The sequence below is a fragment of the Perognathus longimembris genome, chromosome 15 (assembly GCF_023159225.1).
Source record: "Perognathus longimembris pacificus isolate PPM17 chromosome 15, ASM2315922v1, whole genome shotgun sequence".
NCBI lineage: Eukaryota > Metazoa > Chordata > Mammalia > Rodentia > Heteromyidae > Perognathus > Perognathus longimembris.
The window spans coordinates 40,585,065-41,092,130 of NC_063175.1; the positions used below are offsets into that span (position 1 = coordinate 40,585,065).

The 507,066-nt window shown below is 42.6% G+C and overlaps 5 protein-coding genes, 3 long non-coding RNA genes, 4 other non-coding genes and 3 pseudogenes across 17 annotated transcripts; 4 read left to right on the forward strand and 11 right to left on the reverse strand.

Annotated features, from left to right (window-relative positions):
• Positions 1-34,276: 34,276 nt before the first annotated feature.
• On the reverse strand, positions 34,277-61,423 carry Smad7 (SMAD family member 7). Of its 2 annotated transcripts, none has more exons than XM_048363153.1 (4): positions 60,795-61,423; positions 59,400-59,453; positions 53,693-53,764; positions 34,277-36,331 (listed from the first exon to the last, which is right to left on the reverse strand). In XM_048363153.1, exons 1-4 carry the CDS (start codon positions 61,411-61,413, stop codon positions 35,793-35,795), a joined length of 1,284 nt encoding a protein of 427 aa, XP_048219110.1. In that variant the 5' UTR covers positions 61,414-61,423; the 3' UTR covers positions 34,277-35,792. The 2 variants fall into 2 exon arrangements, with proteins under 2 accessions (XP_048219110.1, XP_048219109.1); XM_048363152.1 differs by having other exon boundaries at positions 53,693-53,767.
• LOC125363851 lies at positions 50,980-53,051 on the forward strand. The gene is made up of 3 exons (XR_007213365.1): positions 50,980-50,989; positions 52,362-52,365; positions 52,823-53,051. It is a non-coding gene; the product is annotated as an uncharacterized LOC125363851 (long non-coding RNA).
• Positions 61,424-126,517: 65,094 nt separating the features above from the next.
• On the reverse strand, positions 126,518-402,838 carry Dym (dymeclin). 3 transcript variants are annotated; one of them, XM_048363482.1, is made up of 18 exons: positions 402,555-402,838; positions 385,598-385,788; positions 362,343-362,395; positions 357,470-357,563; positions 355,636-355,769; positions 341,963-342,035; positions 316,743-316,868; positions 314,877-315,019; positions 294,238-294,420; positions 290,895-291,073; positions 283,105-283,230; positions 280,002-280,115; positions 278,640-278,734; positions 251,336-251,500; positions 209,892-209,994; positions 171,446-171,628; positions 165,125-165,238; positions 126,518-126,915 (listed from the first exon to the last, which is right to left on the reverse strand). In XM_048363482.1, the coding sequence occupies exons 2-18, from the start codon at positions 385,735-385,737 to the stop codon at positions 126,766-126,768; spliced, it is 2,175 nt and encodes a 724-aa protein (XP_048219439.1). In that variant the 5' UTR covers positions 385,738-385,788; positions 402,555-402,838; the 3' UTR covers positions 126,518-126,765. The 3 variants fall into 3 exon arrangements, with proteins under 3 accessions (XP_048219439.1, XP_048219438.1, XP_048219437.1); XM_048363481.1 differs by lacking the exons at positions 251,336-251,500; positions 402,555-402,838 and adding exons at positions 399,658-399,949; positions 400,144-400,424; XM_048363480.1 differs by lacking the exon at positions 251,336-251,500 and having other exon boundaries at positions 126,519-126,915; positions 402,555-402,835.
• On the reverse strand, positions 129,093-129,832 carry LOC125364062 (annotated as a pseudogene).
• On the forward strand, positions 147,179-159,274 carry LOC125364064. Its single transcript, XR_007213404.1, has 3 exons — positions 147,179-147,337; positions 147,572-147,614; positions 159,259-159,274. It is a non-coding gene; the product is annotated as an uncharacterized LOC125364064 (long non-coding RNA).
• Positions 284,214-288,591, reverse strand: LOC125364242 (annotated as a pseudogene).
• Positions 334,794-335,614, forward strand: LOC125364065. Its single transcript, XR_007213405.1, has 2 exons — positions 334,794-335,028; positions 335,082-335,614. It is a non-coding gene; the product is annotated as an uncharacterized LOC125364065 (long non-coding RNA).
• A 4,792-nt stretch (positions 402,839-407,630) lies between the features above and the next one.
• LOC125364327 lies at positions 407,631-407,720 on the reverse strand (annotated as a pseudogene).
• A 1,517-nt stretch (positions 407,721-409,237) lies between these two features.
• On the reverse strand, positions 409,238-413,694 carry C15H18orf32 (chromosome 15 C18orf32 homolog). Of its 2 annotated transcripts, none has more exons than XM_048363486.1 (3): positions 413,632-413,694; positions 410,783-410,970; positions 409,238-409,859 (listed from the first exon to the last, which is right to left on the reverse strand). In XM_048363486.1, exons 2-3 carry the CDS (start codon positions 410,945-410,947, stop codon positions 409,794-409,796), a joined length of 231 nt encoding a protein of 76 aa, XP_048219443.1. In that variant the 5' UTR covers positions 410,948-410,970; positions 413,632-413,694; the 3' UTR covers positions 409,238-409,793. The 2 variants fall into 2 exon arrangements, with proteins under 2 accessions (XP_048219443.1, XP_048219442.1); XM_048363485.1 differs by having other exon boundaries at positions 413,515-413,638.
• Positions 413,695-417,295: 3,601 nt separating this feature from the next.
• Positions 417,296-420,620, reverse strand: Rpl17 (ribosomal protein L17). Its single transcript, XM_048363484.1, has 7 exons — positions 420,594-420,620; positions 419,780-419,832; positions 419,651-419,691; positions 419,121-419,255; positions 418,796-418,894; positions 417,847-418,038; positions 417,296-417,388 (listed from the first exon to the last, which is right to left on the reverse strand). Exons 2-7 carry the CDS (start codon positions 419,817-419,819, stop codon positions 417,341-417,343), a joined length of 555 nt encoding a protein of 184 aa, XP_048219441.1. The 5' UTR covers positions 419,820-419,832; positions 420,594-420,620; the 3' UTR covers positions 417,296-417,340.
• Positions 417,745-417,808, reverse strand: LOC125364337. Its single transcript, XR_007213493.1, has one exon. It is a non-coding gene; the product is annotated as a small nucleolar RNA SNORD58 (small nucleolar RNA).
• Positions 418,981-419,045, reverse strand: LOC125364338. Its single transcript, XR_007213494.1, has one exon. It is a non-coding gene; the product is annotated as a small nucleolar RNA SNORD58 (small nucleolar RNA).
• On the reverse strand, positions 419,516-419,581 carry LOC125364339. Its single transcript, XR_007213495.1, has one exon. It is a non-coding gene; the product is annotated as a small nucleolar RNA SNORD58 (small nucleolar RNA).
• Positions 419,902-419,967, reverse strand: LOC125364341. Its single transcript, XR_007213496.1, has one exon. It is a non-coding gene; the product is annotated as a small nucleolar RNA SNORD58 (small nucleolar RNA).
• Positions 420,621-461,302: 40,682 nt separating the features above from the next.
• Positions 461,303-486,760, forward strand: Lipg (lipase G, endothelial type). 2 transcript variants are annotated; one of them, XM_048363302.1, is made up of 10 exons: positions 461,303-462,311; positions 465,830-466,011; positions 467,929-468,108; positions 469,725-469,836; positions 475,657-475,878; positions 478,201-478,443; positions 479,812-479,932; positions 480,761-480,979; positions 483,020-483,124; positions 486,257-486,760. In XM_048363302.1, exons 1-10 carry the CDS (start codon positions 462,215-462,217, stop codon positions 486,276-486,278), a joined length of 1,503 nt encoding a protein of 500 aa, XP_048219259.1. In that variant the 5' UTR covers positions 461,303-462,214; the 3' UTR covers positions 486,279-486,760. The 2 variants fall into 2 exon arrangements, with proteins under 2 accessions (XP_048219259.1, XP_048219260.1); XM_048363303.1 differs by lacking the exon at positions 478,201-478,443.
• The last annotated feature ends 20,306 nt before the right edge of the window (positions 486,761-507,066 follow it).

The window sequence follows — 507,066 nt, forward strand, 5'->3', positions numbered from 1 at the left end:
TGTCAGCCACAGTCGCCAACTGGCAGCAGGCGACATGTAGCAGATGTCCGCGAGGACAAAGGCAGGCACGGTCCCCACCAGCCGCCGTAATTGATGGCCTTTGTCAGGCACAGTGGAGCTGGGGAGAGGCAGTTTTTTTCTCCAACCTTCTCAATCTACCCTCCCAACTTCAATTCCCCCAGCCCCAGGCCTTGGGGGCTGGGGGGAGGGGGTTGAGCTGGACGGGGCAGCAGCAGGGAGGGGAACTGGAGCTTGCCACTCCGCTTGCCTCCTTTTTCTTTTATTGTGTTTTATTTTTCAAAAGTCGGTAACTTTGAAGTCTCTTCTCAATGAAAATGCCTTGGATGTGATCACACAGTGGGCCCCAGAGGACCCCCCCCCCATTAGTGGGAGACCACCCCCTTCCCCCTCCCCGCCCTTGCAAGGACTCTAGCCACAGACAGCTTGCCAGTAGCCAATTAGGGTAATTGGAAACTTCTGCCCCTGTGGGGGTCCCCCGCCCCCCACCCACCTACTACAATCCAGTGTTCCTGGCCCCTGGCCTGCGGCGCCTTTCCCTTCCTCTGCCTATGCCAGTGGCCAACTCTCAAAGGGCTGATACTGCCGTCACCTCTGGACTGTGTTAGACCCAGTCCTGGCCCTTGGGGCCTTGTGGCAAACTGAGCCCAAAAGAAGGCCGGCAAATGAAAAACCAAAATGCAAGTCATGTCCCAGGCTGCTCTGGGTGAGGGAGAGTAGGCTAAAAGGTGCCTGGCTCCTCAGGGCACGGAGATTTCCCAGGCAGGACCCAGAAGCTCAGCCTTGCCAGCCTGCTAGAAAGCAGAGAATTCATCAAGTTATTACCTGCCTGGGCCACCAAGTGAATGAGACTGGGGCCTCTTGGGAGACTCCAGTCTTCCGGAGCAGCCCCTTCTATCAAGGGGAAGATAGGGCTGGGCACCAGTGGCTGAGATCTGAGGATTACGGTTCAAAGCCAGCCTAGACAGAAAAGTCTATGAGACTCTTGTCTCCAATAAACTACCCAGAAAAAGTCAGAAGTGGGGCTGCAGCTCAAGTGGTGGAGCACTAGCCTTGAGCACAAAGAGGCTCAGGGACAGCATCCAGGACCAGAGTTCAAGCCCCAGGATCGGCAAAAAAGAGAGAGAGGAGGGTAAGGTCAGTCTGGGAGGCTGGCTTCAGGCTGGTGACTGGTGTCAGCCCAGCTGGAAGCCCACACATCAGTGAGGCCCCCCAAAAAATCCCTGAGCCCAACCGTTTCCTAGTTTGCTTCTTTACTGAGGCTCCTGGCTTCTAGGAGTCAGGTGGGGAAGTCTAGGAGGGCAGACCAGAGGATAATTGTCACGTCTCCCAGTTCTCTCCCTGGCTTTCTCCCCTGAACCCTGCCTCTGGTCTCAGGAGAGAACTTGTGCCAGTTCCCACAAAGAACATGGGGACGGTTGTTGGAGACAATGTATAGAGGGCAGACGTTTCCCTGAAACAAGTCAATGGTTTGTGCCAAGAGACACATACTGCCCTAGGCCTTGCCTCCACCTCCCAGCCCTCCTCCAGGTTTCTCAAGCTGCTTCGAGCACCCGCCCTTAGGCCCAGCCGGGGGCCCAGGGACACCATGGGGCCCCCACGGGCCCCCAGGACGCCTGGAGGGAAGAACTGGGCTGCTGATGGCAGGATGCTCTGAGAGGACACCAGGGAAATCAGACATCCCTGCCAGGCAAGCAGCTGCTCCATATAGCCTCTGCGGGTCACACCTGTGCCCAAAGGCGCCTGCTCCCAGAGAGCGCTGAGAGAGGGAAAGAGAGAGAGAGAGTTAAGAAGGAAATAGGGCCCTGAAGAAGACCTGGGAGTGCCAGCCCAGATCATGGAGGAAGTGAAAGTATGGGTTCTCCTACACCCCGCGTTGGGGTCCCGGAGCAAGCTCCATGAAGGGTGGCCCCCGTGGCCGTAGACACAGGTGTGTCATTGTGGACACCATGGGCCTAATGCACCTCCCTCCTAATGGCCTGTTAGGGGGTCTGGCCTCAGAGCCAGCCCCTCTATAGCCATGAGGACCCGTGTGAAGAAGTGAGATATAAATATGTACACATATATAAATATATTTTTAATTACGTGTCGTGTCCCGTTGGCTCCAGCCATACGGTTTTCCTAACGTGTCCCATTGCTTGAGAACTTCTTGGCCCACCCGAATGCCACTACTTCCGCCCTGGTTTTGTAAATAATCATGTCACTGCTGCTTTTTTCAGACATGGAACACTTTTTTTCTTTTCTTTCTTTTTTTTTTTTAATGTTTGGAAACAACAGTAAAAACTGAAAATGTAAGCATCTAGGGCGGCTTCCCCTCGGGAGACTACTCAGGCAGCAGCTAAGGGGAAGACATGGGTTCAAAGACACACACACACCCCCCTCCCCACTACAAGAGGAAGGTCATATCGAAGTCAGCCTCTGAATGTATCTGACAGGAGGCAGAACTGGCTGTTTTCCTCTCAGGCGACCTGCTTGCCACTTCTTCTCCCCACCGTCTGGTGGCTTTGCTTAAGCTCTGGCACTGTCACCCCCAATAGGGCCACCGTTCTCCCCTGGACAAAGCCAAGAGCCTCCACTTTCCTTGGTAGGAAACACGTACCCTCGAACCAAGCTTCATCAGGTCGTCATTCATTCACCAGTCTGTAAGCCTTTCTAGTTTGGGGATCGTCCTGTCCATCTGTGTAAGTGTAAATGTTGACCTAGTCGGTATTTATTATAATTTTTATTTTATTTTATTGTCTCTGCGGGGCGGGGGATGGGAACTGATCCCACCCTGGGCCTGGGCAGGATGGCCCGTCCCAGACAGCCTGGGGCACGGAGAGAAGCAGCCCCCTGGGGCCACCCCAGACAGCAGCCTCCAGCAAGCCACCTCCCAGTCTGTTATCTGGCATCAGGAGCCAGCCAGTGTTCCTTGTCCCAGACACTCAGGCCTGCCTATGGCATGGTGACCCTTAGCTGCTGGACGCTCTGTTGAGAAACCTCTGGCTGGGCCTTTGAGGGAGGCAATCCGTCGGAGAGCAGACAGCTGTCCTCAGCTCGGGACACTTGCATGGCAGGGCTGGCGCCCCACCTGAGCCGGAGGACAGGACCTGCCTCTCAGGAGCAGGGGTCTGAAGCTTCGTGCTAAAGCTGCACTGGAGGCCTGCTCACGCCGCCGCCTTTCCTCCATCAGTATGTCCTGCTTTCCAGCTGAACCCAAGCCACAAGTGGGTTAAAAAATAAATAAATAAAAACAATACCCCCCCCCCAAAAAAGTCAAATATGCCCTGAATCTGTGTTCTTTGTGCCATCAGCAAAGGAGAGCCTTCCCAAAGCCTCTGGTGTTGGCTGGGGTGGGAAGGGGCCTTGAGGAGCCCTGCCCAGCCACTGCTCTGATAGAAGGGTTGCCACAGAGGGCCGGCCATGGGGAGCAGGGGCAGGCTCCAGGGCCTAGCCAGGGTGGCAGAATTTTCTGGAGGAATCACCTTTTATACAACAGCCTCGGTGTTGAGGGCATTTATTCACCCCAAGAGTTACCCCATTCCGGGAAAGGTCCCTGCAGGTTCTGAGCGATGCATGGTGGGAAGGCTGAGACTTGAGCTCAGCCACTTCCAAAAGTGATCAGCAAGGCAACTGTCCAGTCTCACTGCGTCAAATTAGTCTCTCACCAGAGGTTCCCAAAAGGGCCCTGGTGATTTATTTTCCTGTGATGACACGTCCCTTGTTTTGTACAGCCTCTCCCAAGGATTGGCGGTGGGGACACTGCCTCCTGGTAACAGCTCCCCCTGGGGTATTCTTTCAGGCTAGACCTGCCAGGCTTTAGGCTCCACTGGTGATTGGAGCAGCGCTTGAAGCAGGCTTGTGAATAGTCAACCATTGTCATGCCCCCCCCCCCCGCCCCGCCTTGCAGGGGGACAGCCTTAAGTACTCAGACTGAGTAAAGGGAAATGATGCTGAGGTTTAAAAAAAATTAGAATGTATTAGCTGTACAAGTTTCATTGTGACATTTCCACACATGTATATAACGTATATCAGCCTTACCCCCTCTTACCACTCCCTCCTTCCCCTTCCCCCTTCTAAACACAATCTCAACAGGTTTCATTGTTCTAGCTTCATACATGCAAATAAACTACATGGACCATATTCATCCTCTTCCATAGCCTTCCCCACTCTTACTGGTACCCACCCACCCCCAACACAAACCTCTTTTACCTTTTTTTTTTTTCTTTTTGTCACTTGTGGAGCTTAATCTCAGGGCCCGAACACTGTTGCTGAGCACTTTCTGTTTGAGGCTGGTACCTCTACCACTCTGGTATTCTGGTGGTTAATGGGAGATAAGAGTCTCACAGGCCAGGCATCGGTGGCTCACGCCTGTCTCACACCTGTAATCCTAGCTACTCAGGAGGCTAAGATCTGAGGATCTCGGTTCAAAGCCAGCAAGGGCAGGACAGTCCATGAGACATCTCCAGTTAACTAGCAGGAAACTAGAAGTAGCACTGTGGCTAACCTTGAGCTGAAGAGCTCAGGAACAGTGCACAGATCCAGAGTTCAAGCCCTACAACTAAAAAAAAAAAAAAGTTTCATGGACTTTCTTGCCTGGACTGGCCTTGAACCAGTATCCTCACTCAGATCCCAGGCTCTTGAGTAGCTAGAATTACATGTGTGAGCCACTGGCACCTGACTATATTTTATTTAAGTCATGCCGGTCCTGGGACTTGAATGCAGGGTCTAGGTACTGTCCCTTAGCTTTGTTTGTTGGTTTGTTTTTATTTTGCTCAAGGCTAGCCTTTGAGCCACAACCCCACTTCTGTCTTTTTGGTGAGTCATGAGAGATAAGAATCTCACAGACTTTCCCGTCCAAACTGATTTCAAACCCCAATTTTCAAATCTCAGCCTCCTGAGTAGCTAGGATTACAAGCACAAGCCACCAGGGCTTGGCTATTCTATTTTACTTTATTTTGTGTGCCAGTCCTGAGGCTTGAACTCAGACACCATCCCTTAGGCTTTTTCATTCAAGATTGGTACTCTCTACTACTTGAGCCACGGTTCCACTTGTAGCATTTTAGTGGTTAGCTGGAGATATGAACCTTACAGACTTCCCTGTCAAAGCTGGCTTTGAACCTTGATCCTCAGATCCCAGCCTCCTGAGTAGCTAGAAACACAGGCTTGAACCACCAGTGCCCATAGGCTCAGAGAGTCCAAAAGACAAGCCTATTTCATGTGACCTGTAGGTCCAAAGGCCAAGCCCTGAATGGCTGCCTTCTTCATCCTGAGATGGGCCTGCTGGGCATGTGGGGGCCAGGCTGATTGATGCACGTGGCCTCTAGTGTGCAAGCCAGCTTTTGTGTCTGGTGCCCTCAATCAGTGCCCGGTACACAGACTTGTGCCTAATCCCTCCTTCTCCCAGCCACATGGGAAAGCCAGTGGCCTCCCCTTTGAGTTCGGAGCGTTCATAGTGCTGTCTCTTGTCATTCACATGAGCATGGAGTCCACGGAGGGGGTGGCCTGGGTGACAGGTAAAGTCTTAGGATCGCAAGCTGACCTGAAAGCAGGTCTAATTCCAAGTACGATGCAATCAGCCACCTGGGCCTCTGTCTCTGTCTTTCCCAGCTCTTTCAGGTGCATGCTCCCAGTTCTGGGGCTCTAGGGAAATAAACAAATGGATGTGGTCAGTCTCCCAGGGAGAGCTGGGGTTCCCACATAGCAGTCAACCACCCCCACACCTGGTCTCACCCCTGGGTGTGTCCCGGGCAGGGCCTCTCTCTGCAATGGGGAGCTGACGGCTGGCTCCAGCTCTCAAAGGTGACCATACAGGGCTTGACCCACCTTGCTTTGCAGCTCAGAAAAAGAGGACCCCCCTTCCTTTCCCAGATAATCAAGGTAGAACCCACATATCCCCCAATTCCCTAATGAGGAAACCCAAACTAGAAAACAGAAAACAAACTGATTGTGTTGGGTGTTCCCCAAATAACAAGTGTTAGTAAAGCAGTTGACAGTCTAATTTTAATACTTCCACACACACACAGGAGCCTTAGAATTCTTCACTCTCTAATGCCTGGTTTTCCGTGGCTTTGCGTTGAACCCACACTAACAGGTTCCACAGCAAACAGTCACACCTACACAACTTCAACTCAGCCCACCAGTGTGTCAGCCCGGTGATCACCTGCGTGACTCGGTGCCGCATTGGGGGAAATGTCAACACAGGCTTCAGGAAGATTGTCTCTCTGAGTTGAACTGCAAGGAGGCCTCTCAGGGGGTCCCCAGTCTCCTGTTTGGGTACTGGAGTGGACTCCCTAAGACTCTGCTTGGCTCCGTGGGAGCAATGAGCCCTGGGGTTCTGGGAAACTCATTTGGCCACTGTGCCTTGGATGGTGCTACCTTCCAGTCAAACCAAGCAGCCAGCAAGCACATCTGCACCCCTCTAGGTCCAAGGTGAAACGGGGGCCTAGGTCACAGCTCTTGGGTCTAAAGGAGGGAGAGGGAGACAGGATGGGTGACACCCGCTTTTCAGGAGAGGAAGGGTACACAAGGCTCCACACAGGAAATGATGACCCTGGAACTGTGGTTTGTCACCAAGCTGAACATCCCAGAGAGCGCAGTGTGTGTCCGTGTTCACAGGTCTAGGGGAAGGGTGGAGTCTGGGGTGACCTTGGCTGGTTCAGGCCCACACCAAGGCTTCCTCCCCAAATTAAGGTCCGTGAATCTTCCCACTGCGTGCAAAATGGATGAAAAGGAAGAGAGACAGTAGACAATCGCAGGAAAGTGAGGCAGGAGGGGTTCTTCATTCTGTGCGGTCATTGGTGTACAAGTCCAGGTAACTACTGACAGTGAGCTTGACCTGGGACCCTCAGAGTCTCTAACACCATGCCCGGGATAAAGGGCACAGTCCACTAACTGAGAGCCCTGAGCAGGAAAAACTAGGCCATACCCTGCCAGGACCTGCAGATGAGGACTAAAGCAGATGGTACTCTTTTTTAGAAAAGAGTCAAAGTTAAGAACCATGAATCCTTTTAAAGATCCAGAACAGATTAATAAAAGAGAAAAGGAGCCAGGCACCAGTGGCTCACATCTTTAATCCTAGCTACTCAGGAGGCTGAGATCTGAGAATCCATGTTCAAAGAGCCAGCCTGGGTAGGAAAATCATGGAGACTCTTATCCAGCAAAATGCCAGAAATGGAGCTGTGTGGCTCAAGTGGTAGAGCACCTTGAACAAAAAAGCTATAGGACAATATCTAGGCTGAGTTCAAGCTCAAGGCTAGTGCTCTACCACTTTGAGCCACAGTACCACTTCTGGTTTTCCAATGGTTAATTGGACATAAGAGTCTCATGGACTTTTCTGCCCTGGCTGGCTTTGAACTGCGATCCTCAGATCTTAGCCTCCTGAGTAGCTGGGATTACAGGCATGAGCCACTGGTGCCCTGCTGAGAGGGTCTCTGTATGTAGCCCAGGAGAGCATCAAACTCTCAGTCCTCCTATTTTAGGCTCCTGAAGAGCTGAGATTGCAGGTATGTAATCTCACTGTAAGAAAGAATGACTTAGTCAACTATTTCATCTTAGAATCCATTTTTGTCTACTTTATGGTCCCTTATGACTTCCAAAAGTGTGGAATCCGCCAGACCCGAGAGCTTTTTCTAATCCAGAGTTAGACTCGTGCTGTTAAATTTGATCCCTCTGAGCCGGGCTCCAGTGGCTCACACCTGTAATCCTAGTTACTCAGGAGGCTCAGATCTAAGGCTGGCTATTCAAAGCCAGCCCAGGCAGGAAAGTCTGTGGAGACTCTTATCTCCACTTAACTACCAGAAAACCAGAAGTGGTGCCTGTGGCTTAAAGTGGTAAAGCACTGGTCTGGAGCCCAAAAGCTAAGGGACAGCACCCAGGCGCTGAGTTCAAGCCCCTCACACACACACACACACACACACACACACACACACACACACACACACACACACAGAGAGAGAGAGAGAGAGAGAGAGAGAGAGAGAGAGAGAGATTTGATTCCTTTTGAAGGTCCCCAGAGGCTGGTGGATGGACTAACACTATTTTTCCAGGGAAGAAACTGAGCCTCAGAGTGGGCCGGGATTGGTGAGTCAGGATGAATCTCATGATCACTGGTTTGGCCAGCGGCTTACAAGGCTACTCCATCTTTCCCATGTTAAAGCTGTGGGGAAAGGGATCCTGAATTCTGGCCAGCTTCACACACCAACCCTGCATGTACTAGAGAAGTATTGCTTCTCCCTCCCTCCCTTCCTTCCCTCCCTCCCTCCCTCCCTTCCTCCTTTCTCTTTCTTTCTCTCTCTCCCTTCCTTCCTTCCTATCTTTCTTTCTCGTTCTTTCCTTTCTTCTTTTTTTTTTAATTAGACAATCTGGTGGTTGTAGCCCAGGCTGGTCTTGAACTCTTAATCCTCCTGTCTCAGACTCCTAATAAGGTGCTGGACCTACAGGCTGCCTCACCATGTCTGGCCAGCTTTGCCTCCTTGAACCTCCATTTTCCAATCTGCCAAACAACAACAAAATGGCAAGTTCGTTTGTAATGTAAGTCTTCAAGGTTGGAGATTTAGCTCAGTGAAAGTGAAAAACCCTAAGATCAGTCCTCAGTAGTGAAAGAAAAACTAAGTGTGTCTTCTACCGTCCTTGAGTCCTCTCTGCTAAAGAGCAGGGCTTGGAGGTGGGTGAGAAGCTAAGTTACACGTGTTCTGCCTGAGTACCCACGCCCCTTGAGTCTCTCAGGGAGTTCCAAGTCTACTTTCTACTACGCTAACCCAACGAGGAGAGTTTTGACACGTCAAAGTTTGGAGACTGGTCACCCAAGACTCTCCAGCACTTTGAGAGAAAGCCTAAGGGTTCAGATAATCTACAGCGTCCTAGCTTTTCCTCGGAGCCACAGGGCTCTGCTCCCCACAGCTCTGTCCCACCAGGGCCATTCACGGGAGGAGGCCGTGGCCTTGGCGGAGATGGCCACACAGCTGCCTTGGGAAGAATTAACATCTGTGTGCTTCACAGCTAGGGCCACAGCTGATACTGGTGGCTCAAGCCTATCATCCTACCTACTTAGGAGGCTGAGATCTTAGGACGACAGTTCAAAGCCAGCCTGAGCAGGAAAGCATGTAAGATTCTATCTTCCCTTAACTGGCAAAAAGCCAAAAGCAAATAAATAAATAAATGCCCGAAGTGGCGGTATAATAAGTGACAGAGTGCTTGCTGGATTTGAACAAAAAAGCTAAGGGACAGGGCCTAGGCGCTGCGTTTCAGCACACACACACACACACACAACGCCACACCACACACACACACACACACACACACACACACACCCCAGGGTTGCCTTTGACAGCATCCCACCTCTTAGGCATTTTAGGCAGATCCTTCAGAGCTTCTTTCCGGAGCTGGTTTGTGATCCTGAAGTTCCTGTGTGGCTCGGTTGAAGGCGCTGCCCTGGGAGAGCCCAGCGGGAAGGGCAGAGCCGGGCTAGCGAGGGGACAGTGGGCAGCAAGTCCCTGCACCTCCCTCACCCCAGCAGACCGCCCGGGAGTGACTTCTGCCTGACAGTGGCCCCTTTCCATCCTGGGGAGCAGCCCCCCAAAGCCTGCTTGCTGACACCCCAGCCCTCCTCCCCCCCCTCCCAACTCCACCAGCCCCGCCCATCTCGGCTGTCTTCCTGCACTGATGCTCTATCGATTATCTTGGCTCCCTTTTTGCTGGGGATATCAATTTCGTGGGTTCCTGAGATGGCTGTGTTTTAACCTCTCACCCTGGTCTAGACTCTGTCGGCTCCCGCTGTCCCTCCGCCAGGAGGAGATGGAGGCCCCGGGCCTCCCAGGCAGGCTCTGGAGCCAGCCGATTTCCAGGAACCCAGGCCGGGATCGCCCGACGGCTCGTCCACAGCCCGCCAACCTGCCTCCCTCCAAACCGGCCGGTGAATTATTAAAGATGCAATTTCCTCTCATCTTTCCAGTAAAATTGCTCCCTGTGCCGTGCTCCGCTGCCTTCCTGTCACCGAGCAGCCGGGGTCTGGGGAACACCCCCACTCACCCCACTTCTTCCCCAGGCCCGGGCCTTCTTTGGAGGCTGACCCCTTCCTAAAAAGGATCCCAGAAGCCAGGAATCCTGAGGAACTGGGGAAGGGCAGGGGAAATTTGGAATCGCCAAATCTTGGTGCCTTCTTTTGCCCAGCCGCAGGAAAAGAAGCCCAGAGATGTGCAGAAAGCAGCCCAGGGTGGCACAGCGAATCCCAAAGCTGTCTCTCGTGACTCCCTCCAACGCTCTCTGGCGGGAGTCAGATCAAGCTCCTGGCCCTATCGATTAGGTCTCCAGGTATGATTTACGGTCTCGGCTCATTATTTACCACCCAGTCCCCACCCCTGCCGCAGCCGCTTAGCGGGCGGGGAAACCCGTCATTGTTACTGCCCTCCTGTCGGTATTTATTGTTTGGGTTTTGCTGTTTACCCTTGGTGGTCATCTCATGGGGGCCTCGAGCCTTCAGTGGCTATGTGGCTACAAGCCTGAGTACTGCTGCTCAAAGCCTTGCTCTCCATCAGCTTTCCCCAGGCGCCTCCCCCCCCCCCCCCATTTCCTTGAGGGACCCCAAGAGAAAACCAAATGCTTTCCTTCTCTTCAGCTCATCCAAGTGTCACTGGGGAAAGAGTTAGGCTGTGCCCAGCCCAGGGGTCTGGCCACATCAGATACCTGTTGCCTCTTGGTCCAGGGTCAATCCAGGCACCCAGAGGACCCTCCATGCGAACATGGCCCCAGTCTCCACCAACCTGGGGGCAGTGGCGCGCAGACTCAAAGCCCACACCTTGCCCCAAGGGCCAAGGGTCTAACTGTGGGGCAGAAAAGAGAAGGAAGGTGGAGCAGATTTGGGGGGGGGGTGCCGAATGGGCAAGGTCTCCCCAAAGCAGTGAGGGGAAAGGCGGCGCCAGCCCTGAAGAGATCCTGTTTGTGTTGATTTGGTTTCCAAAGCAAATTGTCTCTTGTGATTTAACAATATAAATGAAAAGCCTTAAAATATGCATACTCTTTGACCCACAAGTCCACTTAGGAATGCAGCCACAAGAAAAACTACGTATACTTTTATTTATGTATACGGGTATTGGCTAAGGAAAATAAAAATATGGAAATAAAGTAAGTGTTCAACATTAGGGAATTGGTTAAGTAAATTAAGGTTATCCTTACAAGGGAATATTGTACAGCTATTACAACAATTTAGGGCTGAATGCTAGACTCAGTGGTAAAGTGCTTCCTTAAGGAGACCCTGAGTTCAAATCCTAGTACCCACTCAAAGATGAAGAAAAATTTTTCACCAACAACCATGTCATAATCTATAACTATTTAAGCACCATTTTGTGAAGAAACTACATACCTATGTAGACATTTTTGAATGAATAAATATGTTAATAAAATTACTATATAAACATATATAGTAATATGGTGACAGTAACTAATCAGGAGTGACAGAATTGTGAGCCACTTTTCTTTCATTCATTTTTAAAAACGTTTCCCTTGTCTAAGATAATACCTTATTAATTTTGAAACAAGAATATTAGTAAAACAAAAATCTGGACATGATGGTGCATGTCTGTTTTCTCAACACTTGAGAAGCAAGGGTATAAAATTTGAGGACAACCTGGACTAGGGAGTGAGTTCACAGGCAACCTAGGCTATTAGACAAGACCCAGTTTCATTTTCTAAAAACAATATTAAGATGGGTGGTGGTGGCTCACCTCTGTAATCCCAGCTACCTAGGAGGCTGAGGTCTGAGGATGACAGTTCCAAGCCAGCCTGGGCAGGAAAGCCCATGAAACTCTGATCTCCAATTAACCACCAGAAAGTCCAGGAATGGAGCTCTAGCCTTGAGCTCAAGGATAGCACCCAGGCCCTGAGTTCAAACCCTATGACAAAACAAAACAGAATATTAATCAGTAATCTAGATGTCTCTAATTCCTTACTACATATTTATTTCTTTGTGTAAGTATATACACAGTGAGTGCCTAGTTGCTGCTAGGTATAACTCTAGTGGTATAATCAAGTAAATAACAAACTTAAGCTGGGTGGCAGTGGTTCATTCCTATAATCCTCACTACTTAGGAGGCTGAGATCTGAGGATAGCTATTCAAAGCCAGCCCAGTGTGGAAAGTCTGTGAGACTCTTTTCTCCAACCAACCATTTAAAAAAAGAAAAAAAAAAGGCTGGAAGTAGAGCTGTAGCTCAAATGGCAGAGAACTAGCCTTGAGAAAAGAAAGAAAGAAAGAAAAAGAAAGAAAGAAAGAAAGAAAGAAAGAAAGAAAGAAAGAAAGAAAGAAAGAAAGAAAGAAGAGAAAGAGAGAAAGAGAGAAAGAAAGAAAGAAAGAAAGAAAGAAAGAAAGAAAGAAAGAAAGAAAGAAAGAAAGGAAGGAAGGAAGGAAGGAAGAAAGAAAGAAAGAAAGAAAGAAAGAAAGAAAGAAAAGAAGAAAGGAAGGAAGGAAGGAAGGAAGAGGAGAGATAGAGAAGGAAGGAAAGAAAGAAGAGGGAGGGAGGGAGGGAGAGGGAGGGAGGAAGAGAGAGAGAGAGAAAGAGAGAAAGCTAAACAGCTAAACACCCAAGCTATGAGTTCAAGTCCCAGTACCAGCATAAAAACAAAACAAAGATAACAAATCCTCACTTAAGTGCCAGGACGGGCTCAGCGGGCCTCCACGCCAGTGCGAGAGGGACAGCCCACTGTGCAGCCACACCGAGCTCTCTCATCAGATGCTAAGGAGAACCACATCGGCCTGGCTCTGGGATTCGCTCCAGCCCAGTTCAGCTCTTGGGGGAAGAGCTGGGCTTGCCTGAGGTTGGGGTGTTCCAGAAGGACTACAGAGAGGGAGAAAAGCCACAGCTGGAGAGGATGAACTTGGTGGCGGTTGAGAGCAGCAGCAGGCGGAGACCTGGGAGGATGCAGGTGTTCAGAGGGAGGCAGTGCTGGCTGGTGATGAGGGCAGGGGGAGCCTGGAACTGAAACATGGATGATGTTCACCACAGAGAGTCTCAAGGGCCGGCATGGCGAGGGAGAAGAGCTAGGAGGCAGAGTGGGGCCTCGTGGGGGTGAGCTTCAAAAGGAGCTAGGGCTCCAGGAGGAAGAAGAAAGAGGGGACAAGTGCAAGAAGCAAGTGCTGTTCCCTGCGGGTTCTGAGGGAAAGGGGGAGATCCTCTGAGCTGGGGGAACTTCAGAGAAAATAGAATCCTCAGGAAACCATCAGGTGAACGCCCAGAACCACAGAGTTGAGTCCTTAGAGCTCACCAAGGATAGAAAAGACCTTGTGTCCTGTTATAAATGTGGGGGGATCTGCATTACAGCCTGAAACCCTCCTGCCCCCAAAGAGAAGGCCACACGTGGACCTTCTCTTCTCTCAGCAGGTCCTGCTAAGTCCTAAGCAGCCATCCTGACTCCTTGGCCCTGGATGACATGACATCACCTCTTCCCAGCATCCCATTGTGATTTCATGCAGTGCCATACTTGTTAAAAGAGTAAATTTAGCTTTTATGGGGAGAAGTAGTCAAGCTTGGTCAGGGAGGCAGAGGCGGGACTCGGGTGCCATGGCAACTCTAGTCTCTTGGGATGAGCCCACTAAGATGGCTACTGGTTCTGGGCATCTCCACCTCTTCTTCACCTGCTGCCATCTTGCCTTGCCACCTGTCATTCTCCCAGCAAGCACTAAAGGCAGGACGGAGTGAGGGAAGAAAGATAGTCAGGAAGAGCAGGACCACACCATCGCCCCACGGCTCAACCAACTCTGGTCCTCTGGGGCCTCATTTGCAACAAGGGCGAGACTGCTCAGGGGGCTGTCTGAGGCTCTCCAAGACTAAGGGGCCCTCCCCACACCCCAATGTGTAGACTAAACAAGAGCAGGTTGAGAACAGCAGGTGAGGGAGAAGCTTGGCCACTGTGGGCCTTTTTTGCTGACTGCAGCGGGCTGAGGAAGGACGGAGGGCTGGAAACTGAAAGCCACTGAGATCTGCCCCTAGGTTGCCATCAGCCAGCAGGGGCCGAGTGACTGTGCCAAGCTCATCTCCCTCCCCCTGCTGTGAGGCCACAGGCCCCTGGATCAGCCTCTCTGTGGCTCTGGGTTTGTGGTCCAAAAATATCGCCTTCAGAGAGAAGTGGTGAGCAATCCCCAGGTCTGGTAGACAGCCAGGAGCAGGGGGTGAATTTGCTCTGCCTGGAGGTCGCTCCCTTCATTTCTGAGCCTGGCAAGTTGAAACTAGGGAAACAAAGCAGTGACCTGGCCTCTGAAGCTTCAGGTGGGAAGACCCACAGCCCCCACCCCTACCCCCCAGCTACAAAAAGAACAGGCTGGGGAACCCACCCAGGCTCAGGAGGCAGGTGCAGGCAGGATGCTTCATAGAGAGAGTCGGTGCTGGCTCTGGGCCCAAGGGCTGGCTTGCCATTCCCGAGAGTCTCCATCAGTCCAGTCACTTCTTTGTGCTTGGCTCGTACTGGGGGAGGTAGCACACGTGTTCCTGGAAAGGCAAAGGGGGCACCGAGGCCTGGGTACCTAATCCAGCTTCATTTGAGGGTACAGAACAGGTTCTGTGGAGTTCTGAGACCTTCATTCCCTGTTCAGAGGTCCAACACTGTGGTGACCATCACAGAATACTTGAGACTGGAGAATTTAAAAGGAAATTGATTCTCTCCGCTTCAGAGGCTGGAAAGTCTAAGATCAAGGTTGTGGCAGGTTAAGGCCCAGTTCCCCTGCTTCTGGCTTGCACACTGAGACTTCCTGAGGGAGATGGGGGTGGGAGGGGGGTTAGAATACAAGGTCTTCCTATGGCAGAGGAGTAGAAAAGATAGGGAGCCCACTCTCATAGGTGGTTTTTTGGTTTTTGGTTTTGTGTCGGTCCTGGGGCTTGAACTCAGGGCCTGGGTGCTGTCCCTGAGCTTGTGTGCTCAAGGCTAGGGTTCTACCACTTAAAGGCAGTGCCATTTCCAGCTTTTTGGAGAGAAGAGTCTAACAGTCTTTTCTGCCTGGGCTGGCTTTGAACCATGATCTTCAGATCTCAACCTCCTGAGTAGCCATGATTATAGGTGTGAGCCACTGATGCCCAGGCCACAGTGGTTGTTATAGAAGCTGGTCCATCCATGAAGACGAAGCCCTCAGGACCTAAACACCTAGCATGAGGCCCTGCCAACACTGCTGTCCTGGGAACTAAGTTTCCAAGGCAGAGGTCTAGAGTGGACAGAACAGTGAACTTGAGCAACAGTCCGCCCCATTGGGCTGTTAACCACGCAAAGAGGACCTCTGCTCCATCCCCAAGGTCACCAGGCCCCACTCCCTCCCCCAGCATGGACCCTCCTGACCCTCAGGCTAGCCCGGGATAGAGCTCTGCCATCAGCCACTGGGGCCTCTGTGGAAATAGAAGTTTGTTTCTGAGGGGGACGGGGGTCCTGTCATTTCTCCTCTCGGGCACAGGGGTGGAGCCCACAAGATCCCTGCCTCTGCACATAGAAGGGAGGCTTGGGGTAGGAGATCCCTGGAGATCAGAGGAGCTTTGCCAGGGTCCCTGATGAAGGACAAAGAGCCAGCTCTGTCTGAGGCCTTGGAGTGCCACATTCTGGTTCTCCCCCAGAGGCCTTGAGGCCTAACGTGGGGTGATAGGAGGGGCCTAGGGGGTGGCCAGGCCCCTCCTGCAGCCAGACTGGCTTCCCAACTCCCTGGCTTAGGTACCTGGCTTCCCCAGGGAGAGCCCTGCCCTCTGACCCGCTGGCTCCCTGGAGCTGGAAAAGAGCCCCATCCGGCTCCTTGGTGCCCTGGCCGGGCAGCTCCGTCCCTGAGATACGTCCAGGTTGTACCCCATTCCCTGCAGCCAGCAGCACTCCCACTGCCGGGCCTCCATACCCCTCCCCTAACCCCACTTTCTCCCATCTGTGCTGCCCAGCATGGGAAGCCCTGACACGCTTACCCCAGCCTGCATGACCCAGGAGCCACGCACTACCACAGGGGGGCCCTGCCCACCTCACTCCACCTGAGACCGTGGATTGAATCCCTAAACCCTCCTGGGCTCTCCCCTCGTAGCAATGCCCCCAAACCTGCAAAATGTCTTCCCGGGGCTCTGCTTCTCTCGCCAGGCTCTGAGCGGCATAAATGCAGACCAATCACCTTACCAGGGAGGCTGGTTTCAGCACTTCTTGCCCTCGCTCTTTGCCCTGGCTATTTACACCTTCCTGATCCAAGCTCCTTTAGCTGCCCAGCCTCTCTCTGAAGCCCAGCTGGGCCTCCCTAGGGTCTTCCCAGGCCTTTACAGAGAAGTGGGGCATGAATTAGTGAAGGACTGCTGTTATATGAGTGACTTAGTGAATGACTGTGGGAAACAGCAGGGCTCAAGGCCTAGACCCTAAGGAAAAGCCATTGTACAGGTTGCCAGTGGTACATGCCTATAATCCGAACTATTCAGAACAGTGAGATCTGAGGATTGCCGTTCAAAGCCAGCTCGGGCAGGACAGTCTGTGAGATTTTTACCTCCAATTAACCAGCAAAGAGCCAGAAGTGGAGTTGTGGCTTAAATGGTAGAGTGCCAGCCTTGAGTAATAAGCTGAGACATCACCCAGGCTGAGTTAAAGCTCCAATACAAGTACGAAAGAGAGAGACAGACAGACAGAGACTGAGAGAAATACCAAGAGACAGAAAGAGACAGAGAAAGGAAAAGAGACAGAAATAGAGACACAGAGGTATTACATTAAGCCTTCAATAACAGACAGGAAAGGAAAGACCAGGGAATTGGGTGGACCAGCCCCAGAGGGGTGGAATTGGGGCTAGCAGAAGCAGGCAAGCATGTCCATTTCCAGTCCTAAAACCATCTTGTAGTCAGGCATTTGGCATGAGCTAGAGACAATACCACCTACAGGGCAGCAGGCCTGTCCTCCCAGGAAACTTAGGGAATACTCAGAGCTCTCTGTTACATCATTTCACTTGGTCCCTCCAGTAGCCCTGAGGCAGACTTTGACAGAAAACCTCGTCTTACTCCAAGCCTTCCCCTCCCTGCTCCCTCAGTGTCTTTACCTCAAGCACAGTCCTGCCCAGGGCTCCTCCCTTGTACTCTGGCAGGCAGTGAGAGGAGTATGAATGTGTCCAGAGTCTGTGATTGCTCTCTAGATGAGATCTAAAAGGGCCAAGGCCTTCAGCTCACTACTGTGGCTGGCCATGGGGTCTGGGTCTCTCTGTCTGGGCAGAAGTTAGGAGCCAGGATTTGCATGGAAGCTTAGCTGCCAGCTGGCTTGGAGCTCTTCCATCTCTATTGTCTCTAGAAATCTACCTACAAGGCTGGGCGTGGTGGCTTACACTTGTAATCCTAGCTACAACAGAGGCCTAGATCAGGCAAATGGAAGTTCAAGATCAGCCTAGACAAAAAGTTAGCAAGATTCCCATCTTAACCAACAAGCTGAGGATGGTGACTCAGACTTGTAAATCCAGCTACACGGGAGGCATAGGTAGGAGGACCTCAGTCCAAGGCCTGCCGCAGGCAAAAAACACAAAACTGTATCCAAAAAGTAACTGAAGCAAAAAAGGAATGGGGTGGTAGCTCTAATCAACAAGTGCTGCCTAACAAGTGTAAAGCACTGATTCCAAAGTGCAATACCACCAAAAAAGAAAAGAAAACAGATATTTTCAGGTTCCCCCCCCCACACACACACCATACACCCCTTTCCTCCGAGCCAGTTGTCATTATTAGGATTGCCCACTCCGGACCCCATTAGATGACAAAGAAGTGCACTGTGGGTACCAAAGGACCATCTTAGAATGAGGTGCACCTGGCAGGTGTACCCGCAGATCGAGGTCATGGCCTGAGCTTGCAGATCACCACGGATTCTGGGCGGCTCCTCTTTCTCCACCAGGCCTGCACTTTTGACCTTCATCTCATTCCTTCATGCCGGAGGATTTCCTGAGTGCCTCCTAGGCCCCAGGCTTAGCCAGGCTCTGCCTCCCTAAGCAAGCTGGCTGGGGCAGGAAGTCTGGGGACACCTGGCTGCACATCCCAGCTCTGAGAACCCACCCACTTGGCCACCTAACTATGCCAGCCTAGTTTCCTCGCTTACTTCATTTTGGACTGCATGGCTTTAAAAGATTAAAGGGCATCACAACCATTGCGCTCATGTGTAACAAATAGTCAGATTTCGTTTCAAAGCCAGCCTGGGGTAGACAAATATGAGAAAGTCTTATCTCTTATCTACAGTTAGCCAGCAAAAAGCCGGAAGTAGAGCTGTGGCTCAGGTGGTAGAGCATTAACCTTCAGTTAAAAAAAAAAAAAAGCCAAATGAGAGCTCAAGGCCCTGAGTTCAAGCCCCAGTACTAGCACAAAATAACAATGATGAGAGGCATAGGAGCTTACAGGCTGGCTTGCAGCCACACATGTACACATATACACAGAGAGACACGTACACACGTGTGTGCACACACCCCACACCCACACACTGAGGGAGGTGCCAACATGGTTGGTCCTAGTGGAGGGGAGAACTCGCTTCCTCGCCATCCTGCCAGCCAGCACCATGTTCTAGCTTGTTGACCTGGTGATGGCATAATTACAGTTTCAATCGCAGATTAATAAGAAGTCATTTTTGCAAAGGAAGAGGCAGGTCTGCACTGGAAAGGGCCCCAAAGGGCCTGTCGCTTCTGCTATCTGAGGTTGCTGGCCGCTGTTTGATGTTTTCTGCCGAGCTGAGATTTTCCTAAGGATGGTACATAACAACCAGCACCACCACCCAGGTAATAACATCCTTGCCTGCCCTGCTGACCTCTTGCATGTGTGTGTGTGTGTGTGTGTGTGTGTGTGTGTGTGTGTGTGTAAGAGAGTTACATCTATCCATCAAAATCTGGGTGTGAGTACCTACTGGACTATGTGTGATGTATATATATATATATATATATGTGTGTGTGTGCACAAATATGCATATTTGGGATTGGGGTGTTCTCACATACCAAGAGGGCCCTCCCTCCTCCTGAAGAGAGATCAAGATCCCTCTCCTGTCCCTTCTGTATGTCCTCTGGGAACTTTGCTAAACATTTAGGAGGGACCAAGGAGATCCTGGATCCCCCAAAGTGCTCCTGAAAAGACCCTTCTTCTTTCCTAGTCTCTTTTGTCTTGGTGACCTCATTTCATCCTCAGGACCTCTCTGAAGGGAGGGCGAGCAGGCCTCACGACTCCCACTGGCTCGCAAGAATCTGCTCCCGGGAACAGCAGTGGAGATGGAAGATGCTGTGGCTAGAGCCCCACATGTTTCTGGGTACCAGGCTGGGGGCCCAGTCCCTGCCTTGGACTCTTGCAGGCTTTTACCTGACCAGGCGTGGTGGCCTTCCCCATGGCCTCCGGGGCCCCCAGCCACAGGGCAGGCAAGGTTCAGTAGCCCAAGTTCCCTTTGAAGCCAAAGGAATTGCTGGGCCCAGGGGAATGGCTGGAGACTTCATAGACTGCGCTCTTGAGAGCTGGGTAACCACAGGCCAATCTGGGTCCGGCTCTGTATCCTGCTTCACTGAGAACCAGTCACGCGCATGTGGCCTCGGCCTGACTCTCTCATAGGCCAGTGACTCGGTCAGCTCATTCTCCTCCACCAAGGCTGGCCCAGTGGTTTTAACAACTCCGTGGGTGTGCCCCACCCAGAATGTCCCACAGGCGGGCCCCCGGCCAAAATGGAGGTGAGAAGGAAGCATTCAGCAAGCTTGGCTTCCTGCTGTCTGACTCTGCCAGTCCTATCACCCCGGCTCTGCCCTGGGGCTTCTGGTTCCCCCAGTGCCTGCCGGGTAGACCTGGTGCTTGCTCCCCAGCAGAGGGGCCTCCGCGCTGCTGTTCCTCCCGCTGGGCTGTCTGGCTGCCCTGCAGTTCAAAGCTGTGACAGACAACAGCTCATTATGCCCAGGTGGAGGCGGGGATGAGTCAGGGCCAGGGCAGCCCTCACAGCCCCTGGGAGCTTCTGCTCAGGCCCTGCGATGGGACAGAGGGAAGGAGGAGGAAGCAGGCCCAAGCCTTGCTTGAAGAACTCCCCTTCCTAGGGAGCCCGTGAGGACCTGGTTTTGTGTCTCCAAAACAATTCCAGAGGCCCTTCCCAAGCTGGTAACCAATCTACCCACCAATACCACACTTAGGGCCTCTGTCTGGTCAGTTCCCCACCTCACCCCCAATCTCTGGTTCTCTCCTATCTAGCTAAGTTTGGTGAGCTTTTAAATCACAGCTCCAACTTCCATCTCTGATGAGTCCAGCCATGTTCAGCTCATGTCAGATCCTTGGTGGACACTTCCCAAATGGCTCAACTAATGAGTGGCTTGAGTTGGTTCTGGTGGCTGGTTGGTCCTGGCTTTAGTGATCATCTGCTCTCTGAGCCTTTGAGGCATAAAGTAAAGAGCTTTCCTCTGAGTACAAAGTCCCTGGTAGCCTCAATCATCTCCTCCTTGTGTCTTGGGGGACCCCCAAGCCCCTCGGTAATATCCACTGGAGACTCCAGATCCATATTCTGATTCCAGACCCTGTAACACTTAAGACCTAGAGCAGGCCAGACAAGTGCTGGACTACTGAGCCCCCCAGAAAATTTTAGTCTGTTCTCTTCATCCCAGATCCATTCTCCAGTCACCGAGAATATGAGACACATTCTATCTTTGTCACCTTTGTTCTGACTTTTCTCTGTCACTTATCTGCTACGAGAGTAAATAAGAACCTTCTGGTGTTTCCTCGAGGACAGGGCTTTCTGGATACAATGCTGTATTAACTCACTTAAGTCTCCATGTCCTTCTAAGCCAGTAGTTCTCAGTGTGGATCCATTTTTGTCCCCAGCAACATTTGGTACCATCTGGAGATATTGTTGGATGTCACAACTGGGGACAAGTAGTTGTTACTGAGATCTAATGAGTAGAGGCCAATGGGCAAAATCATTCCATAGCAAAAGCTGAACCAGCCCCAAATGTCAACAGTAGCAATGCCAACACCTCTGTATTGAAGCCTTAAAAACTAAGGTAGAGTCATTGGCCCATTTTACCATTGAGAAAACTGAGGCTCAAAGAAGTTGACTCACATTCCTAAGCTCCCACAGACAGTCAGCAGTGCTGTCACCTGAGCAGTGTAGGCTACAGTCCATGCCTCTTGCCACTGCACAACTCAGTCTCCCCATATGACAGTCTTGCTTTATCCCTGAGGCCAGGACCTTTACCTTAAGGACAATGACTTTTCTACCCATAGCACTGAGTAGCTCTGATGGGATCTGGTAAGTGTCCCTGGGACACCTGCACTGAGCTCACCCAGCCCTAAACTGAGTCACAGAAAGTGCCAGTAGTTCATGCCTGTAATATCCTAGCTACTCAGAGGCTGAGCTCTGAGGATCATGGTTCAAAGCCAGCCAGAGCAGAAAAGTGTGATGTCTATCTCCTATTAACTACCTAAAAGTCAGAAGTGGAATTGTGGCTCAAGTGATAAGAGCACCAGCTTTGAGAGAAAAGCTAAGGGTCGGCTAAGGTTAGAAAGGGTTGAGCAAAAGCTACAGCTCTTTCCTAAATCCCTCACCCACCAGGCCTCAGCCCTGAACACACACAAGGCTCGGTTGTCCCTCTGTAGCTCTGCCTATGATGTGGAAGCGGCGGGCTGACAGGTTCCAGTGTGGGTGATGATGGGCGGGCTGCTGATGGGTGTGTTTGGGGCCACCAGCTACCCCCAGGCTCCACATGGCCAGAGCTAGAGAGGAAGCTGTGGTTAAAATGAGGAACCAGTTGGGCCTTTCAGACAGTAGAGAGGAGGAAGAGGCCCTGCCTGAGGGAGGGGGGGCTAGGACTGGCACCAGTTGCCTTGGCCCCAGGCCCCTGATTGGCCAGGTCTCTGTCCTGCTTGAGATACACCCATAGTCAACTGACTTTCCACGTAAGTGCAAGGCCATCCATAGGGAAGGAATCATTTTCCCAATAGATGTTGCTGAGACAGTTGGCCAGGGTAAGGGGCCCAGGTTGGAGCAGATATTGAAAGGAGTCAAATGATGGATCCAAGTTTTCTAGAGGAAGGGAACAGGGGAGAGGCTCCCTTTCCTTCCAAGCCAGTAGGATAGGCAGGACCTTTGCACAATCCAAGACCTGATAGACCAATTGCCCATCTCCTGTCTGCTAGGCAAGCATGAGAGGAAGGGAGAGAAAGATAGAAGGAAGAAGCACGAGAAAAAGAAGAAAAGGAAGCCGGGCACTAGTGGCTCAGGCCTGTAATCTTTGCTACTCCAGAGACTGAGATCTGAGGATTGCAGTTCAAAGCCAGCCCAGTAGGAAAGCCTATGAGAGTCTGATCTCAATTAATCATAGAAAAAACTGGAAGTAGAGCTGTGGCTCAAGTGGTAGAATGCTAGCCTTGAGCAAAAGGAGCGCAGGAACAGTACCCAGGCCCAGAGTTCAAGACCCAGTACTGGCAAAAAAAAACAAAAAAGCAACCATAATGTTAAGTGAAATTAAGTCTGTCACAAAAGATTGTGTATTATATGATCTCATTTTTAAATGAAATATTGAGAACAGGGAACCTATTGAGATGGGAATTACATGATTAACCTATAGTGTACAATAGTTGGAAAAGAAAATGGGTAAAGTACAGAAGATTTCTTTGGGTATCCATGTTTGTACAAAACATAATATGTGAATATAATTAAAACCATTGAAATATATACGGTAGAGTGTATGGTATGTGAACTATATCTCAATAAAGTTCTTAAGAAAAAAGACAGAGTATTGGAACAACTAAAATTAAACAGACTGAATTAGAAAATTATGTCAGGACGAAAACTTGCTGATATTCATCATTACACAGTAATTAGTGGACCACCCTATAAGGCAGGTACTGTCTTGATTCTCATTCTATAAAAGCAATGGTGGAGGCACAGAGAGATCTAGTTCCTTGCTCAGAATCACACAGCAGTCTAAGAACCTACCTCCTTATTTCTCCTGATGGCCTGACCTTTTCTTTTATTAACTATTTTATATATTTTGTTCCATAAGATGATAAGCACCTTGAGGGCAGAACTAGGTGTTATCTGATCACTATTTCTCCATATTTAAGGCAAACATTGAACCTTCTACAAGCCTGTATACGCAAGATCAGAGAGAACATCCAGTGGAGGGCTTGGGTGTAGTTTGGATGGGTAGAGGGTCAGGTGGTAGGTACGTATATGTGGACATGGATAAATGGATGGATGTGTGGATGGGTGAGTAGTTAAGGAGTTACATAGGTGAGTGGGTGGTAGACGGGTTAGGTGGGTACACAAATGGGTAGATAGGTGTGTCAATGGATAGATAGATGTCTGGAGGGGTAGGTGGGGCTTGACAAGGCTGGCTGGACTTGCCTAGGGCCTCATCCTCCTCACCTAGCTATTTTCCTCCTTCTCCCTTTCTATACCCCATCTTGAGGCCTATCCTGAAGGCCTTGTCTTCAGATAAAGCCCAATACACTGCTCTCTCTGCCACCAGGGCTATCCAAACCAACCTTCAGTCCTCCCACAGGAAGACCTCCTGGCTCAGTGTTCAGCTCCCTTCCTGCACTCCTACTGTGCAATAGTAACAGGCAGTCATTCGAGACAGATATTCCTGAGCCCAGATCTGGGGCTCAGCAAAGTGGGCTGCTTCCTCCTCTGCTGTCCTCGGAGCACTGCTTATGGAGACACTGGGGAAAGGCCACTGCATTGGCTGTCTCTCCTTGGGAGGAGAGGGACGACGCGGGGAAGCTGGGATCTCTGGCAGGAGGACGGCCTCAGCAGGGCCAGCTCCGCAGGGACCTCCAGCCTTGACTTGGGCCAAGGCCTGCCCCAGGACAGGCTGGGCCTAGCCATAGGAGGACCAGGCCGGCCAGTTGCAGTGCGGGTGCCTCTTTCTCCTCCCAAGCCCAGGCCGACCAGCCCCCAGGCAGGCCAGAGGCCTGTTTGTCTTGGCCCTGAGCCAGGGCCGCCCCGCCAGTGAGTAATGCATGGGGACTGCTGGCTCCAGTTCAAGGGAAATGGGCTGGAGACGGGCCTCCTTGGCCTACGCAGGGGTTTGGTTCCGGGGGACAGCTTTCCAGAAAGCACTTGTGAGCTGCTTTAAGGCAGTGCCCGATGCTGCCCTTTCTCATACCTTTTCTAGCTCCCCATCTCCCACTCCTTGGTAGCTACCAAGTGAAGGCAAACCCTGAGTTCCCAGGAAAAGCTCAATGGCCCAGGACCCAGGAGAAGCAGCGTGCCAAGCTGCTATCCTACAGAGCTAGCTCTCCCCCACTTCTATCCGGGACACATGGAGGACAAGGACCTGCTTTTGGGAGGGGGTGGCAGATGGAGAGAGAAGGCCCAGGGGCTCTCTCCATGTAGCTGGAAGCTGGGGTGGGCCCTGTATGTGGGCAGGAAAGCCGGGAGTCCCGGGAACAGGAGTACTTGCTTAAGTCGCTCAATGAGTCAACTTTGGCAGGGCAAGATAAAAGGCCTGCCAGGCTCTGCTGGCTCATGCCTGTAATCCTAGCTACTCAGGAGGCTAAGATATGAGGATCGTGGTTCAAAGCTAACCTGGGCAGGAAAGTCTGTGAGACTCTTCTCTCCAATTAACCACTAGGAAACCAGAAGTGGCACTGTGGCTCGAAGTGGTAGAGTGCTCCCCTTGAACGAAAGAGCTCAGAGACAGCACCCAGGTCCTGAATTCAAGCCCCATGGCCAATCAGTTAAAAAAAACACCAGATAAAATCCCTGCTGTTGTGACCTGTGTTCCTCCTTTCAAAACTGCACGGCTCTCAGTGGTGGAGAGACATGAGCCTGGGGTGGTTTCTCTCGGGGCATTCCTGGTGGCTTCCGTTACTTTGCCAATCTGCCCCGCTGAGTGGTCTGTGCTGGCTTAGGCCACCTGGGTGGGAGGGTGCCAGAGTCATCAACAGCTGTCCCAGGAAAGTGGCATTGCAGCTGTCTGAGCCTCTCTATCCCAACCCCCAATCCACGATCCATTTTCCTAGTTGCAAATAACATCACATTGTCTGGCTGAGTAAAGCACAAGACAAAGTCACAGTGGATCCTAAGGAGTCTGAAAATTTCTCCATGGTAAGGGTGACTGCCAAACCACTCCACGGAGCCTACCCTAGAGCCCCAGTGACTTCTCTGCCCACTGACAGCATTGGGCACCATACCCTGGACTTGCTTTCACGCTGTGGTCTCCCAGAAGCAGAATGTGATCTCTGCCCACAGCCAGAATGACTCTTCTCTATCTCTGGGTCTCTGTTCCCAGACTTCAAAACAGCTGGGGACATCTGATGGGCCAATCCCAGGTCAGATACCGCTACTTGGCTGCTAGGGGAGCGGGGGAGTAGGTATCTTCCCCTTTCTCCTGTCATCACCATCCAAATAAGGAAGATTCTCCAGGCATAGCCCAGGTGATAAAAGGCAAATCAGCCAACACAAAGGTCCTGTGGAATACCCACCCCATCTCTGTGGCTCACATTCCCCTACCACCTAGAGCAAATAAATACACCATGCTTTCTGCTAAGGGGTATTGGTCCCTGTGTTAAGCAAGTGGGAACCTTAATGGAGGGTATGGCACAAGCCAAGGAAGGCTCTGTTCCATGAGGAGCGCACAGCTGTACATAGCAGTCATGGCTGTCCTAATACGTGGAAGTCAGAAACCGCACACTCAAGTAGTTGTCCACCCCTCTTCTTCATCCTCCCGGTCTTCCTCCTCTCAGCCCCTTTCCTAACTCAGACTGCTTCGTCCCTAACCTGGTGTAGCCTCAGCGCTCACTGAGGCTGGCCCCCTAGATTCAGGGATTCCAAACTCAGAAAGCTGCCCATCTTTGTAAAATAAGCACCTTCTTGATGGGGTGCAGGTCTCCAGGTGCAGGGAGGGAAGGAGAAAGGGGCAGGGGAAAATGAAGTATAACCCACATACAGCAAAGTTACACCGAATCATTTCACAAATTGCACACCCTGTATAACCAAGCCCTAAATCAAGAAACAGAACTTCAGAAGTTCCTCCCGTGCCTTTCCTGGAGTCTTAAACCTGATATTACTCTTTGGGTGGAGTATGGTGGTATATGACTATAATCCCAGCTACTCAGGATTGGAAACTGAGAAGATTGTGGTTGGAGACCACTGCAGGAAAAAAGGTTAGCAAGATTCCATCAAAAGCCAGGCTTGATGATACTCATCTGTGCTCCCAGCTAGGCGAGAGGCATGCGAGGAGACCCCCATATGAAAAATCAAGCAAGTACTAAAGCAAAAAGGACAAGGGACTAGACTCATGTGGTACAGTGCTACCATACCAAGCACAAGACCTTAATTTTAGCCCTCAGTACCATCAAAATAAACAAATAAAAAACACATTTCTGTGTAGCCCAGTCTAGTTTTAAACTCTTGATCCTCTTGCCTTGGCCTCTCAAATGCCAGCATTACAGGTAAGCTCTGACCATGCCTGGCTAACTAGCATGTCTTGTTTCTTTTGCCAATTCCGGGGCTTGAACTGAGGACCTGAGCACTGTCCCTGGCTTCCTTTTGCTCAAGGTTAGCACTCTACCACTCAAGCCACAGTACCACCTCCAGCTTTTTCCACTTATGTGGTGCTAAGGAATTGAACCCAGGGCTTCATGCATGTTAGGCAAGCGTTCTACTGCTAAGCCACAGTCCCAGCCCGGTAGCACACCTTTTAAAATGAATACTGGCATCTTTCAAATTCAGCTCCAATATGCCACAACTATGAAAATGAATTACCTACAAAAATGTCTGATGAGGGCTGGGGATATGGCCTAGTGGCAAGAGTGCCTGCCTCATATACATGAGGCCCTGGGTTCGATTCCCCAGCACCACATATACAGAAAATGGCCAGAAGTGGCGCTGTGGCTCAAGTGGCAGAGTGCTAGCCTTGAGCAAAAAAGAAGCCAGGGACAGTGCTCAGGCCCTGAGTTCACGGCCTAGGACTGGCAAAAAAAAAAATGTCTGATGAGCCAGATGTGAGACTCTTATCTCCAATTAACCACCAAAAAGCTGAAGTGGAGCTGTGGCTCAAGTTGTAGAGTGCTAGCCTTGAGCAAAAGAGCTGAGCGAGAGTACCCAGGACCTGAGTTCAAGCCCCCAAACTGGCACCTAAAAATAAAAAAGTTTGTGAGATACCATGAAGTGACATAACCTAAGGAGGTTACAGGCACATGTGTGTAACCCAACTCCTCATGAGAATTATGTCTTTGCAGATACAACAGACTCAGAAAGATGATGTTCAAGGTCTGCATTCTGATCATCTCTGGGCAGTAGTGTTGGAAAGCATAGTTTTATATGATAAGATGAGGAATCAGCCAGGCTAAAATCCATGGGACTCTTATCTCCAATTAACCCCCAGAAAACCAGAAGTGGAGCTGTGGTTCAAGTGGTAGAGCAATACCCTTGAACAAAAAAGCTCAGGGACAGTGTCCACGCCCTGAGTTCAAGCTCCACAACCACCAACAAGTGATTAGGTATCGTAGAATAATTTTACTTTGTATATATTTTGCAGAACTTTTTTTTTTCTGGTAGCACTGAGAATCTTGTTCTTGCTAGGCAGGCGCTATACCACTTAAGCCACATCCCCAGAACAGTATTTTTTACATTTAAAAAGATTTGCATATGTGAAATAAAACCCTTCATCCTACACACACACAGACACATAGACACACACACACACATACACACACACACACACACACGCATGCTACCTTCACATGCCATTCCATTACCTAAGACAGGCAGTCTAACTCTGTCTTTCTTGTTATTTCCCAGCATCTCCTGCTGCTCTGGAATTACCCTGGGCAAGGGCCTCTGGGACAAGTCTCCTGGGCACTGTAATTTCCCTGACTGCAGTGTGTCATTAAATGATTCGGTGCTGATGACACGACGCCTGTGCAAAGCAAAGATTATAGTCCCTGACAGGATGGGACAGGACAGGACAACCTGGCCACTGGAGCAGCCCACCCCCCAGCAGCCCCCATGCTTCCCCTCACCCCTGTGGGGGCTCAGGGCCCAGAGCAAGGTTGCAGAATTCTCAGTCGCGGGTTCCAGCTCTACTAGTCTCTCCTTGAGAGCTCCATCTGGGGCTCCACGCCCGGCCTGTGAAATGGACTAGTGACACCATCTTCCTTAAAGACAACACAATGTTACTGGTGGAGAAGATCCAACATACACTCAGCCCTTGGTTAATACAAGCTATTGTTTTTATTCACTTTTTTTTGTGATGGTGGGGGGAATATTGACCTCTGTATCATAAAGTAAGTAGATATCCACTTTTCTTGGAGAAAATAAAATTCTCCTGAAATGCAAATGCATGTATTTGGGCCAGAAAGTTAAATATTCCAAGAAACATCCGTAGAGTCCCTAATATGTACTGAACAGCATTTTAGATACAGAGAGTAGGGAAGGAGGCAGAGCAAGTCCCTGGCGTCATATGACTTATACTCCGTAAGGGGAGTGTGACATTGGCCAAGCCAACCAACAAATAATGAAATGTCAAGCCAGGTACTGGTGACTCATGCCTACAATCCTAGCTACTCAGGAGGCTGAGATCTGAGAATCAAGGTTCAAAGGCGGCCAGGCAGGAAAGTTCATGAGACTCCTATCTCCAATCAAGCACCAAAAAAGCCAGACATGGCTCAAATAGTAAAGCACTAGCCTTAAGCAAGAAAGTTCAGAGACAACACCCCAGCCCTGAGTTCAAGCCCCAGGACCAGCACAAAAACAAAACAAATCAGGCTTGGAATACGGCCTAATGGTAGAGTATTTGCTTCATATACATGAAGCCCTGGGTTAGATTCCTCAGCACCACAATATATAGAAAAGGCCAGAAGTAGCGCTGTGGCGCAAGTGGCAGAGTGCTAGCCTTGAGCAAAAAGAAATCAGAGACATTGCTCAGGCCCTGAGTTCAAGCCCCAGGACTGGCAAAAAAAAAAAAGGCAAATAATAATAAATGTCATATATATATATATATATATATATATATATATATATATATACACATACACACACACACATACACACACACACATATAATTGTTAGGTGCCAGTGACTCTTGACTATAATCCTAGTTACTCAGGAAGCTAAAATACAAGGATCATGGTTCAAAGCCAGCCCAGGCAGGAAAGTCTATGAGACTCTTATTTCCAATTAACCACCCAAAAGTTGGAAGTGGAGCTGTGGCTCAAGGAGTAGATTGCCTGACTTACGCAAAAAAAAAAAAAAAAAAAGAAAAGAAAAAAAGCTCAGGAAAGTGTCCAGACCCTGAGTTCAAGCCCTGATACCAGCACAAAAACGAATTAAAACAAACAAAATCCAAGATATTACCATCAAGCAGAGCTTCAAAGAAAAATCTAGCAGGAGGCAGGTTCTGGGGCTGCTGCCTGCTGGTTCCACTTTCTGCACGGGATAGGCTCGAAGCTCTGCCCACACTTTTCCACCAGAGAGAAACTTCAGGGCCTGAGCTATTGAATACCCAGAATCAAGCAGACATCCTCCACGTGTCTGCTACACTCCCTGCTTCCCCACGCTTCCACTAAAATGGCTCCTGGGCTTCATGTGTCTGTGAGAGCCCAGCCCCTCGGATCCTCAGGATGGCCAGTGCAGAGACCCAGCATGTGCCACCCCAGGTTTCCACAAACAACCACCTGGCAGACCCTGCAGGACGCCAGCCTCGCCCCCAAGGTGTCCCCGGCCCAGCCAGTAAATTGTCCCTGAATGAATCAAAGAGTCTGCACTGGTCTGAACTCACCAGGGGCCTCCTCCAGCGGCCACTTTGTGTTGGGGAGATTAATTGCGGCTGGGGGAGGGGAAAGAATCCATTTTTAGAAAATCATTACTTTCAGAAAGAGATGGGGGCGCTTCTGGCTGGGGGAAAAGTGCTGAGCTGGCAGCTTGGGCCTGCTGCTCCAGCGCCAGGAAGCCAGGGCGGGGATGGGGGGGGGGGGGCGCTGCTCCTAACTCAGAGGGGGGCAGGGAGGTTGGGGGAGTGATGGCCTGTACCCCACTCTCTCCTCCTCATACCTGGACACCCCACGTTGCAATCCAGGCTGCCACTGGCCTGGCTTCCTGACCTGGCCTGGGTCCAGTAGTGTACTAGCATTCTCAATAGAAGGGGTCACCCCAATATTGAGCACCCCCCGCAATCCACTGTCTTCTCTAGGTACCCTTGTTGCATACTTTGCTACGTACAGGGCACCATCAGCCCAGCCTGCAGTTCTGGGGAAAGGGGAAGGTGAGGGAATCCTGAAATTTGACTCCCTTGAATCGAACATGGGATACACTTAACTTGATAAAATTGCCATTTCAAAGCCATTTATTAACACACACTAGTTGTACGGGGGAGTTTCACTGTGATATTTTCACACAAGAGCATACACCCTATCACCCTCCCTTACATTTCCTAAAACATTTTCAACAGGTTTCATTGTTCTATTTTCATATAAGGAAATAAACTATCATCCATCCTCATCTTGCCCCGCACCCCCCTCCTGCTGGTATGTACCTCCAAAAGAGCCTATGAAATTGCCATTTCCTGTAGATCAACATGATCAGATATTAGGTCCACATGGTTCAACCTGATTGTTCTACAGCCACCTTTTTTTGTTGTTGCTGTGCTTTTTGCCAGTCCTGGGGCTTGAACTCAGGGCCTGGGCACTGTCCCTGGCTTCTTTGGCTCACGGCTAGCACTCTACCATGTAAGCCACAGTACCACTTCTGGTTTTTTCTGTGTATGTGGTGCTGAGGAATTGAACCCCGGGCTTCATGCATGCAAAGCAAACACTCTACCTCTAAGCCACATTCCCAGCCCTTCAGCCAGCTTTTCACGTGTCTTTTTTCACGATCACCCATCTCTACCCCACAAGGCAAGGAGAAAGCTCATCTTAAGTTTCAGAAGTTGAGGTTGATGCTCAAGTGGCTTGCCCCAGTGAGTGCTCAAACCCAGCTTCTCTGATCCCCAGACCCACCAGCAGGAGTTATAACTGATTTCTTGTCACACCCCCAACCCCCCCTCCCATTTTAACCTGCAGTGGCAATCCATGCGTGGTTCCTTCAGACTGTTGAGAACATACAGAATGACAAAAAGAGCCTCTGTGAGCTCAACAGGCCATCAAGAAGTCCCTGGGAGGGCTGGGAATATGGCCTAGTGGTAAAGTGCTTGCCTCGTATACATGAAGCCCTGGGTTTGGTTCCTCAGCACCACATATATAGAAAAAAGCCAGAAGTGGCTCTGTGGCTCAAGTGGCAGAGTGCTAGCCTTGAGCAAAAAGAAGCCAGGGACAGTGCTCAGGCCCCGAATCCACATCCCAGGACTGGCAACAAAAACAAAACAAATAAACAAAAGAAGTCCCTGGGAGCTGGGTATACCAGTGGCATCTTTCCAACTCAGCTCCAATGTGACACAACTATGGACATGAATGACTTTCAAAAATGTCTGTGATATGCCAGATACCGATAACTCACTCCTGTAATCCTAGCTACTCTGGAGGCTGAGATTTGAGTGCCATAGGTCGAAGTTAGTGGGGGCAGGAAAGTCTGTGAGACTCTTAACCTGTAATTAACCACCAAAAAGCCAGAAGTAGAGCTGTGGCGCATGTAGTAGAGCACCAGCCTTAGGTAAAAATGCTGAGACAGTGCTCAGTCCTTGAGTTCAAGCCCCAATATTGGCACAAAATAAATAAGCAAATAAGAAAGGTTACTGTGCTGTAGTGTGGACATCACAGGCTGTGATGTGGGTGAATCACTCAGCACTTGGAGAATGGGCTCTTCGTGATTTGGGTCAGGGCTGCGGGCGTCCTCCGCTGCAGCTCCGCGGCATGAGGACGCGGGCAGATGCTGGGCGGTGACTTGGTGTGAGCAAACATGCAAATGTCAGGCACTGGGCCCAGCAGTCACACCAGCTTCCGTCCTTCCAAACCAGAACTTGCTTAAGAAAATACAACTAGGGGGCTGGGAATGTGGCTTAGTAGTAGAGTGCTTGCCTAGCATACATGAAGCCCTGAGTCTGATTCCTCAGTACCACATAAACAGAAAAGGCCAGAAGTGGTGCTGTGGCTCAAGTGGTAGAGCACTTGGGCAAAAGAAGCTCAAGGATAGCTCCCAAGTATATATATATATATATATATATATATATATATATATATATATATATATATATATATACACACACAACTAGGCACCAATGGCTCATACCTGTAATCCTACTCAAGAGGCTGGGGCCCAAAGGACAGCATTTGAAGCTAGCCCAGAAAGAAAAATCGGAGGCTCCAATTAGCCAGGAAAAACAAACAAAACAAGCCTGTCTCAAAGAAAATTTTGAAAAGGAAATATGTACAACAGAAACTAGATCACACAGAGATGATCAAGAATGGAGAATTGTGGAATGGGGGTGATAGTGTAGGACAATCCCTATGTAAAATGCTTAGATCTCCTAACACCAGGCCAGACGTAATCAACTGAGAATCCATATTATTCCCAGGCTACACCAACCCCATAGCTCTGTCTCTGAGGCAACTCAGATCCCGTCCACACCCTGCAGGGATGCAGCCCAGGACCCCCACACCTGCAGTAGTTGGAGCAGTCTTGGGCCCTCTGACTGGCCTCACAAGATGGCTGTGGGTGGGAAGTGCCAGCTAGCAGCAGATGCCAGTCTTAAGCATGCTTCCTTATCTGCCCACCCAGACAGCCACTGCACCGGAACCCCCATACTCACACCCAATTCCAGCCTCCTAGAGGTCCCACCTTCTGTACCCCCCCCCCCCAAATTCAAAGCCTCAATAGAATGTTCCAGCTGTAGGGCCAAAGGAAGCCAGTTATGTAATGGCGGCTTGGTGGATTGTACCAAAGAGCTCCACCGCAGGGGGGTTCCTGATGGCTCTCCTCCCGTGTGACCTTTAGTTAGCTTCTCAAAGCCTCCATTTTTTTTTTTTTTTCAGTCTTGGTGATGATCGATCAATCAGTAATTGCCCCAGTTAGCATGGTGCCTGGCATCCTGGCGAAGCATCAATAAGTAGTGATGGTTATCACCGACTAGCTCCCTGGTGTGCTGACACAAACTAGTGCAACCAAATGACTGACAGTTCCCAAAGGTAACACCTTCCATCCCCAACCCTCATCTGCCACAACCACCCTAGAGTTAATTAGAACCATCCCTTGAGTGTTTTCCAAAGGTGGTTCTTTGCACTTGTACTGGGCTAGACAATGAGAATGGAGGAGGGTTTCAGTTAAACTTACCCCCACCCCCCAAAAAGCGGCCTGGAAATACAGTGAGCCTGTCACCTGATGTGAATGAGCTGGCTCAGGTGACTGCTTGGCAGTGGTGAATGAATATTTCTCACTACACAATTGTATTATAATTCCCTTTAATGAAAGGGTAGTGCCAGGAGGCTGTCAGGAACAATTTGGCAAAATAAAAAGCTGGCAGTTCTACATTGGCCCTCCAACAAGGCCTCTTGAAATTTTACTCGTTTGTGATCACCTGAAATCTTAACCCCACTTCAGAAGGGACCCCTTTCCTGGATGTAAGTTCAAGACTGCTGATAGACACTTGCGTGGTCCCGTTTTTAATACCAATTTTGGGTCCATCTCAAAAGGGATATTTTTGTGCCATTACTGACACTTGAACTGACGGTCTGGGCAATTTCTCTTAGCTTTTGCCGCCCAAGGCTGGGGCTCAGTAAGCAACAGGCTAAAGGAACCATGATTCTCAGCCCTCTGAGCAGCTGGGATTACAGGCACCCTGAGCCACTGGCACCCAGCTTTCAATTGAGTTCAAACTCCTTGGATGGATGGAAAAACTCAGCCCTAATTAGAAATCCTATGTCAGCTGATGTAGGGATGGTACTAGCAAAATGCCGGCCCAAGCAAGGCTTCAGGGCTGGGCAGGACAAGGGGACCATGGCTGGAGGAGCTATAGGGTGGGATTTGCTCTCCATGTCTGGAGGTGACTCTTGTCACCAACACTGAAGCCTAGGGCCACAGTCCTCAGGGTCACCTGTCTTGAAATTGAGCCCAAGACCCCCTCAAAGGTAGTTAGGTCAAGTTTAAGGCCTACTGAGTGGCTGGTGCTTGAGGTTAATTGTCCATCTATCCTTGATCCCACCCTCCCCCTTAATTCTACCAGCTGCAAAGCATGAGCAATAGGGCTCTCTCCCATTGACATATTCAGGACACCAGTCAGCTTTGCCCTAACAAGGAGGTGGTGTCAACCTTTGTGGTCACTACTTGAAAGTCCTTGTCTATGGCTCCAATGCCCCCTGGTCCCCACTCCACAGAGCTGAGAAGCCCTCCTTGCCCTCCTTCCCCTCCCCTCCAAGCAGAAGAAAAGGAGCTGGAGGACATGGAATGAAGTATACATTTCAAAAATTGTTTAATGGAACATAAACTCCTTTAGAAAAACATTCAGCTAGGTGATAACACCCATAGAAAAAAACACCAATCTCGTGTTTATCTTTTTTTTTAATTTGGCATTTGTTATTTGCATTTATATTAAAGCAAAGTGCATCTTTCCTTATTTTTTCTTGTTTATACACATTGCACAATACATAAATAATGATGCTTATAAAACGTCTTTATATTTACAAGTAATAATATATTTATATATAACATAAAATACATTTTTCTTTTAATAAATCTCAGGTTTTTTTTTTTTCAGGAGTCCTTTCTCTCAAAGCACTACAATGCTAAATTTCCAATGAGAATGCTTCTCTTGTTCATTTAAACCTTTGTAGTTAGAAAAATAGCTTATGTTAAAGTCTAAACATGCTCATTGAGCTAAGAACAGTGTCAAAGTATCATACGAGTGTATGAGTTGTAGAAGAAATGGGAGAAGAGCTGGGTGTCAGCCTAGGATGGTACCTTGGGTTAAGATGGAACGAAGGGGCTGCTTAGCAGGTCCCTCCCAGGGATGCCCTGGTTTAATGCTGGAGCCCAACACGCAGGCTGGGGAGGGGACCGAAACGCTGAGCTGGCTTTTGGAGAAACCTGGGCAGGGGACAGACTGAAGGGCCTGAGAGAGCACTGGGTAAGCAATACTGTGACCGGGCCACCCCAGCAACCCCTGGGAAGCCCATCTCAAGAGATCCAGGAGCAGATGGCCAAAGAAGACAGACACAATGGCAGCGGGGTGGGCAGGAGGGGAGTAAGAAGGATGAAAACAATTGGTTCTGGTTCTGCCTCTAGCAGGCTCACTTCTCAGAAGCCTGTGGATAGGCCTGTGTCCTAAGGTGGGCGGGGGGGGGGGGGGCAGGGAGGAGGCGGAATGGGGGCTTCTGCAGGCTGGGGCAGTCTTGCTCTTGGCAGCTGCTGAGACTTAGGCTAGCAGCCGGCTCAGGTACTGCCCTCTACCACTGAGCATATCCAAAGAGCAGACACACAGCCGAAACGCACACCTCTCAGCTGGGGGTGCCCGTGAGGAACACACAGAACACATCGTTTCCCCCATCTGTCGTTCACACGCGCGCACACAACTCACAAACACACTCATCCCCACGTACACTCCTGACAAGTGAAATGCTGACCCCAAAGTGGAAGGGATGTTCCCCTTCGTGCACGTGTTTGCTGACTCTTGCTCCTCCTTTTCCTATCAGGGTATCCTGCCAACCACACTTGCCCCTCAAAAAAAAAAAAAAATCAGCAATTCTTTTCATAAGCTATTTCTCAAAGAACACAAACAGACCACAAAACAAGGACAATTAGAAAACAACATCAACAACAACAACAAAAAAACCAAAAGACCAAAGAGTTTGCATGAAAAAGCAAAGCACTCAGGAGGAAAAGATTAGCAGCAAAGTAGTTTGAATGGCGGCCTGCGCGGCTCGGCTCCCGCTCGGTCCCATCCAGTCCCCACACGCCGGGCTGGCCCTGTGGCTACTGGCTGTTGAAGATGACCTCCAGCCAGCACGGGCAGCTGCTGATGAACTGGCGGGTGTAACACTGGCCCCAGCCCTTCACGAAGCTGATCTGCACGGTGAAGCCTGTCCACGGCTGCTGCATGAACTCGTGGTCGTTGGGCCGCTGTAGGCTGTAGGCCTTCTCATAGTCAAAGGCCTTGATGGAGAAACCGGGGAACACCTTGTGCACCAACAGCGTCCTGGAGTCCGGGTTGTCCAGTGTGGCGGACTTGATGAAGATGGGGTAACTGCTGCGGTTGTATACCCACACGCCATCCACCTCCCGAGTCAGCTGGATGCCGCAGCCGATCTTGCTCCGTACTTTCTGCACCAGCTGACTCTTGTTGTCCGAATTGAGCTGTCCGAGGCAAAAGCCATTCCCCTGAGGTAGATCATAGAAGATGTCCAGGGAGGGCTCCTGGACACAGTAGAGCCTCCCCACTCTTGTCTTCTCCTCCCAGTATGCCACCACGCACCAGTGTGACCGATCCCCAGGCTCCAGAAGAAGTTGGGAATCTGCAAAACAAAATGGCAGATACGGTTGGTGGTGGTCATGGGGATGAATCCTTTTCCTCTTAGAATCAAAACATATACGTACACAGGCGCATGCCAACCGGTTATCTCCCAGTAGCAGTAATAAAGGGAGCTGGGTGCTGGCCACTCACTCCTGTAATCCTAGCTACTCAGGAGGCGGAGACCTGAGGATCACGGTCCGAACCCAGCCAGGGTAGGAAGGTCCAGGAGACTCGTTATCTCCAATACATCTTAGAAAAAGCCCGAAGTGGCGCTGTGGCTCAAGTGGCAGAATGCTAGCCTTAAGAAAAAGAATCTTGGGTTGGGGATATGGCCTAGTGGCAAGAGTGCTTGCCTCATATCCATGAAAGCCCTGGGTTCGATTCCCCAGCACCATGTATATAGAAAACAGCCAGAAGTGGTGCTGTGGCTCAAGTGGCAGAGTGCTAGCCTTAAGCAAAAAGAAGCCAGGGACAGTGCTCAGGCCCTGAGTCCAAGGCCCAGGACTGGCAAAAAAAAAAAAATCTTTTAGGGACAGTGCCCTAAGTTGAAGCCCTAGAATGAGCGTGCGCATGCCCACAACACAGTGAGGCAGAGGCGAGCCTGCAGTAACCAGCAGCATAGACATCTTGATCCAACCAGAGCAGAGCCCCGCCTTTCTTTAAGTACAGGTTCACTGGAAAGCCTACTCCCTCTTCTCCTGAGGAGCCAGGACCCAACTGCACAGGCCCACCTGGCCATCCCTGCAGGGAAAAGTATCAGGAAACCTTGGTGGTTTGGTTATGATACTTTTGGGGCTAGAGAACACCTCACTTAGCAATGACCTAGAATCACACTCCTCAAACCTCCATTTCTAGCTCCCCTAAGTCCTTTATCACCCAAAAACAAAAGCTAGGGGCACTGGACGGTGACCCAGTCAGACCCTGCTGGGGCAGCTGGCCCCAAAGCTCTAGGACCACCCTGAGCGAGTGTCTCCGTTCTGATTAGTGACTTGGTCATAAGGGGTCACGTGACTTGGTCATAAGGGGTCACTAACTGGCAAAAACAAAGACGGAGGTGGTTTGGAGCATCTGCCTTTTCTAATATGCCAAATCGCAAGCATTAGCCCAGGTGTACATTAGGCCCCACTATCCAAACAAGGCATCCCCATACAACCAAGAGATGCAGAGTGGAACACACATGTGACCATCCTAGAAGTTCCTTTGTTCTGCTACCCACCCTCCCCAGTGACATCCCCCACCCCTACCCCCCTCCACGCGTCCTCAGCTAAGCCAGGGGTAAGTTACAAGCAGAACAGATAGCTTCTAAGCAGGAGCATGGGGTGGAAGGAACAGAACTGTAAAGGGGAGACCCTGTGGAGGGAAAAACTCCCCTCCCCCACGGGCATCCTGCTGCCTCCTGAAGCTGGAGTCAGGAGCAGGCTGGCTTCAGACTGGGGACCATAAATCTCCCTGCCCAGCCAGGCTGTAGGAACGCTGTGGTTTGTGGCGGCAGGGTGGAGACCGGAAGTCTTGTATTTGTTAACAAAAAAAAAAAAATGGGTTAAGGCAAGGGGGAAATATGTGAGGGATTCAGTTGGGGAGAGGCCAGAATTGGGGCTTTTCCTGCTCTCCCGCTACAGTGGGGTAGAAGGAGGGGCCAAAGGTGGGTCTTGTGGGAGGGGCTTTGCAGTGGCTTTGTGTGTCTGGGCAACTGGGGTGATGAGGGCTGCCTGTCACCCCAGCAGGCTGGCTTGCCCCATGTAGCCCAGGGTAGCCCTTCACTCGGCCTCGTGGTAGGACCTGGGGGAAGCAGGCAGCTCCACTGCCTTCTTTTTCTAAAGAGGCAGCTAAGATGTCTTATGGAAGGCTGGACACATGCGTACAATGTGACCCACTGAGGCAGGTGCACACAAATCCAGAATGGTTATTCCTCCAGAACTGCGCCCACCCCCCCCCCCTTGCTGGCCTTCCTGATGCCTGCCCAGACAGCTCCACACAAAGGGGAAGCCAAGGGCTCATTCCTTTCCCTCCACCAACACCAAACCCGCCTGTCGCCATCCCGCCCCCCACTGCCATGTAGTTACAAAATCCAGTGTGTGTGCATGTACACACACACACACACACACACACACACAGGAACATATGGAAAAACAAGAGAGGGACAAGAGCTCTGAGCAGAAGGTGACTCATCAGGCATTAACTTGTTTCTGCAAAGTATCCATCAACTGCTAATAAACTCGTGAGCGCTGGCAATCTTTGAACTTTTTTTTTTTTTTTTTTTTTTTTTTGCTCTGTAGGCCACACCAACGACCCATAACGTGCATGGGAGAAAGAACACTCCTGGCTTCGAGTCTGCCGGGCTGGGCAGGCAAAGGGCCTCTTCTGGGAGGCACAGAACGTCCCTTTGCTGGGAGGACGGGGTTTGGAAATGCCAGAAGCTCCCTGGCTTATTATCTAGGACAACAAACTCAGGACAACAAACCTGGGCTGGAAAGGAAGGCGCGGGGAGTGGTTAGCGGAGGGAGGGAGGGAGGGAGGAAGGCTAGGGAGACCCTCAGCAGCTCCACAGTGCTTTGTGTCATGCAGGCCAGCGCCAGTGAAACCTGGCACTCGCTAGCAGGGAGCAGGAGGAGCTGGGAATTCAGCCGGCCCCCCCTCCCCCAAGCCTGCTGGCTGCCTTGGGCAAGGGGTGGGGAGGGCCTCGTCTGCCAGGCAGGCCTCTAGGGGCAGAGTGAGCTGGGCAAGGCTGGGGTTTGGGGGGCAGAGGAGGAAGCACGCCCCGGTTTCTCTTTCATCTGCACAGCTAGTCTACCCAGCAATTTGCTGCCAGACCAAAAAAAAAAAAAAAAGCCTTTTTTTTTTCTGTTGCAGTTAATGGCCCAGCCCAGATAAACAGCAGCGTGTGGGTGTCTCTGTATGTGAATAAGGATTCTGAAAGCCACAGGAAAACCTGTCTGCTTTCTCGTGCCTCCTGGCCTCTCTGTTCCTGAGCAGACCCCCATACCCCTGGCTCCTGCACAAGCCTCCTTTTCTGGCGAAACCACTTGGGCACAGCAAGGGGCCCCCACTGGTGCACACACACCACAGCTGACATCACACCTTCTAGCGACCCTTCACACCACACAATGGTTGTGTAAAGATAGATGACACCCCCCCCTTGTCCTGAATTCCCCACTGGGCTCATTTCTGGGAACCACCGAGCATCATCTCCACAAAGCAGTTCCCTGAATTGGGCCCACAGCCCACAAGAGTCTCCCCGCAAAGGCCAGGGTGGGTACCTCACTCCTGGGGCTGCCCAAGACACGTGGCCATAGCCTGAGAAACCCCGGGAGGAGTGTCAGAAGCCCAGCTCTGGCTTCTAATCCTGTTGCTGGCGCTGAGGCTCCTGAAGCAAAACTTACTCACAGTCCCTTGTTAATTTCCCTGGGTTTTATAACCTTTTCCGGTATTTTCAACAACTTTTTCCTCTCCCCGGACAGAAAACTATACAGGGGCTTGTTTCAAAACTGTATGTGTTCATTTTAAAGCATCCAAAAGAAAAGCTGTGTTGTAAAAAAAAAAAAAAAACTCACTAATCAGATGCCTGTGCACAATTTTTTTCTTTTTATTACAGTTGAGGGAATTTTTGGAGCCACACCAGAAAAATGCTGAATCTGCCTAAAATGTCGCTAAGGTGTTTTCCCCACTCCTCCCTTTCTTCATTTTCCTTAAAGCATTAAATCGGAAGGGGCTGGGGAGGGGAGATTTCACCACTGAGCAAGCACTCCCTGCTCCCTACAAGGACTTGGCTAGTCACCCATACCAGGCCCTTCTACAAGACCAGCAGCTCAAGACTGGCTCACCCCAGTTCCAACTGCACAGGGTGATCAGACTCAAGGGCACATTTTAGGTAAGCAAGGAAGAAATTCTTCCTTTATCAAATATTTAATTTGAAGGTGTGCGAAGATGAGGAAGAAGAAAGTTGGGGGGGGGCGGGAGAGGGGGGTGGCTAGGTTCAGTCAGGGCCTCGATTGTTATTCCAATCTGCTGTCTAGCTTGGAAAGACCATGTGGGGAGACAGGGAGAAACATCTGTGGGGCTCTGGGGAAACAATGGGGTCCATACACAAACCAGGTGTTGACTGAGAGGATCTCCAAGTTGGGGGACAAGAACAAGCTTGAGGAACCAAGTTAGTGCAGACAGAGGTTAAATGTGCCAAATTGCTAGGGCAGCAGGTTGGGGGGGAGGAGGCGCTGGCTGGAATACTAAATAGAAAGAAAGGAGGTCCCACGTAAATCTCACATTATAAAGTAGTATGATTATCAGCCTAAGTCAAATGGGGCCAGGCAAGTGGGGAAACTGGGCACCAACTCTACTACCTCAGCCCCATCCATGCTGACCAAGGGGCAAAGGAAGGGCAGAACTACAGACACAAAGTCTCATACCTGGCAACCCCTGAGTACAAACACAGCCACACCTTGCCCGGGGTGGGTTCAGGGTCCTCCCTCCTCAGGGCCCAGGAGGCTGCCCCATCCCATCCTTCTCTCTCCCTCACCCATCTCAAAGGTTAGCAAATCACCCTGGCAGGAAGCTGTTGTTCTGAGTGTACCCAACCCACTTCAGAGACAAGGCCAGAGAGGAACAAAAAGGGAACCCAGCACCAATTCATCCACACCTGTCTCACTGGACTTTCGTAGATCTCTTCTTTCCAAGAAGCAAATTATCCAGATCAGATACCAACAGGTAAAGCCAGCTGAGGAATCAGGACCTGGGGTTTTTGTTGCAACTTCATTGAGAACATGCATGGGAATACTGCCTAAGGCTCTGACCTGTTCCTGCTGCAGCGGGGACAACTGCAGACTCCCGAAAGCATGTCACCTAGGGAGGAGGCTGAAGCGGACACCAAATGAATGCTTCAGGTGAACTCCTAGCACTGAGACAACACCAGAGCCCAGTCCGTCCCGGCTACCCTTCGGTCTCTACAAGTAGATCTGTGTGCTAAACTGAAAACAGTTGAGATTTTTTCACTCTCTGCAACTCTACAACATCTGTGACTCAAGGGTGGGCAGGAGGCACTGTAAAAATCTTCAAAGACCAAGGACTCTCTCAGCCACTGAGGCCAAGCAGCTGAGGCCACTCGGCTTAGCGAGTCCCACACAGGATACATCCCAAGCTAAGCTATCAGCTATGGAGTTAGACACACCAGGTCAAATCTGTTGGTGCCTCCTTCATCTCTACTCACCCCCCCCCCGCCCCACCCCTGGTGGGAGGAGTTCTGGGCTAGTGTTGATACTTAAGAGTAAGCAGTTACTCCACACTGGCCCTGTTATGGGTGGCTCCTAATTGCCCTGTAGGGTTGTATAGCATATTACCGTCCTCTCTTAAAGGGGATTGGGACTCAGAGATACAGGTCAAGTGCCAAAGAGCCAGGCTGGGATTCAGGCTCCAGTCATTGGTTGAGGGTAAGTATGGGTACGGGCGGGCACCCCAGTTCCCAATGACCCTCTCAAATATTCCTTAGAAATTCATAGGGTCCCAGTTCTCTTGTACAAGGAAGTGAAATGGCTTCTTTGCCAACAAGTCACTCTGTGGTCTTGGCCAAGAGGCTTGTCCTCCTGGGAGTGTCAGTTTAACCTGTTCATAAATAATATGAAGGATCAGGGCAAAAATGGACCCCATGAGTCCCCTTCTGGCTCTTTCAGTATGTGGTTGCCCTGTGACTCACAAATGTGACCAACTGTGCTGGTTCCATTTGCCTTCCGGAGAGCAAAACCATTCTGAGGAACAGGGCACATTTTTGCATTGATTTACAACAAGAGAATGAGACAAACAAGAGAAAGGTTTTGTCAAGCCCACCTCTAAACCAACTTTTTGTGGTTCTTTTCTAAAACCTAACAAACTGGAAAATAGTCTTTCCCTGTGTTGTCACTCACCTTTTGTCAATAAAAGCCCCAAAACAGTCTCCTTGTATTCCTAGTATGTGCTTCAGGTTTCAAACTCAGACTTTCTCACCCATCACCACCCTCCTACAAACTCTCACAAACTTACACACTTGGCAGATTCTGATCAACAACTGTGCCTTACAGACAAGCAATCAATTAGCTGTGCTTCCATTCCCTCCACCAGGGTCCTCTCCTAACTCCCAGTGTCCATGTCTGAAGGTCACTCTTAACAGCACTACTTTGCCATCAGAGAATATAATTGAGGGACAGGAGGCAAGACACACAAATCAAAAGCTCCTGTGTGTCTCGCCAGTTGGGCTGACGCGGCTTCCTGTGGCCCTGTGTTTAGCCATGCAAATTATAGCATGTACCCAGCTGCCTGCAGCCACTGCTGTCGGGGAAGGCCAGCTCTGCACGGCTAGGAGAGGCCTCAGAGGAAGAAGGGTGGGGGCTCCCAACCCAGCCAAAACTCCATTCATAATGTTTACAGTAAATGGCTGCTGTTTAGTGCATCCAGCCTAATTACCTCTCAAGCTTGAGTTCAAGTCTCTTCCCCTGCCTGATGTACCAGAAGAATCTGCACACCCGCACGGCATTACCTGCTGCTCATTATCCTGGTCAACACCCCCCCACACACACCCCGAAAGACGCAAGAGCGGGGACAACCATGCAACAGAGGAAAAAAAAAAAAAATCGGTGTTCAAGTCAAATCCCTCGCCACTGCTAGGAGCCCACAGGGTCTCCCAAACCGGGCTGGATTCCCACATGGAGAGCCAGGGCAAAGCAATGATGAACACACACATATAAAGACTACAGCTACAGAACTTTGTTGTAAATCAGGGAGTCTCTCTTTTTCCATCTCTGTATTATCCATGTGTAAGCATGTTAACTGCATGTTAAAGTGCAATAAAGATCTTAATAGAAATGAATACATAAGCCAATTTTTTCCAGAAGGACAAAAAGCCCAGACATATAGGACCCCTTTTTTGGCCTGAGTTTGCTCTGAACCTCACTTCAATGAAGCCCTGGGGTACTGACCCAAAAGCAGGCCCGGCCCCGCCCCCTTCCCCCATGCCCCACCCAGCTCCAGCTCCAACTCCACTTGGGTTTTTCTAGAGGGTAGGAAAACTGTCCGAAGACATGGAAAAATACAGTGAGAAACAAAAGTCTTTTTCATCCCTCCCCTCCCCCAGCTCCCCTTGTTCCATAACAATTATGAAAACTGTTGGATGGGAAGGCATTTTGAATATTTACTGCATTCCGGCCAATAAATTCCTGCGCAGGATCTGATGGAAAGAAAAGCCTCCCTCCTCTCCCGCGTCCTCCCTCCCTCCCTCCCACCCCAGCTCACTCCATCCCTCAGTCCTTTCTTTTTACAACTCAGGCCCAGGGCCTGGCCAGGCCAGGGCCACACTGTACTTACAGGGAAAAACAACAGAACGACAGCCTGGAGACAGTGTGCAGACTGGAAAAGTTAATCATTACTTCTGTCTGCCTCTGTAATCTAATCTCCCCAGCTTGGACACACTCACTGCTCAGCCATCCCGGCCCTTTCACCCCCAAAGCAAGGGGACCTCCTAGGCCTAGCCCCCCTCCCCCCCTCCCCTACGGCCCCATAGTCTGCGGGCAAGGGAATGAAAGGGAGAAGCTTCTCTTAGGCAGGGGCAACGACACACAGGGCCTGCTCTTGAGTGCTGTGCGACTGGCAAGTCACAGTACTTCTTTGGCTTCACCTGAAGTGGCCTTCAATCTGGCTGGTACTTCCACAGCCAGCACCACTGGGGAATCAACTTAAAAGACTGGTAAAGGCTAGGCTCACACCTAGCCCACTCAAGAGGCTGAGATCTGAGGATCAAAGTTCCTAGCCAGCCCAGGCAGTTAAGTCTATGAGACTTTTATCTCCAATTCATCACTAAAAAGCAGGAAGCGGAGCTGTGACTCCAGTAGTAGAGCACTAGCATTGGGCAAAAAAGCTCAGGGACTGTATGTATCCAGACCCTGAGTTCAAGCCCCAGGACCTGCATAGTGTGCATATGGTAAATTTTGTATTTTACCAGGGAAGGCGGGGAGGGAAGAAAGAGGATGGGAGGGGGAGGGGGGAGAAGCCCTCAGTAATAAATAAACTAGTAAGAGTTCTTTTCAATCCTGCTCAAGGGCCAGAGTGGGGGGAGGGAGGACATGGTTGGGGGTAGTAAGCAAGCCCCTTCCCATGCCCCTCTAAGTGCAGCCTGCAATCTGCCACCTACCCTCCTGAATGAACCGTTACTAAGTTGGGGATTCCCTGTGGGGTTGAGTTTCAGCTAAGCAAAGCCCCCCACCTGAAAATGTATGCAAGTAGTATACACACGTACACACACACGTACACACACACATACACAAAACACACACACACACACGATGCATATATATATATATGCATTCTTTCTGGACCGAGTCCTCAGCTTTCACTCATACTTGGGACGTTTGCAAACCAAGAAACATGAAGAATTGCCATCTATTTTGGAGTCAAGCCAGTAGATACCCATACCCCTTTTCCCCTCAAACCTCAAGCCCAAGAGCCACCAACAACCACAAATCCTGCGATGTCCCATCAGCAAGGATCTGGCCACCACGTCCACCCCCTTATTTAGTAGATGAGAAGAACAGTGAGGTCCAGAACACGAAAAAGGCTCAGGAGAGGCCAAGCAACAGCTGGGGGCCGAGTTTCTCACTTGCAAGCTCGGACAAGAACAAACCAAGCTCAGCTCTAGGATAGAAAGCTGGAGGATGCAATTCTCAGAGCTTCCTCCCAGGATACCCTGAAAACACCAAGGAGGGTGAGCATGGGGGAGACGGCCCCCCTGTGCCTCCCCAGCAACTTTCCCTTGTTACTTCACTGAGTTACAGGCCCACCTCTTGAAGTACAAGCACATCCAGAGCAGAGGGAGTATTCAACTTTGCTTTTCCCTCGTGGTTACTGATTAATGAGGGGCAGGGCAGTGCTGGCTAGCAGAATGCCCGCTAGTGGGGCTGACAAGTCTCCAAACACTTCTGAGCTGAACAGCTCAGCTGACCCTCACTTAGCCTGTTGGGGGGAGTGAGGGGAGACAATTCCAATTTCACTAGATAACTGGGAGCAGGAGAAAGTAAGAAAGGGGTCTCGGAGGTTATTATCTAACTCACCTGTCCCCCTGTAGCCACCCACAAGAAATACAGACAGTCTACCACCAGCCCAGTCTTATCTTGGCACTCTATTATTTTCGTTCCTATCCAGTGACAGACTCAGATCAAAAAGTAAAAGGTAACAATGAAACAAGCCCCGGAGCCACTAACTGTTGCTGGCCTGGTTATCTGAGTCTTCTGGCAGCAAGACACACACTCCCAACTCTGCAAGGTGAAACTGGAGTTGGGACCAGATCTTCCCTTTCTGCCTGGCTCAAACCCCAAGCCAAGACGGCTGTCTCCAGGCCCTATCCTCCCAGTAGGGCTCCACAGAGGAGCAACCGGAATAATTCAATTAGTGGGCTCTGAAGCAATCAGTGGGTCCCCCTGGGGAAGCCACGGGGTGAGATGAACATAAAAATGAAACACCTGAGTAAGTGCATCTTGGATTACTCTGTGCAAACAACCCCAGGTCTGCCACAGTCTGGGCCTCAGACAAGGTGCTGATGGTCCCGATTTAAGATTTAAAAGCACGCTCGGGCCCAGGTGATCCTCATGCACTCCAAACTCAGTGGAATTACAAAGAGAGCTGCTCTACCACCCCTGCCCTATCAGGCGGCACCCCCGCCCCCCATCACCTCCAACTCTCCAGTGTGGTCTCATGAAGAGTCCAGCGTTCCCTGAGCCCCTCCCCCCAAACCCATGGAGGCTGGTGGGAGCTGGAAGCAGATAGTGGGGCAGGGGCGCAAAGGCAGATCTGGTTATCTACAAGTTCTGCAGTACCTTAAGTCCCAACAGGTGCAGAAGCAGGGGCTGCTAGCTTTGGATTTCTGACCAGCTGGCCAGCCCAGTCACCGCGGGGTCACACTGTTCCTGTACGTCATGGACTTGCCATCAACCTCCCCAAGCAATCCTGACTTTTAGTATCTAGGGCCCAGAAACTGCTCTGTGCTGCAGCAGGCCTGGCACACAGTAGGGTGCTCAAGAACGCAACGAAGGAACTACAGGACAACGTGGCTTCCTGCAAAGCAGCTGGCCTACCCAGCTTCATGGCACCTGGCAGGAGGAGGTCCAGATGAACTCACCTGGAGAGGGAACACAGGCCTTCTCAGCAGCGCCAGCACGAAGGCCAAAGCCCTCTACCCCTGTCTGCTCCCTGGGCAGGCCAGAGAGAAAAGCCTCTGTCTCGGGCTGTGCGGAGTTTCCAAGGCTGCCCGCCAGCCGGGCAACCTCTGCAGGCATGCCACCTGCCTACAGCATTCTGCTTTGGCGTCCTGCTCTGTTTGGACAAGTTACCCTCACCAAGTGTTCAACAATGCTTTTACACACCCCAGGGCTCTTGTTGTGTTATGAAAACAAAACAAAGCACGCTAAGGAAAAGGGCTTGGGGGGGAGGGAACCAGCCGCACACAGTCTCTTTCTTCTTGGTCTCCATCCTAAAGATGGCTTCATGACAGCACAAAGCAGGGGCACTAGAGCAATGACACCACCTAAGATTTGAACTCCTGGATGCGGTCCCTTATTCTCTACCCCCTGTCTGGGGCTGAGACCAGCCCTCTTTCCTGGAGGAATGCATCTGCATGAACCATGTGACCCAGTACTGGACCTAGTACTTTTCTAGCCTTTCTAGAAAGTACTTGAGTAAATTTCTCCCCCCCTCACCCCCACCCCCCCAAAAAAACTAATTTTTTTTTTTTTTTGCAAGTTAAAACTGAGCTAATGGCACTGGGTGGAGCTGTGTTGAGCTGGGTACCGCCAAAGCCAAAATTAGCTTCCAGCCAAGAGCTGCTTGCTTGGCCTCACCGTTTGGGGGAAGAAACTGCAGAACTCATGAAAGATTCTTTAGTCGACTGGGAAATAAGGCTGCAGTTAACATTTCAACTGAAGGTGACCCTTCTGGTAAAATATTTTTTTAAATAATAAAAATAACAAAGTTCTCAAACAGTCTCTTTCTGAAAGAAAATGGCCTCAAAAGTTCTCCTAGGAGTAGATGGGAAGGAAAAGCAAAGCAAAACAAAACACAAAAAACCTAGAGCCGGAATCCAACTCAGCTACTACCTTTGATGAACAACTTTTCTCTGGAGTTCTCAAAAAAAAAAAAAAAAAGATGATGCAATTTCCTGTCTTGTCCCAATATTTCCTGTTCTCTTACAAGGTGAAAGTTAACACTGTTTTAAATAACTGTCCTCAACTCCATTAAAGTTCCCTTTCCAAGGCCTGATTGGACACCCCCATTCTGGTAGATAGGATTGTCACTTTCTAATAAGCCTGCTTCATGTGGGGGTTGATAAAAAGCCTTCTTGAGGTCTGAGGCCAGCCAGGGCAGACAAATCTGAGAGTCTCATATCCAATTAACCAGCAAAAAGCTAGAAGTAGAAGTGTCACCACTCCAAGCATCAGCCTTTGGCGAAGCTAAGGAAGAGTGTAAGGACCCAAGTTCAAGTCCCACTACCAGTGTGTGCCCCGCCCTCACCCACACATACACACTACACACAGAGCCAGCTTCCATCCAACCTACAATGGCCAACTCCCCAGGAACTCAGCCAAGACCTGGGATCCCCAAGGTGACCCCATAGAAGAAAAAGGGGCAAAGGAGGTACAGCCCTGCCCCCCACATGAGCCAACGTGTGTATGCAGGGTGTCTGCGATCAGGTCAATGTGGCTTTCTTGGTGTGTTAGCCACTAAATTGAGGGCTGTGCCTCAGCAGTTAATAATATCTTCCCACTGAAAATAGCCCGAGAGGAAGCCTCCGTGTGACAGTAGGCAGGCAGCCAGATGCTGGGCCAGCCATTCAATCCCCAGCGAGAGAAAGATGCTAGGGCCAGTGGTGACCTCCCAGCGGCTGCACTTACAGTATCCTCTCACAGGCTCCCACAAGGGAGGGCACCCTGTGCAATCACCCTGCGGCTCCAGAAAGCAACAACAAAGCTATCACGTGGACGGGAAACGGTGGGGCTCCAGTAGCCCAGAGAGGGTCTCAGCCACCCAGCATTGGGAGCCCTCACAGGGCTCTGGCTCACTGTCCCTGGCTGGGAAAGCCCAGAGGACACATCACCAGAGACAACGTGGGAACAAGGGCACTCACTTCCCTTGGCTAAAAGGTCAGGCTTGAGGAACAAACCAGAAGATACTTCCTGCTTCCTGTTCTGCAAAAGCTTAGAAAGGGGAGGCCGAAACCTCAACACTGAGATGCACCTGTTTGTTTGGGTAAACTTCACTGTAGTCAGGCTCCTGGCCTGCTTCTTCTAGCCACTAGTGGAGACCTCAAGGATGCTACAGAAACAAGTGTATCCCCTTCACTAGCTCTCAAGACCCTCTTCATAGCCATTATTCTTCACTGACCACCCAAACATATATAAGTATTTTAAAGGTACTGTGAGTCAGGGTTTTGGTTTTTTGGTGGTTTTTTTTTTTTTTGAGTAGTAAAATACACACAGTATGAGATGTATGTACCACCATTCAGAACTGCAGTAAACCATCACCACCTATCTGTTTCCACAGGAAACGGGGTCCCATGGTCACTTTTGCAATGTCATTTGCAGCAGCAAAGCAAAGTAGAAAAGCACATGGATGATCACCAATTCTTCTTTGAGGACAGCGTCAATCCCAAGGGATTCAAATGTGCAAGGAAGTCTTGCAATCAACACCGTACAATTCTCACTCTGCTTTAAAGAGTGTTATTGCAAGTTCAAGGCCTGGACTGAAGGGAACACAAAGACCAGCCTGGCTATCATAATCATACTGCAAAAAGTAATAACAAAGAAGCAAAGGAAGCTTTTCTTGATCATAAAAATGATCATGAATCGTCTGGTGTTCTCTTCTTCTTTACTGCCCACTGCCACAGAGGCACCCGTAGATTTAGAAGTCTATAGCCCATAATTCTGTTCTTAAAAAGCAAAGAGAGGGAATCAGTGCATACTAGACTATAGGAAGAGCCACAGCACCAGGTACCTGTCCTCCCCCAAGTGTCCCTCCCTGCTTGATGGCCAGGCTGTCTAGGGACAGGATACACAGGCAGCAGCCCAGATTTGCTCTGGAGTCCCTGCATTTAACCCCCATCTGACTGCCTAATTCTTTCTAGGCCATATGACATTTTGTATCTGAGTCCTTCTCCAGGAGCAAGCACATGACCTCAGGTACAGAAGTCAGCAGCAGCAAACAGCCCGCTGCAGTGTGGGACAGGTATACACCAGGGTGTGGTACACACAAGGTAAGGTGAGCCCGCCCTAGCCTGGAGCCATTGGGCTGGCAGGATTGAGGGAGATGCTGACTGTCACTAGAGCTTCAGACTGTCATTTCTCACAGTGACTCTGGGGGAGGGGGCTGGTAGGGAGGGGAGGCTCACTGGGTGTCCTAGTGTTGACTCCCCTGATTCCCCACGAGCTTGTGCTGGAGGACCTGGATAAAAGTCCCCTTGGTCCCTCACCATTCCCTGACACAGCTACTTACTTGTTTCCAGACAGAGGAAGAGGAGACACAGCGTACATAGTAACAGGTATCCAGGTTTGTTATCACAGTTCCTAGATGATAAACTGTTCACATGAAGCTGGGTAACTTTCCTTAAAACAGGAGTTAGCAATCTTTCCTAAAGCTGCTTGGTTTGCGCCCAAGTTGGCCATAGACTGAGCCAGGGCAGCATTTTCAGAGTATAGAAGTATTTTCAAAGGCTACTTTAAGATCCACTATGGCAGATGCCAGCAGGGATCAATCAAAGAGGAGACGGATCTGTCCGTGAAATGATGAAGTGATGACTCAAAGATGCTCGCACCCCAGACTTGGGAACCAGTCTATCCACGGATCTTTAGCAAAGGAGTTGTGCCACGAGTGACTGCACAGTCAAGAGACAAGGTTCTCTCCATCTCCCTAAGACAAGGATCCTCTGCTCTCCAGGGCTCCCTCCTTCCCTGCAATCCATAGAAATCCCTCTATGGAAGCTTCAGTAACTACAAATGGCTCCTGGCCTCCAATCCTGAGCTGACTGGGGAGGTCCACATGGCCGAGGCCCAGCCAGTACCGGACATGGCTATTTCAAGGAAGGTACTTACTGGAGGCTAGGTGAGCAGCTGAGTAGCCTAGACCAACCCCTATCCAAACCAGGACAAGCACACAGGCAAAGTGTAAGCCCCCAGAAAGCTCCAGACACTGCAAGGATGACAGCTTCCAGCAGCACATGCTTCTCATTCCCAGCCACACAACGGAGCAAATTCTTGCTGCTTTCACCACTGAACCTAGAAGCTCCCTCCCCAGCTCTGTGAGACAGTCGCCAAGATAGACCTGAGCCATGACACATTTGTGTCCGAGCAATTGGAAGGGCCTGGTCTGGATTTGCATGCCTTTTCAAAAACACTGGTGCCCAGAGGGCTAAACAAATCCCGGTACTGTCAGATCACAGTATAGAACCACCCACAAATACCAACCCCACACCCAGACACACATAATAACCAGGCCACAGCCTCACCGAGAGGCTGTGCTGATGTCAACTGACCCCATACACAGGACAGGGTCTCAGCCTGTCTTCCAGAGCATGCCTGTAGGCAGTCACATGTCTTTTGGTGTCTACACATAGGTCTATCCGTACGTTTATAATGTTCGTGTGTGTGTGTGTGTGCGCGCGCGCGTGCACACGCGTGCATGGAACAATCCATCTGTCTCAGAGAGCCGGCTGTCAGAAATGAAAGTACAATCTCCTGGAACCAAGTCACTGCCTTCTAAAAATGTCCCATTTTCCCAGACGGAGGAAACTTGCAAGGGTGGGGTGTTTCACTGCAAGTCCCCAAGGACAGGGCCTGTTGTCGCCCCCCCCCACTCCAACCCCCCCCAACTAAGCTGCAAGGCTGGAATTCCAACCTGCAGCCAGCAGCCCGAGGCTCGAGGCTCCCAGGGCTCCTCCCGCCCACTCCCCTTCCTCCTGGCTGGCAGGAAAGGGAAGGGCCAGCCTTGGAGTCACCCCTGCATTTTAGGAGGGGGGGGAACCTTTGAGCACACTCCACCCCCACCACATTTTCACATTCGCCCGTTTTCTCTTTCCCTTCTTCCCTTGCCAAAAGAATCAAGGCCTGGCTGCCGCTGCCGACCTTCCTCCCACCCTAAACTGAGCCCCATTCATTAAGGCCGCTCTCAGCCAGGGCAGGACAGGAAGGAAAAGCAGCACACAGGGCCTGTGAAAGAGACTCCATGAGGTTACTTCAAGGAGGAAGAGGGAGAAGAAACTCCTTGTGGGTGTTTTTGCTGCTCCCCACCCCACCCTAGCATCCACCAAGCTGACCCCTGCCCCTGAATGCCCTGTACCCCCATGGCCTCCCCCCTGTGCAAAGCAGACCCCCACCCTCCAGGTTCCAAACAACCAACTTCTTGAAGAGGTCTGGGCTGTCTGCATTTATAAGCCCCTCGGCCTGGGCCCACACAATCACCTTTGGGAGGAGGGTGGGGAAGCCCTAGATCTTCTCTGTGCCCATTGACTCTCCTCCAGACACCCTCAAACCCTTGGCACCAACCCAAAAACCAGTTTCTACAACCTCCCCCCACAGCACGTTATTAATACATGGCTCCAACTAGGCCCGGAGAGAAGAAAAGAGTTCCAACTTTGATGCCTTGGGAATTAGTAAATCAAGAGCTAAAATTCAAAACAAATGCTCTTTCATGTGGAGGCGCCCCTCCCCCTTTTCTTGCTTTTTGCTGTTTTCCTGAACCAGCCCTCAGGAACACACCATTCTTTCCTAAGGGGCTGCAATTACACGGAGGAGGGGGGTATCTGTAGTGATTGGATCACCCCCAGTTTCTTTCTAGGGCTGGAGGAGGTTTGGGGAGCACAGGAGAGAGCTGCCCAGGTCATGCTGTTTGGCTCCTGGGGCAGGGGGAGGGGGCTGGCCTAGGCTTGGCCTGTCGTCATTTCCGGCAGAGGAGACAGACAAGATGTTATCAATAAGACAAACCTTCCCCAAAGCCCCTTTCAAAAGCTACCACTTCCTTGCTTATTTCATGTGGTTTAGAGGGGTCAGGGGCCCTCCCTACACACCCAGAGTTTAAATATGAAACCATCTAACAACATCCTGAGTGTTACTTTGCTCAGACCCTTTTCCCTCCATGGTGGTTCTTTTCTTCAAGAAAGATGGGATGTGCTCAGGTCTGTGCGCCTCTGACTTCCTCAGGCCTGAGGCTGACTAGCTCCCTCTCTCTGCCCAGATTCAAAGCCCCCTCCCTCTTGGGGGACCCTCTTTTCCTGCTCAGTTCTCATTAAAAGCTTTCAGTAAACAATACCCTCTGTCTCACATAACAGAGTATATATGCGCTGAAACCAAAACAAACAAGGGTCTCCCCACAGGACTTCTCAGCAAGCTCAATTCCTGGAGGGCTCGGAGAGATACCTGAAACCGACCCAGGGGGCCGAAGGGGTCAGTCCACAAAAGAGGGCCCAACACACACACACACACACACACACACACACACACAGCTGTATCACCAATTTTACAGCTTCCATTTGAGCTGTGACACCATGATCATACACCAACGGCCCAAAGGCAAAACTGGCCAAAATGTTCTTAGAATTCTGCTGGAATTGTACTTTTCCTCCTGCTTTATTTAGCAAATCAAACGGTGACATGGTGGAAGAAATAAGATGTCTTTAGGAACCAACAAGATGCCTTCCGCTTGCCATGCCAGTAAGTTTCTCCAAGTATTGCTCTCTTCCGGGGACCCCAGGAACAACCATGCATGGGCTCTACCCAATTCAGCCTCTCCAATCTTGACTTTCTAGATCTTCCTTCCGGTGTCCCCTGATCTGCATGCAGTACCCTGGATCCATCAGTCTAAGCCATGTGTTGCAAAAATCCCACACTCAGCCAGAATCGGGACTTACAGGGAAGATCAAGATCTACTGACATCTACCCTGTGCTTGGGGTTCTGTCCTCAAGAAGTTCCCTGAAGGTGAGACCAGCCCTGCAAGACACCCCATGCAAAGAAGCAGCAGCAACAAAAGAGCTTAAACACACGAATTTATGACACCAGAGCACCAAATGGAAGCCTTAATTAAGCCAGGAGATTGTTTCAAAGAACCATGAAAACACTTCTTGCACAAATCCAGCCCCCACCCCAGCTGGCACAAGTTTCCCCATCCCTGGGCGAGGCCTGGGGCTCTGACGCATAAAGGACCACAGGATGAGTGGAAGGGTACCAGTTACCCGGTATGTATCCAGTTTAAGACATTAAAAAAAAAAATGAATTCCAGACCAGCTGGGGTGGCAGAATACACCCCCATTCTTTCAGTTTCAGACAACTGCCAGAAACTTTGGACTTGTCAGGAAAATAAGAGAAAGTCTCTTACCTGAAAGCCCCCCAGGGGCCAGATAATTCGTTCCCCCTGTTTCCACGGAGGAAGGCACAGCATCTGGGCAGTCTGCTGGGGATGCAGAAAAGAGGAGAGAAATACATAAATACACAAATAAAAACACCCAGGACTCATCTTTACGCACATTCTAAACATCATGAAAAGAGACCACACATTCCAAAAGGCTGACTCGCAGCCTCGAGGCTGATTATTAATGGTCTGCTGGACTTCGCAGACCATCCTAAGACAGACCACAGCACCTTGTCACCCGTCTGAGCTCCAGGCAGTCAGTTAATCATTAGTCAAGTCAGGCCCAAACAGACGGGCTGGAATTTCTCCTACATTACCATCCCCATTGAGGACACAAGGTGGTTCCCAAGGTCAAAGAAGGTTGGGGTGAACTTTCTCAACTCCCTTCGGTCCTCTCCCACCAAAGCCAATAGCCTTCTGGTTAAGAGGCTGTGGTTGTCTCTGCCACAGGTATACATGAGGGTGTCCCCTTGGTGTGTTTTTTTTTAAAAGACACCCCTAATTCTTTTCCTCCCTGTATATTACTACACCCAGACAGAATCTTCTCTAAGCAAGATCCCAAGATAGAGGCCATCTCATCTGCCTTCAGTTCCCACAATCTTTCTAGTCTGTGTCACCTACGGCTTCTGCCCTTCTGACTGGCCTTTTCTGTATCTCATTCACCCTTAGGTGCTCAGCAGTGACCTCAATGTTAATGAGGATAATAACAATTCCAGCTGAGAGAGAGACCAACTCTATCTACAACCATCCTCCAAGCAATTTAAATAGAAAATTATGCCCATGAACCACAAGTAATTAATCCCATGGAACACAAACATACAAGACCCTGTAAGTCATGCATCACTGCCAATGTCAAACTTCCTGAAGGCCCTGTAGAAAGCCCTACTCAGAAATGTTTCTAGTTGGTTCATGAAGACTCCAGTCATTGCACTCCGGGTCACCAGGCCACTAGCAGATGAACTTAAGCATGTTTTACCAGTTTCCAACTGGAGTCCCCTTGACCATACTAGCAGATAGAAGGTCAAACCAAAGAGCAGCCCAGAAGTAGCCCGGGGGAGGTCTTGGAAGGCAAAGCAGATGCCTCCATTTCTGACAAGGGAAAGGGGAAGACCATGCCTGTCCTAGACATGGCCCCTCTGTCTCTTGGGGTTCTATTCAATGAGGTTCTCTCTAAAATCAAGACCCTACATCTCTCAAATTGGAAGAATAACTTTTCAAGTACTCTCCAGGGCTGAGGGGTATACGTTAGAGGTAGAGCACTTGCCTAGCATAGATGAGATCTTGGGTTCCATCTCCATTACCCTATCCAAAAACTCCCCCAAAAGAACAGGGGATTGTAAGCAAGGTTGGCTCATGCTTGTAATCCTAGCTACTACTCAGGAGGCTGAGATCCTCAATCTTGGTTCAAAGTCAACCTAGGAAGAAATGTCCCACAGACTATCTCCAAATAACCAGCAAAAAGCTAGAAGTGGAGGTATAGCTCAAGGGGTAGAGCACCAGCCTTGCGCAAAAGGGATAAGAGCCACTCTGGCCCTGAACTTAAGTTCTACTGCAAACATATGTGTACACACACACACACACACACACACACACACACACAAACACACACACACACACACACGAGGAAAACAGAGAAGTGGCACCAAGCAGAAGAGTAAGACTATGTGTGCAATCTCCTTTTGCCAGGGTACAGTATAATTCCTAACAGGAATATACAGCTTGACAGGATACACTTAATCAAATGGAAAACAATAGGAGGAGGCAGGAAATGGAGTTCCTTGTTAAAGGGTGTATACCCTGCACTTTCTAAACTACTCTGCCTGGCCCTCACTACTTTCTAGAGACCGGCTTCTCGTTCCCTCTCCTCTACCACCCATCGGAAGACACCTCACATATTAAACATGACTTACCCAAGGCCACCACCACCCCCAACTGCGGCTGGCTAAATGCCAGGAGCAAGGTGTGTTTCAAAGGAAAAGCCTGGCCTCTCCAGGCAGAGCGGGAGACCACAGTCAGGGAGTTAGCCAGTCTCACATCAAAGGTGAGCCAGCTCCTCCTGCAACCACAAGTGTTTTTATGAAATGTGCTCTGCCCTTCTGTAGGGCCTTTGATCTCAGGAGGCATTTACACACGTTAATTAGGCTTCTCTACCTACCACCCCAGTGAAGCAGTGGAGAATACCTGTTTCACATGTACCCAGGTAAACTGAGGTGCCACTGCCTAGCTCAACGGGCCACCCAATGAGCCAGGCTGTCCCCAACAGTCCAGCTCCTATCCCAGGGTCCTCTCTCTCAAGGCAGGCCACCAAATTCCAACCCTTTTCTCTGGAGGTCACTGGGATAAGGTAGTCCCTAGCAGGAAGACTGGCTTCAAACTACCCTTGGGTTGCAGGCAGGGATTGAAAGACCTACACCTCTTAAGAAGGGTCCACAGAGATGGATGGAGTCTCTTGCCTTCTACCTGTGCCTTCTGCTACCCAGAACCCAGGCTTGCCTGGCACTTAGTAACACTGGGCCATTCTTGGCTCTTACCAACCACTCCAAATTACCAAGGTTCTAGGGGAGAATAGGACTTGACCCTTCTCTAAGGATTCCAACAGAAGGCGATCAGAATTGAACCATGAAAACATGAGGTATACACAGAAGTCTCATCAACTGCTCTCACCAAACCAGCTAAGTTAGTTCTGACATTCCTAAGGACTGTAGAAGTTAATACAATCATCCCATTCCCACCAACAATACACCACAGCTTTACCCCCAAGGAGCCTACCCAACTCAGAATTGAAAGGTGCCCACATCCAGACCCACAGTACTACTCTGGAATATCCTATCATAAAATGGAATGAACACATGCTCTAATCACACTCTTGTCTCACACCTCTGAGAAAACAAAGACATAAGTTAAGAGGAAAGGCAAGGCCGGCTCTTGGCTCCAGTAGCCAGACTGTAAAAAAGAATATGGCACTAGTCAGACATCAGTAGCTTATGCCTGTAGTCCTAGCTACAGATCTGAGGATTGCCTGCCTGGGGACTCATCTCCAAGTAACCACCAAAAAGCCTAGTAAAGTAGAGCTGTGGCTCAAGTGGTAGAGTGCTAGCCTTGAGCAACAAAGCTCGGGGACAGTGCCTAGGCCCCAGGATGAACAAAACAGAAAAGTAACTTCTTAAAAAGACTGTGGCGCTGACCTGCTGGCTTCCCCAGCCCAAGCAGAGAGACCCTGGGGCTCCTCTCCTCAGCAAGGCTGAGCGTTCAAACCTCCTAAATAGTCCACAGAGCACACAGGCAGCTCTCCTGACTTCCACAGCCAAGTGTCCCAAAGTTCAGGTCCACCCTGCCTCTGCAGGACAAAGGCTGGTTCGGGACCACACAGTCATGCCAAGTTCAGGCCCCAGCAGAGGCTATGTGAAGCAGCCTTACCATCACTCCCTCCACTCCCCACCCCCAAACCTCCACAGGCTCCTCAACTCTTCCCCTCTTCTACCAAGTCTTCCCAAGCTGGGGACTCCAGAGTGGACCCCCTTAGTTATGCAACTGGTTCCAGGTTTTAACTGTCCATTACAAAGCCTAATCCAAGACTAAAACTTCAACTGAGGCTTAGAAACGAAGAAACGTAAGGAACAGAACTGGATGATCTGAATCCCCAAACCTAACCCTTTTCCATACTTTAGGCGGAAAAAAACCTAGATTGTAACTCTCCCACACCTCTCCTGTGCTTAACACCACAACATCCAGCAAAACCAGTCCCAAGCCCAGTTCCCATACCCTTCAGTCCCAGACCTGGCTGGTCCTGACCATTCCTCCAGGGGGTTTCATCTGTGACCACCCCCATGTTCCTACAAAACAGAGCCTGGTTCTGTTCCTTTTATTGTTGTCTTATTTTAAACAAAACATTCGGGTGAGTAACCAGCTGTTTGCGTTTCCGATTGGCAGGATAATCACTTCCTATTGGCTGATCTGGGGACCATTCCTCCCCTTGGAAATGGCACATTCCTGTCTTTGTGGCTTCTCTCTTTACACACAAATTTGCTACCTAATGTCAACACTTGCTAATGAATAAATATATCACTCCCCTCACCTAAAAAAAATGAGGTCCTGGCCTGCCAGAATGACTTGTTTAAATCCTATGGACAGACTTTGTGAACAGACTTATTCTAGAATCTCTACAGCAAACCCAAGGTAATTTGTCCTCCTTTTCTATGTTGTTGTTAAGTTTTGGAGGGACTTTTTGTGATGATTCTTTCTTTACCTCTGGGACTTTTAAAGACAACCTCCTTAACTTTGAAGAATACAGAAAGAAGAAGGAAATAAAGCACAGAGCTCATGAAGAAAACTAATCTCAAAAGAATTCTTGGTGTTTTTTTTTTTTAAAGCCAAAAAACGCTGTCAAGTTCCATTCTTTGGGGAGGCAGAGGTTGGTAATTCCAGTTCACATTTGTTACAAATACAGAGAGTTAGTTATCTTCTCATTAATGACCATTTATCTGGTGTTTTGTAAATCGAAAGCAAAATATCACATGCTCTGCAGGCCACTTATTAGCCAGGCACCAGGCAAGCAGGGACGCCTTCCCAACCTGAGCGAGCTGGTGGCGTCCTGTCCAGGGAGGGCTGGCTGCGCAGCATGGGCTTCGGTTACATGTTCATTAAAGTATTTAATTTATGACAACGCCCCAACAAAACTTTTAATTAGTGGGGGGAAAGGCCCAACAGCCAAGACTCATGAGGCGGAAGAACTTGTAGAATTCCAGGAGCTAAATGGTGCCCAACCCTTCACTTTTGCCCTTCTCCCAGAACCTTGGCAAAATATAAGTGTCACAACATTGCATTTTTTGTAGGCACCAACACTCAAGCGCGCGCGCGCGCGCACACACACACACACACACAATCTGTACTCTTAGCAAGTGACTCTCCCAGTGGAAGAAGGGGCTCTAAGAAACCAGAACATGTCCCTGCTGTCACCCCCAATCCGTTCTGCTGACCCTGGACCCTGGCACTGCCAGCTCGGAAGGATGGGCCCCAGTGCTGCCAGAGAGAAGCTGAATGCAGACAACCACAACCAGGCTGGTGCCAGTCTCAAATGGGCTTCTGCCCTGGCCCCATGCCATTTGGTGACAAAGCAACAGGCAAGCAAGAACTGTGCTGGAAACTTTCATGGTCCCTACCAAGAATTCTGAGAAAATCCCAGGAAGGGGATGGTACCCCCCCCCAGGTGTTGGGGGGGGGGGGTTTACTCCCCTCCTTGTTCCCAGACATCTCAAATGTCCCAGTGTCTTCCTCCAAACCACAACCTCTTCTGAACCCTCTGAAACCGTCTTCTCATCCTTCTACTCTCACCCCTTTCTTTTGGCACTAAGTCCCAAAATTTTCTCAACAACCTGTCCTGTTTGGCTCTCCAGAGATTCCTATGCCTTAAAAGCTGAGCTAAGTTTGGTCAGAGTGCAAATATACAAAAAGGATCAAAATATAACAGCCTATCGAGGAAATGTGTCTGGGGGAAGAAAAAAAAAACAGTCCAGACAACAGAAAAATCTAAACTTCTAATAGAGGAAACCTATAACCCAATTTGTGCAAGCTTAGCACCTCCCTAGACCACCACCCAGACAGGAAAACACCCGGTCCCGGAGATACAGAGCTCCACTAAAGACAGGAGAAATACTTAGAAAACCCATCTACTCACCAGTTGGTTTGAGAAAATCCATCGGGTATCTGGAGTAAGGAGGGGGAGGAGACTCTGGAATTAAAAAAGTAAGAGAATATAAAGGCCGAGCCATGAGAAAGAGAGATAGAAACTTATGATAACACAGGCATCCTTTTAGCCCAACTGTTTGTCTTAGCTGTGGGGGTTGGAGGCCGGGCCGCGAGGCGGTGATTGCCTTGATATTTAGCTGTCAGATAAACAAAAGAGGCCGCCTGGCGCCAGCCTCGGCGCTCCGCTCCTCCGCGTCTGCGCTCCGCGGGGCCGGCTGGAAACCACCGGCTGGGTCGCGGCTCAACCGGAGCCGCGCACTTCGCAGTGGACGGGGTGGGGGACCACTGTGCCTCATTCACGCCCTGGAACTCCAGACCCCACTCCCCTCGCCCTCCCCCGCCCCGGCCCGCCCCCTAAGTGCAATCACCTCCGCCCCCACGCGCGCGCGCGCGCGGGGAACACGGGACTCCCTCCTCCCAGCTCATCTGGGAGATGGGCCTCCCCCCCCATGTGTCCCGGTTGAACTTGGGGGACCCTGCCGAGGCCCAGGTGCACCTCCCACTTCAGACACAAAGAAGCTGAGAAAGAAGATCGCAATGCAGGGGGGTGGGGGCGAAAGGGTAGGAAGGCACGCGGGGTCCCATCCAAGAAGCCCGGGTCCCCGCGCAATGAAGGGGCAGCCACCGCGGCCCTGGAAGGGAGTGAGGGGGAGCCGACCCTTCCACAGCCTACTAACTGTACGTTTTCTTCAGTGTAGAAGGAAAGCTGTGGGGAGCACTCAACTTTTCCAGGCTGTTCTTCCTTTGCACCCCGAGGCTGATTTAGATAAGTTCGCCTCCCATCTTAACTCTCTGCCCCCAAACTCCAAAAGCTGCGAGGCCAGAGCAGCATCTGGGCCATTTGTGCCCAGACACCACACTCACTATTCACTCAAGGAGGACACTTTCCCCAGCTTTTGTAGCTCGCTTCTCCCAGACTTCCTTGGCGGGCTTGGACTGAATCCAACTCGGCCACACACCTCAACGCCTTTCCGGGTATGGAGAAAGCGTGACCCCCACTTCTCCCTGCACCCCTTGAGGATCAGGAAATTAAGCATCTAATTCCTAGCCTTGTGCTCCATACAGTGCGTGCACAGTGCCCACGAACCCTCCACTTCTCGGAGACAGAGAAAAGCTTAGGAAGGGGGAACCCCCAAGGAATGCCCTGCGAGATTTCCCTGGTCGCTCTTCTGTTTCCCCCCCCCCCTCCATGTCTCCTCCAGGAGGGGGGGGGTACGCTCACCCCAGGAAGGGTGGCAAAGCGTAAAGCCCGCAGGGGCTTCCCCATCCAGGCACTTCCGCACTGGGGAGGGGGGGCAGGGAAGGTGGGCACAGAACCTCTTACCTAGTTCGCAGAGTCGGCTAAGGTGATGGGGGTTGCAGCACACCAGCTCGGGGTTGATCTTCCCGTAAGATTCACAGCAACACAGCCTCTTGACTTCCGAGGAATGCCTGAGATCCGGCCACCTGAACACTTTGCACAGCAGGAGGGGGAGCGAATAGGACGAAGGCGACTGCGCGGGCTGCGCGCCGCCGGGCGCCCCCGGGCCCAGCTTGCAGTCCAGGCGGCCGGGCAGCAGGAGGCACGCGGTGCGCGTACCGCCGCGGGACTCCACGGCCTGGAGGAGCAGCTCCAGCTGCCGCTCCTTCAGTTTCTTGAGCACCGAGTGCGTGAGCGCTTTCAGATCAGCCTCGGCGCCCCCGGCCGCACCGGCGCCCGCGGCTGGGGGGTGGGGATGGTGGTGACCTTTGGCACCTCGGACCGCCTTGCCCAGGCAGCAGCCAGCCCTGCCCGCGCCGCCGCCACCACCGGCCCCATGCGCCCGGCCGTCCGTCGCCCCTTCTCCCCGCAGCTCGCCTCCTCCTCCTCCGCCTCCCCCTGCGCCCTCCTCCTCGTCCTCGCCGCCGGGCGCACGGCTCCTCCAGAGACGCCGGACGAGCGCAGATCGTTTGGTCCTGAACATGCGGGGCGAGGAGGCAAGGAGAAAAGTCGTTTGCCGGCTAAGGAGCGAACATGACCTCCGCACACCATGAAGAAGTCGGGCGCCGAGTTGGGGCAGCAGGCGCAGGCGACAGCAGCAACAGCAGGGGCCCGGGCAGGAGCGGCGGCGGCCCGAGGGGCGCTCCGTGGCATGCGCCAGTCTCTCGGAGGCCGGGGCGCGCGCGGGGGCCCGGGGGCGCCCGCCGGGGCTCGGGGGCCTGCGCTCCGGCTGCCCCACCCCGCGCGGCCCGCGCCCTGCGCGGCTCTCGGGCCCCGGCGCGCCCCGGAGGAACGCGGCCGCCGCTTCCCTGGGGGCGGCCGAGCCTGCCCCTGTCGGCGCCTCCCCAAAAAGAGGCTCCCCCGCAGTGGCTCCCGAATGTCGGGCTCGCCAGCCTCAGCTTCCTACATGGAAGATCCGCCGGGGGCAAAGACTGAACGGCGCTCGGCTGGGTTGCTGGGAGGAAAAAGCCTCTTTCCCCCTTGCTAAGCAACTTAATTTGGGGGTGGGGAGAAGCAGGCAATTAAAAAAAAAAAGGCACGCGATTTATTTTTTTTCCTCTATATCCTTAGTAACCGGATCTCCTCGGATTCCGTGCACACGAAGGCTCGGGGGAGGGGGCCGAGTGGACTTCACCCCGCATGAGACGTCTGGCGAAATGAGGAGGCTCTCTCAAAACCTAAAAGCCAAATTTAAATTTGCAAAGCCCCAAAGGGAGGGGGGAGAGAAAAAAAAAAAACACCTCCACGCGCCTCGGAGGTCTGGGGGCGTCTAGCTGGAGCCCGGGTTAAAAAAGGAAAATGTTTACAAAGTAGAACAAGATGTTTGAGGGGGTGAAAGAAAAAAAAACCGTATCCACGAGTTACACCCCCACCCCTTTTTTCCTTGCAGAGCCTCGCTGGTCTTCTTTTTCTTTTGCCAGGAAAAAATAATCTTTTCTTTTTAATCCACAGAAAGCTTTGGGTAGGCTGCTTCGATCCTGCGCATCTGAGTTTTAGGGGAGTCTCTGGTCTTTCCTTGTGCGCTCCCAGGGGTCCAGATCCTCGGTGGGGACTTCCTCGGCGCTGGTGGGGGCGCGGGGACCGAAGATGCTGCGGCGGCGGCGGTGGCTGCGCCCCGCGGGGCTGACAGCGCCGGGGAGGGCGGCGCGGTGGCTGGCCCCCGGTGGGGCGCGCTCTCCGGCCCCCCTGAGCACAAACGGCTGGCTATCGAGGGAGCCGCGGGTGCCCCCTCCCCCGATCGCGGCTGGCCGCCGGGGCTCCCCGCATGAGCTGCCTGCCCCGACTCGGCTGCGGCGGGCGGGAGAGGCCCGGGTGTCCTGTCGCCGCCTCCTCCTCGGAGACTCTCCTCGTCGCTCTCGGGAGCCTCCTTGTCCCCCGTCCGCCCTCTCCCGACGCTCGGGTCCTTCAGCCGCCGCCGGGGGCTCGCCGCGCCGCTCTCAGGGGCTCTGGCGCTGAGGGCGGCTCGGCGCCGGCGGGCTGGCTCCGTCTCGGGCAGCTCTCTCTGGCGCGGCGAGCGGACCAAGCACGGCGCCCGGCTGGCTCGGCTGGCGCGGCTCGGGGACAGATCCTCCGTGCGCCGAGCGGCAGGCGAGTGCGCCCAGGGCTCGCCGCCTCCCGCAAGGCCTCCCGCCTCCGCCCCCTTCCCTCCCCCTGGCTCCCCCTCCCCTCCCCCGCCGCCGCCTCCTCCCCGCCCCCCCCCCCCCCGCCCGGCCCTCGGCTCGGCTGGTTCCACTGCGCAGTGGCGCGCCCGGCTCCGGCCTCGTCACGTGGCCGTCTAGACACCCTGTCGCTTTAAAAAAAAAAAAAAGCGATTGTGTTTCGCAAACAACAGATCGGGTTTCTAAAAGCTATTTCTCCCCACACACACCGCCACCCCCTCCTGAGACTGCCGGGGGGGGGGGGGGGAATCAATAGAGAAGGGGAAAGGGGGGGGCGCACGCGAGGAGCTCCCCGAATCGACTGAGACCCGGCCGGAATGCAGGAGAACTGGGGAGAGCCGGGAGCCCCGGGAGGGCTTCGCGGGCGAGGGCTCTGGAGCGGGGCGAGCCGGTCGGTGGGCGGCCCGATCCCGGCCCAGCGCAGCTCGCCGCGGCGGCCCGGCGCGCCCCGGCCCGGCGCTTCATTCATTCGTTTGTGTGGTAAAGGCCGAGGGAAAGGGGAGGAGAACGCCGCGCAGCCCGGACTGGACCGAGGCCCCGCGAAGTGCACGCCGGAGGGGAGAGCCGGGCGGCCGCGGGCGAGGAAGGGAGGGGGGGCGAGCGTGACCCCGGCGGCGGCCGCGTGCGCGCGCGCGCGCTCCCGCCCGCTCCCTCCCCGGGCTCGGGTTTCCAGGACGGCCTGGAGAAGCGCGCCTTGGGCTCCGCTCTGGAATGCATTTGGCTGGCTGACGAGCTGCGAGGGGCCGCATCCTGGCGGGGGCCGGGGGTGGGGGTGGGGGCGCGGAGGGGGGCTCGCCTGCGCGCCGCCGGCAGGTTTCCTCCCGGGTCCGGAAGACCTCGGCCACCCGCCACCCCGCCTCCCGGCGCGGGAAGGTTACCCGGGCGAGCAGGCTCGCCTAGGGCACTCATTTGCATGCAGGGCCTGTTTCTGCGCCCTGGAAACCCTCGCTAGCTTTCCCGGTGCTTAGGGTCGGAGAGTTTAAATCCCAAGGTTCCCGAGAAAGGGGTTCCTAGCGCTCCCGCTACTGCTTGGAAATGGGGAAGGCTTTGGGTCAGGCCTCAGCTCTCCTACGACTGGACAGCAGCTAGCCTTGAGAAACGAACTACAGTATTTAAATACTACACAAGCAGCAGCATTAACAAGGCTGCTAGTTGGCATCGTGATCTGACCTCACATATTATTTACTGAAATACGACTTATCAAAAAAAAAAAAGTCATTTAGCATTGTGCAATCAGGGCCGCAATGAAACCCATTGAGGGTTTTAAAGAATCTTTAGAAAAGGTGAAATGTACTATTGGCATCTCCCCCCAATTAAATTAAATTATATGTTCTTAAAAGGAAAAGGCAGGCATGAATCTTAAATACCTTTATAACTCAAGCCTCTCCCTCCAGCGATTTAGAAAATTTCCAACATGCCATGGATGCTTAATAAATATTTACAGGACTGAGTGTGGCTATTGTTCCCAGGCCAGCAAACTCAGTACACACACACACACACACACACACACACACACACACACACAATCAACACATAGAATTAGGGTTATATCCTGGCTCAAGTTGTAGAGCACTTGCTCAAGCATAAGGCCCAAAGTTCAAACCCCAGTACCACAGAGAGAGGGGGAGAGAGAAAATTGGGCCATGTGTATTATGTATGCATTACTTCCCTGCCCAACCAAAAATCTTGAGATGTTTTGAGAGACAGAAATCAGCAACACTGACCACACAATCACCTCCAGGCCAGAAGTCCTGGTGCATAATGTTCTAATTTTGTTAGAAATCAAAATGTTACTTATTGCAAAGGTATTGTAACTAGATGCCTGCACACTCTAAAAAGAAGCAACTTGGGAGCCAGGTGCCAATGGCTCACCCCTGTCCCTACTCAGGAAACTGAGATCTGAAGATCTTGATTCAAAGCCAGCCCACCAAGAGAGTCTTAGGAGACTCTTTATCTCCAGTAAACCACCAAAAAAGCTAGAAGTGGGACTGTAGCTCAAGTGGTAGAGTGCTAGCCTTAAGCAAAAGAAGCTCAGGGACAGCTCCAAGGTCCTAAATTCAAGCCTCAGCACTGCCATAAGGAAAAAAAAAGAGGAGGAAGGAGAAGAAAAGCAGCAGAAGAAGAAAAGCAGCAGTAACAACAACAACTTGGAGCCCTACTCTCCAGATAGCTCACACCTGTAATCCTGTAATACTCAACAGGCTGAGATCTGAAGATCATAGTTCAAAGCCAGCCTGAACAGATAAATCAGAGAGACTCTGACCTCCAATTAACCAGCAAAAAGCCAGAAGTGGAGCTGTGGCTTAAGTGGTAGAGGGATAGCCCTGGCCTAAAAAGCTCAGACTGTGTGCCTAGGCCCTGAGTTAAGGCTGGCAAAACAAAACAATAACAAACAGAAAGGATTGGAAGGAGCTTCGAGTAGGAATCAGAAAAACCTGAATGAGGTTCACTCTCTGGCTGAACAACTTGTGCTTACACTGCTCCTCACTTTAGATGAGGCTTTGGCGGGCTTTCTAATGTTTTCTGGGCAAGTATCTTACCCTGTCAGTGTCCCATTCCTTCTCTTGGTCCTAGATCTCTCTAGAAGCAAAAGTTTAGGGTTCACCAAACTATTGTGAATGAGCTTCATTCTAATCATTTGCTGGCAGAGGATATGGAATAAAATATCTCATTTGCAGTTGTTTATTTCCTGTTTATTTCCTGCCAGGCTACAAAGTGACAGGAAGGATTAAATAAGCAGAGAAAGCCAATATCTGCCTTCTAATTAAGCTTCTTGTAGAATCTGAAGAACCTCCTGGAAATCTGGCCCTAGGTGTTTAACACCCTTCGTGGTAAGAGGCCAGAGTGGCACACATGGCACGGGGGGGGGGGGGGGGTAGGTTTAGTGGGCGTTTCAGGGGTTGGAGTCTGACGTCACAGCTTGTCTGGGTAGAACGTGCATATACTTGCAAAGTTATGTTCCCGTCTAGTGTAATTGTAGGTGTTTTAATTCAGGCGTCACCCCTATTTTGCCTTCTCGGCATGGCTTTCCTCCTGCATTTTACTACCCTAAGTAGAAGTGGGTGGGATGCAGGGCAAGTAGCTGCAATGGTTTGGTGATGCTCTCTGGCACCCCCTGAATCAGTTAACATCCCGGCCTTCCTCACAGCCAGCCCCACCCTACTACCTTGACTCCTTCCCTTTCCAAGAAACAAGTCAGAAGCTAGTAGTGGAGAATCTGTGCCCGGCTGCTGTGTTAGAAAGGGAGGCTCCTTCTTTCTCGGCACGGACACAAATGAGATCCACAGCATAGTTTCAGAACAGTCTGATTTTTTTTTTTTTTTTTACGTTTAGGACTTCACCAAATGATGGTGAATGAGCTTGATTCTAATCATTTGCTGGCAGGGAATATGGAATAAAATATCTCATTTGCAGTTGTTTATTTCCTGTTGTGGCTTCTATTTTCATCTTTTAGTCGCTTTGGTGATAGTAATCAAACCTTAATCATGGTGCAGCCACAAGTCACAAAGACCAAAATAGCAGTTATAACAAACAAGGATGAAGACGGTAAGAGACCTGGCTACTTATTCACTGGCCCCTGAACACTGCAGGACTGTGAGGGAGTGTCCGTCTGTCTGTCTCACAGCCCACAGGCTCAATGTCTGCAGGAAAGCAGACCAAAGCAGAGGGAAGTTGTTCCAGGACTGAGGTCCCTGAGAAGCCAGAGGCCCCGGCAGGACATCAACTGAGTACAGTAGCCTTAAGCCAGTAAGCCCGCCCTACCCACCGAGGGAAGAGGTGGGCTGCCGGATGGGCCTCGTGTAGCTAAAAGAAAATTCTTCCTAACTCTTGACACCTTACCACTGCCATAAGCAAAAGCCTGAAAGCTTCTCTCTAGGAGAGAAAGGAATTAGTCTGTTCGTTTTTTTCTCCTTTTTAGTGGTTTCTGGAAGGGAAGAGCAGAGAAAGGCCTCAGAATGTCTGTGGGGCTGGGTTGGTGGGAGTAGCATGAACATTTTTCTTGCAAAAGCCAAAAGAAGAAGCAATTTGAAAGGGTCAAAAAGTGTTGGAAGATATCCACATTGCTTGCGCAATTGTACCCTGAAAACTGTGTGTCTCACAGGATGAGGGGTCCCCTCAGCTTCCCCGTCCCCACTCAAAGTCACGGGGTCTTGAGATCCTCTCAGGAACAGCAGTTCAGAGGAGCTCACCACAAGAAGAGTCTCACAAGGTTTTACTTCAGAGTAAAACAATTGAGGAGGGAGAAATCGGAGAGAACCATTTTGCTCCTCAAATATGGCTGTCAAGTCATCTAGCAACCCCCAACCATTAGACAAGGGTTCAGGGTGGCCAAGATGAGGTGGGTGCTGTTTGCTATTCTAAAAGATGGAGATGTGGTCTAGATCCTGCCCCAAACACAGACACAATAGGTGAGTTTAAGGACTTCCTTTTGCTAGACATGACTTTCATTTTTCTCTCTCTACCCCTGCCAGGAGACTTAACATCTCAAAGGCAAAGGTTGATGTAGATTGACACCTTTATGTCTCCCTATTCTTGTAACTTAACATCTGAAAGGAGGTGGCGGAAAGGAGCTAGGTGCTCCTTTTTTTTGTTTTTCCAGTTTACTTCCTGGTTCAAATTTCTGAGTCTGGCACTCTGGGTATTTATTAAAAATAATGTATTTTCCCTATCTCTTCATTTATCTATGCTGCCTCAAGTGAACCCTAAGCCATTCTCAGCAGCAGTGATAAAAATGAAAGCCACAGGTTATGGAAGGAAAATGTGGTGAGACCAATGCTTCTTGGCTTATCTTCGAAGAACCAGAACCTCAGTGAATGAAAATGCATCTAATTCACAATCAAATAAAGATGCTTTAGAAGCCCTGACTCATCGAATATCTTTGTATTACAGACATGCTGTCAGCTGATTCATAGAATCTGCCAGGTGCTGTCCAAAGCACTCAGCGAGGTTCAGGGTTCGGGGGTAGGGGACAGAATGAAATGAAGGTTCTTCAAGACTAGACCAGAGAAACATCCAGAAAAAGCAAACATTGAGAACCACAGAGATAGTCAAATACACAGTCACATAGTGATGTAATTTCCCCTACAGAGGGACTGGCTCTCATAGGGGGAGCTGGGTGGGGAATTCCACAGTATAGAACTCTTTGTACCTTTTCAATTATGAAGCATTAAGTAAATGTTACTCAAAAGTACACAGAATTAGCTGGTCACTGGTGTCTCATGCCTGTAATCTTGGCTAGTCAGAAGGTTGAGATCTGTGGATTAAGGTTTGAAGCCACATTTGCGAGACACTGATTTCCAGATAACCAGCAAAAAGCCAGAAGTGGCAGTGTGGCTTAAGGTGTAGTAGAATATCAGCCTCAAACAGAAAAAGCTAAGGGAGAGAGCATGAGGCCTTGAGTTCAAGGCCCAGTACTGGTAAACACATACACACAGATAAAAGACCTACATAGAGTTTGATTTCAGCGTATGTGTGTTTGTATGTGTGTGCACACACATATGTTTGTGTGTGTGTGTGTGTGTGTGTGTGTATGTGTGTTGGTCCTGGGGCTTGAAATCGGCCTAGACAATGTCTCTTAGCTCCCTTCTACTCAAGGCTAGAGCACTTCTGGCTTTTTCTCTGTGTGGCTAATTGGAGATGAGTCTCATGAACTTTCCCTTTCCAGCAGGCTTCAAACAGTGATCCTCAGATCTCAGCTTCCTGCGTAGGTAGGATTTTACAAATATGAACCAACAATGTCCTCAGAGTTTAAATTTTCTTTTCTTTTTTGATCAGTCCTGGAGCTTGAACTATGGGCCTGGGCACTGTCTCTAAGCTTTTTTGGCTTAAGGCTAATGCTTTACCACTTTGAGCCATGGCTCCACTTCTGGGTTTTTTGGTGGTTAATTGGAAATAAGAGTCTCACAGACTTTCTTGTCCAGGCTGGCTTTGAACCGTGATCCTCAGATAGCCTCCTGAGTAGCTAGCATTGTGGGATTGCAGGTGTGAGCCACCAGCATCTGGCTTAAATTTTTTTTAAGCACTGCCTTCTTTTCTTGTTTCTTGGATTGCTGTGCTGATGTCCGTGTAGAAAAGGACAGTTGGCAAGGTCCCACATGGAAGTGATGCTGTAGACAGTGTGGGGCCTGTGACAATGGAGGGAGGTAAATGTCGTGTCCCAGACAGCGAAGGCAGAAGCTGCCTCACCATGACCCGGGCTAGAGTCAGCAAGGAAGCACGCCGTTCTAATCAGAAGTTATTCCAGATACCACTCAGGTGCAAGTCCGAACCCAGGACCAACGGCCTAATAAATACTGATGTCTCGATGACAGAGGAGCAGGAAGGAGCCTGCCCAACCGGAGAAAATGAAGAGCTTTGCATTTGGAAACAGAAACCAGGCTCCATGCATTTAGCCCGTGCTGATTCAGAGTTGGCGCGCCAGGAACCAGGTGAGACTTCTGAAGAACTACGTGTGGACTAGCCTCTGCCCTCCAGAAGCGCACCCTTACAGACTGGGGTAGGAACAGGAAACTAACAAGTCCTCCTAGAATATAACCGAGGCTGCTCCAGCAGCCAGGGGAGAGCCTTGGATATGGAAACAGGAAAGGAAGAGATCTGGGAGGTTTTCCAAAGGAAGAAGTCTTTTGGACTGGATGGGCTGGCTGACTTATGTGCTCGGGGTTGAAGTGATAATGGTACCCACTAGTGGGCCACTTAAAAGGAAATACTGGATTCGAGGTGGTAAGTACTTGCTTAGCAAGTACAAGGCTGGCTTCTGATAGCCAGTACTGGAAAAGAAAGGAAGGAAGGAAGGAAGGCAGGGTGGGCTTGGCCACCCTGTTCTTCCCCTGCTGCAGAAGAGTTCTTCAAGGTGAGCCAGGCCACAATGGTTCCCACCTGTAATCCTAGCTACTCAGGAGGCTGAGATCTGAGGATCATGGTTCAAAGCCAGCCAGGGCAGGAAAGTCCATGAGACTCTTATCTTCAATTAACTAGTAAAATCTGGAGGTGGAACTGTCTCAAATTGTAGAACACTAGCCCTAAGTGAAAAAGCTAAGAGATAGCACTGAGGCCCCAAGTTTAAGCCCCAGTATTGATGCAAATAAAGAAAAAGCATAAAAACAAGGATAATACTCACTAGACAGTATGTTGAAAATGAACTATCAACTTGGGAGTAGAGATGGGAGGGAAAAACTGGGACAAAGCAAGGGTAAGGGTGACATTGCCCCCCCCCCCCCCCGCCAAAATGTACTCTGGGTCTGGGAATACGGCCTAGTGGCAAGAGTGTTTGCCTCTCATACATGAAGCCCTGGGTTCCATTCCTCAGTACCACATATATAGAAAAGACCAGAAGCGGTGCTGTGGCTCAAGTGGCAAAGTGCTAGCCTTGAGCCAAAAGAAGCCAGCGACAGTGCTCAGGCCCTGAGTTCAAGCTCCAGGACTGGCAAAAAAAAAACACAAAAAAAAACAAAAAAAAAAAAAACCGTACTCTTAGCTAGGCTCCAGTGGCTACTGTTTGTAATCCTAGCTAGTCAGGAGGCTGAGATCTGAGGATCATGGTCCAAAGCCAGCACAGGCTTTGGAAAGTCTGTGAGAGACTCTATCTCCAATTAACCACCAGAAAACCAGAAGTGGAGCTGTGGCTCAAAGTGATAGAGCACTAGCCTTGAGTAGAAAAGCTCAGAGGGAGTGCCCAGGCTGAGTTCAAGCCTCACAACTGACAAAAAAAAAAGTAGTCTCTACCTGACTTAGGTAACTGTAACCCCTCCGTATATCACCTTTATAATAATAATAAAAACTTAGGATGAGTGAATTCTGGCTAGAAGGAACTAGGTAGGACCTAAGCAAAGTTCTGATCATGGCAACACAGAATTAGCAGCCTACAGTGTCCCTGTCAGTAGAGAGCTCTTACTAGGGCAAAGGGGTCCCAGATGATCACACATGCTGGCATGAGGAAAGAGCCTCCAAAGGAACCCATCTATGTTGAGTGTAACCAAGACATTTCTTCTGGAGAAGAATCCAGTTCCACTTGGTGCTGTTAAAGCAGACTTTTCTGCTTTAAGAGTCTATTTCCATTATCTGCCTCCCGACCCCCACCTCCTCCAGCCCGGGTGGTTTAGGGGAGGCCAGACACTGAAAGAGCAGGTAAAGCAAGTGGCATACAGATGCTAATTACCATTATTATGGATCCTGAGTCTGAGCAGCACACTGAGCTGATTTTGCTTACCCTTGCTCAGACTAGGAAATGAATTTGATGAGGAGCTAATTATTCAAGTGGTAGGGTAAATAAGAAGGAAGCCACTTTCTCTGGTGGCTGGAATTTTGTTTATGGGCTTACCAAGGACCAATCAAAATAAGCTAAGGCCAGCATTTGAGTTTGAAAACAACAAACAACCACATGCACCAGAGAAATCCCTCCCCCCACTTTTAGAATGAAAAGGATGAGTAAAAAAACAAAAAAGGTAGATTTAGTTCCTTTTTAGTGTTATTATGAGCTATAAATGTTTTCCTGTGTCCTAGAAATAATTACTGGCAATGATAAGACAGCAAGAAAGTAAGGAGAGACCCCCTACTTTGAGACTCCCAATGTCTGCCTGTAGTTACCAATTCCCTCGACTCTATTCACAGTTATTATGAAAAAAAAAAATCTCATAGTCAGGAGGAATACGGTATTTTCAGCATTGCTAGAACCTGATTAGATGGTCACTGTCGGTGAAGGATTAGAGGTGCAGCCTCATGAGTGAGGGTTGGGAGCTGCAGAAATGGCAAAGCTTACATTAGCCACTTGTCCACCATCAAGTTCACTCAGCATCACAGGTGTGTCTAAAAGCCAAGCTATTTGCTATTTTTTAACTTGTTTTCTATTTTACTGATCTCTGAATGGTGATACATGTCTAACAGTAAACAATTTGGAGGACTTCTGGAAAGAAACCCAGAAAGAAAAGGTAAGACTTCTTGTTATCTGGGCCCCAGGCCTGTCTGTCTCTCTCTTACCATTGCAACTAAAGATGTCAAAAGTGCTTCAAGGTGAAGAGTTGGCCTCTGCTTTGAATTCCAGTCTCTGATCCTCCAGATCTACCTGCCTACAGGACATGTGGAAGGTACCTTAAGGTCTGGCCCCAAAAGATCATCTTCCTCCTGCACCCTACTCTACAAGTCAGAACCAGAGACTGACAGCACCCTCTCCCTCACCCCCCCATCCAAGTGGTCCTCATACCTGTCATTTATCCTTTAAAATTCCACTCAAGCCCACACACTTGTAATCCTAGCTACTCAGGAGACTTAGAGTTCAGCATTGTGGTTCAAAACCAGCCTGGGGACAGAAAGACCATGAGATTCTTACCTTCAATTACCCACCCAAAAGCTGGAAGTAGAGCTATGGCTCAAATGGTAGGGGGACCAGCCTTGAGCAAAAAAGCTAAGGGATGGAGCTCAGGCCCTGAGTTCAAGCTCAGCCCTAGGACACACACACACACACACACACACACACACACACACACACACACACACGCCCCACAAGCCATTCATTACTTTTTTTTTTCCAGGTCCACCAAAACATCAGCTCCTCTCAAGGACTGACCCATGCATCTGCCTCCTGCTGCCAGCCTCGCCTGGCTCCCTCCCTCCCAACCACAGGGCTCCTTTGCTGACAAGTCAGGTCAAGCCCTCAGGGTGGATCCTATTTCACTACTACCAAAGGGGGCTTCTGGTTACCCTTACCTTGGACCACAAGGCCCTGAGTGGCCCTGAGTCCCCTCCCTGTCCTCACAGGCCTCTCAAGGATCCTTAAGCAGCCTGACCTGCCCCTCTACTCACTTCTCTAGCTCTTCTAGGCTCCTGTCTTTGAGCTTAACTTCCCCTTCCATCATGATGCTAAGTAAGGAATAGTGTACTTTAGCCACAGCAAGAGGTGGACATTGGTGGGAAGTCAGAAGCAGACACCAGGGAGAAAAGATAAAAATTCAGGTCCTGGGGGCCTGCTCCAGCTGTGCAACTTCCAGCAGCGATGTCACTTCTCTGGGTCTTCCTGTGTCGACCCAGATGTGATTGATAGCTTCACCCGGCCTGCCTCCTGGTGCTAGGGATGTTGGAAACCAAAGTAGGATCCTGCAAATGAAGTTCTTTGAAAGGTCTGATAAAGATACCAGATGTCTCCTCACAATTCAAATCTTTAGTGCCTTTTTTGATAGGCACAAAATTTGAATCCGATTTAAAAGACTGGAATCTTGGGACGTCAAAATCTGGTAAAATCTTGTTGCAGCATGAGTTTAGGTTCCAAGGTTTGGAAACAACCATGGACAAATGGCTTTGCTCTTGGAAAACACCAAAAATGCTTCTCCTCAATTACAGTTTGTTTGTTTCACCAGTCCTGTGGTTTAAACTCAGGGCCTGGGCACTGTCTCTGAGTTCTTTTTTGCTCAGGGTTAGCATTCTACCACTTGAGCCACAGCGCCACTTCCAGATTTTTCTGTGATTAGTTGGGGATAAAGAGTCTCATGGACTTTGCTACCTGGGCTGGCTTCAAGCCATGATCCTCAGATCTCAGCCTCCTGAGTAGCTAGGATTACAGGGGTGAGCCACCAGCGCCTGGCTATGCGTATCTCATGCAAATGCCACAGAAGGGCTTGGGAGCTTCTTTGCAATACCTCAGTACACATTTCTAAATGCTGTGCATGTGTATTAATAAATTAGACTGTGAGCTGGATGCCAGTGTCCCACATCTGTAATCTTAGCTATTCAGGAGGCTGGGATCTGATGATCCCAGTTCAAAGCCAGCCAGGGAAGACAATGCAAATCCAAGAGCCTCTTATTTCCACGTAGCCAGCAAAATGTCAGAAGTGGAAGTGTGGCTCAAGCAGTGGAGCACTAGCCTAGAGCAAAAATATAAAGTGAGAATGCAAGTCTCTGAGTTCAATCCCCAGTACTGCTACAAAAACAAACATAAGTAAATTTTTGAGTTAATACAAATGCAGACTGGATGCACAGATTTCAGAATTATTTATTTATTTATTCTCTGTAAGTCATGGGGGCTTGAACTCAGAGTCTGTCCCTAAATTTTTTTTTGCTCAAGGCTAGTGCTCTACCACAGTGCCTTGTCCAGTTTTTGTTTTGTTTCATTTTTTTTTTTCTTTTCTGGTAGTTAATTGGAGGTAAGAGTCTCATGGACTTTCCTGCCTGGGATGGCTTTGAACCATGCTCCTCAGATCTTAGCCTCCTGACTAGCTAAGATTACAGGCATGAGCCACCAAGTGCCCAGCTTAACTTCAGAATTTTAATAGCATACACTCTTGGTGGTCATGTAAACCAATTATCATTGTGGACAACAGTAAGTATTTGAAACGGTGTCCTTAAAAATGTTCATGTGGAACCAGACACTGGTGACTCACCCTGTACTCCTCCTAGCTACTCAAGAGGCTATCTGAAGATCATGGTTCAAAGCCAGCCAGGGCAGAAAAGTGTAGGAGACTCATTTCCAATTAATCAATAAAAACCTGAAAGTGGATCTGTGGATCAAGTGGTAGAGCACTACACTAGCCTTGAGCAAAAAAGCTTAGGCAAACACCCAGTCCCTAAGTTCAAGTTCCCAGGTTTCAACACACACAAAATGATATTATATAAATAAATAAAACGTGGAGTATAGCACTCAATTGAATATTATTCAACACTAAAAAGGAAAGAAATCCCAATACATGTTACATGATATACTTTGAAGACATTATCTTAAGCAAATAAGCCAGTCACCAAAAGGGCAATAAAAAAAACAAAGTGGAGCTTTAGCTCAAGTGGTAGAGCACTAAACTTAAGCAAAAAGAAGCTCAAGAAGAGCACTCAGGCCCTGAGTTCAAGCCCCAATACTGTCACCAATAGAAGAAAAAGGAGAAAGAAGAAGGAGAAGGAGGAAGAGAGGAACAGGAAGATAAGAGGTGGTGGAGGAGGAGGAGGGGGAGAAGGGGGAGGTAGGGAAGGGGGAGGAGGTGGAGGGGGGAGGAGGGGGAGAGGGGGAGGAGGTGGCAGCAGCAATAGCTTTAGTGCTCAGGTGCATCCCCGTTCTTGGCTGGCTCTAAGGAGGTGGGAATGTGGTGAGCGCCCAGGCAGCAGCCCATAGCACAGCACATCTGTCCATCAAGCTTCTTCAGGGAGTTAGGTCCGGCTGCAGTGTACACTGTGTCAACACTCATGGTGACCTTAACCTAAAGCTCTCTCCTGCTTTGGGGCATCTGCAAGCAGGTTTGCAGGGGTGTGTGTGTGTGTGTGTGTGTGTGTGTGTGTGTGTGTGTGTGTGTGTGTGTTGGACTTTTAGAATATTTACAGCAGTTGCTTAAATATCAGACATTCTAAAGATACAGAGGGCTGCTGTTTGCTTCACATCAAAGAGGATGTGGTTGGCAAGGATGAGTTACAGGAGGGTTGTCAATATGTCAAAACACAACTGTCACTACATGGTAAAGAGAAGCGTTACAAGTTGACCAAAGCCAAGTACTAATGGCTTACACCTAGGATTCTAGCTACTCAGGAAGCTGAGATCTGAAGATCCCAGTTGAGAGCCAGCCTAGGCAGGAAAGTTCCTTTTTTTTTTTTTTTTGTCAGTTGTAGGCTTGAACTCAGGGCCTGGACGCTGTCCCCGAGCCTTTTTATGCTCAAGGCTAGCACTCTACAGCTTGAGCCAGAGAGCCAGTTCTGGTTTTTGAGTGGTTAATTGGAGATAGGAGTTTCTCAGGGACTTTTCTGCCTGTGCTGGCTTCAAACCCGATCCTCAGATCTCAGCTTCCTGAGTAGCTAGGCTTACAGGTGTGAGCCACCAGTGCCTGGTTAAAAATTTGCTCGTGAAAGAGGGTCTCATGATGCACTCATCTGACCTCCAATTGGCCATCCGCATACCTCACCTCCTGAGTGTTGGGATTACTGGTATGTACTACTACACCCAGGTATGATTATTATTAATGAAGATGGAAATGACCAACTCTTTTGGCAGGAGTTAGATGACTTCAAGTTAGAGATGAAATTTTAGATCCTGAAATAAGAGATGATGCTCTCCCTTAGGAACTGTGGACTCAAGTTGGGAAGAACATTACACATAGTCGATAAGAGTGGTCATTCTGCCTATTTCAATGCAAATGTGAATTCCCTGCTTTCAAGGAAAACTGCTCCTCTCCTGTTGGACTTTCTAGTTAAAAGGCTGACTGACCTCAAACCAGGCTGAAATGTGTCTGCTTATAACTTCCACCTATTGATCCAGCTGCAGCCCTCAGCAGCTATGTAACAAATGGAATGTTCTCCGCCGTTGCCAGCCCTTTTGAAAACTTCCTACAACTTCCTTCACTTTCTCTCCAGTGAACTACATACTTCCTGCATAGGAGTTCCAGATTCTGTCCACCATGGGCTCCTCCTCTGAGGACTCTCAGTTGGGCAACATTCCTGCCAAAAATGGGCAACCTTATCACAGTGTTTCCATGTGGCAGATCCTAGGCATGAGTGATGGAGGGAGAGAGGGAAGGAGGAAGGAAGGGATGATGGAGTTAGTATAACATTATAAAGAAGAACTAAAATCTCCCTCATGCTTTTTTTTTCTTGGTCTACCACTCTGAGCCACAGGGTCACTTCTGATTTTCTGGTGGTAACTTGCAGAGAAGAGTCTGAACTGTGATCCTCAGATTTCAGCCTCCTGAATAGGTAGGATTATAGGCGTGAGCCACCAGCACCTGCCCATCCTCTCCTGACTTTGTAATCTTTTTTTTGTTTTGTTTTTTTTCTCTTAACTTGAATTCAGGGTCTTGTGCTCTTCTTTGGCTTTTTTGCCCAAGATTGGCACTCAACCACTTGTGCCACACCTCCACTTCTGATTTTTCCCTAGATTAGTTGGAAATAAGAGGCTTATAGACTTTTCTATCCAAACTGGCTTTAACTATGACTTAAATCTCAGCCCTCTGAGTAGCTAGGATTATAGGTGTGAGCCACCAGCTCCTGATACAGTCTTTGTTTTATTAGCTCTTTCCAAAGAATTTCTTTTTTCTATGTGTGTGGAGGGAGTGCGGTGGGGGGGGGGGGGGGTCCTAGAGCTTGAAATCAGGACCTGAGTGCAGTCCCTGAGCTGTGGTGTAGAGGGCACACTCTCAATCATTTGAGTCTCGGCCCCATTTCCAGCTTTTTTTGGTGCTTAATTGGAGATTAGAGTCTTATGGACTTTCCCGCCCAGGCTGGCTACAAATCGTGATCCTCAGATTTTAGCTTCTTTGGATTCCTTGGATAGCTAGGATTACAGGTGGGAGCCTCACAGTGCCTGGCGCCTCTGCTGTCTCTGCCTCCTAGGTAGCTGTGATTACAAACATGGGTCACCACACCTGACTTGTTTGGCTGGGGTCTAAGACTTTCCTGCCTGGGCTTACCTTGAATCATGAAACCCTCATCTTTGCTACTTGAGTTACTAGGATTCTAAGGGTGAGCTACAAGAAATCTTTTTTTTTTTTTGGTCAGTCATGGGCTTGAACTCAGGGCCTGGGCACTGTCCCCGCGGTCTTTTGCTCAAGGATAGTGTTCTACCACAGTGCCACTTTCAGTTTTCTAGTGGTTATTTGGAGAGTGTAGACTTTTCTGCTCTGGCTGCCTTTAACCGTGATCCTTAGATCTCAGCCTCCTGAGTAGCTAGGACTATAGGCATAAGCCACCTGTGCCTGGCAACATTTTTTGTTTCCCATCTTGGGGCTTGAACTCTGAACGTGGGTGCTGTCCTTGAGGACCTCTTGAGCCACAGCGCCACTTCCGGCTTTTTCTGTTTATGTGGTGCTGAGGAATCAAACCCAGGGCTTCATGCATGCTAGGCAAGCACTCTACTACTAAAGCCACATTCCCAGCCCCAGCAATAATTCTTTTTTTTTATTATTTGTTTATTAATTGAACACAATTTTTTTTACAAGGTGTTGTGCAAAAAGGATACAGTTACATAGTAGGGCAGTGCGTACATTTCTTATGATATCTTACGTTCTGTTTTTCTATCCCTTCTCTAGGTCAGGTAGACATATATACAATATACAATGTATCAAGAACATATACAGTATTCACAGACTTGGTCTCTACTGTCTCTCTGTCTCCCTTTGTTAACAGTCATATATCAGGGAGATCATGCCCCTTTGTTTTCTGTGTTCTAGGCTTGTCTCACTCAACATTATTTGTTCGAGTTCTGACCATTTCCCTGCGAATAACAATATTTCACCATTCCTAATCGCTATGTAGTATTCCACTGTGTATAAGTACCATATTTTTTGGATCCATTCGTCTGTGGAGGGGCATCTGGGTTGTTTCCATATTTTGGCTATTGTGAATTGTGCCGCGATAAACATGGAAGTACAAATGTCTTTTTGATATCTTGGGGTTTGATGTTTAGGATAGATGCCTAGGAGTGGTATAGCCGGGTCATAGGGTAGGTCTATATTGAGCTTTTTGAGAAACCTCCATACTGTTCTCCAAAGTGGTTGTACTAATTTGCACTCCCACCAACAATGGAGAAGGGTTCCTCTTTCCCTGCACCCCCTCCAGCGTTTGTTGTTGCCTGAGTTCAGAGTATAGGCCATTCTAACTGGGGTGAGGTGGTATCTCAGGGTTGTTTTTATTTGCATTTCCTTTACTAGCAGGGATGTTGAGCATTTCCTCATGTGTTTCTTTGCCATTTTTATATCTTCTCTTGTGAAGTCTCTCTTTAGCTCCTTTGCCCATTTCCTAATAGGTTTATTGGGCTTGGAGGGGCTTAGTTTTTTGAGTTCTCTGTAGATGACCGATATCAGGCCTTTGTTGCTGTCCCAGCAATAATTCTTAACTGTGGTATCATGACAGATAATCTTTCACAATATAAAATCTTTCAGACAGTCCCATGATTTGATGCCATAAAGACAAGTAAGTTTTGGTTTTTATGTTTGAATGAAAGAAATTATGAGGGGGAAACACTGTTACACTTTACTTTTACTAGCAAGCCTGTTTGTTTTGTCCTTGCAGAAGACACTAGAGGTAAGGAACTTCTAGGCAATATGTAGTTTGCCCTCTGGGGAGGGCCTCTTTATCGGGAGGAAAAGTCTCTAGAATGGCCTTAGGCAGTAAAGGCTGGAGGGTCAGAGTGTGAGACTGAGCTGTGGGCAGATTGTACCCTCTGGGCCTGTCTACCCTCCTTCCCTTCCTTATCCTGTTTTATTGAAATGAACTTAGGGCTGGGCTAGTTAGGCCACAGTAGCTACACAAACTAGTAGACTGCCTAGGGTTTGTTTGTTTTTTTTTGTTTCTGTGCTAGAGATCAAAGCCAGTGCCTTGCTGTACTGGTATACTGTCACACAGTGACAATTCACCAGCTACAGGCTCAGGTACTTCCCATGTCCATGTTCCAGGGTTGAATTTACTCTGGAATCTTTTGGAGTAGACCAAAAGGAGTTTCCCAATGACAGGACCATGGTTTTCCTTTTCTACTGTCTGGGTACAAGGAAATAAACTCAGGGCCTCATACACAGTTGGCAAGTACTTTACTAGGCTGATGTACCAGGTGGGCTGGCTTTGATCGGTGATCCTTACATCTCAGCCTCCTGAGTAGCTAGGATTATAGGTGTGAGCCACCAGCAGTTAAGATCCTCTGACAGGTAAATTGAGTTCCAGAAAAATAACAGTCTGGCCTGACATCATCCAGTTGGGTGCAAGTGTTGACCTTCCTTAAAATTCCCTTCCCAAAGATGTCTGGTGATCAGCCCCAAAGATTGGTTAAGGAAAATGTATTATTTGAAATAGAGGCCCAGCTTCACTTGACTTTTCTAAATGTCTTTGCCTTGTAGGAGGAAAGAGGGACTCACGGCCTCTCCAAACTCTGAAGTTTAATACTTGATGCCATCTTATTTTATACAATTTATAAACTTTTATTGACATATGTCATATACAAAATTTTTTTGCATGGATCCTAAGCATGCCAACTGTTGAATTTCCAAGCTGAATACACCAAATTACCATCTCAAAAAAAGCAGAGTTTTCTTAGCACTCCAAATCTCCCCTTCCTGATACTCCCCAGCAAGAGCAGTCCTGATTCCTGCTCCTCATGCCTGAGACTACTTTAGCCCTTTTGAGTTTTATAGAAATAGAACCTCCAGACTGGGAACGTGGCTTAGTGGCAGAGTGCTGGCCTAGCATGCATGAAGCCCTGGGTTCGATTCCTCAGCACCACATACACAGAAAAAGCTGGAAGTGGTGCTGTGGCGCAAGTGGTAGAGTGCTAACCTTGAGCAAAAGAAGCTCAGGGACAGTGCCCAGGCCCTGAGTTCAAGCGCCACCCCCACCCCCACCCCGTTCTGGGGAAAAAAAAAAAGAGAGAATCTTCACATTAAAAAACAAAAAGCACCTCTTTTTGTAGTATCTGAGTTTGAACGCAGGGCTTTGGGCTTGAGCCACTCCCCTCAGCCCTTTCTGCTTTAGTTATTTTTAGGATAGGAGCTAACATTTTTGCCCAGACGGGCCTAGGCCTAGATCCTCCGGTCTGGCTTCCCACCATAGTTGAACTACCTGGCTTCACCCTAGGGTGCAGCCCAGCCTCCAGGGGAAGGGAGTTTAGCTACACTTCCTTCCGAGAATATCTGCATAAATTCTTTGGAATTATCTAAATGGGAAACTGCTTCTCTCCCCCCCCCCCCCCACTGACAGACTAAATCATTTCTTTGTATTATTATGGATTATTTATGGAAATTTCATACTTTGCATTAAAGCCCATACTTCATTATTTTTGTTGTGCAAATTGTTCCTGAGTAGCTCTCTGCTGGCATTCCAGAGTTCTTCTGGGTTGGTCTCCTGTGTGCAGGAAGTCTCTTTGGTTTCAAGGTGCTCCAGACTCATCCTATTTCCTGTCCAGCCCCTAGCAGTAGCCATTTGCATTTGTTTCAGGCCCATTCTGGTGGGTTTAGATCTTGCTTTTTCCAAGGAGGTACAAGCCTTCCTGGGGGAAGGGACAGGGTGGTGGGAAGGGAGGAAATAAGTCTGCTGCAAGCTGGTCCTTCGCAAACAATTTGGAATCCACTTCAAGGTTTTTCTGGGGATTTCTCTCCCTTTGGTTAGATGCTGGGGGTTCTCCCAATTTGGCCTTGTCTCTATGATTGAGTAGCAAGGTATTCACAGTCAAGCCACTGGTCCCTTCTCCCCAGTGGCTCCGGTTGCTTTAAGATACTTTCTCCACTCACTTTACTTGACAGATGCAGACCCGCCCCAAGTGAGTCAGGTCAGGAGCTGGGGAAGGGAATTGGAGGCACTCTTCTTCTACAAGGCCTCTGACCCCTGAGTCTGGAAAGTGCTAGATAAAGGTAGATAAGCAGCCAGCTTAGAGACAGGCAGACACCGACACACACATAACACACACACACACACACACACACACACAATGAAGTTAAGAGGGCAATGGAGCCATTCCCTTTGGCTTGTTCAAAAGGGGAAGAACGAACAGGGAGGCACTTGGGCAATCCAGAAATGCAGGTCTGAGCTGGCCTGGGGTTTTTTAGAAGGATGAGTACTTCAGAACAGGACCAATTAAAACCTTTTAAAGTAATTGTCCTCCTGCCTTCTTTCAAAGCAGAGCAACAGGCTTGCTCCCTCGCTGCCCCCTCCCTCCAGGCCCACATTGAAAGGGAAACAGAGACTGCTCTTGGCTTGCCTCTCCCCAACACAGAAATGCCAACCCTTCTGGTCACCGGAGGAGAGGGGAACAAAGAAGGGGAACCTGACCTTTGTTTTGCCTAATCGCTGTCAGCTTTGTCTCCCCTCCCTGCCCCCCATTTCCCACCTCCACCAGGAAGGGGAAAGGAGCCAGACAGGTTAGCAGGGCACCAGAACCAGGTAGTAAAGCCTCCGAGGCGGGGTGGGGGCACCACCCCAGGGTGTCCACTTACTCAGCCTCTGGAGCCAGAATGGGAGGGTGGGCAAGGCCTCCTGGGACAGAGCCATAAACTTTATGGCTTTCTGAGATGTGACACATCAGGTTGACCTCACCTGTTCACCTTCATTCTTCGGCTCCCTTTCCTTTGGGATGGGATGATACAAAGGTCTGTAGGTTCTAAAGCAGTGTGGACCATCAAGTTCTCTCCTTGGAGGTTTCCTCCTGGCCAGAGGGCACTTCCTACATAATGAGACTGCCCAGTCCTGAAGGTTACCTTGACCTTGTGTCTGCATGAGAAACAGAACTAGCTTGGCCTAGGCTACACCATTCAGAAAAGCAAACTGATTCTTGTTATTTTTCATCTCATCTGCAACGGGCTTCTGGGAAGGATCCGAGGCTTCATTCTAAGGAAGGAAACCCAGCCTCTGGTCTCTTAATCTCAAGGACAAGAGGGCACGTGAGCCCCTGGGACGGCCAGGGGGGGCCCCCTCCGGAGGCCTGGGTGCCCAGGAACTTCCCATAATAGAGGGCTTCGCTCCACTGAAAGCTATTTAAAGGGATTCCACAGGCCCACCACCACCCCCCCAAGGTGGAAAATTTACGTAAACCAGTCAAAATAAAGCAACAGTCTCCTAATAAGTACGTTTGGAGTTACACTCGGGCAGAGCTGAGCCCAGGGAGAAGGCTTAAAGGTTCCAGTGTTCTCCACACACCAGAGAGTTTTAAAATATTTCAGGACCGACTGCGCCCCGCGGGTCACAGACAGGGCGTGGGTGCGCCCGGGTGACCCCAGTCCCGGGGTGCACCGGGAGGCAGGCGCGGCCCAGGCCTCCTCCCAGGTCCCCGGTGACAGCACCCCACGGCACCCCGGTCCTGCCCGAGGCCTGGCAACCAAGAAGGCCAGCAGGAGGACACCGGGAGTCTCCGGGTCGGGAAGCTGGGGGTGGGGGGTGGGGGGAGGGAACCTCATTCACGCCGCGTCTGGAGGCAAGGCCGCCCAGGATTGGGGGGGGGGGTGGCTGGCCACTCTCGCGGCGGGCTTTGGGAATGGAGGCGCCATCCCTAGCTCCCTCCCCACCCCCAGCGTGGAGGGGCCTCCAAGGTGGGGGTGCGAGTGGGGCTTCCGGGCCGGGCGGGGGGTGGTCCACGCGCTAGGGGCCGGTACCCTGGGTGACTCAGCCGAGAGGAGGCGGCGGCGGAGACGAGGGGGTGCGCGCGCGCGCGCGGAGCCCGAGAGCGGGAGGGGACCGGGGGGGGGGGCCCCCCGGGGGCGGGAGCGCACGCACCGCGCAGGCGCCGGGCGGGGGACCAGGGCACCACCGCGCACCGTCTGCCCGGCGCCGCGTCCCGAGCGCCCGCGCCGCCTCCCGGGGCGCCGATCGCAGGAGTGGCGCAGGTAGCAGCCGGGGGGGGGGGGGGGGCGGGGACCCGGGGACACCGCCGAGCTCCGGTCCCAGCCGCCCCGCGAGGTCCGCGCTCCCCCTCCCCTCCCCCCAGGGCGGCAGCTGCTCCCGCAGCTGGAGGAAGCGGGGCCCCGGCGGCCGGTGAGGCGAGGCGAGGCGTGGCGGCCGCGCGGGGCGCGGGGAGGCGCCCGCGGCGGGGACTCGGCCGGGCGGGGCGCGGGCCGCACCGCCGCGGTGGCGGCGGCCTCCCGTAAACCCTAATGACTGCAATCGCGCCCGTCTGCGCCGCTGACTCACGCGGTGACCCAGCCTCCCGTCACCCGGCGGCCTCCCCTCCCCCGCCCTCTGGCCTCAGTTTCCCCGGCTGCGAACAATGAGGCCACTGTGCCGCTCTTCATTCCTGAGAGCCCATTCACGGCGAGCCCCGCCGCCTCCCCGGGGAAGGGACCGAGGCGTCCGGCTTTTAATTATCCCCGGTGGGGTCGGGGGCGGGGAGGCCGGGCCTGGCTGGATAATTGAACCCAGGGACTGTTCCCGAGTCCCCGAGCCGGGAGCCGTCCGTCCTCCCCACCGCCATCCAGGTTTACCCCCTTCCCCCTCTCCACTGCTGCTCGGACGGGGACTCAGTGACTCACCGCCCTGGCTTGGCGGTTGCTGCCTTTTTTTTTTTAAACAAATATGGCCTTTTGAAACCCCTTTTCTTAAGCGTTTGCTACGCGCCAGGCCCTGTGGGGGGCACGGAAGAGCCCGTCGGGCGGGACGCAGGCCTGTCTGTCACTGGCACCACCAGCAAGCCGGAGAGACCCCGGCTGGAGGCCTGGAAGCGAAAGCGCTCCGCGGGCTGAACCGGCGGGCGAACCTCAGGTGCATTATGCTAAGGCCGAGGAGCCAGACGCAAAACAAGTCCTCCGAGCCCAACCCCCGGAAAGGATGAACCTAATCCCCCGTGCGCTGCCCGGCGCGGGGGCTGGGATACAGTCTGGGGAAGCCCTTGATTGGCTGGAAATGTCTTGATCCACTTGATTACGCAGATGTATGTGATCTTGCCCAAAGTCCTCAAAAGTTACACTTTGCTGCCTAGCATGCTGGAGGCCCTGTGTGTGTGTGTGTGTGTGTGTGTGTGTGTGTGTGTGTCATTCTGCAGGCTTCAGTGCTCCTGGATGTGGGGGAAAGAGGGAGACAAGGACAAAAAAAAAGGAAGGCAAAACAAACCCGGGTCATTTTATTCTGTATGGATTATGGTTGGCCCAGGACGTTAGGGTCTCAGCAGTGGCTTAGTGGGAATCAAATGGCAAATCAGCTTCTTGCATCATTCCTAGCTTTCCAGAATGCGCTAGAGAAGTAAAATGTGAAATATACACATCACTTAGAGAAAGGGTAGGGAGGAGAATTGTTGCTTATTGGGGACTCTGAAGAGAAGGGCTGTATGCACCATTTACAAAATCTTACAACAATCTCCAAAAATTATTTCTATTTTAGAAGAGCAAACAGACTGAAAGAGATAAAGTGATTTGTCCAGCCACCCTGAACTTTCCTGCAGATGCTGCTTAAGAGACTGACCAAATTCCTCAGTGGATTTAAGTGACTTTTTTGCAGCCGTGGGGCTTGAACTCTGGGCCTGGCCACTGTCCCAGGGCTCTTCAGCTCAAGGCTAGTGCTCTACCACTTTAGCCACAGCACCACTTCTCATTTTCTGGTGGTTAATTGGACATAAGAGTCTCAGGGACTTTCCTGCCCCGGCTGACTTTGAACCGAGATCCTCAGCTCTCAGCTGCCTGAGTTGCTAGGATTATAGGTGTGTTAGCCCTATGTGTAACACCGAGGTTTGAGAGTCAGGACCACCAGCGAGGACCCTGTTGGATGGAGCCCTCCCTCCTTCTTTGTATGTGAGGGACCCAGACTGCAGTAACCTCGCAGTCCAGCCTAGGTTCCCCCCTACCCTGCAGTGGGGCCCAGTGTGGGCTGGGCTTTGCTGGCCTTGAACAGCCATGACCTCTGGCAGGTGCCTCCTCTGGAAGTGCCTCAGTCCCCATCTGTGAAAGGGGAGGGGGGTTCTGAATTCTTAGTTCTTCCGGGGCCTGCCAGTCTGGAACATTTGGAAGGGCAGCCAGGTTAATGGGCCAAGCTGCTTTCATGGTTGGAAGAGAACAGTGCCTGGTAGGGGGCAGCCCACGCTGGTTGCCCTGCTGTTCATTGTGTGCGCATGCGCAGGTGCAGGTGGAGGAAGGGAGGGAATGTGAGGAAGAAGCAGGAAGGAGTGAAGTGAAGGAGTAGGTTTAGGAGATGGGCTGGGGTCATGCTGTCACCCCCCCACCCCCCGCTGAGGGAAGCCTGCTGATACTCTTGGCTCCCTCTCTTAGGAAGCCACCAGAACACCAGTTGTCCTTCTAGACACTTTACTTGGTCTATATTCTTTCCTGACCTTAACCCCCTGGGGAACGTGTTCCTCTCAGATTCCTCTTTCCTGTCTATCCCATCCTCTCCCTTGGGGATGGGTTGAAAGGGGGTAAAATATTGGAGGAGGTGACGTTGGCCAATATGCCTTGTATTCATAAACCGATTTGTTCAATGGCGCCTCTACTTAAAGATAAACTTTTAAATTTTTGTTTGGTTTTTGCTTTTTTTTTTTTTTTTTTGCCAGTCCTGGGGCTTGAACTCAGGGCCTGAGCACTGTCCCTGGCTTCTTTTTGCTCAAGGCTAGCACTCTACCACTTGAACCACAGCGCCCCTTCTGGCCTTTTCTATATATGTGGTGCTGAGTTATTGAACCCAGGGCTTCATGTATACAAGGTGCGCACTTTACCACTAGGCCATATTCCCAGCCCCTGAAATTTTAAATTTTTTAAGAGGTTCCAACCCCTTCCTCCTCCTTGAACATACCCTGCGGGTACCACACATGGTGTGTACACATTGCACAACCATGCACATCCCATATACATCACTCCCACACAAATATATATGCCACCGCTTCCCAGAGACCATCTAAGCACAAGGTAGAGGTGCCCAGCTCCAGGCTTCAAGACAGATCACAGGCTCTGGGTATGGCTGTGTCCCCTGAGGGAGGCGCTCCCTGACCTGCATTGGCGGTGGCACCCCAACAAAATAGCACCTCCTCGTTTCTGGGCCTTCCAGGATTGTGAGAGGTCAGGCCTCTGAGGACACCTAGCCTTTCCCACGAGAAGGCCTTGTCCATCTGGGTCCTCACCCCTAGGTCCTGGCAATGTCAAGGTCATGGTCAGAGGGTTTCTACCAACCTACAAGCCAATGTCCACATACAGCAGAGCCACAGTAGGAGCCTCCTTGGGTGCTCTGAGAGCCTGGGGCTGGCATGCAGGGAGAACTCTCTGGAAGAGTTAACACTGAGCAAAGCCGGCCTGCTCCTCTCCCCACAGAGGTAGCTGCCTGTCTACCCTAGACAGGCCTAAGTGTGAGTTAGCACCTGGGCTCCAGCCCCAGCCTTGACCAAGGGCTTAGCATTGACTATGGGATAAGGTCGCTTCATCGTCCTTGCAAAAGAATAGGGAAGGGTCCAGCCAGACTTCTTCCCATGGCAGGCTGGCTTGGAGGCTCCTGTGCCTGGGGAAGGAAGCTGGCTTCCTCCTCTCTGACTACTCTTTTGTCTGTAGCCCAGAGTCCTAGCAGGAATTCCCTCACAGAGCTGTTTCAAAGATTTGTGCCTTTTCATTTGGAGAGCGTTTACACAGCCCTGGGCACGCGCTGAGTGATCACTATTGGCACAGAGTACACCGCCGTGCTTCATTCACTGTCCTCGCCCCGAGGAGGGGCTCCCTAAGTGTGCTAGGATGCACATGGCCTTGCATATCATCTCCCCAGGCCCTGAAATGTCTGTCTTTGTCCCTGGGTTTTTGCCGTGATCCAAGACAGCCAGCCTGAGGCTTAGCTGAAGGTGTGTGTGACAGGGTGGAGCCTTCAGTCTGTAAGTGGGGTCAAAGATGCTAGACCTGTCCCTGAAAACACTCCTACACTTCTAGCCTTGTACACAGATCTCTTTTTGGCATCAGATTTCTGTTATTACCCCTCTCTTCTCTGTGAGTCCTTTCTCTTCTTTTGTCCTTCTCTTGTTTTGGTTTTTGGTTTTGGTACGGGTCCTAGGGCTTGAACTTGGGGCCTAGGTACTGTCTCTGAGCTGCTTTGGCTCAAGGCTAGCTGTCTACCTCTTGAGCTACAGCTCTACTTCTGGCTTTTTGGGTGGTTGATTGGACATCAGAGTGTCTGGGACTTTCCTGCCCAGGCTGGCCTCGAGCTGTGATCCTCAGATTTTAGCCTCCTGAGTAGCTAGGATTACAGGCATGAGCCTGTACCAGCCTTCTTCACTGTCAGTATACACACCCAGACGATGTGGCCATCGCTCCCGCAGTTATACCTGGAGTTACACTATACCCTATGACCCAGCAGTTCCACTCCTAGGTGTATCTTCAGAAACAAAACCGCTGGGGGCTGGGAATATGGCCTAGTGGCAAGAGTGCTCGCCTCGGATACATGAAGCCCTGGGTTCGATTCCTCAGCACCACATATATAGAAAACTGCCAGAAGGGGCGCTGTGGCTCAAGTGGCAGAGTGCTAGCCTTAAGCAAAAAGAAGCCAGAGACAGTGCTCAGGCCCTGAGTCCAAGGCCCAGGACTGGCAAAAAAAAAAAAAAAAAGAAACAAAACCACTGGTCCTCATCTGTAACTGACTCACACACACCAGTGATGACTGTTGTCATCCCAGAAACTCAGCAGGGTACTTACCAATAGCTAAAAAGCTGAATGCCTAGGGAGAGTTCAGCAGAATAGGGTCTCTTCCTGCAGCAGAATATTATTTGACCCTGAAAGGGAAGAACATATTGATACAAGCTACAATGTGGGTTGCTACCAACTTGCATGAAAGTATTTGGGTAGTTGAAAAAAGTCAGATTGCATTTATTTTATTTTATTTATTTATTTTTGTACCGGTACTGGGTTGAACTCAGGGCCTTGCATTTTTGCTTAACTTTTTTCACTCAAGGCTGAGCCACAGCTTATTATTATTCTTATTATTAAAGGTGATGTTCAGAGGGGTTACAGTCAGGTAAATGTCACCCCTTCATTCCCAGTACTGCCAATTTTTGAGTGTTTAATTAGAGATAAGAGTCTCACTGACTTTTCTTGAGTAGCTAGGATTACAGGTGTGAGGCACCAGCATCTGGTGAATTTATTTGGGGATTTTATTTTATTTTTGTGCCAGTTCTGAGGCTTGAGCTCTGGCCACTGTTTCTGAGCTTTTGTGCTCAAGGCTAGTGCTCTACCATTTGAGTCACAACTCCACTTCTGGCTTTTTGGTGGTTAATTAGAGATAAGAAACTCATGGACTTTCCTGCCCTGGTTGGCTTTGAACCTTGATCTTCAGATTTCATTCTCCTAACCAGGAGAGTAGCTAAGATTACAGGCCGGTTGCATATATATATGTGCATGCATGAACTCAGGGCCTGGGCTCCTTTGCTCAAGTTCCCTGCTCTACCACTTTGAGCCACAGCTCCACTTCCGGTTTCCCAGTGGTTAACTAGAGAGAAGTATCTCATGGCCTTTTCTTTGTGGGCTGGCTTTGAACCACCATGCTCAGATCTCTGAGTAGCTAGGAATACAGATTACAGAGCCACCAGTACCTGGTTTACTTACATACTTTGAAGAACTGAATGATAGGTGATTTAGATATCAATAAAGCTGTTGAAACAGATACATAAGTAAAAATAAAGGCAGTTCTTTCTGTCCAGAGTATTTTATCTTCTTGATGCAGTGCCCATGCCCAAGTGGTCCTCTCTGGGGTGGGAGCAGGGCAGTGAGCAGCTGAGCTTTGCACCCCTCCCGGCACCCCTCCACACTCAAGGGCCACCCACAGACTGTAGTTCCTGTCCCTTTCCTCTGTGTCCTTGTACACAGATTTTCTAACCTTCCCTACTCCCAACCCCAGCAGCTCCTTCTCTGGTCTCTCTTCTCTCCTCGCCCTCATTCTTTGCCCTGTTGGGTTCCCTGGCGTTTTGTTTAGTTACTATGGAGATTGTGGTCATTTGGTTGTCTCTTTCCCCAGCGGAGTGTAATTTCCTAGAGACTGCCTCACACCTGGTTTATTCTTGGAACAGAGTAGGTGCTAAATAAATGCTTGTTGAGTTGATTTGGATAACAGGATACTTGAACTGAACCAAAAAAAATGAAAGCCTTCTACCTGAAATGTACAACTCTCAAGGCAAACCCTATTATTATTATTATTTTCTACCGAGTCTTTACTTAAATCCACTTTTTAAAATCGACAAAGTAACCAAGGAACCCATTTGAGTTAGAAGGAACTCCATGTATTTTCTAAACACATTCCAGTTGAACTGGATTAAAATTAGAACCATGCTTTTTCCAAGCTGAAAATTTCCCAACACAAAGACTTGAATGTCTAAAGGCCTGTTTTGGGGACTCGGCTTGTCATCCTGTCCTCTGGCCAGAACCCACTCAAGTCTCAGCCCCTGGAAGCAGTTCCTGGTCTCTACAGAATGGCCATCCCAGCAAGCTGCCGGGGACCAGCTTGCCAAGAGCACACAGGCAGGACCTGGAGCCAGGTCTGCCCCTGCGGTCTTGGCTCTTACCCACTTTCCCAGGTGCCTCAATGGTAGGAAAACCATCTGCCAAAGAAATTCCCTTAAGATGTCACCATAAAAACGGCTTCTGGTATTAGATGTCCCTGGGGTTTCCACAGACACTTCTTGGGGAATAGCTGCTCTTGTAAAGAGCTCTCTCTAACCGGGCTCTGTCTTTCTTTTCCTTTAATCACACCTCACAGGCTTTTGATAGAAAGCACCTGCTATTGGCTTTGGGTGGGAGCCTCCGACGCCAGCCCTCCTCTGTCCAGGAGGTCTTGGTGCAGGGGATTAATGGGTGGGAAATGGGCTCTATATTCTTTGTGTTTTGGTTTGCTTTTAGTAGTACTGGAGTTTGAATTTGGAGCTTTGTACTCGCTCTGCTTGCTTGTTGGCTAGCACTTTATCCTTGGGCCATACCTCCAGCATGGCTTTTTGCTGGTGATTTTGGACATGAAGTCTAGAAGACTTTGCTGCCCAGGTTGACTTCAAACCTCAGTCCTTCAGACCTTAGCCTTCTGATTAGCTAGGCTTACCAGCAGAAGCCACAGGGGGGGGGGGGGGGGGGCGGGGAGGCTCTGCATTCTTGATTTTTTTTTTTTTTTTTTTTTTTTTTTTTTGCCAGTCCTGGGTTTGGATTCAGGGCCTGAACACTGTCCCTGGCTTCTTTTTGCTCAAGGCTAGCACTCTGCCACCTGAGCCACAGTGCCACTTCTGGCTATTTTCTATATATGTGGTGCTGAGGAATCGAACCCAGGGCTTCATGTATAGAAGAGCACTTCATGTATAGGTGAGCACTTTACCACTAGGCCATATTCCCAGCCCCAGGACTCTGCATTCTTAATGAGTCTCTCAAAGGACTCCAAGGCCACACCACCCAGAGTGGCTTAGGAGGCAAGGAGGACTTGCTAAGGAATGGAAGGAAACACAGAAGGAAGGTATAACTGCCTCCCGCACCCCAAAAACTTATTTTATAGATTCATCTTTTGCTGTCGGGCACACAGTAGATCTTCATTGTTGCCGGTGCACTAGATGGATGATTTCCAGGGAAGTCCAGCCCTCCAGCTGCTGTACTGGCCAGAGCAGATGTGCTGATTCCCATCGCTGTGGACCTTCTATGGGTACAACAACGTGTGGGTTGCGTGGGAGTGGGTAGAATGGACAGGAGCAATGCTCCAATAAAGGACTATTCACCCCTTAAAGAACCAATTCTGTGCTCAATTTCAAAGATAAATCTTGCTTGACTCTTATCTCTCTAACGTGTGGTCCCTATGTAAATCTTATTATTTCTTTGACGTTTCTGACTTCAGAGTCCCAAACAGCTGGAGTTTGGTCCTTTTTCCTTTCCCTCTCTGTACCCTTTGTGAATCCCTAGGCTTAGTATCAGTACATATAGCAACTTTTTTTTTCTTTGTAGTGCCCATCTTGGGGCTTGAACTCAGGGCCTGGGTACTGTTCTTAATTACGCTTTTGTGCTCAGGGCTAACGTTCTACTCCTTGAGCCACAGCTCCACATCCAGCTTTCGGGAGTTAATTGGAGATAAGAGTTTCATGGCCATTCTTGCCTGGGCTAGCTTTGAACTGTGATCCTCAGATCTCAGCCTCCTAAGTAGCCGCCAAACACAGTCAATTATTATTGCACCTGAAGTGCGAGTTCAAAGGTTTGATCACAGGATCACCAATAAACAAAGAGCTTGTGTTGTAGAGCAGTGATTTTGCCATCTATTTTGGCTGCTTAGAAGCATCTTTCTATTTAAATCTTGCTCCTAGGAGGGTATTTTAAACACAGAGTTTTGACCAGTTGACATGTTACTCCTTCATTGTTACTAAGAGATTAAGACCTTGCCTCCAGATGCTTATTTTAAATTACCCATGATGTGCTGTTTTTGAAAATGGGGACAGACCAAGCACTATCTTGTATAGCCTCTAGACCCCCCTCCCTTTCTTCTTTTCTTCCTCCTGAAAAAGTAAGAGCTTTGAAGCAATGGGCCTCCAGTTCCACCTGGGAGGCCACTAAAGGGATTTTGGGGGAACAGCTGGACTTACCAGGAGGGTACATGGCCAACCAGAATCAGCCCTTTCAAGAGCACCCACATTTAATTAATTCAATTAACTTAGGTGATACCAGGGATTGAACTCAGGGCTGTGAGATCTTGAGGCAAGAGCTCTACTACCTGAGCCATGACCTGGTCCTTTTGCTTTTATGTATTTATTTTTAGAGAGGGTATCAACCTCTGATCAACCTCTGGGCCAACCTCTGATCTCGATACTTTGCTCTCTGCCTCCTGAGAGGTACTTTCCTCAACCAAATAGACCCTTTCCCCCTTCCATGGCCAGGCTGTCCTGCCTAGAACTCTGGTCTGCGGCCCTAGGCTTTGTTTCCCTTTAGAAGACCAGAACCAACCCCTCTCTTCAGGGTCATAGAGGAGGTAAGAAGAAGAATCAAGAATTCATTTTCCACACCAAAGTGGAACGAATGGGTAGAACAGGCCCCATTGAGGAGGACAATGAGTAGAAAGAGAAAACAGGTCACATTCTGTGTGTGTGTGTGTGTGTGTGTGTGTGTGTGTGTGTGTGTGTGTGTGTGTCCTTCGGCTGGAACTCACTGGGTGTTGTCCCTGAGCTTCTTTTGCTCAAAGCTTGTGCTCTACCATTTGAGCCACAGCTCCACTTGTGGCTTTTTTTGTGATTAATTGGAGATAAGAGTCTCATGGACTTTCCTGCCTGGACTGGCTTTGAACTGTAATCCTCCGATGTCAGCCTCCTGAGTAGCTAGGACTACAGTGTGAGCTACCAAGGCCCAGCATCCGGTCACATTCTTGTAGCACACCCTTTGGGGTTCAGACTTTTCATACTCCCAGATGGCTGTCTAACTGCTTTGACTTGTAACACCTAACAGGCAATGGCGGCTCATACCTTAAATCCTAGCTACTCAGGAGGTTGTGGTCTGAGAATTGAGGTTCGAAGCCAGCCTGGATAGAAAAGTCTGTGAGACTTACCTCCAACTAACTAGCAAAAAGTCAGAAGTGGAGGTGTGGCTCAAGTGGTAGAGTGTTAACCTTGAGCAAAAAGCCAAGTAAGAGTATAAGACCCTGAGTTCAAGCCCCAGGCCTGGCAGTCCTCCAAAAAAATGTATTGCTGAAGGTTTTGGTCTCGGCCTCAGTGGGGTTTCATTATGTTCTGCTGTGGCATCTTTCCATCTCTCTCCTGGGTTTCTGGACCGCTCTCTCCAGCATCAAATTCTATAGCGGCCCTGCCCATCCCTGACCCTGTGGCCGTTCTATTTTGACTGGCGAGGCTCAGTTGAACTCATTGTTTGTTTGCAGCCTTGAGGATTTTTCTACCATGGTTTCCCAGAGAGTTCCCTGGCCAGGCCTGCAGAGCTGTGGTCATTCCTGTTCTCAGCAACTGCCAGGGCAGGAGGCCTTAGGCTGCTCAGCCCCCTGGAAGACCTGGCCAGTACCCCCACCCCAGATCTGGGCTTTTCCTCCTGTGGAGAGCAGTCTGTTCAAGGAGACAGATTAGAGGCAGAGCTGGAGAGCCTAGGGGAGGCCGAACCCCAAAAGTTGCTGTTCACAAACAAAGACAATCCAACATCTTCTGGCTCTGAGAAGAAAGAAATAGGCTTTTCTGTAGTTACTATTTTTTTTTCTTCTTTAACCAAATATGCACTCCTCTGTTTTTCCCCTCCACACCGGAAACTCTACTTAGGATTTTTAAATGGTCCTCACTGGGGAGAGGCAGCTGATTGGCTGGGGAGAGAATTCCACACTCCGTCTGTATCCCGCTGGGCTGACAGTCAGTTAATAGTGGGCCCCCAGGCTCTAGGCGGCAGGAGACCGGACAAGCCACGAAGTATTTATTTTCTGTGGCTATGCTCAGGCTTGCGCAGACAGAGTTGTTATTTATTTATTTATTTGAATCTATCTGGTCCCCAAACTGCAGGGATTAGGACTTGATTGGCTATGCAGAAATAAGTACTTTGGGAGGGTAAAGGGGGGGGGGGTGGCGGGATACGTTGCCCTCTCCTGCCTACCTTTCTCCCCACACAGCTTCCCTGTTTCAAAGCTGTCCAGAATTTTCTGGGACTGAGGAAGACTGTCATCGTGTCTTTCTGCAAAGCTCAGTAAGTCCATTCCAGTCTCTGCGGACCTGCGGCTGGGCTGAAAGGAGTCTCCCGCGCTCCCTGATACCCGCAGCTGAGTTGGGGATAGGTTTCATACTCCATGCAATGACCCCTTCACAGGCCTGTCCCCTCCTGTGGCCTGCCCGGCCTTGAGGCCTGAGAACTGGCGGAGGATCTTTGCCAGGCTCAGAGCTTGGGACAGGCTCACAGCTCAGAGGTCGTCAAGCATGGGGGTGTCGGCAGCTGAAGGAGGGTGCTGAGGAGCTCTTTCCCGGGTCACAGGCCTTGCCTGTCTGGGCTGAGTCCAGAGTCAGGCAGAACTGACTTCTCCAGCTGAGTCTCTGGACTCCCGTGGGATTCTGGGAAGTAGGTGAGCAGGCATCTTAAATGGACAACCTTGACCCATTCATTCACCCATTCCCTCCACAAACTACCAAAAAGGAAATCCTCTAAGAAGACCAGTGTTTGGGGAGGCCCAAGGGAAGCGGCTCATGCAGACTTCAACCAGGGGTTGAAAGGGCGAGACCCCTACTCTGCTGCTCCTGTGGTGGCTGAAGATGGGGTGGGGGGTGGGGGCGGAGCTGGCACTGGCAGCCAGGCCTGGGCTTGGCTTTCACGCTGCAGGAAGAAGGGCTGCCTTTCTATGTCCTGCCGAGGACTGAGGACTGCTAGCCTGCGGGCACTCCACCCACGAGAGATCTCCATGGCCGTGGGCCGCTGCTTCAGTCCGAAGATTTGTTCTGTGGACACAACTCAGGCTTGGAGCTGATTTGTTCTGTTTCCTCATCCAGAGCTGCAGGACTGACTGTGTGGAGGGAGGGGAGCCGCCTTATCACCAGGGGTTTATTGTGGGGCTATGAATAATGACTGCTCTGGCTCCAGGGTGGGGGAGATAGGCTGGGCCACCAGCCCAGTCCCAGGAGCCCCTTCCTCCCTGCTCTGCCAAATTCCTCCCAGCCCTGTGGATAAGATTAGCAGTTTCTAGTTCCCAAAGGTCCTGGCCTCAGAGGGTTTATTTATTTAATTATTTCAGCATTCCAGTGCTGGGGATGGAACCCAGTCTTGCATATGCAAGGCCAGAGCTTTATGAGCAATATCCCTGATGTCTAGGCCTTATCTCCTCCTCCTCGTCCTCGTCCTCGTCCTCGTCCTCGTCCTCCTCCTCCTCCTCCCCTCCTCCTCCTCCTCCTCCTCTTCCTCCTCCTCTTCCTCCTCCATACTGATGATTAACTTCAGGGCTTCATATTTGCTAGGCAGGCACTCTACCACTTCAGCCAGACCCTCAGCAATTTTGGCTTGAGCTGTTTATGCCTCCCAAATAGCTAGGATTACCAGCATGTACCACCGTGCTTGATCCCTTGGTCCTTGAGTTTTATCTACCCCCAGTCTCTTCTTTAACTTTAACTGGGCATTTGAAGGCTGGGAATTTGTTTAAAATCCCAGTGAGAGGCCAGGCCAGGCCAGGCCAAGAAGCTCCCATTTGGAGGTGAATCTATTTCTGATTCTTGGCCATTCCTCAGCCCATCCTTCCCAGGCCCATCTAAAAGATGTGCAGGAAGGAGGAACACGCCTGACCTTGCTCTGTCCATCCAGCCCCTGCCTGGCCACCCCCCTGCCTGCCCAGTCTATGTCTCATCCACATACTGCCAGCCTCAGAGCCCCCAGAACTAGCCATGCAGCCCCGAGCTGTGAGTGTGGTAGCCTTGAGGCCTTTGGAGTTTTTTTGGGGGGGAGGGAGGGTTATACAAGAAGGGACTCCTCAACCCCAACTGTGAGCTCCAGGATCTCCAGCGGGGGCTCGCCATGTTCCTGTGAACTTCAGAGCGGGAAGGCAGTATCTATGTTTGCGTTGTCTGATTCACTGAGGTTTGCAGCCTTGGACAGAGGCGCTGACCCAGCCACTGTGGTCTGTGTGACCTTGTGCCAGTCACCTCTTCTCTCTTTCTCAGGGTTCTCATTTCCTTTTTGGTGAGATTAGTGCGGAACCAGTTATGAATGGGACCAGGGAGAACCCACGGGTCCTTCCAGGTCGATCATTCCCAAGCTGGGAGGAGATGGAGTCTGACAGGCTCCTGAGCCAGAGTCCAGACAGGACTTTCCAGCACTGAGGGCTCTCCTGGGCTCTCAGAGTCATCCTCCTGGCAGGAGCCACCATGCTGGCATCTTGCTTTCCGCAGGAGTCCCAGCTCTGAACTGTGTCACGCCAGGGCTGCCTGGCTATGGCCTGGTGGAATGCAAGGATGGATGGAGGCCTTGGGGCCTTTGCACCGCCCTCGTCTCCCTGATCCTGACAGTGGCTCTAGGCTGAGGGCCGGTGTCCACAGGCTGTGACCTCTCCCAGCACACAGGACCTGGGGGAGCCCGCACAGGTCCAGCCAGGGAAAGGTTCTTGGATCTCTGGGGTTGCTTGGAGGTCTTCCCATTGGAAGGGGAAAGAGGAGCCTAGTGATGTTAGCCAGGAGTAGAAAGGGTGAAGGACATCTTCTCCCCAGGGAGTCCGTTGCCCTACCTGGGCTCACCTGGAAGGAGGGGCAGCCACTTCACTGGCCGCCTCATGCCTGCCACCTGGTGCCAGGCTCACAGGGCTGGGCTTGGAGGAGGCATGGAAGGAAGGCAGCTCTGGGTCTGGGTGGATCTCCCTGGACTCCAGCCTCCATGACCAGTCACCTCTGGTCATTTCCAGCATTTGGCACAGCATGGGCCATGATGGGGGCCAGGAGCTGTTTTCTGGGTGAGGCAATGCACTCAATGCCACCAGCCCAGGGGCTCTAACAGGGCACAGGTGGAGAGGAGGTTAGACCCGTTTCTAGGTCCTTGGTCAGGATGGAGCTATACAGTTTGGCCCTCCGAGTGCCCACAGCTTGTTCCCGGCTCTCTGGCCTGATTCAGGTGGCTCCTGCATCCACCTTCCATCCCCACCCCCACCTGGCCTCCTGTCTCTCTGCCTGGGCAGCAGCCTTCAAGGCCTCTGCTAGCCCATCAGGGCACCTGGCCTCTACTTGATCTTGTCCATGGCCTTCTGCTCACGGAGCCAGGAGTGGTAAGTGATGATCGTGACTTGCCCTTGCCAGTTCCTTTTCTTGCTGTGTCTAACTGATTATCCCAAGTCTAGCTGATTACCCCAAGTCTACCTGCTGGCTGCATCCTGTTTTCCTCTAGGCTCAGCCCAGTGGTCACAGGGGCTGAGGCCTATGCACTGGAGGACAGGACACCCCTCTCCAGTCCCAAGCCCAGAGCAGAAGGCCCTTTTTTTTTTTTTATGAATGGAACATCTGCAGTTGAAATCTGCCAAGGCAGCCGACAGGTTGTTCCCTGCCTCTCCAGAGCGGGAGCACAGGCAGGAGCGACGGTGGCCCAGAGCCACCGTCCCCAGATCCCCGTGTCCGCCTCTGTGCTTGGGAGGGGGCTCCCATCTGCCTGACTCACCCATCACCCCCTGAACTGGCTTCGATGAAGTGATCTTTCTATATTTACTTAAACTTCTATTTAAAGAGGAATTCCTCATAATTACTCAGCCGCAGAGAGCTGACGCTGTTTGGCTCTGTTTATTTAGTTTCTCCTAGTGACTGGCAGAATGTCCTCGGTGGCTTTCAGGAGCAGATATAGACGAATGACCTGCTGGTCATAAAATAAAGTATGATGTTCCTCTCTGTCCTCATGGGAGATGGCATGCGGAGGGGGCAGGCCTCCCTCCCCACCCCAGCCCAGCCCGGCATTAAGCCCAGGCCCTTGGGAACTGCTCTCACCAACAGCTTTAGAATTTGGGGAAGTGGGAAGTGAACACGTGTGTGTAGAGCGTGCACTCTGTACACACACTGCGTGAGCACACTCTCAGCCTGCACCCACACTCTGCCTCACTCCTGCCAACCACAGGGAGGAGGCGGGGATTAATCTATTTTTTTTCCCTTCAAAAATATTTAATTGATACTTGGCATGTAGTCCAGGAGTAAAACTAAAATAGTCAGTTATTTATGCAGAAATAATTCCCCAGACATTTCCCTCCCTCTCCTCCTCCTCCGTCCACCTCCACCGTGACCGCCTAGGTCATTTGGAGAAAGCCCTGCTCTGACCAAGCCGGGGAGAAACGTTGTGTTAGACGTGGTTTGGCCAACTGGCTGGATTCCTGGTTGGTAATTTGGAGGGGTTTCTTTGGGGGGGAGGGGGATGATGGGATGTGCTGAATACACTCCTGTTAATACGTCTGAAAGCAGGCTGGACACACGGACAATTGTCAGGCCCCTGGGAAGATGACCCACGCCATCCAGCGCAGGCCCATCCCCTCAGACTGGGCCCCTGTGCTGTTCCCCACCACACGCTGTCGCAGACCTGCCCTGTGTGAGCCGCTCATCCTCCATAGCCAGCTCCCACCCCTCCGGAGCCCACCTAGCCAGCCCGCCAGCCCTGGATGGGACTCCTATGTCCTGGGGGAGCCCCTTCCCCAGTCCCCTGGACACCTTTCATGACTGATGTTGTCCCAGCAACATGAGATTGTCCCCACATCACCTGGTCAGGAGTGGGGATGCGTGAAGGAACACACAGACTTTTCCTGTGATTCCCTGGTTGGCTCTGATGTGGCACAGGAACTGTCTGTGCCCATTGACCAAGGGTCATCCTGGAGACCGGCTACTAGAAGCCATCACACCCCCAAGCCTGCGGGACCTTCTGCTCTGAACCTGCCTCACCTCCTCAGAGCCAGCAAGCAGATGGAGAGGCAGAACACGGGGCACACAGCAATGCCCTCAGAGAGGGTCCTGGGTCACCCAGGAGGTGACAGCCACCATGGCTCCTTAGCTCAGGATGGGGTATCAGCCAGGCCCCCAGTCTCATGCTATTCTCCTATGGGCGGAATTTCCTTCCTGCTTATTGAGTGTCTTGGCTTCCTGGAAAACCAAGATACCAGTGAAGAAATGAAGACAGTGTGGGACCAAGGGGCCTCCCTGTTCATACAATGAGCCATCCTCGTACACAGGGCCATCTGTGTGCTCATGCCAGCCCAAGGAACTTTGTCCCTTTGTCCCTCTGTGGCAGTTACAGCCCCTCATCTCTGGCTCCACGTTGCAGACCTGATAAAATACAAATATGAATAGAGAGTAAGCAACCAATTTTCAGCTATTAAAATTCAAGCTCCAAAGCTGGGCATTGGTGGCTCACGCCTGTAATCCAAGCTAGTCAGAAGGCTGGGATCTAAGGGTCACAGTAAAAGCCAGCCTGGGCAGGAAAGTCTGTGGGATTCTAACCCCCCCCCCCCCCCACAATGGCTAGCACTCTACCACTTGAGCCCCAGCGCCACTTTTCCTAGTGGTTAATTGAAGAGTCTCATGGACTTTCCCACCCTGGCTGGTTTAGAACTGTGATCCTCAGATCTCAACCTTCTGAGTAGCTAGGATTACAGGTGTGAGCTACTGGAGCCGGGCTTCTTTGGGACTCTTATCTCCAATTAACCACCAAAACACCAGAAATGGAGCTGTGGCTTAAAGTGGTAGAGAGCTAGCTTTGCATACAAAAGTTCAGGGACAGTGCCCAGACCCCGAGTTTAAGTCCTAGGACCAATATAAAAAAATAAACCTCAAGCTACAAGCTGGGTTCCAATGGCTCACGCCTGTAATCTTAGCTACTCAGGAGGCTGAGAACTGTGATAAAGTCAACCTGAGCAGACAAATCTGAGAGACTACTCTCTAACCAGCAAAAAGCCAGAACTGGAGGTATGGCTCAAGTGGTGGAGTGCTAGCCTGAAGAGAAAAAGGTAAGCAAGAGTATAAGGTCTTGAGTTCAAGCCTTACTACTGGCACATGAAACAACCCAAACTAAATCAAATAAAAAAACCTTCTGGCTGTATTGGTAGAGTCATTCAACAAACATTTCTTGAGCAGCCCTTGAGGAGCCCTGCTTACGTGGCATCAAGCAGGTAGAGCCCTGCTTTTGTGGATATGTTAGTTTAGCTTCAATGTCCCCAAACCTTAGGTGTATCAGAATCAAGGGGGCCAGGGCCAGGGCTAGTGAACACCCAGGATTCTGGACCGCAGACTCAAGAGTTAGGATTCTATGGGCCTATGGGATAGGACTGGAGAATTTTCTAAAAAGTTCCAGGGGCAGCTGGGCATGCGCAGCTGGGCATTGGCGGCTCATGTCTGTAAATCCTAGCTAGTCAGGAGACTGAGATCTGAGGTTCACAGTTCCAAGCCAGACTGGACAGAAGAGTCTGAGTTTAATTTCAATTAACCAGCCAAAAGCCTGGCTGGAGGCCTGGCTCGGGTGGCAGAGCATTAGCCAAAGGAGCAAGTAAAGCATGCACCAAGGTCCTGAGTTCAAAACGCTAGTAGAAGCAAAACTGTTCCAGGAGCACCAGGTAGTGACTTGGGGTGTAGTTCAATAGCATAGTCTAGGCTTAGCATGTGCACTGGTCCAGTCCTGGGTACTACAAACAAGGTTGAAGTTCCCAACCAAGGCTGCTGCTGCTGGTCTAAGGGTGTGTTTTGAAGACCCCCCCCCCCCACATACTCCCCAACACCAGTTGAGTGATTTCCCCAAGGAATGAGCCCAGGAGAGTGACTCCATGTGACAAAATCAGGACTGGGCCATCCTCATGGTCCCTCCTGGCTCTGGTTCTGGCAGGAAGAGGGGGTGGCTTGCCTTGGCCTCGGGCTTTGGGCACCACCCCACCCCCACCGCAGACGCTGTGTCCAGGGGGGCGGGGCCAGCGAGACCTGGGAGCCTCCGCTGCCCACGACACCTACAGTTTTAGAATCTGGAGAGCAGATGCCTATGCTTGCTAAGCAACTCGTGAAACAAACAGCTTGCTTCAGGGCTGGCTTTTTTGAAGCTGACTTTGTTGCTGGGGTGGGGAGATGTGTGTGTAGATAAGCTGCTCTGCGTGATGACATCACGGGACTCATAAAAATGCCACTTCCTTGGCATGTCTTTCACCTTTGAGCATGTTCTTCAAAATAAAATAATCACAGGTCATTGCCACTCTTGCCTGCTTCAGAAGCTGGAGGCAGCTACAGATGGGAGTCTCAGAGGCCAGGGTGGGGGGGAGGACGCCATCTTACCCCTCAGCACCTCAGTTTCCCCAGGTTTTAAGGTCCCTGCCTGCTCCCAATTACATATACTGAACTGATTACTTTTACTTGATTTTATTTTTGTTGATCATGGGGCTTGAACTCAGGGATTGGGCACTGTCCCAGTTTCTTTTGCTCAAGGCTAGGGCTCTACCACTTTGAGCCACAGTGCCACTTCCGGTTGTTGAGTGGTTCATTGGAGATAAGAGTCTGACAGAATTTCCTGCCTATGCCGGCTTTGAACCACAATCCTCAGATCTCAACCTTCTGAGTAGCTAGAATTACCAGCATGAACCACAGGTACCAGCTCCATTTTTTTTTTTTTTTTGAGGAAGAGTCTCACTATGTAATCCGGTCTGGCTTGTGATTTTCCTATCTCAACCTACTGAGTGCTGGAATTATAGATGTGTGACCCCACATCATGCTTATTGTGCCAGCTGGGCACTGGCACCTGTAATCCTAGCTACTCAGGAGGCTGAGATCTGAGAATCATGGTTCAAAGCTAGCTCCAGCAGAAAAGTCTCCCTGGGACTCTTTTTTTTTTTTTTTTTTTTTTTGCCAGTTGTGGGCCTTGGACTCAGGGCCTGAGCACTGTCCCTGGCTTCTTTTTGCTCAAGGCTATATAGCACTCTACCACTTGAGCCACAGCGCCACTTCTGGCCATTTTCTATATATGTGGTGCTGGGGAATCGAACCCAGGGCTTCATGTATACAAGGCAAGCGCTCTTGCCATTAGGCCATATTCCCAGCCCTCCCTGGGACTCTTATCTCCAATTAACCACTTAAAAACTAAAAGTGGAGCTGTGGCTCTAGTGGCAGAGCACTAGCCTTGAGCAAAAGAGCTCAGGGACAGCCAGGCTCTTAGTTCAAGCACCATGACTGACAACAACAAAAAAAATCTGGATACTCATAAATAGAATTTTTCTTTTGGTATTATACAAGTTAAGAAGGGCTCTAGAGGGACCCAGAAGCTTATCCAATGATGATCACAACTTGAGTGGCTGAAGCAGGAAGATAAAGAGAAAAAGAAGAAAAGACAGAACAGGAACACAACTATGGGAATATAGGATTGCTGATCAGAATGAAGACGGGAGCCCCGCCTATGGTTGGCCCATGGGGGTCTTGCTTCCCCTCTTGTGTGTGTCCCAGACCCACAGCTGTCTGGGGACAACACGTTTCTGAAGCCTCAGATTGGAAACTGTCACGGCCTGGAGCTGGCACTTTGCAAACCTCTGAGTGTCTCTTGAGTCCATCCTGCCTTGGCCCATGTTTTGGCCTTGACATTGCGTTGCCAGGCAACCATCTATCCTATAGGAATTCACACTCCTTCTTCCAGGCAGACACATTTAATTTCAGACCCAGAGTGTTCACTGACGTGGGGTGTCACCAGCTTGTGCCCTCACAGAAATAGCCCCAAGGACTGAGTCAAAAGTAGCTGGGGCAACTGATCCCCCACATTTGATCTTGTTCCCCTAAAATAGCTCTGTCTTGTTTATGGGGCTGCTCAGAGTGGGTCCATGGGAGTCTAGCTTCCCTTCTCCTGTGGGGTGGCTGGCTGTCTGTGGCCGTGGCCGGAGACATCCGCTGTGACTCAGGGCCCTGAACATGATGTAACACGCCTGGCTCCCAGGAGGGGGTGGGGGAGAGCCACAGGGGTGACAGTCTTGGAATTCCAGGCGAGACCCTTAGGGCCTGCTGGTCTGTCCCTCATCAAGGTCAGATATGACTGAGAGCTGGGTGTCTAAGACCCCAGAGGGTGAGGAAGGAGAGGCTGGGGAGGGCATCCTGTCCCCAGGCCAGAGCGTCCTGCCCTCCCCCTCCCTCCGGCCAGACTTCCTACTGACCTGGAGCCCAGTTCTCAGCCCGGAGACATGACACACCAATGTCCTGTTCTCTAGGTTGGCTCCGTGCTGGAACTAAAATCCTGCTCCTGATGTAACAGCGATGCACTGAAGCCAGCAGAGCCCAGGACTCCTGCCCAGTGTCCCCTCTGATCAGCTGCTGCGCTTTTCCCTCTTGGCAAGGGTCTCTGGGACTCCTGGCACCCTCTTCGTTCTGTCTTCCCTCTCCTGACCAACAGCCAGCCACTTGTCCTGCCCGGGCCAGGCTCCGGAGGCTCCAAGACCTCCTCCAGGCCACTGTGGGTCCTGCCAGGGCCAGGCACCCATGTGACATTGGAGTATGGGGGCCCTGGGGCCAGGCAAGAGGGCAGCATCGAGGGAGGAGGAGGAAGGCCTGCAGGTTAGGCTGAGGTCAGGCTCCGACCTGCAATGAAGGTCGAAGACAGGATCTCCTCCAAATGTGGTCTTTTGGTGTGTTCACCGCTCAGCTTTTAAGAAAAGTATGTGTGTATATGTGTGTGTGTGCACGCTGAGGCTTGAACTCAGAGCCTGGGCACTGTCACTTCACTTTTTCACTCAAGATAGGTGCTCTACTACCCTTTTCTTTTTGGCCAGTCCTGAGGACTGGACTCAGGGCCTGAGCACTGTCCCTGGCTTCTTCCCGCTCAAGGCTAGCACTCTGCCACTTGAGCCACAGCGCCGCCCCTGGCCGTTTTCTGTATATGTGGTGCTGGGGAATTGAACCCAGGGCCTCATGTATACGAGGCAAGCACTCTTGCCACTAGGCCATATCCCCAGCCCCTCTACTACACTTTTCTTTTTTTTTTTTTTTGGCCAGTCCTGGGCCTTGGACTCAGGGCCTGAGAACTGTCCCTGGCTTCTTCCCGCTCAAGGCTAGCACTCTGCCACTTGAGCCACAGCGCCGCTTCTGGCCGTTTTCTGTATATGTGGTGCTGGGGAATCGAACCTAGGGCCTCGTGTATATGAGGCAGGCACTCTTGCCACTAGGCTATATCCCCAGCCCTCTACTACACTTTTGATAAGAGTCTCATCGACTTCCCTTCCCAGGCTGGCTTCTCAGCACATCATTCTGGGTAGCTAGGATTACAGGCGGGAGCCACTAGTGCCTGACTAAAAAAGTATATATATATATTTTAATGTTGTCTATCAAAATGAACTCCAAGAAATGGAAACAAGTTTTTTTTTTGCTTTGGGTTTTGTTTGTTGTTCTCCTTTGTCGTTGTTTTTGATTTTGGTACCTTTTGGGTTTTTTTTGTTTGTTTTTGTTGCCAGTCCTGGGCCTTGGACTCAGGGCCTGAGCACTGTCCCTGGCTTCTTTTTGCTCAAGGCTAGCACTCTACCACTTGAGCCACAGCGCCACTTCCGGCTTTTTTCTACATATGTGGTGCTGAAGAATCGAACCCAGGGCTTCAAGTGAAGTGCCAGACTTTGAAGTCAGGCCCCATTTTACCAGGTGAACCCCATTTTAGAATCGAACCCTGAGCCAATCAGATTTGTACCTGTGTCCTAATCTTGCTTGCTTGAACACCTGATTGTTGTAACCTTGTTCTTTGCCTTTATAAGCCCTGTGTAATCGCAGCTCGGGGCTCCCTCCTAACCTCCGCTGTGTTGGTGGGTAGGACGAGGCCCGAGTTGCAGCTCGCTTAAATAAAGTCTTGCCTTGCTTTTGCATTTCGGAATGTCTGAGTCTCGGTGGCCTTCTTGGTGGTGGTCTCACGACTTGGCACAACACAAGTATACGAGGCAAGCACTTTACCACTAGGCCATATTCCCAGCCCTTACTAAGTGCTTTTTTTTTTTTTTTTTTTTGCCAGTCCTGGGCCTTGGACTCAGGGCCTGAGCACTGTCTCTGGCTTCTTTTTGCTCAAGGCTAGCACTCTGACACTTGAGTCACAGCGCCACTTCTGGCCATTTTCTGTATATGCGGTACTGGGGAATCGAACCCAGGGCTTCATGCATACGAGGCAAGCGCTCTTGCCACTAGGCTATATCCCCAGCCCCACTAAGTGCTTTTTAACCACAATTAAAAATACTTTTTTTTAGGGCTGCCTCATATACATGAAGCCCTGGTTCGATTCCTCAGCACCACATATATAGAAAAATGCCGGAAGTGGCTCAAGTAGTAGAGTGCTAGCCTTGAGTAAAAAAAAGCTAGGGACAGTGCTCAGGCCCTTAGTCCACCCCCCAGGACTGGTAACAAAAACAAAAACAAACAAACAAAAAAAAGCACTTAGTAAGCCGGTGGCTCATGCCTATAATCCTAGCTACTCAGGAGGATCTGAGGATCGTGGTTCAAAGACAGCTTGGGCAGGGAAGTCTGTGAGACTCTTATTTCCAAGTAACAACTAGAAAACCAGAAGTGATGCTGTGGCTTAAAATGGTAGAGCACTGGCTGGGAATGTGGCTTAGTGGTAGAGTGCTTGCCTAGTATTCATGAAGCCCTGGGTTCCATTCCTTACTACCATATAAACAGCTGGAAGTGGCATTGTGGCTCAAGACTAACATTCTACCACTTGAGCCACAGTACCACTTCCAGCCTTTTCTGTTTATGTGGTACTGAGGCATCGAACCCAGGACTTTATGCATGCTAGGCAAGTACTCTCCTACCACTAAGTATAGTGTTGGGGTTACAGGTATGTAGAGTTACAGGTACTTGTGTTTGGCTTCTTTATTTTTATATTGTTATTTTTAGGAGTTGTATAAAGGGGTTACAACTTCATATGTCAGGTGATAAGTATAATGCTTGGGCATTTTCACCTTTGGCTTTTGTTTGTTTGTTTGTTTGTTTTTTTGGCCAGTCCTGGGCCTTGGACTCAGGGCCTGAGCACTGTCCCTGGCTTCCTTTTGCTCAAGGCTAGCATTCTGCCACTTGAGCCACAGCGCCACTTCTGGCTGTTTTCTGTATATGTGGTGCTGGAGAATCGAACCCAGGGCCTATGTATACGAGGCAAGCACTCTTGCCACTAGGCCATATCCCCAGCCCCACCTTTGGCTTTTTTTTTTTTTTTTTTTTGGTCGTGGGGTTTGAACTCTGGGCCTGGGTGCTTTCCCTGAGCTCAAGCTAGTGCTCTACCATTTTGAGCCACAGCTCCACTTCCTGTTTTCTGGTCATTAACTAGAGATAAGAATCTCATAGGCTTTCCTGTACAGGCTAGTTTTGAACTGTGATCCTCAGATCTAAGCCTCTAAGTAGCTAGGATTAAAGGCGTGAGCCACCAGCACCTATCTCCTTGGCGCCTTTTTGATGATGAAATTGCTGCATTAGAACTGAAGGAGTTTGCTAAAGAAGAAACTTTCAAGGGGAACTTCTGAACACAAGAGCTATCAAGTCCTTCCTGGCTGCCCTCCTCAGCAGAAATCGGTGCGATCCCCTAGCTGGAATCAGAGTGCTAAGGCTTGGTGGGCTACAATAATTACATCTAGCCCGGTGTTCTTCAATCCTTTCCAGGCGGGCCTGGGCTCCAGTCAGCCATGCCTGATCCAAAAGCCCTCCGAAGGCCCCTGGAAGCCAGGCTCCGGTGGCTTACACCGGTAATCCTAACTGCTCAGGTGGCTGAGCCCTGAGGATTGTGGTTTAAAGTTAGCAGGGGCAGGAAAGTCCCCGAGACTCTTATCTCCAATTCTCCAGTTAACCCCTAGAAAACCTGAAGTGGAGCTGTGGCTCAAAGTGGTAAAGCGCTAGCCTGGAGTGGACAGCACCCAGGCCCGGGTACCAGCACACCACAGAGAGAGAGAGAGAGAGAGAGAGAGAGAGAGAGAGAGAGAGAGAGAGGAGAGAGAGAGAGAGAGAGAGAACCATTGGGGCTCCCAGCTGGAGGTGCCCCAGCCCTATCCTGTGACTTGGGTCATCTACCATGGGGACAAGCAGAGCCACCCAGGACGGGTGGCCGCCACAGGGAGCCGCATCCTGACTCTCTAGGCAGGGCCACTTGGCTCTTTGGAGTCTGCCGGTGGAGGGGAGGGGGCTGGGCGGGCACGGGGCTGGGCCGCCATCCAGCTCCTCCAGATTCTCATGCCTGCTTAGAGAACATGCCCCTTCACCCAGTCTCCAAGCAACCGTCTCTGCAGCGGGCCGGGAAGCGATCCATTAATGATATGTTAGGAGCCCTCAACGCAAATAATTGCACCCTGCTCAGCAGGGAGGGTGGCTGTCAAAACACGCCCCAGGACTGTCAGTGCCTCCTGCAGCCCCATCTTCCACCCACTCTCTCCCCGCTCTGACATCGCCTCCACTCACAGCCCTTCTCTTCCCCTCAACACTGGCAAAGCCAGGGGGACCCCCGCGAAATGCACACTGGCTGTCCCAGGTGCAAGAATGAGCACTGTGTCTTCAGAAAGAACCTCAGGCCCACCAGGGAGAGGGTGGCCATCCGGGGTGCCCTGGGCCCCAAGATGGACATCATGGGAGTTGTGAGGCGAGGCCTGACCCCTGTGGGGGGCATCTGCAGACAAGTTGGACTTAGGGGCTACAGTGAGCCTTCTCTAACCCCTCTGTGATGTTGGGACAGGGGGCCCTATTATGTCCTTGTGCCTCATTTTCCTCCTATGTGAACCAGCCATCATGACTTTTTGTTTCTTGAGACAAGGTCTTATTGCATAGCGTGGGCTGACCTCGAACTCACCATCCTTCTGCCTCGGCCTCTTGAATGCGGGGATCACAGGAGCGTACCACCATGCTCGTGGCATTTAATTCATGACCCAACTCTGGAGCATGGGCTGTGGCACACGGTAGATGGCTTGTGCTCTCAGAGGATGTGGTGACCAATGGAATGGCTGGTGGGACTTGGTAAGTAGTGAGATGTCTGGGAGAGGAGGAGGAAGGAAGGCCTCCTGGGGGCTGCCCAGGAGTCTCCCAGTGGAGGGGACGGCAAGGGCGGGCCCGGCAGGAACTATGTGCGGGGTGGTGGCTCCCTCAGGGCCTGATCTGCCCTGTGTGGAGTGGAGTCTGTCTGTCTGTCTGTCTCTCTATGTACTCACAGCCAATGCATTAAAAATGGCGGTGCCTCACCTCACCCCAGTTAGAATGGCCTATACTCTGAACTCAGGAAACAACAAATGCTGGAGGGGGTGCGGGGAAAGAGGAACCCTTCTCCATTGTTGGTGGGAGTGCAAATTAGTACAACCACTTTGGAGAACAGTATGGAGGTTTCTCAAAAAGCTCAATATAGACCTACCCTATGACCCAGCCATACCACTCCTAGGCATCTATCCTGAACAGCAAAACCCAAGATATCAAAAAGACATTTGTACTTCCATGTTTATCGCGGCACAATTCACAATAGCCAAAATATGGAAACAACCCAGATGCCCCTCCACAGACGAATGGATCCAAAAAATATGGTACTTATACACAATGGAATACTACATAGCGATTAGGAATGGTGAAATAATGTTATTCGCAGGGAAATGGTCAGAACTCGAACAAATAATGTTGAGCGAGACAAGCCTAGAACACAGAAAACAAAGGGGCATGATCTCTCTGATATATGACTGTTAACAAAGGGAGACGGAGAGACAGTAGAGACCAAGTCTGTGAATACTGTATATGTTCTTGATACATTGTATATTGTATATATGTCTACCTGACCTAGAGAAGGGATAGAAAAATAGGACGTAAGATATCACAAGAAATGTACACACTGCCCTACTATGTAACTGTACCTTTTTTGCACAACACCTTGTAAAAAAATTTGTGTTCAATTAATAAACAAATAAAACAAAATTAAACCTTCAAAAAAAATGGCGGTGCCTGGCAGGACCTGTCACATGGGATCCCACAGCCCAGGCTGAGAAGACCTAGGGGTATAAGCAAGAGCCTCCCGTGCCTGGTGGCCCCTTAGTTCTTTTAAACATTCAAAACTTAGTTTAACTCATAACTTAGTGCTATATCACTCGAGCCACAGCGCCATTTTTGGCATTTTGGTGGTTAATTGAGGATAAGAGTCTCATGGGCTTTCTTGCTTGGGCTGGCTTCTGACTGCAATCCTCAGATCTCAGCCTCCTAAGGAGCTAGGATTATAGGCATGAGCCACTGGCACCTGGCTTAAAAAAACAAAAAACAACTTTTGATTTTTTTTTTTTGGGGGGGGTACTGGTCCTGGGCTTGAACTCAGGAGCTGAGCCCTTTTTGTTTGTACTCCACTTGTACTTGTACTCCACTACTTGAGCCACAGCCCTACTTCCAGTTCTTTTGGAGATGAAAGTCTCACAGACTTCCTTGCCCAGGCTGGCTATGAACCTCATCATCCTCAGATCTCAGCCTCCTGATTAGCTAGGATTTACAGGCGTGAGCCACAGGCATCTGGCTGTCATTTTTTAAGAAGTTAAACATTAAGAAAGTGGTGGGGGCAGGGCTGGGAATATGGCCTAGTGGTAGAGTGCTCGCCTGCTATAATAAAGCCCTGGGTTCGATTCCTCAGCACCACATATATAGAAAAAGCCAGAAGTGGCACTGTGGCTCAAGTGGTAGAGTGCTAGCCTTGAGCAAAAAGAAGCCAGGGACAGTGCTCAGGCCTTGAGTTCAAGCCCCAGGACTGACAAAAAAAAAAAAAAAAGTGGGGGGCTACGATGTAGCTCAATGGCAAAGTGCTTGCCTAGCAAGTGCAACATCCTGGGTTCAATCACTGGCACCAAAAAAAAGAAAAGAAAAGAAAGGCAGAAAAGAGGGTAGCCAGTGGAACAGGCCCTGACAAAATGGCCTAGGAGGGGCAGGGCCAAAAGCAATGGGGGAGAATCATTAGGGTGGGTGGGGTTCACCTGGGAGAGAAGGTGATTGGGCAGTCTCTGGAAAGGGGGACCCAGAGCTCAGACCTGTGTGTACCCCAGCAGCAGCTGGGTGGGGCCTGTGGGCGTCCTGTTCAGGTTCTTCCTCTTAAGTGCTCTAGTGTGGGACAGAAGGGGACAGAAGGGCCTCACGACCTCTGCATTTCAGAGGAGGAGGGCAGGCAGGAGGCTTCCATCTGTGACTTGTGCCACCTCGTCACCCAGGTTTCCGTCTGGTCACCAGGAAACTCATAAAATCACCTTGAGGCAGGGCACCAGGGGCTCATGCCTGCAATCCTAACTACTCAGGAGGCTGAGCTGAGGATCAAGGGTCAAAATCTGGCTAGACAGGAAAGTCCATAAGACTCTTATCTCCAATGAACCACCAAAAAGCCACAAGTGGAGGTGTGACTCAAGTAGGAGGGTGTAAGCCTTGGGTGAATAAGCTAAGGAATAGTGCCCAGGCTCTGAGTTTAAACCCCAAGCCCCAGAACCAGCACAACAAAAAGAAAAAACAAATCACCTTCAGTTGACAGTTTTTGCCTGCTTTCTTGAGATCACTCCCTTTTTATCTTCAGTTTTCTTATATTCCATTTTTAGAGTTTAAAAGAATACTTGTTGCCTGAGTAATATTGAAAGAAACACAAAAGTATTAAGGTAAGAAAGGAATACTTACCCTGTCCCTGGCTACCTTCTTTTTAGTCCCTTGAGTTCATTTCTCTACACCTCTCATGGTGGTTTTATTCTGCATTATTATTTAGCTTTGGTTTGCTTTGTTTCTGAAAATTTGGGCTCATCTTACTCCTTCATGACTTGCTTTTCCAGTCAACAATGGATTTTCTTGGAAATTCTCTCCAGAGCTCACCAGGAGGATATTCGCAGTCCAGTTGCCTGAAACCTACCACAGCAATTATTGTTACATTGATGGGCACTGGGAAGCCTTGACATTTTTGCTAATTCAGACAAAGCTTCATGAATATCTCTTCAAACTATCGGCATAAACTTGTGCAAGGGCTTTACGCAATATTTTCCTAGACATGAAATTGCTGGGTTGAAAGTTATGTGTAGTTAAACATTGGACAGCCATTGCTAAATTAACCCCAAGTAGCATGAGCTGATTTACAGTCAAAGTAGCCAAGCACCCCATACCTAAGGCCCTGTATATTATTGATCTGTTTACATTTTTTTCAATCAGATAGAGAAAAAAAAAATCTCATTGTTGATGATTTGTCCTGGAACAAACCAGTATCTTCTTACAAGTTTATGGGCCATTTATTTTCTTTGACGAATTTCTTTTTCCATCTCTCCCCCCAGCCTCTTATCAGGTTATCTTTTTCTTGTGTGTGCCTTCAAGATACTAATCTTTTAGGTAGGATGCCACTACATGTTTCTCTTAGGGTGTTATTTTTTTTTCTGTTCTATTTTTTTCCATCTTTCAGAATTTTCCTTTTTCCTTTCTGGGTGTCCTAAACCTTCCCCCCCCCACCCCCCGAATCTCTTCTTCAGCTAGGGAACTTATTCCAGATTTTGTGGAGTAAGAACCCCACCCTCGGGGGCTGACTTCAGTCTTGAGAGAGGCTTGGTGTCAGGCAGGAACATAGAGATCCTGGTTAAGTATCCCCAAAACTCCATGTCTCCCCTACTGTCCTGACCCAGACCGGGGAAGGGAAGCCTTCTGGATGCATCCATCACTGTCCTGCAGGGTAGCAGGGTGGCCTAGCCCAGGGCCAGGTCTGTTCCCTCCCAGGCATCCAGATAGCCAAGATATGCTAATAGACTCTTCCAGAAGGAGTGGGGCTCTGGCCCCAGAGGCAGACAGACTGACCACAACACTCATCCAGCCAGACGCCAGCCTTATCTCAAGGCCTCAGGACGGTGCCTCCAGAAAATGGGTTAGCAGGGCCAAGGCTCAGAAAGTCCCCGACTCCTGCCAGCCCTGCTCTTTCTTGATTAAACATTGGGGTTTCCCAGTACAGAGGTGCCATACCCCATACCCAAACCTCCACCTTCACCCAAGTAGGCTGAGCCATACAACCCTGGGATCTTTAGCTGGTGCCGGAAGCTTCTACCTGCCGTGTCCTCAGTGCTCCCCAAACCATGCCCTCTTGGCCTCCATTTCCAGCCGGGTTTTTATCTACTATCAGAGTAAACGTCTCCCTCTTATCTGTAGTCTATTCCTTTTCCAAGGCCTTGTTTGTGTAGGGCTTTGGTTTCCTTTCTTTCAAAACTTTTCTTGCCATAAACACACACACACACACACACACACACACACACACACACACACACACACACACACACACACACACCTACCTGCATTAGAGACAAATGTGCAGGCTGGGAATGTGGCTTAGCAGTAGAGTGCTTACCTAGCTTGCACGAAGCCCCAGATTCCTTTCCTCACACAGAAAAAGCCGGAAGTGGTACTGGCTCAAGTGGTAGAATGCTAGCCTTGAGCAAAAGAAGCTCAGGGACAGTGCCCAGGTCCTGAGTTCAAGCCCCAGGACTGGCTCACATTTTTAATCCTAGCTACTCAGGAGGCTGAGATCTAAGGGATGTGATTCAAAGCCAACTCCAGGCAGGAAAGTCCATGATACTTTTTTTGTTTTTTTGGCCAGTCCTGGGGACTGGACTCAGGGCCCAAGCACTGTCCCTGGCTTCTTTTTGCTCAAGGCTAGCACTCTGCCACTTGAGTCACAGTGCCACTTCTGGCCATTTTGTATATATGTGGTGCTGGGGAATTGAACCCAGGGCCTCATGTATACGGGATAAGCACTCTTGCCACTAGCCATATCCCCAGCCCCTCCATGATACTTTTATCTCCAAGTAACCACTAGAAAACTGGAAGTGGAGTGGTGGCTCCAAGTGGTAGAGTGCTATGAGGATAGCGTCCAGGCCCAGAGTTCAAACCCCACAACCAACAGCAACAACAAAAAGGCAAATGTGCAGCTGAGTAAATGATTGTTACAGTCACACAGACCCCGAGACCCTCTCTCCTTATCCTGGGTCCCCCCTGGTCATAGCCTCCTCCTCATGCAGGCTTGCCTCCCAGGTCCCCTTGCTGTGGTGGGAGTGGCCACATTTTGCTCTGGTCAGTGGCTTTATGTTTCAAGCATGGACGATGACCCCTTCTCTAGGCCCTCACTTCATCCTGGTGGGCTTCCCTCAGGCAGGTTTTCGTAACATAAAGCAGCTTATTGGGAAGCAGAATGTGTGAATGCTCAAAGTGACTGGCCTGGTATCTTTCCTTTAGTGGATGGGACCTGATGTTGGCCGTCAAACTCCCTTCTTCCTCCCATTCCTTGGCTGCTGCCATCCAACGCCCAGCATGCCTTTGCCTGGGACCCTGGACTTCGCTACTCCTCATGGGTCCAATGCTATCACTTGGCTTTCCCTCTGCTTTTCTCCTCCAGCATATTCTCCCACCTACATTCTAGAAGGCTGATCAAAACCTCTGCCATTTATGAGGTTAGCCATTCACTCCGGCACTTTGTATGTTTTATCCACGGGGCTTGCACCATGCAGGAAGAGTGGATTACAGCTGTTTTATAGAGGAGCAAATTGAAAGTCACAGAGGTGATGAGATTTGCCTGAGGTCACAAAGTTGCTGAGCCACAAAGGTGATGGGGGAGCTGGGGCTCTAATCTTGCCTTGGGGTACACACAGCAGGGGCGAAGTAATGGGAGGGGGAGGGGTGGCATAGAAGTTCCCATGCTGCTAGTCAGCAGGGGCTGCTACCGCCAGACCTGGGAGAAGGGCTGAGATGAACAAGCCCAGAGCCCAATTAGCCCAGCAGCCCAGGACCTCCTGTCGGCATCGTCTGCCTATGGAGCCTTAGTGTGTGACAGAGTCCTGGGGTCTCCCTCCTTGGGCCACTGGGGTTATGGCCATTGTGTCCTCTAACCCTGGGACAGGGGGAGCCCCTTGGCTAGCTAGCTCAGTCATTTTCTGCCTGTATCACTGGAGGTTAGCCATTACTGCCTCCTCCAGCCTCCACGGCTGTAAGGTTGTGATTAAAGGTAGTCCTTACTGCCTCTGTAAAAGCATGATTAGAAATGCCCCTGAGCTCTCTGGGTTGTTATGAGGATTAAATAGGTTTACACACGCTCGGTGCAGTGCTGGGTAGAGAATAAGCCTCTATAAATGTGAGCGATGAGCAGTTTTCCTCATTCCCTGAGGGCGGGCTCAGGTCCAGAGCTTTCTAGAACTCTTCCAGGTGCTACTGCTCTGCTCTCCACACCCCAAAATGCTCCCCTGAAGCATCTTGCCCTTGAACTAGCAAGCAAGGGTCCAAGAACTCTGGGTGGCCCCAGTGGGCACCCACTGGATGGTAGAAGGCAAGCCCTCTGGCAATACCTGCAGACGCACATCACCTGCCAGTCCTTCCCCAGCCTGGGCCTATCCTAAGGCAGATGCACCCACCGAGCTTGGGAGCACAGGGTGGGGTGGTGTGATGAGCAGCAGTGGAAGCAGAGAAAGAGAGGCTGGCAGGGTCCAACTGAAGTCACTATGGGTCTCCTGTCACAGCGCAGACGGAGCAGTGGGAAGAAGCCATCTATCTACCTGTTGCTCTTAGATCTAAGCCTGGGGACACATATGACACAGGCTGCACCAGAGTGTGAGCACCGCTGGCTCTCTGAAGGTGCTGGACTGCAGTCCCAAGACTGACCCAGGGGCCCCTGCCAGCTCTCCTACACTGCCGCTGCTGCTGAAGCCTGTGTCATCGTCATATCATTGTCGTCTTCCTCCTCCTCCTCCTCCTCCTCCTCCTCCTCCTCTTCCTTCATCTTCTTCCTTCTTTCTTTTTTGGTTGTGAGGCTTGAACTCAGGGCCTGGGCGCTATCCCTAAGCTCTTTTGCTCAAGGCTACCATTTTGGACCACAGGTCCACTTCCAGTTTAGTTGATTGGAGATGAGAGTCCCATGGACTTTCCTGCCCCAGCTGGCTTTGAACTGCAATTCTGCGATCTTAGTCTTCTGAGTAGCTAGGATCACAGGCGTGGGCCTTGCGTGGTCTCCTTTCTCCACCTGCCCAGCTCTTCCGTGGGAAGCGGACTCAGCAGGGAGGCTCTTCCCTCCACGGCTCCTGGCTCTCAGCACCTGGGCAGCCTTGTCACACGCGGGGCCATAGCCCCCAGCAAGTGCTGGAGGGGTCCGCTGCCGAGGTGTAGGCAGAGGCTCATGTCACGTCCGCAGGGCCTCCAGTCACCTGGGTGAGGAGCTGGGACTCGGGCACCCTCTCCCCTGCATGCGCCCACCCAGCTCTGCGCTGAGCCCCTGGGTGCTGATGAAGACCATAGTGTTGGCAGGTACTTAGGACATCTTTCTGGAAGCTACCAGCTCAGTGCTCATAGGGCACCCCAGGACCCCAGTGAGGCCTCCTGGAAGAAAAAGGACTTGAGGAGAGAGAGGTTCACCAAGGTCTCAAGAAAGGGGAGCCCCCCCTTCTCTCCTTTTACCACACTCAGGAAAATGAGGACAGGCTGAGCACAAAGGCCCAGCTAGACCCGCCACAGCATGGGGGGCTCCCGGGGGGCCACTACCACCTTGTGGGCTTTAGGGGACCCGGGGGAGTCTGAAGAGTAGCGGGAAGCCATGGATGCTCAGAGAGTGGGGGGCCTGGGCCGTGGGACCCCTGAGCTCCACCCAGGGCCCTTAGGGCTCGCTTGATCTCCTGCATCCCAACCCCGTGGTGGCCTTCGGCAGCCATGCTGCGGTTCCTCCGCGTGCACCTCCCTTGCTTGCTCTCAAGGTCAGAACATCTTTTATTTCCAGCTCAAGAGGCTGAGCAGTCACAGTTGCGGGGTGGGGGGGTGGGGGTGGGGGAGGGGGCTCAGCTACCCCCTGCCCCTCGTTTGTGGCGGTCCACAGGCCTCTTCCCAGGCAGAACCATCCCACACCCTGCAGAAGTAAACAGCCAGCGGCTGGATGCTCTCAGACAGGGGCGCCCCGTCCCAGGCCTGGCCTGGCTTGAGCCTCCTCCCCCCACAGCTCCACCTGTGTGGCTGAAGGACAGAGACCACGGGACCCGGCAAGCTCCTCTAGCACCCTCCATGCACAGTGCTCCTCAAGCCCGCTCTGTGCTAGACGACCCCTCCCCCCACAGTGGAGAGCCTGGAAGTAAGGGTCATCGCCCAAACCTCTGCATTTCAAGTCCCCAGAGTCACTGAGGGCTCAGGGGCTCGGCAGTTCCTTGTTCTCACCCGGGGAACTCGCGATGGACAGCCCCAAACTGTGTCTCCAGGTCTCCACCCCTCCAGGTAGAGTGGACAGCCCACGCCGTCCTCCTGTCCTGTCACCCGTGCCGTGCTGAGTGTCACTCCTGTCTGCTGTAGGAGTGAGGGCGATGGAGGGGGACGTGGAGCCCAGGGAGGAGTCCACAGGAAGCTCTGGCTGTGGGACCTTCAGCTTTCCAGGTCTAGGCCACAAGGTCCAGGAAAATGAGCTCAGCTGCCACGCCCCAGGGAGGGGCCATGCCCTTCCCTGCCTAATGGCAGGGCCTCTGGTGGACACAACCATGAGCTCACCTCTCCTGGCTCCAGGCTGCAGCCTTGCCCACTGCTGGAGAATTCCATGACTCAGGTAAGAGGGGCAGGGCCTGCCAAAGTCTCAGAGCCAAGGTTGTGACATGTGACACACCACCAGCCTGGCAGCATCCCTGGAAGGTGACATCAGGACCAAGGGCACAGCCTCCCTCCGGCCTAGGGAGCTGGAGGAGCCTGGAAAAAAGCTCAAGGGCTCTGGGCGCTGAAACCACGAGGTCCCACCAGCTCGCACCTGCCTCTGTCCAGACTGCAAGTAGCAAGCCTGGACTACAGCCCAGGTAGACGAGGCCTGGGGATCTGAGAGACAGGAAACAGGCCTGGCCTCTGTTTACCAAGCAGACAGGAGGCCAGGTATGAGCAGGGCTCATCTGTACACCATCAAGTACAGTGGTATGAGTTCTACACTGCTTAACTCCAGGGAGTGCCCCCTTCCAAGATTTGATGCTGGTCCTAGCTCCATGATGGCTCTGACTATTACACACTCACCTACATACATGTACATTCATATGAATGCACATGTACACACACACACACACACCTGCACATACCCTTTGTTCATGCCAATGCCCTGATCAGATCACATTTTCTCTTCCTGAGCCTGGCCAGGAGAAGGAATGAATGGAAGAGCTGAGCTGCCTTTCTATGGAAGCCCTCTCCATGTTCCAGTTCCAAAGGGTCAGTGATCACAACTCTAGTGGGGCCCTCCTCCCCTCCCCCTTTCCCAGGGCCTTCTGTTGTAGCCTTGGCTAGGCAGGGCCACTTTTCATGGTCAGCCCTGCACTCACTCTGGTGATGACCTGGACTTTGCTTGTGGTGTTCCTGACCGGCCCTCACCTACGTGAACTTTGGGGCATGGTTGAAGTGTGAGCTTGTGCATGGAGGCTTCCCAGGACCCTGAACAGCCTTTGTGTGCCGGGCCACTTGCTGGGAGCCCTGATCATCCAGCTACACCAGGCTGCCATGATGTGAGGAACCCCAACCATGAGAAGAGGTTCCAGCCAATGCCCCATTGAGGGGACAGATGACAGCCCAATCCACTCCTAGCAGGATGTGGACACCTTCAGGATAATTTTTTTTTTTCCAGTCATGGGGCTTGAACTCAGGACCTGGACACTCTTTGAGCTTCTTTTGCTCAAGGCTAGCACTCTACCACTTGAGCTATAGCGCCACTTCTGGCTTTTTCTGTTTATGTGGTAGTGAGGAATGGAACCCAGGGCTTCATGCATGCTAGGCAAGCACTCTACCACTAAGCCACATTCCCAGCCCCAGGCCTTTTTTCCCGTGATTGACAAATCAGTTCATCCCCAAAGTGTAATCCCAGACTTGACTGTGTTGCAGGCCGTTCCCAGCCTCTTGGCCTTATTTGCTCAGTTCTGTCTTTGCATGAGGTCGGTGGTCTCTTGGCTGCCTCCCCAGTGAGCACACATTCCTGGGGTATAGTTTTGGCCCTCAGCGAGCCACTTCAGTGGACACACAGACATAACAAGATACGTAAACAAGCAGATACATAAACGAGGTAAGCTACACCTGGTGAAGGAAGAATCTGGAAGAAGCAGGCACATAGGTGAATAGTTAGGGGGAAGTCAAGCTAGGAACCTGTTAGGGAAGAGTGGGCTATGAACATCCTTTTGGGGCTGATAGAGAAGGGGAGACTGCCAGTGTGGGGTCAGTGTGTGTTGGGGGCTTCCAACAAAAGAGGGGGGCAAATCAACAGTTCACAATGAGGATGTTGCCCGGTGCCAGTGGCTCACGCCTTCAATCCTAGTTGCTCAGGAAGCTGAGATCCAGAGGACCATGGCTTCAAGTCAGCCCAAGGAAGGAACGTCTTCCAGGTTCCACCTCCCAAATAACCAGCAAAAACAAGTATGGCTCAAGTGGTGGAGTGCCATTCCTGAGACAGCAAGCCGAGCAAGCACTCGAGGCCCTGGTTCAAACCTAGGAACGGGGGCGTGTGTGTGTGTGTGTGTGTGTGTGTGTGTGTGTGTGTTGAGGTGCTGGAGAAACCAAATAGAGGCAAATTCGGGAATGGCCTCCAGTGCTAGGGGCTGAATTGTATCTCCTACTTTCATATACTGACCTCCAACTCTAGTACCGCGAATGTGACGGTCATGAAGGTAAGTGAGGTCACGGAGCAGGCCCTTCATTTGTGCTGACTGGTGTCAGAAACACGCAGGGAGGACCCAGCAGGAAGGTGGCCAAGCGGAGAGGCCCAGGGAGAGACCCGCCCTGCTGGTCTCCGAAGCTTCGAGAAGGAAATGTGTTGTTTGAGCCACCTGGTCTGCAGGGCGCTGCCAGGGCACTCCAGCCCTCGGAGGCACCCTAGTTTCAAGGTGAATGATGGTGGGATGGGGACAGGGTGGGCTCGAACTCTCCAGTGCCCTCTCACTTGCCCCGTCCACCACCCGTAGGCTCTGCACCAGCTGTGAAGCCGGCCGCGAACCCGATGTCCTTTAAAGAACTAGCTTTCACCCCGAGGACATTGCCACAGCAAAGCCACCAAAGGTGCATGTGTGTGTGCACATGCATGAATGTGTCATCCATTAACATTCCAGTGTTATAAACTTGTTCTAAAATTGCCCAAAGGATATGGAAAATCGTTGTGCTTTGAAGATGTGTTTGGGAATGGTCGCCTTCGCCGGCATCTGGTTTCCTGGACTGAGGGGAGGATGTGGATTTGGGCCTCCTGCTCACTGGTGGGTGGCTGGTTGGGGCGCTACCCCTACCCAGCATCTTCTCAGGAACCCCCAGCCCCATGCCCCTGCTGCCACCAGACCCTCAGTGTCCCAGTCCCCAGGCTGGGAGGGTCACCTCAGCCCGACCAGGTCCCCACGACGCCCCCCTGCCCCGGCCTGCTCCTTCTCTGCGCTGGTCTCCTGTGTGGATAGCGGGACCCTCAGACACCCAGAGGGACAGGGGCCATGGCGGGCAGCCGGCCACTGTGGGGATGGAGCTGTCCCCTGCCTGGCAGCCGGGAGGCAAGGCTGTGGCTAAGCGTCAGGAACCCAGGGAGGCAGACCACGGGTGGGACTGATCCACAATGGCTTTCCAAAGGAGATTGAGTTTAAATAGAGTAGGGTGCCAAGATACGTACCCCAAGATCGTCCTGCCAGGCCTGGAGGGAGGACTCCAGGCTCGGGTGCTTCCTGACACTCAGGCACAGTGCTGGTCCTGACAGCTCGGGCACGGCTGCTAGACCCCTGGCACCTTCCATGCCTGTCATCCCTCTTACCCTCTGGGGAGCCATGACTCAGAGATGTCTGGTGACAGGCCTGGGTACCACAGAGTGGCCAAGGGCAGCTGTGAGGCCAACTTCTCCTAAGGGGCAAGGAGCCTCATGATGTCTGCCCGAGGCAGTGGCTCTTGAGGAGGTCACGTGTGTGGGGTGCCGCTGAGCCCCTTGGGACCTGGGACCCCAGCCCTTGGTCTCAGGGTCACACGTTCACTGGAGCCCTTGCAGGTGCCGGGGTGGCGATAGGGACTCTGCGGCTCCGCAGCTGGGCTGGTGAAGATAACTTCCAGGCCAGACTTAATGGGGGAACAGCAACCAGCTGGGGAGATAGGGCAGCGCCAGGGGCTCCAGATAGGGAGTCCAGAGTAGTGAGACTGCAGTGTCTCCCCCAGTGGCTTCCTGCCCAGGCCTGCTCTACACTCCTCCCCGCTTCCCTTCTGGTCAGCACGAAGAGGCCGGAAGCCCATGAGGTGGTGAGGCCCAGAGCTGAGCATGGGGTGACCCGCTCTCCCCCAGGCTGAGGGCCTGCCTGTACTGTCCCCAGCCAGGCCTGCGGGCAGGGGGCTGGGCTAGGCAAAGACAGATGTTTCCAGTTTGAGGGCCTGGGTTGTCATAAATTGTTTGTTCCTACCAAGCCCTGTTTCCTATTAAGTGGACTCTGGGAGATGGAGGAGCAGCCAGTGAGTGTGTGTGTGTGTGTGTGTGTGTGTGTGTGTGTGTGTATACATGTGAATGTGCGCATGCGCGTGCTTGAGGGTACGTGACCATGTGCATGTATGTGCATGTACATACAGGTGCACACACGTGACAGAACATGTCTGTATGTGCACGAGTTTGTGTGTGTGGCTCCTGAGGACGGAATGGGAGGGTCATGAGGTGACCATGGCTGTTGTGATTAAACCCTCCTGCATGCGGACCAGTCTTGGGCCTGGGAGAGCTCTGGATGGGAGTTGGCATTGCATCTTTGGCTCTGGACTTGCCTCTGTCTCGGAGCAAATGAGGCCCAACTGCCCTGCCTTCCCTCTCTTCCTGTAAGAGCCTGACAGGTAGATTCCGGCTGTTCCTCTCTTCCACACCGCTGAGCCAGCTCGGCTCCAGATCCTGACTAGTTTGCCTGATGAGTGACCGTTTTGCCAATCCTGGCTTAGGGGCAGCTCTAGGAACAGGTGGGGACAGGCTAGGCACGGAGATTTGAGGAGACCTCTGTTCTCTGTGTGTGTGTGTGTGTGTGTGTGTGTGTGTGTGTGTGTGTGTGTGTGTGTGCGCCAGTTCTAGGACTTGAACTCAGGGCCTGGGAACTGTCCCTGAGTTTTTATGCTCAACTCTACTGCTCTACCACTTGAGCCACAGCTTTATTTCCAGCTTTTTGATGGTTAAATGGAGGTAAGAGTCTCACAGACTGGCTTTGAACCATGTTTCTCAGATCTCACCCTCCTGACTAGTTAGGATTACAGGCATGAGCCATCAGTGTTCAGATCTCCATTAATTCTTTTTATTGTCAAACTGATATACAGAGCGGTTACAGTTTCATACGTGAGGCATTGGATACATTTCTCGTACTGTTTGTTACCTCCTCCCTCATTCCCCCCTCCCCCCCAGATTTCCATTAATTCTTAAATTTTTTTTTTCCAGTCCTGGCCTTGAACTCAGCCTGGATGCCATCCCTGAGCTGCTCTATGCTGAAGGCTAACACTCTCCCACTTAAGCCACCGTGCCACTTCCCCCACTCATTCTTTTTTATTTTTGGCAGTCATGAGGCTTGAACTCTGGGCCTGGGCGCTGTTCCTGAGCTCTTCAGCTCAAAGCCAGTGCTCTACCAGTTGAGCCACAGCACCACTTCCGTTTTTCTGAGTGGTTTACTGGAGATCAGAGTCTCATGGACTTTTCTGCCTGGGCTGGCTTTGAATTGCGATCCTCAGATCTCAGCCCCCTGAGCAACTAGGATTATAGGCGTGAGCCACTAGCACCCGGCTCCATTAATGCCTATATGTACTATGTTTATTATCATCCAGTTCAAAATATTTCAAAGTTCTTTTGTGATTTCTTCTTTGATAATTTGGTTCAGAAATCTAGTTTCCAAACCTGAGAATTATAAAATTATTTTTCAATAACTGATTTCCAGTCTAATTGCATATGGTTGGAGAATATATTTCCTTTTAATTCTTTGAAAGCTTGACGAGAGTTTTACAGTTTAACATTTTAGGGTAAGTGCCATTTATGTTATGGAAATATAATAATGAATGAAATATCTTACAAAAATCTATTTGGCCAGGCTTGCTAATTGTATTGCTTAAATCTTCTACGTCTTGACTTTTATATCAAATTTCAGCTTAACTTTCTGAAATAGGCCCATTAAAATATCTCTGGTCACATATTTGCCTATATTCCTCACTTCTATCAAATTATTTTATATATTTTGCAATTATATCACTAAAGACCTATGAATTTAGGATTGTTACACTCACTAGAAATTGGAGGCTGGAGCACTTGTTTCCACTGTTTCTGCTGGGTAGCTGTGGCTCATGCAGGCATGGACTGCTATTATTTACCCCACTAGAGGATGGGGAGCGCCTTCTTGGATTTAGTGAATCAATACTGAGTTTTGGTGTTCTCAGTTACTTATTTAATTATCCCATTCTGCCCTTCTGAGCTTCTAACTACAGCTAGGTCTGAATCCATTTGTGCCCTTTCTATCTCCTACCTTCTCAGCTCTATTTTCTTTTCTTTGACTCTGTTCTGCCGCCTCCTGCATTTTTCCTATTCTTGTCCAGTTATGTCCAACCTGCTCTTAAATCCACCCAAAGAATTATTCTCAAGTTCTTTTCAGTTCTACAATTTTCCTCTTGGTCTCTGCTGAGATTCTTGGCAGTGTATTCAGGTTCTGAACAGTATGAATTGCTGCTCTAAATCTGTGAGTGACTTATTATCTGGAGCCCATCTGGGTTATTTATATCATCTGTTTTCTTTTCTCCTGATGGTTTCTGTTCTTCTCCTATGCCTGGGTATTTCTAATTGCAGTGGTGTGGGAACCACTCACGTGTGCAGTTGTACCCACTCTCCTGAGGTTCTACATGTGCTGTGGTCCTGGGTTCTGGGGCTCTGGCTCCATCCCAGTGCACATCTGGGCACTGTGCTAGCATAGAACTCCGGCTGAACATCCAAAGTTTAGTCTTGAGACAGCAGTGGAGGACCAGCCACTTCAGACCGGCCCTCCAGCCAAAACACGGACACCAGAACGCTTGAAACCATCTCAGAGCCAATAGGACTGTGAAGTATCGCTCTTCCAGGCTGTGCTGTGGTTTCAACCTTTGTGCTCTCTAAAACCAGTATTAAAATTCTACTGTAGGCCAGGCGCTGGGGGCCTATGCCTGTAATCCTAGCCACTCAGGAGGCTGAGATCTGAAGATCATGGTTCGAAGCCATCCAGGCAGGAGAGTCCATGAGACTCTTATCTCCAGTTAACTACCAGAAAACCAGAAGTGGCACAGTGGCTCAAGTAAGTGATAGAGTACTAGCCTTGAGTAAAAGAGATTAGGAACAGCGCTCAGGCCCTGGATTTAAGCCCCATGACCGCCCCACCTCAATCCACTGTAATAGTACAAAGAGGGGGCTGCTAGTGAGTGTAGGCCATGAGGACTCTGCCATCACAGGTGTATCTAGTGACTGTAAAAAAGGACTTTTCGTGTGGTTCTCTCCCACCCTTTCTGCCATGGGATGGCTGGCGTTTCCATGGACTCTTCCCAAGCTCCAAACTGAGAAAGAAAATCCCTTTTTAGAATAAATGACCAGGACAGAATGCATGGAATCAAAGCATCTGCGGCTTTTGCTGCTCCTTGAGGCCGGGTCCATTCATGTTTAGTCAGACCAGAGGGGTGGAGTTACCGGTGAATCTGCTCTAGAGGGGACCCTGGATAGCTATACTCCAATGAGATGAAACTGTATGCTTTACAGACTTTTATCTTTCCCCAGGATTCAAGGCTTGAACTCCGGGCCTGGGCACGGTCACTGAGCTATTTTGCTCAAGGCTATCACTCCACCATTTAAGAGCCACAGTGTCATGTCCAGCTTTAGAGTGGTTAATTGGAGATAAGAGTCTCACAGGGCCCTTTCTGCCCAGGCTGGCTTTGAACTTCCATTCTCAGATATCAGTCTCCTGAGTAGCTAGGACTAAGGTGTGAGTCACTGGTAGCTGTTGGCCTTGTGCTCTTCTTGCTCATCACTGGCACTCTACCATTTGACTTACTTCCAAGGCCTGCTTTTTGCTGGTTAATTGGAGATGGGCTCTCCTGGCCTTTTCTGTCTTGGCTGGCTGTATACCTTGGTTCTCTGCATCTCAGCTGCCTGAATAGCTAGGATTACAGGTCTAAGCCACTGGTGTCTGGCTAGGAGGACATTCTTTTAAAACTCAGTGCTGTAACAGAACTCTTTGCATTGGGCATACTGCAATAACAGCTTCGTATCTTCAGTACAAATCAGATGTTAACTTCCTTCCTGATCTTGTACTGCTTCATTTTTACCAGCTTTTACTTTGTGTAAAACGAAGATTTCTAAATTAATACTCAAAATTAATGCATCATTTTCCATGATCATATGCACATAGCTATTGAGCCTTTGTGATCTTCTCCTAAGAATATCCTTCTTTGGTCTCACTGTATGAATATTTAGAGTAGTGTAAATTTGTCATGTCCAAGTGTAATTTTTGTCTTTTACTCTCCATTGGGTTTACTTGTAGATTTATAGACACATTCTAATTATTGCAAATGAGGGAAACCATGCCAGCTTATGTTTCTTTGGGTCTGGCTTACTTGGCTTAATATAATTTTTTCCAAGTCTTTCCATTTCCTTACAAATGGGGCAATGTCCCTTTTGTCTTTTAAGTAAGTTTATCTGATTTGGAGAGGGGAAGGGGAAGCACAGAAATGGTGGGACAAAGGGTGAACTAATTCAGCAGTGATTCTCACTAGACACTATGTTGAAAATGAACTCTACAACTTGGGCTGGGGAGTTGGGAGGGAAAAAACTGGGAAAATGAGAGAAGAGGTAACACTGTTCAAAAGAAACGTACTCAATACCTGACTTATGTCACTGTAAGCCCTCTGTATACCACCTTTAAAATAAAAAAGGTGAATGCAGGTATAATTCAAGCTTTTCACTTAAACTTAGATGGCTGTGTGACGTATGGTTCTCTCAAATCAGGAAAAAGCCATGCGGCTATGCAGAGCTGAGTGGTGATTCGGGCAGCGGGCCTCAGTTCTGCTCGGAGGAGCCATGGCTGGTGGGCCTCACGCTGTGGGGGAGGGAGCGAGTGCGAGAGGGGAAGGCTGAGCCCGGGAAGTGGGGCATCTCTCTAAGGGCTTCCTTAGTTCTCAGCTCTCATCAAGATGACTGGACTGACCGGGACCTTACTTTCTCTTGGCACAAGAACTGATAGTCTTGAAGCCTCTGATGTCCCTTGGCCTACCCAGCCCCTAGACTCGAGGGCATCCTGTGGTCCTACCACAAACTGCTTCACATGATCCTTAATGGCTTTTTCTTTTTAAAGCCAGTAATGCATTGGAAACTGATTAAAGCTGTAAATCATTTCCCCACATAGAAGCAAGCACAATTGCTACATGAAATGATAATCAAGTCAGGCTACCTCCACATCACCTCTCCCCAAAACTGGACTGAGACAATGGGGCAGAGGGAAGCAGCTCTGGAGGTATGATGTCAGGTGACCCAGCATTCCTGGGAGCGGGGAGGGCCTGACAGGATAAGCACGGGGTGGCGGTGGGCAAGCTCCAGCTCATCAGGGAAGAGCTTTCCCACAGTCATGTGGCCTCAGGATTCCCTTATTTCATTCCAGATGAGGATAAGGAAATCGTCAACCTGCCCCGAAAGCCCAAGGAAAACAGCTCCATGTGGCTTTTCTGTGGGCAAACCACTCAGGTGTGCAATGGGGTCTGAACACAAGGCCTTGTGTCTGTTGTTACTTGAGTCACACCCTAATCTCTTCTGCTCATATTCGGCACTGGCTGACATGGATCATCAACCCTCCCATTTATGCCTCACAGAGCTGGAATGACATGTGTGTACCACCAGGACCAGCTATTGGTTGAGATGGGGTCTCCCTAACTTTTTGTTTGGTTTGGCCTTGAACGATGTCACAATCTCTACCTGTCCAGTGGCTTGGATTCTATGTGTTAGCCACTGTGCCAGCCAAGCATTGGCAGCACACAGGGTAACTGATAAGGCAGGCCAAAGTGACTCTGCCCTGAGTTCAGGGGCACAAGGGTGGGCTGAAGGGCTGGTCCTGAGGGCATCATGCACTGACAGCAGCTTTCCTTAGATGCTCAGCCTCATCTGGATCACACAGCTGCTGTACAGAAAACCTGTAGCTTCCATGTGCATCTTTGGGAATGAAACTCCGCTCCTCATCCGGCTGGGGAGGGGCTGGCGGGAGACACGCTGGGGGAGGGGAGGTAATCTGAAAGGATGCCTGCATGGAGTGTGCTCCGTGCAGCCCCATGGTGGGTGGGCCATGTGTCCGGCACCGAAGCCCCTCCCTTAGCTCAGGGACCAAATAGTGGGGCTCATAAGGAGAAAGCCACCTTTCCCATCTCACAAAGAATGAAGTATTATTAATAGGCCGGTTTCCTTTTGCTTCTATTAACTTGCTTGAAGGAAAAGGACTGCTCTCAGAACTAAGTCTTGCTTTTCCCATGATTAACCCAGAATAACTTAATTTGTGCTCAACTCCAACTGAATTCCAGCCTTAGGTCACAGGCTAAATTTCCCCCCAAACAGCCATTTTTTTCCTTCCCGAAAGAGATGAAGAGGCAACACACACACACACACACACACACACACACACACACACACACACACACACACAGAAAATCTTAAACCAGAAAATCTTAGCTGTGCAAAAAATTGGTGTACCATTGATGTGTTATCCTGATGTCTAAGGTATCAGGATCCTGGGGAAAATTCTAGATTTTTGGCTTAGAAATAAAAGTGCATACCGAACAGCAAGTTTTTACATTTATTATTGTATACCCCTCCCCCCTTGCACTATAATCTAAGATGAGTGATCTACTGCCAACCGGTACCAATCTCCAAGTCAAAGTGTGTGAGGGAACACGCTGTGTGATTCTCTCCAGTAGAAGACACACCAGGCAGCGTGTCTGCTTCTCTTTCCCAGCAAGAAGCTATATAGCAGGGCTATGCGGCTGGGGGCGGGCGCGGGCGCGTGCTGCCTCAGTCGGAGTCCATCGTGAACAGCTGGATGTCCTGTGGATTCCAGTACAGGCCTACAGCTGAATTGTAGACCAGAGACCAGACGTAGGGGATGAAAAACTCCTCAGGCTGCTCTTCTTCCACATATTTGAATTTCAGTTCTGGGAATTTCTGCAAGGAAAAGAATATGATTTTATCCTCTCAGCATACCATATCCAAGCAAAAGCAGCAGAGTTTGTATGCGGTGGTGTGCTGCAAGCCCCTGCCTCTAATTGGTCATGGGCTGGGAGCTATAAACCGTTATGCAAATTACCCGTGGCCAGAGTGAATGACATACAGGGTCAGTTAATGGCATTTTGCTGATTAGGATCCAAATGGATGAGGTAAGATGAGACATCACAACTGAGCAACGGCCCCAGCTTGGTGGCACACCGGGGTCAACACTAAGGACTGGATCTCGAGAGACGCTGCACTCAGGGTTGAGTCATCTGGAGATGGGGGACCCTCCCCTCCCAAGTCCTGAACCTTGAGATGAAGGTAGAGGCACTGGTCATGCGCTTTAGAGCCTAGCCTCCCTTTTTCCTCAGGGCACTGGAGGGGCAACCTGACTCGAGGTGAGCAGCTCTCAGTGTGCCACACCACTGGAATTCCGCTCTGGATTTGAATTTTACTCCTGCTCTTTCCTCTAGCTGGGGCAGAGGGAGATTCTCCTTCCGGTAGCCAGTGGAACAGCTGGCATCTACTCAACCATTCACGCCTCTTTCTGGGCTAAGGTGGCTCTGGCAGGGTTAGACTGCAAGTTTGGTGCCTTTGTCACTGGATGGATGGGGAGAGCAGGGCAAGGCAGCGTCCTAGGAGGTGGAATGGTGAGAGAGGAAGGACTGCAAGAGAGAAGGGAGGCAACCGGTATTCACACGCATCCCCAGTCACATAGCTCGTTACACTAGAAGGCCACACACGAGGGCAGAGACATTAAAATACAATTGAAATTAGAAATAAGAATGTGAGGAATATTCTCCATCCAGGGACATAAATTTGGGGGTCTTCTTGTGCAGGCTGTGGGAGGAGACATGAGGCAATTCACACAAGACTGTTGTCTGTACATCTGAGGAGGCAGGAATGGGAAATGAAAGTAAAAGGTGGGAAATAAAGTATGTTTCAAACTGCTCTTAAAGGAATGCCTACAGAGACCTAGGCAAGAGCTGGTACTAAGTTTATGGCTGGCACTAAGTTTACCTGGTGACTTCCCCATTCAAAAGAACAAGAGTTAAAGACTTCTGAAATCCTACAGAGGAAGGCACAGAAAAGCAGTTGGCACCTTTTAAATGATACATGTCAATGTCAAGACTACAATCCAGGGCTGGGAATATGGTCTAGTGGTAGAGTGCTCGCCTCGTATACATGAAGCCATGGATTCCATTCCTCAGCACCACATATATAGAAAAAGCTGGAAGTGGTGCTGTAGCTCGAGTGGTAGAGTGCTAGCCTTGAGCAAAAAGAAGCCAAGGACTGTGCTTGGGCCCTGAGTTTAAGCCCCAGGACTGGCAAAAAACAAAACAAAACAGGACTACAATCCATCTCACAGCAGGGGGACACTGGCCAGCAATTCTAGATTGTAGGCAAAAATCTAAGGGAATGTGATGTTCAGAATAGCAAGAATATCGTATGCATGGTATGTAACAGTACATCAGGATTACTTTATACATAGTTCCTCATTTAGTCTCTGAAACAAGTAGAACAAGAACTCAGAAAGTGGGCAGTTTTAGCACCATTGTTTTCACTCACTTATTCATTCTTCAGCTACTTCCTGAGTGCATAGTTCTTTTTTTTTTGTTTTGTTTTGTTTTTGCCAGTCCTGGGGCTTGGACTCAGGGCCTGAGCAATGTCCCTGGCTTCTTCCCGCTCAAGGCTAGCACTCTGCCACTTGAGCCACAGCGCCACTTCTGGCCATTTTCTGTATATGTGGTGCTGGGGAATTGAACCCAGGGCCTCATGTATACGAGGCAAGTACTCTTGCCACTAGGCCATATCCCCAGCCCCGCCCCCCCCCCCAGTACCTAGTTCTGTAGTAAGCATGGGGTCTAAACAACTGCCTCTATCCCTGTCTCCCAGGTAGGCTTGATTAGCAAGGGGAATGGTCCTAGGGTGGGCTTATGGTGACGGCAATGGGAACCCAGGGCCACTTCTAAGTATGCAACATTAGAATCATGATGCAGCTGGTTGCAACTTTTCTAGCTCCAGTGGCTGGGGCTTCCCTGGTCCTTCTTCTTGGAGCTCAGAGACACCCCAGGAGGGAGCTTGCTTGGCTGGAGGGGTCACACTGTGGATAGGTATGCAAGGCATATCCCATTTCACCAGTGAATGTCTGAGTAAAAACTGGTGCCCTCCTGCCTTCATACTGCTTACTACAACTGGCGCTTATTTTAGTTATCAATTTCTTTTTTTCTTTTTTTTAATTTTTAAACCAGCTCTGGCAAGTTTTATGAAAGAAAAATTATGCACTGTTTCCTTTTCTCCAGTATGTTCTGGCACGCTTCTAATGGTATCAGAATCACCTGGATCAATGATAGCCAGTGTGCCTACACCGTAGTATTGCCCAGTTCAATATTATTGCCACAGTAGTGATGGACACCAATTTGGGCCAACATAGCACAGTATTCTGTTTCAGACTTCCTCAAGGCTGGGCAGTTGTTGGCCAAGATGACCAATTTCCCTTTGCCCTGTCAGGTCACCTTCAGAGTCTGCTTGTACCCCAGCACGTACTTTCCATTTTCATGACAAGTTGGAATCTAGAGTTGATTGACTCCAGAGACTTTTTTGTCTTCTCGGCGGCCACCATCTTCCTGCCTTAGGTGCAGGAGGGCTCCCAACCGAAAGCAGCTGACTAGATGGCCCGGTGGAGAGAAAGCCAATTTCTTTACTTGTATGCCACCAACCCCTTATCCTTGAATACAGACTCGAAGAAAATAGAAACCCTATGAGCATCTGAAACATCACTGACAATTGCTGAATTAAATGACTGAATTAATGAATGGTGTCATGTCTCTGCATAATAATTCTGCCACAGGGATTATTAACTCTGTTGTAGAGATAAGCTCAGCTGGGTGCCGGTGATTCATGCCTGTAATCCTAGCTACTGAGGAGGCTGATAATGGAGGATCACAGTTTAAAGCTAGCTAGGTCAGGAAAGGAAAAAAGAAAGGAAAAAAGAAAGGAAGGAAGGAAGAAAGGAAGGAAGGAAGGAAGGAAGGAAGGAAGGAAGGAAAAAGGAAAGTACCATGCAGAGAGGCCCCAGCTAGGAAGTAGGCCTCTTCCCTACAGCCTCCTGGAGGCACTAGAGCCACGAGATTCCCTATCTTTCAAGGTTTTTCAAACCTTTCTTCATTGCCCCTCTTCCATAGTCACTTCACCTCCATGCTTGAGTGTACTCATGATGAAATTCAGGTCTTGCCCTCTTGGTGGCCCAGGCTGGGATGAGACCAGGCTGGGTAGTCTGGGGCATGCCAAGGACTTGCTCTAGCTCTTAGGCTCTTCACTTGATGTAAAGTGAGAGATCTCTGAATGCCTTCCAATTCTGATGGGGTGTGGCTTTTGGAGATGACCCTAGTAAGGACCTAACCTATCCAGACCCTGAGGCAGCCCTGAAGTCCAATGGGAAATGGTCCAGTGGGAAATGGTCTATCAGAAGTCTTAAGGGTTTTTAAGGCCAATGCTCCCAACTGCTTAACACCAAGAGAAAACATGAAGCTGTTGAAGAGCTGCGCTGCGGCCTGAGAGCGCACAGATGAGGGGGCTGTGCTTCCAGCTCGGCCTCTGCCCATGCTGGCTATTTAAGGCCTGGTCCTTTCCAGATGGGCTCCCAAGCCACCCTCTCCTGAGTCTGTGGAGGAACTACGTAGTAAGCAGAGGCAGTACAACGTGAACACACGGTCACTGCTGGAAAGCTGCCTGGACACGTACACAGCACATGTGCATGACCCCGAGGCCACAGCACCAGCTCCCCGGCACTGTGAGCAAATGGCTGAGCTAGGAGCTCTTATTTCCTGGGTTGTCTGCTGGAAACTTTTCAGCGGCACTTGCAGGGCTCAGGAAGAGAATGAAGCACAAATAGCAAGAAAAACAAGAGGCTGTTCTCTGGCTTGGCTCTACAAGGCTAACACTTGAAAGTGCAAGGTAAAGAGCTTCCTTTTCTCGTCCAATGAGTAGACCAATGTACCAGGAACATTCTGAAAAGGTGAATAATGAACATAAATCATACAAGTGCTCACAGTACTATCCGGCTAGTGCCATGGACATGAGCGCAGCTGCTGCACGAGCGAGGCCCGGCTTGCATTTAATTGCCCCCCTCTCAAATTGACCTTCTGTCTCTCTGGTTACAGACTTGAACAGACATCCTTAAAACCACGTGTTCCTCTGAGAAGTCTAAAAAGCCAAAGAAAAGACAGACAAAAGGTTTTATTTAGCACTAAGGACACTGGGGACACATTTTGTCAGGACTCCGTCCAAGAAATGTCATGTCTGAAAGTCAAATCAACAACCCAGAATAAGTCCCCCTTCCCTTTTTAGGTTCCTTTGCAAGCTGGGGAAGACAGTAACGCCATCCCACAGGGCTGAAGGGCGTCCAACTTCCTCACTCAAGAGAGCCTTCATCCCAGACACATCCAGAATGCCCCTGGGCAGTCCAGGGCCAGCCACAGGCCATGGGCACCCGAGGCTTTCCCAGCTCTGTCTACTGCTTCTCACCACTCCCTCCCATTGCATGTCTCAAGAGCCCGGGGGCTCTGCCCAGGACCATTCCCTGAGCACCACTGGAGTCCAGGAATGCAGGGGAGGTGCTCACAGAGGAGGCAGAGGAGGAAGAGGAGGAGGAGGAGGAGGGGGGGGGGAGGAGGACGGGGAGGAGGAGGAGGGGAGGAGGAGGAGGAGGAGGGGAGGAGGAGGAGGGGAGGAGGAGGAGGAGGAGGCGGCCCTGGGCTGCCAGTCAAGGCAGGGACTGGCACTGGCTAGCATAGCATAGGGACGGGGTACCTCAGCTCATGAAGCTGTGGTGAAGCTCAGGCCTTTACTCCTCTCTCTCCAATCCTAGTCCTGTCATTCAGTCCAATACGGAGAGCAAACCCATCTCTAAAGCATGGAGCTTGGTCTCAGTCCAAAGCTACTTACAACAATCCTGTTGTTTTGATTTCTGGAGCCAGAGGTAATGCTAGACTCTCAAGTGTGGCCGGAACGTTTTTATCAGCTCCAGTGAATCAACCTACCACAGTGGGACATCCGGACGCCCAGTGCAGAGACAAAGCAGAGGTCTGATTTGGCAGAGGAGACTTGGATATAATAAGCAGACCAAAACTCTACAGCCTGTCTCTGCTGTCAGTCATGTGATCTGATGAAAACCCACAGGAAGTTCAGTGAGCAGATGTAGGGCACAACTGCAATAATTTTATTACCACAAAAGTTCAATGGAGATTTCCAGCTTCCATCTAAAGACTATTCAGATAGCATCAGAAACTCTAGCAAGCACTTGGCATGGCTCCAGGAGGTTTAATACAATTTAAAGTCAAATAGCTACATAGAACATTACATACACACACACACACACACACACACACATATGTATATATATATATATATTCCCCCCCCCCTGGCCAATATTAAGCCTGTCAGTAGACAAGAAAAGGGTGAACACTGGCAATGAGGCAGCCCAGGAACTGCTAGCTGGTGCGGGCCGGGATGGGTGGACCAGCTACTGTCCACAGTGCATGCAGGGTTTGTAGTGGACAGCCCTGCTGAGATGAGCAGCAAAGTGGCTCAACAAGTCAGTCACAGCACAGCAAGGAAAGCCTTCTGTCCCCTTTCAGATCCAGGGCTGGATGATAGAGTGTGTGGATTATGCAGCCTCCTGTCAACACCCCCTCCAGACCACTACTGTGAAACGTCCATCTCTCCTTCATCAAAACTTGGGGTGAGTATCACCTTCAGCCAGGGCCCTGTGTCTGGGGACTGCCTGCTCATACAAGTGTAGGGTGTAGTAGGACACAAAGGTGCAAGCTGGGAGCAGGACACAGGTGGAAAGAGGAGGGCACCCCAGGCTCTCTGCAGGTATGCTGGCTAATAATGGGGGCTAGGAGGGCTTAGGACTTGGATAGTACACTAGGAGAAATGATTACCCCACAAATTGGGAAGCATCTCCATTACCAATTCAGCTCATTATTAGTGAAAACTGACATGCATGTTCTACATGTAATGGAAAAAAACTACAAATGTATCAGAACATAAGCTCTGATCTGTGAATAACCATGAAAGAAATGCAGTAGTTCTACTTTATATGACTACTTCTTTATTACTCTTTATTATTATTATTATTATTATTTTAGTTTTTGTCAGTCATGAGGCTTGAACTCAGGGCCTGAGCATTGTCCTTGAGCTTTTTTTTTTGCTCAAGACTAAGCGCTCTAACACGTTGAGCAACAGCACCACTTCTGGTTTTCTGGTGGTTCACTGGAGAGCAGAGTCTCATGGACTTTCCTGCCTAGGCTGGCTTGGAATCTCGTCCTCAGATCTTAGCCTCCTGAGTGGCTAGGATTACAGGCATGAGCCACCGGTGCCAGCTATTTAGTATTGTTATCATTGCCAGCGCCAGGGCTTGAACTCAGGTTCTAATACTCTTATTGGCTGGCTTGCTCCTAGCTGGCCACACTTTCAGCCTGCCCTTTCCCCCATTTAAGTGCTAGTCCTGGGGCTTGAAGTCAGGGCTTGGGTGTTATCCCTGAGCTTTTTTGCTTAAGGCTAGCTTTCTTCTGCTTGAGCCAAAGCTCCACTTCTGGCTTTTTGCTGGTCAATTGGAGATTAAGGGTCTTTCTGATTTATCTGTCCAGGCCAGCTTTGAACTAGGATCCTCATATCTCAGCTATCTGAGTAACTAGGATTATAGGTGTGAACCACCAGCACCAGGCACCAGCCTGCCTTTATGTTGGTTAGATGAAAATGGAATTTGTGGCATTTTCGGCTATAGCTGGCTTGGAACTGTGACCCTCAGGTCTCAGCCTAATGAGTAGCTAGGACTGTAGGCATGAGCCTGGGTGTGGCTATTACTGAGACACAATCTTGACACGTCACCCAGGCTGGCCTCAAAATCCTGAGCTCAAGTAATCTTTCTTTCTCAGCCTCCCATCACTGTACTGTGATGTAAATTTACGTGAAAATAAATGTACAGTAACCCCTTCTGTACATCACCTTTATAATAACAAAAGATTTAAAAAGAAAAAAATGTAGAACGAAGTTCAAAATGGAAAATTGTAACAGGTTACTTAAACAGTACATCCATGTGTATGACTTCAGGATGGCAGAGGAAGGGCACAGAACTCAAGGGAAAAAGGCTGAAAAAGTGCAGCAGTGGAGCTCATTGGACACTGATGAAAGTGAACTATATAACTCATGGGTGGAGATGGGAGGGAGGGGCTGGGAGAGAATGAGGGAACAGATGACACTGTATGAAAGGAAATGTACTCATTACCTGACTCATGTTAAATGTAACTCCTCTCTATACATCACCTCTATAATAACAATAAAGTAAATAAAAAAACAAATTAAGAAATACAAATATTTCTTATTTAAAGAATCAAGAGGCCCATAATGAGGGTGGCTCAGAAGATATCTGAATGTGGCGGCTGGCCATGCACTGGAGTCCCCAGGGGCTCTCTGAGAACAAGACTGGCTGTGAGGGACAGCCATAAAGTTCACACAGTCCTGAAAGCTCAGGCCGCCTGGAGCTCAGAAAATGGTTTCACCACTTCCGAGTGTCTACAAGTAACACAAATGGCCTCCATAGCTGGGGCAAAAAGTCTCAAGAAAAGTATGAAGGAGAGACATTATGGCTGAAATTCACCCATGTGACAGCTCTCCACAAAACTATCATCATATGACCAGCCAGAACTGGAGCAAATGTAGGCCTGTTCCTCCTCAGGCCAGGGGCCAAGGGAAGGAATACAGTCTTGTCTTCAGTTCTCTGTGTCTCTCTTTTCTAGGGGCGGGTGGGGAACTTGGGCAGGAGGAAGGTCAGGCCCTCCCGCTGCAGGGAGTGCTTGTGAGGAGACCTGATCCATGCGGGGACCCTCATGACCAAGGAGGCTGATGGCTCAGTTGTGAGGTATGGCCAGCAGCTGGCGATGAGGTTAAAAAGTACAAGTGCAGGTGGCTCCAAAGGGTGGGATGCAAAGTCTGCTCATTTTGTAAGCCTGATATAGAGAACAGCCACTGATACATATTTATAATTAAAATTCACTAGCTTCCAGAGGGTGGCTGAAGCTGCCACTGTACGAATGCCTTACAAACACAGCTGCAATCCTCCTGACAAGTCTAACTCAGGAGGCTGGAAGGGGGAGTGTTTTGATCCCCAATTCACTACAGAACTTGTTTTACTGAAAGCTGGCCTACAGTGGGCCAGGAGTGACTAGAACTGCCTGCTCTTCTCCAGTGGGCTTCAATCACTAGGAGGACCAGGATGCCTGGACCTTAGCAGGTTCCCAGGAACACAGTGTGTGTCTATAAGTTGTAATTCTAACCAGAACACAGCTTCACAAGGGTAGAACCCCCATCCCACGTATATTCTAGTGCTTAGCATACGACCAGAGGCTTACCAGGTATTTTTTTTAATCAAATGACAAATAAAGGGGTGCAAATTATTTTTGGGCAACTCAGAGTTATATATAAAATTAGAAGTTTGGAAAATTGGGTCCTATATGCTAATGAATTAGTGAAAAAATTGCCCAGAGTTATTTAGGAACAAATGAGCCATATTAAGCCAATGGCATGGAGAACACTAAATGAGATGTATGATTTGAAACTTGGAGGACAAAACAGTAAGCCTGACTTACTCATATTTATTTGTTTTCTGTTTGTGCTGGTACTGAGGCTTGGATTCAGAACCTTGTGTTCTTGCTCTGCTTTCCTGCTCATGGCTGGGATTCTACCAGTTGAGCCACACCTCCAGCTTGGTATTTTGCTAATTGGAGACGGTGGACTTTTCTGTCCTGGTGGGCTCTGAACTGTAATCCTTTAGGTCTTAACTTCTCAGGTAGCTAGGATTACAGGCCCGAGCCACTGTCCCACTCATAGTTATTATATGTGATTTTGAGCGCATAGTCAAAATAAATCAACATATTCAAAGAAAAGCCAAAACCAAAAAGTTTAAATTCCCATGCATTCATTATGTAGTTCAGTTGACACAGAGAAACTCAGTTTCACATTGTTGTCAGCTGTGCTTAAATTGTGTGTGATCTGTTGAATGTTTGTGTCCCTTTCCTTAATTTTGTGAAAATACACCTCCCCAAAGAGCAAATGGTACCTAAAAAGCAAAGCAAAAATGTGTTGAATTATAAGTGATAATGTGGAAATTTAGCTGAAGTTGGGCAGTGCAGTCATGAATCTGCACATCCTGAGCATTAGCAGTTTTTCTTCAACACAGTATTCCCAGAACCATGTACCCACAGATTTCGTGCGTCTACTGTACTTCTGCATAACAGACTAATGAACTTCTCAAATTGCCAACTATCCTACCACCGTGATAGTCTCTCCTAGGAAAATCCAGAGCAGATAATGGATGATGTTGATATACATGGTTACTGTTGTATACATGTACCTAATTACAGACAAGGAACTAAACTTCTTAACAAATGCATGGGGGTCTTATATTGATGCATAATATACTATCATTTGAAATCAGAGCCTTGTGCTTGTCTAGGCAAGTCATACCCTTAATGTTTTGCTTTTATTTTTAAGATAAGGTCTTGAGCTCTTTGCCCACGGATAGCCTTGAATTTTGATCTTCCAATCTCTGCCTCTTACACAGCTGGGATTACATGTAGGTGTATACCACATCATTCGGCTCAGAAGTTCACTTTTCAGTGTACTCTTTTACCTTTTTTCTCTTTATTTTGATGGCCCTCTAATGATTTCAACTCAGGGTCTGGGCATTGTCTCTGAGCTTTTTCAGCTTGAGGGTAGTGTTTGAGCCATAACTCCACTTCTGGCTTTTTTGGTAGTTTATTAGAGAAAAGAAAGTCTCACAGACTTTCCTGCCGAGGTTTGCATTGAATTATAATCCTTAGATCTCAGCCTGCTGCATAGCTAGGTATAAGTGTGAACTACTGAAGCCTGGTTTGTCTTTTACTTTTGACTCTTGTCAAGGTTGAAAAATTAAAAAAAAGACAAACACATGGCTATAAAATGTAAATTAATCCCTCTATATCTGTGATAATCATTCTTCCATTTTGTCAGTTGTAGGGCTTGAACTTGGGGCCTGGGCACTGTCCCTAAGGTCTTCTTGCTCAAGGCTAGTGCGTTACCACTTTGAGCCACAGTACCACTGGAGTTTTTGAATGGTTAATTAGAGATATGAATCTCATGAGGAGTTTATTGCCTGGGCTGGCTTTGAGCTGTGGTCCTCAGACCTCAGCCTCCTGAGTAGTTAGGATTATAGGTGTGAGCCACCAGCACCTAGCTTAAACTTTATACTATCTTTTTACAGAAAAATTCTTGCTAAATAAGATCTTTGTCATGGCAGAGATGACCGTGCTGGGAGTTACGTGTGAAGTGATATTTAGAGACTGGAGAGACAATGGAGGGACAAGGGCAGACAGAAGGCTTCACCTACCTCCCCCAGGCCAGACAGGTGCGTCACTGAGAGTTAGGTAATGCTATCAGGGGGAAACACAACCTCTGTCACAGTACGTCAAAGAGATTATCTGGAAGGGAATTCCAACTCAGACAAATAGTGACCTCTCTGGACAATACGAATGTCTTCAGAAATTCTAAGGATTTAGGTTATAAGCAAACTTGACAGTTTTCAAGCCTCTAAGGGGTATTACTATTAGAAAGTTACATTATGATTAGTCCTTAGCACAAAGTAAAAGCCAGGCTTTGGCTATTAACATTCATTTACAGCTACTGCCCCAATGATATTTTCTTCAATCTATTTAGTTTCCCACTTTTTTTCCCCTGATGCTTGTCCATTCATCCTTTCATATTTCACAGCTCTCAGAGGTAAGTACTCTGTCACTGTACTATATAGCCCCGGATACTCTGAATCCTAAATTCTGAATTAAAAAAAAAATCATTTAAAGCTTAGTCTTTGTATTTCTCATGGCTGTATTTCCTAGTGACCCAAGCACAAACCATGACAGGCTGAGCCAGACCTGTGGCTTCCTTGCCCAGTGAGACACTGTTATTCCAACATGTGTCATCAATGAATCAAAAACACATCATGTGATGTGTTTACTTCCTTCACAGCTACGCAGACTGGCTTACTGAATGAGAACAACAAAACGTAAGGGAGTGTTTTGGGCCTTTGGCTAGTCTAGCCTATGACACAGGCTGGGAATATGCTCATGGGGCTTGAGAACCAAGTGAGAGTGAGCAGGAAGCAAACAGAAAAGGTGGCAAAAAGTGGTGCTTCCAGTCAGTCTTCTTGGTTCAAATTTTGCCAGAAGCCTCCCAGTTCCACTAGTATATGAATCATTAATTATTTTAATATCACTGCTGGTAACATACGCAGAGATGATGATGATGCTAGGAGATGGATTCTGAATACAAAGTGCTGTGAGTTCTGTCCAACCTACAGTAGCAACACTCTGTGCTTTGAAGTTAAGAACCTGCAGGATTTTGCACAGCTCTCTCATGATCCAGTGACCCCCAGCACAGGGGCTAACCTGGCAGAACCATAGGATGGCACAGCGTCTTGGTTAGTGAATTTGAATTTTTTCTCTTGGGCAAAGGTTTCCTTGCAGTGAGACTGGGAAGGTTAAGACCAGGGGGAGCCAAAGACTGGTATGGCTGGGAGGATGAAGGTTTTCCTCTAGGTGCAAGGAACATTCTAGGAAGGCTCACAGCAAATGAATGAACACCAGCAGGTGACTGACTGCAATGGAGTGGTGGCACTGGGCTGGCATAGCCACAGGGGCACCATGTGGCCAGGTTGGGGAAGTAGAAGTAGGAAAGGAGGGAAAAAATTGAAAGGAACTTTGGTGTTTCTCATGCCACATCTGTTTCTTTGTCACTCCTGCTCCTTCCTTCCTGAAATGAAGACAGGACCACTGGGACAACTCAGAGACTCAAAGGCCACTAGAGTGCTCAGGGTCCTTCTTTAGACTAGGGCCACCTAAATAGACCATCTAAATAGACCACTAAAGGACAGGATGCTTGGATTGTCAATATTGTAGAAAACAATATTTCAAATACTCTTTTCTAAAACTAATATAGAAATAGGAGAATAAACAAGGGGTAGGTGATGATGTAATCACGAATCAAACACCCAAAGCTCAAATTTCATGGCTGAAGAAAATACTTGCAGAGAACTAGTGAATGTGAAAATATCAGTGTGTGTGTGTGTGTATTTTTTTTTTGGGGGGGCTAGTCCTGGGGCTTGAGACTCAGGGCCTGAGCACTGTCCCTGGTTTCTTTTAGCTCAAGGCTAGCACTCTGCCACTTGAGCCACAGCGCCACTTCTGGCTTTTTCTATATATGTGGTGCTGAGGAATTGAACCCAGGGCTTCATGTATACAAGGCAAGCACTGTACCACTAGGCCATATTTCCAGCATAAAATATCAATATTTGTAAAGCCAAGACAAAGATAAAATCCTTCATTTGCAAAAGCCTATCCTATGGCTGGGAAGGTGGCTTAGCGGTAGAGTGCTTGCACAGCATGCATGCAGCCCTGGGCTCCATTCCTGAGTACCACATAAACAGGACCTTGTCAGGCTGGCTCAAGTGGTAGAGTGCTAGCCTTGAACAAAAGAAGCTCAGGGACAGTGCCCAGGCCCTGAGCTCAAGCCCTAGAACTGGCAAAAGGAAAAAAAAAAAAAAAAAGCCTATCTTATGCCATTCATGATTCCCACTTTTTTCCCTTTCCTGGACAAAAAGACATAATTCACTTACATTACTAAAAGCGTTGGTGGCAATCATACCAAAATGGAGTCTTGAACTGGTTTCCAGTCAGGTTAGAAACTTAAGTAGATGAGTACAATTTGATTTTTTTCTCTATGTTTAATGCAGGGAAGATTTACAAGTCTACAACTTTAAGAATAAGCACCAGCACAGCAGGCAATTGAAAGGAGAGGCATGTCTTGAGGTAGCAAAGCAGCAGTACTAAGCAAGAGTGGGATGCTTGTGATGACTACACTTGGTGAGGAGGGCTGCTACTAGAGCCTGGGCCTATCACTGACCCTCTACTCAAGGACTAGCCAGGCAGGGCCACGGAGCACACACACACGTTCTTGCTGAAACCTGTAAGTTGGTGGCTACAAGCAAGGCAAGGAAGCAAGAATCCATATTTGCTTCACTTCCCTTGGCAATGGCTCTGAATGCTGTAGGTACAAGTCAAGGTGGTAAGATCCCCAATATCAATTCAGGGTTTGGCCAGGCCTTGGGAGCCGCTGGGCCCTAAGCCATTCAGAGTATGAAGCTGAAGCTGGGCCAAGCACAACACTGACTTCTGCCTTGTTTTATTTCCCCAGCTGAGACAGATTGGCAAAAGGCAGGCAGTTGGCACTTAAAACTCTCCATGGTAACTGTCATATTTACCAATTATTTGAAATTTAAATAAGTACCATGATAAGGAAGTATAAATTTTTATGACCAACATGTACCACTGCCATCTAGACAGTGAACGGTCAAATGGAGGGAAAAATCAGGACATGTGAATTTTAGAGCTGGCTCTGACATTAACAAACTTGGACAAGTAATGTCACCTCCTTGACATTGAGTTACCTCATCTGCAAACCATTACAGCTGATGAGGCCTGCTCTGACCAGTGGAGAGAACGATGCTGAAGACTGGCCGTGATGTTGAAATGATTCACGTGGGTTGGGAGGCCCGCTAAGTGCCAGGCAGTGTTGCTGGCTAGACACAGCACCTTGCCCTACCTTATCCAACAACAAAGGTCACAGCCAAAGGACAGGAAACTAGAGAGGCTCTTCCCTTCTCTATTCAACCTCTATAATTATTATTATTTTTCAAGTCAATGTCCCAGAAAGCAAATAAAACACAGCAAGTAAAACACTTTTAGATCTGTAGTGATTTCCAAAACACAAGAGTGGTCTAAGAGTAAGGAGTCAAATTTTATAGCACAGGCTATAATTATTCTAAATTTCTATCTTTCAACAAAGAAAAATGAATTGCTTATCTCTTACTTTCAGCAATCAGTCATGGTTATTTCAAGTTCCTTCCTCGCTTCTCTCTCTCTTGTTCAAGGCTAGCACTCTACCACTTGAGCTACCACTTCCAGCTTTTTCTGTGATTAATTGGAGATAAGAGTCTCAGGGACTTTCCTGCCCTGGCTGGCTTGGAACCTCCCATCCTCAGATCGCAGCCTCCTGAGCAGCTAGGATGACAGGCGTGAACTATCAGTGCCTAGCTTCAATTTCTTATATATTGCACATGCAAAATTAAGCAAAATTGGAATTTATTTTGAAAAAATATTCACAAAACATTTTAAAGAATCTTACAAGGGAAAATTTAAATAATATACCATATTTTAGAACTTAGGAAACAACTAATAAGGCTAATTTAGAACAAAAAGAATGGTGGAACACATTTTTTTTTTAAATCAAAATTTGGTCTAAATAAGACAACAGGGTGTAAACTACTGATTTCCCCTCTGAAGAACTAAAGTCTGCTCAACATGAAAGGAAGACAACATGAATTCTGGAGCTTTTTAAATACTGCTTTACTTCCCAAAGAAGCAGATTAAGGAAGAGAGAATTTTTGGGTTTTTTAAAGAGGAATTTATACTGTAGTGTGTCTTCTGTGTGATTTCTTTATCCAACTAAAGACACAAAGCACTTTCTGATAAAGAAAGCTGCTTTAGCATAAAATTCTGATGAAATCCCTTTTGAGGGGGCTATGGTCTGACTGTGTCTATCTTCCCACCCACCCATTCATGTTGGAGCCTAATCACCATGGTGATGCCATTAGAAAGCGGGGCTTTGGGAGGTGATTAGGACACAGCTAAGAGGGAAGGATGAACCAGAAACTGTACTGCACTGGATACAAGACTTAGCAATGCCTTCATCTTAGACTTCTAGCATCTATCACTGCAAGAAATCCAATTTCTATTGTTTATAAGCCACCCGGTTTGACAGTGTTTTGTTATAGAAGCCTGAACAGACTGAGACAAGAGGTGACCCGCTCACTCAATCTATCCTTCCTTTCTTATTGCTAATATTTACATTATAATTATAACCACGGATGCTTTTAACAAATGCAGTAGTCTAATGGTCTTCTTTGCCATCTGGCTGATGGGTGGTTGTTTACTCGGCTGTTCTGGTGGTCAGGGCTATAGCAGTAGTCTCAGCTGGTAAGAAGAAGTACCGGGCCTAGCTCACAAGAAAAACTGGGGCAGAACTGGGCTTTACAAGGTGAAGGCTTACTTGGTTCTACAGTAGGCCCAACATTTCATCAGAGACAATTACCCATCCCTACATTCACAAAAGTAGAGAGGATGGGCCATTGAACTGTGCCCATTGGCCAGCTCCAAGTAATTAACTCATAGCCACTGTTTTATCTACCTCAACTTCTTTCCTCCAGATTGTTTTGTGCCAATTCCAGACATTACATAATTTTACCCCCGAGTATTATCAAACAGGTAAGAACTTTTTGTTCCACTTTAAGATAACCCAATATGAGAATAAATTAAATTACAGGGTGACCCTTTGTACCATAAAAGCATTTAATAAAAACATGAAATATGGTCCCTGCCCTTAGGGATCTTAACATTTACTTGGAGAGCCAAGATAAATGCAAATGGAAAAAAAAATCACTAAAAGCAATTCTCCAATGTAACCCAACATTAGAAAGTACCATGTAATAATTGCCAGTTCTGATTTGGCTGGATTCTAGGAACTCCACAAATGACTATGCTTGACCTCTTGGCTCTATCTGCTTCTCTTCTTACCCAAACAACTGGCCTCGGCACAAAGGAACTCCCCAGATCCTCTGTTCGTTCCAGACTCAAGCAGCCTCCACCCGTGTCTGAGACTGCTCATATAGCTACCTTTCCCGTCCCCACACTGTCTTTGCTGCTGAGCTGGCCCCCATGCTTCCCCTCCTTTGTGCAGCCAGCCCTGCCGGGTCTTCTCCAGGCTCAGTCCTGCCTGCCCACAGCATTTGTTTGCACAGTTCCCACATGGTACCCTGGCTGGATTTGGGTTTGGAGGAAGAGCAGCCCTACGGGAGGAGCAGCTGCAGAATTAGTGCCAGAGTTGAAGTGATACCAGATGAGGGTTTGGATCTAAGAGATGACAGAGAGAACAGAGGAGGGGTGAAGAGTAGGAGACTGGGCAACCTTTCCCAACTGTGTCTCCCCAGAAAGGGCAATCTAGGTTCAAAAGTGACAGGTCTAGCTAGATACTAACTGAATGGCCTCCTCTGTCTGTGATCAAATTTGGCATGTTTTGAGTCCAATGACCTTTGTCACTTTCGTTTTTCACTAAAGCCAATAAACAGCCATGTAGAATTTGGTTTCTATCCTCTGGCTGACTCTGTCCTAATGCATCTTTATCTTTTTACTATGGTTTCTCCAGCCGGGCTGCCTCTGGCAAAAGTTCTGGTTCAACTGACCTCACAGTGCCTTGACTAAGTGTCTAGGCCAAACTGCCTCAGAGCACAGACTGCGCAAGCTGTCTAGAAGGCGTGTCAAAATTACAATTTTCCTGCTTCCACAAGCATTGGAAAAGATGGCCTGGGAGAAAGCCTCCATCATATTTCTGAAGGAGTATGTTTTACTTATTTCTGCATGTTCATCAGTTTTGAACTATTGGAGCCAATAACAATGGCTTAGGGACAAGGGCAGACTTATTGTCACTGATGATTACCTTTTGTTTCAGTCTTAGTAGCATCCTTAGCCAGCTTCACACTCAGGACCCATTGACCAATGCCTCATCAGGAGTTCTGAGGCCTGCAAATGCAATGCCTTCATGGGCTGTTCAAGGCTCCTGCCATACATGGATGCCTAGCAAAATGTCTCATAGTTTCAGGAAATACAGCAAGCTCTTAATGTTGGAGACAAGAGGTGCAATGGAATGGATCCAGGGTGCTTCATGCCAATGGCACAGTTTCAATCCTTCTCCCCACGTCTAGGACACATGTGATGGCCATGCTGTCTGCATTTACCCCTTTCCCTTGAATGATGTGGGAAGGAAATGGGAATTAAGACCTTAGGGTTAAGGCTTCCAAGTTTAGAACAAGTGATTCCAATGAGGGGCTCAGCCTCCACACAAAGTTATTCCTCTCAGAAGTGTACATCCAAATTTAATTCCAGATTCTCTCCTCATTTGATCTTTTCACTTTGGGAGATGAGGGTTGAGAATGGAAGTGAGGGAAAGGAAAGATGGACTTTATATAAACTTGGAAAGCCATAGCCTTACTCTGAGGGCAAAAAAACCCAAACCAATCCCTAAGCAGGAACTTTCTCTACCTGAAATGTTCTGCCATTAATAGTGTTATGAACCTCTCAACTTCCCTTTTCTCAGTGTGGCAGATCTAGATTAAGTAGAACTACTACTCTGAATGTTCATGAAACACACCTATTTTTAAGACAAAGGAACTTAGAACAAGTACATCTTCAGCAAGTTAAAAACAAACACAAATGTCTAAGGAATCTCCACTGATATTATTCCACACTCGGTGCAATTTCCCACACAACGCAAAGCTCATGCAGGAACAGCTCATGTTAGGAGAGTTACCAAAGCAATAAGTTAAGGAGAAACAACACGACTCAAGATTCTTCCTTTTTGCTAAAAAGTTGGGGAAATAAATTGTCTTGATTTTTTTTTTTTGCCAATCCTGGAGCTTGGACTCAGGGCCTGAGCACTGTCCCTGGCTTCTTTTTGCTCAAGGGTAGCACTCTGCCTCTTGAACCACAGCGCCACTTCCAGCTGTTTCTGTTTATGTGGTGCTGAGGAATGGAACCCAGGGCTTTGTGCATGCTAGGCAAGCACTCTACCGCTAAGCCACATTCCCAGCTGTCTTGAATTTTTATCTTATAAATAATATTTAGGCAGAACTAAAGAAGTGAAAGGCATTATGTAATAGAGCAAGAAAACACAATGTGGTTCAGGACAGTCTCTGCCTGAGAGTGGTGAGAGGAAGCACATCTCCACAGGGGCAGTCCCAAGGGGAGGACACATAGATCATGCAGAGCATCAGCAGAGCCGTCAGAACTGGGCTGCTGGGTAGTAGGACAGGCCTGGAAGAGAGGAGTCGGTGGTGGTGGGAAAAAGCACTTCCAAGAGCTTGAGTAGTCATGTGCACATGACTTTGGAAGGGAAATAGTGTAAATGGACACTCTCGAGAGGATTAACTTTTAAAATGTTTTATTTCTGAAAAAAAACCCAAGTTTGTAATTTTTAAAATGACACAGAACCTTGTACGCGATATAAAATTTGATCAGAACAACTGTCATGCCAAGAAAAATAGCATTCTTGGGCAGATTCCATGTTTGAAATATAAATTCTGATTTCAAAACAGGATGGGAAGGGGGATGTAGGTCAGTGCTACAGTACTGGTCTAGCATGGGTGAAGCTCCTACATTTCATCCCCAGTATAACAAAAGGAAAAAGAAAACAACAAAAAAAATCATGTTTCACAAACCTACCCACTAGTGGGTCAGTAAAAATGAACTTCTGAAATTTCAATTATTTAGAACTTCTTTTTTTATATCCTTATTATTTCTAAAGTCACTTATCATTTAAAGGAAAATGTCTTTCAACATGCAAACATATGGCAGACGCACAATTTTGCAAACCTTCATTTTTGCAAAGCTCTCCATACAAGCACTCTTGCCACTAGGCCATATCCCCAGCCCAAGATAGTAATTTTTTACATGGAGGATTTCTAAAATTTCTCTTTATTCTAATTATATATAGAACAAAGGATTTTTTTTCCTTTTTGGTCTATTTTCTTAAGACTAAAGGAAGCACCAGATGCCCATGGCTTATACCTGTAATTCTAGCTACTCAGGAGGATAAGATCTGAGGATCACAATTCAAAATCTGGAGAAGAAAAGTCTGTAGACTCTCCAATTATCCACCAAAACCCCCTTAAATAGAGCTATGGTGCAAGTGGTAGAGTGCTAACCTTGAGCGAAAAAAAGCTACGAGATAGTACTCAGGCCCTAATTTCAAGCCCCAGGACCTCCCCTGCCCCCACCCCCAAAAAAGAATAAAGTTCAGGAATGGCTCCTCTGTAACTTCTTTTAAACAACATGTCCTATAAGCTCTAAGGCTTCACTAAAGAGAGTGTTAAGTGGTTTAGTGCGATGCTGCTCCTGGGACAGGATACAGAGAATGCAGTTGAAATTTTGTTCTTGTCTTTCCTTCCTTCCTTCCTTCCTTCCTTCCTTCCTTCCTTCCTTCCTTCCTTCCTTCCTTCCTTCCTTCCTTCTTTCCTTCTCTCCCTTCCTCCCTCCCTCCCTCCCTCCCTCCTTCCTTCCAGTATCTTTTTATGTAACCCAGGCTGACCTTGAGTTTATAACCTTGTTTTCAGTCTCTTGTACACGGGAATTACAGTTGTGCACCACCATTCAGGGTGCTCTGTAAATCATTTTATAACATAAGTTTTTGGTAGGCTAGAATGCTTGAGGTGAAAATGTAAGATAAATCACAACAACTGAAAAAAATGTGAGCACCCTGCTATTTGGCTACATTTTCTTTACATTTTCATTTTATCATCAAGCTATTGCACAAAGAAGTTGGCATTCAATGAAGCAGTTATAAATACAATGAGTGTTGATCAATGTAATCTCTTTCATCATTCTCCCTCATCTCTCCCAACACTACACTCTCTCTCAGTTTTTTTTTTTTTTGCCAGTCCTGGGGCTTGAACTTGGGCCTGAGCACTGTCCCTGGTTTCTTTTTGCTCAAGGCTAGCACTCTGCCACTTGAGCAACAGCACCACTTCTGGCCTTTTCTATATATGTGGTGCTGAGGAATCAAACCCAGGGCTTCATGTACACAAGGCAAGCACTCTTGCCACTAGGCCATATTCCCAGCCCCCTCAATTGTTTTAATTTTGGAGAATATACATTGAATTTTATAACTGCTTCCCCTCTCCCTTCATTTGTCTACCCTACTCCCCTTGATTCTACCCCTACTTTTATCTATCTATCTATCTATCTATCTATCTATCTATCTACCTACCTACCTACCTACCTACCTACCTACCTACCTACCTACCTATTTATTTTGTTGGTCGTCGGGCTTGAACTCTGGGCCTAGGTACTGTCCCTGAGCTCTTCAGCTCAAGGCTAGTGCTCTACCATTTGAGCCATGGTGCCACTTCTGGTTTTCTGGCGGTTAACTGGAGATGAGTCTCATGGACTTTCCTGCCTGGGCTGACTTTGAACCATAAATCCTCAGATCTCAGCCTCCTGAGAAGCTAGGATTACAGGCATGAGCCACCTGGCTTCTACCCCTACTTTTGAGTACCTGATTCCTGGTATGTATTTAGTTGGACTGTGAGTTAGCCTTTCTAAAGAATTATATCATTTGGGTTCTCCCTTAAATCTACAACATTTGGATTAATGTGTTAGAACTTCTTTTAAAAGTGCAGTTCTCAGGGCTGGGAATATGGCCTAGTGGCAAGAGTGCTTGCCTTGTATACATGAGGCCCTGGGTTCAATTCCCCAGCACCACATATACAGAAAATGGCCAGAAGTGGCGCTGTGGCTCAAGTGGCAGAGTGCTAGCAGCAGAGTGCTAGCCTTGAGCAAAAATAAGCCAGGGACAGTGTTCAGGCCCTGAGTCCAAGCCCCAGGACTGGCCAAAAAAAAAAAAAAAGAAGTGCAGTTCTCATATGCTGAGTAGACATTTAATAAAAGGAAGTTACTTCTCATATGTTTTTTCTCTAGTAGTTACATCCCAAACCATGTTTTTGTTTTTGTTGTTTTGTTTTTGTTCTGGTCCTTGGGCTTTAACTTAGGGCCTGGGCACTACCCCTGAAGTTTTTTTTTTTTTGGCAAAAGGCTAGCACTCTACCACTTGAGCCATAGCTCCACTTCCAGCTTTTCGGCAGTTAGTTGGAGGTAAGATTCTCATGGACTTTCCTGCTAAGTCTGGCTTCTAATCATGATCTCAGATTTTAGCCCCCTGAGTAGCTAGGATTACAGATGTGAGCCACTGGTGTTTGGCCCAAACCTCATCTTTACCGGACTATATCTGCATGTAACTGATAAGTCTTTTTTCACAAATATACATACTAAAGCATCTCAAAAACACCAGAAGCAGAGGAAATTCTATAACAATATGTTCTCATTTAAAAAAGTATTGAAACACAAGTTAGGTGCTGGTGGCTAATGCCTGTAATCCTAGCTACTCAGGAAGCAGAGATCTGAGGATCGTCCTTCAAAGCCAGCCCAAGCAGGAAAGTCCATGAGATTCTTATCTCCAATTAACCGCCAGAAAACTGGAAGTAGTGCCGTGGGTCAAGTGGTAGAGTGCTAGCCTTGAACTGAAAAGCTCAGGGACAGCACCCAGGCCCAGAGTTCAAGCCCCATGACCAACAACAACAACAAAAAAATTGCAACATGAAGGAGCAGTTCCTATATGCCTCTTTATATTTATATAAAATACTGAGAGTAAAATGAATGCATACTGAGGAACATGGGAAAAACAAAAGTAGTCCAATAAATTGGTGATGGAAATAAGATCTTCAAATTTAAGACAGCCTGGTCCAGCCTCATTTTATCTGTACCTTGCCTAGGGGCAATGTGTAAGTTAACTAGGTAAGTTAGTCTTGACAGTTATTAATGTGTTCATCGAAGTGAAAGTTGGCTGGATAGTGGTGGCTCATGCCTATAATCCTAGATACTCAGGAGGCTGAGATTTGAGGATCTCAGTTCTAAGCCAGTTTGGAGAGGAAAGTCTGTGAAACTCTTATCTCCAATTAACTATCAGGAAACCAAAGTGGCACTGTGGCTCAAAGTGGTAGAGATCTAGCCTTGAGTGAAAAAACTCAGGGACAGTGCCCAGGCCCTGAGTTCAAGCCCCATGACTGACCCCTTCCCCCTCCTCCGCAAAATATGATAAAAATTAATATTTGAAAGAATCTTGATATGATTCCAAAGAAATCACTAAATCAAGTTATTTTGCATTTTGCAATTTCTCTGTTTTGAAAGTTCAGGCTGGTGGCTTTGAACCTATAGATTTAGGTATTCTCTGAGCTGTTCTGAACCAAGGGGCTTTTATATTTCTCTAGGGGAGACAATATCAGATCTATGTCTGGGAATTGTCCCAACTTTTTTTTCAGGGTCATGACCTTGAAAGACTTGTAAAACTTCTTAAGAAAGACACTGAAAAGCAGTATTTACATGTGCTGTTTTCTGTGCCTTCTCTTGTTAATGAAGACAAGTAGCCCTCAATTTTTACTACTTGTTGACTAGATGGACTTGCAGCAGTTCTTGTATGTTGTGGCTTCTAATCTACTACCGACTTGGGAACCAGATGGCTAAGCTTGTTAAAACCATGTATAAAGCAAGCAATGAATGCCAGGCTTGAGTAAGAAGCTCATGGTCTCCCCATTTTGATTGTTCAAATGGTATGGCCCTAATTCTTGCCTTTGTTCTAGAAAAGTGAAACTGATAGGTAAGTGAGAAGGTAGTATTTGCAAACCATCACAGAACTCTAGCTCTGTGCTGGAGACCACATGTACTAGTTGCTTATTTATTCTCCAACTGCTCCAGGAGGTAAGTAGGCCAAGCCTGCCCTAGCAGTATGAGAAATAGATGGACAAACCACAGAGCTTGGGAAGCCCTGATTTACTCTTATGCCCTACAGCACCCTGCCTGCTTCTCTATAGACACGCTTCACAGAGTTGGCTTTGGGTCTGCCTTCTGTCTACAGTCATTTCTCATTTCAAGGAAATCAAGGTATCTCAAAGCCCTGAGTTTGGCAGCTTTCTTCCTTTGTCTCGAATCCCCCGAGCCATTTGCACCCATAATTAGTTTAAGATTAGCACATTTGAAAAAGAGAGTAGGAAAGCTGTTTCTTTGGATGCTGTTTTAGAAACTGTGCCCTCCTACACAGTTGGACTCTTTAAGAGACAACCACTAGCTAGAGCAAAGTGCTGCACACGCAGGAGTTGCTCAGTCAGTACTACTTGAACAAATAAATAGAAGGCAAGAAAATCCCTATTGCAAATAGTAGCTTTGTGAAGAGAGGAATGTTAGCCATTGGATGTTGGAGATATTTATTCAAGGACTCAAGAGGTCTAAGAAGGACTGTGAGAACACCATAAGTAAAGACAACAATGGTGAGCCCACATGGCTCCTTGTACCCCCCTGGGTACTGATCTGGAAATCCCTCAGAATTAACTTAGAGTTTTCTCTTCAAAAGGGACTGCTAATCACGATAAGTTAGATGGTGGAATGTAAAGAGTATGTACAAAGGACTTAAATATTCAATGATTTTGTTTTAACTTTCAGATGCTGCATTAGTGCCAGAGCACAAATCATTACAGATGAAAACAGGTCTTTTATATTATTGACCAGACATTTATTTATCAACCAACTGAGTACACAGAATTGATAAGATGGATACTTATTTCATAGAGAAGGTTGTTAGGAAAAAGGAAAAGAACTAGGCACACTCTTTGAACATTTTCAGTAGTGAAATTCCTCTAATGGACATTATTAATAAAAGACTGTGCTTTCATTTCCAAAAATATGTTCTTTTGCTATAAACATATTAAAATTGAATGGAGAAAAATAAGATCATCCTTGAGAAAAAGTAACCACCCACTTTAGTCTGTGTAACATTCTGGGATACAATTGAAACCATGGACACAATGGTCTAAATGCAATTCGAGTTCACAAAAGCTTATCTTCTAGTGATGAATAGAGGGAATGATTCATTCATTTTTGCATTATGGAACCAGTATGTCTCTTCAGGGCTCAGATTATGAGCAAAGCCACCAGCTGGCATAGGGGAAGGGTTGGCTTTGTGACCACAAGTACATTTTTAGCTAATAGAAGCTATAATAGGCAAAGGCAACAGGCTCACTGATATAGTAATTGTCTACTTAGTTGGGGGCCTGAAATGATCAGGGCTAAATGTCATATGAAAAGAATCTCCAAAGGAGAAAAAAGAGTCAAATAAATTTATTTCTAAATTTTTATCAAGTATATACATTAATTCTATCACATAGTTAATGACAGAGAAAGGACAACAGACAAACAGACTACAAAGGGACCCATTTATAGCGTCCTGTTGTAGGGACTATTGAGAATTAAATAAGGCTGTCTCTAGTTGCTACTGCTATCAATTAGCCAGCAACCACTTCCACAGTCATAATAACTGCCACATGCACACTGTGCCATATTACCTCTGGGCCTGCTAATTCCAAACACAGGCGGTCATAGATGGAGACGGCACCAAACGGACGAGCCTACAACAAAACGTCCTGCTTGACCGATTTTGCTTTACAAAACGAAATGATTCAGTACGTCAGAATATTTTCAATAATTTAGCCTAGTTCCGTTGCTTAGACATACGAACTAGATTATTCAGTTTGTAGTAATTTAACCTTCACTTACCCAAACAGTTTCTGTGCCATACAACTACACTCTCTTTATTCTTATTTCTTCTAGTTTCATAAAGTCTAAAAACTATCTCTGGTCTAAGTTACTAGGTTATGCTGCCAATAAGATGATTCATGTCATGTTTGAAGGCTTTCATCTTTGGAGTGGAAAAATCAGTCCCTGTAGTTTCAAAAATGATTTTAAAAAATCCTGTTTCTAAGGGGTCATCTTTTGATGTTCATGAAAGCCGCCCCCAGTCTCACCCCATCCTGCTACCTACTCTCATCCCTTCTCAAACCATGTACTGATGGGGTACCAGGGACAGAGACCTCAAGTGCTGTCCCTGGGAACCAATAATAAAGAGTTAAAGCTTCTCCTGAACTTTGGTAGAAACTGGATTTCATCAGGGAGGTTTGGAAATGTGGGAAACCCTGTAACCAATTCCATTTCCTGATAAATGAATGGTCCACAGGGGGAAATTGGTCCGTTAGGGAACTTTTCTGAACAGCTCCTTCAAGGAGCCAGCCTATCTTTGCTTATCACTGCTGGGCCAGATGGCCTATGCTACAGGAAACTTCCAGGCTTCATTCCAGCCCTGTAATAGCATGGAGGTTAGGGCTGCATGGATATGCAGAGTCCCTTCAAGAAAGGACACTGCTACTGGGCGTCAAGTCCACTAATGAGGCCTTTTAACCTATAGGGCTGTTAAAATTACTATAGAAGAGCAGGCTGACAGTCTTCATCACTTAATCCTAATTCTCCCCATTCAGCCACTGTTAAAATATCCTTAGCATTCAATTTAGATCAGAGTTGGGGAAATTCCATATATAAAAACAAATTAATAACCAGGTACAAGAGAGTAAAATTACAGAAAGTCAATCTGCAGGGAGTTGTGAAGAATAGCATATACCTCAAAGTATTGAAACAATTCATCTGAAATGTGAAAAGCCTCATTTAATCAAAGCATCATTTATATTTTAAGGTTGAAATAAAAAAAAAGTTGGGGTTTAAGTAAAGCCATTCCATTGCTCATCAAAATAGCCCTATTTAATTTTTTTTTAAACTTAAAACTAGTCAAAAATTCAATCTCTAGGACTGGGAATGTGGCTTAGTGGTAGAGTGCTTGCCCAGCATGCATGTAGCCCTAGGTTCGATTTCTCAGTACCACATAAATAGAAAAAGCCAGAAGTGGCGCTGTGGCTCAAATGGTAGAGTGCTAGCCTTGAGCATAGAGAGGCTCAGGGATAAACCCCAGGTCCTAAAATCAGGACCGGCAAAAAAAAAAAAAAAAAAAAGAAAAAGAAAAAGAAAAAGAAAAAGAAAAAGAAAAGTCAATCTCTATTCTACAAACTTAAGACAAGTGAAAAAGAAAGGGGTGACTTGTGAGAGATGGGTGAGAATGGTGAGAGGGGTGACACTGATCAAGATGTACTGTATTCATAAACTGCTTTGTTAAATGGCAACTCCTTCACATGACATAAATATAATAAAATATTAAAAAGTAAAAACTCAACACTTTTCATATAGATTCAGAATTGGTTAAAATATATTTAAATATACTTGTTGAATTCAAGCAAATTTCAGTCAAAGGTTAACTTGACAAATTTTAATATGTGTACTTTGGATTTGCTTAGAAAACACACTATTATGCCCTCCCACCCCCATAAAATAGTCAAATGAACACTTGAGAAGGCAGGAGAAGGTAAAAGTCTTAAATAATGGCTCCAGGCCTTAATTATAAAAACTAAGGAAGACAAAGTCTGAAACTCATGGGCTTTCAAGAGCCTGGCAGGCTTGGAGTGGCGCAGAGAGGCCTGGAGCTGATTAGCCTCGCCCTAGCGAGCATGCCCAGCCACACTGAGGAAACGCTGGAGGTCCACACGGAGGGAGATGCTGGCTTCAGCCACCACCAGAAACAATGAACAAAACGAGCAAGGAGGGAACACCAGTGCACTCTTCAGCTTCCTCTCTGTTTAATCCATTTTCTCTTCTTCCACGGTCTTAGGACCACAAGCTACATTCATTTTTTTTACTTCAATTTTAGAAGCCTGGTGGCACTGAGAGGGGCTATCTCCAAGTGCAGGCTGGGGAGGGAAGCCTGTGCATTCACTTGGAGGGAGTCCCCCGGAGCTTGCTCTATTAAGGCCAGCACTTTGATTATACAAGGGAAAGACCGAGGAAAGGAGAGTTTTTCAAGTTATTTAAAGTGTGATTTTGATCAGTCATGTGAACTAAGGACTGGCATGTCCACACCACGGCTTTTTTAGTCTCTTATGAGTAAAGAGCAAAAATCCATTTCTAAGTATTATGCTTATGAACCACTTCAAACTTAATGACCTACATGTTTAATAATTATGCATGGGCTTTTAAATTCAGAAAATAAGCAAAACTAGGAAATACTGAAAGGTTTAATTTAAAAACAGGGCTCATTACCTGTGGTGGGAAAATTAGTTGGCTTTATAACACAAAAACTAAGTTGGTTAAAGGATAATCATCAGTGCTTTGTAGAGCAGAACTACAAATGACTACTGAGTTTAATGGCCAAAAGCCAATCTAAGACCTCTAATTAATCTCCAGAACTGTTCTTGTAAATATTCTGCAAAGCACATGAGTTTCTCACACAAAAAATTCCAAGAGAACGAAAATGTCGTTGTTTTTCTAGTTATCTGAAGGTGGCTGCTTTCTGACCATTTCAAACTCAGAAGCCAGACGGGGATGACAATAGGGGAGAGGAGTGGAGGGCTAAAGGGCCCTGATATTGTGGCCATGGAAAAGATGCGAAGTGATGAGGCTCATGAAGTTCTGATAAAGAGGCTGGCAATGAGCCACAAAGGAGATGGACGGGGTAAGTCTCCTCAACTGCTCATCAAATGCAAATCTAGGAGGTCAGGGACCTGATTTCAACTCTCACCTCCTTGCTGGGGAAGGATAGACAACATGGTTTCCACTGTGCAGTGAATGAGGACCCTTCCCTTAGGGTCTGGCACAGAATCTGAGGTACTAATGAGCAGAAGTCAGGGAGATCCTCTCTTTAAGTATCTTTTCCTCCTTTCCAGGTTGTCATGGATCAATATCAGACATAATACTGCCTCTCTGAGAACCAAGGTATGGATGGGCTGTGTGGAAGAGGTGGTTCTGGCTTTTGGGGGGCAGACAAGCTGGAATAGGGACGGTATAAGAGTCTTCCCACTTTGGCTACTAGTATTCCTTTTATCTCCTTTCAGATTTCCATCCAAGGGCTGGGAATATGGCCTAGTGGTAAAGTGCTCGCATCCTATACATGAAGCCCTGGGTTCGATTCCTCAGCACCACATATATAGAAAAAAGCCGGAAGTGGTGCTGTGGCTCAAGTGGTAGAGTGCTAGCCTCGAGCAAAAAGAAGCCAGGGACAGTGCTGAGTCCAGGGACAGTGGCCCTGAGTCCACGCCCCAGGACTGGCAACAAAAACAAGAATTCCAGATTCCATCCAAGGGTGAGAGTTACTCAGAAATGATTAATTAAAGCAAAGAAATACTATGGAGCCTCTTACAGAGCTAAGAAGATGAAAGCATGGAGGATTCAGTGAAGGAGAAATGGAGCCACTGGGAAAATACGTATTTCTGGATGCTTACTGGGGAAATGAGTAAGACCATAGACAGGATGTTCCGTCCACACTGTGGTGGCTGGGGTCGTGGGTAATGCTATAAAATGCCAGAATTTTTCCAACACTGAGAACTCAAAAATATTTACTACTGTGAGTCTTACAGACAAGGAACTGCAATTGATGTTATGAGGTAGGGAAGCAGAAGAGATCAAAGACTATTTATCCTGTTTTGTAGAGAAAAAAAAATTAATGAAGTGCTCTTTCCAAAGGAAGACATTGCTATTATTTTCTTCTGGGAAACATTCTAGCTAGTTTACAATACAGATCTGATATAACAAGGAAAGTCAAAATCCCATATACTTCAAGCCTACTAACACGTATTTCCTATGTGTCAATGCTTATCCTGTTTGATAGGGTACAGTCAGAAGTGTCAGCAGGGAGCCCTATTACTTTAGTAGCAGTAAACAACACTAAAGAAAAGTTTCACAAAGTGAAGCAAAACAAAACAGACAAAAACAGACAACCCACCCGTAGCCTTAATACTCAAATGAAGTAAATATTTTCCTGCTAGGGGACAATCTCTGTCTCTGTCTCTTTCTATGTGTATGTACAACACAGTAATAATCATATGAAAAATATTATGATACTTTTGAGTCTGGAAGACACATTATTGAAAACTACCATGCTTTTCTACTTCTAGATGACATAAACTATTTCCTACTTTTAATTTATTCTCCATGCTACAGAGATTATGCCAAAAGAAAACTACTGAAATATGTTTGATGAAACACATTATTGTGATTATTCAAGTAATTCACAACCCTTTTGTTACAGTAACCACTATGTCGCTTAGGTTTTGAGACTACAGAAACACAAAATGATTTTTCTGGAGGCACTTTCCTTAATATAATGAATTATTACACAACAGTGTGCTAAAGTAGAAAGTGCAGACTGTTCACATCCTAAAGATACCTGGGAAGAGGTAAATTTTACATTCAACTTGAAAAATACCCTTGAAGATACTGCAAAACACACAGTAGCAGTTACTGCCCGAATTCTCCCTGGAGCACCATGAAGAGGTGAGGGATGCCATGGAGCACACTGCTGCTGTCATCTAGATTGCTTTTTGATAAATAATCAGCTTAAATGAAAAACCTCTTTCTTATGCCATATAAAGAGGCTCCGTTTTGAGAACCAGCTCTGCTCAGTGAGAGAAGAATGTAGAAAGGATACTCTTAGGTCTTTGTCAGAAGTTTAGCTCGTACAGTTCGTTTGTCCAAATTTGAACTCTTTAAATAATACTGAATTAACCATTAGTTTCTTAGATGGCAAGGCACATCATAACATGGGAGCGTTGCAAAACTTGTTTTTCTTTTTCCTTCTAGCAATGCTTTTCTGGTCTCCAATTATGTTTTCAATTGAATTCAGGATTTTGCCGGGTGAAAACAACCAAATAGTATCATTCCCTCTGTTTCTTGCTTATGGGGTTACTGTTCACTAAAGTTGACTAAGATTTTTTTTGTTGTTGTTGTTGCTGTTGGTCATGGGGCTTGAACTCTGGGCCTGGGCACTATCTCTGAGCTCTTCAGCTCAAGGCTAGGGCCCTACCACTTGAGCCACAGCACCACTTCTGGTTTTCTGGTGAGTCATTGGAGATAGAATCTCATGAATTCTCCTGCCTAGACTGGCTTTGAATCTCGATCCCCAGATCTCAGTTTCTTGAGTAACTAGGATTATAGGCATGAGCCACTGGCACCCAGCTTTGTCATTTCTTATAAATTAATCTTCATTCTTTCTCTGAAAATTTGATTTTCTACTCGATTATCATTTCTGATCAGCCTGAAGAAAGCTTTATTTTTTATTTTAATAGAACAAGTATGTGGGCCGTAAGTTCTCTTAGTTTTCTTTTACCCGATGTCTTTTTTTCTGCTTCCATTCTTGGAAGATCTTGTCACAAAATACAGAATTTTTGTCTGGCAATTGTTTTCATTCAGCACTTTAAACATTTTGGTCAACTCTTTGAGTCCAGTGTTTCTCATGCCAGGTGAGATGTAAACTCACAGGAGAACTTACAGGAGAACTTACTACACTGTTCTATGTTGTACTATATGGTTTTTCTCTTGGTTTTCGTCACTGACTTTCAATAGTTTCAATGTTAATGTGCTTGATATTAAATTCTTTGTGCTTACTTTGCTTGGTATTAGCATTTCATATCTGTAAGTTTCTGCCTTTTTCCCAGTTCAAAATATTTTCTATTGCTTGGGTAAGACTTCTCATTTCTCTGCTAAAACTGTTATACATTGAAAACATATTTCATAGCCAGTGCAGGTAGTACATATCCATAATCCTAGGAAGTAGAGATCTTGTAGACCATGGTTTAAGGCCAGCATAGCCAGAGAAGTTTGCTAGGTTGTATCCTTTCCCCTCCACCCCCAATCAAAACAATGTCTTGAGGCATGGCTCAAGTAGTAAGAGTCCTTGTGTCCACATACCAATATTGAAAAAAAAAATCCCAGAAAAATGTTTCATGCTATGAAAAATTTTTGTAGGATTATAGTACTTACTTCAAAATGTGCTGCAGGTCAAATGTTGGAGGCTCACAGCTATAATCCTAGCAGAAATATGTGAGATTCTTATTTCCAATTAATGAGCAGAAAGCTAGAACTGGAGATGTGGCTCATGTGGCAGAATGCCAGTCAGGAGCAAAAAAGCTGAGCATGAGTTTGAGGCCCTGGGTTCAAACCCTAGCATTGTCACACACATGTGTGGGCACACACACAACATACCTAAGCACACACACAAATGTACTCCATTTTCTAAACTTCTTGAATTTCTGGGGATTTTTTGAATTATATAATGAATAAAATTAATGTTAAATTACTGAGTTTCTTGTCCAGGCTTGAACTGTGGATTATACTTTGAGGAACAGCTCTGGTCCTATTTGGTTTTGTTTTGTTTTTGGCCAGTCTTGAGGGCTTGGAACTCAGGGCCTGAGCGCTGTCCCTGGCTTCCTTTTGCTCAAGGCTAGCACTCTACCTCCTGAGGCACAGCACCACTTCTGGCTTTTTCTGTTTATGTGGTGCTGAGGAATCCAACCCAGGCCTTCATGCACACTAGGCAAGCACTCTACTGCTAGGCCACATTCCCAGCCCAACAGCTCTGGTCTATGTGCAGATCTTCTGTCTTTTTAGCTAGATTGCTTTTGGTCTTAAATTCCCTCCAAAGTTTTCAGAAGTTTTGGGAATGGCTATATGCTCAGTTAAAAAGATCTATTCAACTGGGCACCAGTGGATCATGCCTGGGTAATCCCACCGACTCAGGAAGTGGCACTCTTAGGATCACAGTTTGAAGCCAGCCTGGCCAGGAAAATCTGTGAGACTCTTATCTCCACTTAAAAAAAAAAAAAAAAAAAAAAAAGCTGGAAGTGGAGCTATGGTTCAAGTGGTAGAGCACTAGCCAATTAAGACTGGTAACTCCACTATGAAAAAGATCCCCAAGTAGAATAAATAAATTTGTTCCAACAACATGAATCAGAATACTTTACTCTGTTAAACAAATTAAAAAAAAATAGAGCAGCATGAGGGGCACCAAGAGAGCTGGAATCTACACAGGGCAGTCAGAGCAGGCTTGCATTATTTTTAAGTTGTAGGTACTTTGATATTGGGCAAAAGAAAACGAAAGACATTTAGGAGGAAGGAAGGATGAAGACCTCAAAAAGAAGAAAAGAAAAAGTTTTAAAGTACGTCAACATTAAGAGGATATTAAAAAAACAACAAAAAACCCAACTCAAAACAACAATAACAACAAGAAATTCAGCTGAGCGCTGTGACTCATACACGTGATCCTAGCAACTCAGAAGGCTGAGATGGAAATCAACCCCAGACAAAAATGTCTGTGCAAGTCTAGCCCCAAATCATCAGTAAACAGCTGTATTGAGGGTGTAGCTCAAGTGGCAGAGCACTAAGCAAGCAAGCAGAGCAAGAACTTCAAGCCCTGAGTTCTAGCTCAAGACCCAGTAAAAAATAAAATGAAACAAAAACTCTTGAAATTTCACTTTGCATAACTTGCTATATTTCTCTTTATAAAACTAAAAGACAACAGTGAAAATATTTTTAAAGGTACATATTTTTAGGGCTGGGATTGTGGCCTAGTGGTAGAGTGCTTGCCTAGCATGCATGAAGCCCTGAGTTCGATTCCTCAGGACCACATAAACAGAAAAAGCCAGAAGTGGTGCTGTGGCTCAAGAGGTAGAGTGCTAGCCTTAAGCAAAAGCAGCTAGGGACAGTGCTCAGGCCCTGAGTTCAAGCCCTAGTACTGGGGGATTTGAACTCAGGGCCTGGGGCTGTCTCTGAGTTCTCTTTGCTCAAGGTTAGCACTCTACCACGTTGAGCCACAGCACCACTTCTGATTTTCTGGTGGTTAACTGGAGATAAGAGTCTCACAGACTTTTCTGCCTGGGCTGAGTTGGAATCACAATCCTCAGATCTCAGTCTCCTGAGTAGCTAGGATTACAGGCATGAGCCACAATCGCCCAATGTGGTAGAGTGCTAGCCTTGAAAGAAAAAGCTCAAGGGCAGTGCCCAGCCCCTGAGTTCAAAGTCCTACAACCAACAAAAAACTAAACAAAACCCAACAAACCAAAGCCCCCCAAAATTCCTAAGGAGAAATAAGTAACTTAAGGTTTTCAGAGCTTGCTCCTCAGGTCTCTGTTTAAGTAGAGGGTCCGGAAAAAATAATTACCTGTTATTGCCTTTCCCAGACTTCACAGAATACCAGTAAGAAGAGAAGGTTTAGAATAACATTAATACTATTTACTCTGACCAGTCAAGTTGTTTAACTATATAGACAGATTCATCCAAAGAGTATATATTCCCACACAGGATATTAGACAAATATTTTTGAAAGCTATGTCAAATAATATTTGATTGAAAAATCTTTTATTTGGTTGAAAGTCAATTACTATGACATGGGCTTCCATATCTTAATGTTGACTTGCCCAAAATTGGAAGAATGATTCTACAAAGTTGGCTTAAATTCTACAATGCAAGGGAAATAAAAAAAAAAAAAAACCACACACAAAAAAACCCTTGGCCTATCTGTTTCAGCTGACATTAGCTGGTGAATTCATGACTTAAGGGCCTCTGTGATCTTTACCCATAAGGTAGCTAGAATGAACTCTAAAATTCTTAGTGTTTCACTTCCATATTTTAAGAAGACAAATGAGTAAGCATATACTATTCCAGACTTTCACTTCGAGCTTACTAAAACTATTTCCACTTAAAGCAACTCTTGTATACCAATCTTATCTATAAAATGATATTATAACCCTACAATTATTTTATATGTATGTATTAGTGAACCACCCAGGAAACTATAATCTGCTCGCATGGCACAGTACAAATATTATTCAACACACAGCTTGAATTTTCAATCAACTTTAGACATTGTAGTATTCTGTGAATTAAACTCTACAGGGTTTAAATGATTCGTTTTATTATAAACACTCAATCCCAAAAGATGATTAAAATAATTGAGATAAGGCTTGATTATAACCTTCTTTCCTCCAGTAACATCTGTGATAATAATATGCTATAATTAAGGTAACTGAGGATGATTCACCATCTGTGAGTAAATGCAATTTTAGTTTCTTTTCTGGTATTTGTGATAGGTTTTTCTGTCTTTTTTTTTTTTGTCATCTTCCTTTTATCGTTTTGTAATCTCAGTGTGAGATGGCAAGTTGGGCTCAGTAGTAAAATTTCTTGTCATGTTCCAGAACAAATTAACAAGCTAGCTTAAAGGATTTACCCACGACCTTGGGATCTCCCATAGTTCATCTGATTTCTCCCTTTAGCAGTAGTCCTGAAAATGAAGCTATATTTTCATTTATACGTCACTGTGTGAAATATAAAGAACAGTTTCTTTGTGAACACAGTATGATAAATGAACAATACATTAGCATTCAAATGGGTCTCTGTATCTACTGTCCAGTCACTAATTCTAGTCCTGCTCTTAGGACCACACGTAGCAAGAACAAATCTGCTTATATGAACAATTTTCCCATACTTGAAGCCAAGTCTCTTCTGCTTGAATCTTTTCTTTCACTGTTTTGGTGATTCTCTCAAAGTTTTCCCAGTTGTTTTAAAGTGTGGTATTTATATGTGCTCTAAAGAGACTAGTGAGGACCGTCTCTCTACACTAGTAGCATATGGACAAACACACACAGTAGGGCTCCATAACATTGCTTCCATCCACAACTCATTTAGCTAGACAACATTGGAAAGGTTTTTAGGTTGTTTTTGAGACTCTACAGACTAAATCCAAATTTACATCTATAAACAAATCTACTTTTTTCTTTTTCTTTTCTTTTTTCTTGGTCAGTGTGGGGCTTGAGTTCAGGGCTTGGGTACTGTCCCTGAGCACATTTGCTCAAGGCTAGTGCTCTACCACTTTGAGCCACAGCACCGCTTCTGGTTTTCTAGCAGTTAATTGGAGATAAGAATTTCACACTGTAACTAATTTTAGTACCCTGAATATTGTATATATGTGTACTGGAACTAGGGAAGGGAAAGGGAATACCAAAATGGAGAGACAAAGGATAAAAAGACAAATCAATGCAATAGCAATACTTACAAAACTCTATGGTATAAATCAACTGTATAACTTGTGTGTGTGGGGGGGAATGTGGAGGGAGGGTGGGAGGAAAAATAAGGGAAGAGGTAACAAGTTGGATAAGAAATGTTCTTACTGCCTTACGTATAAAACTGTAGCCCCTCTGTACGTTACTTTTTTTTTTTTTTTTTGGCCAGTTCTGGGCCTTGGACTCAGGGCCTGAGCACTGTCCCTGGCTTCTTCCCGCTCAAGGCTAGCACTCTGCCACTTGAGCCACAGCGCCGCTTCTGGCCGTTTTCTGTATATGTGGTGCTGGGGAATCGAACCTAGGGCCTCGTGTATCCGAGGCAGGCACTCTTGCCACTAGGCTATATCCCCAGCCCTGTACATTACTTTGACAATAAAGAAATGAAAAAAAAAAAAAAAAAGAATTTCACAGACTTTCCTGACTGGGCTGGTTCTGAATCGCAATTCTCAGATCTCAGCCTCCCGAGTAGCTAAGATAATAGGTGTGAGCCACTGGCTCCCAGCTTACAGCCTACTTCTGATGGAGTAGTTGGAACTACTATAAGGTTGGAAGATTTGCATGAGGCACTGGTCGCTTATACCTATAACCCTAGCTACTCAAGAGGCTGAGATTTGAGGACTAAGGTTCAAAGCCAGCCCAGGCAGGAAAGTCTGTGAAATTCTTATCTCCAATTCACCACTAGAAAACCAGAAGTGGTGCTGTGGCTCAAAGTGTTAGAGCACTAGCTTTGGGCAAAAGAGCTCAAGAACAGCACCCAGGCTCAGAGTTCAAGCCCTACATTTCTGGGTCTTCAATACTATTACATTGGTCCTCGGGCCTGTTCTTGTGCCAGTACCAATCTGTTTTGATCTACTGATATTCCTCCAGCACTCATGCTAAGGATGTTTTTGCTATTTGGGGTCTTCTATTATCCCATATGAATTTTTAGATTGCTTCTTCTATTTCATTCAAGAATGATGTTGGGATATTGATGGGTACTGCATTGAGTTTGTAGATGGCTTTTGCCAGTATTGCCATTTTCACAATGTTAATCCTCCCAATTCAGGAACATGGGAAGTTTTTCCACTTCCTTAGATCTTCTTTAATTTCTTTTTTCAGGGTGTTAAAGTTTTCATTATAGAAGTCCTTTACTTTTTTTTGGATAATTCCCAGGTATTTTATTTTTTGAGGCTATTACAAAAAGGAATTGTTTTTCTTATTTCAGCCTTGTTCTTCTCATTGTTGGCATACAGAAAAGCTACTGATTTTTTGTGGATTAATTTTATGCAGTGCTACTTTGCCAAAGTCCTCTTTACCTCTTCTTTAACTGAAACTGGGCCTTCTACCCAGGACTCCCATCTCATACAGTTTTCATACTCCAATACTCATCTGGAGGTAAGACTGGTATCCCTTTTGCTTAATTTGTTGCTCTGTAGCTAGTATTATTTTATCCTTAAGGCAACAGGTCTAGTATGTGTTCTTCCTTGTAATTGTTCTCTACCCCTTGCAGCTTCTAGATGCCTGTTCCAAACAGCCCATTAGCTGGTTCAATCACATTAACTCTCATTCACATCCATACCATCTCAGCCCCTCACATTCATAGCCAAACCCAAACTACATTTTCACCAAGATCCCTTGCACTTTTGAAAGCATAGTCTAAATACACTGTTCTTTAATCACAATCTGTTTACTTCTACTTGCTCATTCCCTGATCAAATAAAAATTTCTCTTCTTCTGTCCTCTTTATGTTATCCCTTTACTACAATTTCCTGATATTTCATTTATTTCTTGATTCAGTTTAGATACCAAGATCTATCACTTCTTGCAAACAGCCAAGGTAATTTTCACGGACTTCTGTGTTGGTTCACATAGTGTAGTTCAAATAAACTTGAAACAGTCTAAGGACAAACAAAAACCAGCAAACTTACTTCATGTAAGAATAGGAATTAGTGGATTCTTAACATTTAAAAAACTGTCAGAATCACTCAAAGTGAACTACTGCATTGTGGTATGCCCTCGCTGCCCAGAAGCAACACCTGCCATCTGGCTCAGGACTATGTGAGTCTCACTGCTGTTTATGTACACTGGAACTTCTGGAAATGATTAGGATGACTAATGTGCTGTTGTTTTAGAAACTCTGTTATTATAACTGAAAATATTTTTATATCCTACAACAATATCTCTCAAGCATTCATTAAGCAGTGGTTCTAGAGATAATGCTGAAAGAACAGAGACTGATTGTGATAAAAGCCCACAAGAAGACCAAACATTCACCAGGAGAGCCCATATTACTCATTTAGGAGAAAACACTCTAAAAAAAAATTAGACATAGTAAAGAAAATAAAGTAAACTATGTTACAATGCTACACATTCCTATGCTTCCCTAATATCCCTTCACATCTTTTCCTATAAGACAATTAGTCTCTAAGTCTGAACTTCAAATCACAAGACTACTTTAGGAGTTTGTCTGCCAAATAAATATGTCTGTGTGTGTGTGTGTGTGTGTGTGTGTGTGTGTGTGTGTGTGTGTGTGTGGCTTGATAGGGTTTGGGCACTGTCCTTGAGTTTCTTTTGCTAAAGGCTAGCTCTCTACCACTTGAGCTACAGTGTCTCTTCTGGCTTTTTCTGTTTATGTAGTACTGAGGAATTGAATTTAGGGCTTCCTGCATGCTAGGCAAGCACTCAACCACTAAGCCACATTCCCAGCCTGTAAATGTCTTTTTAAAACATAGAATTTAGCCTGGCGTTGGTGGCTCAAGCTTGTAATCCTAGCTACTCAGGAGGCTCAGATCTAAAAATCCTGGTTCAAAACCAGCCTGGGCAAGGAAAGTCTGTGAGACTCTTATCTCCAGAAAACCAGAAGTGGCGCTGTGGCTCAAAGTGGTAGAGTGCTAGGCTTGAGCAAAAGAGTTCAAGGTCCCAAGTTCAGGTTCCTCCTTCCGCCCCACAAAACCGCATACTTAATTTCCCCTACTTTTCTGCAAAGCTTTTTTTTTTTTTTTTTTTTTTGTCCACTACTACGTTGCAGGAATATAGTAAACAATCTGAAGCTCCTAGCCCAATCATTTTCTAGATGCATGACTTTATAATCTCTCTGTATTGTTTTCCTCATCTGAAGAGTTCAGATATTACCCACCTTTAGAGCTGTTTTGAGGATGGAAGGAGTTGATATATTTAATATGCAAAAAACACTGTTTACTCAACTGAGTAAACAGTAGGTAAGCATTTGCTACTGGAGTCATTATGTTCTCCCCCTACAACCAACACCTTCCCAACAACCCTTGATGATATTTGTAAACTGGAATTTACCTCACTGGGTTAAAAAAGAAGGTGCCTCTTTGGTAACAGTGTAGGAATCACTCATAGAATGTGTGGTAGTTCCTCATACAATACACAATGGTATGAAGGCATTAGCCCTTCTTTTGCTATTTTCTTTTGAACAGCTACTAAAAGCTTTATCACAGTTCTGAGAATCAGTATATACTGGAGGAGGCAATACTTACCTTTTATAGCACAAGTACCAGGCAAGCAATATAATTCTGAATAGGATCTGCTCAGAAACAGATATTTACATTGGTGATTTGACAGTATTGGTGGACATTTCTTTAGCCATCTTACCTTTAATCTGTCTTTAGGCAGTGCAACAATTCCCTGCTTAATGATTTCCAAGACCCGTTCTACTGACAGCTCAGCTCCAGCCTGTAGCAGCCGTGAGCTAAAGAAGGTAATCACCTGTAAATGGAAAGAGGAATTTTTTAAAATACATTTTTGTCTTTTTATAATTTATTGTCAAAGTAATATACAGAGGGTTACAGTTTCATCCATAAGGCAGTGAGTACATTTCTTATCCAACTTGTTACCTCCTTCAATTTTCTCCCACCTTCCTCCCTTCCCATTTCCCCCCGACTGGAGTTGTATAGTTGGTTTACAGCATATAGTTTTGTAAGTATTGCTGTTGCATTGGTTTGTCTTTTATCCTTTATCTATCCATTTTATGTTCCCCTTCCCTTCCCTAGTTCCAATAAATGTATATACAACAAAGGCTAAACACATAACTCCCCTATATGACCCAGCAGCCCCACTTTTGGGCATCTATCCAAAAGATTACAAGCAAGACCACACTAATGCCACCAGCACAACTATGTTCATTGCAGCACAATTTGCCATCATTGAAATATGGAACCAACACAGATGCCCCTCACTAGATGAGTGGATCAAGAAAATGTGGTACATATACACAATGGAATTTTATAACTCTATCAGAAAGAATGACATTGCCCCATTCATAAGGAAATGGAAGGACTTGGGAAAAAAAAATCATACTAAGTGAAGTGAGCCAGACCCAAAGAAACATAGACTCTATGGTTTCCCTCATTGGGAATAATTAGTACATGTCTAGGATAATCCTAGCAGAAGATCACAATAGCTCAATAGCTATGTACATATGAACACATAGGATGAGGCTAAGCGAAATGAACTCCAAGTTATAGAAATAAGTAGTTTATCATTGTTGTTATTTTCAACATACCATGTAAAATTATGCTTTCTTCTTTTGTTTTTCTTCCCTATGGTTTTACCCCTGATGTCACTGTAACTGATTTTATTACCCTGGGCATTGTTTATACATTTATTAAATACATTCTTTTGAGGTGGGGTCTTGCTCTTATGCTCAAGCTAGTCTTCTCCAGCCCCTCTTCCACATACTAGGGTTTGAATTCTGGACCTCAGAACCTTCAGCTTCATAGGCAGGGATCTACCACTTAAGCTCTTTTTGCTTTAGCTATACTTTAGAAGTCCTAACTTTTTTTGTTTTTGTCCAGACTGGCCTCAAACTGTAATCTCTCTATTTCCACCGCTCAAGTACCTAGGATTATAGATGTGGACCAGTAAGTCTGGTTCTCAGGCAGTCTTGAACACACAATTTCTCTGCTCTAGCTTCCTACGTAGCTGGTATTACAGATCTATACCACTATGCCTAGCTAAAGATCCATCCGTCCGTCCATCCATCCATCCATCCATCCATCCATCTGTATGTCTAGTGCCTATATGCACTGTATGTCTAGTGCATCTGTATGTCTAGGGCTTGAGCTCAGGGCCTAGGTGCTGTCTCTGAGCTTTTTTGGCTCAAAGCTAGCACTCTATCACTTGAGCCACAGCTTTTGGTAGCTGATTGGAAATAAGACTTTCCTGCCCAGGCTGGCTTTGAACTATGATCTTCAGATCTCAGCTTCCTGAGTAGCATAGAGTTACAGGTGCTACTGCCATCTAGCTATAATTTTTTAAGCAAATAGTTGTATAAAAAAGGAAAAAACCTAAAAAAAGAGTTTGAAGGATTATAGATAAGACTCAATAGATAAGAACTCTGCCTAGCCTGTGAGGTCCTTATTTATTTATATTATAAAAATAATGATGTACAGAGGGGTTATAGTTACATAAGTCAGGTAAAGAGTACATTTCTTTTTGGACAATGTTTCCTCTTCCCTCACTCTTGCCCAGTTTTTCCTCCCATCCTTACTCACAACACAAGTTGTATAGTTCATTTTCAACATAGTGGCCGGTGAGTACCATTCTCCATCTCTGTGCCTCCCCTTACACTCCCAAAGACATAAAAACAAACATACAGAACAAAAAGTATAGAAAACAAAGAGCAAAAAAGAGAAAACTTCTTGTTTTCATTTTCTGGAGTTCATAAGTGAAATCCTTTCAAATTATTCTCCTAAATATTAATTAAGAAGACCATAACTCAGACTGGGAGTGTGGCCTAGCATACATGAAGCCGGGTTCAATTCCTCAGCACCACATATAATAAAGCTGGAAGTGGCACTGTGGCTCAGGTGGTAAAGTGCTAGCCTTGAGCAGAAAGAAGGCAAGGACAGTGTAAGATCAAGCCTCAGGATTGGCAAAAACAAACAAACAAATAAGACCATAATTTTTCTCTTAACTATTCCAGTTTGCAAGTATACCAAGTTATGTAAAAGCCACTAGTGTGCAACTTTTGTTGTGTATACTGATGTTACTAGTATTACTGGGAGATAATATTCATGAAGGCTTAGGACCAACAACTAGGAACACAACTCTAGAATAAACTGTTAAGGAATGACTGGCAATTGCGCGTGTGCCAACCCCTGCATGTTGAGGATCTCCTCTTTTCTCTTCCCTCAGGATAGATGGGGTTCTGTATTACTTCATCAGTGCCAATGGTATTAAGCAAGTGTTGTACCACTGAGCCACACCCCAGATTAGTACCAATACTATCAGTTACAAGAAATCTCTTTAGATCAACAAATAAAGCTCTAAGACATTCTTTACCAAGATAAAATGCCTACAGTCAAAGCCAAGCAGACTGCATGGTATCCATATTATAAAGACATTACAAGCCAACAAAGAATGTGCATCCATCCATATACTACATCTCCAAAGAGCAAAGGGATGCGATGACAATCCTGTTTTATTTCTTCAGTTTGATGATATGATGAATTAATTCAGGGTTTGTTTTTGTTGTTGTTGCTTTGTTCCTTTTTGTGACAGTCCTGGGGCTTGAATGAAGGGCCTAGATGCTGTTCCTGAGTTTTTCTGTTTAAGGCTAGTACTCTATGACTTGAGCCACAGCTCTACTTTCAGCTTTTTGGTGATTAATTGGAGATAAGAGTCTTACAGTCCTTACTAACTGGGCCAGCTTCAACCATGATCCTCAGATTTCAGCTTCCTGAGGAGCTAGGGTTATAAGTATGAGCCACTGGTGCCTGGCTAAATATTTAGTTTTTTAAGGGTGAACCAATCCCTACTCCTGGGATAAATGCCACTTGATCCTGATATCTTTTTTATTCCTTTGTTACACAGCTAGATTTGCTATTACTCAGGATGTCTGCACTTATGTCCATAAGCAATCTATAAGCCTATGAGATCAATCCTGGTCTATGGCTTGTCTTCCTACCTAAATCTCTGTTGGAATGTGGCTGTGCTCACTGGCTTATATATTGCTTACAATACAACAGCACAGCTGAGTAGCTGTGATAGTAACTGCAGCCTCTAAAGCCAAATTTTTGTCAGATATGGTATTTTTTTTTCCTGCCTGAACAACTTCCTTTAGTATTTCCTATCGTATATACCTGGCAGCAGAGTAAGTTCTGTTTTGTCTACCTAAAATGCCTCTATTCTGTTTTTAGTTTTAACTTATTTTGTAGAGTACAAGATTTAAGCTAGTAAGATTTTTTTCCATATTATCATTTAAAGATGTCATTTCATTATCAGGCTTGCATTGCTTTTGACAACAGGATTCTTGTCATTATCTTTGTTTCTCTGTTGTATAAACATTGCATGTAATGTTTCTCTTTTCTCTGGCTGCATTCAAAGTCTACATTGCATTTTCTTTTTTCTTAAAATTTTTTTTGTTCATTGTGGGGCTTGAACTCAGGGCCAGGACACTGTTCCTCAGCTCTTTTTGCTCAAGAGTAGCACTGTACCACTCAAGCCAGAGTATCACTTGTGGTTTTTCAGTGGTTAATTGGAAATGAGAGCCTCATAGGAGCTTTCCTGCCCAGGCTGGCTTTGAACTGCGATCCTCAGATCTCAGTTTCCTGAGTAGCAAGGATTATAGGCATGAGCTACAGGCGCCCAGCTCTTTCAAACATTTTTTTAATTAAAAAAATTATTGTCAAACTGATGTACAGAGAGGTTACAGTTTCACACGTTAGGCATTGGATACATTTCGTGTACTGTTTGTTACCTCCTCCCTCATTCCCCTCTTCCTCCTCCCCCTTTCCCTCCCCCCGCCCCATGAGTTGTTCAGTTCATTTACACCAATTTTGCAAGTATTGCTTTTGTAGTCGTTTGTCTTTTTTACCCTGTGTCTCTTGATTTTGGTATTCCCTTTCAGTTTCCTAGTTCTAATACCAGTATACACAGTTTCCAATGTACTCAGATAAGATACAGAGATAGTGCAGGTACACCACAGGAAGGGGATACAAGAAGAACATCAATAATATAAGCTACGGTTACACATAGCACGTTGAAAGTAGTTACAACAGTGATATAACAATCGTTTCCATAACATGGAGTTCATTTCACTTAGCATCATCTTATGTATTCATAAGGGTATAGCTATTGGGCTCTTGTGATCTCTGCTGTGACTTGCCTTAACCTGTGCTTCTCTCTCTGTGTGTTTTGCAGATGGAATTATCCTGATTGGAGCTCTCTAAGATTTGTAGATCTGTTATTTGAAATTTTTCAGTATTAAAAAATTCTCAACCATCATTTCTTCTGATCTGCTTTTCTTTTAATACTCCAGTTATATGTAAGTTAGATCATTTGATATCCTCTTATAGTTCTTAGATATTGTGTTCTCATTTTTACATGTATTTATATAATTTCTATCAAACTACCTTCAAAATCATAATTTTTCCTTTCTTAACTATACTCAAGCCTCCCAATGAGTCAGTAATAGTAATTCTTAGTCTGCCATACATCTTTTTCTTATAATTTTCATCTTTCTCTGGAATTCACCATCTGCTTATGCATATTATCACCTATTTTAATGGTTCAAGGAATGGCAATTTTTTTTTTTTGTAAAGGACCAGGTAGAAAATTGTTTTAGTCTCTGTCAGCCATACTATAGTTTCTGTTACATATTCTTTTAAAAACAACTCTTTAAAAATGCAGAGGGTAGTCTTACTTTACTTGTTGTGTAAAGACAAATCATGGGCTGCTTTTGGTCCATAGGGTTCATACTTTGTTCAGATTGTCTAAGTACGCATTTTAACTCTAGTAATACTAATTAAACACTTTGTCCAGTAGTTCCAACATCTGAATCATCACTGGGAATCTAGCTTTGTTGTCTCTTGACAACAAGTCAGGTAGTGAGCACATTTCTTTTTGACAGTGTCATCTACCATTCTCTTTTCTTTCTTCCTTTCTTTTTTTTTTTTTTTAACATTTCATAGTGTTTGGCTGACAAGCAGATTCCTGCTAGACACTGTGATAGAAACAAACACATCTCTTCTTAGGTCATACTTGATTTGAGCTAATTTTCACAGAAGATGAATGGTATTTGAGTGTGTATCATAACCTCTAAGGACCTTAAGCACTATACATTTTTCAGTACTAACACTCCATTTTCTATTTTTGGTTATTCTTGTATGTCTGGGTCACAGAGTAGGATCTGAAATGCCTATTCTTAGGTGAGGGTCTTAGGTCTGATTAGACACCAAGCGTGTCCTAATCATAAAAGGCCACACTTGGCATCAGGTTACTTTAAAAGGATAAAAGGTTTTTGCTTTTCTTGGAATCCTTTGTATAGTTTTGGGTTTTTGATTTCTTGAAATGCTAGCTCAGATATAAAACTCATCTTCAGGAAGATGCCACATCTACCCTAGCTCAGAAACCAACACTCTTGATTGTCATAGAATTTGTAAACAATGTGTCTGGTTATCTCACTAAGTATACCAAGTAAGGTCAGAGTTAACAAGAAGGACATGGAGCCAGAAAAGAAGTTTTAAAAGACTGCTTGAAGATGTTCCCATAAATCCATATGGAAATATGAGTTCAAAATGGTGAATGAGTTTTTAAAGACTTGTCTAAAAACATCAAGTCTCACTCAAAGAAATAAACATGCCTGTATGAAATGGTGCTTCTTTGTCATCTTGACTGTTAATTACAGTTGAAAGAAGGAACTCTAGGTATTGAATTTTTACCAAAATTTGTTACATTAAACTTTCTCTGCTTTACTACTTGAAAAGGAATTATGCATGCCAGGCATGGTAGCACACATGTGCAATCATAGCACTCAGGAGACTGAAGCAGAAGGATCCTGAGTTTGAAGCTCCATTAGGCTACATAGTGATGGTGAGCCCTGCCTAGTCCATGGAACAAGATCCTGTCTTGAAAAACAATTTTAAAAAATCTATAAAAAAGAATCATAAAGATACCTTCATTTAAACTTACCAGATCGATGTTTTGCATTACATCTTGAAATGAAGGATGAGTTCGAAACTGTTCAAAAAGATCTCGTTTGTAAAGCAGTGCATATACCAAGTTTGGGTTGTGGTGAAGAGAATTTGTCAGGCAGGAATTGATGATTTCTAGCATCATTCGAATCACTTCTTCAATGACATTGAGGTCCTGAGCCTTACAAACAAAGAAAGCCCCCAAATAGTCAGTGTTTTTTTCTCCTTGACACAGAAGGAATTAAATTGTGAGTAACTGATCACAATTATCACAGGTCTGGAAAAATCAGGCAGGAAAACAATGCAAGACTATTTGCCAAGAATTTTGGATAGATTTATCAGCTACTAAGAGGTTTGAGTTAAAACTGAACAACTGTACAGGTAACTAGGAATTTCATATAATAAATGATATACTAGCTAATCAAAAAGAAAATTTAGAACCTACTCATCAATTCACTTGGCAGATCTCATTTGTATTCTCAACCTAAATTGTTAAGCTTCCACTTTAAGCTTCTACTTTACGTAGAGATGAGGTCTTACCAAAAGTAAGTGTCTAATTCAGAAAAGGAACTAATCTACAGAAAAACAGCCTATGGTTTGGCCACTGTTTCCTCAGTGTAAACAGTCTTTGAGAATTCGAATGTAAAATGGCTATATGACAACAAAACTCCAAAGTAAGCAACCAGCAAGGTTTTCAAGAAAAGACTGAGTTCAGCTCAAAGCTTCCAGCTGGGAACCGGGAGCCCCAAGTGCAACCTCCCACTGGGGTCTCTCCAGGGGAGCCCGCTTCTAGTCCCCGCTGCCTCCTTCCTGCGTGGGGCTCAGAAGGCTCTCTGGCTCTATTTATTTTGCTTTGGTGCCATCAAGAAATACTGGTCTCGGATGTGAGGGCGATCTGGCTGCGACATCTGTCACCCCATTGATCGCCAGGGTTGATTCGGCTGATCTGGCTGGCTAGGCGGGTGTCCCCTTCCTCCCTCACCGCTCCATGTGCGTCCCTCCCGAAGCTGTGCGCTCGGTCGAAGAGGACGACCATCCCCGATAGAGGAGGACTGGTCTTCGGTCAAGGGTATACGAGTAGCTGCGCTCCCCTGCTAGAACCTCCAAACAAGCTCTCAAGAAATACTGGTCTCAGCTTTGGGCCTCACTCTGTACTTTAAATGTCTGACAATTTTCTATGGTTTATCTATTATGTTTTTGGAGCAAAAAAGAGAGATCAGCCTTTAAAACTGGAACTGACAACATATTATCAACCTGAGGTTCCCCTAATTATATTTTCATCCCATTTGATGTATGATTTATTTACTAGAAGAGGAAGAGTTTTAAATTTTCTCTCAGTTCATTTAAGAACAATCCACTGGGATTGTATGATTACTTCAGAAATATAAATCCTAGTTGTCTTTTTCTTTTTTGAAATTACATTTTTATTACCTTTAAGTAGTTGTATAAGGAGTTACCATTCGACAAATTATTTTTATGAATACAATATGTCTTCATCAATGTCACCCCTTCCATCCTTTTCCTTTGTTCCTCCCACCCCAATCCCTCTCTTCAATTTTCAATTTTGTAGACTATGCACTGAATATCATGACTACATTATCCCCTACTTACCTCTTCTCCTTGACCCCACTCTGATCTTTTTTTTATTTTTATTTTTTAAATTGGTGCCAGTACTGGGGTTTGAACTTAGGTCTGATGCTCTCAGCTTTTTTTGCTCAAGGCTGGAGCTCTACCACTTGAATCATACTTTCACTTTTGGGTTTTGATACTTAACTGGAGGCAAGACTAGCTTCAAATTATCATTCTCAAATCTCAGCCTCCCGAGTAGCTAGGATTGTAAGTGTGAGCCATTGGTGTTGGACATGACCTTTTATTTCATTCTTAAGTCAGGAGAGTATATAGTAGAAATTTCAAATCATGCTCTACTTTAGATTTTACTTTGTATCAGTCTGACCAAAGAATCCTTAAGAAATATATTACCTGTCTTATTAATTAATTAATTACTTTAGTGGGCTGTGGGGCTTGAAATCAGAACCTGGATGCTGTCCCTGAGCTCTTCTGCTCAAGGCTAGCACTCCATCACTTTGAGCCATAGTTCTACTTCTGGTTTTCTAGTGGTTACTGGAGATGAGTCTCTTGGACTTCCCTGCCCGGGTTGGCTCTGAACTGCGATCATCAAATCTTAGCCTCCTGAGTAGCTAAGATTACAGGCATGAACCCAGCTACCTGTCTTATTTTTAATGAACTTACTAGATACTTTATGAAACTTCTGTTATCCTGTGATACTGTTACTCTGGATAAGTGCTAAGGTTATGTTTTGTAGATTATACACAGCTACAGAAATACAAATTGAACAGCAAGGAACATGCCCAGTATTACTGAAATTGGCTGATAATATAAGAAATAACAAAGATTTTTAATATGTTATCAAATTTTGTTGGATTGTCATGATAAAATGCATTTTTGGTCTTTTGATATTTCTACATAATTAGGGAAACAAATGGGGAATAATACACAATTAAGAAGTTTAGAGGAAGTTTAAATTAAAGAGTTTTCTACCCTTATCTATTTTAACATATAATATTGTAAATAATTTAGGTTAGTACACTTTTAATACAAAGGCTGCATAAATACCCTTTTCATGAGATAAGGTCAGTTTCCTTCCTGGTTACACCCAGGGGTAAAATTCTAAATATTTAACAACTAGTAGACCAGGCAGGGCTGCTGGATATGGGCTATATCTGCCTGCACCAGCTGGATGCTAATTACACTACTCCTGTGAGGGCTCTCAAAGGAACCATTTCTTGAGAAATAAAGTTCCTTGAAGTTAGTATCTATATTGATTGGTTTTATTATATTCCAAAAACTGTACCAGGAATTATGAGATATATTATTCTATTCAATTCAGCAAGTATTTAGCTTAATACTGGGTAAGAAAGCTTAAAATATGACTAAAAAATCATAAAAATCACAAAGCATACACAAGTAACATTAGATACAAAAGTCACTCTCTTTAGTGCTAGAATTCATTCTCTTCTTTAGAGTGCACATCAAGTGGATGACTAGCTTATTACTCTCTCGTTTTGTTTTTTTTGGTCGGTCATGAGGCTTGAACTCTGGGTCTGGGCACTGTCCCTGAACTCTTCAAGGCTGGCATTCTATCCCTTTAGCCACAGTGCCACTTCTGGTTTTCTGGTGGCTAACTGGAGATAAGAGTCTCATGGCCTTTCCTGCCTGGGCTGGCTTTGAACCACAATCCTCCATCTCAGCCTCCTGAGTAATTAGGATTATAGGCCTGAGACACTGGTGCCATCTGGCAATGATATATTTTAACTATGTTTCCTGTGTACTGGGTTAAGATTTACTTTGTCACAAATACAATCTGATTGGCTCATCAATACAGTGACAAACTATGTAGCGATAACAAGATCTGTGCCTTTTACTTTCATGGTCTGTTCTTTTAAGTACATAACATTCCATAACAGGAATTAGGCTTAAAGTTAAACAACTAAAAGTATGTGTGGAGCATACTTATTTATGACCAACAATTTCAATGTAAAAACAAGGATCGTGAGAAAATAATCCTATTTTTACTGTTTCTGGTGGTTTGTACATGTTAGGAATGAAAGTCCCAACAAATTCTATGCTAAATAGTAATTTAATATAAAAGACAAGTTGGCAGTTATGAGAATATTTTACCTAGTTAACTGCACTCAGAGTTGCCTCTCATTCTACAAACTTCCTTTTCCTTTTAACAGGGGATTTATATAGTTAAATAGTTTCAAATCATTTATTTTTAGTTTCCTTAAGAGGAGCATATGTATCTTGTTTGTATTAGTTTTGGGGGGATTCCAAGAGAGCTGTCTAAATTTCCTGCATTTTCAGCAGAAAATAAAACCTTCAACAAAATTAATGGGACTTTGCCAAAGGCAGGGAGGAGGAGGAAACCCAGGCAAAGGCTTTTGAAAGTCACCATGCTAATGGCCTTCAAGTCAATCTTTGGTGATAAACTCCTGTTATCTTTATGTTGTTAATTCACTGAAATACACACTGAAAAGCTTTGTGACCATGTTATTTCTAGACAGAACTGGATATGTCCCAAAATATCCAGCTTCTGATAGAAAGAACTGGTTTAATGTTACACACAAATCATAGTGGAAGAATGAATCCTGTGATCAGAGCAGATGATGGGTAACTTTAATCAAGCAGTGGGAGAGGCAGGTGGAGAGGAGCAGGCTGAGTTATAGTCCCACCAGTTTTGTGTGTGAAGGCAAAACCATGAGATCTTCACTTTTCCTTATATACAGTTTGAATGCAGCTCACAAGCTTAAACTAGATTCCTGGGAAGTGATTATTTACAATGCCCTATAGCATAGGCATGGGTAGCATGGGGCAAGATATTGGTGGCCAGTAGGGGACACTAATTAGCTTTATGTGTTTTCTGAGAAATGACCAAAGACCTCAAGAAAAGGAAATCTGTTTTTATTTGGTAGTACTGGGATTCGAATTCAGGGCCTAGTGTTTGCTAGACAAGTGTCCTACCACTTGAGCCACACCTTCAGCCCTCTGTTGTGGGGTCATTTTCAAATCGGGTCTCATGTTTATGACCAGGCCAGCCTGGACTACAATTTGATTCACATTTTCTGTGTAGCGGAGATGATAAGCACATCCTATCACATAGCTCTTATTGGTTGAGATGGGGTCTCTAAGCAGTTTTTGTTCATGCTGGCCTTGAACCATGATCCTCCTGATTACAAGTGTGAGGTACCACACTTAGCTCTACTTAAAAAAAGAAAAGAAAAAGCCGGAAGTGGTGCTGTGGCTTAAGTGGTAGAGTGCTAGCCTTGAGCAAAAAAAGAACCCAGGGACAGTGCTAGGTCCTGAGTTCAAGCCCCAGGACTGGCAAAAACCAAAAGAAAAGAAAAAAGAATATTAAGATGCATCCCCCAACAATCAGGCCATTAGAAAAGGGCAGAGAGCAGGGATAGAGCAGAATTGCTTTCCTTTCTTCTTCTACTGGCAGAAGAAAAAAAAATCCTATGTTAGAGCCACCATTAAATATATATATATACACATATATGTTTGTGTGTGTGTGTGTGTGTATATATATATATATATATATATATATATATATATGTACATATTGCCAGTCCTGGGGCTTGAACTCAGGGCCTGAGCACCGTCCCTGGCTTCTTTATGCTCAAGGATAGCACTGTACCACTTGAACCACTGCACTACTCCTGGCTTTTTCTGTTTATGTGGTGCTGAGGAATCAAACCCAGGGCTTCATGCATGCCAGGCAAGCACTCTACCACTAAGCTACATTCCCAGCCCCTAATCCATTCTTTTTAACAAGAAGAATTCTAAAGATTAAAGACTTAGAATGGAAATAATTTAAAAAAATTAAATTAAAAAACTTTAGCAGAAAAAATATAGGTAAATGTTTTCATAATCTTGAGTTAGTAATGGTATAGGGAGGAAGGAAAGGGCAAGGAGAATCAAGAAATTCCAAACAAAAAACCATGCATGCCTCTGAATTAAATAAAAATTTAAATCTTTTGAATTGAAAAAAGGAACTCCAGAAATGAAGGAAAGACTAATAAAGTTAAGAAAAACATTGGTAACATATATCACACAAAGAGCAAAAAGAACATGACAAAATCACCAACAAAAGTATGGATAGCCAGGTGCTGGTAGCTCACACATGTAATCAGGAAGCTGAGATCTGAGGACTGAGGTCCAAAGCTAGTCTGGGCAGCAACGTCTTAAAGACTCTTATTTCCAATTAGCCACCCAAATCTGGAAGTGGATCTGTGGCTCAAAGTGGAAGAATGCTAGCCTTGAACAGAAAAGCTCAGGGACAGTGCCCAGGCCCTGAGTTCAAACCCCACAACTGACAAAAAGATATGGATAGGGATGGGGGTGTGGATTAAGTGGTAGAGTACCTGCCTAACTAGTGTAAGACTCCAAGTTTAAACCCCAGTACCACTAAAAAAGAAAAGAAAAACATCAATAGCTTACGGTAAAATTTAGTCAGTGATATGAGCTGCAACAAAAAAAAGTCTAAAGAAAAATGCATAGTTTTAGTTATTCACAAACAAATAAAATTTAGATAATAAAATAGGCCCCCCAGGATGGAAAAGATGTAGGATAGAAGAAATGATAATAAAAGCCAGAATTAATAAACTAGACAATAAAATAAAACCATTTAGAACAAGAGTGAATTGTTATATATTTATTTTTATTGAATACAAAGAAAAAATAAACACAATGCTACCTAGAGAAAGGGGAGGCACAAATACATAGTGTGGAGATCAGAGAGGACACATATACAGACATAAGTGACATCTGCCACTTCCTGGCTGGTAGACAGACACTTTCTCAAAGTGTCCTCATATGGTTTTTCTTTTGTGAACATAGGGCAAGATCTGGTGTCTCTTCCTCTTCCTGTAAGGACAACAGTCCCAATGGATCAAGGCTCCATTTAATCATAATTACCTCCTCAAAGTTCTTATATACAAATATAGTCACTTTGCAGGTTAGGGCTTTAATATTTGAATTTTGGGGAAACATAATCCAGTTCACGACATGTGTGCCATTCATATCTTGTGATGTGGTAATCTAACAGTATCCCTGGGAAGTACTCTTACCAAGAAAGAAGAGGCTGAATCTGCAAGCATTTAACGGTAAATATCTATTTCTAATAAGTACAGGGACAGAGAAGGACTCAAGGCCAATAGGAAACACAGGTACATATTTAGAATGAGGAAGATTCTACAGGTCAGGTGGTTGGGTTTCTGCAGCACAATGAAATCGACAGCAAAGAAAAAGAGAAAGGATTGATATAAAAGTCTTAGGACCCCAACTACTCAGAATGCTGAGATTTGAGGATCAGAGTTCAGAGCCAGCCCAGGAAGATAATACTTCAAGACTCCCATTTTCAATTACCATGCAAAAAGCTAGAAGTGGAGTGTTAAATGGTAGAGACAGTCTTAGGAGACATAACAGCTAAATGTGTGAATTTTATTTGGATTCTAATCTTGACACAGTGCCAACAGATATTTTTGAGACTTCTGGGGAAATGTGATTAGTGGATTAGATTATACCTAGGAAATATACTTAGGAAATAGTGCTACTTTACTGGATGTGATAATGATATGAGATTTTGGGAAAAAATATTTTTGGAGAAATATATCAAAGAGTGAAAGAATAGGGGCTGGGGATATGGCCTAGTGGCAAGAGTGCTTGCCTCGTATACATGAGGCCCTGGGTTCGATTCCTCAGCACCACATATACAGAAAATGGCCAGAAGTGGCGCTGTGGCTCAAGTGGCAGAGTGCTAGCCTTGAGCAAAAAGAAGCCAGGGACAGTGCTCAGGCCCTGAGTTCACGGCCTAGGACTGGCCAAAAAAAAAAAAAAAAAAAAAAAAAGAGTGAAAGAATAAAAGTCTAGAACTGACTATAATTAGCAAAGGAAAAAGAAGTTCATATAAAGGATATATCCAATGGTAGAATCAATTTTGGTTTCTATCCAACTTGTAGATTCCAGGTAATTGGGCATAGAGGGGTTCACTAAAGGACTTTTCTGTCTGTATTTTCAAATAGATTAATTAATTAATTCTTATGTTTTGTCAGTCATAGGACTTGAACACAGGGCCTGGGTGTTGTCTCTGAGCTTTTTTGCTCTACCACTTTGAGCCATAGTACCACTTCTGGTTTTCTGGTGGTTAATTACAAATAAGAGTCTCACAGACTTTCCTGCCTGGGCTGGCTTTGAATTGTAATCTTCATATCTCAGCCTCTTAGATAGCTAGGATTTTAGGTGTGAGCCATCGGTGCCCAGCCTATAATTTTAAAAATTATTTTTATTTGAAAATCCTAACAACAGAGGAGTTTCAGTTACATAACTAAGGCAAAGAGTACATTTCCTTTTGGAGGCTGTCACTTTTTTTTTGTTTGCTTGTTTGTTTTTGCCAGTCCTGTGCCTTGAACTCAGGGCCTGAGCACTGTCCCTAGCTTCTTTTTGCTCAAGGCTAGCACTCTGCCACTTGAGCCACAGAGCCACTTTTGGCCATTTTCTATATATGTGGTACTGAGGAATCAAATCCAGGGCTTCATGTATAGGAGGCAAGCACTCTTGCCACTAGGCCATATTCCCAGCCCCAGACTGTCACTTCTTTGGTTGCTCTCTCCCAAATTCTCCTTCTCATTCCACCCACAAGCTGAGTACCATTACTGCATTTTGTTTATCTTTTGTCCCTCTATTTCTGTGTCTCTCATTACACTGCCAAAGACATACAGACAAACAGGACAAAAGGAAAAGAAAACAAAAATAGCAAAAAAGAAAAAAAAAACAAACCCTTGCTTCCATTTCCTGGAGTTCATTTTAATAAATACTATTTTGTATGATCAGAGGCACATAGACATGATGCCTTCCTGTTCCTCTCCAGAGTGTCTTCCTTTGGTCTCACTGTGTTTGAATGCCTAGACACCTGTATAATGTATTATGTCCCAGTGTATTTTAGATCTACCTTCTGCATATGAGAGAAAACATGTGCCATTTGTCTCTCTAAGCTTATCATATCTCACTTAACTTGATTTGTTCTAGGTCCATTCCATTTCCTTGCAAAGGACATATTCTTTCTAATGGCTGTGTGAAATTCCATGTGTATAGGTATCAGTTTTTTAGACCCACTCATCTATTGTACGGCATCTGGGCTGTTTCCACAACTTGGCTCCTGTGAATAGTGCAGCAATGAACATGGATCTGCAAGTGTCCTTGCAGTATACTGGCTTGTGATGTTCTGGGTAGTGGGTAGATGCCCAAGAGTGTAGGGGATGGCTATACCTTTAAGACCTGGGACTGTTGGCTGCTAGCCACTCCCACCTTCTCCCCGGGTCTGGAACCAGCCCCGCCTCTTGTCTGTAAGCACATGTCTGGTAATGGCGCTGGCCTGAGCCAGGGACTGGTCCTTAGGGGACTGTGGTCTCCACCTCTGCGGGAAGTTCCGTGACATCACCGTGATGGACAGTTCATTAGCCAATTGTTAATACCCAGTTAGTCCCTCCTCTTCCTGTCATCATTACTGTTATATAAACCCCTCCCCTGAATAAAACTTTTGAAGCCGGTAGTCCATCAGACGGCTCCCCAAAATCTCCGTGTCCAGTGTCGGCTCTTAAACATAAGGGGGGCTGGGACGGGTGGTTTCGGCAACCCTACTTCTTCTCAGCTTAGTCCCAACTGGGATACGCTCTGCCCTCCCGCCGGCTGGAGTAGCGGGCAGAGCCGAGTGTCCCCCCACAATTAAAGGCTTGGCATCTCCCCAAAGGAGACGTAGAAATTTAGCCCGACACAAGAGTGGTATGGCTGGGTTGTAGGGAAGATCCATGTTTAGTATTTTGAGGAACTTCCAGACTGCTGTCCAGAGTGGTACTATGTTTACATTCCCACTAATAGTGCAGTAGGGTTCCTTTTCCCTTATATTCCCACAAATGTTGTTTGTTGTTCAAATTCACAATGTTGGTCAAGTTAACTGGGGTGAGATGGAATCCCAGAGTTGTTCTGAGTTTCATTTCTTTTATGGCCAGGGATGATGGGCATTTCCTCATGTTTCTTTGCCATTCTTATCTCTTCTTGTGAGAAGTCTCTTCATAGCTTCTTTGCCTATTTATTATAGGGAGGGGTTAATTTCTTGAGCTCCTTGTACATTTTAGAGATAAGGTTTTTGTAAGATGTACTGCTGTTAAAGTTCTCTTAGTCTGTTGGCTGTCTTTCTAGTTTAGTAACTATGTCCTTTGCTATGCAGAAAATTTTTAGTTTAGTTTAGTTTTAGTTTAGTTTAGTTGTCTAGTTTCTCTTCTCTCTGCTGTACCCCTACAACTGTTTTCAAAAAGTTTCTGCTACACCTCTGAGTTCTAGTGTTTCTCCTCCTCCCTCTTGCAGTAGTTTCAAACTTTCAGGTCTGATGTTGAGGTCTTTGATCCATTTTGGGTTGATATTTGTGCATGGTGACAAACAGGGTTCTACTTTTAGTTTTCTGCAAATGGATGCCCAGTTTTTCAACACAAATTATTAAAGAGGCTTTTTTTCCCACTGAATGTCTTTGGCTCCCTTATCAAATACTAGATAACTGCAAGTATATGATTTTATTTCTGGGTCTTCAGGTCTGTTCTATTAATTTTTGGGTCTATTTTTGTGCCAATGCTGAGGTGTTTTGTTATTATAGCTCTGTAGTAGAGCTTGAGGTCTGGGATTGTGATACTACCAGGATTACTTCCTTTGCCTAGATTTGCTTTGACTATTCAAGGTCTTCTTTGTGCCATTTTATTTTTTTTATTTTTATTTTTTTGCCAGTCCCGGGGCTTGGACTCAGGGCCTGAGCACTGTCCCTGGCTTCTTTTTGCTCAAGGCTAGCACTCTGCCACTTGAGCCACAGCGCCACTTCTGGCCATTTTTTGTATATGTGGTTGCTGGGGAATCGAACCCAGGGCCTCATGTATATGAGGCAGGCACTCTTGCCACTAGGCCATATCCCCAGCCCCCTTCTTTGTGCCATTTTGATAGGGATTGCATTAAGTCTGTAGATCATTTTTGTCAGTATGGCCATTTTTTTTTTTTTTTCCAATCGTGGAGCTCAGACTCAGGGCCTGAGCACTGTCCCTGGCTTCTTTTTGCTCAAGGCTAGCATTCTACCACTTGAGCCACAGCGCCACTTCTGGCTTTTTCTATATATGTGGTGCTGAGGAATCAAACCCATGGCTTCATGTATATGAGGCAAGCACTCTACCACTAGGCCGTATTCCCAGCCCAATATGGCCATTTTTACAATATTAGTCCTACCTATCCATGAACATGGAAGATCTTTCCATTTCCTGATGTGATCTTTGATTTCTTTTTCAAGTTTTCACTACAAATGTATTTTGTTTCTTTGGTTAGGTTTATTCCTAGATAATTATTTTTTGAGGCTATTGCAAATGGAGTTCTTTTCCTGATTTCCCCCTCTGCATTGCTGGTATACAGAAAGGCTACTGATTTTTATAGGTTAATTTTGTATCCTGCTACTTTGTCAGAGTTAATGAAAAGCTCTGGGAGCTTGGGGATGGTCTCTTTTGTGCCCTTTAGATATAAAATCATGTCATCTGCAAGTTGGGATAGTTTGATATCTTCTTTTTTTTTTTTTTTTTTGCCAGTCCTGGGCCTTGGACTCAGGGCTTGAGCACTGTCCCTGGCTTCTTCCCGCTCAAGGCTAGCACTCTGCCACTTGAGCCACAGCGCCGCTTCTGGCCGTTTTCTGTATATGTGGTGCTGGGGAATCGAACCTAGGGCCTCGTGTATCCGAGGCAGGCACTCTTGCCACTAGGCTATATCCCCAGCCCGATATCTTCTTTATGTGAATCTCTTTTATATATTTTTCTTGCCTTATTGTTCTGGCTAGAAGCTCCAGAACTATATTGAAGAGGTGTGATGTTGACTAGTGGTCTGTCATATATAATCTTTATTTTGAGGTATGTTTCTCTCCCCCTCCCTCCTTCCCTCCCTCTGTCTTTCTCTCTCTCTGTCTTTCTTTCTCCTTCTTGCCAGTCCTGGGGCTTGAACTCAAGGTCTGAGCACTGTCCCAGAGTGTCTTTTGCTCAAGGCTAGCACTCTACTACTTGAGCCACAGCACCACTTCTGGCTCTTTCTCTGTATGTGGTACTGAGGAATCAACCTAGGGCTTCATGCATGTTAGGCAAGCTCTCTACCACTAAGCCACATTCCCAGCCTCAGCATTCAGTTTCTGTGGCTGCATAGCTAGGCTTCCTATTTTCCTATATTAGGGCAACTAAGAGTTTTTGTCAGCAGCTTCAGGTTGCCTGAATTATTCCTCCCATTCCTCCCTGTAACAATAACAGCCAGTCAGAGCCCAGCTTTCATTATCTTCAAGTTCCTCATTTCACACTGATCTTCAGCAGTGTAAAAAGTTTTCTGCTCTTAAGAGCTCAAGGTTTTAAATAAGGAGATTCCCTTATTTTATACGAACCTTAAAATAGGTTCATATACTTAGTTATACCAGCAAAGTTCCTCTGGCTATATAACTTAGTGTATGTATAGATTTGGGGATAAGATGTGGGTTATTATTTCATTTATCACAATCTCAAATGTTTAAAATATGATTGGTTAAATTATAGTACATCTAAACAAAGGAATACCATGAAGCTATTAAAATCAGTATGGAATGCATAAAATAGGATGGATTGATGAGAAAACAAAAGGAGATAAGTAGATTATGGCAAGGTTACTTTACTTTAGTAGAATATTAATTGGAGAATCTTGAAGTTTGAATATATAAACATTAACTATAATTAAAAAATTATATGCCTAAATTTTTAAATAAAAGTTCAAACTCCTGGAGTTTAAAAACTTTACTGGCCCCAAATGTAGGTGTCTGTGAAGATATTTCTTCTGAGCAAATCAGTGGGAAATAGTTTATAGGATAAACCTCTTTCACAGAGATTAAGTTTCAAACAGTATTACTGCTATTTTTGAATAATTAGCAATTTAAATATAAGAACAGTACAGTGTACATGTTAAAATTGCAAATAAAAACTAAATAATATCTCATATTTGGAATACTTTTACTTTCAAAAGGGAAGTTCTTTCTAGAATTACTAATATGTGAGTTAACAGTCTCATCTCTTTCTAGATGAATATAAGCCTACATCACATTTGGACAAAATTTGACAAAATAAAGCTTTATTGATTTATTTGTTTGTTTTTTTCTGACTGTATTTGTTTTTAACCTTTTCTTTTTCGGTACTGTGGATCGAACTCAGGACGTTGTACTCGCTAGACAAATGCCTTGCCACTGATCTATATTCCAGACTCCACACAGATCTTTAATTGGCCGAAGCAAACAGTTAAATGAGTGTTTTGCAGATGCTAACTGAGGGTCAACATCATGACAATGCAGCATTGTCCTGAGCACTGGAAACAGAAACTCTAGATATAAAATAACAAAAGCCCTTATCCTCTATCTTATTCTAAATTTATAAAATATTGTCTAGTTCTGTAAAGCAGAAATATCTCAAAACACCTTTTTTCAAAATATATATGGAATTAAAATGAAAAAATGGGGGGAAGGTTACTTATGTTAGCGTGCTTGCCTAGCATGCATGGCGCTCTGGGTTTGATTCCTCGGAACCACAAAAACAGAAAAAGCTGGAAGTGGTACTGTGTGGCTCAAGTGGTAGAGTGCTAGCCTTGAGCAAATGAAGCTCAAGGACAGTGCCCAGGCCCTGAGTTCAAGCCCTAGGACTGGCCAAAAAGAAGGAAAGAAAGAAAGAAAAGGTTACCGTCAGTTAGAGATAATGAAATGAAACTGTAACTTGAGAGATGCTAAACTTCACTGAAGACACCCAAAATTATTTCCAAGTATCCTACCAGCAGCAATTACTGTGTGTGTTATACATTCTCCAGATGTAGGGAAAATTGCCACAATATAAAAGAGGAAATACTGGCATGTAGTTAGCAGCCTGAATCTCTGTTCTACTTCCTATTACTTATGTGATCTTGGGCAAAACCCTAAACTTTGAACTATTAGGTTTTTTTTTCTGCAATGCTGGGGATCAAACCCAGGTCCTGAAACATGCTATGCAATGCCCTATCATTAAACTATACCCACAGCCCTACATGTTGATTTCTTTATCAGTAAACTATTATAGTTGAGTAGTAATTAGGTAAATATGTAAAATGCCTACCCTCATACCTAATACAGAATAGAAATTATTGTTCCTACCAATAACAGCAAAAATATGTTAAAAATAATGCAATGCTAAAATATAGGTGAACGTGACTAAAGACAACTTGATTTGAAACCCACTGCACTATAACTATAGTCCACAATAATGATTGAGAGTTGTACCATAGCCACCTGACTAAAGAATGGAGCCAATTCCCAAACTGTACAAATAATTGCTAATGCTCACTATTCAGTTAAGGTCAATGGCAATGGGGGTGACTCAGTCTGCTGTTACAATTAGAGCAAGAGATTGCTCAAGTTGCCATGGCAACTGCTTACAGCCCAGCAATTACTATCCAAGAACTTTGTGAGGCAATCTTATATTAAATTTGTAGTTTGTTCCTTGTGCTAGAAATTAATTTTAACAGTCTGATAGTAGCAGAATGTTTGTCACAGTATTAGTCCAATAAGATATCCTCAGTTCAAACATCAGTGGATTTATAATTTCAAAACCTCAAGTGTGTGTGTGTTTGTAATATAGCCAAAGTTTTAGCCATTGGTGTTTGTGATTATATGGTTATAAAATACAATGTTGCCAGACACCAGGGGCTCATGCCTGTAATCCTCACTACACAGGAACCTGAGATCTGAAGATCACAGTTCAAAGCTAGCCCAGGTAGAAAAGTCCTCGTGAGACTTTTATCTCCAATTAACCACTCAAAAACCAGAAGTGGCATTGTGGCTCAAGTGGTAGAGTGCTATCCTTGGGCACAAAGAGGCTCAGGGAAAGCGCCCAGGCCCTGAGTTCAAGGCCCACACTGACAAAAAAAAAATACAATAAAATAAATACAATGTTTGTCATTGTGCTTTTATGATATGGTATTAACTTTTGGAGATATAATCAAATATGTCTAACATTTATAAAGGGACTGACTTAAAATGGCTCAACTTAGAATCATATTTTGCAATTAACCAAGTTAAGGTGAGACTACCTGTCATTTTGATGTACTGATTTTCTGAGGGAAGAGAGACACCTAATTTTGTTTTCCTAGGAAGACATTTTTAGGAAAAAATTATCAATAAATAAAATATAAAATCAAAATAGAAAACAAAGTCTTACTAGCATGAAGAGAACCCTCTGTGAGACAAAGAGAAAAATAATATTAATGTAAAATTCATAAAAAGGCTATTAAAATGTGTCCTCTCTCATAATTTACTTGGCACAAAACATATGATTCTCCTGGCACCTCCCATTCTTCTACTACACTTCTTCACCTACTAGTATCAGTTTGGGGTAAGAAAGATGTTTTCTTATGAGGAAGACAAAGCCAGGCACTAGTGGCTCACACCTATAATCCCAGCTATTCAGGAGGCGAGGTTTGAGGATTGTAGTTTGAAGCCAGACTTGACAGAAGAGTCCTTGAGATTCTTATCCAGAGGTGGAGGACCTGTGGCTCAAGTGGTAGAGAACTAGTCTTAAGCAAAACAGCTCAGGGGCAGTGCACAGGTCCTAAGTACAAGTCCCAGGACTAGCACGCTATATACACACACACACACACACACACACACACACACACACACACACACACACACACACACGTAAGTAAAAGATATAAGTGGTACTAAGCCAACTCTAACAGGAGTGCTTTCAAGTTCATGTTTTAGTATCAACAGAAGCAGACAAATTCACTTAGTACCATTTCTCAGCCAGAGGAAGAATAATAGAGTCAGAGGGAGTAACAGAATGAAGACGCAGTTATGCACTGTAGTATTGTGTATTCCTATTACCTATTATGAGATTGCACCAAACTCACTGCCACCTCATGCTTTCTGCCATGAAGGAAAAGACAATTAAATCTCTACTTCCTAGACCTAGCTCACAGTGGGGCCAGAAGGATGTTAGGAGTTCAACAAGGCATTTGGAGCAGGGCCTGCCCCAGGATAAGAGTAACAGAAAACGTTTATAGCTATGCACTGTAAAATGGAAAGAACAGCGAGCCAGGAACCAAAAGACCTGATTGCTTCTAAGCTTAAGCAACTCATTTAACTCTCAGGATGGAATTTCCTCTCTCGTTAAGCAGAAATGTAGTGCTTACCTACACTGTAAAGTAATGAGATTGACTGATTAGAAAATGACTGTTAACTGTAATGTTATAAAGGAAGGTATAATCAATGAGGTCAATTTAAACTGACTTTTTCTTTTGCCAGGGATGGTTGTACATGCCTATAGTCACAGCACTCAGAGGCTGAGTTTTAGGAGGATATTGAGATTTGAGTACAGCCTGGGCTATGTAGTGAAATTAAATCTCAAAAAAAAAAAAAAACCCAAGATAAACCAAACTAAAACCAACTGATATTTTTGTCTCTGACTCAAGGAATCCTGCCATTCTTTAATTTTGTTTGAATATTAAGAAACAACAAAACGTTTAGATAATTCATCATCAGGTAAAGGAAGCAGCCATCATTCTGTCTGGATGGTTGTTCTACATTATTTAAAAAAAGAAACAAGCACCCTCAGGTTTTTGTTTTTTTTAGTTAACGGCAGGCCATGCTTTCCCTAAAATTTAGGACTAGCAATGTTATTAGACATTAAGAGATGGAACATACTATATCCATTCATGCTTCAATTACAGGAATGGGCATCATTCAGTTAACTTTAGCACAGGACAAATTTAGTAAAATCTCTGCCACATCCTATCAAAAAAGCTAAAGATCAGTTAAAATATCTGCAAATGAAAGAAAAGAGAGCATATATATATATATATATATAACCTGGAAGGAATTATTTTACAGTTACTAATCATAGAGGACATAGCATTATAGACTAGAGTGACAAATGACATTAAGGATAAGGTCTCTATTTTAGTTTAAATTTTGGTTTTTGAAAAAATAAGAAAGCAAGGGGGAGGGGGAGGGGCTGGTGGAAGGAAGGAGGGAGAAAAACGAGGAAGGGGAAAACAGGTATGACAAGAAACATTGTATTCACTACCTTAAACATGTAACTGTAACCCCTCTGTACATCATCCTGACAATAAAAAAAAATCTTTGCAAATATGTTGGGGTTGTACCTTAGTGACAGACACTTACCTACTGGCTCCATCCATAGCTCACAAAATCTTCCTGAAGAATTCCTTACTTTTCCAAGGAATCACGTTAGGAATTATGTATTATATTTCCAGAGTGAGAAAATGATAGTATAAAACCAATTTTAGTAATTTAACTAAAAATATCCCTCTAAGCTTTTTAGAAACCTTTTAGAAAGCTGTTTTTCTCTTATGTATTTAATTTATACTTCAGAAATATAATATGAAATTATTTGAACTAACCTATCAAGCATTATCCAACAAGTCACTGCTAACTCTCTTTGGCATGTTAAAAAGTCAAATAACAGAACGATCATGGGGCTGGAAATATGGCCAACTGGCAAGAGTGCTTGCCTCCTATACATGAAACCCTAGGTTCGATTCCTCAGACCACATATATAGAAAAACGGTCACAAGTGGTGCTGTGGCTCAAGTGGCAGAGTGCTAGCCTTGAGCAAAAAAAAGCCAGGGACAGTGCTCAGGCCGAGTTCAAGGCCCAGGACTGGCAAATTAAAAAAAAAAAAAAAAGAATGGTCATAACGTTTTTAGTGGCTTTAACTTTCTATCAATTAAGATTTGAGTAAACTAGATGAGGAATCAGACATGCAGAGCAAATAAGAAAATGAACTGGAAGATAGAAATAAAACATGCATTAACTGCACATATGAAAATCCACTTGCAATCTGCCTTTTACAAAACATCTCAAAAATCTCTGGATATTTGTTTGTGCTCTCAAGAGCTCTGGTAACTGCCATTGAGCACATTCCCAGTGCTCTGTGCTTCCCTGTCATTTTCTGGCCTCAGTAGGTTTGGTCGAATGTCGTCTAGCAGGTGGGGTAGTTTCATTAACAACTTCAGGTTATCAGGCTAAGTGATAAAATTTAATCAGCTCTCTCAATGACTACCACTGAGTCACCACAATGTCCCCAAATGAAATTTAACAAATTAACATTAGCAAATTAACAAATACTGAATGGTTTTATGAAAAAGTGGCATCTCGAGTGGAGAGAGGAGGATTGCATTATGGAAAACACTATACGGGCCAAAGACAGGGAAGATACACATATAAAATTTAAAACAAGACCAGAATAAAAGCAGCACAGGAGGCTTCACTTTATATTTTCATCATCAGTTAAGTGTTGTTATTAGGGGTTTAGAGTTAATAGAAGGAGATAACAAAAGTAGGAGAAAATGTCTACTTGTGGAATCTAAAATTTATGAGCAGTTTTAGTTAATTTCTTCTAAATTACCAAAAACCAAACAATATTTTAATATTTTTAAAGTATGCTGATGAACAAATTCCTTTAAAGAAACTGAGACTTAGGGAATAATATATGCAGAATTAAGACTTAGAGAGTAATATATCCAAATTTGCTTTCAAAATGATTCCAAATATTTACTGTACCAGAGGAATTATTTCCTTTTTTTTTTTTTTTTTGCTGGTTTTAGGGCTTGAACTCTGGGCCTGGGTGCTGTCCCTCAGCTCCTTTTTGTCAGGGATAACACTGTACTACCTGAGCCACAGTGCCACTTTTTCTGTGATCCGGCTTTTTCTATTTTTCAAGATAATAGTCTCATGAACTTTTCTGCCTGGGCTGGTTTTGAGCCGCGATCTTTAGATCTCAGCCTCCTCAGTAGCTAGGATTATGGGTGTGAGCCACTAGCGCGCCTGGCTTATTTCCTATTTCTTGTCCCTATACCTTTAATTTTTATTTACATAACGATGAACACAATTTAAAATTCAGGAGGCTAGTACATTGAAAAGACAAAAAGGTTAGCATCCTTCCAATAGCTACTACCAAGGGGCAAATACTTTTAATCATATTTAGCTATGTCCACCAACATTTGCTTTCTCATCATGTGTGTTGTTTCTGAATTCTCACTTTTACATTTTTCATTTACCTAGTAAGTGTGTGTGTGTGTGTGTGTGTGTGTGTGTGTGTGTGTGTGTGTGTGTGTGTGTGTATGCATATGCTGGTCGTGGGTGCTGTCCCTGAACTTTTTTTTTCTCTCAAGACTAGTGTTCTATCACTTGAGTCACAACTCCACTTCTGGATTTTGGTTGATTAACTGGACGAATTAACTGGATTAACTGGACGAATCTGAAGGATTTTGCTGCTGGGGTGGGCTTCAGGCCACAAGCCTCAGATCTCAGCCTCTTGAGCAGCTAGGATTACAGGTATGAACTACTTACCTGGCTAAGTTCTTATGTTTGAAAAATAAAGCAAAGTAACTTTGAGTGAGCTTAAGGTATCTGCTTCTTTACTAAACTATGAATAGAGTCATTTATGAAAAAATCCTTGCATAAAAAACACTTAAAAGAAATAGATATTCTTCTAAGCTAAACTGCTGAAAGAAATAAAAGCAAGATTAAGATCATGCTTCATATTTTATGATTCTGCTTTGCGACAATGGTAATTAACTAAATTCCTATCTGAATGTCTATCTGCAGCATGAGAGGGAAAGAAGAATTTCTCATGCTTAGTTACTGGAGTCAAATCTGAGTGTAGAGAGCTAACATACGTTTCAGAGTGTTTTCTAAATTCAATTAGGTCTCTCTGAACTGCACCCCATGACAACTGCCTTTGACTGACAAACTCATTTTGCAACCCTCAGAAGTGAATCCTATGCTGTTGGGTTTTTCCTGTTCTCACTCTTTTGATTTTTCTTCTTTTCTTTCTTGGTAAGTTTGGCATTCCCAACAGGCAGAGCAGTAATCCTGCAGGCTTCCTTTCTTATTCCTGTGCTATTACATTTAATTTGTGTGCTTTTATAACTTTGTACTTAACACCCACAGATTTTTGAATGAGTAACCATTCAATAAATCCAAGAAATAAATGATTTTATGATTGCAAGTGCTTTGAACTCAACGGGTAGAAGGCTCTACATAAGTGATATAGTAAGGACAGTAGGATAACAGCATGAGAAGAAAACAAAAAACAATCTAAAGTTCCCCCCCCATAAACACACATAAATGTAAGTGCACACGTGTACACACATACACACACACACACACACAGCACTGTCCTTTGTTGTAAAGCATTCATTTTTCACTGGTACTCAGTCCTTAACACCTCTTCCTCTGTATCTTTTGATAGGAAAATGACAAGCAATTGTAAGGCAAAAACGAATTTATACTTGCTTTTAAGAAGTATTTCATCTGAGCTGTGTACAGGCTGATCACTGAAGCTTTGTTACACAATTTAAGAGATAACATAAATACATTCTGTAGTTTCATGGAAATAGTTCCAATGTTCTAATGAAGCCATTTGGAACTTCCTATAACTTGAGAGATGGAGTGGTTTTTTTTTTAATTGTTTTATTAAGCATAAAGTTAAAATGGATACAAGTTTACAGAAAATTAATCAAGATATTTAGTTATTCTGAGGTTTATTGGTGGATGCTGTCCCTTAGCTTTTTAGCTCGAGACTAGTATTCTACCACTTGAGTTGCAGCTCCACTATGACTTTTTTGGTCATTAATTGGTGAAAACAATCTCATGAACTTTTGTGCCTAAGCTGGCTTGGAACCATGATCCTCAGATTTCGGCCTCCTGAATAGCAAGAGTTGTGAGCCAGTGGTGCCCCACTGAGGGAGATTTTTAATAGGTTTCCTTGGTGATAAACTTGGTTTTCAGTGATAGAATGAAAGATTTATTTTTCTATCTTTCAGTTGGTAAGAGCTATAGTCGTAGCAACAATGGCCACTCAGATTTACATGGTAGTATATATTACATGCTAAATATTTTGCTAAATATTTTTGATGCATTAGTTTACTAAATTCTTACAACTGCATAAACTACATGTTTTCAATGAACAGATGGGAAAATTAAAAATTAGCAGAATCAAGGTCACATGGAAGGTTATAGTTCTTTCAGAGTTCAATTCAATTCAAATTCAATTCAATTCAAATTCAAAAATGTTTGCAAGCATTAGCTTTTTAAAAATGTGGTGAAACAAATATATAACCTAAAATTTACCATCATTACCAGCTTACTTATATAACCTCTTCAACTTGCTTCATTGGAAAATATACAAACATAAACAGGACTGTATAATGAACCTCCATGTACTTATCACCCAGCATCAACAATCTACTCATGGCCAATTCTGTTTCTTTATATCCACTTTCTCCTTATAGGTATTATTCTGAAGTAAAGCATAGGCATATCTCTGAGTCATCTACATTGGTAAGTACTATGAAAAGATAAGGGTTCTTTTTTTTTTTTTTTTAGGCCAGTCCTGGGCCTTGGACTCAGGGCCTGAGCACTGTCCCAGGCTTCTTTTGGCTCAAGGCTAGCATTCTGCCACACTTGAGCCACAGCGCCCCTTCTGGCCATTTTCTATATGTGTGGTGCTGGGGAATTGAACCCAGGGCTTCATGTATACGAGGCAAGCACTCTTGCCACTAGGCCATATCCCCAGCCCCGGGGTTGTTGTTGTTTTTTTTTTGCCAGTCCTGGGCCTTGAACTCAAGGCCTGAGCACTGTCCCTGGCTTCCTTTCGCTCAAGGCTAGCACTCTGCCACTTGAGCCACAGAGCCACTTCTGGCCGTTTTTTCTATATATGTGGTGCTGGGGAATTGAACCCAGGGCTTCATGTTTACGAGGCAAGCTCTCTTGCCACTAGGCCATATTCCCAGCCCTGAAGGATTCTTTTTTTTCTTTTTTTCTAACAAATATAAACATAGGCCTGAGAATATGGCCTAGTGGTAGAGTGTTTGGCTCGTATACAAATATAAACATAAATGCTATCTTCCATATATAAAATTAACAGTAAGCCCTGAAAATCTTCGACTATCTCATGAGTGCTCAGTTTTCTAATTAGGTGAAAAAAAATATACATATTTTTAAGTTTGATAGAATGAGAATCTAAATAAAGTCCCTACATTGCTAAGGGTCTTTATTAAAATGTATTTTTCGGGCTGGGAATATGGCCTAGTGGCAAGAGTACTTGCCTTGTATACAGGTAGCCCTGGGTTCGATTTCTCAGCACCACATATATAGAAAATAGCTAGAAGTGGTGATGTGGCTCAAGTGGCAGAGTTCTAGCCTTGAGCAAAAAGAAGCCAGGGACAGTGCTCATGCCCTCAGTTCAAGGCCCAGGACTGGCAAAAATAAAAATAAAGTGTATTTCTCTTTCCTTTTTCATTGGAATTTGTTACCTGAATAAAACAAGTTATTTTTCTGTTTCATTCGGTAAAATGGCGGCAGAATCTACAGGCCTGATCAGATTATGTCTTTTTGTTTTGCTTCCACTCCTATTTTTTCTTGTAAGACTACTTCCTAGGTCATAGTATGTTCTAAATCAGGAGGAACATAATTATGGTTGTCTGTTTTTGTGTCTTTATTGGGATGCTAGTGGACTGACTGCAGGTAGGCCAATTACAAAAACCTGCAGCCTGGTTTTCTGTTTTTATACATTAGCAGCCACTGATGCTCACTGCTTTGATGCACTAATGTATTGAGGCTTGCAAAATGGTGAGATTTTAATTCTATCATAACTAATACTAACTGTACTTTTCTAAAGAAACTATACTTTATCTACTAGTTCTTATCTTAGCATTACTAACTTATATTAAAGGTGAGATAATCCTTATTTTTGCTAGTGGAAAGCTGGTTTCTTGGTATGCTCAATATTATTTTGTTAGGTTCGTCACTATTTTAAGTTCAATGAACAGAAACAGAATGACTAGACCTAGCTATAGATACTAACAAATAAAAACATGAGTCCACAGTGATACTGCTATTCAAGTATCAAAGTGTTTTTTCAAGATCAAAGTGTTTTGTACTCAACTGCCTTTTATTTTACAACTTCATATAATGTTTCCATGCCCAGAAGTCAGGTTCCCAAAGACAATGGAGGAAACAAAATTAGAATATTTTGCAATTACTCATTCACTTTATTTCATATTATAAATACACAAATCTTGAAATAACAATACCAAAGTTTTGACACAGTATCTTTGATAAAATGTTTGATGTTCTTTCACTTATGGTAAGTATAGCTTCCTAAGAATAAAAAGTGACTTAGATGTCTGGTTATGCACTAAACATATATATGTATTTGTACGTGTGTGTGTGTTCATTTTGATGTTACTTAAAATTTAGAGATGGATGGGGCTGAGAATATGGCCTATTGGTAAAGTGCTTGCCTCCCATACATGAAGCCCTGGGTTTGATTCCTCAGAACCACATATATAGGAAAAGCCAGAAGTGGCGCTGTGGCTCAAGTGGTAGAGTGCTAGCCTTGAGCAAAAAGAAGCCAGGGACAGTGCTCATGCCCTCAGTTCAAGCCCCAGGACTAGCAAAGAAAAAAAAAATTAGAGATTGCTGTTTTATATTGTGCTTTATTAATCATATAAACTATTTATGTAGGTCTCAAGTTATATAACAGAATAAATAAAATAACTTCACTTCTGTCACTTTGACCATATTTCTTGACTCTTTAGAGTCAGTTGTTAAAAAAATATTTCATAGTTTATCTTTGACTGTTTGCTTTACAAATACAAATAAGTAACATCAACCTGAGTATAACATGTAGTGGCATATAGAGGTATTTTTCATTCATTTTCACAGCTGCATGGTTCTCTGTGTGAATGTACCAAAGTTCATTCAACCAGTTGTTACTGGTGGATCTTTGTGTTTAAGGTAAATCTGTTTGATCCCTTCATGATGAAAGGCTTAATAAATTAGAGAATGATCATAGCGTAACATAATAAGGACTGTATACAACAGTTCCATAGTCAGCATTATACTGAATGGGGTAAAACTGAAAGCATTTCCTCTAAAATTAGGGATAGGACAAGGGTGTCTACTTTCACTATAACTTACTCAATAGAGTACTTGAAATTTTAACTCAAGTAATCAGGTAAGAGGAAGAAATAAAATGGATGTCGATAAGGAGGAAGATAAATTATCCTTGTCCACAGATGATATGAATTTATATTCAGAAGACTTAAAAAGAATTCTAGGAACTGATAAACCGAGGAAAGTAACATGATTCACACACACAAAAAAAACCAAAACAAAACGTAGCTCTTCACCAATACTATACTTGCTGAGAATGAAATCAGGAAAGCAACCTTATTCACAAAAACCTAAAAAACAAAACAAAAACAAAAAATATAGGAATAAACCTAACCAAGAAGGTGAAAGATTTCTATAGTGAAAATGACAAAAATACTGAAAAAGAAGTTGAAGAAGACAGTATAAAATGGGAAGACCTCCAATGTTCATGGATGGGGGAACTAATAGTTAAAATATTACTTAGTATTGAAGCTTTAATACTAGAAGTAATCTACAGATTCAGTGCAATCCCTGTCAAAATACATTTTTCACAAGTAAGAAATAAATTCCTAAAATCCATGTGGAAACACAAAAGATCCTGAACAGCCAGAGAAGTCTTGAGCAAAAAGATCAATGTGGGATGTATTCCAATACCTGTTTTCAAAATATACTATGAAGAGCCATAGTAACAAAAACATGTGATATTGGCAAGAAAAAACAAAATAATAACAAAAAACCCCAACAGATACACAGATCAATGGAATAGAGGAGTCCGAAATGAAGTAATAATTCTTGACACAGGTGACTACAACACACATTGAAGAAAAGACAACAGTGCTGAGAAAAGTAGGTACTGAAGAAGAATGGAATTGTATCTATAATGCAAAAGTGGATCAAAGACCTTCATGTAAAACTCAAATTACTGAAAAAAAACATAGACTCTTCAGCATATTAGTAGAGGCAACAAATTTCTGTTGGGTGCCAGTGGCTCACATCTGTAATCCTAGCTACTTAGGAGGCTGAATCCTGAGTATCACAGTTCAAAGCCAACCTGGGTAGAAAAGTTCATGAGATTCTTACAATTAATGGCCCCAAATCTGTAAATGGAACTGTGGCCCAAGTGGAAAAGTGCTAGCCTTGCACAAAAAAGTTCAGGGACAGCCAGCAGAGTTCAAGCTCCAGGACCACCACCACCAACAAAAATCCTGAATAGAACTCCAATCCCCCAGAAAACAGAAACAAGAATTGACAAATGGAATAAAGTCATAAAGAAAAATAAAATTGTGTCATTTACAGAAACATGGATGCAAATGGATCTGACCTTTTGCAGAGAAATAAGCCAGAATCAAGAGGTATGTGTCACATGTCTTCTCTCATACATGAGAACTAAAGAAAAAGGGTGATTTGAAAATAGAAGAACTGGGCTGGGAATATGGCCTAGTGGTAAAGTGCTTGCCTCAAAAATAGAAGAACTATAGGGGAAGGGGAGTAGTGGAGCAGGGTACTTAATGGGGGGGGGGGCAAGTGAGGTTAGAATGGAGGAGGAATATGATTAGAGCATGACAGACACATGTATGAGAAAAGTCACAGCAAAGTCCATTAATTTGTCAACTAATATGTTAATAATGATAATCATGAAGTAAAGGGAAAAACTATAATTCTTGACTTTACATAATTCCCCAGAGTCCTCTTATATCTTTGTTTCCATTTTTGTTACTAGTTCCTTACTATAAGTGATACTGAAATTAGCTAATTAACTCTTTTTTTTCTCCCACTTCTAAGCATCAGACTTGAAGTAATTATTTGTAATCTCTTTCTTTTTAAAATTTAAATTTAATTAATTTATTTTTTGCCAGTACCGGAGCTTGAACCCAGGGTCTGGGCACAGTCCTTGAGCTTCTTTTGCTCAATGCTAACACTCTATCCTTTGAGCCACAGCGCCTTCTGTTTTTTTCTGTTTATGTGGTACTGGGGAATCGACCCTGGGCTTCATGCATGCTAGGCAAGCACTCTACCACTAAGCCATATTCCCAGCCCTGTAATCTTTCTAAATATCCAGGATAACCTGGGAAATGACAGATTGAGAGAATGCTAAAACCAAAGATACCAAAGAATCTACTTGAAGACACATTTTCTTTGTTTATTATTTTGTTTTTGAGACAGGGTCTAGTTATGTGGCCTAAGCTGGTCTAAACATCTCAATCCTCCTGCTTAAGGTTCCTCAGTGCTGGTATTACAGGTGTGTGCCACAATACTCAGCTTTTCAATTCATCTTAAAGGCAAGAGAACTAAGAGTCCCAATGGCCAAATAAGTTGCCAAAGCTTATGGTAAATTGAAGATAACTCAAATATGGAACTCAGGTTTTCAATTCATGAGTTATTTCTTGACCCAAAATTTCTGTGTCACTCTTCAAGAGCTATTTGTTCAAAGTGACTATAAACAGGATAACGATTTACTTTTCAGCCACAGTATCTCTGTTCTATCTTATGGTAGCACCTTTCTTTAATGTATCTACAGGGCTCACAGCTTCTCCCTTCTTGGTCTTTCTGCTCAAATGTCACCTTCTAAATGAGGCAGTAACTCTTAAGGACAACCTCCTTTACATTGCTATTTTTTCCTTTCTCAATACTGACTTATTTTATCTTACATTTTATTCATTCTTTCATTCATTCACTATATATGCAATGATTATTTTACTGCCTTGGAATGTAGGTTTTTTGAGAGCACACTGCACACGAAAGGAAACAGGACATGTTACTGAGCAACACAATGCACACCTTAGGGCCTTAAGCAAAATACACACAGAAGATACCAGAAGAGAGATACAGAAGATTCAATTTGTGAGAATAATCAAATTTTCCTGCTGTATTGACTATTAAACAAACATACTAAGTAATTTTATTTTAGGGTTCCAAGAACATTTAAGTATTGAAGGCTTAGTTTCTAAATATCAACTATCAGAAATAGCTGTTGTGTTGTATTAATGAATAAATTAAAAAAACTAATATACTTCAATCATGGCGCCAACTGTCAAAGCAAAATCACCTCGATCTTCTGGTTCCCAAAGCATACCATTTCATATTACCAAGATCTCTGAATTGTTATCTCAGAAACTCAATTTATGAATAATTTAAGCAACAATGTAAGGCTTAACTTTATCTAGTATTCATTAAATGTTTTAATAACACTGTAAGTCTAGATAAATGTTAATGCTTTTCATATTCATTTTTTGTGCTTCTAAAAGGTGATCCTTAAGTATTTCTGTAAGGATCCTTCTCATAATAATTTTCCAGAAATCCATGAAGTTTCCAGAAAAAATTCTGAATTTTCCAATATAATTTGTTTTTAGAAATTAAATCAATCAAGGAAAGGATTGACTTTCCATTTATACAATGAGTCAGATTACTGGGGATTTTGGTCTTATTTGGAGAAACTAAAATAAAGTGCCATTTATAAAACATTTGTAGCTTTGACTATAATCAACTGTAATAATAAGATACCAGCTCAAAAATTCTTTTCATTTAAGCCTCTTTTGTAATACTGCTTTTTAATAACCCTCATAATAGCTGAATTAAAGGACCCCAACAGAAATCATTCATCCCACATAAAACAAACATTGCCTTTTCTTCTTAGCTTTGTTTTACAAGCTACATTATTTCCAGATGACGCTGGAGGGGACTATGGTTTCAAGAATTAGATGCTTAAATAGACAGCTGCTTTCTATTTGCCATGTAAATCAAGGATAAATCAAAGAAAACTCCAAATAGTAGACTTCTTTTCTTCCTATTAGGAACTACAAGCTCAGGCAGAAAAGGAGAAAGAAGAAAAAAACAATCAAGATGCAAGCAAACAGAATTAAAATAAGGATTTCTTAAACAAAAGGAAACGTACAGATATTTCAGGGGAAGGTGTTTTTATATCAACTCTGTTCATCAGTAGCAATTTTTTAAAATTAGAATGTAAAGGAGGGAAAGAAGAAAGCATGATCACAAGTTCTAAAAATCTACCACACATTACTACTGAATTTAATATGCATGGGTTATTTCTCTGTATTCTTTTAACTTCACTCAGAAATTAATTAATCTGTGCCAGATTTCAGTGCAAACACATCCTACTTCTTTCTTTTTTATAACCCACAGAAAGAACTTTAAAGTTACTTGAGTATTTTTTAATATTTTAAAATTTCCTTATAAAAAATATCCTACCCGACTCTTTAAGAAGAGATAGGAAAAAGTTCCTCTCCAAAAATAAAGAGAAAACAACATTCTTCCCTCAATTAAAGTGTGCTCTTTAAGAATAAAAGATTAAAAAAAAAACCCACCAAAGTGCTCCGATGTAATGTCCACAGAATCATTCTCAGAAAAATTTTGGAACTTCTAGATCCTAGCCAAGTTACAGCACAACCATGGGAATCAGTCTTATTAAAGTCAGGTCTGTTTTTCTAATTAGGAAAAAGTTGTAGAGTAAGAGGTGAGTATGCACTTGCTAGAGACTTGATGTGAATTTAAAAACAATTTATTGGTAGAGTCATTATGGAAAATACTATGAGGTTCCTTGGCATATTAAAATGGAACTAATATGATCCAACTCTGAATACATATCTACATACACAATATATATAAAATATAGTATGATTTCACTTCTGAGTATATATTCAAAGGAAATGAAATCAGTATCTCAATGAGTTATCTGTACCCTCATAGTCACTGCAGCATTACTAAAAAAAAACAACAACAAGCTATGGTGGAATATTGTTCAGTGATACAAAAGGAAATACTTGATAGATACCACCTGAGTTAAGTGATCAAGGTAAACATGCTCATTATCCATACTGGCATTGTGTACTGTTTGATATGTTGTATAAAGAAGGTACATCACCTCTATTATAATCGTCCCCAAGAAGACATAGCATTAATCTAATCTAATCTAATCACACACACACACATACACACACACACACACACACACACACCAGACACATCCAAATGTACAAAGTAACTAACAAGTAGTTTTTGGAAGTAGGACCAGGAGAAAAGATAAGAAAACTTAATGTGGGAATCCTACATTGCATCCCAGAAAACAATGAAGGACTTAATGGTAAACTTGTGAAAATCTAGGCTGGGCAAGGTAGATCATGCCTGTAATCCTGGCAGGTAGTGAGATAGAAATCTGGAATATCCTAGTTCATGGATAGCCTGGGAAAAATGTCTGAGAGAACCTTCCTTCTCAACAAATAGTTGGGTGTAGTGACATTTGCCTATCATAGTTATATAGAAGGTTAAGAGGGTAGCTAGGGCAAAAAGTTCACATGACTCCATTTCAACAGAAGCTGGGCAATGTGGCATGTTCCAGTCAGCCCAGCTACAGCAGGATGTATAAAACAGCATTGGAGGGGGGTGGGGATTGGGGAGAAGGGAAGGTGGGAGAAAAACGAGAGCGGAAGTAACAAGTGTGACAAGAAATGTACTCCCTACCTTATGTATGTAATTATATGTATGTAACTACCTTATTGTAACCCCTCTGTATATCATCTTGACAATAAAAAAAAATAGGGTTGTAGATCAGTCATGTGGCCTGGTAAAAATAGATTTTACCTCAACATAAATGGTGTAAAAAGGGTTGGAGGTGTGGTTCAGCAGTAAAGTGCCTGCATGCCTTGAGGTCAAGCCCTAGGACTGACCTCCTGCCCCTGAAATTGGTAAAATTCAAATGAGACTGTGTATTTTAAGTAACTGCTTCATTAAGGTTCATTTCTTAGTTTTTTTTGGCAAGTCCTGGGCCTTGGACTCAGGGCCTGAGCACTGTCCCTGGCTTCTTCCCGCTCAAGGCTAGCACTCTGCCACTTGAGCCACAGCGCCGCTTCTGGCCGTTTTCTGTATATGTGGTGCTGGGGAATTGAACCTAGGGCCTCGTGTATCTGAGGCAGGCACTCTTGCCACTAGGCTATATCCCCAGCCCCTCATTTCTTAGTTTTGATGAATGTTACATGCTCATGTAAGGTACTAGCAAAAGGGGAGACTAAGTATAATAGAAATTCTTCTTTTCTTTTTTGACAGTCCTGGGGCTTTGTCTGGGCCCTGTCCCTGAGTTGCTCTTGCTCAAGGGTAGTACTCTACCACTTGAGCCACAGCACCACTTCTGGCCTTTTCTGTTTATGTGGTACTAAGGAATCAAACCTAGGGCTTCATGCATGCGAGGCAAACACACTACCACTAAGCCACATTCCCAACCCATAGAAATTCTTTTAAGGAACTGTAAGTCAACTATCAGAAACAAGGGAAGGAAGGGGGAAGGAGAGAAGAAAGAAGGCAAAATGATACGTATACTTCACAAAAATGTCAAGATCTATGCCTATAAAGAATGCAGGATAAAGAGGACGTGTGTGATCCTTTCCTTCAGTCTGACTCCCCAGAGGTATATACTATTTAATAATTTCTCATGCATTTTTCCAGGAAATTTTAATGCAGATATTCAAACACGAACATATGTGTAACCTAATATACTATAAAGTGTTTCTAACTGACTTATATAATATGGATACCTTGCATATGAATTTACATGAATTGAATTCATTTTAAAAAACAGACAATGAATACCACATTGTATAAATTTAAACTTTAACCAGTCCCTTATTGATGACTATTTTGTTTGTTTCCATACAAAGCTGAGAAATAGGCACTCCTTGGTGTAACTGCGTATCTATCTAAGCAAGTAGCAGTTTCTTAAATCAAATCACTGCTCAGGAAACATATTTTGTCTCTTGAAAGTATTGTTTTCAAAAAAGTTTTTCAAAGTATAAAATGTCTTTTTCTGTCTCTATCTCTCACTCTTTGTGCCAGTACTAGGTCTTGAACTCAGGATCTTGTAGCTTGGCTTTTTAGCTTATTGGTAATTTGAGCTATGACTACACCCCAGCTTTTTTGCTGGTTCACTGACTATAGTCTCTTGAATTTTTCTTCCTGGACTAGATTTAGAACTCAATCCTACATCATCTAGCTAGGATTACAGGCATGAATCCCAGGTATACACCAGCAGCACTTAGCTCAAAGTACAAAAATTCTTCTTTTTTTTTTGCCAGTTTGGGGCTTGAACTCAGGGCCTGAGTACTGACTCTGGCTTCTTTTTGCTCAAGGCTAGCACTCTACCACCTGAGCCACAGTGCCACTTCCAGTTTTTTCTGTTTATGTGGTACTGAGGAATCAAACCTAGGGCTTCATGCTTGCTAAGCAAGCACTCTACCGTTAAGCCACATTCCCAGCCCTAAAAATTCTTTTTCTACATTCACCTTTATGCCATATTCTAGCTAAGCAGATGTCTACTAGAACTACGTCTGGCAAGGTCTTTTATTTCCTACTCTTCTAAGCATGGCATTTTGAAAAATGGCTTTGTTGAAATATAATTCATATACTACATAGCTAATCAACTTTAAAGTGCACAATTCAATGGGTTTTAATACAATTACAGAACTGTGTAACCATCACCACAATTTCATTTTGAAACATTTTCATAATCTTACCTCCCAAATAAAACTTGTATTCATTAGTAGTCACATCACATTCTGCCTAACACCTTCAAACCTTAAGCCTCTATAGTCCACCTATTTTGGACATTTCATGTTAACTGAATTATACAATACAACAACATGTTACTGGCTTCTGTTCCTTAGCACGATGTTTTTGAGGTTTTTTCAAGTCAAAGAACATACCAGTGTTACATTTTTTATTGTTGAATAATGGTACATTTTATCTATCCACTTATTAGCTGATAGATACTTGGGTTATTTTTACTTTTGATTTATGAGAAATGGTCCTACGGACACTCACATTTTTGGTGGATATATAGATATATACACACAAATATATCCATATATGTATGTGTATATATATTCAATTCATTTGCATTAAAATCTAGGAACAGAATTGTTGGGTCATGTGGTAATTCTATATTTAATCTTTTGAGGAAATGTAAATTGTTTCCAAAGTGGCTGAACCATTTTACATTCCCACAAGCAGTATATAATTTTAATTTCTCCACATCCTTGCCAACACTTATTAGCTGCTGTTTTGATTCTAGCTATAAAGTGGTATCTCATTGTGACTTTGATTTGCATTTCCCTTATGACTAATGATGTTTACCATTTTTTGACATATTCATGGGCTATTTTAGCATCTTCTTTACCACTGGAAATACGTACCAAAAGCTTCATTACTTATTTGCATCAGAGTGCATCAAGGTGCTTAGCTGATCTTCCATGAGATGATTCAGGGATCCAGAAACTCCCTCCCCTAGGGTCTTGGGATCTCCTGCTACTTCTACTAGTGATAATGAGGGAAGAGAGCTGTAGAAACTGGCACTGTGGTAATATCACTTCCTCTTATGATTCCTCAACTACTGCTAAACTTACATACAAGGGAATTGGAAAATGTGTGGATGAGAATTCAGTCAGTAGGATTCACCCAAAACTTAGGGGTGCTGGCCAGCCTGGGCTTGCTTCTAATCCTGGCTCTCAGACCTCAGCCTTCAGAGTAGCTAGGATTACAGGTGTGAGCCCCTAAAATTAGGTTGTCTACATTTTTAAAAAGTTTTTTTTTCTGAATAATTACTTATTTATTGTCAAAATGATGTACAGAGGGGGTTACAGTTTCATATGTAAGGCAGTGGCTACATTTCTTGTACAATTTGTTACCTCCTCCCTCATTGTCCCTCCTCTCTCCCCTTTCCCCTTGGTTGTCTACATTATTATTGAGTGATGGAATTGTAAGACTCTTTCACATATTCTAGCTACTAGTACCTTTTTAGACATATGATGTGCAAACATCTTCTCCCATTCTGTGGATTATCTTTTCGCTTTTTAAACTATGTCCTTTGAAATAAAAGTTTTAAATTCTGATGAAGTCCAATTTGTTTTTCTTTTCTTTTTTCTTGTTGGTTATGGGGCTTGAACTTGGGGCCTGAGTGCTGTTCCTGAGCTCTTTCGCTCACAGAGAATGCTCTATCAGTTTGAGCCACAGCTCTACTTCCAGTTTTCTGGTGGTTAATTGGAGAAAAGAGGTCTCATGAACTTTCCTGCCCAGGATGGCTTTAAACCTTAATCTTCAGATCTCAATCTCCTCAGTAGCTAGGATTATAGGCATGAGCCATGAGTGAGTGACTTAGTTTTTCTTTTCTGTTGTGCTGCTTCTGGTGTTTCTAAGCAGTCTTTGCTTAACTCAAACTCACAAAAATGTACTTGTATTTTCTTCTACAAGTTGTACTGTGTTAGCTTTTACAGTCTGGTCTGAGGTGTGGTGCACAATTTTTAAGCACCCGTGACACCTGTTCTTAATTCTTAAGCAATACTTAAGCACCTGTAGCATACAAAGCATGCAGTGCAAGGGAATGCTCTTTTTGTTTGTTTGTTTTTCTTTCATTTGTATGCCCCTATTTAAAGAGAATTAGCTGCTGGAATGTTTTCTTGCTTCAAGCACTCCTTAAAAAATACTACCCAAGCTAGGTATGGTGGTACTCAGTACTCAGGAAGCTGAGAGGCAGGAAAATCACAAGTTTCAGGCCAGTCTGAGCTATATAGTGAGACTGTTTCCAAAATAAGTAAGCAAGCAAGCAAGCATGTAATCAAACAAATATTAAACTATTTTTGGCTCAAATTTTAACTCCTTTCAAACAAGACTGACATGATACCTCTTCTACTTTCCAAACATTGTCTTATACAAATTTAAGTTATATTCTAATTAATGCCACCATCATTAGAACAGTGTATGTAAAGCCACTAATCACAAATACATGTTTCAAACCATCTAAAAGAACTGTTCTAATAATGCCATTATTTCAAACTTTTTGAGAATGCCAACATTTCTAAGGTAATTGTTCCTATGTTTCATGAATGTTCTCTACCCTAGCCCAATCTACCAAGCTGGGCACTTGGTGACTTACATCTGTAATCCTTGCTACTCGGGAGGCTGAGATCTAAGAATAAGCCTAGTTTGGAGCCAGCTGGTTTGGAGCCAGCACAGCAAGAAAGTTAGTGAGGCTCTTCTCTCCAGTTAATCATAAAAGAAAAAAACAGAAGTGGAGCTGTTACTCAAGTGGTAGAGCACTAGCTCAGGAACAGTGCTGCAGCTCAGTTTCAAGCCCCAGGACCAGCACACACACAAAAAAGCAGGCATTACTAAGAAGCCCTGAAAACAGAGTGTAAAAACAAAGAGAGGAAAAAATCTGGTGTTAAAAGTTTAAATTTGGGGCTGGGGATATGGCCTAGTGGCAAGAGTGCTTGCCTTGTATACATGAGGCCCTGGGTTCAATTCCCCAGCACCACATATACAGAAAATGGCCAGAAGTGGCGCTGTGGCTCAAGTGGCAGAGTGCTAGCCTCGAGCAAAGAGAAGCCAGGGACAGTGCCAAAAAAAAAAAAAAAAAAAAAAAAAAGTTTAAATTTGCTCATTGTATGGAACCAATTCTGAAGAAACTAAATATCTAAAAGCAGATACAAAAGTTATAAACAAGACATAAAGGATTATCAGTAAGAGCTATCAATTCAAAAGAAGAGACAAATATATATAAAGGTTAGCAATATATTAGTGTTTCATATAGAATGATACAGTTTTTATTTAGTAAGTTAGGATCTGAGCACACTATCAAATCAAGAAGTTGAAAAACCTGTCTTATTTGTACTGAACTAAGAGGAAGAAATGCTACAGCTACCTTCAATATGACATACAAATTATGTAGTAAGTAAAAAGGAAATTTAATAAGTTATCAGAAAAGTCACCTATTTCCACTATATGCTAGAAATAAAATTTTTTATTAGAAAATGGTCAAACAGCCCTAATTGCATATTACACAGCTATGACTGAGGTCTAAGTCTTTGTTCTACTTAGGACACTTTCAAAGAATTCCTATATGCTGAGTTGGACTTCATCTGCATCGGTTAATTGATTAATATGTAGTCTAATCTTTTAGACTAGAATATGAAAATATTTATACCTTTCAAGTGCACTCAGTTCTATTGGCAGAGCAATAGTTACAGAATACAAGACAGTATATATTTAATTGTGTATGTAATAGATCAAATATTCCACTAGCATTCAAACACTTTGGTCTCAAGACAACTAACTTAATACTCTTAAAATCAGTGATACTCTCAAACTGTTATTTTCATGTGGAGTACATGTATTGGTACTTAGTATATTAGAAATTAAAACTAAGAAAAAATTCAAAACACAAGGATATATGTTCACATTTTACTAGCTGTCAGGGCCTTAACTATTACTCATTATGCAGCCTCTGGAAAAACTCAGGCATACAATCATGACAGAAAAAGTAAAAAAGGCTGAGAAGCCTTGGACTCTATACTTATACAGGCTGGGGGCACTGTACTTGCTGTCCTTGAGCACTCTACCACTTGAGCCTACAGCTCCATTTCTGGCTTGGAAATTAATTGGAAATAAAAATCTCACGGACTTTCCTGCCAGAGCTGGCTTTGAACTGCAATCCTCAGCTCTCAGCCTCTTGAGTAGCTAGGATTATAGGTATGAGCCACTAGTACATGACTAAACATTTTCTCAATAAACTTAGAAATCTCTAGGTAGAACTAGAGAACTTTGTACTTCAATGAGAAGAAAAATATGCCCTTTGAAGCACTTATTCATACTCTTTGCTGTATGGTTTATTCAGTCTTGGTATTGAAAGTGTACATCTGGGAATCCACTGCTCCCTTAAGGCCTTTTCCTTGTCCATCTTTTATAAACAAGTGGTCTAGGTCACAGAATTTTCCTGTTTGTTTTTTTTTGTCTGTCAGTCCTGGGCCTTGAACTTAGTGCCTGAGTACTGTCCCTTGGCTTCCTTTTGCTCAAGGCTAGAACTCTGCCACTTGAGCCACAGCACCACTTCTGGACATTTTCTATATATGTGGTGCTGGGGAATTGAACCCAGGGCTTCATATATATGAGGCAAGCACTCTTGCTACTAGGCCATATTCCTAGCCCCTGGGTCACAGAATTTTATGTGGTTGTTGGCAGAGAAAAATTCTGAGGAATAAAATAGGAGGAACAAGAATTTTCCTGGTAAATGACTAATTGAAAAGGGAAAGATGAGAGTGTTTTAAAAAAATGCTAATCACTCAAATAGTGCTTTGAGCAATAAAGCAATAGGTTAGCATGAATAGAAAGACACTGTAGTACTTATTTTAAAGGTTCTTGTTTTCTATAACCACCATTCAGATCTGAGGTAGAGGGGGTGGTGATTCAGTTATTGTCATTGCCATTGAATTGGCGCAAACCATTCTTCTGTAGTTAACTTTGAGGAAAGGCAGCAAGACTATTTAAAAAACATTGTGATTTGCAAAGTCTCACACACATATGTTAAAGTAAAGACTGTCAGTGACAGATTCTAAACAGAACTTTCCCAACATGCCTAAGAAGCAGGTACTTTAAGAAATTCATTTTTACTCTGTAAAAATTTCACAAAGAAATCAGTGACTCTAAAAACTATAAAGTTCAACAACAGAATTCTAATGTGTGTTAGAAATTCTGTCCTAGCACTGCATAGCCACTTCCATGATTGGCAAATTCAATATAACCTATTTCCTCTGAAATATCAATCTTATGGAGCTCCAATTAAAGAGAAATGCTGCGAAGTCAACTTATAGGCTACATATATTCAACACATTTTAAAGAGTAAATAACAAGACTAGTGCACAAACCACATAAGTATGTAAAAATAAAACATACACAGAGGAATTATTCTTTTTTTTTTTTTTTTTTTGCCAGTCCTGGGCCTTGGACTCAGGGCCTGAGCACTGTCCCTGGCTTCTCCTTGCTCAAGGCACTCTGCCACTTGAGTCACAGTGCCACTTCTGGCCATTTTCTGTATATGTGGTGCTGGGGAATCAAACCCAGGGCTTCATGTATATGAGGCAAGCGCTCTTGCCACTAGGCTATATCCCCAGTCCCGGGAATTAGTTATTCTTGTAAACAATTCTTATCAACATAATTCTGTAGTACCATCCTGGTCCTATCTGAGGAACTATCAGAAAAAGGTATTTTTCTTTTCATAAATCAAAGCAAGTGGAAAAGTAAGTTAGCTGTTCAGCGAATTTTAAAAATGCTTGGAATATTCAACTTAGCAAGAACATCTTATATGACACTTTTTGTTCATTTGTTTTGTTTTTGTTGCCAGTCCTGGGGCTTGGACTCAGGGCCTGAGCACTGTCCCTGGCTTCTTTTTGCTCAAGGCTAGCACTCTACCTCTTGAGTCACAGCGCCACTTCTGGCTTTTTTCTACATATGTGGTACTGAGGAACTGAACCCAGGGCTTCATGTATACAAGGCGAGCACTTTACCACTAGGCCATATTCCCATCCCTATATGATACTTTTTGGAGGTGTAGACTAAATGTCTTAATGGGATGGCAGATAAAATAACAGTGTGTGGAGATGTGTGCATAGATACACATACACACACACACACACACTCTCTCTCTCTCTCTAAATGAAAGAGAGGAAAAACAGCACCAGTCAGGTTGTGGTTGCACATAGCTATCTTTGTTTATCAGTGACTGATATCTGGTCTGGGTGATGTTCCCACAGTCTCATATCAGTACAAGCATTTAGAAATAAAACAAACCACAGGAAACACACAAAACAGCTCTTTAGCTGTCTGGTATGCACTGTCACTTCAAACTCAGAATTTAACAATTCTCTAATAAAGTTTTAAAATATCAACCAGCCAAGTTGTCTGGCAATTTAAGGAGGTCCTTACTAGAAACGATTGAACTTTTATGGTTTATAACCTGACAGTTCTTAGCATTTCCATCTAAGCTACGTTCTAAAACTCAAGAAATGTCAAGATAGTGGCATTTCCCTCAAGGGACTCCTAATGTCTTCTTCCTATCACGGTACATGGCTCATCCCTGTGCTGCTCTATTACATTCTGTTGGCATCTCCAAGGCCAGGTGGTGATAAGCTCTTCATCTTTAAAGTGGATAGAACAGGGCTGGGAATATGGCCTAGTGGCAAGAGTGCTTGACTCATATGCACGAAGCATGATTCCCCAGCACCACATATGTAGAAAACGGCCAGAAGTGGCGCTGTGGCTCAAGTGGAAGAGTGCTAGCCTTGAGCAAAGAGAAGCCAGGGACAGTGCTCGGGCCCTGAGTCCAAGCCCCAGGACTGACCAAAAAAAAAGTGGATAGAACAAAAGAGAAATGCTACTTCTGTTCTCTTACTGATGAGAGAAGAGCCAATTAGATTGTCCTTCTTAGGAAATAAGAATTGGGATTGGGAAGACTGGATCATTTTGCTAAAGCCATTACATTCACCAGGACGTTACAGGTTGGTGGAAGAATGGGAAGTGTCAAAGTTGCTATCTTGTCTCCAACAGAGTAGACAAGAGAAATGTGGCCAGTAGAAATCAGCAGAAGAATAAAGCATAAAGTAAAATGGAGATCAGAATGATACAGCTCTTAGTAACAGCATATGCCTGAAACCAGTGGCGTTTTAATTTCAAGTTCTAATTCTCTGTGAAATCCAGGTGTGCTCTCCTAGCCCCTGATAATTAGACAGAAACCCATGTATATACTTCCTATAACTCTTGTTTCATTTTTGTGTTTAATAGAGAGTGGGTTTCTATACTCGATATTAGGATCTGTAATTATTAACCATCAGTGTTGTGGGGTTGATTATCTCCAACAATCTGACAATAATCCTTAAATAAGTTTTTCCTTCCTTTTGAGACCTCATTCCTTTATTTGAATATGGGTGGTCTCCAAGAGCATAAATTTTCAGAAGAGAGAAAAATGGCTATTTATAAATTTTGCAATAAAAGAAAAACTTTTTACAGATGAGATAAGGTAACTACTTACATAATCTGGTAGAGGAACGTCATTTGAACTTAGTGAACTTCTCAAGGACTGGGTGGCTTGTTCCAGAACTTTGTTGTGTTTTTTAGATAGCAAAGAAAACAAGCTGCAAAAAATAAAGAGAAACACAATACATTAAGAGAACTATGTGCTTCTTTTTAAAGGTATAATACAGTATTAGGGCTCCACTGCATCTAATAAATAAAGAATTTCTCTTGGAGTTAAAAATAAAGGCAATCCTGATTTCATGTACTTTACATATAAATTTGAGATAGGACTCATGGTCTTTTTAATTTTTTATTATTTTTAAGTCTTTATATTGATATTGGGCTTGAATTGAGGGCCTAGCAGTTTCACTTGCCTATTTTGCTCAAGACTGGTGCTGTACCACTTGAACCACACCTCTACTTCTAGCATTTTGCTGGCTAATTGGAGAAAGGAGTCCTAAAAACTTTTCTGTCTGGGCTGGCTTTGAACCTTGATCCTCAGCCTCCTGAGTAGCTAGAATTGTAGGCATAAAATACCACTCAACCCATAGCATTTTTTTTTTTTTTGGTTGTTGGTCATGGGGCTTGAACTCAGAGCCAGGGTGCTGTCCCTGAGCCTATTTGTGCTCAAGGCTAGTGCTTTACCACTTGAGCCACAACACCCATTCTGGGGTTTTGGTTTTTTTGGAGTTTATTGGAGATTAGAGTCTCACAGATTTTCCTTTTTGGGCTAGCTCTGAACTGCAACCCTCAGATCTCAGCCTCCTAAGTAGCTGGGATTATAAGCATGAATCACTGGTGCCCGGCTTGTTTCCAGTTATTTATATATTATAAGTAGCACTGCAATGAACACTCTTGAAACACAATTTTTAGCGTAACTAAGTGAAACTATTAATAAATTTCTCAAAGTACTAGGATTAAGTAATTAAGTCCTGAATTACATTCCGAACATGTATATTAAAATATGCAAAGTATTTTGCAGGAGACACAAAGGAAAACAGTAATACTGGGACTATGTATAAGGCATGTTCACATTGAAATGCATAAAGAAGAAAGCAAAATGATTCTAATTATAGTACAGCTTCCAAGATGAATGAAAATTGAGGCTAAACGACATTGGGTGATTAATTGTAGCATAGGAAACAGCAGGACTGGGAGACATAAACTGGATGCCACTAAAAAGGGACAATAAAAATGTACAAAATAAGAGAACTTCTTGGTGTCAGTAGGAAGAAAAGAGGCAAGGGAAAGTAGAGAGAAACAAAGTTGTGACTCTTAATTTTACACAAAAATAAAACTTCTGGCTAGTTTCTTTTTAAGTTCACCAAACTTGGGAGGTTCATTCTTATCCTTTCCTCCCCTCTCCTTTATTTTATACCTCCAAAGAACAATAAAATCTATGGTAACTTTCACCATTAATGTAAGAAAATTACTGAGCAAGCTCTAAGAACCGGAGCAAAATAAAAAATGACAGTTTTCTTTTGGAAAAAAAAAAGACTTTTGTTTACTTTAAAAAAATTCTTGTAATCTGTTTTCTTTGTTAGTAAGAGACCAAACAAGTTAGTGTTCTTCAATTCAAATATATAATATTTCAGTTGAACCTGATGGAAAATTTCAACAATTAAGGACAACAAAAGTTATACAAGAAATGTACCCACTGCCTTACGTATGAAACTGTAACCCCCTCCATACATCACTCTGAGAATAAATAAAAATGTTCAAACATTACAACCCAAGAAGTTGTAGACACTGTTCCTAGCTATCTTTAAGAAAAATCTGTGTAACAACAGATAATTCCAAGCCACTTCCAACTCCCCATCATAAATGAGAAGCAGAATTTACACTTATTCCAAGTTGTTATTCTCATACAATTTAATAGACTTTTGCTTCAGATTTATAGCAAGTACTTTCAGAGTTTGTGGGGTTTTTTCAGCATTCTAATTTTGCCTTTCATTTGGCATTTTGAGGAGAAATGACCTAAGTTTATATAAGACTTGCAAATTGCTGAATGAGAAAATTAACTCATGCCTGAAGCTCTACATTCAAAGTACCTATCCCTGGCTTGATGTTGTAAGAGTAAGCAATAAAGGCTCATGATGTTTATATGTAAAGGGTAAGTCTAATGATAAGAATAAGGAAAGGTGATCACCAACTGTGCTTACTATTTATTCAGGTGAGATATATTTACCAGAATAATTTTTTAAAATTAGGGAAAGGTTTTACTCTGAGTATAGGAATGTCTGTTGCAAATTGGGTTACCAATGAAAAAACTGAAAACAACCCAAACCATGGAATATTCAGACCATGAAATAAATACCACACCTCAATTTAAAATCATCTAAAGCTACATACACCAATTCGGATAAATCTCAAAAACTATGCTGAGTAAAAAAATAATTCTTATAGAATATGAACATGGTGCTAATATTTATGTAATGCTATTAAAATAATGTTACATCTATTTTATGGATAAAACATCTGAACTAGGTGTGGTGACACATAATCCAAGCTACTTTCCAGGCAGAGGCAGGTGGATCATGAGTTCAAGGGCAGTCCAGGAAAAGTTGGTAGACTTATTTTGGGAACAAAACGCAAAAAGTGCTGGGGTGACTCAAGTGGTAGAATGCTTTCCTTGTATGTGTGAGGTCCTGGGTTCAATCCTTAATACCATAAAAAATAAGCAATGATATGAAATATATGAATTCATAACCCTACATTTAAGACAGTCACTGTTCTCTGAGGAAGTAGGGAATAAAACAGTATCAGGGAGGAGGAAATAAGGGATTTAGTGCTCTCTCAGTGTGTCTCTGTATCTTTGCCTCTCCCTTCTCCCCACAAAATGTTCTCTTGGTAACAGTGGATCAAAACGCAGGAGACTGCTACATTATTCAATTTAATAGAGGGGATTGCTATAGTACTTCACATTAGTAATGTCTGAAGTATTACCTATTTCTTAAAAACTTCTCTAGATTCCATCCAAAATAGCCAGCAAAAATCAGGGCTGGAGGCAAGGTTCAAGTGGTACAGTGCTAGCCTAGCAAGTGCAATGCCCTGAGTTCAAAGCCCAGTATCATATAAAAAGAAAAAAGAAGTCTCTGCCAAGAGGCAGTGTTTTACAAGAGAAATAAGCATGTAAATAGAACATGTGTGGTCAGTACAAACTGGGACATGCTGAGAAGATCACAAGCTGGTGGAAACGACTGCAGTTGAGAGTGCACAGATGGCAGCAGGGGATGAGACCAGAATGTAGACAGTTTGAAGACAGACTGTAAAGGGCCGCTCAAGGCACATCAAAAGCCCTGGGCTTTATTCTATTCAGAGTTGAGAAGCTAGTGGAAAATGATGAGAGGGACATGGTTGCTTGCCCCTAAGGAGCACAAGTCTAACAGGATAAGAAAAAAACCCAATGTCTGCAATACTGAAATCAGAATGCTGGGGTCTGAAGAGAGTGCTTCAGGGGCACAGAGGAAGGGTTGGTACATTCCACAAAGGAAATCTAGCTTGACTGTGACTTTGGAGGTTAGGGGGCTGCTAATTGGAAAAGTAAAGCAGGGGAAAAAGAGCAATTCAGAAAGGTGAAAGTGTATAATAGAAAGTCCATAGAGAGGCTTCATGGAATAGAAAGCAAGACTGGAAAAAGTTCAGGAGGGGAAAATGAGGAAAGAGATGAAGCTAGCAAGATAGGGAGGGGCCAGATCCAAGAAGGCCTTCGAAGCAGACCACACTCAGGATGACATTTCGTCTTGTTAAGTCACTGAAACAATTCCCAAGAGCCCGGTATGTTAGCCTATGAAAAAGCTGACGCAACAGCAAGTCAAAGCAACAATCATTGTTTTGGTTTCTGGAATGTCTTTGCTTTCTGGAAGGGTCTACCTCAGTAGGCTGAAGTGAACAATGGATGCTCTGGGGATGTAGGTGAGGGTTGCCAACCATAGAAATTGGCCAAGCCAATCAGTCAATGGGAAAGTTAACCGAGACAGAGAACAGAGCAGGATTGGCAGCAGGAAAAGGAGATCATTTGCAGTGAGAGGCAGCACCACTAACAGGCCGCAAGCTGCATGGAGACATGGCTAGAATAGGAGGCGGGATGCTTCTTAGAACCGTCCAATGTCTTCCATAGACCTTGGACCTCACCTACTCTATGACAGAAAGATGAGAATGGGAAAGAGAAGTTAAGCTGCTGTGCTTGATATGCAGGAGGGAAATAGGAGGCAGGGGTTGGTAGGAAGGATGCATCCCTATTTTCTTACACCTCTTGCTTGTGCTCTTTTTTATTTCATGGTGCCACAGTGTTCCTGCCATGGAATCCCAAGGTTGAGAACCCAAGTGTGAAACCACTGACTGACCAATAAAATTGAAACATATAACTATAACTGTATTTACTGTAGGAAGATTCCTCTCCATGGAGGTAAGGCTGATAGAAACCAATAAGAAAATAGAAACGCTGGGCTGGGAATATGGCTTAGTGGTAGAGTACTTGCCAAGCATGCATGAAGCCCTGGGTTTGATTCCTCAGTACCACATAAACAGAAAAAGTCAGAAGTGGGGTGCTGCGGCTCAAGTGGTAGAGCGTTAGCCTTGACCAAAAGAAGCTCAGGGACAGTGTTCAGGCCCTGAGGTGAAGCCTTAGGACTGGCAAAAATAAATAAATAAAAAGAAAGAAAGAAAATAGAAATGAAAACAGAACCTTTAGAAAACATTTGCATTTTCCAAAGGAAAAGAAGAGTCGGTCATGAATCAAAGCAAGTAGGGCTATATGGAACGAAAAAAGCACAAATCAGATATTACTGGTGTTTCTAACTCAGTACAGGTAGTGGCTGACATATGTGTAGAAGAGATGAAGGGCAGGAAGAGTTATTGGGGTGACAGAACAATTAAGAATAGCAGCAGTAGTAGCTCTGACTTGTGGTGCTCACTGGGTACATCAAGCACACTATACACCAAATAATCACAGGAGGTGGGTACTACTATTATCCCTTCTTCTCCCTCCCTTTTGAGGAGATGATGGAATTGAAGCAGTGGGAGGATAGGTAATTTGCCAGGCACAAGGCTACCAAGTAGTGAAGTTGGTAAATTTCAGGAATGCAGGCTTCAGGATCAGTATGTTGAACAATTGCACCAAGGAAGCTAGAACCGCTAGGAAGGGCAGTGAAGACAGCTAAAAACAACTAGATGGCAGTGGAGAAATATTAATCTGCTGTTCAGAAGAGAAATGGGGAGAAGTTTTGGGCTAACCTGCTATTAGTTACTATCATAAAAGTAAAGGTGTTTTGCTCTTGTTCAATGTAAGCCTAAGGCAGATAAGGATAGAGCTCTGAGAACTAGCAAACTAAAGGATGAAAAGAGCAAAAGTAGCCAGTAAAGGTCATTTAGAGAAACAGCAAAAGTATGAGAACTAAAAAAGACAGATATTCTAGAAGCCAAGAACCTAATTTCAAGAAAGGATAATCATCACTACTAAAGTTGTTGAAGGAATGTGAGAGCTTACCATTTTCTTGATGTTAGGGGAAAAGCATCCTGTCTTACATAGTGATTTCCTTTATGAGGTTGAAATTTCCCTCTATATCTTGTGACCTCAAAATTGTTTCTTTCAAAAAACTACAAATACGTACTGAATTTTTTTTTTTTTACATTGAGTGGTGGGTCTGCTGACTTTATTATTATGTTTTTTGTCTTTTCTTTTTTGGTACTGGGGATCGAACCCAGGATGTTGCACTTGCTAGGCAAGCACTTTGCCACTGAGCTACATTCCAGCCCTGACTTTATTATTTTTTTTTCCCTTCTTTATTGTCAAAGTGAAGTACAGAGGGGTTATAGTTTCATAATTTTGTGAAATGCTTTTTTTGTTCCTTATGAGATGATTACATGGTTTTATTGAGTGGATTGTACTGATTAAAAAGGGATTATCAAATCAAACTGACATTCCTAGATGGGATCCTAGATGGGATAGTTATCTTTTTTCTTTTTTGTCAGTTGTGGGGCTTGAACTCACAGCCTGGCACTGTCCCTGAATTTCTTTGTGCTCAAGAGTCACAGTGTCACTTCCAGCCTTTTTAGAGTAGTTTACTGAAGATCAGAGTCTTACTGTCTTTCCTGCCCAGGCTGGCTCCAAACTGCGATCCTCAGATCTCAGCCTCTGGAGTAGCTAGGACTATATGAATGAGCCACCAGTGCCTGGCAGTTATCTTTTTATATCACCATGGTGTGAATAAATAATATTGACAGTGGCAGTTATTGCTTACTATAAATACTCTGTGTCAGGTATACTTCTAATTTCCTGCATCTGTAAACTAAATTAATATATATTTAATGAAGAAATTATTACTTTATTAATCCATCATATTGTACATGAGGCAACTAAGTCATAAGTAGAGGAGTCACAATTTATATCCTGGTTCCTGGACTTAGAACCATTTTATTATCTCTTACCTAGAAATTTATTTTGTTATTATGGTGTCTATTGTTTTTTCTGTCCTGCATGATTCACTCTCACCTCTTATTTTTAGGAACTGAAACTACTCTCCTGAAAAAAGGAAAGCTTATAATACAGGCTGAGTCAATTATAATTCCTTATTCCCAGGTCACAATGACTGGCCAATGTATACATGTTTCAAATTAAGTCAGTTGGAAACTTTCCCAAGGATTGTTCTACTAGGAATGGTGAGAAAAAAGTGCTTTTTCTCTTGGGTTAGAAACTACAGATATAATGCTAGAGGTAGCTATGGTCATGGTTCAGCCTCATAGAGAAAACCCAAGTGCATAAGAAGAGAATGAATCTAAGCTGGGAGAGGAGGGAAAGTGAGGACAAGAGAGGAAGGAAGGGAGAGAGGAAAGAAAGAAAGGAAGAGGGGAGAGAGAGAGAAAGAAGAAAAAAGGGGCAAGAGCGAGAAAGAGCCATAGAGAGGAGACAGAAGGATAGTCAGAGAGTGAGTGTATAAGCACACTTTTGCTTCACTTCTCTTATGAGCTACTCTCCACTAAACACTTCATATATATTAGTGTCTGGTATGGCTTACTTTTTCAGCTTCAGGGTTTTATAACCACTAACATCCTTGTTAAAATCATAGCCCAATCCTAGCATTCCCCTTTCCCACTTATACTATTTAATCTTTCCCACAACTCTTTACCTTCTCAAAAAAAAGTACCCATAGATAATGAGTAACACTTAGGAAGTCTTTAAATAGCAAGTCTAGTTGATGCACCTTGAAATGAAGCTACCAGTGAACAAAGCCCAACCCAAGTGCACAGAACATCCATTCAGTTCTGTAGTGCCTCACTTGTAAGCATAAAACCTCTCCAAAGGGTAAGCAGAGAGAGCCACTAACATGAGAAATTAGCAAAAAAGAAAAAAAGGAGGCAGGATAAAACAGAGATGATGTAGGGAGGAAAAGAAAACTTCCAAGAGCTGGACAGTTACTAAACTAATGAAGAAAAGTAACCATATTACAGATATGAAAAAAGGAAAGTATATATTATCAAGAGAAAAAAGAGAATTCTTGGAAAATGGAAATATGATATCAGAAATGGCATATTTAATCAAAGGACTGGAAACACAAGAAAATGGAACAAAAAAAGGATAAACACATGGAAAAACAGAAAAATGACAAAGAACTGGATAGAGGTCTACTGGATCTCTCTAAGAGAACAGAGAAATTCTCAAAACTAAAAAGCAGAAATTCACATAATGAGACTTAGAACCCAGGAAAGAAGTAAAAACAAAAAAACACCACCACAGCAAATGAGTAGAATTTCAAATCACTAGTAATAAGAGATGTCCCAAAAAAGAGAAAATATGAGAGGTCATATACAACCTGTCAAGAACAAAACATGGAATTCATTAACTTAAACTCATCATATTAATGAATTTCATCTCAACAACTACAAAACAATGAATAATACATTTCAAATGCAGAGTTAAAATGACTGAATATAAAATAAACACTTCCAACTTTTAACTCTAGAATGAAGATAAAGAATTTTAGGAAAGTAAATATAATCACATCACATTATATGAATCATCTGTGAACAATATCTGGTTATAACCATGTAAACATTAACTACTGACTTTCTTAAAATGATCACATAACTCCCCTGGGAGAACAGGGAGGGTGGGCCTTTGAGTGTGCAGGCATGTAGATATGTGCAGCCAGGGGGCAGATTAAGATCATGGCTGCTATTGGCTGCTGGTATAGAATGCTTCTCCTCTTCAACACTTTGCTGCTTTGTCTCTTGAAAAGAAGCAGGAAAAACAAAACAAAACAAAACACCGAAACACCCCTCTATTCCAAGAAAGTAAAGCAGACCAATGATTGCTAAGGACAAGTTTCAGTTGTCCTTGTCAAAGACAACCAGACATATCGGAAGTTGGAGAACAGAGAATCCAATGGAGAAAGGAATGTATTCAATGGCTCCAACAATGGGATTAAACACCTTCAATTAAAAACAAGTCCACAAAGCTACCACAAATTTATTTTGTGACACCTGTTTTTTTTAACTTATAAAACATTATAGAAATACTAACTTTTCATCAATTTATGTGATCTTATTTGAATATATTGCTCCATAGTTGTCTTAAACTATTACATCCCTGTATTATACATATATGAATTGTAAAATCTCTCCTCCTCTGCTAAATTTATTTAAAGTTGTTATAGCATTTTGGGCACTAACTGCATACAATATGATCTAATGGTCAGTCTTCCTTTTATCTTCTATCTTTCCTACTCTAGTAAAAGAAACTACATAGTACTCTTATCTTACAACATTAGACACAAGGACCAGAAACAAGTGGATCAAACATCTAATCCCAGCTACTTGGGAAGCAGAGATTGAGAGGATTGTAGTTTGATGAAAGCCTAGGCAAAATGTTCATATTATAACACTATAAGGAAGACTCACAAACTCTTCTCAATAAATACTCTGACATGAAGGATAAGAAAAACATATGTATAAAATCTAGTTAAAATATTCAGGTTTTTTTTCATCCTACAACTGCATAAGCAAAAGCTATATGTAGAACCAAAAGTGATAGTTATATACATTAACAAAGTAAGTAACTAAAAAATGTTTAATTTTAGAAAAAAGGGTGAAACTCAGGAATTGAACTTACCCCCAGTTAAAGGTAACTGAAACTCAAGTAAGGAAGATAGAAGGAAAGCTGAAAGATGTCTAGCAACTTAAAAAATAATGCTAAATAATTACTATAGTTATTATTCATAAATATGTTGAAAATAGTAGGTAACATAGAAGAACTGCCAATATGCATTACCTGGTAACTATATTATAAAACATGTGAGTGAAATAGAGAATCTGTCATTAACAATTAAAAAATAATTACTAGGGGCTGGGAATGTGGCTTAAATTAAGTGCTTGCCTAGCATGCATGAAGCCCTGGGTTCGATTTCTCAGTATCACATAAACAGAAAAAGCCAGAAGTGGTACTGTGGCTCAAGTAGTAGAGTGTTAGCCTTGCACAATGAAGCTCAGGGACAGTGCCCAGGCCCTGAGTTCAAGTCTCAAGACTGGCAAAATAATTTAACTGTAAAGTATTTCAGTGAGAAAAATATCTAATAAGTAGAAATAGGGTGAAAGTTTTTTTTTGTTGTTGTTGCTCATTGTGGGGTTTGAACTCAGGGCCTGGGCACTGTCCCTGAGCTTCTTTGCTCAAGGCTTCTTTGCTCTAACCACTATGAGGCACAGCCCCACTTCTGGTTTTCTGGCAGTTAACTAGAGATAAGAGTCTCATGGACTTTGTTACCTGGGCTAGCTTTAAACTGTAATCCTCAGATCTCAGCCTTCTGATTAGCTAGGATCACAGGTGTGAGCCACCAGTGCCAGGCTGTGAAGGGTTTTTAAAAAGTAGACCCCCCCAATTTTGACTTAAATTGCTCATAAATGTTACTTAGCAAGAACAATCACATTAAACACTGGTAATTTGATTTAACTCAAATGATGGACTTCATTGCTAATTTTTATCTTTATTTACTATACCTGTTCATACCTAATATATTTTTAAATGTATACTGCATACCAACTAAACTACAGTGAACAACCTTATGTATTTTGAAATGTACTTGTTAGAAAAATAGTATCTCCTTGTAGGAGAAACACTTGGGCTCCTTGGCACATGACGGAACATCCTTAACAAAGACCCAGAAAGGCTACAAATCAAAGAAAGGTTGGACAAATGGGACTGCATCAAACTGCAGAGCTTCTTCTGCAGGGCACAGGACATAGCTCTCAAGATAAACAGAAAGCCCACAGATTGGGAGAAGATCTTTGCTGGCCATTCAACAGACAAAGGCCTCATATCTAAAATATATGCAGAACTAAAAAAATTACCTTCCTCCAAAACAAAACCGCAAAGAACCAATAGCCCCCTCATCAAGTGGGCTAGAGACTTAAAAAGAGACTTCTCTGATGAGGAAATGAGAATGGCCAAGAGACATATGAAAAAGTGCTCTACATCACTGGCCATAAAAGAAATGCAAATCAAAACAACGTTGAGATTCCCTCTCACCTAAGAATGTCCTATATCAAGAAAACTAACAATAAGAACTGTTGGAGGGGATGTGGCCAAAAGGAAACCCTACTTCATTGTTGGTGGGAATGTAAACTGGTTCAGCCACTCTGGCAAACGGTATGGAGATTCCTCAGAAGGCTAAACATAGAACTACCCTTTGACCCAGCAGCCCCACTTTTGGGTATCTATCCAAAAGACCACAAACATAATCACACTAAAGCCACCATCACAACAATGTTCAACGCAGCACAATTTGTCATAGCTAGAATCTGGAACCAACCCAGATGCCCCTCAGTAGAAGAATGGATCAGGAAAATGTGGTACATATACACAATGGAATTTTATGCCTCTATCAGAAAGAATGACATTGCCCCATTTGTAAGGAAATGGAAGGACTTGGAAAAAGTTATACTACGTGAAGTGAGCCAGACCCAAAGAAACATGGACTCTATGGTCTCCCTTATAGGGAACAATTAGCACAGGTTTAGGCTAGTCACAGCAGAGGATCACAGGAGCCCAATAGCATTATCAGCTAAGTGAAATGAACTCCATGTTATGGAAACGATTGTTATATCACAGTTGTAACTACTTTCAACGTGCCATATGTAACTGTAGCCTCTATTATTGATGATCTTCCTGTATCACCTTCCTGTGGTTGTACCTACACTATCTCTTTATCTTATCTAAGTATATTGGAAACTGGGTATACTGGTATTAGAACTAGGAAATTGGAAGGGAATACCAAAATCGAGAGACACAGGGTAAAAAAAGACAAACAACTACAAAAGCAATACTTGAAAAACTGTTTTGTGTAAATGAACTGAACAACTGAACAACACTTGGGGGGGGAAAGGAAAGGGGGAGGGGGGAATGAGGGACGAGGTAACAAACAGTACAAGAAATGTATCCAATGCCTAACGTATGAAACTGTAACCTCTCTGTACATCAGTTTGATAATAAAAATTTGAAAAAAAAAAGAAATGTATCCAAATGCCTAATGTATGAAACTGTAACATCTCTGTAATTCAGTTTGATAATAAAAAATATTTTAAAAATGGACAAAAATAAACCAGAGTTAGATTTTATAGTTCATCTATCTGAGAACACGTTGGTATATAACAATTTTCATTTGTGAAAAATAAACAAAACCCAAGCAAAAAAATAGTATCTCCTTTCTTTGTCAGCAAAATATATTCTGTAAAGAACAGAAATAAATTTTGACTCAAAAGAATTTAGGCTGCCTTTTTCTGTCACATTTTCTTAGAACCTTGAGAAAACCACACATGTAGTCTCTTAGAGAGCACACTGATCCAAATTTTTAAAAATCACAATGTTACTAATTTATGGCAATAATTGAAAGTGAAATAATATTTAATGAGGAATTCATTTGGGAAGAAGAATTATCTCATAGAGAGCAGAAGGAGAACCAGGGTGGCAGTTTAGAAGTTATTAATATCAGGGGTCATAAGGCACTTCCTAAGTGTAAAGAAATTTCCTCTCAGGGGAAACCTACCAAATAAAGCATGTTTACTATGCATTTGATTTTACAAAGAGAGTCACAGGAAAACATGATAGTGGTAGCTATATAGAAGACACTACAATACCTATACCCATATCATATATACATCTGGTAAGGAAGGGATTTTGTAGGCAATAGATTCTTAATTTGGAGATCTCAACTAGAAATTTAAAATTTCTTTTGTTTAAGGTTTTAATCTTAATATATCAAATATAATTTGTCTTTGAGAGGGCTATAAGAACGGGAAGTCTTAATTGGAATTATAGGTCTTTATTGGCAAATTCACTTTTCAAACTTCTGCCAGGCTCATTACTATTTAAAACTCTCAGATCTGTAAAAACTCCATCCATTTATTTCAACTTCCTTTGGTTCCCTGTACATCTAATTACTAATTTATACTTGGTCCACACATCTTTACTTTTTTTTTACTCATATGTTTATCCATTTCTGTGCACACAAATTTAAGGGCATAGATGTCCATTCTTCCACTCTTCTTCCCTCAACTCTTCTGGCAATGCTTCATTTATATATCAATAGTTCTAGTGTGTTTGTTATCCCAGCTCATTTCCCTTTTAAAAAAAGATCTCCTAACTACATTAGTGTATAAAATAGCCTTTGAGTTAACATTTAGAAATACTTTTCAGAAAAACCACAAAACCAAATATATTTACAGTAACTTCATAGGAAACCACTTCTACCATGACTCACCCCTGGAATATAGGAGCAGCCTCTTTCCTACCTCCTACGACATCAACCAAACCTCAGAGGAAGATTTCCATGCATGAAATGGTTATTCAGGCCCAAAGGAAAACTATATATTTAACTCCTTAGGTCTCAATTCAAAGTCTTAGTGATTTGATTTCACATAATTCTCAGCAAACAGTTAACAGTATCTTCAGATAAGTTTCCTAAATAAAAACAACAGAGAGGAGAAAACCAGTATGTGGAGATAGGAAATATTTCAGAGCACTATATCCCCCAAAAGAGAAAGAAGTAGGGACATTAAAGTGGAAGTAAACTCAGAATACTATTTCAGTTTAGTACAAGGGCACAAGTTCAAATCAATGACTCTGAAGGATCAAGAAAACGATTCACTGGTATGCTCTGTACAATCCAAAGTCTGCAGCAGCAAGGTGTCCACCCAAAAATACTCAAAAAACATTTAAAGTATTTCAAAGCACTACTTTTTGGTGGTACTGTTGTTTTTATTTGTCTTTTGTTTGTTTAACTTGGGGTCTTGCAGTTGCTAGGCAAGCACCTCATCATTTGAGCTATAACCCCAGCAGTGACTCATACTTTTGCTGTCTACAAAATATATATAACTTCACTATTAGCAAGAATGCTAGATAAATGAGGAATCACTTAAAATGGGGCTTAAAGCCTTGTGGTGTCAAAGGATAAGGTTGGCACAATAGTAACAGAATACTTCTAGTATTGTAAGATGACAATATTTTCATCAAAGTATGTTTAACAACACAGAAAATAGTAAGCCTCATGAAAACCACTGATTAAAATATAGCTCTTTATTGAAACTACCAATATTTATAAAGGTAGAATTCTATCAGTAGTTGTAAAAATGTTACATTTCAATATAAAACTATAGTTCAAAATGGAAACCTCTTTATGCAACTACTTAAAAATTATAGCTCAACTCGTGCGGAATAAACCAAATAGGAAATAATCTCTTGTTTGAAGAACTGTGGTTAATGTTTGAGTTCATACCCCTACCACCACCCAATATTCCTAAAATTGAGACAAAAATTCATGCTTTGTGCTCCCTCTACTGGCTTTAGAGGTATAGTTAATTCTGCTCTTGAGAGAATTGTACCAGGCATTCTTTCCCTTTGTAACACACTGAAAGAAACTGGTTTGTTATTCCGGGGAACTTGAAATAAAGTAGCTCCCTGCTTTGAGTGTTGAGGAAAATCAAGAGATGTAATGGTCACAGAGCAAAGGAACTACACTTTTGCCCAGAATATAGTATATCTTATATTCCATAATGATGTCACCATTTTCATGAAAAAGGTAGAACTTTGTCTTATTACATGTTATCTATATTCTGAAGTTTAATACCTGTGTGTAACATGAGGATTCTTCACTGTACTCTAATTGTGACTAGTAAGGGGTTATGACTAATATTCAGCAAAAATGTATTTGGCTCAAAAAGTAGCCATATTTCTATTTTTCTTGGACAGTGTCTAACTCCAGAAAGCCTTGGTAAAGTTTCCTAACTGAATACCTTAATATTTTAATGTGCTTCTACCAGTTGCTTAAAAAAAATCACATCTTAGCCTGGCACCAAAGGCTCATACCTATAATACTAGCTACTCAAAGGCTGAGTACTGAGGATCACTGTTTGAAGCCAATCTGGGCAGGAAAGTCTGTGAGATTCCTATCTCCAACTAACCACCAAATGCTAAAAGTGGGGCTGTGGCTCAAGTGGTAGAGTGCTAGCCTTGAGCAAAATAGCTCCAAGCCTTGCTTCAAGCCCCAGGGCTGGCATGCATGCACGTGTGCAGGCGTGCGCGCATGCGTGCGCGCGCACACACACGCATCACATCTCAGTTTTTGGAATGGAATATTTGGTCACACTATAATATGTCTTCATGTCAGTAAAAATTATAATGTCTTGTCTTGATGAAGTTGATGATGAGGAAGAGGAAAAGGAGGAGGATGGTAGGTACTATCTACTCAGTGTTACATAAAAGTACAGGTTAGGACTGCAAAGAAAACATGATCAAGAATAATCTATTAAGGATATTCTCTATTTTACAGGGAAGGCAGCTGAGGGAAAGTAACTCATCCAAGGTCTGTTTGATATCACTCTCTCCTACTTCCTCTGCACCTTTGTTACTCTATCCATTTTTTATCAACAGATACTAACAGTAAAAGATACTTTCGTAAACTACTAATACCATTCTCCTACCTCATACAAACATGAAAGCCTCAGGCAAAAGATACTTTATTACAACCATTAATTTAATTTTTAAACTTTATAGTAAAGTGAATATCAGCAATTTATTTTTAGAATAAGAAAAATAGAAATAAGAATATTTATAAATAAATATTTAATATAAAGAATATGTAATTTCTATTTGTTTTGAGTAGCATATTTGCTGGTTTGCCAAGTAGTCTGTTTTTTAAAAAATTGATAACCTTTACTCTAGTCTGATAACAATGCTATTTAGATAGACACAAACAGTCTGAATTAAAGAATCTAATTTGTTCAGACTGAAAGTAAATATTTATTCAGCTAGAATACACAAGCCTATCTTTGTGAGGAAAAGGCATTTGTTTCTAAATGAAAGATATAAATTGTTATCTAAGTCATGGACAATTTTTATTCAAAATGAAGCTTAAACTCTGTGTTCCTTTTGAACTAAAAAAAAAACTAGACAGAAGTGTTTCTCTTTGTTATCTGATAATGGGTTAGTTGTTAACTTTCACGAAAAGGAATCAGGTTAAACACTGAAATAGGAAAATAGTATTTAAATGAATACCCTTCTCAATTACTTACAGGCAAACCATTCAGACAGTATAGACAACATATGTCAAGAAATAAGTAGGTAGACTATTATAAATTCTGCTTTAAGTAGTTTAAAGGAAATGGACAAATTTAACCTTATAAAATGCAAATAATGTAATAAACTTGATATTTTGGGCTCCATAGCTAGCAGTATATATAATTATTTTTCAACTTAAGTTAAAGAAAACCACTTTTTGACACTATATACAAAGATAATTCAGATAAACTGTATTAAAAAATCTGCTACTCTGCCTTCTAGCCCTATGAGCCTGGACACTTTGCTTTTCTGAGGTTAGTTTCCTTACATGTAGTGAGAATGATAGTGATAACTACTGAATAAAAATTGCTGTGATGATGAAATAGAGAATTACTCTAAAAATCCTTAATAGAGAGCCTATGGGAAAAGTCAGTTCTAACTGATTACTGACATGGGAAAATGTAGCTATGGACTATAAACTTTTCCAACTTGCATGTTAGCAACAAAAACCAACTTTTGAGAAACACAGTGCAAACTAAATACAACACCTCTATGGGCTGAGTTCAAACCATACAGTATCGGTAGATACTTTTTGTTTTGAAGAATCTCTGGAAATACTACATGTCACAAAACTGAGAAAACCATCTGGAGTTACAGTTATGTTGCAGTTACATGGATGTTTTAAAAGAAAGAGTTTAGGGTGGAGGCTAAGATGATTTTATGAAAGAAACTTAAAGCAAATTTTTCTATAACAACATAGTGTTAAACAGTCAGGTACTGTATTTATGTGTCAATAAACATCTTTGACTTTTACATACATGTATTTCAATTTAATTGATTCCTCAGTTCTGTAAGTAACAGAATGGTTTATAACAGAACACAGAATTTCTAAAATAGAACATTAATATCTAGGGTACAGAATTACTCCATTTACAATCTTAATGATTTATCAATTTTATTGATCTTTGTAAAGAGCGAACACATGGTTTTGTTGATTTTCTTTACTATTATATTGTTTTCCCCACCACTGTTTTGCCCTCTTTATTATTGCCTTTCTTCTCCTTATTTTGGGCTTAATTTGCTCATCTTTTCCTAATTTCTAACATTAAAAAGTAACGTCCTTAATTTAAGACCTTTCTTTCTCTCTAATACAGGCATTTCAGGATATAAATTTCCCTCAAAATGTTGTTTTAGTGGGATGCTCAAATTTTTATATGGTATTTTCATTTACCTTAAAATTACCTTAAATTATTTTTGTCCCATGATATTATGGTTTGAATATGAAATGCCCTTCAAGGGTTAATGTGTCTGTAGCTGGTAGCACTATTTTGGCAGGCTCTAGAAGCCTTAGGAGGTGGGATCTAGCTGTAGAAAGTAGGCATTTGGGGGTGGGGAGAAAGCATGCATTAGAAGGTTATAAGTGGTTCCTCTGTTGCCCAATGGTTCATGTCTGCCAGAAGTGCACAGCATCCTTATCTACATTGTTTCTACTGCCATGGATCCAGAATTAATGGAGACAACTGCCAACTTAAATTAGTGTACTTGGCAAAGTTATCTTTCGTAACTGAAGAAGAAATAAAAACCTGAGATAAACAAAAGCTAAAGAAATTCATGGCTCCTAAACTGTAAATGAAACTTAAAGGAATCATATCTCTACAAGAACATTAAAACAGTAAAATGCAGGAAATAATAAACTCTAATATTACCAAAGGAGGAAAGAAGTAATTATTATAAAAGCAAGAAACAGAGAGTAAATACGCCATACCTCTTAATATTAATGTTATATAGAATAGCAAGACACAACCACTTGCTGCCTGATATTTTTTCCTGCTTTGTGTGTGTGTGTGTGTGTGTGTGTGTGTGTGTGTGTGTGTGTGTGTGTGTATGTGGTTTTGTTTTTCTCATGGGCCTATCCGATTGAAGTTAGTTTCCATGCCTTTCTTCCCTATATAATCCAATACCTGGTATTATTCATCGGTGTTATCACCACTATCTCCTTCCTACTATCATCCTAGTGAATAAATTCTTCCTAGAACATGTGTAATGGTGATTAGTCCTCATTAGGGACTGCCACAAATATGAAGTTGTGATTTAGCAACTGGAAATAGCTATGATAGTCAAATTTTCTAATCCTGACAAGAGTTCCACACACAATGTTTTAAGCATTGAAAATGAGTATTTAAGAAGAGATCTGTGCTGGGCACTGGTGGCTCATGCCTGTCCTTCTAGCTACTAAGAAGGCTGAGATCTGAGGAGTGCAGCTCCAAGCCAATCCAGACAGGAAAGTGCATGAGACTCTTATCTCCAATTAACCATCAAAGAAGCCAGAAGTGGGGCTGTAGCTCATATGGAAAAGCACTAACTTTTAGCCAAAGAATCTCAGAGGTAGTACCCAGTCTCTTGAGTTCAAGCCTCAGAACCAATACACATTCTCTTTGTCTTTATCTGTGTGTCTCTGTCTCTATCTGTGTGTCTCTGTGTGTGTCTCTCTCTCATACACACACACACAAACACACAACCACAACAAAACAACAATAAGAAAGGTCAATGAAATTAAGGTGATATATGTACAACTGAACAAATTCAAAGAAGAAACAAACAACAAGAAAATTTAAATAGATGAATGAAATAAAGAATACAGTGTAGGATATGAAAGAGGACGTTAGTAAAGATATAGAAATCTTGAAAAATTCTCAAATTCATCCTGGAAATGGAGAAGTTAAGTACTCAAATAAAACACTCAACCAAAAGCCTAGCTAATAGAATGAAACAAGTTGAAAACAGGTTTTCCAGGGTTGAGGATAACAGAGAAGAATTAAATAGGAAAGACATTGAATAAAAATTATAAATGATCTCTGACTTCATTAAAAGATCAAACCTACAAATCAGGAGCATAGAAAGAGAGGACATGAAAATTAAAAGCATTGAAACCTAGGCAATGAAGCTATTCAGTAAAAATTCTATTCAATAAAACTATTTAGAACTTTCCCAACCTCAAGAAAGAAAAGATGGAGGAGGCTTACAGAAACATCAAACAGACAAGATGCAAAGAGATACACCCCTAGACAAATTGTAGTTAAAACAGTAAACATACAATTAATAAAAGAACTTTGAAGGCTACAAAGAAGATAATAAATTACATAGAAGGCAGACTCATTCGAATAACAGAAGATTTTTTTCAACACAAACTATAAAGGCAAGGAGGGCATGGAAGAACATAATTCAAGCCCTAAAAGGTAGTAACTGCCAACCTAGTATCTAGTAAGTCTATTCCTTATAACAAAGGATAAAACCTTCCATGATAAACAAAATCTGTAAGAATTCATGATTACTGAACCAGACTGTGAAAGATATTTAAGGGAATCCTACCTATAAAAGAAAATGAAAAATAGAAAAATACAGAAAAGAATATACACTACTAGATGAGCTAAAAGAGGAATAGGAAAGAAGCAGCTATCATAAAAACAAGAACATATCCAAAACATGACATACTTTTTATAGCAATGTTGAAAATAGTCTTAAATATTTAATCAAGATTACCGAATAATAACATGGATTAAGAAGCAAGACATAACTATTTGTTTCTTGTAAGAAACATATCTCATTGACAAATACAAATATATAGGTTTAAGGTGAAAGAATGGAAAAAGATTGTATAAGCAAATGGATTCTGAATGTACACAGGAATAGCAAATACTGTATCTGATAAAATAAAGTTCAAACTAAAAACAAATGAGATAAAGAAAGTCCTTTAATATTAGTAAAGGTTATGATTCATCAAGAGAAAACTACAGTTGCTGATATATATGTACCAACTAGGGGCCAACCCAGATTCAATATAAACACTTTGAGAATTACAAGCATTGATAGACCCCCAGCACAATAATAGTGAAAAACTTGATACCCCATTCTCATCAATAGATAAGTCATCTATTCAAAATCAACAAACAAACAAAAAAACCCTCAGAACTAAACAATACCAAGACAGACATCTAGAGAGTATTTCATTCAGCAGCTGCACAAAACATTCTTTTCAGAATTCAAAATAGGTATTATTTTTAGGACATGAAGCAAATCTTACCAAATATAAGAAAATTAACTCAGTGTACTCTAACAGACTCTGATCTTAAAAGCAAAAGTTACTACAGAAAATATCCAAAGGTATGGATACTGAACAACACACTGCTGAATGATGATGAGTGAATTTCTTAAGAAGTAATGATAGAGGTTAAAAAGCCCTGAAATCTAATGAAAATGAAAACAATCTTACCAGAACCTTTGGAAAACAGCAAAAGCAGTGAAGTACCAAGTGGGAAATTTAGAGCTATGGGTGTCTAGATGAGACAGACAGAGAGAGAGAGAGAGAGAGAGAGAGAGAGAGAGAGAGAGAGAGAGAGAGAGAGAGAGAGAGAGAGAGAGAGAGAGATCTCAAATAATAGCCTAATGATACACTACAACCTTCTAGATAAGCAGGAACAGGACAAATTCAATGTAGTGATGGAAATAAATAAAGATTGGGGAAGAAAATAATGAAGACTGAAGAAAACAACACGAAGAATAAATGAAACAAAAAGTTGGTTCTTTGAAAATATAAATACAACTAAGAAACTACTAGATAATTCAACCAAAAGGAGAAGGGGAGTGACTCAAATGAATAAAATGAGATTAAAAAGGGAATAGCACAACAAATACCAAAGAAATCCAAAGGATCATGATAGAATAGCACAAAAACCTATACTCAAACTGGAAAATCTAGGAAAAAATGGATAAATTCTAAGTACCACCAACTACCAAAGCTGAACCAAGAGGATATGAACTACTTAAACAGATAAACTACAAATAAGGAGAGTGAAGGAGTGACTGCCAACGAAGACCCAGGGTCAGGTGAATTCATGGCCAGACCTTCAAAGAACTAACAAGAATATTCCTCAAACTCTTCTGTAAAATAGAAAGGGAAGTAATATCATCAAATTCATTCTATGAAGCCAGTATTACATTTATCCCAACCTGGACAGAAACACAATACAAAAATTCTCAATAAAAACCTTTCAAATTGAATTCAATCATACATTAAGAAGATCAGACACACTGGTCAAGTAGTTTCATCCCAGGAATGCAAGGTAAGTTCAACACGCATAAGTCAATAAATGCAATACCTGACATAAACAGATTTACAAACAAAAAAAAATCACATGATCATCTCAATTGATACAGAAAAGGCCTTTGACAAAAGTCAACATTCTTCTATAATAAAAGCTCTGACAAATGTTAGGAATAGAAAAAATGTACCTGAACTTAACCAAGACCATACATGACAAACCTATAGCCAACATATATTAAACATGGAAAAATTGAAGTCATTTTCCTTAAAGCAAGAACAAGACAAGAGTGTCCACTCTCCCACTTTTATTCAGTTTGATACTATAATTCCTAGCAAGAAATACAAGGCTGAAGAAATAAAATATTCAACTAGGGAAGAAAAAAGTAAAATTCTACTTATTTGCAGATGATATACTCTCTCTCTCTCTCTCTCTCTCTCTCTCTCTCTCTCTTCCTCTGTCTCTCTCTCTCTCGTCAGTTGTGGGGCTTTGAACTCTGGGCTTGCACCCTGTCCCTGAGCTTTTCAACTCAAGGCTAGTGGTCTACCACTTGAGCCACAGCACCACTTTCCATTTTCTGGTGGTTAATTGGAGATAAGAGTCTCACAGACTTTCTTGCTGGGGCTGGCTTTGAACTGCAATCCTCAGATCTCGGCCTCCTGAGTGGCTAGGATTACAGGCCTGAGCCACCAGCACCCAATGCAGATGATATATTCTTACACTTAGTAGTCCCTAAAAACTCACATACAAAAAAACTTCTAGAGCTCATAAACGCCTTCAAAAACACAGCTTTTCAATATATCAATAATAAACAAGCTGATAAAGAAATAATTCTACTCACAACAGAGTCAAAACAATAAATACCTAGTTATGAACTTTATAAAGAAAGTAAAAGAACTCTACAATGGAAACTGTAAAACCTTGAAGAAAGAAAATGAAGAATAATAGCAGAAGATGGAGAGACTTCCCATGCTCACAAATTGGCAGAATTAATATTATGAAAATGACCATACCAACCAAAGAATGTATACATATATGCCTCACTTATCAAAGTTTCAATGTCATTCTTCACAGAAACACAAAAAAAATTCACAATGAAGCATAAAAGATCATGAATAACAAATGCAATCCTGAATAAAAAGAGCAATGCTGGAGGTATTATAATACTGGATTTTGAACTATACAAGAGAGTCATACTAACAAAAACAGCTTGGTTCTAACTCAAAGACCAATAAAACAGAAGACCTAGGAATAAAACCACATGGGTAGAGCCATTTAGTCTTCCATAAAGACATCAAACCTATACACTGGAGAAAAGATAACCTCTTCAAGGAATGCTGCTGTAAAAACTAGTTATCCATTTTTGGGAGTGTGAAACTTAATCCCCATCTCTCATTCAAGTCCAAATGAATCAAAGAACTCAAAAACAAGACCTGAAACACACACACACACACACACACACACACACACACACACACGAGTGTAAATCAATATACAAAAGAAATATACCTGAATAACCATGCTTATTTTAGTAATGGTTATAAGAGCCAAGTGGGGGAATCAACCAGTGTGCACAATACATGAATGAACAATGAAGATAGGTACTTATATACTATACCATATTACATGGCCATAAATAAAAGTACGTCCTGACAAAAGAAAATGGATGCAATCAGGGAGCATCATGTTGAGATAAGCTATGCTCCAAAGGCCAAATATTCTATGCTTCCATTCCTATATGGAAGCTAGACCTAAAAGACATATGTATTCATGGACACATTTATATATGTTTATATAACTATATACATACATACTTACAACCAGGATTCTTAGTATAGGACTAGAGGGATGAGGGGAAGAGGAGAAGGGAAAAGAAAGATGAATAGTAAATAATTTTGAAATACACTGTAAGTATATGTGAAGATGGTACAAAGAATCTCAATGAAAACTATTGATCAATATGGTGTTAGGGTCAGAAAAAGAAAGCAATGAAGAGGGTTATTCTGAGCACATTATATGCACGTCTGAGATCTCATGGTAAAACCTCTTGGTACAATTAATACACACTAGGTGTTAGAAAAACCTTCCCTAGCACAACCAATGTATGCTAACAAAAATTATTAAAACATATTGAACATTGGATAAAAATACAACTTTTTTTAATATTTCTCCTCACTTGAAGTAGTAATTATAAAAATTTACCATAGTACTTTCACTTTAAGTTTTTATGTACAACACTAAATATGTATTTCAATTTATGTAGAAATCTTATCCCCTTAATTATATGCTACCTACACAATTTTTATTTGCACAAGGAGTCTGTTTTTGTAAATTCTAAATGTCAGTCATGGGTAGCTTTTTTAAACGTTTTGCTTCTTTCTTACAGAAACCAGTATTCAAGGTTCTCTGTTTTTGTTTTTTTAGTTTTTTTTTTTCCACCACCAGGAAAGATAAGACACCATATAGCAATTTTACATGTCTAGATTCATGCCTGCCACTTCCTAGTTCATTCCACATGCTATCCACTTCAGTCTGCCTATCACTTAACCACCACACTGTTGCTCATGTTAACCTCTTAGCCTATACTTTCCTTCCCTATATACATATGCCTGATAAATTTTGACTTGCTCTTTAAATTTACCTTAAGCAAACAAATAAATCATGCATCACACTTTCTGGTTACTTGTTTTTTATGTTAATTATTCTTACTAAAATATTAAGCTTTTATTTATTTCTGCTTTCTTGGTGCATAGAATAATGCCTGTACATTTACTATGTTTTCAAAAGATGTTTGTTGGAACTTAACTTGGAAAAAGAAATTATCTGGGACACTGAATTATGTGCCTCCTGCTTCATGAACTGAAAGTGTTAACTCCTGGTGTGGCTGTACCTAGAGTAAGTATGTAATTGTCGGGACCTGAAGGATCCCTTTTCCCCTATCTCCTGGGGAAATGCCTGAACCCCAGAAACTATGAAAGAGCACTCAGCCTTATCTTCCGCCAGCAGAAGGCAAAGGTACACTCATGGGTTACACTAAGTTGAGGAAAGGTTGCTGATGTCTCCCCTCCCCCCCGGTCCCCTCACGTTTCAGGAGTGGCGGGAAGACATCAGGGAGATGCCTGGATGTTTGAATGGATCTCAAAGGATTTAATTGGGAGGGGGTTTATATAGTGGTAATGGCAGGAAAGGAGGGGGACTGGCCAAAGGGCCATTCATAGGCTAAAGACCGTGTCCATCAGGTGATGTCATGAAACTTCCTTTGTGGGCTGGACAACCCCTATCATGGTGGCACACACGTGTTTGCCTCCCCCAGGGGCGGGGCCTTCCCTTCCGGTTGAGGCCGGAAGGTGGGAGTGGTTAGCTTTAACACTGTCCCAGGGCTGGGGGAAGGGCAGCGTCTCAGGAGCTCTTGTTGCCCTTCCCCCATTAAGGCCAAAACTGAGTCCCCAACATGTAACTAATGTTAAATGAGGTCATAAGGATGGGTCATTGATGGGTACGATTACTGTCCTTAAAAAAAGAGGTATCAGAGGGCTTTCTCTCTGTGAATATACAAAGAACTGGCCATGTGAACATGCATAGCAAGACAGCACCATCTAAGATCCAATAAGACAGTCATCACAAGACACCGACTGCTAATACCTTGACCTCAGACTTCCAGTCTCCAGAACTGTATTTAAATGTCTGCTGTTTAAGGTAGTCAGTCTACAGTATTTTGTTATTGCAGCCAGAGATGACTAATACATAAAGCATATGGTCAAGATGAGGCAGGCAGTTCTCCTTTCACTAAAAGGCAAGTTAGGGCTCTTGGGATCCCCAAGATCAGATTCTTCTGTAGAGGGAAGAATGTTCTTTTGGGTAGAGAAAGTAAAGGTGCTTGTTCTCTAAAGGACTCTACTGAAAACTGTCACTTCATCCTTTGCCACAACTTGCTCCTAACTAAGACCATTAAACATTCCATAGCCCCTTTACAAGCAAACTAATTCTAGAAGAGAGCTCAATTGCCAAATGGCGGGTTACTGTGGTAGTAGAGAAGTGTAATTCTTTATTCTATCATGGGCCACTGTTTATTTACTCCAGAAATTCTATCTCAGGTTATGGAGAACCATTACATGTACTGTAATAACCATCATCTGAAATAACCATCATCTAGGAAATCACAAATGTAAAAGCTAAAGGGCATGGGAAGTAAACGAAGAGGCTCTGGTTACGAATAGAGTAGTAAGGATAAGCTTCACCGAGGAGGTGACATTTAAGCAAAGGTCTAAAGGCAAAGGTGTGCACTGTGCAGATACCTAGGAAAGATCTTTTCAGGAAAAGAAAGAAGAAATGCCAGTGGCTCAAAGAAGGACAAGTTCACGTTGAAGTTCTGTTAACTTCATTAATCTAAGTGATTTTTTTTAAAGTTTAAAATATCTAAGTCACAGTATTTTTTCATTTGCTAAGAATCACTTGATCCATAAGAAAAGTTTTGCCTTTCTTAGAACAGAGAACTGAATGGTTACCTTATTCAGCTAACATGTACAAACTACAACAATGTCTGCTCTTGGACAGGATTTAGATTAGAAACATACACTGCTTCTAAAGATATCTTGAAAATATACTTGAGCACAGCATGAAAAATATTATACTCATGAACTTATTACCCAGCTGTATAGAAACCTGTCTACTTCTGAAAAGTGAGAATTGTCTAGATAAGAACAATCTATGATGGGAACTATACAGTCACCAATGTATAACTATTAGTCATTGGAGCTTAGTAGGAAAAATAATCATAGTGACATTTGAGTGCTTAGCATCTGATAGACACTATATTAAGTATTTTGACTTCAACATAGAGAGATGGTCTACCTATCACCATTTCACTTGCTAAAAATTATCAGCTGGTCCATGGCAGACTTCAAACTCAAGCTTATGCAGCCTGACTCAACAGCTAGGTACCATATTTTTTGTTTGTTTTTGCTATTGGGGAATGAACCTAGGACATCCTACACACTAGACAAGTGTTTACCAGTGACCTACATACTTGTCTCTTGTGCTTCCTTTTCTTTCTTTTTTTTTTTTTTTTTGGCCAGTCCTGGGCCTTGGACTCAGGGCCTGAGCACTGTCCCTGGCTTCTTCCCGCTCAAGGCTGCTAGCACTCTGCCACTTGAGCCACAGCGCCGCTTCTGGCCGTTTTCTGTATATGTGGTGCTGGGGAATCGAACCTAGGGCCTCGTGTATCCGAGGCAGGCACTCTTGCCACTAGGCTATATCCCCAGCCTCTTGTGCTTCTTTTTAAAGAAACATTATAATGTATCACTTTTGATACGCAAGATTTTAACCTTTCTTATCTTTATGATCCTTTAATGAAGATCCAATAATTATTCAGTAGTAATGGATAACCAAGTATGCTAATTTGCCTCGGACATTTGCGTTTATGCATTTTATGTCAACATAACTACCATCATTTACTTTCCTAAAGTGATCTGACTGGGCTTGGTGTCGGTGGCTCACATCCCTAATCCTAGCTACTGAGGAGGCTGAGGAGGAGGATTAAAGTTCAGTCAGCCCAGATAGAAAAGTCCACAAGAATCCATTTCTAAAATTACAGCAAAAAAAATGAACTTGAGGTACAGCTTAAGTTGTAAAGCACCAGTTGAACAAGTAAGTCAAAGAAACTTAAGGCTCTGAGTTCAAATTCTGGTGCTGGCAAAAAAAAGTGACTTGGCTGGGATGATAAAAATTCCATGATCACTTATTTAATAATCACTTCATTCTTTGGTCTACCCACCCCTGTAACTCTAGCTACTTTAGAAAGCTGAGATATGAGGACTGGAGTTCAAAGCAAGCCCAGGCAGGAAAGAGAAAGTCCTTGATACTCTTATCTCCAACTAGCCACCAATAAAGTCAGTAGAGCTGTGGCTCTATTGGTAAAGTGGTAGCTTTGAGCAAAAATGCTCAGGAATATTAATCTGAGTTTAAGCCCCAGGACTGGCACACACACAAAAAAGGAACTTCTTCTTTTGGGGGTATAAGTTCATCACAGCTCTTCTAATCAGAGGACTGGCTTTCAATATTTAAAGCACAATTCTTTTTTTCAAATGATTCCACAACTCTTCCAATTTTATATCTGATCTCATCTCCTCCTACATCCTGTCCTGTTCCTTATTGTTTTCTCTTAAATGAAATCCTTTGTCTCTCTCGCCCACTCTTACCTATATCTTCTTTCATGCCACCCCTATGCTTGGAACAAACCCACTAATCCACTAAATGTCTGTCCTCCAATCACTGTTTTAAAAGTCACTTTAGTCAGTGAAGCCAACTTGAGATCACCCATCCACTCACTTGTCCTATTTATGAACTGAATCCATTTTTATTTCACTACTATGCAGTTCACATATTCACTCACATCAAAGTAAATATAAAACATAAGGTTTAAAACTAAGATTTTAAGATATATCTGTACCTATTAACTAAAGGGAATGTATCATCCATGGAATCTTGTTAAAAATCGTTAAGTTTGACTAAGTTTTTTAGAGGATACAGGAAGAAATCCTAAGATTTGAATATCTGATTATCAAAGTATGATTATATTCACTGGTAGTACAAAGTTTAAAAATAAGTCACCTTCAATCTCATGGAATAAGAAGGAGGAAGTAGTATTGGCCTTGCTCTGGTCCTATGGATTACAACTTGTTCAATTCTGAACAATGACCCTTTGTTTTTTTGTTTACATCAACAATAAGGGCAGTAATATGAATATAGAGAAAAATTAGAAAAAATGAGATATGGAAAGCCATCTTCATTGCATTAGTATAATATACAAATGCATTAGAAATTCCATTAGCAAGTTATGTTTTTCAATGTAAGTGTACATTAGACAAGAAAAATAATTAGTTCAAGGTAATGCAATTTTTTAACATAGTTAGTTTAAAACAATGAATTAAGAGGGAGGGAAGGAGGGAAGAAAGCAAGCAAGAATTATAATTAAGAGCTGAAACAGGACAACATCAAAAACTATTTTAATGGGCAACAGTATATAAAATATGGAAATTATGTTCTTCCCAAATATTTGCATAACAAAGACAGCCTGGGAAATAACTACTGTACTTACATAAATACAGGCCAGCAGAAGAAATGCTCTTTGAATACATAAGAGAGAAATCTTAGCTTTTCTTAATGTACAAAACTAGAGAATACCACCTACAGAAGCAAATTAGGAACAAAGACATGGTCACACATATAGAATCACTATGCTAAAAAGGAACAAATGTATTGGGAAAGTGTAGAGTTTTGGTTATGGGAAGATGTATCAAACTTCCATATGTTCCACATGATTAGGGCCACTTTACTCTCTCAAAAGACTATTTATTGATTCTTCTTCATTTCTGATAGCTTACTACTCAACTAAGTATGTACATTCCCTGGTATATAAAAAGCAGTGATTTAAATCATAGGTCAACAAATTCAAATGCATCAAGCTGAAATAAGTATAAGTGATCATTTTAAGAGTTCATTGTGCTGTTTATGTTGGAAACATTTCTTACTATAGAACAGCAAAACAACTACTATTTTGACTATAAAAGGTAATGAAAATGAAAGCCACATGGCCTTGGTCTTATTTAAGGAAAATGTGTATGAAAGGCAGGAGGTGGTTCACCATATTTACTCACAGCATTCAAGACCCATTCAGTTTTGTTTCTTTAGTCTGCCAAAGCAAAGTAGCAGTGTGTGTGTGTGTGTGTGTGTGTGTGTGTGTGTGTGTGTGTGTGTGTGTGTGTGTGTTTGTTTTATACCTGGGGCTTGACCTCAGGGCCTTGTGCTCTGCATGGATGGTTTTCTACCACTGGAGCCACATCTTTTATTCAGCTTTCTTCCTGGTTAATTGGATATGGACTCTCCTGGCTTTTCCTGCCTAGGTTGATTTTGAACCATGATGCTCAGATCTCAGCCTCTTGAGTAGCTAGGTGTCCTGCCAGGGGTTAACACATATTTGTCAGTGGGTACTGTATGGCATACAACTGAAAAAGTGAGTAAGTTTTCAGGATCTAGCTATTAATAAATGATAAATTCCTCTTAAGAATGTGGATACAGCTGCTTCTGTTTTTCCAGGGCAAAAGAACTTTGCTGTTCTACTTGTGGTCAAACTTCTAAATGGCATATGAAGCAAGCACCAGGGAAGCATTAGATAAAATATTTTTGATCATATTTTGCAACACACACACAATCTATAGTTACTATCTGTGAAATAAAGAGCTAAACCCAGAAATAACTGATTAAAAAGCATGTAGGCAAAGCAAGCTATAAGAGAAGAGGTCCAAACAACACAAAAGTCACAGAGCTGAGTGAACATACCGACTCAAGCTCAAGAAGATCATCTTTCAATGGAACCACAAATTCTTAATGTATACAGATTTGATATACAAAGAGGTTGTTATTCTCAGCATTACATTCACAAGAGGAAGGGAGGGTCTAGACAGTGAGGATGAAATAAAACTTCTCTAAACAACCTTGATAACAGGAAATACCATGGACTCCTGCAATAATCACACCAAGTGTTACAAAGTTTAGTAGCCTGGATGGTTGCATTTGCTTTGAAATGAAATGACAGTGTCTCTTCAAGAGGAATATTTAAAAACCAATGAAAATAGAAGTTCTTTTCCCTCCTTTAAATGAGACAATACACATTGTTTCTACAACTTGCCTACTGCAACAATATAGTGCTATATAAGATGGGAAAACAGCAAGCATAAACCAACCACAAAACAGATGGTTGCCCACTGTGTTATACTGATGACAATTTAATTCACAATGGTGCTTTCTGACTTGATCGTTTAAGGATCCTAAGAGAAATTCAGAGTCCTTTGTGCAATTAGCTAAACTATGAAAAGAACTCACCAGACATACCTTTCATACTCAACATTTAGAGATAAAACTTTCTGTAGCTTTTTATTCACTAATTCCTATTAACATTTCTTTTAATTTCAGTTATTTTAAAAGACAAATATCATGTATTCTATATTATATATCTATTACTATCTTGAAAAGTGATTGGAGAAGTTTAGGACAGAAGGTTATTACATGAAACCTAGTGGAACTTCTTTAATAAAAATTATTCTCTTTGCCTAGATTTCTAATGCTATAACCTCTGCACACTAGAATGTAGACCACATATGAATTTCTAAGACTTCTACTGTGGAAAAGAATCAGGATTTTTTTTTTTTGCCAGTCCCGAGGCTTGATCTCAGGGCCTGGGCACTGTCTATGAGATTTTGCTCAAGGCTAGCACTCTACCACTTGAGCCACAGCCCCAATTTTGGTCTTTTCTGTTTATGTGGTACTGAGGTACCGAACCCAGGGCTTCATGCATGCTAAGCAAGCACTCTACCATTAAGCCACATTCCCAGCCCCAAGAATGAGGATTTGAAATTCCTACTGGTTTATAGTATGTGCTACTTGAAAATAAATGCACATGGGAAAGCAAATTAAGAATATCAACATGAAGAATGAACCTAAACATTCTCAAGGCTATATACAATTTGTAAACATATGGGTAGCAACCATATATCCCAATCATCAAAAGCTTCTGTTATGAGTTTACTTAAGAGTTAACATAACATCCTTTGGGTTACCCTGAAAATCAATCTACAAGTGCTTACTGTGTAAAACCTAGCTAAACCATTTGAGAAAAAGAGCAACTGGATTCAGTAAAACAGACACAGAAACATTTGAGAGAACTGAGAAAGTCATTTAGTGGTAGAAAAGCACTTGCCCTAGCACGTGTGAGGTTCTTGGTTCTATCTACAGCACAAGATCAGGAAAAGAAAGACATTAGAAAGAAGACAGAGTAAGGGAGTGAATTCTGTTATTTCACTACTACTTTGAGAAAAAGAAGAAAAAAACAAAAACAAATGTCTATCAAAAATTAAAAGAAGGGGCTGGGGATATAGCCTAGTGGCAAGAGTGCCTGCCTCGGTATACCCGAGGCCCTAGGTTCGATTCCCCAGCACCACATATACAGAAAACGGCCAGAAGCGGCGCTGTGGCTCAAGTGGCAGAGTGCTAGCCTTGAGCGGGAAGAAGCCAGGGACAGTGCTCAGGCCCTGAGTCCAAGGCCCAGGACTGGCCAAAAAAAAAAAAAAAAAAATTAAAACCAAACTTACACATTTGGAATACAACACTAAAAATTTTTGTAAGGAATAGCAACTTTATTAGGAGATGATCTGTGTAGAGAAGAAACCAATGAGTAGCATGCAAAGAATTTTAACCAAGAAACACAGCACTGATTTTCTATTTCTACAGGATATACTTGGTATTTTTGCCAATTTTATAAAGTATCTTAAGTTATGCATAGTTAGAGAAACAAATTGTTCAAGAATTTAGAGAGAACATAAAGGCAAGAGGACAAAGTTCAATGTCAACTTAGGATACATTGTAAGATCTTGCCTCAAAAAAAGACATGAGTAGGGGGGTGGTTGGAGGGAAAGTGGGAAGGAGGGTAATAAGTTTGACAAGAAATGTACTCACTACCTTACATATGTAACTGTAACCTCTCTGTACATCACCTTGACAATAAATTAAAAAGTAGACACAATGCAGTTTTTTTCTTTTTTTTTCAGTCCTGGGGCTTGAACTCAGGGCCTGAGCACTGTCCCTGGCTTCTTTTTGCTCAAGGCTAGCACTCTACCATTTGAGCCACAGCGCCACTTCTGGCTTTTTCTATATATGTGGTGCTGAGAAATCAAACCCAGGGCTTTATGCGTGCAAAGAAAGCATTCTACCACTAAGTCATATTCCCAGGCCCACAATGTAGTTTTTATTAAAATGTACTTTAGCAAAACAAGTAAGATTTTTAGTGCACTTTATGATGATTAAAATTGATTCCAAGAACAAGGTTACTTGATAAAAATCATACTTTTATAGAGGGCTTAGGTGGCAGTACAAGGTTAAAAGCATGGCTTTTAGAGACAGAATATTTGAATTTCAGAACTGACTTTTCTACCTTCTGGAGAGTTGTTTAATACACTATGTACAGTACTTTCCTTTCCCACAAAATAAAAATAGTAATACAGTATCATAAAGAGTTACTTTGAAGACTAAAACAAAACTAGTAATTGGAACAGTATCATTACAGAATAAGAGTTCAATAAGTTAGTTATTATAACTACTCGAAGGCAAAGGAGATACTTCATATGTACATTTTAAGATGTGGCCTTTGAAAACATCTATACAAGACATCTAAAGTTCATTTAAAATTAATTTTTAATGAATGGGCTCATATAGAGTAGGTTGTAGAACTATTTATTGTAAGACCTTCTCAAACATACCTTATTCTAGTTTAAGATCAATATAAGAATGCACACGGAATTCCCATTTCTGCTCAAATCTGTAAGACAGATTTTAAAACATAACAAGACGGAAACTTTTAAATCTTAAAACATGATTTTTTGAAGAAAAAGCTATCTATTGAAAATAATTTTCTATCTATATGTGCAGTAAAATACATTTATCTTCTTTTTAAATTTTATTTTTGTAAATTTTTATTGTTACTATAAAGATGATGTACAAATTGGCTCCAGTTATATGTCAGGTAAAGAATACATTTCTTTTCGGACAGTGTCACCCCTTCCCTCCCTCTCTCCCAGTTTTTCCCTCCCATTCCCACCCACAAACTGTACAACATAGGTCTAGTGAGTATCACAGCTGCATTTGTTCACCTTTTGTCCCTCCATTTCTATGCTCCCTCTTACTTTCTCAAAGACAGATAAATGAACAAGACAAAAAGAAAAGAAAACAGAAACAGCAACAAAACAACCCTCTTGTTTCCATTTGCTAGAGTTCACTTAGTACATTTATCTTCTTTACAATGTATGACATTCTATAAGATGAAAGTTCGATCAGAGAAGGGACTCAAAGAAACCTGGATTCTACTTCCAGCTTGTTGTGTGATCTCTGCCAACCCTTTTAACTTCTCTGTATTCTGCTTTCTCATCCTTTGTAACATAGTAATAAATCATTTTGTTGTCAATATGATTTACAGGGATCAGAGTAAAATAAATGCTATTTCTATTCTGTGGCCAAATTGAAAAGGATTTACCTTCTTCATCACTAGTGTGATGATTTAGTTACTTAGTGTTAGCAGGTGATTTACATCACTGTCTATTTAAATTCTGGAAGTCAAATAAATGTTAAGGGCTGGCATCACAACATGCCAAGGCATGGAGAGTAGGTGGAATTACTTTTCTTCCATATATGGGAAACATATGTTTAAGTCTGTTAGACATTTAGTAACCAAGAATATTTCTATAATAAGCAGTTGTGCAAGTCTGCATGCCTGAATATGTATACAAAATTCCCTGCAAATGGCAGCCCCAGGGGAAGAGCATCCTATGTGAGTAATTTTGTATCCACTCCAAATCTTCCATAGTCCAAACTGTTTGTAAAAATTTAATTTGTCACTTAGGGTGTTCAGGAAATCTGGCCACACCTACAGATCCACAGGAACATCAGCTGAGACTTGAGTGCTTTCTTTACCAGAGATCTAGAGCTAATAGCATTTAGTAGAAAAAAAAATCCTACTACTTCCTTTAAAAAAATCAAATGGAAATATTCTGTTGTTCTTTCCTATAATTCCATAGTTTCTTATTTTGTTTCCACATCTAAGACTTCATGACATCCTTTTCAGGGAATAAAAATTTATTTAACTAATAGTCTTTTCATTATATTTTAAGCTATAAATTCAATCTGATTTTATTTCCTTTGGATCCAGAGGTTGGATCCAACAAGAACTCAAAATGGGAATGGAGAAGGGGAGGTAGAGGAAAGGAACGAGAAGAAAAGAACTTTTAGTAGAGAGTAGGGGCACAACCAAAAAAAATAGGAGAAGCCTCAGAAGTTCTTTTAAAACCAAAGAGCCTAAAGTGAAATGGCAGCCAGGTGCTGGTGGCTCACACCTCGCTACTCAGGATTCTGAGATCTGAAGATTGTGGTTCAAAGCCAGCCCAGGAAGAAAAGACGTGAGCCTCCTATCTCCAGAAAAGTGCAAATGGAGCTGTGGCTCAGTGGTAAAGTACTAGTCTTGGGCAAAAGAGCTCAGAGACAGAGCCTAGGCCCTGAGTTCAAGCCCTACAACAACAACAAAAAAAAAAAAAAGAAAGAAAGAAAGAAAGAAAAGAAGAGAAGAGAAGAGAAAAGAAAAGAAATGGCGAAAGAATGAGGTAGGAAGACTGTGTCCTGTCAGAAAAGCCCAGAAAGGAGTGGAGTGAAGGTCATCTACCTCAACTGCATCATCCAGTACAGATGGCATCTGGCTTTCTTTCTCAAGATCAACCTTCTTTTTCCTCCAGACAATAAAGTACCCTGAAACTCTTGAGAAGAAAGAACTTAGGGGTAACAAGGGTTGACAAGAAATGTATTCATTACCTATGGATGTAGCTATAACCCCTCTGTACATTGCCTTGACAATAAATTTAAATTAAAAAAAAAAACCTTAAAACCAGAAACTAAGTTGGAAGAGTGAGTTCTAAAAAATTTGCTGCTTATTGTTTTTCGTACCAAGCTTTCTAAGCTGGATTTACTTGCCCTATTTTGATTTATACTGTACTGAGTACAAAGCAGTAAATCTCTAAGACTGAACACCACATTATAGAATATGGAGGAAACTTGATGACAGGATCAAATAGTGAATACGTAATTCAAAAGGAAACCATAATGGCTTAAGTGGGATAATACATTTCATTTCATGCCACAGAAGTGGCACAGAAATCAATAAAGCACACAGCCACAACAGAATTATTAAGACAGTATCATATGCATGAAAAATTATTACTATGCCTTCAAATATTTATACATTACAGACTCAGTAGTATATCATGACAAGCCTGTTCCAGCAATTAAAAAAAAAACTCCTTTTGAGGGAACTCATTAGAACATTGTCTTAGATTTAGAATGAAGGTGTAGTCCTTTGAAAGCAATGAAGTAGCACTAGACATGATGTGATTTTTAAAACCATAATATAAAAGATACCCAAATGGGCAAAATATTACTACAAATAATACAATTTGAAAGTGCTAGTTTAGATATAGAAATTATTTAATATTTAACTTAGAGTTTGAAACTCATTCAATTAAAAAGAATGGCAAAAAAATCACAGAAAAACAAAACTCTAAATGTACACAAGTTTTCACATAAGCCATGGCAGAATATTTTATACTGTATAATTTCATTGATTATGTTCTTTTGTTATGAGTCTCTAATTTGGAGAATTAAAAAAATATTTTGTTGGTACTGATGTTGTCCTGGGGTATGGTTCATTCTTCTGCTAGGTAAAAAAATCAAGAGTCAGAGGGTTAGTAAAGTATAGTGAAGCGGCAAGTTTATTGAAAGTGAAAGTATATACTCTGTAGAGAGGGGTCTCAGAGTTTGAAATCCACTGGAATACCCCAGGGAAGTAGCCTTTGTGCTTTATTAATTCCTCTCCTACCCTGTGACATGGTTTGTCAATGAGGATCCACTTGTTGACTTGGGTCCCTTATTGGTCTCTGACACTGGGTACAAGTATAGAAGTGAGTCTTTGGCCAGGCCCAATAATGCTTAAGTATGGAAGTGGATTTGATTAGTCACACCCAGTCATGCACAGGCATTACCTCACTACTGAAGTAGGATTTTGAGAGAACTCAGCAGTATGAAAAAAAGGAACATTTTGAGCAGAAGCTCAAGGCACTATGCAATCACATGTTATAGCTCACATGTTATCTGCTACATTTTAGGTCCACCATTTTCTATTGCTCTCTACCTAACATTTCCTGCTGGTCCTGGGACTTAAACCCTGTGCCTGGACACTATCTCCAAGCTTTTTTGTTCAAGGATAGAGCTCTACCACTTGAGCCACTGCTCTACGTTTGGCTTTGAGCTGAAATCTTCAGCTCTCAGCCTCCTGAGTAGCTAGGATTATAGGTGTGAGCCACCAATATTTGGCTAACAGTTCTCCTTTCTTTCCTTCAATACAGGGGGTTTGAACGGAGGGCCCTGAGCTTGCTAAACAGGCATACCTACTCCTTGATATATATACTCACAGGCAAGGTTTTTGCTGGGTAAGTATCACCATGCCTAGCTTATTAGCTGAGATGAAGGTTTGTTACCATTTCACCAGGGCTGGTCTTGAATTGTGATTCTCCCAATCTCTGTTTACAAAATAGTTGTGATTATAATAGCTGTGAGCCACTATACCTGGTTCTAAATTACTCTTCAAAATTTACTTCCACTGATTCATTCTTTTTCATTTCCTCTGCCTCAATCAGTCTTTATGTTGGCCCATGACTTAAACTCGGTTCTTTAACATCAAATTCTATTAAATATGTAACAATCATAAAAAGAAATACATATAAATATAAATAAATTATATATATGTGTATATTTACCACATCACATTTATGTTCAAAAACATTAAGCAGAGAGCTAGGCTCTGGTGGCTCATACCGATAAACTACTCAGGAGGCTGAGATCTGAGGATCATAGTCAACCCAGACAGGAAAGTCTGTGAGGCTTTTATCTACAATCAAGCACCAAAAAAAAGAGCAGCAAGAACCTTGGATACTGTATATATGTGTATTAGAACTAGGGAAGGGAAAAGGAATACCAAAATCGAGAGACAAAGGATAAAAAGACAAACCATTTCAAAAGCAATAGTTACAAAACCATTTGGTGTAAACCAATTGTACTTTTCATGGCCGGGGGTTGTGGGGTGGGAAATGAGGGAGGAAATAACAAGTTGGATAAGAAATGTATTCACTGCAAGTGATAGAGAGGTGGCCTTGAGCAAATTAAGGTCGGTGACAGTGTCTAAGCACTGAGTTCAAGCTCTAGGACTGGCAAAAACCAACAACAATAACAACAAAACCAGGGCTGGGAATGTGGCTTAGTGGTAGAGTGCTTGCCTAGCATGCATGAAGGCCTGGGTTCGATTCCTCAGCACCACATACACAGAAAAGGCCAGAAGTGGGCACTGTAGGGGAAGAGTGCTAGCCTTGAGCAAAAAGAAGCCAGGGGCAGTGCTCAGGCCCTGAGTCCAAGCCCCAGGACTGGCAAACAAACAAACAAAAACCCCAACAACAACAACAAAAACACTAAGTAGAACTCAACTGCCTATATAAACTCCTAAGTAAAACAAAATGTGATTATACACACAAAATGTCCTGGTCTGGCATTTAGGGCCCTCATGTGTCTGGCCCTAGACAACATAACCCATTGTAATTCTGAGTAATTCCATATGTAAATCTGCTCTTGACAAACTGCCCTATTTACAGCTACAGAATACATCATTATGTGTTCTTCCCCAGGTGACCTAAATTTGACTTTTCTGTACTTGTTCTACGAATCCAACATTATCTTTAGTTCCTACTTAAGGTGTACATATTTGAGGTCACTTCAGATTCTCGTCAGAAAAGATCTTTTTACATATCACTATTTTCAGATTTAACTAATAGTACAAAGCAATTATTCTGACTTACCTTCCTGTCCTCACTTGATCCCTCAGTAAGCATTTGTTAATTTTACTACCCCAAGCAGGAACTCCCAATAGCATGGCAATTAGTATGATTAGTAGTCTTGTAATTTTATCCTTTTCCTACCCAGTAACAGAGTTTTTGGAGCACTGCTAAAGCTTCAATTTCCAGTTGGTAATGTTAGTCCTATGACTAACTTTTGGTCAAAGAGAGATATGATACGTACAACCCTAGTCCCTTCCGCCCTCATATTGTCTAGACAGTAGAGGGTGTACAGTTCCAGGCCGGCTTGGGCAAAAAGCTAGCCAAGACCCATCTCAACAAACAAGCAAGATATGGTTGTTCACACTTGTAGCCTCACCTTTAGGAAGATTTTGGTCTTGGTTAGCCTGGGCAAAAAAGTGAGAGAAACTATCTCATCAAAAAGAAGAAAGAAGACAACAAAATAATCTGTTTTGGGCTGGGGATATGGCCTAGTGGCAAGAGTGCCTGCCTCGGATACACGAGGCCCTGGGTTCGATTCCCCAGCACCACATATACAGAAAACGGCCAGAAGCGGCGCTGTGGCTCAAGTGGCAGAGTGCTAGCCTTGAGCGGGAAGAAGCCAGGGACAGTGCTCAGGTCCTGAGTCCAAGGCCCAGGACTGGCCAAAAAATAAATAAATAAATAAAATAATAATCTGTTTTAAGGAATGGTTAAAGTTAAGTAAGCAGTATTTAAGCTGAAGAAAACAAATTGAGGAAGATAATAACAGATACTTTACAATATGAAACAATCTCATAAGCAATAAAGTTTATACATTTGTGTGTTCTCTCAAGGACAAAGCTAGAACCAGTATAGGGCATCTGACGATCTTTCTAAAAATCAAGTTGCAGGAACTCTACTGCTTCCTGAGGTAGGGGTTCCCACAAGCTTGCTATCAGGGCTACTGGAAAGAGAACGCATAATGGGAAGAAGTCTGTAGCAGGAGGACTGTGTTTTCTACCGAGAGCAGTAGTTTGCATTAGACTAAGGTAAAATTCCTTTTTAAGGAGTAGCTTACTCTCCAGGAATTAAGTTACATCTGAAGCATTTAGCATGACCAAAAGTCATGTGTTTTTTGTGAAGTGAATCTGTGATTGTTCCATTTAGACTTTGGCTCCATCTGTCCTATAAAATGTAGTTCTGCTGAAAGATTGCTCAACTGCTGGGTCATTGTGCATGTAAGCTATTAGTCACTGATGAGGAAGGTGACCAGAACCTCCTTTTGCCCACATCATGCCCACACTATGAGCCCGTCTGAATGGAACAGTGTTTTGTGCCTCATCCAGATTGTAGGTGGTAGGGTTGGGCTGACAGCCAGTGGGAAGAAGAGAGGCCTTAACTCCAGAGCCCATATCCCTAACTATCACACTGTATTAACCCTGGCAGGGCTTCCCAGACTTAGGGGCCCAGAGGCAGCATATTTGGTAAGCCCTGAAATGAGATAAGATGGAAGATTATCAAAGAAGAGTCAAAACTCATGCCTAAGTACTATAAAGTTTTTCAGCCATGACAATATTTCCCCTAACCACTTTCCTGGGCCTACCAGGGCCTAGCATTTTAATACAGATGCACTATTAAAGTAGTTACAACTACCTTGTATTGAAAAGGATACCCTTGGAAAGTTTAATATCATAAACCTTAGCTACAAGCACTGAGGAAGAGAAAGGAACCAAAGTGAGTAAGGGCTGAAAGAAATCAAAGGGGGCCAGGAAGGGTGCTGAATAGGGAAGGGAAAGTGGACAGATTTCCTCTTCCTTCCTGGAAACTGAACATGGATTTATTTGTAGTAAAAAGGTGAAGGTGGCCCAGGAATCACAAACTGCTTCTGCTACACAGGGCTTCCACCTTCTTTCCCTCTCATTCTTAACTCCTATTCCTTACTACTTTGTCTTCCATGTCCTTTCTCTTTCATTTCCTTTTATCTTCCCAGATGATCATGTTATTTCTCTCTCTTCTCTGCTCATGCCAGGTGAAGGCTGCTATCCTAGAGGAAAGTAGACAATGGCCTCTGTCACAAATGGCAAAGGGCAGGCACTGCTACCAGCAGTGTTAATGATGGTTAATGATGTTCTGGTTATGAGAAGCTGTAAAATATATAACAATGAATAAGATAGTGTGTTCACGCACAGGAGGCTTGTAGTTTGATAGGACACACAAGAGAAGTGTAGGGTGATGATTCATTTTATGCTCAACTTGGCTAAGCTATGGTGCTCAGTTGTTTGGTCAAACACTAGTCTGGATGTAGCTATGAATATATAAGCAGATGTGATTAACATTTATCATCAACTGGAAAACAGATTTCAAGGAAAGTAGATTATCTTCTATGATGTGGGGATGTGAATAAGACTCAATCTGAGTCAACTGAAAGTCTTGCAAACATTAAGCTTCCCAAGGAAGAAGGAATTCTGCTTTAATACTACAAAAACTGAATTTCTGATTCAAGACTCCAATACCAGTGTCTACCTGAATTTGTGGCTGGTCAATCTGCATTACAGATTTCAGACTTGCTAGTTCCTACAATCACTAAAGCCAGTTCCCTAATTATCTAATCATTCTCTCTCTCTCTCTCTCTCTCTCTCTCTCTCTCTCTCTCTTTCTCTGTGCACAGATATGTATATCTATCTATGTACATAAAAACATACATCCCTTCTATCAATTTTGTGGAGAACCCTGACAGAGAAACAAATAAATAAGAGTAAGGTCAAGTATCCTCACAATTTAAGAGGTTCAACAATTGATAGTAGTTCTCCCATTTCTTTCAATCAGACAAGCTGTTTCCAATTCTAAAAGTATCACTCACTCTGCATAACTAGTGGAAAACCATTGGCTTTAGTTTGATAAATCCTTGGCTTTGAGAACTGGGGTTTGAACTCAGGTCCTCATATTTTCTAGACAAGTGCTCTACCACTTGAACCATGCATGGCCCAGACCTTTGCGAGTTAGTTTTCTTGTTCTGAGTGGGGTCTTTCTTTCCTTCCCCCTGGGGCTGGACCTCTTGTTTTATGGTTCCCATGTAGCTGATGTGACAGACATGCAATTATGTCCAGTTACTGGCTGAAATGGGGAATCTTTCACTAGTTTTTTGCTTGGGCTGGTCTCAAACCACAATCTTCCTAACCTCTGTCAGAAACATAGCTCTATCTTTTACTTCTTGATTTTTCCAAAGTGTCTATCTATATCTTATTGATCAACATCTTCAAGAATCTGTAAAAATCTTTGCTTACAAAGTTTCTGTCAGTTAATATGTCACTAAGTCTTCCTTTCCCAATAATCAAAGTGTTTTCACTTAGATATAATGTGTAGTCTAAAGCTTTAGTGTGTTTTTTTTCAGCAAGCAGCAAAGATCGATTCTAATTCTAATTGTTTGACATTTTCGGCTTAACATTGTTATGGAGTTCTTTATTTCTTCCTCTAAATTATCTGGCAATGAAAATATTGCCTTGAATCATCATCTAGCTAATAGTATAGCATTGATATAAGTCATTTTTGACTTATAGGAAATGTGTTTAAAGTGTCAACCATAAAGTACAAAGCAAAAATGTCATATTGTCCCTCTCTTCCAAATTATGCTACACATTAAATAACAGGTGTTGATTTTCCCAGATATTTGAGATTGATAGCTTTTCTCTTATGACACCCACCATCATTATGTTTAATCAACTCACCCGTGATACACTGCAACGTGCTGATTTTATAACATCTGTATGCAAATAAAATGAGTAAGAAATACCCCAAATACAATAATTTATATCACTCTATAAAGTCAACAGATTTTGCCACTATTAGAACAGGACTCCTACAGTAAACTCTTAAGTGTGTTTGTACAAAGATAAAGAACTCAGAATACATTAGTAGTCTGTAATCCTAGCTGCTTGGGAGGCAGAGATTGGGGGATTATGGTTTCAGTTCAGCCTGGGAGGAGGGGAAGTTCCTGAGTTCAATACCAGTACTGAAAAAAAAATCTGTAATTAAAAGTAACTGCAGAGTATATATTACATACAAATCAGAGCACTATAAATACTACAATAAATTAAGTCAAAAAGATTTTCAAAGGGAACACAGTATTAAAAAGTCTGTCAAGTTTATATGACAACTGTGTGGATGAAAAGTTTCCTCTCCTCCATGAAACATGAAGTTCTTAGGAAGACATTTTTTTAAGGGCACAGATTCCAGTCACCAGTTTAAAGAGTATTTCAAATACATATTTTTCACTTTTACCATTTAATTGCCATGTGTCCTATTAAGGCATGCGATTATCAATCACATACAACATGCAGCATGCAGTAAATGGACAGCAGAGGTTAATAACCTGGAAGCATAGGATCTGAGAATGTGAGAGCAAGTTAAAGACAAGAGTTCCTCTCCATTGTCACTGAGGGCCGAGAAGCAATGCTGAAGCGTAGAACAGTGAGAGTGGGGGAAATACAGTTTGTCCAATACATACACATATCTCCGCAAGTGGCGGCAGGTATAACTGAAAGACAAAGGTAAAAGGAGAGAAACAGAAAGAGTTTTCCTTTGAAAAAATAAATCATTCTTTATGTCCTTCAAAGCTATGTATCTTCACTAGATGGTGCCCAAGGAAAAATAATTGTTAATAGAGAATATTAAGGAAATAACCTAAGTAAGACAATGGGCAAAAGAGTTCAATGTCTATTTACCAAAGAAGACATATCTTCTTCACCAAAGAAGATATACAGGCAGCAAATAAGCATATGAAACAGGTGCTTCACATTATAGGTCATTAGGGAATGCAAATTAAAACAAGAATGAGATACCACTACAGTCCCATTAGAATAACCAAAATCCAGAACACCGGTAACATCACAAGCTAGGGAGGATGGGAAGCAACAGGAACTCTCACTCACTGTTGGAGGGAATTGCAAAATAGCTACTTTAAGTTTTGGTGGTTTCATACAAAACTGAACACACTCTGTACTCCTTAGAATTTACCCAAAGGAGCTGAAAACATCCACATAAAAAAACTGCACATGGATGTTTACAGAAGCTTCATTCATAATTGCAAAAACTTCAGAAATAAGCACCATGTCCTTTTGTAGGCAAATGGATAAATTTATACATCACAACACAGTATTATTTAGTATTAAAAAGAAATGAGCTATCAAGTCATAGACACTGGATCAGGATAGTTTACAGTAACTTCATATTTTCTGCTAAGTTTTATTATTAATCTAAAATTGTTTTTTCTTTTAAAGTATATGAAAACTTTAACATTTGTGAAAGCTGAGTAAAAGGTATGTGAAAATCATTTCTACTATTTTTTCCAATGTCTGGTAAGTCCAATTTCAGGATAAAATGTTTAAAAAACAATCATAATATTTGAACCAAATGGGGAGGGGGGAAGGGGGAGGAAAAAGGAGGAGGTAACAAGTTGGATAAAAAATGTACTCATTGCCTTACTAATGAAACTATAACCCCTCTGTACATTACTATGACAATACATAAAAAAAGAAAAAAATAAGCATAATATTAAAACAAAAATTATTTTTGACCTATAAAAAGAAAATATAACTTATTTTTGATCAACTGAATGATATCCATTTTAAGATTACAGAATTCAAATCTGGAGACCTAAAATGTCATTCTGACCTCTATACTTAAAGCTTGGGACACAAGAAAAGCTAGAGCATGGGAAGTAAGCAAATGTGGTCTGGAGTTACCCCATAAAAAACAGTCACTGTTACTTAAGAGTTACACTTTTCATAAAACATAGTCTCCTTAAGTGCCTTCTTAAATGAAAATGTTCAAGATTAGTCAATGTATAGTTCTGAAATGCTACTTGACGTGGCTATCCTTCATGAAAATGTTCTGCCCTACAAGAACATTCAAGTCAGTAAAGGATGCCAAAAACTACAAGCAAGAGTAAGGCTTAGAAAGACCCCAGAATTGAGTTTTCTAGTAATTTATTTTCCGACATTTTGACAAAATTATAACTCAAATCCACAGCAACTTTTTACTAACATCTTTAAAAAAAACCGTTTTACTATATGTAGTTGTACAAAAGAGTTTCAACATGTCAATTTGTGATTATAATGCATATTGATCAATGTTACCCCTTTTGTCATTTTTCCCAATTTATTTTCTCAATTATTTGTATGCTTAGAGTTTTCAAAGAAAAATGGTATGCAAGAAGCAGGTTTAACTTTAAAGCCTACCCAGAATATTCTGTAACCTATACTTTACCCTTGATTTTTTTTTCCATTTCCCTCCTCTTTCCTTCCCTTTCTCCTTTCTTTCCTCCTTCTCTTTCTCCTCCCCCCTCTTTCTCTTCCTTCATTTCTTAGAGTAAGTTTATTAACAGATCCACTAGCAGACAGAAAATGTCGAGATATCAGTGAGAAAGGTGTAGGATTTTAAAATGCTGTCAGGCATTTAAGGAAATGTACAGATGTGAGAAATGTTTCTGGGTTCTAAAGGATGTCACTATCTTTTACAGATTTTAAATCAGGTCTTATGTGTTCAGTCCACTTTGATGTTCACATGTGGTATGAGATAAAGGCACTATTAAGGATATTCACTATATGTTATTATACAGTTTTCCCAATACCATTAATACCTAGATTATTCTTTTCCTGTCAAGTATTTGTGGTACCTTTATAATGAAGCAATTAATGACCTGGGTAAGTTCACTTGTGATTATCTCTATTCTGTTCCATTGGTTGATGTATTTTTTTTTGCCAGTACCATGTTGTTTTAATTATTATTGCTATGTAGCATAGCTTGAAGTCACTGTGGCATTTACTGCTTTGTGCTTTTTGCTTATGATTGACCTACCTATTCAAGGTATCCTATAATTCCATTTGAATAGTAAACTGTTTTTTATACCTATATGAAAAATAATGCTGGTATTTTGATAAAGCCCGTGTCAAGTCTATAAATCACACTGGGATGCACTGACATTTTAACAATATTAAATCTCACAGGCCATGAGCATGGGTGTCTTTCTACTGATTTGCATCTTGTCAGGCAAGCTCTTTACCATTGGGCTATACACCTAAACTTTGTTAAACTTCCCCTAAATTTTGCTCTTCAAACTGCTTTTTGCTGTAGCCTTTATGTTTTAGCATTTATGTTTCTCTTCAGGGGAAGACTGGGAAAGAGCAATGTTTCCATTTTGGACATATTGAGTTTAAAATGACTCTGAGATGCCCAAAAGATGTAATGAAGAATCTGACTGGAAATAGGGAGTTATGACTGGCCTGGAGATGTATGCTTATGAGTCACCTGTGTATAGAGGCTAGAGGTGGAGTGATAATCCAGAATACGAGGAAAGAAAAGAAGGGCTTCCTAGCTCTCTTGTTCATATGGTGAAATCCTAATCCCTCCAAAATGAGGCTTTAAAAGGTATGGTCTTTGGGATGTAATTAGAGAGATCTGATGAAATCGAGAATAGGGCCTTAGGACTAGTGTTCTCTTAAAGAGTTTCAAGAAAACTTACTTCTTTTTTCACCACATAAATGCATAGAAAAATCTGTCTTATATGAACCAGGAAGTTGGTCCTTCAAGACACTAATCACAGTGGTCCCTTCCATGTGCACTTCCTAGACTGCAGAATTTATTTTATTTTGTTATAGCAGCCAAAACCAAGACACACTGACCCTAAGAAATACCAGCACTTAATACTATTGTAAGATACTATCTAGATAAAGGTAGATAAACCACTAAAGAATTAAGACAGGAGTCCAAAAATGCCAAGAGGAGCAAACCAAGAACATAAGGAATAAGTATTAGACATAACTAAAAGAGCAAGTAGGAATAACTATTGGATTTGACAATACTGAAGTCACTGGTGACCAATAGTCTATTTTGTGAATAACATCAAAAGTATCATTTATTAAAATATAGCCCAAATGTTCTTAAACGTCCTTAATCCCATTGGACTGAATTATATGAATTAAATATAAATTAAGTTTTCAGGGTAGATTTTTACAAAAAACAAAAATTAGACAGCACAAACAGCCAATTTATACTATTTCACACTTCATAAGTTCTATATCTAAGAAAGGAAAAGAGGAAAATATGGGATGAATGTCAGGATAATGTACAACAGTGGTAGACGCACACCCTGAATCACTTAATTCCTTGGCAGCAGAATCCATTTTTCCTAGAGCTGAATTTACTGCCAGCAGTGCACATCCTGGGAATGTCTAATACAAAACATTAAAAGGTTGGCCAGAGCAGTGGAAAATGTATTGAAAGAAACAATCCAAGCCTGGGAGAAGTAGCTCATATCTATAATCTGAGCTACTTGGGAGGTAGAGATCAGGAGGATCCTGGTTTGAGACCAGTCTAGGTGGCAATATGTTAGTTAGACCCTCATCACAACAAAAAGCTGAGAGGGGAGGGGTTTACATCTGTAATTCCACTTAGGCTGGAAGTATAGGCAGAAGGATCATTGTGTAAGGGCAGCCCAAGCCAACATACAAGACCCTATCTGATAAATAATCAAGGTGTGGGGGGAGGCTCAAGTGGTAAATAACCAGATTAGCAAACACAAGGCCCTGAGTTCAAACCCCAGTACTATTATGAAAAAAAAAAAGGAAAGAATAAACAAAGAAAGAATTCAGTCTTAGCTTAGAAGAAATGAAATGACGCAATATTCTGTCAGATCTAGAGATAACTTAAAAGATCTCTTTAATAATATACTTATCTGTGAATTGTTTCATTATCTAAATAGCTAAAGAAATTCCAAATAAAAATTTCTATTGTTTTAACTATTCAGAGAATTGCTAGTATACAGAAAAGTGTCTTGGCAGACTTGATGGGACATGTAAAAACTTCATAATTCATTTCATTTATACTATTATTGCTACATGAAACTGAATCAAATTCTCTGCTAATCTAAAATCCTTCCAGTAAATCAAAAACAAAGAGCTAAAATGTGAAAGTTCTTAGAAACATAAAAACTACATTCTTCCTGGTTAAAATATTTATTAGTCAGACATAAATTTGGTAGTAACTATAAGATTTCTTACATTATTTCTTAAACTTTATTTCCAAGAATGTTTTTGAGAACTTGGACTTTGAAAATTTGATCACAGTTTAGTTTATAGAACTGCAACCTTAGATAAAAAATAATATACATTTTCACATACTATCAGAATAAATAGAACTAGGCCCTTAACACATTTTTAAGTTTTGGTAAAGATCATATATACCAGGTACTTAAAAACATTAGACTAAGCAGATGGAAACTTACATGGTAGTCATTAAACTCACTGCCCCTTGTTTTTCTAAAGATGTTAAACAATCTATATTTCCAGAAATAGGGATCAATTATTATGATTCCTTTCTACATGGCATGGGTGTTCCTGCATATGTATGCATATATATACATATACACATGCATACATACACATACGTATATATGTATGCACATATAAAGACTTTTGACTTTGGCCAAAGCAACTACTTTAAAAGAATGTTGCCATGGCTCTCCCTTCATCACATACATTTGCCCAATACGGCCACACAGCAGTGTGAAGCTGGCCTGCTTCCCAGCAAGCTGTTTGTTCTGTGGCTTGAAGTTTCATTTCAGTATGTTTGTAGCATGTTGCTATCTACCTGTGGTCTAATAAGCAAAGTCTAAAACTTCTCTCCCTCTCTTTCTCTCTCTCTTACACACACACACACACACACACACACACACACACCACCACCACCACCAAATTCTCTTCTAACACTTTATTCTCATAAACATAGAGTTAGGATGAAGGGAGTATTGGTGAAAATTTCTTAGGGAAGTAACAAAATTTACTTTGAAATAATTTCTTAATTAAATTTGTTTACAATTTATATTTTCAAAAAAAGAATTTCAATGTAATCATGATCATCCTTGTATCAGGGGAAGTAGTAGATTGACAGAGCACACATTAAAATAATGATGCCCACACCGGCCAAATTGAGTCTAGTCAGAATGAAGCTGATTGTGAAGAAAAAAAAGACTTAATGCATGGGATCATTGTAGATATAGTAATATAAGACATATAACTTAGCCCAAAAGTTTTAAAAATTTTACCTTTTCATATGATTTGGAGAAATCAAGATACTTATTTTAAACATTAATACAACTATATTATTTGATTTAGAGTGTTCTCTAATCCACATACATCTACCTATATGGAACAACCTGGAATATGAACACTAAGAATGTAGTGGAAAAACTGGGCTCACATGAAATAGGCATATTCAGCACACTTTATGATACCAAAGAGTTGCTAACTTTTAAAGTCATTGTATATTATAAACTCCCTTGGCAAAGGGATTTATAGTTGTTGTAAAATTTTTCTAAAAATCTGAATTTCACTAAGTTTTGATTCCCCATCATACATGCCACAAGTATATCAGTGATATTAGATAAACTGGAGCCATGAAATAATGCCAATTCTGCTGACTTCCATTAAATATTCATGTCACATTTTCTGTATAAAAGCTGGAAAAACACACTCAAAATAAAATAGTATATAACTGAAAGAGTCAAAAGTTTTTTAGAGTTATTAAAGTAAAAAATATTCCTATATAGGGAGAAATTACACTAAGAACTCATCAACAGAAGACACTCTCAGTCATTTTTCAGTTGTAGTCATGGATATACACTGAAATATGCATACATCCTAATCATTTTAACTATGGGTGTGGTGACACACACTAAACCCACATCTGTGAACTGGCAGGCAAAGATTACTAGTACTGTCTGTCACAAGAATGTGGTCATCATGAAATGAAGCTCACTGGTGTGAGTGGAGATAAAAGCTTAGTCTTGGTCTTACTGGTAAACCAGTCAAACTATCAGCTTGGCTGTCACAGTGACTGAGCAACACTGCAGGGTACTTCCTCTAGAAGAAGATAGGCTATGTATTCTCTTTCTTTATGGGTCTTTGTACCTGCTTCCTACTATCTGAGGAGGCTTTCTCAAGCTCTTATTTTTCTGGTAAACTCATCTGCCTTCATTCTTTAAGTCTGACCCTTCTGAGAGGCCTTCCCAATGGCTGCAGGACATTGTGGTATTGTTCCTTCCATTACCTTGTGTTTGTAAGCATCTTTATGTTCCATCTCAATCACAAACTCCCTGAGGAAAGATAGTTAATTGTTATTTTTGTTCCCTTAGTATGTACCTTTAGTGCTTAGCATAACAAAGTGTAATACTTATGTTTTTATAGGATGAAAAGTGGAAAAAGTTAACATTCTAGATTCAGTGGTCTACAAGTTGTTTATGGGAGTTTCTAAACATCACATCATGTTATTTCTGAGAATCACAATTTAGGCTGGGCTGGGATTGAGGTCATAATCATAAACATAAACTTACTTCCCTCTTGAAGTGAGCAAAGGTAAAGGTCTATACATCACTGACAACAGAAACATATACAATAATTTCCCTGTAAATCTTTCACTGCCAATTTTTAAATCTTAAAAAAAATCCCATAAATATCTTTCCAGAATGCAAATGATTTAATAGTTTTAATCATCTTGGATATCTAATCAAACTTCCCATTTTCTTTCAGCATAATGAAAAACTACAACAAGTTTAATTTCATGGATAGCCAACCTGAAAAAATTCTCAAGACCTCAGGAATTACCATTTGTTTCATTCTATCAATTATTTCAGATTAAAAAATTAAAATTAGCAACACTGCTATCAACCTTTAAAATGGGGGTGCCTTATGAAAGGCTATATACCCTTTTAAATTAAAAATTCTAACTGTTGATATAGGACATAAGCAATATGGTATAGAAAAGATCGTGAGAGGATGGAGAGGCCAAAGTACTTTTTATGGTAACCCTTCATTGTAGAAGAAAGCGAGTTAAAAGGAAAAACCTCTGTTATGATAGAATAGGCTGTAACTTCACATTGGAATAAAGTTATCAATTCTTTGATTCTTCCTTCTCATCTCTATGTTATATATTATCTATAAGAAAATAATTAGGTGCTGGGAATATGGTCTAATGGTAGAGTGCTCATCTTGTATACATGAAGCCCTGAGTTCAATTCCTCAGCACCACGTATATAGAAAAAGCCAGAAGTGGCACAGTGGCCCAAGAGGTAAACTGCTAGCCTTGAACAAAAAAGAAGCAAAGGACAGTGCTCAGGCCCTGAGCTCCAGGACTGGTAAAAAAAAAAAATTAATATCTACCAGTGGTTTATGATCTAGTTGAAGATTCAACATATAAGCATACCAAAGTCAAATGATATGTAAACAACATAAGACCTAATAATTCCATATATTTAGTTTAACACCATAATAACTCTATGACAACAAGAGCTGTAAGAGTAGGAGAGAAGCCTGGTGCTGGTGGCTCATGCCTATAAATCCTAGCTACTCAGGAGGATGAAATCTGAGGATTGTGGGTCAAAGCCATCCCACAGGAAACTGTGAGATTCTTATCTCACAGAGCCACTGTGGCTCAAGTGGTAGAGCACTTGCCTTGAGAAAAAAGAAGCTCAGGGACAGCACCTAGGCCCAGAGTTCAAGTCCCAGGACAGCAAAAAAGAATACACAAAACTAAAGAATACATGAAAAGATGGTCAACATTATTAGTCACAGGTAAATGCAAATTAAAACCAGAAGACAACACTGTATAACTATTAAAATGGATTTTACAGAAGGGAAATAATTACTGGGTATCCTAGCTACTCAAGAGGCTGAGATCTGAGGATTGTGATTCAAAGCTAGACTGGGCAGGAAAGTCCAGGAGAAACCACTAAAAAACTAGAAGTGAATCTATGGCTCAAGTGGTAGAGTGCCAGCTTTGAACAGAAAAGGCTGAGGGACAGCGTCCAGGCCTAAATTCAAGCCCCAGTATTAACATGTATGTGTGCGTGTGAATGCATGCGCATACACACATGCACACAGATGACAATACTAACTGCTGGTGAAGCTGTGATATAACTAGAACTTCATATATAAAGTCAGGAAAACAAAATGGTATACCCACTTAGGAAAAAAGTTCGGTAGTTTCTTATAAAGTTCGAAATGATATCATATGACTGAGAAACACCACTCCTAGTAGTTACCCAAGAGCACTGAAAACTTAAGTTCCCACAAGATTCTCTATAAAAATGTTTAAGACCAATTCATGTACAATTGTCTCCAAAGAATAACAACCTACCCACATGTCCTTCAACTGGTGAATGAATAAAGTGCAGTACAAATATAATGCAACACTGCTTAGTAATAAGAAAGAATGATACACATAAGAATGTGGAAAAATCTGAGTCAAAAGATTGTATACTGGGCTGGGGATATAGCCTAGTGGCAAGAGTGCCTGCCTCGGATACACGAGGCCCTAGGTTCGATTCCCCAGCACCACATATACAGAAAACGGCCAGAAGCGGCGCTGTGGCTCAAGTGGCAGAGTGCTAGCCTTGAGCGGGAAGAAGCCAGGGACAGTGCTCAGGCCCTGAGTCCAAGGCCCAGGACTGGCCAAAAAAAAAAAAAAAAAAAAAAAAAAGATTGTATACTGTATGATTTCATTTATGATAGTCTGGAAAAGGGAAAACTACAGGATAGAAAGGGTTTGCATGAGTGGAAAGGCTTAACTACATACACAGAGGAATATTTAAGGACATGAAAATTTGTCTTTGTCTTGATTGTGGTGGCAAATGGCTACCTTTCAGTGCAAAGGACTCCACACTAAAACAAGGAAATGTTATGTACAAACAATGGTTATCTATGAGGAAGCCTTATCCTTTGCTAGTGAAATGCATCACGTGGAGAGGAAGAAAATGAGGTTATAGCTCTGAAGCTCAGCTTCATACATCTTGTTCAAACAGACCATTCATCTTCATAAAAACTTCCAGTCAAGCCATTTATATTTTTGTATACTTTTCACATTTCTTCAATTCCAGTACCAAAACTTTTTAAAGATGATCAAAACAGCACTATTCTATCAGAAATCTGGAAACAAAACCAAGTGTTCATTGCAATGACAGAAACTTGTGAATTTCCTAGCAAAACTGAACTATATTGAAATAAAATATGTTATGAAGAAAAGCTTATATACCCAAAATAGCACTGCTATGGCTCATCCTACATCAATTTGTGTATTGGCCCCAGACAAATGAGAGACTTATTAGAAAAGAATTATTTCTCAAAGTCTTAATGGAAGTCAGAGGAAATAGTCAATGAAGCACTAAATATTTAATTCAAAACACTCAATATACTGGTTTGGTAGCCTGAGACAGCTGCCTAATAATTAATAAAACAGATTTTCTTCATAACAGTCCATATTCTGCCTGCTAACAGATCAAGTTCTATAAAGCAGAGAATACTCAAATCTAGTAGAAAAACACCTAATATATGTGTAGAAATAAGGATAAAAATAATATATACCAAGTATGTATTGAAAATGTTTAAATAACCTGAACACATTCTTTATTTTGAAAACACACTGAGTTCAGTGATCTTGTTTAGCACTGTGAAGTGCAATGGCTGAGTCATGGGGACATGCTCATGAGGTTTTATGAACTGTGGGAAGATGTTGAGTAGCTCGTGGAGTTGAAAGAAAATCTGCCAGGAAACTCGATGATATCAAGTGGCTGTGTGTTCTAGCTCTCGTGGTGGACATTACCAAGTACCTCTCAGAACTGAACATCAGGCTGCAGGGCCACTGGAACGCAACCAGCTTCTCAGCTTCCTGCTTTCTAATATCAAGTCATTTGAAGCTGAATGAGGTTGGGAGAATGCAACTTGAAAGAAGTACCATAGTGCATTTCTCCCCTCTGGAAAGACAAAAGTCTTCTATAACACTTGAATATGCTGGTGAATATGCAAAACTAATTGAGGCTGTTCAATAAGGAAACAGATGCTGTGCTTGATAACCTACAATATGAAAATCATTATCTGTAAAGGGATGAGCTGAAAGCTAAGCACAACAGCCTCCTACTGCCCGACTTCTATAAATGTTAACCTAAGCAATAATGAATTTCCCACATTGAGAAGATGTGTGCTCAAATGTGCAACTGTGTCCAGGACCACTTACTGCTATGAGTAGTTCTTTTCAAAATTTAACATTGCCAAGAGTCAACTGCACTCTAGTTTGTAATCTTGGCTACTCTCAGGATGAGATCTGGAAACCTGAGGTTCAAGGCAAGCCTAGACAGAAAAGTTCATCAGATTCCATAACCAAAATAAGCAGCAAACCAGGACTGAGGTATGATTCAAGTGATAGAGCACTAGCCTAGGTCTTGAGCTCAAATCCTAGAACTGCCAGAAAAAAAAACTGAGGCTACAACTAATATGAAGAAATACAAAGACCAGTAAGGACTATTATGAACAATTATGTGCCAACAAATAAGAAAACCTAAAAGAAATGGATAAATTTACTCTCTCTCTCTCTAAAAGTAAGCCATAAAGACAGGGAATTTGACCAGACCAATACCATCAAAGAAAGGAAAGAAAAGTCCATGAATAGATGGCTTTACTTCTGAATTCTAGTAAACATTTAAAGAAGAACTAATAATCTTCTCAACACTTTCAAAACACTGATGAGAAAAGAGTACTTCCAAACTCTTAAGTGAAATAGTTAATATTGTACCACTTATACATGAAAATAAAAGAAGCTGATCTCAAAGAGGCAAATAATAGAAAAAAAAAAGTCTGGAAAGAGTGTAAGTGAGGAAGAATAGCAGGAGGATTGCTACTAGGTACAAAGACACAGCTGAAAGGGAGGAGTAACTCCCACTATTCTTTTTTTTTTTTCCCCCCCTGCCAGGTCTAAGGCTTGAACTCAGGGCCTGGGCATTGTCCTTGAGCCTTTTTGTGTGCAAGGCTAGCACTCTACCACTTAAGCCACAGCCCCACTTCTGGCTTTTTCTGAGTAGTTTACTGGATATAAGAGTCTCACGGACTTTCCTACCTGGGCTGGTTTTGAACCGCAATCCTCAGATCCCAGCCTCCTGAGTAGTTATGTGTTAGCCATCAGTCCCCTGCTTATCCCACTGATTGGCAACCATTAAACAAAATTTCAAAATACCCAGTAGAGAGGCTTGTAAATGTTCTGAACACAAACAAAACTGCTATTATGTCTGAGGTGATAAATGCCAATGATCTAATCAGATCATTACACATTTTATACATATACTGAATGTCACATCTTACCCCATGAATGTATTCAATTATTTTGTGTCAATTTAAATATATATTTTAAAGAAGACTGTATACCTCAAAACAGTAAGATTATCCACTATGCACAATTTAGTCCCATGAACCCTTAAAGGCAGAGAATGTTCTGACTGGAGTCCAGAGCTGTGGCAGGAGAAGTCAGACGAATTCCATGTGCAAGAAGCAGTATTTGATATGCTGTCCAGAACTAGATTTAGAGGCCCATGTGCAAGGAACAAAAAGCAGCTTTGAAAAGCTAAAAATATCCTCCAGTTGAGTACCAGTAAGGCAAGGAGGACCTCAGCTTTACCACCATAAGGAACTGGACTCTGGATTTAGCCAACAACCTGAAAGTACCTGATGGTGGAAATTTCTCTGAGCCTCCCAGTAAAAAGTCCATGAGCCCACAACTTGACTTCAACCTAATGAAACCAAAGCAGAGCAAAGAGCCAGGCCAAGCCAGGTTTCTGGCTTGGATTCAGTATATATATTGTTTTCTTCACTTCTGAGAAAGTGAACAGACAAGATTAGACTACTAGGAGAACAACTGTTTTATTAGTTCCCCTGAAAGCTGCACAGAACAGGGTGCACCTCAATGTCCAATACATGTTTGGGGTGGGGGTGGGGGTACACCAAAGGATTGTTTTCTTTGGAAGTTACAGTGCAACAGCACCACCAAGGGGAGCTTCAGCTGAAGAACTACTATCAGATTTCCACCACTGTGAAGATAACCAAATCAGAGACAGTGTTTTACTAGTGCCACTTGCAAGTAATCTTTGAGCTCTGTTCTTTGAACTTAATGCTGCTCCTTTGCCTCCTTCACAGAGAATTTCTGGAGTTGCCACTGTCAGCCAGGGAACATCTAGCCAGCTACACTGCCACAGGATAGCAAAGCCCTGCAAATTTTCAGACTCAAGAGGAGACCTGGTCAAATAGACCACTCTGGTCCTCAAGTATAGCTGTGTGAGCATCCACAGCATTGAACCTTGGTACCTCTGCTTCCTCACTGTTGTGGTTGTATGAAGACACCCAACACGGTACATTACACACATTGACTTTTCAACACAGGCCAAAGAGTTAGAGACGAATGTTTATTTCAAATGTAATTTAAATAATGCAGAGAGTAGGATGGATTCCGTTTAATATTGTTTAAAAATCTACACATTTCTCTTAAGCCCAGGATATAAGAAGGAAAGTCATTCATTTTCACAGATACACAGCACAGAAATTTATGATACTGAATTAAATAATCATATGACAGTCTCAGAGCAACCGGTATCTAAAGACAGCCATAAAGGAACCATGCCTCCCAGAATGTATGCACCTTTCTTCTCCTTCTGGTTCTAGGCTTTGAATTCAGTGCTGCATACTCAACTTGCTTGCTCCCAGCTGGCATTTTACCACTTGAGTCATATCATCAGCCTGACATTTTGCTAATTAATTAGAGGGAGTCCGGTATACTTGTCTGCCTGACCTGACTTCAAACCTCAATCCTCTTAAATCTCAGCTTCCTGAGTAGCTAGAATTACAAGAACCACTGGCATTGGACACATTTATGTACCTATCTAGTCTTTATATGCTCTGACCATTTGTGGCCAAATATCATTAGATTTATTTTTTTTAATTTTTATTTTTGTCAGTCATGAGGCTTAAACTAGGGACCTGGGCACTGTTCCTAAGCTCTTTTGCCCAAGGCTGGTAACTCTACCACTTTGAGCCACAGCACCACTTCTGGTATTCTGGTGTTTCACTGGAGATAAGAGTCTCACGGATTTTCTTGCCTGTGCTGGCTCTGAACTGTGATCTTCAGATCTCAGCCTCCTCAGTAGCTAGGATTATCAGTGTGAGCCACCATGCGTCACTCACTAGATTATTTTAAAAACCAAACTGTACAATTCCTGCTACTCTTAGTATGCTTCCTCTTTGGAACTGGTTTCATTGCTGTGAGAAGGCCAAGCTTCATGGTAAGGCCACCCAGAGAAGAACTGGGGTATTATAATTTTTGATACTCTGTTAACATATAAAGATGTGTTTAGCTGGGCCCCAGTGGCTCAGGCCTGTAATCCTAGCTACTCAGGATGCTCAGCTCTGAGGATTATGGTGTGAAGCCAACTAGAGCAGGAAAGCACATGAGACTCCTTTTGTTTTGTTTTGTACCAGTCCCAGGGCTTGAACTCAGGTCCTGAATGCTGTCCCTGAGCTTCTTTGTGGTCAAGACTAGTTCTCTATCTCTTGAGCCACAGCTCCAGTTTCAGAACTGAGGTATTCGAATCAATATCTCCACACTTCTACCAGCTGGCAGAGGCACCAAATGCCAGCTTGAGACAGACTATAACAGGCATCCACCCCGATGCTCTCTGACTGCATGCATATACGATGATTTCTAAGCGAGTATCACTCTGCTGAGCAATCTACCCACAGCACCAGGAGAGATAATGATACAGTGTTGTTTGGGGGTACTATATTTTGAAGTACTACATTTTGAAGTGGATTGTTGCACAGCAACAGGCAACCAGAACAAATTTATTTTATGGCTACAACCAAGTAAAATATGAGCAATAAATTTAAGACAATTTCTTACAGTAACATTGCCATCTTTGACTCTTTGAGATCATGAGTTTCTCTGGAGAATAAACATCATATATATGTATGTATGTATACACATATATAAGTATGTATATGTATATATGTATATATAACATCCTCTTTCTCAATCCAGTAACTATATTCTCAATAAATATTTATTAAATGGAAGCATGAATAATACAAAGAGAGCTAACTATTGATTATATTGATGGAAGGAAGTAAGGACATAACTAATTCAGAAACAGCAGATATTTAAAAGTATATACAGTAACTTAGTGATACAGACACACTTCCATGCACACTGCCTACCTGGTTCTCTGAAAGGTATTAGAACAGTGTTTCTGAAGCTCCACTGCAGGTCCCTTCAGACTCTTAGAAACCATTGAGGCCCCAGTCAACTGCTTTATATGTCTGCTATACCAGCAGGCTTTAAACTGAGAATAATCCAAAATATTTATTCCTTCACTTAAATATAATCATGGACACTTTACATGCTGTGATAAATAATACAGTTAATGAAAAAGGACCTCAGTCTTTCAAAAAGTATTGGTTCTCTTGAATTTAAAAGCAGGTATTGGCACATTTCATTATACAGTATCTTTAAAAACATCCAAGTATTGGCACATTTCATTATACAGTATCTTTAAAAATACACATATATTAATATCACTGATCTCACAAGTCTTCCACATTTTGGTGAAGCAAACTCATGGTGCAAAATTTGTCAAACATCTAATTTTACCATTGAAAAATTTAATTTTAACACTGAAAACTCTAATTTTTGCTACTGGCAGCCAGCACTGATGCTTGTTTTGTTTGAAGTGACAAGTTCACTTTGTTTTTAAGAAAATGTCTGACAAGTCTGAATAACCATAGTCTGTCACTGATTCTTTCTTATAAAAATAGTATTCCATCCAACAAGTAGCTGGTCATACAGACTTTCCTGAAGACAATCACGGTATGCTGTATACAGAAGTGCTTAATAAGAACTTCTACTTCTATCACACAAAATACTAGAAACACACACATGGGCAAAGAATGAACATTAATTATGAGCCTTTTTTCTTCAAATTTCAAAAGGTTGTTTTTAAATACCCTTAATTCAGCAAGGGTATTTAAAAATGAAGACAGCTTTGTTCTTCCACATCAAGTATGTGACTGGGGAAAATATAGTGAACACTGGTATAGTGGGAGTCACTCGATTTATTAAGGTCTGAACAGTTTCACCCTAACTATGCTTCTACATCTATTGGTACAATTGGCAGTTCACAGAAAATGGCAAGTGACGTCCTGTTACAGACCCTCTGTGGCCTGCTGACCACACTTGGAGCAGTGCCACATTGATGTGATCTAAGATTAAAGAAATTCCTCATGGTGTATACTGTGTTCATTCCAAGTTAGAATCTTGTGTATAAAGTAGAGTTGTAAAATCTGTCTCCTTCTCTGCATTATTAGAAATAATACTTCCAGGATAGGATCAGCCCTGGATTCAAGTTTCTGCTCCACAAACATATGAGATACTGAACCCTGAATAAGTTTCAGTCTCTCTTCACATAGGGGCTGGAGGCCTCAATTTCTTCATCAATAAAGTAGAAATAGAGGGCTATAATTACAATCAAATAAAAGTCTCCCTCTGACCATGAGTCCCACAGAGTGAGCCTTGAACTAAACTGGATTTGCAATGATTAACATTCATATGTTAATGTTGGTCTTGTCTTTTTTCTCTTTTTTGCAAACAAACTATACCCTAAACAGGCACTTATAAGAACTTACCTCTCTAAGTGGGAAGGGCCAATGAAGAGGGTTAATGAGGGCAAGTATAGGTATAGTACTGTGGAAATATGTATGAAGACAGAACAATGAAACCTGTGAAAATTGTTTTTAAGACAGAGGCAAGGAAGAAAAGGTATGAGGGAGAGTGATAAAAGGAGGAGTTTGAGGTATATTTTGTGCATGTATGGAAAAGTCACAATGAAATACTCTTGTATAACAAATATATGCTAATAAAATGAGGATTCAAACTTTAAAAATATATAACAATTATCCCTGTATACACTGAGATTTTGTTGACCATCAAAACATATCTCAAAATATCTATAGTAGGGGGAAAAAAGTATAACTATGAATGAGATAAAGTTGGTTCTGAGCTGATATGTGTGCCTACCTTTTCCCAGCTATTTCCTTAGACTTTCTTAGGAAGCATTCTCTCCCCACTTATTTGTCCCATCTCTGAGGTCTCTGGTTCAGGATGTGTTGGATACATCAGTCATTTTAAATCTCTTTGTTTTTCATTTACTCCCATTTCTCTCATTAACATGACATTCGTTTGTCTTGGGAAAGGTGCCTTTATTAGCATCAATTAGTTGTACTAGAAGAGTTTCATTCTGAAATGTCCATATATGTACACAATATACCTTGATCAGACTCACTCTGAAGGGGTCAATCTGATTAACGTGTAGAATATGCACATGCAAAATACCATGGCAAAACTCCCTTGAACACTTAGCACATCCTAAAAAATTAGTAAGAATATACAAAAGGAATGTAAAGTAGGTCCTGTTGGGGTAGTTGTACCAGAGGAAAGGGAGAGGATAAGCAGAGGGTGAAGAAAAGCAAACAGGATCAAAATACTTTATATGTGTGTGTGAAAATGAAAAACAAAAGCTATGAAATATGTGCAAAAATCAAGAAATATGTTTTTAAGTCTCTTTAGTTTTCTTATCTAGTTTAGCATTTAATAAAATGTTAGGTATCACATTTCTGTAAAAAGAGAGATATTTCTTCTCACTTTTGTTCTGTGACTAATACTGGGCCATGAGCTGCAGAATGATTTCTGTATCTGGTTCTGTACAAACTGCTCACTTGGCCTCATCACACACTAACTTTATGTTTGAATGTTACCATTTGTGAAAAAAGAAATTTGTTATTGATAAATCTGTAAATAATAAAATTTTACCAAAAACATTTAATAATATGTATGATATCATAAATATGTTATCTTTTCCTAAAAATATTCTTGATCTGTCAAAACTACTACAAGTTTTGTGTATGGACACTGACATCTGAGCTGGAGAGTCACTGAAAGATGTGCAAAGCAGAGTAATGAGGCTATTCAATACTTCTAAGACATATAAAGCTCATGGAGAGTGAGACAGAAAACCTACAGCAATACCAACCAACTAGCTACCATACTGAAACAGTGACAGGCTTTTTGAACAGGTAATAGAAGTGATAATTAGGTAATTAATGATTGTTGGAAGACAGAGCTCCATAGGTCTTTGTTTCTGGACATCTTATAAGCAACGGTACCGTCAGCCGTGGACTCTGAACTATGTGTATATTGTATATGTTTATTTTCAGAATATGTCTGCATCCTTTAACCAATTTTCTTCCCTAGGGTATTATGAGAAAACTTGCTTAAGTTGTAATTGTGTCCCCTTGTACTTACTCTACTACCTGACTTACAAACAGATACTCTCAACTCAGCCACAACTTCCACTCATCAATGGTACAGCTACTACCAAGGTGACTCCCCAGGGAGGGCAAATGAAGGGAAGCACACACATACTACGCTTTAGCTATGAGCACAGATTCATCCCTTCACTCAACACAACCAAGGTTAACAGTGAACTACAACATTCAAAATTTTACCAACAGCTTAGAAATGTTCTAGGGGAATTGGAACACACAAAAGTTAAGATGCAAAATGGAAATCTGAATGTCTGTCCTAGAGTTAACCAGTCCCCACTTTCCATTGAGGATTCCGTACAGCCATTTCCATATTTCACCTTAATATGTCACAATGATGGAGTGTGTCCTCTTTACCCAGGCAAGCTGAACTATGTTTTCATGGGGGTTTAAATGATGAACAAGCTTGGAAGGCAGAAATGATGTCACATTGCAGAGGGTAGTTTGCCAGTATACATATTAAAGATGTCTCTCTCCAATGCAAAGACTGGTCTGGTTTTTCTGAAGTCTACTACACAACATTAAGATTTACTGTGGTTGTAATGCAACCTCTACTTCAACAGGTGTCACTGGTCTCTTTATCACGCTGCTCTGGAGCATGGGGATTCACATAAGAAATGCCCCTACTCTCATTCCTATTACTGCTGTAATCATTTAAAATAAAATATATAATTTAAAAAGTAACAAGCTGTCCTTTGTCTCTGATCCAGGAGTCTAAAGTTTCCTATCAGCATTCACAAAACTGTGGCAGGTTAATTTGTTCCTTTAAAAATAGGGTAAAAATACCAGATTCTTCACAGTAATAGACAGGTATGAAGGTTTAATCACGCTTCCAAACACTCTCAGTTTCCACTAAAATGGGATGTGACATTCTATAAAGTTCTAAGCAAGTAATTTTAATGTTTATCATATAACAGTTTTGTACAAAAAGTCTGAACCTATAAGAAGTAAAAATTCAGATGTATGTTTAGCATGCTTTCTTTGTGGGGTTTGAACTGAGAACTTCATAGCTAGGACAGTGCACTTGAGCCACACTTCTACCTTTAGGATTTCGTTGTTTTTTAAATAGTGTTGCACTTTTTGCCCAGGCTGGCTCAGACAGTGATCTACCTAGCTACACCTTTTACACAGCTGTGATTACAGGCATGGGTCAGTGTACTTGCCAACATGCCTCCTTAGAAGCTGACCCTCTGGCCAGTATGATGGTGCATACTTACAATTTCAGCTACTCGGGAGGTAGAGGATCATCGTCTGAGGTCAGCCCAGGTAAAAAGTGTGAAGTATTCTCAGAAAAATGGTAAGGCAAAAAAGCTGAGGGCATCTCAAGGGGTAGAGTGCCTGCCTCACAAGTGTAGTATCTGAGTTTATCCCAGTATTGCAAATAACTAAATCAGTACTCTAAAAAGTGACACTCAGCCAGGTGCCAATGGCTCATGCCTGAGGCTGAGATCTGAGGACTGTGGTTTGAATTCAGCCCTGGCAGGAAAGTCCATGAACCTCTTGTGTCCAATTAACTACAATAAAAACCAGAAATGAAGCTGTGACTCAAGTGGCAAAGTGCTAACTTTGAGCAAAAAATGCTCAGGGATAGAGCCCAGGCCCTGAGTTCAAACCCCAGGACCAGCACCAAAAAGAAAAAGAAAAGTTGACATTCTGGGTGTGTCAACAGTCTGAAATTAAATTAAATGAATTATGAAGTAATCTCATCTCCCATCAAATCTACCAAGATATTCTTTGTGTAGTATTAGCAATTTTCTGAATAATTAGAAATTCTTAATTAAAAACATACAAAATTTCAACTAGAAACTGTCTAAATGTTCTCAATATAACTCTTGAAAAAAGACTAAATTGAAAAAGCAAACCATGCCAGATTTCCCAGAAACGTTTAGCTGCCTTCAAAGTACTACTGACCACAGGAAGTATAGGAAGCCAGAATTCTAAGGCAAACATTCCTCTTTCCTTTCCTGGCTAATACACTGACAGATCAAAGGAGGATCAGCAAAGACCTCAGAAAAGGAGAAATTGGAACCTGCTTATTGCCTAGGCATTAGGCAAGATCAAGTTCATTCTCTCTTCAAAACTGAAATCATGTACATTTAAAAGTAGTCTTTAAACTGCAAGGCCATTGGTCAGATCTATCCGTTTAAAATAAATCTGTTATTATTATAAAACTCTATATCCAAGGAGATCTTCATTTTCTTCTTTTAGAGAAGGAAGCTTTTGGGAAATACAGGTAATCTGATGATTCTTTGGGCAGGGAATTAAATCTAGGAATATCACCAGAGACCAAGAAACTCTTTTGTAGGGGTCATGATTTAGTTTTAATTTCTAGATTCAAAGTATTTTTAAAATGTTATAATTCAATAGTAGAGATGCAAAAGAGTTTGTAAGTCATTATTTCTCTCACATGAAGTAAGCATTTAGATATGGAAAGCAGAAGTTAAATACCTGCCAAAGATTATGAAACAGAACCAAATATTTGCTATTACTCTTAGTATCAGATAGTTCCTTTCATATTTTCTGAGTACACTGATATCAGATAACAATATGAGGACAAAACTCAATAACACTTAAAAATCACTCAAACACAAAACATTTAGATATAATATTGGCATTTTGGATATAAGAAATCTCTAAAAGGACTACAGCAGTGGTCGCACTCAGTAGAAGCACAAGTATTTTCTCAATGAAACAAAATTAATATCAAAGATTAGACAAGAGAAGGATGTCAGCATTTCATGCCAAAAATACATAGTTCTTGCCCTATTTTCATACTTAATATATCCCAGGACAATTTCTCTGTACCATGTGTTGTGCTACTTGGACAATCCATAGCTATTAAAAATAGCTGATTAAAAAACAATTAAACAAGACCTTACTGTCTTCATTCACTCCAAAAACCGTATGCACTTAACTACACTAAAAGGCAGCTGTACTAAAGGGTGGGGAGCAACAAACAGAATGGTCAACAAGGACTGTGGTACCTGGACTGCAGAGCACCACCTGCATTAGTCAATCCCTGGGAGTTGGCTCCATCGTACATGCAGGTGAATCACTCCTAGAAGTGATTTTCTGCAGACCTGCCTAAGACATTGTTGTGGAACCAGTTTAGGTTTCTTCTTCTTTTTTTTTTTAAAATTAGTATGTTAGTTGTACAAGTGGTTTCATTTTGACTTGTCTAGATATGCTTACAATACACCTTGATTAGACTGCCTCCCTCCATTACTTTCCCTTATCCCTTTCTGTCCTCTTACCCAAACAATCTGCCCAATTTTCACACATGCACATAAAGTATTTTGAGCATATTCAGCTTTCTTTACCCTCTTGGCTCACCTCCCCAACCCTAACCCCCTAAATGGAACCTGGTTTATATTCTGTCATTTGTTTTTCTAGCATGCATGCTAATTTTTCAAAGGGGTTTCATCAGCTATTTCGCAGATGCATATATTATTCTTTAATTATACTGCCCCCCTTCCAGTTTCAGCTTCTGCTCTGGACAAACAAACCTAGGCCGGCTTTGTAAAGCCGGCACAAAAACCTATAAATGTGTCCAGATTTCTAGCAGTCTTTTTTTTAAAAGTTTTTATTATAAAACTGATGTACGGAGAGGTTACAGTTTCATACGTTAGGCATTGGATACTATAAATGTGTCCAGATTTCTAGCAGTCTTAAATGTTAAAAAAAAAAAAAAAAAAAAAAAAAAAAGCTCCAGGTAAGATTAAGAACAAGTGATTGAATTGATTGAATTTATCTAGGAAGCAGGGGCTGGGGATATGGCCTAGTGGCAAGAGTGCTTGCCTTGTATACATGAGGCCCTGGGTTCAATTCCCCAGCACCACATATACAGAAAACGGCCAGAAGTGGCGCTGTGGCTCAAGTGGCAGAGTGCTAGCCTTGAGCAAAAAGAAGCCAGGGACAGTGATCAGGCCCTGAGTTCAAGGCCCAGGACTGGCCAAAAAAAAAAAAAAAAAAAAAAAGAAAGAAATCTAGGAAGCAAATAGGCAAATGACTTTATAGGTAATAAAGAGAGAAGAGATAGCTAAACTGGGTCCTACTGGCTTATGTCTGTAATCCTAGCTTCTCAAGAGTCTGAAATCCTGGTTCAAAATCAGCTTGGGTAGGAAAGTCTGTGAGACTCTTAGCTCCAATTTATCAAAAAGCCAGAAGTGGTACTGTGGCTCAAGTACAAGAGTGCAACCTTGAACAAAAAAGCTCAGGGTCAGTACCAAATAATAACACTAGAAAGTATTATTAGAAAAATTATCTCCCTTATTATTAAGACTAGGAAGTTTGTGGTGCTTTTTTTTTTTTTCAGTTGTTTTTGTTTTCTGCTGGGCCTGGACCTGGGTATTGACCCTAGGTTCCAAGGCTAACACTCTACTATTTGAGCTTACAGCACTACTTCTGGATTTTTCTGTGATTAAATGGGGATAGTCTAATGGACATTCCTGTTCTAGCTGGCTTTAAGCCTTGATCCTCAGATCTCAGCCTCCTGAGTAGCTAGGATTACAGGCATGTGCTACCAGTGCCCAGCAAGGAAGTATTTTTTAAAACACATTATCTAAAACATCTAAATCTGCCAATAAAACAGGAGGAATTGTCCAGAGATGAATAACCCATTTGTCTTTTTGAAGTCTCACAAAAAGTGCTAGTGATTAAAACATATAGTAGTACGTATGTGAAACAAGAAAATGTAGTTAACAGAAATGCCAGAGGGACTAGACAGAAGCTGCTGTGCAGCTTGGTAAAAACCTAAAGACTTTGTGTTCCCTACTGGTGGCTCTTCACTGTTAGAAAAGATGAACTTGAAAAATAATGTTTGGCTTTTTTGTGTGTGAGTTATGGATCTTGGGCTCAGTGACTAAGTGCTGTCCTTGAGCTCTTTTTTGCTCAAGGCTAGCATTCTACCACTTTGAGCCACAGCACCATTTCCGGTTTTCTGGTGGTTAACTGGAAATAAGAGTCTCACGGACTTTCCTGCCCAAACTACTTTGAACTGTGTTCCTCAAATTTCAGCTTCCTGATATCCAGGTTTACAGACATAAGCCACTGGTGCCCAGTACATTTTTTAAATTCTTAAATTATACAATTAGATTGTTGTAGGAAGTAGAGCTGACTCCATCTTGACTAGGGAAACATGGTAGGAAATGTTGGAGTGGGTAGAGCTGACTCCATCTTGGTTAAGGAAACATGGTAACAATTGATAAAATGAAGGTACATATTAGGTCAACCTGACCCCCAAATCCTGCTTCTGTAAATGGCTTGTTTAACTTGTTTGTTACTTGCTCTACCCCCCTGCTTCAACCCTCTATATCCTTGCTACACTTTTACCTTGATAAACCCCAGCTTGAGGGGGAAGGGGCTGCAGTTTCAGCTCCTGAGTCTGTACTGCATCCCTGGCCAGTCAGCTTGCTTTTTGCTTTCCCAATAAACCCATCTTTTTGCTTGAGACTGTCTCTGAGTGGTGGACTCTTGGAGGGACAGGGAATCCCATCCCTCAAATCTTGTAATAAGATCTAACCAAAAAATGACTAGACTACATATAAAATAATTTAAGAAGTTAATCTAAGTTTTATATTAACCATTCTCAAAAATCTCTTCCACAATACCTTAAATTGTCTAAAGAATCTTACAGACACATCATCAAGGAGCAGTAGATATTTGCAGAATGTGGCTAGATACCAATCCGTTTATGAGAATAGCATAGTAGATATCAGAACATACCCCAAGAATCAATAACTAACAATGTATTAGAAGTCTATTCTGTGCCTATTGAGAGTGTCTATAAAGTAATTTAATGAAATATAGGACAAATCTTTTATTTACTTTTGGGTCGGTCATGGGGCTTGAACTCTGGGCCTGAGTTCTGTCCCTGAGCTCTTCAGCTTAAGGGTAGTGCTCTACCACTTGAGCCACAGCACCACTTCCAGTTTTCTGGTAGCTAAGAGTCTCACAGATTTTCCTGCCCAGGATGGCTTTGAATTGTGATCTTCAGATCTCAGCCTCCTGAGTAGCTAGGACTACAGGCATGAGCCACTAGCACCTGGCAGGGCAAATCTTTTATCTTCAGTAATTATTGCTCTGTTCATTCAACAAGAGCCATGAATTCAGGCCACACTAGCATCTACACTGGGAAGGTCAAGACTTAATTTCTTTTCCCCATAGCTGCTTCTGAGAGAACCAGGTAACCTCCATCAGATTTTCTAGCTCATAACCTCTATTGCAGCTTTTTATTAGTTCCTGTCAATTCTTGTCCTAGTAACTAGCCCTAGGTAAAGAACTTACAGGCCTCATGGGCTGCCATTTCATTTGTTTATTATGTGAATATTGAAGCAAGAAACAAGCTGAATTGACACAGAGTTGACAGGTTGAAGGAGTAATTGCAGACTCAATAGAATGGTGGAGTAAGAAGCTGAATGTAAAGGAAAGACCTATAGAAAGAGGAGATAATCATGGTCACTGGGATGTCCTCTGTGCCAAGCATAGTTCCAGACTATATTTACTAGATGCAGGAATGTGGATTTTGAAGGGCAAGGCACCATAATGATTCAGCAGCAAGTATGTGTCAAGTAGCAATTGAATCTTAACAGCAAAAGCCATGCCCCACACCATGTCACTCTGAGGCAGGGTTTCTGGCTCTAATACTTGCTACATTTTGGGCTAGATAGTTCTTTGTTGCAAGAACTGTTCATGTGCATTTTAATAGTTTAAGTAACTCTGGTATCTAGCCACTAGATGTCAGTAGCAACTTCCTCCACAGGTGTGACAATCTAATAAGCAAACGGACAACTTCATATATTGTCATATTGTCAGATATCCCTCAGTGATGAGTTACTGCTCTCAATAGGTGACAATGCAAAGCCATTTAATAATTTTAATCAAAGTAAGCAGTATGCTATGATTTGCTTTTTAAACAGATTCAACAAGGCAAAGGGAGATCAGGGAGGGATCATAGGGAGTTGAAAAGACTAGGCAGACTAAAGAGAGTTTGGATGAACATAATGATCAGTAAACCAAAGCAGAAGCCATGGAGAAATAAATGAGTATATGAATTTAAAATATAAGGAGAGAGTCAGACCCAACTTTAAGCCCAGTAGGATAAAAGATTTTGAGGGCCAAGTATGGTGATTCACATGTGTAATCCGTTGTTCAAGAGGCTGAGGTAGGAGAGTCACAGTCCAAGGATGGCCTGGGCAAAAGCACAAGACCCTATCTTAAAAATAAGTTAAAACAAACAAGGTTTCTTATTTCTTCAGTATATTTGGCTTTTTTTTCTATTTTTGGCACCAAAGGTAGAAAACTGGGTAGTACAACAATGTTTTATCTGCAGTTTTTTCACCTACTACATTTAGAAAACTTTTGTTTACTCTTACTTAATACATTTTATCAGAAGTTAGATTTTTGAATCAGGTCACCTGGCATACTATATTCATGCTGATCAGACCTTGCCACTTGGGGAAAAATATTTTTATAATGAAATCTTTATGGAACCATTGGAAAACTCCATAAACACACATAGAAAAGGCCTGCAAAGCATCTCAAAATAACTAAATATTGTCATGTGAAATAAAGTACAGTAAAACAAAGGTCAACTTTTAGAAACTAGGTTCTTCAGAATTCTTGGAAAACTCTGGAGTATGAGAAGACTATTTATTATGTTTATTTTAAATCATGAAGCTCACAGTAGCCCAAAGTGAGCCAACTGAACACTCTCACATACAAGCACCACTCTGTATCCCACCCAATAGAATATATAAAGATGAGGCATAAATTAAATAGTGAGTCAATACAAAAATATCCTGTACTAAATTCTAAAGACAAATAAAGAGAGAGGTTAATTTTGAATAATCATTAAAAGCAAGCCCAGGTCAATAAACATGACAAATGGGCAGAATGTGAGATCACTGAAAGATACATGGAGCTGTGAGCAGCACTAATGGCTGGAAACAAAACCTAATGGTCCAAACTGAATTGCCTTAAAAGCAAGAATTAAAGAAAACAATATGACTTCACTGAATTATATAACAAATGTTCTACTTGAGAGCTGCTGAGATACTATTTAGCATTATATTTAATTAGAAGATAAAAATACCTATACTTGCTAAAAAAAATCTCTGAAAATGATAACCATGATTGGTTAATTAATTTGCCTACCTTTAAGAACTGTCTTGGAAAGTGACTTTCATTTCAAGTGATAGGGGATGCACAAGCAGAGTAACACCTCTCCCACTCAAAAATGTCGATATCTAAATCTGCCAAACTTGTAAATGTGTTACTTTCTATGGAAAAAGGGGGTGTGAAGAGGTGATTATGTTAAATATCTTGAAATGGGAAGATGGCTGGATTATTAACCTTAGGTAGGGCTAAGGTTCTTAAGTGAAAGGGGAATCACAAGATAGATCAAAATAGATGAGATATGAGGGAACAAATGACCTACTATTGATTGTGAATCAAGGAACAAGGCAGCACCTAAGAGCAAAAGACCAGGAAACAAATTCTCAGGTAGAGAAGAAAGAAATGAAGTTTTACTAACTTTTAATTTAACTCCATTGATGTTACTAATCAAAATAATTTAAAGCAAACAAATGAATATTGTTTTAAGCCACTTATTTGTGATAATTTGCTATGGTAGCAATAGGAAACTAATACAAGGGTAAATGGCTATGGCAAGCATTATTGAAGCTGAGGCTGTACTTCAATGGAAGAGCACATGTTTAGCATGTTCAAAATCCTAGATTCTATTTTTAGTACTGAAAAAACAAATCTCTACAACAAACACAAGTAAATCCTTAAAAGTATGGCATGATGGTCTCTAAAATACTAGGAAATACGGTAAGATTTTGTTTATATTACTAACCTAGACATTTGTTCCTTCAGAAAGCTAACACACAACACTTAAAATTAGATTTGCAAAATTTAGTTTGCAAAAAGAATTAAAAGTAAACACATGTCTGTCAGATGCCAGTGTCATACAATTGTAATGCTAGCTACTCAGAAGACTGAGATCTGGAGGATTAAGATTCAAAGCCACCCTAGGCAGAAAAGTCTGTCAAAGTCCATCTCCAAATAGCAATCAAAAAAGCCAGGCTGAAGGTGTACCTCAAGTGGCAAGGCACTGGCTGTGAGCAAGAAGGCTGAGTAAATGTGAGGCCCTGATTTGTCCTACTACTCGTCAAAAAGAAAAAAGGAAGGAAGGAAAGAAAGAAAAAAGAGAAAGAAGAGGGGAGAAAGGAAACACATATTTAATTTTGATTTTAAGAAGTGAGTTAGAAAACAAATAGAACACAATATTTTCAGCCAAACAAGAAGATAAAAATTAATTGTGAAAATCTGGCATTTCTTGTATATAACATTTTAAAAGGGACTATACCAAGGAATGTTCTTCAATAGGTCAACCCAAGGGCAAAACTTCATACTTGTTTCAAAGCTGATATTTACCTGATGATCCTCTGGGCAGCATACTGATGGAGGGAACGAAACTGTGCTGACATATTTGCTAAGGCCGCCAAGCAATTTGTATGAAGGTACTTGTCCTGTTTAAAAAAAACAGCAAGTTTAAAACATACATCAAGTCTTCTCTGCATTTTAAATAAGGTTAAGTAGAAGTAAATGTGAACTTAATTGTTACTAATTTTAGAAAGCTGCAAGTCCACAATCCCTTTTCTCTAGTTTCCAAATCCATAAAGCACTAAGATGTGAAAATATTTTCACAACTCATTTGGAAGCAACAAATGACACAAAACATAAAGATGTTCTTGATGGTTTGTTTTCATCATTTCCACCAAGGAAAATACTGAAATCATTTGCTGCAGAAATATTAATGTTTTAATTAGTGTGCTGCTTCAGACTCTAATGGGTTACATATCTTATGGCATATACATGGTAACTACCTTTCTAAAATACCAATTCTCCATTCAAAAGCATATCTGGTGCTTGAGGTCTCGGCTAAACAAAAAAAAAAACAAACAAGGAAAAAAACCCCAAGATATATAGCATTGGCCCTAAAGAGGGAAAACCAGTGAAAATAAGCAGACTTGACCATTCAGCTATGAATTCCATATATTGCTTCTCTTTGATAATACATTTCTATTGAGCAGAGCTACATTTGCTCCTATAAACAGAATCCAGGATAAGTATTTTTAACTCTTTAAAGTATGTGCTTTATTCTACTTTTCTTATTAGTCTAAATTCCTATTTTCCTATGCTCATATCTCCTTATACTTTGTTGTAGCTGCATTTAAAAGGTAAATCAAGTGATGTCAGTCTAGTTTTGGCCTAATGTGCTACACTGTTTTCTATTTCACATAAAATATTTCTAATCATACCACAATTAAATATTAAGAAACAATATATTCCAATCAGGTAGTATATAAACTATCTGTATTTATAGTATGTAAACTATCTGTATTTTTTGCATTGTTTCATGAGCATCTGGGCACTCTAAAAGTTGAGACAAGCCAGTACTGGAGTCTCACACCTGTAATGGTAGCTACTCAAGATCTGAGGATCTTGGTTCAAAGTCACCTCAAGCAAAAAGTCTCTGTGACCCTCATCTCCAACTAACCACAAAAAGCCTGAGCAGAAAAAGTCTCTGAGACTCTTATCTCCAGCTAGCCACAAAAAAACAGAAATGGAACTATGGCTCAAGTGGTAGAGCAATAGCCTGGAGCACAAGCCTGGAGCTTGGAGACAATGTCCCAGGACTGGCAAAAAAATAAAAGTAAAAGTTGAGATAATTTATACTTTAGTTCTAGTTGTAGTGTATTAAAACCCATGGAAACAAAGTTACATAATACTCACTCTTGTCCGTGTCATGTTGTACTGAATGGTTCTTATTACCACCAGAATCAGGAGACTACCCAGTGAAATTTCAGTTAAAACTCGTTCAGAATACCATGTAATGTTTTTTAGTACCTGAAATGGGGAAGAAAAGTTGAAATAAATATGATTACTTTAAGGAAAAATGAGTTATTCCATGTCTACAGTTTTTGAGACGTCATGGCTCTACTCCAAAGGTAAATTAAGCAGTAAAAAGTGAACTATAAGATTTTCAGTTCTAGTAAATACACCTATTAATGTGTTTACTTTTCATGTTTCCTTAAATAGAAAAGAAAAAAAAACAAGTCTGCAAAGCAAGAAGATATCTACTAACAATACCATTACTAGACAAAAAAAGAGATGTATCTGAAAAGAATGCATATAGGATAAAAGTGACAGACAATCAGAAGGCCAGGTTGGCGGCCAGGTAAAACATTTTCAAGATCCTATCTCAACTTATAAAATGCTTGGAGAGTAGGAGGGAGGGAGTACAGCCTGTCATCCACATTATTAAGGAAACCTAATAGAAAGATCATAGACCAGGCTAGCCTAGGTAGAAATTAAAGACTCTTATCTCCAAAATAACTAAAGAAAAAGGGTAGGGGATGTGGCTCAAGTGGTAGTGACCAGACAGGCACAAGGCCCTGAGTTTAAAGCCCAGTATAGCCGCCCACTTAAAAAAAAAAAAGTTTTCTTTGGTGTAGGCCACGTGGCTACTCCACGTGGTACATTGTATATTGTATATATTTCTACCAACCTAGGGAAGGGAAAGAAAAACAGGATGTAAGATATCACAAGGAATGTACACACTGCCCTACTATGTAACTGTACCCTTTTTGCACAAAACCTTGTCAAATTTTTTTCTTTAATTAATAAATTACAAAAAAATAAAGTGACACAGAAAACAAGTCGAATTTAGCAAACGGAAAGCAAAAAATGAGAAAAAGTGGGTGCCTCTTGTGAAGGAAGATAGAGATTTCACAACAGTGTATAGAAAACTTAAATGTGTGTGTTTAGGAGAAAGAAGCCGGGAGTGTAATGAGTTCTTGAGAACTTCAAGGAGAGATGTGCAGAGTTTTGTTATGGTTGTTCAGAGCAGACAGCCCTGGCGTATGCCTCCAGGCCTCAATAGCAAGAATTGTTTCCTAAATTAAACTGAGATCTTTCCCTGGTAGATTTGTAACATGGGTATTAGGAAGGGAAGGATGCATACACAAAAAAATTGAGCACAACAACAGCTAATTCTGGGCTACCACAAAGAAGGTAAAATACAACCAATACTAACCAGAATTCCCTAACAGTCTTTTACATTACAGTTAGTCTATATTCTTCCTCCTTTGACTCAAGAAGAGTCAATGTGCCATATTCTTTTTTTTTCTTTCTCTTTTTTGCCAGTCCTGGTGCTTGAACTCAGGGCCTGAGCACTATGCTTGGCTTCCTTTTGCTCAATTGCTAGCTAGCACTCTACCATTTGAGACGCAGTGCCATTTTCAGCTTTTTTCTGTTTATGAGGTACTGAGGAATCAAACCCAGGGCTTCATGCATGCTAGGCAAGCACTCTACCGCTAAGTCACATTCCCAACCCAAGGTGCCATATTCTTCTCTGCATATGCATGAAGAAACAAGAGACTTCTAGGTTGTTCCTGTCTTTTCCACTAAGAAGATACCCATCATCTGGACAAAGCAGATTTCTTAGCATTCACAACTGCCAATGGAGGTCCAAGAACCTTATAAAACAAATCAATCTAAATTTTAGTTTTTAACTATGAAGGGATAACAAAAGTGAAGACATTCGTAGTTGGACGTGTGGCTCAAGTGGCAAAGTGCCTGCCCAGCAAGCACAAAGCCCTGAGTTCAAACTCTAGTACCACCACAAAAAAGTGAAGAGATTCAATAACATAAGAGGTATGTTGAACCTTATCAAGCCTCTATTCTAATTAGCTATTAGTAGCTAGTTAATATAATAAATGAAAGGGGGAAATCTATCATAGATTTAAGACCCCTAAAAAATAAATACAATGAGTAAGATTTGGAATCTGATTCAAATAATTCTAGAAAATAGTTAAATATAATTGGACAAAATAGACATTAGCAAAAACTACAAATTTTTGTTGTTTCTGTTGAATGTACTAGTAGTGTTACGCATTTTAAAAGATACTAGTATCATATTAAACATCTACAAATAAAATTAGATATACATGTATTATATTAAAATATTTACAATAAAATTAATTATATATTACATATAGATGTAAATCTGATTTATAACATTTACTTTAAGAGACTACAGTGAAAGAGGTCATGACCTAGCATCCAAGTTCTCATCCAACCTAGGTTTTAAAACTATGCACTAGGGCTGGGAATGTGGCTTAGCGGTAGAGTGCTTGCCTAGCATTCATGAAGCCCTGGGTTCAATTCTTCAATGCCACATAAACAGAAAAAGCCAGAACTGGCACTGTAGCTCAAGTAGTAGAGTGCTAGCCTTGAGCAAAAGGAAGCCAGGGACAGTGCTCAGCCACTGAGTTCAACCCCAGGACTGGCAAAAGACAACAACAACAACGACGACAACAACAACAACAACAACAACAACAACAACAACAACCCATGCACTTTTACAAGATGAAAATACCAGAGGAAGAAAAAAATCAGTTTGGTCATGGAACTCTTTAAAGTACCGAAAAATTTAAAAGTTAAATTATATTACACTATTTTAAAAACATAAAAATCAATGTCTCAATCTTATGCATTTTGTTCCATCTTTTATGCAAGGAACAAATCTGCTTGTCAGTTCCTGCCACAACTAAAGTAGAAATGAAACGAGGAAAGAAATGAATTTAGTAATAGCAAAAAACATTTGTATCAATTACTAAGGAGCCATTTTGATAGAGTTGAACCATGGCTACAGTTTTTCTCGAGAAAAATATAATAATACTATTTCAGAAACCTGAAGAAAGATACCATTTCTACTCCAGGTCATTACATAAATACCTATTGTAAGTAAAAGATGGAAGACATGCTAAGACAAAGTAATTTGTAGAGGGACATATCTATTCTACATCTCTAGTCAAAAGTAATCGTAACTTACCACTTCATGAATGGACCTATTGAAGCCATCGTCTTCTGTAAGGATCAACAGTATTATAAGAGCCATATACACATGGTGTGAATTTCTTTCTTCAACATGATACAGAATCTCAAGAATTGGTAAAACCTGGGAAATAAAATTATAATGTAATCTCAATATCTTATTAGATAATCAAATGTTTTAAAACTTTACATTTTTATTTTGTATCTTTTCCTTTAATATCATAGTGAAACTTAACACTTTCCATTCACTTGGCTAAGACATCAAAAGAGAAAGGGAAGGTCTGGAAGGTTTACCCAACTTAAAGGCTGGATTTGCCTAACTCATTTAGGCTCATGGTTTGGAGTTTTTAAGAAATTACATCATCTTTCCCCAACCAAAAAAAAAAAAAAGAGGAAAAATGCCCAATTGCTCATAAATTAAATAATGTTTAAATTTATGCACTTAGTATCCCTTGTTTTTAATGCTAAAAAATAAAAAAAGCACTTAGCTGTCCAAGGTGCACTGGTTCAACTTGTATACTGAGAGATACTCTTTAATAAATCATTTCATTTTGTATGATCTATTTACAAACATTTCATTTTATATGATCTATTTACTCTATTTGGTCTATTTCATTTTACATTGTTTATTTATAAATAGATTTATTTCAAATTCTTTTTTAAAAATTTTACTGTATTTTTAAAATTTCTTATCGTAAAGGTGATGTACAGAGGGGTCACAGTTACATAAGCCAGGTATTTAGTATACCCTCCCTCTCCCTCATTTTCTTCCATATTTTTACCTCCCTAGCCCCCCCCCCCAAGTTGTATAGTTCATTTTCAACATAGTGTCTATTGAGTATCACTACTGAATTAGTTCACCCTTTTGTCTACCAGACTCTTATTTCCAATTAACCAGCAAAAGAAGTTGGAACTGGAGGGAAGGCTCAAATGTAAAGTGACAGCTGTGAGTGAGAACAGACCCTGACTTCAAGCCCCAATACTAGTACAATAAAAAAAATTTTTTTTTAACTTTTTTAAATTGTCAAGGTCAAGTACAGAGGGTTACAGTTACATGCGTTAGATAGTAAGTACATTTCTTTTTTTTTTTCTGTTTCAGGTCTTTATTTCTTTTTAATTCGAACATTAGGCTTTGATAAGCACAAAAGGTTCACAAGTACAAAAAAAATTCCATACAGCTGTATAGTAGTAAGAAAAATCTAGGAAAAGAAAATTTTTTAAGTTGGGTAATATTTATCTAAGTGACAGTCTTTTTGATGTGTGGCTGTAGAAATGGTAAAAACTGTTTCATAGTTATTGTAGTACATTTTTTAGTGACTCATTTTTACCTGTTTCAGGAAATCTGTCTTATACATTAATTTTGGGTAGATTTCTTGCCTGCATTTTGCTAAAGCCTAACTCTCAGCATTTTCAAAGATGACTACTTTATTTTTACCATCAGCCTGTGATGTTCTGTCCAAAGGAAGATCTTCACAATTCTAGAAGAAAAATTGGATCTGAATTCGTAGTTATTGTTCTTTTCAATGTTAAGAAAAAATGCTGAAAAAGAATGATGAATTTCTTTTAGTAGTATCATTTTCTCTTTTTACAAGAGTTTAATTTTCCCACAAACTAATGAATTACATCTGATTAGCTTTTATTTACTTATTTTTTTCAATATATTTACAAGAAGTTTTCTTGAAAGACTGGTTTTTTCCTATCTCAAAGATTCTGGATAAAACTGGTATTATAACAGAAATTTAAGTTGTCTTCTCATTTTCCTACCTAGTAACCTGTTGTAAGAGAACTGAGATTTCCACAGCCTTTGTGCAGCAATTCTAGGCATGGTTGAAATTGAATAATGATAGCCAAAGCTTCCCTTTAATCAAAGGTAATTAAAAATACTGCTAGAATGCTGTGTTCATGGAGATCAAATAAATATGGAAAGCCAGATCTGTGGCTGTCTCACAGCTTAGATTTTTTTCTCCTTTGCTTAAGAAATAAATTATCATGGCTATCATTTTCCACGTATCTCTTTTTTTCTTCTGCTTGCTTCGCTGGCTCTCTTTGGAAAGCTCATCTTCTCTGTTTGTGGTAATATAATGAGTGGTGGGAGGATTTATGAGATTTCTGGGTTTTAACACTGCTGGAAGAAGAGTGAGGTTTTGGGCCCCGAGGGAAGTCCTCTTCTACTTCATAACGCTTGCCATCCCTCCTGTGCTTCTCATATTCTCTTTTCCTGTCCAGTTCTTTCTGGATTGCTTTATCTTCTTGAGGCTGCCTACTGCTTTTCCTTGAGTCATGGCTCTTCCTCCTATCATGGTGGGGTCTCTTATATGCTGCTTCCATATGTGGTCTCTTGAACTGCCTAGGTAAGTCTCCATTTTTCTGCAGTTCTTTTGCTTTGCATTTTATTCTATGTTCTCTCACCTGAATTTCATATTTGTCATCATAGAAATAGATGAACAGAGACGTTGGAAATGTCTGGTTAAACATTCTTCTTTCTGTACATTCGTGTCCATAATGGCCTTTTTGTGCATACTTGTAGAAGACACTAAGGCTGATTGTCCAGAAGGGGTCTTCGGCTTTTTTGGTGGTCCAAGGTTTGGTCGTTAGGTGATACTGCCTCCAGATTTCTGGGTAAGCATCAGCATAGTGGCCTATCATATCTCATTGGTCACATTGTTTTCTCCAGGAAGATCTTTCAAGACATCTGTGAGTGGAAGACAGGAGCAAAGAACATTCTAAGCAAAAGCGGGCCAGACAGGCATACTGGAAGTGTCCTCTTTCTGAGCAGAGACAGCAAGGTTGGACTTTTTGGGGTAAGGGACAGTTTTTTGACAAATGTCCACATTTGTCACAATTTCTACAGGTAACATTTTTGTCTGCTGTATAGTATCAGCGAGTCCATCTTCCAGAGGATCTGTTATTACCTATCTTAGCCTCAACATCTTTGTCACTGATGAACCAGTTTACATCATCTTCTCCTTCAATAGAGTTTTCGCATCCCACAAGGTTGAGAAGGATCTTTATCATCTTCTTCACATCCCAGTAGCATACAGCTTTCAATATTTTCATTTTCTGAAGTGGTGCTCTCTTGTTCTTCACTTGAACTGACCTCTATAATCATGACCTCTTGGATAATACCAGATTTCTCTTCAGATTTAGGCTTTTCAATATCCCTCTTATCAGCCAATTCATTAGAACAATGAGAAGCAGGAAGATCTTGAGTCTTTTCATGTTCTTGGTCTCTAAATATTTTTCTTTTACATCTTTAAATACTAGCTTCATCAGACAAAGTAGTAATCTCTGCATAAGTACATTTCTTGTCCAGCTTGTTACCCCTTCCCTCATTTTTCTCCTACTTACTCTCCTCCCCAAGCCCTCCCCCCACCAGTCACAAGTTATACTTTAAATCTTTCAGTTTATTTATTCTTTACTTAAGATCAACAGGTTACTAAAAGTATCTATTAGATATGGACAAACTAGGTATATACCATGTCTTGTATAAAACCACAATACTTCATACACTATTCACTGAATATTAAAAAATCTCAAATCTAGGGGCTGGGGATATAGCCTAGTGGCAAGAGTGCCTGCCTCGGATACACGAGGCCCTAGGTTCGATTCCCCAGCACCACATATACAGAAAACGGCCAGAAGCAGCGCTGTGGCTCAAGTGGCAGAGTGCTAGCCTTGAGCGGGAAGAAGCCAGGGACAGTGCTCAGGCCCTGAGTCCAAGGCCCAGGACTGGCCAAAAAAAAAAAAAAATTTAAATTAAAAAAAAAATCTCAAATCTAAATCAAACAATTATAAGAAGTAAGTTATTCACATACACAAATCCCATATTCTGGAATGTTGGGATCCAGCCTTTGGACTTGACGCCCTTCCCCCCAGCCCTAGGGGAATGCGGAAGCAGGCTACGGTTCTCTGGGTCCGGAACCAGAAGAACCGGCTTTGCACCCAGCCCCCAACTCTCTCTCCAGCCCAGGCGCCTCCCCGTCTCTCCCTGGCGCGGCGCTTTCGAGTGACGTTAGCTCAAGAGGGGATCATGTGATAGCTCCCAGCCTATCGGCGTCCTGGCTGATCGCCTTTCCCTTCCTATCACTTCCCTTTACCCCCGCCTTAATAAATCAGATAGCTCTTGAAGCTTCTCCGAGACTCGCGTATGCCTGGCTTTCTTTACCAGTAAGGAGGTGGGTAAGCGTTCTCGTTAGGCCGCGCGCACGTGAGGTCAGTACTGACTCCCCCACCCCATCCTGGCTACCTGCAGGCCGGGTTTCCAGGAGAGAGGGTGAGAAAGGGGGTGGTGAGAAACGTAGCTGAGCCTTGAACCCCACATCAGGGGAGGCGACTCGAGCCCGACACTGGAATATGAAGTCCATAAAAATAGGCACATTTTGGGGGCACACTATAAGAACTCTGGGTATTTCACACTTTTACAAGCTGTAGTTGAACCATCCTCTAAGTTATGAAGAAGTGTAGCACATAAGACTACTAAATTCTAGTAGTTTAGAATCATGTCACATTTACTAAGATGGTGATTGCTCTTTTTTCTTCTTTCCTTCACATACATTTGTTGTACAAGGAAGGTTTCATCATTGATATTTCCATACACACACGCGTATGCCTGTGTATGTTTATGTAGTTTGTGTGTATACATATATTTACCCTCTTCATTAGCCCTCTCCTCTAGTACCCAATTCAAGCCTGTTTTACTCTCCTCTTTTTTTATACTGTATATTAATTGTGCCAAAGGGTTTCTCTATTCAGATATGCATATATTGCCTAGTGCTCAGAATAACCCTCTCTACTGCTTTCTCCTTCCCTGTCCCCACCAATCCCTTACTGATAAGGAGCTTTCACTGAGTTTCTTTATGCCACATTGATACAAAGTCAATGGCTTGAGCCACTGTGGCAGTCCTTTCTTTCATTGATTTTCTTTTTTTCAAGACAGGATCTCATTTTATGCCCAGGCTAGCCAGGACTGCAATATACTTGTGACCTTTGCCTTGGTTGCTGGGATATCAGGCTCATGCCACTGAGCCTAGTCACTGGTTGAGATAGTGTGTCATGAACTCTTAAGCACAAGCTGGCCCTGAATTGCAATCCCCTAATCTCTGCCTCCAAAGTAGCTAAGATTACAGGCTTTAAGCTACCAGTTGGGCTGGCCTTTACCTTTTTATGTAAAAAGCCATAAGGTCATCTAAAAGAAGATATAAAATTCCTTATGTAACTTCTTCTGATACTAAATATCAGGTCAGAGACTTCATATCACTCTAAATATGGATCTCATTTTCTGTGTCTCCAAAGTAAAGTGGTGAAATATCAAAATTATATGAGTTGTATATTGCAATGTGTGTGCAAGTTCAAGGTCCAACCCAAGAGCAGAAAGCTGGTGAGGCTTAAGGGAAGTATCTACTAAATCTCTGCTTGACTAACACAAATGGAAAATAAAATGGCAGCTAACTTGAAATTCCTTGGTTAAAGAAGGTACAAACACCATGGTGTTGAAACATCTACTTATTATTTATTCAGAATCCCTTCCTTTTTAAAGAGCTCCTCCCCACCAGCCCCTCCAACTACTCTGTGGCTCTCATGGCTTATCATTGCATATAATTGGTCAAAGAGTAGACACAGCCCCCAAAGAGACTACTGGAGCCTTTCATGAAATTCTTATGAATAGATGTGTGTGTGTATATGTATGCCAATTCATTCTAGGGTTTAAGCTCAAGGCCTGGGTGCTGTCTCTGAGCTGTTTTGCTCAAGGCTAGCACTCTACCACTTGAGCCACAGTTCCAATGTTACGATAGTTTTTTTGGTGATTAATTTTTACAGGCTTTCCAGCCTAGGCTGGCTTCTAACCATGATCCTCAGACATCAGCATCCTGAGTAGCTAGTATTGGAGGTGTAAAACACCGGTGGCCTGGCTTGTAAATTCTTCCTTTTAGGTTATAAGCAATAAGACAGACATGTACCCAGAGTGTTAGTGCTAGTGGTGTTACTAACTGCATTTAGAAAGTGTGTACTTGACAATGAGGCAAATAGTGTAGAAAGTAGAGGCAAAAGATGAAGCTACAGCCTAAACAAGAGTTTACCCTAGAAGCAACCATGTTTAACTAAAGTAGGCAAATTCATAATTTTTTTTCATTTGTGCAAACATATTCCTTTTAGGTTAAGGTAGGCATTCATAAATTTGTTACTTACAACTGAAAAAAAATGAGAGAGGAGAGAGAGAGAGGTTTTCAAGTGTCATAATTGGGGCTGGGAATATGGTCTAGTGGCAAGAGTGCTTGCCTCGTGTACATGATCCCCCGGATTCGATTCCCCAGCACCACATATATAGGCAATGGCCAGAAGTGGCACTGTAGCTCAAGGGGCAGAGTGCTAGCTTTGAGCAAAAAGAAGCCAGGACAGTGCTCAGGCCCTGAGCTCAGGACTGGCAAAAAAACAACAAACAAAAAAAAAACCACTAATCAAGTATCATAATTGACTATTTATACAGACCAAGGAGGAAAGAAGCTTTCTTTTTCTTGTAAGTTTTTACTTATGGGCAGTGTACCTTTATACTCAATTTATTATTTAAGCCAATGTTTGTTTGATACAGGTTCTTTCATGGTTGCTTTTTGTTCTTAATATAATTGTTATATATATATATATATTCAATGAAAAAAAAAAAACTACTATTACCATGATTTGAACTCTAGGCCTTGTGCTTGCTGGACTTTCTTGCTTGACTGGCATTCTACCACTTGGGCCATGCCTCTAGCCCAAGTTTTCGCTGAGACATGGAGTTTCTCAGACTTTTCTGCATATATTAGCTTTAAAATATGTTCCTCTGGATTTTACCTTCCTGAGTAGCTATGTTTACAGGTGTGAGCCAGAAGTACCCTGCTAAGTTCTAATATTTTAGTGTTTCTTCACTAAACATGGTATTTTCAAGCTGAAAAACAGTAGTTATCAAATGCTTGATAACGCTTCTAACAACCTGTAAACTAGGGGCAGAGGTGACAGCCTGTTGCTGTCAGGCAGCTATTAGCTATTTCAGGGATATTCACATTGTATACAATAAAGCATTAATAGTTTAGTTTTCTACACATGATGTATTTCAGATAGTACATGCTAAGTGAGGTAGGTAACTTTACTACTCAGTAAAACACTGTTATTTACCTACACATTAATTACAATGGAAATCAATGATTGCTTGTAAGAGTTTATGTCCATGAACAAAAATGGTACTTACTTTGCTAATGTAATAAAAGCAGTACACATCTAAGTGATACCTGATAAGATGTCTTAATCTGGGAACTGCATTTATACAGCTATAGATCATAGGGCTTGTGCTCACAATGGTCTACCTTATATACTTCCACTGGGAAACAAGCATCATGAATCCCAAGGCACAGGACCCTTAAGAAACCACAGTGGAAAAAAATACCCTTCCTGTTAGCATTTTCACCAGAAGTCTACTGCAAATGGAACCAATTACACAAACCTGGTGGGGAGGTAATTCACAGCTTGAACAGACCAAAGAGAAATAGAAATCTTATACACTGCTGAAGGTACTTCCTAGAAGACTTAATCATGCTGAATCCTGGGTAACTTGGGTCTTCCAAAGACTTCAAAGACAAGAAATTTTGTCTACTCTGGGAGCCAACTCTGTATGAACTGGTTCCTACTCCAGAGACATGCAGCCCCTCTGCCAGTATCTAGTGATATTTCCCCATCAATCTCTCAACCAAAACCTAGGTGGCAACCTGTTGGCCAAAAATTTTTCTTCAAAATATTATAAAACACACAAAAACTTACAAGATTTTCCATATCTGTGCGAGCCAACATGTATGTTCTAACATTGCTGTTCTGATGGAGCAGTGTGTATAAGAGGAGCGTTGCTTGATCAGATGTCTGTTGTTCACAAAGGGCTGTATACAAACTGTTAAAATTAATCTGGAAGGCATGTGGAATTGATGAGGGAAAAGGACTGCTGTCTAGAATAGAAAAGAAAAACAGTCACAAAGAATTAGAAACTTACATAGGAGTATTTATGGGAAGTCTCTACTTTTCAGAGTAAAGAACATCAACTGGGGGGGGAGGGGGGTATGAGGGACAAGGTAACAAACAGTACAAGAAATGTATCCAATGCCTAACGTATGAAACTGTAACCTCTCTGTACATCAGTTTGATAATAAAAATTTGAAAAAAAACAAGCAAAAAAAAAGAACATCAACTGGTATTTTAAACTTTACTTTGAAAAGGAAAAGAGTAACTAAATAGAGTCACAGAGTTTGTTACTATTTTCTTGTAAGTATAGCTGAACTGAATCAGCTGTAAGTAAGGGCATCATAGTACAAAGCGTGCACCTGTAATCTTCTGCCCTTAAATACAGCAATGAGCAAAAGGATCTCTAATAGATACAATTTAGGACACTGGAAGACTTTGTTACCAATACAAAGATGATCAGTCCCAAATATCTAGAGACATAAAAAATACAGCTTGTATATAAAACAGAAAATTCTTTCATAAAATAAGACTTGTATAAAAACAACTGTGTTGAAGCTAGGTTCATTTATTCAAGTAAATAAATCATGTTTGAAATATCCACCAAGTCTATTAAACAATTCCCAAAGAAAATGGCTGGAACAACAACATATAATTTATATATTTAACACCTAAGATATAATTTTAAAATTGTTAAAATTAAATTTCAAAATAATTCCTTCATGTGACTAATTTTATATTTTTGTAAGGGATGGCAAAAGGAAGTATTGTCAAGTACTCTGAGTACAAGTTTACAGAATCTATATGAGATTCAATAGAGAAAATTGTAAACTTACTATATTATAACAGAGACAAAATACTTTATCACTCTGGCTTACAGATGACTGCGTTGGCATGTGTGTGTGTTTGTGTGTGTGTATGTGTGTGTGTGTGTGTGTGTGTGTGTTTATGTTTGCAATATCTATACCTTCCTAGCTAATAAGGGCTATGAACCAGCTTTCTACACCACTATTTTACATCCCTTATTTAATCCATACAACAAAGATGTCATGTTATTCTGAACCAGTTTTATAAAGAATAAAATGGAAGTTTAGAGAGATTAAGTAACTTTTCCAAGATCATTTATGAGTGAAAACTATTAACAGTTTTTGTATTGTTTTTCTTTTTCTAATAGCAGCAAGAATTTAATGAGTCTGTACTATTGTACATGTTCATTTAATTCTTCTAAGAATCATGTGAGGGAGAGATTATAATTCTTGCTTTAAAGATAAGAACACTGGTATTGGCTGGGAATGTGGCCTAGTGGTACAGTGCTTACCTAGTGTGCATGAAGCCCTGGGTTCAATTGCTCAATACCTATAAACACAAAATGCTGGAAGTGGTATTGTGGCTCGAGTGCTAGCCTTGAGCAAAATAAGCTTAGGGACAGTGCCCAGGCCCTGAGTTCAAGCCCCAGGACTGGCAAAAAAAAAAACAAAAAAAACAACCCAAACTGGTATTTTAAAGAATAACAACTAAGACATAACTACATGTCAATCCGACTCTAAAGTCAATAGTTCCAATCTCACTCTACTGTCTCCTAGAAGCCAAGGTTCAACCCTAAATGTACTAACATTTGGCCCGAGTGGCAAAAGTAACCATGCTAGAAACTATATATTGAATACTTGCTATGTAATGAAACTTGAGCTGATCATTTTAAATTCTACCTTTGCTTCATATTTATACAAACTATTAGGTGACATCAAGTCCATTTCACAGACAAAGTCCTTGAGACTGACTTACAGAAATTATGTGAACTGCCAAAGGTCTCATACTCTAAAGTAATCAAGATGTGTTATAAGCCCAAATCTGCTCAGCTCCAGAATGTGTCTTATTAACCACAGTAATCCACACTCTTCACACTACCACTAAGAAGAGCGCAATACCAGAAAAACACTACTGGGTACATGAGTTTTCACATTTTATGCATAAAATTGTTAACTGATTCCTACTAGTCTGTGCTACAGTCTGAATGTCTGTGTTTCCTCCAAAATTGATGTTGCAGCTTAGTCTTCAATGCAGTAATACTAAGAGGTATGGCCTTTAGCAGGTGATTAAGTCTTAAGTGCTTCTCTTTAGTGAAATCCTTGATTAAGGAATTTGAAAGAGGACTTCACATAATATTATTTGTTTTGCCCTTCAGGCTTATGCAATGTGAGAACATAGCATTCAAGGCATGACAATAGGGGCAGAGATTTGCCTTCATTAGACACCAACCTGCTAGTGCTTTGATTATGGATTTCTCCATCTCTAGACCTATGAGAAATCAATTTTTTTCATACATAACCTACTGTTGGGTATTTTATTACAGGAGCTCAAATGGACTAAGACAGTCTGTAAATGATAATACCAGAATTGGCAGAGATACAACTGTCACACCTAATGTATCAATGATGAGAAATGTGTGTTAGAATGGATCCAGAAATCAGAAGCCTCTCTGTTCCTGCTCTCATGTAATAGCAGGGTGAAGAGATTGTACTAGAGACCAGATGGCCATGCAATGCTACTGCTGCTTTACAGAAAAGGTTTGCTGATTTTTGTCCTAAGTTTTAGTCCTATAAAACTCTGAATAGAACGTATTATTTTTTCTTGTGCTGGTCCTGGGGCTTGAACTCAGGGTCTAGGTACTGTCTCTGAGTTGTTTTTGCTCAAGGACAGCGTTGTATCACACCTCCATTTTTGGCTTATTGGTGGTTAAATAGAGATAAGAGTCTCACAAAATTTCTTGTCCAGGCTGGGTTTCAACCTTGATTGTCAAATCTCAACCTCCTCAGTAGCTAGGATTATAGGCCTGAGACTGATATAAAACTACCTATTATTTGGGCTTCATGGGTTAAACTCCTATCCTTCATAGGTAGGACAGGCTGCTCTAAGGTAAGTACAAGTTCATTTGGTTATCTCCAAAAGAAATATAAGTTTAGAAAATATAAAGGACCTGTAAAGCTCTTCTAGCATTTATTTGGCTACCCTGAAAAACTTACAGGAATTTCTACATAACCAATTTGAAAAAAGCAAATTGACACACATCTCCAAAACTGAAAGATAATAAACAATAGGGAGTAAAGCAATACTCTCCTCCTTAGAAAACCAATTCAAGAAAAAAATCCTCACTAACCTTGCGTGTTTTTAAAGGACATAATGGCCTGTCTGTAGGGATTTGGTGCCTCTGGAGCATCTGTCAGGTTGGCCAACACCAGTAAAAGCAGGAGACTTTGGTTGGCCAGAGGGGAAGAAAGTTCTGGAGAAGCAGTGGCTTTGCTGCCCACACCGCCTAATGTGAAGACAGTCCAGAGACCAGCTTGAGAAGAAAACACAGGATTATTGTCATCAGTAATGTATTTCTGTACAAAATTTCATTCTTCTTACCCTTTAAAATATACTTGTTATAAAAGCAAAACAACTGCGTTATTTGGAAATTTTCCTATTGCCCAAGTAATATAAGACATTGTAATAACTATGTCCATAATCACATTCTATTCTACTTCTAGTTTCCATAGCTAATCATTATTTAACTTCCTTACACTATTTCTAGATTTTTCTTTATGTATGAAGATATGTAAATTATACCAATGCATAATGGTCAATATCTGCAAGCACTGTACATACTCCCATTGATACCATGGATGCAGCATGGAGAGGGGAGGGAAGAGGTAGGGAGAGGACAGAGGGAGAGGGAAGAAAGAGCAAGGCGAGGAACAAAATGCAAAAAGACATGAAGAATAATCCAGAATAAATGGTGGATTAGAAGTTACATCCAAGGGACTTAGTGACTGAGAAGAGTAAGGATAACAAGAAGAGATTATATTCCAAGAGAGAAAGAAAAGAGCCTCGAGAACCAAGAAAAAGGTGACAAGACAGAAAAGGCATGCAGAAACAGAAAGTTTAAAGTTTCTATTAACTAATGTGCTCTCCCTCCTTTTCATTAGAAAAATCTGGGTAAAAAAATGCCAACTAATAATTGTTAATTATATATCATAAATTTAAACTTATTCAAAACAATATTTATAATATAGTTGAGAAACTTGAAGCATCTACTAAGATGAAAATTATTTGAATAAGTAACAACCAGAAGACAAACTCAATTATTTTCCATGGGAAAGATGTGTTGTTTATTGGTAACATTTAAAATAAAAAATTAGGTCACTTCCTTCCACTTTTGAGCTTGCTCCGTGACTGCTTCCCCTGTACCCATCATTGTGTGTTCCAGGATTGCAAGCAAAGAAAAACACTATTAGAAAGTTCAATCTGCAACAAAAATAATCACAAAAGTCTCTCCAAGATAAAATACAAGTATTGGTTCTGGATTGTCATCATAGCTGCTTGTCTTTATTACTAGAGAAATAGGAGTCAACTGTTCCTGGACAGATTTCATAAACAAAGTACAGATTTTCTTTTAGCATACTGCCTCTTCACTCTGCTCTTCACTCTCCCTCCACCAAAAGCTTCCGTCAGAGAGAGAGAGAGAGAGAGAGAGAGAGAGAGAGAGAGAGAGAGAGAGAGAGAGAGAGAGAGAGAGAGAGAGTGTATCGAGGATCCTTTCTGGTAAATAGTACTAAATGTTGCTTTTCCTTATGAGGAGACTGAGGCAGCCTGCCATTGCCTACATTGTAGTTTAGACTGGCCCATAATATTGGCCCAGAATTCTTCCAAAAGTTCATTTCTTTTTGCTGATCCAAGACTCTGATCTATGACCCAAAAACCTTAATGGAATAGCATTTTCCTGTTGGCATTACAAAAAAAAAATCTTTCCACCAGAAAAACAAGGGAAAGTTACAGTATATTTCTTCCAAAAGCCAAATTAAGGATGGTTCCCAAAGTTTTAAAATTATATCCCTTGGGTCTTCAAAATAAGTTTGAAAATAAAAATCATCTAGCTAAAGCTTTTTAAAAAGTAGTGAAATTAGCTTTAAAAATCTTGTGTTTACTTAATATGTTTTAAAGTAATGACTCAAGAATATACTTAACAATCAAAATGTGATGAAGATACAAAGTATGACAGGATTGAGACATAAATATAATAAAGAAGAAAATCTCTCTCATTAAAAAAAATTATTTTTAACTCACCAAGCACCAGTAGCTCACAACTCTAATCCTAGCTACTCAGGAGACTGAGATCTGTGGATCGATCACAGTTTGAAGCCAGCCTGGTCAGACAAATCCCTGGAAGTCTTATCTCCAATTAACCAACAAAAAGCCAGAATTGGAGCCATGGCTCAAATGTTAAGAGTACTGGTGAGCAAAAAAGCTCAGCAAGAGTAAGAGGCCCTGAGTTCAAACTCCAGTATGGGAAAAGTTTAACTCAGAGCTGGCAGGATACTGGTGGCTCATGCCTATAATCCTAGCTACTCGGGAGGCTGAGATCTGAGAACTTCAGTTCAAAGTAGGAAAGTCTGTGAGATTTTTATTGTTATTTAACCACCAAAAAGCTGTAAATAGCTCATGTGGTAGAGTGCTGGCCTTGAGCAAAAAAGCTCAGGGACAGCACCGAGGCCTATGGACAAGCCTCAGGAACAGCGCACATGCACACACATGCACACACACAGCCCAACACTATTTTCTTTGCCTGTTTTGTCCTGGGGCTTGAACTGAGGGCCTGAGCACTATCCCTGGCTTCTTTTTGCTCAAAGCTAGCACTCTACCACTTGAGCCACAGCGCCATTTCTGGCTTTTTTCTATGTATGCGGTACTGAGAAATCAAACCCAGGGTTTCATGTACACGAGGTGAACACTTTACCACTAGAGCATATTCCCAGCCCCCTAACACTATTTTATTAAGACTTAAAGAAATAAAGGTAAATTATCATTTTTTCATATCAGTAAACATGCTACTTGCTAAACTATAATTGATTTCTTATATATAACAAGTATATTACAACACACTATTCATGCAGAACTGTATAAAAATAAATGATAATAAACACTGTCAGCATTGTAATAAAAATCTGCTGAAGGACCATATTCATATCTTGAACTTATGATACTCTAGAAAATTATTAACAGGAAAATTTGGGTCACAGTAATGAGAAAGCTAACATATAGAGGCCCTATTCCAGGAACCAAAACTACAAAGAAGCAAAGCTTATTCTCTACCTTTCAGGAAGTTAGCATAATGGGAAGACAAACATATAAACAATTAAAAACCAATTTTAACTGCCATAATGACCCAATAAATAAAGCTAACACTTAACACACCTGTGCCTTTCCCATGCAAGAAAAATATCATAGCAAAATAAGAAAAGACGGCTTCACTAATAATGTCAGTAAGCATGCATTCCAGGAAAAACACCATGGCCTAAACCATATTCTCAGCCTTCCTTTTGATAAATAAAATATGCCAGGACTTAGCTACACACACCTTCATTTCCCAACCTTTTCCTGCAGGAAATCATAGCAATGTGACTAAATTCCAATCAAAGGGACAGCAGCAAATAAATTTTAGGCCATATCTTTAAGAAGAAAGATATTGATCGTCTTACTCATATCCTTTCTTCCCAATGGTTATACCTCATGCATAGTGATGGACGTCAGATATGAATTTGTGCAGAAGGATATGCATGAATGAATAGAAAAACAAGAGAACTACAACTTGTACCTTGATGAACTCAGCAAAGTGGCCTATATCCCAAGACTAGCTTTTAATTTAAGCGAAATACAGCCTTTTATCTTGATGAAGCCATTGATGCCTGATCTCTATTAAAAACCAAACCAATATCATAACTAATGCAATCTTTTCTTTTTGTTGTTCGTGGGGCTTGAACGCAGGGCCTGGGCGCTGTCCCTGAGCTCTTTTTGCTCTTTTTCTACCACTTTGAGCCACAACTCCATGCTGGTTTTCTGACAGTTAATTGGAGATAAGGGCATCACAGACTTTCCTGCTCAGGCTAGCTTTGAACTGTGATCCTCAGATCCTAGCCTCCTGAGGAGGTAGGATTACAGGCAGGAGCCATGGGTGCTTGGCTATAACTAATGTAATTATGCACCATAGTGTTCTGTAATATTATTGCTGAGATTTTTTTTACAAAGAATTTATAAAATTCCTTGTCTACTATTCTTGTAAAACTTTTAAATTTTAAGATAACTATATAGAAGCTGGTAAGAATATGAGGGGAGGGAAGACTTTGAAAAAGAAAACTACAAGCCAGGCAACAGTGGCCTGTTGCCTGTAATCCTATCTATTCAGGAGGCTGAAATCTGAGGAGCACAGTTTGAAGCCAGCCTGGAAAAGAAAGTCTGTTAGTCTCTTATCTCCAATTAACCACCAAAAAAGTCAAAAGTGGAGCTGCGGCTCAGTGGTAGAGTGCTAGCTCTGAACAAAAATGTTCCAAGACAGCATCCAGGCCGAATTCAAGCTCCAGGACTGGTGTGCAAAGTGCACACACACACACACACATACACACACACACACATAAATGAAGACCAGGTACTAGCAGATCAAACCTATAATCCTAGCTACTCAGGATGCTGAGATTTGAAACTTATCGTTCACAGCCAGCCCAGGAAGACAAATCCAAGAGATTCTTAACCAGCAAATATCCGAAAGTGGAGGTATATATAGCTCAAGTGGTAGAGCACCAGCCTTGGGTAGAAAACTAAGTGAGAACATGAGGCCCTGAGGTTAAATCCTAGTACACACACACACATACACACACACACACACACACACACTAAGAGAATATTTGGTAGACTGAGCATTATAGTGAAATAGAGTACCAGCCTTGGGTAGAAAACTAAGTGAGAACATGAGGCCCTGAGGTTAAATCCTAGTACACACACACACACACACACACACACACACACACACACACACACACACCCTAAGAGAATATTTGGTAGACTGAGCATTATATTGAAATATGAAGCATAAAACACTGGACCACTGGTGATATCGGGGAGCAAAAGTGTGGCACAGAAAAGCTTTTAAAAAATGTTTAATTTTAAAAAGTGATTATTAGAAATACAGAATATATTGATATAATTAGAAATATATAATACTAGCATATCAATCTGATAATTTCTAAGAATTTACTTGGTATTAGAATAAAATAAGTAAAGCCAGGCATGGGGGCCCAGGACAGTAGGTAGAAGTAGGAGAATCAAGAGTTCATGAGTTCAAACCCAACCTGATCTATAGCAAGGCTGTCTCAAAAACAAGCAAACAAGGCAGGTGCTGGTGGCTCATGTTCGTAATCCAAGCTACTCAAGAAATCGAGATCTGATGATCAGAGTCCAAAGACAGACCATACAGGATAGTCTGTGAGACTCTTATGTCCAATAAACTACCCGAAAAAGCCAGCAGTGGAGCTGTGACTCAGGTGGTAAAGCACTAGCCTTGAGCAAAGATTAAGGGCAGTGCCTAATCCCTGAATGCAAGCCCCAGGACTGGCACAAAAACAAAAGTAAAAAAGCATAATTATTTACCTTAAATAATATGCTTAAAATTCTGAAACCTAAGTCACTCTAAAGTGAAAAAATTCAAGTTGTACTAATATAAAATAAAACATAGCAGCTGTGTGGATAGGATTGATGTTTTGGAAACACTGATATATAGAAAAATAAACATATCTCTGAGTATCTAACTGTGGAGCAGTGCCACCTTATACACAGAAATAAGTTCTAAGCACAGAGTGGATACCTAAAACGACTTCCAAACCTACATATACTATGTTTTATCCTACACACAAATACATAACTATGGCAAAGTTTAATTTATAAATTAGACAGAGTGTAAAATAATTATAACTAAAATTGAATAATTATAACAATACACTATAATAAAAGTTATTTTGAATGGGTATTTGATTCTTTTTTTTTTTTTTTTGGCCAGTCCTGGGCCTTGAACTCAGGGCCTGAGCACTGTCCCTGGCTTCCTTTTGCTCAAGGCTAGCACTCTGCCACTTGAGCCACAGCGCCACTTCTGGCCGTTTTCTGTATATGTGGTGCTGGGGAATTGAACCCAGGGCCTCATGTATATGAGGCAAGCTCTCTTGCCACTAGGCCACATCCCCAGCCCTGAATTGGTATTTGACAATGCAAGATTTGATATTCTGTGGGGGAAAAGCAAATTTTTTTGGATTTTTTGTTTACTAGTTTTAGACTACAACTGACAACAAATAACCTAAAACCACAGAAAGCAAAACCATGGGCAAAGAGGAACAAAACAATCCCTGTCCATTTAACATTTCCCCATGTCCTTGGTCATTAACCCAGCATTACACTGGCGAGACCTTTATATCTACTGACAGTGAGATGCGCCCCAACCAAACATAGCACTTAGTGTGCTAATGATGGAAGAGAAACATAAGCCAACAACCTTTAACCTACTCTAACCATTCAACTTCAGCTAAGGAAAACCCAACAATGCAACATGTCACCCTGTGAACATCACAAGGCTTCACTGCATGTGAAGTCTTTGTTAGTATTACATTTCTCTTTCTGTCCGTAGCTATGCTACTGCACAGCTGTGCCTTGCTAAACCACCTATTCTATGTTCCAAGACTCTGTCCAAAAAGCCTAAGAACCTAAGGAAGTTTGTGTACTGCTCTCTTTCATTTCCCCAAACAATCCTTAACCTCCAGGCTCTGTTATTACCTTTTTGTAAAAAACTAAAAAATTATGGCTGGGAATGTGGCTTAGTGGTAGAGTGCTTGCCTAGCATGCATGAGGCCCTGGGTTCAATTCCTCAGTACAATATAAACAGAAAAAGATAGAAGTGGTGCTGTGGCTCACATGGTAAAGCCTTAGGCAAAAGAAGCTCAGGGACAGTGCCCAGTCTCTGACTTCAAGCCCCAGGACTGGCAAAAAGTAAACAAAAATTATAACCTCTAGAAGAGAACTACCTTGTTTTTCTACCTTTGAAATTTATACAATTACTTATAACATGTATACACTGCGTTCAACCTATTATAAAAGGAGTGAAATGTACCTTTTTCAAGGAAATGATACCTTTGGACTATCATTTCTCCATCACTAATTAAATGTCAACTCTATAAAATGCAAACGTTTAACAAGTAACAAGTATGTGTTACATTAAACTGAGTTATTAGTATCACAGAATATAAATACGCTATGCCATTTTCCTGCTTGAAAAAAATAACCTCACTAGATTCTATGTCACTTTTCACTAACTACCTTATTTTTCTGCCTACACTTCCATTCTCCCCTCAACCCACTCTGACCAACTTCCTAAACACCACTCTAAGTAAATGATTTGTGACAAAGTAACCAATATTTTAATCTTACCACTTCAATAGTCCAGTAAGAGTTCTTACCTTACTCAATCTCTCATTTGTATGTGCATCAAGTTATATTATTGCCTATGTTATAACAAACATTTGAAACCACAATGAAAAGATTTCATAGTAGCTCAGATAGATGAAAATAATTAGTGCACCGAACTGAAAACTAAATCTGAGAAAATTACCTAGCATGAAGATGAGATAAAGTGGATATTCTAATAAGATTAAGAAACATGAAGAAAATTTTAAAAAAGAAAAAAAAGAAACATGAAGAATGGAACTAAGTCCAATGTGTTGGACAGGAATTTCATAAAAGGACAAAGTAAAATTTCAAATCATAAAAATTATCAAAAAACAGAGATTTAATGATAGTTTTCATTTCTAAACTAGCAGGTTTAAAGTACAGACTGCAGTGTTTTAAAAAGATATTATATCACTCTGGAAGATGAAAAAGAAAAGTCTAGTTTGTTCAGAAACTCTACTAGATCCAAATCACAAATACTCTGATTCTTCCAGTAAGATGTATGAATTCTTGGAGAAGACATGCTAGGAATAAGCAGTCACAAAATAAACATGGGGACATTTTCTGGGCCATTAACTTCATACTAAGATTTCAAAGAGGCTAATTAATTAAACTCACATGTAACAACTTTTTAGAAATAAAACAAACATGGATATGTACGCTGTGAAGTCGAATTTTAAATGTACATAAATTTAGAAAATAAATTATAAAACTGAGCCTTTTCTGCACTGGTTACATACTCATTTGCCTTACCTTCCATTACCGCTAAGCTTAAAGAGCACTTGGAAAGGGCTCTAATGGCTTTTCAAGAATGTGTAAATTGCCATAATTCTCAGGATTTATGGTTTATGCACAATAAAAGATTCTTTGTGTGTTTCACTACCTGTTTGTGTTGCTTCTTTTACCTTATATGTAAATGCCTAATTTTAGGAAGAGTATGACAAGAATAACAGGAGACTGAGAACAAAAGTTGGTAGCAGATGAAGTACATGGCTTTCTCCTGCCATTCTGCTTGCAATGATGTTAAATGGAAACTTCTACAAATAACCCATGCTAGAAAGCTAGTGTAATATAGCTAGGCCCTGTATTCACTTCCTGTGTGTTATTACTCATGGCACATTTAGAGCGAGGACAAACAGACCTGAATAAAAACGGCATGCAAATGCAAAAGGAGGTACTGCAGGGTATGTACACTGCTTCAGGATTCTCAAGAACCAGGTTTTTTCCCCTCTTGTTGATTCACTGTGTTTGGTTGCCATTCCTAAGATAACCTGTAGCCCAAGATGGCTAACCTAGCTCCAGATGTCACTTTGTCATTCAAGTCAAAAGGGAAAGGTGAGTAAATGAACTCTGTTTGTTTTGTTTTGTTTTTTGCCAGTCCTGGGACTTGGACTCAGGGCCTGAGCATTGTCCCTGGCTTCTTTTTGCTCAAGGCTAGCACTCTACCTCTTGAGCCACAGCGCCACTTCCAGCTTTTTCTGTTTATGTGATGCTAAGGAATTGAACCCAGGGCTTCGTGCATGCTAGACAAGCACTCTACTGCTAAGCCACATTCCCAGCCCATGAACACTTTAAAAAGAGAGTTCAAGTTTGCAAGTTTGTTCAGGCCACTTCTGCTTTGAACAAAATATAGATCATATTTGGTTGCAAATGACTCTGGGAATGTTTCTCTTCTTGGTGCTCACATAGTCTGCTAAAATGGAGAGTGTCCAATACTAGTCACTGCCATACCACATTTGAGTAAAATCTTTGTAGTGTCCCTAGAACATGCTCTTTCTATTTGAGATAAAGGGACAGCTAATTACCTTCCGTACCCTGTCCTTTATGTCCTTCTTTCACTTAGCTCAGGAGAAAATGTGCCCACATCATGAGTAACAACATGAGAACTGGCAGAAGTACTGACAATCTTCCCAAAACATTCTCTTTCTGAAAGCAAGCAGCAGGATGCCTAAAAACATGTGCTATTACTCACAGAGCCAAAAGAACAAGGAAAATAACCTGATGCTTTCTGGCAAAAAAAAAGCCTGCTTTCCTGGTATGATTAAATCAGGATCTGAAATTACTAAAAGGTAATTTGGACTTAGTGTATCTTTCTTTATTAGGACTCATACTTTTCAAACATACAGGGATGTGCTTTATTTTCATAATAAACTACTGCTGTTTGCTAGGAAATAAGGGCATGTAAAGCTGTTTCTTCCTTATGAAATACTTCTTACAATTTTATAATAATAAGTTTTGTTTTGTTACAGACAAAGTATAACTATGTAGTCGAATCTGGTCTTTAGTTCAGTATACAGGCCAGGCTGCAGATAAACTCAAGCTCTTCCTGCATCTGCCTCCCGAGTGGGGGATAACGAGCTACACTGCTATGCCTAGCTTTCGGTTCTTTACTTTTCTTTATAGTTTCACCACTGTAGACACAACACTAAACAATAAAGCTTAACTTTTTCAGCTTTTGAAATACAGATCTGTCCATTTCTGAATTTTCATGCTCTTTGTGTCCTTTTGAAACTTGCTTCTTTCCTTTTAAAATTGTGTTGTAAGAGCCATCTGGGTTTCCATGTGTAGCTGTAGGTAGGTCCTTCAGCTGCATATGAGATTCTTCATCCAATGTCAATGGTCATCTGACATGCTTCAACTCTTACAAACAATTCTGCTGGACATTTATATGTCTTCTTTTATACATGCATTAATTCCTGAACAGAGTATACCTAAGAAGAAAACTGACAGTATATTCCTTCCAGAGAAAAAAGTTCACGAGACCCATTCTTAACCCATAAAACCTGGGCATGATGGTACATAAACTGCCATCCACTGCCATCCCAGTTAACACAAGAAATGTAAGTAGAAGGATTTTGAGTCAGACAAAGGGAGGCCTCTATCCTGTGTGGGACCTTATGAGTTATGCAGAAATGAATATGAAGGTTGAACAGAAGCCATTGGTATTAGAATAAAATAAGTAAAGCCAGGCATGGGGGCCCAGGACAGTAGGTAGAAGTAGGAGAATCAAGAGTTCATGAGTTCAAACCCAACCTGGTCTATAGCAAGGCTGTCTCAAAAACAAGCAAACAAGGCAGGTGCTGGTGGCTCATGTTCGTAATCCAAGCTACTCAAGAAATCGAGATCTGATGATCAGAGTCCAAAGACAGACCATACAGGATAGTCTGTGAGACTTGCTCTCGCCCTACCATTCATCCAATCAAATTTGATGAACCTTCGGGGCCCATTTGCTATAATCCTACAAGGAATAGTCTTTTTGTTGTTGTGTTTTACAGATGAGGAAATGCTTGATTACAAACTTTTCCAGGCTTAAATAGCTAATCAGCTTGCAGTCAGGTGTCAAGGCAAAGTCTAGTCTTAGTACTTCTAGAAGGATTTAAAGAGGTTCAAATATATAGCTTTTTTTATATCTTTGTTTTTAATGGACACACTGAAATAGAGGAGTCCATCTCAGAATAATTCCATTTTCAACTTCATTTTTTGCTTTTCTTTTTCTTTTTTATAGTTATAATAAAGCAATTACAGTTACGTAAGTCAGGTAATGAGTACATTTCTTTTTGGACAAGGTCACTCCTTCCCTCACTTCCTCCCCATTTCCAACATTTTATTAAGCAAATTTATATAATGAATTTATGTATGTACATAACCTAGACTTCACATTAACATTTTGCTATATTTATGATGGCATCCCCATCCATTACATATTCTTTAATTTGTCCATCACCACTGCTTGTTTTATTAATGCATTTCAAAGCAAGCTGCAGAAACAGTAATTCTATTTTCCAAAAATTCTTTGAGGGGCTGGGGATATAGCCTAGTGGCAAGAGTGCCTGCCTCGGATACACGAGGCCCTAGGTTCGATTCCCCAGCACCACATATACAGAAAACGGCCAGAAGCAGCGCTGTGGCTCAAGTGGCAGAGTGCTAGCCTTGAGCGGGAAGAAGCCAGGGACAGTGCTCAGGCCCTGAGTCCAAGGCCCACGACTGGCCAAAAAAAAAAAAAAAAAAATTCTTTGAATAACTTAATAAAGACTTTTAAAAAGATCTTTATTCATATAAAAGATGGTCTCAAAATGACATGACCAAGACAGGCAACAGTGGCTCACACTTATAATCCTAACATCTCAGGGGTCTGATCTGAGGATCATGGTTTGAAACTAGTCAGGCAGGCAAGTCCATGAAACTCTTGTCTCTAATTAAGCACCCCAAAAGCCGGAAGTGGAGCTGTAATGTAAGTGGTAGAGTGCTACCCTTAAGCAAGAATACTCAGGGAACCCCCTAACCCTGAGCTCAAGCCCCAGGACAGGCACACAGGTACGACCACAGGCACAGGTATGCACATGAGTGTGTACGTACATAAACACACACAACTACTACACTAGCTTTAACTTAGTTTTACTGCCTTTCACAAAATCTGTCATCAAATAATCTTAAATAAACTTACTCTGAATTTACTCAAAAAGCCCATGCTGAAATTGGTGTAGGTTTAATAACTTAATAACTGCTTAACTATAAGTTAAGCTTACTTGATTGATACAGGGTTTTTTTTGCCAGTCCTGGGGCTTGGACTCAGGGCCTGAGCACTTGTACCTGGCTTCTTTTTGCTCAAGGCTAGTACTGTACCTCTTGAGCCACAGAGCCACTTACGGCTTTTTCTATTTATATGGTGCAGTTGAATCAAATCCAGGGCTTCATGCATGCTAGGCAAACATTCTACCACTAAGATACATTCCCAGCCCCTGATACAGGATTTAATAGCTTAAAAATAAACTTTAATTGCTTCATCTTTCAAAGAATAAGATTTGTATTCTTTTTTTTTTTTTACTTTTTCCCCTTTATTGTCAAAGTGAAGTAGAGAGGAGTTACAGTTTAAGATTTGTATTCTTAAAGATTCAAATTCTATGAATTTCATAACTTTATATTATTTTTAAATTTAATTTTTTACCATTTTAGAGTATTTCTAAATCTCATAATAAAATAATGTCCATTAGAGAAGTTCCAAATGCAGTGTAACACACTAATACCAAGTACACAGCATTTGTTGCAAGCTTCAGAAAATTATTACTGAAATTTCAACTGAAATTGGTTATATTATTCAAACGCTCATTGTAAATGTAAACGAACTTCTACTACTTGTGGCATAAAAGGGCCATCAATCTTTCCTACAAATTGCTGGAGGAAAACAGAGGGTTGGTATACTCATTTCAAAGCCATTTCTGAAAATTGGTTTACAAGTATCCAACAAATTAAAGAGGAGAAAAAAGGTAAATTGTATGTTAGCTGGGTATGATGGCTCAGGCATGTAATCTCAGCACTTAGGAAGTGGAGGCTTAAGAATAGAGTTCCAGGCTAACCTGAACTACATTGTAAGACTCTGTCTCAAAAACAAAAAAGGAAACTGCATTTTTGACATCATATTATTTCTGACAAATATCACTGAATACCTATCAAAATGTTTAAAATGTGAAACAATATGAAATTAAGTTTATTTTTAGTAACATTCTACTTTAATCAACATTACTACTTTACAAATAGTTAGAACCATTTTACATTGTAGACACTATTCTAAATCTTCATTGTATTTATTCCTACAAGGAAACACTCCAAGGAAACAGTAAAATGAAATTAACTATATTTTTAAGTCTCAAGAGGAGTTTAATTGTAAAAAGGGGAAAGTGGTTGTTCTTGTACTTGGTATATAAAGTCTACCAAGTCTTTATAAATTAAAAAATGGTATTCTACTTATAAAGTACTTTCTTTTTTGAAAATTCAAAACATTTTCATTAAAAAGTCTGAGTTATTTTCACATCTATGCCTGTTTCTGAGCGTCACATACTTTTTCCCCTACTGCATTTTTTTCTCTCTCAATGAGTCACTTCAGAAAATGTCAAAACTATGGAGAAAACTAATTGTTATATAAAATAAATAATAACTACTGGATACCCTACTTGTCATAATGAATTCAATAATGTGCTCAATAACAACCACTGGGAAAAATTAGCTTAAACCTTTAAGCTCTACTTTATTAATTTGTTACAGCACTTGCCTAAATAATCACTACTTTGGCCTTGTAACAAGCTTTGGACATCCACAACTGCAAGCAAAAGAAAAATAACATTTTTGGTGGCTCATTCAAGTGGAAAAACCTGCTATCAGAAGGCACTGTGCAGAACCTCAGTACTTGTGAGGGAAAGTGCAGTTTGGCAGAACACATTTAATTAGACTTGGCTCTTGAGAATATTACCTACTCAGTTTTAATCGCATTACTGCTTTGTTAAAACATAAAAGAAATTTCAGGCAACCCATCCTTGTGTCAGCACTATTTTAGATATTAGAAGCAATTACAAATGCTTGAAAATGCAGTTGAAGACAAGAATAATGAAGAGTAGACTCAAAGAAAATCTGAATGTTATAACTTCTCTTCACAATACAAAATTTTCAACATATTTCTTTAAATGACTATCTGAAGTATCTATTACAGTCATATACCACATAACCAAACCAAATCTATAATGAGCTTCACAAAATCATGGTAAGAGCTAAAAAATTCCTAATGCCTAGTAACAACACAGCCAGCATAATGTCTAGGGCACTATGTTACTTTTGTGGTGATCTGATATAAACAAACTGAATGTGCTGACAGCATGGCACATTGAATTATATATAGTGCATGATCCTTGATAATGATAAAAAATGATGTCATTAGTCTTTGCAGTTACTGCATTATATATACTTTTGATCAAAAAATGTTTACTAAGTAAGCTGTGTAACACCAGCAGTAGTCCCATACATTTCCTGTCTACCAAGTCTCCTGACTGCACCATATTCTCTTGGACTTGATTTAATCCTGTGTTGTTTTGTTTACTAAGGCCCTAAAAACAAATGGCTATCACACACACACACACACACACACACACACACACACACACACACACACACTAGAGTAAGGCATGACTGCATAATTGTTATGCATAACATTATGTGAACATTACATATATAATATATAATAGTACACAATACAAATATAAGGAGTGTATCATTGTGCCACAGTGTTTGCCTATCAGGGAGGAGGGCCCAGGTTCCACCCTCAGCACCACAAAAAAAAATTACAATGCAAATAGATAATATATATAACAAATATCTGATGCTCATTATTTACATTAAAACTCTGAATAATCCTGTTATTCACTGAGTTCATGTTTTTTCCCCTTTTTTAGCATTTTAAACATTAGGTGATATGTTGCTACTAATGATATTAATGATCATTTGTTCTGTTCCCATGAGGTGCCAGTCTCTTTCCTGTTGATTTTCTCACATGAGTTCCTGAATAGTCTTACAGAGACAGAGTAGTAACCCTTTCTTTACTTGCAGCATAAACATTGCACACCCCCCAGAGGATGCCAGAAAGTACAAATCCTACTAAACTCAGACAATACTTTCCCTATATGTACATATACATGTGTAATGTCTTTAGTAGGTCACTCAAGCAATTATCACACTCTACATAACTTTTGCAGTACAAACTAGCATTGATTTCCTCTTTCTTCCTCATAATTTCACAGAAGATTCATGCTTCCCATAGATTTTAGCAGTCTTGGCTTATATGTTTTTCTATATTAAGAACTTTAACCTTATCAACTTAAAGGAAGAAACATACACTGTCTGTTTGGCACATCCACATTGCCAACATCATTACTCTGGCTCTTTGGGTCTACCATTTATAAAATAAGGTTAATTTGGCCACAGGATATGATAGTTAACTGGATATCCAAAGCAGCTACTTAGTGACTAATGGGCAGTGACACTGTATATACAGCATGGATACATTGGACAAAAGGATATTCACAAAAAAAAAGGATATTCAGGCAAGAGGAGGATAGTGTGAGCTTTCATCACACTACTCAGAATAGCACATAACATAAAACTTATGAACTGTTTATTTCTAGATTTTTTCCACTTAATATTTTCAGACTGTAGCTGACTGTAGGTAAAATGAAATTACAGAAAGTGAAACCATGAATATGGCGGTGACTATTGTATTATTCTCATTTTATGATGGGGAATTTAAGTCATCATGAGTTTAATATTATAAGAACAGCTAAAGAAGTAAATGGTAGGTCTGGCATTCAATTCAAGGTCTACCAAATGCCAATATCTAGAGTCCAATCAGTACCTCCTCATAATATCAAGTTATCATAATCAAGAACCTGCCTCAAAGGACAATGAAAATGATGCCCTGAGTCAAAGTGAGAAAATAAAATCTGTTTTAATTACAGGAATTTTTTTTTACCAACATGCTTTTAAACAAATTAGTGTGGTTAGAATAAATTATGAGTAAGCTACTTTTGCCCACAATCCTCATCATCACTACTAAATTTTGCAATCTAAAATAATGAATGACCACTGATTGGTGCCAAATGGTACCTTAGTTATCAATAGTAAAAAGAATCTAGTAGCCTTACTACGAATTGAAATTTTCAGCAAGCAAAATTCCAGCATCATATACTTCACTCCTGGTACTATGATTTGATTATCATTTCTCCTTTAAATTCATGCAGGAGGTTAATCCCCAAAGTCTTGTGCTAATGATATTAAGAGAATAGACATTTAATCCAACTATAGTGGAGCCTTAGAAGAGTGATTAGGTAGATGAGGTCAAGAAGGTAAAGTCTTGATGTCTTTATGAGATGTTTAAAACTCAATGCAAAATAGTTGAAAATACTTAATATAAAACTCAGAAATCTCATGCCAGGCACTGGTGGTTCACGCCTGTAAATCCCAGTTACTCAAGAGGCTGAGATCTGAGGATCATGGTTCAAAGCCAGAATGGACAGGAAAGTCTGTGAAACTCTTATCTCCAATTAGCCACCAGAAAACCAGAAATGGCGCTGTGGCTCAAGAGCTCAGGGACAGTGTCCAGACCCAGAGTTCAAGCCCCATAACAGACCAAAAAAAAACCCAAGCCCCCAAAACCCCTGAAAATCTGAATCAACAATAGGAAAGCACAGGGAAAACAACTGAAGATAAAGGCTTAGGTAGGGCTTTCTGAACAGGACTTGAATAGCTCAGGAAATAAAAAGGAAAAAAAATCCCAAACGTATCAAATAAAAAACTTCTTCATAGCTGGGTTCCGATGGCTCATGCCTATAATCCTAGCTACTCAGGAAGCTGAGATCTGAGGTTCAAAGCCAGCCAGGGCAAAAAGTTAGAGGAGGAGCTCAAGTGGCAGAACACTAGCTTGGAGCAAAAAAGCTCTAAACAGCACCTAGTCCCAGAGTTCAAGCCCCAGGACTGACTCCCCCCCCCCCCCCGCACCAAACTAAATAACCTTCTGTATAGCAAAAGAAATAACAGTGATAAGACAGTCTAGAATCTTCAGAAAATCTTTGTCAGATATTTATCCCACAAAAAATAATTTCAAAAATTATACAAATAACTAAAAAACTTAAAAACCAAAATAAATAAGCCAATCAATACAATCAATAAAATAGATATCTGAATGGAACAGATACTTCTTGTACAAAGGCCAACAAGCATGAAAAAAAAAAAAACCCAGTTACCAGGGAAATATAAGTCAAAACTACATTGAGATTCTACCTGATCCTAGTCAGAATGATTACTGTAAAACAAAAAAAACAAAAAAAAAAACCCAAAGCAACAAATGCTGTTCAAGAGCTGCCAAAGGGAAGGATGCTCTTATTACTGATGATAGGTTAACATAGCCCACCACTATGGAAATCAGTATATAAGTTCCTCAAAAATTAAATAGAATCCTCTATGATCCAGTTGTACCACTTTTGAGTATGTACTCAAAAAATCAAAGTCAGCTTACTATACAGATATCTATATACCTATGTGTATCAAGGCACTATCCACAATAGCCAAATTATGAAATCATCCTAGGTGTCCATCATGGATAAAGAAAATAGGTAAATAAAGAAAATGTGCAGCTGGGAATGTGGCTTAGTGTTAGAGTGCTTGCCTAGCATGCATGAAGCCCTAGGTTCAATTCCTCAGTACCACACAAATAGAAAAAGTGGGAAGTGGCACTATGGTTCAAGTGGTAGAGTACTACTAGCCTTGAGCGAAAGAAGCTCAGGGACAGTGCCCAGGCACTGAGTTCAAGCCCCAAGGCTGGCAATAAAAAAAGAAGGGGAGGGAGGGGAGGGGAGGGGAGGGGAGGGGAGGGGAGGGGAGGGGAGGGAAGGGAAGGGAAGGGGAAAATGTACTGAACATAATTTTTAACCATAGTTTTAAATCAGCCATTCAAAGTAATGAAATTGTGCCATTTGCTGGAAAATGTATGTTGTAGATCATCATATTAAGTGAAATAAGCCATTCTCATAAAGACAAATATCGAATATCTTCTCTCATTTGTAGAAGTTATGGGGAAAGAAACAAAAACATGAACGAGAGAGCTCTCAAAAAAGGGAGAGAATGAATAAAGAGGTAGAGAAGAAAGGGAAAATAGGGGAGGCAGAAGAAGGATAAGAGAACAATAAGGGATTACTATGATCACAGTGTATGGCAATGTTATATTGAATTTGCTATGTACAATGGGTATACATCAATTTGAAAAGAGGGAGAAGGCCAGAAGAGACACACAGAAATGGCCATTCCCTATCTCTTGCTACATGATATGTCTTAAGAACAATGCCATCTATCAGTAGAAGTAAAACCAATAGGGCCCACCGGATTTGAGATTTTAAACTCCAGAACTTGGAAACAATCATCTTTTTTTTTTTTTCTTATGTAATAGTCTTCCTCAAATATTTCATTATAGTAATCCAAAAATGCAAACAAAAACCCCCAAATGGTCATCCCCAAAATTCATGTTGAAGTGCTTTCAGTGTGACTAAAATGTTAGGGCTGTGGGAGGCATTTAGGTTTACATGAGGCGCCAAGCATAGAGCTCCCTTTGGAAGAGAAATTGACACCAGAACTTCTTTTCTCTATCAAGTGAGGAAACAAGGTCATATGCAAGCCAGGAAAAGAGACTGCACCACATCTAAATATACTAGCATCTGATGGTTGCCTATCCCAACTTCTAGAACTGTGAGGAAACAAATGCCACTTATTTAAGATGCCAAGCCTACAGTATTTTGTTATACTAGTCCATGCTAAGACTATACCTTAGAACCATAGCTCCTCCTCTAGAGCATAACAAGTCATGAAGATAAAAGTTGTTCATTTGTTCACTACAATATTTTAAAGTAATGTTCTTGTAGATTAAGTGCCTTAGTGACTCAAAGCAAAACTGCCAACACTACTGTTATCTTTGACTAACTAAAAGTTTGTAATATTTATTATAATTCAGGTTAGGTCAGTATCAAATCTTTTCTATTAAAATGTTTGGCTAATTTTATCAACAAATAGACAAAATCAAATATAATAACCTTTTAGAAAAAGTAGTGCCTAAGAAATGATACCATGGTGATTGTTGTCAAGGCAAGTTCATTTAGGAAGGAAGGCAAAACGCTCTTGTGGAAATATCTATTTAGCAATCAAATTTTCCTTTCGAACTGTCATTGGCCAAATTTTGCACCACATAAAATGAAAAGTCAATTGGAGAAACAGCAAAAATATGACAAGGATATGCAATTTAGTCAATTTTTTCAAAACATGTTTTAAAAGCTTAGGTAGACCAAAACGATACCAACTTCTTAACTTTTTGAATACCTAGTAAAAAATTTTTCTTGTTTTTTTATAGCACTGTGGTTTAAAGTCAGGACCTTATGCTTGCTGGGCAGGTACTCAACCACTGAGCCATGCCTCCAGCCTCAAAGGTCTTATGTGTAAACTGTAGTATATAAATGTGTCCAGGTTTTCTGATCACTGTTTTCTAATTAAATTATTTTCTAATTTGTTCAGTATTACCAGTAGAGCTTTTCCTTTTCTCTTTCTTTCTTGAGACAGGGTCTTACTATAGTATCAGCTGTCCTTGAACTAAATATGTAGCACACACTATCCTTGAGCTTTTGAACCTCCCTCCTCTGCCTCCTAAATGTTAGGATTATAGGCATGTATCACAATGTCTGGGTAGGGGACCTTTCTATGGTATATTGCTAACTAATTAGAAAGAGATCCAAAATTTAAAATTAAACTATTTTTCAGCACCTGTTCTAGTAACAACACAAAACTGAGAAAAACAATAACTATGTACACATCTATGTTTGCTTCAAAAAATTGCCAAGTATTACCATTTTTTCAAGAAAGCAATTAACAGACTTTTACTATCTCCCCTTAAAAATCTCTAATCACATTAGAATATTTGACAATGCTCAGCTTTTAAGTAGTTGTGCCAGTTAAATGAGCAGAGATAGTACACAAAAGGCCATTCCTATGTTGCATTGTGAGGTCATAAGCTGAGCTGTATATAACTTCCCTATCTAAAATAATGCAGGCACTAGGTGGGAGGGATGCGAGTACTTCAAAGAACCAACATCAGTTACAGCTCTCTATATAAGAGCAAGAGTACATGTGATTGCAATGTATTTAATACTTTTAAAAGAAACCACAGGAAAACAAATCAACATCTGGTTCATGGATAATCCTTAAATCAACAAAACAAACCTGCTGTTTTTAGTGACAATTTATCAAACTCCACTACTGAGTAAGATATCATGTAATACTGCCTATTCCTACCTACCCTATTAATGTTCCTGCTTGAATACAGCTAGTACACTATAGCCATGTTCCACTGGGGAAACCTGGCCCAGACTCTGCACTCTGAAAGACAGAGTATACTGCTTGATAAATAAGACCACCAGTACAGACCAGACAACTCAAACTGTGACAGCTCAAGTGTCTTGTTCTTGTTTCTCCTTCAGAATTCTGCTATCTCACAGGAACTGGGCCCCACGCTAACAAACCAAGGAACCAAAGGAATTTTGTACTTCCATTTTCAGGTCTAACCTCTGTAACATAGAAAAAGGCTTTTCTTTAGCTATGGTATTTGTTCTCAATCATAAAAGTCAAGTTTGTGCAACTTCGTAGTTCAAAACTCTTCGTATGTGCTACTTTGTCAATGAAAAATGATTTATTGAGTTTAACAGAAACATTTTTAATTAACCATATAAAGTCTTTAAAACAGAAGGGTTTCTTCTCAAAACACAAGGAGTAAAAAGCTTCCAAAGGCTTAGTTTTATTTTTACTTATAGCAAGACTCATGCAATATGGAGACATTATTCCTGAACAGTGGTATTGTGTAAGTAAATAATCTATTTGTTACTTCTATGTATTTAGCCACAAATCACTGTGCATAATGGGAATATTAATATTTTCATTACTTTCAGTATCTTATGTTTAGTCAGATGCATAGATCCAATACAACTATTAATGGCAGCAGCTAAGTGAACAGAATTTCTTCTGTGTAATTCGAAATATATATATATACATACACACATACATATATATGCACATATACATATATATCACATACATATATATTTTTATATATATGTATCAAAGAACTGAAAAAAATCTGATGGGACTTACTTGCTACTCCTGATGCCAGTCCATACAGCAGTCCTCCCCCCTCTGATTGCTGGGAAAAGGCATGGGTTCCTGGAGGAGGTGGCTTTTCTTGTCTGATAAAGTTATACAATAAGGTTTTCACAAGTTTGCTGGTAAATGGAAGACTACACAAAAAGAAAAAAAATCAAATTCAATTATACTAACCACTTAATTCTGTACAATGACACGGAATTAATTTAGCCATTAATATTGTCTCAAAGACAAGTTGAGATGAGCTTTTTGTTGATGCTGTTTTGTGCCAGAACTGGCACAACAGCTTATTTCTAAAGGCTAGTAATACTATACCATTTGAGTCACAGCTTCACTTTCAACGTTCTGGTGGCTAACTGGAGATAAATATCTCATGGGCTTTTCTGCCTGGGCTTCCTTTGAATCATGGTACTCAGATCTCAGTCTCCTGTAGCTACGATTATAGGTGTGAGCCACCAGTGCCCAATTGAAATGAGATTTGAGTCTTAATTCTGGCATTGTCTCTTACCACACATGAAGATACCAATCAAATCATTAAAACTCAAGTGTCTGTTATCTTATTTGTTTTCTATGTGGCACTGTGAGATAGTATAAATTTAATGTATAACTGAGTACCTGTCCTTTTTTTTTTTTTGGCCAGTCCTGGGCCTTGGACTCAGGGCCTGAGCACTGTCCCTGGCTTCTTCCCGCTCAAGGCAGCACTCTGCCACTTGAGCCACAGCGCCGCTTCTGGCCGTTTTCTGTATATGTGGTGCTGGGGAATCGAACCTAGGGCCTCGTGTATCCGAGGCAGGCACTCTTGCCACTAGGCTATATCCCCAGCCCCTGAGTACCTGTCCTTGAAGAAAGGTAGTAATACGTAATCAGCAAAAAAAAAAAAAAAAAAAAAAAGGATTTAAAATAGTAAAAGATTACATTAAGTATAAAGCTACTTTATTTCGTCAATTTTTCAACTGGTAATAAACCAATTCTTATAATCTATAATACATTTTTCTCAGGTTTGTGGATATAGCAATGTACTTTAGATATGCCTTCCTCCCTAAAAATCTGGTTTAAATATTCAGCACTGTAGGGATTCTATAAAAAAACTCAATAATTTAGAACAGTTATTTAGAAAAAAAATTCAACTTAAGCTGGTGCTGTGGCTCATTCTTGCAATCTTGGGAAGAATCTATCCCTGGAAGGATCAAAGTTCAAGCCTAACTAGGGCAAAAAGTTCTAGAGACTTCAGCTCAAACCAATAGCTGGGTGTGATGGTATACAACTTGTCATTCCAACCATGTAGGAGGCATAAAGGAAAAGAATCAGGCATAGACTGAAGATGGTACTTAAAAAATAACTATAGCAATGCCAGCTAGAGGGATGGCCCAAGTGGTATAAAAAATTCACAAGAAAAACTTAATAAAATGCATCATCAATACCATTGGCATTATAGAATGACATTGCTCAAGATATACACGTACACTGACATATTGACATGTTGAAGTGAAACCCCTTTATACAACTACCTAGAGATAATTAAAAATAAAAAAAAGAACTTCACAGACTTGCTTTAGCAAAGGTGCTTAAAGCACAAAAATGCCACGCACTACTTCAAGCCAAGGTCATTTTGGCTATCATTATAGAGAAAGATTCAGATACAAATTCTCTGGATTAGAAAAAGCAATGAGTTTGGGGAGGAGAGCTAGATTAAACAAGAACCAGAATTTAGTCCTTATGCATTGCAAGTGAAGTAACGATAGAATGACCAGAGGAAACATCTTGTTGGAGGTATAGACCAACACTTGGGTTTGAAGGCAAGACTAGAAGTAATAGATTACACAATAAGAATCCAAACAAATTTAAACAGAAGCATACCATGGACCTTGCATCAAATACTTGTGACTTATGCTCTGCCGTAAAACTTCCTTGTGGAAAAGTTGACAGGAAAGGAAAACAACCATTGTTGATATAGCTTCCACTGATATTTCATATGTAATATCTCTAGAGAAATGTGGGAAAACAGAATAATAATCAGTTTGGAAAATTAACACATTGCTCTATTCTCAATAAATTGCACATTTAAAAACATTTTCAATACTATAATGAAATCCACTAAAAACTATTAAAGGGGGTATGGGTAGGAAGGCCTTTCAGAAAGACTAATACAGGATACATAAATTTGATCAGTGTACATTATATACATAAATATTACAAAAAAATTTTTGTACATTAGCTTATGCTAACTTTAAGCAATTAAAATACTAATATGTTTAACATAAACATTATGTCAAGCCAAAATATTAAACCCTTTCTTTCTCAGTCATGAGTTCTTACATTTGAGTCTGGAATCTCACTATTTTTCTACTTTCCCTAACCACCTCCTCCTGCAAAACACATCTATTTGGTAGTATTGTTGAAATCAGAAGCAGTGTTCTGCTCTGTAGACCCACTCAAGATATGTGCATTCATCTCTGCTTAGTAGTAACACAGAAAGAAATAGTCAACAATGTAAAACTGCAGAAAAGTCACAGTGTAAGCAAGAAAACAATGACTTTTGGAGCTGAAAATCTCTTTGCAATCAGAATAATGATATACTCCAAGTCTTTTTTTAATGTTCTTTTAAAATTATCTTTAAGTAGCTGTACAAAGGGGACTTCATTCAACATAACAATTTATGAGGAAAATGCATCCTTCTATTCTGCTCCTCCCTCTCTTTCAAAACCAATATTTGTTATTCTTGTTTTTAGGTGGGAGACTGGCACTTGAACCCAGTACCTGACATTTTGCCTCATTGGCTAGCGCTCTGCCAAGTGAGCCACACCTCCAGCCCCTTGCTAAACAACTTAAAGGTAACTTGACTCTAGAACTTGCCAAACTTAAAATCAACTAAATACTTTATGGAGTTACTACAGACAGAAATATGTTTTGAGCCAGACGCTGATGGCTCACACTTGTAATCCTAGCTATGCAGGAGGCTCAGATCTGATGAATGCAGTTCAAAGCCAGCCCAGGCAAGAAAGTCCATGAGACTTTTCTCCAATTAACCACCAGAAAACTGGAAGTGGAGCTGTGGCTCAAAGTGGTAAAGCTAGCTTTGAGCAAAAGAGCTCAGGGATAGAGCTCAGGCCCTGAGTTCAAGCCCCAAGACAGAAAGAAAGAAAGAAAGAGAGAGGGACAGAGGGAGAGAAGGGAAGGAAGAAAAGATGTTTTGACATTTAGTTTTACCTTGGTCTGCATTTTATAAAATGGCTTATTAAAGAATACTCAATGACCACTGTACATATGGATAGAAATATCACACTGAATCCCACTGATAAACACAAATTAGTAAATTTTAATGAAAATAAATGATTTTTTAAAGTCTTTCCATTTCCTCATGAATGGGGTTGTCATTCCTTCTACTAGATTCCATTGTGTATATGTACCACATTTTCTTGCTCTATTCATTTAATGAGGGGCATCTAGGTTGGTTCCATATTTTAACAATGGTAAATTGTGCTGCAATAAACATAGTTGTGCTGGCTGCTTTAGTGTGATCTTGTTTGTACCCAAAGAAACAAACTCTATGGTTTCACTCACTGGAAACAATTAGCACTTGTCTAGGATGGTTCTAGCAGAGGAGCACAATAGCTCAATAGCAATGTACGTATGATCACATAAGATGATCCTAAGCGAAAAGAACTACAAGACTTGGAAATAAGTGGTTTGTCTTGGTTGTTGTTATTTCCAATGCACCCTATGAAATTATGTCTTTTTCCTTTGTCTTTCTTTCCCATGGTTTTACCCTTGATGTCACTGTAACTGAGTTTGGTATAGTGAGTATTGCATGTACGTTTATTGGAACTAGGGGAGAGGAACACCAAAATGGAGAGACAAAGGGTAAAAGGTGTACCAATGCATCAGCAATACTTACAAGACAATATGCTGTGAACCAACTGTACATCTCAGGGGAAGGTGAGGAGGGAAGCAGGGAGGGGGATAGGTGGGAGAAAAACGGAAGAGGTAACAAGTTTGATAAGAAATGTACTCACTGTCTCACATATGTAATTGTAACCCCCCTGTACATTACTTTGACAATAAAAAAGTTAAAAAATATAAAATATTTTAAATTAAAAAGGAGAAATATGGTTTGATAACAAAGTATAGAAAAAGGAAAATGAAAACAGTGGGCTGTTGACAGCCACCTTTCCTGTATTTCCACAGACTAACTTCAGATACAAAGCTTATGGGAAAGGTCTACTTAGATGAGGGTCCTAGGCAAACAATGACTAGAAGAATTCAAAATTACTAAATCTCAAACCTCTTGAAAGAAGAAAGTTATAGTCTTGTTCATAGTCATAGCTAAAAGAGCCCTACAATAATAGGATTTTCTCCTTCCCTGACAACACTGTTGTTGGCAGTTTGTCTTTATTTTTCTTTCTTCCTCTTCCTCTTGCAAGTCATCCAAGCAAGACACACCCTGTAATTTCCTTATTGTTACCTTTCTATCCCTTTGCAATCCCTGGTAATACTACCCTCCACAGAGAACTGAATTATATACTTACACACAAATACTTTATGTACCTGCAGAAATCACACTGCACTCCTTTTCTCCCCCTTCTTTTTCCCTTTTCTCTTCCTCCACACTCCTTGTACTTAACACCCAAGTTCTAAATCCTAATACACTATGCATTTTCTAACCCTCTGATATATAAGAAGGTTGCACCCTTGAATATATAACATGATTAGTTGTGTAGATAATGTTACTGATGCTATTTTACTATTTGTAAGTATCTGTTTGGGTACTGAATCAGTAACTTTGTTAGTGTTGAGGTATACCTGAATAACAAAAGGGTGAAATGGCACATGAACCAGCTAATACCTATTCTTTTGAGAATATAGAACAGAGAATAATCTACCAGAAATACTTCAAGCAATAAAAACCCCAAATCACAAATTGTCTTCAAGTGAGTAAATTGAAAAATAGAAATTAAAAAACGAGAAAGCAAGAAAAATATATCCTTCTCCAAAAACTAATAATTGCACAATAAAAACTAATAATCACAATGATAGCAAAATGGAGAAACCCCATATATTGGGCTCAAAGAATTAAATGAGAAGATATTTGCAAACAACTCAAATCAAAGAGAACACAAGAGAAAAACTATGAATTCACAAAAGAATCAAATAAAATGCTAAATGCATATCTATTAAATAGTTAAATAAGCTCAAAGGGAATACAAATAAACAGCTGAAAGAGAAAAAATTCATATATGCAAATGAAGAAGTCAGTGGAAGACATGAAAAAAGATAAAGACACAGAAATTCTGGGGTGGAGGACTAAGTTCTAGAGACGAAAATGAAAGTAAAAGGCTTCTCAAGCCAAGTAGATGAGATGGAAGACAGAATTTCAGAGCTTGATGATAAAGCAAATAGAGGAGAAAATACAGAAAAGATATTAAAGGAATATGAAAGGAACTTGCAATACTTGAGGACTCTAATATTTAAAAGATCAAACTAACAAATTATGAGCACAGATGAAGAGGAGGTGCTAAAAAAGGGGCACAGGAAACTTCAAAAACAGGAGAAAATTTCCCAGATCTTGAAAAAGATCTAAGTAGAGGAGGCAAACACCCAACAAACCAGACAAGACTAGACCTTCCCCCATGACATATTATAGTTCACAAGCTGGATTCCTATCTCTGATTCTGTACGAAAATTGATTATTAAGTGAATTAAGGATCTTAATATAAGATTTGACTTTGACTCTACAACAGGAAAGAATGGGGAGAAGAGTGGAACCTATTGGCACAAGCAGTGACTTTCTGAAAAGAACTTCAGTAGCACAGCAAATAAGAGTAAGAATTGAGACATGTTAAAATAATGGATTAAAATAGGCATGTATTAAAATGGCTTATACAGAAGAAATAATTTAACTCCACAACGAAGTATGCCTTAAATTAATAGCAAGAATACAAATAACAGCAAAAGCTACAACAGAGTGTTTGTTTTTCATAAAAGATGTTAAAAACCTAATCTTAAAGGCTAGGGAATGGAGCTCACTGGGGAACACACTAACCTACAATGCACCAAGCTTGAGTTCCATTCCTAACAATATTAAAAAAAAAAACACCAATGTCCAATATTGTTATTTGTGGATAATGCTTATAGGAATAGAGCAAAAGAAAATTTAACTACACACAGTGAAAGGACACACACACACACACAGTTTTTTGAATCAAGGTGTCACTATTAAAACAAGGCTGGCCTGGAACTCAGAATCCTCCTATCTCAGTCTCCTGAGTTCTGGGATTATAGGTATGCCCTATTGAAAATGTTTTCATAAGAATGACCATCGGGGCTGGGAATATGGCCTAGTGGCAAGAGTGCTTGACTTGTATACATGAAGACCTGGGTTCGATTCCCCAGCACCACATATATAGAAAACAGCCAGAAGTGGCGCTGTGGCTCAAGTGGCAGAGTGCTAGCCTTGAGCCAAAAGAAGCCAGGGACAATGCTCAGGCCCTGAGTCCAAGGCCCAGGACTGGCCAAAAAAAAGAATGACCATCCTTATCTTATTTAGAAGGAGAGTCTCTAGTTCAGTTTCTTAAGTCTCCACAACTTCTGGCTAACCATCCAAACCTCCTACTACATCCCCTTCATCCTTGCTTATTCTGTAACATCTTCGCAGGCCTACTTTGTGGTCTTTGGATATACCAAGTACAAGCCTACCTCAAGGCTTTGCTTCTCTTACTCCCCTTGCCTAGACTGCTTTCCCATTAAATAGAACAGGTCTCTGACTTCATTTGGTTTATATTTAAATGTTCACTTCATAAGAAACTCACTCTTACAATCTTGGCTAATATTATTGTGCTTTCTACTAACCTTATTACATCATAACATTACATTATACTTATTTGTTCATGGTCTGTGTTATCCCACAAGTAGAATTCATTATTTCCAAACTATAATAAACAATAATTTATATTGTCTTCAGTATTATCTTTCTATCACTTAAAACATAGGCTAACAACACTAACCATATGTTTGTTGAATACAAATAATACCTGTATACTACCTATGCTCACAGGTGCAGAGTAACATTAACACTACTTTAGGTTACCAAAATGAAAAAAAAAAGGATTTTTGTACTAAATTTACATGACAAAAGTATCTAAAATTCCCAGCTTCCATGATTTAACATTCAGTATAAAAATTCACTAGACATCTGGGATCACAGTAACAAAACTAGTAGAAACAGCAAAAAATAATTACTCAGAGTTTGAAGCAAGGCATGGGCAAAGCAGCCAATTCCCTGATTTAATCCATTTCTATCATAAATAGTTTTGAAAATGATTGATGTTTTAAAAAATTCAGCTTCAAAATAAGGGATTCAAATTTGAGTTCTGACCATCTGGAAAAAAAAATGATATAAACAGACATCTCTGAAACAGGCATTAAAAATATTGTGTGAAGACAAACATGAATAAAATAAACTACCTGTTAATTATTGCTCCCTAGTTACTATGCTGTGTGTTTCTTCACATCTCATAAGGCTGTTATTTTTCCAGCTCACTCATCTGTCCCCTAACATCTAAGTCAGATTCATCATTCACAACTGTGAACTGGCTTCATCTTCTCCAAAAATTTCTCCTTTGACCCATGCAGTAAGTTAATGGTATCCTAGAACTTATATTCAGAACGATTCACAATGCTTTTTATAATTACAGAGTTCACATCATATGAGACAAGTAATATTTATTAAATAAAAATATTAAACTTATATTCAAAAACTACAAAACTGTAAGAAAACAGTGCTTATATGCTGAGTTAATCTATAGAAGCACATATTACTTAATTAGAATACAGAAGTAGGGCTATTTCCATTTCTAGCAGTAATGGACAGGAAATTTAGAATCATCTAAATGAAGTCACAAAAGCCCACGAGACAAAATGAGGGTGGAGAAGAACATTTTGTGAGAGTATCCAAGAGGAGCTACTGAAGTATTGTAGACACAAAATTGAAGGTACTAGGAAAAATCTAAACAGCTCAGTGTGGCACCTGAAATTTCTTTGACCCAGAGAATGTTTACTGATCTATAAGGGGTAGCTGGGAATTTGAGATTTCCTTTGACAAGCTTGAGAAACTAAAGCATAAAAACTGGAATCTAAGGGTGCAAATCCTGGAAATTTACTCTGCCAAAGGGTTGGAATCCTCAAAGGTATCTTTATCTTTACCTTGAGAGTAGAGAAGAAACAAATCAATTCTCTGTTGGACTACAAGCTTTAAATTGTCAAAGGGGCCAGAAAACTCTCCGCTGAAAATGAATATAGATGAACTGAAAGCACTCAGAAGAAATGAGAAAAGATTTTCTTTCTTCTTGGCAGAGGAAAAAAATTCATCTTTCCTTCCTCTTTAAGGAAAGATAAAAATCATCATCACCATAAAACTATTTCTGTAACTTTTCAAAGACTAAGAGACAATGAGAAATAGTCACAAAAAAAGACAAAACTACATGAACAAGAACCATCATATATCCACAGAAAAATAAGAAAACACTTTTCAATAATGATAAATATAATTGTGCTTACTATATTATGGGATAAAAGTCAAAATTCTCAAATAAAAAGTGTCTTGGAGACCTGCGAACTATATAAAGTAATAAAAGAGACCTAAAAACATTAACATCTAGAAAATAATTGAAAATTTTTGGCGAAACTTGAATTTTTTTATTTTTAAAAAATATAAGAAAGAAAAGCTCAGATTAGTCTCACCTGAAGAGAAATAAGACAACAATTTTGGCATTTGAGTTGGTTCCAGTTTAGTACTATGATAAAAAAAATTTCATAAATTTTGCTTAAGTCATTTATAGGGATATATTTTCATTTCTCTTGGGTAATACCTGAAAACAACACTGTAGACTGAGAGGAAAGGTGATAATCTGACATATGAAGCTGTTAAACATTTTCACATTTTCTCAAAGTCTTATACCATTTTATATTCTCAGGAAAAGTCAATACAAATTTTACATTTTAGAGAAGTTTTACTTTCACAGAAAGCAAATAACCTAGCCCATCTACACAGGTATAGTCTCCTGATCAAAGATATACAATTGTTACAATCAATCAACCAACACTGATACATATTATCACCTAGTCCACAGTTTACATTAAGATTTCCTCTTGGTGCAGTATATATATTTAGTTTATTGTTATTTTATTTGTTTGCTTTTTTCCAGTCCTAGTGGTTGAACTCAGGGCCTGGGCACTGTCCCTGCTTTTTCTTTTGCTCAAGGATAGCACTCTACCACTTGAGCTACAGCTCCACTTCTGGCTTTTTCTGTTTATGTGGTACTGAGGAATCAAACCTGGGGCCTCATGCATGCTAGGCAAGCACTTTGAAAGTAAGCCACATTCTCAGCCCCTTACTATTATTTTAGAGGTGATATACAGGGGGTTACAATTACATGAATCAGGTAATAAGTACATGTATATATTTTTTGACAAATGCATAATAGCATGCATTCATGTTAGAGTAGCAAATTTTTTTTAAAAAGTGGACAAATCCAAACCCTTACCTCTACTATTCATCCTTTTCTTCCTGTTCTCCTCTCTGAAATCCTAGTAACCATTTAATTATTTACTATCTCCAGTTTTGCCTTGTAGCCTTTTTAGATTAGCTTCTTTTCCCACATTAGTTTTTCAACACTTTATTGGGTCCACACTTTCCCCAGTATAAATACCTTCAGTCTTTTATTTATTTTACTGTATTTTATTTTGACACTGGGTCTTGCTATGTAGCACAGACTGGCCTGAAGATCTCTCTACAGTTCAAGTTGGTCTTGAATCCATGATCCCCCTGCCTCAATCTTTTAATTCCTGAGATTACAAGTGTAAACCACCATACCCGACTTTTTCTTTTTTTTTTTCACCAGTCTTGGGGCTTGAACTCAGGGCCTTGGTACTATCTTAGAGTTTGTTTTGCTCGGGGCTAGCACTCTACCTCTTGAGACACAGCTCCACTTCTGACTTTTTGGTTGTTTATTGGAAATTAATTTCACGGACTTTCCTGCCTGGGCTGGCTTTGAACTTTGACCTTTAGATCTCAACCTCTTGTGTAGCTAAGATTACAGGAATGAGCCATCTGTATCTGGCCCCCTTTTTATAATTGAGCTATTTTCCTACTAACAGTAAATTTTTTTTAAATCCTCAGTAACATTCTAGATACTGTGTATATCTGCCATGGTAATAATAACAAAATCACTAGAGAGAGAGTAGCTACATAATTTTATGAAGATCACTGGAGATTGCAGTGAAAATTACACTTGAAAACTACTCCTGAAATGACTCAAAGTGAAAACCTAAGTCATGATTTGTATACCTCACTTCAATCAGTCTTAGATTATATAAACAGGCCCTACATATATACATTCACATGGATACATGTATTATGTATATATAATTCAAACTGTAATGTTTGTCAAATATGCAGTACTTAAGTATCAATAATCTCAATGCAAAAATACATTATTATTGGCCTTTGAGTGTTTATCTTTACAGTTTACCTCAGTAGAATCTGAAAAATAAAGCTTATTTCAATTTCTCTATGTCCGGATAAGAATTTTAAAATTTTATTTAACATATGTGAAATTAGTAGTAAATTCAAATTTTGTATTATAGTCTGCTTTACAAGCAAAGCAGACAGAATGCTACATTGCCACATATACCCATTGTAATACTACATACATATTATTGTTACTAAATCTTTTATCAAACAGTAAAGTATTTGCCAGATAGTTCCTACGTGAGGCTTGTTTCGTTCACTTTCTGAAGTGTTGTTTGGTTTTTGTTGATCCAGGTCCTGCAGGCTCCAGAAAGTTACTCCACTCCTAGACAGAGCTCGATAAGCTGACAACATTCATTCACATGAAATCTTGTAAATGATAACAGTACCCATAAAGATTTTTATAAATCCCAGAAACAAACCAAAGCAATCGATCGATAAATGGATAATTAAAATGTATATTATGGATAAAAGAGAATACTTTTCAGTAAAAAACAAAAAACAAGTTCTGGTATGTGTGACAATATACATGCACCATGAATGAATATAAAGAAGGGAGGGAGAAAGAAGGTGAGGGAAAGAAAAAAAGGAAAAGGAAAGGAAAAAGCCAACAAAAATTCTATAATTTTTCATTTATATAAAATTGCCAAAATAGGCAAATCCACAGGAATTGAAAGATGTTTGTTAACAGGAGCAAGGGGGCTAATGGGGACAAAGAAAGCTTGTGGTTATGGAATTTTCTTTAAGGTCACAAAATGTCCCAGAATAGTGAAGGCTTTACAACTTTGTGAATATACTGAAAATCACTGAGTTGTATATTTTGAAAAGGCAAATTTTAGGGTATTTATGTCTCAAAAAAGGTTTTAAGAAACAAAAAGAAAATACTCTATATGTTGGTTTACAAAGACTTCCCAGACAGACAGTTTAAAAAGTGCTAACTTCAAAATTATATGTAAGCTGGGTGCCAGTGAGTGGCTCACATCTATAATCCTAGCTACTCAGGAGGCAGAGATCTGAGGACGGCAGTTCGAAGCACAGTCCAGGTAGGAAAGTCCATGGGGCTCTTACCGCACCAAAAAAAAAAAAGGAAAAAAAATCAGAAGTGAAACTGTGGCTCAAGTGGTAGAGCACTAGCCTTAAGAAAAAATGAAGGAGCTGGGGATATGGCCTAGTGGCAAGAATGCTTGCCTCGCATACATGAAGCCCTGGGTTCAATTCCCCAGCACCACATATACAGAAAATGGCCAGAAGTGGCGCTATGGCTCAAGTGGCAGAGAGCTAGCCTTGAGCAAAACAGAAGAAGCCAGGGACAGTGCTCAGGCCCTGAATCCAAGGCCCATAACTGGCAAAAAAAAAAAGAAAGGAAAAAAGAAAAAATGAAGATCAGGGACAGCACCCAAGCCCTAGGACTGGCACATAGGCACATACACACACAAAATTAAATGTAAAGTTTCCTACCTTTCTGTGAAAACAGGATGAAATAAGAATCTACTCTCTCTCTCTCTCTCTCTCTCTATATATATATATATACATATATATGCATAAAGATTTTTATGAAAAGCAGAAGAAACTAAACTAAGAATCATAGTTAATTATAGAGGCAAGCTAAGTATGGTAGAGTATGCCTGTATTCCCACCAGTAGGAAGGCTGAGGCAAGAGGATTGTTAGGTTCAAGGTCAGCATCAGCCACACAGCAAGACCTTATCTTAAAAGAAAACAAAAATTATGGCGGCAAAGGGGAAGGCTACAAAGACTGAAGACAAAGATGAGAGGAAGACATTGAAGTACATTTTTATCAGTCAAGACTTTAGACCACACACATGTATAATCTATATAAATATTAAACTACTTGGGGCTGGGGATATGGCCTAGTGGCAAGAGTGCTTGCCTCATATACATGAAGCCCTGGGTTCAATTCCCCAGCCCCACATAGATAGAAAACGGCCAGAAGTGGTGCTGTGGCTCAAGTGGCAGAGTGCTAGCCTTGAGCAAAAAGAAGCCAGGGACAGTGCTCAGGCCCTGAGTCCCAGGCCCAGGACTGGCAAAAAAAAAAAAAAAAAAAAATTAAACTACTCAAAAACTAAAAGTAGAAAGTGCTATAAATGTTAAAGACTAGTAGATGAATGGATCAAGAAAATGTGGTATATATACATAATGGAATTCTATCCCTCCATCAGAAAGAATGGTATCACCCCATTTGTAAGGAAATGGAAAGACTTGGGAAAAAATCAAATTAAGTGAAATAAGCCAGACCCAAAGAAACATAGGTTCCATGGTTTCCCTCATTTGTAATAATTAGTATATATCCAGGATAGTTCTAGCAGAGAATCACAATAGCTCAAAAGCTACGTATATGTAACCATATAAAACGATGCTAATCTAAATGAATTTCATTTGTTTTTCTTTGGTTTATCCTCTGTTGTCACTCTTTTTTATTTCAGTGCCCTTTGTCTTGTATATAAGTTAAGCTGATTTGGGGATAGGGAAGGGAAATCACAGAAATGGTGAGACAAGGGACAAAGGGTGAACCAATGCAACATGATACTCACAAGACACTATATAGGAAATGAACCTTACAACTTGGGGGTGTGGAGCCAGGGGAAAGGGAGAAAATGAGGGAGGGGGTAACAATATTCAACAATAATTGTACTAATTTCCTGTCTTATGTAGCTGTAACCCTTCTGAACATCACCTTTACAATTAAAAAAAGAAGTACACATACCACACACTAAGAACTCAAACTACTAAGGAGAAAATTTTAAAGTTCTAAATAAATGTTCATGGATAAGAAATTTGTTTAAAATGTCAAAAGCTGAACTTGCACCAATTAAAATATGATGACACATTGAAAAAAGAGAGTGAAATAAAAATTATTTTGTATTTTGCATGAAATTATAACTCATACAAATAAGAGACTCCAAGTGTAAATGTTTTAAGTTGAAGAATATTTCTTTTGTTGTACATTGTTTGCTGTTGTCAGTGTTTTAAATAATAGGCCTAGTAGCAACATATGCTAGTACTATGTTGCTAAATACTTTTCTGCAATATAAATCTTAAATATATATTACCTTCCATATCTGTTTCAAGTGGTCCAACCACTTGAACATAGCTTAACCAACTACTAGAAACCTTATTATTTGGAAATGCTTACTGTCTGTGTATTTCAGTTCATTCTGAAAAATGCAATCCCATAAAATGTTCAAGTAGAGACTTCTCTATTAAAACAAAACAAAAGGGGCTGGGGATATGGCCTAGTGGCAAGAGTGCTTGCCTCCTATGCTCAGGCCCTGAGTCCAACCCCCAGGACTGGCAAAAAACAAAACAAAACAAAAATAATACGATCATTCAAAATCACATTATGGTATATTGTAGTTGTTGACTCAAAATCAGGACCTGTTTCTTAGTTCCCTATTAACTCTGTTCATTTCAACAGTTTCTCTGGGTCCCTCTGTAAATGAGGACACCAGAAAAGATTATCTTTTTTTTTTTTTTTTTTTTTTTGGCCAGTCCTGGGCTTGGACTCAGGGCCTGAGCACTGTCCCTGGCTTCTTTTTGCTCAAGGCTAGCACTCTGCCACTTGAGCCACAGCATCACTTCTGGCCATTTTCTGTATATGTGGTGCTGGGGAATTGAACCCAGAGCCTCATGTATATGGGGCAAGCACTCTTGCCACTAGGCCATATCCCCAGCCCCCAGAAAAGATTATCTTTAATGTTATTTCCTACTGTAACTTTCCATACTATTACAAAAAAAGGATTCTAGGTAATGTTAGATTTTCTGTGGGAAAAAAATACAAATTTTAACTGGGTTACTTGAAGCCTCAAGTAATCAGAGAAATGAATCAGATAGGCCAATACTTGAAAGAAACAAAATTCTACTATGTTAAATGTGGTGGCTTTTAAAAGATGAAAAATACTTTAAGCTAACAGATCTTTCTTGTTTTAATGTCCTTTTATAATCTCCACATTTTTATTATGCAATCACCAAAACAAAGTTAACTTTAGTGGTGCTTTGGCTGTCACTTACTCCCAAGAACTTTCCACCATCTGGTCTGGAAATGTCCTAGAACCAACTACTGTTGGAGCAAGTTATTAATTTCATGTGAAGAAAAAAGACAGGCGCCATGAACTTGTACTACTCTGGTAGGAAGAGTGGAACACTTGGATAAAGACAAAAGCCATCATGAAATGGGTGTTAGTGTTGGCTAAGACCAAGTCAATGAACACAGAGGGAAAAAACATGCTCCTTTGACTTGCTATTGGATAAGAAACCTGATGGTACTGTAAATGGAACATCAGTTTAATAAAAACAACATACAAGTTCAAAGAATTAAGTCCAAAATTTAGAAATGTCAATGGCATGCCAACATGGAGATTGACTTCCAAAAGTCAAATATAAGCAGACTAAAAAAGGAGTACTACATATTATAGATATTATCAATAATAATAATAATGACTAGTTTTTAAAAAGTTAATTAAATGAAAGACATAGTAATATTTCAAACCAGGGACTGAACACAGGGGCTGGTCATGCTATGCCCATGCCCTACCAATGAGCTACTCACTCCAGCCCTTATAAAGGTTTTCTTTTTTTTCTTGGTTGGGGGGGGGGGGGCGGTGAACAGTTGTGCCGGGCGCTGTCTCTGAGTTCTTTTGATTAAGGTTAGCACTCTACCACTTTGACCCCGAGCTCCACTCCTGGTTTTGGGGTGGTTAATTGTAGATGAGTCTCACAGGGACTTTTCTGCCAGGCCTGGCAGATTCTGGCTTCGAATCAAATCCTCAGATCTCAGCCTCCTGAGTAACTAGGATTACAGGCCTGAGCCACTTGAGACAGGCTCTTACAAAAGTTTTAACAGCCAGGCATCAGTGGTTCATACCTGTAAAAATCCTAACAACTCAGAAAAATGAGATCTGAGGATCATGGTTCAAAGCCAGCCCAGGTACAAAAATACTTGAGACTCTAAAGAGTAAACCTCCAATCAATCACCAAAAAGCCAGAAGTGGAGCTGTGGCTCCAGTGGTAAAGCACTAATTAGTCTTGAGCAAACAAGCTCAGGGACAGCACCTAGCTCTGAATTTAAGCCCCAGGACCCACACAAAACAAACAACAACAACAAAAACCTAAGGGGGTAGACTCCAGAAACACAAACATCTAGTATACGATTACATATTTTTTCAAATACTATAAAATATCTTAAATGTTAAAACATAACAACAAACCTTTCTTTAAATAAAATAAAGATCAAAACAATGAAGGTATTTTCAGCTAGCTTGGTAATGCATATCTGTAATTCCAGCCACTCAGGAGGCAGAAATCTGGGGGATATTGGTTTAAGGCCAAAAGGCAAAAGGCAAAAGGCAAAAAAAAAAAAAAAAAAAAAAAAATTAACAACACTCAATCCAAGAAATAGCTGAAGTGTAGGGGGGAATGGCTGGGGATATGGCTCGAGCAGAGAGAGCCTCTTTAGCAAAATGTGAAGCTCTGTGTTCAAATCCTGGTACCTTAAAAAATTGTTTTTCATTGATACACTGATGATAATGTATTAAATATACTAATACTGTAACAATTATAGAATCTGAGTGGGTGTCTGGGTAACCAGAGGATACAAGATACTGGGACTTAAAACAGATGTTGAAACTTCACAGAAGTTATAAATGTTAGAAATGGTTTTTAAATAGCCATATGCTGATAACAACATCTGAGTTCACAAGGGACCACACACATTATGAGACTCTATACGATTATAATAAACTGACAAATTCTATCACCTACAGATGGTGTGGTCACTGTAACACAGTGCAACACATTATTTGTGTGTTTGCAGTCATGTTGCTGAAAACCTACTATGCTGCCATTCCTATCAAACTATAGTACAAACAATCCAAACAATCATGTACAGAACCTAATATTTGATAATCAATAACAAAAAATTACTTTCTAGTTTATGCTCCTACCATACTTTTATTGTTAGCATGTGCTTCTACTTAATAAGGACTATTAAATTATTATATAACAATATTATTATACATAATAAAGAACAATAATACAATATATAGTATAATAATATAGTATAATATAATATAAACGGATTTTTTTTTGCCACTCCTGGAGCTTGAACTCAGGGCCTTGGCTCTGTCCCTTAGCCTCTCTGTGCTCAAGGCTAGCACTCTACCACTTGAGCTGTAGCGCCATTTCTGACTTTCTCTGTTTATGTGGTACTGAGGAATCGAACCCAAGGATACATGTATGCATTCTAACACTAAGCCACCTTCCCAGGCCTATACAATGTTAAATTATTATGCAATAATTTGTTGTGTGACTGGCAATCACACCTCATATCTCCTGTGTTTACTACATTTACTGAATGCAAGAGGCAGAACTAAGCAAGTGATTTATACCATGTTTAAGTACACTCTATGATGTTCTGTATCCTGTTGTTAGGAACACACAACTGTGTAAGATGAGGTGATTAACCTCACTCATAATGGAAACCACAATGTGAATTCAGTTTTTAATTTACAAAACTGAAAATAATAAGTTGTGGCTACTTTCTTTTTTATTCTTAGCTGGTATATAATTATTATATAGATTCATGGGAAATGGTATAACATTATACATTCATCAAATCAATGTATAATGATCAAATAAGGGTAATTTGCATATCTATAACTTCAAACACTTAATGTTTCTGTGTTTCGAACATTCAAAATCTTCTCTTTTACCTTTTCTGAAATGTCAATTATGATCACCTTACTATGTTACAGAACTCCAGAACTTAATCCTCCTGTGACTGATTTTTTTACTTATTACATTGCCCTGTCTCCTCTCCACCATGCTTCCTAGCCTCTAGTAACCATTAATCTCTACTTCTATGAAATCAACTTAAACACAGCAAATGGCTATAGTAAGAGGAAGTGTGCAAAGAGGCAGAGATAGGTAAGAGGAAACTAATGGATATTAAATTATCAACTTCTCTATATGTGAGTTCTTCTCTAAATTCATGCAATTCAATTATTATATTTGAAATATTTCAAAATTAGGCATCTTTTTTAAGTGACAATTGGAAGATCAGACAAAATGAACCCAGAACTTCCCACATACAAAGCACACACTACACCACTGAGCTATACCATCAGTTTTTACCTCAAATCAAAATGAGAAAACTGAGGCCTGGAGTCATGTTGCTAGTCAGATAAAACTATATCTTCAACTTTATCTTCTGTGTCCAGAATTTGTAAATATTTTTCTGCTGTGTAATATTTGAATCTTCAACTTTATCTATTGTGTGCAGAATTTGTAAATATTTTTCTGCTGTGTAATATTTCAATAATTATTAACAATAATCAATTAAGCATCCATGAACCATCTCAGCACTTATCTTGTAATGTCAGCACTACGGTACTGAATATATTTTGATCAGATTTCATCAATAAATATGAAATGATTCACATATTTAAAAAATAACGATTCCTCTTCCCAAGGCACCAGACATCAATTTTCTAACTAAAAAGCTATAATTACTATCTTGGTATACAAAAATTTGTAATCTGTAATTCAGCACCTTTATGTTGTAAATTCCTGATTCACATAGGAAGCTGTACTAGCTTTGGCTACCTCCCGCCCTTTATTAAGGCTGGATTTGGCAAAGAGATTGATAATGTGTAGGGCTGGAACAAGACATTTCCTCAATATCCCAACAGTTAGGTTCATCATAGCCCTCAATACATTCACTCTTGTCTGGCAACTAGAAACGTCGTAAAGAAACCATTCATGACTTTTCAGCTACCTACTTCACCATTACCATCCAACTTTTCCACAATAAAATATTTAAACACTATAGGTAGGTAAGAATATAATGTACTATATTTTAGCAATTATGTTAATATATAGAATTGATCTGGGTGCTATCCTTCAGCTTTCCCTTAAGGCCCATGTTCTATGTCCTTTAGTTTTCCCTCAAGGCCCATGTTCTATCACTTGAGCCACACCTCAATTTCTGACTTTTTGTCATTTATACTTAGAGATGGGAGTCTTACCGACTTTTCTGCCTAGGCTGTCTTCAAACAGCAATCATCAGATCTCAGCACACTGAGTAGCTAGGATTATAAGCATGAGCCACTAGCTAATACATGGAATTTTGTAAATAAGATTTTCAGCTGGGCGCTGGTGGCTCATGCCTGTAATCCTAACTACTCAGGAGGGTGAGATCTGAGGATTGTGGTGCAAAGCCAATACGGGCAGGAAAGTCCATAGACTCTTACCTCTAATTAACCACCAGAAAACTAGAAGCACTGCTGTGACTCAAACTGGTAGAGTGCTGCTAGCATTGAGCAAAACAGCTCAGAGACAGTGCCCAGGCCCTGAGTTCAAGCTCTATGACAAACAGGAAAAAAAAAATTTAATCAATTTCATCCTTCTCTGAAAATATCCAAAATAGATTTTAAAGAAAGTTGTATTATTATAGCTTAATAAATTGAAAACTCTAAGATAATTGAATCTTCAGTCCTGTAACATTTAAATCTTTGTGACATCAAAAAGCATAGCTTTTCTAGCTCTATTTTTTAACCAAATTACTGTAATCAAATTAAAGGAATATTATGATTATCTAAAAACTTAGCTCTCCTAAGAGGTCCCTACCCAGCTCCTTCCTGTTTCTTCTATAATATAGCTACTGCTAATCATTACAACTCTGTTATGCTTTGGATATAAAATGCTCCCAAAGGTTCATGTGTTGAAGGCTTGGTCCCCAGCTGGTGGTGCTATTGAGAGGTGTATGGATCATCAATGAATTAATCCACTGATGTGTTCGTATTTCAATAGGTTATTAGGAGCTAGATCTTAGACAGAAGAAGTAGACCAATGGTGGTGTCCCTGTGAAAGGCATATCACATCTCCAGCCCTTTTCTCTCTGTTTTCTGAAAGCTAGGGGGTAAGTAGCTTTGCTCTACTATGCAGGCCTCACCCTGATGATCTGCTTTGCCATAGGCCCACAGAGATTAATTAAAACCTCTAAAAAGAAAAAAATAAGTTTTTCTTTGATTGAGCTGATTTGTCTTAGGTTATTTTGTCAGAGACAGAATATGACAGACTCCAAATGGCAGTTATCAACTGTTCTTCTTGTAAGAAGTTACCTTTACTGTGTCATCTCTAAGATCTTTAAAAGTCATAGATTTCCATATTCATTGCCTAGTACAATATGTGTATATAGAACATTCACATATTTGAGAATAAGCCTAATTAAAAAGAAATTATACGATGAAGAGACAATCTGTAGGCAACAGAAATACAAAGCCACTGGTCCCTAAATGAAATATCCCTAATTATTCAGCATGTATAATCAATTAATCTATCATTTCCTTACATATGATTTAAGATGATTTGACTTCTAGTAGCTCCTTTCTATTTCAAATTTCAGTAAATCGCTTAGTTGTAATAAAATGTGCCCATAACAAAGAGCCACAACACTTTGCAATGGAATATGTCTTAGCACAAGAGTACATTTCTGTATAGACGATACTATGAACACTAAGAAATAGGCCAAAATGCTTATAGCACAGTGAATAAACTGAAGCCCCAGAAAGTTACTCAACAAGAATTTCTCTGGCTACCACCATGTACAGGCACAAAGTTACTCAATGAGAATTTCTCTGGCTACCATCATGTACAGGCTAGTCTGAGTAAGAGGTATTTAGTGGTGAATAAAACAAACAGTAGCACAAGAAGCATACTACCTGTGCTGGACAAGTAGAGTCAAACTATTCAAACAGATACACAAGCCCCCAAAAAGCACAGTATTGGCAACTGATTACAAAAATAGCATTTTAATGGAGGTATAACTAATGGAAAAACTAGAAATAGTTTTCTTAGATTAAATTACAGTTAAAAACAGGCAAATCAAGGCCAAGGTAAGAACAACTGAGCACCGGTCCTTAAAGAGTTCAGATTAAGTGATCCCAGAGGGGAAGGGCCATTCTGAGCAGACCTCACATGGACCAGTACTAAAGAGGAGGAGAGCATGTATGCAATAAGAACTCTATCATATACAACTAAAAGTGACAGCCTGGCTAGAAGCAAGAGCATCACAAACAGAAAAAAAGATAAGGACTGAAATCTAGTTCAATTCCTCAAAAAAACTTCTGCTCAATAAAACAAACTTACAAGCAGTCTTTCAAATATAAATACAGTATGGACCCTATATAACATAAATATGGCCCCACTACTGAGTTGATTCACTCAACCACTGAGTTGATTCACACAGGTCTCATTCAATCCTCATAGTGTCACTGTGAGAAGCAATAGTGTCACAAATTTTACATGTTGGGTTTTCAGCTCTGGCTCACCTAATTGTATTCTTTCTATTATACTCTATAACACTATCTCGGGAGGAAATACCTTTACTTTATTCTGCTTCCATTTTGTTCTTTTTTTTTTTTTTTTTTGGCCAGTCCTGGGCCTTGAACTCAGGGCCTGAGCATTGTCCCTGGCTTCCTTTTGCTCAAGGCTAGCACTTTGCCACTTGAGCCACAGCACCACTTCTGGCCGTTTTCTGTATATGTGGTGCTGGGGAATTGAACCCAGGTCCTCATGTATACGAGGCAAGCTCTCTTGCCACTAGGCCATATCCCCAGCCCCCATTTTGTTCTTTGAAATCACAAAGAAGGTGAAAAAAGAGACAAGGGGGAGAAGGTATAAGCAAGGCCTTTGGAAGACTCACTTAAATTCTCATGGGATCAATCCAATGACAATGAAAACGGTCAAATCACAACAAACCCATTTATTTTTATTTTAAATACATAAATGCTAATATATAAAGGTAAGAGAAGATCTGTGAAAGATGTCCAATCTAATTTTGAAGACCGATATCTCTAAGAACTAACATTTTATCAAGAAATCCTAAATATTAGAGAAACAGCGGCCACTAACTATATTAGAAAATTTCACTACAAAAAACTGTACAAATATCACCATATATGTTCTTAAACATACATATATTATGTCCTTAAAATTCACTCTGCTTTCAATTTTAATAGAATGATTTAATAGTGTCTCATAAGAAACATTGAAGCCAGTTTTAAATTACTCTCTGTAGCTACTAAAATTAGATTCCTTATGTTTCACTTGCTAATTTAGCACAGGTACACCAATGGTAAGTGTGAAACATTTATAGTGAAACTGATGATGTTTCACAAGTTGAGAGCATTCCAGTTTTAATGAATTAATTTAATTATAAATTGCCCTGTAATACTGCACTATGGTTAAAGTTCATGAAACATTTGAGGAGTTGGTTTCACATGGAAACTGTAACCAAGACAAACCTTCTTGTAGTTTGGAGTTCCAAGAACATTAAATCATACAAAATTGTTTCAGCAGCTGGTTAAAGCTGAGTGTACATAATACAAGACATCTGGTTGTCTCTGCATTTTCAGTTCATTTAAAAAGTATAAACACATTAAAACAGTGAAATGTTTGATGTATTGCAACCCTGTCTGCTTACATTTCAAGAATGTCTAAGTAGCTGCTCCGTTCATTGTGCTCCCAGCTTATTTACTATTAAAAGGTATTTACTGGGCTGGGAATATGGCCTAGTGGTAGAGTGCTTGCCTTGTATACATGAAGGCTTGGGTTCGATTCCTCAGCACCAAATATACAGAAAAGGCCAGATATGGAGCTGTGGCTCAGATGGCAGAATGCTAGCCTTGAGCAAAAAGAAGCCAGGGACAGTGCTCAGACCTTGAGTTCAAGCCCCAGGACTGGCAAAAAAAGGTATTTACTATTTCCATCCCTATTAATTCCACCAAAACATTTTATAAAGTGGACATGTACTAATTGCTGATTTTTTTCTTTTTTTAAATGTTACTACAAGAAGCTTTTTTTTGAGATGAGATCTCACTGCCCAGGCTTGCCTCCCTATCTCAGCCTCCTGAACGCTGGAATTATAAATGTGTATCTGTATACCACAATGCCAGATTACAAGTGTAATTTTTTTTCTCTCAAGACTAGCACTCTACCACTTGAGCCACAACACCACTTCGGGCTTTTTCTGTGTATGTGGTACCAAGGAATTGAACCTAGGGCTTCATGTATGCTAGGCAAGCACTCTACCACTAGGCCAAACTCCTGGCCCCTATAAGTGTAATTTTAAAAATTAAATGAGTAAGATATACTAGGTGCCAGTGGCTCACACCTATAATCCCAGCTACTCAAGAAAATAAGAACTGAGGCTCATGATTCTAGGCCAGCCCAGGCAGGAAAGCCCATGAGGCTTCTGTATCCATTTCAACACCAAAAGCTAGAAGTAGAGCTGTGGCTCAAGTAGTAGAGCACTAGCCTTGAGCAAAAAAGCTAGGAGCAGTACCCAGGCCCCAAGTTCAAGCCCAGGACTAGTGCAAATATGCACGTGCACATACACACAGTAATATACAAAGCATTCCACCCACTAAAATAAGGATATAGCACACTGTACATGAATCTTCTCTCTCATCTGAATATATGTAACAGAAACCTAATTATAGTGGCTTAACCAAGAGTTTTTCTCAGGTAAAGGATCCTGAGCAGTTAGAATAGCTTCACAGCATCATCAATATCCCACAATCCTGAGACACTATTCTTCACAGTGGCACTCATATTTGTAGTTTCAAGATGGTCCAAGCACTGTTTTCACATTCCAGAGAAGGAAGGAAGGGCAAGGAGCAAAAGGACTTCAGGTATTATGCTCTGTGCATTGATGCCTGCTTACACAGTATACTGCAGTGACACAAATTATGTCCAGGGCCATATGACGTTACCAAAGTGTCTGAAAACTAAGCTGGACACACTGCCATCCCAAGAAATACCAGAATTTCATTCAAAGGGAAGAAATAAAGGGATATCATGCATGAAATAGTTCTGTCTGTCATGAAACCTTAACTTTAGTGGGAAGTTGTCCCCCATTCCCTTCCCTAACAGTTAATTCCTAATTAGCTCTGACTTCTAGCCTGCATATAACCACAGGAATTGGTGCTTCTCCTTCTAAAAAAAACTGTTAAATTCTGGATTCATGTACAACAGAAGTCAGGAGGCCATTTTTCAAAAATGTCTCTTTCCTTTTTGGGCCAGAGATAAATAGGCTATTTCCAAACATATCCTCGTATGGTTTATTTTATAACTCTTGGGCTGGGAATGTGGCTTAGTGGTAGAGTGTTTGCCTAGCATGCATGAGGCCCTGGGTTTGATTCCTCAGAACACATAAGCAAAAAATAAATACAGAAAATAACTTGAAAAATATATATTCCCACTGTAGCTACTGAGGAGGCTGACGCAGGAGAATTACAGTTTGAGGCCAGCCTAGGGAAGACAGCAAGATCTCATCTCAAAAAACAAATCAATTGATTAAAAAATTAAACATGTATTCTCAATAGTGGTACAAAACTGGTTTATTAGAGATGAAAAACTTCACAGATACCATAATGGTTTGGGAAAAGGGCCCCAGGGCACTCACAGGTAATTCAGTATGGAAGAAGATAAATGGTGAAAGAAATACCTAGCAAGGTTGCTCAAGAAGAATATTTTTTACTTGCTTTTCAAGTAACAAACGAGATGGACATTTTGAATCACATAGGAACTACACTGAGTGACACTGACAGAAACCCAGTTACAGTAGCATAAACAAATAAGGGTCTATTTTTGTCAAATGAGAAGTCCAGAGTGAGGGAAGGGGACTGTTGTTGACTTTGGTTCAGCAATCCAATGACATCAAAGCAGAATTTTCTGTGAGATTCCTGGCTCGTGGTGCCAAGATGAGTATGAAACTCTATAAAGACCTTGTCCACATGCTAGATGGAAGGAAAAAGACTTGTAAGGAACAAAAAAATGGCCAGGTACAATGATGGACCCTTGTACTCCCAGTGATGTGGGAGGTAGAAGTAGGAGGTAGGCCAGCCCAGATAAAAGGGTGTGATCCTCTAAGACATAAGACAAAACACACACACACACACACACACACACACACACACACCTAAAAGTAAAAAAGAATAAAGTGTACAATACTTGCCTAGTAAGCACGAGGCTCTAAGTTCATTCCTCAGTACCACCAAGCAGAGGAAAAAAGAAAAAATAATAAGAAGGCAGTTCTCTGTAACAAGCTTTGCTCGAAAGTCTCATTGGAGGACCTCCTCTTACATCTCAATGAGCAAACCTAGCTTCAAAGAAAGCTGTAAACAGAAATCTGTCCTCTCTAAAAGCAAATAAAAAACAACAAGGCAGAAAGAAAAGGAGAACAAATCTTGGGTGGTCAAGTAGCTGTGTCTATAATACATAGATCAGACACAATTGTTTCTTTCTCTGATTTCAAAAGATTTGAAAGTTTTTGTTTTCTTTTTTGCCAGTCCTAGGGCTTAAACTAAGGGGCCTGGATGCTGTCCCTGAGCCTCTTTGTGCTCAAGGATAGTGCTCTATCACTGGAGTCACAATGCTACTTCCAACTTTTTCTGAGTAGTTTACTGTAGATAAGAGTCTCACAGACTATCATATGTGTATACTAATTGTTACAAATGAGGGAAACCATGCAGCCTATGTTTCTTTGGGTCTGGCTTACTTCACTTAAAAAAATAAGATGTTTTCCAAGTCTTTCCATTTCCTCTTGAATGGGGTGATGTCATTCTTTCTGATGGAAAAATAGAATTCCACTGCATATATATACCACATTTTCTTGATCCATTCATTTACTAAGAGGCATCTCGGTTGGTTCCATATTTTAGCTAAGTAATGCTACAATGAACATAGTTGTCCGGTAGCTTTATTGTGGCCTTGTTTGCGATCATTTGGGTAGTGCCCAGGAGTGGGAATGGGGGTCATAGGGGAGCTCTATGTTTAATCTTTTCAGAGTGGTTGAACAAGTTTCCATTCCCAGGATCATAATAGCCCAATATCTAGCTTTCTCTCTCTATACATATGAGACCATATAAAATGATGCTAATTGAAATGAACTCCATAATATGGAAACAAGAGTTTTTTTATAAAGTGTACTGTTTGCAGTTACTTCTTTTTTCTTTCATTCTTTCCCCCTCTGATATATTCCCTGTGATCACAGTTTCTGTTGTGGTCTTGTATATAAGTTTATCTGATTTGGGGAATGAATGGAAATCACAGAAATGGTGGGACAAAGGGTGAACCAATGCAATAGCTATACTCACTAGATACTATGTTGGAAATAAACTTTATAACTTAGGGGGAAGGGAATGAGGGGGAGGGAAAGCAGGAGAAAAGAAGGAGGGGGTAATGCTATTCTAAAAGAAATGTACTCATTACCGTATTTATCCCTCCCCCCATAAAAACAAAAAACGTCTCATGGACTTGCCTACTGACTTGTAACCATGGTCCTCAGATCTCAGCCTCCTGCGTAGCTAGGATTACCAGTGTGAGCGACTGGCACCTGGCTCTGAAAGTTATTACAAAATTCAACTTAGGGGCTGGGAATGTGGCTTAGTGGTAGAGTGCTTGCCTACCATGCATGAAGCCCTGGGTTCAATTCCTCAGCACCACATATTTAGAAAAAGCCAGAAGTGGTGCTGTGGCTCAAGTGATAAGAGTGCTAGCCTTGAGCAAAAAGAAGCCACAGACAGTGCTCAGGCCCTGAGTTCAAGCCCCATGACTGGCAAAAAAAAAAAAACACCCAAAACCCAAATATATATATATATATATATATATATATATAAAATTTTACATATATATATGTGTTTTGTCTTGATTATAGATCCTAAACATTACTAGGAAAAAGAGATAGAAGAATTTCATGATGTTCTCTCCAATATGCAGAAATTAGATCTAAAAGACACTATTTATCATATGATAAATTATATAGGATTTTAGATACTCACAGTAAGATCAAAAGAGAATACTCTTAGGAGAGAAACACAAAGGTACAGTGTGTATGTGCCTCTTCATATTTATACTATGTATATATTTTAATTTTTAATTTTTTGGTTTTTTGCCAGTGCCTGAGCACTGTCCCTGGCTTCTTTTTTTTTGCTCAAGGCTAGCACTCTACCACTTGAGCCACAGTGCCACTTCTGGCTTTTTCTATATATGTGGTGCTAAGGAATAGAACCTAGGGCTTCATTAAAAAATTTTTTTGATGATTCTGTCTTCTTTTCTTTATGTATGGTGTATTCAAGTGTGTATCTTCAGGAGTGTGGAAGGGAGGCTATAGAACTTGAGGGAGAAAGAATGAAAAGTGTAGCAGTGGAGCTCACTGGACACAGATGAAAATGAACTATATAACTCTCAGGGATGGAGATGGGAGGGAGGGACTGGGAGAGAGTGAAGAAACAGAAGATACTGTACAAAAGGAAATCTACTCACTACCTGACTGGTGTAATTGTAATCTACATCACCTTTATAATAATAATGTAAATTAATTTAAAAAGAATAAGCCAAAAAAAAGAATTTCATGAAAGAATAATCCTTAAAAGATACGCATAAAAATACCACACTAGGATCCACACTCTTGAACATGATCAATTATCATCTTCTATATACAAAGAAGATAAATCTGGCTTAGCCAGAACTTACAAGAGTGGAATATCAGTGATTAACTGCACCAAACAACAGAGCAATTCTTCCAAAAGATCTTCTGAGTCGGAACCTGGTAAGACACATAAAAAGTTTTTTAAACAAGGTATAAAATAGAAATTGTTTAAAAGCTAGGTTTTCATTTCTAATTAAAGACAGACTAATTTTATTATGTATATTCAAACACTAGTTTTGACCTCTAAAGGAAATTCAAATTATGCATACTTGGCATTTAATTTGATTTCCATCTAGTACAGGAGTTGTGACTATATTATTTGGTTTGGTTTTTTGTGTGTCTTATTTTAAATTTATAGGATTTATCTTTTTTTTTTTTTTGGCCAGTCCTAGGGCTTGAACTCAGGGCCTGAGCACTGTCCCTGGCTTCCTTTTGCTCATGGCTAGCACTCTAGCACTTGAGCCACAGCCCCACTTTGAGCTTTTTCTGTGTATGTGGTGCTGAGGAATTGAACCCAGGGCTTCATGCATGCTAGGCAAACACTCTACTGCTAAGCCACATTCCAGCCCCGTGAATATGTTATTAATAGAACTTTTAAGACAGGAAGATATTTTAAGGCTCTTATAGGCCAACAGCTTTCTAATTTCTTATGCTTCAAGTTCTTTCAACCGAATTTTATATTGCAGACAAATACATAAAATAGATTTTTAAAATATCAAGCTGATTTTTTTTCTGGCTCATTTAAAGCAAAGGCAGAGGAGCTGTGCACTTGCCTGCCATAAATATCTCAGCTCTACCTCTGATCTTGTTGCTGAACCTCGCCGTACTTTTCATGAACCCATGGGAAGGGATCTACATATTGCAGATTGAATCACTCCAAGAAGCTAATCATGTCATTATGGACAAAGATAAAATGATTTTCTAAAGTCATAGAAGAATGCCAACAATAGGACACAAATTACAATTCTAATAGAAATATTCCTCTACCCAATCTGCTACAGTTAAGAGACCTCAAATTTCCAAAGCCAACCACTATCTTCTGAGACTTCTAGGCTTTGGACACTACTTATACCTGCTGCTTCCTGCAATTCTTTCCTCAGTTCCAAAAACATTATTTTTTTTCTCAAATTTTTATTATCAAACTGATGTACAGAGAGGTTACAGTATCATACGTTGGGCATTGGATACATTTCTTGTACTGTTTGTAGCCTTGTCCCTCATGCCCCCCTCACTCCCCCCCTTCCCTCCCCCCCCCCCGAGGTATTCAGTTCACTTACACCAAACAGTTTTGCAAGTATTGCTTTTGTAGTTATTTCTCTTTTTTTACCCTGTGTCTCTCAAATTTGGTATTCCCTTTGAATTTCCTACTTCCAATACCAGTAAACACGGTTTCCAATATACTCAGATAAGATTACAGAGATAGTGTAGGTACAACCATAGGAAGGTGATACAAGAACATCATCAATAATAGAAACTACACATACACTTAGGACGTTGAAAGTAGTTACAACTGTGATATATCACTTGTTTCCATAACATGGAGTTCATTTCACTTAGCATCATCTTATGTGTTCATAAGGGTATAGCTATTGGGCCTTGTGATGCTCTGCTATGGCTTGCCTAAACCTGTACTAATTATTCCCAATAAGGGAGGCCATAGAGTCCATGTTTCTTTGGGTCTGGCTCACTTCACTTAGTATAACTTTTTCCAAGTCCTTCCATTTCCTTACAAATGGAACAATGTCATTCTTTCTGATAGAGGCATAAAATTCCATTGTGTAAATGTACCACATTTTCCTTATCCATTCATCTATGGAGGGGCATCTGGGTTGGCTCCAGCTTCTCGCTATGACAAATTGTGCTGCGATGAACATTGTTGTGCTGGTGGCATTACTGTGATTTTGTTTGTGGGCTTTTGGATAGATACCCAACAGTGGGGCTGCTGGGTCATAGGGGAGTTCTATATTGAGCCTTCTGAGGAATCTCCATACTGCTTGCCAGAGTGGCTGAACCAGTTTACATTCCCACCAACAATGAAGTAGGGTTCCCTTTTGGCCACATCCCCTCCAACAATTGTTATTATTATTTTTCTTGATATATGACATTCTTGCTGGGGTGAGATGGAATCTCAATGTTGTTTTGATTTGCATTTCCTTTATGGCCAGTGATGTAGAGCATTTTTTCATATGTCTATTAGCCATTCTCATTTCCTCATCAGAGAAGTTTCTTTGTAAGTCTTTAGCCCACTTGTTGAGGGGGCTATTGGTTCTTTGTGGTCCAAAAACATTATTTTAACCAACTTTCTAAAAACTATTCTTCTGCAGTATCTGCTGTCTCAGAATTAGCATCTCTGGGTTCTTCCACTGTCTTTTCTTCCTATTCTCTCAAAAAACAGCACTTGTGTAAGTGGTAATTAATGATTCTTAAGTTGACAGTTCTCTTCTTGGCTTCTTTGACTCTCATATATTTCCATTCAATTGCCTACTAGCTATCTCTAGATATATCACGAGTACCTCAAACATCATGTGTTCAAAGCAAATTTACTCTCTTAACAATTCAGATTTACTTGTTTCTTTTTTATTGGATATACTGTATCAGTATATCCAATGCCAAAACCTAAACTGCTCTCTCAAAGATCCTTTAAAAAAAAAAAAAGACAATTTCTGGGGTCCTCTCAACTATACAGTCAGTCTACCTCTCCGATCTTGCCTGTTCTTTACTTCTTCTGCCCAGTCTCATCATCTTAGTTCAGCTTACTAAATTAAAACTCACTTCTGAAGATCTTTATACTTTCCAAGTTACGAGCATTCATACCTCTATTTTCACTTACCTTCAATACAAATTCCAGATTGCTGTGGAATAAAGATAACTAAGCTCTATCCTTCATTCTCCTGGTTTATACCTTTTGGTACTTTAATCTGTTACAATGTATCAGAAAAAAATCTAAACTGTAAGGTACAGCAAGCCACAATCCCCATTTTATAGGCTCTGCATCCCCTTCTACTTCTACTATCCCTTCACAGTGTATATCCCAAGCTACTGATTATGTGTCATTTATACCCAACAACATTACTTCTACCTAGAATATCCTCCAATCATGAAAACTCTGTATCTGAATAAACCTTTCCAGTCTATTTTCTACATAAAATTTGACTCCTTTGTCTCACCCTAAATAAAATAATCATATATCAAGTATCTATATTTTGTGCATGGCTTTCATTGTACTTATTGATTCTGCTATACCATCTGTCTAAATTCAGGCAACCTCCTACTGGACTCTGCACTTCTTGAAGGCAATGACTGATAGAATTTCCTCATACATTGGGCCCTCTATATAATCTATGGATATATCCCAAAGTTCTACATTTCTGGATTCAACCAACCAGAGATTGAAAATATTTGAGTGAAAAAGTTACACCTATAGAGAAAATATGCAGGGGCTGGGGATATGGCCTAGTGGCAAGAGTACTTGCCTCATATACATGAGGCCCTGGGTTCAATTCCCCAGCACCACATATACAGAAAATGGCCAGAAGTGGTGCTGTGGCTCAAGTGGCAGAGTGCTAGCCTTGAGCAAAAAGAAGCCAGGGACAGTGCTCAGGCCTTGAGTCCAAGCCCCAGGACTGGCCAAAAAAAAAAAAAAAGAGAGAGAGAGAGAGAGAAAATATGCAAAGCTTTTTTTCTAGTCTTTATTCCATCACTGATACAAAATAACAATTTGCATAACATTTTCACTGCACTGCATTGTAAGTAATATAGATATATTTAAAGTATACAGGAAGATATAGTATATGTACACATACATATGTCACATGATATGTGTGTGTGTGTATATGTGTGTATCATGGCATTTTATGTAAGGGACTTGAACATCCATAAATTTTGGTTTCTGTAAAGAGAACAAAATCCCTCACAGATTCTGAGAGAACTACAATATATACTCAAACCAGGTGCTGGTGGCTCACTCCTGTAATACTAGCTACCCAGAAGGCTGTAACCTAGAGGATCATAAAGCCAGCCTAGGCCCAAAAGTCTAGATTTCATTCCCAATTAACCAGCAAAATCCCAGAGTAGAAAGAGGCATGGCTGAATTATTAGAGTGCCAGCCATGAGAAAGAAAGCTAAGCAAGAATGAAAGGCACTGAGTTCAAGTCCTAGAACTGGAACACACACAAAAATGTGTGTGTTTCTGTGGGTGTGTGTTTACAAAATACATGTTTGCTAAATGAAATGCAGGGATATAAGTAAAGATTCAGCAATTATATCCAAGGCAGCAAAACACTTGGAATTCTCCCAAAAAAGTTTAGCAATTTTCTTAATAGACAGTGCTACCTGGCATTCAGAATTTCAGAGAAATTCCTGTCTTGCCACAAATAGAATTGGCACAGAAACCCTAAGGGCTGAGTATAAATATTGAAGACAATATTAAACCACACTGAATACACAGATCAATGCTAAAAAGGATACACAGTAAAACTCAAGTTTAACAACCACATTAAATCTCACTCCAAGAAATAGTGAGCTTGGCTCAACTCCTGAAGAAAACAAGGGTCAGGGATGGAGGTATGGCTCACTGACAGAGTGTCTGTACTGCATCCATGAAGTTTTGGGTTCTATCCCTAGCACCTTAAAAAAAAGTGCAAAGGTATAACTAAACATCTGTCATTGAGACTACATAGTAAGAAACAGATCTACTTTAAATTTCTTATATTGTAATGGCTGTTCAACCCTATCCCAAGTGGCACACAGTATATACTCAGTATGTATTGCTGAACTGCCACTCCTTGGCTCGTTCCAAAATACAGCCACCCGCATTCAAGTAAGAACATTAAAAATCACTCACTGATTCCCTAAAGAACATTTCAGACCAAATACCAGTTTAATAACCTATCCTTGTTCAGCCAAGCAACCAGAATAGTTTTTATTTTGGTTGGTTTTTTTAGTTACAGAAGGCAAGGGAACAGTACTCAGTACCCCCAGATGGTGTCTGGTTGAATATTTTTTACTTCTAGAGTGGTAAACACTTGTAATTTTTAACCTTAAACAATGAAAAGAATTCTCCATCCGGTTTTATGTGCCATCTAAATCATGACCAAGTTTGTAGGAGAATTCACAGCATTGTTATCAATTTAATATAAAAATAAGGATGATGATAGAGTCCATGTATGTGAAATTTCAAGACCAAAATTTTAGAAAAAATATGAATAAGCAATTTCCAATTTAAATCTCTTAAGACTTCTACATACTAAAAATAAAACTCCTCAGTGGAGGAAGAGAGAAATAAAGGTGAATAATTTTGAGATACAGTGAAGCTATGTATGAGGAAGGCATAAGGAACTTCAGTGAAAGCTGTTGATCTATACAAGAGGGCCAGAAGGAGAAAAAAAGCATGATTCTGAGCAAAATGTAAGATATGCATATTTGAAATACCATAGTGAAATCCCTTGGTGCAAAAATACATTAAATGTAAATGGAATGCAGCAAAGTAAAATAGGCTTGTGGAGTTATAGGCCACAGTAGAAGAGGTAACCAAGAGGATAACTAAGGATGAATAAGGTTAATGTAGCTTATTTGTATGTATGAAACCAGAACAATGAAACCCGTCAAAATATTTTTGTTTTGTTTTGTGTCAGTTCTGGGGCTTTTAGTCAGGCCTGAGCACTGTCCCTATGTTTTATGGCTCAAGGCTAGCACTCTACCACTTGAGCCACAGCTCACACTTTCAGCTTTTTGCTGGTTAATTGGCGGTAAGATCTTACAGACTTTCTTGATCTGGGTGGCTTTCAATCACAATCCTCAGATCTCAGCCTCTTGAGTAGCTAGAATTACAGGTGTAAGCCACCAGCACCCTGCTTGTCAAAATAGTTTTAAGAAGATAAGAGATGCCAAGGGCTGGGGATATAGCCTAGTGGCAAGAGTGCCTGCCTCGGATACACGAGGCCCTAGGTTCGATTCCCCAGCACCACATATACAGAAAACGGCCAGAAGTGGCGCTGTGGCTCAAGTGGCAGAGTGCTAGCCTTGAGCGGGAAGAAGCCAGGGACAGTGCTCAGGCCCTGAGTCCAAGGCCCAGGACTGGCCAAAAAAAAAAAAAAGAGATGCCAAGCACTCATGGCTCACACTTGTAACCCTAACTACTCAAGAAACAGATCTGAAGACTGAGATAGAAAGCCAGCCTGGGCAGGAAAGTGTCCCTGAGAATATTATCTCCAATCAACCACTAGAAAACTGGAAGTGGTGCTGTGGCTCAAAGTGGTAGAGCCCTAACCATGAGCAAAAGAGCTCAGGGACAGTGCTCAGGCCCAAGTTCAAGCCCCAAACCAAAAAATTAGTTAATTTTTTTTTTTTTTTGCCAGTTCTGGGGCTTGGACCCAGGGCCTGAGCACTGTCTGTGGCTTCCTTTTGCTCAAGGCCTAGCACTCCACCTCTTGAGCTACAGCGCCACGTCTGGCTTTTTCTGTTTATGTAGTGCTGAGGAATTGAACCCAAGGCCTTGTGCATGCAAAGCAAGCACTCTACCACTAAGCCACATTCCCAGCCCCTAGTTAATTGATTTAAAAAAAGAAGAAGAAACGAGAAAGTGATACGGGGGTAAAGTTTGGAAATGTCATAATAAAATTCCCCTTGTAAACTAATGAATGCTAATAAAATAAATTGACAATAACAAAGCAATTGATGGAAAACAAAGCAACAATGGCAACAAAGAAGCAAACAGCTCATATAAATTAGGTTACAAGTAATTATTATAAGGAAATGTTGAAAGACTGAGTTACTTATTGTTATTTTTGGACTCAAAAAAATCAGAGCCAGCTTTTCAACACTGCCCATAATTACAGTGCCAAAAACAAATACTAAAAACTAATCAAGTTAGGCACCAGTGAATGGCTCATATTTATAATCCTAGCTACTCAGGAGGTTTAAGATGTGAGGACTGTAGTTCAAGGCCAGGAAAAGTCCATGAGATCTTATCACCAATGAATTACCAAAAAGCCAAAAGTGGAGCTATAGCTTAAGCAGTTGAGTAGGAGAGCACTGACCTTGAGCAAAAGAGGTTTAGGGACCCCCCTCCACACACACACATATACACACAACTTAATCAAGAACAGAGACATGGGCTAGGAATAGTATAATTTTAAATGCTTATATGTGAGTCATAGTTCAAGCCTCAAGACTGGCAGCAAAAGAAGGAAAAGAGGCTTAAATCATTGATCAGTAGTAGAATCTCAAACTACAGACACAGGGAAAATTAGGACAAATATAATTATATATACTAAGAATAGCAAATTCTTAACTTTATAAAGGTACTCACTGGAGTGGAGAAAAGATATTCACTGGACTTATGTGGATGGATCAGCTGTAGGCTCATTGATAAGCAAAAAGAACATTATTAAAGAGCACAATTCCTAAACTGTTAGCTTGACATAAAAGGAAGCAATCTGTAAATACATCCACAGAATTATCAAATAACTAACCACACAGGTGGCTCTTCTAGTATGATGACCACCTTGACAATATGGTCAATGGTTGAGAAAGTGTAGCTTGGCATTGCCCTATTAGATAACAGGACATACAACAAAGAATCTTGCTTCTCAAGGTTGTGTAAGAATGGATGATTCAGAAGAAATAAAGTAGTCAGGATTAATGTTTGATCTCAAGATCAATGTAGTCTATCTCAGCAATAACGAAAAATAATTTTATAATAAAACAGCACTTATACTTTAAAAGTATAAAACATGCATAGTTTTTAGGATAGAATACACTAACAGTGTTGGATTTGCAGGTGTTGGATATATTATGTTCCCAGGCCCTGTGGAGATAAACATTATTCAACTCTGGCTGTTTGAGCTTCATGGAAAGATCTTCAACTCAGCAAGAATAACTGTTTTTTATACTATTGGTACCACAAACATAAAAGGTAACATTTAAAAAACTAGCACATGCAACTAACACACACAAGTCACGATTCTAATTAAAAGCTCTGTTTAAACATCAGTATTTTAAGAAATATATAATACTTTATTAATAAAATAGTAAATGGAGCGTGCTTATCTCTTAAAATTCAAAATCAATAAATCAAAACACAAGCTCTTTTTGAAAAATCAATGACGAATGATAAATGATAATTGTGAAATAAAACGAAGTAGTTTGAAGATATTACATTAAATTCTCATAATAATAAAGAATGTATTAACATTCAAGACCTCAAAATTCTTTACCATTTCTGATATATCAGTCCAGGTAATTTTCTCAAAGAACTTGATTCAGCTTATTACTACAATACAGAATATATGTTAGAAAACATGCCATGATTCAAAAAAGAGGATAAAGAATGGTAGAAAACCTAAGTTCCAAAGTAACTTCAAAGGGTCTTGACTTCATCATGTTCCTTTCTGTTTGCTCTGTGTGTGTGTGTATGTGTGTGTGTGTGTGTGTGTGTACTTGTGCTTTTTAGATGGATCTCCCAATGTTCTCCAGACTGGCCTCAAAACTTGAGATCTTCCTGCTTCAACCTGCATGCTGAGATTAGTTATATAACACTATGCCAAGCCTCCTTTCCTTCTTAGTAGATCAAGAAAGATAGGAAACATATTTGCCTGTAACCAATTTAATGAGAGAAAAAACAACAACCATGCCTTTTTTTGGTGACAAAAAGGCCTCCTATCATTGAAATCAGTTTTGATGAAAGGAAAACTGCTCAACCTGTGATGATGTCATATAGTTCCATGTGATTCCTGTGCCCCACCCCTCTTTTCCAAGGAAATTTCACAGATCTCCACTGAAGTTAAGCTACTTCTTTTTCTTAAAACAGACATGTAGTAGTGCATCAGAAGAGGCTCCAGAATGGAGGCACAGAATTCAAGGAAGAATATTCCCTTGATTTATAACAGAACCGGACAGTTGTTTCCTGTGAGAAGTGACAAGGGTAGGGTACTACACATGGGGAAGATATCAAAGAGCTGGAGCTCTCACAGATAGAAAAAAGGAAGGGGAAAATACACACAAATACACACACACACACTTATTTTATTTACATAACTTATTTTAACTTGATATTATTTGAAATTTAACTTTTTAAAATCAGCATCAAGGGCTGGGAACATGGCCTAGTGGCAAGAGTACTTGCCTCATATACATGAAGCCCTGGGTTCAATTCCTCAGCACCACATATATAGAAAACGTCCAGAAGTGGCACTGTGGCTCAAGTGGCAGAGTACTAGCCTTGAGCAAAAAGAAGCCAGGGGCGCTGGAGATATGGCCTAGTGGCAAGAGTGCTTGCCTCGAATACATGAGGCCCTGGGTTCAATTCCCCAGCACCACATATACAGAAAATGGCCAGAAGTGGCGCTGTGGCTCAAGTGGCAGAGTGCTAGCCTTGAGCAAAAAGAAGCCAGGGACAGTGCTCAGGCCCTGAGTCCAAGCCCCAGGACTGGCAAAAAAAAAAAAAAAAAAAAAAAAAAAGCCAGGGACAGTGCTCAGGCCCTGAGTCCAAGCTCCAGGACTGGCAAAAAAAAAAAAAAACAACAACAACAAAAAAAAACCACAACCTTAAAATCAGCATCAAGGAGAATTTAAATGTATATACCTGTCTTTCTCTCCCTCTTTCTCTTTTTGCTTTCCTCTAACTCCCTACCTTCCACTCCTCAAATGAAGAAGGTAGCAATTTATACTAACTCAAAACTGGACAAACCATGAATGCTTTCTCATAGAATATGTCTTTGGAACAAAGGGACAATACAAAATGAAAACAAATAAAACTGCTAAATTGATATTTATATGTTAGCTTTGCTCAGTAATATCAACGTTTTCACATTTTGACTATGAAATGAAGGATCAGAATAGTAGAAAACACCATTATTTAGTTTCCCTGAAGATAATTAACTACATTATTTTGTTTCTAAAGAAACTTCAGAAAACTAGAGGAAAAAAAACTTAATTTTTTTTTGCCAGTCCTGGGGCTTGGACTCAGGGCCTGAGCACTGTCCCTGGCTTCTTTCTGCTCAAGGCTAGCACTCTACCACTTGAGCCACAGTGCCACTTCCGGCTTTTTCTATATATGTGGTGCTGAGGAATCGAACCCAGGGCTTCATGTATACGAGGCGAGCACTTTACCACTAGGCCATATTCCCAGCCCCAATTTTGATATTTTAAAGGTAAGCCATTTTCAAGGAAGAAATTAAAAGATAAATTAATTCTGTATTTGCCTAGTGTCATTAGAGAAAAAGACTTTCCACATAAGTCAAGCAGAAACATAAGATTATTGGTATCATATTCAAACCCAAACTAGGTTTTGCCCAGCCATCTGCAAACTGAAGAGATAGTGCATTAAGTAAATGCAGGTGAATGCCATTAACTCTATAAACTTATTTGCACAGAAAATGAAATGCTCTGGCCTGCAAAATGTCCTGCACACCTTGTATATAGCACTGTTGTAAAGAAAGTTATTTCCTTCCCTGGGATAGCTGTCACCTTTCAATTTCCTCAAAACCTGCAAAAGCGCTTAGTGAGATTCTGACTTCATAGGCAGACTCCTTAGCCATGTACTTAATGAAATGGCTAGCAAGGCAGCCAGCCACAAAAAAAGAACAAAATGTTAGAAGACTACAGAATCACATCTTCAAAGTGTTGGTCAAAAACAATACCCTTTTCTCACTCAGAAATAACTAAGGATGAAAATGAAAAAAAAAAAAAAAGACTATAGTGAAACAAAAATTTCTATTCCATTTCTCCAAATGGTTTCAAGATCTTTAAAAAGGCTAAAAGGACTCTAAAAAACAAAACAAAAAAAACTTCCTTAAGTTATTTGCTAGTATTTGTAGGAAATTCCTCTACTACCATGTAATGAGGTCGTAGAAGGGAGGATTAAATACATACAGTGGCAGGGTACTGGTGGCTCACACCGATAATCATAGCCACTCAGAAGGGCAGGATTGTGGTTCAAAGGCAGCCAGACGAGAGAGTCTGTGAGACTCTTATCTTGAGCAAAAAAGATCAAAGACAGCACCCAGGCTCTGAGTTCAAGCCCTAGTGCCAGCACAACAAACAAATAAATAATACACAGTCTTGCTACCACCTTGGGTAAGACACTTATTATTTTGTTACGTCATATTCATTTGTGTGAACTGTTAATATAATTCCATAATACTTAATGATAATACCTGAGTTGGTTGGTTTGTTTGTGTTTGTCTTGGTCAGCTGTGGGGCTTGAACTCAGGGTCTGAGCACGGTCCCTGAGCTTTTTCAATCAAGGCTAGAGCTCTACCACTTTGAGCCACAGTGCCACTTCCAGTTTTCTGGTGGTTAATTGGAGATAAGAGTCTCAGAGTTTTCTGCCTGGGCTGGCTTCAAACTGCAATTCTCAGATCCCAGCCTCCTGAGTAGCTAGGATTACAGACATGAGCTATCAGCTCCTGGCTCTCTTGAGATTTTTATAGTCTAACAATAGTTTCAAGAAAATCCTGACTACATTAAAGCTTAAAATTCTATAAGTTTTCATATCTAGCTATCTATTTATCTACCTTCCTACTATTTATCTCCTACCTATCTACCTGCTTATTTTTGTGATGCTAAGCATCAAACCCCAGGTCCTGCCTCACTAGACAAGCATTCTACCATTGAACTACATCTCTATAATACAATTGTGTTTAAATTTTTCAGGAGTTGGAGGCATGACTTAGTTGATAGACACCAGCCAATGAGCGAAAGGAGCAGGTACCAAGTTCAAGTTCCAGGCTCCAACCAAAAAGAAAAGAAAGTTTTCAGAATTCAGAAATATATCATAACTAGAAGATGCACTCAAAATCAGTATGCTGAGGGGCTGGGAATATGGCCTAGTGGCAAGAGTGCTTGCCTCCTACACATGAAGCTCTCGGTTCGATTCCCCAGCACCACATATATGAAAACGGCCAGAAGGGGCGCTGTGGCTCAGGTGGCGGAGTGCTAGCCTTGAGCAGGAAGAAGCCAGGGACGGTGCTCAGGCCGAGTTCAAGGCCCAGGACTGGCCAAAAAAAACCCCAAAAAATCAGTATGCTGAGATTCTGACTTGATGGACAGTAAATCTATTATGTGTTTCCATTGGCCAACGTTAGATTGCAATGTTTCAAAACACACATTTTTAACAACCACAATGGAGAAGCACTCCTACAAGTATGATAGTAACTGGGATTATGTACATAGACACTGAAACCCACATTGTACACAAACTTCAGTTAAAAGCGTAAATGTTACAAAGTTTTCTCGATATTCTCCCCCTAGAAATTGCAGATTCTGACACTGAACCATATGTAATCTGTCAGCCTGATGAGAATAGAAATAAATATATTTTGAAAACCTAAGTCAGAAAATTAAAGAGTAATACTGTCTTTGCCACTGCTTTTGCCAGTCCCCTTTGCCATCAAGCACAGATGCAAAAATTTCATAATCCATTTTTCATTAGCTAATCATCTTATTCTTCTCTTTTGTTGTTCAGCTTGTAATTGTAATGTTAAGATATGAAATAGCAGCTATGATCTTGAATACTACAGGCCCCCCTAACAACTGGCAAACAAATTCTTTCCACCAATATCAGGAGCATAGATATATTCCCTCCATTTTCAGAAAAAGACATATGTGCACATCATAAAACTGCCTTTAAGCTGAGGATAATGGCGTGTGTCTGCATTCTCAGCTATTATGGAGGCTGAGATAAAAAGGATCACAGCTCAAAGGCAGGATGAGAAAAAAAGTTATAAAGTACTCATTTCAACAAATAAGCAGGGAATAGTGACTTGAGCCTGTAGTTCCAGCTGTGTGGGAGACATAGTAGGATGGATCAAGGTCCAAGGCCATCCTAAGGCAAAAGGCTCAAAAGTCTATCCAGAAAATAAATACAGCACAAAAGGTTGGGAGCATGATGCAAGGAGAGTGCCTGCCTCATAAGAACAAGGCCCTGGGTTCAAATCCTAGTAACACACACAAAAAAAGATTGTCCTTGAAAATGTTAGTTCTGATAAAGCAGTCTCAAACACATCCAGATTCAGACTATTGTTATGTTCTATGAAAGTAACCTTCAACATTCATAAAATCTGCGATTTTGATTGGTTGTCTCCCTTAGTAGTGCATTCTGTCAATTATATTTACAATAAAACCCCCATTTTCTTTTCCTTTTTTTCTTTTTGTTTGTTTGGTTTTTTTTTTTTTTTTTTGGCCAGTCCTGGGGCTTGGACTCAAGGCCTGAGCACTGTCCCTGGCTTCTTTTTGCTCAAGGCTAGCACTCTGCCACTTGAGTCACAGCGCCACTTCTGGCCATTTTCTGTATAAGTGGTGCTGGGGAATCTAACCCAGGGCCTCATGTATATGAAGCAGGCACTCTTGCCACTAGGCCATATCCCCAGCCCCTGTTTGGGGGTTTTGAGACAGGGTCTTCCCATGGATTTCAGGATGTCCTCAAACTTACAATTCTCTTGCCTCTGTCTTCCAAGTGTTGGCACTACAGATATGCACTACTACATCTGGCAAGCACTCTATTTTCTTAGAGGAATACCTTTGAGTTTTCTTTAACTTCCTTCTTCCACATGAATGGAAGTCATATATAAATAAGATAATTTCCCACTGACATTTTTATTAGGATAGAAAAATTAAAAAGTTGTAAGGAAAAAACTTCTAAAATCATATTCCTAAAACTTAAGCTATATATGTTATACATGTTACACCCAAGGACATCTTCAAAGACAATACTTACTATAACTACCTGGAGATTTTTCCTCATAAGTAAAATGAAGTTGCAATTCCTCTTCAGACATCTCACAGATGAATACTTTCAGCAGACAGCAAATAATAAATAAAGCATTATGTGTCTGCCAAATGAAGATGTGGCTAAAAAGACAAAAATCACATAAGAATACATAATCACAAGGAAATCAGTTTGCATCTAGTCTATGAGTTGTCGATTATTTTTCCCAATCTACTTATAATATGGGAACGATGTTCCTCATGATTTATACTGGACAAGTGATACCAATACTTTTACTTTATACTTCATCCTGTGTATCTTACAAAGGGAACTACTTAAGAAACTGTTTAGCAATGCGGGTAAGCATAAATGCTCTGTTCTCAATTTTACAGTTGTTCAACATAAAGGCAATTTAAAAAAGACAATGGTACTATAAGAAGAATATATGTAATACATTCTATAATTTTAAATGGGAACTGGATGCCATGGGCTCACGCCTGTAATCCTAACTACTCAGGAGGCTGCTATCTGAGGATCACAGCTCCAAGCGAGCCTGGGCAGGCAAGTCCTCTCACTCTTAACTCCAATTAACCACCAGAAAACCAGAAGTGGCACTGTGGTTCAGAGTGGTAGAGCACTAGCCTTGAGCAAAAAAGCTAAGGGACAGAGCCCAGGCCCTGAGTTCAAGCTCCCAGACAAGACAAAAAAATTTTTTTTTAATTTTTAAAATGACAAAGTACAGTGCAATTTTCTTATTTACATTAATGCCTATTAACTCACTTAAAAGCTTTAATTGGATACAAGATAATTTGCATGGATATCATAGAAATGGACAATCTTTTAAGATATTGCCTTCTAAAAATTGTTTTATATATTCTGTATCGAAGACGGGCACTGGGGATTATGAGAATAGCAATTTGAAGCCAGCCCAGGCAAAAAAGTCCAGGACACTCTTATCTCCACAGAAAATAGCCTGAAGTAGAAGTGTGTAACAAGTGGTAGAACACTAGCCTTGAATGAAAAAGCCAAGTGAGAGCTCAAGTCCCTAAGTTCAAGCCCTCGTGCTGGCACAAAAATAAATGTTTATGTCAGCTGGAGGCATGGTTTGAGGTAGAGCACCTGCATACTAAATACAAAGCAATGATTGCAAAATCCAATACTACCAATAAATAAATAATTCAGAAATCTTTAAAAAATGCTTGGGTCATAAAATTTTAATATACCTAACATGCAGAATATATAAGAAATGGAAAAAAAAGACATTCAAACTAAGCCACTGTTTAACAGGTTATGATTAGCAGTGATAATGGGGATACCTTTTTAAGTAATAATTCAACCACAATCTGCTTCAAACTCTAAATTCAGATTTCAGATTTCATAATGTCACTCCCAAGGTCTTATAACACTAAAACCTCTTTTATCTACTTTTCTTTCTCTGTGTGTGTGTGTGTGTGTGTGTGTGTGTGTGTGTATGTGTGTGTGTGTGTGTGTTCCTGGGGCTTGAACTCAGGGCCTGGGCGCTATCTTTAAGCATTTTTGCTCAAAGCTAGTGCTCTCCCACTTGAGCTATAGCTTCACTTCCAGCTTTTTTGGTGGTTAATTGGAAATATGAGTTTCACAGACTTTTCTGCCCAGATTTGCTTTGAACTGCAATACTCAGATCCCAGCCACAGAAGTAGATGGGACTGCAGGCATGAGCCAACCACACCCAGCCGCCTTTTTTTTCTTAATAAGGAAAACAATTCCTTCTCATGGGGCTTTCAAAAGGCCATACATTATTTCCACAATAAATGAAAGCAAATACATTGCTAAATATAAGGAGAAAATTAATTAGCCAACTTACTTCTGACATTCTGCTGAAAGTTTGAGTTCTTTGGTTCTAGAAAGGAAGACCTTAATTAATGCACCAAGATTTCCTGTTCGAGGATTGTTTTCAACTGCAAGGCAAGAAAGGGATTAAAAAGTTAAAATCAAGAACTAAAATCAAAGCAAACATACCATTTTATTTATAAAGTCAAATGTCAAATTAAATTTTCTCACTGACCAACCTCATTGCCAGTTTCACATGCAGAATAATAAACAATGAGAGAAAACTGAACTGTTAATTCTTGAAAATAGTAGGAGACGAGAGGGAAGCTTGGATTAAGAGCATCTACCATTTTCACTCCAAGAAGAATCTGTGATACAGGAGAAAATAGATTCTGAAGAAAGAGAGGGAGAGAACGAGAAACCTAAAAGAAGGTAGCAGGGAAAGCAGAAAATAAAGAAACAATCTTGGCATAAGAGCAGCCAGTCCCCAAGATCTCTGTGGCAAGGGAAATAAACTCCAACAATTCAACAAACCTGCCAGCAGACTGCCAACTCTTATCTAGCTGGGAGAAAATCCCACAAAACCTGCAAGCCTTAACTCCAGGAGTAAAGGGGTTTGTGATACAGCAACTTCTCTAGTGTAGAAAGTTATCATGGGTGAAGAAACTCCCTTTATCTCTGAGAGGAACAGTGAATCGAATTACCAGCTTGAGAGAGTGCCTACTGTCCAGACTAAGTTATTTTGGGTCCCAGGGATAAGAAGTAATCACAGTTCAATGACCCACAGGACAGTCACAGAAATTGGGTATAAATCAGTCATGAGAGGTAGTTGAGGAGAGTGAAGTGTGTCTAACAGAACCCAGCAGGAAAGTTTGAATTGCGGAAAGCTATACTGTCAGCTCAGAAAACAGAGGCCTGGGAAGCCTGGCTATACCAAATGAAAGAGGTTTGGGACTCCATGTTAAGCCACATAGCAGAAGCACTAGCTTTGTCTAGAAGAGAGTACGGTGGTAACTCACAACATCAGGTACAGGCCTTCATGAGAGAGATAAATGAGACCCCAAAGGCAGTTACCCTAGATAGCTGATAACGGGGGCAGTCTGGGACCCAAGTGCTGAATCACAAAGCAGAGGTACTATTCGAGACAGCTAGAAGTCTCAAGATGTAGGTGTGGCAGCTATCACATTGCTTCACCCTCCGGATAGAAAAGAATCTCATTGCTTGAGGCCAGGACAGCAAGGAACCTTTGAGCCTTAGGTTCCAAAATATTCACTGTCAAGAGACTAACTCCAAGCTCCATTTACTGACCACATTACTTCAACAAGGGTCTTGAACTCCACAGAGCAGAATTTATAGTGAGGGAGAGGGGGGAAAAAACCCTCACAATCTGTTTTATATAAATGCATTTGTTGCTGATTAGGTTTTTGTAAGGGAAGGAAAAGGAACCCGCCACACAGTTCAGGCAGAAAGGAGTTTATTGGGGGGAGAGCAAACTGCTGGCCTGCATGCAGAAGGTGGAGGTGTGGGGAAACAGAAGGGAAGGAAAAAGAGAAAAAGACAGAAAGAGAGCAAGAGAGAAAAGGAAAGAGAGCGGGACTGTGGTGAGCCAGATTATATAGGGAAAGGTGGGAAATCTGGCCAGGTGGATTGGATGTGACCTCAGAAGCAGGAGGTCACTGCCTCCAGGTGTGCCAGTTACTCAGGTACTGGGCACAGACTTAAACAGGTTGGGGGCATCTGCATGGAGCCCTCCCCAGGGTGGAGCTTATAGTTTGTTTACATTTTTTGGTTAACTTAACTGTATGGATATTTTTTTCTGTACATCTGATATAGGCCATTTTCTTTTTAGTTTTTACTTTTTTAGTGTTGGCTATTAACTTCCTTCCATTTACTTATTAGTTTTCCTTCTTTCTCCCTTTCTTTTTTCCGGAGTTATCATATCCGAACGAGTGTACTTGCCTTTCAGTTTTAAATCACATTTCCATCCATTTTTCTATACCCTTTCTCATTTACAATTTCTCTTTCCTTTCATGTATAAATGTTCACTTGCTCATGTTTTCTACTATTCCTGCTCCCCCATCCCTAATCCTTGCTCAGTCCCTTGACTGCTCAAGCATCATTTTTGCATCTTGTTCTTGTATTTTGTAATAGTTGAGTTGGGGATTCATATTTTGTTGTTGTATTGTCTTTTGTGACTGTGGTTGTGTGTGTGTGTGTGCGCACGCACACACACGTTGATCCAGTTCTCTTCATTTTGCCTTCCTGTATCCTAACCCAATACAACTCTACTAGGGTGTTGTTGTTTTTTTAATACTTAGCTCACTCTACTTTCTCATTGGAACCTTAGCTCCTTCCTCTTTCTTCCCTATATAACTAAATACCTAAGATATCTACTATTCATTAGCATTATCTTTACTAGTTCTTTCCTACTGTCACCTTGGTTAACTAATGTCTTTCCATTTGCTTCATCTACAAATATTGGAGCAGCAGAGGTGACTAGATTTCATTAGGAATTACCACAATAAAGGTTATGTTTTATCAATTCCAAGTTAGTATAGCCAAGCTTTCTCATCCTGAATAGACAAAAGCTTCACAGTCTTCTATCTTATATTGTATATTTCAATTTATGTGATTATTTTCCTTCCAAGAACCTGTAAAATCAGTTTTTAACCTCAATTTAAATGAGGAAATTAAGGTTCTGCTAATAAAACCGAGAGCTGAAATTAATATCATATAAACATTCCAGATCCCATGCTTTTTACCAAAATATAAGTGATTATAAAGAAGCTTGCTAATATATTTCAGTGAATAATATGGTTTGCACTGTTATGCCAACAATGGCATACGCTGCCAAGGTAGCAGACATAATACAGGACAAATCATGACTACTATGCCAACTATCCACACCATGAAACAATTTGCTATTTTCACTTCTCTCAGTATTTCAACATTCAAGTGGCTTACCTCAGCCTACTGCTACCACTACAAACATAGCTAGATATGTATTGGTTGAACAGTACCCACTAACTTAAAGTACCCTTCCAGGGCATCAAGGAGTGCCACAAACAAAATTATGACTGTTGTTATTGTTAAGAATAATATGCTACCTTTTAAATTAATATTTAATTTCATATTTTAATTCATATTTGATATAAAAATTCATATAAATAAGAGATACTGGCACACCCATATCTATAGCATCACTATTCACAAAAGCTAAACTATAGAATCAGCCTAGGTATCCATAGTGATACATAGAGGAAAAAATGACATTTAGCATTTAGCTAATAATTAACAAAATTGATATAAGATTATACTCAAGTCTAACATGGGACTAAAGTATGGTAAGTATTCAAAATAGTATAAAACATTAAAGTAGAAATTTTTAGAGAGGAAATATATAAACATGTATTTACATTTGGGCATAGTGTAACTATCATGAAATATATGTATGGCACTGAAATGTTTCCTTCAATTGCTGTGTATAATAATACATTTCCCAGTCTGGACATTCCATATCTCACTTGTTTTCTAATACTATTCCTTCCTGATTTTGCGCTATACTTGCACTCTTAAGTTTCTACTGCCATGCCTGAGTTCAGTTATAACAACCTCCACCACAATCATTACCAATTTTGAGCTTCCTGAGAGTACTGTTCTGAAACGTTTACAGGAGCCAATTCATTTAGTTTTCATAATTTCCAAACAGCAGCACTCTGACTCCAGAATCAGTAATATCAACCATACATACACTGCTTTCTCACCTTGTAACTTCATTATAAAACTTTCCTGAAAATTCACATCCTAAAAAATTTCTTGGGGATGGGGATATGGCCTAGTGGCAAGAGTGCTCGCCTCGTATACAGGAGGTCCTAGGTTCAATTCCCCAGCACCACATATACAGAAAATGGCCAGAAGTGGCGCTGTGGCTCAAGTGGCAGAATGCTAGCCTTGAGCAAAAACAAGCCAGGGACAGTGCTCAGTCCCTGAGTCCAAAGCCCAGGACTGGCCAAAAAAAAAAATTTCTTAACTGGGTCTACTTTATGAGTTCTTAATTATATTCATTCAATAAACCTTATTTATAAAAGAAAAAGGCAAAGATAGAGTGACCCTTACTTTGAGGGTTATATATGCATCATAGTGTATAGCCATTACATTTTAGACCAGTGCTATTTAACATTAAGTCTGGGAACCTGTACCAATCCATAATAGTATAGATATACAGACTGAGTGGTTAGAAACATTTACAGGAGTGGTTTGACAGTGCAATTTTATGTCCATTGAGTCCAGCAAGAAGATATATATTCTCAGTGTCATTGCTGTGTATTTTACTTCCCAATAAAAACATTTCCGCTTTCATTTTTATTGTGTTCTAAAAATATTGTTTTGATCAAAGGGTGGTGAGAATGTTGAAGGGGTGACCCTGATCAAGATGCACTTTATTCATAAACTGCTTGTTAAATAGCACCTTCTTTGTACATGTACTTAATTTAAGATAATTTAACTTTCTTTAATAAAAATAGTGGTTTATGAAAGGAGAAGGGATAATCTTTCATCATTAATAAGAAGCACAATTTTTTAAAAGAAGCATTATAATATTGAACCTACTCATTCAGAAAAGTATTCAAAAGGCTAAAGGAAAGGTTCACTCCAAGTATTTCTTAAACCCCTTGCTCCAGTATTTAAAAACTTTTTTAAAAGGTGAGAGGTATGGAAATATAATGGAGGGGTAAACTTGTTCAAAGTACAGTAGAGGTATCTAGGGAATTATTACAAATAACCCCCCTCATGCTATTAATGTGTACTAATTAAAAAAGAAAAAAAATACAAATACTTTGAAAATATTGCCCCTTTCACATATACACACACTTGTGCAATACACACACATGCACACTCTTCCATCTTACCTAAAGACTTGCAGACTGAAATGGTTGCCTCTTCCAACAGTTTCAACTCAGTGCTGGAGAGACAAAAGAAGAAAAGTTACTTATAATCACAATATTAAATATCTATTAATACTAAGTATCAAAGGAATATGTAAATCAGAGAAAAATAAATAAGAAAAACATGACAAACAAAATCAGCAGTAAGAAATGAAGCTTCAATTTTCAATGTAGTTAGGAAAATTAATCTTTGATATGAAATTGCTCAAAAAGATGGGCTCAGGTGGGAAAAGACAAAAAAAATAAAGCAGAGAGCTCAAAGTAGAGAGTATAAAATAGGAACTCAATTTTCCCAATTCTAAAGCAGAGCTGCTAGTCCAATTATAGTTATTTAGAAAAATGTCAGTATTTTTAGGAGATACACATAGTACCATGATACCTGCAATACTGTAACAGCTAAACGAAATGAAGGAGAGAATACTTATGCAAGCTTCAATGATTCTCAAATATATAAAAACAAAAACAAAACACAAACATACACAAATGGAAACAAATACATAGAGACAGACATGGACACAAAGTAACACTGAGTCAGAAGGCACAGAGAGATAAGGATGGACAGAGCTCTTTAGAAGAAACCCCTTGGGAAAAGGTTTATGCTTAAATTTGACAATCATTTCTTATTTGTAATGTATTTTGCCTCAAAAGAGATACAGGTGGTTTGGACATGACTTTTTCCAGAAAACCTTCAGATCACCTAAGACCAAGTTAGAAAAGTACTCAATCATAAATCTGAGCACCTGGAGGTAAGAAGGGTCAACTGCTCACTGTGGCACTCCCAGACTAGCACAAAGCAGATACCTTGTCAAAATTGTATGAATGAATGCCACTATCTGGTACTTCTTGCAAAGATGGCAAAATTATCTCCCATTGCTCCTCAAGAAACTTCCTAACAAGAAACTTCCTACATTTAGCAGTCAAGTTTAGATTTTTGTTAAGATATTTAAAGCTCAGTGATGGAGTGCTTATTTACCGTACAGGGCATGAGGTGGGTTCAAATCTCTAGCACAGGGTGGTGGGGACTGAGGGTAGGATTTTAAAGATGTTTACTTATTTCCAAATGTAAATTGCTGATCTGTATGAAGCAGTCTGATTTCTTTGTCATAATGAGCTCCTTTCCCTTGGAAAGCTCCAAGGGAGCTGTGGTGAGCCAGCCAGCATCTGCACTGATGTACAGGCCTGGCTCTCAGTACCTGGGGCTAGTATTGCCCCTACCTCCTGAGCAATCACCACTTCTGGGCAAAACCATCTTCAGTTCTCTAAGAAAACAGGGAAAAGTGCATTTGTTCACTCATGCATCCCACCATGCCTGATTCCACTAAAGGAAAACACTTGGTAATTATCTGTTCAATAAAGCACTTGCAAGGTTCTTTTGCAATGTGCCTGTAATTTCTGAAATATTACTTCTATAAAAGAAATCAGCCAGGCATACTTCTGCCAAAACCAACACACTAATTGTTATAATAGAATTTCTTTGCTCTCATCCCTCCATTCTCTACTTTCTGAACTTCTTGGAACATGTAAGAATAATCTGCTTTCCCATTTGCTTGATTTAGAGCCATAATGAGGTGGTAAGCAACTGGGGTGGTTGGTAACTGTTGCTGCCTGTTATAGGCATCTATGCAGAGTACTGTTTTAGTTAAACAAATGAGCTCAGATGTTCTGGCAGCAGGCAACTAACAAATCATCATTTGCCGTAAATAAAAGTAAAATGGTACTGCAAAAATATGCCAATGTTTCCAAGACAATTACAATTAGAAACCAAGTGTTGATTCTGAAGGCAGATTTGGAGCACTGGAAACATGCAAAGAGATTTTTTTAAAGCAGCAAATATTCACACTTATTCAGATTAAATAAATTAGTAACACACAGAGTACTTCAAACTTACTATATACATAAAATCCAAACTTTCATGGTCAATTAGAATACCGTCAACAATGGGAGGTTAGGGATCAATACTTAAAATGAGTTATTAGTTGAACTTTTCACTAAACAAACTAAATGCTAGATAAACAACTATATTGATCTAAGACCAGATATGTCTCTATCTGAAGCAATATGGCTCTATTCTTCTTACATGATGGCACACAAGGGACCTTCTTCTCAAACCTTGACCATCATTCTGGTAGTAACACAAACAGATGGCATCACAGAACAGGAAATCTCAGTTTTGCTGGTGACATCCCAGTGAAGAATGGAACCAAAGGGACTGGAGAGCTATGCCCAATGATCTCATACATACCTCCCATAAGAATATCTGAATTAGGGCTAGATCTTTCAATTTTTAGAACCATCACGGGACTTCCCTATATAATCAATTAGTAAAGAAGTGATCATTAATATTTTCACAGACAGTGAAGTTCTATTATAATACCATTGCAATTTCTGTATTTTTTTATCTGTTCACCCCCGTATTTTGATTTCATAAATCTTTAGGGAGAAATCTGTTAACCACATCAACCTCACACTCTATACATACTCCTATAAAACTTCCACTACAAAACTCCAGCAACAAACACTGGAAATCCAGTCAAATTTCATCTAAGTTTCAAACAATTAATGCCACCTCCACTGAATCTGACAATATACGTCATGACACAGTTAAGTTACTGGGAGTATAAATAGCAAAGAAGACAGGAAAAGTAAAACAGATCAAAAGAATGAAGAATCTTAATATGCTTTTTCCTAAATGTAATGAAGAGTCATTATGCACAAAATAAAAAGCACACACTATCAAACCCCACAAAGCAGCAGCAAGTGTCCCAGATATTCCTCTTATCATCCTGAAAATTTTAGCAAAATGAAAAAAATTTGAACAATGCCTCTATTAACATATATGGTAAGGCTCAGAAGAGTCACTACCTTTAGTTACAATTCCATAAAGTCAGGTCAGGACAGTCACTGCATTATTCACCACTGTTCTCAGCATTAGGTCACAGACTCAGATAAAACACAATTAGTAACAGATATCTTTTAAAATTCTACCAATATTCCACTAAAATTATATAGCAAATTAAAATAATAAAGATTTCCAACAAGAATGAAATGGGATGGATTTGCAACTTTAAAACATGTCCACGAGGCATACTGCCTCCCAATTTAACTATTACCATTAATGGCCAAACTGCATGTGAATTTTCTATTAGCCAGTTACTAAAGATGCTGTGTGCCTCAATATGACAAAGAGTACAGATTATGCAACTATATGCTTAAAGTTATATGCTATATGCTTAAGTTCCAGTATTTCATTTCCTATTAGTACAATCTACCTGTATAGGTAGATTGAAAAAGTTGAAATCTGTTTCCTCCTCTGTAAAATACAAGGACACACACTACGTATCACAGGATAGCTGTGAGAGCCATATAACAGTGTGTAGAAGGCATCTAGCACACAGCTCAATCACTGTGAATTTTCTAACCTTCAAACAACTACAAAACAAATCACAGGTATGAAATATATTTTCCAAATATCTATTTCTCAATAACTTAACAAATAAGTTACTAACCTTACACTGGAAGTGGGAAACATGATTTAGTAATCATTAGTGTAACATCTGATATAGTATCAAAGTAGCTGTGTCAAACAGCTGTTGGTAACAATTCTAATTCCAGAATTTAGGAAGGCACACTCAGGAGGATCACAACAAATTTAGAGGGCAGCCTGGGCTACATATATAGTAAAAACCTGAGTCTCAAAACAAACTACATGTCAAAATGAAGCCCTCTTGTACAACTAATTGATATCAATTTTAAAATGTAAAGAAATAAACAAACAAAAATACATTCATATTATGTGTATGCTTCTTGTTTGTTAAATAGACAGGGACGCACTATGTAATCCAGTCTGGCCTTGAACTTGGCAATATTATTGCCTCAGCCTCCCAAGAGCTGATTTGATTTCTATTAACATTAAAGTCTTATTATAACAGAAGTATATATAGCCTTAGTGAATTATAATGGATACCAATATTCCTTATTCATCAGGCAAAACTTCTCAGTATAAGTAGCAAATACTTACATGCAAAAACTTCACAGTTTACAAAGTGGTTCTGACACACATTATGCCACATAATGATCCACACACATTATGATCCACATAACCATATTGTGAAAAAGGAACAATACATATTATTTCTCCTTTTTTTTCCCCCTTTTGTAGGTTGTGGGGTTGTGGGGCCTGGGTGCTGTCTCTGAGCTCTTCAGCTCAAAGCTAGAACTCTACCACTTGAGCCGCAGAGCCACTGCTGGCTTTCTGGTGGTTGATTGGAGATAACAGTCTTGCATACTTTTTACTGCCCAGGCTGGCTTTGATCCGCAATCCTCAGATCTCAGCCTCTTGAGTTGCTAGGATTATAGGTATGAGCCACTAGCGTCCAGCTTAGTACATACTATTTCTCCTTAAGTGAAACTTACCAAGAAAGTAAGTGGTAAAATAGAGACTTAAGTCTAAGTAATTTTTATTTTTATAAAGAAAATACACTCAGGAGGCACATTCAGGGGAATCTTAGCGAAGCCAGTCTTGGCTACACAGAAAAACCTTGTATAAAAAAAAAAAAAGTTTTTTGTTTCTTGGTAAGAATGATTTATCCTAAAAGCCACAATGAGATAATACAACACATAATAAATCACCATAAAAATAGGGACAGTGCTGGGTGCTGGTGGCTCATGCATATAAGATTCACAACATGAAATCTTTGTGGGGATTTTTTAGTGTTTTTTGCTAAACTAGATTTTATTTTTTAATTTACTTTATTTTTATTATAAAAGTTATAAAGGTCGGGCTGGGGATATGGCCTAGTGGCTAGAGTGCTTGCCTCCTATACATGAAGCCCTGGGTTCGATTCCCCAGCACCACATATACAGAAAACGGCCAGAAGTGGTGCTGTGGCTCAAGTGGCAGAGTGCTAGCCTTGAGCAAAAAGAAGCCAGGGACAGGGCTCAGACCCTGAGTCCAAGCCCCAGGACTGGCCAAAAAAAAAGTTATAAAGGTGATATGCCAAGAGAGTCTAACTGCACGAATCAGGTAATGAGTACATTTCCTTTCTTACAGTCTCTTACAGTACATTTCCTTTCCTCACTCTCTCCTAGGTCCTTCCTCTCATCTCCACCGATGAGTTGTGTAGTTCACTTTAATCAGTGTCCAGTGAGCTCCGCTGCACTTTTCACTCTTTTTATCTTGAGTTCTGTGCTCATCTCCCATCCTCCCAAAGGTAGACACACAAGCCATGTATAAAGGAAGGGGTAACATTGATCAAGATATATTGTATTTATAAACTGCTTTGTTAAATGATAATTCCTTTGCACAACAACTTAAATAATCAAAATTTTAAAAAGAAAACAACTACCAACAAAATAAAAAAGTAAATAAAAATTAAAGCAGACAGGCACTGTGCTTTTGTGTTTGTCCCCGAAAAGTATACTCTTTGGGCCTCAGTGAGAGAGAGAGAGAGAAAGAGAGAGAGAGAGAGAGAGAAAGAGAGAAAGAGAGAGAGAGTGTGTGTGTGTGTGTGTGTGTCTGGGATCTCTCTCTTTTTTTCTGGCCAGTCCTGGGGCTTGAACTCAGGGCCTGGGTACTGTCCCTGAGCTTCTTTTGCTCAAGGTCAGCACTCTACCACAGCACCACTCCCTGCCTTTTCTGTTTATGTGGTACTGAGGAATCAAACCCAGGGCTTCATGCATGGTAGGCAAGCACTCTACCACTAAGCCACATTCCCAGCCCTACAATCTTGTATAATTTGCCATATCACAGTGTATTTCAGATCTAACCTCTGCATATCAGAGAAAACATGTGCCATTTATCTCTCTGAGCTTGCTTACCTCACTCACCATGATTCACAGTAAGAAATCTTAAGGACAGTATGCTGACTGAAAAAAAGGCAATCTCAAAACATTACACATTGTATAATTCCATTTCCATAATATTCCTAAAATAAAAGTAGACACAGAAAATGGATTCATGGTTGCCAGGAGATGGGGATAAGGAGGGAAGGCCATAAGAAAAAGCACAAGATAATCATGTCAGGCTGAAGCAGTTCTGTATCTTGGCTGTAACAGTGGTTTTATGAGTCTAGACATATGATAAAATACACCCAAATAAATATTTGTATGTATAACCAACCATGGAAATCTCAACAAGTTCTGGGGATTGCCAATATCAATCTCATTTCGATGCTTTACTGCAGTTATGCAAGATTTAAAAGTAGGAGAAAACTGAGCAAAGGTTATTAGGGGCTTCCCTACATATTAAAAAACTACATTATTTCAAAAGCAGTTGAAATAGATCATTTAGGCATAGTTAGTCACACTTATAAGAAAAATTAATAAATATAAACATCTTTATACATGATATTGTACAAACAAGAATATGCTATGCAATTTAGCTTTAACCACTTGATAGGTCCTTTTCTATGTTTATAAGCATATAATCTTGTTTAAAGAGTATGCTGTCCCAGCATACTGATACAGTATTTTTATTTATTTATTCAAATTACTCACTGTGAACGTTGTTACGTTGTTAGCAATTTTCTGCTAACATAAATAATGCTACAAATGTCTTTAAACATCTATTTTCCTACATATACTTAGAAATTATGCAGTTATCTCAACATAAACTCTAGAAATGCATTTTCTAGGTCAATGAATGTTTCCATTCTAATGAGTATCACAAATTACATGATGGAAGGATTAAACCATTACCTACTACTGGCTTATAACCTCTCATAATGCTAATTTTGCAAAATTCCAAACTCACATCTTTTGATACCAAATCTAGTTATCTTTATACTCATGTAAGCATATGATGGCAGTAAATAATTAGAAAACCCTTTATCACATACAGATTTCTTCTCTCTAAAATATCCTACATGGCCTTCATAAAGGCCTTTTTGTTTTTTTTGCCAGTCCTGGGGCTTGAACTCAGTGCCTGAGCACTGTCCCTGGCTTCTTTTTGCTCAAGGCTAGCACTCTACCACTTGAGCCACAGCACCACTTCTGGCTTTTTCTATATATGCGGTGCTGAGAATCAAACCCAGGGCTTCATGCATACGAGGCAAGCACTTTTACCAATAGGCCACATTCCAAGACCCCATATTAAAGGCCTTTTGTTAAGGTCAGGATGTCTACATAGTAAGTTACTGCAAACTTAGAACAAATTCCATTCGGCACCACCTAAAGGTTTAGGTAGTATCAGCCAATTTTTGCATTAAATAATTTGGGGTGGGGATGGAGTACATTGAAATGAACAATTTACAAAGTGGATTTAAATTTTGTGTTATGGCATGATAAACAGCTTTGGTCATAACTTCAATGATAAACAGCTCTGGTCATAACCTCAAGAACAGTCCAGTGAACAGAACTGAGAAATGCTTGCATGTGACAGGAAAATAAAAACTGTAGCCAATATTAAGTAAAAAGTTGTGGATGTTTCATTATAGATGATTAACTATAAGCTACTGAAGCAAAAACTATTTCCAAATGTCATCAGCCAAATTCAGGTGACAGGAGCAAAATTATCCTGGTCTTGATGGATAGATCTGCTTATCCACAACCTCAGAGAGTATATCTCACTAGTTCAAGAGTCAAGGAATAAAAGACTAGAGCTCAATATTAAAGCAGACAATCCCTTCATTGGTCAACAGAGTATATACCACTGTAGATGTCAAGCAATTTTCCAAAACTAACACATAAACAACAATAAAAAATTGTTTTCCAGGAGTAAACTTAATTTTATATGAAAACTGTACCTCTAGAATTCAAGTTTCCACAACCAAAATAAACATATAACATGGGTCATAGAATAAACAGTATTCCTGGTAATTGTCACATATGAAAATTTGTAAAAATTATTTACAGCAAGCTTTAGTCAACTGGTATTAACAGATGGAACAGGATACAGTCTGCAAGGTAATACAAGTAGTTAGCCTTATTATGGAGGCAATATGGAGCACCAGGAACGTTTGTACTCCTTTAGTGGTTTCTATCATTCAGTGCTTTTTCTCCTTTGTCAACACTGTCTCTTCTTCCTTTCTATCAACCCATCTTTCTCTTTCTTCTTCATCTCCTCACAATTTGGATTTTTAAGTAACATCAGAGATACCAGTGGAGGTCCATGGCTTTGGCCTTAAAGGATTAAAGAAAAAAATAAGAGGTTGGCACTATTTTAAGTCTTTTACTCCTATTTCCTGCATGAGAAATTGCAGGAATTGTTTCTCCCCGCCTCTCCTTTTTTTTTTTTCCCCAATCTCTCTTCCTTCTTTATCCAGTTACACTAAAATAAATACTTGCTAAAATTTTTGAGGAGAAAAATGGTTGAATAATATATAATCTTAGAAAAGAAACCAATTCATATAGAAAAATACTATAACCTAGAAACAACTTATCCAACATAAAAGCATCTTGATTATTATTAGTCTATTTTCTGCTACCTATAAGGAAATAACTGCAACTAGTGGTCTATAAAGAAGAGACGATTTGAAACTGGAAGTCCAAGCTTATACAAGCCTCATCAATTTGGCTTCCGGTAAGAGTTCCCTTGGCTGGGACAGATGAGGGCGGATGGCATCGTGGTGGGATCACAAGTACAAAGGAGATCAGATAGATGTAAGGCAAGACAAGAAGCCAGAAGGCAGGGAAGGGCCATTAACAACCTCTCACAGCAACTCATTTCTTAAAGGTCCCACTACCTCTTGGAGTAGCCACACTGGGGGCCAAGCTCCTAACACATGAATCCACAGGAGCAAACCACATCCAAACCACAGCATCACATAAAATCAGATTTTCTATCTTTATGATACATTTTTAAGCATATAAGTCAATAGGCAAAAAATATTTGGGAAAATATTCTTGAGCCAGGCACCAGTGGCTAATGCTTATAATTATAGCTACTCTGGAGATGAGAGGGGAAGTATAGTAGTTCAATGCCATTCTAGGCAGAAAAGTTCACAAGGCCCTATCTCCAAAACAAAACAAAAAGCAGGGATGGAGGCATGGCTCAAGTTGGTAAGAGCACCAGTTAAGCAAGCTCAAGGCCCTGAATTCAAACCATCACCTCAATTTTTTTCAAGTATTATAGAAAATTCTACAAAAGAACTGTACTTGTCGGTGGTTCACATCTATAATCCTAGCTATTCAGGAGGCTGACATCTGAGGATCTCCGTGTGAAGCCAGCTAAGGTAGGAAAGTCCCTGAGACTATTATCTCTAATTAAGCATCAAAAGGCCAAAAGTGAGCTGTCACCAGTGGCTCACACCTTTAATACTAGCTACTCAGAAGGCTGAGATCTGAGGACCAAGGTTTGAAGTCAGCCAGGGCAGAAAAGTCCCTGTAAGACTCTGATCTCCAATTAATCACTCAAAAACTGAAGTGGAGCTATGGCTTAACGAGGTAGAACATTACCTTGAGCAAAAAAGCTCAGGCCCTTAGTTCAAGCCCCAGGACTGGCACACACACACACACACACACACACACACACACACACACACACACACACACACACACAAAAGCTTGAATACTTGCATACTAATTGCTGACATGCAAATAAATTACTGAACTAACTTAGACTTTACACTGTCATATAAATTATTCAAAGTTATCTCAACTTGATTCTTTCATTTTAACATTTGTTCAAAACTTTCGGAAGCTGATGAGGAATAAGAATGTTTTCACTTTACAAGTGGAAGAAATACAGAAGCTACCCAAGCAACTTGAACAATGGCACAATGTAAGAATAAACCTAACTTTTAGGTTAATACTGTTTCAATATATGAGATATTTTCAAGCAAACCTACAAAATATCACCCTACAAACACTGGGAATTTCTTAATACTTAAAAATACTTAAGGGGCTGTGAATATGGCCTAGTGGTAAAGTGCTTGCCTTGTATACATGAAGGCCTGGGTTCAATTCCTCAGCACCACATATATAGGAAAAGCCAGAAATGGCACTGTGGCTCAAGTGGTAGAGTGCTAGCCTTGAGCAAAAAGAAGCCAGGGACAGTGCTCAGGCCCTGAGTTCAAGCCCTAGGACTGACAAAAAAAAAAAACTTAAAAGAATTTGAAAAGAATTTGGATACTTAAAAGAAATTGGATAGATAGGTAAAGGGCAGGGGGAGAAGTGGGGAGAAAGAGAGAAAGAGAGAGAGAGAGAGAGAGAGAGAGAGAGAGAGAGAGGGGGGGGGGGTTCCTTGATAGCTGACTGTATTTAAACTGCTGTGATACCATAAGCTATAGTTTATCGAGGTAGCTAAAATTTTAAATTACATATTCTCTAAATCACAGCTTTCAGTACTTAGACTTGATTTATTTTACTTCTAGGACACTAGGCACATTAGTCCCAAATCTCAATAAAGAAATATAAAAAACTTAAAGTTCCAATCTTTAAAGAAAAGTAGATGCACAAAAAGCTGTTGAAGGAAATTTATAATAGACTTCTGAACACTGATCTGCTGAGCAATAACACTACAAGTTTTATAAAATAAGTCCTAAAAATGTTTAAGTGTCTTTCACTGAAAGTTCTGCCATGAATTTACTTCAAAATTGACTTTACAACATACCTATTCTGACAAATATATAATGTTTGAAGTTTAAGACATAGCCTGATTTAATCATCAAATCATTCTGAACTAATCATTCAGGAAAGCATAGAAGCATATTTGAATATTTTCCCTTTGCATTAGCAGAGAAATTACCAGAAATCATTCATGAAATAACAGAATCAGCCCATTTACTAGTTCAACTGTGCAACGGTTAGTTTGCTAAAAAGGCCTATTCATAAGAAAAAGTCAAAGAATAAAAGTTGCATATAAATTTATTATAGCAATTTTTATATATCAAGCAAAACCAAAACAGTGTTTATATTCATGGGTTTTACAAGACAAATCTATATGCTGTCATTCAACTGCCAAAATGAAAAAACTGTAACTATTAAACTGTCAAAATTTCATCAGCTACAACATGAGATAATATTGTGTTTATTTTTCCGAGAAAGTAAGGAATTAAAAATGGCTTAAAGTTAGATTCCTCCAACACAATGAGAAGAGGACTCAAAAGTATACTTGGAGTAAAACTTGGAGTAAGTTCCCTAACAATACTGGCTAACCCCCCAACTCCCAGAATCAAGTTAACTTTCAGTTTAAGGGCTGGGAATGCTGCTCTGTGGTAAGATATAGGTCTAGCATGCCAAAGACTCTAGCATCAATCCCCAGTACCAGTAAATTACAAAATTGCCTTTTACAATATCTATGATAACAAAAACACTTGTTTTATTAAAAAAAACCAACAACCACTTTTAGTTGAAGGTATAATCCTGGGCAAACTCATCTTCTAAAGAATTTTGCATAGAAAGATACAAATGAGGAACTGGATACCGGTGCTCACAACTGTAATCCTAGCTACTCAGGAAGCTGAAACCTAAGGATCATTATTTGAAACCATCGGGGCAGGAAAGTCTGTAAGACTTTTCTTTTCTTTCTTTCTCTTCTTTCTTTATTTGTTCCGTCCTTGGGCTTGAATTCAGGGCCTGAATTCAGGGCCTGGACAGTCAAACTTTTTTGCTCAAGGCTAGTACTCTACCACTTGAGCCACAGCTCCACTTCTGACTTCTTAGTGGTTAACTAGAGATAGGAGTCTTAAAGACTTTCCTGCCCAGGCTGGCTTCAAACCACAATCACCAGCATCTGGCTCTGTGAGATCCCTAACTCCTATTAACCACCAAAAAGCTGAAAGTAATTCTGTATAGCTCAAGTGGTGCCACCATTGAGTAGAAAAAGCTAAACAAACAAACAAACAAAAAAAAACAGTACCCATGGCCCCAAGTTCAAGCCCCAATACTCATATACAAAAAAAAGGGATATACATGAAGGTCAGAGAATAAATGTTTTGACTCAAAATATAGTAACTCAACTTCTTGTGATTCCTTACCTTGAGAAAATAATACACCAAGAAAAGTCTCAAATTATTTAGTTCATTAGCAAAATGGCCTAGTAGGTTATTTTGGTTACCACCCAAGCAAACCTATGATGAAAGATTTAAAGAGGGGCCTGGGAATATGGCCTAGTGGTAAAGTGCTCGCCTCATATACATGAAGCCCTGGGTTCGAGTCCTCAGCACCACATATATAAAAAAAGCTGGAAGTGGTGCTGTGGCTCAAATGGTAGTGTGAGCCTTGAGCAAAAAAAGAAGCCAAGGACCGCTCTCAGGCCCTGAGTTCAAGCCCCAAGACTGGCAAAAAAACAAAACATAAAAAGAAAGATTTAAAGATAATTTAGAAGACGGTTTAGTACTCCATCTCTGTGACAGAGCAGACTGTTTCAATTTAAAATTCTAATAAAACTGTACATAAAGTGTGCAAAAAACAAAAGTATAGAGACAGGCACAATCACATAATTATTTCTGCCACTTAGAAACTCTTAATTCAATAAAGGTCTCGTTCCTGTTTCTCAAGTGAGGAGTAAATAAAGAAACTTGGAGAAAGGATCATTCAAGCAGCTCCCTAGCCAAAGAGAAGACACATTCTACGCGAGCAAGGTAAAAATACTACACAGATCACTCATCAGCTTACATGTATTTTTGTAAAAAAATGACATTAATACATAAAGGGCCTGTGATTACATCCCATAGTTTGGGTAAGTTTATATTGTGAATATATAATCTTAGGATACATGATAGCCAACAGAATTTATCTATGAGCTATATATATATATATAAACCTAGTTGAAATCTGTTCCTTCCTAGATATTCATTGTCTAACATTAGACAACATTCCTAGCCTCATTTTTGTCATATGTGGAAATAATAGTAGATAGATAACAGAATTCAACAAGAAAACAGATGCTTTAAGGAAACCAGGCCCCTGCCTCTTCCAGGGCTCAATAAATAGTGACTAAACAATGATATTTACAAGATTACTAAAGCCTCTTAGTCAGAATGTACACTTTTTATAGAAGAAGAAAAAGTAGCACAGCAAAATCAAACTTGTCATTGTAACTTAACAATGTAAAAGAGAATGGAGGGTGTTTTTTTAAAAATTATATCTGTACAACAAAGTAACATTTAAAAAACACTTATGAGATATACATGTAGCTTGTATCATTCAATCTTCAAAAAAAAGTCAATTCTGACAAATGCTTCAATATCGATGAACTTTTGAAAACCTGCAAGGTAAACTAATCATAAATAGAGAAATAATGTAGGATTTCACTTATATGAGGTACCTAATGTAGGCAAATTCACAAAGAAAGAAAGTAGAACACAGTTTACTAGGGACTGGAGAATGGCAAGTTAGTTCTGTTTAGTAAGGGGAGCAATTTTTTTGTGTGTTAGGCCAGTACTGAGCCTTGAACTTAAATCTGGAGCAATGTCCCTTACATTTTTTTTTTCTCAAGGCTAGACACCTCTTGAACCACAGCTCTACTTTCAGCATTTTTTGCTTGTCAAATAGAGATAAGAGTCTCACAGGGCTGGGGATATGGCCTAGTGGCAAGAGTGCCTGCCTCGGATACATGAGGACCTGGGTTCAATTCCCCAGTACCACATATACAGAAAATGGCCAGAAGGGGCGCTGTGGCTCAAGTGGCAGAGTGCTAGCCTTGAGCAAAAAGAAGCCAGGGACAATGCTCAGGCCCTGAGTCCAAGGCCCAGGACTGGCCAAAAAAAAAAAAAAAAAAAAAAAAAGAGTCTCACAGACTTTCCTTCTCTGGCTGGCTTGAAATTGCAATCCTCAAATCTCAGCCTCCTGAGTAGCTAAGATTACAGGCATGATATACTGGTGCCTCTTTTAAGTACAGCATTTCTATTTCAAATGAAAAGGTTTTAGAAACGAAGAGTTGGGATAGTTGTGTAATACTTGTAAGCACACTTAAAACCATTGAATTACACAGTTAATAATGGTTTGAAAGATACATTTTATGCTATACTTTTTTTTTTTTTGCCAGTCCTAGGGCTTGAACTCAGGACCTGAGCATCATTCCTGGCTTCTTTTTGCTCAAGGCTAGCACTCTACCACTTGAGACACTGCGCCCCTTCTGGCTTTTTCTATATACATGGTGCTGAGGAATCGAATCCAGGGCTTCATGTATGCGAGGCAAGTACTCTACCTACCATTAGGCCATATTCCCAGCCCATGCTATACATATTTTACAATCCAAAATTCTGTGAGTAAAATCTTGGTTGACTATAAGTTAGTAATTATAGCAAAGTAGATGCAACTGCCCAATACCAACACCAAACACGCTTGTCTCCAGAAATACCATAAAATATAAAACAATCATCAATACAACCAAAGTCCCTATGTAATTTGTTTCCATGCTCACTACCGACCATACTGTCCTTTTTGCTATTCTACTAACATTCAGAATGTACTCGTGCTCCAGGTTCATGCTTATGGTTTTCTCTACGAGCATGCTCTTCTCCAAAATTTGCATGTTTACTCCTGGCTTTACTGGAGTCTCTGCTCAAAGTCTGCTTTCCTGATGACTCCCATGTACAGAAACATTCTGCTACATCATACTCTGAGACCTTGTTCTGCTTAATTTTTTTCTTTATTATACTTGGCACACCGCAGAATGACCTTACCTATGTTCACTTATTTACTGCCTATCTCCTCCACTAACACATAAGCTGTGTGAGAAGGGACCTTGACTCTCATGTTTTCAGCCTGTAAAATGGTGCCTGACAAACTGGAGGCCTCAAAAATTAATGTTTAGGCAAGATAATATAGAAATATTTCAATTTATTAAAAAAGAAACATATTTCTGGGCACCAGTAGCTCATGCCTAGCTACTCAGGAAATGGAGATCTGAAGATTGCAGTTTGAAGCCAGCCTGGGCCGGAAAGTCATGAGACTCTTATCTCCAATTACCCACCCACCAAACCGGTGAAAGTAGAGCTGTGGCACAAGCATTGGAGTGGTAGCCTTGATCTTCAAATATGATCCTTAAATGAAAAAGAACTAAAAAGGCATAAAAAAATGCTAACAGTAATTTCTAATATACATTTTTGTCTTTTTTCACTTTTTTGTATTATTATTTTTTTTTGGGGGGGGGGGGGGGCCAGTCCTGGGGCTTGGACTCAGAGCCTGAGCACCGTCCCTGGCTTCTTTTTGCTCAAGGCTAGCACTCTGCCACTTGAGCCACAGCGCCACTTCTGGCCATTTTCTATATATGTGGTACTGGGGAATTGAACCCAGGGCCTCATGTAGATGATGAGGCAAGCACTCTTGCCACTAGGCCATATCCGCAGCCCAAACATGTTTTTGTTGTTGTTGTTGTTGTTTTTTAATGTGCTAGGAGCATAGCTCAAGCAGGAGAGTAAGTGTGAAACCCTAGTAAGTGTAAAACCCTGAGTTCAAATCCCAGTACTAAAATGAATGAACGCATGAATGCTGAATGTTAAGAATACATATTAGTATCCTGCTAATAAAAAAAAAGTTTTAAATGACTGGCAAGGCTGCTTTTTTGCCTTATATGAGCACCATCTAGTGCTCAGTATGCAAAATACAATTTTCAAAATGCAGAAAAGGTTTCTGAATAGCATTTATAAAAAGCATTGCTTAAGCATAAGCACTGGTCTAATTTTAAAACTGCTGAACAATTAATCTGAAGGATATGCAAAACTTTTGATTAGGATTAAAGTGCTCATCAGAACATTGGTTAAATTGCTGCTTATATATGTTATTCCTAACATAATTTATTAGACTTAAGATGGAGACTGTACTAGTCTTTTTGTTTTGTTTTCAGTCTTGGTCTTGGCTTCGGTTTTTTTGTTGTTGTTTTTTTAACAGAGTCTCTACTATGGGATAGACTTGAACTCATGATCCTTTGCCTGAGTCTCCAGAGCGCAGAATTACAGGCAAGCATATTAGACCTAGTTCTTCACTTTTTGTGTGTGTTTGTATATGCTGGTTCTAGGGCTTGAACTATGGGCCTGGGCACTGTCTCTGAGCTCCTTTTTGCTCAAGACACTCTACCACTTGAGACACAGCGCCACTTCTGGCTTTTTCTGTCATTATCTGGAGGTAAGAGTCTCACAGACTCTCCTGCCTGTGCTGACTTCAAACCATGATCCTCAGATCTCAGCCTCCTGAGAAGCTAGGATCCCAGGTGTGAGCCACCAGCACCTGGCCTTCATTTTCTTTTTAAACTAATGGGTAGCAACTCCTTGAAGAAGAAAAAAAAAAAAAAAAGACAATTCAGGGGTGGGAATGTGGCTTGGTGGTAGAGTACTTGCCTAGCGTGCATAAAGCCCTGGGTTCCATTCCTCAGCACGACATTTGAACAGAAAAAGCCAGAAGTGGTGCTGTGGCTCAAGTGGTAGAGTGCTAGCCTTGAGCAAAAGAAGCTCAGGCACAGTGCCCAGGCCCTGAATTCAAGCCCCAGAACTGGCAAAAAAAAAAAAAAAAAAAAGGAGAAGAAAATTCAGACAGTGCATTCATTATGGTATTTTGTTATCCTTTCAAATCTATGTTGCAGGTACCATCATTTCCATGTCACAGAAGCAACAGGCTGAATGAGATCAAATAGCTTGGCAGAGTTCCCAGAGCTAGTAAGTTGTAGAGCTAACCTGTAAGGTAGGATCAATGATTGGCTTCAAAGTCTGAGCTCTCTACTTCACTTCATTGTCTCATTTTTTTAATACCTCATCATGGGGAGGGAGGAATAATCAACCTTAAGAGTAAACAAATTGTTACTTTATTACTCTGTTCTGCACTAAAATCACCCAGGCCACTAAGAAAAAAAAAAAAGTTTCTAAGTCTTGATGTAAGAATACCATGATTAATGGAGCACCATTTCTTAAATGCTTAACTCAGATTTCCTAAAGCCTTCACAAACTTCCAGAGTACAGAAAATAAAAGAACAAGTTAGGGCTAGGCTCTAGGTATGTAGTTCAGTGACAGATCACCTTGCCAAAGGTGATCTACAAATTCAACACAATCTCATCAAAATCCCAATGGCATTCTTCACCAAGACAGAGGAAACAACACACAAAAAAATTCATGTGGAACAACAAAACACCTCCATTAGCCAAATTAATTTAAGGCAAAAACAAAAACAATGCTGGTAATATCACAGTTCCAGACATCAAACTGTGCTCGTAACCAAAACAGCTTGGTATTGGTACAAAAACAGGCCCAAAGGAACAGACTAGAAGACCTAGAAATAAACCCATATACTTACAGTCATGTGATATTTGACCTGGGAGCAAAAAATATAAACTGGAAAAAAGACAGCCTCTTCAATAACTGGTACTGGGAAAATTGGAATTCATATATAGGAAACTAAAATCAGATCCCTGTCACCTTGCACCAATATCAGAAACATCAGAACTTACAGGCATAGGCAGGAACTTTTTAAAAATAGTCCCAGAGGCAAACAGGATAAAGAGCTGACAAACGGAATCACATTGAATTAAAAAGTTAATGTACAGCAAAGGACTGAGTTACTAAACTAGTAAGAGAGCCAAAAGGCTGGGAATCTTTACACCAATACATCCAACAAGGGTCTAATATCCAGAATGTACAAGGAGCTCAAGAACTGCCCCCACCTCCATACCCCCTGCAAATTAATAAACCAATCAATAAACAGGCAAAGACACTAAATACTTTTCTTCTTTGAGAAGAATGGCCAATAAACAGGAAGAAATGCTCTACATCCCTGTTCATGAAAAAAATGCAAATCAAAACAAAATTGATGTGGGGCTGGGAATATGGCCTAGTCATAAACAAAACAAAATTGATGAATAAATGCAGCAGTGGTACTCAGTAGACATTATATTGAAAATGAACTATACAACTTACGAGCAGGAATGGCAGGGAAAAAATGGGAAACAGTAAAGGAAGGATATATAGTGCCTAAAAAGAAATATACTGGTTACCAGCCAGATGTCGGTGGCTCACTCCAGTAATCCTAGCTACTGAGACTGAGATCTGAGGATCACAGTTCAAAGCCAGACCAGGAAGAAAAGTCTCTGTGAGACACTTATTTCCAATTAACCACTCAAAACCTGGAAGTGCAGCTGTGACTCAAAGTAGAAGAGCACTAGCCTTGAGCAAAAGAGCTGAGCCGAGGTACAGTGCCCAAGCCCTGAGTTCAACCCCATAATTGACATACACAAGAAAAGCACTCATTACCTGACTTATGATATGGTAACCCCTCTGTACATCACCTTTACAATAAAAAATTTTTAATGTTTAAAAAACAATGATGGTTTATCTCACCCCAGTTAGATTGGACAGCATCAATAATTTGAACAATAACAAACACTGGCAGGGATATGGGGAAAAAGGAACCCTATTGTACTGTTGGTGAGAATGAAAACTAGCACTACCACTCTGGATGGTGGTTTGGAGATTCCTAAAAAACTAAACACACAAATAACCTATGACCCAGCCATACCTCTCCTGGGCCTCTGCCCAGATACAACTAGTCAGAATATAGTAAAGACACTTACATATCCATGTTCACTGCTGCACTATTCACAACAGCCAAGTTATGGAAACAATCTAGATGCTCTACAATAGATGAGTGGATCAAGAAAATGTGGCACTTACACACAATGGAATTTTTCTCATCCATAATGTGGGCTGGGAATGTGAATGTGGCTTAGTGGTAAAGTGCTTGCCTAGCATGCATGATGCTCTGGGTTTGATTCCTCAGTACCACATAAACAGAAAAAGCCAGAAGTGGGGCTGTGGCTCTAGTGGTAGAGCACTAGCTTTGAGCAAAAGAAGCTCAGGGACTGTGCATAGGCCCTGAGATCAAACCCCAGTACTGGCAAAAAAAAAAACTAAGAGAGAATAATGTGTCATTTTCAGGGAAATAGATGGACTTAGAACAAGTCATGTAAAGTGAAGTAGCCAAGCTCAGAAAGACATACAGCACCTGTTTTCTCTCATATGTGGAAGCTAGATCTAAAATATAACTGGACATGATAACTTATACAGGGCTTTACGCATTTACACATAAACTGACGAAAGAAAAACACTTAGGGAGAAACCCAAAGACATATCTCTTCTAAATACTTAAAGTACTATATTATTTATCAAAACAAATTCCAGGAAATAAAAACATGAGAACTGGGTTTTTCCTTTTTTTTTTGGCAGGGGCAAAGGCCAGGGCATAGGAATGGAAGGAGGAAAGGTGAGAAAATTCTGTCATTGTATTCAACATGCACTATGTAAAAAATGAACTATGAAACTTATGGGTAGGGATGGGATGGAGACAATGGGGGAAAGTGAAGGAAGGGGTGACATTGTGCAAGAAGTACTGTATTCATTACCTGACTCATAGCCCCTTTGTTCAGTTCCTTAATAGTAACAATTTTTACAAAGCTGGAAAAAAAATAGAAAGGGAAATGTATGTACCTGTTTGGTCCCTAAATAGAGACTAAATAGTAGGAACTTTTGTTAATCTTGCTATATAGTGTTATGGCTTGTTACTAGTGTTAGGTTTAAAAAAAATAGGTGAAACAAATACATTAACAAATCTAATTAGCTAGACAAATTAAATGTTATATATTCAAACAATAGAATATTACTGAGCAAAAGAAAGGAATAAGAGAACTAGTACATATTATAAGATGTTTGAACATTATGGTAAGTCAACAAAATCAATCACAAAAGATAATATACCATATAACTCCATTTACATGAAAGATCTAGAATAGAGAAACTTAAAATAATGCTGGAAGGGTTGGGAAAAATTAGGAAGTGACTGCTAATAGATATGTTTCCTTTACAGGATGATTATAATCTTCATTTGACTGTGGAAATGGATGCATATATCTGGCAACACATTAAAAACATTCAATTATAACTTGATATTGAATCATAACTCAAAAATGTATTAGTTTGGGGGAGGCTAAAGAAGGGAAAATGAAGGTAAATATGGCAAAGTAGTTTGTTTCCATGTATGAAAATAGAAAAATGAAACCTGTTGAAATTGTTTTGAGGAGGAGTGTGATAAGGAAAATTGATAGAGATGGTGAGGTTGATTGGAATACATAGTATCCATGTATGGAAATGCCAAAATGAAACTCTCTTTGCAAACTGAGGTATGCTAATTTTTAAAAATGTATTCGTTTTCTATAAATGTTACCAAAAGATAATTGTGTGGCAGGAAATGGTGGCTCACACCTGTAATCCTAGGTACTCAGGAGGCTGAGATTGGAGGATCCTGGTTCAAAGCCAGCCTGGGCATGCAATCAGTGAGACTTTTCACTCCAATGAACCACCAGAATACGGGAAGTGGCAATGTGGCTCAAAGTGATTGAGCAGAAAAGCTCAGGGACAGTGCCCAAGCCCTAAATTCTAGTTCCACTACCAACGATAACAAAAAAAGATAATTGTATAAAGCATATAAATGTACTACCTTATACTTCTGTGGGTTAGAAGCCTGACAAGGTTCTCAATGAGCTAAAATCAAAATAAAATACAAGGTTCTACAGTGAACGAAATCTGTTTCCTTGTCCTTCCTGGTTTCAGGGGTGAGAAATGTTGGCCCACAGGCATTATAAGGCCCACAAAATCATTTGCTTTATAATAGGATATATGTTTCTCATATTCTTCTCATCAGCTGCTCATGGCCCATCTGCTTGCGTTTGTTTTTTTTTTTTTTATAAGTTTGTATGGCCTAAATGACATTATAAATATCCAAATAGTCCTTAGCAGAAAAAAAAAGGTTTCCCTCCAACCCCACGAAGGTACTCATATTTATTGGCTCACTGTCCCCTTCTTCTACCTTCAGAGAGCCAGACAGGACAGACTGAGCTCTCTTCATATCACATCACATGACTAACTTCTTCGCTCCCTTTCTTTCCCACTTTTAAGAATCCTTGTGATCACATCAGGCCTATCTGAATAACCCAAGTTTATCTTCCTATTTTAAAATCATTGGTTAAGAATCTTAATTCCATTTGTGACTCTAATTCCCTCTGTCAGTCACATATGATGGGAACTAGGACATGGACATACTGTATGGATGTATTAACCCACAACAGAGCTGCTAAAACTAATTTTTTTAGGGCAGCAATGTTGGAGCAATGGCAGGATGGTTTCCTGGCTGGGAGTAGAGGAGCTCTTACCCGTCTTCTCCTTCCTGGAGGTGCTGGATCTGCTGTATGCCACACAGGTAAACATGGTAAGGTGCTCTGAGCCCAGCACTGGTGGGCCTGTCTGTCCAAGCTTTGGTTGGGGATCACTTTCTTTCTAGTTCCCATGCTTTTGCTCTACCAGTTCCCAATGCTTTGCAAAGCCCATTCTTACCAAGGCAGCTTCTCGTCCTGTGGGCCCAGGGGTCCTTTTTATCCCCTCTCCCTGGTCCCTTCCTTCATGACTTTACTCCCGAAACACTAGTGGACAGAATTCACACTCTCTGCTCTCCACTGCACCACTGCCCTGCACTCTGCTTCCCTGGGCTCCTCCTCAAGGGCTCAGCACAAATAATACTGGCAGAATACTTTTTTTTGTTTGCTACTTTCCTGCCAGACTCATTCATCATGAGGGATTTTGTCATCTCCATCATTGTGTCTAGCACAGAGTGTATGCTTTGACACTTAATGTCCCCTCTGTAAATACTTGGTGAATAGCTAAATTTCAAGGAACTTAAAACATGTCATTTAACAAAAAGGCAATGAGCATCTTTACGTGAACACTTATTTTTTAATCTTTTACTGTTTCAAGTTTTTTTTAAGTTTTTATTATAAAACTGATGTACAGAGAGGTTACAGTTTCATACGTTAGGCATTGGATACATTTCTTGTACTGTTTGTTCTGTTTCAAGTTTTTACAAATTAAAACAAAAATTGCAAAAAAAAATTTTTTTAACTGAGTGTCAGTGGCTCACACCTGTAATCCTAGCTACTCAGGAGGCTGAGAGTCTGCGAATCATGGTTCAAAGCCAGTCCAGATATGGAAGTCTATGATATTTTTTTTTGGGGGGGGGGATCGGTCATGGGCAACTCTTGGCCTATGTGCTGTCCCTGTGAGCTGAGCTCTTCAGCTCAAGGCTATCACTCTACATTTGAGCCACAGCACCACTTCCAGTTTTCTGGTGGATGACTGGAGGGAGATAAGAGTCTTATGAACTTTCCTGACTAAGCTGGCTTTGAAATGATCCTCATATCTCAGCCTCTTGAGTAGCTAGGATTACAGGCGTGAGCCACGTACTGGTGTCATAAGACTCTTACCTCCAGTAAATTACCAAAAAAGAAAAAAAACACAGAAGTGGAGCTATGGTTCAAGGGGTGCAGTACTGGCCTTAAGAAAAAACAGTTCAGGGACAACACTCAGGCTCTGAGTTCAAGCCCTAGTATCAACACCAAAAAAGAAGAAGAATATTTTTAAGCCTAATTATTAAGCATATGAGAATTCAACACGCTACTTATTCTATATTATGTTTGTACCACACTATATTTATACTCTATACATACTCTATATCCTTCTTTTTTTGTTTTTGTTTTTTTTTTGTCAGTCATGGGGCTTGAACTCAGGGCCTGGGCACTGTCCCTGAGCTTTTTCACTCGAGGCTAGCACTCTACCACTTGGAACCACAAATCCACTTCTGGTTTTCTGGTGGTTAATTGGAGATGACCAGCTCCCAGTCTATTCTAAGAATTTAAAATGAGATATTGCTTTCATCTATCAAACTGATAATACTCAAAAGCTAAAATGTACTTACAGTTTGATGCAACAATTCCACTTCAAGGAATTTATACTAGAGAAAATTCCTGTGTATGAGAGATGATATACATATACCACTACCTGACAGAACAAATGACCAGAAATAGTCTTATTCTAAATAGTCTAAATCAATCTATTCTAAGAATACTCCACAGCTATTAAGAAGAATAAAGCAGTTGCTGCTTATGTGGTTAAAGATGAAGGATATATTTTTCCTTAACTGTGAGGGGGGAAAAAGCAAGAGATAGTATGGTACATTTGAATTTAACCAATTTTATGAGAGTACATAGGATAAATCAATAACTGTGTATTACATCTGAAGGACTTAAAAGGAAATGCTAGAACAATAATCTGTGGAAGAAAAAGGTGGGTGAGTAGGAGAAACAGAAAAGAAAAACTCATCTCACATTTTTCTACCATTTTGATTTTCTACTGGTACACATGCGACAGAGCAAACCAACACGAAAACATACTGTACGAAAAGCAGCATAGCACAAAAGTTTATGTGGCCTTCTGTGAAATAAATTTTTGACCTCCAAGCAATCTCTTACCTGCTAGTTGGTGCGGGGAAAGAAAACGAAAGAAGCTGATTCCAAAATGGGTCATTCTCAGAGACAGATTCTGTGCCTGATAACTTTTTCAAGTACTCATTTTTAGGCAGATCACTGATCCTGCTGCTCTTTGATCCCATCTTCTAATGTGGTAAATAACTTGTCCTTACACCTGCATTTCCACAAACCACCTAAAAAACAGAAAAAAAAAGAAAAACTGTTGAGTCATAAATTTTCCTAACTTTCATATACATATATATGTACACTTACAAACTTACAAAATGAAATACCTTTCTCATTTATAAATATATTAGACATAAGATACAGTTAGAAGCAAATGGGACTAAGCTATTTTAGCCAACACAAACCAAAAAAGTTTATACTTGTCCCACAGATCTCAGGATGAACTAACTCTCTCTAAGAAAATGTCTCAAAGCAAATTCGTAACCATGATAGTCTTAAATTGAACTTTTTTTTTTTTTTTTTTTTTGGCCAGTCCTGGGCCTTGGACTCAGGGCCCGAGCACTGTCCCTGGCTTCTTCCCGCTCAAGGCTAGCACTCTGCCACTTGAGCCACAGCGCCGCTTCTGGCCGTTTTCTGTATATGTGGTGCTGGGGAATCGAACCTAGGGCCTCGTGTATCCGGGGCAGGCACTCTTGCCACTAGGCTATATCCCCAGCCCTTAAATTGAACTTTTACAACTAAGAGAACACATGCTAAAAAAATACAGAGACTACAATATTCAACTGTTCAAAGGAGAAAGTATGTTCAATTATCATATGCTGCTTACACTTACTGGGGACTGTCCTGAATTATCTTGATGATAGGAACTACCTTAATTTATGTTTCTGTTGAGAGCATGTAACAGGCATTCTCTAAAATGGGTGAGTGAATACCCACAAGACTGTCATTCTAGGTAACTAAGGAGAAACTAAAAATTTAGTTACAAATTTGTTAGTTTGTTTTTGCCAGTCCTGGGGCTTGAATTCAGAGCCTGAGCACTGTCTCTGGTTTCTTTTTGCTCAAGGCTAGCACTTCTACTTGAGCCACACAGCGCCACTTCTGGCTTTTTCTGTTTATGTGATGCTGAGGATTTGAACCCAGGGCTTCATGCATGCTAGGCAAGCACTCTACCAATAAGTCACATTTCCAGCCCTTAGTTACAAATTTGATTCAATATCTTCTTCAGATTACATTCAACATAGTACTAAATCATGTTTTATCTTAATTTGTTCAGAAAAGGTCTCTCATTGAATAATAAAATAGTGAATGAATAATAAATTATACTTTAAAAAAATCATCACTCCAGGTGCTCAGGCTATGAGCTCCAAGGCTCATGACTGTAATCCTAGCTATTTGGGAGGCTAAGAAAGGGAAGATCCTGATTCAAGGCTAGCTAAGACAAAAAAAGTTCGCAAGGCCACTTCTTGACCAAGAGCTGGATGAGACAGCATAGTTATGTTTCGTAAGAAGCATAAGTAGGTCTTCATGCGCTACCCTCTCTTTGTACATGAGAAGACTTCTTTGGCTTTCAGTTTTTCTTTCTCTAAATTGATCAGTTATGAATTCTATCTTCCAGTTTCACAAACAGCTTCCATACTACTTTCAAATATCTCATGGCCCCAACCTCTTACCAGAGGTGAGTTCTATCAGCGTTCCTAAAAGACAAGATTTTTTTTTGACTCAAGAATAATATAACATCTACAGTACTATGTAAATAATAAATCAGTAATTTGGTTGAGAACAATATATCTTACATAACTGTATGCTAGAAATAAAAAGATTGATATTGCTGATGTTTGTAGCAGTAAACATTTCAAAGTACCTAGTTTTAATACAATATGGTAAAGAACTCAATCCTAATATAGGCAAATTTAATTTAATCATTCCCTCCCCAAACCAATTTTCCTGGTCAACTATTCACTACTCTCCTAAAATTCACATTGTGTAAAAATGGCCTTGAAATGATAACTTTCAAGTGAAGGGATGGGTGACCTTGTCCAAAAGAAAAGTTGTGACCTGACTTATAAACTAGTAACCCCTTTGTACAACACATTAATAACAATAAAATTGTATTTACAAAAAAGAAATGTTCTCTTTCTTACAATAACAATATACAATATAAATGATAATCTGGGAATTATATTGTGAGATATGCATGTATGGAAAAGAATGAGGTAGATCTTATGTGAATATATAAAAATACTCAAAATAGGGGCTGGGAATATGGCCTAGTGGTAAAGTGCTCACCTCGTATACATGAAGCCCTGGGTTTGATTCATCAGCACCATATATTTAGAAAAAGCCGAAAGTGGTGCTGTGGCTCAAGTGGTAGAGTGCTAGCCTTGAGCAAAAAGAAGCCAGGGATAGTGCTCAGGCCCTAAGTCCAAGCCCCAGGACTGTCAAAAAACAAAACAAAAAAATACTCAAAATAACAAGTAAAAACAAAGACTCAATACAGGTTAAACAGAAGTAGGATTCCATTACTTTAAATAACATACAGGATACATATGGATATTATAAGAAACATAAACAAGAGCTGGGAATGTGGCTTAGTGATAGAGTGCCTGCCTAGCATGCATGAGGCCCTGGGTCTGATCCCTCAATACCACATAAACAGAAAAAGCTAGAAGTGGTGCTGTGGCTCAAGTGGTAGAGTGCTAGCCTTAAATAAAAAGAAGCCAGGAACAGTGCTCAGGCCCTGAGTTCAATCCCCAGGACTGGCAAGAAAAAAAAAAAAAGAAACACAAACAAGTCATATCAAGCCACTCATACCTGTAATCCTAACTACTATAGTCTGAGATTGGAAGATCAAAATTTGAGATCAACCTGAGCAGAAAAACTCCACTAGACTCCATCTCTAAATAACTGTAAAAAGTAGAACAGGTAACAATGGCTCAGGGGGTAGGGCAATGGCTGAGCAAGAGTGAAGCCCTGAGTTTAAACCCCAGTACATACATGTGTATATGTATGTGTGTGTGTGTGTGTGTGTATCTTTTTTAATGGGCCCAGAGATAGAAGGGAGATTTTCACTTTCTGTCCTTGTATACTACTTAATTTCTTTTTTTAATTTTTTGTCAGTTGTAGGGCTTGAACTTAGGGCCTAGGCGCTAAGCTCTTTTGCTCAAGACTAGTGCTCTACTACTTTGAGCCACAGTTCCATTTCCAGTTTTCTGGTGGTTAACTGGAGAGTCTCATAGATTTTCCTGCCCAGGCTGGCTTTGAGCTACAATCCTCAGATCTCAGCCTCCTGAATAGCTAGGATTGCATGAGCCACCAGCATTCGTCTCAATTTTTTTAAAAACAATAAACACGTTACTGTTTAAGGTTAAAAATATGAAATGAGTGTTTTCTAAATCTGGATTTTTGTTTTGTTTTGTTTTTTGCCAGTCCTGGGACTTGAACTGAGAGTCTGAGCGCTGTCCCTGGCTTCTTTTTGCTCAAGGCTAGCACTCTACCTCTTGAGCCACAGCACCACTTCTGTTTTTTCTATAATTTGTTGTGTAGCAGGATACAGGAAAAACATTTCCCATTCCCTATGCAGGAAATAGGAGTACAGACTCAAAATGATGGTTCTTATCTGCAGTTTATCTGCAGATTATATCTGCACTTTCTGACCTGGGGGAAATACATATGGTCATGGCATCCCACCACCTCTGATCATTAGACAGTGGCCAAACTTGGTGCTGTTTATGATTCTAAAACATGGGGCTGGGAATATGGCCTAGTGGCAAGAGTGCTTGCCTCCCATACATGAAGCCTTGGGTTCAATTCCCCAGCACCACGTATATGGAAAATGGCCAGAAGTGGCACTGTGGCTCAAGTGGCAGAGTGCTAGCCCTGAGCAAAAAGAAGCCAGAGACAGTGCTCAGGCCCAGAGTCCAAGCTCCAGCACTGGCAAAAAAAAAAAAAAAAAAAGAGTCCTATGATTCTACAACATGAACATATGATCTAGTCCTACCCAAAAACACACAAGAGGTGAGTGTTGGGACTTCCCTTTGGGAGACATGCTTTCTGATTTTCTCTTTACCTTTTTCTTCTTAATATCTGAAAGGAGAAGGTAGATGCAGATGGATCCTTTATGTCTCCCTCTTTTTGTAACTTCACATCTAAAAAGAGATTGAGAGCTTGCTGCTCTGTTCTTCAGTTATTATTTCCTGGTACTAGTGGCGGAGGCTAGCCCTTTTAATATTTATTAATTTCCTTGTCATTTCATCTATCTATCCTGCCTCACTGCTATCAAATTAAATCTTAAAATAGAATTTATTACCTATCTCTCAAAATAGGTCACTTCTATCAAAATTCAGCATTCTTGATTCATGTTATCTCACTCATATAAACAAGCATTCATTCCACAGATAAATAATACACATAGACATTAAATGCTAACTAAGAGTGAGGATGGCTACTAAAAACATAAGAATGAATGAAACCAGGCCTCTGTCATCAATGAACTCAAATCTAATGGAAAAGACAATAAATCAATAAATTACTAAAACATAAGCACCACAATGGAATTGTTAATGTATAAAAAGCTATGGAAATACAGAATAATTTAAGGCAGAAGGAACTGTATGTGCAATAGCACTTTTATTTCATTCATTTATGTTTCTTTATTGACTTTTTATTTTAGAAACTATTTTAAGTCCTTTGTAATTACTAACAGTAATGTAAACCTGTAACCCTAGGCTGAGGGAGTAGAATGGCGAGTCCATGACCAGCCTAGGCTACATGCTAAAACTCTATCTCAAAAAACAATGCAAAACATTCACAGTGATCTAGAAGCTTCTATCAGCAATAAGGGCCATAACAAACTTAGAGCAAGCTGCCTAGTAAGCTCTCCCACAGCTCTCTGTTCCTGTCATTCACATTTGTTCTTAAATATCACACCTGTTCTACACACCTTAAATTCTACTAATCTCCTTGTGGTGGGACCTCTTTTTATTCTATAATCCTAGAGCATTCATAACATTCAGAATTTCTTCCTTTTTTACTTTACTTTTGCCAGTCCTGGGGCTTGAACTCAGGGCCTGGGCATTGTTCCTGAGCCTCTCTGTGCTCAAGGCTAGCACTCTACCACTTAAGCCATAGTGCTACTTCTGGCTTTTTCTGTTTATGTGGTACAGAGGAATTTAATCTAGGGCTTCATGCCTGCTAGGCAAGCACTCTTCCACTAAGCCACATTCCCAGCCTCATTCAGAATTTACTTTTTTTTTTTTTTTTTTGCCAGTCCTGGGGTTGGGACTCAGGGCTTGAGCACTGTCCCTGGCTTTTTGCTCAAGGCTAGCACTCTACGTCTTCAGCCACAGTGCCTTTCTGTCTTTTACTGTTCATGTGGTGCTAAGGAATCGAACCCAGGGCTTCATGCATGCTAGGCAAGCACTCTACCGCTAAGCTACATTCCCAGTCCCTTAACTACCTTTTGAATACACCTTTTTCACTGTCTAACTCTTATATGATGTTTCATATGTTATTTCCCAAAGTCAATTTTACCATCATGGCCAAAACAATACTCTAAACCTAGAAAGAATATGCTTAATATGTTGTATGTAACTTGTGAAATATCTAATATAAACTTAAAATTATAATTTCTTCTATCTCCTGACTCCTGTACCTTAAAGTATTAGTAGATCTGAAAATTTATAATAACCAAGTTCTGTCCTAACACCTTGAAAATACATCCATGACAACTAGTACACTTTGTCTCATCATCTTTAGATGAAAATGCACAAATCATAACCCAAAGTATTTATTAGCCTCCTGAAAGAAAAATACATACGCCTCATTTGTATGAGAGACTTGAAGGAGAAACTTCATGTTTGAAACAGGACACAAGAGAAAAGAGCAATGGACATTAGCCAAAGGACATGTTAAATGCCACAGGCACCATGAGTTGCCAAGTGATGAAACATTCTCTGAAAGACAACTATGTTCCATTCCAAGTGCTATATTAAATATAGTTTGTTATTCACTCCAGTGAAATGAGAGCATTGAAAATAAAAAGACATAAGCCCTCAGTTTAGGCAAGGTGGAAAAGACAGGAAAGGTGACAGAAGAGAAGAGTATAACCAAACCAGGAGAGCTGAAGATGCCCCAAGGTTAGGTGCCTGTTAAAGAGGACACTTTACAAGAAGTGAGCCGATTCACCCCGTGGAATCCTGGGAAGACTACAGAGCCGTAGAAAGACATCAGGGAAATGGGCAAGGTTCAGAGATACGTCCTTCTCCTCAGAAGTAGCCAAATGCTTTCTAAAGAAGGCTGACCTGAAGACTTGGGACTTGAGTGCCAAGTTGGAGAGGGTAATGAGGTAGAGGATGAAAACAGAAGTATGAAGATGAAGATGGTTTGCTACACAGTTACACAGTAGGCTTCCCAGCCTCAAGGTTGGGAGGTTGGAGGCTTATTCTCAAAAGAAACTGAACGGACACCCCAGGACTCGGGGACCTTTGGGATTCTTCCACCAAAATATACCTTAAAAAACTGTCTGCCACATTAAAGCTTCCAATCAATTGGAGGTGTCTCAATCTTATATCAGAGAGTCAAAAGGATTAGAATTGTGCTGAAAGCCTCCAACATGATGGAGCCAAAAAACACCAAAGGAAGCAATCACAGAAAACATCACTGTAAGAAAAAACATTAATACTGTCACAGAAACAATAGTAAAAACACTAACAGTTGTATCAGGAAACATGTATAGAGCACCTACTGTGTCCCGTAGGCACTACTCTAAGTGCCTTACACATCCTACCTCATTTCACTCTTCATCACAGCTGATGATGTGGTACTGCTACTCTCTCTACCTAGATGAGGTATTGGCAAATTATGATTGAAGGGCCAAATCCATCCAGCTGCCTCAAAAATGATTTTCACATCTTTAAATACTATATAAAAATCAAATGACTACTTTATGGCATGTGGAAATTACATTAAAATGAAAATTCCAATATCCATAAATAAAGGCTTCCTAGAATTTAGCCAGGCTCCTTTGCTTGCATTTCGTCTGTATGTTTTCTGATAGAACAGCAGAGATGAGGAACTACTCAGCACACCACAGATATCCAGTACACAGCTATACCTCAACAGACTTTCAGGACATGCATATTGCTATACTATGACTTTTTTGTGCCCAGTAAATATCATTGAAAACAAAGTAGCAAACTCTGAAGTCATATTTTTAAGTTACAATGGAGTACATTTTTTAAAATCCAGTTAGATGTCAAAGCATTTTGTTTATTTGGTAAAAGAACCAAACCTACCCAGAAGAATACAATACAGGTAGCATTACCAGAGTTAGCATCCATTCAAACATCTCAACCTGCCTTCCCACATAGCACTTATTCACAACCCATGAAAGCAAAGCTCAGGAAAGCTAGATCATGTGAAACAAGGTTATTTCACCACAACAGAATGCCTTCCCAGAAATGAAACCATGAAATGTGGCTGCATTCAAAGCAAATCTCCAAATGGCTCATTTCTTCACCAAAAGCAATCCTCAATGGTTAGTTAATGGCATTAGATTACAGCCTCCAAAGCAATGTGTCCAGAGAAAACATGCATCTTTCATTTTTGAACTGGTAGTACAGTTTGAACTCAGGGCCTCCGAGTGATTCTGCTACTTGAGCCACACACCCACCCTTTCTGTTTTATTTTATTTACTTATTCTTCTGTGTGTGCCAGTACTAGTACTAAAACTCAGAACCTGGATGCTTTAGCTTTACTGCTCACCTCTAGAGCTCTACCACTTGAGCCATAGCTCCACTTCTAGCTTTTTGCTGCCTAACTGGAGATGAGAGTTTCCTGGACTTTCCTGTCCAAGTTGGCTTCAAACCATGATCCTCAGATCTCAGACTCCTAGTACTAAGAATTACAGGCATAAACTATAGGTACCAGGCTTAGTTTATTTTTAGATAGGGTCTCAAGTTTTGGCCCAAACTAATCTCAAACTATGATCCTCCCATCTTCATTTCTATAGTAACTGGGATTACAAGTATGCACCACTGGAACTAGATCAATAAAAATCTTTAACATCTTTAACAAGTGAATCACAATGAAAACAGTTATTCAAGTAATGTGTATGTGTATGTACATGATATATATGTGTGTATGTATATAAACACACATGTATACAATGTATCTCTATCAACCTTATCTACTCTATTTCTCTCCCCAATTTCACTTCTCTTAGTTTCAATATTCTATTTTCATACTTGAAAATAATCCATATTCATCCTAATTCGCTCTTTATTTGTTGTCCTGGCTCCAACTGTGGCACTTTCCGACCCCCCCAAATCTGAGCTTACTTTCTTAGAATTGCGACTGTCCTTATTTGTTTAAAGAAAATACGAACTCGGCACAATCTGAAGTAGAATCTGCTAAAATGTATAGCAAACAATAGTGGCCAATATGTGTCTGAAGCAAAAATGATTTAGCTAAACAAATTTGCAAACCTTGAAAAAATTCAAGATCTATGGTACAAGATACACTAAGGGGCTGGGAATGTGGCCTAGTGGTAGAGTGCTTGCCTAGTACGCATGAAGCTCTCAGTTCCATTCCTCAGCACCACATACACAGAAAAAGCCAGAAGTGGCACAGTGGCTTAAGAGGTAGAGTGCTAGCCTTGAGCAAAAAGAAGCCAGGGACAAACAGTACAAGAAATGTATCCAATGCCTAACATATGAAACTGTAACCTCTCTGTACATCACTGTGACAATAAATAAGGGGGGGGGGGGAAGAAGCCAGGGACAGTGCTCAGGCCCAAGGAAAATTCATTTCAAGGACAAATGCATTGCTTATGTAATGTCAAGCTTTTTATACACTTCCTATACAGCCAAAAATTAAAATAATATGGGCACCAGTGGCTCACTGCAGTCCTAGCTACTCAGGAGGCTGAGATCTGAGGGACATGGTTTGAAGCTAGCCCGGGCAGGAAGTCCATGAGACTCTTATCTCCAATAAACTACTCAAAAAAGCTGGAAGTGGCACTGTGATTCAGGTAGGAGAGCACTAACTTTGAGCAAAAGAAACTTAGGGACAGTGCCTGGGGTTCAGAGTTCAAGCTCCAGGACCAGAAAAAAAAATTTTGTTAAATAAGAGATTTCCATTCCCACACAGATACACAATCAGATACACTATCTAAAATCAAACTACAGTTCCAGATACATTTTTCCAACCTGAATATAATTACAAAAGAACTTTCCACATTTTGGAAATGTTATGAGGAGTTTCCACTTAACCCTCATAGAATTGATTAGTATTAGTCTGAAGTATAATAATGTGCTACAAGGTAAATATCAAAGTAAAGAATCTAAAATTCTGCAAATGCCTTCTAAACAATGAGTATATCCTATTAAGAACATATGCAGGGAAAGAGAGAAAAAAAAATCATTGACCAAGATAGAATCATATAATCTAAGGTTTAGAAAATAGTATTATAATGGACTTCTATGTGGTGAACTGTTTGCATTTTACAGTGCCCTTCAAAAGAGCTGGCACCATTACTCAAGGAAACAATCAAAGTAGATCATAGACATATGACTAATATTTATAGAATATGATGAAATCATTAAAGGCCACTTTGGGAGATACTAATTAGCCATGAGGTTCCTTTGTGATATTTTAGTTGTTGTTTTGTTATTTTTATTTATCTTTTCATGCATTTTTATTGTTATTATAAAGGTGATGAACAGATTACAGTAAAAGTCAAATAAAAAGCACATTTCTGTTTGAACAATGAAAAAGAAAAAAAAAGAACATATGCTGGGCTAGGAATATGACCTAGTGGCAAGAGTGCTTGCCTCATATACATGAAGCCCTGGGTTCGATTCCCCAGCACCACATATACACAAAAAGGCCAGAAGTGGTGCTGTGGCTCAAGTGGTAGAGTGCTAGGGTAGAGTCCTAGCCTTGAGCAAAAAGAAGCCAAGGACAGTGCTCAGGCCCTGAGTTCAAGGCCCAGGTTTGGAAAAAAAAAAAAAAGAACATATGCTGATTGACTGAGAGTACCTGGCAGTATTGAGTAAGAAGATTCTTTTATAGATGAAATACATAATCTCATAAATCAGAATTAACACATGAATATTTAAGACCAATTTTTACTATAGAAATAGTAACTTTAAGCCCCAAAAGCAAAATCTTATTCCTTCCTCTATCAAAAAAATTCATTCTTCCCATGAGCAATCTTTTATTATAAAACATTATTAATCATTATTAACATTGCATTTTGAAGGTCATTAATAAAAATTTGTGGAAATTTTTCCTCTGTTCTTTTTTTTTTTTTTTTGGCCAGTTGTGGGCCTTGGACTCAGGGCCTGAGCACTGTCCCTGGCTTCTTCCCGCTCAAGGCTAGCACTCTGCCACTTGAGCCACAGCGCCGCTTCTGGCCGTTTTCTGTATATGTGGTGCTGGGGAATCGAACCTAGGGCCTCGTGTATCCGAGGCAGGCACTCTTGCCACTAGGCTATATCCCCAGCCCTCCTCTGTTCTTATAAAAGTACAAATATATCATTCTTAATTCTTAATACAATCAAAAATACTTATAGTCCTTTATGTAAAATATCTACCAATTCTTAGCCCACAGAAATAAACTGAAGCAAAGAAATATTAACAATTTTTCCACGAATTACAGAGATAGAAAGTGGCAAACCAGTTTTAAACCCAGGCAGTTAGGATGCAAAATCATAATTTTGAAGCTTGGTTTGCACTATACATCATGAACCAAGACTAGCACTCTACCACTTGAGCCACAGCACCACTTCCAGTTTTTTCTGTTAATTTGATGCGGAGGAATCGAACCCACAGCTTCATGCATGCTAGGCAAGCACTCTACCACTATGCCACATTCCCAGCTGTATAATCTTATCTTTTTGTAGTACTATTTTCTAGCAGTACACAAATGTTAACTGGAGAAGAGATACCAAAAAATCAACAAGAAGAAATTGTAAGGCCAGACACTGTGACACATACCTGCCTAGTAATCTAATGGCTAAACTCTCCTAATGACTAAACAACACTTCTTTTGACCTTCCTTCCTCCTTCTCCTTAGAAGATGGAGCTAGAATTCCAGCAGCCAACTCAGATATAGAGATCAAGGCCCATCCATGCACAAGGGATGACAGAGTAAGAAGAAACTAAAGAGATGAGTCTCTGATAAGAGTGGAGCTGTCAGCTCAACATCCCTGGTAGTAAAGGAAATGCAAATAAAAACAACCCTGAGATACCACCTCACCCCAGTTAGAATGGCCTATACTCTGAACTCAGGAAACAACAAATGCTGGAGGGGGTGTGGGGAAAGAGGAACCCTTCTCCATTGTTGGTGGGAGTGCAAATTAGTACAACCACTTTGGAGAACAGTATGGAGGTTTCTCAAAAAGCTCAATATAGACCTACCCTATGACCCAGCCATACCACTCCTAGGCATCTATCCTAAACAGCAAACCCCAAGATATCAAAAAGACATTTGTACTTCCATGTTTATCGCGGCACAATTCGCAATAGCCAAAATATGGAAACAACCCAGATGGCCCTCCACAGACGAATGGATCAAAAAAATATGGTACTTATACACAATGGAATACTACATAGTGATTAGGAATGGTGAAGTATTGTTATTCGCAGGGAAATGGTCAGAACTCGAACAAATAATGTTGAGCGAGACAAGCCTAGAACACAGAAAACAAAGGGGCATGATCTCCCTGATATATGACTGTTAACAAAGGGAGACGGAGAGACAGTAGAGACCAAGTCTGTGAATACTGTATATGTTCTTGATACATTGTATATTGTATATATGTCTACCTGACCTAGAGAAGGGATAGAAAAACAGGACGTAAATATCACAAGAAATGTACACACTGCCCTACTATGTAACTGTACCCTTTTTGCACAACACCTTGTAAAAAAATTTGTGTTCAATTAATAAACAAATTAAAAAAAAAGAGTGGAGCTGTCAGACCAACCCCCTACTGTCACTTCTGAACTTCCTTCACATGTTCAAGCTACTATTTTTCAGATCTCTGTTACATATGACCAAACCTAATCCTTACTTATACAGGCTATGAAAGTACTCTAAGAAAACGGAGGATTGTATGAAATATTCTGAAGGAATTGTTACTCAGGTGCCAGTGGCTCCTGCCTGTAATCCTAGCTACTAAGGAGGCTGAGATCTGAGGATCACAGTTCAAAGCCAGCCCAGGCAGGAAAGTCTGTGAGACTTTTAACCCCTATTAACCACCAGAAAACTGAAAGTGGAGCTGTGGCTCAAAATGGTAGAGCACTAGACTTGAGCAGAAGAGCTCAGGTACAGCACCCAGGCCTTGAGTTGGCCCTATGGTCAACAAAAAAATATTCAATGACAGACTTGATCTAAAAAGATATCAATCATATGACAAAAGATTTTAAGACAATTTCTCCATTTTAGTATATAATTTGTATTTATTTATTTTTTTTTTGGGGGGGGGGGGGCCAGTCCTGGGGCTTGGACTCAGGGCCTGAGTACTGTCCCTGGCTTCTTTTTGCTCAAGGCTAGCACTCTGCCACTTGAGCCACAGCGCCACTTCTGGCCGTTTTCTATATATGTGGTGCTGAGGAATTGAACCTAGGGCTTCATGTATATGAGGCAAGCACTCTTGACACTAGGACATATCCCCAACCCCAGTATATAATTTTTTAAAGGATGTGATTTAGAAAAGAGAAAATATGAAAAAGCACTAAACAAACTTCCTTCCTTAATGAAACAGAAAACAATTTTTAATAAATAAGACCTATATATAAAAGTTATTCCCAATCTAGCTACATTATTTTGTCTAGAAATAAGTAATTGGAGGATAAAAGATCTACAAACATAGCATTAAGTTCAGAGCACTAAACTCTGAAAAGTAAAATAAACCAAAATTTTAAAATTGAATTTTTAAAAAACTAGGGAAAAGTTTAAAGGTAATAATATATATTCAATAATTCCATCATGCTTCATGATAAAAGATGCACTGAAGCATGCCACATGAAAGAGCCAAAATCTTCCATCCAGAGACAGCCAAGAATCTTTTCCACAGCTAAGTAGAAGGCAGGTACCAAACTACAGGACTTCCACAATCTTTTCCTCCTCTAAGACTAGTCATGTCTCCTGTTCCAGTAAGGAGAAAGAAAAGAACAGCTCTCTTGTCATTCTGCTGAAGGCCCACACTTCTCAACCACTTCCAGCTGAGTCACCAACAGAGAACTTGAGAAGGTATGTCAAGTCCAAATCTCTCAGCAGTTCATTCTGCCTGAAAATGTCCTCTCCCTTGCTTTCAGACACTTCTTTTCCTGCTGAATTAAGTGTGCCTCTCTCCCACCAGGACACGAGTTTCTATCCTCTCACCTGCAAATGGCCACTGTCACTGCCCCAGTGTCAGTTTAGCATTATTCATACAATTTGCAAGTATACAATATGAACTACAAGTATACAGTATTTAAACACATGAATATGAAAGAAACCAAAATGAAAAACAGAACACCTTTACATGATATTATATTGCTTTTATACTTTGAGAGGTCTCACTTTACCAACTTACTATTGTTACAGGTACTTGCCATAATTTGTTCAGTCATTAAAAAACTCAACAGGGCTGAGAATGTGGCTTAGTGGTAGAGTGCTTACCTAGCATATAAGAAGGCCTGGGTTTGATTCCTCAGTACCAGAAACAGAAAAATCCAGAAGTGGCAGTGCGGCTCAAGTAGTAGAATGCTAGCCTTGAGCAAAAGCAAAAGAAGCTCAGGGACAGTGCCCAGGCCCTCAGTTCAAACCCTAGGACTTGCCAAAACAAAAATAAAACCATAAACACACCTTAACAGTCCTCTCTAGCTCCAATCATGCAATTAACTACAATCCTAAGTGAAACACTGCACTCATGTTACATTTGTAGTAGCAAAGAAAATCACCTACATTGTAAGCCTCAGCAAAATATTGTCTGTAGTACAACAACATCCAAAACTGTCCACATCTTAGTCTGTGGAACCCATGACTGTTACCTGCAAAAGGGGCCGGTATGATTAAACCAAGGACCTTTTTTAGAGAGGGAGATTACCTGGGTTGTTTAAGAACGCTTCATCCAATCACATGGATCCTTAAAAGCAGAACCTTTCCCTAACTGTGGCCAGAGAAATGACAACAGAACAATGATCAGAGAGAAGCATCACTGATGACCTTGAAAACTGAGAAGAGGAGCCACAAGCCAAGGAAAGTGGTAGCCTCTATAGGCAAGAAAATGGATTCTCCCCTACAAACTTCCAGAAAAGAATACAGCCTTGCTGATACACTAGTTTTAGCCCACTGAAATACTTTTAGACTTCTAACCTGAAGATGTGTAAAATAATACACTTGACTTGAAAAACTGTTTGGTGTAAGTGAACTGAACACCTCATGGGAAGAAAGGGAAAGGGGGAAGAGGGAGGAGGGTATGAGGGACAAGGTAACAAACAGTACAAGAAATGTATCTAATGCCTAACATATGAAATTGTAACCTCTCTGTACATAAGTTTGATAATAAAAATTAGAAAAAATAATAATACACTTGTGTTGTTTTAAGTTTCTAAATTTGTGGTAATGTGTTACAGCAGTCATAAAACTAAGGCACAAGTATTAAATAACTGGCTGATTGGCTTGTTTTATTTTTCTTTCTTCTTTGTGTATGTGGGGGGGGGGTGCGCACACATGCCAATAATGATGACTAAACTCAAGGCCTCTAGCTCTCTTGCTTGGCTTTTTCATTAAGAAATGGCAGGCATTCTTATCTCTTGTGCTACATCTCCACTCCAGCTTTTCTGCTGATCAATCAGAGATAAGGGTCTCCCAGACTTTCCTGCCTGGGTTAAGATCTTCAGATCTTAGTCTCTTAAGTAGTTAGGATTACAGCTCTGAGTCAGTGGCACTTAAGGTTTTTCTTTTACTTTTTTTTTTTTTAGGCAATATCTTCCAATGACACTAAATGACTTCTAACAATCCATGATATGTGTATATTGTAGGGTATATCTCCTGCCCTCACAAAACTTCATTCATTAAAAAGCCATCCAAGGTGATAATTCTTTAAAGTTTAATGCATAGAATGAGACATATTAATCACACACACACACACACACAAGAATGTAACAGTCAGGCCAGGATCTACTGCAAAAATCAAGAAACCAGTAAACTATAATTTCAGAGTCAAGTATAAAAAGTGTTTGCCCTGTAACCAATAAATATTATCGAAAGCCCTAGATACTGATATTAAGAGCTTACAATTCATTTTGATAAGTGTGACAATTGCTTAATCTTCAGCAGATATATACTGAACTAATTATATTTGTAAGCCAGTGATTTGCTTTAAAATACTTGGGACTAGGAGATCAGAATGGATAAAGACGAAACTAAATTTGCATGAGTTCATCACTCTTGCAACTAGGTAATGGTATTTTACTAGTTGGTTTTTATGCAGTGCTTTTAATCAAACCCAGGCCTCCATATATGCAAGGCAAGTAAGTGCTCTACTACTGAGCTATATTCATACCCTGCTTGAACCTTTCTATATTTGAAAGGCACAAAAATAAAAAAAAGACCTTGACCTACTAAAACAGAAGACTCCTAATATACACCTGTAATAACAACAGACTCAAAAGCTGAATCCTCTTCCTTGTAGTACTTGGGTGTGGAACCCAAGGCCTTGAGATATGCTAGAAATTGTTTTACCACTATACTATATTCCCAGACTAGAATGTCCTTCCTATTAACACTGTCTTATCTCATTTCTCTGACACTTAATCCATGTGCAACTGATTGTTTTGTCAATTATTCTTTAATCTCAACTCATTCTACCCTATTTACTAACTTTATGAGCTTAAGGAAGACTTTAAATCTCTAAAAGAATGGAATATTCGTATTTGCCAGTCTACCTGACTTGCCAAGAGGATATCTAAGATTTAAAAAACAAAAAAAGATCATTCTAGAAGTGCATGTATTAATAAACTTCATCTTCAGCACTTGTCATTATCCCACTTCTTGACCTTTTCTCGCCTTACATCTCCAGTTCCTTGAGCCCTCTCCTCATCAACCCAAACACTTAAGATTCTTCCTCTCCAGCCCCTCTATCTCCATTTACTATCCAGGCCAGGATCTTCTCTCCACAGGACATCTTCATCCCCTTTCCCCAGGACCTTCAAGCATCCACTCAATCTGCCCCCCTCCCCCTCGCCGCTCCCCCCCTCCCCCCCGTAATCTTTCCCAGGTCCTGCCTTTGAAGGACAACCTTCCCCCTTAAATATCTCTTTCCCCTTTTTGGGTCCTTGGATCCGTTTCATCACGCACTATCTTCAAATCACACTATTACCTCCAGTTCACAAACACCCACCTTTTACCCTTCACTTGAAACAGTCAATCCATGGAGACAGAAGATAGAATGACAGTTGCAGAAGCTGGGGGAGAGGGCTTGGGAAGTGACTAAGGGGTAGGCGCCTCCTTTGGAGGCATGAATATATTCTGGAACTAGTGGTGAGGACGCACAAGCATGTGAACATATTAAAAAAAAATTTTTTAACCACGGAGTTGTACTTAAGTTGTATTTTAGTGTGGATTTTATGGTATGTGAATTATATCTCAATAAAAACGTGTCTTCAAACACACAAAACACTATTGCTCACCCAGCCCATCATCACACGCCCATTTGTCAAACTAACATCGCCCCATCTCCAGAAACATCGACTCGCCCCTTCGGTATCCCGCAAATCCCAAGCCCAGACTCGAACCCGGCGCCGTCCTCGGTGGTCTAACACGCCCCTTCGTCACAGCCCGCTGGGAGATGGGGCGGGGGGGAGAAGACGGGGCCCGCGCGGCAGCCCACGCAGCCCCAAGGGTGGTCCCCTCGGAGGAGGGGGTCCCGGCCTGGCCCCCGCACCTCCGGGCGCGCCGTCCAGGGGCGGGGGCGGGGCGGGACGGGGACGCCGAGCCCACCTGTGTCAGCCTGCGGGGAGCTCCGCGTCCAGCCCCACGGACGGCGGACAGAGGACGGGTGGGGGTGCGGAGCGTCAGAGAAGCGCGGTCGCGCTTGCAGTCCGGGTGGCGAACGCCGGCTCAGGCCTCCATGTTTCCACGTCTCAGCGACTCCGGCTCCGGCTCCGGCTGTGACTGGGCTCTGGCTGGGCTCCAGTCACGGCCAGCGTAGGTGCGGAGGCCGGGAGGAGGGGAGAGAAGAGGGAAGCGGCCGTGAACGCGGCTAGAGACCGAACGGCTGGGCGCGCGCCAGTGGGCGGTCCCGTGGCGCGCCGCGCGCCGGGCCTTCTGGGAAATGTAGTCTATGGGGCGTCGCTAGGCGGTGTCCACCCTCCTTGTCTCCTGGCAACCTCCAAGCCACGTGGCAAAGTCAGAAGCTGCAAAACCTCCTTCCTCTCAGATACTAGAGTGCCTTAACTTTATTAAAACCCCTGTTACTTCCAGCTGAATAACCATCTCAGAGCCAAGCAACTCCTCACGTGTCTCTGAAGAACTGAGAACAGGAAAATAAGTATTAATGGAGGCAGCTGGAAGGATTAGACCTGCCAGCAATATAATAGAGACAGGTCTTACAGAAAGGAGAATCAGCTAAAGGTTTCTGTTTGTTTTCAGTGCTTTGGATGTAAGCCAGGGTTTTGCGCATGCTGTGCACCTGGCTCTACCAACTGAGCTAAATTTCTAGCCCAAAGTATTGAGTGGGAGTCAAATGAGCTGAAGTTAGCAGATTGACATCTTTGAGCAATACTTTATCTCTGTAGTCAGTTTCCTCTGTAGATGATTGCTGACCGTATAGTATTGATAATCGTTCCTATTACAGGTTGTTTTCTACTTCCTATGCAGTGTTATAATGCAGTGTTATTCCCCAAATAACACTATGAAACAGCTATCACTATTATTCCCATCATATCGTCAATAATGTGCCGATGTTCTCTGTTAAAGTACCATGCAGATTGGTAAATACTCAATTCCAATATCCAGTGCCAGTAAAGTCACTGAACTTGAAGAATTAGAAAACATACGAAAACGCAAGTCACCTGGGAACCTAACTAAAAAGAAGTGGGCTTCCAAGGAAGGTAAGTGAGGATAAATGTAATAGGAGTAGATTATTTTCATGTATGAAAATAGAATAATGGAACTTATTGGAATTGTTTTGAGACAGAAAGGAAGGAGAAGGGAGAGTAACTGAATGGGTGAGATTGATTTGAATACATTTTATACCTATGTGGAAATATCACAATGAAATCCCCGACTTCCTTCACTATGCCTCACTTTTTAAAGTTTCCACAACCTCCCAAAAGTCCACCAGACTAAGGGATAAATCTTTAACTTATGGACCTATGGGGGATACATTAGAGCCAAATCATACTGACCAGCTTAAAATTAAGACTATTTTGCCACTGTTCTTTGGCAAGTTTCATAATATTGCTAAGCATACATATAATCCAGATAGAATGAGAAATATTTGTAGCAATATAGGAAGCCTGAGTTGGGATTATAGCTAAAGTAAAAAAGTATTATTCTTGATTACCACCTTTCTATAATACTGTAGAAGTATATTGATAAATTTAATAAACTTGATGACTTCAGTATTTAGGTATGGCAGAAATACAGTGTCATGAAACCTTTCCACAAATTGCAATGAGGTACTTTGGATTGGATCCTGGAATCAACAAAGATAATATGATGGAGGCATGTCTGAAATGATAGAATATTCTAGCTGAAAAATCATAGAGAGGCCATGGTAGAGAACTGAGGAAATCTAAATGGAGCATTGCACCAATACTCATTTCCTAATTTTAACAAATATGCTTTTGTTTCCTAAGACATTAATATTAAAGGAAGCTAGAGAATATATTAGTAAGATGGAAGATGGTAAGAGACTAGGAACATGAATAGTGTCCTCTAGAAATGTGGAGGAAAAATCACATTACTCTCTAGAGGCATATACAGCCTTGCCAGTACCATGATTTTAGTCCAATGAGTCCATAACAGACTTCAGCAGACTACACAAGTATAATAATTATGTGCTGTGATAAGCCACTATATTCCAGCTATGTATTATAACATCAACAAAAAACACATTCAAAAAAATTTAAGTATAATTAAAAAAGAAAACTTCCAAGCTGGGAACCAGTGGCTCAGGCCTGTAATTCTAGCCATGCAGGAGGCTGAGATTTAAGAGTCACTGTTTGGAGCCAGCCCAGGCAGGAAAGTCTGTGAAACTCTTTATTTCCAATTAATTACCAAAACACCAGAAATGTAGCTGTGGCTCAAAGTGGAAGAGTGCTAGCCTTAAGCACAAAATCTCTGTGACAGCATCTAGGTCTGGAGTCCAAGCCCCAGGTCAGGCATAAATAATTTTTTTTTAAAGAAAGAAAACTTCCAAATGTTTGCTTATCTTCCTAATACACTTCCTGTCTGGGACTACACAATTATTCATGTTACTTAGGAAGAAACCATAAAACAAGGTGGGTGCCAGGCGCTGGTGGCTCATGCCTGTAATCCTAGCTACTTAGGAGACTGAGATCTGAGGATTGCAGTTCAAAGCTAAGAAGGGCAGTAAAGTCCATGAGACTCTCATCTCCAACTAACCACCAGAAAGCTGAAGTGGAGCTATGTGTCAAAGTGGTAGAGTGCTAGCCTTGAGCAAAAGAGCTCAGAAGCAGCACCCATGCCCTGAGTTCAAGCCCCATGACTGACAAAAACAAAAAGCAAAAAAAAAAAAAGCAAAAGAACCCAAGGTAGGCACTAATGATTCATGCTTATAATCCTAATTATTCAGGAGGCTGAGAGCTAAGGACTGCAGTTCAAAGCTAGCCTAATCTGGAAAGTCTAACCAGCAAAAAGCCAGAAGTTAGGGAAGATCTGAAGAAATTAACCGAAAGTGATCAGGTTTATTTATTGGTACCCTTGAATCAAGGCAGGTAAACATTTTCACTTACACTAGATCATGCCTTATAGAAGGAGGTAATTACACAATAATGAGACTATTGGTTTCATCAGGAAAAGTGAATCTCCCAGAAACCAATAGTAGCAGCATACAGGACTTCTTACTTGGTCTGTGCTATCCTATCATTTTGTGGAGAATGGTGGTAAGGTAACACTGTCTAGAGGACAGAGCACACAACAGCAGTGGCCCTAACTTCCCAGTTCTCCTGAGTCACCAGGTCACATTGCCATTTGAAAAGGTCATGGAACTGCCCTTCTAAGAGCCACTAAAGGGTCAGGAAATGAGGTTCAAGTAATTTAGCAATTTCTACTTGTTACATTTTTCCCCCTGATAGTTCCAAAGTATTTAGCCAATGTCTGCCCTAAGGTTCTGGTGGGAAGGAGTGGCATAAAGATATTTTCCCTCTAAGGAGCTCCCCAACTTCTAACAGACACGGCAGGTACCAGCTTCCTGTAGCTTAAAGTCTCCTGGAAGAGAAGCATTGAGAACAACTTATAGAACACAGGGACAAGAAAGGTCCTGATTTTTTTTTTTCCCCAGAGCTGAGGACCGAACTTGGGGCCTTGCACTCGTCAGGCAGGCACTCATCCTATGAGCTAAATCCCCAGCCCCTAGAGGTCCTGAAGAGAAGGAAGCAAAAGTTGTTCAGGACTGTGTACTTAGATGAGGCCATCTCAATACAGGAATGTTGCCTCCTACACGTGGCAATAAACCCCAAAAGCACACTGCTACTCCCCTCCTACTAAAGACCTAGAACATAGTTTTGTGGTTTTGTTTTTTTTTTAAGAAGTGCTAAGAGGTTTACAAAGCGTAGAAGCTTCTCTTTAATATACATGTTAGAATTAAAATGGCATGGAGAATCAGGCACAGTGTTGCATGCCTCTAACCCCAGCTAGTCAGTAGACAGAGGTAGGATTTTTGCTTTTTGTGTTAGTGCTGGGGCTTCAAGGCGGGACCTCACTCAAGGATGACATTCTACTCCAGTTCCAGCTTTTTTCTGGTTAATAGGAGATAAGAATCTCATGAACTTTTCTGCCAGGCTGGCTCTAAACCTCTCTCCTTAGATCTCAGTTCCTGAGTAGCTAGGATTATAGGCACTAGCCACTGGCACTTGAAGTATGTATTTCCATATAGACTTATCATCTTGCCTTTTTCTGTGAGATGATCTATTTGACTTTCTCCTTACCCATGCCCTATCAAAAAATTCTGTCATCCAGTTTGGGGTAAAAAGTGACTGTGCTTGAGTGGCTCTTTGTATTTCAAGGTTATACTCTCTGGGTTTTTGTTTTGTTTTTTGGCCAGTCCTGGAGCTTGAACTCAGAGCCTAGGCAGTGTCCCTGAGCTTCTTTTTGCTCACCATACTACCACTTGAACCACAGCCCCACTTCCAGCTTTTTCTGTTGTATCAAGGAACTGAACCCAGGGCTTTACGCATGCTAGGCAAACAAACACTCTACCACTAAGTCACATTCCCAGCCCACACCCTCCAGTAAAGCATAGAGTATTAATAGGTGGAAGTCATGGGATTAAGATCCATAGCGGGTTCTCAACTGTGTGTGGGGGGCGGGGGGCAGATAATTGGTAGAAAGATAACTTATTTTTTCATCAACTGTTTGGGGTTTATAATTCCTTCCCCAAAGCAAGCCATAAACTAGAATTTCTCTTCTCCAAGGGAGGTCTGTGACAAGTGTTGAGCGTGGAACAAGACTCAGATGAAAACTGCAGACCTCATCAGAATCTTAATCTCAACCCAGTGAAACCTAAGCAGAAAACCCAGCTGTATCATACAAACTGGGACTTGACAGTCACTTGAACTGACAATTCAGAAGGATGTCATGTACAGACCTAGTTCTTAGTGAATGAGGCCTTCTAAAATTAGGCAGTGAATACTTAGTACACTGTACACAGCAGCTCTGCAAGAGACTCCTTTCCTACCCTGTTCTAGCAGTAGGGACTACTGCTTTTAATCTTTTTTTATTTTTTTGGTGGGGGGAGGACTTAATGAAATGGAATAGGTTAAATATACTTTGAGGTCTCAACTAGCCCCTCATGCCCACCTTTGGAGTATTCAACAGTTTTTTTTTTTTTTTTTAATGGAACGCTTCATGAATTTGCATGTTATCCTTCAGCAGGCGCCATGCTAATCTTCTCTGTATCAGCCCAATTTTATTTATTTATTTGCCAGTCCTGGGCCTTGAACTCAGGGCCTGAGCACTGTCCCTGGCTTCTTTTTGCTCAAGGCTAGCACTCTGCCACTTGAGCCACGGCGCCACTTCTGGCCATTTTCTATGTATGTGGTGCTGGGGAATCGAACCCAGGGCTACATGTAAACCAGGCAAGCACTCTTTGCCACTAGGCCATATTCCCAGCCTTCAGCCCAATTTTAATGTATGTGCTGCTGAAGTGAGCACTCTAGGTTTTGAATACTCCACACACTGGCCATCACATTTCAATAGCTCTAGCCTTACCTTCCAAATTCTTTCACTTAAAATTTTGAGACTTAACATCTTCCATGTAAACTTAGGACTTTCCAACTCTAGGTCTAAACGCATTCCTCTCTTGCTCCCATCAAAGAACCTTCACTGCGCCCTTCAGGTCTTCTTTTAAGAAGCTGTCACTATCCAGCTTTGGGAATGGAACAAGTCATTAGCCCCCTGGGAGGAAAGTGATACCTCTTCCTTAGGTCTTCTCTTTGTGAGCAAACACAAGGCGTTAGTTTTTCCAGCTCACTGGATAGCAGTGGCTCAAGTCTGTAATCCTATCTACTCAGGATCTGAGGATAGTGGTTTGAAGCCAGCCAGGGCAGGAAAATTTGAGACTGTTATCTCCAATTAATCACCAAAAGCCAGAAGTGGAGCTGTGGCTCAAGTGGTAGAACACTAGCTTTGAACAAAACAGCTTAGGAGGCTGGGAATGTGGCTTAGGGGTAGAGTACTTGCCTAGCATGCATGAAGCCCTGGGTTCAATTCCTCAGCAGCACATAAACAAAAAAAGCCGGAAGTGGAGCTGTGGCTTGAGCAAAAAGAAGCCAGGGACAGGGCTGGGGATATGGCCTAGTGGCAAGAGTGCTTGCCTCGTATACATGAGGCCCTGGGTTCAATTCCCCAGCACCACATATACAGAAAACGGCCAGAGTGGTGCTGTGGCTCAAGTGGCAGAGCGCTAGCCTTGAGCAAAAAGAAGCCAGGGACAGTGCTCAGGCCCTGAGTCCAAGCCCCAGGACTGGCCAAAAACAAACAAAGAAGCCAGGGACAGTGCTCAGGCCCTGAGTTAAAGCCCCAGGAAAATAAAGTTTATCTTATCATCTTGGAATATTTGCTGATGCTACACTGAAGCAAAGGCCAAGATGAAACACCCCTTCCCATAAGTGAGCCCAGACTAGTTCCCAACTACCCAGCTGAGTCACTATATATTACACTAAAAAATTCTGCTTTGTTTGGGCTGGGAATGTGGCTTAGTGGTAGAGTACTTGCCTAGCATGCATAAAGCCCTGAGTTCAATTCCTCAGTACCACATAAACAGAAAAAGCTAGCAGTGACTCTGTGGCTCAAGTGGCTTAAGCAAAAGGAAGCCAGGGACAGTGCTCAGGCCCTGAATTCAAGCCCCAGAACGGACACACACAAATTCTGCTTTGTGACTTGGTGAGACATTCCCTTCCAAATACCAAAAGACTAAAAGAATAATGAGCCACCAGTTAAATTGGCTGTTTAATGCATTTGTATGAACAGAAGGAATGCAACAGGATTATAGTTTATATAGTAGATGTATATGTAAAAGATGTTTCATTTATCAAGAAATTTTCAATTTCCACCTTCCTTAGAGCAGCAAACAGCAGTTACTACTCTAATGAACTGCTGCACTGCATCTTCTCAAATCATTGTACTATTTCACAGTAATATTATTCAAATTAGAACCCTTTGAGTTACAGCAAATAGCAAATTCATTTCAGCAAGTGCTAAAGGCCCGAGGCTTTTCAGTAGAGGGTCTACTGGCACAAATCTACTTATTCATAGTATTAAAACAGAATGAGAACTATTTTAATGGAAAAGAAACTCAAGAATGAAGTAATTAAATACAACTAAGTTCATTTTAAATATAAATACCATATATTTCCTGATTAGTACCAGGTAAATATCTAAACTGTCTATTGAATTCTGGTCTCAGAGAAAAAGGTCAGAGATAACTACAAAGAAGGTGCTTTGTATCATCAGGTCCATTTTCCAAACTGAGATCCTTTGGGGAAAATCACATTAGTCTTTCTTTTTGTCAGAGATTTCTGTTGGTCCTTTTGTTGGTAATCCATTTGAGTCTGCAGCCTAAAATGGAAAGACATATATATATTAAAGATACTTAGCATAAAAGACGTTTTCTTTAAAAATCACACAACAAACAAGATTAAAGCCATTTTGTTTCCAGATATGAGGAAGGATGGTAGTACGTTAGCACAGGTGAACACAATTAACGACAACACTAAAAAACAAAAAAGTTGTTAAATATTCATTTTCAATGAATCTTCAACTTGGGGCTGGGAACATGGGAGAACACTTTCCTAGTGTGCTCAAGGTCCTAGGTTCAATCCCCAGCACCATGTAAAGATGATAACAGTACAAAAAAGGTATGGGAAGAAAAGTCGAAGAGACTTTTCACTGGGAATGTGGCCTAGCGGTAGAGTGCTTGCCGCCTATGCATGAAGCCCTGGCTTTGATTCCTCAGCACCACAATATATATAAAAAAGCCAGAAGTCACGCTGTGGCTCAAGTTGGCAGAGTGCTAGCTAGCCTTGAGCAAAAAGAAGCCAGGGGCAGTGCTCAGGCTCTGAGTTCAATTCCTAGGACTGGCAAAAAACAAAAACAAATCCCCAAAACAAAATGACAAGACTTCATTTTCAACTAACCAGCAAAAACCTGGGCTGGAGATTTAACTCAAGTGGTAGAACAGCAGCCATGAGCAAGAAAGCTGAATGAGTCTAAAGCTCTGAGTTCAAGCCTAAACCTTGGAACCTACAAAATAACAACCCAAACATACCCCAAAAAGAAAACAAAAACAAACAAAAAAAAACCCTTCAATCTGTTTTGGTCATAAAACAAAGGGCAAAATACATTAGAGGCCTATTTAAGAGCTTAGCTTAAGTCAAATATTAATTATATTGAGACAAATTACTGAAGCTTCTGGCCCCCAAAACTTGCCCTTCTAAAAGCCAAGTACCACTGCCTTACTCAAGGCACTTCAATGTCCTTACCTTGCAGCCTACTGAGCCTTTATTTTTATCGCTGGCTTCTTGCACAGCTTTTTTAGGCCATATACGGCCAACAAAAGGGGAGACCAGAGGGTACAAGTATGGTTCCAGGAATTTTTTGAAGATCCAGAGCAGAACTGGAATGACGATACAAGGAATGCACACCATTGTCCCAGGCTTGAGCTCCTAAACTGTTGATATGAGGGAAGAAAAAAAAAAAATTAGCTCCCCATTGATGATTGAAGGACTTTACCTAGATTAAAGTATTTGAAAGGATTATTTTTACAGTGAAGGGAATACTTAAAATCTGTAATGTTCCCAAAGGTTTTCAGATAAAAGTGCTGTTTCTGTAAGGTAATTGGTGGTAGATACAGAGAGATGCCAGCATGCCAACCATCCCACTCATAAATCTGATGTTAAAGCTATGTGCCAATCTATTTAATTCTAAAAAAACTCAGAGGCGGGCTGGGAATATGGCCTAGTGGTAAAGTGCTCGCCTTGTATACATGAAGCCCTGGGTTCAATTCCTCAGCATCACATATATAGATAAAAGCCAGAAGTGGTGCTGTGACTCAAAAGAAGCCAGGGACAGTGCTCAGGCCCAGAGTCCATGCCCCAGGTCTGGCAACAAAAACAAAACAAAACAAATTTAAAAACAAAACCTAAGCAAGAAATCTAAAAACAAACAAAAATACCCTCAGAGGCAAAGTGCCCTTGCTGTCTTCATTTACAGACCAAAAAAATGGAGCACAAAAACATGACTTATAGTCTACTTAAGAGTGAATTAACTTTCAAGGCTCAATCTTTAGGGACTGACTATCAATTAGCCAAACCTAACAATGCCAGAAGCAAAAAAAGCTACAAATCAACTAGCCTTTCCTATGCAACAGCCTCCTTTCTTTTCTTTTTCTTTCCTTCTGTGTCTCCTAGCCCACAGATCTGTGGATGAAACCTAAGGCTCTGCATGCTTATGCAAGGACTGTAGCACTGAACTATACCCCTATTTGCCTTTTTAGGGACAAGGTGTGTCAAGCAATAAAATTCTATCCAGTATCATATAGGGTAATTCTTCAGCTTCAGAATGATGCATAAGTCATATCATATCCCTGTGCATAATGCAAAAGATGTCAAGACTTATAAATTTCAAAATCATATAGTTAAGTAGTACTACTTGGCAAAGAGCACCATGACTACACTAAGCTTTTAAAAATTATTCCTAATACAGGTTAGTAATAGCCCTATCTGAATGTGACTTTAAAAATTAATCTCAAGAGGTGTAAACAAAAGTGAAAATTACATCAAATTACCAGCCATTTTACAAAAGATTCAATGAACTTTTGAAACCCCCACAAATTAAAAATGATTTAGAGAACTCCAAGAAATCTGTTCCAAAAAGTATAAGGAGCAAATGCTTTAATTCAAAGTCATACAAAACCAGGTGCTGGTGGCTCACATCTGTAATCCTAGCTACTCAGAGGTTGAGATCTAAGAATACTGGTTCAAAGCCAACCAGGGCAAAAAGGGCCAAGAGATTTCTATCTCCAATTAGCCACCAAAAAACTAAAAGTGGAGGTGGGTCTATCTCAAGTGGAAATGTGCTAACCTTGAGGTGAAAAAATAAAGGCAAGGGTGAGGCCCTGTGTTCAAGCCCCAGTACTGACTCTGACACACACACAGTCATAGCAGCAGTGGTTTTTAATTTTTTTTCAAGAATCATTATTTTTGGCTGACCTTAAGAGATACAGGGGTAGTGTCTTGGGTCTTGCACTCTCAGGTACCACTGAACAATTCTGTCAGGTAGACCGCCTGGCAGCTGCCTGGACCTAATACCTACTTCATTCCTTCAAATGTAAAATGAAGACAATGAAAATGTCCATCTCTCAGATGCAGTAAGGGTCAGACAATATGGTAGTGAAACAAGTATTACAAAAAGGAAAAGGAAGATCCAAAAGCTAGGACCTGTACGAAGTTCAACCAGCAGCGAACCATAAGAAAATTCGAATTCTCGGCTCTGGCTTCCCAGCTCAAGGCTCTTTCTTGGAAAACAACACAGTCATATTCTTCCCTTTCTATTCAGCTCTCACAAAACTGCTGGTGCTACCTACCGGCCAGGCTAACCTGGTGACTAGCAACCCATCATACTCACTTTTACCTTTTCAGTTGAGTATTTTAATAAGCTCATATATATCTCATAGTAAATAAATTCTCAGGGGGAAGTGCTACCAATCGCTCACGCCACAATTAACGGCTTTTTATAAAACCTTAGCTCTTTTCTGAAAGAAGTTATTATTTAATCACAGTCCTCGAAATGATTCTTTGTAGTACATTTCACACAGCAAACTACGAGTTAGAAAAGTCTAGAAAGTGGCGAGGACGCGTAGTCTAACGGTTCTCCAACCCAACAGAGCTAGCAAAATGGCCTAAACGGCAGCAGAGGAAATCTTCCACCCGACGTGGTCCTAGACGACGATTAGATAGACCGATGGACTTGCAATGGACACCCGGCAAGTAGGGCCAGAAGCCTATCGCCCAAGAAAGAAACCAGCGGGGCCGGAGCAAGTTAGAGGCGACGACTGAAAAGCTGGAAGGGCTCGGCAGGGAAGGGACAGCGAGGCAGAGAGCAAAACGGCCGCCGAGGAAAGCAGGCCGGCCCGGGGTTCCGAGCGGACACCACCGCCGAGGCGGAGCTGGGAGACTTTGGAAGGCTCGAGTGGAGAGCGCCGTGCCTCACGTACCGTGAGGGCCGGAATGAAGGAGCGCCTCTGGGATGGCCCCTGCGAGCCGCCGAGCCCAAGCGCCGCGGGAACGAGGAGAACGGCGGCCCCGCTGCACCCGAACCCCGCCGTACTCACCACAAACCCACTTTGCGACCGCGAAGCTCCCAGGGCAAGTCCGCACCTCACTTCCGGAGGAGGGGCCAGCTGCTGCCAGCCAATCGGCAGCTCCAAAAAGCCGGACAAAGGCGTGCTGCGTCAGGGGAAGAACGCACCAGACGGGACGCATTGGTGACGCAGGGCCTCCCCCCTGAGGGCGGGGCAGCAGAGCCTGGCTTTCTCGTGAGGAATTGGGTTCCTCCCTATGCAAGGCTCGCTCCGTCCTTGAAGGCAGGGCAATTTAAAAAGTATTCAGGCAATGGCGCAGGCTGCTCTACACGTAGGTGAGGATGCCCAATTTCCACGTAGGCTGTTTTTCACTGAGCTGTTTACTGGATGGGGGACGTGTCCCCAGGCTGCCCTGACTAGCTGGAGTGTGGTTGGGATTATAGGTCTGCACCACCACTTGTACCACTTGAAGGTTTTCAAGAGTAGAGGAATTTGGAGTCAGCCAAATGTACCTCCAGTACATTCTTAGCCCTCGTGAGGCCCTGGGCTCAGGACTCAGTTGCTTGGAATAAAAGGTCTTGGGGCTTAATGGCTTGGGGAGGACATGGCAACTTTAGAAGCCTCTTACACGGCAGGTGGAAACATACTAAATGCTTTAAAGTCCAACTGCTCCTAGAATATTAACTGTGATTTAACGATAACTGAAAAAAATGAAAACCACTGCCAACAAAAATCCTGGGGTGGGAGTGTGGTGCAATGGTAGGGTTTGCCTAGCATGCAAGAAGCCTCAGCACCACATAAACAAAAAAGCAGGAGGGGGCTGGGATTATGGCCTAGTGGCAAGAGTGCTTGACTCCCATACATAAAGCCCTGGGTTCAATTCCCCAGCACCACATATGCAGAAAATGGCCAGAAGTGGCGCTGTGGCTCAAGTGGCAGAGTGCTAGCCTAGAGCAAAAAGAAGCCAGGGACAGTGCTCAGGCCCTGAGTCCAAGGCCCAGGACTGGCTAAATAAATAAATAAATAAATAAATGGCTGGGAATATGGCCTAGTGGCAAGAGCCCTTGCCTCATATACATGAAGCCCTGGGTTCAATTCCCCAGCACCACGTATATAGAAAACCGCCAGACAACAACAAATGCTGGAGGGGGTGCAGGAAAAAGGAACCCTTCTCCATTGTTGGTGGGAGTGCAAATTAGTACAACCACAGTATGGAGGTTTCTCAAAAAGCTCAATACAGACCTACCCTATGACCCAGCCATTCCACTTCCAAGTTTATCGCTGCACAATTCACAATAGCCAAAATATGGAAACCCAGAAGCCCCTCCACAGATGAATGGATCCAAAAAATATGGTACCTATACACAATGGAATACTACATAGCGATTAGGAATGGTGAAATATTGTTATTCGCAGGGAAATGGTTAGAACTTGAACAAATAATGTAGAACACAGAAAACAAACGGGCATGATCTCCCTGATATATGACTGTTAAGATGGGGTGACGGGGAGACAGTAGAGACCAGGTCTGTGAAACAAAAAACCTTTTGTCAAATGGTATTTCCCACAGGTTTGGGTCAGCGACCCTACATTATGTAACTAAAACCAAACAACTATAGCTATATATATATCTATCTATCTATGTATGTACATTCATATAAGACTACTGTCGACATACTGTCTATTCTAGACATTACATTTAAAGACCTAGGCGAATTTTCTTTGGCGTAGGCCACGTGCCTACTGTATATGTTCTTGGTACATTGTGTATTGTATATATGTCTACCTGACCTAGGGAAGGGAAAGAAAAACACGGTATAACACAAGAAATGTACATACTGCCCTACTATGTAACTGTACCCCATTTTGCACAACACCTTGTCAAAATAATTTTAATAAATAAAAAATGGCCAGAAGTGGCGCTGTGGCTCAAGTGGCAGAGTGCTAGCCTTGAGCAAAAGGAAGCCAGGGACAGTGCTCAGGCCCTGAGTTCAAGGCCCAGGACTGGCCACCAGGAAAAAAAAAAAAAAAAGGAGGAAGTAGTGATGTTGTTCAAGTGGTAAGAGTGCTAGCCTTGAGCAAAAGCTCAGGGAAAGCATCCAGGCCAAGTCCAAGCCCCAGGATTGGTGAAAGAAATAAATCCTACTCTGCTCAGAGGGTGTATTTATAGGAACACTCAAGGAGATTAAAAATGACAGCAATTGGGAATATGGCCTAGTGGCAAGAGAGCTTGCCTTGTATACATGAAGCCCTGGGTTCGACTCCCCACCACCAAATATATAGAAAATGCTCAGAAGTGGCGCTGTGGCACAAGTGGCAGAGTGCTAGCCTTGAGCAAAAGGAAGCCAGGAAGAAAAAAAGACAGCCATTGTTGGGATGTAGCTCAGTGTGGCAAAGCACTTGCCTAGCAAGTGCAGTCCTGTTTAACACTCAGCACCAAAATAAATTAGAATACACTAATGTATGTTAAACATGCACAAATCCTGGAAACCTGCAGTTAAAGCTAGTGCCAACAAGCCATACTTCCTTCAAAAGTATCCTAATGGGTGCAGTTGAAAGTTAACCACAAGACGCATGGCTGAGTACATCAATACTGTACTATATAAATAGGTGATGAATTCTACCTTAGTAAATCTCAAAAGTTCTAGCAACATGCTAGTGAATTATGCTTGTAATCTTAGCTGCTAGGGACGCTAAGAGATTTAAGGACAAAGGAAGCAGCAAAGTTCACAAGTCGTCCCTTTTAAACCCAGCTGATTGACACTCATGTTATCCCACACTACACGGAAGCCCACCAATGGAGATTCTGAAAGGATATCCCAGGTCACCACAGCAAGACTGAAATCCATGTCATAGACAGGGAGACTGAAAGGAGCATGCAACTCAGAATTAGCCCACAGTAGAGTGCCTCTTGGCAAGCAAGAAGCTATGAATTAAAATACCATTATCCTTCCATCCATGTTATAATTTATATAAAAAAGCATCAAGATTCAAAACATGGGGCTGAGGATATGGCCTAGTGGCAAGAGTGCTTGCCTCATGTACATGAGGCCCTGGGTTTGATTCCCCAGCACCACATATACATAAAATGGCCAGAAGTGGCCCTGTGGCTCAAGTGGCAGAGTGCTAGCCTTGAGCAAGAAGAAGCCAGGGACAGTTCTCAGGCCCTGAGTCCAAGCCCCAGGACTGGCAAAAAAAAAGAAAAAAAAAAAGATTCAAAACATGTTTGGGGCTGGGAATGTGGCTTAGTGGTAGGGTGCTTGCCTAGCATACAAGAAGCCCTCAGTACCACATAGACAGAAAAAGCTAGAAGTGGCTCCGTGGCTCACAAGCATGCTAACCTTGAACAAAAAGCAGCTCAGGGACAGTGCCCAGGACTGGCAAAAAAAAAAAAAACAAAAAAAAAAAAACACCTTTCGGCCAGTGGTTGCTAAAAGGGAGGTTGAGGATGTTAAGTCCAGGAAGGTGTAAACACTAGTCTCTTCACAAAAAACCCAGAACATACAACATGTTTACATATAAACATACACCAATGGCCCAGACCATTAATTGTGTGGTGATGCAAATCTATAATCCCAACATTAGGAAGCCTAGGTAGGATTGCCAAATTCAAAGCCTGCTTTGCTTAAAGAAACCCTGACTCATACAAAGTGATAAGCAAAAAATTGTGGCTAATAAGAGGAAACCCAAAGCATTTATAATAAGGTAACATTCATTTATTTGCAATTTTATGCTAAACTTATTCCCGTGCCATAAGTTTTTGTTTCTTCAGTTTCTTCTGGGATACCTGGGCAAAGAAAGATAAAAAAAACGCATTAAGTTTCTAAGAAACGAACATGAAACCTTACAAGACTTCCATTTATACTCAGGATCAGAGACAGTCCTAACTGCTGTAAGAACTACAGGGAAGTAAAGACAGAGCGAAAATGTAACTGCAAAGGTCAATGAAGTTAAATGTAAATAGTTGTGAAGAGCAAAGTATGGAATAGGTATTAGGTTCTTGGCTAACAGAATGGATGCAATCATTTGCTAAAAAATGTTTTTCAGATTTTGAAACACTGTGTTGGGTTTGATACACTTAACACAAAGTAACTACTAGTAAAGAAACAAATTAGTTACAAGAAAAACTGTAATCCTAAAAGGGTTGCTCAGAACATTTTCCTTTCATGGTTATTCCAAAGGTGTCCTAAGATAGTCATCACAGCAACCCCAAGTCTTCCTGGTATTGTGCACAAATTAATTTACCTTTTTCTTTTGTGCAACTTCCTCTTCTGGTTTAGGAACAATCTGCTCCTTTTCAGTGAGGATCATCTCAATGTGGCAGGGGGAGCTCATGTATGGGTTAATCCTACCATGGGCTCTGTAAGTTCGGCGGCGCATCTTGGGTGCTTTGTTCACCTGGATGTGTTCAATGACCAGGGAGTCTACATCTAAACCCTGGAAGAGTAGAGAACAAAATGAGGCAGGATATCATAAAATTTGAATGGCTTTCCTGCAATGTATAATTAGTTGAAGCAGAGACATTTTCCCTCCTAAGTGGTAATTATAACCCAAATGGGGAAATTTCTTTCATCAACTACATTGCTATTTTACATTTTTTCCCAGTGTAAATTCAGGCAAAACAAAACCTATCAATGACAAAGCAGCTGATCTGGTAATTAGTCACATTATCAAAAGGTTCATGGCACAACAAAATACATCCTATTGTGCTAAAACCCTGGAGCCTGTCCCTTGGTGAGCAAATATCACATTCTACAGGGACATCTATGTTACAGGCATGGAAACTATCTTCACACATTGTTTCTGTCAGTCCTGGGGCTTGAACTGATCAGGGCCTGGGTGTTTGTTATCCCTGAGCTTTTCACTTAGGCCGGCAATCTACCACTTTGAACCAAAGCACCACCTCCGGCTTTCTGGAGATAGCCACACAGACTTCCTTGCCTTGGTCAGCTTTGAACCTCCATCCTTGATCTCAGCCTCTTGGATTGGTGGAGTACAGACCACCAGTGAGTACAGGCTCACATACTTCTTGATAGGCTTTCCCCACAGCCTAGACTGGCCTTGAATTCTACATCTCCCAGCTTTCACCCCAGAAGTGCTGGCAGTAAAGACATGTACTACCCACATCCAGTATTTTACACAAAATTTTCCAACTACTTAGAAGGTAGCAACTGTTTGTGAATGTTTTATGTACCTTCAGTTCAGCATTACTCTCTGCATTCTTAAGCATGTGCAGCAGAAATTCAGCACTCTTTTTGGGCCACCGACCCTGTGTCCAACCCCACTGTTTGGCCTGGAAGAAAAAGAAAGATAACTAAGTTATTTTCTTTGGTTTAAATTTACATTGGAATCGAGGTGAATGTTTCACCCAACATCAAGGTTGCTCAGAACATGAGTTATTTCATGGTTAATCCAAAGGTGTCCTAAGATTGTCATCACAGCAACCAAAAGTGGCAGGTTTAGCCATTTCCATCCAATTACCTTTGCAATTTTTCTTTCCAAATAACAAGATTTCTCACCTGGGCACACCTGCCAACTCCACCATTGTAACGCCGGAAGGGCACACATTGCTTCTTTAAAGTGACATCTTTCAGGTATTTGGTAGCTTTTCGGATATGCATACCCTTGATGGCCTGGGCTGTTTCTCTGGTGTTCTAAACACAAGTAATAGAAGTTCTGGTAACTTGATAAGGCATTGTCTGATTTTTTTTTTCAACTGGGAAGATTTTTTAAATACGTCTGTGATTTAAAATGCTAGGGGAAACCTCAAATCTCCATTAACTAAAATAACTGTTTTAGCCTGATCTTAACCTGCACTAGTTCAAGTAGTTCTCTGGTTATTTCACATAAATTCATAATCTCAAATCAACAATGGTCACTAGACCTCAGGAAATAATGTCTAGATAAAAAGGTAGCTGCTCAGAATTGATTTAATTTTCATGGTAAATCCAAAGGTGTCCTAAGAAAGGCATCATTGCAGTTACCATCTGAAGGGAAGAAATAGGGAACATGTAGACTCCTATATCTTATAGATGATCAATTCTCATACCTTAAAGTGAACACGAAGATTCGAACCTCGTGACTTGCATGCTAAAAAATTCAAAAAGTCTGTTAATGTCACGCACGTTTTACATTCAACTAAAAAATAACACACGCAGATTTATGTATACATACTTACATTTTGTGGGGTTTTCTGGGTCTAGGGAGTAGCGAACCATTTTCACAGATTACCTGGAAGGGAGTACGGTCAAACTGTTAACAGTGCTAATGCAGCTTAGGTAGTTTCAACTGCTACTTACTGCTGCTCAGAGATTAGTTCTTTTCATTGTGAATCCAAAGGTGTGCTAAGAAATGCCATCATCGCAGCCATTCCTTCCTCTTCCTTAAGTCTAACCCACTAGTAACCCCCACGATGGTTAAGGATGAAACAGTGACACAGACCACACATCCCCAATATTGACGAGGGGACCCCAAGGTCCCATCTTTCGAGCCAAAACGACGCATTGGCAGGACAAACCCCAACCACGACCTCTCTCCGGCAGTTCTGCATCCTTTCCCCACAACAGCCTTCCGACTATCACCAAAGAGCCGTCGGCCATGCCCCGCTCTCTGCCAAGTGGAGTCGACCCTACTTGCCTCCCTCGAACGTCCTCGCGTGACAAATGCGTCTCACGGTCGACCACCACTCGCTGCAGGGCAGTGCGCATCGGTGGTCGGTCCGACCCACACGGTGCACGTACCCCCGCCTCGGCCTGCCAACCCCATCCCTGCCAATGTGTTCCGGTGCGGGCCGCGTAGGCCAGCCGGACCCGGCGCCCCATTGGAAGACGCCCCACCACGTATCCCCACACAGACAACACCGCCTCAGGCGAGGAAGCGTAGTCACGGGGTTTCAGCTTCAAGACGCCTCGATGTTGGCGACCCCGAGGCCAGGATGGCGCAGATGACAAGCGGATTGAACACTCGGAGCGCGACAACCGAGAAACACTCACCTCAGGCCGCTTACAGGAAGAGGAAGAGCAGGGGCTTCTGGGAGAATTCATGGCAACTCCACCTCTCGCGAGACTTCCTACAGAGGAACCGGGATCTGAGGCGGGGAGGAGGGCGGAGAATAAAAGGGAGTGTGGGAGGTGTTAGAAGAATTTCTGAAAACGAAATGCCTCCTTAGAGACCGTCTCAAAACTCTCCTTTTTTTTTTCGATCTAGAAATAGGATTATGGATTGCAAGTATCCATTGAAAACAAGCTTGTGCCTGTATTCTCGGCATTTGGGAGACTGAGGCAGGTGGATTGCAAGTTTGGGCCAACCTGGCTAGGAACTAAGTTCCAGGTTAGAAAAAAGAAAACAAATAAAAGATAGCCAGTCATGATGGTCCAGACTTGTAATCCAGGCTGCTCAAGGCAGGAAGATCCCAAATTGGAAGCCTGCCTGGGTAATTTAGTGAGATCCTGTCTCCAAATGATTTTTTTTTTACAATTTTCATAATTGCAATGTATTTCCATCACATCACATGAAATTTTTAAAAGGGGGCTGAGGATGTAGCTTGGTGTTTGAGCACTTGTCTAGTATGTTTGAGCACTGAGTTCGATTCCTAAAACAAGGTGAGGGAGGGGGGAAACAATATTGTGATTCTAAGACAAGACCTTATATTATTAAGTAAGAGGGGGAGTTTTGGCTTAGTTGATACACTGACGTTTGTTGGGCTTGATTTTGTGATCTCTGACTCCCTGAAGGAGGTTGGTTAATGGGCAGTTAAGAAGATAAAAGGATTGTAGTAATCAGGAAATTCTTAGGATAAGAAGGTCACCTACCCAATCAATTGAGTCTTAAACCAGTGAGAAGAATGTACTAACTGAAATCTTCAAATCTTCAGTATTGCCAGTTGAAACCTCATTGGCCTGGGTCTTCTGGTTCTCATAGTTTTTTGTTTGTTCCTTTTGCCAGTCCTGGGGCTTGGACTCAGGGTCTGAGCACTGTCCCTGGCTTCCTTTTTGCTCAAGGGTAGCACTCTACTACTTGAGCCACAGGGCAACTTCTGGCTTTTTCTGTTTATGTGGTGCTGAAGAATCAAATCCAGGGTTTTATGCATGCAAGAGGAGCACTCTACTGCTAAGCCACATTCCCAGCCCCTTCTGGTTCTTCTCTCAGCCAATGTTGGTAGTGCCTGACTTTTTTACTCCAGGCAGCTCAGCTCATTTGGTTCTTATTCTCAATTCCAAAACCCTCACCTCTACTCCATCCTCAGTGCCAAGTGCTGGATTCTATGATCTTCCCTTTCCTTACAGGCTTTAAGTGCAGGCCTCCTCCCAAATTAAAGCTTCCCACCTCCATCTTCCTCCTGAGATTTACCCAGAGAGCAAATCACTTCCCAGATGGATTCCTTTCCTGGGGTCCCTAAGAATATGTCATTCACTTTGAACTTGGCTTGTGGGTGTAGCTCAGTAGTCAAGCAATTTGCCTAGCAATGTGTGAGTGAAGTCCAAGTTCCTATCCCAGCCCTGCAAAACAACACAAATCCTACAATCTTTACCCTTTCTACCACCCTATCAACACAATAGGACATGCTCTTGTAAGGTTTATTAAAGTTAGTAGCCAAAAAAGGAGAATGCCATGTGGTATTCAGGCAAGAGAGAAAAGTTTATTCCTCAACTCCAGGCCTGTGGCCAAGGTGATGCACAGCAGGAGAGAAGGGGTGACACCCCCCCCCACCCCCCCCCCCCCCCCCCCCCCCCCCGCCCAGCCCTGCCTTATCTAGGGCAGAGGCGGTGGGGCGTGGCCAGGTGGATTAGGATGTGACCTCCGGGAAGGGGGAGGTAACTGCCTCCAGGTCAGCCGGTTACCCAGGTTATGGGCTGGAGACTTAACCAGGTGGGTGGCATCTGCATGGAGTCCTCCTGGGGTGGACCTTACAGTTCTAGTCTTCAAATTTTTTTGCAATTTTTTTTGTGTGTGGGGGGCCTAGTGCTTGTCCATTTGAGCCATACTTCCAGCTATCTGGAAATATATCTTGAATAATGATTAGCTTTATCTTATAAAAAATTTTCTTTTTTTGTGTTGGTACTGGGGTCACTTTTTTTTTTTTTTTTTTTTTTTTTTTTTGCTAAAAGCAAGTACTTTACCACTTGAGCCATACCTCCACGCCTACCTTTTTAGTAGTTAGAGATAAGAATTGTGTGGATTTTTCTGCTGGGGCTGGCTCTAAGCCTCAATTCTCAGATTTCAGCCCCCTACGTATGTAGGATTAAAGGTGAGAGCCACTAGTGCCCAGCCCCGCACACCCCTCCCCCAATGTTTATGAGAAAACATCACAGGGATGTTGTGTATTTCCTATTGTATGTCTCAAGATGAATATGCCATCTAATTATCTCATTATTCCTGATATAAAAGTTACCAAATGAGTTTAAGAGTTGCCGGTCTGTTCTGTTCTTTTCTTCATAAAGTTTCACATTAACTATTGTTGTGCCAAGTCGCGAGACGACCACCAAGAAGGCCACTGAGACTCAGATGTTCCAAAATGCAAAAAAGCAAGGCAAGGCTTTATTCAAGGGAGCTGCAACTTGGGCCATGTCCTATCCACCTACACAGCAGAGGTTAGGAGGAAGCCTCGAGCTGCGATTACACAGGGCTTATAAAGGCAAAAAACAATGTTACAACAATCAGGTGTTGAAGCAAGCAAGATTAGGACATAGGTACAAATCTGATTGGCTCAGGGCTCGAGGCATTCTGGGGGCAGTTAGAGTTAAGCATTTTCAGTGGTTAGAGTTCTTGACCAACTGGGCCCTAATAAGCTTGTCCTGGGTTTGCTCACAGGGCCTGCTTATCTCAGGTTCACGTGGTAAAGTGGGGTTCGCGTGGTAAAGTGGGGCCTGACTACTAAGTCTGGCACTTCATTTCCCCCTTTTCTCTTTGGTACCTTGGGAGCCAATCATGGCTCCATTCTGTCCATTTCAATGGCTTGCATGTCTAGGGGATGATATAGAGGTAAGGCATGGGCCAATAGGGCCCAAAGTAGTAACCAAAGGGCTTGTCACCATTTCTCACAAGTACAGTCTCTGTACCTCTGTTTTGCATGCCTCTAGTTTATCCTGCCTCATCTTCCCCAAAACAACTCTGGTCCCTCGGTTTTAAAGGGGGGCTGATGGGTGAAGATCATCCATCTTCTGTAACTTCTTCAGGCTGACTCAGGGGTGTTGACCTTACCTAGCCAGGAACCTATAACCTTAGTCTACTTTACCAAGGGACTGCACACATCAAACTGGACAGGACTCCTGCTCATCACACTCGGGAAGTCGCTTATTCAGGTTCGGGTCCAAGTGATCTGGCACATCCCAGTTGCCTGTGGCCAGATCACATAAGTCTACTACTAAGTCTGGCCACCAGGTTCCTAAGGGGGCTTCCTTAGTTGCTAAAATAAGGGGGTCACCCCACTTTGGAGTGAGCTGCCAAAATAATTGGAAAGGCTGGTGAGGGTTAACGTCAACATTAGCCAGGGTAGCAAGGAAAGAAGGCAAAAAGAAAATTATAACAATATTCAATCTAACTTTCTTTTCTTGAGGCAAAGGCGAAGCAGCTAAGTCGGGTGCTTGGAGACCTCCCATGTTCCACCACAGTAGTCATTGTCCAGGGCAAAGGGGTCAGCTGGCCTGGCATGGAAGCAATGAACCCAAGTGGCGATGCCATCTAGGGTCCCTTCCACCGTGGTTCTAAGGATTTGGGGTTATGCCCTCGGACGAACACCCAATCCCCTGGTCTGAATAAATGGGGGGTAGGGACAGAAGCAGAATCATATAATGCCTTAAATTGGGGTCATATATTCTTGTGCACAAGCTGCAAATAATCGAGCTTACACAAAAATTCAGCATCCTCCAAATCAGCAGGCAATTCAGTCTGAAGGCTAGGAATAATGGGCGGGGGGTACCCGTGCATTATTTCAAAAGGAATAAAGCCAAGCTGATAGGGAGAATTTCTTACTCTAAGCAGAGCAAAAGGAAGGAGTGACACCCAGTCTGCGCCAGTCTCTTAGTTAAGGTCTCTTTTAGAGTCTGATTCATTCTCTCTACCTGTCCTGAACTCTGGGGTCTATAAGCACAATGCAATTTCCAATCCGTCCCCAGTGCAGCGGCTATTCCCTGACTTACTTTTGAGATGAAGGCCGGTCCATTGTCCCACCCAATGGTGGATGGGAAGCCATACCTGGGTAGGATTTCTTCCAGGATCTTCTTAGCCACTACATTCGCAGTCTCATGCTTTGTTGGATAGGCTTCAACCCATCCTGAAAAGGTGTCTACAAAACCTAGCAAATATTTGTATCCAAATTTTTCCAGGTTTAATTTCTGTGAAATCTACTTCCCAATACACACTTGGCCTATCCCCACAGAGGCGAGCTCCTTTAGTAACTGGTTGATTGGGGGCGTTGGTAAGCTGACAGGCCTTACAGTTTTTAACAATATTTTCAATAAGTTGGTCTCCTTGTCTAATTTTTACTTTGGAGTGTCAGAGCAAGTCCTGCATTCTTCGGGTTCCCATGTGAGAAGCTTGGTGGATTCTCTTAAGGATCCCCTTACCCAGCCCTTGTGGCAGGATAAGTTTCCCTTCGCAAGTTTTCCACCAGTCATTGTTTCCTTCTCTGTCCGGGGTTTTGTGGGCCATGGGATTTTTCTTTATCCACTCCAAGTCTTCTAGGGAATACTGGGGCACAGGAGGCAAAGCTCGTGGCCCTGGGTCTACTAGAGTCAATGCTTCTCTGGGCTGAAGGGCTGCTTCCTTAGCTGCCAGTCGGTCAGATTATTCCCTCTAGTCACGGAATCAACTCCCTTTTGATGACCCAGACAGTGCATAATGGCAATCTTTGCTGGTTCCCATAGGGCCCGGATGAGGCTTAAAAATCTCCTGCTTGTTTCTAATGGCCTTTCCTTGGGCTGTCAGTAGCCCCCTCTCTTGGTATTCATGTCAAGTAGGCCTAAGGCAGGGGCTTCCAGAAGGCTTTTCTAGATTGCCTCAAAGGCTTTTTGCATCTGCTCAGTCCAATGAAATTCTGGGAGGTTTTTGGTGGCTTCATATAGAAGCTTGGCCCTCTCAGCAAACCCAGGTATCCACAGCCGGCAAAAGCCTGCTGTTCCCAGGAACTCTGACTTGTCTGGCTGACTTAGGCACAGGGATTTTCAGCACAGTCTCTTTACGTGCATCTGACAGCCAACGCTTGCTCTCTTTTAATATGAAGCCCAGATAGGTGACTTCAGGTTTACAAATTTGTGCCTTTTAACATTCTAGTTTGTAAAAGCTTTTTCCTGACTGGCTGGGGAACTGATCTCTGATGACCTAAGAAAAATTACCTTTGCAGGCCTTTTAACAGATCTCAATAAGGACACAATCTCAGGTCTACAAGCTTTCTTTCCTGAACAGATGTATCAGCTTAAAATTCTCACTGCCAGTCAGAGCTTTGAGTAGATGTGGGGGTTGGGATTTTAAACTATCCTCTCATTTGACAAACTTACCCTTACTACCCACTATCACAGATGACTGGCAAGTTCCTGCCCAGTAGACAGACATGGGCATTGGAAAGGCATGCTTACGAACTATTCTTCTAGGACTTCCCGGCTTTGATTAACTTTTGAAAGGCCAAACAGGAGTGACTCTAGGATCTGACACCATCTCTGCCATCCAAGCAGTGGCTTACTTGCTCTATCACTTTTGTCCCAAGAGGAGTGACTTTCCACTGGACTTGGACTCAGGGCCTGAGCACTGTCCCCCAGCTTTCCAGCTCAAGACTAGCACCGTACCACTTAGAGATCCACACAACTCTGTTCCCAGCACTCTGCTGGCTGATTAGAGACAAGTCTCTCACAGGGACCTTTCTCTGCCCGGGCTGGCTTCGAACTGCAGATTTCAGATCAGTGAGTCTTACAAGAGGCCACTTTACTCCAATTAAAGCAACAAGGTGGTCCACACAGAAGTAGTTTTTAAGCATGCTCTTACCTGGAACTTATTAAGGGCCAGTATTAGATCTTGACAAACTTGTAGGAATCACCTGTGCTTCTCTGTGGGCCTGCTGGAAACTGTTACAAAAAACCTACAAAGAAGCTGGAATGGCAATTAAACATTTTGGTAGCCATAATTCTCCTTTTCTCACTTCGCAATAATTATGTAGGACAATTTTACTTCCAAATTTCTTATCTAGAAATGTATTCTTGATTTCCAAAGCCTTTTTACTAACCCAACACTTTAGCTTTTATCTGCATTGGAAAAACTGAAGCTCACAGGCATTCTGAAACCAGGTGCCTCCCTTTGCCTATGGGCTGCTTGTTTCAAAAGAGCCTCTTTTTTTTTTTTTTTTTTTTTTTTTTTTTTTTTTTTCAGTCCCAGTTACTGCATGGCATAAAGACCTTTGAACTCAAATGACAATTTTTCCTTAATGCAAGAATTACAATTAGAAATACTTATCCATTCAGCTTTCCAATATATTAGTGAGAAACATTGGCCCATTTTGCCATTTCTTCCTACATACATAGAGTTAATGAGAGTTTACTTCTATCCCCATTAGTTTAATATATATAGCCTTTTACATCCAAATTTCTAACACTTAGCTCTGGTTTTTTTTTATTTTTATTTTTTTATTTTTTTATTTTTGCCAGTTCTGGGGCTTTTGGACTCAGGGCCTGAGCACTGTCCCTGGCTTCTTTTTGCTCAAAGTTAGCACTCTGCCACTTGAGCCACAGCGCCACTTCTGGCCATTTTCTGTATATGTGGTGCTGGGGAATTGAACCCAGGGCTTCATGTATGGGAGGCAAGCACTCTTGCCACTAGGCCACATCCCCAGCCCCAGCTCTGGTTTTTTAATAAAACATTTTTTAACTGTAGTTCGCCTTTAAAACAATACAATAATCCTCTAAAGCATTTGGTAATGCCCAAACTTGATGACCATTTGAATTTAAACTTAAACTCACTCAATTTTACATCATACTAACAATCTTGAACATGTTCATACTCACACATGCACGCACACATACATATTCAAAAGATCTTAAAGCGTGCAAAATAGGCATCGGCCGTACATTTTCCAGTGGCAAGAGATATTTTTGCCAATCTTACTCCTGCAACATGCAAATTTTAAGACAAAACCTTTAATATATGACTTTAGCATTCTCCAGCCTCATTTTCCAGGGGTTGATAGTCTTAGTAAAACATTTTTACACTCATTCTGAAGAAAGGCCGAACCCAAGCTGGAGTGTCCCTGTCAACTAGTTCCCTCCAGGTGTCTATATAAGGAATCTGGTCTAGATAGTCTGAATGAGGGGCGTCGATTAGGCTTTGTAAAGTCCTGATCTTAACTATGTCAAGGCTCCCCTCAGGTGGCCAATTAGCTCTCTCAAAGGTGGGCTATTCTGACTTACACAGGGTGATCCATTTTTCCTCCCTAAGGGCCATACCTCGGTTCTGAGCTATTTCCTTGACCTCCCTCCAGTGAGCTAGGGTCAGATCTAGGGGGCTAGATGGAGATACCCAAGATAGAACATTACCCATAGCTCTGATGAGATGTTTAGTTCAGAAGGCTAAAAAAAAAAAAAAACACAAAAAAACCCAAAAAACAAACAACAACACAACACACAGGCCTGAGAATAAGAAAAGTTATGAGTTGGAGATCTCCTAGGTTGGCCCACAAGCCTCCTCCTGCTAAGCAGCAGGAGCAGACCTAAGTTGGCCCAACCTCCCACAAGGGTGCAGGAGGAGTGGACCCAAGTGGACTCAGAGTCTGGGGCGTCCCCCAGTCTCCTCGAGATTGCTGAGTAAGCGTGTCCTCTTCGACAACCTCTTAAAGAACCCCTTTAAGCAAAAGCAAAACAGACAAACAGACAGACAAATTACAGTACAAGACAAATAAAGAAATGAACAGTGCTGTTTCCTTACCTTCGGAGTCTGGGGTCTCGAGGGTCTCTGGGGTGATCCTGGACGAGCCCCCAAATGTTGTGCCAAGTCGTGAGACGACCACCAAGAAGGCCACCTAGACTCAGATGTTCCAAAATGCAAAAGCAAGGCAAGGCTTTATTCAAGCGAGCTGCAACTCAGGCCACGTCCTACCCACCGACACAGCAGAGGTTAGGAGGGAGCCTCAAGCTGCGATTGCACAGGGCTTATAAAGGCAAAAAACAAAGTTACAACAATCAGGTGTTGAAGCAAGCAAGATTAGGACACAGGTACAAATCTGATTGGCTCAGGGCTCGAGGCATTCTGGGGGCAGTTAGAGTTAAGCATTTTCAGTGGTTAGAGTTCTTGACTGACTGGGCCCTAATAAGCTTGTCCTGGGTTTGCTCACAGGGCCTGCTTATCTCAGGTTCATGTGGTAAAGTGGGGTTCGCGTGGTAAAGTGGGGCCTGACTTCAAAGTCTGGCACTTCACTATTCAACTAATGGCTTTAGTAGTTATTTGAAGTTCATTGGCCTAAATCCATTATTTCATCAAGGATTACATAATGGAGCTAGAAATGTGGTTCAAGAGGTAGTACTTCTTTCCATCCTGTCTTCCATCAATGTGTGTGTGTGTGTGTGTGTGTGTGTGTGTGTGTGTGTGTGTGTGTGTGTGTGTGTTCTGGGGCTTGAACTCAGGGCCTGAGCACTGACCCTTTTTTGCTCAAGTCTAGATCTCTACCACTTGAGCCACAGCTCCACTTCCAGCTTTTTGGAGTGATTAAATGGAGATAAGAGTCTTCTAGACTTTCTGGCCCAGGCTGGGTTTGAACCATAATCCTCAGATTGCAGTCTCCTAAGTAGCTGTAGTCATGAGCCACTGATGCCTGGATCATCAGCACTTTTTGTTTATTTTGGTGGGTTTTTTGTCTTGTTTTGTTTTGTTTTTTGGTGGAGGGAGATACTGGGCCTCCGAGTGCAAAGCACATGATCTCTCATCTTCCTATACCCCTAGTCTCTTCATCAGCATTTTGCACATGAGGTCTTACCCAAAGGTACTTTCCCTCTCTCAGTTATACAGTTCTCTTGAAGTATAGTTCACACAGGGAATTTAGTTCAAAGGAAAGATAAAATTTAGTCACCACACATTTTTTTTCCCCTCAATACTGGTGATTGAATCCAAGACCTCATATACACTAGGTGAAGTACTCTGTCACTGAGCTATATCCCCATAATATTGAGCAAAAGCAGTGATACTTGAATTAGCTTTCTGTTGTTTGGTTTTTTGCCAGTCCTGGGGCTTGAACTCAGGGCCTGAGCATTGTCTCTGGCTTCTTTTTGCTCAAGGTTAGCACTCTACCACTTGAACCACAGCGCCACTTCTGGCTTTTTTCTATATATGTAGTGCTGAGGAATGGAACCCAGGGCTTCATACATACAAGGCGAGCACTTTACCACTAGGCCATATTCCCAGCAGCTTTCTGTTGTTATAACACAAAATACCTGAGTGAATGAGCTAAAGAAGGGAAGGTTTTGTTTGTTTTGTTCTATTTGTGGTTTCAGAGGCAGAAGATCATGATGGTGAGAATGGGTGGTAAGCACACACTGAACAAAATTTAGAGCATGCTCCCAAGTCCTACTTCTTTCCATCACCTAATAACCTATAGGATTATGAGCCCATCAGTGGTGCATACTTATTCCTTCTCACTGCTCATGGTGACCTCTGTTTCCAGGTGATCCAGCTCACTGCCCCCATCCTTTCTCCTGACCCTGCCTAGTGCTGCCTTTGTCAGGGTCCTGCTTCGTTCATCCTGCTTGGCCTTTGCTCCCCAGGGCCAGGTGCCCAATCTCTGGCTCTATGTCCACTGTTGTCTGTGTGCCAAGGAGGTTTACCTACCCAATAGGAGGCCAGGGACTGGATTCCAACAGAACACAAGGAAAGCTGTAGTAGAAAGTCAGACAGAAGGTAGTAAGAGCTTGGCAAGGTAGGAATAAAAAAGTAAATGCCAGGGCTGGGAATGTGGCTTAGTGGTAGAGTGCTTGCCTAGCAGGCATGAAGCCCTGGGTTTGATTCCTGAGCACCACATAAACAGAAGAAAAAAAAAAGTAAATGCCCAGGGGCTTGTCAAATTCAAATGGGATCAAAACTCTGTTCTCCAGAGACATTCTGTTTGGTATTACCTTTCCCCCCCCACTCCAGGTATGGGGCTTGAATTCATGGACTGGGCACTGTCTCTGAGCTTTTGTACTCAAGGCTAGCACTCTACCACTTTGAGCCACAACATCACTTCCGGTCTTCTGGTGGTTAATTGGAGATAAGAGTTTCATGGACTTTCCTGCCCCTGCTGGCTTCCCACTGAGATCCTTAGATCTCAGCCTCCTGACTAGTTAGGGTTACCACCAGCACCTACCTTGGTATTCCTTATTAGTGACCATGAGGTCTTCATTTCCTGGGCACACTCTCCAGAGTAGCAAGGAAGGGCTGAGAAAGTGGCTTAGCAGTATAGTGCTTGCCTAGCATGCATGAAGGCCTGAGTTTGATTCCTCAGCACCATATAAACAGAAAAAGCCACAAGTGCTGCTGTGCCTCAGAAGGTAGAGTGCTAGCCTTGAGCACAAAGAAGCCAGGGACAGGGCCCTGAGTTCCAAGCCCTCAGGACTGGCCAAAAACAAAACAAAAACAAAGTAGCAGGAAAGGACAGATCGTTAGCCTTTGGTAAATAGCCATTAAGTCTCCTCACTGACTGGCAAAGACAGATGTCAGACCTGTAGGAGTTTGACCATTCGCTCACACAACTGATTGTAGTTGAAGCTACTATTCTCTTAAGAAGGGTTGGTCAACTGCACATTAAATATTAAATCAGCTGGCCACTAGAGCCAAGGCTGACCACATTTTTTAGAAAGGACTCTGGGGATTCTCAGCTGAGTGAAGGTTCCATGTTTGTCATGTGGTGCTGTTACCCCCCTTCTCAGCCCCTAGAACAATACTTTTCACTCTAGAAAGACTCCACACCCCAGGAAAGACTTAATCCTTTATAGGAATTTGCTCCACTCTTCTCAGTCTGAACCAACTATACAAGTCTCTTTTGATCATCACTTAGAAATTAGCTTTATCAACCAGGAAACGGGAATTCTTTTCACGACAATAGGAAAACATAATCCTATTTATACGGGGTGGGGGTTCCTCTCATTTGCTTCTCAGGCCGCCATCTTTCTGTCAGCCAGTCTTTCCCTTATCTCCCAGAGCTAGAGTAATGTCTGATTTTGTCGTCTTTTCTGAGATGCCCTAAATTCTCAAGGTGAAATTTTTTTTTTTTAGTCTTAATGGCTCTATTTCTGCATGATTTTTAGAAGGTACATATTTTTTCCCCTGATTTTTTTTTTAAGGCAGGCTAGCTTTAACAGTCCTCCAGTCTCAACATTCAGGCATTACAGGTGTATAACACCACTTTCTTTCCTGGGGATTGAATGCAGGACCTTTTGCTCTTGCTTGGCTATTTTGCTCAAGGCTGGTGCTCTACCACTTGAGCCACACCTCCTCTCCTGGTACTTTGCTGTTTAATTGTAGATAAGTCTCAAGGACTGCCTTCTTACGCTGGTCCCAAACTGGTATTCTCAGATCTCAGCCTCCTGAGTAGTTAGGATTATAGCTATGAGCTACCACTACCTGGATGTTTCTGTTCTTAGGAGAAAAATATGTTCATCCTTCCATGTCTGAATGTCAATGAAAATTTGGGTAGCTGGAAAGCAATTTGGGGAGTTCAGGGACTAGAACAGATTCACGTCAACGGAGGAAAAAAACCGAGTGGATTTTGCCAAGGGCAATCCCAGAAAGAACCCCCCCTCCCCCCTATTCTCTAAGACCACTGGAAAAACACACGTTCCTATTGCTGGTGTCTGAGTGGCACCCTTGGACACTAGATGGCACTAGTTAGCTTTTTTTGTTGGGGAAATGCTTTCTTCACTTTCAGGGGCAAAGGATGCCTCACAAGTTTACCTTGACATGTAAATTTGCCTTTGACCTAACAGTATTTTCTTGGACTTATTTTAGGCTTTTCAATGATGAGGTTGTGAATGAAGGTGGGGACTGAGGTTGCTTGAGCCTTAGTACAATTAGGGGGATAAAAGAGCTCCCAATCTCTCTCTCTATATATATTCTCATGCCACAGAAATTTGTATTCCAGTCACCTGAGAGCATGGAGGCTGGAGCACCTGCGATCTTCTGGCTCCACTCTCTTCACACGAAGAAACATCCTCCATTACTCTAAGCAACAGACTTCTCCCACAGTGTATCCAGTTGTTTAATAAAATATATTGGCCTGACATGTCTTGCGTGTGGCCTTCCCAGGTACCGAGTTCTTTGCCTGGCTAACCAGATGAAATTTTTGCTTCTCTTCCTTTGTTTCCTAAGGAATTTCTTTCTCCTTTTCCTACTTAAACTTTTTATGTGCTTATTTGTGTTATCCCTGAGGCTGGAACTTAGGACCCTGGGAACTGTCCCTGAGCTTCTTTTTTTTTTTTTTTTTGGCCAGTCTTGGGGCTTGAACTCAGGGCCTGAGCACTGTCCCTGGCTTCCTTTTGCTCAAGGCTAGCACTCTACCACTTGAGCCACAGCACTACTGCTGGCTTTTTCTATATATGTGGTGCTAAGGAATCGAACCCGGGGCTTCATGTATATAAGGCAAGCACTTTTACCACTAGGCCATATTCCCAGCGTGTCCCTGAGCTTCTTTTGCTCAAAGCTAGTGTTCTACCACTTGAGCCACACCTTATCTTCCAGCTTTTTGGTGGTTACTTGGAAATGAGAGCTTAATGGACTTTACTGCCCAGGATGAACCATGGTCCTCAGATCTCAGCCTCTTGAGTAGCTAAGATGACAGGCATGGGCTATCAGTGGTGCCTGGCTCTCCTCTTGTCTTTCTGACATGGTCTTGATGTTTTCATCCTCCTGCCTCAGCCTCAAGAGCACTGGGATTGTGAGTGCATGACACTACATCTCACCTTATGTTTACTTTTGGGGAAGGGATTTCCCCGTGTTGTTCCCTGATTGCTGAATGTCTTTTCCTTTTGTTTTCATTGTTTCCTTTTGGGGTGATTGATCGTTTTGTTTTAGAATAAAAAACTGGGACATGAGCTTTGAGAAGTGCAGTGGACTGACTGCAAAGGTGCAGTTCCTCTCCCCACATCTCCAGGCCCTCTCCCAACGCTCACTCCTGGAAGAAGGCTGTGTCTCCCTCTTCCAGAGCAGCGTCCCTGCACCTGGCTCTTCATCCAGAACACCTCCACATCTTACCCTTCCCTCCATATCCCTCCTTTTCAGCTCATTCACTCCCAGGGGCCTCCTTTCAGTCATGAGTTCTTGTCCTTCAACTCTTTGTTGTTGGCTTTTCCTCCCCCCTCTTGCCATCAACGTTATTCACAGACTAGTTCCAAGATTTCTCTACCATTTAGCTCAGCCCACTAAGATGGCACCTACAAACTGTGAATAATATATCAGGTGAGGAATGTTCAAAGATGGAAAAGGCGTGGCCCCTGCCTCTAAGGAGACCACAGCTCTTTATTGGACAGGTGAACTGCAGGAGGAGCTATGCTACAGTGTAGATGCAGTATCCAGCTGAATACAGCAGAGGGCGCCATCATTCCTGGATATAATGACAGCTCCATTTCCCAAGCCCTTCAAGTGCTGAAGGGTGTAATGTCAACCTTTTTTTTTTTACTAGTGGGTTTTGGTTTTCCTGCACTCCAGAACCTAGTCCAGTTGACCCCCTTTTCTGAGTCCTATATAGACATTGTCCTCCTTTGAAGCCCTCCATGATAGGACTTTTCTAGATCTAACCTTCCAGGTACTACTTCATGCTCCAACCACCTTTGCCCATCAAAAAACAAACCTGTAGCCAAGTACCAGTGGCGCATGACTGTAATCCTAGCTACCTGACAGAGCTGAAATCAGGAGGATGGTAGTTTGAGGCTGGTCTGGAAAGAAAAATTCAAAAGACCCTGTTGTAGACCATAGCTGGTTACAGTGTCACACATCTGTCCTCCTAAGCTGTGGGAAGGTGAGGTTGGGAGGGTTACAGGCCAGCCTCAAACCATGTACATGTAAGTGAATGTTCTATCTTCAAACTATACTGCCAGCTGCAGGGCAGTCATTTAACATGAGGAGTTCTACGCTACAATCAGGGCTATGGAGAAGAATAACAAAGTAGGAAAGCTCCAGGAAGCATAGATCAATGCATGGAGATGTTTGGTGTTGGTGAAATGTCATATGAAGAACAGCAAAATGCAAAGAATAACTACCAATAATTTGAGCTTTCTACCATATACCAAGCAAGTATTTGCTTATGTTATCTGCTCTGAGATGCCATCTGTGTTTGTTTTCTAGTGCTATGTGACAATATCATCTCAACTTGGTAGCTTAAAACAACACATTGTTTCTTTCATCTTATTTTTGGTAGTACTGGGGTTTGAACTCAGAGTTTCACATTTGCTAGGCAGGTATTCTATCATTTGAGCCATACTCACAGCCCTTTAATATTTTAGTTATTTTTCTGGTAGGATTTCACATTTTGCCCAGGACTGGTCTGGGATAGTGATCCTTTTGCCTATGGCCTCCAATATAGCTGAGATAATAAGTGCTTGCCATCATATCCAGCTGTTCATTTGCCTGGAACTGCAATCTTCATCTCCATATCCTGAGTAGTTGAGTTGACTAGTATGAGCTACCATGTCCACCACTTTCCTTCTTTTCTTCCTTCCTTCCTTCCTTCCTTCCTTCCTTCCTTCCTTCCTTCCTTCCTCCTGCCCTCTCTCCCTAACTCCCTTCTTTCCTTCCTTTTTTTTTTTTTTTTTTGGCCAGTCCTGGGGCTTGGACTAGGCCTGAGCACTGTCCCTGGCTTCTTTTTGCTCAAGGCTAGCACTCTGCCACTTGAGCCACAGCGCCACTTCTGGCCATTTTCTGTATATGTGGTGCTGGGGAATCGAACCCAGGGCCTCATGTATATGAGGCAGGAACTCTTGCCACTAGGCCATATCCCCAGCCCTTTCCTTCCTTTCTTATAAGGTCTTGATGTATAATCCGGGATATTCTCTGACTTACGCAGGCTGGCTTCAATTATGATTCTCCTGCCTCAGCCTCCTGAGTGCTGGAATTATAGCTATGAGCCATGGGCTTGGCTTATGCCCTTTTCTTGCCATTTTTGTGGATCAGGAGTCTAGGCAAGATTGGACTCTTTGCAAGACTGTAATCAAAGGCTGAGTTCTCATCTGAAAGCTAGACTGGAGAAGTATCTTCCTGGCTCACATGATCATTGGCAAGAGTCAGGTCTTTGCTGGCTATCAGACAGAAGCAAGTAGTGTCAACTAGCTGTCAGCTGAAGACCATCCTTAGTGCCTTGTTAGTTGTTGTTGATGTCTTTAGACCCTGTGGGGGGCCTCATTATGAGAAAGTCATCAAAATCAGTAATGAATAGAGTATGGCAATAAGACAAAAGGGTCTTGTCGCATTTTATATTAGAATCTAAGTGTGTTTAGTGCTGGATTCTTAAGTAACATAACCATGGAAGGGATATCTTGTCACTATTGTTGTATACTATTGCTGGCAACAAGTCACATATCCTACCCAATGATACTGTTTACTATGATTTATTATAGAGATATAGTATGTTGTGTGATTGATCAATGTGGTCCACACAGTTCTGGGCACAGCCTCTAAAACCCTTGGAGTCCTCAAGCAGATGTGCCTTTTCCTATGATAATGAGATGACAGATGGTCAGCATCTCCTCAACAGCTCCAGGATGGGGACTAGTTGTCAGCGGAGCCAACCCCAGGTTTGGAGCATGGAGCCTTCAGGCTCATCTCTGACCTCCCAGGAAGGAAGGCTGACGTTCAAGTTGATAAACAATAGCTATGGTTTAATTTATCCATCCTACTTAAGGAAGCTTCCCTAATACCCCAAAAGACATGGATCAGAGAGCTTCAAGATTTCTGACCTTATGCAGGTTCCTGAAGGTTCCCCTTCTCACGCATCTTGCTCCATGTATCTCTTCATCTGGATGCTATAGCCTTTGTAACATCCTTCATAATGAATAGGTATGTGTAAGTCCTGTGTTTGGAAGCTAGCTTAGCAAATAACCAAACTGAGGAATGAAATGATGGGAGCCCTGATTTATAACCAGTGAGTGGGTCAGGAGTACAGGGGACAACCTACTACTTGTGGTGGGTATTCAAAGTAGAAGAGGGGTTATTTGGGGGGACTGAGCCTTGTCTTGTGGGGTCTGATTCCAATCCCAGGGAGATGGGGTCCCAATTGAACTAGATAATTAGGACACCCAATTGGTGTCTGCTGGAAAATTGCTTGGTGTTCCATCTCTGGTGTCAGAAGTGAGGTGCAAATGATATTTGCGAATAAAGGAGGAAAAAGCATGTTTTCCTCCAGTGCCTGTGCTCCATGGGAGGAGGTTATACGAGGGAATGGTACCAGTTAGTGGGTATCAGAGGAGCATCAGAGTCTGTCTGCTATGGAATCTTAGCAGTGAGCAATTTCTTGTCTCATTATATACATGTGAATTCAGTAAAGACTAGCAAGATTAACTTGCTAAAGGCACTTACATAGGATATCATAAGGAAGAGATACCAAACAAGGCCCCAGAGGCAGGAAGCTCTGAGAGTCTTGTTGCATGAAGATGGAGGTGTGTTTGGATGGGAGCAGATGAGGCTCAGAAGCAGGATTCGCATGGACAGTCTCCTGGAGTTCAGATCACTCCATGGAGGAGGATGCAGAACCTAATCCACGAGGGAGGAACGATGGAATCACAAATCAAGACTCCGTTAGCATGTACAGTGCACTGAATAGAGTGAGCTAGCTGCCTAGTAAGGAGTCCCTTCATTCCATGGTTTACCTGGCATCCTGGATAATAAGCCCTACTCAGGAAACCAGAGGGATTCCACCCCTGCATAGCGGATCTGCTGGGTAAGACTGAAACTCTCCAAAAACAGAATCTGCCTTCTTTAAAGATATGCAGAGTGGACACTGTAGAATGGGCAGCCAAGCAAACACATGTCCTGGAAGAAGTTGAATGTCCCCCAGCATAGGAATCTATGGGGGGGTCTGAGACCACTCCAGAGAGGCCCCCACAAGGGCTCCCCACCCTCACTGGGAGTCGGCTGGGAGTAAACGTTCTGATGATGGCAGCACTTCTTCCCACATTGAAGCACCCTCTGAAAGCTCCAAAAACCAAAACAGAGCAATAACAACAACAAAAAGCCTCTCAGGGTTTAATTGTCCCCTCTGTGTAGATAAGGAGAATGAGAGGCCTAGGTAGAGAAGTGGAGGTCACAGTGCGATATCTTTTGGCAGCCATAGTCAATCTTTTTCTGCTCTCTAGTGTTGTAACAGTTCCCAGTCATAGTGTACTGAGCTGGTCACCCATTGGTGGAGGCTTGTCAAACTGGAGGTCTGGGGGGACCAATGGGCTGTGTGGATGTCTCACCCCACTATATACTGCCTTAGAACACGTTCCTTGTCTTACTGGCAATTTCTTTTTCTGTCCTTGAAATTGAGTCAAACTTTATCAATCCTAGGATGACTCGTATCATGTTGCCTAGGAAATAAAACTCCATTTGTTTTGCTCTATGAAGTAACTATTACTTCTTCGAATTATTTCTGGCATAAAGTCAGACACATGCTGAGGGTCACACCCATCTATTTGGCACCCAAAGGGGCCAAGGTCAGTAGGCCAAACTGTCCTTTTGAATCCTGGTTGGGCCCATATATGGTCAGTGCTTCGCTTGTTGCCTGTACATCCTCCTTCCAAGTTGTATTTTTTTTTTTTTTTTTTTTGCCAGTGCTGGGGCTTGGACTCAGGGCCTGAGCACTGTCCCTGGCTTCTTTTTGCTCAAGGCTAGCACTCTACCACCTGAGCCACAGTGCCACTTCCGGCTTTTTCTATATATGTGGTGCTGAGGAATTGAACCCAGGGCTTCATGTCCAAGTTGTGACTGGAAGGAAATGGAACACGCACATGTATATCTCTGTGTGCGTGAGCATGTGCACATCCATCCTAAGGGAATTGGGAATGGGCTCCCACTTTCTCAGCTTTTCTTTCATTGGACCACCCAAACTGGTTTCTTCACTTTTTCCCTTTTTCCTTGGGCCTTTCTTTGGCTCTCTACTAGAAGTCCTGTCCATATCTCTCAGAATAAACAGAGCTCCACATTCTGACTCTGACATGCTGGCCTCCCTGACCATAGCACCCACTCTCTTTGAGCATCCTTTCCTGATGACAGGAGTTTTTTGTTTTGTTTTGTTTTTAAATCCTGAGGACTGAACACAGGGCATTGCTCAAGCTAGGCAAACATTCTATCACTTAAGGTACATCCCCAGTCATTTTATTTTTATTTTGGTTTTGAGATGGGGTGGCTCTTACCACTAAGTTTGCCCAGGTTGGCCTTGTAATTCTTCTGCTTCCACCTCTTGAGTAGCTGGGATTACAGGAGTGGATCACCACTCAAATCAAACCTGTGGGTAATGTCACAAAAGAATTGAAAGCAGAGATTCTTTTTTTTTTTTTTTTCTGTTGTGGGACTTGAGCTCAGGGCCTGGCCACTGTCCCCTGAGCTCTTTTGCTCAAGGCTCTACCACTTTGAGCCACAGCACCACCTCTGGTTTTCTGGTAGTTAAGTGGAGATAAGCGTCTCACAGACTTTCCTGCCCTGGCTGGCTTTGAACAGAGATCCTGAGATCTGGGCCTTCTGAGTAACTGGGATTACAGGCGTGAGCTACTAGTGCCCAGCAGAGATCCTTTTTGACTCCGAGCACCATGACCCAGTTGAGAGCTTTCTGAGCTCCGCTAGCCATAAGAACTGTGTTTCTCAGATCTGTCATTTCTCTGAGCTCATGCTGCTTAGCTCACTCATGCTCTCTTGGTGTATTGTACTCTATCCACTTTTCCTGTCCCTAAGTCCTTTCTGCTCTTGCCAGTCATTTCAAAGCCTAGGGTGATACCTTAATCAGACCTGGATTCAGTATTTCTTCATGGGTTGATCACTTAATCGAAGCTGGGACCCATGGGAGGTTTCTTTTAAAGAGACCACCCCATTGCAAGGACCTTCAGTTTGAGACAATTTTATGCTCTCTTTCATGGTGGAATGGAGAATGAATAACACAATCTGAATGAATAATTCAGCATCTCATGAGTAGGGAAGGAAGAGAAAAAGAGGGAAATCTATGCATGCCATTTTCAGTCATCTTGACTTGAATCACTGGGTTTTATTCATTCAGACAATTAAATTGGGGGAGAATGGTGAGACTTATTATTTGAGTCCTTCAGATAAAATAACTGGCTGCTTGTCTTTTTGGCTCAGCAGAATTTTCTGGCCCAGAAGCCATTTCTGGGGCTGAACTCAGTCACTCAACAGAGGCAATTGGATTGTACTCAGGGAGGAGGTAGCAATACAACAACATCTTCATTTCTGCCTTATTCTTGTAACTTTGTCCACAAGAACACATAGAAGAGAAAAGACTTGAATAGGAGAGGAAAACGAAAAGCAAGGCTGTAAGGCAGGAGGAAGTTACTGTTGCTGGAGTATTCAGAGTGCCAAGGGAGAATGACAGGTGGGTTGGCTCCACGTGCTGAGTTGGACTGGCTCCACGAGCTCAGGGGGGATTGGTCAGACTCACTTTTCGGTGTCCACCCAACAGGCGAATGGCTCTCAAATCCCATCCATTCCTCAGCGGGCAACAAAGGTCCCCTCAGATGTGCCTTTCCCAAGTCACAGTTCAGAGATTTCCTTGAGCCCTGGGATGTTGTTCAGGGTCATTAAAAAAATAGAAACAACATAATGTGTATTTATGCACATATGCACAGATATATAATATATACAATAATATAATGTACCCATATATACACCCGTATGAGAAACATATTTCCGTGAGCCCTGGTGTATTCCTTACACACATACATATACATACACACATATTAGAGACCTATTTTGTAGGAAGTCCAAAGTCTTCAGTAGAGATTGCCAGGCTGCAGATCCAGGGAAGAGCTTCAGCTAGAATCCCGAGGCTACCTGTTAGGATAGCCTTCTAACAAGCTTCCTTTTCTGAAGACATCAATCTTTTTCAATGAATATGATCAACTGATTGGATGAGGCCCATCTATAATATGGAGGATAATCAACTTCACTTGAAGTCTATTGAGTTAAATGGTCATCTCACCAAAACAAACAAACAAAATGAAACCCAGAAACATTACACAGCTACCTCAATATCATGACCCAGCCAAGCTGACCTATAAAATGAACTATCACACCTAGGAAAGGAAGATGGTCTGGTGGCAGAGCTGACTTTGGAAGGAAGAGACAGCTGCTTCTTCCCTGCTTGGTTTTTTTTTTTTTGCCGTCCTGGGGCTTGGACTCTGGGCTTAGCACTGTCCCTGGCTTCTTTTTGCTCAAGGCTAGCACTCTGCCACTTGAACCACAGCACCACTTCTGGCCGTTTTCTGTATATGTGGTGCTGGGGAATTGAACCCAGGGCCTCATGTATACGAGGCAAGCACTCTTGCCACTAGGCCATATCCCCAGCCCCCTCTGCTTGGGTTTTTTAACTTTGTTTACTCATTTATATTTTCAAGCAGCACATGATAAATAATTTAACTGACCTAGAAAGATGTACAGTGACAATAATCTCCCTCTCACTCCTAACCTATTTCTTAGGAAGTCCTTTCTCTCTAAAAATGTAGAGTAACAAACTCCATACCCTTCCACATGCCTTTCTTTTCTTTGTTCTTTTCATTTTTTTCCATCATTCCCTCCTTCCCTCCCACTTTCCCTCCTTCTCTCCCTCCCTCCCTTTATCTGCTACGTGGCCTCACTAGTCTCAAACTCAAGACCTTTTTGCCAAGTGCTGAGATTAGAGAGTGCTGGGCTTGCGGGTGTGAGCCACCATGACTGGTGCTTTTTTCTTTATATAACATGAAATTTTATATGCATGCATGGGAATAGAGCAATGAAAAAATTCTTTGTACAAATAATATATGCTAATAAAAATAATCTGAAAATAATTTGGAGGTTTTTATTTTTCTCAGCCCACAATGATTTACCAGAATCTTCTTAACAGCCGTGGAGTAGTCCATAAAGCATTTAGGTACTGTCCGATGATGCACACAGAGGGTTTCTCCAATCTGATATTACTGACAACCTTGTTGCAATAAATGTACCAGCACTTCTGGCACTGAATCAGTCCTTTTTCATGCTCATGCCCTCTGACTTCCAAATGTATCCTTCAGATGAACTTGATTCCATTTCTCTGACCTACTCCTCATCCCTCCAGCTCACGTCTGCCTTCCGTAGACGTTTCCATGCTGCAGCGGCAGCCTGCCTTGCAGGCTTAGTCTCTCCCCCAATCTCTCTCTGCTTTCCTGAGGCTCCAGTGAATTGGAAAGTGTCTGCCCGTGTGTCTTTACTCCACTCCAACATGGCTCTTCACACCCAGCAGGGCTTGCTCTTTGTTGAAGAGAGTCTATACATTTTTCTAAGCCTGTTTCAGAGGCAGCAGCATTCAGATTCAAATTTCTCCTGGCACTCAGCTGCAGTCAAAACAAGAAAGGAGAATACATTGTAGCCAGACAGGCCTCATGATTCTGTCGCCTGGTGGATGGTTTTGTTGGCTATAAATCCTGTCGCTAGGCAGGCAGACATCCTCCTCCCTCCTTGGCTGGCTAGTGGCAGGCCATAATGGGTAGTGAAGGTGTGAGGAAGTAAGTCCCTATGTCCAAGTGTTGGGACATATGACAAAGGGCAGGGCAGCAGGTAGTAGAGGAGGTTAAATGGATCGTGGGCTTCAACTCTGCTTTGAACACATGTGGATCTGGAATCACCTTGCGGAAAACCAGCTAGGACAGGGACTGTCAGCCTAGTGGGCTATGCCCTCTTGAGAGTCCCAACCTTGTCTGATAATCTGAGTCAAGCGTGGGTCTTCCCCTCAGCACCTCAAACACAGGTGTGGGTCACACAGTGTGTTGGATGTACCGCAGATTTTGGAATAGGTGGGTCAAGAACACTCCAGATAAAGAATCAAATAGGAAGCTGGGGACTGATGGCTCATGACTGTAGTCCTAACTACATAGAAGGCTGAGATCTGAAGATCTCAAAGCCTGCTTTGGTACGAAAGGCAATGAGACTCTTCTCTCCAATTAACCACCAGAAAACCAGAAGTGGAACTGTGGCTCCAAGTGGTAGGTAGAGTGCTAGCCTTGAGTAAAAGAGGCCAGGGACAGTGCTCAGGCCCTGAATTTAAGCCCTACAATCGGCAAAAAAAAAAACAAAAAAACAAAACAAATAGGATGATGATTGGCACAGGTTGTTTTTTTTTTCGTGCCACATAGCTAGGGGTAGTGGCAGAAAAAAGCCTGTGATCTCAGCCTTTGAGAGGCTGAGGCAGGAAGACCATGAGTTTGAGGCCAGTCTGATCTACCTCAGACCTTGTTTCCAAAAACTAAAAAGTAAGTAATATCTAGCATTGTGATGATTTTATTCTTCTGAGGTTGGCCTCAGATCTTTCTATCTCAGACGCTGGAGTGCTGGGATTACAGGCACTCACCATCATGCCCGAACTTTTGTGAACTTGTGAAGAATTTCATGCACTTGAAACCATAGCATAGTTTCAAAACTTGGGCAAGTGGCTCCCTCTCCTCCTCCCTTCCTCCCCCCTCAGCTGCACAGGGCCAGGCTGCCCCTCCTGGAAGCCTACAGGCCATCGGCACTCCCCTCCACTCTTCTGCCAGCTTTGTTACTGCCATCTGACTTGCGAAGGCTGTCATTAGTGTAACCATTTTACTTTCAAGCAATAGCCTAATTGGTTCTTTTCTGAATACAAAAGAGGATATTCTATTTCAATTCTCTGTCCATCCTCCTGTGGGCACTTTGGATTTTTTTTTTAATTCAGTATGCTACAGCTGGTAGTCGATTATTATTGTGTATGTCTATGTATACATGGGTGGCACGAGAGTTTCAGTGACCCAGAACTTTCCTTTGCAATTATTTTCTCATGTTCAAATCTTCTCACACTGCCTGGTGCTTCTGTAAGTGGACTGGTACCTAGGTTTGAGAATGCTGAGCTAGTGAGAATTTGATTCATTAAAGGATGCGTGTTAAAAAGGAATATGATTTTATTTTATTTTTTGCCAGTCCTGGGCCTTGTACTCAGGGCCTGAGCACTGTCCCTGGCTTCTTTTAGCTCAAGGCTAGCACTCTACCACTTGAGCCACAGCGCCACTTCCGGCCATTTTCTATATATGTGGTGCTTAGGAATCAAACCCAGGGCTTCATATATACGAGGCAAGCACTATTGCCACTAGGCCATATTCCCAGCCCATGACTTCTATTTTATGGACTTAATTTAATTTTTAGTTTTAAATTTTGAGATAATTCAGGCATTCAGAAAACCATAAAAACTCCCATTGACTTCATTTGTCTTATTTTTTTTTTTACTTAACAAGCATGTAATATTTAGCCATATTTAATTCAGTACTCTTTTGTAGACTGAATCTTTATTTTTGTGCTGGTGCATGGGCTTGAACTCATGGCTCTGGTACGGTCAGTCAAGGGTACTCTCAATCAAGGCTGGAGCTCTACTACTGGAACCACACCTCCACTTCTGGCTTTTTGCTGATAATTGGAGAAAAGAGTCTCATGGACTTTCCTGCCTGGGCTGGCTTCGACCAGAGAACCTTAGGTCTCAACCTCTTGAGCAGCTAGGATTACAGGAGTTAGCCACTAAGCACCCAGTCCTGTGCTGTTTTCTTTGGCTCTTTTCTAGTGCTCCATAGCATCCCACGGTATGACATGTACAATCAACCCACTTCCTGACTTGACCTTAGGTTTTTTCTTTCTCCTCACCCCACATCTTTTGCTGTTAACCCAAATAAGACAGCTCCCTTCCCTAACTGACAGCGTGAGAGTGTTCCTAAGGTATATATCTCCAAGAAGAATTGTAGATTTACAGGACAAGAAACTTCATCTACAAGTTGAAAAGAAAGAATGCTATCTTCATGCACAGATGAGGGGGGTTCCTTTCACCCACATGAAGGCGTGCTGGCACTGTGCTTGCAGAGAGCGCAACCTGCCAACAGAGACTAGTGCTGAGCTGTCATATGACAGTCTCCTGGAGGGTGAGACAGAGGGAGAAGGACCAGCTGGTCACCAGGTGGCAGGTTGATTATATCTCAATCATATGAGCTAATGTATTCCCACCGGAATGGATAAACGTGTGGATTAACCTTTCCCAGTGTGAGCACATAGCCCCAGCATCATCTGCAGACAGACAGCATGCCTTCCTTATATGCTACAAGGTACTCCCTACAACATCGCTTCTGACGCAGGAACTCTCTTCACAGGGTGCAAACCATGGAACTCCCCATTCTCCTGTGGGCTCCAGCAGGCTAGATGGTGGAAATAAACAAGGGGATACTAAGCTGGGTGTTGGTGGTTTGTGCTTATAATCCTAGATACTTACAAGGCTGAGTTCTGAGGATCAAGGTTTGAAGCCAGCCTGGGCAAGAACGTCTAAGACTCTTATCTCCGAAGAATCATCAAAAGGTAAAGCTGTGGCGCAAGTGGTAGAGTGCTGGCATTGAGCAAGAAAAGACTCAGGGAAAGCTCCAGGCCCTGAATTCAAGCCACAAGACCAGAACACACACACACACACACACACACACACACACACACACACACACACACACACACACAGAGAGAGAGAGAGAGAGAGAGAGAGAGAGAGATACAGTGCCACTAGGACCAACAGCCTGAAATGCTGAGATTTCAGGGGCCAGGATGTCATGTTTGCTTTGAGTCAGTGATCAAAATATGGTACTGTGACAGACCATAGGGGTCTCAGAATCCAACGACAGATGTGGGAGAGGCTCCCCAATTTCTGTTCCTACTCCAGTCACAGAATCTTGGCCTGCAGTTCCTGCATCTTTGGGCTTTGTTGGCTTCCGAAAGGAAGAATTCGTCTATGAGACACACTAATCGTTCTGTGGAATTGGGGGCAGGGAGGACCATGAGTGGAATCCAGGTCATCCTTGGAGCGCTTCCACGCACAGAGTACTTCTATGCCCATTCATAACCGCTCATGTAAAAATAGTGCAACCAAATAGGCAAGCCCAAAGAGGATTCACATTTGAGTCACCCATTAAGTAAGGAACTTGACAAGTGAGACAATGCCTGAAGATTCAAAGAATGTCTAGTGGAAGAAGAAGGGAAGTGGTGACAACTACAGTCTTTGCAACACTTATAACAATCAAGATAATAGTTATACATATTTTCTCTTATTTATCTGTCCATGGTTTTACTCATGCACATGCATAGTTATTAAGCATATTTAGTTTTCTTCCTCTTTCTTCCCTGTACTATCTGGTCATTAGGTCATCCTGTAGAATTTACCATCTGTGTTACGATGATGAGGGGTGTCTGCCTCCCCATGAGGTAGAGTCTTGGAGAGAAGGAAACTTTTTATGATGCCAAACAAGTCAGGCTTTCTGAGCATGTGCCTGGCTATTTTCTGTTACTTTTGCCAATGAGCATCTGCTAACCACCTGGAATTCCCCACAGGGAAACAAAGGGTTAATTCAACACTGGACCAGCCATGGCCAATTAGGGACAGCTATCACTTGGCTCAGAAAGCTGGCCCTGTTGGGAGACTTCAAAGAAAGGAGTTCAACATTGTTCAAAGAAGTTGCTATGATCACATAAACTAATAAGCAATCCCTCTTTCTCTTTCCCTTCCTCTATCTATATATTCAATGCTCACAGATAACATCTTTTAATAGCTAACATTAATTGAGTATCTAGCACTGGCAAGCCAGATAAGACAAAGTCCTGCTGTTGTAGGAAATGAACTAGTAAACTCTGCTTTCAACACAGAGTGGTGTTATGCCAGGGGTGGGGTTGGGGGGTGCTGTAACATGTAGCAAACCAGCAGGGATCTGCAGGGAAGGATTCTTGAAGAGGTGGGCCTTAGGTAAGGATGGAAGGAGAGTGGGAGTTAGATGTACAGGTGGGGTGTGGCTGTGCTAGGCCCCTCTGGGGTAGAGAACTAAGTCTCCTGCTGAAGAGCTCAGGTGGGGTTTAGCAGTGGTTATGTGGCAGATTCACAGCTGGGGATCTCTTCATCGCACCCCTCTGCATTTGGGCCTCAAGAAGCCTGGGCCTAAGGTGATGGGTCTCCCACTGGAGGCACATGAGAATTGGCTGGATCCACGGCCCAGCATGCCTAGCCTGCTTGGCCACCCCACCCTCCACCCCGCAGGTCCTGAATTGGAGCAATGGGTGGGGCCAGGGTGAGGTGTTTTCACTTGAGCTTGCTGTTAGCTCAGCCCCCATACTTGGAAACCCTGGCAATACCCCAACCTCCAGCATCCGGACGGAGTCCTTTGTCTCTAGGCTCTTGAAGAATGAGTCCAGGGAGCTTCCACTAGATAGGGAGGAGGACCCAAGGGAAGGCACATGCTGGGGGTACATTGTGCAGGGATTAATAAAGTATCTCCAGGAGAAACTTATGTGACTCCTAAGGTCATTGGACGGCCTGTGGCCATAGCAGACCCAATGAGAGGCTCCAGAAAGTCTGAAAAAGATCTCCATGCATAGTTTAGCTCCTCTGATTGGACACCCATTCTGTCGCACATCTCTGGGTCTAATCAGCCCACCATTCACCCACAAGTCTTCCAGGGGCCATGGTGTGATGTCAAAGGGCTGCTTGCATGACTGCTTGAGGCCATAGTGAGGGACGCAGAACCTCTAAGGGAGAGGCCTTAGCCCTGATTGCCTCGCTGGGCTCATCTTCTGACATCTGCAACAATGAAGAAGTCCAAGGTACTTGGCCTTTAAGGCCTCAAGTAATCACCATTATGGTGACAGCCAGTTTTGCTTCCTGCTCATGACGTCTTAACTCATAGATTGCTTTGGCCCAGTGGCGGTTTGGAACTCATGGCATAATATTGTCCTCTCTGGATTCTCTCTGCTGTCACTCTGGCTTTTTCAATATCTTTTACACATTGACCAGGTCAGAAGCTGAAGAGACAGAAATTCCACTGACCAAATTGATTCCTAAGGGCAGAGCTTTTAGAGTTGTGGGCTGTCGCACAGTCACTTGGCTTTTTCCTCCACTTAGACCCACACCTCCACTTCTGGCATTTTTCTAGTTAGGGATAAGATTGTTACAAACTTTTCTGCCTGAGCTGGCTTGGAACTGTGATCCTCAGTCTCAGCTCCAGAGTAGCTAGGATGGTAGGTAGAAGTAGGAGCTACTATGTTTTATAGTTGCAAACATGTTGCAATTAAATTATTCTGTATTGATGTAACTTTGCACAGAAAAATAAAAGATACATTTATTTTGTTCTTTCTCCTCTCAGTACTCAGGGTTGAATCAGCAGGGCCTGGGCTCACACTATTAAGCAAGCACATCATAACTCTTAACCTACACATAACTTGTCCTTTTATCTTGTTTTTGAGATAGAATCTCACAGACTTTGCCTGGGCTGGCGTCCAGTTCTTGATCCTCCTTCTAAGCATCTGGATTACAGGCCTGCACCACCAATGCCTGGCTAAAGATACTGAAGTAACTTCAAAGTATTGATAGTGCAATAGTCTTAAGGGGGATTCCCCAGAAGACTGAGTTTGAAGTAGAAATTTGTGCGTAAGTGGTTCTTTTAAGCCAAGTTGATTTCCAGCGAGTGACTCGGCTCTGAGTCCTTGGGAACCAGCGAGCCCATGAGCTGGGGGAGTAAGTGCCATAGACCTGCCAAGGACCACTGGGTTGTGCGCCATTTGCTATGGTGTCCATCCTGGAGTCAGTTGGCTTCTCTTGACTTATTATGTAAATTCACACTCACGCCTGCAACAAAATTTCTAAGGCTCTGATTGGTCTCTTCCTGGCTGGAATGCTTCATAGAAGAGATGACTTCTGATTTTGATATTTAAGGATGAGCATTTTTTTTTCACATAGTCTAGACAGCAGGTAGGAAATAAGTTTATAGGGTGCTTTCCACAGTGGTTGTTCTCAAAGGAGTGATTGAAGTCATTTGAGCTTTTCCAACTTCCCCACCAGGCTCCTGGAGAAAGGACTCATTATCTTATCCCTATTTCCCCCCCCAAGAAGCTATTGTGCTATACAAATTGAACTAGCAGCAAAGGCAGGGTGGGATCTTAGCTCTTTACTCATTTCAACTGTGCTTCCTCTGGTTTGCATCAAGCAGGAATAAGACATTCACACACACACACACACACACACACACACACACACACACACACACACCCCTTGAACTCAGGTCTGGGGATATTGTCGCTTAACTTCTTCACTCAAAGCTCTACCACTCGAGCCACAGCTCTACTTCCAACTTTTTGTGCAGTTAATTGGAGATGAGTCTCATGGCCTTTCCTGCATAGGTTAGCTTTGAACCACAATACTTAGATTTCAATCTCCCGAGTAGCTTGGATCACAGGCATGAGCCATTAATATCAGCAAGCATTCCTTTTAAACATTTATTTATTATTTATTTACTAATAAAGTGATGTACAGAGGTGTTACCATTTCATGGTAAGGCAGTGAGTACATTTCTTATCAAACTTGTTACCTCCCCCCTCATTTTTCTCTCACCTTCCCTCCTCCCCAGCAAACATTCTTAAATAAATGGGCAATGGCTTTCTCAAATTTCAAAAAAAAAAAAAGAAAAGAAAGAAAAAAGAAAACATATTGAATGTAAGGAGTATTCTTAATTCCAAGCTTTCATCCGTTTTTGTTAACTTTTAACATTATTATTATTATTGAAGCAGAATCTTGCTGCCAACCCTCTCAAATGCTGGGATTATAGCTTGTGTCACCACAAGGGGATTCCAGGTTTTGCTTTATGTATGGGAAAGTTGCAAAAATAGTAATCAGCTCTTAAGACCCTCCTCAAGTCTCCTTAGTGTTGCCTTCCTACAAAACCCTGCACAGTAATTACAGCTAGGTGTTCACTGGTGCCTAACTATGAACTAAACTGTCGACTGTTCTTAAAAAAATTTTTTTTAAAACCAGGTTCAAAGGACTTATACTTGTAATCCTAGCACTTAGGAGGCTGAAATCTGTGAGTTGTGGTTTGAAGCTAACCTGGGCAGGAAAATCAGCAAAAAAAAAAAAAATAAAAAAAATAAATAAAATACAGACTAGAGGTATGGTTCAAATGACAAGAGTGACCGCCATGAGCAAAAAGGAAAAAAAAAAAAACAAACCAAGCTTGAGGCCCCGAGTTCAAATCCTGGTGCCCCAAATCCCTTTTACTCTGGACTGAATTTTTAGACTTCTAAAAAGGCCTTATTTTTCTTGAGCTTTCGACCATTTGCACAGTTACCATGGAAACCAGCAGGTTCTAGGAAAAGGCTGGCCAGCTGCACAGCTGCCACAGCTGGACCATAACTTTCAGGCTTTCCAAGATGATGATACTCTGGAAAAAAAAATCACACTCATGCATGAATGAGACATTCCGGAACTCGACGTGAAATGGAGAAATGGAAGGAAGAGAGGGTCTTAGGCATTCTACTACCACTTAACTCACTGAATAAATGTCAAAACTGTTGGCCTACGAAAACACTTTAAGATGTTGAAATCCTAAGCATGACATAAAATTCAGAATCCATAAAGTAAAAGACCAACAGATTGGCCAGAATTCATTTTCTTTTAAAAAGACTCCATAGGGGCTGGGAATATGGCCTAGTGGGTAGAGTGCTTGCCTTGCAAAAAGACTCCATACACAAGCTTAAAAAAAAAAAAAACAACTGGTAGAATCTAAAATATATGCAGAACTTAAAAAAATAAATTTCTCCAAAACAAAACCTCAAAGAACCAACAGCCTAAAGACTTAAGAAGAGACTTCTCTGATGAGGAAATGAGAATGGCCAAGAGACATATTAAAAAGTGCTCTACATCACTGGCCATAAAAGAAATGCAAATCAAAACAACTTTGAGATTCCATCTCACCCCAGTAAGAATGTCCTATATCAAGAAAACTAACAATAACAACTGTTGGAGGGGATGTGGCCAAAAGGGACCCCTACTTCATTGTTGGTGGGAATGTAAACTGGTTCAGCCACTCTGGAAAGTGGTATGGAGATTCCTCAGAAAGCTAAACATAGAGCTCCCCTATGACCCAGCAGCCCCACTTTTGGGCATCTACCCAAAAGACCACAAACAAGAACACACTAAAGCCACCAGCACTTCCCCAGCACCACATATATGGAAAATGGCCAGAAGGGGCGCTGTGGCTCAGGTGGCAGAGTGCTAGCCTTGAGCGGGAAGAAGCCAGGAATGGTGCTCAGGCCCTGAGTCCAAGGCCCAGGACTGGCCAAAAAAAAATAATAATAATAAAATAAAAAAAAATAAAGCCACCAGCACAACAATGTTCATCGCAGCACAATTTCTCATAGCTAGAATATGGAGCCAACCCAGATGCCCCTCAGTAGACGAATGGATCAGGAAAATGTGGTACATATACACAATGGAATTTTATGCCTCTATCAGAAAGAATGACATTGCCCCATTCATAAGGAAATGGAAGGACTTGGAAAAAATTATACTAAGTGAAGTGAGCCAGACCCAAATAAACATGGACTCTATGGTCTCCCTTATAGGAAATAATTAGCACAGGTTTAGGCTAATCACAGCAGAGGATCACAAGAGCCCAATAGCTATACCTTTATGAATACATAAGATGATGCTAAGTGAAATGAACTCCATGTTATGGAAACGACTGTTATATCACGGTTGTAATTACTTTCAACATGCCATGTGAAACCGTAGCTTCTATTCTTGATGATCCTCTTGTATCCCTTTCCTGTGGTTGTACCTGCACTATCTCTGGTACATTGGAAACCGTGCATACTGGTATTAGAATTAGGAAACTGAAAGGGAAAACCAAAATCGAGAGACACAGGATAAAAAGACAAACAACTACAAAAACAATACTTGCAAAACTGTTTAGTGTAAATCAACTGAACAACTCATGGGGGGAGAGAGAAAAGGGCAGGGGGATGGGGGAATGAGGGAGGAGGTAACAAACAGTACAAGAAATGTATCCAGTGCCTAACGTATGAAACTGTAACCTCTCTATACATCAGTTTGACAATAAAAATTAAAAAAAAACAAAAACATTTAGAACAGCTAAACAACCTTGGTCCTTGAGTCTAGCAAGAGAAGAATTTATGCAAGATGAAAACATAAGATCATTTTTTTAAGTTTATTAATAAGGAATATGGCTGACAAAGAGCATGGGGCACAGATGTGCAACAGGAAGACAACACGCCAGCCTATCTCAGCCATCTTGGTTCCATTCCTCCTCACTAAAGAGCTTGGCCTCGGGTTAAATAGTGAGAATTGGAGTCCTTGAAGATGGCCTCGGATTGGTGGGCTTTCATTTCCTGTAAAGTTGTGACACCAGATTTTACTGCCCCATCCTATTTCCTTGTCCTTTTTACTTCTTTCCTCATTCTTTCGCTCTTTTTTTTTGGTCAGTAATGAGGCTTGAACTGTAGGCCTCAGGGCTGTCCCTAAGCTCTTCAGCTCAAGTCTAGCACTGTACCACTTGAGCCACAGCACCACTTCTTACTTCCTCATTCTTATGTGGCCCCCTTCTCCATTTTCTTGTCAGGCAAGTTTTAATTGATCCTACCATCTGCAAGCTATCTTGGCCTGCTTTTCTACTAATTTATATCAAAATTACATTATATATGTTGTAAATAGCCTGATAAAACCCATTGTACAATTAATATGTACTGATAAAAATGTTTGAAGAAAAAAGAAAACACATTGAATGTAAGGAGTATTCTTAATTCCAAGCTTTCATCCATTTTTTTGTTAACTTTTAACATTATTATTATTATTGAAGCAGAATCTTGCTGCCAACCCTCTCAAATGCTGGGATTATAGCCTGTGTCACCACAAGGGGATTCCAGGTTTTGCCTTCTGTATGGGAAAGTTGCAAAAATAGTAGTCAGCTTTCAAGACCCTCCTCAAGTCTCCTTAGTGTTGCCTTCCTACAAAACCCTGCACAGTAGTTACAGCTAGGTGTTCATTGGTGCCTAACTATGAACTAAACTGTCGACTGTTCTTAAAAAAATTTTTTAAGCCAGGTTCAAAGGACTCATACTTGTAATCCTAGCACTTAGGAGGCTGAAATCTTTGAGTTGTGGTTTGAAGCTAGCCTGGGCAGGAAAATCAGCCAAAAAAAATGCAGACTAGAGGTATGGTTCAAATGATAAGAGTGCCAGCCATGAGCAAAAACAAAAACAAACAAACAAACAAACAAACAGAAAACCAAGCTTGAGGCCCCGAGTTCAAATCCTGGTGCCCCAAATCCCTTTTACTCTGGACTGATTTTTTAGACTTCTAAAAAGGCCTTATTTTTCTTGAAGCTTTCGACCATTTGCATACTTTCAAAAGATAAAAGAATGTATAAACAAGTAACCAGGGAACATAATGGAAAAACTCAAAGCTAGCCTGTCAAGCTTAGGCAGCTGATTTTTCATCCGCATGTGTACTCATGTTTTACATGAGGTTTACAGTGTGTAAATTTAATTAAACTGACACTTTAGCTAAATAAGTGGTCTTCTATGAGATCATAGTTTATGTGATGGAAGAAAACATTTTAACAGTGAAAGCCCTTCAGGGAGGAGTCATGACCTTAGGATTGCTCCCATCTGAAGCGTCTGAACACTGGTACAAACCATCTGTTTAGAGATGCAAATCCGGAGAGAGGCAAGCGCCTGAATTTGTGGCCAGGCTTTTCTATCTAGTTACTGTTGAGACTATGGCATAAATACGAAGTGTCTTTCGTTGGAATCACTCTTGCATCTCTAGTTTTTAGATCCTCTTTAGAGTACTAATTTAATTGGTTTGTATTTTCATTATCTATTTTTTTTAGAAAAAATATTTATATAGTGGAAAACAGGAAAAAAAAAATGCAAGCTGAAGAGAAAAGCCTAAATGAGTTAGAGTCTTCTTTGGCTTTTTTGGAGCAACTTCTAGCCACTGGGTCTTGAGGGCAGTGTTGAGTCTAGGGACAACTTTGGAACTTTTTTTTTTTTTTTTTTTTTTGGCCAGTCCTGGGGCTTGGACTCAGGGCCTGAGCACTGTCCCTGGCTTCTTTTTGCTCAAGGCTAGCACTCTGCCACCTGAGCCACAGCGCCACTTCTGGCCATTTTCTGTATATGTGGTGCTGGGGAATTGAACCTAGGGCCTCATGTATAGGAGGCAAGCACTCTTGCCACTAGGCCATATCCCCAGCCCAACTTCGGAACTCTTTTATTTTTGAGAATTTCAGTGATGACTGGGATCTTATAAGGATTTAAGCACCAGAAAAATGCTTTTATTCTGAAGAAAACAAAAACAAAGTAAAGTAAGAAGCTGAGTACTAGTGGCTTACACCTGTAATCCTAGCTTCTGAGGAGGCTAAGATCTGATGATTGAAGTTCCAAATCAGTCTGGGCCTACAAATCTGATAGACTTTTATCTCCACTTAACCAGAAAAAAAAAGCTAGAAGTGGAGATGTAGCTCAAGGGGTAGAAAGAGCACTAGCCTGGAGTGTAAAAGCTAAGCAAATATTCAAAGTCCTGAGCCCAAGCCCTGGTATTAGCACTAAAACAAAACAAAACAAGCTGTTCATGGTGGTATGTACCTATAGTCCCAGCTGAAGAACATCACTCCCAGGAGTTTCAGATCATACAGATCAACACAGTGGGATGCTGTTTTGGAAAAGAAAAAGAAAATTATCTGTATTCGACACAGCATTTAAATCTTGATGAATATTCATTTGCACAAGCTCTACTTTGCTATGTCTTTTTAAAAGGATGATACCAGGGCCTTGGAATATGGCCTAGTAGTAGAGTGCTAACCTTGTATACATGAAGCCCTAGGTTCGATTCCCCAGCACCACATATATAGAAAAAAGCCAGAAGTGGCACCATGGCTCAAGTGGCTGAGTGCTAGCCTTGAGCCAAAAGAAGCCAGAGACAGTGCTCAGGCCCTGAGTTCAAGCCCAAGGACTGGAAAAAAAAAGGATAATACCATAACAATCTTTAATGAACTTTGAGAGTAAACTTTGTTGTTTTCTAAAATTTTAATTTTATTGTCAAGGTGATGTACAGAGGGATTATAGTTTCATATGTAGGGTAGTGAGTATATTTCTTGTCAAACATCACTTCCCCTTCCCTAATTTTTCTCCCACTTTCCTTCCTCTCCAATATGCTACATCTTAATTCTAGAACCTAGACACTGTTAATGGTCAGGCAGATTGTATACTATTTAATCTAGATGATACTATTTACACCATCGAAATAATAGATTTCAATATTTTCGATGTCATTTTTCTGAGAGGTGACAATGAAGTGTGTTGTTCTAACACAATTAGCATAATTGATCATCTTTTCGGAAGGCAGTCCTGATAATAATTGTAGTGAAATGGTGGGAGACAGGTCAGGCTGGAGATTAACAGGTGATTCTAGGAGCAAAGGGAACAATGTTTTTCTTTTGAGTCACAGTCACCTTATATAACACAGATTGGCCTTGAACTTGTGAATCTCCTTTTTCAGTCTTCAAAGTGCTAAGCTTACAGGTGCATGCCAGCATGCCTGGTATCACTGATAACTCTTTAAAGACTTTTCCCTCTAAAGGATGGCAGAATCACAGAGTGAGTCTGTAGTACAAGTGTTTATTAGGTGGAGAAAGGCAACATGTTTGTATGCTGATGGAAATGAACTGATAGAGAGGGAATGGAATTTGGGGTATAAACAGAGTGTGTGTGTGTGTGTGTGTGTGTGTGTGTGTGTGTGTGTGTGAATCTGTGACAAAGTCAGGTCCTTAGAAGCACAGACCATCACTCCCTCCAGAGTCATAGGAAGAGAGACCGATGAAGTGGGTGTAGATACAAGTAGGTAGATGAGTAAAGAAGTGAGAGGATTCTCTTATGGAGATTCTCTTTTGATATTTTTTTTTTCAAGTCAAATAAGAAATCATGGTATCAGCTTAGAGTGAGGATGGGAGAGATGTTGTAAGAACAGGAGAGAGAAGATGGAGATTGTTTTCTAGAAGAAGACATGGAGGGGTAAAATGACCTAGGGGAAAACAGTTTTATGATTAGGTAGAATTCAAAGACCAGTTAAGGTTTGTGGCTATGAATTGAATCTAACAGTAAACTTGTGTTTGTTCATTTTTGTTTTCTAGTTGCATTCTTATATGTCAGCATAGATACCAGAATTGATTTAAAAAAGATTTAGCCAAGAGTTTGGTGAATAAATAAATTTACTTGAGCTGGGTTTAGTGGCTCATGTCTATAATCCTAACTACTCAGAAGGCTGAGATCTGAGTATTGGGGTTTGAAATCAGCCCAGGCAGGCACTCTTATCTCCCATTATGTAGCAAAAAAGCTAGAAGTAGAGTTGTGGTTCAATTAGTAGAAAGTCAGCCATGAACAAAAAAAGCCAAGTGAGAGTTTGAGGACTTGAGTTCAGGCCCCTGATCTAGAACCAAATGAAGGAAGGAAGGAAGGAAGGAAGGAAAGAAGGAAGGAAGGAAGGAAGGAAGGAATTTACCCGAGGCATGATACACTTGGCATTATTTGATTATTTCAACAGTCTTGTGATTATTGGTCTATTTAAGTATGCTATACCTGCTGGGGGTCAGTTCTTTATAACATATTTTGTGAGAAAATGTAACATTTGGATCAAGCTTAATTGTGTTATTTTTCATCATAAAGTTTTGGCAGTGCTCAGAACATTTGAAAATGAACTGCAAATGGGGTCCTGGGAGTTCATGCTGTAATCCTACCTACTTGGGAGGATCACAGTTCAAAGTCAGCCTGGGTAGAAAAATCCAAGAGATTCCTTCTCAATGGAGAGTTAGACACAATGGTGTGCACCTGTCATCCTAAGCTATGTGGGAAACAGATTGGGAGGATGTGGTCCAGGCTAGCCTGGGCAATGGAGTCCACAGGATTCCATCTGAAAGGAGGAAAGCTGAACTTGTCCCCGTATATCTGCCATACCAGCAATTACAGGAAGTCTAAAATAGTTGTATTGTGATCCAAGCATGTGCTCAGGTGGGAAGCAAGAACCCTCTCTTAAAAATAACCAGTGAAACTGGGTGCTGGTTGCTTACATTTGTAATCCTAGCTACTCAGGAGGCTGAGATCTGAGGAACATGGTTCAAAGCCAGCCAGGCAGAAAAGTCTTCGAGACACTTATCTCCAATTATCCACCTGAAAACCAGAAGTAGAGCTGCGGTTCAAGGTGGTAGAGTGCTAGCCTTGAGCACAAAAGCTCAGGGACAATGCCCATGCCCTGAGTTCAAGCTCCACGACTGACAAAATGAAACAGTGAATAATAGGGCTGGATGTGAGGCTCAGTGGTAGATAACCTGTCTAGCGAATGTGAGGCCCTGAGTTTAAACCCAAGTACTAAAGAGAGAGAGGAAGAGGAGGTGTGTAGGAGAGAGAGAGAGAGAGAGAGAGAGAGAGAGAGAGAGAGAGAGATATCATACTGTTGAGTGAAATTCAATTTAGGCTCAATGAACTTCCTCCAGAATCCCTAACCCATTGTTTCCCACGCTATCCCTAGAGAGTTATGTTCCCTCAGGAAACTGTGGGTGGAGGGTTTTGTGGTCAAACCAGTTTAGCAAAAGCCAAATATTCTGTTTCCCCTCTTGGAGTTTCATTGAGGAACTCCTTCAATGAATGAGGTCTTTTTGTGTACCAGGCTTTGTACTGGACTCTGGGGAACAATAAGCAAAATTAAACTCAACTACTGATTTCATGGACCTTATACTAATAGGAAGATAGACAGCAAGACAAATAGCCAAAGAAATACTGTGTATTTACAAGCCAGGGCACATTTTATGTGAGAAAAGAACACATTTGTGGGAAAGCTTCTGAGGAAGGGACACAAACAGATAGCATGAAACTGGAAAAGATTTAGTTAATTAGGTCAAAGAGGCAGGTAAATCTTAAGGCTGTAGACTGTCTAATAAAGACATGACATGAGTCACATATGCATTTAAAACTTCTCCAGTAACTACATTGTAAGAAGTAGAAAGGATAGGTGTGGTGTGCATGCCTGTAAGCCTAGCACTCAGGAGATGGAGGCAGGAGAGTCATGAGTTTGAGGCCAGCTTGGACCTTATTGGGACTTATTGGGACCCTGTCTCAAAACAAAACAAAGCAACCTAAATAAACAGAAAAGGAAACAGATGAAAATAATTTTAATAATGTTTCCCCAAACTTAGCATATTCAAATATTGCTATTTCAACAGCATACAATTACTGATGCAACATTTAAGATTTCTTTGCTGCTTCATTTTTGTTGTTGTTTGAAGTTTCAAAATAATGAATATCCTTTACATTTAGGGATCCTCTCAATTTGGACGAGTCACATTTGAAGTGTATGACAGCCAGAGGGAGTTCAAGGGCCCTACCCTGGACAGCACAGACCTGGTTAGGAACAGAGGAATGGAGGTGAGGTCTACTCCTCCCAGACGTTCCTCTCATCCTTTCTGCCTTTGAGCAGGAAGAGTCAATGGGGAAAAAACTTGATCTGAGAATTAGAAATTAAGACTTGTGTTCCATCTCTGTCCTTTTTCTTTCTTTATCTTTTAAAAATTGTTATTGTTACTATAAAGGTGATGTACAGAGGGGTTACAATTGTCAAGAAGAACATTTGTCTTTTCACTAACTGTTTGATCTTGAAAAGTCAGTATCCTGTGGATCTTCATCTCAGTATCTGTAAAATGAGATTGTACACTAAATGATCCCAAAGATAAGGATTTAATTTAATTTTATTCATTTATTTTGCACAAGATTGGAACTCACACTGGGTATTGGATGCTTTCACTCACTGGTTGACATTCTATTACATTAGCCACACCTCCAAACCTAAGGCTTTAGTTTTAAAATTCCAGGTCTGTATTGTCCAATATGGAATCCACCTGTAGCTATGGAGAGCTTGAAATGTGGCTAGTCTGCACTTACACATCCTCGAGGTATGAAACATATGCTGGACTTCAAAACAGGAGTTTAAAACACCTCATTAGTTTGGATATATTGGCTTATATAGAAGGTAATGTTAAAACTGACTTTGTGTGTTCTTTGTATCTTTACAATACAGCTACTAAAATGTAAAATTACATATGTGGTGCTATGGGATGAGCCCCTCTCTCATATGTAGAAGACCCCAGATTAGGAGATGGGGAGTTTGGGAAGTAGCTAGATTCAGATGAAGGCATGAGGGTGTATTTATGGGGTTTAGGGCTTTTATTGAAAGCAACACCAACTCTTTCTCTCTCCTAGCCATGTGAGGGATACAGTAAGAAGCCATCAGAATCTGACTGTGGTGGCACAGTGCTTTCTTGAACTTCTAGCTTCCAGAACTGTGAGAAAATAGGCTTCTATTGTTTAAGGCACTCAGATCTATGGTAATTTGTCACGATAGCTCAAACAGACTAAGTTCATTGGCTTGCATTGTATTTCTGTGGGGCAGTGCTGATCTCGATTTTCTGGAACTTCTACATACCAGACTTTGTCACTTTTTTTTTTTTTTTTTTTTTTTTTTTTGGTATTGTACCTATGAGAACAGGGATGGCCTCTGGAACATTCCTTGAGACTAGGTTCAGTGTTTCCCCCTAGTGTTTGCTCAGGAAACATCTCATAATTAGGTCCTTTTCTTTGTAAGCAATGCATGTGGTTGATCTAGATAATTTATGCTGTGGAATTCATTAAAAGGATATTGAGTGGCAGTTGGAATCTCTGCAGGACAGAAGAACAGGCTTGTGGGGGTGGTATACTGATGCCAACAGCCATGCCCCAAATCTCTCTGCAGATAAGTCTAGGAGACTCTCACTGCTCTAGAGAAGCAGGGCTGGCTGCCCATTGACAGAGTACTTTTAGCCTCACCAGCTTCTAGTTGAGTCTGTTAACTGGGTTTAAATCAGAAACTCTAGTTGCAAGAGAAGCTAGGAGGATGAGTTTGCTTCTTTCCGGATTCTACAGCGGAGAGTGGGCTTTTATCCTATGAAGGAGCTCCACTCCTCTATTCTAACTTAGAAAAGTTTGCTGGTTTGTTTTTTTTTTGTGTTTTTTTTTTGGGGGGGGGGGTGTCAAAAGAGAGTAACTAGACTCCTTTACCACAGTAGACCAGGGCTTTGTAAGTTCATCTACAACTCAGCAGGAATTTCTGCTGAGGCTCTGAGACTGGACATTCCTCAATACAGGAAGCTCCTTAGATCTTGTATGGAGAATGTTATACATTCTAATGCTATGATTAGAATGTCATTATATCCCTAGACTTTACTCACATGGTAGTCTAATATGGAGACACAGGAGGGCACTTGAACTAATCAGCAACAAAACTTAAATGGTTTTATAGCCTTGAAACCTATGGGTTAGGTTAAAAAATAGATGGTGATTTCATTGAATCTGATTTTTCTTGTTTTACCATCAACAACTTTTCTGAAATACCTACTTTCTTTAGGGTGTCTCACCTATGGTGAAGGTCACCAAGACACCCCCTTGGTATTAACTCAGAGAAGGAAGGGACCTTGGAAGGGCAGGTGTGTATGTATGGGGGGAGGCTGGGATGGGGGGCTCCTGCGATGTTGTTCAAGCAGCCTGGAACTTCTGGGCTCAAGCGTCCTCCTGCTTCAGCTTTCGGAGCAGCCGTGCTCCTCTGTCCCCAGTTTAGGCCAGAAAATTTCCTGATCTGCCTCAGCCAGAGAGAGATAGAGGCAAGGTTGCCAAGGCGTCCTATGTTGAGGTCACTGGCTAAATCAACCCTGGAGCAGGGGAGAGAACCTTCTTGTTCTGAGACTTCTTCCAACAGGCAGGCCGTTTCCCTGGGCGACTCTTCTCAGCTGCATCTCCATCAAATAGAGACAGACTCTGACTTGCGTCTGCCAATGGAAGAGGAGAGCGGAGAGCAGCGGGAGGAAGAAGGGAGCAACATATAAAGGGATTACGTTAACCATTCCACACCTAGTACTGGGTTTATACTAACAATAAATAATAAGTAAAGACAGCTTGCCCATTGTTAATGAGTGACGGTGCCCAGGAGCGCGGAACGGCTCGCAGCTGGAGAAATTTAAAAAAAGAAGAAGAAGAAGGGAAGGTCAGAATAGGGTCTGCTGGTTCCGGACCTAATTTCTCTCGCGGATCTCTCAGTCTGGAGCACACATATTAGGGAAGAAGGGGCACTGGCCTGCTGCGGCGTGGGGGGGTGGGGGTGGGGGGGCTCTCCTCCTCAAACAGGGGCGGGACGGGTTCCTGGCAACCGCGGGGTTTCTCTCGGTCAAGGGTGCTTGCCTTGCAGTCAGCTCTCCCCGGCTGCGAGCAAGGCGCGTGGCGTTGCGCAGCTCCTGCCGTGGCAGGTTGCCTTCAGCCCGTGCGCGCACTCGGAGTCCCCGAGGCAAAGCCACTCCGTGGCGGTTCCGGGCTCAGTGCTGGAGGCAGACTCCCAGCCTAGGTCTCTGGCACTGGGCGTTCTTAGCGGCGGGAGAAGTGATGGGGACGGTGTCTCATTTCACCGAGCAGGTAGTTCCAGCCGGCCAGCAGAGGCGGGACTGGGCCGGGTCACCCCTAATGCGAAGAGAGAGAGAGCGCGCCACGTGTCCGGAGCGGCGCTCAGAGCACTTTGCTACCGGAGTTCTTCATTTCCCCGCGATCCTAAGTGGCAGGCACGGTTAGCACCTGCCTATTTGCGACGAGGGAGCAGCCATGGAGACGCTGAGTAACTTGCATTAGAGTTCTCCGAGTTGGGGTTGTGTGACCCTGAAACCCCAAGCCACTGCCCTTGGACTCAGCTCTGCGGATTATTGTCCAATCGGGCCGTCTGCACCTGTTGAGGCCCCCTCTGGACGGGAGGAGGAGGGAGGAGGGAGAGGAGAAGGATCCAGAGAAAGGCCCGGAGGCGCACCCTCATCCGGATGCTGGGCCCCGGGGCGCGGAGAGACAGCCTGGCGCCTTTGTATCTGGGAGGGGGTGGCCTTCCTTCTCCCGGATTGCGTCCCCAGCAGGCGCACGGTTTGGGGGTGGGGGTGGGGAATGGCCTCTCTGGGGAGAAGGCAGGAGCGAGTAGAGGATTTAGATGTCTAGGGGGAGGACAGGAAGGTGAAGTAGAAGTGACAGGAACCCTGGCAGCCCGCTGAGCCCACCAGCCGGGAGGCCAGGCTGTTGCGCGCGCGGGTATCCACGCGGATGTGCGTGCGGGGCGCTTTCATTCAAACTTTGGGAAGTCTGGGTTCCGTCGTCACCGAAGGTGTGACCAATCAGAGTCTAGAGAGGGGAATAAATTATGCAAATAACCATCTGGCGATGGGTCAGATGACTCCAAGGGTTTAAAAAACTACCTCTCCAGGAGTCCGGCGGAGTGACAGCGGCCAGCCCCGCTTCCCCGCGGCCCTGGGTGAGGGCAGGTCTGGTTCTGCAACAAGTCCTGCCACTTTCTCCTCCCGGCGCGCCGCCGCGGTCCGCGCAGCCAACTTCGCGACTTCCATCTCCTCTTCCAGCTCACTCCCTTGTGCCCACTTTTGGGCTTCCCGGCGCGGGAGGTGGTGGTGGCATTCTTTTTGTTGTTGTTGTTTTGTGTTTTTTTTTTTGTTGTTTTTTTTAAATCCTCGGTTCAGGGGAGGGGGCGTGGCAGGGAAGGATGAGAAACTCCATTCTTCTGTTCTTCTTCTGGAACGTCTATTGTTGCTTTGCGGCGGGAAGCCCCACACCCCTGGGTCCGGAGGGACCCCTGGAAGGTAAGGTGCAGCGCGTTTATCTATTCATTTTTACTCCCTTTTCCCCCTCAGTTCTTTTCGGTGCCAGGACCCTCTGTCCTGCCAACCTTTCTTGTTTCTGCGGAATCCTTCTTCCTTTGGCATTGGCGCTATCCATGTTCTCCTCCTAGGTCTCAAAGGCTACTTAGTGGGGAATGTGTTACCTTGCAAGTCACCCTGAGGCCGCAGGTGGCTAGGGTGTGAGCGCCCCATCTCCCTTTCCGTGGTTCCCTTAATCGGCGCTGTCCAGCCTGCCGAGCTGCTTGCCAACAGCTCTTCAACCTTGTCTTGTCCTAAATCTGCTGATTTCCCTCCAGCCTCCTTGTAATGCTGGTGTGTTTCAGAAGTTAAGGGGTCAGGGTCACCTGGCTTTAGTTTGAGGACCGCTTGAAGCACATCGGTAACTCGGGTTGAGAAGCTGCCTGGCCAGGTCATACCTCCCGATTTCAGCCTCTTCCTCCCCAACATCTTTTCCCCTTCCACTCTTCCTCTTCCTTCTCCTAGCCTCTAGCCTTTCTTTCTCTTTGGTTCTGTATGGTGATCTCTTCCGTTGATGGCAATTTGCCCTGGTGGAGTGAGGATAGGGTCACTTAGTACAGTGAAGAGGAGGAGCCTCTGAATCTAGTCCCATCATTTCATTTACTGATCTTCAGAAGTTGGCCAAATGCCATTGTTCTGTGTTTGCTTGTGCAAGCATGGAAGTGTTCATTTGAATGAATGGGAAATCTTTAATTAACACGCTCCCAACTCCTGTGCTCACTAGAAGTAAGACTCAGGGCAGCTCTCTCTGAAGCATGTTAAAGTTCCTCCCAGCTTTCCTGTTCGGTGCTTCTGAGTATCTGGGACCATTTCATTCATCCATGAAGTATTTATTCCTTGTGTTTCTGCTTATTGCTAGCCACTCCTCCAGGAGTGGGGTAGACAATAGGGAGCAGGTGGCATTTCCTGCCCTAACTAACTAACTAACTAACTATATAAATGGTGCCGAGGATTATGGAGGAAAAGAAAAAGAAAGCAGGTCTGGTTGGCAAAGTAGTACATTTCAATTTGTGATTAAAGAAGACCTTCCCGAGAACCTGACCCTTGAGCAAGAAGCCAGGGGGCTGGGGGGAGGAGGGAATGAACCATAGGAGATCTGAGTGAAGATAATCATAAACTCTCAGAGGCTGACATGACCCTGGCCCCAAATAGCAGGTATGAAGCTAGAGAACTGTGAGTGAGATCAGGCCAGATGGCAAGGTGAACCTTCTATGCATGGAGATACGTTCATCCAGCAGACAGACCTCTTTTCTCCTCAGCCTCCCCATCTGCTCTGTGCGTGAGTGGCTGTCTGGATATAGGATGGAGGAGCTCTATTGAACTAGTTATTCAGATTTCTGCCAGTTGGAGCCTCTGTTCAGTATTTTCATGAAAGTTACCCGAGTTCTGTTCCTATGGGTCTAGCTGCACTCCCTGGGGAACCTTGTCCTTCTTACATCTGACTCATGTTTCCCCCACTGTCCCCATTGTCCCTGATACCACCACTCCCTCCATAACTGTAATTTCTCTTCTATGATCTTGATCCTTTCCCTCCCTCCCTCCCTCCCTCCCTCCCTCCCTCCCTCCCTCCCTCCCTCCCTCCCTCCCTCCCTCCCTATCTTTCTCTCTCTCTCCTCTCTTCCTCCCTCCATCCCTCCCTCTCTTTCTATCTTTCTCTCTCTCCTCTTTTCCTCTCTCTCTGTCCTTCCCTCCCTCCCTCTCTCCCTCCCTCTGGTTCTATCTTTCTTTTTTTTTGTGTGTCAGTTTTGGGGCTTGAATGGGCTCTGTCTCTGAGCTCTTTTGCTTAAGGCTAGCACTTTACCACTTTGAGCCACAGCTTCACTTTTTTTTTCTTTTCTACCTTTATTTCTTTTCTATCTTTATTTCTTCTCTCTCTTTTTTTCTTTCTCTCCTTCCTTCCTTTGTATTTCTTGTGCCAGTTCTGGGACTTGAACTCAGGATCCAAGTGCTAACAGTCCCTTAGCTTTTTCACTCAGGGCTGGTGTTCTACCACTTGAACCACAGCTCTGCTTCTGGTGTTTTTTTGCTAGTTTATTGGAGATGACTCTTAGATTCTTTTTCTGCCCAAGCTGGTTTTGAACCGTAATTTTTAGACCTCAGCCTTCTGAATAGTTAGGATTACAGGCATGAACCATGGTGCCTAGCTTTCTTTTGTTTCTTAACTACAGGATAGATTAAACTGCTGGATGGTATCACCACTGCTGGGTGACAAAAGTGTGTATTTATCTCCCCAGCTCAATATGAAATAATGTTTACCAACATGGCTGAAATAAAGCAGTGAGCACGGTGTCTACCTAGTGTTACATGACCATCCATGTGTGGGCTGTACTTTGGGAGTGGGGCTGTGTCCTAAACAGTACTGCATATAAGCAATGAGCTGATGAGGTGGCATTGCTCCTCTGAGGAGTTTCTCCATAGTCTTTGTCATTCATGTAACAAACTGAGAGGATGCCTGGCACCTGTAGGCTCTACAGAGGGCCTTGAACATGCATGAGGTCTTTGCAGTAAGTGTTGGAGTTGAGATAGGATGTCAAGGAAAGCTCTGCACAACAGGCTGACAGCCTCTAACTTGCCATTGCAAAATCCCAAATATCTTGAAATTAGAAAATGTATTGGAAACTTGTTTGGCAGCCAGCCAGACCTGACCTTACCTGATCTGAACTCATTTGGCAGCAAAACCTGGCCTAAGCCAGCAGGGGGCGGTTTGTAATCTTTACTTTTGCCCTTGACTGTGAGTGGTCTTATATTACTCTGCAGAAATAATAGTGTTTAGTTCATGGGGGTATGGAGGTATATCAGACCTCCAGGAGTGTTATATAACATGCAATATATGGTCCATAATGCCTTTTAAAAGTATGGAGCTTTCTGACTGGATGCTAGTGGCTCACGTCTGTAATCCCAGTTACTCAGGAGGTTTAGATCTAAGTATCTTGGTTAGAAGATCCTTTTTGATTATCCACCAAAAAGCTGGAAGTAAAGCTGTGGTTCAAGTAGTAGAGTATCAGACTTGGGTGAAAAAGCTAAGGGACAGTGCCCAGACCTTGAGTTCAAGTCCCCCTAACAGCACCAAAAAAAGTGGGGGGAAGGGGAATATTTTGAATTCTGAATCTCAACTAGTCCTAATGATTTCAGGAAAAGAACCAAAGAGCCATGCTGTAAAAGTAGGAATGTGAGAGAAGGAAAAAAAGGAAGTTAATTTGGTAGGGAAGCATAGAGTGAAGTAAGAGAGATACCTTTTTTTTTATTTTCAAGCCACAATAATTAATAGAAATGACTAAGACTCAGTGAGTATAGATGGTATCTTTATGATTCTCCTGGGAAGTGATGAGCAACATGCATCAGGTATAAAAATCAAAACCCAAATTCCTCATGTAATCTGAACTAAACGCAACTAGAACTAGATCACAACTTGCTTACTTCCAAGCCACTGGAAGCACCCATGCTCCGTTCTTCCTCCCTAGATGAGCTCCCCAGAACCAAGGAGGTGCTGATATCAACCAAACCCTCTGTGAAGTTTAACCTCCGCACCTCTAAGGACGCAGAACACGAAGGATGCTACTTCTCTGCTGGCCACGATCAGCTTTTAGAAGACTGCGGCTTCAACGTCACAGCTAAAACATTCTTTGTCATTCACGGATGGACGGTGAGCCCAGCGAGGGAGGGAGCTCTGTGGCTTTATACAAGATTTGCTTCCTTTTGTTTTGGTCAATTAAAAAGAATACGGGTGCTTCCAGATTCCAAATGCTCTCCCCCGCTTTCCTTGTGGGCTGCTTGTGTTTCCGACAGCTGTGAAGAATGTAATGGGCACTTGGTGGAGGGGGCAATCTGGACTCCAGCAGGGTGGCATTTAGTGCTGGCATACAGCGGGCTTTCAGAAAGTGGCTCTCCTGAGGGCAGCATCCCAGCTTCACTGGGTCTGAAGGACCCTCTAATTACACTTAATTACATTGGTCAACCACTGCCTGGAGGGGGCCATCCTGCCTTCCGTGCTGAGCTGAGCTGAAACAACTTGACTGGCACAGAGACAGTTTATGAGGGGCCAGCTGGCCTGGATGGCTGACTGCTGTTGGCATGATGCCCTCCTGTTTGCATAGAGATGGCTTCGTTTAAAGGCACTGGGGCTCTTTTTGTGACCTAGCTGAGCAATTCCCGTTGAAAAGCCCATGACAAACTTCAACAACAACAAAAAGTTTTCACACTTAGCCTCAGAAACTCTTGGCCAGAGAGGGATTTATTCATTCATAGTCTGAAGGAAAATGGCAGTATGAAGTGAGCAGATCTCTGCCTGGGTGGGTATGTTCTCCCTCTTAATGATGAGAAATTCAGATCTGTTACATTCTTTCTGGGTTTTTAGGTCTATCACCAACAGTTAGGGCCAGAGTTGGAGTTGGGGAAGGTAATGTGAATGAAGGCACGATTAAGGGACTGTCCACCTGTCCTGCAGTTGGAATCATGCATTTGAACTATAATAAAACCCTCCTGTCAAAATGCAAACTACTTACAGTCACTTACAGGCTGCAATTTACAAATGGGGTACATTCCAAAAAGTTCTTTTGTAATGTGTTTGGAACTTGGAACAGCACTTTCCCATAGAAAGCAAGATTTGTAAATAGTGTTTGGGTTCCCAGGCTAGGCATAGAAAATCCATTTATTTGATCATGTACTTGTGGATGGGTTTACAACTGGCTTTAGTCACCATTTATAACTTTGTTTCTGTGGGAAAATGTGTTCTGAGTTCTAATTTGGGATTCCAGGGATGGGTTTTCTGTCCTCTGGGGTCAAGAGAGATGGCAGAGATGGGTTGTAGGAAGGAGCCATTTGTTAACTCTGTGTTTGCCTAGGCGACAGCATCTCCCTGCATCTCTAAGGGAGGAGCCAGTTCTCCAAGGCAACCATCCCTGGCTGCCTTTGAAGGCTGGACCAAGCCACTTGTCTGACTGTGATAGGAACTAAGATTAACTTCATGCTAGCATCCCCACCAATACCTATGCTTCAAACAGTGGGACAACAGCACAGGACATCAACTATGAAAGCTTCGGTGGGGAAAACTAGGGATGTAGAAAGCAATGGCAACTGAGTGTCAGAGGCTCACACCTGTCATACTAGCTACTCAGGAGGCTAAGATCTGAGGATCAGCTTAATGCCAGCCTGGGTAGAAAAGTATGTAAGACTTTAATCTTCAATCAAATGTACACACACACACACACACACACACACACACACACACACACATACACACACACACACAGAGGCGGGGGGGGGGGTAGAGCGATGGCTAAAGTGGTAGAGCACCAAACGAGTCAGAAAGCTAAGGGACAGCATCCAGGCCCTGAGTTCAAACTCCAGTACCATCACACACATTCACACACACACACACACACACACACACACACACACACACACACAATGGAAGATATAGCAAGTTAGCCTCTGGCTTGCTTTGCTCATGGATATAAAGGTTCTAAAATCAGATGGAAGAAAGTCATGGGACTGAATTCTATATACAATAGGTATCCTGGAGCTCAGAATAGTCCTAATAATAAAGATTCCTCCTTTGCAGATGAGCGGCATGTTTGAAAATTGGCTCCACAAACTTGTATCAGCTTTGCAGACAAGAGAGAAAGATGCCAATGTCGTGGTGGTTGACTGGTTGCCCCTGGCTCACCAGCTGTACATAGATGCAGTCAGTAACATCGGTGTGGTGGGACACAGTGTGGCAAAGCTGCTTGACTGGTTGCAGGTAAGTGGGCAGGAGGGGGAGTTATCACTTCTTATATCTCTTTCTCTCTCTTATATAAACTAATATTTACATTATATACATAATACACAATGTAATACATACATTGTATACATAACATATTATATTATATATGTGTATACATTATATTAGTATATGTAGTATTGTATATGTATATCACAGGCACATATATTATGTTTTGAATGGCAGGATGATAATTCCATACAGTCTGCTTTGTCATAAGCAGGATGTCAAATTCAACTATTCTTAGGAAATACTGACCACATGTGACCTTCCGGACTTTGATCAAAATCTTTGGCATTAAATTTTTTTCCAAATTAAGCATGGCATGAAATATTTGAAAGCTGAGCCTTTCAGAAGGCTTTTTAAAAATTATTGAGGGATCTCTGGATCTTTCCTTAATTTGCTGTAAGGAAATTTGCCTCATGGCTAGTTACTTGCTGATCTTAGAAGCCGATTCCCTTTGGTTGGTTGGGAATGGACAGCATCCAGGACAGGCTTAGAATCTTAAGTAGCTACAAAGTCTGTTCTTGCGTCTAAAGTGTGTGTGTGCTGAAGGTGGTTGGTTCAAATGAATGTGACCTATTACCTCCTTTAAAATAGTAAGTGTGCAAATAGCTTGAGGTAGTGTGTTTGCTTTTCATAAGTCAATGATTTGCCTGAGATCAGAGGACTTAACTGGGATAGGAGGGGCTAGGGCACATTGGCAAGGTGACCAGTCAGGGCTATTCTAGCCTGACCTTCCTTTCAACCATGGAAATCAATGAATCCAGAAATCTGGTTAGGATTCTAGAGCAGATATCTTTTCTCTGCCCAAATTGCTGCAGACAGTTTGATTCCAGAACTAGGGCATCAAGGCCCCCACTAGCTGAGAACCTAGAAGGGGGACAAAGCTCTAAGTCTGGGGTCCAGGTAGACTTGTGGTGGGGAGGTCAGCAACTCCTGGGGGCAGAGCAGAGGTGAAGGTCCACAAGAGCAGGCAGGGAGCAGGTGCCACAGGCTGGAGCTGGCACTTTCTTCTCCAATAGATATGATATGTTTGTCCTCAAATTGCTGCTCCCGCTCTCCCTGCTAGATACTGTCAGGGAGAATAGAAAACACACAGGGAACATGAGGGAACAGTCAGACACGTGGCCTGCAGTCATGTCCTCAACCCCACCGCCTTGGCATTTGAAGTGCCACCTGCTACTCTTGACCTCCCCGCCCTGGCTGTGATCCGTGCTTACATGGCCTCTGACCCATGTTGCATGGCCAGCCATGCTCAGGGTAACTACAGGGTTCCTGTGACTCCTCCTCCGAAGGAAGACTTGCTGAATGGTTGGTGGCTCTGGGCTCAGGACCATACTCTTTTGTTTTGTTTTTTTGCCAGTCCTGGGGCTTGAACTCAGGGCCTGAGCACTGTCCCTGGCTTCTTTTTGCTCAAGGCTAGCACTTTGCCACTTGAGCCACAGTGCCACTTCCAGCTTTTTCTATATATGTGGTGCTCAGGAAGGGAACCCAGGACTTCATGTATAGGAGGCGAGCACTTTACCACTAGGCCATATTCCCAGCCCCTCAGGGCCACACTCGCGCTCACATGCTTTGGTGACTTCTTTCAGGGGAAGAATGGCTTTTCACTTGGGAATGTTCACTTGATTGGCTACAGCCTTGGGGCACATGTGGCTGGGTATGCTGGCAACTTCGTGAAAGGAACTGTGGGCAGGATCACAGGTAAGCTCTGCTACCACCACCACTAGCAGCCATGTCCCCCCTGGTCCCTCTACCTCTCTCCAGCCTGGGTGTTCTGAATTGTCGCCTCCAAATGAGGCTGCTTGTATTACTTTTAGTTTTGGAAGGGATCTGGAGAACATCTAATCTGGAGCATTTTACTAATTGAACATCTGTGGGCTCCTCAATAGATAAAGATATTTTTTGTGGAAGCTGTCTTTGTTCATCTTGGTCATGTTAATCTTGCCATTTGGGACTCTTCCTTCACCTGGTAGAATCTCAGGGTCTCAGAGCACCAGTGGGTACAGGTTGGAAGCACTGGTCTAATCCAATAGGTGAAGGAATATTCAAAAGTGAAGTCCTTGCTCAAAGCATATAGCTAAGAACTGAAGGACAAAAGCTGGGGTAAAGCCCCAGTCCCCAACCTTCTAGGTGTTCATTACAGGGGTAGTCTTACTACACTCACAAGGCTCCAGGGACTGAGGCAAAAGGAAGAAATGATAGCTTCTACCTCGAGTTCCAGGTCATCTATCAATAGCCTCTCTCTGATGTTAAGGTTGTGTATTTAATAATTCTAGTAACTTATTTAGAATGTGTGGTTGAACTTTGTAATTAGAGACTTTTCTTTTTTTAATTTTGATTGTCAAACTGATGTACAGAGAGGTTATAATTTCATACGTTGGGCATTGGATACATTTCTTATACTGTTTGTTACCTCCTCCCTCATTCCCCCCTCCCCCATAGCCCTCTCCCTTTCCCCCCATTTTAAAGAGACTTCTCTTATACTGGTACCCAGAAGGCCAATAGCACAATGAATTTTCCATCCTGAAAACTGCCTTGTAGTGAGCTTTTAATGTTAGAGTTTGAATTAAATCATTTAATGCTTGTGCCATGTCTGAAAGACTTTCTTTGCCATTTTGAGGCCTCTCAGATAGGTAAGATCTTCCTCTTCCCTAAAATGAGTGGTATTGTTCTGACCTTTTTCTCCTTACCACATACTTGTACATGGACACAAGATTCTGAGGGTGGTGCCTTAGGCTTCTTTCTGTTGCTACCATTGCATAGCATAGTCTGAGTAATTTCTAAAGAACAGAAGTTCCTGTGGCTTCTTCTTGCTGCTTGAGATTATGATGGATGGGCTTGGAATCACAGAACAAGCCTGTCAGCTTGGGGCTCTATTTCTCTAATAGAGCAATAATGTCATCACCTCTATCTCTGAATACTATTGACATTTGAATTTGGGGAATAATTTTCTACACATGAACTCTGCGTGTGTGCTCATGCGCAGGTGTATGTGCATGTATGTGCTGGTCCTGGGGCTTTAATTCAGGACTTGGGTGATGTCAATTTTTTTCACTCAAAGCTGGGGCTTTAACCCTTGAGCCACAGTTCCACTTCTGGCCTTTTGATGGATTAATTGGAGATAAGATCCTCTTGCTTGGGCTGGCTTCAAACTGCCATTCTTTGATCTCAGCCTCCTCAGTCGCTAGGATTACATGCATGAATCACTTGTGCATAGCTACAAGTGAACTTTTTAGAGGTACATTTAAACCAGGAAGGAAATATTTAATCATTTTTCTTTTCTTTAGTGTTTTATTTTATTTTATTTGTTTGTTTGTTTGTTTTGCCAGTCCTGGGCCTTGGACTCAGGGCCTGAGCACTGTCCCTGGCTTCTTTTTGCTCAAGGCTAGCACTCTGCCACTTGAGCCACAGCGCCACTTCTGGCTGTTTTCTATATATGTGGTGCTGGGGAATTGAACCCAGGGCTTCATGTATACGAGTCAAGCACTCTTGCCACTAGGCCATATTCCCAGCCCTAGTGTTTTATTTTAAAGCAAGACTCAGGTACAGAGGAATTCTTCAAGAGTGGTTTAATAAAGGTGGAATTTCAGGTGTTGGCAATAAGCTGGTAGGGTAGTTTTATGTGTTTTTTTTTTTTTTTACTGAGGTTTTATTGGTTCTCTTCACTGTGATCTCTGTGCTTAAGTCTAATATATTCACACATATAGAGACATATGCTTGTACATTCCACTAGTGAAAGCTTGAGAACCTTGACTTTTATTACCAAGATGGCAGGGCTTGAGCTATTTAAAGTGGACTGTGATTGTATGGTCACCCTTGACTTCCCATTAACCCACTGCTGGTGCAAAATCGTTTTACCCAAAACCACTCTGGGTCCAGTTGTTGGAGCACCTCTCCCTGAATGACAGAAAAACAAAGCCAGGTCAGCCTGGTGCAGACTTGGCACTCAAACACACCCTACCAAGGTCAAGTCCCAGTGTCCTTGACAACTAGGACCAACTGCAGACCTTGCCTTGCTCTGTTTCTAAATCTGAAATAAGCTGGAGTTAATGGAGGGGGGCGCTTTCTAGTTCTTGCCCCCTGTTTATTTGGGGCCAGCTGCTGACGTGAAGGCTTCTTGCCTGTGGGCAGCTGAGGAGCTGGCAAAATGCCTATCAGGCCTGCATGGAGCTATCCCTTCGTCCTGTCTCTCTGTGTATACCGGGGCTGACTTCTGTCCCATGTCCAGCTGCACTTCAAGAAGTATTTGGCGTACTGTGTCTGTCTGATGGAGGAGGTTGTCTCCTCTCCATTTCCTTCCATTGGTAGACTTCTTTTGGGCTTGTGAGCCTGCTTGTCCTGACTGATAAGAGACTAGATGTTGGAGATTTCTTGGGGTCCTCAGGCCATTGATACTTCTGAGCTGTGGCCACCAGTAACTTGGGGCCTGCAAGAGCACACATGAACCTCAATTTTCCTTGGGTCAGAGAGCATGGACTGGAGTTGGTGGGAGTTTTACTGTCTTCCGTTCCATCTAGCAGTCTGTGACTTCTAGTAGACTAAGAAAGTATACATTTCTAAAGAACCGCTAATGAATTCATTTAGGAAATGTGTGTGTGTGTGTGTGTGTGTGTGTGTGTGTGTGTGTGTGTGTGTGTGTATGCCAGTCCTAGAGCTTAAACTCAGAGCCTGGCTCTGTCCCTTAGCTTTTATGCTCAAGGTAGTGTTCTACCACTTGAGCCATACCTCCACTTAGTCTAGCTTTTTGGTGGTTAGAGATAAGAATTTCATAGACTTTCCTGCCTGGCCTGGCTTTGAACTGTGATCCTCAGATCTCAGCTTTCTGAGATTACAGGCATGAGCCACTAGTGCCCCACAAGAAACATCAATGAAGTATTTACTGTGTGCAGCTTCTAGGTTAGATGCTGCCTCATTGTCAAGTACCTCCAGCACCCTCATTTGACAGGTAACTGAAGAGATACTTCATGCTATCTTTAAGTTGCATAGCAGAGGCTTTGACAGGAAAAGGAGGATGCAATGATTAAAAAAAATAGGACAAGTATCTTGTATCCTGTAAACAGCAGATTCCAGAAGCTTCTCTTAGCCACTGAGCCATGTGGCTTGTCTTCTAGAAGTGCAGAAAAACAAAAATAAAGTAGAAGTGGGATACCTGTGACTTAGGAGGCTGAGAACTGAAGATTGCAGTTCATAGCCAGCCCAGACAGGAAAGTCTGTGAGACTGACTCTCATTAACCAGGAAAAGTTGGAAGTGGAGCTTTCACTCAAGTGGTAGAGCACTAGCCTCGGGTGAAGAAGCAAAGGGACAACACCCTGGACCTAGGATCAAGCTCTGCTACTACTACTACTTACCACCACACCCACACCCACATACAGAGTAGCGTAGAAGAAGATTGTGTCACTTTTCCTCTTAGTCTGTGGGCCATGGATGTGTGCAGAGACTGTCAGAGAGCAGGCTCAGCCCGGGTAGGTGCTGGCCTGTGAGATCCCAGCTGCCCACATTCCTCCAGAGCAGCTTGGTTTCCATGGCGCTGCCTGTCTGGTGGGGACCTTTGTTCATACCAAGCACAGAGCCTCTCTCTTGTTTTGGTTGCAAAGAAGAATGTCCTTTTCCCTCCTTCCTTTTCTCTCCAGTGCACATGGCGAGAGGCTGAGGCGAGGCTGCTTGTGCCACTACTTTGGTCCATGCCCCCTCTGAAAGGTGCCGTCTGGGAGGGCACACATTTGTGCCATCGTTTCGGGAGGGTTGGGGTGAGGGATGAGCCCCTAAAGCAGTCTGAACTCCATTTCTGCCTTGGTTATTCATAAAGTCATCTAAGCCTCTGGACACTGTTTTCATCCTTGGCCAGTCTTGCGAGTCCTGGGCACTGTAAGCTGACTGCTCACTGTTGACAGTATGTCTGTCTTTTGTTTATCCTCAAATTGACCTCTGGGCTTCCCACTGTGCTCCCTGGGTATTGTGCTGGGGAGGGAGGACACAGCTCTGCTACCTATCTCCTCCTTTCAGGACTTAGTTTTTGGCCACATCACCTCCTGGCCTTGGTGCTTCTAGACTGGGAATTCTTGGCTTCTTTCTGGTTTTTTTTTGGGTGGGGGGGGGGGTGGGCAGGGTCTTACTGTATAGCCTAGGCTGGTCTTCAAGTAACAGTCTTCCTGCCTCAGCACTTCCTCCTGAGTGCTGAGGTTTCAGTCCTGCATCACAGTGCTTGGCGTAGCCCAGGGGTTCTCAGCCTGGCGGTTATGGACACATAGGGACAGATGCTGCTTTGCTGTGCCTGCCTCGTTGTGGGGAGGGGTCAGATATCACCAATGTCCTCTGGGGTTGGGGGGTCAGTCCCAGTGGCTAGCCATTCAACGCCACTGTTCCAGATTAAATACAGACCTTCCTTTAGTTCTCATTTATTAACTTCCCCCTGCTCTTCTCTATGGGTCTATATGGCCAAGAGCCTTTCTGGCTCTCATAATCACCTGGGCTTGAGAATTCCTTTCACAAACTGTATAAATGAAGGCTTTCTGCTTCTATTTCATAGATGGTCCTGTTGCACAGGCAAATCATGGGCCACCTAGAAAAATCAATCTGTCTTTCTGGGTTGCATGGTAGATGCCCCCAGTGAAATTTCTGGGAGGTCAGGCACTTGGAAATTTGCATTTTATGCACTGCATGTTGTTTTGGGATGGTTTTTTCCATTTGTGGGGCTCAGAATTAAGAGATACCCAAAGCCTCTCTCATGGCTGGGATTAGGTGCCCAGCCCCCCTTTCCACCTGCCCCCTGGTTGCCTCTCCATACAGACAACGCTTTGCTCCTGTCTCCTTCCGGTTGGTTTTTTTGAGAGCCACCTCCGAAATTTTAACAAGTTCCCCAGTGCTCCTGGTGCAGTTTCCAATGTGAGGACCTGCACGTTAGTCAGTGTTGCTTGCCGGCTCAGCCTAGAAAGTTTGGAGGAAAAAGAAAGGTTTCTTTCGTCTATGAAATAGAGGAATTGTGGAGGTCTGGTTTTGGATTCTCACTCTATTGGTGAGCTTGAAGATACTTCTCTCTTTCTCCAGCCCATCCGTGGGCCTGATTCATAGATAAAGGTAAGGGTTAGTTCAAATACAAATTGTGCAGCTTGGGAGGCTGAATTCTTTCCAGCTTGGTTGTTCAGGAACAGTTTTATTGGAAATGGGTGCTGAGGAGGCTTGCAGTGACAGCTGACTGTGTTGACTGGCTTAGGTCCAGCCGAGTTCTTCAAACAGCTCAAGTTCTGGCTGCCTGTGGTGGCTCAGAGCTGGTAGCAATGTGAACCTTGTGGCTGGTTTACGGGGCTTGGAAGTGTCAGTTCTATGACAGTTGGATTTATACCCACCAGGATGTCTTGGGTCAACTGCACATGGAATTGGGCTCCTTATTTTCTTCCATGTGTGAATTCATCGTGCTGGACTTGGAGGGTGCTTTTATTCTGCTCCCTTAGATTTGACACTCCAGTCAAGAAGCGTTGACTTAGCCCATCTCCCAGTGTCTGTTTTGGCCTCTCCTGCTGCAGGTCTGGATCCTGCTGGACCCATGTTTGAAGGGGCTGACATCAACAAGAGGCTCTCCCCTGATGATGCGGACTTTGTGGATGTCCTGCACACTTACACACGCTCCTTTGGTGTGAGCATCGGGATTCAGATGCCCGTGGGCCACATTGATATCTACCCCAACGGGGGTGACTTCCAGCCGGGCTGCGGATTAAACGATATCTTGGGATCAATTGCATCTGGAAGTGAGTTTCTCGTGTACTGTGTCTTGTGCTTGACTCCAGCTAGACCTTCTCCTCCTAAATCAGCCACACCTGTCAGTTCCTCCAATTCCATTCCATTTGCCATTCTCACTTCCCTGCCCAGTTGCCCCAAATGTCATAAGGTTCTGCATTACCCTACATGGCTGTTGATAGATATCACACTCTGGGTTCATGGTTGTCATTAATGTCTTTTTATGACAAAAACAGTACATAGGTGTTTACTAAAAAACAATCAAGCAATCCTGAATTGCATAAAGCCAAAACGAACACTTGGATGTGTTCATTCAGTCTTTTCTCTTTGCAATTTTTCTGTGTGTATAGATATATATGTATATATATATATTAAAAAAAATCACATTGTTCTCCAACATTCTTTGTTCAGTCATGACATATTATAGACAGTCTTAAACACCAGACAAGGTAGTCTTACTAACCTTACCCTTTCTTATGGACTGCATAAAATTCTGCACACACTACATTTCAATTTTTGGTAACATTTTATCTATTTATTTATTCTTGCTGATCATGGGGCTTGAACTTGTGGCCTAGGTACTGTCCCTTAGCTCTTCTGCTCAAGGCTACTTTAAGCCACAGTGCCACTTCCTTTGGTAACATTTTAAAGAGGCAAAACTAAGAAGCTTTTTCTATTGCCATTTGTCCTCTGAATGCCTAAGCCTATTCTCAGCAGACTTGGGCTGGGGTCAGTTTGCTTGTTGAAACTGCTGGGCAGGTCAGTGGGCAACTGCCATGGAGATTTCCCATTCTCACACTCCCCTGGGGGCTGGCAGCATTTCCCAAGTCTTAGCTTCAATCTCCACTCCGACATTCTGCCCTTTAGATGTCCCACTTGGTCACTTGGTGTTAAGACTTCCCTTCTCCCAGTGTGATGAGTTTCCAAGTAGCCCTAAGATTTGGGGGCCTGATTACTCCTGCCCCTAGTTAGAGGATGGTGACAATGCAAGGTGCCAGTAAGGCTGCTGATACTAGTAAGTAGGATACTAGTAACTAGGAGTGTAGGTGGCTTTGTCATATTTTAAGGTCTCAGGAGTTACTTAGACTATTGGCTTTGGTCTCTGACTACAAGAACAATATTCTCTGGCTCAAAAGAAATCCAATTTTTTTTTTTGCCAGTCCTGGGCCTTGGACTCAGGGCCTGAGCACTGTCCCTGGCTTCTTCCCGCTCAAGGCTAGCACTCTGCCACTTGAGCTACAGCACCACTTCTGGCCATTTTCTATATATGTGGTGCTGGGAAATTGACCCCAGGGCTTCATGTTTATGAGGCAAGCACTCTTACCACTAGGCCATATTCCTAGCCCAAGAAATCCAAATTATAGTCTTACTTCTCCTTCCTTCCTTCCTTTGTTTCTTTTGTGCTGGTGCTGGGGCTTGAACTGAGGGCCTCATGCTCTCATTTGGCTTTTTTCCCTCAAGATCTGCTGTCTCCTATGCTCTCACTTGGCTTTTCTCTTCGAGGTTGACGTTCTACCACTTGAACCATACCGCTATTTCTGCTTTTTTGCTGATTAACTGGAGATCAGAGTCTCTTGCATTTACTTGGGCTGGCTTTGAACAGAAATCTTTAGATTTAAGCCTCCTGATTAGCTAGTATTATAGGTGTGAATCAGCAGCATCTGGTTCCAAATTATGCCCTTGACAACCAACTATCTCCATAACCCTAGCCAGTTGTCTCATTTCTAAGCGCCTTTGGGTTATGGGTTATAATTGAAGGGAACAAGCGATGTTGGCATTTTCTTAAAGGGTCACTTGGTAAATATTGTAGGCTTATAGGCTATACAGTCCCTTTTTTTTTTTTTAGCTCCACTCTGCTGTGATAGCATGAAAGCAACCATAGACAACACATAAACGAGTGACTATGGATGGTTATTTCCAATAAAACTTTATTTACAGGAGTATGGAGCCATCATGTCAGCCCTAATTTGCTGAGCCTGGGATGAGATGAAGGGTAGCATTTTCTGCACTTTCTAACCATACAGCACTGTTAGGACTTAGTGACTGTACCACGTGTATCTACAGCCCTCGGTTTAGCCCTTGCAGAAACTCCCTTGTTCTTTATTTCTCTCTGTGTATTAGTGATGTCTTCTTACCAAGAGAGCAAACAGCTACCGGCTGGAATGTTCATAAATCATTTCCCTTCATAGGAGCCCAGCACATCCCAGGCACCTTATTAACAGCTTCACTAAGCACAGCTTTCACTGATGAGGTGTCTAGGAAGTGTTGATTCAACATTGTAATCATCCGGAAAGGGCTTATTCTGCATGTGTTGCTTTTCTCCACTTCTCCAGCAATCGCAGAGGTGATGAAATGTGAGCACGAACGAGCTGTACACCTTTTCATTGACTCCCTGGTGAACCAGGACAAGCCGAGCTTAGCCTTCCAGTGCATTGACTCCAACCGTTTCAAAAAGGGGATCTGTCTCAGCTGCAGGAACAATCGTTGTAATAGCATTGGCTACAATGCTAAAAAAATGAGACGCAAGAGGAACAGCAAAATGTACCTTAAAACCCGTGCAGGCATGCCTTTCAGAGGTAATCTTCCAGTCACAGGGTGACCCTTTGTCTTTCTCCTTCTTAGTACCTTTTTCCTGAATAGGAGTCGTGGCCAGCTCAATTATACCAAGTTATTGTAGATCAGATCATAATGTTTGTTTGTTTTGTGTTTTTTTTTTTTGCCGTTCCTGGCGCTTGAACTCAGGGCCTGAGCACTGTCCCTGGCTTCTTTTTGCTCAAGGCTAGCACTCTACCACCTGAGCCACAGCGCCACTTCTGGCTTTTTCTGTATATATGGTGCTGAGGAATTGAACCCAGGTCTTCATGTATACGTGGCGAGCACTTTACCACTAGGCCATATTCCCAGCCCGATCAGATCATATTGTGCATGCCCCATCAGTTATTCTCTAAAATGAATGGCAAGGACTCATTTTGTGACCCCACAGTTATAGAATCAGTGGCTTAAATTTTGTCGGAGTTGAACTCTCCAAAACTATTTCATAGTTGCTTTCTCCTTTGATTTCAACAAGATGTGAAGCAGAATGAATGGAGGATCAAAATCATTTACATTTTTAGAATGTATTATAAAACCACATTTTCTTGTTTTTGTGTCAATATTAGGGCTTGAACTCAGAGATAGAGAACTTTAGCTTTTTCTCCTCATAGTTGACATTCTACTACTTGAGCCACAGCTCCACTTCCAGCATTGGCTTGTTAATTGGAAATAAGAGCCTCACAGTCTTTCCTGCCCAGGCTGACTTTGAACGGTGCTCTTTAGCTCTCAGCCTCTTGACAAGTTAAGATTACAGGTATGAGGGGACTAAGAATATGGCCTAGTGGCAAGAATGCTTGCCTCATATAGATGAAACCCTGGGTTTGATTCCCCAGCATCATGTATACAGAAAACGGCCAGAAGTGGCGCTGTGGCTCAAGTGGCAGAGTGCTAGCCTTGAGCAAAAAAAAAAAAAAAAAAAAAAAAAGCCAGGACCAGTGCTCAGGCCCTGAGTCCAAGGCCCAGGACTGGTAAAAAAAAAATAATAATAATAATAAAAATTAAAAAAAATTACAGGTACGAGCCACCAGTGCCTGGCAAAATGATTATGTTCTGTGGATTTTGTATATGTTGAGACTCAGAGACATTGATACTGTGTTCTTTAATCCCGGGTCACATAGCTAGAAAGAACATGGACTAAATCCCACAAACCTCTCTTTATCCTCAAGTTCATTTGATAATCTAGTGATGTCTTATGCCCTTGGACAAAAGGAGAGCAGAAGGATGCTGGAGGCTGAGCTGTACCACAAGGGTATCAGTCTCTAAAACCCAACATGCTAGATGACTCATTATGGACCCAGAACTCTAAGAGTCTGGGGAGGCTCACAAATGTTTTTGTTCTGCCATGTCTGCAGTGTACCATTATCAGATGAAAATCCACATCTTCAGTTACAAGAACAGCAGAGAACTCGAGCCCACTTTCTATGTCACCCTGTATGGCACAAATGCTGACTCCCAGACTCTACCTCTGGAAATGTAAGTCATGAGCTGCCTTTGCAACTTCGGTTCGGGACAGAGAACAAGCTTGTCTGACAAGAGAAAGCACAAAGGCTCATTGCAACAAGGGCAGAGTGTAGTCAGATTGCCCAGAGGGAGGAACTGGGTGGTTCTTGCTGGCCTCTGAGGCCTCTCTTTCTCTGTGAATTTTCCTTCAAGCCCTTGACTCAGAAGGTTTCTGGGAGGGAGGCTTCTGAGATAAATCAGCAGTAGGAGGAATGGATGGATCAGCAATATGGAAACTGCTGATTTCATTTCAGGCAACGCCTGACACCTGAGGCTTTAGGAAACCTGGAACTTCACAAACGTCATCCTTCGAGCTTCTCTAACAATGCAATGTGGGAGAGGCAGGTGGCAGTGCCTGCTTCCCACCGGGGACAGGCATCCTGCCGTTAATGTTGGGATTATGAAGAAATATCATAGATCTGGGGCTTGTGGCGCAGGCCTGTCATCCCAGCACTGAGGCTGAGGCAGGAGAATAAAAATGGGATGTACTGGCAGGAGAGGGCTAGCACTTGGAGCGGGAGAGAGGGACAGCACAGGTACGCGCAATGTGACTTTTCATTCTCTCACTTCCGCTCCGTCTTGGTTCTGTCTCCCTGGGAACCACAAATGCAGAGATGCTCAGGAATGGTTTTGATAAGACACCAGGGGCTGTGGGAGCAGAGCTGGGCCCCTCGCTTGGTCCTGTGGAGTAGGTGGGACCAGTGGATGCGAGGGAGAATCTGCCCCCATGTCACCTCACACACAGTACAGCAGTTTCCCAGGCAGCAAAGAGCAGGACGAGTTTCTGCCTCATTTTTGTAGTGTGGAGCAGATCAACCTGAACGCCACCAACACCTTCCTGGTCTACACAGAAGAGGACTTGGGTGACCTCTTGAAGATCAAACTCACCTGGGAGAGGCCAGCTCAGTCCTGGTACAACCTGTGGAAGGAGCTTCGCACCTACCTGTCTCAACCCAGCAACCCCTCCAGGGAGCTGCACATCCGGCGCATTCGAGTCAAGTCTGGGGAAACCCAGCAGAAGTAAGTCCTCCTACCACGCTGCCCACCTACCTACCTACACATGGTGTCTCTGCTGCATCTTTCTTTTGCGCTGTGTGTACATACAACATTTGTATCCAGAGCATGGGAGCAAATTCTCAAGCAACTTTGCAAATGTGGAAATGTGGCTTTTGAATCAAGGTTTCTGGCCCTTGGCTGAGAGGGGTAGGAGAGTGGGTGGGGGCTGAAATTCAGCCCTTGCTCTGTTTGCCAAGCCCAGGGGGTGGGGCGGGGGTTGGTAGTTCTTCTAGAGCATTTAAGATGTTTGTTTTGTTGTGTTTTTTGGTGGTACTAGGATTTGAACTCAGAGTCTCCTGTTTGCTAGGCAAGCATATCCAGCCCTGAGCATGGCTTTTTCAGGCATGCTGCCTGGTTGATCTGTTCCCAGTGATCCCACAGATGGGATCTTGGAGAGGACCCACTGTTTGTTAGCATCTTGTTACTGCGTGTGTGTGTGTGTGTGTGTGTGTGTGTGTGTGTGTGTGTGTGTGTGTCCTTCAGAGGCTACATCAGGAATGTGGGCTGGGGTCCCCTCTTCAAGTGACAGGGAGCTCTCTGTGCCAAGTCAGCTGGCAGCTTCCCCATTTCTTTGAACTTCAAGCCTAGCATGAAAGATCCAGACCTTTCTATATCAGCCCTTCATAGAGTGCTGCCTCTCAGAGCAGCCTCTGTCTCAATAGGGGCCCGGGAAGGCTCAGAGCCTGGGAGACCTTTGCTATGGAGTGGCCATTGCCAGCCTTGGGGGTAGGGGGAGGGGCGGAGGCCACTGCTTCAACCCTCTTTGTCCCCTCCGCTAATGCTTTCTCCATTACGATTCTTCCCATGTCTTGTTTCTATCCATCATCTGTGGCTGGCCTGGGAGCAGAGGGAGTGAACTGGAGCCTTGGAGTCTCTCCTCTGGTCTTAACCTCAGTAAACTGGAGGGTCTTGGAGATGATAGTCCCAATCCTGTGATCTTCTCAATTGTGCATCTTATCCTTCCTCCCTCCCTCCCTCCCTCCCTCCCTCCCTCCCTCCCTCCCTCCCTCCTTCCCTCTCTCCCTCCCTCCCTTCCTTCCCTCCTTTCAGTTTCTGCTCTGACCTCCTGTTAAGTGCAAACCTATGCCTGGCTGGCTTTGAATCTCAGTCCTCAAATCTCAGCCTCCTGAATAGTTAGGATTACAGGGCATGAGCCACTGGTGCCTGGTCTTAGTTGTCCTTTTCCTAAGCCTTTGATTGTGATTTGCAGCCCAATTCCACTTGCTCTTGACAATGGCTGTGTGTGGAACACTATACTAGAGGCTCCTTTAATTCCTTTGCTTAAGGAGCTTGCAGTCTAGTGGAGAAGTCAACCATAGACCTCAAACCATAGGCAGTTTCAACAGGCATGGGCTATGGTAAAATAAGATGCTCACTTTTAGCTTCATGGCATGATAATGACAATAGCAAAAGAAAACCAAAACAAAACAGTGTTTATATGAGTATATGCATTTATACTAAATTGGGAGGTACAGAAATGGTTAGGGTCATGGGCAATGGGTAGACAGGATAGTTTCCAAGATGCCATGACTTTAAGAGGCAAGCAGTCATGCCAGGCACTGGTGGCTCACGCCTATAATCCTAGCTTCTGAGATCTGAGAATTGAGGTTCAAAGCTATGCTGGATAGAAAAGTCCATGAGACTCTTATCTCCAAGTAACCAGCAAAAATCTAGAGGTGGAGGTGTGGTTCTGGCAGTAAAGTACCAGCCTTGAATGATAAAGCCAAGCAAGAGAGTGTGATCTTGAGTTCAAGTCCCAATACCGGCATACACACACAAAAAGAAGTAGGCCACCTTGTGGGCTGTGAGAGGAGGCATTGGGAGAGGTGCGGTTAAGGCCGAGTAAGGCCATTACACACAGGCTGCTGGGAGTCCTGCTGAAGGCTCTGGCATTGGGCAGAGCATGGAACGTCTCTTTCCTCCTTCCATCTGCTGGAGTCTAGAAGGCACTGTCTGGTGCTGCCTACAATTGGGACTACGTTGGCGTTTTCTCTTTCTTCTTAGGTTTACATTTTGTGCAGAGGACCCTGAGAACACCAGCATCTCTCCTGGCCAAGAACTCTCGTTTCGCAAGTGTAAGGATGGCTGGCAAATGAAAAATGAAACCAGGTACCCAGGCTTTCTCTGTGTCCACTTACAGCCTTTGCGGATCACCTAACACACCTAGGACTGGAGATGTAGCAGAAACAAAGCAGATAGAAGGACCCTTCTTTATGGAGCTGACCTGCTGTAAGGCGGTAGACAAATGCTTAAGTGAAAATATGTAGCCAGGTGTTGGTGGCTTATACCTGTAACCCTAGATACTCAGGAAGCTGAGATCTGAGGATCGCTGTTCAAAGCCAGCCAGGTCAGGAAAGTCCATCAGACTCTTCAATAAACTACTCAAAAAATCTGGGTGTGGTACTGTGGCTCAAGTGGTTGAGCACTCAGCAAAAGAAGCTCAGGGACAGTGCCCCAGGCCCAGGGTTCAAGCCCAGGTGTGGCAAAAAGAAAGAAGGAAGGAAGGAAAGGGGGAAGGAGGGAAGAAAGAAAGGAGGGAAAGAAGGAAGGAAGGAAAGAAGAAAGAAAGAAAGAACAGGATGACGGAGGGCACAAATGTCCCCTATGGTGTTTTTTTTTTCTTTGTTGTTGCCTTTATAGTACTGGAATTTGAACTTGCTAGGCAGGCATTCTCTCACTTGAGTCATGTCTCTAAATACTATTCCATTTAGGTACCTTTCAGGTAGGGTCTCATGGTTTTGCCCAGGACTGATCTTTGACTGTGATCCTCTTACCTACATGACTGGGATAATAGGCATGTACCACCATCCCTGACTTACTTGTTAAGATGGTCCTTCACTATCTTTTTTTCTTGGGCTGGCCTTAAACTTCAATCCTCCCCATTTTTGCCTCCTAGTAGCTAGGATTACAGGCATGGGCCCCAGGACATGATAATGATGTCCCTTGTCCTACCACATTCTCTAGATGCTTACTGCACATAGACTTGCAGGAATGAGATCTTTTCGGTCACTAAATCCCTTGGGTTGGTGTCCATGTCTCTCATCTTAGACTGACATCTCCACCAGGGCTGTGGGAAGGTCCAGCTTTCCTGGCTTCCTTCTGGAAACCAGATTGTTCTAAGGAGTGGGGTCAAGGTCAAAGAAATGCCCAAAGAATGTTCCCCCAGTTTCCTGGAACTAGGTTGGTATGAGTGGACAGATGTCAGTGGCCCTGATTCTCCCTTATGAGAAGCAGGGATGCTTATGGGTGGAACTGGGGCTGACAGACGCTGGTGGCTTCAGTATCCCACTACTCCATGAGGAAAGCTCATGATTTCAGAGAAGGAAAGCCCACGTCATGGAGAGAGGCAATGGGTTCCTCCATGGGAACTTACCATGTGCCCTCTGAGCCTGAATGCCTGCTAAGGAGGAGGGAGAACTTCTCCCTCAGTGTCTCCCCCCAACCCCTTGCCTTCACTGGGTACTGCAAAGATCCTGTTGCCATGCACTATATGCACTATTGTATCCAGTGATGACACCATCAACCTCAGGAGATGGGCACTGTTTGTTGGATACAAATGAGGAAACTGAGGCTGAGGGAGATGAAGTCACTGTCCCAAGATTCCAAGCTAGGGATGGCAGACTGAGGATTTGAAGCAGATCAGTCTATTCAGAAGCCTGCTCATCTGAGCAAGAAGGTTCCACTTGCTCAGATGAATGGCCTCGCCTTGGTTTGGGTACCAATTATCAAGCAGCTGTGCTCAGGCTTAGGGGCCCCTGTGATTAACTGTCTGCCAACCCTGAGGGCCGGGCTTCACCCCCAGCTGCTCTGTCTCCTATTTAGGAGCCTCAGTAGACCTTACGCTCAGTGATCACAGGACTTACATAGTCCAAATCTTCCCATCTCATTAAGAGACTCAGTTTCCTGTGAGCTCACATGAAAGTCCCTAAATAGCCATGGAGACTGAGCACACCCAGGAAGGAGTGCTATTCTGTGATACAGAATACAATATTTTATTCTTTCTTTCTTTTTTTTTTTTTGCCAGTCCTAGGGCTTGAACTCTGGGTCTGGGCACTGTCTTTGAGTAGCACTCTACCACTTGAGCCATTACTGGCTTTTTCTGTGATTAACTGGAGATAAGAGTCTCACAGATTTCCTGCCCTGGCTGGCTTCAAACCAGAATCCTCAAATCTCAGCCCTCTGAGTAGTTAGGATTACAGATGTGAACCACTAGCGCTCGGCCAATGTTTTATTCTTTTCTGCTTCTGAACTTCAAACCAATGGAGAACTATATTTGGTTCACATTCCTTCTTCTTTTTTAATTTTTGGTGCCAGTAATGATGCTTGAACTCAGGGCTTTGTGCTCTCACTTGGATTTTTGCTCAAGACTAGCATTGTACTACTTGAGCCACAACTCCACTTTCAGCTTTTTGCTGTTTCATTGAAGATAAGAGTCTTCTAGAGTTTTCTACCCAAGCTGCCTTTGAACCATGATCCTTGGATCTCAGCCTCCTGAGTAGCTAGAATTATAGGTGGGAGTCACTAGAGCCTGGCTTCCTTTTTGGAAATAGCCAGTCCAAGTAAGAAGGAAGCCATGGCATTCTGGACATAAGCTTGCCTGTCAGCATTTGCCCTCCTGACCTCACTGTCAGACTGCTCAGGAGACTGAGGTACCCAGAGGCTCTGTGGCCCCTTCCTGCAGTGGAGACTGGAATCCAGGTCTCTTGACTCTACCTCCTGCCACACCACAGTTTTGTATGTTTCTAGAATAGCATGAAAAGACACGTGGATGGTTCTCCTTCACTTGTGTATGTGCCTTTCTTTCTTTCTTTCTTTCTCTCTATCTCTCTCTGTGTTCTTATGTGTGTAGTTGCACACGACAAGAATGCACATGTACACAACTTGGAGCCTAGAGAGGACTGTCATGGGCTGTGTCTAAGAGTGGAGCTGTGGCTTGTTGAACAGGGAGGAGAAAGAAGCTTCGAGGACCTTTCCATTGCTTCTGAAAAGAAAGCGAGGGCTGGGATGTAGCTCAGTGGCAAAGCGCTTGCCTAGCAAGTGCAACATCCTGGGTTCGATCCCCAGTACGAAAAAAGAAAAGACAAAAAAAAAAAATCTAAGTTGGCCCTGAAAAGAAAGCCAGTAAACTAGCCCAAAAGGTGTGCCAGAAAGCTTGGCCTGGAGGGTGACAACATTCTTTGATACAGGCTCGCCTTTGTGCTGGTGAGGAAGCTAACCAATATTCTCACACTTTCCTTGCAGTCCCACTGTGGTGCTAGCCTGAGGGGCCAGACAGTCCTGCAGCCCTGCGCATGCGCCCGTCCCCCGTCCCCCGCCGTCCAAGCACATGGAGGAATGTTACTGCTGAGACCCACCTAGCGACAGAACCCCGCTGAGCCTTCACCCTGGAGCCCCGGGAGGATCATGCTGGCCAGACCCCCTTCTCTCTGTCCCCTCTGCTGAACATGACTGTGAATTCTCTCAGGAGGGGCCTGTCACTGCTCAAGCTCCAGTTCCCAACTCGAGGTCGTTCTAACTCCCAAACCTCCCGCCCACCGCCGGAGCTGAGTTGCAGATTCGTGTGCAAGCATCGAGATGCCCGGGTGCCTTGTGCCCTCGGCCTTGGGCAGGCTCTCTCCTTGCCGGCGGAACCCAGGCTTTTCCTGGCAGCAGACCTGGGCTTGGGAGTGACTGTGTGAAGAGGGGCCACCCATGGGCTGGCCTCACTTGAGCCTCAGGGAGAGGCCTTTCCATCCATCAGGAGCCGGCTCGAGTGCTGGTGGCCGGGCTGTTGCCTTGGGAGTCCTGCCCAGGAACAAGAGATTGGGCCGGAGCTGAGGCCCTGCCGTGGGAGTTCCCGTGGGGTACATGGATGGAAAGTGGTTCTTTCTTAGGCATTCCCTCCAGCGCCCAGCTTATCCTCCGAAGCGCACAGCACTGGCTTTTCTCTTTTGCTATCCCTTACAGTGAACAAGTGTTGATTGGGCACACCAATGAATTAGCCTGTGGGAGCAGACATATCGATCAGCAATGGGGTTGAGATACCTAGAATTCTGTCCACTTCCCTGATCCACGAGTGCGCGCGCGCACACACACACACACGGGAGGGGAAGTAAGGAGGGGTATAGGCGAGGGACACAGGCAGTAAGAATTGGTGGCCCAAAGGCTTCTCCTTAGCTAGTGTGTGTCATTCCCTCCAAGAGCAAGGTGCTGGATCATGCACCAAGGCCCCAGTGGTGTGGTTGATTGCTACATGGGAATGCTTTGAAGCAGTCTTTTTGTTCAGGGAGTTGCAAGATGTGTTCTCTACCCCTGTTTCTGCAGAAAGTAGTGTCTGTCCACAGAGCTGGCTCTGAAACTCCTCAAGTGCTCTTTCCTCCTGGAAATATCTTGCTTTCATACCAGTGCCTTAACTTCTCACCTCCAATTCTAGATTTTTTTTTTTTTTTGGTGGAGGGGACACTGGGACTTGAACTCAGGGCCTATGTGCTGTCCCTGAGCTTTTTTTGCTCAAGGCTGGCACTCACCCACTTGAGCCACAGCTCCACTTTTAGCTTTTCTTAGTGGTTAATTGAAGACAAGTCTCATAGACTTTCTTGCCTGGGCTGGCTTTGAACTGTGACCCTCAGAGCTTAGCTTCTTCGGTAGCTAGGATTATAAATGTGAGCCAGTTCTAGATCTTGGTTGGAATTAATAAGCATGATATCAGACATTCTTTTATACTTTTCAGACAATCCACACACATGCCACCTAACTGGATGACTGGGTCATCTGTTATAAGGTGACTGGGTCAGCTGTTGTTATATTTATTATACAAAATCAAGGGCTGGTAAGATTCATCTACATGCCACCAAGACGGTGGAGTGGCCAAGCCGAGAACTCTGATTTCCTGGAGGCAAAGTTCCTGCAACTCCTTTGAAACTCCATCAAAATGCCTACCATCATTTCCTACACATTTACCCTGATGTGATAAATAAGGATTTCTTTTCAAAGCCATCCATAAAATCCTAAACCCTTTAGTTAATATATAACCAGGAAATATCTGTGCCAAGGGGTTGGGTATTTTTATGAGATGTATTTGGGAGGAAGTATGATAATCAGGTATGGGTGATAGAGCATTGTTTTGTACTTAGGCTTTGAAGGGACATTATTTGCATCTGTATTGTGCCAAAGTTGTATCACTGTTTGTTTCTTAAACGCCAAACTTCTGAAGACATAACTATTGAGTATGCTGCTGGTCTACCTGTGTGCTTCTATCATTGCTTTCTATTCCAAGTGAAGCGTATTTTACTGGCCATCACACTGTTTACCGTTGACCTCTGTTTTTAGTAATGGAAGCATCTGAATCCTCAGTGGATTGTGTATTTATCCATTTGGCTTGAAACCTTATTTTTATATAATGATGCTTTTTTTAATGCTACTCAGAATACTATTTATTTCTCAAGTGTATATAATGTTTAAAGATGTATGCAAATATATGATTAGTTTTCACTTTAACAATTTTCAAGATAGAAAAAAATGTAATCATAAAATAAAAATCTACAAAATTCTTAACTGTCTGGCAACTCACTTCTTAAATTTTGGAAGAATTATGAATGCCTAAATCTTTGATTTGACAAAAGGTTACTTTAATGAAAGGCATAGCCTCTGAGTTTTTCTTGGTAGCTGGAAGTGGACAATGGCTCCTTTGGCTAATGAACAAGAAGAGCCATTTATTTACTTTTGGGTGGTGCTAGGGATTGCACCCAGACCCTGAACATGCTAGTAACATCAGTATTGAGAACAATTACATTAATGAATAATAAACACATTAATGACTAATTGACTATTAAATATCTACCATGTAGCAGCACTGTTTTAAAATGTATTTATTTAATTTTTTATAGGAACTATGTATGTATATATTTGTAGCTATGTATACATACAGATACACAAATTTGTTAATATTCTTTGATTTGTAGCAAGACAGCAGGAAAAAAAAAACAAGAAAATTTCTTGCTAGAGTAGGAAAAGAACGGGTTGGGCCAAGTGACCTCACACACAGGCTGATCTGCTTAGGAATCTTTCCTCCAATCAGGTTTCCTAAAATATCCCTGAGTCTCACAGTTGGTTTCATTCCTTCAGTCCAGAACTTACAGATCCTTTAAGCGAGGCACCAGTGTTTGTCTCTCCCCAGATCTTCCCCACGGTTTCCATGGACGCAGCAGTTGCCATGGTGATGTGGAGAAAGGTGCCAAAGCCATCTTTTACAACTGTGAGTTATCTATAAATTGAAGATGGCCTCTAACATAAAAATGATTAGTATGTAAACAAAATGAATGAGTACAACAAATATAAACTGGACCCAAGCCACTTGTTTTCCTAAATGTCTGGGGTTCTTAGTCACATTTAGCTTTGACTTTCTTTACATGGGATCTATGTATGTAAGGCGTTTGCGCAGTAGCAAGTGGAAGAATAGAAGCTAAGGCAGGTCTGAATGGACAAGGGCTCAGATCCAGAGACCAGCTGGGATAGTAGGAAAAAAGAGTCATTGGACTCGAGCTAATTAGCTCAGCTAGAGCAAAGTCACAATCTACCTTATTTAATATTCCCACCAAAGGTAAGTAAATGGGCTAGATGCCCTAGAATTGGTCATAACCAGGAGCCAATGTGCATTGCCAATGGAACACTTTGTGCCAAAGATAGGAACAGAGCGTGAACTATTTCCCTGGAATGGAGAAGTTAAGGTTTTATTTTAAAAGTAAATTATGAGCCTGGCACTGTTGGATCATGTCAGGAATCTTAGCTACTCAGGAGACAGAGAGGATCATAGTTTAAGGCTAGCTTGGCCAGAAAAGCTCATGAGAGTCCATCTCTAAAATAACCAGCAAAAAAGCAGGACAAGAGGTGTGGTCAATCGATAGAGCACCAGCCTAGCAAGTGCCAAGGTCCTGGCTTCATACTCCAGTACCACCAAAATTTTTTTATTTTCATTATTATTATTTTTTTGCCAGTCCTGGGGCTTGAACTCAGGGCCTGAGCACTGTCCCTGGCTTTTTGCTCAAGGCTAGCACTCTGCTACTTGAGCCACAGCACCACTTCTCGCTATTTTCTATATATGTGGTGCTGGGGAATCAAACCCAGGGCTTCATGTATACGAGGCAAGTACTCTTGCCACTAGGCCATATTCTCAGCCCACCAAAATTTTTTTAAAAAAGGATCTTCTGCTTTGATTAGCAGACCAAGATAACTTTTAGTAGGATTGCTATGATGGTAATTACTGTTTGTGAGGAAAACACTCTACCATGACCTCAACAGCTCTGTCTGTCTGTCTACCTGCCTGTCTCTCTTGGCAGGATTTCACAATGTAGCACAGAATGGCCCAGAACTCACCAAATATCCCAAGCTGACCACAAACTAGTGATCCTCCTTTAGACTCCTGGGTGCCAGGATTACAGGACTATACTATATCCAGCTTAATTTTCTATTTGATGCTAGAGATATCAGTCCTAGTGTTTTCCTCTGTCCTTTCTGACTTCCCTTCTTCTACTTTTGGCTGGCTAAAAGATCTTCAACAATGTGAGTTCACCATCCTGAAGTTCATTTCCTGACAGCATTACTGCTGCTGCTTTTCTCTCCCGTGTGGCAGCTGCTTCAGCTCCTCTTTTTCTTCTTGCGATGTTGTTCTTCTCATCTTTTCTTTCTCCTTTAACAGTGTGTTGAGGTGTCATAGGCACACAATGAACTAGCCACATGCAAGCTGTATCGTTCGACATTTTGGTCTATGAAGTCACAACACTGTAAAATCCTGACAACTAGGTTGGTGAACATATCAGCTCCGTTTCCTTGTGCCTCTCCTACAGCCTTCTCCCTGCACTCTGCACTCTGTCGCTATAAATTAGTTTGCAGTTTCTAGAACTTTATAGAAGTCAAATTTACACATAGTATATTCTCTTTGTGTGTGTGGCTTTGTTCGCTCAACGTCATTATTTAAGGGTATATCCAGGGTTGTTGAGTATATCACTATCCCTTATCATTGCTGAGTAGTATTTAATTCTAGGAATAGATCTGACTCTTTACATGAACATGTGCACACATTTCTTCATAGTGAATACCAAAGATTGGAATAACTAGAACACACAGCATGCATTGCTTTAATCCACTTTTTTTTCTTAGCCATACTGGGGCTTGAATTTAGGAGCGCACACGCCCTAGGCAGGTACTGTACTACTTGAGCCATGCCACCAACCATGGCTTTTTTTTGTGAGTCTTGGAGCTTGAACTCAGGGCCGGGGCACTGTCTCTGAGCTTCTTTTGCTCAAGGATAGCCCACTACCACTGGAGCCACAGCACCATGTCTGGCTTTTCCTGAGTGGTTTATTGGAGATAGAGTCCCATGGACTTTTCTGCCTGGGCTGGCTTCAAACTGCAATCCTTAGATTTCAGCCTCCGAGAATCAAGGACTCCAGGCATTAGCCACCAGTGCCTGGGTTGGCTAATTTTGAGGTACAGTCTCACTTTTTACCCGGGCTGGCCTCCTATTTACACCTCCTGCATAGCTGAGATGACGGGCACATGCATGATTCCCAGCTCTTGGTTGAGAGGGCATCTTGTATGTAATTCCAGGCTGGCTTCAAACTGTGATCCTCTAGAACTCAGCCTCCCATATAGTTAGGACTGCAAGCATGAGCCACTGGCACCCAGCTGGAACACTCAGGAATATCAAAACACACTTTCCATAGTATATGTATACAGTGGGAACCATCGGATGTCCCCTTCAGGCCTGAGGCACTCAGCGTATTGGCTGTGGAGGGAGTGCTCTTGAGGACTCCCCAGGAGCTACCCTCAGTTTACTAAGATCTCCTTCAACCATTGCATCGCCAATAACTGGCAGATAAGCCTGACTCCCTCCATTCCCTAGTCTTAAGGAAAGATGACTGCAGGGCCATATTAGCTGCAGAGCTCTAGTGGCACTGGTGAGGCCTTTGCCATACCCTAGTCCATCTCTTTCTACCCCTCCCCATCTCTACCTCAGACTGCCTCCCAGGAATCCAGCCTGTATCCTAACCAGCTAGCAAATAATGTAGGGACTTAAAGGAGGGCAGTTAGAGATTCCTGGGGGAAGCCAGTTTTCCCTGGCTGGTGACATTACTTGCTGTAAGTGGAAGTCTCTTGCCTCACTGGGAGATTTTCCTTTCACACGTCATGGAAATGAAAGTAGCCCGCTGCTGGGTGGAGACAGCACCTGGTAGGCTTGTGCCATTATGCCATCAGAGGATGCAGGACAAGGAGAAAGGATAGGCCTTTCTTATAGGGGCAGTGGGAAACAGGGCATCCCAGAGCTGGAGGGAGCCCGGGTGAGAGCCATGGAGAAGACTTGTTCTGCAGCTTTGCCTGTCCGGCATGGACTGTGAGCTGGCATTTCCATTCACCCACGGATGCTGTTGAATCCCAGTATGGTCAGACGGACAGGTGGGCAGATGGAAGCTGGTGAATGAATCTGTTATTTGCGCTTCTTTGCCACAGACATGAGCCAGCATTTGGTCTCTCACCTTCACACAAATCCTGTCCTACTTTGTCACCAAAACAAATGCCTTATAGATTCCAGTTTTGTGTTTGTTTAGGTTAGAATAGTTTTTTTTAAAAAACAATCTTGGGTTGCTTCCTGTGAATGAGCATTATTTTAGTTATTTACACCCCCCCCCCCACACACACATGGTTGGTTGTAGGCCTTGAACTCAGGGCCTGGGCACTGTCTCTGAGCTCTTTTTGCTCAAGGCTAGTACTGTACTACCAAAAGCCACAGCTCTGTGTGTAGTTTTCTCATGGGCTTTCCTGCTTGAGCTGGCTTTGAACTATAATCCTCAGATCTCAGCCTCCTGAGTAGCTAGGATTACAGGTGTGAGCCACTAGTGCCCAGCTATTTACATTTTTTTTTTAAATTTTTGTGCCGGTACTAGCTAGGGCTTGAACTCAGAGTTTCACATTATTGTCTAGTGTTTTGTTTTGTTTTGTTTTGTTTTTGCTCCAGCCTGGCACTCTACCACTTCTGGCTTTTTGCTGAGTAATTGGAGACAAGATGGACTTTCCTGCTCGAGCTGGTCTAAAACCAGTATGATTTCAGTCTCCTAAATAGTTGGGATCATGGGGATGAGCCACCAGTGCCCAGATGTGAGCTTCATTTTATACAATAGACAGACTTCTATAATTTGTGAATGAACATAAGTCTATAGTAGTGGCTAACACATGAATGGTATTTTAAAGTCTTGCTGCCTGTTTTCCATTGTTTGAATTTTAACAGCAATCTATCCTACTATTCTCCTTGACAAAACAGAACAAGAGATAAGTGGCTAGAAAAAAAACCTCCAGTAAGTCTAGGAATCTGAACTTAAACTTGGGTAGCACAAAGTACAGCTGATGCTTTTTCTTTCATTAACAACACTTGGGAAGTTTAGACTGGAAGAATTTCAGCTCAAGGCCAGCTTGGGCAAAATGTGTGTGAGAACCCCATTTCAAACCAATGGGTGTGGAAGGGGATCTGTGGCTCAAATGGAAGAGTGTTAGCCTTGAGCTGAAGAGCTCAGGGACAGTGCCCAGGCTCAGAGTTCAAGCCCCATGACCGACAAAAAAGAAAAAGAAAAAAAGGTTGTGTCAAACCAATGGGTGTCTGCCTGTTATCAGAGCTACGAGAAAAGCATGTATAGGAGTATTGTAGTCCAGGCCCATCTGGGCATAAATGCTAGACCTTATTTGGAAAATAACAAAAGCAAAAGGACTAGGACTCTGGTTGAAATGGCAGAGTACCTGCTTAAGCAAACTCAAGGCCCTGAGTTCAAAGTCCAGTATTGCTACTCCCCACAACCCAGTTAATAAAGTAAATAGAAAAAAATTTAAAAAGATGTGTGTGCCTTTCAGAGGACTCTCACAGTGAGTCCCTCTTCCGTATAAATCTGAAGGTTCATAAATTACATGGTGGGGGCCACTTGCTTTTTATTAAAGGGAACACCCCTTTAATAAAGTGATGAAGAAGTACATTGGACTGGGACCCACTTACCGATGTGCAGAAATGGCACATGGAAACCCCTGTTGTATGTTAATGTATGCTAATAAAAAGGTTGGAAGAAATAACATGTGCATTGGGAGAGTGGGAAGTATGTAGGTGATGGGAGTTCCACACTTGCCCAACTGGTTGGCTGGGAGATGCCTAAGTCACAGGCTTTCTTCCAGGATCTGAGACAGGGCTTGCCAGCCCAGCTACTTGACACACTGGCAGAAGGCATTACCTACGAGAGGTATGTGTGAGGTGAGGCCTGGACACCCTCCACTTATCAGGCTGGCTTAGAAGACTCTGGAAGGAACCCAAGACTCAGCATGGAGCCTGATCCCCTCTAGGCTCATTCCACTGTACTGGTATAGCTTCTCTGATTGCAAGTCTTTTTTTTTTTTTTTAATTTTTAATTGCTCTGAGCCAGGTGCCAGTGACTCATACCTGTAACCCTTGCTACTCAGAGCCTGAGATGTGAGGATCATGCATGGTATAAAGCCAGCCCAGGGCAGGAAAGTCCATGAATCTCTTATTTCCAATTAACCCCCCCCCCAAAACAAACAAACAAACAAGAGCAGAACAAGTGGTAGAGTGCTTGCCTTGAGTGAAAAAGCTAAGGGACAGCCTAGCTATGGGACAGTGTCCAGGCCCAGAGTTCAAGCCCTGGTACCAAACAAACAAACAAAAGGGCAAGCCACCTGTGTCTATAAACTTGCTAAAACCATGAGCAAGTTGAATTTGGTCCCAACTCTGTTTCATAATAACTTAGCTGGCAGAGAAACTTTCAAAAGGAGACTGGCACAGGCTAAAACATTCTGACAAATTTATGTTATGGTATGTGTAAACAGTTATTTAACATCTTAAGAGAGAAATCAGTTAACTTACGGAATCACTGAATGAGGCTACACCTCATTTGTTCTAGTGGGCAGAAACTTATTGGATGCTTCTTCGCTGCCATCACCTGAGATCAGTGCACCCCAAATTGTAATTTACACATGAATCACCTGGGGGGATCTTGCAAAACTTGGTTGTGGTTCAGCAGCAGGTTTGGGCCAGGCTGGGGAGTCTGCATGTCCAGTGAGCTCCTGTTGGGGTTAGCACAGTCAGGCTGGGGGTGTGGAGGCTGCCCTTAGAGTGGAGGGCCTGGGGGATCATTGGCCCACCTCAGCCACTCCGGGAGGAAGGCGACTGAGGGATGCTTTCCTGGGGTCCCTGTGGCACCCCACGCCACACCTCCTTTAGACCACCGAAGGCCACTGTCCTGAAATGCTTCCCTTAGTATCTGGCTGCAGGCTTAGACAGGGCTCTTACACAGCCTCTACCCTGCAATTCATCTCCATTTTCCCCTCCGCTTCCACTTCCCCTTCAACCCTGTGCTAGGCACAAAGAGGGTACTTAATTGGTGCTTGATGATAGCGTGCTCAGGTTGGGGGTTAAAGGAGATCCTAAGTTTCACCAGCTTTTAACATGACATCCATTTTTGCTTGGCCACGTGCAGTAAAGCAGTGATTTTTTTCAACCCTTTCTGCAAATTAGGGGGAATTGAAAAATCACTGATGTCCGGGACTTATCTAGTGTTCTGATTTAATTAATCTGTAGAGACCAGCAGTCCACAATGAGGTTAAAGGGCCTTTTAGGTTCTTACAACATAATAAAAAAGACAAACCAATGTAAGAAATTAGCAGGAGATTCAAGCAGATATAGAAATAGACAAGAAGACCAGGGAAAGATACTAATCATCTTTATGGAAATGCAAACCAAATGCATACAGTAGAAAAGAAAAGAAGAAGCATTGGTGAGGTGTTGAGAAATAAAAACCCTCATAAGCTGCTGATGGGAATATAAGATGGTACAGCTGCTTTGCAAAATGGGGTGTCAGTTCCTCAAAAAGTAAATCAGGAGGGATCACATGATCCCTCTGAGAGAAATGAAAACCTATTTCCACAAAAAATCTTGTACAGGAATGTTCATAATGACCTTATGTATAACATTCCCAAAGTAGAAACCATCTAATTTCCATTGTTGAAGATTAGATAGACAAAATGAGTTCTATCTATGTGATGGGATATTATTCAGTCACCAAAAGGAATAAAGCACTGATACAAAAGGTCACATTTTTTGTGTAATCCCATTCCTAAGAGGAGAGTCCATGAAAACAAAAACTAAGTTGGGGATTGTATGGAGGTGGAGGATGAGGGGTTGGGAGATATGAACTCTTTCGCTTAAGGCTGGTGCTCTTCCAATGTGAGCCACAGTGCCACTTCTAGTTTACTGGTGGTTAATTAGAGATAAAAGTCTCATGCACTTTCCTGCCTAGGTTGGCTTCAAACCATGATCCTTAGATCTCAGTCTCCTGAGTAGTTAGGGTTACAGGCATGAGCCACTGGGTCCTGGCCAAAGTTCTCAACTTTTGAGTGCGCATTGAAATGATTTGGGTGACTTTGAAGGCCAATGTGCGGCTGAATACGGTGGTTTGTGTCCGTAATCCCAGCTATTAGGGAGGCACAGATCAGAAGGATTGGCCATAAAGTGCAACATCCTACCTGAAGAACAACTGAAGCAAAAAGGGCTGGGGTGTGGTTCAAGTAGTAGAGCTCCTGCCTAGCAAGTTCAAGGCCCTGAGTTCAAGGAGGGGATTGGGCTAATTAAGAAGGCAAGTGAGGATGAATATAGTTGAAAAAGCGCTAAGGAATAGCACTCAGGTCCTGAGTTCAAGCCCCAGTCACACACACACACACACACACACACACACACACACACACACGCACACAGCAAGCAAGCAAGCCAATGCCTGTGAACACATACAGAATAGTCAGATTTGATTGTTCTGGGATTGTGAGGTGAGTAAAGCTGGACAAGCCACAGTGGAGATTGTGCTGTCACAAAGATCACCAGAGGAGTTGTCACCATGCAGTTCCCAAACCTCCACCCGTAGAAAGTCAGCTGCAGGAGGCTGGTGGGGTAGGGCATTCATATGACCGGCAAGCTCCACATTATTCTGATCCATGCTCTGGACCACACTTGGAGAAGCTACTTGAAGAAGTTTCCCTAAGGCTCAAGGTGCTGCGAGCCACTGACACGTCGCAGCTCCTGATTCAAACTCTCAGAACATAGCAGGGATACTGGTGGGCAAAGTAGAATCTGAGGAGCAAATCACTCCATCGAAGTCTTTGGGCATCAGTAGCACCGGGAGAATGCCGAGTGCCAGGTTCATCTCAGACTTCCTGGAACTCCAGGGAGGAGGTGTAGTTCAGCCCTTTTTGCTTCAGTTATTTTTTCAGACAATCTAGAGCCATTGCCCCAGGTAGCCTCAGGCCACGATGCTACCACCTCTGCAGCCGGAGTAGCCAGGTCTACAGGTATGAGGCACCATATCCGGCCCAACAATTTCCACAGGGTTAACGATCATCACCAGGCTAGGCAATAGATCTCTAGAACATAATTCTAACTCAATCATGGTTCTGTTTTGCTAACATCTCCTGGTTCTCCCGCCTGCCTTGCTCTTTTCCCCCTAACCTCATCAAGTTGTTTTTTTTTTTTTTTTTTTTTTTTTGGCCAGTCCTGGGCCGTGAACTCAGGGCCTGAGCACTGTCCCTGGCTTCTTTTTTGCTCAAGGCTAGCACCCTGCCACTTGAGCCACAGCGCCACTTCTGGCCATTTTCTGTATATGTGGTGCTGAGGAATTGAACCCAGGTCCTCATGTATACGAGGCAAGCACTCTTGCCACTAGGCCATATTCCCAGCCCCCCTCATCAAGTTTTTTGAGAACCCCTGCGGTTGGGTATCCAGTAAATGTTTCCCCCAGGCAGCACTTCCAGAGCGCAGAGCAGCTGAACGCTGTGCACTCAGGGGTCATTGATCATGCCAAGAAGGTGGCAGCGGGAAGGACTTGCTCCCTATTGGGCGGCTGGGCAGCAAGGGGGTGGGACACATGGAGGGGGCTGTGAGCTTCCTGTTTACCCTGCTTTTCCTCCACAGTGGCCAGGCACCTGCCTGACTCTGGCAGGCCTGATCTATCAATGGCTACCAAGGCAGAAGAGAACAACTCAGGAGGCTGGTTCTTTCCAGTCATTTGCATTTTCAAAAGCAGCTATCTTGAGAAATCGCTGTTTCTAGAATGGAATTTTAAGGTGTGTCGTTTCTGGATAGGAGATTGTGGATACAGGCCTGTCTACAGATTTCCTGGGAGGCCTGGCTGTCCCCTGACTGGGCATGGGTGGGCTGGGGTCCCTGTGAGGTTACAGCCAAGGAGTTCCCCCATCCACTTGGCCGTCTCCTGGAGCCCCTCGAAACCCTGTCCTCTGTGAGAGAGGCAATTACCATAGCTGGAACAGACCTTCTTTGTCTTCATCCAGACTGTGTGATTCGGGCCTCCCTCAGAGACATGCTAATTATGTGGAAGGGACCCTGGGTGCCTGTTGGCTCAGATCCTATCTTGTCACTGTTGGATAATAAACCAGGTGTAGGTGTCATGCTGGCCAGGCCTTGTCAGCTTCCCGCCATGCCCCTCCCCTCTCCCCCCCCCCCCAAGTCTGCTTTTCCCGCCACTCCTGCGTCCTCCAGTCCTCTCTGCAGGATCTTCCTGCTGTAGATTCTCACACAGCTCCACCGGGTCCTGGCAAACATGCCAATCTGAGCATTGAGTATTTTTAATCGTCTCATTCCTGAAGGGTTTTCCTCGTATCTGAACTGCAGTTCTAAACCTTCACTTTATATTTAGTCAGTCTACCAATCAGTATTTATGGAGGGAACCGTTTCCCAGGCATGGTGCCAGACCCCAGAGATAAGAAGAGTCATTAGGCACTGGCTGGAAAGATATGTGTGTGGCCTCATCGGGGTGCATGGCCCAGCAAACAGAGGTGTTTTCAACGGGGCATGGAGCAAAGGCCTTGTTGGGTGCTCAGGAAAAACAGGGAAGGAGGGCCTCCTGCATCTTTTCTTTCAGGTTCAAGACAGGGCCTCAGATGTGGTACCTGCTGTTTTTGCTCATTGGTTAATGCTCTACCATCTGAGCTGTGCCTCCAACTGCTGTGCTGGGTCTTTAGGAGTTTTCTCTTTCCAGCTAGACCCTGAGGTTGACTGGAGGGTACTGTGCATCCAGCACAGGGTTCTTTTGTGCCAGTCCCGGGGCTTGAGCTCAGAGCCTGGGTGCTGTCCCTGAGCCTCTTTGGGCTGAAGGCTAGCACTCTACCACTTGAGTCACAGTACCACGCCTGGCTTTTTCTGAGTAGTTTATTGGAGATAAGAGTCTCATGGACTTTCCTGCCCAGGCTGGCTTCGAACTGCGCTCCTCAGATCTCAGCCTCCTGAGTGGCTACAATTACAGGCGTAAACTACTGGTGCCCGGCTTAGTACAGCATTTTAATAGGAGAACACCATAGAATTGTGTTTTACAAGTAGGAGTGGCAGTGTGGATAACAGACCGGGGGGGGGGGGGTGAGCTTGAAATGGGGAGACCAGGAAGGGGTTGAAGCTAGGATGCTGCCGGAACCAGTTAAAGTTTCAAAGCTGGAGGTGTTTTTCTGGATCCCTGCCTCAGCCTGTGCGCTGGGCCTCCACACGCCCATCTGAAATGCTCCTCGGCCTCTGTGACACTTGATTGTTTCCCCAGTGATGATGACATGGCTGGAATGTGGCGCATCTCTGCAGCCCTCCCTCATGTTGAATTAATGAAGGGGGAAAAGACAATGAAAGCCTGGCTGGGGGTGGGTGAGCTCCCTGAACTTCTCTTTTGATGGGGAGGCCACTGCACGGGGAAGGGCTGAAGAGCTGGAATTCTCCTTTCTGCTATGCTTCTGGGAGGAGTTGTACCTTCCTAGCCATCATCTTATTAAGACACTCATGTGGAAGTAGAGGTATGGCTCAAGTGATGGAGTACCAGCCTTGAGCAAGAAAGGTAAGGGACAGGCTGTGCGTTCAAGACCTAGTACCAGCTCAAAAACACAAAAAACGAACAAAACAAAAAACTCACGGGAGGCGGGCCAACAGCAGCGACCTGTAAGAACTCCTTTATGCTACGCCCCAGGCCAAAGGTGTTTAGAAGCTCCTGGAATTGAGTTGGATTCATTCCAATTCCTTCTCCGGTGTGTGTGCTACTATACACAGACACCGCCCCAGCTCCACCGCCTGCTCCATCTGCCCACATCCCCACTTTCCTGAGAACTTGTGTGGGTTGTACATGTACATGCACACGCATGTGCATGCGCACACACACACTCTTTTTTCCTGGAATACTCCTTGTGTCTAATTCTGAATTGTCCACTGATAGGCTGTGCCAGCCCCCCTTTGCCTCTCTGAACCTCAGTTTCCCTACCCAAAAAGCAGAGGAGTTAGACCAGATGGGCTTTGTGAGTACTCAGAAAGTGATGGAAGGACATGGATTGTGCCTTGTAAGCATTTCCATGCCCCTTTCTGAAGCAACAGAAACCAGCGGGCAGGCTAAGTGTTGGTTTCATTATTGTGACAGTCTGGCCCATCACAGGGGCAAAAGTCTTGTTGGTGGTGGTAAGGGCCAGGGGCGGGGGGAGGGTCTGTGGAAGTCTCTGTTTCTTCAACATTTTATTAGTCAGGGCTCTCCAGAGAAACAGAACCAACAGGATGTGTATATGGAGAGTTTTATTTTAAGAAAGTAGTTTACATAGTTCAGGAAGTTGGTGAGTCCCACATTTGAAAGACTGATCCCAGAAAAAGTTGATGCTTGAAAAGCCTAGCAGAAAGCTCTCCCCCAGGGGTAAAGGGGTGTCATAGCTAAGGCCTTTGCTATGGTTTGGATGTGTCCACCAAAAGTTCATGTGTTAACCCCCAAACCTATGTGTCAATAGCCTTTGGAGATATACCTAAATTATCTGGTATTATGTATTTTGTTATAGAAGATTTACTAAGAAATTCTTTGACATAGTGTATGGCACTCACTCTCTGCTTTAAATATTAGTCTCATCTTTTAAAAAATGCCTTCATAGGGGCTGGGAATATGGCCTAGTGGCAAGATTCTTGCCTCCTACACATGAAGCTCTCGGTTCGATTCCCCAGCACCACATATATGGAAAACGGCCAGAAGGGGCGCTGTGGCTCAGGTGGCAGAGTGCTAGCCTTGAGGGGGAAGAAGCCAGGGACAGTGCTCAGGTCCTGAGTCCAAGGCCCAGAACTGGCAAAAAAAAAAAAAAAAAAAGCCTTCATAGAAACATCAAGGAAAATGTTTGAGCAAATATCTGGGTATTTGTGGCCTAGCCAAGTTGGCAAATAAAATTAACCATCAAAGCTGATCATTTTGTTCTTCTGTTAAGTTATTCCCCATGACCTGGTTATTGTCTGTTCTTGACCCTGATAGACGATCTGCCAGCGTCTTCCCATTGAGTACAAAGTGTTTCTTAAATGAGCAGAAAAAAGGTCTTGTACCAGAACAGTATGTAGAGGCCATTCAGAAAGAATCTAGATGTTATATAAAAGGCTTCAATAGGTGGTAGTTTTCTGTTTTCCTTCTCTTCTAAGGAAGGTTGTTTCCCCCTCTGATTCCTTGTCAAACTTGAGACAAGTAATCACCCTTGTTTTGTGGGGGTAGCTTTCTTGTCTTACTTTTCCACTTGGGTCTATTCTTTTGCCAAGCATAAGTCTCCTACAACTACCTGCCTTGGGACTACTCTAGACCTTGTTTCCATATGCTTCAGTTTCATAACCATTTTCCATCTGCGGTCCATCTTGATGATGGTATGTGAGATTTAGTGCTTCTTTTGCCTTCCTTCTTCCAGAATGAAAATCGATTCATTCCAGGAATTCATGTATTTTTTTTTCTTCTCTTAAAAGGCTACACCATAGGTGACAAGGACCCAGGATGGTTCCTGAGTTAGAATCACACAGATGCGATTCTCTTGATTCTCTTTCTTCTGTGGTCATAGAAGTATCAGAAGAAGGAAAAGCAACAAAAAGAAACAAAGGTGTTGTCTCATTTCTGCCCAGCCTTGGCATACCTAGTAGAAAGTAGAGCAATTCAGCCAAACAAAAACCCCAAAGGAAGTAAGGTCATAGTTTAGTTACCAAACGTTCTTGTGAATGAGCCAGTGGGCAATAGATTTCCATATTACCCAGGCAGCAGGTGAAGCTGATGGTAAAACATGTTAAACAGGAAGGGAAATGACACTTATGTTTCCATCTTCAAATGTTTGTGATATTTATTTTGTGAAAAGAAACAACAAAGTTCTTGAAAAGAAGCCCCATGTAATCAAAGGCAGTTTGTATGGACTTCATGATCAACTGTCGTGGCTAAGAGCCAGTTCGGGCTGGGATGCTAGGCTGGGAGTAGATCTAGTTTGTGCATCCACGGCCTGGTCCCTCACTCACTCCTTGGCTTTGAACAAGAACACCACCGATCTGCTGAGAACTGTGCTTGAACTCAGTCAGCAACTTCAAACACAGGATACAGTATCGGAATCCTGGAGGAGCTTGTTCGCATGCACACACGCACACATCCCCAACCTTTGTGCTTTTGACTCAGTGGGTCTGCAGTGGGGCCCAAGGGGGAAGGTTCATGTTTCCAAGGCTTGCTCTCTGTGATTCTGGCCTCATGATCAAGTATGGGAGCCAGAATGGTGTGGCCTGATGTGGATGCATTAGCTTCCACCCTGCAGGCAACAAATAGTGTGTGTGTGTTCCATGCTAGTGTGCAATCATATGTGTGAGCATGCTCATGAATGTGTAGTTTGCAGAACTGTCCTTCCCTGTGTGACCAAGATTAGCACCCAGCCCTCTACCCAGTTTTGAGAATCACTTGCCATCTCAGGCTGCTTGGGAGAAGAATTTCACCCTCACAGCGAGCAGCAACTCCCATCTGGGAGCGATATCTGAACAGAGAGCCCTCCCTCAGACCTGGGTACACCAGGGAGCCAAAAGGAAATCCTCATGACTTGGCCTGCACACTGGCTCAGCAAGAGGACAGTTTTGAGGTTATGAGGTGACTAGGTGGTAGTTGCTATCAGATTCCTCTGGGAAGAAAGGGGCTGAAGCAGCTGTGCTAGGTCTTTTCCTATGGGTCTGCATCTTGCTCTGGGAAATGCATGCTAATAAAGGGAAGAGAATTAGCAAACTGCTGACTGGCACTGGTGATGCCGGTATGGGGCCCACACAGGGCCCACACAATGACAGGCTGTCCTGGGCGGGGTTCGGGGCGATGCTACTGTTGGAAACCAAGGGTGGGCCTTTCTGTCACTTGGCAATTCCCAAAACATTTGGCTTCTCACTCTTTCCTGAGAGATCCAGGTTCAGTGTGCCCATTCTGTTCAGTGTGCACTCCTGCACTCCTTTTCCCTGGCATGCTGCCTGAGCCCCTTCTCCTTTGCCCTAGAGGACAAGGGGCGTTAAGTTACAAAGGAGGCATTTGGGAGCTTACTGGGCTGTGCGGCTGTTCCTTACCTGGCCTCTTGGCTCCTGTCTCTCCCCCTGAAATTGAACACAGAACTCCTGCAGTCAGATCATGCCCAGGCCCCTACGCCATCTCTGTGTGTTCTTTTGAATACACACGGCCTTCTGGGGTGTGGGGAGGGGTTACCCTTCCAGTTCCAAGATGTGGCCTCTAAAATGAATACCATACACTAACCACCCATCCCCAGTTCTGTCCTTCTCCTGGCCTGGTTCTTTGAGTCTTTCTCTCTTGGGTTGGGAAAGCAAGTATGGACAGGTGGATAGATGGAGTCTGGCTGGGAAGGAGGAGGTGCCTTGTATGGATACCCAGACCTCCCTGTCTCAGTAGCTTGATCTTCCATATCCTTTAAGTGCTCTCTAGTAGCTGGGCCTGGGTTCTTCTTGCTCCTTGTTGCTTTCAGCCCTTCCATACAATGGCCATGACTTTGCATGATGACAGGAAACCTAAGCTTCACATAGATACACTGTGTCATGCCAGTTAGGTGAAGGAAGACAAGAGACGTGCCCCACGGGGTCATCTCACTAGTGCCCTACACAGTGGTGAGAGTCCAGCTGTGCTCATAGTCTATTCCTGGTGGAACATCTCCTGGCTTCTCAGGGATTTGGGGATGCACTGGAGGCCACAGTTGCTACCAGAAGCTTGGTTTCCATAAAAGCCAATAAAGAGAAAATTTCCTTCCATGGAAAGAATTCCTGAGCATCTAAAGAAATACCAAAGCGATCTATTCATTTGTTCGGACATTCATTCACTCCTTATAAACCCTCTTACTATCAATTTGGATAATATACAGTCCTGGGAGCCTACCATCTCATTGGGGCAACGAGACAACCAAAGCAAATCACAATGTGATTAACTGCCCAGAATATTTACTGTGGAGCCCGAATTGAGGAGGTAGAAGAGGGATGGCTGGGACGAAGGAACATGTAGTGGTCTGCGGGGAAGTATGGCTTCCAGTCCTGGAAGGGAGGGTAGAATTTAGACATTAGATAGAAGACTGTCCAGATGGAAGAAATGAGCCAAAACTTGGTGTTTTGCAGCAACCAGAGTGTGTTCTGAGGCAGGGCAGGGCAGGGCTCAGTGTGGCTGCCCAGGACTCAGCAGGGCCTAGGGCCCACACTGCCCATTCCAGGCCTTGTCTGGGAATTGCTCTGGTAACCAAGAATGCACGGAGTCACTTGCTGGGGCTCCTTCACCTCTTCCCATGCCCTACAAGAAGGCCCAGCCAGAGCCACCGGCCTCATTCAAACCCTTGCTGGTTTTGCTCCAGGCCTAGATGTAGCAAGAGAAATTGGAAAAGCAAAGTTGTTTGATTTCTGTGGCTTTCTGAGCCAGCCAGGTGGAAGGCAGCCAGGGAGGCAGCAGCTGGTGACAGCCTGTCCCTCCTGCCTCAGATAGCAGGCCGCTACTCCACGGAACAATTGGGTAGAAGCAGGGGTGGCCAGTCAGGGGAGCACGGGCCAGTGGAATTCTGAATAAGGTCAAAGTCCAATTTGGTACTGTGCTTTATTACCAATTTAAATCTCGTCTTCCTTCCCAGAGCCCGTCACCCCTGCAGAAGGGGTCTGGACTACCACAGAGAAATTTGCATTTGAAGATTGTAACTGTGGGGCATGCTGGCCGGCCTGTAGGCTGCCCATGTCCAGCCTGTTCTCTGCAGCTGGTGATCACACGTGGGAGGTGCAGTGTTGCCTCGTATGGCATGCCTGTTAGTTGGGTGGAGGGGTGGAAATCCCACAAACAAAATCTCTTCTTGCTAGCCGTGCAGGAGGATGGCAGGGGCCTCAAACGTGGTGATCACATGCTTTTCCTAACTAACCCTGGAGGAAAGGGCCAAGCAAGAACAGTCACATGGGGAGCGGAGAGAAGGGGCCTTGAGGAGCAAAGCTGGAATCCTGGGGGCAAGGGGAAGGTGGGGTGTGGTAATAACATCAGGAGGAAGGAATCTTGGTTAGGCTGAGGGTCTAGAGGAAGTGCTTGAAGGATTTGATTTGAAAGAAGATAATGGCCTAGGAATTCAAATTTAGTAAACCTATAGCTTGCACCCCCATTCTGTCGAGCTGATACCTCTATCACAATTACTACCATTCCAAGGGATAGGGCTGGAAAGTTTTGTCCCACCACTATCGGCCACAAAATCCCCTTAGGTTGGTCTTTTGGGTATCCCTCTGCCATTGCATCAATGCGCAGTCATTGGGCATCCAATGCTAATAGAAAGGTTGCTGCACAGTGTTAAAGCCTGTATTGATTACATCTGGTGTTTGAGTCTTGCTGGACAGGACTTTCTGTGAGAAGAGAGAGCATGTGGTGCAATTTGCTCGTGATGGCAGGGTTCATGGAGGATAATGACCTTCTCATGAGGTGATTTGCTCCTTGGTACCTTCAAAGGCCAGGCCTGTTGCAATTCTTTTGGCTGCTTGTTAGGCTTGGGACCTCAGTGCTGGGTTACTGAATATCCTGTGCCTAGAAGCTCAGCACACACACACACACACACACACACACACACACACACACACACACACACACACTCCTGCCTGAAGCACGTGGAGAAACCTGTGCATCTGGCTCCTAACTTGTCCTTCATCCAGGCACCGCTGAAGACAGGAAGTGAACTTGACTTAGACTGTGGGTTCAGGGGCTCATCAGTTTCTACCTTTTGAGTGACAGTAGGGAGCACAAGTTGCTGTGACGGGTCCCTTTGTTGTTTCTTCTCATTTGGCTGAAGAAATAATGACTTACATTTAAAGATGGCCACCCAGGTCTCAAGTGTCATGCTGGGCTCCCTTGGGTTCTCACTAGTGGTCATCACTGTCAGGAACCCAGGCAGAGCAGTTACGCAGAGATGACCCCTAGATTACTGGGGTAAAAAAAGATCTTTGCTAGGATCCATTCCCAACATGAAAAACTCAGCCTCAAGTGCCATTGACTTTGGAAGGGGGAGGAGTTTATAGAATGTATGTTCAGGGTCTCGCTGCCAATCAGAAATCTGTGGGCTTCTTCAGGAGCCCACAGCCTCAAGGAAAAAGGTGCCATCCGGGTCACTTTCCATTGAGGACAGTTTATTATCTGTTCTCAAATACCCTGTGCAGCCTCACCTGTTCCTGCTGTCACTCAGGTTGTCTCCTCAGGCGGGTCTCTTCTCAGCTCACCTCACCCTACTGTCACGTGAGGTGTACCCCAGATCATCCGCCCCATGTGCCACCCACAATACGGATGTGGAATGCCTGCTTTCCTAGATGGGGACCAAATCTTACTAGTTCTTCTAAGCCTACTTCCGGGACAGCTTGCTTAGCTGATAGTGATACTCTTTTTTCTTCAGAGTGGCTTTGGAGAAGCAAACTATTGGTCTTTGTGGCCCCAGTGCTGAGTTTCACATAAAGAAGGAACTTGGGAAAACTTGGTGGAGAGATGGCAGCCATCATGAATGTGGTACTTGGCCATGGTGGTGTGTGTATTATCTCTGTAACTTCAGGGCCCAGCCCACACACTTCCTGTCTCCCTACATGCACAGCCCATTGCTGTATCCATGTAGGTGTTTGGTGACAGTTGACCTTTGGTAATAAGGAGAAGTGGATTTCCTTCTGCTCTGTCATTTGGACCATGTGCTCAAGCCAAGCATGTGTCTTCACTGTCCCTGTC

Excerpts from the sequence above, each read along its gene's own strand:
- Smad7 (XM_048363152.1), bottom strand. The coding sequence starts at position 61,413 with ATGTTCAGGACCAAACGATCTGCGCTCGTCCGGCGTCTCTGGAGGAGC. Across the intron at positions 53,768-59,399 it reads GGATTTTCTCAAACCAACTG|CAGACTGCCCAGATGCTGTG; the intron begins GTGAGTAGATGG and ends CTGCATCCCCAG. Across the intron at positions 36,332-53,692 it reads GGCCCCTGGGGGGCTTTCAG|ATTCCCAACTTCTTCTGGAG; the intron begins GTAAGAGACTTT and ends TTTGTTTTGCAG.
- Dym (XM_048363482.1), bottom strand. The coding sequence starts at position 385,737 with ATGGGATCAAAGAGCAGCAGGATCAGTGATCTGCCTAAAAATGAGTAC. Across the intron at positions 294,421-314,876 it reads ACTGGCATCAGGAGTAGCAA|CTGGTCTCTGGACTGTCTTC; the intron begins GTAAGTCCCATC and ends TTTCTTCTCAAG. Across the intron at positions 209,995-251,335 it reads CTCAGATCCTATGCTTCCAG|CTTGTTTTCTTTGCTATCTA; the intron begins GTTATTAACCTC and ends TATTTTTTGCAG.
- C15H18orf32 (XM_048363486.1), bottom strand. The coding sequence starts at position 410,947 with ATGGTGTGCATTCCTTGTATCGTCATTCCAGTTCTGCTCTGGATCTTC. Across the intron at positions 409,860-410,782 it reads AAGGCTCAGTAGGCTGCAAG|GCTGCAGACTCAAATGGATT; the intron begins GTAAGGACATTG and ends TTTCCATTTTAG.
- Rpl17 (XM_048363484.1), bottom strand. The coding sequence starts at position 419,819 with ATGGTTCGCTACTCCCTAGACCCAGAAAACCCCACAAAAT. Across the intron at positions 418,895-419,120 it reads GAGTTGGCAGGTGTGCCCAG|GCCAAACAGTGGGGTTGGAC; the intron begins GTGAGAAATCTT and ends TTTTTCTTCCAG. Across the intron at positions 417,389-417,846 it reads AAGTTGCACAAAAGAAAAAG|GTATCCCAGAAGAAACTGAA; the intron begins GTAAATTAATTT and ends TTCTTTGCCCAG.
- Lipg (XM_048363302.1), top strand. The coding sequence starts at position 462,215 with ATGAGAAACTCCATTCTTCTGTTCTTCTTCTGGAACGTCTATTGTTGC. Across the intron at positions 462,312-465,829 it reads TCCGGAGGGACCCCTGGAAG|ATGAGCTCCCCAGAACCAAG; the intron begins GTAAGGTGCAGC and ends CTTCCTCCCTAG. Across the intron at positions 480,980-483,019 it reads TCTGGGGAAACCCAGCAGAA|GTTTACATTTTGTGCAGAGG; the intron begins GTAAGTCCTCCT and ends CTTTCTTCTTAG.